This window comes from Macrosteles quadrilineatus, unplaced genomic scaffold (assembly GCF_028750875.1).
Source record: "Macrosteles quadrilineatus isolate MER2022 unplaced genomic scaffold, UCM_ALF_1.0 Scaffold_5__1_contigs__length_97177068, whole genome shotgun sequence".
In the NCBI taxonomy this organism is placed as follows: domain Eukaryota; kingdom Metazoa; phylum Arthropoda; class Insecta; order Hemiptera; family Cicadellidae; genus Macrosteles; species Macrosteles quadrilineatus.
The window spans coordinates 34,321,941-34,898,656 of record NW_026542598.1 but is presented as its reverse complement, the minus strand read 5'-3'; the positions used below and the strand labels follow the sequence as shown (position 1 = coordinate 34,898,656).

At 33.5% G+C, this 576,716-nt stretch overlaps 9 protein-coding genes and 2 long non-coding RNA genes across 20 annotated transcripts; 4 read left to right on the top strand and 7 right to left on the bottom strand.

The window, feature by feature from the left end:
- Positions 1-98,676: 98,676 nt before the first annotated feature.
- On the bottom strand, positions 98,677-125,197 carry LOC128995514 (osmotic avoidance abnormal protein 3-like). The gene is made up of 18 exons (XM_054420532.1): positions 125,162-125,197; positions 124,152-124,230; positions 122,345-122,514; positions 119,471-119,626; positions 118,497-118,782; positions 117,174-117,410; positions 116,488-116,627; positions 114,234-114,462; positions 111,888-112,066; positions 109,452-109,519; positions 106,708-106,752; positions 105,676-105,898; positions 104,418-104,578; positions 104,018-104,121; positions 102,995-103,140; positions 100,374-100,491; positions 99,718-99,870; positions 98,677-99,094 (listed from the first exon to the last, which is right to left on the bottom strand). Exons 1-18 carry the CDS (start codon positions 125,195-125,197, stop codon positions 98,946-98,948), a joined length of 2,679 nt encoding a protein of 892 aa, XP_054276507.1. The 3' UTR covers positions 98,677-98,945.
- Positions 125,198-148,842: 23,645 nt separating this feature from the next.
- On the top strand, positions 148,843-155,085 carry LOC128995370 (melanoma-associated antigen B18-like). Of its 2 annotated transcripts, none has more exons than XM_054420378.1 (6): positions 148,843-148,924; positions 149,927-150,218; positions 150,962-151,145; positions 152,271-152,377; positions 153,265-153,429; positions 154,931-155,085. In XM_054420378.1, the coding sequence occupies exons 2-6, from the start codon at positions 149,934-149,936 to the stop codon at positions 155,021-155,023; spliced, it is 834 nt and encodes a 277-aa protein (XP_054276353.1). In that variant the 5' UTR covers positions 148,843-148,924; positions 149,927-149,933; the 3' UTR covers positions 155,024-155,085. The 2 variants fall into 2 exon arrangements, with proteins under 2 accessions (XP_054276353.1, XP_054276352.1); XM_054420377.1 differs by lacking the exon at positions 148,843-148,924 and adding an exon at positions 148,973-149,015.
- Positions 155,086-156,904: 1,819 nt separating this feature from the next.
- On the bottom strand, positions 156,905-174,435 carry LOC128993985 (dihydrolipoyl dehydrogenase, mitochondrial-like). Of its 2 annotated transcripts, XM_054418147.1 has the most exons (15): positions 174,321-174,435; positions 173,178-173,336; positions 172,187-172,325; positions 169,148-169,248; positions 168,782-168,925; positions 168,042-168,143; positions 163,744-163,864; positions 163,512-163,615; positions 162,431-162,517; positions 160,994-161,130; positions 160,433-160,512; positions 159,142-159,251; positions 158,546-158,683; positions 157,659-157,748; positions 156,905-157,272 (listed from the first exon to the last, which is right to left on the bottom strand). In XM_054418147.1, exons 1-15 carry the CDS (start codon positions 174,360-174,362, stop codon positions 157,204-157,206), a joined length of 1,623 nt encoding a protein of 540 aa, XP_054274122.1. In that variant the 5' UTR covers positions 174,363-174,435; the 3' UTR covers positions 156,905-157,203. The 2 variants fall into 2 exon arrangements, with proteins under 2 accessions (XP_054274122.1, XP_054274123.1); XM_054418148.1 differs by lacking the exon at positions 162,431-162,517.
- Positions 174,436-181,025: 6,590 nt separating this feature from the next.
- LOC128994876 (uncharacterized) lies at positions 181,026-316,466 on the bottom strand. Of its 5 annotated transcripts, none has more exons than XM_054419697.1 (19): positions 316,365-316,466; positions 307,843-308,179; positions 263,957-264,174; positions 258,700-259,584; positions 220,826-220,956; positions 215,763-216,114; positions 199,608-199,832; positions 194,666-194,899; positions 193,635-193,842; positions 192,684-192,817; positions 191,192-191,339; positions 190,896-191,040; positions 190,158-190,306; positions 188,966-189,085; positions 186,723-186,793; positions 185,160-185,270; positions 183,602-183,920; positions 182,284-182,752; positions 181,026-181,744 (listed from the first exon to the last, which is right to left on the bottom strand). In XM_054419697.1, the coding sequence occupies exons 2-19, from the start codon at positions 308,005-308,007 to the stop codon at positions 181,521-181,523; spliced, it is 4,308 nt and encodes a 1,435-aa protein (XP_054275672.1). In that variant the 5' UTR covers positions 308,008-308,179; positions 316,365-316,466; the 3' UTR covers positions 181,026-181,520. The 5 variants fall into 5 exon arrangements, with proteins under 5 accessions (XP_054275672.1, XP_054275675.1, XP_054275676.1 ...); XM_054419700.1 differs by having other exon boundaries at positions 183,602-183,881; XM_054419701.1 differs by having other exon boundaries at positions 183,602-183,842.
- Positions 316,467-317,548: 1,082 nt separating this feature from the next.
- LOC128995060 (uncharacterized) lies at positions 317,549-481,869 on the bottom strand. Its single transcript, XR_008490949.1, has 3 exons — positions 481,760-481,869; positions 318,474-318,639; positions 317,549-317,742 (listed from the first exon to the last, which is right to left on the bottom strand). It is a non-coding gene; the product is annotated as an uncharacterized LOC128995060 (long non-coding RNA).
- On the top strand, positions 414,449-416,484 carry LOC128995059 (uncharacterized). Its single transcript, XM_054419937.1, has 2 exons — positions 414,449-414,811; positions 416,311-416,484. Exons 1-2 carry the CDS (start codon positions 414,464-414,466, stop codon positions 416,419-416,421), a joined length of 459 nt encoding a protein of 152 aa, XP_054275912.1. The 5' UTR covers positions 414,449-414,463; the 3' UTR covers positions 416,422-416,484.
- Positions 481,870-496,045: 14,176 nt separating the features above from the next.
- LOC128995513 (cAMP-dependent protein kinase catalytic subunit beta-like) lies at positions 496,046-498,697 on the bottom strand. Its single transcript, XM_054420531.1, has 2 exons — positions 497,452-498,697; positions 496,046-496,201 (listed from the first exon to the last, which is right to left on the bottom strand). Exon 1 carries the CDS (start codon positions 498,695-498,697, stop codon positions 497,558-497,560), a length of 1,140 nt encoding a protein of 379 aa, XP_054276506.1. The 3' UTR covers positions 496,046-496,201; positions 497,452-497,557.
- A 5,974-nt stretch (positions 498,698-504,671) lies between these two features.
- On the bottom strand, positions 504,672-527,661 carry LOC128994903 (transmembrane and coiled-coil domain-containing protein 4-like). 2 transcript variants are annotated; one of them, XM_054419731.1, is made up of 14 exons: positions 527,210-527,661; positions 525,447-525,610; positions 523,834-523,978; positions 523,245-523,256; positions 520,889-521,018; positions 517,599-517,843; positions 516,313-516,481; positions 515,943-516,112; positions 511,528-511,622; positions 510,102-510,209; positions 509,061-509,197; positions 507,270-507,397; positions 506,055-506,191; positions 504,672-505,248 (listed from the first exon to the last, which is right to left on the bottom strand). In XM_054419731.1, exons 1-14 carry the CDS (start codon positions 527,232-527,234, stop codon positions 505,150-505,152), a joined length of 1,764 nt encoding a protein of 587 aa, XP_054275706.1. In that variant the 5' UTR covers positions 527,235-527,661; the 3' UTR covers positions 504,672-505,149. The 2 variants fall into 2 exon arrangements, with proteins under 2 accessions (XP_054275706.1, XP_054275707.1); XM_054419732.1 differs by lacking the exon at positions 523,245-523,256.
- A 5,138-nt stretch (positions 527,662-532,799) lies between these two features.
- On the top strand, positions 532,800-537,595 carry LOC128994733 (uncharacterized). Its single transcript, XR_008490913.1, has 4 exons — positions 532,800-533,231; positions 534,078-534,243; positions 535,166-535,281; positions 537,420-537,595. It is a non-coding gene; the product is annotated as an uncharacterized LOC128994733 (long non-coding RNA).
- A 1,802-nt stretch (positions 537,596-539,397) lies between these two features.
- LOC128994536 (zinc finger protein OZF-like) lies at positions 539,398-558,298 on the top strand. 2 transcript variants are annotated; one of them, XM_054419151.1, is made up of 9 exons: positions 539,398-539,670; positions 540,668-540,731; positions 541,639-541,755; positions 543,294-543,446; positions 544,222-544,377; positions 547,164-547,395; positions 553,739-554,244; positions 554,929-555,129; positions 556,006-558,298. In XM_054419151.1, exons 1-9 carry the CDS (start codon positions 539,627-539,629, stop codon positions 556,240-556,242), a joined length of 1,710 nt encoding a protein of 569 aa, XP_054275126.1. In that variant the 5' UTR covers positions 539,398-539,626; the 3' UTR covers positions 556,243-558,298. The 2 variants fall into 2 exon arrangements, with proteins under 2 accessions (XP_054275126.1, XP_054275127.1); XM_054419152.1 differs by having other exon boundaries at positions 539,631-539,674.
- Positions 558,299-560,943: 2,645 nt separating this feature from the next.
- Positions 560,944-572,411, bottom strand: LOC128995364 (uncharacterized). Of its 2 annotated transcripts, XM_054420370.1 has the most exons (6): positions 572,241-572,411; positions 568,484-568,521; positions 567,784-567,877; positions 566,822-566,967; positions 565,583-565,626; positions 560,944-562,450 (listed from the first exon to the last, which is right to left on the bottom strand). In XM_054420370.1, the coding sequence occupies exons 1-5, from the start codon at positions 572,248-572,250 to the stop codon at positions 565,588-565,590; spliced, it is 327 nt and encodes a 108-aa protein (XP_054276345.1). In that variant the 5' UTR covers positions 572,251-572,411; the 3' UTR covers positions 560,944-562,450; positions 565,583-565,587. The 2 variants fall into 2 exon arrangements, with proteins under 2 accessions (XP_054276345.1, XP_054276344.1); XM_054420369.1 differs by lacking the exon at positions 565,583-565,626 and having other exon boundaries at positions 572,241-572,410.
- Positions 572,412-576,716: the final 4,305 nt, after the last annotated feature.

Sequence of the window (576,716 nt, the reverse complement as noted above, 5' to 3'; positions counted from 1 at the left end):
GTATCGTGTTACAAGGGAGGTAAGAAGATAGGAGTCCAGATGCTACACAACTCTATATTGGGTGGTTTGTCATTGTGACAGTTATTGAGACGCAGCATCCCTCAGCGTATCTTTTAATGTATGACTTACTTTGTCTGAACCTACAAGAGAGACGCCTAAGTAACTATATGGCTGTGACATAATACTTTAATGCATATCAAATACGTATCAATAAAATGCCTACTAGCAGTGTTTAGCTAAATAATAATTTGTGAACAGTATTAGTTTTGTCATTGGACAGAACTCTTTCACAAATTATAGTCTTGTGTTATACTAATACTTTTCGCATTGAAATACGAATTACTCCCTAGGCTATCTGAGAATTCAATGTGAACAACAAATATTTAATGTTTTCTATTCCTGTACAGGCTGCTATTAAAATTTTCTGGCCTTTTTGGATAGTTCACTACCACTAGTGGAATGAGGTTCGGTAAGGTTATTATAACTCTATAATAACTTAACCTAACCTAACCAAAGTTTAATTCACCACAGCTTCAATTGCTAATAATCTATTACTCTAAAAACTAGTGTTTTATTACCGTAAAAGGTCCAAAATATATTTTTTCAACGTCGTTTATCTAAGTTGCTAATCATTTATAAACAAGAACAGCTATAATTTCGTTAAAAACAGAATCTGTCGGAAATTAAATTTATGATTTGGTCCAAAGAAATATTTTGATTAAATTATTTGTTATAAAAAACTTCAGGAATGTAACCAGAACAAATTATTTTATTAAAGGCGTTGCTACTAGTAATAAAAAATAAACATATCCCTATATCTTGAGGTCATATTTCATTGGGACCATCGGAAGTATATTCGACATATACTTTACCCAGAATTGCATTCATATAATTAACCTTACTTCCAATTAGTCTATGTAAAGACTGCAATTCTTTTTTAAACAAGACCGCAATAATGGTATATATTAGATACAACAAATGACATTTCCCAGCGGTAGGTTCATACAAGATACGACATGTCGCCAGATTGGTGACCGGATGTACTTTGGTCACCCTCTGGCTCATTTCCTGTCAACGACTTCTCCCTTGACTCTAGGGGTTGTTATAAATGACCATTACCCTGTTACCTTCAGGGGAAATACGGATTTTTTGTTGGTACGTGAACGATTTTTTTTATAAGCATTGAAATGTTGTGTGGAATTTTGTTGACTAATTTTAATTTACACACTCAGCTTGCCAATCAGTAAAAGTATACAAAATGAAAATGGACATGAAAATAATCTTAAGTATTTATTACTGCACTGAAGACCGTATTTTATTTCTAAAACATTTGTTATGTTATATTAACGTGGTTTGTAATTGAAACACGAGCTCTGCGTTACTAGTCCAAAACACACTTCACTGCCTTGTTGTTGTAAAAATATTCACGATATTAAAAAAAGACAATTTACCATGTTATGTCGTGGTTAATGAAGTAATGAGCTGTACAAATAATTGTAATTAACCAATCTGTATATTATGTAAACTAATAATATATTTTATTCACGAATTATTAGTCATGAAGCATTGTCTTTTGTTTTACCCAAAGAAACTTAATAAACTCCATTAAAAATCGCTAAATATCATAAAATATTATTAATTATGACGCAAAATACAGTTTTCTCTAAGACGTGGTAAGTGGTTAGCAATAACTTCAAAAGCATCAAACTTCATTACATTACGTGTAATCCCTTTTTAATTATAATATATGTAACTAGCTGTGTACCCGTTCTACGCACGGGGATCTTATAGTATTCAGTTAAAACCTTATATAAAGAACATCAGTTGGTTTGCATCTTTTCAGATATTCTGGCCAAACTATTATACATAACTTCTTTTTATGTTGTTTGTTGATGTTCCGGATCGGCATGACAATCAATAAAAGGTTAAATTACCTGTGTCCGCCGGTCGATCCTAATGTATTATATTACAGGAGATTAAATCGCCATCATCCCCATTAGGTGCGTCTTGGAGTTTTTGAAACACGTACACGATCTGTACACTTATACACATGACGAATAAAACATAAATACACGGTAGGCCTACTTTTATTTTTACTATGGACATGTAGACGCGCGTCGGTCGTGTGCCGAGTCTCGACTGAAAACGCTCATTTAAAAAATGTAAGTTTCCCAGCCATATACAACACTGGTTCAAGGTCTTTTCCCCGGTTATCAAAACTCAAAAACAATTTTATACACAAAGAATCTCTATCTTCATTTACGGTTACCCTACAAATTATTGCACTTGCGATTAATTAAATCCGTTATGTAGGCCTAAGGAAAAACGTTTTTAATCTTACTTGGTTTGGATTTGCTTTCAAAACGTGATCGGAATTGGTTGCGGTATTTGTAAACAACATTCAATGTAAACATATCAGTGACAGCTAGAAGAAATAATCTTGATTTGAACAGCTGCTCGATATTTCATAGATGAATATGTGATAAATATTGGGAGAAAACTTTACAAAAAAATCTCACAAAATTGGGTTTTTAAACGTCCGTCATTTTATTTACAAAGTAGTGAGGCCATATTTTAATGGCTAAAGACAATCTCGCCAATCCAGTGAATACATTAAAACGATTTGGAACTTCATAGGTACTCTCGTTTTTTTTTTTTTAGGAGAAGGTCTTGTAAAATGGCTCTTGGGCCGTGACAGACAGGAAGACAGACAGAAATTTGGATGACAATTGTTTCGGTTTCTTTAATGTATAAAACTAAAAAATAACCTAAAAGTTTATGATTCTGAGCAATGTACAGACAAAACTCTAATTTTATTTATATAGATACATTATGTTTTCGGACTTGATTTGGTCAATAATGTGATTTGTGAAATCGTGATTTATATTTTATAAATATGTTAGCTTTATTTTTATGTTGTTGTATTAAAAGTCAAAGTTTTTATATTGGTAAATACATAGTTTTTTTAGGACGCTAGGCACGAGCCTAGGGGTTGCGGTATTATCACTTAAAATCAATTAGTGATTTGTCGGGATTTGAACCCGGGACCTCTGGAACCAAAAACCCGCGCTCTAACCACTAGACCAGCTCGCTCCCCTGTTAAATACACAGTAATGCATTTACCGTAATTAATTTATTTTTCCTCAATTTCCCATATATGTAATTTCACCGAGTTAAAGGATACTGAGAAGGGTAAAACATGTATTACCCCAAGATAGAATTATGTGTACGACAAAACGCACACAAAGATGTAATTGTGTGCTTTATATTCAAGGTACACGAGTGGTTTATTTTATGCTGACAAATTACACTCATATATTCAGAATAATGTGTGTACTCTGCTGTCTGCACATACATTATACGGGTCTCATGTATGACGGAGTATTATTTCTGCAAACTTTTGTGTTAGGTCTCGAGTATATATTGCAGCAAATAAATATCGGTGTTATCTTGTAGCTAGACCAGATTTAAAAAGCTTAAGCTAGGACCAGGTTCCGAAAGCTTAAAGATTCTTATATTTACTATATCAGGGTAATATTTCACTTTTTCCCTTGCAAGTGATTTTGTAGATTTGAAAAAAAACTAAGCATATCTTATTAGTAATGTTAAAGTCAATTGCTGACTAAAAATATATTTAAGGCCAATTTTATTTTTGTTCATCGTAAATGTTGTTTATGAAACAGTTGCTTGCTTTTTTCATCACCCTTGTAAAAAACGTGAAAATTAATCAACAATTCCAATTAACATTTTAATATGAGTTGATGCAAGTATTTTATTAAACATTTTCCATAATCAAAATACAAATACATGAACAATCAATAGTACAAAATCTGAAAATTTTTTCAAAAATGTTTTATGGACCTAAATTGTTATTAATCTATGAGAATAAGTGTAACATTTACTTCATTTTAACTATCCTTATTCGATTTAAAATATTTCAACTTATAACGTTCATGTTTTTATCAAGTAACCTATTCTACCTAAGGTTTTAAATAAAAAACCTATACATTTGTTTTTCAAATAAACAAAGAATATTTAACTCAATGATCAAACTTCAATAAACCTATACTTTGTGATTAAAATTTTAAAACTACTTACAATTATTACTTCTCTAAGCAGTTAGGTAATATTACATTAATTTTGATTAAAAGCATTCTAATATCAAATTCAATTAGGGTTGATCATTCGGCTTATTAATGCCTGAACTGTTGGATCAACAACTAACTCTTGAACAAAACGGTAAACAGCTCTGTTGTCGCCCAACTTGTTTCTCTGTAATTGTTTCAGTTTCTCTGGTGGAAGTAATGTCCAAGAGTGTTTCTTTGAATGTGTGTCTATTTTAGTTCCTAACTCTGCTCCTTCTCCATTTTCTCCTACTTAAATGTCTCTTAAACACTTTAAAACTAAGAGGGTTCTGCTATAATTTCAAGAATTTCGTCAACAGCTCTGTTTGCAACTATTAGCCTGATAATTTGGGTTAGTAAAACAATAAAAAAAAATTCACTGAGATGATATTATTTAAAAGGTTTGCAAAGGTACTACTAACTACTCCCTGCGCTGTTGTTCTCTGTTTTGGAGCTATCAAAAGTTTTCCTATTCTTCCCAATCTAAAATAAAATAAAATAGCTCGTAATTGCATGATCAAAGTTATTTTGAGGAGATGATTTATATGATGCATTGATAGTTCCCCCCCCCCCTTTATAACCAGATGAAAATATGTTATATAGTGTTGATAGAAAACTTGTACACACATAGCTGTGTCTGAACTGCGTTGTTTACGGTGCGTAACGCATTTGCCCCCATGGTCTTATGGAGATTATGGGGACTTTCGCAGATCGGGGCCAAAATGTGTCGGATTGGCCCGGGCCCGGTTTCCTAATGCAGGACGCTATTTGTAGAAAATGTTATATTTGGCCGTAAGATTGATATTGGAATATACTATATCTATATGGACTAATATAGACTATAATGACTTTACTATATATATATATATATATATATATACTGTATATGATAGTATGTATTGCGAAATTTATAATGATTTACATTCATCTGTTAGCTTTTTTAATTACTATTTGCTAAATAAATTATTGGATGTTTTCCAAACTTATTAACGTGTTTTATCACACTCCTTTTAAATAAACAATTTATTGCTCAATAAGTTTGAAATTGAATTGAATATACAGAATGGGAAAAGAAATATGTTATATGTATGCACACAAACGACCCATTAGGTTACCACTTTTATTTCATTTTCCTACATCACCATAGGATTTGTTAAGTATCGCTTGGAGAGCCCCTAAAAAGGGTTTACTTGTTTCATTAATTGCGTGAGATTGAAAGAGATCCTAAGGCATGGGATGAAGGGATTTTACCATATATTTTGCATTACTGTTCATATAGCTGATTATTGTTTATGTTAGGAATTCAAATACAACTTTAGGCCGCTCCCTATGTATTGAACACAATTGATTTTTGCACTATGTCGAAAAGTCTTTTAGGAAATCTGAGGTCTTCAAGTCTTCTAGAGCCAAATAATGAAATATTATTTTTCAGACAAACGTTTTTAGTAAAAATGTGTTTTGAGTATAAAGTAGTTATTTTAGGTACTTAAAAGCATTTTCAATCCCTAGGGACTAATAGCCAGCTGTTGTAAACTCAATTGTACACTTTGATAGTATGCAATAGCATGTATAAAATTAGGTGTTGATTTATTTTATAAGTTTTACCTATTAATTGCTTCATAGTTGTCAATAGTTCGACATATCAAAAGTATAATGTACACTGACACAATAGACGAAATATTTTAGCTAAATTAAAATCAATTCGAAATGAGAGATTATCTGTTAATGAAGAGATTAGAACGTTTTCGTTTTCTAGCTAAGTTTGTAAAATAATGCTGCAATATGACGAAACATATAGTTAATTATACGCACTGTGACTTTTCAACCCCCGATCATATTCCGGAAACTTAAACATATAGGTGGAAACGAAGTACTTTGCCCTAGTGATGAAATATACCACTTTCTTAATTTCACTCCCAATAATCTCTATTAACAACAGTTAAAAAGTAATTTGAAGTGCATACTGCATGAACACATATAACGTTATAACAAGATGTTTACAGTTTCTTAAAGTACTCAAAATATCAATTTTAGTCAGGAACCCAGGTGCTCTACAAGCAAAATGATGTATCGTGGCAGGCAAAGCCACCAGTCTAATAACAATCTTAACTTGAAAACTTCTTGTTCATTTATTATTCCATCTTTACAACATTTTGTTTTAATCGAGTTGGTTTTACCAAGCCAATCCTTTATATTGGGACTATATGATTAAAGTTGCATCTTGTTGTAATATATCTTAATAAGTGAATGTATATATTAAATTAACTTTCACACGTTTTAGACAGACGATTTTACCTGAGATATATCGATTTATTATATTTTTAGTGTCTAACCAGAATACGCATTTTCAGAATAATATAAATGTCCTTATTTCTAAAAATATTAAATAAAAAAATTTTCAATAAGCAGAGTAAATTATTTATTTGAAATTTAAAATGGCCTTAAAGCTCGTAATTCTCTTGAAGAGGTTATTTTAGATTGATTTAAAATATAAAATGTTATATTTTCAATGAGTGGACACTTTATTTTTTATCACGTCTAAGGTTTTTATAGTAAAAAAATTAATAGCTATACCAGATACAATGGATTAATCAATGGGAAATAAGAAGGGTCATAGTATATTTCCTATGGAATAAAATAATGGCATTAGACATTTTTCTTTCAAAACTGACATGTCTTTTTTAAAAGGCTTCGAAGGTATTGTTAAACCTTGCAGTTATTAATATTGTTTGTGTTGTGCACTTAACTCATCTTTCAACGTACGATAAACAGATAAATATTAAATTCTGTATAAACTATTGCCGGAGTGCTAAGTGGTTTACGGTGTAAGCTAAGCCATCCAAAGCGATGATTCATTCTAATTAGCTAGACTCATTTACATTCATTAGCCACCATTATATCACCAAGAGAATTATAGTTGCAATCTTCTAGACGTACCGAAGTATATTCTGTGTCGTAGCTTAACACAAAACCAATAACTATTGTAAATCAAACAGTTTGTACACATTTATTTGTTTGGCAGTGATAAACTCAGACACCGCTGAACCGATTGCCACGAAACTTGGTACATACGTGTAGAATTTCATGGAATAGGTTTATACACCATCAATTTCGTGATCCGTCCAATCGGCTCCGCCCCAGTGGCTCTGGAGTTTCCCATGTTAACCTTATGAGAAATGGAATTAATGAATCTTAACAGCTGTTTCAATTAAACAAGTTGGTTCTGTTCTATGATGTTCAATAGCATTAAAGTTACAAGGATTACCAGCAGGGTGCAGCACTATTATTTCTTTTACATTTATGACAACAGCTAATTTGCAACCAAAAGGTGAGTGAGCATAGCGAACGAACTTCAACATGGAGGCGAGTTAGCGTAGTGAACGAGCTAACCTGAAAGCAAGTGAGCGCAGCGAACGAGCTCCAACCTAAAGGTGAGTGAGCGTAGCGAACGGACTTCAACCAGGACGTGATTGAGCCGAATAGAAAGACCACAAATATTGTCTACCCACTAGCATTAATATAAGAGCAATAATAAAGAATCGGTCATCCTTTGTACTATATGTGTTTCATTAGTTGTCGTACGTATTTTAATTTAGTTATAAGCACTTCATATACAATAAGACAATTAAACGTTACGGTACTTAAATTATAAATAGTCAAAGGCAAGACAACGTCTGCCGGGTTCAGCTAGTTTACAATAATTCAATTCGTTATGTCCAACCATATCTTAGAAATAGTTTGCAATAAATATTTAATGGTAAGCAAAATCGTCCAAGCGTCTATCTACAGTAATAAAAAATATATATTTTTAATGATAGAAAATTATAAAAAAATTTTAAATTTTTAAAACCTTTTTTAATTTTTTTTTAATAAAATAAATGTTTAAGGTTAATTTAAAAAAGTTTAGTATTAGACATAAAGAAACAGCCAAAACACCGGAGACGTCTTGAAAAATGATAAAACATTCTGAATTACAATAATGTATGTAAATCCCTAGCAAAGACTTGACAAACACGAAAACATCACCAAAATAGGAACCATCCATTTGATCATCGTAAAATCAGACTGAATAAAACCGGTCTATTTCCATTTCAAATAATTCCATAAACTTAATACAGCAAGGGATGTTTTTTTTCTTACATCTCTTTTCCCCACTCTAAACCAATTCTTTTGTCGATTTAGGTGTTATTTTAAAGCTTTTGATCAAGCGAAGGGACGATTGGCAAGTGGAAAAGTTACTATCGAATAGAATAGCAATAAATAAAAATTAGAAAAAGATATAAAACAAATTGCCATTGAACAATAGGATGAGAAATGAATATCATTTTTAATGAATCCGTTTCTCTGGTAACGCACTGCAAAAGTTCTTCATGGTGGTCAAAAGAGAAAAAATGAGATATAAGGAGAAAGAGCAGGAGAAGTTAATTTTAAGCTCTATTAAAATATTATAGATATTAATAATTATTGAATTCGTTATATTTTATGGTAGATATATAATTCTTACTATGCGAGGAGTAAACCCGTTTTTGACGTGGGTTTTAAAATTTAAATTGCAGAAAGAGTTACGCGTATAATATTGAGATGAGGTAAAGAATAGTTTAAAGTGTAATATTTTATACAAAGTCTGTTTGAGGGGAGAAAGTATGTATCAATAAAAGTCAGAATGACAAACCGTCCAATACACAGAGTTGTGTACCAGGTGTTCCGATGTCTCCCCTAACATACAACGTGGGTAAAACTAACCATCAGTGCACTGCAGGGGCCTTTAGTTTATATAAAGTACTCCTGACGCAGCAAACCAGCAGACTAAATTTTTCCTTGCCTGATGTATACTTTATGTTCTTAAATAAGTCAGATTCATTTCCTATTCAGACATTAGGTTATACTAAGGTTTGTAATAGGTAATAGGGTGACCTTTTAAGTGAAATTATAAAGGTTTAGGATGTAATAGGTAAATCTACCAAATGTGATCAGAATATATCCATAAACAAGCAAGCTACAAAGTTTACTTATTTTTTATATGAATAACGTGGGAATTTACTTCGTAGCCTATCCATTAACCGTACAATGTTTGAATATGTTTTTTTCCTTAGACACAAGGCACGATGAATTGTTTTTCAAATTACTTTAGGCTAGACCTAGGAGTTGCGGCGTTATCACTTAAAAAGATAAAATCCATTGGTTATTTGGTGTGATTTGAACCCGGAACCAGCTCGTCCCCTGTTCAAATGTACTAAAATGCATATACAGTAATTGCAAATGAAGATTTTTCACATATGTAGTTTTTACTAGCTTACGTTAGCAATCAAGGCAAAGAACTCTCTGATAACATTTTAAACCAGCAGCAAAAGAATCCTGTAAGAGAAATATTGTATGGTCATTAGCAAAATGTTTTAGCAAAACGTTGGCTAATTGAGTGACCAAATTTAAAAACTAAAATTCTGACAAATGTACTCAAGTTACACTACTAGCCTAATTTTATTTATCAAAATTAATTCACCAAAATCGTATTACAGCCTACAACATCTCCCCAGGTTAGGCTCTGATGGACCTTGACCAATCTATAGTTGATTTCCTCAATTTGATCCCTAGTAGGTATTTGCTCTAGGGTACGAGGTTGAACGTTTGAAACCATCATCAACCTGTTTCCTTTCTAGATTAGCGTTTCGGATTGATTTAGTTTAATTATATGTATAATAGGTAATAAATAGGGTCAAAGTTGTGCTAGTAGTATTATTCAATGTTAGTGAAACGGTGGCTCAGTAGGTACTTCCACGGAATTCGAGCCCAAGGCAGCGATGTGGTGGGTTCGGACCTTGGCCACTATTTTTTATCAATACAGTCACTCTTGTACTTTTTTTATTCGTAAATGTACTGTACAGTCACATCCTTTACTTTGCTGGATAAGTTCCATATACAGGCTTATGTGGACGTACAAATTCGAGGTTAAAATAGGTCCTCAAACTCCTTAAAACTAGAATTATAAATTTTCCCTGTATGTAAAAATATTCTATTTCATTTCACATGGTTTTTTTAATTATTTCCACGGGAATTTAGTTAGTTACTGTAGTAATACTAATTAGTTTAATAGGCTACAATGAATTTTCAACTAGAGCTATGCAAACTAAGTACACCGTAATTCGTGTAATAATTTATTTTAAACCAATCTACTTGTAAACTAAATAGGAAGACTTAAATTGTATTTTTGTACACATTAAGAAGTATTATATTCATTATTGGTAGATTCTTTTGGTTATTATTGTGTGAACAAATCATTAATATTTATGTGTACTTGTATGTGTATGTGCACAATAATACATAGGTGATAGAGTAAGGTAGACCTACATATAAAGTAAGAAATAAGTCAAAAGTTAGTAAATGTAACACCCAGAGATTTTTTCGATGATGATCTCTACGATTTACAGCTATATCACAGGTACGGTAGTGAATAAATATTATAGAGTTTACAAATTTACCCTGGCGAAGAGCAGGCAAAACGCTAGTATTAAAATATTGTTTGAAATAATACAATTGATTGGGAAGTGTATTAGTTCCAAAATAGATGAATAGTCAGATTAAAAAGTTATTATAAAATCAGTGTCAAAACCTAACCATAAAATCAGTACCGTAATCTAAACATTACAAAATTGAAAGCCACTCATTAAAAAAAACCATTGCAGTTGTTTTCATCACTACAATAACAGTTCGACACAGGTTAACCTACGGCCGTAGAGTGAGATAGAGAATCAACAATGTAAAAATCAGCTGACAGCCACTACCGTCTGGATCTTAGTCATTCGTTTATAGTTGTGTTATATTTCTTTAACGTTACATTTCGTAATTTTTATATTTCGTAGTAACTGGAAATAAAATGTAGCAACTTGGAAATGCTCCTTCTATAAGGAATATTATTTGGACATTTCTACTGCAATTACTATAATTATATTCGTATTGTAGCCTACAATTAAAGTCAAATTGTATTTTGGAAACTGAGCAGCTTTGTTTTGTCGTAGAGTTTTACTTAACAATAACAGAATTAGTATTTTAATTAATTAACCATTACTTCATCTAGGCCTATGCTATTAGTACTTAGATTTAAAGTGTCGACATACTAAACTATCAAAATTGTAACACATTTAAGTGTCCAACTCCAGCTATGTTATTATAACATTTAGAGTCTTTAAACCTACAAGTTGAAAATAAATTATAATTTAAATCCATATTATAGTATTGTAACAATTGATTTACCTCTTTCCAGTTATTGCACTATCTCTAATTTCTTTTTGATTTCTTCACACATTTGCAACTAAACACAAACTCACGAACTTCACACAAATAAAAGTGACTACAATAACACTAAGCTTGACTCGACATACAACACATCGTAATACGAAAATACGTCATTCCAACGACTCAAACAATAAAATACTAAACAAACCAATCCTAAGCTAGTAACTCATACAAGTAAAGACGTGCAGATCAGCTGTTCTGTTCAGCTGATCAGCTGTTATCCATTTCAGCAAACGACAGCCTTAGGTTTAAAACCGAAGCCAGCATTCACGATTACACTGTATTAAGTGTGTTTATTTAAATGCAAATAATTTAAAAAGATACAAAAGATACACTAGCATCGTACTCTAATTGTTGTATTATTAATTATTATTATTTATTTCCCTGTTGTTAAATATACTGTAATACAGTATTTTCCTAGGCTAAAAATTATGTAGGTAATATATACTCGCATCGCACTGCATTATTATAACGTATATATTATGCATTTCTATCATGATTTTAGCATCGTATAGTATGTAAAGAAAATGTAGTACATACTAAATGTAACATAGCTTATTTTATTGTGTTACACTTTCATATTGACCATGTCTTTTTCGCTGGTCTAGATGGATGAAAAACACAAAATCAGATATCATGATTAAAGTTAAATGAACTTCAGTTCGGTAGTACAATACTCACTATACAATTACGGTACTAAGCAAATTATAACTCAGTAAAATAATACATTGGATAAAGTGATTATTTTATAGTGAAAATAACAACTCACCAAATTACCTTACGATTACGGTTGCGATTTTTTCTTTATTACTAGGTTTTTTCCTTATAGTTACTAGTATATTTAGATAGTAGATATTGACCGACTTATCTTTCAATGACAATATAGTTTTAAAATAGATATTTGTTGACTTAAAATAATTATTTTAGTGTCATAGACAATTTAAAAAGAGCAATGAAATAAATTAATTTTAATAATAATAGCAGCGTACACACGCAGAATGTAATCTCAATGCAAATCAATGCTAAGTGTGCTTCAATCCATACGAGCTGGTCGGATGAGGTTTTCAATGTCTGATAAGAGTAACATAACACTGAATTAAACCACATTCTATTATGTTATCTAAAACTACCCGTGTAACAACCTATGTATAGATATTAACTTCAACTATAATCACAGTTTTTTTTTTTCATTTTAGAAATGTCACTCTTTATGTAAACCGAATAAAATAATAAATTGTCCATAATATACTTAAAAAACGCGTAAATAAATTTAAGCTTACAGTTATGTATACCGCCAAGGCCTCCTCTACTCCAAGTACGCGGAGACACATGTGGCAACGCCGGTGAACCGTCCTACTCAACAGCTGTTGCACTATCGTATCACTGTTATTACCATGACTGTAAGACGGCCGGTGTGACATTGCCACACACCATTGCCACAACATTGTATCACTGGAGGCTATGGTATTGCACAATGTAGATAAATTCCAGTAATCATCAAAATATATACATTTATAATTTAGGCCTTGTGACAACATTCGTACAGTGATTTTTGTTTGTTGTACAAAATTTAGTGTAGGAATAATATTAAAATGCGTAGTGGCAATGTTTTCAGTAACCCTTTATTATGTAAGTACAGATCAGTATAATCTTGTATTATATTAGTAATCTAGTTATGGCATTGGTCCAGAGAGTGTCCAACCCCTTGAGTCAGGGTGGATGTTATATTTTGAACATTTATTTTTATATTAAGTTCTAGTAGTTAAAAATATTTTATTTCTATAAAATAAACTTAATACCAGTAGTAGGGCCTAGTATATATTTCAATCGATTTATTTTGAAGTCAAAACAAAAAAAATATAAAACTTTCTAGCCTAAGTCATGGCAGTATTTCAGTTAGGCCTACAGATGAAGAGGGGGGAGGTTGTATGCGTGGATAAATGGGGGAGGAAATAAGGGGAGGATCCAATCACATAAGTGGTGGCTCCAGGCCAGCTCCTATTGTCATCCAATTAGTAGAACAAGGACAGGGGTAATATACTGAGATGATCATAGTAGCCTATGTGTGAGGTAATAATCTGTATTTCAAATCTTGATAAACTTGAATAAAACTAGTAAAATAACCTGGAAAGTAGTCGTAATTTATGCCAGTAAATATTGCTATTATTTTCTTCAAAATCTTTTTTTTAGATTTTATTATACTGTTATAAAACTGTTTTTTAGCAGCTTAAAAGTATTCCAACCTAGTATAAAGAGTGAATGATAATTATGATGCATATTGTATTGATTCGCTTGGTGATACTCTAAGGACACTATCACATACTAAACCAACCAACAATAATGCTTTGATTCATTCTAAGGTTAATGTTTTCAATGTCATCATTTGCTCGTTGGTGTTAGCATTTAATATCCTGATCAAAATATTATGTTCAGTCTTCGATTATATTATTAATAACATATACTTAATACTATATTAATAATCATGTATTATAATTATAATACACGATTAGCAATCCGGGAACACCCTAAATAAATTACCGTTTCACTTGTACAAACGAACTTTAAACTCCGATCATGTTATCCTTTTAACAGCAAAATAAAGGGTTGGCTTCGTTTATGAAAACGACTGGTGTAAGGTTTTGTTGTAAAAGTTAAATAAAATTTAAAGTTCGATTAGTAATATTTATAATGTAAATGTCGTCTAATACATTGCTCGGGAGCGAGCTGGTCTAGTGGATAGAGCACGGGACTTCGGCCCCTGAGGTATGGGTTCAAATCCCGCCAAATCTCCAATGGTTTTTTTATAAGTGATAAAACCGCAACCCCTAGGTCTAAACTGAAGTAATGTGAAAAATAACTCCGAGCCCATGCATAGCGTCCTAGGATAAACATTTGCTGATTTCTATAAAGTTTTTCAATTAAACAAAATGTTATTAAACAAATTTCACCTGGTACCTAAAGCTTAGATGGGTAGGCCTATAAATAATACAGAAACGGGGATCGAATCAGTCTACCGAAATACGTATATTTCAACCACTTACGTACCGCGAGATACCAAAGACGGAATTACACACACAATAGAACATCAAAGACGACTGAAGACAATGGTTCTATCATCATGCTTGGAGAAGTCTTATTGACATAATAATAATTATTACGATAACGATTACTTCCACGCTTCTTACGTGAATTTTACGGTTAATTTCTTATCTTTGTTTTCAATATAATCATTATTTAATGCATTTAGTAAGGGTTAGATTTAGACAAATGTAAAAAAGTTAGATACCAATTGTATAATAAATGCCTTTATGTGGACTGTTTTGGCTCTACGTAATATGATATAACCAGCAACAGAAACGAACTCCCACTTATGAGACAAACTCCCTATTATGAGACAAACTCCCTCTTATGAGACAAACTTCCTCTTATGACACTAACTCCCTCTTATGACACTAACTCCCGCTTATGAAACTAACTCCCTCTTATGAAACTAACTCCCTCTTATGAGACTAACTCCCTCTTAAGAGATTAACTCCCACTTATGAGACTAACTCCCTCTTATGAGACTAACTCCCTCTTATGAGACTAACTCCCTCTTATGAGATTAACTCCCACTTATGACACTAACTCCCTCTTATGAAACTAACTCCCTCTTATGAAACTAACTCCCTCTTATGAGACTAACTCCCTCTTATGAGATTAACTCCCACTTATGACACTAACTCCCTCTTATGAAACTAACTCCCTCTTATGAAACTAACTCCCTCTTATGAGACTAACTCCCTCTTATGAGATTAACTCCCACTTATGAGACTAACTCCCTCTTATGAGACTAACTCCCTCTTATGAGTTTAACTCCCTCTTATGAGACTAACTCCCTCTTATGACACTAACTCCCTCTTATGAAACTAACTCCTTCTTATGAGACTAACTCCCTCTTATGACACTAACTCCCTCTTATGACACTAACTCCCTCTTATCAAACTAACTCCCTCTTATGACACTAACTCCCTCTTATGAAACTAACTCCTTCTTATGAGACTAACTCCCTCTTATGAGACTAACTCCCTCTTATGACACTAACTCCCTCTTATGAAACTAACTCCCTCTTATGCGACTAACTCCCTCTCATAAAATAAGTTTGAGTTTATTCATTTCCAACAGTAGTTTAGTATATTTGGATTATTTTTGAAAGCGAGATTTTCATTTATACTTCTATAGACAAATTGAAACAGATAAATGAAATTATTCGATAGGATGGACAGGTTTGTGGTAAGTTTTAAAGTACACTATCGAATCACACAGTGGTTCACAGTGCGATAGCAAATAATGTTCATACTAAAAGCTTTCAGATACTAACGTCAGATAATGTTGACACTGATGGGTTTAGACGTATGTTTTCATTCTAAACATCGATTTAAACAATGCATTCTGTTCCTCGCCTGTTTAAGTAAGGCAATTCAATAGCTTATGCAATATTTGGATAAGAATAAAAAATATTCTTTACATAACAAAGAGAACCATAATTTTCATTATTATATCCGTAGGAGGTTGCTTCCTAAACTATTAACTAGGGATACACACCATAATGAAGTGGACATTTGGTCATTTAGTTTGTATTCAGATAGAAAAAGTATTATTACTTGGCAAATATTTTAGGCAAAATCGTTTTAGTAACACAGGAGAAACCCCAACAATATAATAAACTATAACTTAACTATGGGCACGTGAATCAATATCTGCAGAAAAACATAATATGCACATATTAACAGGTTTGGTAGCAGGCTCAAACAGCAATAGTGCAAAAGATACCTTGTAAATAAATATCACGTGGTCACATTTTTCTTAGATTATAATACATTTAAAATCCTATTACTTTAAAATAAACATAAACTTTACTGACATCCAGGAAAAGCCTAGAACTAAAATTGGGGATTAGTTTTCATGGTGATTTTTTAGGTAGTTTCGGCTACTAGAATTAAATGAAAGTAATCGCGTAGATTTTCAGCTAAAAAAACCATTTCTATTTTCTTCGATTAGTTTATTTTCTCTCAGTATGAGAGTCTGGTAACTTACCTGTCATATCAGAAATTTTCACCAAAACAAAGGAGATTTCATAGTGCCATCAGACTGCGAGAAGTAATGCCTTTTCAATGCAAATATTCCAGAGTGGACTTCAATGTAGCCAGGCCTGTTGTGATGGGATTTGGATTATTGCATTGAGTTGGACACAAAAGAGAAACATTCTGGTATACTGGTATCAATAATGTATTCAACATACATTAACCTGGCTAGCTTGTTCAATTATTTTATGGTATTTTGCTACACAACAACTTTGATTACGAATAAAAAATATACAGGGTGATAATAAAGTCCGAAGACAGTTAAATATTTTAAAAAATTATGTAGATAGAGCTGCAATACTTGGTACAAAGTTACAGAGCATAAAACTGTATTTTAACAAATATTCAGTAATCCAATAACTCTTCAGGGGGACGGCCCACAAGGAGTAGGAAGAAAATCTTAAAGGAAGCATGGGTCAATATGCACATCAAATGAAAGGTATTTTTTAGTAGAATACAATGCCGCGAACCGCACTTCAAAAGGTTGATCCTGCGCAAAATGGACACAGTTCAAAGATTTCTTGAATCTGCCATTTTGAATCTTTGAACGACTGCCATTTTGTACTCAGGCGTTCTTTTGAGCTTGTATTTAAGGCATTGCAAACTGTTAGTAAAGAACTTTAATTTGATGTACATATCAACCTATGCTTCTATTTAAGATTTCCTTCTGACTCGTTGCGGTACGTCCCCATGATATGACAGAAAACTGATATTTCCTAAAAAAAAAGTAGATTTTTAGGTGTGGTGTTGATGTACCAAATCTTATTGATTTATCTGTTGTCGTTTAGAAAATATTTAACTGTCTTCAGACTTAATTACCACCCTGTGTGTATTAAAAGATTAGTGATAATATAATAATAATAAAAGTAATAGTAATACAAATAATTATTTATAATATACAGCTATGCGAAAACCAAACATGGAAAGTACCCGTTTCAGTAAGTAGCATACAAACAACAAAACACGTAAGTATAGTAGTTAAAACAATTCAAATATATTTTAGACTTTGTATTATCATGACATTTAAAATGTTGTCAAACTATTTTTAAACACATAAACATTGCAAACAATTAAACATTAGGCACGATTTTTTTGTACCTTGTACAATTTGCTTAAGTAAAAAAAAACTATACTTTAGTCAGTTTCTTTGATAAGAGTTATGACTCTATCAACCCATCAATACATATTGTGTTTTTGGAGTTTATAACTGCGGAGGAATATGAACCTATTACGTGGTCAAGGTTAGTTAGGGTGGTTAACCAAATATAACATTTAGTTATTTATAGTGTAAAATTTTTAACTTGTAACCCGGAAGTTGTTTCCTTACTTTTCGAAACGTAGTGTACTCAAAACTCAGTGTATGGTTTAGCTTCATCTCCTTTAACTAACATTAAGGCATGCATATTTTTGGACAAACGAAACAATTATTCGATTAAAAATTACGCTATTTCTCCTATCCTAGCTATGTTAATTTGAACAAGAGAAATATGATTACAAGTAGTACTGACTATTGTAAGTATAATCATAGATAAAACGTATAAGGATAAACTAAGGATAAACTGTCTATCCATCATCCATTATGCAAAGATTTGACCCATTATCCATTATCGTTTTTTCATTATCCGTTATCCGGATTCGTTTTTCATTATACATTAGTCATTAAAAATCATAACATTAATCATAATTATTCATTATTCATAATTATTCATTGTTCATTATTCATTATTCATTATTCATTATTGGTTATTCGTTATTCGTTATTCGTTATTCGTTATTCGTTATTCGTTATTCATTATTCATTATTCGTTATTCATTATTCGTCATTCCTTATTCATTATTCGTTATCCATTATTTGTTAATCATAACTCGTTAATCATAATTTATTATTCATTATTCGTTATTCGTTATACGTTATCCATTGTCCATTGTTCATTGTTCACTGTTCATTGTTCGCTCATTACTTTATACTCATTATTCATTAGGTTAGTTAGGGTGGTTAAACAATATTTAGTTATTTATAATGTACAATTGGTAACTTGAAACCACATTATTGTGTTCTATATTAAACCAACAACAGGCGGCAATAGCTAGGTATTATTGAATCAATCTTAGGAACAAATACAAACTATGACACCATCAAATACTATTTATTAGTCTATACATTAGCACTATACAATTAAAATGTGAAATACTAACTAGCGCTACATGTACTACAATATTTTCAATTAGTAGGTATGACACTCCTTTAAGAATTACTAACATACCTATGATAGTTCTAAATAATAATTGTTTTGTAAAAATGTCATATTAATTTTTATGTTTGGGTAGGTTTATATTTAGGAATATAAAATCTAATCCTAATCATTTTCGATAACCAATTTAAAATGAGTATTTCTTGACATGTTGGTTCTACCATATTTAGATTTTTAAGCTAATTTAGACTATAGGCCTACTTTTAAGTGCAATGGATTTCTATATTTTTCAGTGCTATGTTCAAATCATGTAGGATGGCTAATATAATGTTTCATTTCTCCTAATTTTTGGCTTTAAACAGAAATACGTCTTAAAAGTGCAATTTTATTTTTTCATATTATATTAAATTATTTGTGATAATGTGATCAATTTAACTTATAGGCCTAAAATGGAAACTCCAAATTTACAATACAAAAACTTAATTTTATTTAATAACAAAATTGATTAAAAATTTACTAAATTTACTAGCTAAAAGCTTTAGTACAATATTTTAAATTTAGGCTCCGTGGTTTTATTACATGTTCTCTATCTCAGGATGGAATGATCAGGCTGCGTTACAGTTTAATTTTGTGATTTTACAATTAAATTTGGTTTTGAAATATAAATTATTTTAAAATTCTTCTTCTGAATAGTTAAATTAATGTCCTAGAACCAGTTTCTAATAGTTTCTTGATTTTAAAATTTTGTATAAATGTTCAAAAGGTTATGACCAAAAATGTTATAATGGCTTCCAAGTAAGCTAGATGTTTTACAGAAATAATCTCACCAATTTCGATGCCTTCTTCACAGGTAATAAGTAAAATACTTCTTAAAAGTTTTAATTTTACAGGGGGGATATTCTTCTTTTATATAATTTTTACTAAGTTACTTTGTTCAAAAATGTTTTATGATGACAAAATGTTTAAAATATTCCAGTATACAATTAATATCTTCACACACTCGTTCATCTCTCTTGGAAGTCAGGAAGGTTTTGTGCATTGTTGCACTCAAATGTCAATGCTGACTTTATCACAGTAACATTTTAGGCCACTATTCACATATATATTATAAAAAATTACATCTGCTAGAGAGCTAAACTTTGGAAAAGTTATTTAAGTAAAATTATATTAAAATTGAAGCAATTTTGTTACAAAAGGTTATAGGCTATCACATATACATAATTAGGCTATTTAAAAATGTTTCTATATTACATTGTATTGAATCAATTACCTATTAGTCTGCTTCGGCAATTATTATACATGGTTTGAAAAATGAAGATAGATTGACATATAGATAAAGAGACAAATATATGGAGAAAATTAAATTATTCTATGGAAAAATATCAGTGAAAATATACTGAATTGTTACAATAAAATTGAAGAAATCCTATCAAATAAACAATAGTGCTATTCTCTTCCTACATTGTGCATAGCATAACAATGTAGATGCTACAGCATAAAGCATACAGTCTAAAACCGAAAAATGTTTGATACCACTTGTAAAGACAGGCTCAGTAATCTTACTTATTCCGCAATTCTCCAAAATTGAAACTGAAATAAGAAGTACTTTCAAAAGATGGTGATTATGAGTATAACTCTTTAATGTGGAACGACATCAATTAATACTTCGAAACAACAGCAATACTTCATACACAGTTGGCGCCATCTGTAGTATCAGCACACTGACAGTCGCCATTCCACTCATCAGCTGTGAAAGAAAATGTTAATAATATTACATTTATTGTAGTTTATAAAATATTACTTTTAACATCGTAGGAGGAAGGGAAAAAATGAAAGTTCTCCTTATACTGCAATGCACGTGGCTACTTTCAGTTTATTCGTTGTAGGGCTACAAAAGCCCTTTTAATTCCTACAACAAAAGAAAACTTAATGAACCAATTTGTCAGAAATCCAAAGATAACGATTGCAGTTTTTTATTATCTGGTCACATAGTATGTACAACTACATTTGTTCTATGACGCTAGGCACGACCATGGGAATGTTTTTCAAATTCCTTCAGGCTAGACCTAGGGGTTGCGGCATTATCACTTGGATAAGATCCATAGGTGATTTGGCGGGGTTCAAAACCGGGATCTCAGGGACCGAAGTCCCGCGCTATAACCACTATACCAGCTCGCTCTCCTAATGCAAAACTACAATAGCTTATATATACTGCACTTAATTTAGTTGAAGATTCAACAGGAAAATAACTTTTTGAAATTACCCTGAATCCACGACTTGGCTCTATGATACGTGTAAAATACGGAAACTTAAGGGCACTTACTGACAACATGAAAGATCTGTTGTAGGGGAAAAGTCCACAGACTGAAACTTCTAATGGACTGTCCACTTGTAGCCAAAGCATCTCCACCTGAAAGTTATTCTTGTGAAAACATCCGGACACGTACTATAGTCTCTATGGTGGAACCTGTCTACTGACTTTCCGTATACCTGGGGACCGGTCAATGGTTTAAAGCCTGGGCCAGTCCCAGGTTCTTTAAGATCAGAAGTCAGATTCCATCGAACAGACAATATTCACTACCAATATTCATAATTTCTGGAGCACATCAGATTGCGAAGAGTGGAAGGGTTTATTTACATGCAACCTTTAACTATAGTTCGGCCGCTTAGAAAGCGACCTCCTCCAGCATTGGTTTAGCATTAGCGCGCAGGTCGTTTTCTAAGCGGCCGAACTATAGTGATATAACGAGAGATTTTCCATCTCAGTGTTGAATTTTTAAGTATTGTTTTCAAAAAAGGAAGTTGTTGTGGTTGTAGTGAGTCACTGACTGATTCCTCTGATTTAAATTACTGATTCCCCTCAAATATGCAAAATTTAAACCAAATGAAACCGATGGGGTAAGACCAATTGTAAGCTCAGCTGTAGTCGCAAAACTCAAAAATTCGCGGCCGGAATTTTACCCTCTGGTTTGTGGCGTCACGTTTGCCCAGGGGGCAAAATTCCAGGGGGATAAAAATCCGCTACCCCGTATTAAATATAATGGTTAGCTTATTAAATTAAATTAAAGGTTGTCAGCTTAGAATTACCTCAACATTAAATGCTTACGAACAAACCTGAACTTTCCTTTCCTCATCCATTTTTCTTAAACTCAGATGTTTCAAGCGGTGTATAAGACCATGGCTCTGTAAGATAAAACATTATAAGAGCTGGTATACAACAATAATAATACTGTTCGCAACCAATACTCGTTAACAAAGGATTTGGACTCATGTTTATCGTTCTAGTTAGAAAACACAAATTATAACATAACTAATCATATTTATAATGCCGTAAGTAAAAGCAATAGTAGTAACTTTTGAAGAAAGTTTGCACATATTTGATTACTAAGAAATCAAACTGAAAAATTGAACTACAAACTACAAACAAACTACAAAACTACAAACTACTGAACTACAATTAAAACATTTTCAAGTAGAATGTTTCTCACATGTGGGGAGCCTGTGTATTGGGTAGCAAGTTAATATCAGTCATTAACATTGTTTTAGGATATTATTTAGTACCTTATAAACTATCAACTTACTAGGCCCAATACTTTTGCTTAACAACACCGTTTGACTCTTATTTGATTAACAGACAGATCTTATGATTTGATGGGGATGGATCATTTTAATTCGAAGTGCAAATTAATCTTGTAGTAAATTATACTTCAGAATTAGCTACAATTGTTTAAGAAATAAAATAAAATGCTTAACGAGCTACTTTACCATAATTTCCAAGTTGTCTGAAGCTGTCGTTGACGAGTGGATACAGTAATAGCAGTGTGCCGTGTAAAGCAAGAGAAAAGGTAGGCTGTTCTCTTTTTCAATGACGAAAGTAAACACGAAAAATCGTGCAAACTGTACAGACATCCCGACCAAAGTCATGAAAAGGCGAGGTCCGAAGGCACAACTAAGGCTTTGGACTGTTTCTCTGGTTTCCTGGTAGAGTAAACGGACTTGCTCCATGGTACGAGGATCCTCCAAACTCCAGACACTCTCTATCAGACGAAACCTCTCTCTCAGCTGGTCACAGAGGAACTTGTACCTACAATGTAACATAGAGTATACGAACTTGCTCCATGATACGAGGAGCCTCCAAACTCCAGACAGTCTCTATCAGACGAAACCTCTCTCTTAGCTGATCACAGAGGAACTTGTACCTGGAATGTAACATAGAGTATACGAACTTGCTCCATGGTACGAGGATCCTCCAAACTCCAGACAGTCTCTATCAGACGAAACCTCTCTCTTAGCTGATCACAGAGGAACTTGTACCTACAATGTAACATAGAGTATACGAACTTGCTCCATGATACGAGGATCCCCCTTGCTCCAGACTCTCTCTATCAGACGAAACCTCTCTCTTAGCTGATCACAGAGGAACTGGTACCTGGAATGTAACATAGATCAGATGAACTTGCTCCATGGTACGAGGATCCTCCAAACTCCAGACAGTCTCTATCAGACGAAACCTCTCTCTTAGCTGATCACAGAGGAACTTGTACCTACAATGTAACATAGAGTATACGAACTTGCTCCATGATACGAGGATCCCCCTTGCTCCAGACTCTCTCTATCAGACGAAACCTCTCTCTTAGCTGATCACAGAGGAACTGGTACCTGGAATGTAACATAGATCAGATGGACTTGCTCCATGGTACAAGGATCCTCCGTGCTCCAAGACTGTCTCTATCAGACGAAACCTCTCTCTCAGCTGATTACAGAAGAACTGGTACCTGGAATGTAACATAGATCAGATGGACTTGCTCCATGGTACAAGGATCCTCCGTGCTCCAAGACTGTCTCTATCAGACGAAACCTCTCTCTCAGCTGATTACAGAAGAACTGGTACCTGGAATGTAACATAGATCAGATGGACTTGCTCCATGGTACAAGGATCCTCCGTGCTCCAAGACTGTCTCTATCAGACGAAACCTCTCTCTCAGCTGATTACAGAAGAACTGGTACCTGGAATGTAACATAGATCAGATGGACTTGCTCCATGGTACAAGGATCCTCCGTGCTCCAAGACTGTCTCTATCAGACGAAACCTCTCTCTCAGCTGATTACAGAAGAACTGGTACCTGGAATGTAACATAGATCAGATGGACTTGCTCCATGGTACAAGGATCCTCCGTGCTCCAAGAATGTCTCTATCAGACGAAACCTCTCTCTCAGCTGATTACAGAAGAACTGGTACCTGGAATGTAACATAGAGAGTAGACTGACTTGCTTCACGGTACCCACCCCTTCCCTTACACCCTTTCTTCGAACAAATAACAATAGAACTGATATTTGTATATACGTCTGTATTCATCTTTGTTTCTAAGTAAACTAAATTAACGGAATAGGTATAGCAAACATTATCAAAAGTTTTACCAGAGGAAGATAATTCTTCTTTGAAACCCCGAGACGAAGATGCTGAGCTTAAACAAGTAGCTTGATTTATGTGACTCTCTGAAATGAACAATTGCAACAACCCAAAGGAAATGCAACGTCATGAGAGTGTACAGTTTGACCCGCTGGCGTCGATCATTGATGGTAGTAGTTACCCCGAGTCCTCTCAGGGAACTGTCAATATCTTCCAGGGAATTGAACAAGTCTCTCACATGTCTCTCTGTCCACATGCAAACTAGGAGGAACACGAAGCTGAGGAATGCAGGAAATAAACACGTGAATGAGTGGATGGAACATCTGCTGATGAACTGGTAGCAGTCATAGGACCAGAGTATCCACCCGGGGATGTGGCGTAGAAGGAAGAAATTGAGTCTGTATCTGGAGGAGACAGGTTTGCGATCTATATAGAATAAACAACACATCCTCAACACTGTGGTAAGGGGAGCTGCTAAGTTGTAGACACTGTCTGTCTCCGGTGTAAGTGGTATGTGGTTCGTCACGAATAAACTGATGCGTGCAAATATCCTACTGACAGCCATGTATATGTTGAATGCAATACAAGGCAATTCAGAGGGGATCGAAATAGTACGTAGGTATCAACTTGAATTTGAAGAATGGCTGTTTCATAGTCATGGTAATTTATAATTCATCCAGGCCCTGTTATTTGATTGGTCTTTATTTTCAATTCGTTAAAAATTTAGAAAGAATTGTGCTTTCTTTTTCGTCCTTATCTTTTTCATTTGTTGAATGTTCTTTCCTAATGTGATTGATGTGTCAGACTGTAAAGATATTCATCTGATTTTATCTAATGTTCTTTCATTCTTATTAATAAATATTCGGGAACAGGATATCTAGAACAATTTCATTTTCCGAAGAGAACTAGAAAATAAAACCTCAAAAGTAAAAATAAAACTACTAATTCAATTGCAGTACATGGATCCTTTTCTTTTATGTCAATTAATTGTTTTCGTTTTTATTGATTTTCTTAATCACCAAAATTTCCCTGCTCAACAGAAAAACTTTAAATTTTCATCGTATGGTAGAAAGAGAAAGAAGTTTTAGAGAACCTTTGAAGTATGTTCTACAAATTTCCATACAAAATAGTAAAATGTTTAAAAAAACCAAAATATAATAGTTATCACAAAAGATGTATAAAACACACTGTTCCTTTGCTTAAAACACTAAATTACTGTGAAGTTTCTTTCTAACAAAATTATTTTTACACGGATAGACAGGTATACAGGTGACAGATATGTTGAAATACATATTGGTTTAGTTTTCCTCCTCTATTGAAGACTGTTTACATTAGTAAGATCCTCACCTAATGGACCATTGTACGAGGGAAGCTACTTTGAACATAGACTTATTGATGTAATTCCATCTTTGAGAAATAAACCTTCTACATTGTTCTCGTTTAATTTATATCTCCATTATTTCTAGGATAGCGCATACTATTCAAACCTTCGGCAACAATATACAACCAGAAGCAAAATACAAAAGACAAAATACTCCAAATTTGTAGGCTTATATGAGATAAATATTGTTGTGATTGACCAAAAACTATAAAATGATATACTTAAGTTAAACTTGAGGGGGGTTTTTAGAGGACTATTCAAATTTGTGCCTGTTTTCACTATATTTAAAAAATTACATAAAATTCAAAAATTATTAAATCAGATACTGAATTTGGTACAAACCCAGTTCAAAAATGTTATAAGAAATTAATTATGTAGTGAAGGTGAAATGATTAGGTTTCCAAAAGTTTCCTTTTAATAAACAACAATAATATATTATCATTCAAGACACAGGTGATATTGGAGGTGATTTATTAAGATACTTTGAGATGTGAACCTGCCTAGAGTATAGAGTTCTTGTAAATTGTCTTGATATATTTATATCTCGAGGTACACGGGTTCAGGCACACTAAAACGATGTTATAGAAGGATCAATTTTGATTCACTAGACTTAGTAACACACAACAAAATTTAACATAAATCTTATGTTTAAGTAATAATTTAACTAAATTATAATGAACATAACATTCTGTTTTGTGTTTGAATGGGTAACTATGCATTTTTATATATACAGGTTGAAACTATTTAACTAACTCATAAACTGTATTTATTACAGAAAAATTAATGGTAATCCCTTCCTAAGTTTTGCCTTATTTTCTGAATTTGCATACAATGTATATCCAATCTTAGGTATTAATTTGATTGTAGGATAAATTATTATTTTTTGTTTTTAAGATAAACATTTTTACAGGCCAGAGATCTAAAACCCCTGATACTCCATTAATTTTTTTGGAAGCACAAACTACACAAGGCTCAATTTGGTTGAATAAAAAGAATTGCCCAAATTTATAAAATCCTATACTTTAATACGAGCTATTTGTGTTAGTGGGATGGTTTTTTTTTATTTATATCTAAATCCATTAGAAAACAAGAATCCAATAAACTGAGGTGCACATAAATGCATAGTGTCTAAGAACAAATAGAAAAGGTGTTGCTGAACTTGAGTATAACTATATGTAAACCATTAAACATAATTAATTTACTATTCATGTCTACACATCTACTATATGTGTATTTTTTAATTAAACATGAAACTGATAATCATGATTCAACCCGATATTGAAATCTAATACTGCAAATAACCACACAATGATTGATTAACACACCACAGTTAAGTTTAATTGCAAAATCCCATCTTAACCTCAATGTACAGTGTGTTTTATCAGTAGTTAATGAAGGTATACAATACTTAATTCAGACTAAATTTAAACATTAGCTTGAGATTTTTAGAAAATATGAGGTATATCAAAATTAAAAAAAAATAATTTACCTTAAAGAATATTGTCCTGGAGTCTTTCAAAGTTTTAATTTTGCCGTACAAGAAATTAGTTTTGTTTGATAATAATAATTTAGATTAATTTAATTTGGATTAAATCGTGGTTATGAACACTACGGTCACTGCTACTAACTTTTATCAGTATAGTTCACCTTTGTATTGTACCGGCTCACCCCTTGCTTTGTTGGATACGTTCCACGCACAGATCTGTAGTCTACGTGGACGGGCAAATGCAAGGTTAAAAGAGGCCGCCAACCTCTTCTTTAAAAAATGCTTATAAAAAGAAGTTTTTTTTATCAGAATGGTGCGTTGTATCATAGACTAACCAACACTATGTTTTATCTATGGTTGTATCTAATGTTAGGCTTAATACACAGCCACAGGGTGATGACAGGATCACTCAAAGTTTGAAGCCTAACCCTAACTTCAAACAACATGTGCTCCTTCCCATACAAGGGTTATACATGAAACTCTTGTTTGAGTTTAGCCTAAAGTTTAAATTCATACATTCGTAATATTTTTCATCTATTTATAATCCTTTGTTGTATCGATGTACTGTTAAAACTACTAATATCACCAAGGGTAGGAAAACCCTTTGTATAGAGTCAATTGAACACTTTTAAAAATAAATCTACCTCATACATGAGTAGTTCTCGTACAGGGAAAAATTAAAAGCAATGATCAAATGTAATTTTGTAATCAATTTTAAAGCAATATCCAAAATAAGAGGTGGATAATAATACTCTAACACAAGGACTAAATATCATAGAACAGATGTCAGTCTACTCATAATCATAATTATAAATGGATTATCAGTAATCGTGTAACTATTTGATTAAAATTTGCTTATTCAAGTAGTATTAAATTTTATTCTTAAAATCTGCAAATAGGCATAGTTTTTCCTATATGAACACTATTTGGTGTTTTACCTGTTATAGTAAAATTTGGGTTCGGTTCACAATAGCTGAGAATTGCCTTTGAAAACTTTCTGGCAATCTATTGATTGACAATTTCAATTGTCAAACGTCGGACGGATTGATATGTCACTGTGCAAACAATACTGAAAACTCTTCCAAATTGACTGTCAATCTTTCTCGTCAAGAGGAATTGTAATTGTGATATTACAACACAAATAGATTAAGAAATCGTTTTTACTTCGACACATCCTGCGTTACCATCTATTTTTAAGAAAACGGTTAAAGAACTAGGCTATGATTATTGCTCACTGTTCATCAGGTGAAGAAGGATCTATTCTTTTTAAGTAGGATATACAGAGTGTCCTGTAAGTAAAATCAAAACTCCTGGAAAAGGTTTTAAGGTGAAAATAAAACAAAATCGAGAATTACGTTTTTCAAAATTATATCGTTAACTGTATATTTGCTATTATTTAATGCTACCTTTAATCTATGGTTTTTTTACCCGATCTTTTTACACTTTTGCCACGTATGCTAAGGTTCAAAAGACTTTTGTTAGGAAAATAAATTAACTTGGTCCAATTCAAAGTTTCGAAATGGTGTCCAGTTTAGTTTCTATCATTTAAATTATACCAAAAACTTTCATATTTTCTAAAAATGTTTCAAGAACACTACTTTTGTTTAGTATTTCAAAGTTCATATTACACAACTAAAAAAACTGCAATGAAAAATAGCTGAATCATTACGACTTACTAGCTGCTGTGCCCTGCTTCGCAAAAGGAAGATGTACCAAACGTCCATACTGCCTAATCCAAACACTTGTTAAGTAGATTGAATTTATAAACAAAGAGACACCAAATAATGGAAAATTTGGTTTACCTGGCTAGTATAGCCTTATTATACTATGCTTTAAAACTGAAAATTATTATATATAATACTTTATATTTTATATTTTTGTATTTATTTTTTACTAGTACCACACGCTTTATACGCTTTTGGACGTACAAATATTATAACTATTTAACAAACCAGGCACAATTTGGATGGATCATATTGCAATAAGCCTTTAATTTAACAATTAGTGACTTTATTCAGCATTACTCAGTGAGTCCGTCTCAAGTATGTAAGTCTTATACACAGGGATTTTAAACACAGACATTGAGCTCATTTCAGAGTAAGGGTTAAGTTTTTACCTTCAGGCAATGTTTTAATAACTTAGAATTAGTACACTAAAACTACTGTTTTTCATGTATTTTTGTATTTGCAAACATGTCAAAGCTTTTGTTCAGTTAAACATACAAAGTGACAGTTTCAGATGTCTGCTACAACACGCAACACGAGACGAATGTGACGTCACACTAACCGTCTTAAGCTGATTACAACAGCAACAACAGATGCGACGCATTGGGAGGAAAAGGTGCGATCCTACGTTTACTTTGAATTATAAGGAAAAATCTTTATCTTATTCATACAATTAATATACAGTAGTTTTGTAAATTAAATATTAATAAAATTGAATAAGAATTCTTATTTGCCTGGTTCCCTTTTTACTTACAGTTTATTGTAGGAAAAAATATTTATGAACACCAAATTTCACAATAAAGAGGTTACATTTTTATTAATGAATATTTCATTAATTTTACTAAAGTTGGGTATTAAACTTGGACAAATATTCATTAAATCTTTTTAAAGCAGTGTTATCTAGGTCCTACGTTTTTATAGATATATAAAATTAATTTTGTATCCATACGCTGCTTATGTATTACTTATTAGTGCAGAGTAAGACTACAAGATTGTACAATGTCGAGTAGTGGAAGCAAATGTTTTCTCTTAACATGTGGAACAAGCAATTGCTGTTATTACCATACAACAGTTTTATTATGAGCAATTATCAAATATATATTCATGTTTCGTCTGAACAAACAAGTAAAGTCTGCTTAACTATGCAAAATTAAAGATGGACATTTTTACCAGGAGTTTAACTAATTAAAAATTTTCAGAAATGTCAAGACACGCTCCAACAATGTGTTTTTCTCTTAAAGATTTCAAGGGAAAAGATTTAACATTAATAAATTCGTTCAGAAGAAACTCTCTTTATCCGTTCTATTGAACGGTAAAAATAAAGTTTTTAAGTTGTCTTCCTCATCGACACCGAATTTCGAAAGTCTTTCTCAATAAAGAAAATGTGTATCCAATTGTTTTTATACCATTGGCACTATACTATTTATATATGCTTAGACTTATTTTGTAAAAATAAACCATCTTAAGTTGGTAAATGTCTTACAATAAAATAACTTTGTTCTGTAGGTGATGATAGCCTAAAGGAGAGGAGTAGTAGCCTGTGTCACACTTGGCTACTTACTAGCAGCTACCTAGTAGCAGCTACTGAAATAGCAGCTACTTTTCTTGTCACACTTATTTTGGTAGCGTCTATTCACTAGCTGCTACTACTAGTTTAGCTCAAGAGAGGTTATGTCCCAAAGACACGGATATTTTCTATACAGGTTCAAAAAATTAATCACATCTCCCCCACCCCACTTCGGATCACTCATGATTACTTCAGAAATTATTCAAAATGAACGAGAATAAACAAATCAAGCAGACAGCACGTGGTGCAAGTAGCCGCTAGTCTGCTATTGAAGCTGTCACACTGGGCGACAGTCGCTACTTGATAGCTGCTAGTTGGTCACGTGACTCACTAAGCTTAGGGAGTACATATTTTGTGATAATAGTTTGAAAACGCATAGATGGAATCAATGCCCTCAACTAATCATAATAGAACATTCGAAATGTTTCAAGCTCATCTTTACGGGTGATTATTCTATGCATATTATTTCTGATAATATTTAAATCAGGATTATTCTAATTGAAATAAAATTGATATGAATTCATCTTCATAATTATCAATCTAGAATTACTCCTCTGCTGTATTGACCAATACAAAATGTGTGCATGTTTGTTTCGCCAGTTGTATGGCTTGATATCTTCGTGTGTTTAGGCCAGTTGGGTCAAAGTTTAATAGTCAATGTTGATCTTCCTTGTTGGTGAAGTTTGCCAAGTTCTGCTGTAAACCTTGACCTTTGGTAACAAAAGTAAAGTTTCAGGTAAACGTTTATATTAGATATAATGAAAATATTCTTCGTGGTGTTCATCAAAAGTTGGATAGTAAATAAATAATAAAACACATAACACAGAAACACGAAACGAACCATTTAGCACTGGTCGACCACACGGTAACAAAAAGACCTGATGATGTGATCCATCCGAAGCATGAAACAACTGTTGCTGTAATTATAGTAAGTTTAATTTGTAGTTACAAAGTATTGTTTTTGGACAGTAACAAGGTGTTTTAAACCACTGGAGTTAATTCAGATGTTACAGAGGACATTCTATAGTGAAATATAGTACATAATTTATCCGGGTACAGATCTTGTACACTTTTATCAATTTATGAGTTTTATTAAAACTGTACTTTAGTTTAATTTAAGCCTTATTATAATTTTACTTTTCACTTTAGAAGACATTAAACACTGTTAGTGGTAGTAAATAGGAACTAATGGATGCAACTGTTTCTAATTGTTAGATAATGTTAGATAAATGTTAATAAATGTTAATAAATGTCTAATGTTAGATAAAGACAAACGACATAACAGAGCGTGGGAAGGATTCGTTGCAGTTACTTCGTTTGAATATGAGTGTTATTATCTGAAAATAATGTACATGATTGTAAGATAGTTTTTCTTATGAAGTTTGATATTAGTAAGATAGGTATTATTAAAGTTAAATCATTTTTAGGTATTTTTTCGTTATTAATTTAATAATATGACCATCGGTTTCATCGTTTAATATTTTTTATTTACGTTTTTGAGACATTCTTCAGAATTGAAATGTTAATATTTTAAATAACCTTAGAACAATTTATAAATACTTTATCAATATGCTTCAAACACTTAAAATGTTGGACAATAGCAAATACTTGCCAGATGTACTCTGCACTATAACAGATAATATTTAACTTAACACACATCAGAACAAATTAGACTTTCTGTACGTTCAACAAATGTTACGGTGCAAATGGCTGCTTCAGTTGAAGGGGTTGCAAATTGAACAAGAGGTTGACGATGTCAAAGATGGAATTACACCAATGAGTCAGTGTTCAAAGGAGGCTCCCTGGTACAATAGTCCTTTATATAACACGCTTAACAAGTAAAGGGGTAAAGGAGTCAAATGCTAAATAAATGGAAAAGTACGTTTATCTGGTTAGTTGTGAAAAAAATCCTTTCAAACATTGTTAGGGTTTGCTGTAAGCTATTGTGTAGGTTCTATGAGTCTAATGTTCATTACAGTCTTGCTTAAGTTGGGGAGCGAGTGGTCAATTTTTATAGAGCAGGACTTTGGTGCAAGAGGTGATGGGTTCAAATACTGCTAAACACCAATCAATTGTATCTTAATTGCCAAAGCTGTGACTTTCTTATCCTAGTCTGGGGATGTAGGTCTCGAGGTCCCGGGTTCAAATCCTCGCAAACACCAATGGGTTGTCTCCAAGTGATAATGTTGCAACCTCTAGGCCTAGTAGTAATGTGAAAAACAATTCCGGACTTAAGTGAAACATTTTTCGTCTACAGTCTCTAGAGTAATATAAAAACTGGTCCAGGCTGGGTGTCTTGGATGAGAAAGTGAAGAAAGACTAAACAACTAATTTTAAATTTGAAAACTAACTATGTAGACAATATAAGAATGGCTATTTTCAAAATTTAAAAGTTTTAACGCAGAATAAAGCTTTTTAAAACGGTCTGTTGCTCAGGCATTAAAGGTCTTGTTAACAATAGATTCAATATCGAAATTGTTTGCTCAGTAATTCAATTTAACCATTAACTAATGTATGTTGTTCACAAACTAAACACAACAGTTCAAACAAATATTTACTACGATGTGATAATTGGACATTACTACCGTAATATAAGACCTATTTCAATTCAAGATGCTTGTGTGTTTGGTTATGTTAGAAATTGTTGGTAAATTGGAAAAAATAGAAACCCGTCACATTTAGTAATTATAGATATTTTGTTGGGTTATATTATTAGTAATTAAATGAATTTACAGGGAAATGGCAATACAACAATGTATACCATTCTTGAAGATTTCCCTTAAATATTTTTAAATGAAACATTCTCAATTTTACTTTGCTCTCCTTTTTAATAGTCTAAGTTATAATAAAATTGTTTGCGTTTTGTTTAGAATATGTCATTCACGACAAAAACATATCCAATATCCTTTTAGCTTTGAACAAACTCAAATTAGAATATTTTAAAAATCATCTTGATGTAAATCTACATCTTGCAAAATAAATAAAAGATTAGATTGAATTAAAGAATATTTATCTTTACATCCATTTTTAATAATCATTAAAAAGATTAGACGGATTATCATCTTGGCCCCGTTAAAAGAAATTATGTCTTTTAAAATGTACAGCAAAATGATTTTAGACTAAAACAGTCCATGATACGACCAAAATAACTTATCTTGTCACAATATCTCGGCTTTCATTCAAAGGGTACGATTCATTTGTGAGATTTTAAAATAAGATGGAATTAATTACCTTTAACTATATATGCATATTCAAAAGAATATGTGATAAACTATACTGATCATAATTTTATTTTTACATTTTTTGTTTATAGTGAATTTATATCTCCAAGAAATGTTGGTAAATCCCTGGTTGGAAATGTTGCTAGATATTAATTTTATACTAATATTCAGATTATAAGTAAACTCAAGTGAGCATGAAAAAAATTATTTTTCAATTAGCCTAATATAATTAAGGTAAGTTATATGTATAAAAAGTAATAACAAAGTTGTCAAAAAGGATAATTATGGTACGGCTGCATTTCATGTAACATAATTTAGATTCAAAATGATTCAACAACAAAAATTAATTAATTAACTGTTTCGTCAACAAAAAATAATAACCTGTTAATTTCAATGAAATTAAATTACCTGGGTTGGTTTCAGTCTACGTTGTCAACAGTTCTTTTACTGTTGCAATTAGAAACTTGTTGACAACAGAAACATTGGTAATTTTTTTATTTTTTTCCAGAATTTTAATTTTGTTGTTTATTAAAACTTTAGGCGCCGAAAAGTGCAGAGTTATTTTGTTACATTTTACTTTTTAATATAGTCTTAAGTTCATTTTGTGGATTATTTATCACTAAGTATATTTAACCAAACCTAAGTGAAGTAAAGTGTTACTATCTAGCCCTTTAGAAGGTAAATGGAGAAAGTATTTTCAAAATTTCGAGTTTGGTTTTTGGATGGAAATATAAATTTCGGGTTCCGCTTGGTTTTCGAATGAATCGAAACGTGTGTATGTAGCTACAGACTACATGTTTAGTGCAATTCTGATGAAATTGTGGTGTCAATAGTATCCCTGCAGGGATGTTTTTAATTTCGAAACCCACAATTCGTTTAACATTAATGTTCAAAGGTGTTTGCAATTTTTGAGATTTCATGATAAAACACCATATTTACTCATTTTGCCAATTTTAAGAGTTTTTGACAAGCTAATGGGAGAAAATATGTGCCAGTTTTCTGAGAAAGTATATTTCAATATCGTGTAAGGAGCATATGGTTTACATTTAATGTAAACCGTAGTTTCTTTGTTGTTCAATACATTATACATTATTTTATTTATCCCGTAGATACAGTACAATAGTCTAATACAAGTAAGTATGATAATTTTAAGTAGTAACCCATGTTTCATCCCATTAGGGTTTTTAAGTAAAATCCTTAAACTTTATAAGAATCAAAGCACCATATTTTTTTAACTTATAAAACTGATTACCCGATGAAACTTAACATTCGATCATGTCTTCAATAGTCTTCAATATGTACACCCATTTTGACTGTAGTTTCACTTATTTCCAAAATATTATCTCAACATTTTATTTACCAAATAAAACAATAATAAATATTAATAAATAAACAACTTAACAATAAACAATATCTAGGGAATTTCGTGTTGATGTACAAATTGAACATAGCACTATGCAAATTGATACCATATTCACTGTAGTTTAACTTATTTCTGAAAGATTATCTCAATTTTTTTATGGACCAAATAAAACACATAAAAACATTAATAACCAATCAATTTAAGAATAAACAAGCTCTAGGGGATTTTGTGTTGATATACAAATTGTACAGTGTACTATGCAAATTAATGTGTTACTGCCATGGCATGCTGTGTTCTGCTATTTGTAAGCAAATAAGCACATTTCTAGGTAGCAACAGAACCATCCCCTCCCCTTGCTGTATGTTAAATGCTAATTACAATATTACATGATTTCTGAGCTATATTCAATGGATGGTAAATTATTTTTCATGGTCGAATAACTATTTTTATTGTTTTCGTAAGTTACTATATTCTATTATAAATATATATACATATATTAAAATATCTTGCTTTATTGATCTTAGTCCTAGTCTGAAATTAATGTAAATATCCGTGTTGGGCCTCAGCTGGGTTTTACAAGTTGGTGTATTTACGTGTGTATGGATGTGTACCACACCTGTGGTCTGATTTAAAATACATTTGGTATTTGGTTTAATAATTTGGTACTAATCCATAGAATCTCTAGTCGTATTTAAAATGTCATTAAATTTTGAGTTAATGATTTGACAAAACGGGCTGGAATGATTATTATAACAATTCAGCCCCCTATGACCCTTTTGAATCTAAACAAATGGTACAATCATAAAATCAATGTTGTAACATTACTCCCACTGATTACCTAATTTAAGGGTTGTCGACAAGCTAATGGGAGAAAGTTTGAGCGAGGTTGATGTAACCGTTTATAGTTTATAGAGTTACATAACCTTTATAGATGGTTAACTATGGTAAGACACTCCATAAAATAATGTATGTATGTTCTTGCAAGTGAAATCAATTTTGCGTTCTATTTAAGAACTAAACTTTAAAAAATCTCATATATTTTTATAAAATTTATTAATATTGGTATAGAATAATTCTAGATTATGTACTTCTAAACTTCTTTTCAGTGTATATATAAAATAATTTTGAAAACGACTTTGTATTAGTGCAAAAAACATTTCCTTGTGCTTCTTAAAAAAAGGTAATTATTTACATTTAACCAAATAGTTTAACTACATATTATCTTGTTTATGTTAAGAGATCCTTGCAGTACATCGATATCGTTTTATACGTTAAAAGTTATAAAAGACATGAGAACACCAGCTACAATACTTTCTGTATTTGACAGTTTGTCAGTTTTAATTTTATTGAAACTTTATCGACAGAATCATATGTTGAGCATACGATATATAGTAAATAGGAATTTATAGTAGGCTTACTTCTAATAATATGCTTACTATTACAAATCTTGTTAAATACTATTACGGTTATCATTATTGCAATTATGACAATGTATTTAATTCGACAAAAATCACATTCCTACACTAGTGAATTAATTCCGCTATGTAAATAGTGTCATTTTTCAAAAACGCCTCCAATTGTATAAAAAGTCACTGATCTTTAGTTTGCAAATTTTGATGTTTTTACTTTGCAGTTTTAAACAAGAAACGAATCTCAAACAAATTATATTACATCATGGTTCAATAAATAAAAATAAAAATAATGCACTGTTCAATAAACAGTAGTAAACAACTAAACAATCAACCTACTATAAAAGGTATATTACAAATATTACATTACAGTATTTCAAACCATATGCAAAGTTTTCCCTGTGAGTTATTCTTCAGGCAGCTCAAAGTTTTCAATATTTTGTTTAGTTATGATTTTACAATCAAAGGATGAAATGTTGAGCATTTACATGATGATTTTCTGGCTAGAGTAAAATAAAGTAAATTGTATTTTACATTTTCCCCAGGCCTAAAACTAAAATATAAATATGTAAATGGTAGACAACAACATATTTATACTCTTTTGACCTTATTGAAAGTATAGTTTGTCTTTCAATTTATAAGTCTTCTTTAGTTTATCTCTATAAAAAACATTGGGAAATATTTTTTGGCTTTTAATGTGATACCCTAAACTGAAACCTTATATAAGCCGAACATTGTATACAATATTTTACTTATGATACGGATACCATTAAATATGAAAAAGGATTCCATTAACTGTTAATTCAATATCATCCTTTTATTCTTTCGCATCTTTGGTTTTCCTTATTATTTTTTTAACGTTCAATTGTTCGCAAATGTTACCTTTTTGCCAAGAGTGTTTTTCTTTTTTTTCCTTAGAATGCCTAGACACGAGCCCGGGATTGTTTTTCACATTACTTCAGGCTAGACCTAGGGGTTGTGGCATTATCACTTGGATAAAATCCATTGGTGATTTGGCGGGATTTGAACCATGGACCTCTTGGACTGAAGTCCCGTGCTCTAACATGGCCACACTATACTATTGTAGTATCAGTGACGTAGCCAGTATTTCAAAATAGGGGGGGTCGACCGACCGGGGGGTCAACGTAAAGGGGGGGGGGTCCGGGAAAATTTTTAAAAATATAGGCCCTAAAAAGGTATTTTTTAGCTCTCTTAGCATTCAAAATAATCACCCCCATCGTCAATACAGTGTGATTATATAATTTTACATTTAATTTAACAACAAAATATTATATTCAAGCCTGGAAGGGGGGGGTCCGGACCCCCAGGACCCCCCCCCTGGCTACGTCACTGGTAGTATAGTGTGGCCTTGACTCTATCCACTAGACCAGCTCGCTCTCCTTTTTGCCTAGAGCAATGAAAAGACCCTAAGAAACAAAAAATAAAAGCTTAACACATTTACCACCAAGTGTCAGTGAACTATACAGACTAGTGTGACGACTGGTAAAATGAAATGATAATGAATATAAACAACCTTTAAAAAGTTTGAAAACATAATGGTGCAAAGAAAATAATTTAAATCAATGCTGGGACAATAACATGTTAGGTTATTGGTGTATTTGCTATTAATAACCTACGATTCCATACGGTTGGCATGTACATTCAATAACAGAATTTGTACATGAGTGATTAAATTTACTGATTATTGACTAATGAATCTTGTTTACCGACCAAACATAGCGTTTTAGGCACAGAATTACAACAGTGTGTTTATTGACATCCTTATCCATTACATCGAGGAAATATGTATGTTTATTTTTCTTGTATTCCTAGTTAAATTTCATAATATCAATCTTTGATTGAAATACATCTTAGCACTAACTTTTATTTCATATTAAATATTTTTAAAAAATAATTTAAACCGTCACTTAAGTTTATGGTAATTTCTTTTTTTTATATCTACCAAACATTTTCATTTGGAAAATATTTGCTAGAGATAAATGATAAAATGTATTCTGAACATTATGCCACTCTAGGATTACTGCTAAACAAACCAATTGATTTTTTTTATTTAGTTAATTGTGTGTAATGTAAATTGTACCTAGAAGCGTAGAAATAGTTGAACCTAATGAGCCTTAGAATAGCATGTACATAGTAATTGAAAACGTAAATTAATAAAATGGTTCTTTCAAAGAATTACATTAATTTAGTTATGATAATTATTCAGAAAATCCTCACGCATTTGTTGTATATTTTTTAATTTTATACATACAAAAAATATCATGAAATGATAGGTTTTTGGAGTCATAACGCAGAGTGTTTTAGCCTAAAAGCATTTTGCTGTACTTCTAAAAGGCATAATGCTTTAAAGAGACTCAATGATACAATCTGATTAAATCCTATTGATGTTTTTAAAATATGGATGGAATCTTAATCATATTTATTTATTCATACATCAATAAAGTAGCTTATAAGATTTTCAATTACATTTGTACACTGTTGTATTTAAATCCAGTTTCGTTTGGCTGATTTTTTATATATTTTTTTATATATTTTTTATTTCTTTTTGAACTTGTTTTTTTATGCAAATAGTCTATTATGACGACAAAAAAGATTTTCTGTCTATTTTTTTAAACAGGTATAGTAAACTTAGGGCAAGTTTGGAGCTTTTTAGGTCAAACAAACTCCTGAGTAGACTTTTAAATGTTCCTGATATAAGTTTATTCTTAATCCAACTGAATTCTGTACGAAATAAAATTACAGTAGAACCTTGATAAGAAGGCTGACATGGGGATGATGAAATATGACTTGTTATCAAGGTTGACTCCTTATAGAGGTTTGCAATAACATGCATTTAAGGGCCATATAAAATTATGGGTATTTAAAAATGACCCTTGTTATCGAGAGCCACTTGTCTTCTTATCAAGGTTCCACTGTATTTATGTTTATAGACCTTTTTAAATTGACACGTTTTAAGTCCAAGCAAACAAATAGTCCCACTCAATTTCTAATGGATGAGGTGATCAATAAACAAAGTGGTAACTATTTGCTTGAACTGCCGTGTTTGTTTGGTAAACAGCATACATTAGTTGACGGGCAATACAGTGAATTACTCATGATCAAATTTCGATATTGAGTCTAATATTGACTCGGCAACTGTATCGTACCGTTAATGAAATACGCATCGGTTGTGATAAACAAAGCAATGGGTTATTGAGTTTGTAAAATAAGAACGTTTTTTGATCAATTTTTGAGGAAATGTATTTTTATACACAAGGTTCTAGCCTAGAATAGTTTTTCAAAATTGCTTCAGGCTAGACTTAAGGGTTGCGGCATTATCGCTTAGATCAATTTATTGGGTATTTGGCAGGATTTGAACCCAGAACCCTAGGGACCGAATTCCCACGCACTACCCAGGGCTACAGATATACAAGGGCTGGCTCACTCGTTTGATGTTAGCGGTAGCCGCCTGATCCTACTTCCCCTCCCCCGCCCCTCCTCAGTGACGTAGCGGAGATACACAGCGAGCACAGAATAAAAATAGAGAGGACATCCGTGCGCGGCGGTGAAGCCAAATTTTCCGCGGGTTTGACCGAATCCGGAGTGGGGGGAGCGATGAGTCACCCTAGTACCGAGCGTCTTGAGCGCTGTCACGAGGCTCCGCTAGACAACATTTAGTCGGTTGTTGACATTGCATTCAGCAGAGCTGTAGTGTTTAATCAGTTGAAAATGGTAAATATCACTGAAGTAATCATTTCAAAGGTTTTAAGCCAGATCATTATATCAGATTATATCAGATCATTACAACGATCAAGAATTTGAACAAAACCATCTGATCTTACTGCTGAAATCAATTTGCAGGAAGTATGTGAACATCAGACTTCATCATTACAGTAAAATATTCAATGATAAAGTTCATTCCTCCCGAGTCAGGCACCACCTAACCAAAGTTGTGACATTTCTAGGCCAATAAGGGTAGAATTGTAAAACCACCGACACTCAATATATGAACTTATAATATTGAACTATATTTACTTGTGAAATACAAGCTTAGAACTAAAGCCTGTTTATTTCTCCACACAATAAATCATCTACAATCATTACCTGAAGAGAAAAAGTGCCAGTAAGTACAAAAATATTTATGTAGGTTAATTAGATAAGTGTTTCATTACTCGAATCTTAGGGCAGCAGTAGCAGTGAGTGACGAGACACGGTCGCAGTGACAGCGTGCAGTGCCCGAGTCGCGCCGCCGCGCGCCGTAGGACGGATTTTACTGCCTCTTCAACCTAATTTATTTCCTTTACCAGCCATCACAGAATTCTCAGAAAAATATATGTTAAGGTTCAACTAATGCTCTCAAACTTTGCCGCAGACGAAACTTTCCTGACCAAAAAATAAAAAACTTCCTCGATTACTAATAATTTCATGTTTTCACAAAAGAATTAATAATTTCTTTCAGTTTTATCAATTAATAAAAACAAAATAGGATATATATAATATTTTAAAGCTTACTATCATTGAGCAGTACTAATAAATTTTCCCTGTTCCAAGTTTGGTAATTTTAGGACTACTGTAAGTGCGTCTAATCATCGAGTATCATAAAAAGGGTTTTTGACGCTGTTTTACTCGGTCACGGCGAGTTGACCGAATCCGGAGCGGGGGAACTTGGCGTCACTGCCTATAATGTTATTTAAATACGCATGGCCCCTCTATTTTTATTCTGTGCTCGCTGGAGATACATCGGCGCGACGGTAGCCTAGCACCAAGATGTATCGAGTAAATGTATCTTTTACTCCATGCATCTTGGCCTAGCAAGGCATATTAATATATGCAAATATTAATAATTGTGTTAATAATAATGTAGTTTTATAGTGTGATTTTTAAAGCGGGTTTCGTTAACCCTCCAACTTGCAATGGGCGAACTCTGTAGTGGCAAAGCATTTTTGCCGATTAGTCATATTTTCGAAAATTCATATAAACTAATCCAACAGATCAAACCTATGAATCGTATTTATTATTTCCAACTTGAAGTGTTCGTAATGAAATGAAGAATTTGAAAATGGCAACAAAATAAATCTTAAAAATATTGTAGAAAAATTGCTGCATGAACCAAAAATGTTTCATAAGATATACAAATTGTTTGGAATTTATTTCCCTACATGGAAATGTAAAAAGATTCCAATTACCATTTATACAAAGTTATGGCCCAAAAATAATAGAATGACAATTTTCACGATTTTGCACAACAAATGTCAAATAAAACAGAATAAATGTATTATCAAGAGATAAAGTAAAAGTAAACATTTTTAGGCAATAATATTGGACATCAAATGAAGTAAGAATCGTTTATGTATACTGATCATTTCAATAGATGTTTATGACTTTTAATAAATGTTTATATTTGTCTAGAAAAATATTTTGTTATTCACACGAATATATTATTTTTAAACCCCCACAAACCAACTATATAAAATGAAAGTAATCTTATTCCCCTACATGAATATACATAGTTATAAAGGCAAATATACAAAAATAAATATTTTAGTTTTTTCTATAAAATGCTGCTGTGCCTTTTTCATTTGGCGATTACATCGTTTGTTAATTATGACGAAATGTTTCAAAAACGGGCTAAATGTAATGTCCCACACCTTAAAGTAAGTAAGTATATCAACATAAAACAGTTTATAAACTAAACAAGTACAATTTTTACAACTAATAAATACGATTAAAGTGATAAAGTCAAACCCGCGATATTCGTTGTTGGTAAATCAAAATGTTGGTAAAGTCAATGAAGTTCACAAAAACTGGATAAAAAATAGTGTCTCAAGTTTCTAAAAGTAATGTCACATTACAGTCGAGGCACAATAAATAATATCGTAACTAAACATTTACAACTTATAATCACGATGTAAACTGATAAAGTAAAATCACACCAAAACTCGACTTGTTAGTTATTGGTCAACAGAGATTGAGGTTAGTTAGTCAGGCAACTTAATGTATTTTTCCAACTATATGATATTTTAATGTAATAAAATATGTAGGGCCTATAATAAAATGTAATTGATCAATTGAAATTATTTTCCTTCCTGTAAAAGTTACAAAATACTAAGTATAGGTAATGTATTTTTATACAACCTCAATGTATTTTATATAACCTCAATGAATCCTAAAAGGTATGAATAAGTAATAAATAAATACAATTAATAATCCATAGGTTAAGCAATTCGAGCATTACGAACACAGATATTACACAGTAACTTAATGCATTGAATCAATAACTACAGTATTCTTAGCCATCGCTTTCCATCCTTAAATATCTACTAAAGTTAATTTGTTACTTATTAAAATTTATGTTATACGTAATCCTATTTTAAAATCAATTACTTTTATAAAATACATTAATATCTAATAAAAAAAGTCCAACATAGAGATTAATAAACGCTAAATGTGCGGTAATACCAGCGCTCACACAGGCCTATGGTACACAGGGTATCACCGTGACGTCACAGCGGCGGAGTGGTGGGGAGTGGTGATGCCACCTGGCATCACTTTCTGAGCTTGCGTGGCCTTGTATATCTGTAGCCCTTACACTTAACACTTAACACTGAACACTGAACACTGAACACTGAACACTGAACACTGAACACTGAACACTGAACACTGAACACTGAACACTGAACACTGAACACTGAACACTGAACACTGAACACTGAACACTGAACACTGAACACTGAACACTGAACACTGAACACTGAACACTGAACACTGAACACTGAACACTGAACACTGAACACTGAACACTGAACACTTAACACTTAACACTTAACACTTAACACTTAACACTTAACACTTAACACTTAACACTTAACACTTAACACTTAACACTTAACACTTAACACTTAACACTTAACACTTAACACTTAACACTTAACACTTAACACTTAACACTTAACACTTAACACTTAACACTTAACACTTAACACTTAACACTGAACACTGAACACTGAACACTGAACACTGAACACTGAACACCGAACACTGAACACTAAACACTAAACACTAAACACTAAACCAACTATATACAGTGCCGGGAGCCCGAGGTATCACCGTGACGTCACAGCGGCGGAGTGGTGGGGAGTGGTGATGCCACCTGGCATCACTTTCTGAGCTTGCGTGGCCTTGTATATCTGTAGCCCTTACACTTAACACTTAACACTGAACACTGAACACTGAACACTGAACACTGAACACTGAACACTGAACATAGCACCATATAGTTTAAAAAAAAATATATAAAACAATGTAATATTTTACATGGTGGTAAACACTAAACACTAAACACTAAACACTAAACACTTAACACTTAACACTTAACACTTAACACTTCACACTTCACACTTCACACTTCACACTTCACACTTCACACTTCACACTTCACACTTCACACTTCACACTTCACATAAGTCACTTAAGACTTCACATAGTCTTTTATATAATAAGTAATATTAATATATTATTAATATAAGTAAAAGCCCGGAATGATTAAAGCACCCACAATGGTATTTCTTATTGTTTTGACACAATAGGTCTTTTATTAATATTAGTATATTAAAATTATTAATAAAAGTAAAAACCCAAAATGATTAAGCACCCACAATGGTAAGTACCCACAATGATAAAGACCCACAATGGTAAAACCCCACAATGGTAAAGACCCCCAATAGTAAGTACCCAAAATGTTAAGTACCCACAATGGTAAAGACCCACAATAGTAAAAGTCACAATGGCAAAGATCCATAATTGTAAATACCCACAATGGTAAAGGCCCACAATGGTAAACGTCACAATGGTAAAAACCCACAATGATAAGTATCCACAATGGTAAGTACCCACAATGGTAAGTACCCACAATGGTAAAGACCCACAATGGTAAAAACCCACAATGGTAAAACCCCACAATGGTAAGTAGCCACAATGGTAAAGATCCATAATTGTAAATACCCACAATGGGAAAAACCCACAATGATAAGTATCCACAATGGTAAAACCCCACAATGGTAAGTAGCCACAATGGTAAAGACCTACAATGGTAAAACCCCACAATGGTAAGTATCCACAATGGTAAGTACCTGCAATGGTAAAGACCCACAATGGTAAGTATCCACAATGGTAAGTATCCACAATGGTACAGACCCCCCAATAGTAAGTACCCAAAATGGTAAAAACCCACAATGATAAGTATCCACAATGGTAAAACCCCACAATGATAAGTAGCCACAATGGTAAAGATCCATAATTGTAAATACCCACAATGGTAAAAACCCACAATGGTAAGTATCCACAATGGTAAGTATCCACAATGGTAAGTACCCCCAATTGTAAGTACCCCCAATGTTTAAGACCTACAATGGTAAGTATCCACAATGGTAAGTATCCATAATGGTAAAACCACACAATGGTAAAGACCCCCAAAAGTAAGTATCCACAATGGTTAAACCCCACAATGGTAAGTAGCCACAATGGTAAAGACCCACAATGGTAAGTACCCGCAATGGTAAGTAACCACAATGGTAAGTACCCACAATGGTAAGTACCCACAATGGTAAGTACCCACAATTGTAAGTACCCACAATGATAAGTATCCACAATGGTAAAACCCCACAATGGTAAGTAGCCACAATGGTAAAGATCTATAATTGTAAATACCCACAATGGGAAAGACCCACAATTTTAAAGATACACAATAGTAAAGACCCACAATGGTAAAGACCCAAAATGGTAAGTATCTACAATGGTAAGTACCCACAATGGTAAAGACCCACAATGGTAAAAGTCAAAATGGTAAAGACCCACAATTTTAAAGATTCACAATAGTAAAGACCCACAATGGGAAAAACCCACAATGATAAGTATCCACAATGGTAAAACCCCACAATGGTAAGTAGCCACAATGGTAAAGACCTACAATGGTAAAACCCCACAATGGTAAGTATCCACAATGGTAAGTACCTGCAATGGTAAAGACCCACAATGGTAAGTATCCACAATGGTAAGTATCCACAATGGTAAGTATCCACAATGGTAAAACCCCACAATGGTAAGTAGCCACAATGGTAAAGATCTATAATTGTAAATACCCACAATGGGAAAGACCCACAATTTTAAAGATACACAATAGTAAAGACCCACAATGGTAAAGACCCAAAATGGTAAGTATCTACAATGGTAAGTACCCACAATGGTAAAGACCCACAATGGTAAAAGTCAAAATGGTAAAGACCCACAATTTTAAAGATTCACAATTGTAAATACCCACAATGATAAGTATCCACAATGGTAAAACCCCACAATGGTAAGTAGCCACAATGGTAAAGATCTATAATTGTAAATACCCACAATGGGAAAGACCCACAATTTTAAAGATACACAATAGTAAAGACCCACAATGGTAAAGACCCAAAATGGTAAGTATCTACAATGGTAAGTACCCACAATGGTAAAGACCCACAATGGTAAAAGTCAAAATGGTAAGTTTCTACAATGGTAAGTACCCACAATGGAAAACCCCACAATGGTAAGTTTCCACAATGGTAAGTTTCCACAATGGTAAGTTTCCACAATGGTAAGTATCCACAATGGTAAAGACCCACAATGGTAAGTACCTACAATGGTTAGTACCCACAATGGTAAGTACCCACAATGGTAAGTACCCACAATGGCTAAAGTCACAATGGTAAAGACCCACAATGGTAAAACCCCACAATGGTAAGTACCCACAATGGTAAAGACCCACAATGGTAAACGTCACAATGGTAAAGACCCACAATGGTAAAAGTCACAATACAAAATGTGGTAAAGACCCACAATGGTAAAAAAGACCCACAATGGTAAAGTATATCTGTATATCTGTATATCTGTAGCCCTGCGCACTACCACTAGATCAGCTCGTTATAAAAGATATTTTTATTAATTCAGTTTTAAACAGTTTAAAACGACATTTGGTAATTTAATATATAGTTTACCATTATATAAGCTTCTCTTAACCTCACTAGCCCTATTACAATCCAATGTGCCATATGCCGATCTTAACCTAAAGTACATATATATCCGTAATATTTGTATACAATAAACAGTAATACTTTTGATTAAAAGATTAATTAATGTTATTTCTATCATGAGTTGAATATTATTGATTGACATGGCCTAACCAAGAGAGTGTGTTTAATGTTAGTGTTAATAGTTCTAAAACACCCTCTCGGCAGCAAAACCAGCAGACTCAGCAAATGTCCTCATTTGATTTTCATTCAGATATTTATTTAAAGTCAGTAATTATTCCCTATTAAAAAGCATTAATTTAACTAAGTTTGCTGATACAGGTTAAGAGTTTATAAAGTGTGTTTTTGGTGAAATACTGATAGCTTGAGTATGAAAAAAACAATTTGCCCAATGTTATCTATTTATATCCAATAAATGAGTGATACAAAACAGTTGACTTTCCCCCTTAGAATAAAAACAAAGGGAATTTAAATATAAAATTATTGATATTTTCTCATTAACCATTCAGCGTAAAACAACTCTTCAATATACTAAATTATCTTTTGTAAGCTCCACAAAATGGTTCATGAAGCAATTGAAAGGTTTTCTGTTTCAATATTCTTAATTTTTAAAATCCCATTATTGCTACATAAAACCCCGCCCCATAGTCCGAGAAAACTAGTTCGTGACTCGTTTGAATAAATGTAGGTTTAAAAGTTTCGAATTGAATCAAAATTGGATCAATTTCAGCCAAGTGATAATGTACACACACATAACATTATGCAAAAGTATATTCATTGATGTATGGTAATCATCAGAGCTATTAACTACTATGATAGGGCTAAAAAATAAAACATTTTTTGACGTATATAAAAAATAAAATTTGTTTATTTGGTAGGGATTTTAGAATGAGGTATATACGAGTATATTTTATCATTGGTCTCTTACAAAAATCTTAGAAATAAAAACAGGTTATGATACAAATACACTTTAAGAATTTCATAAGTCCATACCTCCCTCTCAAGAGTACTACTTGTTAAGCGTGTTATATGAAGGACTATTGTGCCAAGAAGCCCCCTTTGAACACTGACTCATTGATGTAATTCCATCTTTGACATCATCAACCTCTTGTTCAATTTGCAACCCCTTCAACTGAAGCAGCCATTTTCACATACATTTCCTTTGAATATGCAAGTTTTACAGTTGTATCCATTATACAACTAATGAACTTCTTTGGAAGTAATATAATAAAATAATTCCAAAAAAACATAAGGAAAACTTAATGATTTAGAATCTACATAAGAAACCCTGTGTTTTTCCAATATGATTAAAAGAATTTATATGAGAATTTAATTTCGGAATTTGTTGTAAAAATTAAATTACCGTAAAGTTTATAAGTAAATTTTATAACTTTTATGCAGTAATGATAATTTTTACGCTGGATTAACAATGTTTATAATATTTTGGTGCTCTGAGGTACCTGGGGACAAACAAATAAACGTGCAAAGAACTTCATTACAACTACTAAAAAATGTCTAGAGGCTTAATAAATTATGTACCTTCAAAACAAATGCCAATTATCTGCACAAAACTACATCATTATAAACTAGATATTGACAATGAAACGTACACTCGTAACCATAATAAATCAGGTTTGCGATTTTAGTTATGTAGTTTATCTGTATTATCAAGTAATTGAGAACAGTTATAGATACATAAGTTCTCATTTATACAGTTATGATGTCAAATTAATTGAAACTATACCGATAAAGGTCAATTTTGCTTGCTTATTTCATATCACTCATGAGTTTACGGTAGTTAATTCGATTAAAAATTAAATTATAATCAAATTGTGTACTTTTCCAAAGTTTGGAAGGAGTAAAGATAAAGTTGGAGGAAATAAAACACTATTCTCTAAACATATTCATCATTCTAGATACGACTAAAACCGTATCCTTTATGTTTACTATTTTAAACAGCCATTACATGTCTTTGTTGTTTTAGCAAGTATAGCCTAACTTAGACCTGATTATAAAAAATATTAATAAATCATGCATAAGTCACAAACAGCAATACGTGTCTTATTTTATTTATGTTTTTTCATTGTATGTTGGACCCTGCGCTAAAATTTTAGACAATTATTTAACGTCCATACAAACATATACAATTATAATTATTATTATAATAATTTATCTTTGAAGATTAATATCAACTGTCAAACTATGAACTGACTCACTGGTCTAAACGTGAGACGGGTGCAATATCAATAAAAAAACTGGGCTAAAAAGCAGCTGACTTGGAGGCTAAAAAATCTAAAACGTTATTGCATTAGATAGGGTACCAAGTAAGTCTTGTTTTGTTTTTAATGGGCCTGATGATGACCAAGAGTGGCAGGTTGAAAGTAACTCTTCCATATGTAGGGCCCTATATATTTTAAACTTAGGTAATCATGTTTTAATAAAACATGAATGGATAATTAAGATAACATAGCAGCATTCGTGACAAAAAATAAACATTGTTTTGGAAAAGTTGAATTCTATGACACAACCTAGCCTTAGGCAACACAGTTAGAGAAGTTTTAATAGAATGTATTTATTGCTGGAGATACATAACAATGTTTTAATTGAAGTTTAGCTATTTTGTACGGTTCATTAAATTCATGCACGTTTCTGCTTTTTCATGCGTAAACAGTTCATGCTTTTAGTTCAGTTTTCATGCAGTTTAATATAAATTGATTTCAAACCCACTCGATTTTAAACAACAAATTCTAATAGACTAGTTTTGTTGTATTATATTATATATTTTAATGTTCAAGTTTTTTTTAATTATATTCATGTTATTTGTTATTTTTACAGCTTCATTATATTCCGTAAATATTAGCAAAGCAATAAAACTATTTATTTCTAGGTTTTTAAGTAATTAGGTAATGTAACTCAGGACTTTCTTATTGTAATCAAGTCATTTGTACTTTCTTTTTGGCACGATCCCTGGACCATTTTTCAAATGTTGGAATGCAAGACAGTTGAAAAAAAAATCCATATACATGAGAACCTTATGGGATCGTTATTTTATGAAAACTATGTAATCTCACTTTCAAACAACAAAATTAAGTTATCAAGTGGTATGGTTAATAAAACGTCTTAAGGAAACAAATTCTTATCAAAATCCAAATAACGTGTTTTTGAAAAGAGCAATATAAGTCAACATGACAAACCATCCGATACATAGAGTTTTGTAGGTGATCTGATGTCTCCATTAACTTAAAACTTCCATAAAACTAACTATAAGCACTACAGGGGCCTTTAGTATAAAATAAATATATTTCAGAAACAACGAGACTATTATATATGAGGTTAGTCAATTATGCAACAATTTTAAATTAGCAAGCTGAATGGTTTAAACATTTACAATCACCTACGTAATTTTATTAATTTGTTGACATTCTCTAAATACTTGTAAAGTAGTCGAGATGATATTTTGTGGATAGTGGTAGGAAGCTTAAAATACTTTGACCGTATCAGAAGAAATTCTTGAATAGGAAACGATCAAAAATACATTTACCAATAATAGAATACTCACAAACAATGTATGGTAATAATTATTATTATGAAATTACGAGATTAATGTATAATAAGATAAGATGTTTTGGGTTTAGTTTTATTTCTAAGTAAACGTAGGATCGCACCTTTTCCTCCCAGTTTGTTGCATCTGTTGTTGTTGTTGTAATCAGCTTAAGACGGTTAGTGTGACGTCACATTCGTCTCATGTAGCGTGTTGTAGCAGACATCTGAAACTGTCACTTTGTTTAACGTAAGAAAACGTCTCTAGAATAAATATACAAAGTAATGCAACTGTCTAAAATATTGAATGTAAGACTTAACTTAAAATTAAATCAAATCTTTTTTAAATTAAATTACACTAAACCAAACTAAACTTAACTAAACTAAATAAAATAAAAATTCAAAATTTGTATTCTAATTTATATATAAATTCGAAATGTATAAAGATCAGATATTATACCAACGAAGCATTTTCTCTTCATTTTCGTTTCATTTAGACAAATTGAACCTATTCCTGAAATTTTCGTACTTCGGAACACCCTACCTATTTAAAACACTTTATCATAAAGTGATTAGGGGAAAGTAATTAACTGCCAGATAGTAAGTACTCTTGAGTTTTGTTTGCATATAAATTACATCCCATTTGTTCGCCCACGTTTCAAATTGGAAATTGTCAAATAACTGACTGACAGGGTGTTTTTAGAGAACTCAATATGGGTTTATTTAAAGTTTGTGATCACAAAAAATTGACCTCACAACATAATAAGTAATTAGAAAATAAATATTATGGTACGATAAAGACTAAGCAATGTATTATCACTATAAATATACTGTGATTTTTAGTGCCACATTGTTTTAGAAAAAGCACATTATTGCTATAGTTATCTACTATTTGACACAATAAAATTGTCTCCTGTCTTCAAAAATGAAATTATTAAGAAAAACTATAATATGTATATAATTAACATCCTCATGATACTTATAAGCTTTTCAGCAATGTATGAATAATATTATTCTTTTACGGGTTTTACTTGAGTCACAGAATACGATTATTGGAGAATCTGTTGTCATATTAGTCTACAGTACTTTGGGTTGGGTTCATAATTTTATTATTCTTGAAGCTCTTAACACATAATAGTGTCTATACTTGTGCGTTTTAGCATCCTTGGGTTGCAGCAAAGAATATGAATTAAGTAAATGGCAGTGAATACACGTCAAAATTTCAAACAACTTTGTAAAAAATTACTGTTTTATTTGGGTTTTTTTCTTTAGAAATTTGTATGTACACATGAGCATAGCCTACATAGTTATTTACAGTGTGTAAATTTAGGGTTTGGGTTCTACTTAAATACAAGAGTTTAATGTACAACCATGTCTGGGAAACAACATCTGTTGTTTGGAGTTGGGGTTAAGTTTAGTTCTACAATCTGTGAACGATCATCAAAAAAGAGTTACACAATATCCCCTACGAATAGCATTTTTGATCATCAAGGTATCTTTTATTTATATGTTGTGTCATCCTTTTATTGTTTAGGTGTTACAGAATACTTTAAAGAAATATTTTGTTCTTTTGCCTGTTATATTGCTAAAAAATATAGCCTATATATCCTAATACAATTTCGACATTGCTATCGAAATTAACACCACGGTATCTATATTTCACCCCTATACTTTTATACCAAATAAACCAAAGAAAAAGCAAAAAGTATTGTAAACTGTCAAATGTGCACTCAATTATATTTGAGTACGTTGCAAAAGTAATCGTCTAATAACGTAAGTTCGTTTAAAAGTTCTTTCATATTTAATTCCACATACGGACTCTGCAGTGTTTAAACATTGGATGTGCTGATGTGCTTGACTTCATTGCTTGCAAATGAATTGTATTGTTATGAGAACTTTTATATAGATATGTTTTTCTACTTACCTTTAGACAAGTAAAAGGGGATTTTTAAAGTTTTGGATGATTTTTTCCAATGCATGAGTTGGACCAATCCAATCCAACCTAATACAATCCCACCCAACCCAACCCAATCCAACAATCATACTTAACTTAACCTAACCTAACTTAGCCTAACCTAACCTAATTCCATGTGTTAACCTATTTGGCGCAATGCATAATTGGGCCAAAGCTCTAAACTGCCTAGTCAGGGCATTATAGCATAGCTAAAAGCCCAGCTTAACCTAACCCCCTTCTGGGTTTTTGAGTGACAACCACCATTATTTGCTTTTAAGATATTAAATAAAATGTTTAATGTGTTTTATGCATTTTTCAAATATGTTATTTTGACTATGTTTAAAGGCAAAATGATATCTTTACACGTTTTTATCTGATGTAAAAGATATTTTGTAAATTTAAAGAATTTGAGGATAGAGTTTACAATCTGGTATTTGTTATAAATACCGAGAAATATTTCAGTGTTTACCCTGATTTGCCCCAATGTATTGCCTACAGTGTGTTTAAATTAATTTAGGTATTCATTTTCTAATTGCTATTAATTTAATAAATGTCAGTAAATTACAAGGGATATTGAAATAGTGCACGAACTGAGTAATTCTGAAGCAAATAAAGTTTAGCTACTTGTAATGTACCTTTTAATGTATCTAATGAGTTTTAAGTTTAATCTTAATGTTTGCCTTCAGTCTTCCTTTTTCCTACTCTTTTTAAAGGTGCGACTCTTTTTGTCAACACACTGATCTCTTCAGGGATATAATATCCACCATCCACATAACGAAATGTGTCGCGAACATAGCAGCGAATAGGAACGCCAAAAGGTAAAAATTAATATTCATTAATATTTGACATTCTAGTAGTGGGAAAGGAACTCTTGCTTAAATTTCGTGAGTTGAGTAAGTTTAATTTCTTATTTGATTAGAATTACGGAAGATAACTAACTAATACGTTTGAATAAAAAAAACATTACCAATAAACTAACTAAATGTATGATTCAAATTTTTTTCAAATTATATGTAGCTTGTACAACATATATTTACTGTCTGCGCATCTATTTATCCACCACATCTAATGATTAGTACCTGGGGACCAAGCATTGCTCAGGGAAACTTATTAGTATCTGAGAGCTGTCTTTGGTCAATGTAATTAAATTACATAAATAATTACATTAGCTAAATTTTATCTTTATCTAGTCTGTCTATTTTTAACAGTAAAATAATAATATAGCCCAATTTGGGCTTACTTAACCTAAGACATAGTTAAGTTTTATTTTAGTTTATGTAGTTTACTATTACCATGTTGGCACTGTACCAAATAAAAATACTATTAATGATTGTAAAACTTCCCCTCTCATTTTATCCTCCAGTATTTTCCTAACATATTTATCCCTATTACAGCATCAGTGTTTAACATAAAACCTAAACTTGTTTCCATGTACACAGTCTTATTTACAATAAGCAAAGATTTTACTACTTTCAGATAGAGTATAAACTGAGCAATGTATTTAATCGTTTTTGCAAACGTGTGTCTAAAATGCAACCAGGAAATTGCGTAAGTGAAAAAAATAAAAAAGGGATCGTCGTAGAAGGGGTGGTTGATAGGAAGGGATGATAGGATCCAATCACATAAATGGTGGCTCCAGGCCAGCTCCTATTGTCATCCAATTAGTAGAACAAGGACAGAGATAGGCCCTATGTACTGTAGTAATGTGTGAGGTAAGTACCGTATGGAAATCGAGAAAATTTTCATCATAGCATAAAAATGTAAACCATATTTATAGTATCAATACAAAAGCCCAAATGGGTATGATTTCATAAACTTAATTATTTTAAGTTTTGCTCTTTAACTTTTCCAGTTGTCATACAAAAGCCTTTGTCAAAAACATTTCAATCATATGCGAGTTCGTTGAATATAGTTGTTCTTAGGAGTGGTTCTCCTTGGGGGTCTAGTTGTTAAAGCGCGGGATTCGGTTCTCAAGATCCCAGGTTCAAATCCCGCAAAATCACCAATGCAATAATTCGTCCAAGTGATTATGTCGCAACCCCTAGGTCTAGAGGAATGTGAAAACCTCTCGGACTCTTGCCTAGCGTCTTAGGACGAAATTGGTTCTTAGGACCGCTTGAATGTAGTTTTCCCACCTCTCATGTAGAAATTTGGTGTTAGTAATGGAATATTATCATGATTGGTTCGATTGCACATCTGTTATCAGATGGGACTAAAGTAAACAGAAACTAATTTGCGTGATCACTGTTGATGCTTCCAAGAAACTAGATTTTCTGCATTTTCACTTTCATTTACCCGCTGCTTCTATGTTGATTAGAATAATCAGAAATATAACTTTGAGTATTGTAAACTACTGACAGTGCTTTAGGGCTTCAAAATGCTTGAAGTCTACCAATTATAAAATTTTCTGTAAAATAGTCCTACACATTTTTAAGCCTTCAGGGCCAGCATATGATTTCTTCGTATGAAACCAAAGTTAGAGACGATAAAAACCATTACTTTTTAAACTTTTAGATGTTTTTTCGTTATCTTTAGGCTAAGCATTATACCTCCTGTATTATCAGATATAATATTTGTTATAACACTTTTGGTAAAACTCAATAAAAGGTCATAGGCCTATAGCCTGTGTTAATCAATGTGTTTGTTTTTAATAACACAAAGGCTATGAATAAACTCCTGAAAATATCCATTGTAATAAAGTGCGTGATTATAAAATCAATTTTCGTATGAGTTGAACACAATTTCAAAAACAATTCACTGTTATAATATTATACGGAAATTGATTCAAATTTCCAAATTTATTACGTCAATTCAAAGTAATTCTGCGTTTCAGTTTTACAGCAAAAAGCTTTTAGGCAGAATCATTCCCCAACAGACGGCTATTGATCATGATATCTTTGCTTTACATTGTATGGCATATTCATAAGTTTTTATAGCCTATTGTCTAGCGAATGTTTCAATAGAAAAGCTCGCTCTGGTTGCTTTGAAAATCCACCAAAAATTATAACCTAGAAAAAAATGGAATTTGAACGTTTTGAAACCTAATATACAATCAAAACTCACATTGATAATTCGTTTTTCATATTAAAAACAAGCTTATAAATGGTATTTAGTATATCACATTATATAATTGATTCCTAATGGCAATTTTAAACTGGAATATAGTTCTTGGTCATATCATAAAATTAATTTGTAATATATTTTTAACATAAAACATATTTATTTTCCAAAATATATTTTTTTTTAATTAATGTATTTGTTTTTCATTTACAAAAGAGAGTTGCATAAATTATGGGGTACACTAAACATAGAACAAATCCCACCTCAACAGGGTTTGTTTTTCCGAAAAACCCCAGTCTTATCTAGTTATATCTAGACAACATTTTATTATGCTAATGATATTCATGCATATAACTTTTTGTTGTGTTTCGTCATAATATATTTTAGGTAAAATATCTTTTTCAATTATTTTCATTTTAGCAAAATTATTACGCCTTACGATTGTCTACTTAATACCTAAAATGATGGTTCACATTGCTTTGGTCTTTTATAGTATAAGATTCTTAAAGCATGCGTTCCAAACAATTAACTATTAGGAATAAATGTTCCAAATACATTATGGAAAGTAAATAAAAGAAACGCCTTATAACACTTAAAACATATATTTACGTTTATACTGTTACTCACAAGACGGTAAATATACAAAAAAGATGGTGAGTGGTGATCGATTTCGATTGGACACTCCAATCATCATCAGACCCAATAGGCGAACATACGCGACCTATAAGCGTAAATGTATGTTTTAAGTGTTATAAGACGTTTCTTTTATTTACTTGTAAATTTAATAACACGTACAATGCTGATCAAGAGGTTATTTAAATATATTATGTAAATCACTACTCTTATACAGTTTGTTAAATTCAATAAATATTTGAGTTGAACCTTCATTAATAGGATTAAAAAGTTCGTTAGTTTCTAAAGCAAATTCTAAAGATTACTGGACAAACCTCGTTGGATTTGAATTTTTTTTGGCACCAAACGAACATTGAATGTAAATGTCGTATACACTATTTTCTGGGTCAATTTGTATTAAAAAGGTTGCATGGCTTAATATAAAATATATCCTAATACATAAAAAAATAGGTTGCACCAAATAAACTTTGATTATTTAATTCATTCATTGATTTTGATTCAATGACAATTGGTGTTAATCATCATTCAGCAATATTAAACATTATTTTGCATACAAATGGAGCTTATTTTTTCAAATTCAAATTAAGAGTTTATTAATTAAATTATGATTGTCACCTAGCGTTATCAAACATCATCCCCGGTAATTACATTTCATTCAAATTTTAATTAGTGAATGTAATGTGTTCATTAATATACAGTACGGTTAATTAGGTTTTTTACATTTGGAATAATTTAAATTTAATGTTAACAATTTCAATATAATGGTTATTTTTGGCAAGTTTAATCTTATTTTCATTGCCCCAAGAATGCGTGATTTGGCGAAAAGTGTGTGAAATATTTTTAAACATTATGATCAACTAATAACTACTGTACATCTAACTTGATATAAAACTAAACTAAAGTAAGCATAGCTATGTATAATGAATTATTGACACAAATACTACGATTTCCCTATCTCTAATCCGTATCTAGAGATCAACGCAATAACCCAAATCCCATCACAACAGAGTTACATTGAAGTCCACTCAACAATATTTGCATGGAAAAAGCACTACTTCGCGTGATTTGTTGACACTTTAAAATTTCCTTTGTTCTTGTCAACTGCTTTCAAATTGTAAACACGTCAACCACAAGCTTAAGTATGCACATATGATCCATGGTTTGTAATATTACATGTCATTCATTCATCATTAACATTAATTTCTCTTTTATTTTGTATATTTTCTCTCATAATGTCTGTTAATGCCACTGATAATGTGTTATCAGTTATTTAATTTGTTCCCCTTGTTAATGTGTTATTTTATCCAATTTTGTTCAATGTTATATAATATCCCATCACCCCACAGAAACATCATCTCTTTTTATGTTACAATATAATAGTTATGCAAATTCTCTCCATACCTATTAAGTACTCATCAAAAACCAACAATAATAATTTATTTAGAATAATATACAATTGTAAGAAAATTGCAATATAATAATAACATCTCAAATATAGTATCACTTTTCAAAATTATCCAAAGAAAATCAAAATTACTGTGGCAAGTGTCATTCATGTGAATTAACCAGCTGTACATCACTTCAACAATGGACATGGACTTCCTGAGCTTCTACCATTGCCTCTCCCCAGATCCTGCCAACTCTTCACAGTGTGAACATCATTTATTGGACATTGTGTTTGATTTAAATTAAATTCATAATCCTAAAGTATAATCTAAATTTTAAATTTCTTATCATCCAAAAGTATGGGACAAGTGCCTTGAAGAGTATCAAATTTTAACGAACCCCTATTTCATTTACTACATACTTAATGCTACAAAGGTGAAGACAGAAAAGACACTCCAAATTTGGTAACCATCATCCATCTTGTTTAACTAAGGACAAATTTAATCTTCATTGGACATTTAATCAGCATAGCCTAATAGGCCCAATTAACTTAACTCATCAAGATATACATATTTCAAATTGAACTTCTATTCAAAATTTAATCTTCAAATTCTATTTTATTTCATTAAATTCAGTGAAACCATTTGGAATCTTTCTTTGGACATTAACATTATTATATTAATAGCATCACGAACCTAGTATTTCAGAATAATAACTAGGCTAAATTAAATCATCTACATTTTAAAGAAGCCTAATGTATCATTCGAACCGGCACGACCACCCCTCCCTGAGATTAAGAGCTCATAGCCTTTTTAAATATTAATTATTACTTAAGAAGAAACCAACCTAATATAGGCCTAAGCCTAGAGAATCTTTTCATCCACTTTGGAACACCACCATTTTGAAAATTTACCATTGTTAACTTACCCTGTAGCTAATTCAACCAATAACTTATCTTATATTTGTATTTCATTAATAAATTTTATATTGTAACTTACCAAATATATTTATTCTTAAAATAATTCATAGTTATAAGATTAAGACAAAGACTTACCTTATTAGACAGAAACAAAACACAAATTAGGAATTATCTTTATTAAGAAAGAAATGACTTTAAATTTAATGTGGGCTAACTTAATAGCCAAAGGAATTTTGTAGGCCTAAGTTAATGAAAAGTCTATAGAAAGCTTTATGGTGCGTAGCAGGTTAGTGTGTGTATTTACGGTAAAATTAAAGCCCCCATTATTCACTTAAGTATTTTAAAGAATATAATATGTTATCCTTAATACATCAAGTGACAGTCAAGATGATACATAGAGACAAGTTGAGATGTGAACGTGTCTCGGGTATAGAGGTCTTGTAAGTTGTCTTGATATATTTATCACAACAATGTGTTATCACTCGAGACTCAGGTGAGAGTCAAGATGATACGTAGAGACAAGTTAAGATGTGGACGTGTCTCGGGTATAGAGGTCTTGTAAGTTGTCTTGATATATTTATCACAACAATGTGTTATCACTCAAGACTCAGGTGAGAGTCAAGATGATACATAGAGACAAGTTGAGATGTGAACGTGTCTCGGATATAGAGGTCTTGTAAGTTGTCTTGATATACTATTTATCACAACAATATGTTATCACTCAAGACTCAGGTGAGAGTCAAGATGATACGTAGAGACAAGTTAAGATGTGGACGTGTATCGGGTACAGAGGTCTTGTAAGTTGTCTTGATATATTTATCACAATAATGTGTTATCACTCAAGACTCAGGTGAGAGTCAAGATGATACATAGAGACAAGTTGAGATGTGAACGTGTCTCGGGTATTGAGGTCTTGTAAGTTGTCTTGATATATTTATCACAACAATGTGTTATCACTCGAGACTCAGGTGAGAGTCAAGATGATACATAGAGACAAGTTGAGATGTGAACGTGTCTCGGGTATTGAGGTCTTGTAAGTTGTCTCGATATATTTATCACAACAATGTGTTATCACTCAAGACTCAGTTGAGAGTCAAGATGATACATAGAGACAAGTTGAGATGTGAACGTGTCTCGGGTATTGAGGTCTTGTAAGTTGTCTTGATATATTTATCACAACAATGTGTTATCACTCAAGACTCAGGTGAGAGTCAAGATGATACATAGAGACAAGTTGAGATGTGAACGTGTCTCGGGTATTGTGGTCTTGTAAGTTGTCTTGATATATTTATCACAACAATGTGTTATCACTCAAGACTCAGGTGAGAGTCAAGATGATACATAGAGACAAGTTGAGATGTGAACGTGTCTCGGGTATTGTGGTCTTGTAAGTTGTCTTGATATATTTATCACAACAATGTGTTATCACTCAAGACTCAGTTGAGAGTCAAGATGATACATAGAGACAAGTTGAGATGTGAACGTGTCTCGGGTATTGAGGTCTTGTAAGTTGTCTTGATATATTTATCACAACAATGTGTTATCACTCAAGACTCAGGTGAGAGTCAAGATGATACATAGAGACAAGTTGAGATGTGAACGTGTCTCGGGTATTGTGGTCTTGTAAGTTGTCTTGATATATTTATCACAACAATGTGTTATCACTCAAGACTCAGGTGAGAGTCAAGATGATACATAGAGACAAGTTGAGATGTGAACGTGTCTCGGATATAGAGGTCTTGTAAGTTGTCTTGATATACTATTTATCACAACAATATGTTATCACTCAAGACTCAGGTGAGAGTCAAGATGATACGTAGAGACAAGTTAAGATGTGGACGTGTCTCGGGTATAGAGGTCTTGTAAGTTGTCTTGATATATTTATCACAACAATGTGTTATCACTCGAGACTCAGGTGAGAGTCAAGATGATACATAGAGACAAGTTGAGATGTGAACGTGTCTCGGGTATTGAGGTCTTGTAAGTTGTCTTGATATATTTATCACAACAATGTGTTATCACTCGAGACTCAGGTGAGAGTCAAGATGATACGTAGAGACAAGTTAAGATGTGGACGTGTCTCGGGTATAGAGGTCTTGTAAGTTGTCTTGATATATTTATCACAACAATGTGTTATCACTCAAGACTCAGGTGAGAGTCAAGATGATACATAGAGACAAGTTGAGATGTGAACGTGTCTCGGGTATAAAGGTCTTGTAAGTTGTCTTGATATATTTATCACAACAATGTGTTATCACTCGAGACTCAGGTGAGAGTCAAGATGATACATAGAGACAAGTTGAGATGTGAACGTGTCTCGGGTATTGAGGTCTTGTAAGTTGTCTCGATATATTTATCACAACAATGTGTTATCACTCAAGACTCAGTTGAGAGTCAAGATGATACATAGAGACAAGTTGAGATGTGAACGTGTCTCGGGTATTGAGGTCTTGTAAGTTGTCTTGATATATTTATCACAACAATGTGTTATCACTCAAGACTCAGGTGAGAGTCAAGATGATACATAGAGACAAGTTGAGATGTGAACGTGTCTCGGATATAGAGGTCTTGTAAGTTGTCTTGATATACTATTTATCACAACAATATGTTATCACTCAAGACTCAGGTGAGAGTCAAGATGATACGTAGAGACAAGTTAAGATGTGGACGTGTCTCGGGTATAGAGGTCTTGTAAGTTGTCTTGATATATTTATCACAATAATGTGTTATCACTCAAGACTCAGGTGAGAGTCAAGATGATACATAGAGACAAGTTGAGATGTGAACGTGTCTCGGGTATTGAGGTCTTGTAAGTTGTCTTGATATATTTATCACAATAATGTGTTATCACTCAAGACTCAGGTGAGAGTCAAGATGATACATAGAGACAAGTTGAGATGTGAACGTGTCTCGGGTATTGAGGTCTTGTAAGTTGTCTTGATATATTTATCACAACAATGTGTTATCACTCGAGACTCAGGTGAGAGTCAAGATGATACATAGAGACAAGTTGAGATGTGAACGTGTCTCGGGTATTGAGGTCTTGTAAGTTGTCTTGATATATTTATCACAACAATGTGTTATCACTCAAGACTCAGGTGAGAGTCAAGATGATACATAGAGACAAGTTGAGATGTGAACGTGTCTCGGGTATAAAGGTCTTGTAAGTTGTCTTGATCAATTTATCATTCCCGCAATTGATTTCCACTCGTTATATTACTAAAACAGCTGATTTCATTGTTGGCGTTTCTATAAAACACGTACATATTAAGCAAATAACATGAGAAAATTAAATATTTCCTTAATGGCTTTTTATATACTTTACATCTGAAAGGTCAATGTGTGTTATTATGGGTAAGTCACTAATGAAAAATCTTAATGGTGGTAGAAATATTTTGTCTGTATTACGAGCACAAAATAAATACACATAGCCGCTCGAGAATTGTAGATGGTCGCACGTACTCGCTCTTAAAGACTAATAAACAAATAACCATTGAAAATAGTGAAAATTAGAGTTTAATTCAACTTTGAACGGTACCCAGCAGGAATATAGCTAACGTACAACGGGAAACGTACATTTAACACTCAGTTTAAAGTTTCTCCGACAAAACAACTGTGTGCGGACCAGACCGATCCGACATTTTGTCTGCCAACTTGACTCATTAATTATGTAGCCGATTTATTTGTTTGACTGTGACACTTGGGTGGGACAATAAATATTAAATATACATTGATATTCTCCTTGAGTAGGGAACACTCAACATGTAAAACGTATTTTATGTTTTGTTGGTTATTTTTTAATCATGTTTGGGTTTTAAATTACAGTTAACTGTTAAACCATTACATTGAAGACAGGATTGTTGATTCTAAACATTTTAAAATGTTTTCCTTGTATCGCTATAGTTAAGTCTGTGGTTACTTAAGTCGTCGTGTTGGTAATATTTCGTATTTACTTTGATAATTAATTTTTTGAATATTTTTTTTAATCTTTGTTAAATCAATACTAAGATCCACCATTCACTGTTTCTACGTTATGTGTGTAAAGTGTAGAGTATCGTTGTAGAAATTAGAAAAAAAAACTTATTATGAAGTCATTTAAAACTAACACGTCGAAATATATTAAGAAATAAATAATATTTCAATATTGTTAAAAATACTGTAGTTCTCTTTAAAGAGCCAATAAAAAGTTCTTGGAATTGCCGTTTTGATGAGTTTTTGAACAACCAATTACGAATAACATGTAATGTTAAAATGTGTAATAAAATTCCAATTGCAGTATTAAAGTTTTGTCTCCTATAAACAAATAAAGTGAGTTTACTAACAAATGTACAAAGCTAACAGTTTAAACTTCGAACTCCCAGTTATAACAATTAATTAAAAAAAGTATAATTATAAGCTTTTTTTAAGTCAAACAAATTTGAATAGCGTACAAATGATTAATGTTTTTTTTTTACAAACAACATTTTATTTCAAATGGTCTAGCAATAAACTTTTCCCTTTTTGAAACAAAAATTTTTGTTACATCCTAAGATAGAATTAATTGAAATATAATAATAATCCTTATACTATTCCCTATAGAATTTCTCATGCGTCAAATCAGACCTATTGTCCTCAGCCATCTTTGATGTTCTATTGTGTGTGTAATTCCGTCTTTGGTAGTTCAATGAACTTAAGTTGTCGAAATGATCGCATTTACAATAGGCCGATTAAATCCCCCATGCAAGGTAGGTAATTACAAGATCGTGTGGTATTAGACATTATAATTTAGTTTACCAATATGTTGTAAATTTTTCGGGGGTAAATAATTAGAAAAACTACTTTTACTCCGTAAACCCTGAAATAAAACCCCATTTCCATAGGGTAGGTCTTGTCATAAAAAGATAAACACTCTAGCGAGTTATTTCCGCTGGCGTATTTGAAACATTTACAGATTTTATGTTTCAATCATGTAAAAAGATTTGTTTACCGTTCAGAAGTCTTGATAATTGATATATTAAGTTATTATAGGCCTATATATCTCTCTGGTAAAAAGACGTAATCTTAGTATGCAACTTTCTGTTTTTTTTTTTTTTTTTTTTTTTTTTTTTGTACGGCAACGGATATAACTAAAGTAATATTGGTAATTTTAAAAGAAATTGTTTTCATTTGATTGTGTATATAATCCAAGTTACTTCCTCTACAGTCAGTTAAAATAAGTAGTTTCAAGAAAAGCCAATTAGATAATATTATCCTTATGAAATACATAAAATATATACCTAAGATTCATAAATTAATTTTAAGCTATGATTTTTTGCTTCAGTTTTTTTTCATACATCTGCAAATCAAAAACTGTAATATGGTTTCATAACCTTAAAATCGCAAAAGTTTTCTATAGTCTTGATTTTTGCCAACTTCGCCAACATTTTACTCTTAAGAACATTCTATAGCCAATTATCAGTTTTACTTTTGATGAAAATGTATGTGTTGTTCATCACAAACGCATCTATAATCTTCTTCAAATACAGTATGAAGCTTTAATATACGACTCGTTAGTTTTATAGGAAAAACAAATAAAGGTTAACATTTAATCGAATAATTAAAAAGTTACACAAATATAACACATTTACATCTTTTCTCTGTAATATAATACGTAATTTAAGAAATGTAATTATATCAACAGGAAGTCTAAAACTACTAATGGTCTAACTACGGTATGTGTAAGTGGTTAGTTTAACTCTAACATATTACACCCATATATTCAGCGTAATACGTATACTTTGCGGTCTACAAAACGCCATTTTCTCAATCTGCCTTCTACATACTATTTCCAAATAGTTGGCTTTAAGTTCATAACACTTATACTCTTAGTATATTAGTGCGTGGTAATGTGTACCAAAATAGTAAATCATCTTTAAAAACTCCCAAACTCATTAGTGTCTCAGTATAAAACAGAAAGAGCATGTGAACAAGCATGTGGTGTTTCTTACCCAGTTTGTTCTTACCCGAAATAACGAATACAACTAGGTAAAATTGAGATACAAACTTGCTATTCTATCTTACTCAGTTTGTTCTCATCCTTTACATTAAATTATACAACTAGGTAAAACATCAAAACTAGTAAATTTGGTAGTAATTACTTTGGTATGATTAAAATAACTTAAAAAACACATTACAAATGTATTCTGTGGATAATGTTCATTTGAGTGGGATTTCACGCGAATAAAAACTACTAATCCAAAAAGGTAAAAATTGTGATTTAAAACTCGTTATTATCGTCAAACTATACGTCGTTGGAAACGACGTGTGAATTAAGTGCATATTGTGACCAAGCTTTTGATATAATTTTGTATCATTTCATAATGTACTATTGTTACTTAGTACTTGTTCTACTCTTGTGTTAATGTAGAAGAGACCTATGTTGAAAAAAATTTTATCTTGTTCAATCCAATTTTCTAAATTGTGGCCATTTTAATTTTTATAATTTTAAATTACTAAAACTCGGATTATTTCATTAAATATTGTCAAGAACATTTTATTTAGCATTTGAAAGGTACTATCAAACGACACAAAGCTCAAAAAGATTGAATGGGAAATAGATGAAATAACGGTTTTTAGTAAAGTTTATATCAATCACATCAATTAAATGGTTTTTTAATTATAAAGAAAACATTTAGATATTGACCAACCTAAATGTAGAAAGTTAATATTAATAAATAGGTGTACTCTTTTTTAAATTAAATGTATTAATCCCTTGGGTCTGGTAAAGGAACTCTATAATAATTATTATGTTCAACCCCTCGTTATCTATATATCTAATTCCGTAAGCCCAAAATTTTACAATGAAATTGTGAGCAAACGGGAGGCCGTAGAAAGCTGGGAGAGGTCTCATTTTAAAAGTCTGGGCATGAAATTTTGGGGAAAATTATTCATTTTTCTTAATTGTGCACCTAAAAGTTGCTACGGAATAAAATAATTCACATTTAAATAGCATGGGAATCTAGGTCATGTGTCTGCTTTGTTTACTTTAAAACATGTGGTTTAACTTTATTTAAAGCATATGGTAATATTTAATATAATTACTGTGATATGTGTACTATTTATAAAGCTGAAATAAACTTTTTCCCAAATTTAAGGGTCTGGATTTTAATTAAGTACGATTGGTTGTGTTAGGTATGTCTGAAATAAGTGTAAAGATAGAAGTAATTACTGGAGTAGGCAAAGGGAACATATTTTTCATGCCAAAAATTAAACTAATATCTACAGATCCTGAGACTAATACATGTAATTTATACAAAATAGTTACTAGAATATACATATAGGGGCTATTGCCCCTACAAGCCACTAGTTAATATGTGTTATGATATATTTAGAAATACGAATAATGTACATAGTAAGTATTGCAATAAAAAACAAGGAGTTCTTTGTTTATTACGGGGGAAACACATGTTACATCTCATAGCTTATTATCACTCTCATTTCGTTTTTATTTACGCTAAAGGCCCCTGCAGTGGACTGATGGTTAGTTTTATACTCTATGTAATACTCTATGTAAGTGAGAAATAAGAACACCTGGTACACAACTCTGAGTATTGGACGGTTTGTCATTCTGACATTTATTGATACATACTTTCTCTTCTAAAACTTAAATTTCCTAATACTCTTTCAAACATCTGTTTCTTTATGTAATTTAAAACGTATAATTTTTGTTGTTTAGTAACCAATTTAAAATCCAATCAATAGGAGAAATAAATGAGAATTCCATCTCCATAACTGTCACAATTACAAACTGATAAATATTGAAAGTTTTGTAGCCCTTTGTAGGGTCCTAAGTCATCTTGCCTGTTTAAAAAAAATATGCGTAGCTTACCGAGTATTCGTATAATATTTAAAAAAACATACTATACTACTGTTTGTAAAATTTTTCTTAAACAAGACTATTATTATATAGACTATACAGTATACTTATTTATACAACTTAATTTGAACGGTCATTCCTGTCCAGTGATGTGTACAACAAAAAATTAACATAAACATATAAACATGAAACTATGAGTTTTCTTTATAGTACAAATTTATACTGTAGCATCATTTGAGAGGTTTGTTTGAATAATGTTTTTTCTTTTATTTATTCAAATTAAATTGACTGTACATTTTTTAAATAAAAACTTTGTAATTACTACTACGTATAAATTTATGTTTAAGAGACATGAAAAACTCGGGGAAATAAAGATGGATTATGTTCATTAACAAAACAAGCCATAGGCAACACTAAAATATCATGCAATGTTACATGAACCAGAGTAATGCAAAAACAGAGTTATTTTGATAACAAAAACACTGTACTGTTTGGTAAGTAAAAGAAAACATTAGCTATACACTCGTTTTATAATGTGACTTTGAAATTTGTTCAAAATAAAATATTTCTGATATTAATACATTACCAAATATTGAACAGTTTTTGAATAAGAACTATAAATGTACAAACCAGCGATTGAAATTAAAATGTAAAATATAAATTTATGCCAAGTAAAAGTGTTCTAGACATTTTCTCATAAAAATAGCATCTATGTAACATGTATCTATAGTAGTGACATTATAGAAGGAGATGGGTAGATGGGCTTATATAAGTTAAAGGGGATGGTTAGATGGGCTTATATAAGTTAAAACGTCTTTTATTAAAACTATCGTTTGAAGTGACACTTCTAAAAAACGTAAAAATTACGTTCCCGAAACCGTGCCTTATCTCAGTGAAGCATCAATATCATAACAACTGCGGTAAATTAAGCACTGTAATCTGCTTGTGTAAAAAATGGCTCCCATAAAAAAATAAATTTGTTTTATACAATTGATATCAACTAATATAATAGGTACCTTTCTGTTGAGTATATCACGAAAAAATTACAGTACTTAAATACAACGTATAATGTGATTTTTCATAAAACAGCTCATAGAGCATGATTTATATCTTATTTTAATCAAGCAAAATAATTAACACCTAAAGTTTTTAAAAACAAATAAATTACATAGAGGAGTTGAAGAGCTTAAATAACTGTAACCATAAACAAAAAAAATTAAATATAGACTGTCTGCTGTGCTGCGGTTACCTTAGGTTCTGGCGGAGACCGCTAGGTGCGCCATGTAGTTACGTACGTAACAACAGCCAGAACCTATGGAAACCATGGTAACCACAGAATCGTTGACAGTCTATATTTAGTTCTTTTTGTCTATGCTATAACAATTGTTACGTATTTAGAGGGTGTCTTTGATTTTACAATACAGTACCATCCTTAACATTTGAGGATATTTTCTCCACAAGGAGTTACATGATAGTAGAATTAAGAAAGGAAATGCAGGAAGACTTATATTCTTCAGTCCTCCAACACGTGTTTCGCATTTGTTTGTGTTGCTGTAATAAGCTTAAGACGCTTAGTGTGACGTCACGTTTGTCTTATGTAAAGTATTGTAGCAGACATCTGAAACTCTCACATCTTCTATTGAATAAATAAGAATCTTCTGGATTTTCCTTATTTCGTGACCATATTGTATGACGATTAATTGTTAATTGGTGTCTAATTATTATTTAGGCTAGATTAGATGGAGTAAATGAATAGTTGGAACTTGAAAACAAGAGTTCCCTAACCTCCCGAAACTTAGTGTGGTCAAAATACTTAGCGTAGGAAAAGCCCATAAACTAAAATTTAAAATTCAATGATAAAAAGGACTATTGCATTAACACCCTAGGGTATTAGAACATAAGTTATAAAGAGTGTCCAGTAAGTAAACAGTCAAACTAAAAGAAATATCAAAGAAAAACATCCAGAAATATGCTATACAGAAATGGAAATATCAACATTTTTAGTTGTAAAATGATGTTGATCAAGCTAGTCAGGTTTGCCTCATTTTACAACTAAAAATCAAAATCATGATATTTCGGTTATTTATTATTCGATCTTTTTGAACTTTTTGGGAAATGTCAAATGCTAAATAAAAGTGTTCTACAGTAGACAATTTCTCATAAAAGTAGCCATTTCTTAGCAAATTAAAGTTAAAAGATTAAAATGGCCACCATTTTGAATTTTTTCGTATTAGGATCAAGACTTTTTTTGGAACGTGGGTCTGTTTACTCATCGATGTAGGCTTACATCGATGGTTTTACTTAAACATACATACCATGTTATATATTGATTGGTTGAAAAAATCAAAGATAAAAATGTTTATGTGAAAAAAAAACAAAAGGCAGACATCTGGTTAACTAAGCAATTTTGGAAAAATTTTATAGTTGATTTTCTCTTTATTTTTATCAGTAGAGGTAATACCAGAATATGACCTCACTTTCGGCGTTTTAGAGGCACTTTTAGGGCACTTTTTATAGGGGAAAAATGAGAAAAAAATGGAAGAGCTTTTTTTGGCCACTTTTTTAAAGATCCAGCTCTCGACCTATACACCCCTATATAAATTTTCTACTTTTTTAATACTGAAAAACACGTCTGGAATATGGCTCATTTTTTTGGCCACCCGGCTCTCGGCACGCGAACTCGGGCGCGCTTATGGCTATGCGTAAACTATGCCTGACTCAAATGAATGACTGTGAGTGTAACCTAATGACCCCAATCAAAACCAATTGTCAACATTCTCTGCCTGTCTGGCGCCAGTCTGTCTGGGGCAGGTTTAGACAATTACCAAATATGTTTGATTGATTGACCTTAATTATTCAATTGTTCAATTTCAGTTTGTTCAATTTCCATTGTTAAGTTCTAAATTAATTTAGACAATTTTGTGGTATATAAGGGGGGCATTCTACGGAATCATCACTAACTCTTCCACCTGGATCTTCTTGTTTTGGTAAGTCTTTGACATCTAAGCTAGACTATTGTAATATGTTGTCGCGTGTCGGGTCATGGGATCAATTGGTGACGTAATTGATGCTTCTCTACTCATACTCTGTATTTCTTTTAACTTAGGAGTGTAGCTAATTTCCCGAGTCCATTTTTAAAAACTTAGCCGAATTGAGTCACTAAGGAACTTGTAAAAAAATGTATATAAGTCTATTTTTAAACACTTAGAGTATTTTGAACAGTCACCAAGGAACTTAAAATGTATATAAATCTATTTTTAAACACTTAGAGTATTTTGAACAGTCACTAAGGAACTTAAAATGTATATAAGTCTATTTTAAAAAACTTAGCCAAATTCACTCATGAGGGGGACTTTGAGTCAAAAGTTTGCACAAGTTATTATTTAAAAACTTAGCCAAACTTCATGCACTGGGGGACTTTGAGTCAAAAGTGTGTACAAGTTATTATTTAAAAACTTAGCCGAATTATACTCACTATATAATTTTTTCATAGGTAGTCTTCTCTATAACTAACACTCACTCTGTATATATGTAGACTCAGCAATCTGAATTGCTAAAAAGTATTTTTATTTAAGATTTTGGATTTAGTTTTGATTTAAAAAATTACAATTGCCAAATTTTATTGTATGAAATTATTTTGAATATTAAAATTTAAAATTCTGATTTAAATTATTATTTCCCATTAATTGAAATTGTCTAAAATGTAATTTCCACCATATAGAAGATGCTAACTTTGTTTTTTAGTTACATGTCAACTGTGTGCTGCTTCTCTATCAAAAAAAGTAACTTATTTTGTTATTACTATTTTTAAGTGAGTCAAAAATATATACAAGTTATTATTTAAAAACTTAGCCGAATCTCAATCACTGGGGACTTTGAGTCAAAAGTGTACAAGTTATTTTTTTTAAACTTAGCCGAATCTCAATCACTGGGGACATTGGGTCAAAAGTGTACAAGTTATTTTTTTAAAACTTAGCCGAATCTCAATCACTGGGGACTTTGGGTCAAAAGTGTACAAGTTATTTTTTTAAAACTTAGCCGAATCTCAATCACTGGGGACTTTGAGTCAAAAGTGTACAAGTTATTTTTTTAAAACTTAGCCGAATTTGACTCACCTGGGGACTTTGAGTCAAAAGTGTACAAGTTATTTTTTTAAAACTTAGCCGAATCTCAATCACTGGGGACTTTGAGTCAAAAGTGTACAAGTTATTTTTTTAAAACTTAGCCGAATCTCAATCACTGGGGACTTTGGGTCAAAAGTGTACAAGTTATTTTTTTAAAACTTAGCCGAATCTCAATCACTGGGGACTTTGAGTCAAAAGTGTACAAGTTATTTTTTTAAAACTTAGCCGAATTTGACTCACCTGGGGACTTTGAGTCAAAAGTGTACAAGTTATTTTTTTAAAACTTAGCCGAATCTCAATCACTGGGGACTTTGAGTCAAAAGTGTACAAGTTATTTTTTTAAAACTTAGCCGAATTTGACTCACCTGGGGACTTTGAGTCAAAAGTGTACAAGTTATTTTTTTAAAACTTAGCCGAATCTCAATCACTGGGGACTTTGAGTCAAAAGTGTACAAGTTATTTTTTTAAAACTTAGCCGAATCTCAATCACTGGGGACTTTGAGTCAAAAGTGTACAAGTTATTTTTTTAAAACTTAGCCGAATCTCAATCACTATATAATTTTTTCATAGGTAGTCTTCTCTATATAACTAACACTAACTCTGTATAAATGTAGACTCAGCATTCTGCTAAAAAGAGTTTTTATTTAAGATTTAGAATTTAGTTTTGATTTAGAAAATTTTAATTGCCAAATATTATTGTATAAAATTGTTTTGAATATTAAAATTTAGAATTATGATTTGAATTATTACTTCTCATTAATTTAAATTGTAAAAATGTAATTTCTACTATATAGAAGATGCCAACCTATTTTTTAATTTCATATATAAAAATGAAGACCACATGTCAACATTGTTTTGCATCGCTCTCCAAAAAAAGCAACCTTATTCGCCACTACAAGGTAATACATAAAATGAAGGTGAAACTGTGCAAAGTTTGTGATTTAATCTGTGATAGTAACATAGCTCTAAAATCTCATATATTACAAACTCATAAGACTTGTAATTTCTGTAAAAGAAATGTTGTTGGTCATTTTAAAAGACACGTAAATTCTTGTAACAAATGTCCATATACAATGATTAAATTTGTCGGTGAATCGATTAAAACTGAACTTAAAAGTACTCTTCAGTCTTGTCCTCTACCAATAAAATGGACTTTAGTAAGGAGAATCAAATTTATAAAATATTCAATGGATCAAAACGGAAAATTAGTTAATGAGAAAGAATGTATTGCAGATTTTAGAAGCCTTACTATCCTAACCATTGAGAAGAGAGATTTAAAGCATCAAATTGAAAATGCTCTTTTAAAGATTGACACTTCCATGCACAAATACCAAGCCGAAGGTAGTGGATGGATATATGACTATACTAAATATTGGCAGTTGCACGTTTACAAGTATAAGCCCCTAACTCCAAAGTCATATATCCCCACACCAAAAAGTATTAAATTGACAAAAGCAGTTTTAAATATAAAGAATGCTGATAATAAATGCTTCCTTTGGTCAATTTTAGCAGCTTTACATCCAAGGAATGCTAAAAATGCTGAAAGGGTATCGAAATATGCACCCTATGAAAATCAGTTAAATATGACAAACATAAAGTATCCTGTTAAAATATCTGATATAGATAAATTTGAAAGACAAAATAATATAAGTGTTAATGTATTTGGAGTTGAAGACCAAAAATTTATATATCCATTAAGAAGAACCAAACTGAATAGTAATGCTCACATAGATCTATTATTATTACAACAAGGTCGTAAATCACATTACTGTTTAATTCGTGATTTTGATAGGTTAATGCTACGGTCAACAAAAGATAACAGTAAAAAGCATTTTTGCAAGTTTTGTTTACAACATTTTTACACCAAAGATAAATTGGAGCGTCATATAACATATTGTAAAAACTTTGATGTCCAACGAGTGGAAATGTCTAAACAAGATACATTACAATTTAAAAATTATAAATATCAACTTAAAGCCCCATTTGTAATTTATGCTGATTTTGAGTGCTTTATAAACTCAAACAAGCATATTCCATCGGGATTTGCATTCGTTGTAGTGAGAGATTCTAAGATTATTTCTGAAGAGTTATATAGTGGTGCAAATGTTGTGGATGTGTTTTTCGAAAGATTATTTGAGACTTATGATTGTATTAAAAGTCAAATGGCGATATATATTCCCCTTGTAATGACTCCTGAGCAAGAGGCATCTTTCCAAAACTCAACACATTGTCATATTTGCGAAAAGCCTCTATATTTTGATAGGGTACGTGATCATTGTCATTCAAATGGCCGATACCGTGGAGCTGCCCATAATGATTGTAATTTAAACTATAAAGTAACAAAGAAAATACCAGTATTCTTCCATAACTTGAAAAATTACGATGGACATTTAATAATGCAACACTTGGGAAAATATAATCGTAAATTAAATTGCATAGCCAAAGATATGGAAAAGTACATTTCATTCTCTGTTGATGATTTAGTATTTTTAGATTCCTACAACTTTCTATCCCTTCCATTATACAAATTAGCTTCCAATTTAAATACATTTAGATTTATAGACAATCCACTACTACAACGTAAAGGCGTATTTCCCTATGAATATATGACAGGACCAGATAAGTTTACAGAGTCTCTACCTCCAATTGAAAAATTTTACAGTACTTTAACTAAAGAACATATCTCTCCCAATGAATATGAACATGCAAAGCATATCTGGACCCATTTTAATATACATAATTTACAAGAATATCATGATTTATATCTTAAAACAGATGTATTGCTACTGGCTGATGTGTTTGAGACATTTAGAGACCTGTGTTTAAAGGATTACAAACTTGACCCCGTACACATGTATTCACTTCCAGGACTAACATGGGAAGCCTGTCTTAGAATGACTGGCATAAAATTACAATTATTTCAAGATATTGACATGCATTTGTTCATAGAAAGTGCAATCAGAGGAGGAGTCAGTATGATTTCCACACGTTATGCTAAAGCCAATAATAGATATATGGGTGAACATTATGATCCCAATCAAGAAAGTGTCTATTTAATATATTTAGACTGTAATTCACTATACTCTACAGCAATGTGCGAGCCACTACCCGTGGATGGATTTCATTGGACGAAAGAGATAGACTACAAAATATACAAAAACAATCAAAATGATGAGTTTGGATACATTTTAGAAGTTGATTTAAAATATGATAAAAGCTTACATGATTTACATAATGATTATCCATTAGCACCTGAGAAAATGAATGGCAAATTAATACCTAATTTAAATGACAAAACTAAATATATTTTACATTATAAAACATTACAAAAATATGAGGAATTGGGTTTGGTTGCTACAAAATACCATAGAATTTTAAAATTTAGACAGTCCAAATGGCTTGCACCCTATATTAATTTTAATATTGAAAAACGCAAATGTGCTAAAAATGATTTTGAAAAAGACTTTTACAAATTGTTAAATAATAGTCTCTTTGGTCGAACAATTATGAACCAACGCAAGTTTTGTGATATATATCTCAAGGATGAATCACTATTAACAAAATATGTCAATAATCCAAGGTTTGACTGTAGCAAAAAGTTCGATAACAATTTACATGCTATACATTTAAATAAATTAGTTGTAAAGTTTAATAAACCTATATATTTGGGAATGACCATTTTGGATATTAGTAAAGTAATAATGTATGATTTCCACTATAATTATATGTCAAAATTTAAGAATAAAAGATTTCTAATGACAGATACAGATTCTTTAATGTATTCTATAGTTACAGAGGATTTTTACAAGGAAATAGAATGTGACTTGCACTATTTTGATACCTCTGGATATAGTAAAGACCATTTCTTATACTCTGATAAAAATAAAAAAGTCACAGGCAAGTTTAAAGACGAATTAGATGGTCATATTATGTATGAATATTGTGGTTTAAGACCAAAGTTATATTCTTATATTCCTCTAAAATGGTTATATGAAGAAGACAAACAAGCTTTAGAGGTGAAGAAAGCTAAAGGAGCTGATGGTGCTACAGTTAAACATCTCCTTAGACATCAACATTATTTGAACTGTCTTGCCACTGGACAAGATTACTATGAGAATGTGACAAGAATTAAATCTACAAATCATCATCTTCAAACCTTAACTATGAATAAGAAAGTACTATCGTTTGACGATGACAAGAGGTTTATTCTGGAAGATGGTATCAATACTCTTGCACTTGGTCATTATAAAATTGATCAAACATAAATCTATATTTGCCATTATTCTTTAACCTTTCTTTGTCTATTACAAAAAAGCCATATTTAGTTTTATCCCAACATTGATGACAGAGATTTCTAAATTGGTTAAATGAAAAATCATTACCAACATGATTGTTATATACATGTTTTAAATTCAAATCATCTTGTTTAAATAATATTAGGAAATTTACATTATCACGTAAATGTTTGTGTACTTTGCTGTAAGATTGACACAAGTAAAAACTGTTAATATTTTTATGTCGACCCATTGAGAAAAATTGTGTAATATTTGGACTATTTATGTCATCAAATACAACAACTGACTGTGATTCGACATCATTTGGTGTGATTTCACAGTCAGTAAACGTGTGTAATTTCACTTCGTCACACAAACTAAATATTTCAATTATTTTTTTATATTTTTCTTGTTCTAAAGATTTTGATATTAAATATAGGTTTGTAAATTTTAATCCTTCCTTTCTTACAATTAAATTATAAATTACAACCGTTTTCCCACTTCCACTGGGACCACAAATAACACATCGAATATTGGTAGGAAAAAGACCCAAATTCTTTGGTATATTTTCCTTAGTATGTACTATTTTAAATTTGTGTTTTTGTTGAATAAAAGACATTTTTTATATAATAAAAATGGAAAAAAATAATAAGAAAACATGTAAAAAGGGCAAAGGTTTATTCCTAAAGCCTTACAGGGGTCGAGGGTTATTGAATACTCTTATAAATAACCTTCCATTTCCACTTCACATACCATCATATCGGTACTGTGGACCTGGAACGAATATACGTGAGAATTTAGCTAAAAATGTACCTCCAAAAAATAAACTAGACTCTTATTGTAAAGAGCATGACATATTCTACATGAATAATCCCGATACCGCTGCTCGGAACAAAGCAGACATGAGATTAGCAGACTTAGCTTGGACTAGAGTAACAGCCAAGGATGCAAATCTTGCTGAAAGAGCAGCTGCTTATGCCGTGACAAATTTGATGAAGGCAAAAGCAAAGATGGGAATGGGATTAAAATTTAATAAAAAATATGGACAACTACCAGCTGTTAGAGGCCGCAAAAGACGTGCCTCACTTCCGGGGGGTGTACCTAAAAAACGAGCTAAAAAATCTAACACCAAGAGTAAAAGAGTGCGGAATAGTTAATTTAGATAGCTCATCTGGCACACATTGGACAGCATATCGTAAAAATAAAGATATTGTAATTTATTTTGACCCATTTGGAATCCAACCTCCAAAAGAAGTAATTAAATATTTTGAGGGACATAAAATTTTCTATACAACTGATCAAATACAAGATTTAAATAGTTCTATTTGTGGAATTTTATGTTTATCATTCATAAAAAATTTTTGTTTATAAAAATGGATTCATTTACAATAACATTTTCGGGTACAGAGCCAGAGCTAAAGTCAGTGTTCTTTCCTCCAATTGAATTAAATGATGATTATGTAATTGGATTAGTAGATTTTCAAAGTTATAATTCTATATTTAATGTTAAAAAACCTCTAAATACTTTAACATATTACAAAGTAGAGAAAATGACATTACCAAAAGGAGAGATCTCTGTCGATGATTTAAACCAGTTATTAAATGGTAAACTTAAAGTTATAATAGATAAAAATGGAGAAGCATTAATTAATACTAAATCCAAACTTTTATTTAAAGGGCTTATTCCAAAATTAAATCAACTTAAGGGCAACAAATTAACCATTAGTGAAGGTGATGATGTTTTCTATTATGACCACAATGCTCCAGTTACAATAGAAATTTCTGAAGGAACATATGAGGTGGTTGAGCTTGCAAAGGAAATTCAAAAGCAAATCCCAGACTTTTTCCTTACAGCTAATAATAAAACTATGAAAGCTACACTACTTTCTAGCCACGTGTTTGATTTTACAAAACCGTGTTTAGGGTCTGTTTTATTGGGATTTAAAGGTGTTTCTACTCCTGGTGTTCAGTTTGAATCTACAAATAAAATAAACATTAATAATGTAAATGTGATTAGAGTAAAATGTAATATTGCAAATGGGTCCTATTTAAATGGCAACAAATCACACACCATACATAGCTTTTATCCAGAAGCTCCTCCTGGCTACAAAGTTATTGAAAATCCAAGAAATATTATATATTTTCCTGTAAATAAGAGAAGTTTAGATGTTGTCAGTATTACATTTGCCGATCAGCACGACAAGGCAATTGACTTTAACGGAGAAGAAACTACAATTACTTGTCATATAAAAAAGATATGAGAATTTATAAGAATTTATCTATAAGTGCACAAAATGCTAGGTTCCTAAAGTCAATAGGACTAAAGTTAAAATTTTCTATTAATAAAAATGGAAGATTTTCTAGATGTTACAGGGAAATCCCAATTCGACGATAGTGTGGTTAAAATTACAAATCACTCCTATGTTCCCCACAACACTTTGGCAATAAATAATTCTGATGAAATTCGAATATGTATTAATAATCAAGATTTGCTAACTCTCCCATGTAGGAGTTATCTGTATATTAAGGGAGAAATTGAAAATCATGATAAAGGTCATTTTATAAATAATGCATTTGCGTTCTTATTTGATGAAATTAGATACGAAGTTGCAGGTAAAGAAATAGACATTGTAAGAAACCCAGGAATTTCTAGTCTTATGAAAATATTGAGCTCTTACAATAAAACTACTAAATTGTCAAATGTGGCATTTGATTCTGACACAAATTTAAAAGAGTTCCATAAAGGTGGTAAGTTTAGTACATGTTTGCCATTAGAGCTGTTAATGGGTGTATTTGAGGATTTTAATAAGGTATTAGTAAATGTCAAACAAGAATTGGTGTTGAAAAGATCCAAAAATGATTTGAATTGTATATTAACAACCGCTAGTGCTCCAGCCAGTGGCACTGCTGATATGATTCCCAAAATTACACTTAACTCAATTCAATGGGTGATGCCACACGTGATACCATCAGATGGGGAGAAGTTACAATTACAAAAGATGTTATTGCAAAATAAAAATTTGCAAATTGCATTTAGAAGTTTAGAGTTGCATGAACTTCCATCATATCCCAATACTACAAGACATACATGGTCAGTAAAGACATCTTCAAGTTTGGAGAAGCCTAGGTATATTATATTTGGTTTTCAAACAGCTAGGGATAATAGTGCACGAAAAAGAACTGATGAATTTGATCACTGTAAGTTAAAAAATCTCAAAGTATTTCTAAACTCTGAATATTATCCTTATAGTGATTTAAATCTCGATTTTGAAAATGGAGATGTCTCTAAAGCTTATGAGATGTTTATGAGGTTTAGAGAGACTTACTACAATACTATCCCAGATCCTATGATTAGTAGGGCTGAGTTTATGAAGAAATATCCACTAATTGTAATAGATTGTTCTAGGCAGAACGAAACAGTGAAGGAAGGAATTGTTGATATTAAATTAGAGATTGAAACTGCAGAAAATGTACCAGCAAATACATCTGCATATTGTTTGATAATACATGATAAAGTGTTTGAGTACAATCCTTTGTCAAATGAGATAAATAAAATGTAAATAAAAGATGAAAAACATTCAACAAGAATTGGTTGACTCTGCAAATCAAATACGAGAGAAATATAGAGCTTTAAAACGTGGCAAGTTTCTAGAGGCTGAAGAGAGGTTTCAAACATTCCAACCTTTAATAGAGCCATTACAAGAATTAAAAAAAATATCCAAAACAGAGAGGCCTCGAATGGAGATTCTCCCAATGACTCCATCTAGAATACCAATAATACCAAGATTGCAACCATTACAACAATCTACTCCACAGAAATTAGATTTTGGTCTTTTAGCATCAGACTATTTAGGAAATTACCTCAGTAAAAGTAGTATGACAGACACTACATATGGTATTAGACGAGAAGCAAATAAATTTTTTATTGGAAATAAGGAAGTTGACATTGCCAATGATGATGTTACAATTGCAAATAAAACCTACAAGGGGACAAAAGGTTTGTGGCAATTGTTAACTTTAAAAGAACCTGAGGATTATACTCCGGCAGATTTGCAAAATTATAAAGAAATTTTGGAAGCTACAAATGGGCATTTAAAGAGTTACAAAGATGGTGCACCAATTTCAAGTAATAGACATACTAAATATCTTAATATAATTAAACCTCTTTTTAAATCTGTTGGTGAAGGTTTGAGACAAGTGACTGGTAATAAAATAGACTATATTTATTGGGATGATCCTAATGAGCTTGTAGATAGGTTAAGACTTCTTTGGCTAAGTCGCCAAGCCGGTAACTCAGGAGTGGATAATGAAATAGATTCCATTATTGAGGAATTAAGAGAAAGTGGAATTATTTATTAAATAAAAATATGTTTATAGATAAATTTTATCGTTTATATAATCCATATAATAAGCCTGCAGAACCCAGGGCTAGTAGTGAACCTACTTTAAATTTACAAGACGATAGTTGGAATGGTTTAAACCGTAAAATTGGTAATGTTAAAGATGGGGAGTTTGTAGATGATGTATCAACTTTGGGACAGACATTAACTAGAAAAGGTGATGTCTTTTTACAAGGTAAAACTAAATATGAGTTTTTAGAATCTAAGAATAAAAATTGGAATGCTAAAAAACAGAAAATTACTAATGTGGGAAAGGGTGAAAGTTTAGATGATGTGCCCACTTTACAACAGACTTTAATACGAAAAAAAGATGGTACATTTGTACAAGACAATAATAATTATGAATTTTTAGAATCAGAGAATGGTATTTGGAATGCTAAGAAACGGAAAATTACTAATGTAGAAAAGGGTGAAAGTTTAGATGATGTGCCCACTTTACAACAGACTTTAATACGAAAAGAAGATGGTAAATTTATACAAGACGATAATAATTATGAATTTTTAGAATCAGAGAATGGTGTTTGGAATGCAAAGAAACAGAAAATTAGTAATTTGATGGAAGGTACAGATAGTAAAGATGCTGTGAATGTTTCACAAGTTCCAAAAATGGAAGCAGGCTATTGGAATTTTAATAATAAAAGGTTAGTACGTGTTAAACCTGCCATTGATGACACTGACTGTGTTACAAAAGAACAGACTATAACTTATAATAAAAAACTATATTGTTGGGATGCCAAAAATCAATTTATAAGAAATCTACCAGAGGGGAAACATTTGGATGATATTTGTCTAATGTCACAAGCTATGCGTTATGATGGATCGAAATTTGTGTATGGAGAAAAAAATTTTAATTTGATGGAATACAATCCTGATTTATTAGTTGCTGACCCCACATCTTTGAGTGGATTTAAGTATATAGATAATAGACCATATATACCAGAAAACTATGTATTTAAAAGAATGGAAGATAATCTATTGATTGGGGCTAATGGTGATGTATTTAGAGTTACAGGAAAGGATGATGTTATAAAAAATGAATGAAATTGCATACGAACTTCATAAACCTGCAAGAAAGAATTTTATTAGAAGGTCTTTCAAAGTATTAGGTATAAATGAAACCGTACAAATAGATTTAATTGATATGCAAAACTATGCTAGAGAAAATTCTGGCAATAAATATATTTTAACTTTAATAGATACATTTTCTAAAAAAGCTTATGCTGCTCCACTAAAGAATAAGACAGGGTTAGTGGTTACAGAAGCCATTAAAACCATTCTACCAAAGGGGGTTAAAAACATTCAATCTGACAATGGAAAAGAATTTTTTAATCAATATTTTAGCAAACTAATGAAAAAATTAAATATTAATCACTATCACACATTTTCTACAACTAAGGCTGCAATTGTGGAGAGGTTTCAGAGAACTTTAAAGAATTGGTTATATAGGGAATTTAGTGCTCAGGGGAGTTATAAATGGTTGGATTTACTTCCAAAGTTAATTCGAAAATATAATAATAAAGTGCATAGATCTATAGGAATGAAGCCTAACCAAGTAAATGTTAAGAATAGTAAATATGTACATGAGAGGTTGACTTCTAAAGTAGAGCAAGTTAAAAAGCCAAGATATAAGGTAGGTGATAGCGTAAGGATTTCCAAGTATAAACATGTTTTTAGTAAAGGTTATACTCCAAATTGGACAGGGGAACTATTTACAATAGCAGAAGTTAAGAATACAAAGCCTGTGACTTATATCTTGAAAGATGAAAATGGCAATATAATCAGGGGAGGCTTCTATACAGAGGAGTTGTTAAAGACCAAGTATAAGGACATGTATTTGGTAGAGAAGATAATTAGGAGAAAGGGTGATTCGTTGTATGTCAAATGGCTTGGGTTCCCAAGTAGCCAGAACTCATGGATTTCCACTAAGGATGTCCAAGGGAGCACGTCATAAGCCGGGTGGCCAAAAAAATGAGCCATATTCCAGACGTGTTTTTCAGTATTAAAAAAGTAGAAAATTTATATAGGGGTGTATAGGTCGAGAGCTGGATCTTTAAAAAAGTGGCCAAAAAAAGCTCTTCCATTTTTTTCTCATTTTTCCCCTATAAAAAGTGCCCTAAAAGTGCCTCTAAAACGCCGAAAGTGAGGTCATATTCTGGTATTACCTCTACTTTTATCCATAGAACCATTTACCGGAGTTTGGCTGTTTACTTACGGGACACCCTGTATAGATCATAAACATAAAAAGATATTGTCGCTGGCTTGAAAATAAACATTTTTGTATTATTATATAAATGGAGCTGTCAAAACAAGATGTTAAGTTTATTAACATAAGATTCGAACCAGCGCCGTCATATTTTTATGATCCATACCTTTCTGTCCTAATATTCGTGATTCACAGTATATCTTTTTGATTCGTCCATGCTGTAACATTTAGTTCACCAAAAACGTCTATTTTTTACTGTACCCTCATTTAAAACATGAACACATTATTATTTTTCGTATAAATGAGTTCCTATTACTCAGTTTTTTAGTGTAACCGTTATTTTGTAACTTTGTTTGTTCCGTGTAACCGCTACAAGAACCTTGCACGTGCGATGTTCTCCCCAGCTATCACAGGTCCCCGATCCATCTTAGTTACTGGTATTAAGCTCATTTACATTCATTAGTTGATCCCTAACAATTGCATCTACCTGACCCTCCATCTTAAGCCCCAACACCACCCTAAAGCTGTCAGCGAAGCATGTTTTGCAACTGACTGCTGTCGTTACCTGCAATTTCCCTTGCAGGGATTAACAAATCGAAAAAATTCCATTTTGGGAATAAGTTATTATATACCGTAGATATCGATTGTCTTTATGTGTGTGTACAAAACTACAAACCACACCCGTGGTTCGGTCAATATGTACTTCTTCGGTTTTTCTTTTATTAGCGAATTTCCCTATAGGGAAGTAGCTATTACCGTAGGTCTCATGGTAAGACCTAGGCCCGGGACCGATTTACTTTTTCATTTTGATGTCCCCAGAGGCCAAAAACACCATTTGTCCAAATTTTTATATATCTATATGATATATTAATAAATGAAATGAATAATTAAAAATTTAGTACCCTTTAAGTTATTAATTTATTGAATAGTTTATTCAATAAATTAATTAATTAAAGGGTACTAAATGTTTAATTATTTATTTCATTTATTAATAATAATAGTAGCCCTCAATAGTGAACAAAATATTTATTCAAGATATATATATATATGTGTGTGTGTGTGTGTGCGTCCATCCGTACTTGAGTAATTTTTGTCCGATTTTGATAAAATTTGGTTTGAAGGTGTAAGGCGGGATAAACTTGAATGAGTTCGCGAACCAGCATGATCGGACTGTGGGAACGGGGGTTTATGAGGGCTTTTATGGGGGTAAAAATAGGTTTTTCCCATTTTTGACCCTAAAAACACAAAATTTCACAATTTCATTTTAAACCATTTTGTAGAGCTTAAAAAAACAAATAATTTAGTATATTGAAGCGTTATTATGCGCCTAACTGTTACGGAGAAAATTAAAAAAAAAACAGTAATTTTAAAATTCCCATGTTATTCTTATGGAGAATAAGTCAACTGTTGTAGTTTGCTTGTTTATGAACATATTTTGATCAAATTTGGAATATACATTCATTTTTTACTAAACCACAGTACATTTCAACGTTTTACATTAAAAAAAACTTTTTTACCCTCCCTGTTGCAGCAAACCTAAGTACTCATTAAACTAATCATGTTTAAATCTATCTATATATATAAAAGGCAAAGCCCTCACTGACTGATTGACTGACTGACTGACTGACTGACTCACTCACTCACTCATCACTAATTCTCCCACTTCCCACTTACCTAGGAGGCTGAAATTTGGTACACTGATTCTTTAGGCATTAAATAGGAAAACTAAGTGGTTTTTATTCTGATCGGACTCTCGGGCTCTGCCCCAGTGGCTCTGGAGTTTCCCATGTTAACCTAATGAGTACTCATATTTAAATGGAATTAATGAATCATAACAGCTGTTTCAATTAAAAAAGTTGGTTCTGTTCTATGATATTCAATAGCATTAAAGTTACAAGGATTACCAACAGAGTGCAGCACTATTATTTTTTTAAATATTTGACAACAGCTAATTTGAAACCAAAAGGTGAGTGAGCGTAGCGAACGAACTTCAACCCGGAGGCGAGGTAGCGTAGCGAACGAGCTAACCTGAAGGCAAGTGAGCGCAGCGAACGAGCTCCAACCGTAAAGGTGAGTGAGCGTAGCGAACGAACTTCAACCAGGACGTGTGAGCGCAGCGAACGAGCTCCAACCTAAAGGTGAGTGAGCGTAGCGAACGAACTTCAACCAGGACGTGATTGAGCCATGCGAACGAGCTCAAGTATGAAGTTAAACGGGGCAAAGCCCGCGGGTACAGCTAGTAGGTAATAAATGTGATATTTTTAAGGAGACATTTTAGTTTAAATCCAATCAGGCAAATAGAAATTCGCTAAGTCTGCAGGTTTGCTACGACGGGGGTATTTTAGTTTGATTTTATTAGTGATTTTTCCGTAAATACTCACAAAACGATAAATGTTATTATAAAAAAAACTTCTGGAACGATTAAAATGAAAATTTAGTATATTATAGCTATTGTAACACTAATAAAAACAGTGTCACCCTCATTGCTGTAACATCTAATGTCAAAAGTTATTGCAAATGTTGAGATTTTTCCCATGAAATACCATAGTTACTCCCACCTCTTAACCATGATGAAGGTTGTTGAAACGCTAATAGGGGAAAGTATGTGTCAGATTGCTGATTCTGTTTATTTTACCTAGTGTAGCTTTGAGATTTATCTTAACCAACAGTAGTGGTGGGCCTGGAACCTCCTTCTTGTGACATTATCACAATATCACTTAGGTAATTGGTCCATTGATGATATGGGGGATGATCAGGTCTAGTGGCGGGAGACTTCGGTCCCGGAGGTCCCGGGATTAAATCCCCCCAATCACCAATGTCTTTTATCCAAGTGATAACGCCACAGTCCCTACGACTGGCCTGAAGTTATTTAAAGCAATTTGATTAAAGCATTGGGGGTTTTAATGTTTTGCTTAGAGATAAAAGTCTATAGCATGCTAAATATTACTTAAAATCGTTCGAGCCGTTTTTGTAAAAATTCGATTTTCCGTTATTTCATGGGGTTTTATAGGAAAAGGACAATTAAAAGTCAAAATTTAAAAAAGGAAAATAACGTCTAAAGATTCCATTGATGGACGTTATTGATGGACCTTCATCCCAAATTTCAACAAAATCGGGCCATTGGTGTGTTCTGTAGCTCTGTACACAACCATAAATACGGACGCAACATCACTTCAAAAATCACATTTTTATTCGAGGGGGGCCCAAAACAGATATACTGTATCCACCTAAAAATCAAACCCGAAAATGTTCACGAAAACAATACTTTCTCCATATCTATACAGAGGGAGAAAGTAAAAAAGGTTTCACACGATCTTGTACACACAACACGTCAACATTTTAACCTTAAAGCAATAAAACATGAAGGTAATTCGTGACAAATATTGAAAGTTTTAACTAAAAAGTGAACCGATGTAATTCAGTTGGAGTTCGGCGGTTTAGAGTGTAAAGCCAAGCCAAGCCGTCTGCCACGATGATTCATTCTCATTAGTAAGCAGTTAGAGTCATTTACATCCATTAGCCAACATTATATCACCGCACACTTCCGTACAATAGCTTCTCTAACCGTTTCTATTTATTTATCATTTCAAGAAATAATCTATCAGAGATTACAGGTAAGTAAACCTTATTGAGGTAAAATCATGAAATCGAAAACTCTCTCAAATTGAGTCCACATGATGAGATGTCTTGTTTAGAGCGGTTTTGGTTTAGCAAAATCGCCACGAAATAAATTAGAGTAAATAAAATTGTTTTGAATTTCCAGCACTGTAAAGTGTCTAATAAAATAAATCCTTGTTATTAACTTACAGTCATAATGTTCACCATGATAAAAATTTAGAATTACTTGACACAACGTACGGCACTGGGCCAAGGTAGAGAATAGAGTTTTTTAAAGTACGATGATGTTATGGGTATTCTTATAATATTAAATTAATATCTTACATGTTCTAATATTTTGACACTTCTACTTTTAAAATGTACAACAACTTTTTAAATGAGCCTATTATTTGAACATACAGTATTTTGCAAAATGAAAAGTCTACATTTTGTTTTATTAAGAACTGTGTTACATAAAATATTAAATGCACATAGTCTTACTTCTGTATCTTGTTCAACCGCTCCAATGGGGTTTCCAGGTGGCAATGTCCCAGATTTAATAGACCATTATCACAATTATATAGTATGCATTTTCTGGTGTATAAGGTGTAGCAAGTGAATAATCAATTTTAAAACTTTCTTTTTAAATGTTACTTTTGAAATGATAAAATAGATTCCTTCAACTCTGGTATGAGTCTGACATTCAAAACATGATCATAACATACTACGTAGTCAGATTGTATGAAATTACATATTTTCTCAATACCAAACAGCAACGGAACGGTTATTAAATTTCAAACCGCTTTACCATTACTAAATTGATTGTTGAATAATAAATGAATCGTCAATTAACATGCTTGATTTATTCAATCGAATGAAAACAGGGCTATCAAATTGTTAATCTGCTGACTTCTGACTTTAAGATTTCATATCATCAATGTCTGTTACAGACTTTAATAGATTATGAAACCTTTTAGTGGATGAAACGTGCGTCAGCATCTGATTTTGTACATTAAACGTTTCAATAAATGATATCGTTATATTTTATTTAATCAACGCTCTCTTGCCAAACCGAGATCGGATATTTACTAACATCATTTTTACTTTCTCTTCCTATGGCTTGTAATTTACAAGAGCCAGAACTACATTCTGGAGAAAGCTTTGTTTTTGACGATTTTTTTAAATTTGAGTCATGGGTGGAACCCTTTCGGCCCCCTGAACCCAAAAAGTGGGCTTTGAAGAGATATCTGTGTGTGTGGATGTCTATAGAGCTACAGACTACACCTGTAGATCGACTTTGATAAAATTTTGTGTGGGTACAAATCTATGTTGGGTAACACCAGGTAAGTTTTTCATCTACGAAAAATTTGATTTTTACAAAAAACGCTTTTTAGCTCAAAAAAACTAATTTTTATTTACAAAATAGTTCAACCCCCAATCCTGTATAAAATTATGGTTCAAAGGTTATTGTAGTTTTTGTGATTTTACCCATAAATTGTTACTCCCACCACTTACCCATTATAAGAGTTGTTGATAAGCTAAACTGTAGTATCTGTTTTAACAGTCCCTTTTCATGTGTGAGACTTTGTAGCTAAGAACACCGATAGTAACTTAGGGCTTATCAAACAAATTCGAAGGAATATCGAAAAAATTTTCGTGACTATACAATAACAACACTAACAACAAAAATATATTGTAAAGCCTACAAATACACCCTTTTAACTTATAATTCTTCTTATCATTCCTTAAAAACTGGCCCTTAAAAGACCATGAATCCAATTCTTTTTTTCAAATCTAGACTATATGCAAACAAAGTGGTAATCAAATCGATGCAACAAAACTATTTAATTGTGATTTCTCTAACACGTAGTTTCTGTGTAAAGTCCATTTACTGTCTGATAGAACTGTCCGGTGACCACACAGACCCAAGTGTCACTGACAGACAAATAGATCGACTACATAATAAATGACTTAAGTTGGCAGACAGCGTTGAGTTGAGAACTAAATGTGGCTCACTCGATGTGTCTAGCAGTTATTTTGTTAAAGCTGTAGTAAGACATGCTGTGCAAACCAGCAATATCCATGCATATAGAGGTTTTAAGATTAATCAAAATAACTGAACCTAAACCAACTATTACGAAAGAAAGGAGATTTGAAACATGTGTATATGCAGAGGGGGAGGTGGATCTTCCGAAAACAAATGTATGACAAGATAGGCGTCACAAGAAGGGGGGTTTTATGGAAATGGGGAAAACATGACATTACGCTAAGTTACACTAACTAGTAGCTAATACCCCAATTCATTTGATCTACTATAGAGTTGGCTGTCAACCAAGTAATCTTCGCCTTCTTTGACGGGATTGTTATACACTTGATTTATCAGTTTTTGTAGAAATATTGGGAATTCCTCATCCACTTAAGCTTAAAAAAGTCAAACAAATGGTCCATTAATTTTATTCTCACTATATTTTGTTATTAAAGGTATTCGCTTACAATATATTTACTTCGTACAAAAGAGTCGCTAAAACTGACAGTTTAAATTATTATTTGCGTGGATCAAATTACATGGTTGATTCTTTTTTAAGAATATTATAAATTGAATCATTACACAATATAAATTACTAAAGACTTTTTCCATTTGCTAATGGTTGTATGTTTGTTTGTATTTTGTTTGAATATTGTCATTACTTTTTTATCATAAGCAAATTAATGGTGGTCATAGCACAATAGTCGACAGTAGATCAGCACCGTTGATAGTTTTAATTCTATTACATTATTGTGTTAAAATAAAATGGTTACCTTACCCAACCAAGTTGTTGGTATGATGACTAGTTTCATTCCTCAGAACTTGATCAGTTCATTTTGTATGTAAACACATCATCAATGAATTAATACATCGTGGTATGTCAATAGACTCTTTAAAAAAACTGTCACCATCACAATAATTGAAAATTCTAGTGTTGATGTAATAGTTAAAATGGAATAAAAATTGATAAAACTGATTAAAACTGTACAGGCTGGCCAGCACTGTCTTATCACTGCCAGTGACTAAATAAAACTGTGCAAATCATCATGTTTCTTCTTCTCTCCAGTGCCACCTATGTTTCAGTTTGTTTTGTTCTTCTTATTTTATACTTCTTTGATTATTAACTTATCAATATAAGTAACAAAATTTAATCAAACGTCACGGTGCGTGCAAATAAATTAATGTTATGTCTTTTATTAAATACGTTTGTCCTGTGTTTTCAATTTTAAGTTAACGCCAAACCTGAGGAGAGGATAGCCCTAATGATGTGGTAGTTGCCACTAAACATGTAGCTTACTAACAACAAATAAATATATTGTAAGGGACCGAAATGGTTTTATTAATATAAGCAATATCCATAATGAATTTTGAACAATTACATTGTTTTACAGTTATCTATTAATTATTACCGAATATAAAAACATTTTTTACGCCGCGCAATATAACCAGCTAAAAGATTAGTCACGGCTAGAATATATATTCCAAACGGTGACGGACGGGTTTTATTAGGACCGAGTTAACGGTGATGAAATGGACGTCCCTTGGTGGTGTTAACATATTTATTGAGTCTGCTTGAGATTTACATGGATCTACTTCATTTGCAGGATATCTTGTTACCTTTAAAGCCTTTCCTAGTTTCGCAAACCATTGTCCTTTATCAGTTGACACTAAAATCTACTGGGGTTCCTTTATTATTTCTCTCGCTGAAAATTTGTCAAAATGGAAAAATTGTTACTTCAGCTCTTTATGGTTATTGCATGTTTCAAAACAATACATTGTTTCATGTAATTTCCTTTGGAGTTTATATTGTTTTATGCCCCTTTTGAAGGAAAAATCCATGATGAATGATGATGGTAATGATTATATGGAAATTTTATAACAGTAATTAGCCTACCAACTTAACTTAGACGTGATACTCACTTTCCGCATGGTTAAGTAAATTTTACACAAAATATTTCTTTACTGCTCTATCTCTATATATACAAAATTGGCTTACAGCTCTAAAGTTAATCTACAAAAATCAAAAACATAATATAGTTGAATTCCCAATTTATTTTTGTAAACACTTACATATTGCGGTTATATTATAAAATATTCTATAGCTATATTTTCGTAGCAAATTTTTGAAATAACTACAATGCTTTTATTTATTTTAATCGTCTGGGGAAATGGTGTGTCGATGTGCCTAATGTTATAGGATGACATTCCCCTCGGAAATAATCAAATATTACGTATAAAATATGTCCTATGTTTGCCTATGTGTACTTTTATGTTTGCACAAAGTATATCTGTCATGTCTACGTGTGTGGCAAAGTAAGCTTCAATTTTGTAGAGTGAGCATTGCAGCAATCCAAATCTCATCAGCCTGGCCAGGTATTCTAAACTCCATTCTGCAGTATTTGCATGAGAATGGTAATACTACTGTCCTCATTGTGGGATATCGTTTTGAAATGTAATTACTATTAGTTGTAGGTATAAATACAACCCACACAAATTGGAGTGCATTTTTTTAAATCTGCATTGTATTTGGTTATTTTGTGTTTTATCGTTGACTGTAAAAAAATCCTTTTACAGTCATTGGTTTTATATTGGAAATGATGATGTGGAATCTCTTTTATACGGATGATAGGAATTAGTTAGACAATCTTTTTTTTCATTTAAATATTTAACTGGTTAAAGAGTGCCAAACAATTTAATATCGAATAAAGAAAACAGAGTTTGAAAGGATGGGCATACTTTTGTTGGTTATAGCTCAGATAGTTTCAATAAATTCATATTGAAAATAATGTTTGAAGATCCTAAATTTTTCTGAACGATTATAGAAAGTGTATCTATATACCAGTGCGATTCCCTGCAAGTGATTGTAAATAAACATTGCAAGCTCTATCAGTCACAATTGTTACATTGTTAGTGAAACACAAACAAACTACATTGGCTATCTTGCTGTTGTGTAGTTGTAGATTGTGCAACTCCCAACAAGAGATTGTAAATAAACATTGCAAGCTCTATCAGTCACAACAACTCTTAGTGAAACACAAACAAACTACATTGGCTATCTTGCTGTTGTGTAGTTGTAGATTGTGCAATTCCCAACAAGAGATTGTAAATAAACATTGCAAGCTCTATTAGTCACAATTGTTACATTGTTAGTGAAACACAATAAACAAACTACATTGGCTATCTTGCTGTTGTGTAGTTGTAGATTGTGCAATTCCCAACAAGAGATTGTAAATAAACATTGCAAGCTCTATCAGTCACAACAACTCTTAGTGAAACACAAACAAACTACATTGGCTATCTTGCTGTTGTGTAGTTGTAGATTGTGCAATTCCCAACAAGAGATTGTAAATAAACATTGCAAGCTCTATTAGTCACAATTGTTACATTGTTAGTGAAACACAATAAACAAACTACATTGGCTATATTGCTGTTGTGTAGTTGTAGATTGTACAGTTCCCAACAAGAGATTGTAAATAAACATTGCAAGCTCTATCAGTCACAATTGTTACATTGTTAGTGAACCACAAACAAACAACATTGGCTATCTTGCTGTTGTGTAGTTTTAGATAGTGAGATTCCCAACAAGAGATTGTAAATAAACATTGCAAGCTATATCAGTCACAACTGTTACATTGTTAGTGAAACACAAACAAACAACATTGGCTATATTGCTGTTGTGTAGTTTTAGATAGTGAGATTCCCAACAAGAGATTGTAAATAAACATTGCAAGCTATATCAGTCACAACTGTTACATTGTTAGTGAAACACAAACAAACAACATTGGCTATATTGCTGTTGTGTAGTTTTAGATAGTGAGATTCCCAACAAGAGATTGTAAATAAACATTGCAAGCTCTATCAGTCACAATTGTTACATTGTTAGTGAAACACAAACAAACTACATTGGCTATCTTGTTGTTGTGTAGTTGTAGATTGTGCAATTCACAAAAAGAGATTGTAAATAAAAATTGCAAGCTCTATCAGTCACAACTGTTACATTGTTAGTGAAACACAAACAAACTACATTGGCTATCTTGCTGTTGTGTAGTTGTAGATTGTGCAATTCCCAACAAGAGATTGTAAATAAACATTGCAAGCTCTATTAGTCACAATTGTTACATTGTTAGTGAAACACAATAAACAAACGACATTGGCTATCTTGCTGTTGTGTAGTTGTAGATTGTACAGTTCCCAACAAGAGATTGTAAATAAACATTGCAAGCTCTATCAGTCACAATTGTTACATTGTTAGTGAACCACAAACAAACAACATTGGCTATCTTGCTGTTGTGTAGTTTTAGATAGTGAGATTCCCAACAAGAGATTGTAAATAAACATTGCAAGCTATATCAGTCACAACTGTTACATTGTTAGTGAAACACAAACAAACAACATTGGCTATATTGCTGTTGTGTAGTTTTAGATAGTGAGATTCCCAACAAGAGATTGTAAATAAACATTGCAAGCTATATCAGTCACAACTGTTACATTGTTAGTGAAACACAAACAACCAACATTGGCTATATTGCTGTTGTGTAGTTTTAGATAGTGAGATTCCCAACAAGAGATTGTAAATAAACATTGCAAGCTCTATCAGTCACAATTGTTACATTGTTAGTGAAACACAAACAAACTACATTGGCTATCTTGTTGTTGTGTAGTTGTAGATTGTGCAATTCACAAAAAGAGATTGTAAATAAAAATTGCAAGCTCTATCAGTCACAACTGTTACATTGTTAGTGAAACACAAACAAACGACATTGGCTATCTTGCTGTTGTGTAGTTGTAGATTGTGCAACTCCCAACAAGAGATTGTAAATAAACATTGCAAGCTCTATCAGTCACAACTGTTACATTGTTAGTGAAACACAAACAAACGACATTGGCTATCTTGCTGTTGTGTAGTTGTAGATTGTGCAATTCCCAACAAGAGATTGTAAATAAACATTGCAAGCTCTATCAGTCACAATTGTTACATTGTTAGTGAAACACAAACAAACTACATTGGCTATCTTGTTGTTGTGTAGTTGTACATTGTGCAATTCACAAAAAGAGATTGTAAATAAAAATTGCAAGCTCTATCAGTCACAACAACTGTAACATTGTTAGTGAAACACAAACAAACTACATTGGCTATCTTGTTGTTGTGTAGTTGTAGATTGTGCAATTCACAAAAAGAGATTGTAAATAAAAATTGCAAGCTCTATCAGTCACAACAACTGTAATTACTAATTACTAGTAAAACTTTTAGGAAATACTAGTAAAACTAATGTAGCAGTCTCAACGGTTACATTGTTGGTTTTACTATAAGAAAATATCATAATCCCTAGGAAAAGTATGGTTACCGTAAGAATCCTCGCAAGGATAAGTTTACTATTAGAGACTGGATTAGTGTTAAGGCTATGGATGTTGTTGCCTTATCAAGTCAATAACAAAAAAATGTTCTTCAAATTGAAACAATGAATTAAAATATGCTGTGTTTATAAAAAATTTCATTAATATAGCCTCTAACTCCTCTTCCACTCCATTTAATACTTTCTATGAAGTTCTACTAGTGCTAGATTAAAAAACAAAATCTTTAAAAGTAAAATGGTACATTGCATTATTCATTTTGACTTGAAAACATGATTTACTCTATTCAAATGCGCAATTTGCACTCCGCTCCCTTTTTATTGGTATTGTTCACTAAAATGACAAAGTGTACAAAGTATACAAACTAATAGTTGTCAGCAGGTGCGCCGATTTATTGGGAACACCTCCATAAATCTTAGAGGTTTTGGCCACGATTGTCTTCTGTGGTGATATAATGTTGGCTAATAAATGTAAATGACTTTAACTGCTTGCTAATGAGAATGAATCATCGCTTTGGATTGCTTGGCTTGGCTTACACAGTAAACCACTTTAGCAACTGGCAATATTTCGTACCGAATTATATATTTTTTATAGATAAGGATAATATATCCCATATTTAAATAGGCCTATTGAACAACTGCTAGCAGTGTATGGTTGTTCCATAGCTTGATATACAATTTATTGGGGAGAAAACTGGGCTAGGGGTAGAAAATGGGACTTCAGTCCCTGAGGTACCAGGTTCAAATCCCACCAATCACCAATGGATTTTATGTAAGTGAATATGCGGCAATCCCTAGAGGTCTAGCCTGAAGTTATGTGAAAAACGATTTCGGGCTAGAACCTGGCATCCTAGGGCAAAACTATCTAATATCATTTTGATAACTTCTTAGAACATCATTGTATATGTGTCAACAATTAATTATTAGTATCTATCATAACATAAGAAATATTCGTGCAGCCGTCACAGAGCAGAGCTCCTCGTCTGTGGTAGCTGTGAATAGGAAAAACTCTTCTTCATAGCCTGTACAACATCTATAGTACCTAAGTTATTCTTGTTTTATTGTTTCGTGGACTAATTTCAATATTTTATAGTTAGGTTGTTTATGGATACATTTGGATCAAATTGATTTATTCCTTACTATACAAATTCCTACCATACAAATTTTCCATCCATGTACAGCAAACATGTAACATCACCATAAAATGTATTATTTCAAAGAACATTTTTAGTACAAATCTAATCAGAGAAATAAAAATTCACATCGTCTGCAGGTTTGCTGCGGTGGGGCAGTTTGACCCATCGCAATACACGAACTCTGATAGATACAGTATATTATTTCTGTCCTTGTTCTACTAATTGGATGACAATGGGAGCTGGCCTGGAGCCACCACTCTCATGATTGGATCATCTCTCTTCCCTCCCCTTTAATGCCAGCTGTATCCTTTTTCCCTCAAGCGAAATGCCAGCTAAATATATCTTGCAGTTAGTTGTCATTTGATTGTGTTGATTTAGCAAGATTTGCACTATTGTGAAATAAATGAAAAAAACATAGCAGCAAACATGCAAATTAAGCAAATAACCTTTTGCCTAATAATTGCATTTGGACTAACATATTTCCTTAAACATGTGAGATTCATTCCCTGTTTTATCACTTGGATCAAATCCATTGGTGATTTGGCAGGATTTGAACCCAGGACCTTTGGGGCCACGCTCTAACCACTAGCCCAGCTCGCTCCCCCGTGTGAATAACATTAGGTTGAACGAGTACTTAGGTTAGCTGCTACAGGGAAAGGGTAAAGTGTTTTTTGTTTGTGTTTTGTTTGTTTTTTGTTTTTAGTTTTTGCTTTTTCGTAAAATATTAATTGTGTAGAATAAAATAAATAAGTTTGACAAAAACGGCCCAAAATTAAATATTTTGATTAATTGGTATGTTAAGGTTCCCTGAAACTCCAAACAAAACTATACAACCCCTAATCCTGCAAAAATTGCAATCCAAAAGTTATATTGCACATCTTATAAATTCCCCTTAAAATATCACAATTACCCCCACCACCCATCAGTTGTGTTAGAATGCTGATATTGTTTATTATTAATTGTGTTCAGTCTCATAATTTTTACGAATATTACATTAAAGTATTTTAACTTTAAGGTATCATTCGTACTCGTATACAATAATTTTTGGATTGCGATTTTTACAGTCGTCATTATACAATGTATTCTATAGAGTATGATTCCCCAATGATAGTAGATACAAATTACAAAATCGATATATTTAAAGAATTGCAAAACCCATACAGCTTTAATAATTTAACGACTGTCAACTTTGCTTGTTTCTGTATCATTGTAGAATGTAGATACTCGTCCCAAAAAGCGATTGTGGATTAAATTTGTGAGCTTCAACCACAACCAACGACATCGTTGGTCACAACATACTGAAACGCAGTTGGTTAACCAAAAACAAACAGCAATGCTGTAGTAGATAGTACGATTTCCCAAGAGCGAACGTGGATAAACATAATGCCCGATCAGTCATAACAACTGTAACAATATTTGTTAACAAACAAATCCATTTTGGTTGCCGTCAAGGGATACACCAAACACCAAGCTTTTGTTAGTTGTTAATTTTTAGGAAAATGTTATGGAAAAGCCTTATCTACTTCATTGTTTACAAACTAATGTTATCAAAATAACAACACTGTCATTTTACAAATGAGTTGATGGTAATAACTAATAGTCTTTAATAAAAAGCCTGTTTTAACCAAATAACTGCTAGACACATCGAGTGAGGCACATTTAGTTCTCAACTCAACGCTGTCTGCCAACTTAAGTCATTTATTATGTAGTCGATCCATTTGTCTGTCAGTGACACTTGGTTCTGTCTGGTCACCGGACAGTTCTATCAGACAGTAAATGGACTTTACACACAAACTACGTGTGTGGAGCAATCTCAATAGCTATAACTACTTTGTTGAGTAATTCAAAATATTTGACTTATTAGTGTTAGTAGACTGTCTATAGTTACAAAAAACTGATTGAATATACCTTCAAATTTGTTCGGTGAGCCCGTTAATTAACAATAGATGTTCTTAGTTAGGTCTATAAAATACCAAATTTTAATCAAAATCATTCGAGCCGTTTTTGTAAAAATTTTCTGTTATTCAATGAGCTTTATGGGAAAATCACCATTGAAAATCAAAATTTGAAAAAATCTAAAGATCAACAAGGGATACCATGGTTTAATGTACCCCTGTTCCAAATTTCGTCAAAATCGGACCACAGGTGTAGTCTATACCTCTTACTCACTTAAATACACACACACGCACCACTTCAAAAACAAATTTTTTGGGTTCAGAATAACCCAAACCGGTTACTCGCACTCAAAACTCCAACTCGATTATTTTGATAAAAACAATATTTTCTCCATGTGTACAGGGGAGAAAGTAGTACTGTATATGAAATACAAAAACACTAAAAAAACTTTTGCAAGTGAATGTTTGAGACAAATTTCCACATTGTGAATGTTATGGAGAGCTAGTTTTAACAAGGTATATAAATAAACAAATAGATTTTACATTACAATAATATTATGAATCCAGCATATTTTCATCTCTTTAAAAAATAATAAACCCTTTTCTTTGAGTAAAATATTTACCTTAGCAAGTGAAAAGTTATAGAACCAATTGAATACTCTTTATAAATTAACCACTTGTATGACAAACGTCAAACACACAGACAACTCAAATGCAAGTTCAAATACAAATAGTTACACGCAATGTCCAATAGAAGATCAATAACCACGATGTGGCTGTTTACATAAACCTCCATGTTTGATTAGTAAACAACGCAGAAGAGGTAATGAGAACTAAATTGAATCAGTCATGATGCATTGCAACATTTAACTAAAATGCCGCCATCTCGTATAAGACTTTTACTACTGCTTCTTGTATATTGTGTAAAGATTGCATTTTTCTAATATATAATAAATTGCCAACACAATGTACAAGTGAACGAATTTTAATCAACACAACACATTGTGCACTGTGAAATAATTTTAATCAAAATTTCAAACATCTTTGGTATAAGGTTCACTGTGCCTTAATGTTGAGATGTTACGATTGCCCATGAGTAACTTTTAACTTGGAGCCTAGACTTTTTAACTCACTAAACACAATTACAAAACTACAGAGACAATTTCTAATCCCACAGCGCCCTAGATATTTTAGTTACAATCACTTTGGTATTTGAAAAAATATTGGGAAGATAAATAACTTTTTAGCAGCTGTTTGAAATTAATCCAAGATTGCCGATAGCCTCTAATGACTCTTAAATGAGAACAAAAACGGTTTACAGATACAGTATATCTATTTTAGCAAATCTCTGTTCCAAATGATGTAGTTCTATCATTACATAAAGCAATACAAAGCATCAACTTTAACAGGTTTTTAAGGTAAGAAGTTACTAGCGTAACATGGTGTGGTAATTTTCTTTGGCATAAACATCTATCAAACATGTTTTACATCAGGTGCAGAGCCAGTTATGATCATGTTAAAAACTTGTCTAAACTTTGTTGAAAGTCAACTTTGATTAATTGCCCCAATTTACTTCGCAAATAACTTTATATCTAAATGTTTGTAATTTGTAAAGACACTTTTTTCTTTTTATCAAGAAGTTGTCGGCTTTTAAACTTTATTTAGCTTTTCACATCGACCTACTCTGTTGCATTGGATTTGTCACATTTGTAAATTAACCCTTCCCAGATGGCCTATAGTATGTATACAGACAGCAAAATTATTTTATTTAAATAAAAACTAAAAAATATCTAGTTTACATCTATAATTTAAAGAATGTTGTAAATAGTTAACCTACGCAGCACTTTTGTACAAAATATTTTTGTTTACTTTTTTTTATTAAGCACTTTTTTGCATAAAGATTTTTCTATAAATGAAATTTCTTATTCTTCTAGAAAAACCCTCCAAGTACATCGTTGAAGATATAATTGAATAAATGGACGTTTTTTTACGAAGATTAATGATGCTATAGACAATCAACCATAACAATAGCTGTAGTAATGGCAGATATACCCGCCAACTACTGTCCGCGGACCGCGGAGCCCAAAAAGTTAAGCGAATATATCTGCCTACCGTCCCAGCCCCTTCTGCTATGCACAAAATGCTAGCGGATATATCCCATTATAGTCCTGGAAGGGTTAAATTATTGAAGACAGCTAATTGAGTGTGTTTTTAACCAACATTCAATGTTTTCTCGTCTGAAAATATTTTAAAGGCTAAAATGGTTGACACAAATGAAAATAAACATAATTTTTATTCGAGAAGTCATACAAATAACATGAGCACCCACAACAACGTTTTAGTTTTTAGAATCATCACATGCTACTGCTTTACTCAACAAATTAAATAATATTATATTACAGAGCACTGACCATGTTTGCATTTCATAATGAAGCGAAAGTTTATTTTGCATAACACATTGTGTGTATTTATTATTATTGCGGAATGAAATTAAATGTTTTCTGAAATAACAACATTTTTACAAACTTAGCTGCTAATGGACATAGATACAAAAAACATTTTTATGTAATTTACTGAGGATTGTTACTTGCATTACATTTGTTTTCCAGGTAATGAATTTTGAATTTAATAATTTGATGGAATAATTGAATAAATAGGATTTACAGTACAATAATATTCATAAAAGTGACAATACGCTTACACAAAAACAATAGGCCTACAAAAGTAGATTTTTATTTTAGTACAAAAAAAGTCATAGCTTCTGAAGATATAAAATTGAATATAAATTAATTTGTTTCTATTATAGGAAATTAATTACATATTATTTAACAAGGTAAAGAAACTTATAAGAAAAATCAGTAAGGAATCAAATGACTCTAATTGGGCTTATTTATTTCACAAAGTGTGTTTCATGTAGAAAAAGGTGTTGTGAGCAAAATAAACAATCAAGAAAATACATGTTGGTATGTAACAATCCAACAAACATTCACATTTAAAAATAATTCTGTATGATATTAGGGATCACAGTAGTACAAAAGTATTAAAACACTTCCATATTTGATCAAGGATTTCTAACTAGTTACAATTAACATTTTAGTAAAGATCACTTGGGCTCAGGTATAAGGTGCCTTATACAAGTTATATTTTTATTTACCAAAACCAAATTAAATTAAATCTCTATTTAACAACAATCTTTCTGGGTAGATGAGTTGATAAAGTGTTTGCTTTCAAAAATAAGGTTGTTGAGATTGATTCTGGATCCAGATGGGATTTTTCATTAGGCTCTAGCCCGGAACTGTTTTCACACATTATTTCAGGTTAGACCTAGAGAGGGGTACGTGGTAATAACATGGGTAAAATCTTTGACTGTCAATGATAAAATCCATTGTTGAATGGCAGGATTTGAGCCTTGAACCTCTGGGTCCGAAGTCCTGCGCTATCACTAGACCAGCTCGCTCACCGATATCAATTATTAACAACCACTACGCTAAGGTTCACTTAACTTGAACTTAACTTTTTGAATATTGGTTCTTTCCAATATTCAATTTTTTCTCTAATTTACAAATGGTCTATGTAAGAAAATAACAAGTCCATCAGGCTGGAACTAACCAAAAATTCTGTAAAGGTAAATTGAGACATATTGAGTCATCTAGAGTCATATTTTTTACTTTTTAATAAAGAAAAATAAAGAATTTGAGAATTTACAGATACAAACCAAATAATGTTTATGTTTTACGTGACTAAGTACATCTCAATTCCAGAAAGACCATATAACATAACTGTAAAATGTTATTATTTTATTAAATGTACCTATGTCAAGCAATCTTATGTATGCGTAAGATTAATACTTTTCACTATTTAATCTTGTTAACAGCACTCGCTGCAGCTGGTTATGTTATATGATCTGTAAAATAACTATTTCAGTGCTTGGTATTGCACCCTACAACCACTTGGTTTTGTAAACCATAGTTACAAAAATAATTTCAATCGGTGGTCAAGCACTAAAATCAGATTCTTACCAATTAAAAGCATAGAGATGTTGTTCTTTTTTTATTCAGCTTTAGGCGTAAACATATAGAGGTGATTCCAGAAGTTATAGCTACTAATTGGCATGGTTATTTCACTCAAATACTTACTCCATCTTCATCAAAAATATACAACTTAATTGTATTCTTATAAAAATAGACAATACTTAACCACCTTTATCACTTTCGTACTGATACTAGTATAAAACTTTAGGCACATTATGAGAATATAGTTGGTAACTATCAGATGGAATCCAGAGTGTTTAACCCTCTAGTTCTTTGGAGGGAAGCTGGAGCCGGCTTTTTGGAGGGGACTGGTAAAGCCTCAAGCTTGAGAGGTCTTCTTACCAACTCCGGGGATGTTCGGAAACCTCCATTCTTGGAATTTTGAACTATAAACAAACATTTCCATTTAAATTCAAATCCAGTCTCTTGGACCAAATAAAAAACATTACAAGTAAAAATAAACCAAAAAAGCTTAAGAAATAAATTTAAAACAAGTAGAACTAATTTTATAAGAGTAAGTTGTACTTGAATCACTGTTTTATATAGTTTAGAAACACAGTGTATAATACAAGGAGACTATTTTTTTTTTTTTAATTTACTTTGTTATAGTAAAAATCCTACTAATATCAAAATGTGAAAGTTCGGGTGTTTGTGAGTATGTCATATTGCAGGGGGATTCACATAAAACTACTGTTTTACTACTTTTTTACTATTGATTTTAAATTGCAGCCCACTTTTTAAACTTCAATACTGCAGAGTGCAGGCAACACAATGATACTCTGACAACTGGACTCTCATTGAGGAGAGAAACCTGTGTAAGAAATCGTAATATTAGCGCTTGTCTATCGGCGTCGGACGGAAACATTCCCTTACCTTCTAAACAAACCCGTGTACATAAAGATAACTTTACTGTCACAAAACATGTAAACCTGTGGCGTACATTTACAGGAGGCATGAATTTCTTCCGAGTTTGGGATACCCCAATTTAAAACAGAACAGCTTTTCATACCTGCCCAAGGACTTGTGATCTGGCCTGCACCCCAGGAACTGTTGAGGAACATCTGACCAGGTAGGGGGTTTAGTGGACCCGTGGGGGGAGCAGGGACCCCTCCAGGCAGAGGGGGAACTGTGGCTCCTGGAACTGGCTTGATGAAACTTGTCTCTGAAACAATATAATAAAATATATCAATGAAAACTCTAGACTTCCAGGGTAGTACGCACAAAAGATTATCTTGTTGTCTTCTAAGTCAGACAGCGTCGGATAGCTGTGTTTCGATGCCGAAGTTTCTATACTCTAAATTAGTAAAATATAGATAGTGTAATAAGCTTTTTCCTTCCTGAAATTTTTTTTTGGCCCTCTTCATTACCCTGTTATGCAAGTGTAACCGATATTAAATCAATTTCAGGAAGAGTTGTTGGTTGGTGAGTCGGTAGCTCATTCGGTAGAGTCACAGACTTCGAGGACAAGGCAGCCATGTTGTTGGCTCAAATCCTGGTAGCAGCTACTTTTTATTAGTGATGTTTACTCTTGTACTGTACCGGCTCACCCTTGCTTTGCTGGATACGTTCCACGCACAAGCCCAAGACTCATGTGTATGGACAAACGGAAGGGTAAGAGCCTGCTAACCTCTTTAAAAATAAGTTTTAAAATGTTATCTACTTTACCTCTCCATCCATTGACAGGCCTCCCTGCTTCCTCCTTGAATTTAATCAAGAGTTCCGTTGCTCTTTTTGGCTTGAAGTAGTTTCCAGCAAAATCCTCTTCATCGCTTTTTTGTAGTCTCTGTATTAAAAAAGGACAACAACATATAGTAGGCAATCAAAACAACAAGATGTTTTGCAGATTTTTATGCATACAGAAAAAAACTAGTTTTCCCATTTAATATTATTTTGCTAGTTTCAAGTTCCAACCATTATTGATGTGATAATTTGGTTTTTCTAGCAGCAAGACAAAAATACAACCTTGCATATTCTAAGTCCATCTTTTGATCATATTTTTGGCTTCAATTATTGCACCTAGCTGAAAGTTATTACAAAAATATATTATTAAAGATTCATAAAATATCTGAAAAAAATTATTTGATTATTTGAGTTAGTGTGTATTGTGTAATGGGGAGCAGTAAAAATATTTAAAACTACTTTATTTAAATTTCATTATTGTGTAACCGTTACAATTTAAAATCTTCGCTGAAGGCGTTAGCAATCGAAACATGTTAAATCCAGGCAACAGTATAGTACTTTGCAGAGTAGTAAGGTATTTGTGCATGTTTCAAGAAGAAAAAGCTTGATGCAAAACGGTAATTGTGTTGTGAGTGAAATAAAAGTCTTACACTTGATCCCAAAAATGTAAAATTACTTTTAAAGGAAAGGAATTTTTAAACATACTTTTAATAAAACTCAGTGGTAACTATAAAATAAAATGTGGTAATACAACATCCTCTATTATCAGTTGCAACTTTGGCTGTAAAATATTACTGAAAATATTCAATTGAGTTTCAGTTAAGGGGTTATTTTGTGGTGTATAGCTTAAGTCTGGTTGCCATCGTATTTCGTAACGGTAAATGACAGAAAGCAGTTCATCAATCAAACACATTGATAGTAGCCAGAAGGATGGCTGTGGGTATAATCACAGTTCAAGTTCACTTGTTATTACAATGAACAAAAAGATCAATGTGAACCAATAGGCAAAGAGTTAAGGAAAATCCTAATATTCAATTGCAATTTATTTTCTTGCTTTCCACTCAAACTACTTATGCTCTGAAACAAAAGTAGGCTTTTACAACACACTCACAGACACAAACAGACTTTGCGGCAGGGAGAGGCCCTGGCCCAAGGATGTCCCCAATCAAAGCGAGAAAATAATGAATTGTAAAACGGAGGAAAGTTTGTAAGGTAATGCTAACAGTATTTGCATAGAAAAAGTTTTTATTCCAACAGTTAATGTAGTGTTGTTATTCCCCAATGAATGACCATTGCAAGCTAAAAATAGAAAAAATCATGCTACTTTCAACTGTGCTGTGCATTATGCTCATTGTTAAAATTGCTGGACAGAAACAATGTCTTACGCAAAGTTGTGATTAAAGTGTTTAAGTTAGTGAAATCTACTACTCAAATTCAAATTGTAGCATTGTCTTTTCATCTACAAAGTTAGGATCAAGGGTAAGATTCTACAAGTGTACCTGAGAAGGGTTAGGAGGGTCTGCCTCAGGGGATGACTGGGGGCTTGTCTTATCACTGGTGTTATCGCTCTTATCACTGCCCCCACTCCATGCAACGCCTGCATGCAACAACCACACATGCTTACAACAACAATACAACTTTGCTTCTACACACATATGGATGTTGGACAAAGACTGTGATTGTTGAGCAGGACAGCTGATAAACAGGATGGTCAGTGATGATTCTTTGAGTATGAATAAAGGAAAAACAATCCTCAAAAGTAAAATTAGAAGGGCTTATCAAATTGTCATCCTACTATAGGCTCGAGTCCTGACACCTTGTACAATGATTGTCAGTAAATGAAGATCTCCATCGAGCTCTCGTAGCAGACTAAATCAAATTTACGACCAATACCGTGCTCTTTACTTCATACTCTACTATTCTAACAAATTTCCCACTTCTACGCACAAAATATTTTTGTTATGGTAGTCGAGAACTATGAGAAGGAAAATCAAAATTCCTACTGTAGTATTAAATATGACTTGTGTTCTGTGAAATCCCTGTGGGAAGGAGGTAAACTCCATTTGAAATCTATTGTCAGTTGACAGATTTGTATGGAAACAAGTCTCTTGATGTAGAAAATGTGTGTAATATGCTTAAGAATTTACAGAATAAGGTCCCAGGGTTGCTTTAGTAAATGGGGGAGGTTTTAGGTTTGTTGGGGGCACAAGGAAGAGAAAAATTACCCTCAAAGAAGGGAGGAGGGAGATGAATATGTCTCTTGGAATGCTGTGTCCGCTGTTAGGCAAATACCACCCTGCCCCAAACTTTTTCCTCTCCTCTTAGGGTGTACAGTTTAAAAAGTACCTAGCTCCTGAAAATTGTGAGTAGTGGAAGAAGGATACTTGTGTGCATGCGAATCTCGCTCGCCACTCTAAATTATTTTATCTAGAAGTGTCAATAGATGGGATTTCTAAGTCAAGATAACATTGTAACCAGATGGAAAGAGCAACAGTTGGAAAGTTTGATGAAATGAAGGATGATTCTGAGAAACAAATAGCAAACTCAGCCCACGTGAAAGCGGCGACAAACATGCTTCGCTTGATGCTTTGCTCATGCTGCCGGACCTTTCTCCAAGCATCAATGATGGGTTTGACATTGACCTCAGCTGAGCTACTTTTGGCCGCCGGATCCGGGACTGCAGTTCCTATGGGATCGTTCTCCAAGCGTCCAGGAGCAGTCTGAGAAGGCAGTCGTGTACCCCACTGGGGTCCTAAATTGAGATTTTATGAATATGTTAAAATCTGCTTTTCTTTGCATTCTGCATATGACAGTAATATTCGTATTGCGGTGCTTATATGTTGTAAGTGTAGAAAATACTTATCTAAATTTATATTTTTAACTTATTACTGTACTCATAGTTATTGTTATGAGATTGTTTCAAGATGGGCATAATAAAAGATCCTAATAAAGACAGAGCAAATTTAATAGTAATAATTTGTTAGATTATTAAGGTATTTTATTCATTAACAATAACAAATAATCTTTTTAAACTAGAGGTTGAACTCAAACTTAAATTTAATTAAAACCCCTCCAATTTTAACACAGAAAAACATTTATTGACCTAGCCTAGTTTTAACAGATTCTTTTGGGAGAAATATTAAATCTGAAAATAAACCTAATATCATATTGATGTTTTGTCTAAAGCTAAGTTGTAATTTGTAAGAACAATTATGAAACTTTGGTAAATGATGCAGGAAACAAATGGAAAATAATTTCAAAAATGACTGTGTATCACAGAGAAGTAAGGAACAGAGAATACACTCCATGGTACACTAGTGAGGTGTCTAGCACTAGTATTGGTGTCTAAGGAAAAGTCCAACACCTCGCCCTTGCCCTCATGTACTACAGCGCTCATGGTGGTAGAAGACCCTGTGTCTTGTGTGATAGTAATTTCCACACAGTGCTCGCTCGCCGTTCCAGCTCTTCCTTGTTCGACACAAGTATATTTCCAGCACAACATATCAGAGCTGAAAGCACACGGTTGTCCCATAAGCGTGTTTCCTCTGTACCTTACTTCTCTGTGTTGTTATATAAAGAATTATGTGTATTAAATTAGTTTCTTAATACTATTATAGACCAGCTGATACCTGCAGCAGGGGGTAGTCTTGTGTGAATGGTAGATAGATCAGGCAGGTTCCACGTTTTAGCGTCTTCACTCCAAACTGCTTCTGCCCTTATGTTTTCCAGGTTACTACAAAAAATAATAAACACACAATTTATTATTTATATTATTATATCCATGGTCTGGCTTTTAGTGAAGGAGCCGTCCAATCTCTTGACATCACCTAATTTCAGATAGAGGTGACTCTTTAACATCTCAAAATATTTATATATCAGTTGGTGATATTAGCCACATGAACTAAAGTCATAAAGCAATATTTTGTATTTTGTTATTGATTTTGGGAAGGCCTGGCGTAGTTGGCACACAAACAAGCGCTGATACTCTAAACATACAAAACATCCTTCAATGAAAAAATATTTACTTACCTGTAGTTACAGTCCTTCTTAAGCGTAGGAAGGACTTTGTCAAGGACTTGCTGGTAAAAGCGACATTCCCTCTGTTGTTTACGAATTGTCTCCAAGTAGTCCGTTCGCTCATTCTCAAACTCACTTTGTAAGTCGGTTATTTCCCTCTCCAGAGCTCGCAGCTGTTGACAAATTAAAATCTTTTCAAATATAGCTTATTTCTTGGTTATGAGTTTAGTTAATTATAATCTTGACACTTGGGTGATAGATGACACATTTTGAAAGACTACAGAAAAATTATTAAAATGATTTGATATTGGTCCTGATATCAACATTTTTAAATGTCTTCAGTTACTTTTAAATAACAATTTTAAGGAGTTTAAGGGTGGTATTATGGTTTAAATTCATTAATTTAATGTATAACATGTGCACTTATAATCCTGATACAAGAAACTTTGGGTATTCTGTTTATTCTGTTTATTTGACATAAATCAGTAGCATACTCATTGGACCTATTCTAAAACTCACTACAAATTTAGAGATTTTACATGGGAATTGAGAATACCTAGATCAATCTATATTCAATGGTTGCAGTTAACACACACAGCTCGTTAGAGTCTCCAAAAATTTCCAAGTAGTCTCACTTTCAAACTCCCTCCTGTGTTGTAATTTCCCTATTGAACTTAAAAGATGTTGACAGCATTTCCACATGTTGCTGCTAAATTGTACATGCAATTTTTGTTCAGCGATTGAATTACTATACCACGAACACATCAGGGTAAAAGACAAGTGAAGACAAGGGAAAGAAAGATGCGTGCCGAATGGATATTAAAGCTTTGTTACTAAGATATGCTTCTTTATCAATTATTATTTTAATAGCTCTGCCAAACAACGTCGCCTCGTTGCAAGTGACCTATGTTATTTTCAGAAACCACAAACATGTTCTGGCCGCACCTATGCCGACACAGTCAGTTTCCCGTTAATTCAATCACTTGTACCAACCTATGGTATTTTTAAAATCCAAATAAGTTATCCCACGCAGTAGAGAATGTCATTTGTATCGTTATTCTTCAAAAATCTCAATTGCCCAAAATATGTTGTTTCCAACAATTTCTGGTAGAGACATTAATATTTATCTGCCCGAAGGACAGCTGGATCCTGTTTCAAACCATGAGAAAGCTATGTCTTTCCATGGCATCAAAACAGCATCCTTTTGGTTGAACGAGAATCTTAACCGCACAGTTGCCCAGCTATAAAAGGGTTTAGTAAAGCCTCGTACCTTCATCTTGTGTTTGCGGATGGCTGTTTTCATCTCCTCCTGAATGTCGTCGTAGACTCCCAACATCAGTCCGCTCTTGTCCTCGTCCTCTACTCGGGCCAACACTGTCGCCAGCGCCTGCAGTCTACGCTCAGCGAGCCTCTTCTTGCGCAGACGCTTCTCCTTTAACTCCTTGTCATTGGCTCTCTCTCCTCCAACCATGCTGGCCTGCAGTTTCTGTAGTCTGGCAAATTTATATAGGTATCATTCATTTTTTAAGGATGATTTTTGTATGAGAGTCTGAACATTTCTGATCGATTTGATTGGATAAGGAGATATTATACTACTTATTTGGTCAGTTAATGTTAAAAAGAAAACATTTCAAATAGTAGTATAAACGCTTTACATAAGGAAAACTAACTAATTACCGTATTTAAGGGTGTAATATCTTAAGGGCCTAGGTTTTTAGGATTTTTTAGAGGATAGCAGGCTTACCTGAAAGGGAAAGACTACTGGCACAGGAAACAATAACTTTACACTATATACACAAAACATTATCATATTTAACTGTCACTGACACCATTTTCAACTAAGGAGGAGAGAGTTTTCTTTATGTCCTTATGATTTTTGGACTCTCCCTTAGTTTAAAATGCTGTCAGTGACAGTGAAATATTCTAATGTTTTGTGTATATAGTGTGAAAATGATTAATATTATAACATGTTTAGCCTCTGGATCATGTAATTTACTAATAAAAAGGTTAAATACCTGTAGTACTTGTCAGTGATCCTGGAATTTAGGTCAGCGACCCAGGTTTCGAACCTAAAGGTTATTTTCAAGCTGATACCAGGTTGTGTGTTTGGAATGCGTGTTCAACTTGGTATCAGCTTGAAAATAACCTTAAGGTTCGAAACCTGGGTCGCTGACCTAAATTCCAGGATCACTGACAAGTACTACAGGTATTTAACCTTTTTATTAATTAATATTAATAGGTACGGTAGCATTACGGCAGTTAAGTTAACAAATTATAAATTATAACTAAAATAGTCACTTACCTTTTTAATATTTCTTGTTGTGCAGCATTTAATGTTGCAGTCTCACTGAAAATAGCGAAATTCATCAATAATAGAACTTGGTATAATAGTCCAGACACATTTATTTGTAATACTAGATGACAAAATGCTGGACACCCCGAGATAGTAAAGGAATATTGTTTGATACAATATTTTTACAGTTAATTAAACTTGTTTCAGCTTTAAATAATCCAAATAAATATTACTGTAAAGACAAGATAATGGTGTAATTATCTTTTGTTACTTTCTATGTTTAAACTTTGGCACTAAACATACTTTTTAAATAACCATCCTCATGGATCAGCCAAACAGTTTCAGGCATGTAATGCACCAAACATAATTATATACTTTTACACTACTTACCCTTTGGTGCTTAAACCAAAGTACCTGGGGACCGAGCTTTGCTCGGGGGAATTATTAGTTTACTCTGAAAAGTATTGCAGATACATTAATCCACTCCCAATCTCCACACTGCTCACCTTCACTACTTACTTCACCACTCCCTACGTTGTGGACCTGTTTTCCCTCCTTCCCTATACCATTTTAGAATTGCAGATACATAAATGCCACAGACAGTTCCCACACTCTGCACTGCTAGCATTTACTACTTCCTACACCATTTCCTACGTCATGGACCTGTTTTCCTCCCTTCTCGTAGCATTTTAGGATTGTAGATACCTTAATGTAATTCCCATAAACAGTTCCCAGAATCCAGACTGCTCACCTTTACTACTTCCTTCACCACTTCCTACGTCGCAGACCTGTTTCTCTCCCTTCCAATGGCATTTTAGGATTGCAGATACACTAATCTAATCGTCATTAACAGTTCCAACACTCCGGGCTGCTTGCCTTTACTACTTCCTTCACCTCTTCCTACGTCGCAGACCTGTTTCCCTCCATTCCCATAGCATTTTAGGATTGTAGATACCTTAATCTAATCGTCATAAACATTTCCCACACTCCGGACTGCTCACCTTTACTACTTCCTTCACCACTTCCTATGTCGCAGACCTCTTTCCATCCCTTCCCATAGAACTAGGATTGTAGATCCTTAATCTAATCGTCATAAACAGTTTCCACACTCCAGACTGCTCGCCTTTACTACTTCCTTCACCACTTCCTACGTCGTGGACCTGATTCCCTCCCTTCCCATAGCATTTTAGGATTGTAGATAACTTGATCTAATCTTTATTAACAGTTCCCACACTCCGGACTGCTCACCATTACTACTTCCTTCACCACTTCCTACGTCGTGAACCTGTTTCCCTCCCTTCCCATAGCATTTTAGGATTGTAGATTCCTTAATCTAATCGTCATAAACAGTTTTCACACTCCAGACTGTTCGCCTTTACTACTTCCTTCATCACTTCCTACGTCATGGACCTGTTTCCCTCCATTCCCATAGCATTTTAGGATTGTAGATTCCTTAATCTAATCGTCATAAACAGTTTTCACACTCCAGACTGCTCGCCTTTACTACTTCCTTCATCACTTCCTACGTCATGGACCTGTTTCCCTCCCTTCCCATAGCATTTTAGGATTGTAGATTCCTTAATCTAATCGTCATAAACAGTTTCCACACTCCAGACTGCTCGCCTTTACTACTTCCTTCATCACTTCCTACGTCATGGACCTGTTTCCCTCCATTCCCATAGCATTTTAGGATTGTAGATTCCTTAATCTAATCGTCATAAACAGTTTCCACACTCCAGACTGCTCGCCTTTACTACTTCCTTCACCACTTCCTACATCGCGGACTTAATTCCCTCCCTTCCCATAGCATTTTAGGATTGTAGATAACTTGATCTAATCGTTATTAACAATTCCCACACTCCGGACTGCTCACCCTTACTACTTCCTTCACCACTCCCTATGTCGTAGACCTGTTTGCCCTCCTTCCTTATACTATTTTAGAATTGCAGATACATAAATGCCGCAGACGGTTCCCACACTCTGCACTGCTAGCCTTACAACTTCCTTCCTCATTTCCTACGTCATGGACCTGTTTTCCTCCCTTCCCATTACATTTTAGGATTGCAGATTACCTTAAAAACAGTTCCCACACTTCAGACTGCTCGCCTTTACTACTTCCTTCACCACTTCCTATGTCGTGGACCTATTTCCTCCCTTTCCATAGCATTTAAGGATTGCAGATACCGTAATCTAATCGTCATAAACAAATCCCACACTCCACACTGCTACCCTTGACTATAGAATCGAGTAATCTTCAGTATAATCTTTGCTCAATAATAACAACTGATGTTTTTCCTTTTGTACTGTATTTTGTTTTGCTAGTATACTGTGGATAGACAAATTACAAGTCTTTTGTTTACTTTTTCCTTGTTATTTAATTCAGCCAACATGGTTACCTAGCAACCCATAAGACTAATGTTAAAAAAATGTGCTTTTCAGTTTCATTTTTCTACGTAATTAGATTTTTGTTGGCAGTTCTATTTGCAGTAAACTCGTTTTTAGGCCAGAAATAAACTATATAGGCCTACAACATTTGAAGAAAATCGTCGGAGCCGTTTTCGAGATCCTGGTGCAAGCATACATACAAGCAAACTTTGCTCGTATTAGAGTATAGGATAACATAGGTAGCACACTGTAAAATGTATGTCCAGCAAAGCCAATTTTCTTCGGAGGTTTATTTTATATTTTAGGCCTATACATAAACCCGCGAGAATACTTAACTAGGCAAATCATTGTAGAGTACAAAAACTTACCTATTCAGGACCTCCTCCACTATCTTCTGGGTTGGTGTTTTTGGTAGCATATGCTGTTTATTCTGAGACTGAAAAAATATAATAACTTTTTAATCTGTTATATATGTCATCAAATCAATAGTTTAATCTAAAGGTTTTAATTGGATAAAGAATGTCCACTTTGCCAGGGGACACTAAAACTATAATAAGGATAAAATAGTGGAATACCTGAAAATAGTTTTCATAAAGAATACACTGATATCAACTTCCATAAGATTACACCGTTTATTTTAAGTAAACCTCCTTTACCAAGTTCTGCCTTATAGGCCCGCCGCACATTGGAGCGAGGCGAGGAGCAGACTAGGTGCAGGCAAGGTGTAGGCGAGGCACGGCTGGTTCTGTAATACAAATGTTTAAATGGAGCACCACACATTGAGCAGAGGCTGCATGCAGCCTCTGCCAGGCCTCCGCAGCGTTGTAGTTGGAATACAGTTTTCCTGCACCTCGCTCGCGCCTGCGTTGGTTTTCTAGTGTTTTGTGAGTAAAAGATATAGTAATGTAGCGTTTAATGCAGCATTGCAATCCTTTCCATTAATGTCACTTTCAATCAACTTAGGATATCGTCACCTGTTGTTTGTTCACACGTAAAACATTCTCTAAAATACCGGTCTGGTAGTTCAGTTGTTCAAAAATACTCTCCATGGCTTAATATTTTTTTTGTGTACGGTAATCACATTTTCAAAACAGCTTTTACAATTTTTTGGATGGCAAATAGAGTAAAACAAAATTTTAAACTCACAATCAGAATCAACTAAGGTCCAAAAAATTTTCCTCCTACTCGTGACAGAATTACTAAAGCTAGGAAACCTCTGTCCCGCCTAGCTTCAATGTGCGGTGACACGAAAAAGTCTTCGCTCCCGCCTGCACCTAGCCTGCACCTCACCTCGCTCCAATGTGCGGCGGGCCATTAAGTTGAACTCTTCATTTGCTTCACACCTGACGGAAACAAGGAGTCAAACCCTCAATATGTAGTACTGCCTCCCGGCAGGAGAGACAAGGCATGTACCTACAGGGTGAATAAAAAGTCAAGACCCCCCCCCCCTCTAATATTTTCCCAAGTAAATATTCAGAGATATCCTTTTGGTGATCGAGTAATCTTAGCAGGAAGTTTCATTTTATGATTTTGAAATTTTTGAGTGTCCCCCCAAAAAGGGGATTTGGGGGGCAACTCAAAAATTTTAAATGAAAACCCCCTTCAAGTGACACCTCATTTTGAAGTGTTTACAAAAACTTAAAGAATGGTGAAAACTAGAGGTCGCTATCTCTTCTCTATCCAAAATGGTAGCCCGTCAAATGTTGTGGAAAATCAATGGTAAAATTGGTTAGTAATGGTAATATTGGCTACCATTTTGGATAGAGAAGAGATAGCGAACTCTGGTTTTCACCATTCTTTAAGTTTTTGTCAACACTTCAAAATGAGGTGTCACTTGATGGAGGTTTACATTTAACATTTTTGAGATGCCCTTCCAAATCCCCCCTTTTGGGGGGATACTCAAAAATTTCAAAATCATAAAATGAAACTTCCTGCTAAGAATACTCGAAAGGATATCTCTGAATATTTATTTGGGAAAATATTAGAGGGGGGGGGGTTTAACTTTTTATTCACCCCGTATACTGCTTGGCCATAGATCAACCCTATTAACAGACTATTACACTAGCAACGCTGGCCAACCAAAAGTCCAAGCATCAGACCAGCCAAAGAAGGCACTTTGCAGATCAGATGATAACGCTCTACTATTCTTGAAGTTAATGTTAGATCGTCTATTAGTTGTGATGAGGGCAAGTCTCATGTAGCTGGCGATTCGGAAGTAATGTCAATGTTTGTAACACAATGATATTTTCCACCATAATCCAGTTAACCTTGAAAACCCACTCCGAGCATATAAAGTGCCTTTTTTGGTTGGTCGGACTTTAATTATTGACTCTCAGACTGCAATACATGTCGTGCACAGATTTAGTAGGTTATTTTTAATTTTTAATTATTTGCACATTTAGAAGTGGGAGTTTATATGTTTTGAGTTCTATATATAATAGCTGTTGGCGCTCAAAGGTTACCTAAATGAAACGATATATAACTGTTGCTGCTCTTCTATAGTCCGTTCACAAAATTTAAGCGGATTGAGGGGAAGTTCCCCCACTACTTTTATGCCTAATGGATCTGTTGCAGCTGATTGAAGTTTTGGAAAACCTTGTGAGCTGTTGAGCTATTGTTTAAAGGTGGGATCAAGAGGAGGGGATAGATTTTTCCCTCTAAAACCATCTAAATTTTGTAAACGGAGTATGGTATTGTAATCAAAAAGTAAATTGCTTCCTGTAAAATTCACAACCAAATAAGATAAATACACTAGCAAACTCAAATACAACCAATCATACTTCAGAATAATCACAAGGTCATACCTGACAGTTTATCCGGGCCAAGTCTCTCTCGTATTGCTCTTTGAGAGCTTGAAGATCGTTCTGCACTTGAGTCTTGGACAGCTGCATTGCCTCATATTGTTCTCTCAGAGAGGCCATCTCTTTCTCATACTCTGTCTTGACTTTTTCCTTTTCTGCTTTCACAACCTCATCTTCTATGGCTAAAAGATCAAATTGTCACTTTTTCAATTGCAAAGATCATTTTTAATTTAAGAAATATACAGGCTTGCTACACTTGACCTAATACTGTGATGAAATTTGTGACGCAATTTTGAGAAAATAATTTATCAACAGCTTTGCCGCTGAAGGAAATCAACACTTCTTTTAAGATAGCTGAATTTCATCAAAAGGTTCTTTTAAATCTAGGAAAGTTCTTAATGTCCAACAAAACAGAATTAGGTGGAGCAAATAATCTAATAAAGATTACCTGTCTAATTCTGAGCAAAATGTTTTTATGACCATTTAATCTATTCTATACTTATTTAATACGCAAGCAGGATTTTTGTGACAATTACTCCTCCGAAACTACTGAACCGATTGACATGTTTTTGGTCTCATTGGAAAGAGCGTAACGTGAAGTTGTGCAGGAAACTTTCTTTTTAGGGAAATAATTAGAGAATGAGGCCCTGGGGCCCTTTAAAGTTTCGTATTTCTCCATAAGGATAACATGGGGAGATAATTTTTATTTAGAGAAACATATGTTTGTTACTTGAAAATAGTCAAAGTCTACAACATAATAATTGCTGTGTATTATGACTGTTAATGTATACTACATTTCAATCAAGGATTGTGTACCTTAAAGTTTACTCATAATGGATCTTACTACTTTATTTTAATGCTAGGAATAGTAAAATTTAGTTGAGAATAAGTTACCATGATTAAGAAAACTTTACGGTACTATAATAATTCGTGCATTTTAAATCACAAATCTTTGAAATTATTAATTCATTTGAAACTAAACAGCTGATCGACAAATCAAACAAATCATCTACTTCATGTGGATTATGTTGTTACACAAACATAGTATTTTTTTACCAATACTGTAACTTGATTCTTTAGCACCAAGCCAAGTAACTTTTATCTTATTTTCTTTATAAACTAACAGTATTATTGAATTACTACATGAACTTGACAAGTTAGATAATTAATTGTCAGTATGGCAAGGGGAAGAAGAGTGGGTCCTCGAAAACAGACGAAGGCGGAGACACCCATCTAGAAAATCAAACTGGGTGTTTAAATATAGGCCTAGAGGTCAGTGGATCGCCAAGACACAGATTAGACTAATAAAAAGGGGCAGTGGTTTTATTGATATTAATACATCAAAAAGGGACTCATTAATGAATCAAGGCTTCATGTGGTCAGAACGGGTTTAACAACAATGTAAAGTAGAATGTAAAGTCCTAACTGGAACAAGTGAGTAGGGACATATTTTGATTTCGAGGATAATAATTTGGCCGTCTGAAACAAACTTACCTTTTAAAATGGAAAGAATGCTAATTTATGTTTTTTTTTTCATTTGCAGCACAAGCACTTTAATTAAAAAGCAGCACTGTTCTTAACCAGACCAATTTCAGTCATGAGCAAATATATATACATTTGTTGTTTTAAGTAAGGCTACATCTTTTAATAGGATACGCATATTCATTACGGAAAATTCTGACCAGGGTAATATTCCCGAAGGTAACTTTAAGACTAAAATCGTAGTATTCATGGAAGTGCTTTTGTGATAAAAATATTGTTTTTTAGTGTTTATTTTTAAAAGTGTTTTCTTCAAGCAGCATTTTATGACCCTCAAAATATGCTACATTGGCCAATTGGTTTGATATGATAAAATGTTTTGTTAAATTTGTTTTTAAAAATCTTTAAAAAAAGAACTACACTATAACATACTTAACCTTGAGCACTTATTAATTATTTAATAAATATAATACGCATAGAAAATGGCTGGACTGCTTCCCTTCTAAGGTTTTATTATTACAGAATTTAATTTTTGACTTCGAGTCAATATATAACACGATGAATTTGTTTTCTAAATTAATATCTTTTTTGCGGGGCATTGAGCCGCACAGGTTCACTAGTATTAGTTAAATGGCAAATGACAAGAGTTAGGTCCTATCCTGTAAATCAGTATTCTATAGTACGTCTACTAAGGAACGTTTTTCAAATAAAGGATTTTTATTATTAATATTATTTTTAATATTTTAAGAATAGTGTTTACCTAGTAGTTTGTTACAGGCATATTACAAACAATATCTAATACAGACAAAACGCCTCTACTAAGCCTCATACCACTTAGGGCTGAATTAGGCCTATTCTATAAGAACTGACCAGAAGATCCAACAAAGGCGTTCTTCTCCAGCAGATTCCTCAGTTTGTAGATCTCCTCCTGGTACTCTCGCAGCATGGTGTCCTTGGGGTCCTCGTTGATGTGGGGTTTGTTGGTGATGTTCTTGGCTCGGTTGGCGTACCTCAGAGTAGATAAGGTCTCGTCATAGTTGTTATCCGCAGGAGACAAACAAGCCACCATCAATGTCTTGGTATTTCCTCCCAAAGAGTCCTGAAAAATTTCACTGACTTTGGATACTGAGATGTACATCCTACCTTTAATTATGATGGGGAGGGGGGGGCGCTCATGTCTCATGTTAGTACAAAGTTGTTAGTAGCCAGTTTAGGAATGAAAAATGGACTTGAATTGAGTTGCCAACAGAGTGCAAGAAGTGTGGATGTTAATTACCTAATCCTAGATTTTTGTCCCCGACGTTAGGCACGAGTTCAGGATTGTTTTTCACATTACTTCAGGTAATACTAAGGGGTTGCGACATTATCACTAAGATAAAATCCATTGGTGATTTGGCGGTATTTGAACCCGAGACCTCAGGGACCGAAGTCCTGCGCTCTAATCACTAGACCAGCTCGATCCCCACCCAATTTCCAGCTTTGGGTTGAATTCGTCGACTGTTTCGCCAAACAAAACTGAACAACTTTACTGTAGATACTGCAGCATCTTCTCAAGCCATATAAACTATCATAGGTATCGAAAACTTATTGAGAAATTATAGAATTTTGGCAATAGTGCATTATGTGAGTGGCTCATGTTTAGCTGGGTATTTTTAATTGGCTACAGATAATCTATATAGACGGGACGTATTTCTACAATAGCATCCAAATGTGGTGGTGTTAACAAACTTGGAGTAGCGAACAAATGAGCACAATTAAACAGTTTATATGAGCAGAGGCTATTTTGTGACAAAATTTAACTATGCTGTCTTCAAATTCAAACAAACTAGAACTTTATATGTTTGATTGTATGTTAACTTTATGGCAGAGTATTCATCACTTTTAAAGTTTATAGTTTGTACATTGACTGTAGTTCACAATTTGCAGTTTATATGCTGTATAAAAAAAAAACTTTTAAATATACAAAACAGAGGATTAAAGTCACTGCATGTTAAAAGAGAGAAGTAAATTTTGGTGTAAAGCTAGTTCATAGACCTGCTGGTATGGTCATGAGGTTCTTAGTTCAATTCTGAAATCAATCTTAAGGTTTTTATTTGCATTAAAACTAAGCTCCAGTTGGTAAAAATTAATTATTAACCGATGTCTGAAACTAAGGAAGTGAGGACTTGTCATTTATTGATTGTTACTTGAACTAATGACTTTAGTTCACTTCAGAATACATTAACTGGTTGTTGACCTTATTGCTTACCATCAGTGGTATTGCTTGACCTAGACTGTAGGGTGGGCTGAATCAGTTGGTGGGGAGGGATTTATGTCAAAAAGAATGTTCGGGAAGTAAACTAATTTTCTATATAGCTGCCAAACGAATTGGGGTGATTATCGGTGGATGAAATTTAAGATTCCTGAGTTGAAGAATTCAGCCCCTGTGTACTCAGCCAAATGACACTGGATTGGAGGTCATTGTCGTTATTCAAATAACTGTGTTGCTAACAAAGACTTCTTTTTGGTAAACAAATTAGTGAAAGTCACTCAGAGCAAGGTATAGATTGAAGGGTGGGTTGAGGGAAAATTTCCCATTTGAACGATTAAAGAAGACTGTGAAGGAGACGATTTGACGTGTGAGATTGGGCATTGTCATACAAAAACAAAATTTGTGACTTCAACTTAAGTTCTACCATTTCGGGACAGAACTTTAATTTATTACTTTTTCTGTACACTTCACACCATTGACGATAAGTTTCTGTGTCCTACAGTCCTAATCCCACGACTTGCGGGATTTACAGTTGTAGCACACTTTTTAGAAATAATGTACAGAATATTGTGATAACGGGTAGCATAACGACACTTCCGCTGTGACAACTGGACAGTCATTGAATAGGTAAAGTACGCCACCAGTGTCAACTATTGGCCTATTGGTCAGCCGTAAACGTTCCTTACTATCTGAAGATCCCTTGTATTAAGCTATACATATAAACTTAAGCTCAAATTTAAAAAATAACCTCATGATATGATTTAGACTCAAAATATAGGTGGGCTACGTGTACTAGGCTTGTATGGAAGTGTACTTTTGATTATCATCAAGGGCAGCATATTCATTTGTGTCTATTCACTATTCACAATTCACCTGAAGCATGCGTGTCAGCTTTGAGTCTCTGTAGGGTATGTGTTTAGCCTTGCCGTCCACTAGGGCAGAGATGACATTGCCTAGTGCTGACAGGGACAGGTTGATCTTGGTTGCTTCCTTCAGTCTGTCACCGGTGGCACCTGCAATCAATATCAACTGATAAACTTGGAAACTAAAAGATTACGTGCAATTCATAGATTGATTGTATGGATCACAGTCCAATCATTTGTCTTGACATTTTTTGTGTAATTTAGGGAAAACAATGACTTGTATTTAGAATTTTTTTATGCATTTTTCCAGACAAAAATACTGATTTTGTTTGCCAGAACCTTTAAAATACTTTATAATTTAGGTATTATCACTGCAATTTGGCATTTTTTAATATCAAATAATTTCTTGAAATAACATTCTATAACAAAATAGTTTCAAAACTGTTTTGGTAGATGTAGAAAAAATGTTTAAAATGCCTCTTAGGTCTTGAGTGGATTTCTTTCTAAGGTAACACCAGAACATTAGAATACACCATATAGGATCTTTCTAAAACAGTGAGAGTTTCAACTTAGCTACTGAATTACCACTGTAAAGTAGGATCAACACTTTTTAGCCAACAGCTTGAAAACTGATATAATAATTTTACCTCATGAAACTCTAACTTCTGCGCCAGAGGCCCAAAGTTATTAAAATACCTGTCTTGGCCTGCCGCTCGCTCCCCGCCAAGTCAACCAGACTCAGTTTTCCGCGCCGGATAGGACTAACTTCCAAACACTCGCTCAACGGCATCATCTCTACAGATATGCTGAATATAGAGTGGCTCCGGGAACTGTCGGCGTTCATGAGAGTCGCTCCTGTGGAACGATTCCTCCAACCGCGATCCATCAGCTCCTGACAGTCGCTCACACTCGCCACAGTATGATGGGATAGCTCTGAGATGAAACAGAAATAAACATTGTATTTGAATAAATTTAGGAGTTATTTAAGGTACTTACCTTATTTTAATCACATAATTTCAAAATTTATATTTTTGTTGCGTTCTAAACTGTTATCTATTGTTTTAAAATACTCAATAGAGATATATTGCTGTTACAGTCCTTCTGTCCTTTAAAGGGGACCTTGATTTAAATGGGATCTAGTCTGTTCATCTCTAACCGCCAATTGCATTTAGCTAAAGCCAGGATTTTCTAGGCGCGGAAGCGGAGCACGGAGAGAGGAACGCAGAGAGCGGACTCTTCCTGTCTTAGGTAATTTAATGTTACTGTTTTCCTAGAAGCGGAGCGGAACACCATGTTAATCGCTTCACTGCTCTCCGCCCTCCTCTTCCGTGTCTAGGAAAACCTGGCAATATCCCTTATATTGTTGGGACGGCAATTCGGAGCCCAAATGTTTAAGTCTATCACCCACCTATTTGGGAAATAATGAAATAAACATGTGTTTTCTAGTGTGCAAATTTCTCTGTGTGTAAAATATCCTGCACTTAAAGTCATTCAAACAACACCACAGTAATGTTTATGTTACAACCCAAAATTAACAACTAAAGTCAATGGATGTTCACCTCTGATAGGTATCTAAATAACAATGAAAAGAATTAAATATATCCTGAAAAATAAAATATCGAGCTGAACAGCGATGTAGCTTAGCAAAAAGAACCTTTTAGTACTCCCTCTGAAAAGCGATGAGAGACTTGCACTTGCTTTTCCCCTTTCAAATTGGGGACATAAAACTACTTTAAAAGTGCTATTGAAAATTTATCTATAAAATCAAACATTTTTTAAATTTCACCAGTAACCCATATAATTTACCATTTAGAGCAGAGTTGCCACCTTAGGTCAGGGAAAAATCGGGACATTGCCCTCCCTCCCTACCGGATTAGCCTAACATAGGCTTAAACACGGGCATAAGGAACTCAAATCGGGACTGTCCTGGCAGAATCGGAACGGGTGGCAACTCTGATTTAGAGGTACACGTACAACAGCAAAATCCAAGCAACAAATTAAAACTATATTTATATTTACCATTGACATAAACGCCTCGATCAAAGTTCTCTTTTAACTCCAGTCTCTTCCTAGTGTCATTTCCTAGAAGGTCTCTGATCTCTTCGTTGTAAATTTCCAGATACGACGCCAGCACCAGGTACTTGACGTTTTCCGTGAGAGACATCGACTCAAAGAGGTGTTCGAAGGCTCGGGGGATGATGCCCCTCTGGGAGGGTGGGTCCTCCACCCCCTGCATGGAGAAGCTTTTTCCACACCCTGTTTGTCCATAGGCGAACACGGTGCTGTTGTATCCTTCCAGGACACCCTGGAACAGTTAACTTTTTCACAAGAGTATCAAATCAAATACTGCATACAGCAGTGGATATGCAATTAATTAGTTATTTACAAAAGTGAGTTAAACACATTCGAATGAGTTTGGGTGTTGTTAAGTGTTAATAAAACTATCAACTTGAGATATATCCCAGCCTTTTCTAATACAAGTCTGCACTGGTCGGCCAATTAGAGGAGGCCATGCATGAATAGTTCAGAATCTACATGGATAAGGGATCAGAGGGTGTGTTCAATTTAGTTGTTGTTTTGTCCAAACTCCAAACGCTTGTAGATTCTATGAACCAAGAAGAGCTGACATTCAGTATACAAATTTTATAGGTACTGGAGTAGCATTTCTGTTTTCTAACATAGTTTGACATAATGGTACAAATTTGGCCAAAATATATAGGTACCTAGTTCACCAGATCACACAGGAAAACCTGCTTTTCAACCTCGCTCATTTACTGACCTCGGCTTCACCTCGCTCCTGGAACTCTTGACATATACTATTTCCTAACTTTACTATCAAGGAAGATTCATTCAGATTCAGAATGAATTTAAAGTTATGAGTAATTTAAAAAAAAAATCAATTTTACATGCTGACTATTGAAAAATGTTCTTTCTGTAACCTATTGAATTAGAAAATGGAGAAATACAAATACGGTCTGTACTAAAATGCCAACCTCAACTAGTGGGTAAGCTATCTCATTATAAATCTGCTCCGTTGTGGAGTTAATGTAGTAGACTCCATCGAAGGTGAAGGTCTTCGGAGGAGCCGAGCTGTCGTTGGGGTTGATGAGGGAGCAAGTGCAGCGTTCTGAGTCCATCAACACCACGTTCTGAGAGAAACATCAGCATTAAGGATAGAAATTATGAAATAATATTTGTAGGTAACAAAAATAATTAACGGTATCAGCAATCTGACACATACTTTCTCCCATTAGATTGTCATCAACACTTACCATGGGCAAGCGGTGAGAATAACTACTTATGATAAATAAGGCCAATTATATGGGAAAAATACGAAAGGTTGCAATAAAGTTTTTTACAGCATTGGGGGGATGTGCCATTTTGTTTAGAGTAAAAAAGGCCATAATAAACTAAGTTTTGAATCGGGCTGCACTTTACTTGACGTCCTACACTCATTTGAATGAAAATATCGATCGATATATCGATTAATCGATTGCTTCATTCGATATATCGTTTGGTTAGTTAGGTAAGGTTAACCTAACCTAACTAACCAAACGATATATCAATGAAACAATCGAATGAAAATATCAAATCGAAAAAAAAAACAATCGAATGAGCAGTGTAGGACGTCAAGTAAAGTGCAGCCTTTGAATCGTTTAAAACTAGAGTAGATTTTGCTATTCAACGTTGTTTAATATATAAAATGAAACTAACAAAAAGTTTATACCAAACCTACATAACAGTAACAATTAGAAATTCAAGTTCGAGGTTATGTTCATTGGCGGTAAACATCACACTCCTACCTAGTACAGAATAAAGTAACACAATGGACCATATGGTGTTTATTTCATTATTTTTCCTACAGTCACCCGACAAAGTTGGCTTCCCTGTACTGTTTATAGTACAGAAAGCTGCTAATTGCTGCATATTTATACTTTGCCGTACGGTTTATACTTTGCCGCACGGTTTATACTTTGCCGCACATCAGGATTCCAACCAAACAACACAAAACAGCGTGGTTTTATTATGCACGTAATCCGTGTACGCTTGGAAATAGGTTGGCAACACTTAAAGATAATAATACTATGAACAGCTGATTGACTATTATAACTACGATTTAACCTGTCATTTCGTGTTTATAGTTTTGGTATTTCTGAACTTTCTGGACTTTTCTTTTAAACGTTTTTAAAACATTCCTACGGTCTTAATAAACAAGAAAATACCTTTAAAGCATTTTTTTTAGGCGCGGAAACCACTTCAAATTACAAAAACATACGGAACTATATTCTCAAAAGACGGAGCACATTTCTTGCCGAGGAAAAATAGCGGAGTGATACGGACCACGGGTACTACTTTCTCCAGGGCACCATTTGTGTAATTGTGTTGCTAGCTGAACCTAAAAACGTGTTGTATAGTGTTTGAAAGACTAATTATTTATGTTTTATAGTGACTGTAGGAAAAATATAATGTGTAACACGAGTGAAAAAGGCCTTTGCTGCACTCGAGATCATTCCGCACTCGCCTGCGGCTCGTGCGTAAACATTGCTCTCGTGTGCAGCAAAGTGCCACTTTCACCACTAGTTACACAAATAACTATTGTTCTATGCTACTAACTAAAAACACATTAAAAACTATCTTATGCACATTTATATTCAGTATTCACTGTATTGTTATTATTTGTTAAAGTTAAACAGTGTAAATTTTTTTTTTTAACTTTATTTAATTTACAATCTGTTCAAGTTGAACAATAAGCAAATGATATAAATAGTAATACAAAAATAACTTGAAGAACATGAGCTAGTGATTGACCACCGTCAACACTAGCAAACAAAGAGAATTTTGATAACACTTAGCCGAATCTGAATGGTAGGTCCAATATCGTATGTCGCTTCAGTCTGTAAATGGTGTTGTGATTGTCCAATAAATTAAGTGCAAGATGATTTGAATGATTTTCCAATTTTATAATGTATTTTTCACTAGATTTTGTAATTTCTTCTTTGACTGTTCGAATTTGTAGATCATTGTGAAGTGTTCTGTTGGTAACAAAAAAACCAAGGAGCGTTGACAATTTTACGTAATAATTTTGATTGGTAACGTTGAATAATTTCAATGTTTGAGGTACTTGCTGATCCCCAAAGCTGAATACCATAAGTGCAAATTGGTTTTAAAACTGTTTTGTACAGTAACAATTTATTTTGTGTTCTGAGTTTTGATTTAGATCCAAGAAGCCAATTAAGTTTAGTTGTTTTTAAATTTAGATGTTGCCTTTTAGTCCAGATATGTGCCTTCCAATTAAGCTTTGCATCTAAGTGCATGCCCAAGTATTTTATTTCCGTTACTTGAGGGAGGTGAATATTGTTCATGGATACTGGAGGACATGTAGCCTGATTTAAGGTAAAAGTAATGTGTGCTGATTTATTTTCATTAATTTTGAACCTCCATGTTTTAAACCAATGAGAAATTTCATCCAAGTTTAGCTGTAAATTTGCTGTAGCTTGAGCTGGATTGTCGTGGACAGATAAAATCGCCGTGTCATCCGCAAATGTAGCAACCATAGTGTTAACACTTTCTGGTAGGTCCGATGTATAGAGAATATACAAGTATGGTCCAAGCACGCTTCCTTGGGGGATTCCTGATTCTATAGGGTAAAGGTCAGTTAAGTAATTTTGATGTTTAATTTGGAAAGTTCTGTTGGTAAGATATGATTTTAAAATAGGAAAAACTGAATGGGGTAGTAACTTCTTAATTTTGAATAGTAAGCCAGAGTGCCATACTTTGTCAAATGCCTGACTGACATCAAGGAAAGCAGCAGAACAAAATTGTTTGTTTTCCAAACAGTTTCGAATTGTATGAACAACCCTATGGACCTGCTCCACGGTGCCATGTCTCCGTCTAAACCCGAATTGGTGTCCTGGAATGACGTCGTCTTCTTCAAAAAGAGCTTGTAGTCTTTTGAGGAACAATTTCTCAAACAACTTGGACACTATAGGCAAGAGACTTATAGGTCTGTAGGAAGTGATTTCATGAGGAGGTTTTCCTGGTTTTGGTATAACAATTAATTGGGCTTTCTTAAATTGAGTTGGTATGTGGTCTAGTCTCAATATAGAATTAAAGAGAAATGCAATAAAAATCATTCCTTTCCTTGGCAGTTCTTTTAACATTTTCCCAGTGATAGAATCGTAACCAGGAGATTTTTTTCGGATTTAGCGATTTGTCAATGGTTGCCTTAATTTCTGTAGGTCTGAATTTTTCCAGAGGAAAGTCAAGTTGAAGTGGAGAGTCCAAGAATTCTATTATTTCTTCTTCATTATTGACCACACCTACATTTGGCTTGAATACATTGGAAAAGTAATCCCCGAAAGCTTCAGATTTTTCTATGTCACTCTTAGCCCAGCTTCCATCCGGTTTACGAATTGGTGGGATTGAAATTTGGGGTTGCTTCAGCCTTTTTGTTACTTTCCATAACGAGTAATCCGTAGCTTCCGTAGCCGACAAAGATTGAGTATATTCTTCAAACCATCGGTTTTTTGTGTCGTACAATAATCTTTCCAAATTCCGTGCTGCTCGGTTAAAGTTGGCCTTATCATTTGGGTTTCTTGAGTTTTGCCAAATTCTTCTGAGTCGTCTCTTTTCTGCTATCTTTTTCTTGATATGAATTGGGTAGCCTAGGCCTATTTTCTCTGATTTTTCATGATTAGGTAGAGGTGTGGATTCTTTGGCAGAATTTTGAATACAGTCAACAAAGTGATCAACAGCAGCTTCTACATTTTCAGGACTACGTAGCTGTATGTGTAAATTTAAGTTTTGATTTATAAAATTTCGAAATTGATTCCAGTCCGTGTATTTATTGAAAAATACGTCCCCTGGTTCTTTGTGAAATATTTCGGTACTTAAATTTAACATAACTGGTGAATAACAGTGTAAAATAAATAACAGCTTATCAATAATGAAAAAATGTAAACAAAAACAAACACTAGCGCTCGCTGTGGGCACATGGAGAACTGATTGAATCGAGAGCAATAAAAAAAATCAGCTGATTGTTTTTTCCCCTTGCTCTTTAACTAGGGCTAGGGAATGTTTCATTCGTCCATTGATTTACAATCATCTGTTTGGAGTACCTATCCTATATATTTGCCTACTTTCTGTACGAAGTGGTGAAAATTAAAATTACATTTTTGAAGAAAACATTACAAAACGTATTTTAGTCACACCACTGAATATAGGTGTGATTCAGGGCGTTCAAGGCGTAATCTAAGATACTTATTAGGTTACAGGCCAAGGGTAAGTGTTCACGCAAACTTCACACGCGAACCCCCTTGACCTTGTAGATCTGATAACAGCTGGCTAGTGGTGGAACTAGCATTACGTCACAGGATCGATGACGTCATGGGATCGATCCTGACTCACGCTGGCCCAATTACATCGAACACCATCGATCATCGACAGTTCCTAGAAGCGTTATTGTCGCTCACACAACAAGTTAGTGACTGGAGTCACTTTAAGGAAGCATCCTTTGTGTGGGTTCGATCACTCCTCGAAAGAAACTTATCCTTGGTTGATCAAGACGCAAAGTTTTGTTACAATTTGGTTATTTGTAAAAACCTAACAAGTAGGAAAGTATCACTTTGAAGTCTTAGAAACACTAAGGAATTTCTAAATTACTCTTGGACTTACTTTGCACTTGAGCTGCATTTCCCGTGTGTTCATTGGGCGACATCTTACGATGACTTTCACTGTCTCTGCCATCCTGCTCCTGTAACAAAAAATTGCTAAAATATAATTCTATAAATAGTGTAGAGCTTTTTTTGTTCATATATATTACACAGGCTAAGGGTCTTATCGAGCTCTCGTCGTGGCCAAGCGAGCTAGTTAAAATATGACAAACATCATGCTCTTTAATTACTTCTTCCGCTGTGTAGTCGACTTCGACCACTATATATTGTACGTTTGTTTTTGTAGCTGGAAGAATTGAGGGAAGGTTGACGCTCCCGCCAGTATCAATTGCGTTGTACTCTTTCAGAAATTTCCGTTTAAAATGCCCCTCGAAATTCGTAATCTGTAGCCTAGATTTGATGTGACGGTGATTAATGAAATTTTCAACAGTTATATTCCTTTGGTCGTTGATTGCCAAGAGTTCTGGAGTTAACTGCCAGGAGTTCGGAAAAACTACTTTCCGAAACGTAGTGTAGTCAAAACACTTAGTAGGAAAAGTCCTTAAATTAAAATAACCATCCCTTCGAAATGATGAACTAAACACAGGAAGACTGATTCGAAACGTTCAAATGCAGACTCTATCCAACCGTGACAGTTCACGAATCATCCCCCTACAATTTGTTGTGGCGCAACAAAATGACACTGTAAACCACTTAACAAATTTAAACGAGAACCGAATGACGTCATATCGGTCGATGACCAAATCATATGATTACCAACCGTTTACATTGTTGTGGCTGTGTACTTGTTATTTTGCACTCACATTGATAGGTCGTAGATCGATGTCAAAACAATTTCACCAAAGGTCAAAGTGCTACAACGGTTAAGTACTTCCGTTTGTGACCATCCCCAATCAGTTTCTACGCAACCGTTCTTATAAGTCAATACAAGGTATATATAATTCAAGAGAGAAAATACAGGTCTTGTTTCTCACGATATATTTATGAGGAACGGCTATAGAGGGGGTTTACCTTGATGTGTGACAAGGAATTTTTTATAGTATACATTTTTTATAGGTTCTTGTAGGAGTAGTTGATTGTTGAAATCAGGAGTAATGTCACTGTACTTTATTTTTATCCCCGTTAACAAACTGTGATTTTGAAACTTTTCAAATTTTTGACCATAAGCATGGAAATGCCCAATTTTCAGCCATTGTGTAGAGCTTATTTAAACAATTTCATACATTGTATCATTTTTGTAAATTTTACGGATAAGATCTAAAAATAACTATACATTTAAAACTTTCTTGTTATTCTTATGGGGTAAAACTTCTGTAGTTTTTATTTTCATTAAATTTGGCTAATTTGTTTATTTTATCCAATTAACAATTGACCGAACCCCCTTTTTCCCATTCCCCGTAACGGCAAACTTAAATACTTGTTAAATCTAAATAGGCAAATGTGACTTGTTTCTGGAAATATTTAAGTAAAAATCGATTCGAAAACGCAAATTAGCTTAGTCTGCAGATTTGCTGCGTTGGGGGTATCATAGTTTTGTATCGGACTAAGATAAACTATTTCTTTATCAAAAACGTTTATAAAAGCCCATTACATCGTTTCTAAAACATGATTCAACCCTAGTTAATGACCGGAACGTTAATTCACTGGTTATACCATACCCAAAGTTGTGATCAGTAAATGCTCTTTAAATAACACGGTTGTTTAAGATTTTGATCGGCGAGTACGCGAGTTGTGCCAACATGTTTACTTGATTCACAGAAGTATGTTGCAGTGCCCATCAATAATCAAAGAACCATGTTCGCGAGACAATATAGATAAGTTGAGTTGGACTGGCTCGAAAACTTAATTTTGTTCATGATACGAACTTTCATTTTGGTACAGTGTAGATTAGGCTCCAAAGTTACTTTTTAAGACTGTTTTTGATAAGGTAGACATCGCGGATGGGCAAAACAAAAGGCTTAATATAATGTTTTAATGCTAAAACGTTCATTCACTGGTGCTTTCACCCCTTTACGACCAAAAACTAAGATTGAACAATAATATATTAATGTCATAGTGATATTAAAACGGATATAAATTGATGTAAACGCAATTCCTTTTTAAAACTAGCATACACAAAGATATAAAGATTTAAAACAAGTTAGATGGAGGGTCTAATTTTACACACTGGTCAAGGACTATCGACTTCGAGATTGGAGCTGGACATGTTTATGCTAAATAGTAGTTGAAATATACTCCGGGTAAAAATCCGTCATTCATATATTTTTTTCTAAATTAAGTGTGTTTATTTTTTCCATTAGTTCTATCGTTTCTTCATTATCAAACCTACATTGTGAAATTACCAATTTTTACCATCATTTTTTACTAATTTTATACAGTAGAACCTTGATAACAAGACTCTCAAGGGGATTATTAAATAAGACTTGTTATCAAGGTTGACTCCTTATTGAGGTTTGCAGTAACATGTGGTAAGGGGTAAAATGAATTCAAGGGGTTTTGAAAATGACACTTGTTATCAAGGGTGACTTGTTATCGAGGGTCTTCTTATCGAGGTTCCACTGTACCATTATATTTTTAAAAATTATAAAGATAGCGAGAGCTAAAGAACAAAGTTACCATTCACGAAAACTATTTTAAAATAATTATTTGGCGATGCGATAAAGGAAGAAAATCATTAATAATTTTTATCAATGGTTGATATGCACGTCACACAAGAGGTATTTATTTATTAGTAGAATATATTTATTTATTAGTAGAATACAATTCAGCAAATTTGAGCTAAAAATGACTGAGTGAACATACTTATACCGTTTTATCCATATATAAAGCCCAAAGTACCCATGAACTTTTGAGAAAACTACAAGTCACACCCCCATAAACCATATACTTAAAATATTCGTAATGACGTGAAACCTTGCGCAAAACTATCCATTATTTCATAAATTGCCCTTTAAGGTCGTAATTCCTTTCTAAAGGGAACTTTCCATATACCTAATGTTAAAAATACCTCAGCTGTACTTATTTGTTTATTTCAGCTTAACTTAACCAATCAATAGTTTTATTAATTAATACTTATGAAGTCAAACGGGGTGAAGCCCGTGGGTCACAGCTAGTTTACAATAGTTGAAAATTACTAAACCGTTCCGAAACTTTTCACATGCACTGTGTAAAGTTATAATTATTGGTAATAACAGTTAAAAATAAAATATTGTTTTTTAAAAAGTATTGAAGAAACACTTTACCATGTAAATTAATTTTACTTTACTTATTTAAACGGCGACGTGTTGGAAATTAATTCAAACTAATTCCAAATTAACACACACGTCAAATAATGGACAACGCCACTCAAACCATCTAATCAAAGGGGATGAAGACGATATTCAAGGGTAGCATTGTGCGGATGATAAAGCGATCCAGGTGTAATTACAGTTCAAGGTCACACAACAATGGTTTGAAGGTCAAACCAGTGTCATTGGTCAACCGCTGCTTGGCAACGTGTATAGATTGACACGAACACGCACACCGCAAACACTAATCAGCTGATCGCATCAACACGAACACGTGAACGTGTGGGAAGTTAATTTTGGCGTAAACGTAAACGACATTCCTAGAAACATCATTTGTTGATAGGTTACAGGTTGTGTTGTATGTCATGTTGTAATAGAGTAGTGGGTAGAGAGGAGAACGTGTATGTATTTGATTTTATAGGAAATCCCGTTTTTCGTTTAGAACCAAATCTTTGACTTTGCAGCGGTCCGTGAAAGGAAGACACCGGTATATGTGGATAAGATTGTAGGACAGTCCAAATTCTGCACCAATAACGGGCTCAGCAGCAGATAAAGCGGAACAATTTAGGCGTGTTTGGTAAACAAGGCAACCTAGCATGATTTATGTAAATAAACGGTATCAGCAAACCGACTGATACTTTCCCCATTGGATTGACAACAACTCCTATAATGTATTGGGTGTAACTTTTGGACAGTGAGTTTTGCAGAAATTGGGGTTGTACTATATCGTTTAGAGGTAAATAAACAGACTATATTTTAATCAAAATCGTTGGAGCATTTTTTGTACAATCAATTTTTTTTCTATCTTATAGGGAAATCATCATTAAAAATCAATATTACTGAAAACCTAAACATACACTTGGAGATACCATGAGTACCAAATTTACCCACATACCAAATTTCATCAAACTTGGGCCACAGGTGTAGTCTGTAGCTCTGTACAAATACACTCACACACATAAATAATATTTTCACAAAAGTGGCTCGAATTATTTTGATTAAAATATATTAAGTAAAAGAAGTACCATATTAAGTAAATACCATATTAAATAAATACCCCCGCCGCAGCAAACCTGCAGACTAAGCGAATTTCCATTTGACTGATTGGATTTACACTGAAATGTCTACTTAAAAATATAACACTTATTCCCGATTTAAATAGAATTAGTTTTAACAAGTACTTAGGTTTGCTGCATCAGGGAGGGTAAAACTGTTTTTTTTTTTTTTTTTTTTGTAAAATGTTAATAGTTATTTAGTAAGAAATAAAAACATTTTCCAAATTTGATCAAAATATGTTCATAAACAAGCAAACTACAACAGTTTACTTATTCTCTATAAGAATAACATGGGAATTTTAAATTTACATTTTTTTTTAATTTTCTCCGTAACCATTAGGCGCATAATAGCGCTTCAATATAATAAATTATTTGTTTTTTTAAGCTCTACAAAATGGTTTGGAAAGAAATTGCTAAATTTTATGTTTTTTGGGTCAAAAATGAGAAAAACCTATTTTTACCCCATAAAACCCCCCGTAAACCCCCGTTCCCATGGTCCGATCATGCTGGATCGCGAACTCGTTCGAATAAACGTAGGTTTACACGTTTGTACCAAATTTCATCAAAATCGGATCATTTTTTCTCGAGTTATCGTGCTAACGGACACACACACACACACACACATACGGGGTTTTACCGAATACTCGCAAACACCTAATTGTGGCATCTTTCAACTTGCGGCCACCAGTGGATGAAGGAAGGTGGTAGAAACATGTCTGCATCGATATTTTTAATGAACACTCCATTTTAACATCTAACATTCCAGTTTTTAAATTGTGGCACCATGCCACAAAACGGTATATATCAACAGTGTGTGGACAGGATGCCACTAATGCGTTTTAGTGCTTGAGCGGTGTGTGCGCCCCCCCTACTTCTCGCGTGCGCTGTTGCCAGTTCTCCGTTCTAGTTCCTTCATTCCGTTCTGTATTCATGTGGCTATGCCCTAGCCGCTGTAGCTCATTTCCCGCGCTCATGACGTCGTCTTTTATTAGTGTAAGGATTTCATATGAAGTTTTTTTCAAAGCTCCAATAATTTTTACAATTATTGGATTTAAAGTCAATGGACCAAATGAAATGTCGTGAGGATTACATAAAACTACATGCTATTTTGTTGATATTTTATCGTCACATTGTATGTATGGTTTATGAACTGAGATACTTGGAATAAAGGCCTTAATGTGCTGGGTAAATTATCAGTTTCATGGGAATATACAAGAAATCTATTCTATCTATATATTAATTACATAAGCCGATTCTTTGCGTCAAAATTGTGGGCGACTGGGAAGTCGTAGAACGACGTGAGAGGGCTCAAATTAAAGGTCTTTATCCCGTGACGGCGGGAAAAATAGTGAAATTCCCAAAATCTTAACACAAAATTAGATATAACGTACAATGTTCTCCATAAGAATAGCATTAGAAGGCATTTACTGCTGATTTTTGTTTACTTCAATCCAGCTGATCATGGTTTTATCATTAGCAAGTAAGCTTACATTTGGATTACTCATTTGCCAGTCAATTCTGCAATGTAATGTATACTATATAAAACCAACTATATAAAGGGATAACGTTACCTTTAATAATCAAGACTTTTTAGTTATGTCAAAGTTGAAATAAATTGTTTTCAAGATTTAAGAAACGATTCAAGATTAAAAGAATATCTTCTTTGTTTTTATTTCAAAACATATGTAAAAAATTTATTCAAATTTTTTTTTAATTTACTAACATTTATATTTGAGATTTATTGTAGTGTTTAATCAATATTTTGTATGAAGTGGAATAACCTCAACGGTTACTCTTAGAAAACAATTTGGGAATAGAGATGAAGTAGGTTCGTACAGGTATTTAAACGAACCAAAAATATTTATGTCGTGATTAGTTTCGATAACTGGGTAATGGAACCCTAACTAGCCGCAAAATAGTTAGTAATTAGACGTTGACTAGGCCCTTTTTTGGTAGAATATGTAAATCAATTGCACCTTTAGGTGGATTAACACCACATACTTACACTAGGCTAATAGTGGTTTTTTAATGTTGATCACAAACAAATTTAGGTCCAAGTTCTGTCAATGGGATGCCTTTACTTAAGAATAATTTTGTTAAACCTTTACAAAATGAGCATAGTCTTAGAAATAATAATTGGGTAGGGTATCTCAACACACCATTTTTTGCCTTTTCTTATTTGACGAAGACAATTTCCAATACTGTTCAATCGGGGAAGCCTTGTTATCAGCATTAACCAAAAAACCAAAGCTACCTTAATAAACCAATATTTATTCATAAACATGTTTGCTGCCTTTAGCAGTTAAACCTCTGAAATCATTCAAATTCTTTATTGAACATAACGTTATCAACAAAAGCAAACAAAGACAAACAACAAACTGTTTTGTTTTTTTTGCACAAAAGATATGTTGTAGTGGGATATCTAGGCCTATCCTGACATATAGATAATTTGATTCTGAGTTTGTTTAAATATTCCAACAATAATTCCTTTTCCGTAGCTTTTTAGGGACTATGTCCCTACAAGCCACTAGTTTACGTTAAAATACGCAATAAGTATGACTCCGTTTTTTCTGTATGCATATAATTAATTCATGGTAATGTAAAAGTATGCGTAACGAATTTTTCACCTCACTATGATGTTTTTAGCTGTTTTACATACGTTTAGCTGGTTTATATTGGTGGCTGAAAGTTACGTTTTGCTGGCCATGCCAGCTGTCATCGTCATATTGGGACCGAGCAGGGGTTTACATCCCTAGGGCCGCAAAATCACTTTTTCGCCTATTTACTTAAAACATTAATGTATATTAAATGCACAAGCTGTATCCATGGCATTGCAATAGACTTGTTTTTTGTCACAGCTGCCTAGACAGCTATTTATTGTTATTTTTGATTTTGCTGATTCCTCAAAATATTTCACATAAATAAGAGGGACGTTATATTGCAAAACATACTTGGGTGAAAAATAGTGCTCGTACCACGAGCCAAAATGGGTTTGCAGCTCTCGATCGTTTCACGTTCTCGACTTCGTCCCGAACTTAAAACCCGATATCGAGTCGGCAAAACCTCACTGTAGGCCCTAGGTACGAAATATACTATTTTTTTACGGTGGATTTAGAGACCCAAAGATTCTCACCCCGTTGCGAAGCATGGGCAGATAGTTAGTTATAAGATTATAAAGTCTTTACTGTTTTGTCTGTACATTGCGTAGACTCATGAAGTGTTTGGTTATTTCTACGTTGTATATAATAAGATAGCCGAAACGAGTCTTGTGTATATATCTGTACGTTTATTTGATTCTTACTGTCATTGTGCCTGTAACGCCAAAATTTCAATTCACGTGTCCTACCTTGGGAAAACTAGAGTACCGTTCATGATCCAAATAGTTTTGTAATTGTTTGAATAAATTTGCCAAGTTTGATCAAAATATATCCATAAACAAGCAAACTACAACATTTTACAATATTCTTTATATGAATAACAAGGGAATTTTAAATTTACAATTTTTGAATTTGTCCTGTTACCAATAACCGTCCAAAAACACTTTGATATACTAAATTATTTGTTTTCTAAGCTATTTAAAAAGGTCTGGATATAAATTGGGAAATTTTGTATTTTTAAGGTGACGTTTTTCTCCATTTCATATATTAGTAACAATATGTATAGTATCAAATTCAGTAATAACATTGACTACTGTATTTAAACCTTAACACAAGTGTTTATATATTCATTGAGGCTACTGGTGCTAACGCTGATGGCTTATGCATGTGTACGTTAGTAGCTAGCAGACAATTTGCCAACTAGGAACATGAAATCAGCTGTTCCCCGTCCTCACTGTCGCGGTTGCTCGCCTAGCATGTCAACAGCTGACTGCTGTAAAAATTGGATGAGGCGACAGTCACTTTTTCTAGTACGCTTCTTTACCATGGCATCAGCCAATTCAATTTTGTCCTAAAAAATGTATACACATCTCTAAGATTTGTTGCCAACTAACAAGCAATTTAAATAATAAAAAAAAAAAACTATTGTTAATCATCCTGCAAAACTGCTAATAATTCATGATCAAATTTTCATCAGAATTCCGTTAGTTTAAATCAACGATCACATAAGACCAATAGATGGCGCACATCTATATAACTAACATACAAGCAGTTGAAGCCAGGTCCGCCATCTTAGTGCAGGTTAGAAGTGGTAGATGCCTATGAAAACGGCACCAAAACTCAATGTCCAGCTTCAAAATAACTTGACATTTAGACTAAAGGTAAATCGTTGACACTTCGTGTGAAAGATGTCAATTAGTCTAGGACACTATTGGTTCTAATTAAAAGCTCAAAAGTTTATATTTTCTATTTTAAATCTTGAAATAAAGTCGGTACTTTTAAATGAGTTTTTAAATATGACATAACAAAGTTCGTCGGCTGCCACTGTTTTTATTTCTTCGTCAGGTAAGTAAAAAAACGGTGGATTTTTTGGCTAAAGAACCCAATTTCTTGGATAATTTTTTTTTTTTATATAAATGAGAGTTGTATTAAGTGTTTCAGAAACCATCTTGTGACTTTGAAAATGTTTACATTCTAAACCAAACGCTAAACCTTTAACACACTTTAATACGATATAGATACATATATTATAAATTAATTTGTAGCTTTTTAGAATTTTTCTTTCGCCCAACAAGTTTTTGTAATTTACGGTAAACGCTAGGAAACAAATTAAAAGCGTATTTTAAAGGCCATTGTTTAACCGTCATGAATTGTTACATACCAACCTTTAGGGCCAATTGGTGACATTGGGGGGTGGAAGTCTAAATTTAGTTCATTACAATTATTACGTCAATGACCTTGAGCTCTGCTAGTAAGATGCTGTGGTATGGTAGCGTGTCGGGGAGAAGGGTAAAATTATTGTTCATGCTTACTCATTCGCTCTTACCCACAAACAAATTTATTTCAAGCCTAAAATGAAGAATGTAGATCTAACTTCTATATTCGTTTGGAAAACGTCAGTAAGAGGCAAGTCTAGACTGTTCCTATGTCTGCGCGGTCCATCACTAGTTACTTTCTTTACTTATTTTTTTTTGAAAGCCTATGTGTCGATTATGTATCTTGAGCAATGTAAAATCAAGATGACGTTGTTCAAACTAAGATATAAGTTTGGACTTCCTTGTGTGACCAAAATGGTCGCCTACAGAGCAACAGAAGAATCTACAATTTCTTATAAAATCAGTTTTATTGACATTTGCAGACAGTTTTATATAATTGTTTTAAGGAAACCCAAAATCTATTGGCAGTCATAAGTGAATATGATTTGAACTTTTTGCCTTATACAAATGAAATACCATGTGCATATTGGTCCTCTGGTCCTGTTAATACAATTTTTTGAAGGGTTTCTTTTATAATTTAAAACTATATCATTGCACAAGCATTTTCAAGGACTCTCTGCAGTTTTGCGTACTCTTGCAACTACTAATTCAAGAATCAGTTTGATGACCGATTAAAAATAATGTGTTTATACGTTATAAAGATTCAACTGTTAAATATCATAGTTTTTTAGGGTGGGACTGGAAATTTAGACTAGATTAAAGATTTGCATTCATAGTAGAACATTATATACTTTAAGTAAACCAGCAGAAAAAGATTGTTTAAAATTTGCAAGTTCATTTTAGAACAAACTGTTTGCTCCGCCTCCCAGTTAACTGAGAATTTCAAGAAGTAAAAACATATTAAATAAATAATAAGTGAAGTTAAATATATCCCACAGTGATTTTAAAAAAACATTACACAAACTTCACGGATGCCAATATACTTCTAACAACCTTACTAGGAATTTCCTAAAACTGATATTGTACGTTGAAATAGGTTTATCTATCTATCTATTCTATTCTATATTCTATACTGTTATAAAGAAGAGGGGGTGTCTGTGTGTGTGTTTGTATGAGCTAATCTCAAAAAATACTGATCCGACTATGCTCAAATTGCACACAAATGAAGCTACAGCTCTGAGGATACATATAGAACTATTGCCGCTTCGATATTCACCTAGGGCTTTGCCCCGTGGGCTTTCAAAAATCTGAGATGAGAGATTTAAAAGTAAATGTTGATTGATGGTATCCATGGTAACAAAGAACAAACCTAGTAAGTTTAAAAATGTAAACAAGCAGAACTAACTAATTAACTGTCAAATTGATTTTGATTTCACAATTCAACACAGCTGGTTCAAACCTTATTAAATACTGCACGAATATTAGAACAGAGGGGGTAAGGATTATAAATTTAAAATAATGATGTCACTAGCCTGAATGTAAACATTATTTAACATTACCTAAAGGAGCTGCCAAACCATATGTAAATGTAATTTCATTATTATAGGATTGTTTCGGTAACAGTACTTCATTTGTTTATGATCTAACTATACTGAGTCTGTTTGTTAATTATACTTAAATATACTTAATTTTGTGAAATGTTGTAATAATATTTATTTATTTTTATAATAATTCATTGTAAAAGAAATCATTCGATGGATATAGGAAATAATCAACATTCTATATTGCCTTATCAACCTAGGCCCTTATTCTGAGTTATGAGGTATATTCTTTTGATTTATTTGTTTGTAAACAGTAATATAATCCCCCTGCCCCAGCAAACCTATAGACTGAGCGAATTCCCGTTTGCCTGATTATAATTTCACTAAAATATGTTAGAAAATTGCCCTATTAACATGTTTGGAACTATTGTGATAGGTTTTCGTTTACAGTGCAAACCATTAAACACATTCTTTTATTATAGGTATATGTGTGCTACACTATAGGATACCGTTGGAATACTCTGAGAGTGAGAAGCAAAACATAACTTTCAGCAATGATGCATCGAAATCTACCTTTACTGACTGATTCAGAAATGTAATTGCAAAATATTTTGTCAACATGACTAAAATGTAAAAAAATAGATGTATCAGCACGAAATAGTTTGTAAGATAAAAAAAAGCAGTCTAGGACAACTTATATAGCGTTCTAACCTCAAACATTGTTATTGTTTCAGTGTACAAATTCAATTGATACAAAATAACTACGTTACCAATTTATGTTTGTAAACAAAAATCAATTTTGTAATGGTTGCGTAATAGCTATTTACATTACAAGTGTAGTAAGAGCGTTTTTACTTCACGCAAGGTGAATGTTGTGCAACGAGCGGAAGCGAGTTGCATAATTCACCTAAGTGATGTAAACAGCACGCTCTTGCGTAACGTGTAACGTACAAGATTTTACCTGACCCGACAATAAACATGGGTTTACGTACAATATTTTTCATTATCCATTTCACTCATCTTCTATCAGTAACGTTCTTTTACTAACAAAAGCTAGGTTAGGTAGGAAAATACTTTAAAGCATGATAATAACATTCAAGCGCACAGCTGATTTCTAGCGTTGAACATCGTTGGCTCCATAGAGTTATATTTTTTAAGTTAAGCACTCAATGTTATTTAAATGGGTTTCTTTACATCACCGAGTGAGTTTTTGATACTTTACATCACTCGAGAAGTAAGGAAGTTGTATACATCACGCTTGGGATAGGGAAGTTTAACATGGCGGGTTAGGTAAAATCAATTTAAATTATTATTTACTACACAAATTTTTTGTAATGTAAAACATTGTTCAGCACTCGGAGCAAAAGTATATTATTTATGGTACTTAAATTGTTTTATAGTACGTGGCAGTATAGTATTATTATTTTATTAGTTGCTTGTTGCACTGTTCTACACACTGCTCAAGCTCTACAACTCATGAAGTGGCACCCTGTCCACACACTGTTGATATATACTGAATTGTGGCATGGTGCCACTATTTTGAGTGTAGGCTGGCGCGAGAATTGGCAACGTAGCATTTGGAAAGTTATAGTTCTGGCGGACGGCGCGAGGCGCGCTAGCTACCTGTATGGTTTCGTGTTCCACAATTCGGTGTGTACCTGCGCTACTTAAACTCACATCAACGAGTTCAAAAATACTCAATTGTGGCATGTGATGTTTAAACGACGTAATAATGCTGGAAAACCTCAAAAATGATCGAATTAGCTGTGGCACCCTGAAAAAGGTGCCACAATTTTTGAAGGTGCCACAGTACGGCCGTGTGCCTGTGAAGGATGCCACTATTCGGTGAATACAAACACACACACACACACACACACACACACACACACATATATATATATATATATGAATTTGAACGGATGGTAATTTTGGCCTCTAGGGACCACAAAACGAAAAAAGAAATCGGTCCCGCGTCCAGGTCTCACCATGAGTACTACGGTAATAGCTTATTCCCTATATATGGGAAATTCGCTAAAACGTAATATCATGTTTAACATATAACGGTACAACCCCCAAATGTTGTATTTATGGGTTAAAAGTTATAGTAAATTATGTGATTTCCCCCATAATATACAAGCTACTCACTAATTATTATTCGTTGTAAGAGTTGTTAATAAGCTAATGGAAGGAAGTGTGTCCGTTTGCTGACGTCGTTTATTTTCGTACAGCAGAGAAGTGGGTATTATCAATGATTTTTTCGATATATCGATATTTTGTCTTTCCTTTACGATCCATAGGCTATTACTTCTGTTTCAATATCTTCAAACGCATTTAATTGACAACTGATCTTGTTGTGGCAAAAATAATATACCTATTTGGATTAAGAAATGAAACTGTTCTAAACCTAACATAACTAACCAATCTTGTTGTACCACTTCAAAATTCAATTTGATAATAGAGAAGGCATGTGGGGAATTATCAAACGGAATTTTGAAATGTTACATCAAGTTGTGTTAGTTAGGTTAGGTTAGTTTAGAACAGTTTCATTTCAATGAAATATCCTTATATACAGGGTGTCCCGTAACTCTCTGGACACTTGTATATAGCGTTATTCCTTAGGTCAAGACAAACACATTTCACCATAGGAACATGGGTTTGTGGTGTCTAGTTTACCGACTGTCGGCATTTATGTGTTTTTTACATAAACATTAATAACTCCTAAACGGTTTGAGATACAGCTTTGATATTTTGCAAAAATGTTAACCTTATTAAGACCTATTATCGTTAGAAATTATACTAAAAAATCATTAACCGTTTCAAAATGGCGGCCATTTAAAATATTTGATGCCAAATTTCACGAAAACCATTAACTTTAGAAACAAATTGCAAGATACAAAAAAGTTTGTAAATTTGATGTAGTTTTCAATGATACCTTATTTGCTAAGATTGGATAAATAATAACAGAGAAACGTGTTGTTTTCGTAATGTATGACCACTTTTCTTCTTTTAAACAATGCTAATACTCCTTTTACGTTGTTTAAATGGAGAAAAGTGGTCACTATAAAGCATATAAATAATTAGTCTTTCAAACACTGTGCAACACGTTTTTAGGTTCAGCTGGCAACACAAATGGTGCCCTAGAGAAAGTAGTACCCGCGGTCCATATCACTCCGCTATTTTTCCGCGGCAAGAAATGTGCTCCGCGTTTTGAGAATATAGTTCCGTATGTTTTTGTAATTTGAAGTGGCTTCCGCGCCTAAAAAAATGCTTTAAAGGTATTTTCTTGTTTATTAAGATCGTAGGAATGTTTTAAAAACGTTTAAAAGAAAAGTCCAGAAGGTTCAGAAATACCAAAACTATAAACACGAAATGACAGGTTAAATCGTAGTTATAATAGTCAATCAGCTGCTCATAGTATTATGATCTTTAAGTGTTGCTAACCTATTTCCAAGCGTACACGGATTACGTGCATAATAGAACCACGCTGTTTTGTGTTGTTTTGTTGGAATCCTGATGTGCGGCAAAGTATAAACCGTACGACAAAGTATAAACCGTACGGCAAAGTATAAATATGCAGCAATTAGCAGCTTTCTGTACTATAAACAGTACAAGGAAGCCAACTTTGTCGGGTGACTGTAGGAAAAAGATTTTTGTTTGCTTAACAGACGAATTATTTGTATTAATTACAGCTGTTCATAGTACACATGATACACTCAAGAGCGTTCGTTTTCAGAGTGAGTTAGTCTTCAGTTTCGATAACCGGAGTGGATTGTTTTATTATTATCTTTGAGTTGACTCTTTTAAGACATCGGAAATTATGACTGTTCGTTTTGAAATAACGCCTGTAATTCTTTGCAATTGCTCGAATTCGAGCAACAGGTGAACTAGTTTTTTTATAATTGTTTGTTGATACTGAACAATATTTTTATTTTATATTCTTGAGTGTGGCAGATTGCGTGAAAATATAATAATAATAATATCTAAATAATCTAAATAATAATATCTACCCCTGATTGCGTTGGCGGTAAGAACCATAGATATTATTATAATATTTATTTATCGCAGTTATCAGCTGATATGTTTCAATTCGTTGATATCGGATCAAAATATAAAATTTCGATATATCTAAAAACAATCATCAATATAATAATGAATGTTCCCTATAACAGGAAAGTAGCCTACCGGACTATTGGATACAGAAGTTGTTGTATTAATAGTCAAAGGTTCCGTTCTGCACAAAACTTGTCCACCACAATGTACAAACTCGTGCGTGTTTCCTTTAGAAGTGCAAGGTGCGAATCAGGGCGCCGATGTCATTAAATATGCACTGGGTATCGATTGTTGTAATGTAGCCGAAGTACGGTAGTCGCAGTGTGTCACGTGGTGAATTGTTGTTGACAGTGTTGTGTTTGCTGTTGTTGATTATGATGTTGTTGTTTTGGCTATGATGATTTGTTGCTATTGGTGTTGGTTTTTTTGTATTTTTTCCTGTTGTTCTGTTGGTTCTCTTAACTAAAGCCGAACGGGGTTTACTGATACAAAAATACATTGGAAGTTAACGATAATACTTCTGTTCGTTATTGTTAAAATATGTCTTAGTTATTGTAAACACTGTTAATATAAATATTTGTATCGTGTAGCAAATTCCATATGAAATACACCATCCATTCATTCAGCTGAATAATTTTCCGGTTTACATTTGGTGACAGATTCAAAAGTTATATGATTTAAAAAATCATATTGAAAAATCATAATAAAAAAATAGGATGTCCTTTTGTAGAAGGTAAATAAATAAATAGGAATACAACAGATTTGTATTGCAAAAATGTTCTTTTTATAAGTGGTTGTCCTACACACAACAGGAAAATCTTTCGCGATTATATTTCCTTACAACAATCACTATTTTTTCTGCACAGGCTTAAAAATCGCACCAACTATGCCAATTTAGAAGACATTCGATAATATTTCATTATAATGATACCACTTAAGTTGATTGAACGACTATTGAAGATGTTACTTGCAGGAGGTTGCTCAATGCCAGCCCATACCCAAGCCAAAGCTACCTGTACAAGAGGGGGGTAATTCCACCCCGTACACGTTTGGTTTTCTGACGGGGGGTACAATTCCACTCTGTATATAAATAATTTGATGTTGGTAAGGGGTACAATTCCGGAGGGATACAATTCTAGGGGAGTACAATTCCAGGCCGTATATCCCCTGCTCTTTTAAATTTCTAATATAATTATCCGGTTCACTGATCACTTTCCCAAATTAAAAATATTACATTCCGTAAGAATCAAAGTGTACGGGGTGAAATTGTACCCCCTCTAGGTGCAGTGACGGATCTAAAGGAGGCGAAGGGGGCGACCCCCCCCCTCAAGCATACATAATATATATTTTTTTACTGCATCCACCACTGTCTAGGTGTTATGTGAAAATTATGTCGACGATCAGTGGGGGGTACAATTCTAGGGCAGGGGGGTACAATTCTGGCGACCCAAACAAACCGTATGCTTGTTTTGTATACATTTAGATTGTGCAACAATGAACAGCTGATTTAATTCGTTAACATAAAAAAGTAGTTGTTTCCCAAGCTCTAAATTAAAGCTTGGGAAACAACTATACTTTCTTTTATATCAGCTGTTATCGATAATAACAACTTTCGGTACGGAGATATAAAACACCATTTAAAAGTCAGTTAAAGTGTTAAATTGCAAAAATACCCTTTCCGTGAATCTAAATGACAATAAGGCCTAAGCACGATTAAAAATAAATATGTACAAATTCGTGAAACCACTAAGCAAAACTGACGTCAATCTTTGAAGCCAACCTTTCTCTTGTTGGTTTTTATCGTTGTATTTGGCGATTTGTTTACAAAGTGGCCATGCAATCTACGAATCGACGTATTGACTAAAGCATTGTCTAACTCCTCCATGTAGAATTATCTATTCAACACGCCACTTATGTCACGTGATTATTGATCAATTCATTTAGCTTCTGTTTGTTACTCACGCTAGTCCGATCACATTTCGTTATCAAATGATGGGGTAGCTTCAATACAATACACACCCTTCAAAGGTTATCCTATACTAAGAAGAAATAAATTAAATCCCTTGCTGTATTAATACGATTGTAGCTGATTGCTACTGTTTTATTCTGAGATTGTATATTAATTCTTACTAATATCAAAAATACTTCTTTTATTGTTTGAACATTTGTTTTATTTATTTACAACGTAAGAAATGTGTGAGATAAAAATAAATTCTAGAGTTGGATTGCCAAGTTAAAATTTCCATCATAATAAATTGAAATTCCACTGAAACCTAAATAATAAAAGCAGAAATTAGTTAACATTGCGTTTACACCCCCGGTACTGTTTGTTAAATACAGTTATTTTGTTATCAAAACTAAACCGTTTTAAATTTGTTGATTGCAGATTTGTAGCAGCTACCATAAGGAGTGATCTGCCTCGAATTAGGCTGCGATAAACCTATTAATAAATATAACCTATTTGAAATAGTTATTTGTGTAACTAGTGGTGAAAGTGGCACTTTGCTGCACACGAGAGCAATGTTTACGCACGAGCCGCAGGTGAGTGCGGAATGATCTCGAGTGCAGCAAAGGCCTTTTTCACTCGTGTTACACATTATATTTTTCCTACAGTTACTATAAAGCATATAAATAATTAGTCTTTCAAACACTATACAACACGTTTTTAGGTTCAGCTGGCAACACAAATGGTGCCCTAGAGAAAGTAGTACCCGCGGTCCGTATCACTCCGCTATTTTTTCTCGGCAAGAAATGTGCTCCGCGTTTTGAGAATATAGTTCCGTATGTTTTTGTAATTTGAAGTAGTTTCCGATCCTTAAAAAAATGCTTTAAAGGTATTTTCTTGTTTGTTAAGATCGTAGGAATATTTTAAAAACGTTTAAAAGAAAAGTCCAGAAAGTTCAGAAATACCGAAACTATAAACACGAAATGACAGGTTAAATCGTAGTTATAATGTCAATCAGCTGCTCATAGTATTATTATTTTTTAAGTGTTGCCAACCTATTTCCAAGCGTACACGGATTACGTGCATAATAGAACCACGCTGTTTTGTGTTGTTTCGTTGGAATCCTGATGTGCGGCAAAGTATAAACCGTACGGCAAAGTATAAACCGTACGGCAAAGTATAAATATGCAGCAATTAGCAGCTTTCTGTACTATAAACAGTACAAGGAAGCCAACTTTGTCAGGTGACTGTAGGAAAAATCAAATTACATAAACTTGTTGTCTTTTGTTTTACAATTTGACTGTGGTTAAACATTCAAATGAATGATCAGCTGTTAAATTACAAGAAAATTCACATCTCAATCACATCTAAATACTTTCACTTTACAAAGACTAGCATTCAAACTTTGCAAGTGAATTCTAAAAACAAATAAAAGGCAGGGGGCGATGCCCGAAAGGAAATAACTTGATAACCATTTGTAAATTTAATAACACGTACAATGCTGATCAAGAAGTTATTTAACCATTCGTCACACATCTAGATCATAAGCTTTAAAACGACGCCCCAATCGTAAAAATAGGTTAAGTAGGACAGTTGGAAAAGGGCATGGTGGAAGGATAAAAAACAGGGTTGCCGGAATTTTATCCACCTGGAATTTTACCCTCTGGGCAAAGTTGACGTCACTATGACGTAGTAACCCGAGTGGCCAAAAGTTTGTTCGTGGCCGGAATTTTGCCCCCGCGGATTTGGAAGTCTAATGAAAATAGCCAGAGCGTGATTAATTAGATTAGCGATAGAAACCGAAATTTTACCCCCTGTCCATATAACTAGCGGTTAGGCAACTGAAGATGTACGGGCCGGATTTTTACCCCCGGATTTTTACCCCCGGATTTTTACCCCCCGGAATTTTACCCCCTGACCGATTTTAGAAATTCAATGATCGATTTTCTTATTTCTGATTTTAATTAATTGTAAACATTTTATTATTTAGTAGCCTATCTTTATTTATTTATTATGTAAAGAAATGTTTGAAACAATACATTCATTTGATTCCTGGGGTAAAAATCCGGAGGTAAAATTCCGGAGGTTAAATTTCCAGGGGTAAAAATTCCGGGGGTAAAAATCCGGGGGGTAAAATTCCGAGGGTAAAATTTCGGGGGTAAAATTCTGGGGGTAAAATCCGGTAGGTTTTTATAATTTGATGTGTTCTGATTAAATTCACAACCGTGAAAATATATGTTTAATTCCGCGTTTAATCCATCGAGCTGATGTCACGAAACTCAAAAGTTCGCGGCCGGAATTTTACCCCCTGGTTTGTGACGTCACGTTTGCCCAGGGGGTAAAATTCCAGGATGATAAAAATCCTCTACTCCAAAAAACATAGGTGTGATAGGCATACTTCCGTTAGACTGACGTCACCCAGATTGCAAGCGCCAGCAACTGCACAAAACACTATTTCATGTGTTAATTCTCATACACAGTATAATCTTTACAGCCAGCAAAAATTTAAATGGTCAACGAGAGTTTTTTATGCTCATTTATGTATTTTAATAGAGTTAAATTCGAGCCTGACCAGACGTTTAGGTACCGATAAAATTAAGTATCAATCAATGATGGGACACATTACAAACAATGTGCTATTTTTTCTAAGATAATACGTAGCAAAAAAACATTAACTAATGCTGACAGCCCGCTAATAATACGCAATTATTTGTAATAAGTTTATTCCTCGAATATTTTGTTGTAAAGTTTAATAGTTACAGGAATAAATTTAAAAATCATAATGGCATATATTTTCCTGTTTTTTGCTTATTTATAATTAAATGTTCCTCCTCCCCATCCAAAAACAATTTTCACCATTACGTAAAACAGTTTATTGATAAACAACCCTTTTATCCTTATAATATTTTCTAAGTAATTTTAATGTTTCAAAATTATTTTAAATCTTTAATGTGGTAATCCTAGTATTTATATAATCGGGTTTGTATTATAATACGGTACTACAACTAGTAATATGGAAAAAGCGTCACGCTAAGAATCACTTGATAAAGAAGTTAATTTATTTTTTTATATTATAAAATAGTGAAACTCGTACATTCACTGTAAAACACTAAAACCTTTAGGAGTACAGTATGATCTATGCTAAAACACAACAGAAACATATCTTCGACATTAACGCACTCGTTTTAACCAGATAAAAACACATTGAAAACTTCCGTATTAAATTTTACCGTGTATAGTATACTTAAGTATCCAAAGTCAATAGAGCCTACCTGTTATCTAGTCTAGTTGAGTCTCAGTTCCATTGTTGTGACAGAAGCGCCTGGTAACGCGAACGCCTGCAACTTCAAACTGACACCTGTAAAGCTGTTGACCGACTCAGGGCCGGGCATGCGCCAGTGGACGTTTACTTTGCCGGTAAACGCAGAACGTTCAACTGAAATGTGCGTGCACATAATAATACTTGCTAGGCTACATGACAACAAGTCAAAAAGCCTGTGGGGTAAACAAGAAATAAGCAAACAGGATGGCAGGTTCTTGAGAAAAGTGAGAAGCTGAGAAGCTATTGACGATTCATTGATTCAAAACTGGACCCAGCTGTCCAGTGTCGGTCCCGAAGAGTGGCTACAGGACCTTCTTTGGACCCTGGAAAAATTAATTTAAACTTTTTGTCATAAAAACATTACGGAGGTTTTTAAATCTGTCGTGATCATTGGACTTTGTTATTAATTGTACTGCCCTCTGGCTAAAAAACAACGGATTGTAGGGGTAGGTATATATAGTCAATGATTTTAGTCAGTAAAAGTAAGACACACATATCATATCCACTCCATTTTATACACTCGTCCATCATACAGAGTGACAATTTTAAAACTTTAAGACGAAAGGAGATATCACACCCAAATTTGGCATATCAATACTAGTAATAGTATTAGTAAGCTATTTTTTAGTGTACATGGTGATCAGATGTCACGTATGGGGGACGGCCCATAGGGAGTAACGGAGTAAGTTAAAATCTTAGGTAAGCATATAGGTTGATATGTACATCAAATTAATTAAATTTCTTGTCCGAACTAAAACTAATATCACAAAACGGACCTACAATGGACAATCGAGTAAAAAATTACACTAATAATGGTTAAAAACGTAACGTACCTTGTCAGACAATCCTTGACATGTTTTGTAGTGTCGAAAATAACTTGCTACATGTTTCGGTGGTTATTAAATTCCACCATCGTCAGGCACAAAAAAGGATCCACTTCTTGAGGTGTCGTCAGAGTTGTTATTTGTTACATACATTTATCACAAACACAAAACACGAAACGATTAAATACACGGTCGGTAACAGATAGGCCTATCAACTTATGCACGTACATTGCCGCGGGCAGGACTAGAAGTAGACTCCAGTACTAGTCCAGGAGCAAACTGCACATATCCAGCTTCCGTGGGATTTTTTGTGAAGGGAATGTGTGACTATGTGGAATCTCTTTATTATATGTCACATAATGGTGTAGTACCGGGTGTTTACCCTCAAATTGCGGGGTTTGGTTTTTATGACGTCGTAAATCCAAGATGGCCGCCATGTGTGACATCTATTCATTAAATTAATAATAACTCTTTTCAGAGTAAAATAATCGAATTTTAATTTACACCATTGAATTCAGCTCTAAAAATCAAACAATTTGGTGTTTTGAATCATTGTTCTGTGACCATTGGTTACCGAGATATTGAAGGCGGAAAACACAGAACATGGTCCCCATGTTATCCTTATGGGGAAAAAATAAAATTGTATATCTAGCATATTACTCAGCATATCTTAATAATAATTGGTATGTGGCTTCATTTAGTAGAGATCTACTTGATTATGGCCTAAAATCCCCCATTTTTACATTTCCGTGGCAGCAAACCTGCATACTAACTTCCAATGTTATTCTAATGGACAATGTTTTGCATGCTTGTTCATGAACATACTTTGAGAAATGATGATGTGTGGCCCCATTTTAATTATTTATTGAAGCATTTGAAATTCGTTGAGTATACAGGTCAGCTGCTACGGGGGTTTTGTATCTATAAAAAATTTCACAAATTATAGGTATAAAATAAAATAAAATATACTATAGTTTTGGGTCATATGTAATTTCGTGTGACTGTATGATTGGGTATGATAGATAAGTGACATATAGAATCGGGTACTACCGGGTGTTTTGTCTGAAATTGTGGCATAGCTGGTGTTTTTGGCCCGCCGTCTTGGATCCACTTGGATATTAATATAATTTTTTTAATGTAATGCTGGTGTCGTGACTCATCATTATAAACTATATGTATTTACGCTAATTTCAATTCCGAAAACCGTGTAAATATCGTCTTTCGTTTCGAAGATATATTGAAATGAAAACTCCCCCCATACATTTTTTACGGACGTTTCGTATTTTGAGAATTTTTCAGATTATTTTTCTCATATATCCAGTTCTTATTATCGCTTGCAATTCGTTATAGTCCTAAAGTATTCAATGATGTAAGGGCTTTTATTTAAGCTATCGATCATTAAAATTTGACGAGTTATAGTTGAGCTATGAACCGCAACACAATATTAAATTTAACTTTTTCCAAATCAGTTATTATTAGAAGATTTATATCTCGGGTTATTAATACGTCATACGGTTCATTCTGGTCTCAAATTACTCAGTAAATGTTTTGTTTAAAATTTTGTTAATCGCTAAATGAAATCTGATTAATTGGAAATGAGTCATGGGCCTTTATTTAACATTAATAATCATTTTTATTTTGAAATTTGTCTTTGGTTAAAGCAATTAAAGACATACAGGGCTGGTCATCAGGGTTACAACATTTGTTTGGTGTAAGTACAAAGTAAATTATGTGTGATGAGGCATGTAAGACTAAGCGGTTCCACGTCTAAAAATTGTAACACTGATGACCAGCCCTGTATGTCTTAAACCAAAGAAAGTTTTGGACATAAAAATAATTTAATGTTAAATTATTTATTGGTTCATGACTCATTTTAAAATAACTCAGTCAGATTTAATTTAGTGATTAATAAAATGTAAAATCAAACATTAGACAAGTAATTTGAGACCAGGAAGAACTTAGTGACGTATTAACAACCCGAGATATACATCTTAATTAATTAATAACAACAGATTTGTAATAAGTTAAATTTAATATTGTGTTAGGGTTCGTAGCTCGACTCTAACGCTCTAACTCGACCAAATTTAAAGATCAATAGCTCAAATGAAAGCTCATACATCACTGAATATTTTAAGACTAGAACGTACTGCAAGCTTTAATAGGAACTGGAGATATAAGAAAAATAATCTTAAAAATGTTCAAAGTACGAAACGTCCGTAAGAAATGTATGGGGGAGAGTTTTTATTTGAACATATCTTCCAAACAAAAAAATATATTTAAAAACATATTTCAGCATTGAAATCAGCGTGAAAATATAGTTCATAATGATGTGTCACAACACTAGCATTGCATAAAAAAAGTTATTAATATCCAAAATGGCGGATCAAAGATGGCGGCCAAAAACACCAGCTTGGCCAGACTTTCAGACAAAATACTCAGTAGTACACGGTTCTACATGTCCATGTCCATTACCTATCGCCAACAATCATACAATTGCTTAATTCAAAATCCTACAAAATTACATAATGCCTCACAACTATAGTCTAATTTATTTTATTTTCTAATTCCTGTAATTTGTTTATAGCATACCTACCCGTAGCAGCAGACCTGTATACTCAACGAATTGCAAATGCTTCAATAAATAATTAAAATAGGGCCACTCATTAACATTTCTCAACACGTATGTTCATAAACAAGCATGCAAAAAATTGTCCATAAGAATAACACTGGAAGTTAGTATGCAGGTTTGCTGCTACGGAAATGTAAAAATGGGGGATTTTAGGCCATAATCAAGTAGATCTCTACTAAATGAAGCCACATACCAATTATTATTAAGATATGCTGAGTAATATGCTAGATATACAATTTTATTTTTTCCCCATAAGGATAACATGGGGACCATGTTCTGTGTTTTCCGCCTTCAATATCTCGGTAACCAATGGTCATAGAGCAATGATTCAAAACACCAAATTGTTTGATTTTTAGAGCTGAATTCAATGGTGTAAATTAAAATTCGATTATTTTACTCTGAAAAGAGTCATTATTAATTTAATGAATAGATGTCACACATGGCGGCCATCTTGGATTTACGACGTCATAAAAACCAAACCCCGCAATTTGAGGGTAAACACCCGGTACTACACCATTATGTGACATTTAATAAAGAGATTCCACATAGTCACCCATTCCCTTCACAAAAAATCCCACGGAATACAGTTTGCCCCCCGACTATACTGTATTTTTTATGAATTATAAAAAATTACAGCTGTTCAAAGATTTCTTGAATCTGCCATTTAATCTTTCAACAGCTTCCATTTTTACTCCGTTGTTCTTACTTCTGTCTTACAATCTGACTTCTCTGTGATATACTTGACATTTTTTAAGCTCTCTATTACATGGTTTCAAAATAAGAAATTTAGAAATGTTATGTTTTAGGGTCATAAATGGAAAACCAAAATTTTTACCCCATAAAAACCCTCATAAACCCCCATTCCCATAGTCCGACCATGCTAGTTCATGAACTCGATCAAATAAACATAGGTTTACACGTTTTTACCAAATTTCATAAAAACCGGACGATCTTTTCTCGCGTTATCGTGCTAACGGATACACAATTACACATTTATATATATATATATACCGAAAACATATACCAAAAAGTTCAATTGGTCCCGGGTCCAGGTCTCTCAAATCATAAATTTCTACGGTAAACGTTTATTTCGTTTATGGGAAATTCGCTAAAAAGTTACGGCTGGTGACCTTATTATAAATTCTAATAGCAAACTGAGCAGCAAATTTTAATAGGAAACTGCGCAGCTCCATAGTTTTTGTGAAGCTTGGGAAGAAATAAGAAAAAAATATTATTAAGTATAAACCAAAATTATATTTTTAAGGTTATGGTTATGTTTGGTTTGGTTGGAATGGAAGTTTGGGTTTGGCGGGAATGAAAGACAGGACAGAGTTGAAGAGTTGGATAATTTAAGTTATAGCAGCATAGGTAAGCCAATGATAATAGATATGCTTACGGTTTAGATTATTTTGAAAAAGTAATTTACCCTTGATTGGGTTTCGTTCAATTTGGATATGTGGTTAATATAAGTGTAGAAATAAGAAAATCACTAGTAGCCGAACTTACCTCTCAACCACTGTGTGGTGTATATTATCTGTGGTATGGGTCACAAATCTTAGAAGTTAAGCCTATATCAAATATATGCTTTCATGATTAACTTGACACTTTACAGCTTAGTTCTCAAAGCACCAGATCTAGTACAGTCAAGGTAGCCTACACTTTGGCTTAGTCGTTACCTAAATGCTAATAGTTATCGTGGAGCTTAGAGGTTGTCTAGAGTAAGTTATCTTAACTAGCCTAAGTTTGCAAATAGAAGACCTTTAGCAATCTTTGTGCAGGGCCATTTTAGCACCGCCCCCCCTCCAAGGAAAGGTATTTTTGAACAATCAGATGCAAACTGATGTGGGTAAGTTTAACCCTAGTGTTTAAATAACAACTAATCATAAGAGTACAATTCCTTAATTTTGGCTCTATAAAAGATGGCAAGGCACATTTTTTTAGGTCAGAGGTGAGGTTGTTGTACAGTTTTGGGCCAAAGTACGAGAAGCTTTCTTTAATTAAGGATATTAACGTTGGCTGCACTTTACTTGACGTCCTACACTCATTCGAATGAAAATATCGATCGATATATCGATTAATCGATTACTTCATTCGATATATCGTTTGTTGTTAGTTAGGTAAGGTTAACCTAACCTAACTAACCAAACGATATTATCGAATGAAATAATCGAATGAAAATATCGAATCGAAAAACCAATCAAATGAGTGTAGGACGTCAAGTAAAGTGCAGCTTTAACGTTTAATAGGAAACATTTGCTGGAGTATAAACAATCAATACTTGTTTAGGTTACCCAGCTGTCCCAAAAGTACATTTTTAGACTTCAGTCCTCTCAATGAATATTGTGTTTGCATTCAAGACCATGTTTCCAGATAAAAGATGAGTTCTCAAAGAAAACTTTCTCAGCATACAAAAAAGAGCCGAATAGAAAACTCACAACTCAGCCAGTCTCAAGCGTCCCAAAGTTTATCTCAGCGCAGCAGGACAGACAACCTAACAGAGGAACAGCTAGAAGCTGCTGTTCAAAATGTGACAGCATTCCTTCTGTGTGAGATGAGTAACAAGAGGAAAATCCGCAAGGATGATGTTGTCGCCAATGCGTTGAATAAGTCAGCTCGTCAGTATGCTGAGATCATGAAAAGGTCTCAAGCAATTCTTGATAATGTAAGTACCTACAACCTATTCAACCCAGTAGGCTAACGCTGGAATATTTTTAAATTTTTCTTCTAGATCTTGGTTGGTACCGACAACCATTTTGAAACGATTCGTCCATTTTAATTCAAATTAGAAGCCAAAAATATAAACTCCATGTTCTCCTCCTCTACCAATGTTAGAATCAAAACAGGTGTTGCACATGGGCTATTCAACTTACTACTGTAAGTTAATGCCTTAGGTCCTCCACTCCAGTCAAACCACATATTAACTTAAGCTTAACTTATGGATTGCACATGCAATCCTGTAACCTTGTAGGCCTACAATTCACTCAATAGTGCAAGTCTTAGACAATTGAGCTAGGCCACTGTTTGCCGGACGGATCAATTTCCACCACAACACCAGCACTTGTAAATTTAGATTCTATTAACTAAAACGCCAGTAAAGCTACTTAGCCGCAAAATGCGGTGACGTGCTACACGCTGCTGAGTCAATGGGTTAAGTTTATTTAGGCTAATAATAAGGAAAAACAATTTTAAGATTAGATTGCTGACATAGATTGTAGCGGCATTATCCAAGGGACTTTGAAATCAGCTGAGTTATAGAATTAAACTAACCTGTAGTAAGTTATTAAAACAACAAGATATAAAGGGATTTTAATTTTAAATACCTATGAACACACAGAAGGCTAAAATACATCAATTCCTTGAATGTTGACTTCAGCATTACGTAGTAATTATTTTGGTACTTTACAGGTATTTGGGCTGCAGATTGCCAGAGATCCAGACCACAGCGATATTTTTATAATATTAAATAAACATCAAGCAAGGTTTGTTGACCTGACTTTGGGTCTTTCGACTGACGGGGATGTACAGGACGACCTCATACTCACTTTAGTATTGGGATCTATATTTATGAACAGAGGGCAAATGTATGAAAGTAAGTACTGTAGCCAACTGATTAGTCCTTAAAAAAGACCTAAATTACCTTAGTCACCGTTTACTTTACTAATGTTTCACTTTTAAAGTAGTAAAAAATGGGGTGTGCTGCTAGTGGAGTTTAGCGTATCACAAGTTTGGCAGGAGGAAATTTTTTAATCCCATTTTATTCACTAAATCTTGAGAGAATTGGACATAGCAAACACAGAAAAACAATATAGAACGGGAATGCAATTCAAACGAGCACCACAGATGCCAAAACTGCCATCTTGGTTTGAAATAGAAGCGGTGCAACACCTTGGAATCGGTAGAAATTAGTAGTGCTGACGTTACAAATACTACATTTTTACACCCCTGTAATTAAGATAACATTTTACAAATTGTATCCAGTTTCGAACCATCTAAAGGCTACTGATTTTCCTCAGAATCAATCCGGCAACCTTTTGATTGTTACACTATAAACTACCCACGAAACATGTAGGGGCCGAGTCATCTAAAAAGGTCCATAGATATGGCTTCTTCAATTGACATTTGAAATCAATCCTAATAATCAGAACTTAGCAACTAAAAATTAGCTGTTCTTTTTACGCCATATACACTGGTTGTAAACTGCTTAATTGGGAAGTTTTCTTATTGCTATTACAATTAAGTTCAATCAAGTAAATTTTGTAGTAGATAGACAAGATTTTTGTCATCCTGTGTTTTGATTCAAGGTCTCTGGAATTTTAACTAGGCAACAGGTCACATGTAAGGAATATCAAATACTAAATAAGCAATACAATCTCAAAGGCAAAACCCAACACTAAACTATTACTTAACAAATTGTGTTTTTTTTTTTGGGGGGGGGGGGGAGTTTAAACTTTCTGTAATCAGATACTACTATTATGTCTGTAAATGACGTTCAAGCCTTTGTTCCAAAGATTAACAATGTGGTCCTCGAGGAGAAAAGGTTGTTGACCCCTGCTCTAGGCTATACTAGTTAAAAAGTGAATTTAGTTGTGGCAGTTTGGATAAAGACAAAACGAACAAAAATTAGATTTTTGTATGATCTGAAATTTCCTTTAATAAAAAAAAAATTAAGTCCCCTACAAGGTACCTACATTGTTTTTATTCATGTTTTTTCCAGGCCATTTGATGACAATTTTAGAAACAGTTGGTTTTCTCAGTGATAAATTTTATGGCTCTGAAGGTGCACACAAAATGAAAGACCATGTCGCAAACTTGGTTAAAAAGGTGAGTAACAAAGAAAGTACCTACCTATTGAACAATTTTTAATTTTGCACAAAATATGGTTGTTATTTCAGATTCTTTAACCAATTGCTTTTGCTCAAGGTCACATATCAGTTTTTGAGAAATCTCAAATTAATAAAGCCTGGTATTATATGTTACTAACTTCTGAACATAATTTTAGTAGCATCCAGGACTTGAACTAGGCCTATTGATTTTAGTGAATGTTAAATAACATAACAAAACCTTTCTGCAGTTTTAACCACAGTGGACAATTTTCTGGTTCTTTTTTAGATATTCATAATATGCTTTTTTTTTGTAAAGCTGTTGTGAAATAGTCTACACTGATAGAATCCATTCTAAAACTATTATTAAGGCATAGTCCTTCTTTTAAGATTCTAAGACTTTCAATTAATATTCAAAAGATTCTAAAACTTTCAATTAATATTCGAAAGATTCTAAAACTTTTAATTGATATTCCAAAGATTCTAAAACTTTCAATTGATATTCCAAACTGTGCTAAATGCAGTGATGCATTGATGTGAAGTTCTTGTCCTAAAACCCCCAAACATCTGGCAACATTCCCAGGTATTATTTCACACAATCGTGATAAAAGAAATCACCATCCCCTAAAAATCCCTAAACTGGGTACTACGGTGCCACCTTAAATTTAAATTTTGTAGATCCTTAGTGAAAATAACTAAAATTTTTTGATTTGTCATCTCTTGAAATAATTGCCAATTGAACAAACGTCCAGGTTGTGGTAGCCTGGGATAGCGGTAGTAGCTAAATAGTGCCTTGGATTTTCAAATCCATCTGATTATCTCAAATCTCTTGAGACTAGGTAGATTCAAAATTCAGCTTTTGACATTTCACTTGTTTTTTTTTTGTAGACGTTTGTGAAGCAGATGTACCTAGATGCAGAAGTTGTTGCTCGGCCGCAGCAACAACAGCGACCTCCGTTGCCTGAAGGTGAGATGAAGGTCACAGTGTACAAATGGGGCTACCGAGCAATGCTGGAGGTCAATCTGGACAAACTGGTCGACTACTTGGTAAAGGTAAGCCAATCACGAATATTGTTCGATACATAGGCCCTAATGATTTTTGAATGTTTCACCTTTACATATTAGAATTTTAGGCTCTAACCGGAACATTACTTTAGGCTAGGCCTAGAGGGTTGCGCGGCACTATCACAATCCATTTGTGATTGGCGAGATTTGAACCCATAACGTCTGGGACTGAGTTGGGTGCTTGACAACTAGACCAGCTTTCAATGTTATGATTAGATACATAACATCAACCTCCTCTGCCAGTAAATTTGAGTATTTATATTCCAGTATGGTTTGATAATCAAGCGAGGAAGCGATTTAAGACATTAGCAGAGTATAATGAATGTTGTGATAAATTAACCTAAATAACCATGTACCTAAACAACATTTTGTGAATTAAATTGATTTTGCTTTGTTGTTTTAGACCTAGGCCTACATCTATGCTTTTTTAGAAAACTTTGGTCAGATGTTTCAGAACTTGAATCTAGCTAGGACTATGCAAAACTTAATTTCATTGATATCAATAATCACACTTCAAATTTTGGTGGGAACTGTGAATTCTGAAGTGTAGTATCTTAACCTCAATAACACTTATAAACCCAACCCCTCTTTTCAAGCTGGAAAATTTTAAATACAGTACTCAATTAGTCTCCATATTTTAATACTAAATTGAACAACAGAAATAATGAGCAAACATTAGCAACTCTTCAGGCTTTATTCAAGCACATTAGTTGTAGGGAAATTCAAAATTATAGAATATGTGCTTAAGACATTTTAATAACTTATTTTCCACAACAAACAACAAACATTATATCCCGTATTGTTAATATTTAGGAGATTGATTTAAGTCCACGATACTTAAAAATTTCAACCCCCCCTTTTCTAACTCCCTCTTCTAACCCATTTAATTTTCTAAGTTGATATTTTCTTACTGAACACCAACATTGTTCATTTAATTTTGTTGGTGTGGTGTCTTCAGACCAATTGATTCAAATAAATAAAAAGGTTAAATAGGTACCTGATTGTCCCCTTGTGGTCCAAAGCTTGTCCTACCGGATTACGCGCCGAAATGCGCATAGTCAAGAATGACTATCAGGTATTTTAAGCTTTTTATTTATTGTTTATTTGCATTTAAGACAGGTGTGGTGAGAATTCCTTGCTCAGCTCAATAACTTATTTTTCGCTACACTACTGTGAAATGACCTGTTTTTGTTATATGTTGATCACCTGTGAAATTCATTATTACATTGTTTACTATTACTATGCAAAAGTAATGTTTACTATCTATTTTTGGTTTTGCCAATGTAAAAGATTTTTTTAGTGTAGCGAAAAGTAACGTTCTTAACACGAATGAAAGTTGGTCTATGCATATTCTCGACCATATTTAGTGCTCGATAAATCTCGCACTTCAAACATGGTCTCAAATATGTAATTACTCACTTTCTCTATTCTTGTTATGAAATATACTATTGTTGATTTTTACCTGTCGATATGATTTGAATTGTTTCAGATGCACGATGGTAAGGTACCACAAGGGTTTTCAAAGAGCTACTTCAATGAGCTGAAAAAACGACAGTTTGAAATGAAAGTCAGCTCCTTTTGATTCTTTACTTTATTGTAAAAACTCATCTATTGTAATTTTGTAAATAAAATGTAGGCTACGTTTTTGGTCCCTAAAATATTTTTTGTTCCTGAAATTTTGTTAATTAGGTATTGCACTCGATAAAACTGACTTCAAAATTAATTTCCATCAATTGAGATGTCATTTGTTAATGTTTTTTTTCTTTTTAAGAAGGGAGTCAGTCTGGACGTTGTATAGATTTATGTTGCCAAATAAATTACCAAATCTAGGCCTATGTTGTGAGTCCTGGTTTAAAGATTGCCTTGATAGTTTTTTGAATGAATGATACTCCCAAACCTGAGATAGGTCTACAATTTGTACAGTATCTTTGCTAGTAATCGTTTGTACAGGATTAACGGTTTAAGTTTAGACATTTTTCCAAAAGTAAAAAAAGCTATACAATATTGTTTTTTTCAGTTTTAAAACACTTTATTGAAACTTGTTTAAATAATTCTGAACCTTAAGACCATTACTCAGGCCAACAAGTTAGAAAATTAAAGTATGTGTACTGTATTGTTTTTGAATTAGTTTTAGTAACTACTTCAAATCTGAAAGACAAAAAAAATGTCAGTGATAACTAGGTACAGTACTATCTCGATTAACCGAGGTCGTTGGGATGGAGACTACCTAGGTTACCGAGAACCTCGGGAAACACGGATGTCTCTTAGATTTTTAGCTTAGGGATTACCTACATTAGGAAATCAAATACACTTGTAAAACATAACAATAAAAAGCAAATAAAATATTATTAGTTAATAGTTTTTTGTAAACATGAAAAAATGTATAGTGTTATTAAATAAAACAACACTAAAATATGCTCATTGCTCACTCACTTCGTCATTTTATAAAATATAAAATTACTTTTCCTACAGTTACCTAACAATGTACATGTTCTCTCACTGATTTGAGAAAGCAAAGTGGCCAATTCGCTCATCAGTGAGACAATGTCAACATTGTCTCACTCTAATTACTTTGTCTCACTCCAGATTTGCATCGTGAAGGCACGAAATAGTGAGCGCGTAACATGCAGGCAACGTCGTATGCGCGCGAAATACGTTGGTAGCACTGGCTGTAAATCAGCTGATCAACTGTTCTACTGTTGTATTTGCCACTTCACGTTAAATGTTATATTAAAAGTTCACTTCTGTGTAAAAATAGGTCATGTTTTTTCACCAATTTATTTGTTTTATGGTAACTGTAGGAAAAGTATAATGTGCAACTCGAGTTCAAAGTACAATTGCCTCACTCGAGAAACCATTCCTCACTCGCCTACGGCTCGTGAGTAAGGATTTCTCTCGAGTGAGTCAATTGCTCACTTTTCTCACTAGTTGCACAAATAACTATTCTTTGAGTTTGACCTGATCAATAATTGACACACACAATCATGTCAATATAAAAATTAAAACCATCATAATGACAAAGACTGACAAAAGGAGATTACGTTTGGCAGACAACTAGTCCAGCTTGCCATTTTTGGCGTCCAACCATAGTACTGCCTAGGTTATTGCGGATCATCTGTACATTAAAATTATAGTTGTAATTATTATTTCAAGTAGGCTTACTAATTTTAACAAAACACAAATTACTGCTGCTTATAATGTACATTCAACAGGAACATTTGTAATCTAATAATGTTATTATTATCCTTTCCAACCAAAATAAAATATATAAAGGCCTAAAAAGTAAAAAGACCTCGAATAACCCAAGGGTTTGGATAAAGAGAGTACTGTATGACTATACCTTTCCCAAAATTTTGTGATAAAATTATATATAGAATTCTAATTCATACTTCCATACAAGTGCTACCAAAATACTAAATTTAAACCGATAATCCAAAACTGTGGGGTTTAAATCAAACCGCTATTTCAAAAGAATTTCTTTATAACTAAAAAAGGTGGTAAGTATAACATTACAATAAGCTGACGATTCAAATCCAACATTAATGTTTAAAACAAAATATATTATAAATTAATATCTCAATACACAATATGGTATAACCGGGAATTATGTACAATTTCGTCACGAGTATGGCGTAGATGGATCGTATACTCGAAGTGCATCAGATGATTTCTACAAATGCACAGTGCAGTAGGCACTGACTGCCTGATGCTTCACTACAGCCCCAAAGATTCACAAGTTCTGTACAAGATTGCTTAGGAAGTTTAACCGAAGTTGATCGCTTTGCCGAAGTAAGCTGCTAGATGCGCCTCTCTCAAGGCTTCGGAACAAGTCTGCAACAAAATGAGTTATAAGTAAACATTAAACCATGAGGTTAAGTCGTTTACACACAGAAGTAAAACAGAGAAAACTTCCTCATGGGAAGACTGTGCGCTTTCAAGTCTAGCATATTGTGACGAGCTAGGAAGAGCCTGAGCCGCAAGCATTGTGCGGAAATTTCTATGGCTTAGTCAGTACGACAGACTGCAAAGCCAGGTTAGAATGTCTTTCTTTGCATCTCAGTGCATTCATTTAGAATTTATCATTATGCTCTACAGCTCATCCCTGGTTTTGCCTGATAGGTTTCACACAGGAGCCCGAAGTCAAAGCAGACAGACACATTCAAGGATAAAAGAGATCATTAACCTGTTTAGTGTTTAGTAAGAAAATTTAAACTTACCGGGTGGGCGTGACACACTCTAGCTACGTCTTCTGCAGATGCTCCGTACTCCATTGCCAACACGGCCTCGTTGATCAGCTCTCCAGCTCCCTGAAACAAATTACGTGTCAAGTGCTGTGGTGTTAGCTTAACTTAAAGACATTACCTGTTAATTGATGTAAAAATCTTATTTATCACTTGGTGTGCATATTTTAAGCCGAGAATGCACAATGAGATTAGAAAAGAGTAGATAATGTGTGTATCGTTAGACATAAGTAAGCAACAGTTTGTTAAGTTGTGACAATGAATTGAAATCCTAACAATAAGACAACAGGGTCCAGTTCCAAAACCATCAAAAAGCTAAAAAGCTTAAGATTTTCTTTAGGATCACACCCAGACCCAACTGTTCTATTATCAGGCTCACGCCATATAACTAGACGGGAATTCATCTGTACCGATTCAACTATTCATGTATCATGTTAATAAAAAAAATACAATCATTAATTGGCACAAAGTACTAGGGTTTTCAGCTAGCTAGTCAACATGCTTTAACTTTTAAGACTTAAAAATGTAGAAAAAATTATAATTATGACCTCACAAAACCAAAACATTTTGGACAGAGCCATTCTATAAAGCCAATTTTCCAAATAATCAATGTCTTTTATTCAAAGGTATAGTTTGGAATTGAGTATTCTACATAATATTCGAGCCCAACCCTTAAAATCAACTGGCAAATGTAGGTCAGGATGTCAAAACAACACCAAAGTTCAAGGTCTGACTTTCGCAGTGTCTTGGCCAGTGAGGTAAATATCTTCCACTGTAACAGGCATAGAATTTTTATTGTCATCCCAAGCACTCTGATCAACATCAGTAGTGTTAAATGAGGTGCAGTAAAATGAAATACTTACAGGTCCGATGATATGGACGCCCAGGATCTTGTCGGTCAGTTTGTCAGCGAGCACCTTGACAAATCCATCTGTTTCGTTGTTCGTCTTCGCTCTGCTGTTGGCAGCGAACGGGAACTTTCCTATTTTGAAGTCAACACCCTGAAAGAAAAATGTCTTTAGCCTACTTGCATAGAATGCTGCTACATTCTTGGACCTTGTCAAATTAAAATGTTGTACGGTTAAAACACTAAATAAATGAGATAACTAACTTAGTAAGTAAGAATAATCAGTAAATTTGAGGTTTCAGTTAATCCACATACATTATCAGCAGTTAATCCACATACATTCTCAGCAGTTAATCCACATACATTCTCAGCAGGTTAATCCACATACATTCTCATTCTCACAGTTAAAATAAAATTTTTACAGTTAATGTTACAACTTTACATTTTATCGATTAAACCGGAAAATGACTAACAAAGTACTTTTAGTTGATGGTAAAATCTTACAGTTATCGATCAAACTCCTACAGACAATGATACACTTCTTACACTTAATTCTTATTTTCTCAAGTATATAATAATAACATCTTACAGTAGTTGTCAATGTCATCTTACATCATTCTTCAGGTCTTCTTCAGTACGGCCGACCCAGCCGACCTCGGGATGAGTGTAGATGACGGAGGGAACACAGTTGTAGTCTATGTGCACTGGACCTCCCGCAATACCTGTAGTAGAGTATTGATCAATCAGCCTCCACAATATAACGTATTATACCAACCACACTGATAAATCGACTTAAGATTTTACAAATAAGATTTTAATTAGTTTAAAAAAACAAAATCTTCCTAACCCAACCTAACCTAAAACATAGTCCACCCTTAGGCTAGATTAGGTAAACTATTAGTGTAGTCGGTATAATACCTAAGTATGACAATTTTATTTATTTATATGAAGAAAGTATTGTTTTTATCAACATTTTAGAGTTTGTTTTTTGGGTAGAGGTATCCGTTTTGGTCCCCCTGAATAAAAAAAAGTGGTTTTCGAAGTTATGTCTGTATGTGTGTGAATATGTACACTGTACTAAAAATACCTGTACATTTTTTTATGTAGGCAGTTCATGATATCTCTAGATATAAAAAAAACCAGAACCTTGGGAATTGAAGTCCTACACTCTGACACTGGACTCGTTCTCTCATTAAAAATACTAGCAGCTAAGAGCACTCCAAATATAGAACACTACCACTACACTAAATTCTATAAGTGTTTGACATGTTTTAGCTAAGATTTTGATATTGTAGGTTATGTAGATTCTCTAACCTAAGGTTTGAACTACACCTGTAGACATTCAATACTCATGTTCATGAAATGAATGAAAATAAACATAGCTGAATTAAGCCACTAAACGCATACAAGTTTTTTTTTCAACCATGATACAAAAAATAAAGCTTCTCTAAAAAAAAGAGCTAAGAAAAATTAGGACACTTTGAACCATGGCCTCACTAAAAAAACCAGGCCGTAATGCTCGTCAAGCATGACGTCACGATAGAAGACGGCAACGACGTAATGTTTGCCGTTTGTGATCAGCTGCTTGTTTTAATCTTTCCTTGGAAAATAAATAAATAAATACCTACGTCATTGCCGTCTTCTATCGTGACGTCATGCTTGACGAGCATTACGGCCTGTTTTTTTAGTGTGACCTTGTTTGAACGCGTTTATTCCAAAAGTCAAATTGATTTTTAAAATCAAAATCTTCTAAATTAAACATTATATTGCCTTACAAAAAATTACTACAGTATCTTAAGCTTTGAATTATTTCAGCAATAAAAATGTAATTGGAACTAAATTGCAAGATATAAAAGCTAGCAAAGTTATGTTTGTGATAGGAATGGAGAATATTTTATATTACCTTCTACACATACAATTCCTTCGTCTTCTGCCTTATGCGCCAACATGGGTCCGTGAATGCAGTCGCCGATTGCGAAAATGCTGCAACATTGATTTGGTTTAGCTTCCAATCAAAATTAATGAACTTCTAGTACTAAGACATCCATTGATTGTTTGAAAATAAATTAGGTTATAGATGTTTCTCAAACTCTACAATTCACCATTTTGGTTTAGTTATCTCGGCACACCAAGTACACATCTGCAAAGTGTATTGGTTCAAACTAAACCTTTATCCTGATTTATCATTCCCCGATGTATACTAATTAAATTTATTGTTTTCTTTAGGGATGTTGTTTATTTTGACTAAGCCTACTATAAAATTCTCTGAGAGGTTATCTTTGAGATTTTTTATTATTTACTGGGTTTGTGAACTAATCTTGTTATGATTTAGGTACTTCAAAACCTGAGGACAGGATCAGAATCCAGATCCTAAAACGTTGTGAAAAGACAATCTGCAATAATTCCTTATTCATAAACTCGTCATAACCAAAAATGAACGAAGGTTTGCAGTTAATTCTCTCACCTGGGAATGACAGTCTGGAAGCGTGAGTTGACTGGTATTCTTCCCTTCTGGTCTCGCTCAATACCAATATCTTCCAGCCCAAGGTTGTGTGTGTATGGTCGTCTACCAACGCACACTAGCAACACATCACAGTCCAGCTGGAAAACAATGTGTTGCTCATTTTAAAATGTAATGTGAAATATAACCTATAGCGTCAACAATGCAATTGATGGTTAAACTTGGACGGCAAAAAAGACCATATATCCAAACAAAAGCTAATCAAGATTTATCATCTCTATGAACCATCTGATGATTTAAGATATTTAATCATTTATAGCTTTTAAAAATTTCCAAAATATTAGGGCCAAATAAATAGACAAATTTTTTGTGATAATGTAGCTTGTTCTTTGGCATTATTAACACTGTAAATTTCATATAAAAAAGCAGATTGAAAAGCAGTCAAAATCAAATAACATTTAGGATGACAAGTCTACTTGAAATATTCAAATTCAACAATCTCATTGGTTAAGCTAGTTCTGTATAAACAAATACATATAGGATGTTACAACATCAAAGACGAGATGAATGACATTTTTTAAATATTGACTTTAAAAGATCAATATTTACATGTTTCAAATCCTGTTCATAATTAATGTTTATTTAATTTAGAAGTAAACTAAAAATCAAGAGAACAAGTAAGCCTAGTGTTTTAAGAAGTGAGAAGAAAGGATTCGGGATTTATGTTGTCACAGTAAAATATCATCCTAATGCCCAACTGTAAATATTATATACATGGCACATGGTGTTTTAGAATGCTCACCTACATATTTTGGGCATTATTTCTGGGAACCAAATATACATTTATAGATAAATAAACTGTTTGAAAGAACCAAGCTAATAACTGAACCACAATTAATTAAGGTTTTTGTCAAATACAATCCACAGATTCCCATTGCACAATCTTTAAGGAATTTCTCAAAGACTTTTGTCAGGAAATATTCAAAGAGTTTTCACATCTCATTTTGAAATTGTGGTGCTTTCAAAATAATAAATGGACATAACAAGTTGACAAAATAAATTACAGAAAAAAAGCAAAGAGTAACTATTTTTGGATGGTTTAATTACCGTACAACAATTCAGGGATAACTTACTTATATCAAAATACTAAAATAGTTTTGAAATAGTAAAAATGCAAATGTAATGCTTAACAATAGAAATTTATCCTAACTTTTCCGTAGTTTTACCCAGAAATAATGCCCAAAAATATTGACAGAGTTTTGAAAACCGTGTGGATTACATGAATGAAGCCAACTGTTACAAATACTGAGTGCACAGAAACAATTTACATGAAAACACAACGATTAAGTGAATGAAAGCCAATCAAGAATAACTATTACGAAAACTTTAAAAATTTGAAAGTTTGCCAGGCAAATATCTGAACACAAGACATGTGAATACCTCGGTTTGAGAAGATGTCTCTTTCGAGCTCTCACTATCGGATCGGAAGGCACCAAACAGTGTTTGTAACAGTCCCGTTTGAGCGCGCTACACAAAACACGATAGTATCAGCGCAACATTTGATTAATCTCGTAGCATTTAGTACTTGTACCTACTAATTTAATCTTTTAAGTTAGATTCATCCACAATAAAAATAATTTGTGTAAATCACTGTAATACAGGTAAGGTAGTCCTCAAAAAAGTCACCGGTTTAATGAGTAAAGTAGCTATTTGATCATTGGGACTTTCAAATTATCAAGAAAAATGATGATGAGAGAAAAAGAAATAGATCTTAGTTTGCTGTTTAATGATATCAGGACTTTGCCCAAGTAGACTTGAGAAATTCAATGTATCTTGATTAGGATTAGAAAAGGTTTATTTATTTTTATCACAAATATATGCTTCCAAAATTAAATCAGTAGCATAATTGCTGTTTTAACTGCTACAAGTAAGGTTGGGCATGAATTTTCAGTGTTGCGAATTAGCTGACTCCAACAAGATATAAAATAAATTTACTAAAAACTAAGTTTTCCCCAAGAACAAGAACCAATATAATTATAGTTGCATAACTGATTTACCAAGGGTTTATCAGACCTAGCATGCTAACCATTATACAAAATAATTTGTTTTCTAGTAGGTTCACCAATTTCAAAGAAGAACCATGCATGACCAATGAATTGGAAAAAGTTCTTAAGCCAGGCCAAAGCAAAATAACTTAGTCCATAGTTGGCGGTCTTTGATGATTCTTCTCTTCAATGCACAACCCTCCACCAAGATTGAATAAGCAAACCAATTAATGCACAAGTTAAGTTACCCATAAAAATATTCACATAATTAAATACTCCAACCCATGCCATTAGTTGCCCTCTCACCAACCAGCCACAAGGTCAATCAATCTTTTGTATCAAAAACTCCCATCAGACCCCAAACAGCCGAATTACCCTTTTTTCAATGAATTACCATGGAAAAATTCATTTAAAAAAGCATATTACGATTCTATTTGAGGGAAAAGGTTTAATTTGTTATCCAGAACATAACTTACCTCTTCTTTCTTAGCTGCGTCTTTAACGTTTTCCACACTGACTTTGATGGTAGAACCTTCCTTCCGTGCACCCATAACCTTAGTTCCCAGCTTGAAGTTCATTCCTGGAATCCAATTATGGGATTTCAGTTTATTATGGGGAAGAATCTATTTGTAACCATTGATATTTATATGCAATAGAGAGATTATAAAACAAATAGCATATTTCTTGAAAATCAATGATCTTGCGTACCCTGCTTGCCGAGAATCCTTTGGAACTGTTTGGCAACCTCTCCATCAATACCAACTCCCCCAATGGTGTTAAGGAACTCCACAGCAGTGACCTGAGATCCCAGTCTGCCCCACACTGAACCCTGCAGACGAAAAAACAATCAATGCGCTGAAATCCAATCACTAGTAGTTTTTTATATTGCACATATAAATCTACATTGAATGACCTCTACTAAAAACTAGACTTATGCATAAAAAACTTGCTTTTACAAGTATGCACACAAATAAAAAGCAGTCTGTTTTCATTAAGTAAAAATATAAATAAATTGATACAATGTCAGTATCCAACAGTCAATGGTTTAAGTCCATGGATAAGAAAGTGAAAAGAGTTCATGGTACTTTCGTATTATATGGAGGCCACTTATGGGTCAATCCATATCAAGTCATCCAGGGCATGACACCCATGTTCTCAGATTCTAATGATTTTTTTGTCATGTGTTCCTTTTGCTATTCTAATTATGAATACCAAATTTCATTTTGATATCTTGAATACTTTTTTAGTTATGAATTTTCAAAAATTGTAAAAAATAAGCGTTTTCCCGTTCCCGCCGATTATTTGGAGTACGAAAAGTTTTTAGTAAAAAAATTATTACTCAGTCAGTATTTATCATATCACAATGGGACTTTCACTAAAATGTTCAGAAAATCTTGTAGAATTAAGGAAAATTATGTTTATGGGGGTGGTCATTTTATGTTCCAGTCAGTAATCCATCCAACTTTAATTTTGGTCTAATCTTTAGCAAAAAACACAAAATTTTGAAAAATTTATGAAAATTATAGGCACTATGTAAACCAAAGGTTTTTTATCATATTTATATTCCTAAGGACATATACTAACAGGTTCTTAAAGAAAAACACTGGGATTTTCACTGCCTTTTAGTTTGTACCTCAATAAACAGAAAAATATAATTTTCATAAAAAAGGCAGAGTGCGGACAGTTAAACCTGTACTAAGAATCAATAGCTACTTCAGAAAGTGATATTAAAAAAATTATCAAGACCCATTTATAATAAAGTAGAATTATAATTTTGAAAGGCAATAAAACTAAAGTTTAAAAGCACTGACCCAAGTTGGTAGGCCTACAATGTCAAGCTTAGTACAAAAAAGACGCTTGAAAAAATATGTACAGTATTAAGAAAATATGAAAACTTCTTACCACTAATCCTTAATGAATACAATTTTTGGAGATACTCAATCTGCTTTTTACATGAAGCACTTAATTTTGTACTTGGTTTTTTGTCAACATGTTTTGGCACTGTTTTTCAATTAAATCCATTTCTTTTTTCGGGAAATAATACATTTAGTCAGGTTGGGTAGCAGGAAAATATGTCAGTTCTGGTAGAGAGGCTGCAATTTTAGGTTGTTATAGTATACAAGTTTCTGAATCTAAAACCGCCCAGACCTCATTATTATTTTAAATTAATTATTTTAAATATGAAGGTGGTGTTGTGACCCATCATTTTAAACTACTTTTTTATGCTGAATTCAATGCCGCAATCCGTTTTTCATTGTCATATTTGGTTTTTGAAATATTGACATTTTAAATCAAAATAATTTTAATATTTTATCAAGAAAGCTTGATAACAAAATACTTATAAAATAATTGATCACATTTCAAAATGGCGGATCCAAGATGGCGGCTGAAAAAAATACATCCGTCATAACCGAGTGAAAATAAGTCAACAATGAATGGTGGTGTCCACTTATCTTTATCTAGCACTATTTTGAGATTATGACCTTAGTTTGTAAATGCACATTGTTATAATGGACTAAAAATTAATTTATAAAAAGTTCTTATTACCTACTTTAGAATGGATCAACATTTTTTTAAACGAATTGCAGCATCGTATTCAGCGTAAAAGTCTTGTTTGAAACCGTGGGTCACAACCCTACCTTTACATTTGAAAAAATAACTTCGTATCCAATATGGCGGAACCAAGATGGCGGCCAAAAATTTAAACCCAGTCAAAATGAAGCACTTGCTACTCTACAATGATCTGACGTGGTTCGAAGTTGATATCTTAAGAAATGTATAAAAAAGTAGGGGGGGGGGGGAACTCATTTAAAACTCACCCTGTATAAAACAATTCACAATTATTTTCCTCATAATTTTTTTAGTTTTGAACAGCCGCCATTTTGAAATGACTTGATGAAACTTGACCATTTTCAACCCAGGCCGAGATAATGTATTCTTAAAGCACTTGTGTGCCAAATTTCATGAAAATCTATTAAGGCATTCGGTCGTTATAGCCAATTCATGGGGACCCAGCATCCTCTTACGGCCGCCATTTTAAAGACGTCATTACGGACGACCAAGGTCCTTAAAAATTGGGATCTGGGCGGTTTTAGGTTCAGAAACTTGTATAGGCCTACTATAACCACCTAAAATTGCAGCTTCTCTGCCAGAACTGAAATATTTTCCTGCTACCCAACCTGACTAAATGTATTATTTCCCGAAAAAAGAAATGGATTTAATTGAAAAACAGTGCCAAAACATGTTGACAAAAAACCAAATACAAAATTAAGTGCTTCATGTAAAAAGCAGATTGAGTATCTCCAAAAATTGTATTCATTAAGGATTAGTGGTAAGAAGTTTTCATATTTTCTTAATACTGTACATATTTTTTCAAGCGTCTTTTTTGTACTAAGCTTGACATTGTAGGCCTACCAATTTGGGTCAGTGCTTTTAAACTTCAGTTTTATTGCCTTTCAAAATTATAATTCTACTTTATTATAAATGGGTCTTGATAATTTTTTTAATAACACTTTCTGAAGTAGCTATTGATTTAGTACAGGTTTAACTGTCCGCACTCTGCCTTTTTTATGAAAATTATATTTTTCTGTTTAATGAGCTATAAATTAAAAAACAGTGAAAATCCCAGTGTTTTTCTTTAATAACCTGTTAGTATATATCCTTAGGAACATAAATATGATAAAACACCTTTGGTTTACATAGTGCCTATAATTTTCACAAATTTTTCAAAATTTTGTGTTTTTTTGCTAAAGAGTAGACCAAAATTAAAGTTGGATGGATTACTGACTGGAACATAAAATGACCACCCCCATAAAAATAATTTTCCTTAATTCTACAAGATTTTCTGAACATTTTAGTGAAAGTCCCATTGTGATATGATAAATACTGACTGAGTAATAATTTTTTTACTAAAACAATTTCGTACTCCAAATAATCGGCGGGAACGGGAAAACGCTTATTTTTAGCAATTTTTGAAAATTCATAACTAAAAAAGTATTCAAGATATCAAAATGAAATTTGGTATTCATAATTAGAATAGCAAAAGGAACACATGACAAAAAAATCATTAGAATCTGAGAACATGGGTGTCATTTTCTTTTTTTGCTGGATGATTTGAAATGGATTGACCCTTATTTAACAGTGCGCTGCGGCGATTATGTTAGGTTGGGTTATCGTATGTTTGTAGGACTTTCCTCGTTTCATTATGAATCGAATGATACCAGATGAGTCACAAAAAATGTATGATAACCCAACCTTACATAACCGCCGCAGCGCACTGTACAAGGGTGGCCTTCGTATAATACGAAAGTTTCGAGCCCATCAAAAAAATAGATGAGTTTTATTTTAATTCCAGAAAATTTTGTAATTTTTCTTTAAATTTTGTGTAATTTTCTTTTTTTTGGTATTGTATTTAGGTAAATGCTTTCACTACAGAAATTGGATTCTTTATATAAAAAGTTAATTTATGATGCAATGGAATAGTTGAATTTTTTTATGCCTGGCCTATTGTACATGTGGCTTTTAAATTTAAAATTTGCCTGAATAATTTTTTGCGATAATAGACGTAGGCCCAAGATAAACTTTCCATAAACTTTAATAATATGTAATTCTTTGAATTCATCGTTTGATGTTCCGATCGCACAATTTTCTTCATTATAATAGGCCTACCTCTATTTCATTGTGGGCCTACTCGTAATAGCCCATTTTTGCAGTTTTAGTGTACTTTCATTTGATTTTGTGGTACTATAAAGGAATAACCCATAAGCTAAAGAATGAATATTTATGAAATAAATATGAATGTTTTTGTATGTTATGTATTACAAAAGGATGATATCCTAGAATGTGACTATATTACAGAACCTAAATTTGATTCAATTTTGAGTAGGTTTACTTGATTTTACTTAGCCCACAACTAGCAAAGTGTGATATTAACCACACAAAATTTCTTTAGGCACAGCAAAGTTGCTTAGCTGCTTGTTTAGTTTTATAATCACAAAAAAACTTACCAGTTCCAAACCAATAACTCCTGCTCCAATCACAACCATCTTCTCAGGGACTTTCTTCAGTGAAAGCGCTCCAGTCGACGACACTACAGTCTCTTCATCAATCTGGAAAACAAACAAAAATACATGATCCAATAATGATTTTCCCGAAACAAAAAAAGAATCACTATAGAAATCAGGAGAAAAATCAGTTCTTCGAATCATAGTGGTCCCAGCCCCCGGTTAATATGGGGTTTCTTTAAATTTTTTGCCCTTCGGAACTCGCCAAGTGAATGATGTTAGAACATCTTATAATGTCTTAAGTCTCATTAATCAATGTTCAGAGTTTGAAATGTTATTCAAGATGACAAGGGTTAAAGGTTCTTTTGATCAGACTTAAAATTGGAGCAATGCAACTTCAAAACCTAACATCCGTAGGTTAAAGTAGATGGATACATGACAGCAATGTAGGCATAATGTACTGATTCTTATGTCTTGTAATGCTTAACACTTCTCTATCACACTTGACCATTGTTGGTAGACAAATCCTAAGCTCGAAAGATGCCACTAATCTCTGATTTTTCCCTACCAGATTTAAACTTTGTTGAATATATCCTAGGTGTTCTACCGTGACAGCTAGAAGGTGAGGTAGAAGGTACCCTGAGGCTACACAGGTTATCCCAAGATTAACTTTATGATAGGCTACTAATAAATGCAAAACCAAATGCAGTCAACAACTTTGAACTGTAATGGACTTATATTACCTCGATTCCTGGGAAGGGCGTGACTTCCGAGCCTGTCGCTATCAGAATATTCTTCGCTTTAACTACCTCACTGCTGCCGTCAGCCTTGATAGCTGTGACCTCGTTGGGGCCTGTGATCTTTCCATGGCCACTTATCTGAGTAACCTGGAGAAAGATCAAACATTTGCTGAGAACAATTTCAAAACTCGGAACTACTTCTAAACACTCAATGTTTTGATGGAAAATTGTCGGTCTGAGTTAAGCATATCAATTATTTAAGATAGTACACCATTATGTGTGCGTATTTTAACTCAAATATGAGTAAAAGATATTAGATGAGATAGCCCTAGGCTACATTTAACTGAACAACAGAAAAGTTTGACCTACCTTGTTTGACTTGAAGAGGCTAGCAATACCACCGGTGAGTGCTTTCACAGCTGTTCGCTTGGCGTCCATCATTGTCTCAAGGTTCAGAGTTACTCCAGAAACTAAAAAAAAAACAATAAAATTATGCATTCCATCTACATTACGACATTACCCTCTTAATGCACTCACTTATGCATTTCATGTAGATTACATTTATTAAACCCTATTAATGTAATCACAGTACTGTAACAGAACTGTAAGCTTCAGTGTGAGCATCAGGCCAAATTATTTGTTTATTTATTGAGTTACATGTCAGTACATCATAATAACAGGACATATTGTCAATGGTTAAATAAAGACTTACAACTAATAGATAAAACTAATAGGCCTACATCTGTATTTACACAAAATCAACAGAATCTTCCCAAAATACAACATTGTTTACATGACAAATAGAGCTAGAAAGAGTGGGAAGGTTTACTTATACATAATTCCAACAGTCCTCAAAATAATCTGCCAATGAAAAAAGACTTGAGCCATTATTTTAAAGAAAGTCTAAACTTAGAGGGATTTTCTAGAGTAATTAAACTTGTTGGTAATTTAAGATTTTTTGACCAATGTATTGTGGTGATGACTCGAATACTTGTAAATTATGAGCTACAGGTTTGATAATATTCTTTGTTCTTGTGTTGTAATTATGTTGAGTTTGGGACTTCATAAAAGTGGAGGGGTTTCTATGGACCCAGCATACTATTTCCAAAATTTACTGATCGTAAAAAGTTAGAACTTGAAAGTTTTGAAACAGTTTTTTACTAGGGGTTCTAGGGGGAACTTTGCCAATAATTCGAATTACTTTTTTTGTAATTTAAAAATCTTTTTATTTTGAATAAGGAGAGTTACCCCAGACCAAGATAGGCCTACCATATGTCATTAATGATGAGAAATATGCATGATATATTATTAGCTGGGTTTCTAGATTCGTTACTTGTGAGATTATTCTTATATCTTGAAAAAATGAAAGGGTCTGATTTTTTTCTTACATTTTCAATTTGAGATGCCCAGTTAAGATTTGTATTCAAAATTAATCCGAGGAATCCCACATTTTGTTGTGGAGATAATTGACGATTTAAAAGGATAATGTGATTTGAATCATCTTCCCTGTAGTCAGCCAAAAAGTTTATAATTTGTGTTTTTTTCCACATTTAGGGCTATATTTTATACAGATGGCCTTTGCAATAAGTCCAAGCACTTTTTGAATGGTTGGTTAATGATTGAGTTCAGTCTGAAAACTTCAAAATTATTGATTATATCAAGGCAAGATGTTATTAGAAGGGACGGTTATATAAGTCTTAACCAAATGTGAAGTAAGAATATTATAATGCAACCGAAGGCCAAAAATCCATTGAAAGGACCAGTCCGCTGAGTGGCTTACAGGCTAAAGAAATCAGTGGAGGCAGTGCTTACCATTACCATTACCAACTGGCGATCGTTGACCAGTTGTCTGGATTGATCTTGTCAGATAAAAATTTACTTTAAAAAAATGATCTAAGCTAATATTCACAATATTTACACTTGATGGCGGCTGGATTCAGACTCAAAAGTCCATTGCAGTGATAAAGTACTCCTCGATGGATTAGAAGCAGGCCCGCTTTTATAAACGGGCAGACTGGGCATATGCCCAGGGTGGTTGAGGGGCGCCGTACAACTACTGCCCACCCTAAGCACTAGGAAAATACCCCCGCCGCAGCAAACCTGCCGACTAAGCGAATTTCCATTTGCCTGAATTGATTTACAATTAAATGTATTTAATAAACATTAGGTTTAATGAGTACCTGGGCTTGCTGCTACAGGGAGGGTAAAAAAGTGTATTTTTTTAGTAAAATATTAATTACTTAGTAGGCTATATAATAATTGAATTTACCAAGTTTGATCAAAATATATCCACAAACAAGCAAACTACAACATTTTACAATATTCTCCATACCGTATTTTAAGAATAACATGGGAATTTAAAAATAACATTGTTTTGAATTATCTCCGGAACCAATAATTGTACAAAAACTCTTTGATATACTGAATTATTTGGGGTTTTTTTTAAGCTTTTTAAAAAGGTCTTGAGAGAAATTGCGAAATTTTGTATTAAGAGGGTCAAATATTAGAAAACCCCATTATTACCCCGTAAAACCCCGTTCCCATGGTCCAATCATGCTGGTTCACGAACTCATTCAAGTTTATCCTGCCTTACACCTTCAAACCAAATTGCATCAAAATCGGCCAGGAATGAATAATAACAATAGCCTACCTACTTTATTTTTAGTTCTTACAATTATGTGTTATAATTATTTAATTCAATAAGTACATAACAATGGCGACTCAGAGGTGAAAATAAAGAGATTAGCACTTACCATCTTTTGTGGTACCGTCTTGTGAGTAACAGTAAGCGTAAATATGTTTTAAGTGTTATAAAACATATCTTTATTTACTTTCCGTAAATTTAATAACATGTACAATGCTGATCAAGAAGTTATTAACCAATATATTTCTTGCAGAGCACAGGTTGTACTTGTGTAGTTGGTCTCGTGTAATGTGAGGCAGCCTAGGGTAAGCTTTTAAGAGAAGAAGGCATTTGAGTAACTTATGTATTTGGCTGTGCACGGTGAGAATGCCGAGCTGTTCAAAAAGTGGTCTGGCATGATCTCATCTAGGCTACCACTCGCAAATATATTTCTAACAGCAGTCTTCTACATAATCAGAGCTCTCTCGGTGTTCGGAGCATGGCCCAATAGGACCAAGCCATAGCTCAATTGGCAAAGAAACAAACTAAAGTAGGCTAGTTTAAGATATTCAGACGTCACCTGGGATTTTAGTTTTCTTAAAAGGCAAATTTACACAAGACAATTTTTTAGCAAACTTCATCAATATGAGTTACTAACTAACCCATGGTTATATAGGTAGATTAAAGTAACTTAATAGCAAAATTACAAAACAAGGCCTAATAGAGAAGATAGGCTACCCTTAAGTCAAATTGTTCCAGCAAATTTTAAAATTGCCTAGACCTACCTTCGATGCCTCTGCCCTTGAGATCCCCGGAATGAGCCATGTGGTAGTAGTGGGAGTTGTTTAGTAGAGCTTTAGAAGGAATACACCCAACGTTGAGACAGGTTCCTCCCAAGGTTTCATTCTTTTCAATGCAAACCGTCTGAAAGTACGGAAAATAAAATTAGTACAAAATTTTTCTCTGAAGAGACGTTGGTAACTCATATTCCAGCTAGTTGGACAGTAGGTAAAAGCTTACGAAACTGAACAATAACGTAATGACGATATAGGCCTACCGTACCCTCAATTAATGTGTTGAATAACTTGTATTACTGAATGTTGGTCCAAGTCAAATGGAAAGGATAACTTTACTTTGGTAAATTATTGTGAAGTAGGCCTACGGCATTAGTGAATTTTATTTTTAACTATGACTTTAAGCATTGAGCAGTCTCTAACTTATAACTAGAAGCATGATGAAAAAATTACCAAAGTGCAGGGATGTAAAAAAATTTCTCTTATGACTGATTTCAAGATAAAAAGTGTTTAACCCATGTTAAGTTCTATCACCTAATAATTTTCTTTAGCCTTTACTTAGAACAGCTGATGATTTAAAAAATGATTCCTACTGTACAAATAAACATTATTCCTTTCTGTTCTTCTTGAAAACATGACTTATTTTTTTCTCTCTTAATTTTTCATTTTTATTCACAAACACTCCACAACCCATCCCCCTTAACCAAGAAGTGTGGACAAATTAAAGATAGAATCACAAGAAATTAACTCTGAACATAACTTAGCCTATTTACTGTCTACGCCAGTGACATTTTGAATAAAATAATAACAAAATGCTTTGAAGGGAAAGCAGTAAAAATCGCTAAAAAACATTTTTATGGATAGGCCAGGTCTGAGACACTACCAATAGCTAGCAACGCACCTAAACAATATCACAAAATTTATGTTGTGTTCATAGAAACACTATCATTTTGAAAAATATAAACAAAGATTGTCGACTCACCTTCATCCCCAGCTGTGCCGCCTTGATAGCAGCAACATAGCCTCCCGGTCCTGAGCCGATCACAACAATATCAGCCTCATGGCTACTGGAGTACAGTCTGTGTTGTAACACTGACAAGAGTGCTGGGAAGGCGTGTGTGTGTTGAGTGCATGCTGATGGCTGGAAATAATAGGCAGTTTAGCTCTTCTGATGAAACAGAAATCCTTTATTGTCCTTAGGCAAAACAATCTTGGAATAGACATGGTAACATAGGGTTACTCAGTAAACCCAGTCAGACTAGATAAATAAGTTAATATCACAGACAATAACAGGTAAAAATTTAAAAGTAAAAGGAATGGGATATAGCCTAGTATACAATAACCTCAATATCCGGAGTTTTATCATGTCTCACAATGTAAATACTCTTATATAAGTACTTTTTAATTTAATTAATGATAAGTTGTTTAGTTATAAGTTGTGATCACAATGAGCTAAGTTAATGAAGTTTTCTTACCTTATTTTAATAGAGGGTACAGTTTCTTAACTGGGCTATGCTAATATCAATTGAAACTATCGATTCGATTAGTAAACCTTCATACGTTTTTTTCACCATCAGCAAGTTTGGTTGGTTAGGTTAGGTTATGATAGACTTTATAATAGATATAGGCTATTTAAAAATATTGATTATTAATCAATATTTTCAATTCGATAGTTTCAATCGATATTAGCATAGCCCAGTTAAGAAATAGGGTACCTATCTCCATCGTTCCGTAAATAGGCCTAGGCCTAGTCAACATTTTTTTCATAACTAGGCTAACTTAGGTTAGGCCTATTCTAATATAGGCCCTAGCCTAAATAATTTAACTTATAGGCTACTTTGTTTGTTGTTATTTAATAAATTCTTAAGCCTATCTGAATTTATAAATTATAATTTAAGCTGGATTGGGATTAACGGTTGTCATACTATTAACATTTTAGCATTTTAGGAGAAAATAATCAGAGCTAAGGTCTTAGGCCTACATTGATAAATCGTTGACCTATCTGTGGAGATAGGCCTAGTGAATGGCTTGCAAGAAAATCGAAAATGCAAAATATTTTGACATTATAATTAGTAAATATGGTTTATTTTATATTAGTAAAGTTTAATATGATTATATTACTTACTTTGATTGAATTGGAGATCCGATTTAAAATGTTTGCTTGCATTTTTAACCATAAATATTCGACCTACAATCGGAAAAAGAAAGACATAAAACGAGGTAGAGAGGGAGAAGCAGACGCAGACGGCAGACTATACAACTGCAAACAGATGTTTACACATTGTCTGCCAACAGATTAGAAAAACTCACTCGCAGACTCGCATCTGTGGTGGATATACTATATAAAGTTTTGGACCAGTAGATCAGGGGTTTTAGCATAGACTAAACATACTATAGGTAAGGTATGTAAAGAAATGAGAAAGTTTTCCATCAATAAAATGAAATAATACTAACACATAAAATTAGATTTCCAGAATCATAACAATACCTACGAACAAAATCTAAAATGCACACTTTGGAAGACCGTTTAAGTATAGTGTATGTAACCATAGATAAAATACCCCCGCTGCAGCAGACCTGCCGACTAAGTGAATTTCCATTTGCCTGGATTTATTTTCAATTAATCTATTAAATTAACATTTATGTTTTTAACGAGTACCGGTTTTTAGGTTAGCTGCTACAGGGAAACTAATAAAGTGTGTTTTTTATTAAAATATCAAAAGCTTAGTATGAAATAAATAAATCCGCCAAGTTTGATCAAAAATATATCCATAAACAAGCCAATTACAACAGTTTACAATATTCTCCATGTAACATATGGGAATTTTAAATTAACATTGTTTTAAATTAGTAACCAATCACCGTACAAAAACACTTTTGATATACTAAATTATTTGTTTTTTAAGCTCTTTAAAAAGGTCTGGAGAAAAATTGATATATTTTGTTTTTTAAGGGTAAAAAATGAGAAAACCCCATTTTTACCCCATAAACCCCAACGTTAAACCCCGTTCCCATGGTCCGATCATGCTGGTTCGCGATCTCATTCAAGTAGACTGATGGCCAGGAGAGAGCTTATTAATTATACAGATAGTGGTTTTAGCATAAGTAAGATTTTTTACATTGAATCTCCAACAAGAATTTGAGGGGTTTATGGCTTGTAATTAAAGCGGGGTTTAATTCTTCTATATATAAAATAGCATCGGCTAGATAGGTTACTAACAAATAAAAGAAATAAACAGGCCCACTTTTATAAACGGGCAGACTGGGCATATGCCCAGGGGCGCCGGAGGTTTGGGGGCGCCCACCGGGTGCTCCTCAACCACCACCTGCCTGCACTAGGAAAAAAAGGGGCACTGCTTTTGGGTTTGCCCAGGGCTCCACTGACCCTTAACGCAGCCCTGGAAATAAATGCAATATTGGTTTTGGTTTTTTTTTAGAAATATTTACACAACTGGTTTATTGTATGTTATTCTTAGGTTGTCGGTTACTCATCACTAAAATAAATTAATCACAATTATTTACTAAAAAATGGTTTATTGTATTACTGTCCTGCAGGTGGCTGTGAAACAAAATTAAGGTGTAATGGTAATCCAAGTGGGGTTTGGTAACACTCTCTGAGCTTCCTTAGAAATAGAGATGACTCTTGACAAAGGAGTGAGGATGTTCCAGCTTCAACTTTTGTTATGTCAATCCATATAGAAACCTCCACAGCCTCATCGTGTCTATCCTTGATCTAGAGTGCAGAATACTAAAATAGGGATTGTATGTGTTTTCGCCTCAGATTTGATTTTGAAGGTCTGATACAATACCAGCAACCCTTTCTCTTAACACTATATAGTTGGTTCTGCTTGAGCTGTCAGATGCAGATTGTATTTTCCAATTAAGTTGGTGGAATCAGCAAAGCAGATCATTTAGGTCTAGATCGTTATCATACTGAACAAAGAAGACAGACCACTGATCCCTTTGAAGCCCCCGTGGGAATTATTCTGCACTTTTGAAGAGGGTCCATCAAGTTGGCTCTAACTGTTATAGTAAGGCCAACTGCTCAGTAATCAATAGTAAAACTATAAGTTTACCGTCATTAAAAGAACACAAATAAATAAAGCCGAGAAAACCGAATGGTTGACACCTATCAACTGCGTACCTATATTCATATAAAATTTCTTGGGGTGTCTAGGAAAAATATTATTTGTTGACTACAGAAGGACACAAACCTTTATTAAACGGTTATATATAATAAAATTTAAATCCAGGGAGAAATAATCATTTGAACTGTCAAAATAATTATTGCAAAGTGACATTACAACACTGTAATTGCAACTATTGTTTTTTTTCTTTTTATTAGGGTGGTTGAGCAGGTATATTCCTCTTCCATAAATTTGGTAGATGATGTCTGTGATAAAATCTTCTATTATGGTCATATTTTGGGAAACAAGCAAAATACCCCTTACCTTTTGATAACTACAAAGCGCGCTATTTTTGAATGATAGGGCGGTATAGCATGACCGGTGGGGTGCAATAGAGGGAGGGCAGTAGGCCCCGAGGCCACCGGTCATGCTATACCTGTCGAGTTGTAACAAGCATACATTTACAGCATTTATGAAAATACTTGGGGTCCATGATTTAATGATTATAGTCAGTTGTCAAAGTGGTAATGTGAAGGCATATTAAACATTACCGTTCTTTACATAAGTTACTTTTTGTTTCTTAATCAAATTCATAGTTCACCCTTGTTTATTACCTATTAATTTTTTAAGTACTTCTCCTTTTTTTGATAAAATTTTGGAAATTATGACATTGGTAAAAAATATACTGAAGCCAGTAGGAAAGGCTAAAAGGCTAAAAGGGTGTGTATTAGAGCAAGAACAGAGTTCGGCAGATTATGGCCTGAGCCATTCCCGGGGAAGGGTCAGAAGACAGCTTCCACCATACATACTATAGCTTCAAACATTCCCAAATGTGTAGCAATTTGTACAATCAATACTATATTGAAAACCACTCCTACAATGTATGGGTGAATAAAACAACATCCTAATTTATGTTGTAACGTAATTTTTATAACATAATTTTGTTATCCAATGACATAAGAATCAACAATATAGCTTTCACAATACAGTATCAACTTATTTGAATGTTAAAAATCAAAATCTCTATTATTTACAGAACTATGTTACAATATTTACATATTCGAACGTTTTTGTGCTGTTTTAATAAGACTTGTTGTTGACAAACAATCAATTGATAAATGTACTAATATTAAGAAATATTTATAAACAGGAGACAGTGGTGTAGAGCAAGTTACAAGAACTAATAGAATACTGATTGAGACATATAAAATATGGAATGTAAATCTTAATAACAATGTAAATTCTATTACAGTTTAAAAATTAACCATATCATTCAATATGTTCACATTTTCCAACATAATTTACTGCTCAATCCAGAGTCTTATAACAATTTATTCACACAAGATGAAAACATTAAATTTTATTTCAGTTTATATTTTGTTGACAAAGATTAGAAGCAAAAATAATCGCAGAACTTCAATATTTAATTACGTAACTTTTTGTTACCGGTACTAATTTCTTAAAATATTTGATACTAAGGAGATGAAATGCATTATAATCACATCATAAGGAGGCAGAGGCAGTCTGAAAACCTCTCAGAAAAAACACTTACAGGTTCAAATATTTTATTAGATTTTAACTATTTCCAACTCATGTGTAATTAAAAGATTCGGTGTGTAGTAAACAATAATACGAAGTAATGTGTAATTTAAATATACTAAATAGGACATAATACAGTAAAATAATATAGAACTAGTTAAAATAATAATAAAATTTGATAATTTATCTAATTAAACTGAATATACACTCAGAGTTTTAATTTTCTGTTTATTTGCTGAAAAGAAAAGTTCAGATTCTTCAAGGTTAAACATTGAGATAAGATTACTTTCATAGTAGACATCTTTTCTAAAATTGAATGCTTTGACCTTTTGATAAGCATGGCATAGTAAAAATAGCCAAGGTCTTTCTACTTTGTATACATTTAATGCCAAATATGATAAAATTGTGATATTCAACGAGAACTATGAAAGTGAAAGTATTTTCAGTAATAATTTTTTGCAAATATTCTAATTAAAATTTCCAAATAGGTTGTTGAATAGAGAAATTTTCCCTCAAAATTTTATCTGTTACAAATCCATACATTTCTGGATAAAAAATATGCTTTTAACTAAGATTATATGGTGAAAAAATCCACTTTTCCGGTTTGTGAGCTTATCCGATAGGTAGATTTTTACAATTTAAGAGGTCTGTTTTATAAACCACAAAACTATTAGTACTAAAACAGAGTAAACATTATTGCATAATTGACCTGTTTTTATATAAATCCATCAAACTATTTTATAATACAACCTACCTACTATAGAGTATTTATGTTTTGACCATTTTAATAATTTAACTACTAGTGACATTTTTTTTAGTGACTTTATATAAACATATTATTTTTATCACTACAGATAGTTTAAAACATGGAAAGGTTTTAATAAAATGTTAAAACAATTATTTCAAGGAACTGGTCTTCAGTAAATAGATACCGATTAAATAGCAAGTTATATTAATTTTGAATCATAATAGGTTCCGTTTCAGCCATTTAAGGACCAGTGTGTAAAGCTCCAAAACAAATACAAAAAAGGTCGAATCAATTTCAGAAATATTTTTTCCTGACTTTAGAAATCCTAGTGTACACTGTACATTGACTACTAATCACAAATTGAAATATTTTATTTAACTCACATAGGTTTGAACTTTTAAATCAACATTTCTCACCTTACTCCTAAATAGCACAATAACCAGTAAAATAATTCAACAAGGTAAAATTATATGCCACAACGAAACATTTGACTAGTTATGTATTCACAAAATTAATCCTTTTTTTATTTAATAAGCTAAAATTAAATAATTGTAAAAATTAATTGTTGAATTCTGATTGTACTCTACTCTTTTTTGTAAAATTCCCATTGTAATAAATTCCTATGTTATCATTTTGTGAGAAAAAAATAATAAAAAAGATAAAATAAAAATCACACTGTTGAAACTTAAACCCACCCTATTTTTAATTGCGCTAAATTATTTCGCTTTACTTTTGCAATTGAATATTTATCTATGTTTTTGTTTAATATTTTAAAGAAAAACAACAGTTTTTCTCAATATCACATAATGATTTTCATTACAAGGCGTGTCAATATAACATTCACCGTAGTTTGTCGATGTAGTAACGTGTAAAACAGTGAATAAAATTTCATATCCGAGCACATCTTCTATCCTACTGAAATATGTACATTACATTGTAATAAGTGTCTTAGGTACATTCTATAGACTAAGATCTATAAGTGCATAAAATTTTTCAAATTCAACACATTAATAAATAGTTTTCCAAGCTAGTCTTGGTCTCATAGCACCTTAAAATTAAGGATTAAGTTGTAACAATGCGTAAAATATATTAAACTGAATTTTTTTTAGTTGTTTCACAGAGCCACTTTATTTCTCAATTTTTAAATAGTGTTTTTATTTAAATAAAATATTTAGGAGCCATAGTAGAATATTGTTATAGTTCTAGATTTTAGTTACAAACTTCCGCTTAGTTAACTTTTTGGTTATCATTATAAAAATGTTTGTTTTGTTTCAGTTTTATAGTTAAATAAGTTGGTTGAAATGAATATATTCAATATTTTGCACAGAGAGAGAGAAATACCGGTAACAGACGAAACACTCAATGACACACTTCAGTGGTGTCTAGCACTAGTGCTGGTGTCTAAGGCAAAGTCCAACATCACCCTCTTGCTATCATGTACTACAACGGTGGAGGAAGACCCTGTGTCTTGTGGGATAGATATTTCTGCACAATGAACTGCTCGGGCTCTTCCTTACTGGTCACAAATATAGTTCCGGAACAACACGCTAGAGTGAAAGCGAACGGTAGTCCCATAAGCGTGTTTCCTCGGTACCTTATTTCTCTGTGTCTTTTGCCTTTGGAACTGTCAAGCAGTTAATAAATAAATAGTTTGGGATAGAATTTATTTTGAGATAGTTAAATCGAATATTTTGTAAGATCGTAAATTTTTTCACCCCAACTGTAGAAAAGTAAAATGAATTTTTGTTTTATCTTTCACTGGTTTTCTTAATCATATTGTTCGGGTTAACCCCCCCCAATAAATTATCATTGGTCCCAACAAAGAATTTCCGTGCAAATTTCTATCTGTCAAAGGCTTCAAATTTGGAATACGGGTTTTCTGATGCAAACCCAGAAAAAAACCCAGAAGAGAAAAAAGGGGCCCTGGTACCACTTGAGTTGAACAAGGAATTGAAGACTACTTTTAGTAAAAATATACAATAAATAACTATTTAAATTGCAAGGCATCTAGGTCTGTCTACAAGTCACTTAATTTGATACTTTAGAAAACATACATGCATTGGAGTCGCGCTTAGTATCTCACTATCCGTATGGTCTAAACCTAACTACTAGATTACCACTGGGTAGTATATACTATACAGTGAGTTTGGATAGCTGGCAGAGTTCTGGTAACGTCTATAAATTAGATTCTTTTCATTTAAGTGAATAATTTGTTGCTCTTAGTAACCAGATGACTGTGGGACAAAACACTGAAACCACAGAAGTTTAAATAAGAGTTTTCTTCATATAAGATTAGTTTGAACCTCACTTTGATGTTTTGGTAAAAGTTACATCTGAAAGGGTTTCCAAATTTTCAGTTTATAAAACTCTTAATTTCGTAAAGTCACAAAATAAATTTCTTAATTTTAGTGTCAGCTTGAGGCCAGTTCAAAAATATTTCCACTCGGTTTTGTATAGGTCCAATCTTTGGAAACCCTACAACAAACTGTTTTTAAATTATATATGAGATTTTCAATTGACTATAAAATTAAAACAAGCAGATTTTTTTACAAACATAATTGGAAGTTTTTTTTGGCTGGGAAAGAACCAAATGCCAGATTCCTTAGCTGTTTCATGGGTACACAGTAACCCACTCCATTGGTCTACAAAAATATTGCTTACCATAAAATCACATGAGTAAAAATATCAAAGAAAGAGAACAATTGCCTACGCTCCATAACAGATATTAGTGAATGAGCGCTATATTAATGTTAAAACTCTATACATGGCAAAGTGGAACAATTCCACCAGTTCGCGCAACTTATAAACATCGTTGGTGTCATCATAAGAGGCCCCTGCTTGCTATCGCTCGCTGCGTAGGCGAGTTACGCACACGAGTTACGTACACATAAACAGTCTGTGAGATTCTTCCTCAGGTGGGATCTCTGTTCTCAATGGCCTCCATGAGTTTCCGTTTGAGCTCATGTTCGGGTATCTGCGACAGGGTCATCAGTTCAGCCCGTGACAGACGACTAAGCGGTGTTGACTCGGGAAGGAACACATCGCAGTTCTCTACGACACTCATGTCACAAGTCTCTGGATTAGGTTCCTCTGCTCGCAAGATCGAGTCTGAACTCGCTCTTTTTCTGGGTTTGCCTGTAAAATGAGTTTAAGTTTGAACTGTGTTTACTAAAAAAGCTGTTGTAAATAGTATTTGTACTTGCTTATGGTAATCTGTCATTTGCATTGAGCAGCTATAGTTTCTGGCAATGCAAAAAATCTGCCAATTTCTTAATGTAAGTTACAGGTTCCCGTGTCATTTGTGTACCTGTGTATTTGTTCAAGCAAATCTTTCTTTTTTGCATGTAGGTATTTAATTCACAGGAACACAAAAGAGAGAAGATAGAATATAGGTACTGTATCATTAAAGCTGCAGGAATAACTCTATAGAGGTTGCTCCGGGATGAATGGCTCATTAAATTATGTTCTTTTTGAACGAAATTGGCTACAGCTGGTCCATATGGGATAGCTACTGTCAAAAGTCAACGATACTACACTATCTCTGGACCAATATTAGCAAGAATTATTTACCTTCAAGTTTGCCTCAGTTCTTACCTAGCGTAACCTATAGTCATCCAAAAACCAAAGCATAAAGGGATATTATTCAATAACTTTATCATTAAATTGAAACCTACTGTTAACTTTTCTTTGTCCCGCTTCCGTGCTCAGTTTCCTGTGTTTCTTCGGCAGGTAGGAGACGATCTTGGGCTTGGGAGCTGTGGGAGGTCTCGGCGTCTGCTCCAGGGAGGAAATCTGCTCCAGGACACTCAGTCCGATTAGACTTCTGGAAGGTTGTAGTGTCTCACCCGAGGTCAGTCTGTCAGAGGCCACAGGCGTGTTATCCGGGGGGATGATAATCTCTATGAGATGTTCCTGAGAGGCAGTCGAAGCGGAAGTAGTGCGAGGGGGAGGAGTGGGGGGAGCGGTTGATGTTGTGGGAATTTCGGTGTCACAGTGAATAACCACCTTGGGAGTTTCTTCCTGAGGTTCTTTGAAGCGAGACAGTTTTGTCTTGAAGGACGGAGATTTGATGTCGACATATCGGAAGCGGGAGGCGGCTGAGGCATAGTCTGGCGACTTTGGCAGTGTTTGCAGCAACCGCATCTAGGAAAAGATATTTTGTATATATATCACAATTATCTAGGTACCGGTAGCAGAGTATAGTGCTCGCCTCCAAAAACCAAGATAACTAGTTTGGATTCATTGCAAGATGGGTTCTGGACTTGAATGCCAATTGTCACTGGTATAATCAATAGTTAGTTGTAATGGTTGTACAGAAAGTAGTTGTAGGGGAGAAAGTGTATACATAATATAGATTATAGCTCTTAATTAATTAGTGCTGTAAATTTGCCAAATGTATAGTTATGTTTATTCTTGACTTGACACAATTCATGTATAGAAATGTACTGTTTGAATAAAGGATTTTTTGATTTGATTTGATTGATGGAAATGATGGTAATATACGGACCACGTTAAATAATTAGGTCAGAGTGGGACTACCAAAACCAAAACCACCAAAAGTCCTATGGTGAAAGTTAAGTGCAATTATTTTTCTTCTTTTACAAATTGAAGTTATTTTTTTCAATCTACAGGAATTGTTGCTTGAGAAAGACGTTATGGAAAGAGTCAAGGCCTTTTCTTGGCATGACTACTTACTTTAACTCTATAAATATGTGCATTCTGAAATTATTTTTTTTCTCTTGGCTTTTATAATTGTTACACAAAATATTCCATATCTTACAATAGAACATAGTTTGTTGGCAATTTAGACGGTAATCAGTAATTTAATTATATCAACATGATCTGCAATGGTGGTGCAATTTCACTTACCTAATTTTTATTCTTTACCAACTTTAGGGTGGATATGGAATGTTTAGTTCTCTCCATACGAGTCCTTAAAGGGTAACTAGCGACAAGAAAACACATACTTGAATGATGACACAACTAACTTACCGAGGTTGACTGCGTATTGATCAAGTTCGGACTCCTAGGAGTCATGCTGACGTCTGACGAACTCTCTGCATCCGAAGGACTCAGAAACTGAGACGAAGGCTTGCGGTTGATAGACAGGTGACTGGCCCGGCGAGAGTTGATATCAGGCGGACTCAGGTTGGTATCCCTGCTCAGCCGTCGACCAATCGCCTGCGAGCTGTGGCAGTCGAGGAACCTGCCCGCCGCCATGTTGATATCGGAACTAAGCCGACGGATGCTCAAGTTACTCGAGCTCTTAGATCTGAACACGTCTTTACTTAGACGTCTCACCAAGTTGAGCCTACAACCAGCGAGGGAACAGCTGAGGGAACTAGCTTCTACTGGGGAGGAACCATCATAGGGTCTATAAGCTGCTATATGTACAAAGACTGCAGGGCTATAGCAGGGGTATTGGTATTGCGTTTACGTCTTCAAGCAAGACAGTTTGGCCAACATAAACATTTACTACATAAATAATTCTTTAGTTTCATCGTTTAAGGCGTCAAGCAAAACAGTTCTGCCAACATAAACATTTACTACATTAAAAATTTGTGTCTCATCGTTAACGTCTTCAGGCAAGACAGTTTGACCTATATAAACATCTACTACACGAATAGTTCTATATAGTTTAAAACCATTTAATTACAAGCAAGACAGTTCGACCTATTTAAATATTTAATACATACAAAATTCTATGGTTTTACGGTTTCATAATCATTTATGTATTCAAGCTAGACTTTGGCCTTTATAAACATTTACTACATAAACACTTCTATAGTTTCATCGTGTACGTCTTCAAGCAAGACAATTTGGGTTAACATATAAACATTTACTACACATAATAATTTTTTTAGTTTATTTCATTGTTTACGTCTTCAAGCAAGACAATTTGACCTAACCGTCAACTACACTACTACCGACACATAGGCTAAAAACAATCTCTAAGTTAACTAATCAGGTAAAAGCCATATGGATCGTAAAATATATTATTCTATACATCATATGGCATTATTTGGTTATCAGCCACTATACATTCTGAAGTAAGTTGCTAGAGGTACAGAGTACTACCTTCAGTTAAGCTAGATCCGTAAAAGAATATAAATACACAGTATAAGTTTTCCTCGGCTAAACGTAAGACGCCAAGCCAAAGTTACCCTCTTTTTGTGTTGGGTAGACAAGCCAATTCCTGTAAAAGCTGTATAAGACAGCACCATTGCTATTTACTCCAAAATTTTGAGACTGCTCAAAACACAAGACCTACAATTTGTCTTTCTTCATTTCAATAAATACTGAAAACATACCCCCATTGCAGAAGCTTTATATTAAATTTGTTTGGACAAAAACATCATCCCAAAAAACTTAAGCGAAAATACTATGTTAAATTTTTTTTCTTAAATGCCATAAATATAGGAAACTTGGTATCCATATTTCTCACACTTTCAGACAGAAATTATGTACTAATTTCCACGAGTATATATTTTATGATATAACCAATACATTTTTTAGCTGCTCTATATGTACCACCGACAATATACTTTACCTAGAATGTCTTCTCTGTTCTGGAGTGTGCTTCTTGACTTTTGGACTTTTCTCCTCCGGTAAAGTCAACATTGGAACTGTTGCGTTTACTACTTTCTCTTCTTGTTGTACTCTGTAATCGATGTAAATTTTTTTAATTACTGAAAAAATGTCACTAACATAGTCAAGTCTAAAAATTTTCTAAATCACAGTGGGGTTTTATTTTTCTTATAAGTAGAATATGACGATATGGCTGTAAAATATTCAAGTCCCCCCAAAAGTAGTAACAATAAAATTCAAACAGTAATAAAAGTCACACATTGAAATTAAGGAATTTTTGCGTATTTCGATAAAAAAACTTCAAAAGACTATAGTTTTACACTACTACCCCAATGGTGTAGTACCATTGACATTTAAATTCAAGGGTAGTACTTTGATAGAAATGTAAAATTCTTGATATCCATTGATAAAAATAAACTAAAAAAATGACATAAACTATTCGTGTGCGGTTTTGTGTTTGGGGGAAGTGTTTCAAAGAATGGTTTGACGCAAGGGTTAGCTTTGATCCCGAATATAAAGTTGGTGAATAATTTACGGCTGAAATCCCTTTGTCTTTAAGATGACAATGCTTACAGCCTCTGGCAGACGTGCGATTTGCATCTCGATAACAAGAAGTGTTTCTGTTAAACAGATTCTGGTCGGTTATGCTGAATTTGTCAAGAAATTTTAGAACACTATTATTTTTAATAGTTATCTCAGCTTGAAAGTATCAACGTTGAGGAAAAAAACATTTCTGTGATTACAATTTCTTTTAACAGGAACAAAAATGGTATTTGAAATAATTTAGAAGTTTCTTTTTACTAAAATAGTGACAAACAACCTCTTTAAAGAGAATAAAACAAATTTTAGAAACTAACAAAGAAATTTAGTGTTAATGTGTAACTTTGGTGTACCGGTGTATATTTTTAATTGTTCCTGGACACATTTTTTCAGGTAATAACTGAACTCCTGTTCCTTTCCATGGAAGAAACTTATTTAAACATCTAAGTTGTATCTTAAGTTGTCCTCCTTCAAATATGATTTTAATCATTATAATTTTAAATATTTTTGGAAAATAATTTTATTTTATATTTGCGATGTTTTAAAACTGAAATCAGCTGGTCTTCATTTGTGGCCTTAAGAGATCACTTATGTAGAAACAGCTGATCTTAGTCAGAAACAACACAAGCTTAAAAGGCATCGTACCTATCCCAAAACAAGCTTTTATTTAGTGTTTGAATGAATATTCCGATTTACTAAGACTAATTAAGACTTCAAAGCAATCGTCAGGTATATTAGTGCCTATAATTTTCCTTTAGTTGTGCCTGGACTGTACAAAACTGGGTCTCAATACTTAATAGAAAACACAGTAAAAATAGTTACTGTATCTGATTTATTAATTACAGAAAACATAGAATGATATCAACAAAAATGTTGTTGACCCAACAAGAAAATCTGCTCCAGATTTTCAAAGATTGTATTTTCATATGTTGCCAAATAAAACCTAACAAATACTGGTACTTTAAAAAAATTTTAATAAAATTACCTTCTAATTTCTTGTATCATTTCAAAAAATTGTGCTTTACTCCTTCTTCTGCGTCTTTGCTCGTGTTCCTTCTGGAACAAAATACAGCATTACGGAAAAATATTTTAAGCTAATGGAAATTTCAAAATATGTTTTTATCTTTACCTTACTATGTTAGGTGAAAATATCAGTATCAAAGCTATTTTCTGGACACATAAATTAATTACAGATAAAATTTAAACTCGTTGATTCAAGTTTGTCAAAACAACTCTTGAAATTTTGTAAACTAGAAAACTTAATAAGCATTTAAGTTAAAATAAATACAGTTATAAAATAAATAATGTATTTTAAGTTAGGCATGAATAAAATATTTTTCTGAAAAGTAGTAATCATGAAGAGTAGTTTAATATAACTCAAATTACTTCAATAAGAGAAAGTTATTTGATATTCTATAGTCTGCATGATGGAACCTGTTTCCTGGCCCTCCGTTTACCTTGTAACTGGTCAATGGTTTAAGGCCAGGTAATCATTTTTGTACCATTTACAAACTAACTGTATTTTCTCACATGAAATTAACAACAGCTTAACTTTATACATGCAATGCATGCTTACAAAAATGCTTGAAGCTGGCACAAGGCATTAGAATTCATGACACCATATTAGTTATAGCATACTATTTATTAAAAAAAATACTGTATTTAAAGCCTTCAATAATTTGGTTTTTATTAGGGTTTGAAAGGTTTCATATCTTTGTAATATATTATTTTATACTTTATAGCAAATTATTATCAATATGTTATACAGATTACTGTGTTATTTTTCAATAATTTTGTTTTTAGATTCAATTATTTTTATGGTATAAAAGATAAAGAGTTTTTTAAAGCACTTTATTTTTTATTATAAATTACTAAAAGCGATCAGCAATTGGCAAAGCAAAATGTTTTATTTGATCATCAGCACTAATACATGCTGAGGAAGCATTAAGCGGCTATGAAGCATGTAAGGAGTAATACAATTTATATATTTTTGAAATTGTAGCTAATTAGTGAGAAGAATAATATAAGATAAAAATTACTGTATATAGAGTTATTTCAACGTCAGAACAGAATTAAAGAGTGATTAAAGCGTAAAAAATTACATAGAACTTAAAACTAATCAACAAAAATAGGAAAATGTACAAATATTGAAGCAACACACTCGAGATCAATTCTGCTCTGGAATTTAAGGAGGTTTTAAAGTACTTACACTTACAAAAGTTTGATAATGTTGGGTTTTCCAAAGTGTATAATGCAAAAGAATGAATTTTATTTATCCGTTAATAATATAATTAAATTTATTAAAATATATTTCTTAAATATTACTCCATTAACAATAACATAGTTGTGTGGGTACCATTGACATTTTAACCATACAATCATTAATAAAGATCTTCAAAAGCAATGTACATATTGATCTACATATAGTTCTAGTTAAAACAGTAACAATTCCAATTATTTTACATCTTGGCAACATCTTCAGTCTAACCGTAAACAGGGTGAAGATATTCCACCTAAAATTCTTGTTATAATTTTATTAACAAATGCCACTATACAAAAGATTCAACAAGTAACAACCAGAAAACTAAAAATAACATAGGAATTTATTACAATGGGAATTTTACAAAAAAGAGTAGAGTACTATCAGAATTCAACAGTTAATTTTTACACTAAAAAAATTTGAATTCCGAGCTCTATCTTCACATTCCCTCACTGACCGCCATTTCTTTCTAGTTTTTCTCAGCCACAAACACATACAACCAGAAAACTTAGTTACGGCTAGGAGCTGTTAGATATTTGACTTTAATACTGTTATAAAAATAGTTTAGCTTTCAAACTACACTAAAATAAAAATTCTATTGGTCCAGGATTTTTTTTGCTCAACAATGTCAAATAAAACTCTTGAACCAATTTTGTACAACATCTTAAATATTATAACTCATCTGTTTTGAATTATAATTCTTTATTCCATTGCAAAATCGCACCAACTTGGATGATTAGTATCCAAGCACAATTTAGCATTTCAAAACTTATACAGGATGGTTTCATGTGTGTTTAAACCTCTTTGAAAACATAACTCTTAAAAAATTTTACATTGTCTTCTTACCAAACAATATGCTTTAAATTTATGAAGCTGAAATGTTAACTTTTCAAAGCAAATTTTTTAACTGTCCCACACAACTATCTTATCGATATTATGAATGCGCTAACATGGACGCAAACACCAACCCTTTTTACACTTTTTTGGAAGAGGCTCGTGATCTGCCCTTGCCGTAGAGTGTGTACAAGCTCCCGCGCAGCGTGGTGGGGGGACACGAGTTCTACGCAGTTGATGAAACGGTAAAGTTTCTGAAAAAAAACTTACAAGATGAAAAATGTCATGTATAAACGTTCAAAATATATACAGTATATATTGTACAGTAACATACAAACTCTGAAAAAATGGTTCTACGGGTAAAAATAATACAGTCGAACCTCGTTAGTGCGAACCTCGGTAGAACGAATTCCTCGATAAGACGAATATTTTTAAATCCCCTTGAAACGTTCATAAAGGTCAATGCTAAAAACACCTCTGTACAACGTATTAAATTATGTTAAAAACCTCCATAAGACGAATTTGTTTGTTACATGGGCTAGGACTGATTAACCTCCGTACAACAAATTTTCTTAGAACAAAACCTCTACAAGACGAATACGACCTCTATAAGACAAATTTCTCATGATCTTAACCTCCATAGTACGTAGTTTTCAAAACAAACAGAAGCTTGTTTCAACATGAGACCCCCATCCACCCCTCTTCTTTCCTCAGTCATTGTCTGAGAGCGAGGAGGAACCTCTATAAGACGAATAACCGCAGTATTCGATAAAACGAACCTCCTTTATTAAGAATACCTCAATAATACAAAATTTTCCCTCACCTCTTGAAATTCGTCTAATTGAGGTTCGACTGTACCAAGAATGGAAATTTTCCCAAAAATGCTGAACTTAAAAATACCAACCCTTATAATCCTTTTTGGTTAAGTGTGTTTAGGTGAGGATCAGCTATTATGAATGTAGTCTTTTTCTTTTAGGGAATAATAAGCTAATATATAGGGAATAAGCTATTATCGTAGTACTCATGGTAAAAAGACCTGGACCCGGGACGAATTTACTTTTTCGTTTTGAGGTCCCCAGAGGCCAAAAACACCCTCCGTTCAAATTCATGTCCGTTAGCACGATAACTCTAGGAAAAATGCAGGTGGTGTCTTGTTGGAGTTGATTTGCACCATGTTGAGCTAGAAGAGTTAGTTTTATGTTTTTGGGAGGTTTGTTTTTTTGTTTAATTTTTCACAGTTGAATACCAGAGTTGCCCTACAAAAAGTAAAATTAGATGATAGATTGAAAATATAACATTTTGGTCTTGTGCACAAGTCTTTATTACCTGGCTGAAAAACATGATGTTTCTACTCCTCCAGATGGTCCCTTTGGGCTTATGTCTCAGAATAGGCAGTGTGTAGCGGTAGAATAAGTGTTCAATGAGCAGTATAAGGCACCCCACTACCATACCCATCCCTAGGAGCAGGAACACACCTACAAAACAACAAATGTTACAATCGTCGGAATTTTAACTGATTTCTTCTGGGTAGCATCCTTGCAGTCTTTCATGGAAGAATTCATAGGTATGAAGAATTGCAAAACATATTTTGAAAGTATCTAGACATCTTCACTACAAAATGTAAGTAGGCTACCTTTGTTGCAAAAGTGCCATCTAGCAGTGAGGTTGATAATCTTTTTGTTTGTAACAATAAAAAAGTTCCAGTTATTGAGTTTCTAGAATTCTTTACCATCTAGAGTATAATGACCTCTACCCACCACAATTTCATTTTTTCATCTCTAATTTTATAGAAAATCTGTGCTAAGGAGAAAATGTAAAGTTTTAGGTACACTAAGTATTGATAACACTGCAACATCAACTGCTATTAGCTATTTTTATTTACAAATTAGTATACAAACTAAAAAATTTCCCTTAAAAATAGAACCATGTTTAAAATACTGTTTCATTCTCTACCTCAATGAATCAGCAGTTGTAGTTAACATCAAAGATTCTGTCATTCGAAAGTGTTCGAAATAAAAATGAAATTTTTTCTACGTTTAAGAAGATCATTAAGTGTAAGTTTACCCGTGACAGCAGCAACCCCCAATGGCCGAGGTTGAGCCATGTCTGTCGCCAGTTTGAAGCACGGCAAGCCTCCGTACCACTTCTCCTGCAGAATATCCATATAGCCGTTGCTGGAATACTTGGCTATCACAGCAGAAATGCTGTCCTGAAATATGTTGAAAGGTTAGGCATTACAGTTTGTCAAACACATTTATAATGGATGGATGAAAGATAAAATAACATCAGGATAACAGATATGAAATGTAAAATTTTACTACAATTTATTTAATGAAAAAAAGAGTACCTTTAATACTTACTTTAAGAGGAAAGCCCTTGGTCATGCCTACAGCGTAGGTGTCTTCGTTGATTGCATCACCAATTTTCTGAAGTTTACACCCGTGGTCGGTTGCTCGGTAATAGTCCAAGATTGGGGTGTCGGCTATCAGAATGTCTAATGAACCGTTTCTGGAAAATATGACAATTTATTTTTTCTTTGCGTTGGGTGACAAAAGCAATATGTTAGAATCTATGCACATATTTGATTTTTGGTAACCAAAGCATTTTTGAAATAGTTCAATAGAATGTTTATCGATATTGTAAAATATATGGAATATATTCCGTACTTAATTGTAAACAAACATTGCGACAGAAGTACATAATGTCCTACAGACAGTACATGGCAGCAAAATATAAAACACACCCTTGTTACAGTGAACCTGCACACCCATCGTATTCCACAAGATAAATTAAAATCAGGTATCAATAAAAAAAAATTAAATGATAAAAAAAATATAAAAATTAAAAAGCGTAATTTTGAAGAATTTATTTATCAATTTAAGATTAGCTAAACTAATTCCTTAGTAAACAATTGTGTTGATTAAAGGCAATGGAGGTGTAAATGGGTAAAAACTAATGGATAAAAAACAAGAAAAGTAGGGGTTGAATCCAATTAATGTAATTTCTCGTTTTATGTTATAACCTTCAGTAAGTATTTCATATTTGTTGAATTTATGTAATCATAGAAACAATTTAATTTTTGTTGCACTTTTTAAAAGTATGTATATAACAATTATAAAGAATTATTTAAATAAATCATAATCTAAATATCACACCTCACCCCCCCCCCCCCCCGTAAAAGGTTTTCATTTCAGTTCTTGAAGGAAAGTCTCCTTCAAACAAATAATATGAAAGTGGGGAAAATCATATTTAACTCTGACAAATACGTGAGGAAAATCATCCTAGAATCATAATTATAGCTGTTAATCCGTTAGAGATTTGATGGTTACCTTCACTTTATGGAAAATAGTATTTAACGCTACTGCTAGTGAAATTTCATTTTGTAAATTTGCATTTTTCAGTTTATTTTGATTTAAACAGTGATTGAAAAAATCTGTGGTTTTAACTAGTTTATCCATTATAAAGCTATAAATTATCAACACAATACAAGTCAAGGAACCTTTTATTAGTATTATTTTATTTAACGGGTGTATCACACTTTTGTGTAATAGAGTTTTAACTTTAAAACATAAATTTTCAAGAAAGAAAACAAACCGTGGAGATATAGTGGTTAGTCATCAATAAAACTGAATCTTTAACATTTCATCACTGGTGTTATGTTTAGCTTTAGATATATCGATGCACACAAAACTCTTACAACTATTTTTTTAGAATCAAGGGAACACCAAAACAAAAACTTGTATCAAATGCTCTAACAATTTTTTTTCAAAACAATACGTTCCCCTGTATAACAACTCTAGAAGAGTAAGTAAACATTGGTGGTATAAGTAGAGTGGTATTTTTGGTACATACTTGAGGTGCTGCACTCCCGTGGCAACATCTTTGACAGAATACCTCTGCATATGTTCCCACAACACCTGATTAGCTCTGTGTACGTAGTAGTCCGCAGCAGATGCTCTCGGAGTGCCTACTCTCTGCGAAAGAAGCTGTAACACAGGATTAAAGTACTTTCACTTGGATGATAAATGGGTTTCAGAGTTGTTAGAAGACTGCTGTCGAGAGTGTTGAGTATTGTTGGGTGTGTTGCTTGCCTAGTGGTTAGCGTCTCAGACTTTGGTGTGGTAGGGATGGATTCGATTCCCGGCACACCCTCGAAGCGTATGGGTTTGGTCTTTCCCAAAAAACGTTTGAATATTACTCTCTTTAATCTCGTCAAAAAGATTCCAACAGCGACGACAAGAAAAAAACAATAGCAACAAATAAGTTATATTTTTACATTGAAATCAGTTGAATGTAAGTACATCACTAGATTCAGTAGCTTTTAAGTTTTCATTATTGCAAGTAAATGAAAAATCAAACAGCTAACTTATAATAACCTATACTATCATCAGTGATTTTATAAGTTGTGCTCAAACTAGCCTGCTCTAAGCAAAGGGATCATGTAGTTGTTATACTAAGTTAATATAAATATAATTAAGTAACTATATTTTAGTACTGTACAAAGTGACGGATTTGAGATTTTTTCATAAGAAAATGGCTCGTTAACACCAAATAATTAATGCAAAATTTTAAGGTTAAATAAAAATGCAAGTCCTTGGACTGAGAATGAGTTTCATAAACGTGAGACATAACGGAGATTACAACTTGAGGGGATCATATTTTTACCAGCCCATGAGCTGCAAATATCTAAAATCCATCAACTATAAATTTGTTCTATCCTTTTATTTCTTTCCCCAAGATCGGATATTTTATTTCATAGGTGAAAACTACTCTAATTTTAAACAATGTCAAACATCTACTCACACTCCGGTCGTGGTAGTCACCGACGGCATTGTGGAAGAAGAGTCCAGCGATGAGGGCAGCAATATTGGCAGTGTAGGAGGCCACAAAGATGACAGAGAATCCTCCCCAAACGTTGATGAGGAACTTGTTGGGCCATGACTTGGGAGCTTTGAAGGCCACAAGATGTCCACACAGCAGACCCCAGCAAACCCACAGGGCGGACGACATGCTGGGGAGAGTAGAAGATGAACGAGGAGTACGGTGGAATTGAATGTACCGGTAAGGATTAAACTATAGACACACGTATCTTGTAACTTTGAATATTGATAGAAGCAGACATCTAATTGTCATGATAAAGTTGTAGAAAGTTTTTGAATTAAAATTGACATTGAGAAATTGAGCCACAACCCACAACAGATGCATGTGTTGTGGATCCAAGTGATGGATGCTCTTGATGCTTTGTCTACCTGGGACTGGCCCAGGCCTTTAACCATTGGCCAGTCTCCAGGTAGAGGGTGGGTCAGGATACAGAATCCATCATGCAGACTATAGTACACTGCAAAAGGTATAGTTTTCAACATTGCTCATCATTTTATTATTGTAACTCAAACTCTAAGGCTTTCCTTGGTTGAAGATCTTTGTGCTAGGATAACTGGTGACATTTTAGTTTTAAACTATGGCTTCCCAGCATTCTAGACCCTAACAGCATTTCTTACCTTCCAATCTGGCATGATGTTCTATAATAGTATAAGTTAATGTTTATGATTAATGCTAAGTTAAATTCTTTAGGGATGAATAGTTGTTATTACAAAAGTTACATCCTTATTATACAAAGCTATTTTTTATTAAATAAATTTTGCTACAGTAATAAGTAAACAAAAACAAAAGTGGCAGTTTTCCATTACAAAAATAATTAAATAATCTGAAACTATTCATTAGCGGACTTAAGAAAACCAGTTAAAAAGAGCTTAGCTTAAAACAGTAACAACCTGGTCATAGTTTAAATAAATACTTGAATGGTGGCATAACCTAAATACAATAACTAAGCAAACCTGAAGTTCTTGCTGCGCTGACGGCCCCAGGGGTTGAGTCCAAAAGGGCTAAGCCACTCGTAGATAGCAACGGCAACCGCGGTGACGTTGAGGGATGTGAAGATGGCTATCCATAGCTCGGGAGAGAATGGAAGTAGGAATGCCAACAGAGGAATATCTGTGCGCTGCCGGGGTGCTGCGAGGAACGACACACCGCTGAAGAAGTAGGGCACTGAGAAGTCTATTACTTGGGACCTAGAGCAGATCATTCACGATCAAAACCTTGCAAGTAATAAATTTTACTTAAGGAAGATGGATGGCGTACCATAGGTACCTGTGTCCCTGGGATATATTGCTGAAGATAATCCCCTAACGTATAGTCTTCCCCAGCACTTTAAAAGTAAACCAGTTATAGTTTTACGTAGGTAAGTATAGGAACTCTACACTATCCACCCAAGACAACATGATTTTTAGGATCTTTCAGTAAAAGATAAGTGTTTTAATGAACAGCTAGAATAATTTTGTTACCATCAAAAAGTGCAACTCAAGTACCTATACATTGGTGTAAATTGGTAGTTGGGATAGTATAGCTATACTCTGTTTGATGAAACCTGTCTCTTGACCCTTCGTCTACCTGGGGACTGGCCAATGGCACGGATCAGTACCAGGTAGAGGAAAGGTCTGGAGACAGGATATATATTACAGACTATAGAATCCTATATGGCTGAATAAGGCAAGTGCACATTAACGCTCTGTGCTTACTAGCGTTTCTTTGTATCTGTTTACTTCAAATCCTCTGCTCCTCCTTCTCCTTATCCTCATCCTCCTCCTACTCCTAAGAACAACTAAGCTAGGGAAATTTTGTGTGAAATAAACATAAAAGCTTTTACAAAAAAAAACATAAAATATGAAAATAACCAGTTAAATTTAACTTTGTAAAAAGGTTGTATGTTGTTTGAGCTATAAATCATGAACAAGAGTTTTAAGTATGGAAGCGGAAATTGTCCTGGTTTGATCAACATATATCCAGAAAGAACAGTTTACTTATTCTCCATAAGAATAACAAAGGAATTCTAAATTTTAAATTTTTTGGATATTCTACGTAACCGATAATCACACAAAATAATTCTACATACTAAATAATTTTTTATTTAAGCTCTTTAAAATGATTTAAAGAGAAATTGGGAAACTTTGTGTTTTGAGGGCAAAAATGAAATAAATTAATTTTTCCCCCATAAACCGAACGCATTCGAGTTTATCCCACCTTACATCTTCAAGCCAAATTCAATCAAAATCGGATAAAAAAATACTCAAGTCATTGCGTTCACAGACACACACATAAAATTTGAACGAATGGTGTTTTTGGTCTCTAAGGACATCAAAATTAAAAAGTATATCAGTCCCGTGTCCAGGTCTTACCCTGCTCCCTACAGTAAATAGGTGTATAGGAAATTTTGCAAAAAAAAAAACTAATAATATTTTGTTTTATTAATCCACTTAGCTCTTACATACAATGAATAAAACAATAACAGTTTGAAACGATTTTGACAAAATATGATAATGATTTTTTTTTTTTTATTGTATACTTATCCAGTTTAATTCTTATAAGTGATTAAAATCTATTTTTACCACACTAACCTCGACCAAGACAAGTTATTTATCTTTATAAAAAGATCTTCATAAAAGAATATTCAGACTAAGAACGGATTAAGAAAATTAAGTTCACACAAACGTCTAATTGTTTAAAAACAAGTTGGATATTGCAAAAGTTTGTAAATACAAAGTTTTCTGATTTTGTTTTAAAAGAAACAGCTGACAAAAGAAACACTTTCTGATTACATTTAAGTTTTCCTAGAATATTTCTTTGGGTGATGCGGATTTCCTTACTGTCTATCTTCTAAACTCGCTTAGAATAAATTGATAAATTTATCTTTGTTCCTTTAACTATGCTATTTTTCTATATAAACTCCTGTAAGAGAAATACAGCTTAGTTATAACTGAAAGTGTTATAGAAACTTTTTTTTAATAACGAAAACATTAAAAAAATTATACCCCCCCCCCCCCTCTGCAGTAAATCTGCAGACTAAGCGAATTTCAATTTGTCTGGTTGGATTTTTACTCAAATATTTCCATAACCAAGACATATTTATTCCCCACTAGCAGAATACCCGTACTTCGTACGGGGTTTGCGTATAAGTATAAAATACTTATTGCAGCTATACTCATGCTTTGTGTTTGCAATGGAAGAGGACACGGTTTGAGAAAATAGGTTCTTTTAATTTACGGAAGCTATAGTATAACACATACCATAGCAATAATGTTCTACCACTACACCTAAAAAATAAAAAAGTAAATTATCGAATATCTGCACAATATCAAAACATTATAAATCAAAAACATAAACTTAACTGTAAACAATCCTACTGTAACAGTTCTCATTGTGCATCACAGCCTTTTGTTGCAGTTTGGTTCAAATTAGCTATGTTGTCATGAATGAAAAATCAAATAATAATGCTGCACCCTGTCGGTGAACCTTATAACTTTTAATAATATTGAATATCATAGAAAAAATTAGGTAATTGAATCAGCTGACAAAATCCTTTAATCCCTTTTAAATATGAATACTCATAAGGTTAATATGGGAAACTCCAGAGCCACTGGGTCGGAGCCCAAAAGGATTTTTGAGATAAGAATATATCTATATGTTAATTTGGAATGTGAGCTGTCATCATACCAAATTTCAGCCCAATTTGACCAGTAGTTAAAGCGTGATTGAACTTCAAACAAACAAACACACAAACTTTCACATTTATAATATTAGTAAGATTTAAATAACAATAGATTTAACGAGTATCTAGGTTTGCTGCTACGTGGAAGGTAAAAAGTGTTTTGTGACCTATGTTAATAGAATAGGATGATATAAATAAATTTACCGAAATTTGTATTGATTTGTTTACTAGAAAAAAATTATTGATCAACATACATCCATCAGCCAGAAAAATACAACAGTTTTTTCTCCAAGTAGCATGAGAATCTTAAAAATATTTTTTTTTATTTTGGTGGATCTTAATAGCTTTTTTTCCTTATGGGAATTCGCTAAAAGGTGACTTAAAAGCCAAGTTGATGCTAATTACATGATAACTTTCCCGTGAGGAAATGTTTGACAGTAACGTTTCAACTGGATTGGCACTAATCCTTTTGTGATGAATCGCACCTGAAGAGGATTTCATCTCTAAAGAATAAAGCACTTTTTGATACTCTTTGACAGCCTCATTGTAAGAACTATTTTAAAATTTTATATTAATTTGAAGTCTTCTTTGTTGTAAAATTTATTTTTATATTTATGGACTATTTTGATAGTTAAATGTTGATTATACTTTGAATTGTAATTATTTAAAAACGAATTCAGTTGTTTAATTAAAAAACCCATTAAGAAGTATGTACTATAGATTGTCGTGCTGGTGTAAAGATATCTGTTGGTTGAACTTTTTAGGGAATTTACCATGCAGAGAATAAGCTATTACAGCAGGAATCATGGTAAGACCTAGGCCCAGGACCGATTTACTTTTCCTGTTAATGTTCCCGGAGGCCAAAAACACCAATCGTTCAAATTCATATGTATTTTTGTCATATTTATATAAATAATTCATATATGCTAACATGTGTCCGTCTAGCACGATATTTGAGTAAAAATAGTCAAATTTTAGTGAAATTCAGTGCAAACGTGTAAACTTATATGTTTATTCAAACGAGTTTGCCAATTTCTCTCAAAACTATTTTGTAGAGCTAAAAAGCGAATAATTTAGTACTTTGATCCTCCATATCAGCACAAACGGTAAATTAATAGTGAAACCCATCTCTAGATCTAATAAGATGGCTAAAAGATTTTAAAAGTTTAAATCATTATAGGTCTGATAAATGTTCTAGAGATCAGACCGATTTTATACTGTCCAATTAGTCCGAGAGTAATCGGATATCTATTAGTGTGTCAAAGTCATTGGATACAGAGCTATGAGAATTAAGCGTGTATCAGTTAAACAAATAGGAGTTATGAGAATTATATTTAGCTACATCGGAATCCAAGTGGTGTGATTTACAGTAATTTCCATTGCTGTTTTCAGAATCAGAGCTATTTAAGATTTAAATGTGCGTGCATTTATTGGAGTAATGGGAATCGGAGCTATTGTGGTAAAAAGTGTGCATCAGTTATAAGAATATGAGTCTTGAGAATAATGAGTAGCTACATCAGAATAATAAGAATACTGTACAAGCTTTGAGAATTAATTATGCATCGGTGTTATAAGAATGGGAGCTATGAGAATTGAGCGTGCATCAGTTACAAGAATAGGATTAATGATAATTATGAGTAGCTGCCTCAAAATAAAAATAATCTTAGCTTTGAGATTTAATGGTCTATTGGAGTTAAAAGAATCGGACCTATGAGAATCAAGTCACAAGTGTGCACGAGTTAAAAGAATTGGAGTCCTGAGAATTATGTGTAGCCACATCGGAACAATGAGAATCCAAGCTTTGAGAATTAAATATGCATCAGAGTTGTAAGAATCGTAGCTATGAGGATTTAGCTTGTATGAGTTACACAAATCGGATTTGATGAGAATTATGTGTAGATACATCGGAACAATGAGGATCCAAGCTTTTAGAATTAAATATGCATCAGTGTTGTAAGAATCGGAGCTATATGAGAATTAAGCTTGTATCAGTTACACAAATCGGATTGATGAGAATTATGTGTAGCCACATCGGAACAATGAGAATTCAAGATTTGAGAATGAAATATGCATCGGAGTTGTAAGAATCGGAGCTATGAGGCGTGTATCAGTTAAAGGAGTCTGAGTGATGAGAATAATGTTTAGCAGACATCGGAGTAAGAATCCAAAATTCGAGAATTAAATTTGTAGGAGTTATGAGAATCGGAGCTATGACACCCCGGCACTGTGCATACCTCGGACTACTGACGCTGAGGGCTGAGAATGACATGTGGGCCGCCCCCGAGACAAGGTCACCGACGATGCCGTTCCACTTGACCTCACCATCACTCTGGACCACCCTCGACCCGTAGGCCTCGTCCGCCACGATGTACAGGTGGAAGTCAAACTCCAGTTCTTGGGCGACGTTCTCTAGAAGGTCCATGCTCAGCCCGTAGCAGCAGTTGGTTCTGTACTTGTACCTGGAAAAGATTAGAGGAAAGTCAGTAGATTTTTTGTTTGAAACGGGACCCAGCTGTGGTTGATTATTGGGATGACTTCCATTATTATAGGAAAGATATAATTCATGGTAGGCTATTGACTAAAGAAATAACTTGTTTTTGGAAGAAAAGGCTAAACACATGGAATCTCCCTACATTTTATAGCTGTATCGGGTGTCCATGATCAATTAAACTTTTAATAAATTATTCCGGCAAAGAAACAGCGCTGATCAAGTCAGAAAAAACCATGCAAGCATGTCCATCTCCTAAAAAGCCCTGTTAAGACAAAAACGCAACGCCACAGTCCCGGCCAACTGACACAGATGTATACGGTTCTAATGTATAATGAAGCATCTGTGCAATGTTTAAGTTTAGAGGTTTGATATCCATTCATATATAAATCCCAAAAACACCCATGAACTTTTGAGAAAACTACAAGTCACACCCCCATATTAACCATATACTTAAAATGTTTGTTATGACGAGAAACCTTGGCCGTAATTCCTTTCTAAAGGGAACTTTCCATATATATGTTAAAAATACCTAAGCTGTACTTATTTGTATGTTATTCTTCCGATTTGTTACCTTACTAGCAGAGTACACGTTCTTCGTACGGGGTTGGCGTATAATAAAAATGGTTATTGCAGTTACACTCTAGCTTTGCATTTGTAATAGGGGAGGACAAGGCTTGAGAGAATTTGGTTCTTTATTTAGGGTAGGCTATAGTATTACAGATATAGTATAGTATATACAGTATAGTATATACAGTATAGTATATAAAGTATAGTATTACACATTTACCATTACCATTCTATTCTACCTTTGCACCTAAACAATATAAAAAAGTAAATTATCATATGACAACGTCATATAATAATTTAACAAGATAGTTTGGCATTTGAAACAAACAAATACTGATCATTGTCTTTACAACCTTAGTAATAATCTAGATAGAATGTTATTTCCTACAGCAATAAAGAAAAGTGTTACAGTTTTATCCTCAAGACTCTAGGCAGATGATTTGTTGAGGCAATGGACCAGATCTGGGCCTCATTTGTTATAAGGCTCAATTTTTCCTTTCATTTACTTCATTGGTGCCAATATTTTACGGTAAAGGATAAAGTCTTCAAAGAAAACTGTGTGAAAAACAATGTAAGAAAGACTTGAATTATTTATAGTTTGGTCGTTCATTGTTTAATGTATAACCTAAAAGACTATGTACTATAGTCCCGTGTGTTTCACAAATATCTACAAATAACTACATTTTGTGCCTTCGTATATCGCAAATACTTAGACTGACGGTGAGTATTTAAAAGTTAAAAACAAATTAGGATAGACTAAATTAAGGTCAGGCTATTTCAATAATAAGGTAGAAAACGAAGTGCCTTATGACTAAAGTGATAGAACAAGACTTAGTGTCAATTTTACTTAATCTTTACTCGAAGACTTGAAGTTTAAATATTACGCCCGAAGTTAGCCACAACACATTAAACTTTGGACCTTGTAAAAGATGTTTAAACTATAATGCTTGGCTACTTAACCCCATACATTAACGTATATGAACGATGAAAATGATTTCAGTACTGCATAAAAGAATATTGACTTGTAGTTCAAGTGAGTTAATGTTGACAGCTCACACTTTTATGACAAAACCCTTATGCTTTTATGGTTTTAGGCTACGAGATAAGTATTTGCATTCCTCTACATTCTTCCAACGATATAAAGTTGTCTGATATTCTTAGTAAAAATATTTTCCGATGACGAATGAAAATACTGTTGATTTATGTTTATTTAACAAAAAATACACCCAAATGCAAGGTGTAGGAGATTGTAGTAATGTATATTAACAATGCACTTTTAGAGAAAATGTAGTGTATACTAGGAGTTTAAACGATGCTATATATCATAACATTCCGTTTACTTTTGGTTTTAGGACATTTCTTAAATTTTTAAGGTTTTAATTGATACTAAAGTTTATTTTTTTGTAGACAATTTCATATACAACACTATTGGACCTAATCAAACTTTTTTTGTAATTTTAAAATTCTGTGCACCTTTACAAAATACATGTTTATAAATTTTAAACAGGGAGTGGGAAAATTGCATTTAAAAAACGACCCACACAAGAAATTTCTCCTTTGAAAAATTACAACTCCCGAACGACTCTCAGAATTGAAAAATTTTAAAATGCTATGGACTGGCTTTGAAACATGCTTTGCCTTCATCTTGTATTGATTATCGATAAAATCGATAATCTGTATATAGTATTTTGCCTGGTGAAAGGAAGCTATTATGGCCCCTTTATCCAACAATATTCTAGATTAAATTCTTGATAAAGGCTATGAAACAAACGTGCTGTAGTTATTACATGCCACGGTGTTAGGAATAATTATATTCTTAGACAGCTGAAACTTGCATGCGGTATTGGTATTACATGTAGCAAAGAAACTCCCCTTACTAACTGGGAAACCACTAAAAACAACATAAAGGTAGTTTGCATTAAAAAAATACATTTTCACAAGTTTTTAAAAATAAAACCGTAGTTAAATAAAAAAAAAATCAGTAGCAATTGTTAACAATTAAAAATATTTTTTGCAGTACGATTCAAATCTAAATAGCTTTACTTAAGCATTTGTACGTTCCCAGAATGAGACCCGGTTAGACCGGTTGATCAGACTACAATAAAAGTAATATCTGCAATAGTTTCGTGTGTCCTAAATAACGAAGTCATTAAACCTTGATAATAAATAAATTAATTAATTCGTTTACAAAAAGCCTACTTCAGTGAAGTGTGTAGGCAAAGTTTAAATTAACAGAGTTTTAAAGTATAAATTTTGACAGTATCAGAAAGATATTTATACCTTTAAGTATCAAAGTTAGATAATTAAAAAAAAAATCCGGAGTTAATATAATAACCTGTGTGATATCAGTGTACTGGGGGTGGTTGAGATGTTTTTGCCCCCAGACTTAAATTAAAAACGGCAGCGTGTCCGTACAAGTTTACTTCGGCTCCAGCTGTGAAGTTTTCAACATACTTTGATCGATATCTTGATATTAGATTTATCCTCCATCTTTAGAGGAATTCACGGATATCATTTATGGTTCTTGCTATGAACAATATGTGCACTTTAACTGGGCTTATACTGTGGAATAACTATCTATTGTTGACGATTAGAAGATTGAGTAATAGTGTGATATAGATTGTAATAGCTCTTTGGACCCAAATTAAATTCGAAGGTGATTCATCAATAATGTTTGAATGCTCCGCCCATTTTGAAATAGCCTAAATAAGTTGTATAGTAAATATATTTCAACTTTTAATTTGGAGCATCGAGATTGAATACAACATTAAAAGACTATCTAACTTTTGCCAGTACTAAACCACTGTACATAATAAATTAATTTGTTGATTTTTATTTATTCAACAAAAAATTAATGTATACATTTTAAAGGAAAAGTTTCAACTTAGTCTTTCGTTAAGTCTATGAAAAAAAAGAGTGGAATCAAACGTTTCCTTTAACGCCTTTTTCCATGGATAACTTTATAGTATGTGAAATTTTAACTAAAAAAGTCTCACACCCGATTTTAATACTATTAATGATAAATACAATCTATAAATAAAATTAGGGGCTTAGGGGTGCTATTTTTCTTGATTTGATGAATTAAAAAAAGGAGTGAAAAATATCAATAATAATTATATATTTTTATACAATTTACAAAAAAAATCTGGGTAAAATATCCGTTACTGTAATCCGTAATCTTCAAGTGATAATCAACTTTATTTTGAATGTTTTTAAGTTTAGATATGAATACATAACCTAACAAATATTGTATGTAGGCCTACTATACGTTTTTTCTAGATTATAGCAGTGGGCTTACATAGGCTACATAGTAGTTTTTTTAAATACAAGCTATGTGCGTCACAATTATGTTATATAGTTTTATGCTTTATAGAGAAAAGTTGATATTTTTTAGAAATAACACAGCTACGACACAATATTGTACCAAAGCGCTTACACGTTTCACTGGTATAGAAATAGCAGAATAACGTTTGTTAGGGCATAAACAGTTGATGTGACTCTTTATTGAGTCCATGTGTTTCTGATGTAATTTTTTAACATCCGCGACTGTTTGGAAGTAAATTTTCGTAACATATTTTCACTCTACCACTTTTGATACGATCCGCGATATTGTTACAATTAAACTGTTTCTCCCAATAACTAAAACACAAAATATTTTCTGGAGATAAAATACAAGATTTTGTAAATATTTACCAATTTTATAAAATGTAAAAATTATATGGTGATAGCATAGATGAATGTTGTACTGGTAATATTTAATTGAAGTTGAAACAAATTTAAATGTACTTTATATTTACAGTGGTTTTAGAATGGTTTTTGTTTTGTATAATGCTAAAAATATCCGTAACCTATTATTACCTTTTTACCTCAAAACGAGTTGCCACTATTATGACTATTTACCACATTAATAAACGATCTTTGATAATAGACGAAACAATTTATGTGTATAATACAATTATTATTAATAACCTAAAGCAAAGTTAAAAAGTAAATGATGTCATTGACTTTATAGCTGGTAGTAGTATTCCCACCCCATTGTAACATTGAAAGCGGGTAATTCAATGCACTACGATAAAATGTTTTTATCTAAAACGAACGTCCTAACTTTAATAAGGAAGTTAATAAGGTAATTTAGTGGTATTACAAATTTATATGCGCACACCAAACGAGAAAAATACACTATTTGCTACTTTTCCAAAACAAAATTGATCCCAAATATTAAATTTAAAATTCATGATCAAAATCACGTAAGAGACCACTTTTTCTTAAACAAATAATTTTAGCTAAAACATTTGACCATGGATACAACTATTGGGAACTTCAGTATCCATAGTCAATGCCAAAACTCTGTAAGTCTTATACATTAACCAATATGTTGTTGTGTTAAAGTTGGCCCGAGATCAAAAGGGGATGTTTTCCACAAAATACGATCGATAAATACCACTGGAGGGCTACAGCTCAGAATGTGTGGACATCAAAACCCCTTTTATTAGAAAATAAATTTTACAATCGACCAAAATATTATCAATAGTTAAAAGGTTTTGTAACTCCAAAGAGCTAAACACTTAAGCGGTCAAATTGCACTTTGCCATTCTTCTTTGGATTTGCTGCATATACATATACATTTACATATACATATGCATATACATATACATATCCCATATCTAAACTTTCAAACAAGTGTGCAAAAGGTGTATTTGGATGTGTCTATTTATAAAATCCATGAAAGAAGTTTGTCAATCTATGACATATTAATTGGGCTAGTATTTTTAAGAGTTTCTAGCCCTTCAGAGATTAATATAAACATATCCTTGATTCTGTAATATTTTAATTTGCAAAAACAGTACATACTTAGAATTTTTAACAAATAACTTGTTCGATGTTCAATATGATAACTGACTTGCATAGTAAACTTTTGTTATTCAAATTTACCACATGGTTCATCAGCTGCGACTATTTTTTATTTTTAGCAAAATACCCAATGATCAAGAACGTTAAAGTCCAGCTAAAGACAAAACCTTTCAGCATTGAACTAGGCCCATCTATACCCTGATTAGACTAAAAGTACTATAACCACGTTATAGAAGATCTCTTTATCTGGTTAATTTAAAAAAAAATCGATTCTAGATCTACGAATGATAACATATACAAGGAAATATGAATCTTTGCTACCTAGAGTCAGCTGTATTGATTCAGCATAAACTGTTCTATAAACTTTGGTCTCCACGTTCGAGAATCAGTAACCTAGAAATCAAATAGTCTGTGTAACCGTTTGTTGCATTGCCGTATACATACGGAATGTCATTCGTCCAAGAATAACATATTTTTAATGGAGATTGCAGCGAAAAGTGTTTTAGACAAAGGTTATATTGCACTTACGCAAATATTTTGCTTACGCTTCACATTCAAATCTCTATAATGATTACAGTGAATCTTTGCATCATCCTGAATGGGACGGTGGCGTCGTCCTGTAATCCAGTTACTAGGAGGTCACGAATTGTGGATATTTATAGGCTTGTATTGTGGATGCGATGCTCCCTGGTGTGGATTAACGCGGGACTAACGTCCACACTAGTGAGCAGTACTACAACTAACCGCAGTGCTATCCCGATAATTAGACCATTTCGCTAATTACAAGGAAAAAATGTAGTTCGGATTCCACAATAAATGTAGTTCCCTTAATTGCCATTGGCTGTATGGGCTATTAATTAACAGCTGTGTCTAAGAAACATGTCGGTCTTAGTAACAAGACTACAAGATCGCACCACTCATCCTACACTCATCCTTTACTCATATTTGGGTTAAAATACGCACAGTGGCGTCCCCATCTTAAATAATTGATTGGTAATTGTTGTTTTAATAAAATTTAGGTTCTTTACTACCTTAATCCAGAAGATGATCAGGAATTTGGTGTTTTGTGCGATTACGATTTATATCCTTTGGGTTTCTAAACTAAGCTACATAATAAGAGCAATTAACGATTGTAGTTACCTATTCGTAAAATCAGAGAAAGATACTTGGTCAGTTACGGTTTTAAAATTGAGGTTAAGTTAAAACATTCCAGGTGTAGAAAGCCTTACGCTATATTTAAGTAATTTAGAGAAAGGACTACTCTACATTTAATTTACTACAACTTACAACTATTTTAATACAACTACATACAAGCGTTGTGAGTGGTGAGGCACTGTTTTAAGCTCTGTGAGAAGGGAAAGACCACGTCATATTTCATTCTGGTATTTCCCTAGTGGGAGAGATTCTTGGTGACGAAACATTGTCATTTGTCAAACTCTTTTCTCGGTTGTCACATCGTTTCTCATCACAACTGGAAATGAATCTTCCTGCTTTTAAAATAGTTTGTTAAAAACTATTACTAGTGTTCAAAACGAATTCACGTGATAAATGTATGTGAAAGTTGTTGTTTAAATTAAGTGGAACCTCAATTTGTCGTATATTAATTGTGCTAAAGAGTTTTTTAACTGCGCCAAGCCCTCAAAGGGACCCAAAAGACGTACCTTAGTTGTGCCAAGCCCAAGACAGGTAGGGGCGAATTCTTGCAGAAGGAATAACATTGTTTACGTGCCATCCTAACCTATCCTAACCTAACCGTACCTAACCTAATTAATGAACTTATCGGGTGGCTCCCTGGAGTAGTTGGCGCAATTCAGAAATACCCGACTACCTGACTCAGGTGAGTTGTCGCAATTAATTCCCGCCTAATAAGAAGTCCCTCGATAGTACAAACCCTTGACAATAAGTGTCATTTACAAATACCCTTGGTTATATATTACCCTTACATTTTATTGCAAATCCCAATAAGGGGTCCTTGATAACAAGTCATTTTTGATCACCCCCATTAAAAGACTTGTTATCAAGGTTCTACCATCGACTATTTGATACTGTATTCAGAGTTATGTCTAATTAAGTATTTATCACATCGAAATGCTAACAATAAATTCTCTAGACTGCATTTATTGGTAAGAGTCTGTAAATTCTATAGTTTCTTCAACTTGTGTATCTTTAGAATCAACTCACTTGGACGACCAACAATCCAGGACCCGAATTAACCAACGTAAACATGTTTAAATACTGTACCATATTGGGTACGTAATACCCCACCCCTATGCGTAAGGTCCACTTGATAACCGAAAAGGGGCCAACTAAAAATGGAACGTATTTTACACAAAATTGAATGACACATTTAAGAAAACTTACACATTAAACTCCAAACGCAATGGGCGGAGAAAATAATTCTTGTCACCATAATCTGCCATACGAAATACTACATTGTAAAATATAATTCAAACCATCAATCTCTATGAGAGTCCCATTGAAAAATGTTTGTGTTACAACTGTTAACTGTTGTTTTATGTTATGTATATTAAGGTATCCATAATCAATGATAACCATTTTTTTAAGAGGTAGGCTACTAATACGGTACAACAACACGCGAAAACATTACCACTAATAATAGTTTACGCAACGATCGCGTAAGAATAGTCTTATCGACACGAGTAGAAAATTTAAGGTCCGAGCCTTGGTGAGTGCCTTATAAACTTCTACGAATGTCGTAAAGGCAAATTACGCGAGTTGCGTACACTACTTTACCTACGACAGTTTTTTTAGCGAATTTCCCTATAGGGAAGTAGCTATTACCGTAGGTGGCACGGTAAGACTTAGACCCGGGACCGATTAACTTTTTCATTTTGATGTCCCCAGAGGCCAAAAACACAATTTGTTTCTCACTTTTGACCCTCAAAATCACAAAATTTACCAATTTCTCTTTAGACATTTTTAAAGAGCTTAAAAAACAAATAATTTAGTATATAAAAGTATTTTTGTTCGATTATTGGTAACGGATAAAATTTAAAAAGTTGTAAATTTTAAATTCCCATGTTATTCTTATGGAGAATATTGTAAAATGTCGCAGTTTGCTTGTTTATGGATATATTTTGATCAAACATGGCAAATTTATTTATTTTATACTAAGCTATCAATATCTTACTAAAAAACACACATTATTAGTTTCCTTGTATCAGCAAACCTAGGTACTCGTTAAACCTAATGTTATTTAAATATATTTAATTTAAAATCAATTCAGACAAATGGAAATTCGCTTAGTCGGCAGGTTTGTTGCGGCGGGGGTATTTTAATTACTAACAATCCCTACTCATAACTTCTAGGTTATTCTTTCGTTTATAACCTCTCATTGCCACTGACAGTGATGTAACGACTTGTCCCAATAACTCACGCACTGTTTAATCAACTGAATTGGTTTTAACAGCTGATACGTTGACGCTCAAAATATTTTAATTCTTTTCTCTCAAATCTTGAACCTCATTGGTCTAACATTTTACTGTTAAGTAACAAAACAATACTGTTTAAGTGCATCTGTTTAATTCTAAGAACTGAATCGAAATAAAAACTTGTTTGAAAAACGGTCGTAGGTAAAAAAATAATTACAATCCTGAAAAGCAAACATAGAAACGAGAAATGCATTTGTGAAATGGTGATGACCTATGCTTCGTTGTCGCTGAAATGCAGCGATGTTATGGCGTAGAGTGAGCAATAAAGACAAAATATGTTAAGCAACCTAGATCAACGATGTACATAAACAATACGACTTCAACTTATGTTCTTGCGATGTTTTATGTTGGTTATGATTTAGTTTGTTCAAGATGTCAACGACAACTTTAGTTGTTCTAGACACTAAATAAGAATATTGCTAGTGGATTTCTCATCGCGTTGAAAATATGTTTATGTTTCGAACTTGTGTACGGATTTGGTACCCTGCAGTAAAAAAACATATTGAACATATTTTTATGTTTTGGTTGATTTGGCGAGAAAGTTTCTAATTTCGTAATTGTTAGACCAACGGATGTCTAAAATCGTTAGTGGACACCTTACGATATTCACCCTGTATAAATAATTTTAAAATGAAATAGTTTTGGTGGGATAACAAGAATAAAAAAAATAAAACATCAATAACTACTGGACATAAACTGGGACCATCTATATAATTAATACGCTACATGAAACTTTGTCGGTTGAACTCCTCCGCCATTTCTTAACCGATTTTATCCGTTGACGTCTCATTGGAAAGAGCGTGTCGCGTAGATTTGCAAACTGACCTTACATTTTTGAAAAAAGTCCCTTGGGTTCTGCCCCAGTGGCTTTGAAAGTTCCCATGTTATCCTTATGAAGAACATAATTGTTAACATTTTGATCAGCTGTATAATTTAATTGCTGTTATTTATTTTTCAATCCAATGAAACGCATTGAGTACATATATTTACTATTTGAGTTTGTGTAAACATAACCCCCAAGACAGATCGTGTTAGTATGGTTTTATCTAAAATTTGTGTATTTATCGTCGTTTTGTGTAGCTATGACGAATAGTGTTAGCATGATTGTAACTTAAATTTGTGCATTTATCGTTGTTTTGTGTAGCTATAATTTGTTTATTCCCAAAACGACTTTTCGTTCTCAATTGGCCCTCTATCAATGACCTGTGTTGCCTGTAAAGCGAGGCATTTTGAGAAGGAGAAACCTGGCCGGAATGCTTTAGGTTTATCAATAACGAAGATAAACATGGCCTGAGTTACACACCGGTAATATTTGAGTTGACTCTTTTAAACTCATTGTAAATATGACTGTTATTCGTTTTGAAATAACTCCTGTAATACTTTTCAATTGCTCGAATTCGAGCAACATGTACACTAGTACTAAATAATTGTGTTAACCTGTAAAATAAATATTACACACCGGTAATATTTGAGTTGACTCTTTTAAACTCATTGTAAATATGACTGTTATTCGTTTTGAAATAACTCCTGTAATACTTTTCAATTGCTCGAATTCGAGCAACATGTACACTAGTACTAAATAATTGTGTGTAATATTTGTCATAATGATTACCAATTAACAAGGGAGAGTATTTGTTTCGTTAGGTATTTATTTATTGTGACTAGAGGTCGTCCAGTGGTCGAAAGCTCGACCAAAAATTTGTAATGACTTCTCAAACTTATATATTTTCACCCCACGCTGTAAATAAAACATGTGATTGGAGTTTCTTCCATTTGTTTTGATTTTCTGTTAAAATTTCGGTGTTATTTCGTCACCAGCACCAATAAGACCCATGTTAATTTTTTAACATTTTAAAAACATTTTTGTGCTTATTTTTGAGTCTATTCTAATCTATAAAGGGATTCTGCACATCTACAGGAAAATATCTTTCTAGCAGTATACGCAGATTTTTCCAGCGATGCACACAAGCTAAAAAAAGGTTTTAAAGAAACATGCTTGCCTATTAATGTATAGATATGTAACATTGACGTTTTTTGTGGTAAACCAACCGTATGAAAATTGAATATATCAAAATAATTGTGTGGCACAACTGTTGGAGTAAATGTAAATTCGTTTGATGGGTTCAGTACAATTTAAATAGGGTGCGGCTTATCCGGTATTTTGTAGAAAGTGGGACTTCGGTGGTTGGGTCCCATTTTCAAATCCTACCAAATCATAAATTTATGGTATACATACATTTCAGAAATCAAAATTTTTTCGTATCAACAAGTTTCCCCCAATAAAATCCAGATGAAAATTCGACTGAGTGCTATACAAGCAATGTACGCCATTATTATAAATCTCACACATCCTAAACTCAGACAAATGAAGAATATAGAGTAATACGATGCTTAGTTGAAGAGTAATCTATCTGATCCCCGGTATTGCAAAGCAATTGCAATCTTTACAGCCACAAAATACAGTATTGCAACACTGAAGGTTGGAGCAGCATTGCTGTCTGGATGGTTATTGTGACTGTGATTATCAAACTTTGTCGAGCTTTCAGACCAACAGAAATCTTCCTCTGGAGAAAACAAACATTTTCTCGATTTACTTTACTTTGTAAACTCTGAAAGGTTTTTATTATGATGAATACACTTGTTTTTATATCTAGTCTGTTGTTTTCGTGGCAAGTTCTCTTTGTTTAATGACACATAATGCAGTTTTAATTCGAACTTGCTTAGCGAGCATAATGGTTTGCGTTACTTAATGGGTGTGTATCCCTTTTTTATGAATCTAGTTGCCTTAACTATATAAATAAATAGCTACCACGGCCTTTCATTTGCATGGTTGTTCAAAGGATTTATTTCTTATTCAAGTATATTGCATTTAATGATTACTTAGGTTTGCTGTTCCAAAGGATAATGGGTAGTTTTTAGTAAAATGTAATAGCTTGGTAAGCTTACCAAATAATAGGCATGCTAGCATACTACAAAAGTTTACATGTGAATTTTAAATTTTAAGTTTTAATTTTCCTTCGTACAGATTTGGCGTTTAACAACGCTTCAATATACAACATTATTTGTGTTTTTAGGTTCCAAGAAATGGTTTGGAAAGAGATGATAAAATGTCATGTTTAGAAGGTCAAAAATGGAAAACCCCAGTTTTAACTCCATAAAATCCCATTCTCATAGTCCGATCATGCTGGTTAGAATAAACATAGGTTTTTATGTTTGTACAACATTTCACCGAAATCAGACGATTTTTACTGGAACTATCGGTTTGATGGTGGTTTAGTAAAGGGAATGATTTACTAAGATCATCTAGCTCAATACATTAATTGCTTAACTAATAAATAATGTAATATTAAATACAATATTTACGATAGAATTGTTGAAATTGAGTATTGACTCCTCTTAATACATACATAAGCAAGTAATCTACATACACATTTGACCCGTATGAACGAACAGTCGACTTCGTAAGCCAGAAGAGCTATAAGCAGTTTATGATGCTATAAACTTATGGAGCTTTAGAACTGACCCAGTGTTCAAGGGTTATTCTTATGACCTACTTATGGTGCAAGCTATGCAACAGTAAAGTAAGTTTTTTTGTAACAGTCATAAGTGTACTAAGTGTTATGATTGTTTGGGTTTTAAAAGAAAGATTTTTTGTGGAGTAAGATGGTTTAGTAGAGTGTGGGATATTGATCCTCAAGGTCGTGGGTTCGAATCCAACCAATCACCATTTTTATATCTAGGTGATAATACCACGATCCCTCTAGACGTAGCCTGAAGTAATGTGGAAAATAATTCAGGTCTAGAGCGTAGAGGAATAAACATTTTAAAAAAAGGAGAAATCTTTCTTCTTCTAAGAGTAGATAATTTAAAATCTTTAACAATTTCAACATAGGAAAGGATGAGTGCATTTTCACATGTATTGTATTTACAGGACGAATCTAGCCTGAATTTAAACTCTTAACTAATCAAATACTTATGTTTATACTAATCACGTAAGATTTCAATCAAACAGAACCGCGTGTATTTATGTAAAAAATATATTTATAAACACAATAAACACGTAAGAAAGCTTAAGAAAAACTCCAACAAGACAAAAACGCACTATAAATAAAGGACAGGTTTATTTTACAACTTATTTCGGATCATGAATGGATGGCCGTGTACAAGCAAACACCAAATACAAGCTATTTCCTCACAAGTAAAAATATCATAGAGGAATTTCAAGACCTAAGTATGTGCAACTATGTTAAATTGTTTGAAAACTAGGTTTGTGTAGTCTGCAATTGAAGTTACTTCAGAGTTATGGTAGAGTTTTGTTTCATATGTTCTATAATAGCAAACTTTCTCGGTTGCGACATAGCTCGGCTTTAACACTTAAATTGTAACCTATACACAATGAAACCTATTAAGCTGTTTAAGATAGTTACTTCTATCTAACACTAAGCATATTCCGAATCATAAATAACCAAGTTGTTTTCGGCATAAAGGATAGTAGACAATCTTGTGTAAGATATCGCCACTAAGTGTGGTTGAAACAAGTATTATTTTGCATTTGGAATTCCACCCAAGGTGGCGAGATTTTCGGTGACGAAGCAGTCACATTTGTCAGCCGTGCAATCTTCAGTGGCATTTCTCTTTGGCTTTCGACACCAAAGATTTTTACCTTGAAAACAATGTTGAAGCCATCAAATAAAATTTTGATAAAAATGTTTAACTAATAGAACAGTTAGTAAGAGTTTCTTTATCCGTACGATAGAAAGATAAAAACAAAGTTGAGTAAATCTGAAGTAAAACTATTTCCAAGCTTCAAGTTTTACTTACAAAAAGAAAGTTTTATACAGGGTGTTTTTTTATAAACTAAAATTACAACCACAAATCTCTGCCTTGGTTGTTCTGTACTATTGACAGAATAACAAAACTTCGACTTGTTTTTAAGACAAAACAAGCTCACATTTTCATACCCCAGTATTCTTTGCATTGCCAATCAGCTGATATGCATTGTTGCAGAGTTATCTATGAGTTTTGGTGTTTTTAGGAATTTATTATGAAAAAAGTCAATGAATATTGTACCAAACACTAATTGCACCACTCAACAATTAAATTGGCCTGAACAGCTGATTAGTTGAAGTTCGAATTATTACAATTTTACTTCTTCTCTCTCAATCCTTGAACCTCATTGGTACGTTACCCGTGTTGCATAAAACTATGCTGTTATGAAAGTAAACAATGCTGTTATGTGACACTTTCAATTCTAAGAACTGAACTGAAATGGCTACGGTAGTAGTTAGTATTTAAAACAAATAAGCGCACTAAGAACTAAATAACATGAGCAATTGTGTTCTAAAGACTTTGCGTGTCGATCACAATCAAACGTTTTTAAGTGAAATTAAAAGAGGACTATCAACTGAAAACTTTGTATCTTTGAGAGAATTTAGAAACCTCGTTGAGCCAATAAAATTTCGTAAATATTTTTATACATTCATTCAACAAATTTTAATCGTAAACAAATATTGTAATTTATTCTGTTACTTAAACAAAAAAATTAAGATTTCCTTTAAGTTTCATTTTTGTAAACACCGCATATATCTTGTCCTTTTCACAGACAGTGGTGAATGATGTTATATCCATCCGCTGTCTGTCTTTACATCTCTACTATGGAAGAATTGCCCCATATTTCTTACTGCAAATGTCGTCTCTTCCGTGATGGATGGGGTGAAAATAGTGAAAACTGTACAAAAAATTCCACTTCCCACTGCACTTGCGTGAAAAAAGAAAGAAGCAAAAGAAAGAAGGAATTGAGTATATGGAGGAAATTGTAAGAATTTTGCATGTGTTTATTTTACTTGAATGGGTTTTATACTAGAGAAAAATTTAGCAGGAAAATATCCGTCCTGAAACCAGTGGATAAAATGTGATCAATATTTTAGAAACAAAGGAACTTATCGACATTTTATGAAATGTTTAAAACGTTTATATAATGGTTTCAAACTAGTTTCAACGTGGTTTCAAACATTTAAACCGAGCTTTTTTTCTCGTAATTCAGTTTATTTTCTCTTGTTCAGTGAGCAATGCAATACTTAACTCTACAGCATATAATAAACGAAAGATTGTTAACTTGGAATTTTATAACATGGAAAAATTGTTTAAAAGCTCAATAATCATTGATATCTTACTCAACTCCAGTGTAAAACCAAAGTAGGCCTATTGTATTTTTATTGAGAACTTTAAAAGTAGCTACTGTACTTAGGTACCCTAAAACAGTGTACTATTAATTTTACAGAATTGAGACATTTTCTAAAAGGCCAATAAACAACCATAGTTTAGCTAAAATCCAGTAAAGAATAACAAGTCTCTAAAGCATCAATCAACTTGTTATAACTTTTATGATGGAATTGCCTAAAAAAGGATTCTCATACTTTGGACCCAAAGCATACAATAGGCCTACCCTCCCAAGAAACATGTAAAGTCTATCATGAAATTCATTATTCTAATCATGTTTAAGGCCAAATTAAAGCTAGTTTAGTTTTACTTACGGTTTGTACTGTTTTCGTGTCTTGAGTTGTCTTGAAACCCAGTTTTTACAAAACCATTATTTATTTACAAAACTTCTAAGGAACTCTACGAGGAATATTTAAACACATGCATTGATTCTGACCTAATGGTGTGCCACATCACCAGCACGAAACGATTATAATCTATGCATACTACTAGAGATCGTTTTGACAGTAACCAGGTAAATGAAACATTCGTTAGTTAACCTTTTATCAGACTAGTCTTATAACTCATCCATCCGCATTAACAAATTGGACCTTTTCCGTTAATTCACTACCACTTCAACATTATTGGTTTATTGGTTAGGTTAGCTTAGGTTAGGTTAGATTAGGTTTGGTTAGGTTAGTTTAAGTTAGGACTATGTTAATGGTAAAGGCCCGTAAACATAGTCCTAACACAACCTAATATACTAATTAGTGGTAGTGAATTAACGAAAAAGGTCCAACTCACTTTGATTACTTAAGTTCAAAGTCTACCTTGAGTTTTGAAAGATCGATCCCATCGCCCAAACGTCTCTCTCCGGAAGTTCGTCCTCTTCGGCGTCCTCCATTCGTTCCATCTCGTTGAAGACGAGGGTGAGATTGTCCTTGTCCGAGGTGAGGAGTCGATGACACTCCAACCCCCGGAGACACTGGCCGTCCTCGTCCAGCTCACCCTCCATGACGAAGGGGGGTGCCAGGGAGGTGACGACGCGGAAGACGCTGCGAACTCCGCGGGAGGTGGAGACAGGAACGAGGTCCCCCCCTGGCCAGACCACGGTGTCTAAGTGGACGTTCTGTCCCACGATGTCTCCCACGGGCCGCCACGTTGTAGACTCCTGCACTACCCCTGGAAAATACGGGGTTGTTATGTCTGGGGAAATTGAATATTTTGTTAAGTGAAGAAAGTGGTGACAGATTTCTCCATTACACTCATGGCCAACTCCTCAGAAACCGGAAGGACAAAGGGGAAGAAGTATTGTAGATTTTTGAAGAAATATTATGGACCTTTAGTCCAGACTTAGGATTTGCGAGACGTAGTAAGAGTAACACCAATCCACCTAAACCTAAGTACAGCTGAGGTATTTTCATTAGGTATACGAAAAGTTCCCTTTAGAAATAAATTACGACCTTAAAGGGCAAATTATGAAAACATGGATAGTTTGGCGCAAGGTTTCTCGTCATGACAAATATTTTAAGTACATGGTTTATGAGAATGTGACTTGTAGTTTTCTCAAAAGTTCATGGATACTTTGAGATTTATATATGGATGCTGGGGATCTAAAAAAGGTTACGCCAAAGGCTGTCGATTTGGAGGACTTACTCTCCCATATGAAAACACTCATTTCCCGACGGCGATGGCCTTGAATTAACGGTGAGAAAAAGTTAAATAGATTATAATTCTGCACATAAGCAACGATAAATCCCAATCATATAATTCTTAACAGATTAGTAGTTAGGCTAATGGTAGTGTATCCATAGACCGTATTGTCGTAACAAAACTTCAATAAAATAATAACATTGAACCTCCCCATCGTAAATGATTTCATTTCACTACACAATTTCACGGTGACACTCAAATGCTAAAATTATAAATCAAAATCCAAAAACAGATAATTCATCATAAAAATGTCCTTTTGAACTTTCTGACTAAAGCTATTACGGAGAATTTAGTTCAATAAACAGACCAGATTGACTAATGGGGCAAAGTTTTGTTGCCGGTGAAATGGATTAATACTCCAGACGCCACAAGGGCGATGAATGAATAAGGCGGGAAATTGGTTTAATTAAATCTGGCGGGAAATGTTACAGCTGCCAATTACGTAGATGAGTTGTTCCTTAATGGCGGGAAAAATTGCTGTGACGAAACAAAATAGTTTCGTGACCAGCTTGGTCTATTGTTTGATGGTGAACGATTTTGTCTTAGAGGAATCGTTCCTGTACGAGTTGAAAATAGAACATACATAATAGATTTCCTATTTAAGGAGTTTTAAAAATAAAAGTACTTATCACTTTATGTATTTTTACTTATGTAAATTGGCAACAATGGTAGACCTCATGGAATAGCTCAAAGCAGATGATTTGATCTCAATTGTATATTTGGCAGTACTGTATCAATCAGCTGTTCGAATATGTAAATGATCGCGAGCTCCACTGTAGGGATCAGAATATTTGTAATGTTTTCCAGCAAAGGTTGGAATTTGATATTTTGATTTTTTTATGAGGAAGAATGTGAGTAAAAAGTCCTCTGTTGCAAAAATAAATAAGTGGGAAAAAGTTTGGCTTTGATTAATACACTTTATAGGAACTCGTAAAATGTACAATTTCATTGTTTGATATAATAAGAGTGTGTGTCAGAATTAAAAACGGTAAAGGGTTTGCAAGTCAAATGCAATGAATTGATAAACATTTCTTGATCCATTAAGTGTATTTTAAGTCTACAGAAACATTTTAGAATTATTTGCAAGAGAAGCAATTGTTTTTTTTTTTTAAAGTTTGCCATATCTATAAATATTAATAAAACTAGAAATTCCATTCCATATTAAAGCTGTGGCTTGTTTTACAGTACTAATGGACGTAGTTGATTAAGCCTCCAACAGATTGTGCTGAGGTGACTGATTTCTGCAGATTATACAACTTATTAATCTCGCCTATGGGACGACTTATTTTACATGTAGCATCATAAGCGTTGAAATATTTATTACTTAATCAAAACTTAAGATACAAAATTTATGTTGACAGTAGCATAACCTATGAATTGTTTATTCAAATACGTCGTATAAAAAAACTATTTTTCGTCATACTGAAGCAAAAACAGCCGTTTTTAATGCATGCGTTGCGGGTCTAACGTAACATAATCATTTTTAGTCCCTAGGGAGTAAAAATCAGCTGTTGTAAACAGTTGTAAATTTCGATTGTGGCAATCGTATCGATAAAATTATTTATCGATTGCTATATTAGGTAAGGTGTTAGCATATTGTTGTTAATCGCTCGACATATCGATGAGCACATACAGTCCTCAATAATAACATTTTCGTATTGTTAATTTGCATAATGACTATGTAACGATGGCAAATATTGTTTGAACAATTAAATTGCATACATTTGATACAGAAAGAAATGCGTGTATATTTCTTAAATTTCGGAATAAAATAATCATTAGGAACTAATAAGAAATAGAGCAGCAGCAAATCATGGTAATTTAAAACCAACGAGGTAATTAGCATTGCGTACTGCTAGACCATTTGTTTCTTTAATATGAATCGTGCATTCGAGGATATCTAGCCATATTGGGCGAAACAAAACTGCTTTAACATGCAAAGTAACTTTTGCATCATAATATCTATGCATAAGGGCATCTCTGCATCAGGATGCATTGCAGCAGTCATACATTTACATTATAAAAACTGATCTAAAACTAAACGTGCCAATTTATGTGCGTTATTTGTTTTTTGTTTGCCATGTATCCTACCAATTTGGTTGCAACAAAGGACCAGTTGGTTGTATTATCAGTTAGTTTTTTGGTAAGATGGTAATTTAAAATCCCAGGAGGTATCGTGTTTTTATCAAACGTGGTTTTAGTACATTCTTTAGTAAAAACTATAATTTAAAGTGGACATTCGTTTACTATTCTTCTAGTATTGTAAGGCTAGTTTTGGAAAACACAATGGCGATTGTCTTATTTATGGGTCAAGATAATCAGATGGTGAGAGGTGTAAAGTAAATATTCTGGTATAGACAAATTTAATGAAATGAAGAATAGAGAACGTAGAATTTAAACCCAAGTGCAAAATTAGCAAAGTGAATGTTCAAACGTACTTTAGTTAACATATTTGCACTAAATAACTTCTTGATCAGCATTAAACGTGTTATTAAATTTACGGAAAGAAAATAAAAAGAAACGTCTTATAACACTTAAAACATATATTTACGCTTATGTCATTCGCCTATTGGGTCTGATAATGATTGGAGTGTCCAATCGAAATCGGTCACCACTTACTATCTATTTTGTATATTTACCGTCTTGTGAGTAACAGCATAAGCGTAAATATATGTTTTAAGTGTTATAAGACCTTTCTTTTATTTTCTTTGCTTTTGAAGGAACATATCTTGACTGACAACCCTAAAATTCCAGTAGTTTGAACTCATAACAAATAACAATAAATATTGTTATTGTAAACAAATAACATATCCAACCAGATGTACAAAGATATTAAAGACGCCACAATACAACACAAATATTTGATATATAAATTGCAAGTTAACCTTCTTAAGAGGAAAGTGTAATGCGGTTAATCTTGCGTTTAACAGTCTTAAGTCTATGTAATTAAAACATATGTGGGGACAAGAAACAAGCATAGTTTTGTAGCGCAGAGATAGAGTTCCGACAGTCCAAGCAAGACAAGGAGCCATGTTGTTTACGTTACATTAAATGTTGTTTAGAATAAACTTGCCTCTGGCTTGCAAGCTAAGATATCTAAAACGTTTAATTATTATTAAGTTGTACCAGCCCACACAAATGGGTTTGTAAAGTATTTTACCAACGACCGTTTTTTTTAACTAGCCTTTTCAGTTCAGTTTTTAGAATTGAAAAAGTTCACTTAATTGTTTTCTTATCTATATAATTAATACGCTACGTTGTTTTGTGTAGCTAAAATTTATTTGTTGTTTTTTCTTTTAAATGCCTCCGACGCGACGACAACGAAACATAGCCAGGAGCAACGATCACATAAGACCACTTGGTCTTATGTGATCGTTGGCCAGGAGGAGTAATCTTGATAACGACCGCAGCTACAGAACAGTGACACGTAATAGGCTCAACTATTAGGTTAAAAATGCGCCCTAACACTACCCCAAAACAACTTTTCATTCTCAATTGGCCCTCTATCAATGACCTGTGTTGCCTGTACCAACAGCGAGGCATTTTGAGAAGGAGAAAACCGACCGGAATGCTTTAGGTTGATCAATAACGAAGATAAACATGGTCTGACACCGGTTTTGAGTTTACTCTTTTAAATTCATTTAAATATGACTGTTATTCGTTTTGAAATAACTCCTGTAATACTTTGCAATTGCTCGAATTCGAGCAACATGTACACTAGTTTTACTTAACACGGGTAACTGGCCAATGTGATTAAAGGATTGAGAGAAAAGAAGTAAAATTGTAATGCTTCGAACTTCAACTAATCAGCTGTTTAGGCCAGTTTAATTGGTGAGTGGTGCAATTAGTGTTTGGTACAATGATCCGTCTCTGTCAGTGGCGATGAGAGGTTAAACGAAAACATAACCTCTCTAGACATTATGAGTAGTGATTGTTTAAAAAAGGTCGTTGGTAAAGTAGTGTACGCGGCTCGCGTCAATAGCCTTTAACATACTCGTAGAAGATTAAAGGCACTCGCCAAGGCTAGTACCTTAAATTTCTCCTTCTTCTCATGCTCGCAGAAACTCTTTCTACTCTCGCCAAGGCTGAAGGCTCGTACCCTAAATTTCCACTCTTTCTACTCTCTTTTAAACTTTATCTACGCAATCGTTGCGTAACTACTATCCTGAATTATACTTACGCATTTCGAAATCCTCCTGAACCACCTGGGGAGAATCAGGGACTAAATTCAAAATTTGGAACCTGGGCGCCAAAACTCGATCTGTTTTCTCTGAGCTGGCGTTCACCTGTTCAGGCTCGGCTTTGAGCTCTCTGGAACAAAAAAAAAACATTCAAATAATAATATGTCATGACTAGGGAACGAAAATATTTATGAAATATACACTATAACGTTTATTAAAATTAAAATGAAAAACTATTGATTTAGACAGGCAATAGTTAGGGCCACCTACTTACACTCAACCTGTACAAATGAATCTGAAGTACTTACATTCAAATATATGTATAATTTATTGCAGATTTAGTTTTATCAGTTTTTTATTTTATTTTGTGAATTAAATCATGCTGTGATCTTTTTCATTTTGACGTTCATACAGTATAAGTAGTTTTCTATGTATTCTAGTTCTGTTTTCTTCTTCGGTAGTGCCAAAAACACCTATCCTCTTACAAACAAATGTATATGACATATATTTCTTAGATCAGAACATATTAAAGAAGGCAAATTCTATTTCATAAAGTTTCAGCAATGGAAAAGGGAAATTAAGAAAAGCAAACAGGAAGTCGACGGCCAACATCCGGGGAACGGACACGTAGGTGACGTCACAAAACCAACTGTCGTCAAAGTTTACTGAAATTGTTCACTGCAATTCCTTGTCGGTACAGTAAAAATATAGAGAACAGTCATTAATATTTATGTTTGTAAAGCCATTTCGAACCATGAACTGAAATTGGGGCTTAGGCCAAAAGTTGTTTTTCAAGTTTGAGCGTAAACGTAAAAATATTAAACAGACACTTCATAGAGCTCCCAACTAACTAATGGTTTAACATACTACCAATTTCAAATGAACTTTTGGAGTGGTATTGCGTGGAAACACGACAACAAGCAAGACCTTTCTCTACCAAAAAAATCTTTATAATGGCCCCATTAAAACGCTAACACTAAAATGAAGGTGTTCACGAACAGCTAAGGTATTTTATGCATGGAATAAGTGTACCTTATTCAACAAATGTCCGTTGACACTCTTATCTATCAATTCAGCCCTTTTCCCACAGTAAGAGTTTACAGTGTCTGACATAGCCAGAGGTCGCATATAGAGGTTGAAGCAATTGCAGATTTTCACTCCAATTTTCCTGTTCACTGATCTTTACTCAACAGCCCAATCTTGAGCTTGAATTTGAAAAGTTTTCCTCTGTCTTTTAATGTTTTGTCCAGAATACTTTGCTATTTGACTACTACTAAGAAGTGTTTGGGTTTGCAAAGATATTTTCATCCTTTAGTGGAAAGATGGTAAGTAGGTATTATTCTGAGTGTGTGAATTTAAGAATCGTAAACACTTTATAGACTACTTAAAACAGTGGTTTTCTACGGTTATAATATTTCCACCCGCTTTTAACCAATTTTTACGATTTATGTGTCTTTTTAAAGCTTATGATTTTGAGGTACAAATGTCCCTAAAAAGATCATTTCATTTAGGACTTTGCCCTTCCTAGCGTTTAATTTTTTTCTCAAGTTCACTTGAATATACAGGGTTAGGCAAAAGTCTAGAACCCCCCAGTTAACTTTTTAACACGTTGCAGTAGGAAAACCAAACTCGGCACATATTTACAACATAAGAAATTGCACTTTTTCGTCAAAGTTACAATTTTGCCCCAGCCCCCAAAATGGGGTATTTCGGTGGCAGCCCCAAATTTTAAAATGTATCTATCATGTAACCCCTCATTTTAAAAGGGTTATCAAGATAAATTGAATGGTGCAAACCAGATGTCAATATCGCAACCCTAATCAAAATCGCAGCCATTTTTTAATATCCCCTATTCACTTTTTAACAGGTTATTGCAGGAAAAACTAAACTCAGCATACCATTATAAAAAAAAGAGAATTCACCATTTGGTCAGTATAAAAATATTAAATTTTTAATGTTAACTAGGGGTGTCCAGACTTTATCATGCTTGCTATCTTTAATAATTAAAATGGCTGCTATTTGATTAGGGGTGCAATATTGACCTCTGGTTTGCATCATGAGGGGTCACATGATACTGTTTACGTTTGAAAATTTGGGCCTGCCCCCAAAATACCCCATTTTGGGGGCTGGGGCAAAGTTGTAACTTTGATGAATAAGTGAAATTTCTTATATTGTAAATATGTGCCGAGTTTGGTTTTCCTACTGCAACGCGTTCAAAAGTTAACTGGGGGGTTCCAGACTTTTGCCTAACCCTGTATACAGTGGCGATGACGAACTATCTTTATAACAGTTTAATGATACTTGTAATATAAAACAGCCGATCCTTCGGTTGAATGTTTAACCACAGTTAAGACAAAAAGTTTATGAAAACAGATTTTGAATAGTAATGGCTACTTTCAGTGAAAATATTGACCTCAGGTAAATTACTCTTTATACAATCAAAAAATTTAACCTATGCCATTATTAGATCCTCCTAATAACTGTCTTAAGCATAATATTTGAAAGCTGCATTGCACTATTCATTTTTCATTGTAAGCAATTTTCTAACTCTATTAAATTGCTCAATTTGCGCAAGGGTCCTCTCGTTTACTATTTAGAAGTTATTACCGCTAGATGAATTGCTATTCAAGGGGCACCCCCAACATGATTTTAACGAGTCGATTGAAATATAAAGTCCTCTTCATTTGAGGTTATCTATGAAAGTACAAGTAGAGAACAGACCCCAACAAATTTGTATTTAAACTTATAAATCAGTTTGCAATAGCATGGAATAGAACTCTATGGACATAGTATACTTTAATTGATAAAAGTTGTAGCTATATTTGACAAAAACTACTTGTGGCATGGATAGTTGAGATAATGGTAACAACAACTACTTTACAACGGTTAACAATCATGTGAATTATGATGAATTTTAATTTGCTAATGGCTTAAAAAAGCAATGAATTTTTTGTTGAAATACAAAAAAAGTATTTTATAAGAGATTATTTAATATAATAAATTACTATTGTATTGACATACACATCTCGTTATTTGTTGTAGAAATTCTGTAAAATGTATATTACTTAAAGACCAATAATTATCTAGAATAGTAAATCTTTAAATACTGAGACCAAGGGCTTTCGTTGAATACTTTATTCATCAACCTAATGAAAGGAATATATAAATACTAAGCTACGGCTGATATAAAATATACAGTTATGTTATCAAAAAACTTTCAATGCACTTAGGGAGGTAATAGCTATTTACATTACAAGTGTAGTAAGAGCGTTTTTACATCACGCAGGTGAATTTTGTGCAACGAGCGTAAGCGAGTTGCATAATTCACCTGCGTGATGTAAACACGCTCTTGCGTAACGTGTAACGTACAAGATTTTACCTGACCCGACAATATACAGGAGGTTACGAGCAATATGCTTCATTATCCATTTCACTCATCTTCTAACAGTAATGTTCATTTACAAACAAAAGCTAGGTTAGGAAAATTCTTCAAAGCATAACAATAAAATTCAAGCACACAGCTGATTTCTAGCGTTGAACGTCGTTGGCTCCATAGAGGTAGATTTTTTAAGTTATCCACTCAATTTTATTTAAATGGGTTTCATTACATCACCGAGTGAGTTTTTTTCAACTTTACATCACTCGTGAAGTGAGGAAGTTGTATACATCACGCTTGGGATAGGGAAGTTTAACATGGCGGGTTAGGTAAACTATTTAAAGCGATATGCTTATTCAATTTACAGTATTCATTCCATGTTTACCACCGCCATAATCGGTATTGTTTCCATATGAGAATGACATTAATAAAAAACATTAGCTTTACGTTAAATTTGAACACAATTTATTATTGCAATGATTTAAAACGGTGTATATTTATTTAAATATTTTATGCAATGAGTTGTTGATATAAATTAGTAATAGGTTTGAATGACTTGAGTTCAAATATATTGTATAAAATTGTTACACATTTTACTACTCATATAGGCCTATATATATTTTTTATCAGAGTAAGTGCTCATGGTTTTTTTATATTAAAGTTGGAGTAAACCTTTAAAATATATTGGTTATATCATTGTTTAGTTAACTTACAATTTCGTAATTAAATGTATTAAAAAACAATTGTCTTGCTTAGTGGTCATAATTTACTTAATAGTGGCTTTATTTAGATAATTGCGCTTTAAAAACTTAGCCGGATACAAATTCCATTGTAGTGCTATATTTAGAAATTCGTTAAAGAAATGTTATAAATAATAAATTCGAATCATACCATATAGACAGATTCATTTAAGTAGTGTTAAATAAGGTTATTTTCGGGCCAGTTACATAATTTGTTTTTGTTTATTATCCATACTATACTAATTATAACTATTTTCTATCAAAAGGTGGAGTTGATACTAATTAACGTAGAATATAACTATTGTTATCTAAATATATAAAAGGCAAAGCCCTCACTGACTGACTCACTCACTCACTCACTCACTCATCAAAAATTCTCCTACTTCCCATTTACATAGGAGTCTGAAATTCGGTACACCGATTCTTTGGGCATTAAATAGGAAAACTAAGTAGTTTTTATTCTGATCAGGCTTTCGGGCTCCGCCCAAGTGGCTCTGGAGTTTCCCGTGTTAACCTTATGATTTTTCAAATTTAAAAGGAATTAATGAATCTTAACAGCTGTTTAAATTAAACAAGTTGGTTCTGTTCAATAGCATTAAAGTTACAAGGATTACCAACAGGCAGCACTATTTTTTTTTTGTTTTTTTATGACAACAGCTAATTTGCAACCAAAAGGTGAGTGAGCGTAGCGAACGAACTTCAACCTGGAGGCGAGTTAGCGTAGCGAACGAGCTAACCTGAAGGCAAGTGAGCGCAGCGAACGAGCTCCAACCTAAAGGTGAGTGAGCGTAGCGAACAAACTTCAACCATGACGTGATTGAGCCATGCGAATACGGAGTGTTGCATATCGTTGGTGAATACTTATCAAGTTAAACGGGGCAAAGCCCGCGGGTACAGCTAGTATTTGATATAGTTGTGCTGTATTTATTCTTCTATTTATCAAATATTTAATTTAAGATGGTTGCTAAACGCTTTAAAACTATTCCTTTTCTTAAACTTACATTACGTTTAGTCGTATATTTATGTATTGGCTGTTTGGCCGTTGGTATGAATAAATAAAAACTAGATGATTTATTTTATTTATCGGATTATATTTTAAATATGAGTTAAAATAATGATGTAAAACATCCAAATTCATTTGTAATATGTTCTTTTAAAACATGAAAATATTTTGCAGATTCGTAAAAAGTTTATGTTTAGAATTGTTGAATAGAGAAAAAAATATTGTTAAATATTTAGTAATTCAACTAAGGACATTTAATAAAATATTTATTTAATAACATATGAACTATATACAGTCAAATATAAACAATTAATCAAGTAGTATTAACATCCAAGTCAAGTTTTTAGTTCAGTTATTGAAAGGATACAACAGCTGATATGATGACATCACTGTCCAAAGTTCACTACAGCACTTCGTACTAGTCAGTTCAGTTTAGACTCACCTCTCTCACAGTACACAGTGCTTACCTTTTGGTTTAGTTCATATTAAATATTTTAATCTCTCTTTCTCTCTTACCGCTCCAAGTGCATTATTTCATCATTTCTCATTTAAATATGGATTCCAAATTTATAGTACCAAGTGTCAAGCTAGGATCCAAGAAGATATTTTTATTTAAAGTAGATGTGTTGTAAATTTTCGTGTACAGTCCAGAATATTCATGAGTAGTGAATTGCTTTCTTTTTATTAATGAAGAAGAGTTTTAATTTAAATCAGTGAAGAATTACATACTACACAACAATAGTCATTTCTCAACATCATCTTTCATCTGTGGTCCTTCGATTCTCGTCACTCTGGCCAGAGCCATCGCTTCTCTGCTCATCTTGTTCCTGTTCTACCAAAACCCTAATGGATCTTCAGTTTTAGGATCTAAAGGTATTTCTCACAATTTTACCTCTTAATACCATATTTAACATGGTCCTTCGAGCCGGATGTTTCCCAGCCTATGGAAAATAATCTACTGTGACTATTAAGTTTTGTATTTATTTGAACTGAATAAATTAATTGAATAAATCTGTCATCAACATTAAGTATCATTAACAAGAGGATTAAATATTTTTGATCACATTATTATCAATTTATTAAATTGTTGCAGTAATTTGTGAAATAACACATAAAGTTTTGTTGTCCCAGACAGAAAATTTTGTTCTCAGACTGTACTGTCTACAACTCCTGTATTTTCATGCATAGTTTGTCTATTCTCTATTGTGCATTATCGGGCTGCATCCTGTCTGCCCCCCTCTCTCCCCCCTGTAATGTGAAACAAGTTTCTCTCTTGTTGCTGAATATTCAGAAAATCATGGAAGTCATACCAACTTCACAGCTGATCAACACTAGCGCTGCTGATGGATAGAAATGAAAACTTAAATGTCATTATGCAAGACTTTGTTTATGTTTTCATAACCTCAATTGTTTGCTTACACTTTTAAATTAAAGTGACAGAAGAATGTTTATTAATACGGATTGAACATTTAATTACAGTTTGTGTTTGAAATAACATGTTTTATTGAATTTCAAATTTATTATCTGGAAATAATTGCAGGTAGATATTTTCTGGGACTTAAACTTTTTATAGGCCTATACTATGGCTGAATATTTCTCTCTGATTTCAAGTTGACTAATATTAATATTTAATACAATGAATCCTGGCTGTCTTTAAATAAGTTTTGCTCATTATAAACTTATTTTAATCTGCATTTATTTTTATTTTGGAATTTTATTGAATTTAAGACTTATTCAAAATGAGGTTCTCAACTTTTGTGAAGCAATCTGAGCTTGTGCTAGCCAGGCTTAAGTCAATTGAAGCAAAAGTGCTTGCTATCGAAAAGGAACCTATCACTCCTCAACTTATAACAAAGCTCACTCTTTTGGATTCCACCGCTACAGCCAAAAATAATGATTTTGACAAATTAGTGAATAAGTTGTTCGGCACTGTGCCTTTACCTGAGGAATTAGATGAAAGTGAAAATATCACTACAATTTCAACATTACAAGATGAAATAAGTGATCTCTATGTGTCTATTCACTCTTTGTGTGTGAACTTGATACCTTCCCCAAGCTCTAACCAGTCGAGCCAGCCAAACCTGGATGATTCCAATGCAGCTATCAGCCAAGTAGCTACAACTAAGGTTAGTGTACAGCTTCCTAAACTTCAACTTGGTACCTTCTCAGGTCAACATGAAAAGTGGATGGCGTTCAAAAATTTGTTTGAAAATACTATTCATAAAAATGATAGTATTTCTGGTGTTGAAAAAATGAGTTATTTGTTAAGCTGTCTTGAGGGAGAGGCACTTTCAGTTGTTAAAAACATCCCTATGACTAATGCTAATTATTTTATTGCATGGGAATCTCTACTTAAAAGGTATCAGAATACAAGATTACTAATCTCTCTTCATGTCAACAATGTGTTAGACTTACCAGTTCTTCACAATCCCTCAGTGAAGCAACTTAGAAGGTTTTTGTCTGTTTTAAATGAAAACATTGAAGCACTTAAAGCTCTAGATGAAGAAATTTCTCAGGAAAATTTAATTTTGACCTCTCACTTGTTAAGAAAATTTGATTCTGATTTTCGCCATCATTTTGAACAGAGTCGAAGTGATAACTCTGTAACTCCTAAGTTAGATGAGTTAACCAAGTACATTGAGTCTCACTGTGTAAATCTTGAAGCAGCTAATCTTACTAATGTGGGATCATCTCTTAAGGGTACCTTAGGCCACCACACTCAAGTAAAACCCCCTCAGCGCTCAAATAAATCGGCGCTTATTGCAACTCCTCGCACTGTTTGTGCATTTTGCGCAGGTGCAGATCACAAAATCTATCAATGCAAAGGTTTTCTTAAATTGACTTCACAAGAAATGTATAATTTTGTTAAAGGCAAAAATTTGTGCACCAACTGTCTTGGCGATAAGCATAAGGTAAAGGAATGCAATTCATGGCGTACATGTTCTACGTGTAAAAGAAAACATCACTCTCTTTTGCATTTTATGGATTCTGAAAATAATCCCTCTCCTAATGTGTCTAAAGGTAACACAGACAAACGAGCTCCAAGTTCTGACTCAAATAAAAATGAATCTGGTTTTGTTGGTTTGACAAATACAGAGAACACAGTTCTTCTTGCCACTGCTTTAATTGTGGTAAAATCAAGCGAAGGTAAGACCCTAGTTTGTAGGGGAGTTTTAGATTCTGCTGCTCAGTCTACCTTCATTACTCAAAGATGTGCTCAGTCTTTAGGGATTAAGCGCTCTCATGCTAATAAAACGCTTATTAATGGCATCTCGTCTGCTCAGGTGAAAACAAAAGGGTTAACTCATGTCACTCTCCAGTCCCTTAGTGGATATGTATTGGCAAGCTCTCACCCTGTCTTCATTTTGGATAATATCACTCCAGATTTACCTCGAGCTAAGATCACTCCTGAAGTTCGCTCACAGATGCAACATTTAATGTTAGCCGATCCTACTTTTGATAAACCCGCTCCTATTGATGTTCTAATTGGAGCTGACCTTTTTGCCTCCTCTGTGAAAGGCCAGTTTTTGTCACTTGGTGAGAATATGCCTGTAGCAATTGACACCATTTTTGGATATGCGCTCTTAGGATCGACCCCTGTCGCCTCAACTTGCAAAAATTCATTTCATGGATTAGTCACACTCTTAACCACCAATAGTTTGGATCTTCACACCTCTATCCAACAGTTTTGGGCTGTAGAGGAACCCCCTCTTACAAGCAAGCAATCCTTAGCCGAAGAAAAATGTGAAAAACATTTTGTATCTACGCACTCTCGCACTCCTGAAGGAAGATATATTGTCTCTTTGCCTTTCTCAGACGATCCGTCAACATTAGGCAACTCGAGCAAAATGGCAAAATCCCTATTCTGGTCTCTGGAGAATAAATTTCGTTCTAATCCTGATTTCAAGGAAACTTATGTTGATTTTATGAGAGATTACTTGTCTTCGGGACATATGACACTCTGTCAGTCACCACGTCTTAAAAATAATCCTCATTACTACCTTCCACATCATGGAATTTTTAAAGATGGAAAATTAAGGGTAGTATTCAACGCATCAGCACCTACATCAACATCTCTGTCTCTCAACAGTATTCTTCATCAAGGACCAAAACTCCACAACAACATATGTGACATCATTCTCAATTTTCGCCGACATGCGGTTGTTTTTTCATGCGACATCAAGCAGATGTTTCGACAAGTCCTTGTAAAGGAATCTGATCAGATATTTCAACTTATTTTCTGGAGAGAGAATGATAAAATGCCTCTTCAAATCTATCAACTAGCGACTGTCACTTATGGGCTCACATCATCGCCCTACTTGGCAAATCGTGTCATTCAACAACTCATTATTGATGAAGGAAAAAATCATCCTCTAGCCGCAACTGCTCTAAAGGATCAGATTTATGTCGATGACGCCCTATTGGGTAGTAATTGCGTAGAAAACGCTCTTTTGTTGAAAAATGATGTGGTTCAGTTACTCAAAAAAGGAGGTTTCGAGTTAAGAAAATGGTCTTCGAATAATCCATTACTCTTACAGTCGATCCCTGAAGATCACAAAGAAAAACCTATTGGTTTTCGAGCTCCCGAACAACCAGTTCATAGTGTTTTAGGACTTAAATGGATTCCTAATGAAGATGTTTTTTCTTATTCTGTAGGAACTCAAAATATTAAGGAAACTCCTACAAAAAGAATTGTTTTAAGTGTGATATCACAGATCTATGACCCATCAGGATGGTTAACTCCTGTAACCTTCTGGTCCAAATCCTTCATGCAATACTTATGGACACTTGGTCTCGATTGGGATGAACCCCTAGACGACAGCGTTATATCAGTTTGGAACAAGTTCGCCAATGAACTTCCATATATTGAAATGCTCAAGATACCTCGCTACGTGGGACTTTCTTCAGCTAAAGATATTCAGCTACATGCTTTTTCTGATGCAAGTGAAGCAGGATATTGTAGTTGTGTTTACCTGAGAGTTGTAAATTCACAAGGAATTATATCGACTTATCTTCTGATAGCGAAGTCAAGAGTCGCACCTCTGAAGCGTATTTCCATACCTCGCTTGGAGCTCTGCGGAGCACACCTGATGTCTAAGCTCCTAAATTACTGTATACAACTTCTCTCACCTCACTGCAAGATTAGTTCATACACAGCTTGGTGCGATTCCACAATCGTGCTTTCATGGATTGGCATGCCCTCTTATCGACTCAAGGTTTATGTGTCAAATCGAGTTGCAGAAATACAGGAAAATATCCCACCTTCATTTTGGCAACATATTTCATCACTAGAAAATCCAGCGGATGTTGGGTCAAGGGGTACCGCCCCACAAGATTTGATTAACCACACACTTTGGTGGAATGGACCTGTCTGGTTGTGTAACTCTGAAGAAAATTGGCCAAAGTCTGTCTGTAAATCTTTACCTGAAGAGTCTATCCCTGAAACTAAGATTCTCACAGTTAACACTCTCTCTGCTGTTCCGGATGAACCATTTTCTCTCCTCACTCGCTTCTCATCTTGGACAACACTACTTCATGTTTCCGCATACCTGCTGCGCTTCATTCATAACACCAGAAATAAAGTTAAACAAATTGGGAATTTAACTTCTCAGGAGATAAAAGAGGCTCATAACCTGATTTGTAAATTGGTTCAACGAGAATATTTTTCTGAAGAAATCTCATGTTTGAAATCCAATAAACCTTGCTCTGTACGCATTAGACGCCTAGCTCCTTATCTGGATAAAGATGGCCTCATTCGAGTAGGGGGAAGAATAAACAAGGCTGATATCTCTGAAGATCACAAACACCCCGTCTTGCTACCTAAAGGTCATAGGTTAGTTGATATTTTGATTGACCACCATCATGTCTTATATTTGCACTCTGGTCCAACTCTAACTCAGGCTATGCTGGCAAACAAGTACTGGATTCTCAGTGCTAGAAGCTTAATAAGATCTAGGATCTTTAAATGCATAAAATGTTTCAGATGTAAACCTCCTCATTCTTCTCCACTCATGGGGGAATTGCCTATGAATCGAGTTACACCTTCAAGGCCATTTTCCATATCTGGTGTAGATTATGCAGGACACTTCTTTGTGAAGCAACATCTACTAAGACGAGTTCAACCTATCAAGGTTTATATTTGTATATTTATTTGCTTCTCTACTAAGGCGGTACACATAGAAGTAGTAACCGACCTAACAGCGGATGCCTATTTAGCCGCTCTTACCAGATTTGTCTCCAGACGAGGAATCGTTTCAGATATTCACTGTGACAATGCTACAAATTTCACAGGTGCATCCGAAAAACTCAGACGCAACTTTGAAAATTTAATCAAGGATTCCACAGTACAATGCTACGCTGAGAATTTCAATATTAAATTTCACTTCTTACCTCCACATGCACCTCATCAGGGAGGCCTTTGGGAGAGGGCCGTCAAAAGTGTGAAATTTCACCTAATAAGAGTCATTGGACAACAGACCCTGTCACTGGAAGAGTTTTCGACTTTAATCACCCGTATTGAAGGAATGATGAACTCTAGGCCTATAACTCCTCTTTCTTCTGATCCCTCGGACCTAGAAGCTTTGACGCCAGGTCATTTTTTAGTAGGTGGTCCTCTTATGACACCTCTTGAACCTGACTTGCGTAGCATTCCTATCAACCGATTAAAACGCTGGCAGTTAGTCCAACAGTTCAGTCAACATATCTGGGCTCGCTGGCAGAAAGAGTATCTGTACACTCTTCAAGAGAGAAATAAATGGGTCAACCCCAAGAAGAATATTGAAGTCAATGACTTGGTTGTCATTCATGAAGACAACTTGCCTCCACTCTCCTGGAAGCTTGGACGAGTTCTCTCCGTTTCACCTGGTACTGATGGAATAGTACGGGTCGTGCACCTGAAGACCGCAAGTGGACACCTCTCTCGTCCTGTGACAAAGGTGTCTGTCCTTCCTATGGAATAGTGAAGAGGAGTTACCACCCCCCTTTTTTATTGATTTTCTCATTTTTTGTGTTGTTTTCAGAACCCAGGGGTTCAGGGGGGGCCGGTATGTTAAATATTTAGTAATTCAACTAAGGACATTTAATAAAATATTTATTTAATAACATATGAACTATATACAGTCAAATATAAACAATTAATCAAGTAGTATTAACATCCAAGTCAAGTTTTTAGTTCAGTTATTGAAAGGATACAACAGCTGATATGATGACATCACTGTCCAAAGTTCACTACAGCACTTCGTACTAGTCAGTTCAGTTTAGACTCACCTCTCTCACAGTACACAGTGCTTACCTTTTGGTTTAGTTCATATTAAATATTTTAATCTCTCTTTCTCTCTTACCGCTCCAAGTGCATTATTTCATCATTTCTCATTTAAATATGGATTCCAAATTTATAGTACCAAGTGTCAAGCTAGGATCCAAGAAGATATTTTTATTTAAAGTAGATGTGTTGTAAATTTTCGTGTACAGTCCAGAATATTCATGAGTAGTGAATTGCTTTCTTTTTATTAATGAAGAAGAGTTTTAATTTAAATCAGTGAAGAATTACATACTACACAACAATAGTCATTTCTCAACATCATCTTTCATCTGTGGTCCTTCGATTCTCGTCACTCTGGCCAGAGCCATCGCTTCTCTGCTCATCTTGTTCCTGTTCTACCAAAACCCTAATGGATCTTCAGTTTTAGGATCTAAAGGTATTTCTCACAATTTTACCTCTTAATACCATATTTAACAAATATGATATGTAAAACAAATGATTCCACTTCCGGTTTCTATCCGAAACGATTTCAAGGTATTTTCGTTTTTGGTGGGGTTAGAGCAGGTAGGGATTGCCCATTGTATCAAGTAAGCAAATATTAGTCCAACTAAACCAGGTTAAACCATGATTAACCAATATATCTGATTTAGTGTATTGGTTACAGCCAAACCACACCAAAGTAACGGTTGCAACCACATCAAAGTAACAGTTATTGGTATACGTACTATTGAGTTTGGTTAATTGCTTAGATGATTAGTATCCCTACGATATGCTTGTTTCAAACAGTTTTAATAAATTAATGAAAAGTCAAAATGTTTTTATAGATGTTTTTAAGAGGGTGGTGGCCTCTTTAAATCCTGCATTTGCACGTTCACATAGACTGCCTGTGTGTGGAACGTACTCAGCAAGGGTCGCCGGAAGACTGCCCCCCGGAAAACTACCCCCCCAAGCAGGTTTCTACGTCATATTGACGTCAGAGACCGGGGGGCAGTTTTCCAGTCACGGAAATTCAAATTTAGTTGTCAAACAGTTCTAATCTAACCTAACCTAACCAACCAAACTTGCTGTAATATTGCTGGTAGTATTCCAGTCGCGGACACGGCTTCCATATTGGTTAGTTGGCAGATTTTGTGACGTCACGTTTCACCTGGGGGGTAGTTTTCCGGGGGATAGTATTCCGCATCCCCCTCAGCAAAGCGAGGGGTGAGCGGGTACAGTACGAAGGTGAATTGTACTGATAAAACTTTTACGGTGGTGACCAGGATCCGACCCCACAACATCGCTGCCTTGGGCCCGAAGTCCGTGACGCTACCAACTGAGCCACTGACTTATCAAACATGTCATGGTTTTATGAGCTTTTTAAATATTTTATAAGTTTTATGAGAAAATCAACATTAAAATATAGATTATTTTTTCTAAAAATTAAAATGTTTAGAGATATGGTACCATTAATTGGTACTCACATACCAAATTACATCAAAATCAGACCATAGTTGTAGTCAGTGCCACTGTACACATCCAAACACACAGATGTCACTTTTAAATCCATTTTTCGGGGTTCAGGAAGACCCAAAACGGATATCTCCACCAACAGTCAACCTCGTAAATTTCTACCAAAACAATACTTTCACCATATACAGTACTATGTATAGGGAGAGAGAGTGAAAAATAATTCAAGAGGATGAGTGGTTTGTTTTGTGTGGTTAGAGGTTAGACGCTGCTTCTTGTTGTGTGGTTAGACGTTGTACTGTTGCGAAGCCCTGGGTACAAATCCCGAAGAAAACCAATGACGTTTTATTTAAATCAACACAATGACTTCATGGGTCAAATCCACAAAAGGGCTTAAAATTATTGATCTTTGGCCAGAGGACCTAGGTACTAGGTTTCGGAGGCTTCCTACTAAAAGCCTTACGTTTTTCTGGAATAATGTTTGTACTTATGCAAATAACTACAAATCTTTAAATTTTATATTTCAGTATCAAACTGGGTAGTCAAGATGAGTTACTGAAATAATTTAAATACGTTAGTCGTCCCTTTAAGAGAGTCCTACCCCTTAAAATAAAAGGTTTCTTAAATAAAGGGTTTCTACAAATGGTTTGATTTAAAATACAATTTATAATCCATACAAACCATCATAGCTCCATGAAAATATTGAATGTTTAAAGTCCTGAACACAGCAAAACATTAATAAATCACTAGGTGCTGATGGCGATAAAATACACAAAAGATATCCATCAAAATATTGACGGCTTCTTTAGAAAACTGCTGCTGGAAGCTTATCCTTAACACCGTTATGCTTTCGCATTACGGCGAGATTTAAAACTTTTCTGATCATCATGGTAATAAATCATGAACTGGCAAACATTGCATTGTGTCTTTTATTACTTTCACTTATTGTTTCAATCCAAATTTTAACTTGACTATCGGGATTAATGCTATAAATTATAAGTAAACGGTATCAGCAATCTAACACATACTTTCTCCCATAGCATATAGCTTTATAATGGGCATGAGGTGGGAATAACTAAGATATTTTAAGGGTAAAACCACAAAACTCAATCAACTTTTTAAGAGTAATTTTACAGTTCAAGGTCGTATCATTTTGTTTAGACTTAAGGATTGCAGCATAATAAATATTAAACAAAATAGATCAAGCATTTTTGAAAAAAATACTTATGGGGTTTTATGGAAAAATCACCATAAAAAAAACTCAACAAAATGCCTAAGGATACAGTAGTAGTTATATATCGATGAAGGATACCATCGATGGAACTACCAAATTCCGTCAAAATTTTACCTGTGGTCCGATTTTGACGGAATTCGGTTCGGACCTCGTAGACGTAGACAGTACAACACACACACACACCCACACACACACAGTGAACAGTACTTGAAATCATAAACAAATAATAAAACCTGTTGAAGTTCGGTAAATTGGCTCTTTAAAGGCCGTAGTTTGGGTGTCAATTTAAATTCTTTGGCCTATTCCAAAAACCAAATACATTAGAGAATTAAAATACTTTCGAAATAAATTTCTAGATATAAGTATTATAGTGGTTCATGAAAATTATTTTTATATCTGTATATTACGACCTAATCCTCCTCAGTTCAACTTATTCAATTTGATTTTAGAGAACCTATCGTACTCGCAGTGATATTGTGCTGAAGTATTTGTTTCGACTTCCCCGTAACAGTAGTTCTATATCGTAGAAGTCAAAGTTTAGATTCTCTAAGCTTCAAGCTCAAGAAATCCGTTCTCTAATCAACCAAACAATGTATTTAATCAAATTTTACACCCTTACTAAAATCATCATATATATTGATTAGGATTTATATATTGAAATCCTAATCAAATAACCCCGGGGTGCCGGGGTGTTGTGGGGCGCCGGGCTGAAGCCACCAGCAAGTACTAGGTCACCGCAACCCGCAACACGACATGACTTCACCGCCATCGCATAGTCAGCACTCGCAGTCCATTCAACCCCGACGCCGTGATGCTGCCCATTTCACCGTCCCAGCTGTGCTCGCCGCTATCCTTCTCATATGGCAACCTACTCTTATCAGCTGGCGCGGAAATTCCAACGCATATCGTGACCGGAATAATTTAATGAAGTCTCATAAATCGTAACTCCATATCATTCTGTTGCGCCACTAAAATAACCCAATCGATCCCTAAATCTCATCAAACATTTTATTAGTCTGGATAATAATATTAACAATCTTACTCATTATTTCATCCACATACTCAATATTAAAATGAATCTAATCACAAAACCTCAAACCCCTCAAAAAGACTATTAATATGACAAAGTGTTACCTAGAATAAATCATTTATAATCTCAACATATGAAAATAATTTATAATAATAATTAAAAAAATATATTAACAAACAGCTAATATTTAATTAGTTCAAAATTAATGAAACAATCAATTAACTTAAGGAGACTCGATGGGGCGAAAGAAGACGTGAGCGACTATGAGCTATACACCACCAGCTCATTCTACCGCGTCGCTGGAAGGGTCGCGAAACAAGAAAATGCGCCGATCCTCAAGATCGCGTCGCGTCGCAGGAAGGGGGGAAGAAGAGTCGGAACGCACATCAAGATATCCGTTCGATTCCCACCTTCGCGATTGATGTTTCCGTGTATCTCCTTAAGTTGTTTTTTTTCTTTTTTATTGTCAACCGGTGGTAGGTTGACGTTTTAACCAGGGGGGTGTAAGAAAGGGGATTAACCCCGTACCCACGGTGCTCATCTATGCAGACACTCTGTTCACATTACACTTAGTCGACCAGTTGCTGTGAACAGAGTTGAACAGTAGCATGAGCATCGATTTACAAATTCCTTTCCCAGCTGATGTGAGCTAGGCGATGACCGGTAGGGCTGACTTCCAAGAAACACCGTTAACCTATAAGCCACACACCCTATCGGTAATCAGCCAATGAGAAGGGCTAATGAAGAAGATGGAGGGGTCAAGACTCTTGGAGCTGGAGGATCTGAAGGAAAACATCGAGGAGATCACCACGGGCCACCGGAGAAAGAAGATCGGGAGTTTGGGAGTGCGTGTATCGGTGCGTGTGCTTCTGGGACAATTAACAGTATGTAAAAAGAATAAAATATATAACTAAAGTTTTGTCAAACATACAAGTCATGTAATTTGTCAGTAACTAATTCTTTTAAATTTTCAATTGATTTTCTTTTCTTGTAAATTTAACGTTGTAAATTTATTTATTTTATTATTGTTGATTTTTGCCTTTTCTAAGTTTTCTTTTGCTGTTGTAACACTTTGTTACTTTTGTAGTTTTTTCTAAATTTAAGTTTTTGTTCATTACACGTTGAGTAACACCCTTAAGCAGTCTTATGTCTCATTAACCTAACACCTCTTGACTAAGCTAAGCGAGTGAATCATTTTAGGAAACTTAAACTTAAAGTGAGGCATGGGACTCGCAATATACATTACGGGAAACGGAGCTAGTGCCGTCCTATTCTTTGCCATAAACTGTCAAAACCGTCAGGTAGGCCCGAGTGCCGTTTACTTTACTTTACTTTTCTTTGAAATGGCGACCATACAAAGTAGGTATTTTAAGCCAAGTATGAATGGGGATGAGTGTATGATGAGTGGCGCGATCTTGTAGTCTTGTTAGTGACTAAGGCCGACATATTCATTAGACACAGCTGTTAATTAATAGCCCATACAGCTAATGGCGACTTAAGGGACCTACAGTTTATAGTGGAATCCGAACCACTTTTTTTCCTTGGTATATACGAATTAGTCTAATTATCAGGAGAGTACTGCGGATAGTCGTAGTATTCACTTAATATCGTTTGACTATCGAGAGCTCAAGAGTGATTCAAGGGGGGGTTATAGTGGAAGGGGGTGTAGTGGGCAAGATGTAACAGAGACCGGGTACAGTTGCTACACTCGGTGGAAAATATCCATTCGATTAGTAAACCTTTATTACATTTTTTCATAATCAGCAAGTTTGGTTAGGTTAGGTTAGGTTATAACAGTTTCACTAAATCCCTCAAATAAGTTTTTCTCATCCTGACTCTCCCCCCCCCCTCACAGTCGATATTTCCAACGCCATACCCGCCGCACAGTGGAAACGGTCACTGATACCTGGCTGGCACTCGCCCTCCAAGCCTCATGATCCTCATCAAAACTTTTGGGCAAACAGCACTCGGCCCTGCACTCATAAATTACGTTCTATCTTAAGTACCTATTCAATAGTCAATGGGGCAACCAACGTGGTTCTTCTTGACTATATAAATTTAAATGTCTAAGTAAATAAGTTGAGTTTCTAAGCTTGGTATCACTTGAAGCAGCTATCTAGTGTGTATTTAGGTAGTGGGGGTTGTGGGGGATGGAAGTGCTGTGAGGGGGGGGGCAGGCGCCGGCTACGCTGACAACAGCTGTGTTATTTCCGGATAAAACGCCTTTGTAAACAAGATTACTCAATCTGTGAACCTAGAAACCCAAATAAACAAATTGACTTCATTTCAAACGCTTTGTACATACTCCAAAATTGTCTACTCTCAGATTGTCTTTCAATAAAGGGTTTCAAAGGATTGTAAATTTTAATTTGTTATATCTGAATCATAACAGTAGAAGGGATACAATAATTGTTGTTTAGTTTTTAGTGTTTTGCCGTTTAGCGAATTTACCACATTAAAATGAATGTTATAATGTGAATGTCTCACATTATAATATGCTTCTAGTGTTGTTCTCATTGTCAGACTTTAAATTCTATCTGAACGAATGAAAATCTTTATAGATCCGGAAAAAAATTAAAATAATTGTTTATACATTAAACATTTTTTACATAGAAAATCTTAGAGCCGAAACCGATTTACGTTTTCGTTTTGATTTTAAAATAGGCTAATAACACCATTCGTTCAAATATATTTTGTCCGTCAGCACGAAAATACATCAGATTTTGATGAAATTTGGTATAACGTGTAAATCTTAATTTAGTTTGAAGGGTTTGCAAACCAGTATCATCGGACTACAAACAATACAACAATACAAGAATGTCTACCGAAGTGCTAACAAAATATAGAACCATTTTGTGATAAGAAGAAGATGAAGAAAACGTGTTTTATTGAAACAAAATAATAATGATACAGTGTTTACAAATACACAAGAACAATGGTCAAAGACATGGTTTTGTGCAGAATGGTTTTGTAGTTGACATACTGATTTACAGATTTAAAACACTTTAAAAGAGTCCATGAATCACACCATACAATTCTTCATAAAATACACTGTCACAAAAAAGTATGTATACACATACTAAAATAGAAGAGATTGTAATTGAATTAAAAATAAAATTATATATAATGAGAAACATAATGTATCTTACAAAATTTATTATTTATTTTGTAATCATTGCATAGGTACACCTTTAATGTGAACACAACTGGTACATCAAGGATATTGAATCTGTTTTGCCGTAAAGGTCAAGTGATTTCAGAAGAATATGACTACACCCAAGACAACTATTAGAAAAACTTTCATTGAAGGAGACAATTTCCAGTTAGTCTAGGAAAATAAAAATAAAAACTACCTAAACAACATCAGGCCTAGGACATCAGGACTCTGTATTTGAGGGAAGATATTATTTGTAGAAAACACAAAAAACAAGCTCAGCTTCTGAAGTGTAAGATAAAAGTAAAGAAAAATATGTGCAAGTAATGTATATTATATAGAGCGTTTATGCACATTGTATTTCCATTAGCTATATAGTCTTTGATCTTACAATTTTTGAATACCGGTAAACTAGTTAACAATGAATATGAGATTTATTTGTTTTAAAATGACTCCTAAAACTAACTGCAATTTCTCGATTTTGAGCAGGTACAAGAGAAAGGTGTTCCCAATATAATACATAAGATAATATTTTCATTGTTTTTATTGTATAAATAATGAGCATTTTTAGTTTGGCATAACGCATCGAGAATAACGACTCAAAAATCTTTTTGAAAAGGGAACACGTTTAAAATTGGCACAATGAAAACTACCTCTGCAAAGATAATTGTGTTACCAAAAGAGGGCATTATATTGATTATTTGAAAATACATCGGCGGAGTGAGTGGTGAATTTAAACATATATTGGAACCAATCACAGTTCATATAAAACCCACGTGTTCATAATATAATGACTTTATTTGAATAGGTTGTGATAATTTCGCAAAATGCTTGTCAACATGTTCCACAATTAAATTCAAACTGTTTCATTCTAATAGTTAAATATCGAACAATAGCGAATGAATTAAATCGCTGCAGTAGAAATACTCCGATAAGGTAGTGATTTACCTCGTGTGTCACAGATATGCGTTACATTTGTCACAATACGCAATGTTATTAGGCTTTATGGGGCAACGTAATGGACTTTGGTAGTTTTTTGACATTATGTCACTGATAGCATAATCGAAAATCTGGTTTTGTATTGAACGGATATTATATGTTGAAATCTAAATAGTTTATACACAACATCAAAGAAAATAATTGCAATAAAGCTAAGTAAATATTAATACTGCAATCCCCTAAGCTTATTTTGGAGATTTTCCACGATCTATTACTTTGATGAATACAGAGAAAGTTTTTTTTCCGGACGAGATACATAATAGTGTATTCATTAAAGATTTTTAACTTTCTTTGGATATTTGATCCTGCTATATTTTTATCAATATGTTTTGGAGCATTATATGGACAATAACTGAACAAATAAGATGATTTCCTTAAACAATTATATTTATAATGAAAGGAAAAAATATATTTAGTTAAATTTGTAATCAGATTTTTATTTGAACGCGCAGTTGTTGAATATTTACGATAAAAATTGCAACTGTTGTGTTTTTGCTATTTATATATAATACTTTTTCATAAAAAGTACAAAAACATTTTTAACTTTTTCGGGAGGATTTCTCAAAATTTCTAGATTTAAGAGAGAAAATCTACCAGTTACCTTGTGCCTACTTAATATTCTGTAAACGCTTGGGAGCAATTTACATCCTACAGTCTTTTCAGGTTTTATACTTTTGGAATTTTGATCTCGTCCAAACACGGAAGAAGAACTGTTTAAAAACATGCAAAGTTTCATGAGAGACAATTAAATCAATTTTACCAATTAGCTTTTGGTACAGTCTTGTACAACGCATTTAAATAAACAAATAATACGACAACAACAACGTTATTCAAATGACTATTTAATAATGATTAGTATGATTTGCGTTAACCAACTATGACAAAAGTTGCCTATTAGGTACTACAAACATAAAATAAATTTGTCTATTATAAAGGTGTTATGTATAAGGCAATCAACAAAGGAATTGCAAATTTTTGGTACGTGATTAATTACTTCAGTTGACTTTGCATACTACAGATGAAACCCATTGGATCATCGGTATATACTAAAATCTTTTACGTAAAATGATGTGATGGTAGGACGACTTTAATTTTTGGGGAAGAATGTAATTTAATAATAAACTTAAAAATTCATATTGTAAATGATTTTCAATCAATCAAACCCATTGTAAAAGTAACCTTATTCCCTCTTCAACTATCCCATCTACTACGTTGCTCAGGGATCTCGTAAATTTAAGCAACAAACTTGCAACAATTAATTACACCTTAGCTGTCCCTACTTCCGAGATCCATGAATATTACGACCTCCCAATAGTTAACTGCATATCCTCTCCCACTACGACAGTGATCAACATTCGAGTTCCAATTCTTTCTGTCAACAATACCTGGTCTATGTATAAATATTTGCCCGCTCCACTGGCGTGGCATAACCAAACTTGTTCTTTGACGCAGGAACCTTTATTAATTGCAAAATCTTTATCACAATACCGACTAATCAGTGGCGAACACTTGCAATTTTGTAATGTAAAGGGAGACAAAATGTGCCTTCTCCCTCGACAAACAGGATCAGCTTCTCTGACTCAGGTTTGCGCATTGTTACTTATGACTTCAGCACGGTTAGATGATATCATGGCTCACTGTGACTATGTATGTCAGCCAAAATCCCACAACACCATTATAACCACAATAGATCAAAACACTTTCATCCTTACCCATCCCACGAATTTTTTAAAGATTACATGTGAATCTAGTTCTACTCAAATCCCTTCCATTCCGACGAACCTCCCTGGGGCTTTCAAACTGCTATTACCTTGTCACTGTAACCTTTCCGAAAATTCAACTCTACTGATAGCCAGGTCCTATCCATGTTCCTCATCGTCAAGATTGGTACCTTCCATAAATCATATCCTTCCTGCATCCTGGTCAAAACTCCGGGCCTTAAATTTACACCCTACATCTGCAGTTCATTTTGAATGGACTAGTCTTGATTCAATCCTTGATCCTGATTGGCAGATCCAAACTCCCTCTTTCAAAATCCGTACCAACATTGCCTCTGATGCTTTCACTCCAGTAACTCTTCCCAAATCCTGGTATGACATACATGGGGACAAATCATTTTATGTCCTTCCATTAGTGTTGATGTGGATGATAATACTAACTTTAATCGTAATCTACCTTTGTTTCAAAATTTATGTATTTAAATTAACTATGCAACCAAGACCTCCCAGAACAGATTATCCACTAAATTATATGAATTAGTTTTCCTAAAATCAGGCTGGGGGTGAATTGAGTAGCTTTCAGTCTGTTGTCTTTAACTTTCCTAACTTAAAGCATAGTTTGTTTTGTCGATTTTTAACTATATTTTGGTATATTGATTTGTAATTTAATAATAAATTTAAACATTTTGTAATTTTAGTGATTTTAAAGTTTTTAGTAATTTTGTGTATAAGTGTGTAGACATGGGGACCATATCTCCCGGAGGAGGGGGCATGTGATGGTAGGACGACTTTAATTTTTGGGGAAGAATGTAATTTAATAATAAACTTAAAAATTCATATTGTAAATGATTTTCAATCAATCAAACAATTGTAGAAGTATCAGTTACAGCAGTTGGTTGTGTAAAGTAGATTGCTGAGTGTAAGCAGTTTTGTGCTGCTTCTTGCATTCAGTAGGTTCAATACCCAACAAATTGCTGATTATGGCCTTACCCTCTCTCTTTGCATCCAATTGAAAGTACCATCGGTGGTAGACCTTTTACCAATAATCCACTCTTCCTTAGGAACCAGCACCGGCTGGCCAAGGTAAGGCCGTTATACTCTTTTAATATTTTTGGACTTAGAGCACAGATAGTTTTGAAATACTAATAAAGACACTTAATACTTTTCATATTAAATTCATAAATTTCTTTACATACATTTATTTAAAACTATATATATATATATATATATATATATTAACCAATTTCTATTGCCTCTTTGGTTGAATAGTTATTTTGAGAATAATAACATAAACAATTATATTTGATTGAAAATCATTATTTTGTCATTTAGTATTTGCCATTCATTGATCTTGATATAATATCTATTTTCTATTTTTCCCTTTATCTCTGTAATTATAAATAACGAGAGGTCGTCCAGTGGTCGAAACTCGACCAAAAATATGTAATGTACTCACTTATCTATTTTCACCCCACACTGTAAATAAAACATGTGATTGGAGTTTCCTCCATTTGTTTTGATTTTCTGTTTATATTTCGTTGTTATTTCGTAACCAGCATAGCAACGCATAAGATCCATGTTAATTTTTTCAAATTTTTAAACTCATTTTTTGTGCTTATCTTTGAGCCTATTTAAATTTATAAAGGGATTCTGCACACCTACAGGAAAATAGCTTTCCAACGGTATGCGTAGATTTTCCCTACGATTCACACGAGCTGAGAAAAAAGGTTTTAAAGAAACATGCTTGCCTATTAATATATAGATAGATAGATACTTGTGTTGACAATATAATATAGAATTTTGTATAATCGAATCTCGAGTACCTTTCTTTGTGCTCACTGCCAAGCGAGTTCACCCCCTACAATATACTATATAGTAATAAACATCATTTAAAAGAAGTAACACATAAAAACGAACCGTTACAACGATCAATGCAGAATAAAAAAATAAAATAAAAAAACTTGTATGATCGTCTCTTGCGGTTTAATTGTAAAAAAATATAAAATAACATAATAACATTAACATTTTTGAAACCAGAAAGTTGTAGCTAATAATTAGGGAATATGGTTGTGAAAATTCACGTGATGGTGTTGTACATTTTTTATTAATAATTTATCAACAAAGTTAATAGCTATTTACATTACAAGTGTAGTAAGAGCGTTTTTACATCACGCAGGTAAATGTTAACACCTAAGTGATGTAAACACGCTCTTGCGTAACGTGTAACGTACACGATTTTACCTGACCCGACGATATACATGGGGTTACGTACAATATATTTCATTATGCATTTCACTCATCTTCTAACAGTAACGTTCTTTTACAAACGAAAGCTAGGTTAGGAAAATACTTTAAAGCAAAACAATAACATTCAAGCGCACAGCTGATTTCTAGCGTTGAACGTCGTTGGTATATTTTTTAAGTTAAGAACTCAATGTTATTTAAATGGGTTTCATTACCTCACAGAGTGAGTTTTTTAACTTTACATCACTCGAGAAGTAAATAAGTTGTATACATGACGCTTGGGATAGGGAAGTTTTACATGGCGGGTTAGGTAAAACACTTTACTCAATTATTCTATTTAAGGTCAACAAGTAATATCTCTGGAATAAAACAAATGATTAAATCTTTCGGAAAGCATTACAAATTCTCACTATATTATTTATTTTGTAAACAATGCAGCATTTCATGTTCTAATTTTAATAAAATCTCATTTTGACTATTATTAGGCAGAAAGTACGGCTTTAGTTATCCAACAAATCTTGTTATTGTTAGCAAAGTGTTTCCATGTGTAAAAAATGTATTAAAAATCAATTTAACGGTTTTGATAAGCACTGACAATGTTATGTATCCTTTAAGATTTCAAATCACTAGGGTCAGTAACAGTACGCAACTCAAGATGAATAAAATGGAGGGAAAATCTGTTAAGTACCCTTAAACAAAGGGCTTCTATTATACGTCCCAACCACGTCAATAGTCCTGATATAAAACTTATAGTTTAGCAAAGTGTGGTTGCATCAACTTATGTCTTTTTTATCTCGCATTAATCTTTGATCTTTCAACATCTTAAAATATCTATGTTTATGACTTTTAACAACCTTTAAATAGTAAGCTTTTAGTTTTAACAACCACAGTAAAATTGAAAATACCCCCGCCGCAGCAAACCTGCAGACTAAGCGAATTTCCATTGTCCTGACTGGATATCTACTATAATATTCCCTTAAAATTTTCAGATTTAGTTTTCTATTTAAAACATTAATTTCGATGTGTACTTGAGTTTGCTGCTACAGAAAAAGGTATTGAGGTGTTTTTTGTCGAAATGTTGATAGCTTAGTATAAAATAAACATAATTGCCTTATTTGATTGAAATGTAACCATAAACAACCAAACGACAACCGTTTATTTATACTCCATAAAAATAACATAGGAATTTTAAATTTACAATTTTTGAATTATCTCTGTAACTTTTAGGCATATAACAATGCTTTAATATACCAAATTATTTTTTTTAAGCTCTACAAAATGGGTTGGATGTGAATTTTTTTGTTTTAAGGGTCGAAATGGGAAAACCCAATCTTTACCCCAAAAAACCCCCCATAACCCCCTCTTCGCATAGTTTGATCATGCTGGTTCGCGAAATCGTTCGAATAAACGTAGGTTTAAACATTTGTACCACATTTCATCAAAGTCGGATCATTTTCCCTCGAGTTATCGCGCTAACGGACACACACACACATAGGCTACATATATATGAATTTGAACGGAGGGTGTTTTTGGCCTCTGGGGTCCTCAAAACGAAAAAGTAAATCGGTCCCGGGTCTAGGTCTTACCATGGGATCTACGGTATATCTTATTCCCTATATAGGAAATTTGCTAACATGTAAGATGTTTTACAAATATCACCGGAACGTTAAAAGTAAAATTTAAAACAGAGTAAAACATAAAGTTTTTCACAATATTGATAAAAATAGCTTACTCGTGTGAACGGGGAAAACTGCGTACACGCCCTTGATAGCAGAAAGAAAAATCCATAATCGGATTTGTATCACTTTGTGACATGGGTAAAGCCTGTACTCTGTTAATGTTTCTTGTCAAAGTAGATTAATCAATGAACTAGTGGCCCTAGTAAAATTTAGTAGTTTGGCGGAGCTGCAGAGTAGGATACACTTTCGGATTAAGGATACGGATATTAAAAATTTAATATTTTATTAAGTTCCTTCTTGTGTGTACTAAATTTAATTGAAATCGAACCACTTTTACTCGAGCTATTGTGCTAATAGACATTTTCATATGAACTTGAACGGAAGGTGTTTTTGGCATCTGGAGACATCAAAACGTAAAAGTAAATCGGTCCTGGGCCCAGGTATTACCACGAGAACTGCGGTAATAGCTTATTCCCTATATGGGAATTTACAACAAATATTTTAATCTTAAAAGCAAAATTCTAAAAAATGTTAAAGTCCCTGTCGCAGATGAGGTGATTAGTGAGACTTGGACTGACGATCCACGCCCATGAAATGTCTCGCCTGGCTGAGCTATGTTAATTTTATACCCGCTAATGATAGTGCCACTAGTATTGGGAGCCATCTAGAAAAAATACATCGTGTTTTATTTCAATCTAAAAAAATATACAAAACTCTGCCAGCTACCACCTAATACGATTTCTTGTAGTATCTCTTTTTCAGTAGTTGTTATTCTTAATCGATTTTAACGATAGTGTCATTTAAAGCTTTTTATCCAGCGGAGGTTAGGATGTTAATTTCACCCCCTAGGGGTGTACGAAATTTGCCGTCACGACTGGTAAAGCTTTCCCTCCAACACGTCGTGATCAAGATTTCAATTTGTACTCAGGTGCTGAAGTACTTAATAATCAACAAGAATATTATACAAACCCGATCAATAATAGAAAACCACAAAAAAAACTACATAAAAATAAGAAAAACAAAAAAATCAAAAACAGGAAACCAAAAACCATTAAAAAGCATAGTACACAGAATAGTGAAATAGTCAAAAAGGTCCTCAATTCTCCCAATAAAACCCACTACTTAATAACTAATAACAAAACAATAAATTAGGCTTTGTAAACCCACATGGTGATAGATATAATTAAGTACTAAGTGCATCACTTATGTAGCTTGTGCTACTTCGCTTCCATCGTCCGAGTATTTCTCGGTCAGCTTAGTTTTGCACAACACTAAAAAGTTGTTTTTGTTGACACACTAACAGACACCAACCAACAACCTAGTTCAGTGCACACACAGATTTGCACAATGACAGTGTGTACAAAGCTTTGCTCTTTCCTAAATAAAATCAGCAGCTGTTACTAAGGGCTACTGTGGTCACATCAACCTAATGCCAAACGTACGGACGTTATTTTCTAATATTCATACTATAAAATAATACCGAATGATTGATATAGTTATATGGTATAATGTATAAGCTACACAATGTTGATGTTACTAACCGACTGTTTTTGATTGGATGTATTCATTATACCTTACGCAGATCATCTCATACACTTCTACACTCTTACTTCACTCGTATTTGGGAAATACGCGCCTAGGTGGCGTTTCCATCTCAATGATTGGTAATTGATTGATATTACCTACTATTTCCACACAACACTTCCTTTTACTTCCTTCCATACAACAATGCCTACAAATTACATAAAGATAGTTCAATATTCACAACGTTTTTTACCATTGTGTTCACAAAGGTTTGCACAAATAAAAATCTGCTGTTTTGCTAAGAGATGCTTATCACCCCCTCCCCCCCAACACTAAACACCCCTCAGAGGTCAACTTAATACCGTCTTTTGTTCATCTTGAAGGAAAGATATTACGCTTTTGTCTTTATGGCCATTTATTCTGACTCTGGTGTCAGCTTTAATTCTATCAGACAGTTTTTAGTGAGAATCAGTTGTAAGCTTTCTGAGATAGATTGCTTTCTTTGGTAACCTTTTGGTAGAATACGTGACCTAAGATACCTTCAGAGAATATTTACAATTTTTTGTATGGTAAATTTGCAATATATTCTTGAGGAGAAAGCATTTTTCAGGAATGACAAGTAGCATAGTGGTAAATTTTGTCTGTTCATCCCATAGTGCTGCATCATCACAATATATATTAAATTTGAATGGAAAGTTTTTACGGACTATTTCACGAAGCATACAGTTTAAAACGTCAACTCACAACAAGGGTTGGCTTAACCACATCCTAGAGGCTAATTATAGAACCCAATAATGAAATTAGTTAATTTTAGCATGCGGTTACTTAAAGGGCGGATTCTTAATTCAAACAAACGAAACCTTTTTGACTACTTTATCCACTTTTTACACTAATGAACTGTTAAAAAATACATCTTGTTTCAAAGCTGTCAAACTCCCCCAAATTACTTGCGTTAATGTTTACAAGGTATTTCTTTTTATAGAACTCTGTAATAAAACATTATTCATATAAAATACAAGTCATATTGTTACGGCGATAAAAAATAACTGATAAAAATAATGGTACTATATATGGTGATTTGGTGGCGAAATTAAAAAAAAAACTTGCTTTACCTACAGTTTTCATTGTTAAATCATTACTTTAACTGTATATCCCCCCTCCCCCCGCCATGTTGACACAAACACTACGTAGATTATGTCCCAACCTCTTTTGAACACCCTGCATGTATTTGCAGTTACTTCCCAGTTTACAATGTAGACAAGCTAGTTAGGGAAGATATTGGCAGTTGCACACTTGAAATTCAGAGCAGGCTTAAGACCAATTACTTCTAAAGTCTTTCTCACGGTTTACATTCTAAGAATGTTGATCAGTTAAGGTAAGCGTTGAAAATGGGAATAAAGAACAACTTTTGTTTAACAATCATCACAATAACAACAGCATTGTTGCATCACGTACCTATTGATACAGATAATTTTATTGTTCGTATGCATCTTAAATATATTAATGTTTTTTGAATGTAAAATAGATTTCCACTGCAAAAATATGAACAGTTACATCTGGAAAGGTATGAGGGGTTTGTCATGTCACAGTGATAAATATAATGTCATTAAAATTCAAGACCTCTTTAAAATGAAGTTCAATTACTCGTACAGTAAAGTTAAAATAATTTGATACTTTACCTGTATCCCATTAGACACATCAATGTTTAAATAAATTATCGCCACAAATAAATACGAGGACATTTATGTAGCTAAGCAAACACAACTGGTGATAATGTATACATTTATACGCAATTAAATATACCAAAATGTGATATAGGAAATTGTGGCGAAAAAAATCGATTTAACAGCTTAGTGGTATTGGCAATTGGACAATCAACACTAGGTATTCAACAGTTATGGGTTTGTTCGATACAGCCATATGCACTTAGGCGTTGATCAACAGAATGGACTTTGGAAATCAGTCGATTGTTACAAGCAATAATCAGTTCAGGTATTTTGAGTTCAATGGAAAACTATAAGGAAAATTATCAATAAGATAGTCTAAGGAAAGTTTTTATTCACAAGATTGAGACTACATTATTATATCCTATTTAGGAAATAGCAAAAGTACGTGAATGCATACCTATACTTCCTTTACAAAAGCATATGGGAAAAATTTACTAATAGTTCTTCGTATATTTTAAAACAGAGTAAGGTGTACTGAAAAATATGTATTAAGGATAAGCACCAGTGTACGCTGAATCTAAGAAAGGGATATTAGAACAGTAACTGAATGGATCATAAACATAAAGAAATTACGTCACTGGCCTGAACGAATATAGTAATAGCAGTAAAAGCGGGTTTGGTTGTTTTCGACAGTTCCATTTAAACACATTATCAATAAAACATGTTTACTTTCAGGCCAGTGATGTTATTTTTTTGAGCTTACCATCCATACTGTTTTTGTTGCAAAATTCGTGAAAAAGTTGATTTTCGAAAAATAAGACTATGGAAATAAATTTTATTTAATATCATTTCAATGACAATTAAAACATTAAAACATTATTATGCAATTAAAAACACAACATACTTTGTACATTTAAAAATTAAATGGCCCCTTTCGGAATAATGCGAACCACAAAATACGCCTTTAATTTTACCAAGCAAAAGGAAAATATAAATTAAATAATTAATTATATGATTAATAATTAACATAATCTAAAGTACAACATAGAACCATAGATTACAAGAAGTAGACACTCCTTTTCCTGTCTATACTCATTTTATCTATGATAGAACAAACTGGCTGGTTCCAAAACACTCTCTTTCTTTATTGCGCTGCATAAAAAAAATGCAAAATTTGAAAAAAAAAATTAAAATATCATTTAAAATCCAAATATGCAGCCCATCTCATTAATGAAAATCATAACTACAGTATAAAAATGTCAAAACAAACATGACATTCCTAAATTTTTGTACAAAAGGAAGCTTCATGAACGCCATAGAAGAATACGAGATATATAAAGCAACAAAAAGCCATAGTTACCATACAACACGAGGCACAAAAACAACCTAGTCACACCTCAAATCAGACTTTGAAAATCGTTAAATAGCCATTTATACATCCAAAATATTTTCTTCAACAAGCTACCTACTTTTTTCGTGAACTACCCTTAAACCAATTTAAAAGAAAAGTTTTTATTTTATTAGTTTTATTACAAAAATCTGAGTTTTTTTTATCAAAGGCATTTTACACGCAGGAAGAATTTTTAAATAGTGACATATCATTATGTTTAGATTATAAATAGGATATTGTATATATTGAAATTTATAATTGATGTATTCGATCTATTTTGTAAGTACTATTGTAACAATGCTTATTACAAAATGTTATGTTTAATGGCTGCAATAAATCTTATTGAATCTATTATTATTGAATCTTATTGTTATGACCTAAAACAACAAACTAAATTTCCAGTCAAATGCATTGTATGATACCATAATAGCTAACCAGGAACAGCTAACCAGCAAGGGACAACGTTCACGATACCAACGCTCAACGTCGCAGTCATGATAAACCTGTCTAAGTGCGCGCACGCGGTTCGTAGGTCTACTATCTTTCCGTCCATGTATTTTTGTAAAAATTATATTTATTTAACGACTTGTTAAGTGAAACATGTTCTTGAAGACCTGATGATGGAGCCAATAGTGTTTCGAAACGCGTATTCAAAAAGACAACCATTGGATTACTCTGGCAGACCAAGGCAACATTATACCTTTTATAGTCTAGAGAGAAATTGGGAAATTTTGTGTTTTGAGGGTCAAAATGAAAAACCCCATTTTTTACCCCATAACACCCCGTTCCCATGGTACGATCATGCAGGTTTGCGAACTCATTCAATTTTATCCCTCCTTACACCTTTAGACCATAATTTCATCAAAATCGGACAAAAAATACTCAAGTTATCGCGTTCACGGACGTACATATATATAAATTTGAACGAATGGTGTTTTGGCCTCTGGCGACATCAAAACGGGACCTACGGTAATAGCTCATTCCCTATATGGGATATTCGCTAAAAAGTTAGAAATGAAGCCGTATGATACCGTATGACCATCGAAGTTTTATATACTTCGATGCGTATGACGCGCTGTCGTGTTCGTTAAGCTTAATCCTTGTCATGTCTCATACAAATCTGATGTGGAACTTTTATACCTACGATATGTACAACATTTTATTAAACGGACGATAAAATGGTGCGAAATAGACTGTTACTAAAATCATTGAGCTGTACATTACAATAGTCTTCCAGAGTTTTCTTTTGAACCTCACTTTTCAGTTGTTATAAAAACTTATCATTCCAAATGAAGCGAACTAAGAACTATTCAAGGTTTTTGTTAGTTTATATATCTTTGGAATCTTTTAAGAATTTAATTTAATCCTAACCTTTAATTAATCCTAATTGTTTTCTCACATTATTGTTTTCTTACGTATTGCAATATAATTTACATATTAAATAATATTAATATTTATAAATAATTATTTTAGATTCATTTAGTTTCATAAAGTTATTCAAAAGAACAGTTTTATTAAATTTTACACATAGCTAAATAAATTATTTAATCTAAAAATTGTGGTAAAATTTTGTTATGAAGATCAACAAAAAAAATATTGAAAATTAAATGTTACAGTTTATCAACTCTAAAGTAGGGGCCTACATATAAATTCATTTCCTGTAAAAGGTATTTGTAGGTTGTTGAAATTGTTAAACTAAAGCCTAATAGGCCTGAAAGGAAGTTAAGTACTTAGACATGTGCGGAATAATAGGGTGCGAAGGTAAGCTGGCAAGCTTGTTTCTTTAAGCGAAGAGTATTACACGTTTCATCTAAAATCCCAGTTGTCATAATACTAACATTTATATATGATAATGCGGTTCCTAGTGGTTCATATCCCTTCTTAAACTGTAGTTCCCTGAAGTCAAACGGGGTGAAGCCCGTGGGTAACAGCTAGTTTTTCTCTAGCAACTGCACTAAGGTAGCACGTAAGAAAGTTTGGAAATATGAAAAGCAGTGTATGTAATTAAAGAGAGAATGCTAACAATTTATAGTACGATTGTTTACATAGCTGTTTATTTATTACTTTTGTGATTTTTTTTTTGTTTGCAAGATTATTATTTGCTACACAACAGTTTGCGAAGTGAAATATCACGGATTCAACCAAGAAAATAAGAATTTACCTACGGTATGTCAATGTCAGTGTTTTGGGTTGTTCTTAATTTATTTATATATTTTGATGTTTTGGTGAGTAGCACGATCGCAACGAAACTTGTTACCTTTTGGCAAAATTTTACTACAGATGGAACACCTGGATTGTTACAAAAATTAAGATTAAATAATTTACTGTTTGAACATTAAGTATAGCTAATATAACAACTTTTGACGCTAAAAATAAAATATATTGTTGGTTTTATCTGTTCTTCTAGTTGATGACGGATTTATTTGTTACCACAAAAGTTAGATATGTTTTAGAGATTTGTAACCTGATTGAGGTAGGTAAATTACTTTTAGCATAGGCTTGGATCTAAATTCAACAAATTTAACTTATTGTAAATTAGTAGTTTTATTCACCTAATAAATTTCTTATACAAACATCTTTGAAAAGTAAATATGTATTGCATTATTCACCCTTGGAAACAAGTTGTGAACCCTTATCAAAATCTCTACACGGCCCCTCTCGTTAACCTATAAATAAGGATATGTAATCCTTAATACATAATATATTGTGACAAATATGATTGGTTGACCTGTATACATACAGTATGTCCAATGCAGAACGAAGAATGTGTAAAAAACAAATAATAAACTGGAGTGACTCGTCGACCGCGGTTGTTGGTCTATAAGTCACAGAGATTTACTGAGGGCGGTCAACTTCATTTAATGTGTGATTTTGAAAGCTGACAAAGCATTGTTCCAGCTGAATTTCCACTTCTCTCCTTCTGTGTTTCATTTTATTAAAACGCAAAATACGCGATGTAAATTTGTCTCTTGGACTTTTTTTTATTATTATTTCAACGTTTTTTTTACTGCTGGACATGAAAGATGTACATAGTGTTCTTGAATATGCAATAAAATGTAAGTTTAGCAAACGAATTAAAAATGATCTTGATTTTACGATAAAGGTACCATGATTACTCTATTCTAATGCAGAACAATGTCTTGACAAGCTATAGTTATAAGTGAATATTCAAGATAATGTAATACATCTTGTGGTTTCAGCTTGGGAAGAATTTATTTTTTACTATTTATCATGGATTAAAATAACACATACTGTACAGGAGAATTAAAATGAACGTTTATATTGGAATCTGAGATTTACTTAGTCGGAACATTGGTAAAAAAAATCGGATATTCTAAGTATAGGACATTTTAACGAATTTCCCATATAGGTTATGCTATCACCGTAGGTGGCACGGTAGACCTAGACCAGGGACCGATTTACTTTTTCATTCTTATGTGCCCAGAGGATAACACTACAATTCGTTAACGTTTATAGATGTGTGTGTGTGTGTGTGTAAATCCGTGAACACGAGTAGTTTTGTGTTCGATTTTCATGAAATTAGGCATGAATTGCTTAAAAAACATGAGCAACTAAATCTACTAAATCAACTATAAACTATATCAATGAATTTCGACTAAATACAGTTAGTAGAAAAGCTCACTTTTAACTTTCTTCCCTAAACAAATGTATTATTAGTATTTAAGCTGTGTGAAGTGGCCTTAATCTAATAACTTAGGTGTGTGCGCTTTGGAGTGTTGTAACTGTGCGCTATCAAAGTTTTATTTTATAGACTATTGGTTTTGTTCCGATAGCTATGAAACATTTAAGCATGTGACAAGTTTGAAATGTTGTACAATTAAAGGTTACGGACAATCTTCCAAGAAAACTTTAGATTTAAAGCAATAGATTGCTTATTTATATATATTTCAAACAAATTTTGCAAATTTATGTATTCCCAAAAAAAAAAAAAACATATTTTCTTCCCCTATAGAAGAAAATCTAGGCGTTCGTTAACCCTAACGTCATTAGGTCCTAGGAAACAAATCTGACATACTATAGAAATCATTTCAGTTAAAATGTTTTCGACAAATTAAAATTCTCTTAGCCAGCAGGTTTGCTGCGACAGAGGTATTATAGTGCCATACTCAGAAATTAAGTAGCAAATCCCTATAAAAGTAGTATAATATACACTTTTAATTTTTGTATAAATGAGATATATATTTTTGCATTGATTTGAATTTCAAATAATAATAGAAATTACAATATTAGGGATATAATTGTTATACACTACCATTTGGATGAAGGGAGGTTTCAAAGAGAGCAAAAGACTGTGTTATCCCCGCGGATGTTGTTGAATAAAGGTTTTTAGGGATGGTCAGAGGCGCCACCAGCAGTCTGCACTGAAAACATTTAATATTGTATCCGGAATGAAATCCAGTAAACAACCCTAATCTGTTTGCTAATGAAGTTGTTAAATTTCATCACATCTTTGTTAAACCAATTCTGTATTGTATGACAATTTTTGTACTGCAATCTATGCATATTGATCATTGCTCGTAGTTTGTTCTTGTATTACAAAATGGTAGTTGTAATGTATTTTATGAGTAAAAATTTAAATGGTATTTTAATTATTTTTTGCCTAGTGTTGTACAATTTATTGACTCACAAATTTAGTAGTATCATTGTTCTATATAGTATATATCACTATCGAAAACATGATTTTATCTTTTACGTTTAACAAATCGTGTTAAACTGATTAGTATCATTCCCAGATATTAGGTTCATATTTGTACGATTATTATTATTATTATTACAATGGGAACGAATAGGAGCGTACTCTAAACCCAAAAATGAAGGGGGGGGTTTAGAATGGTGGGAGATGCTTGTACATTTTATCTGGCGAAAGTTAGCTGCGTGTGTCTTTAGTCAGAACTATTGTTTAGTAGACCGACGACCTGTCTTTGAAATGATACTGACATTAAGTTAAAATAGGTGACCTTTTGATTGCTAAGCGAAAACAATTATGTCAAAACTACTAATATACTCAACTAAGACAAAGCAAATGACCAGAATTGACATTCATTTTTCTTTAATTTACCAACACTAATAAGTATGGAAGTTAGAGACTAATCCTTAGTTGTAAAACACACTACGCATGTTGATTATTTTTATTTACTATGTTACGTCTAGTAATCATTTTTCAAAGTGGTAGGTGGCTTCTTGTAACCAAGCAAATTGCCTGAACTAAGCATACGTCTCTTTGACAGGCTTGTCAAACAATTCAACCAAAACACAAAATGTAAGTTAAAACATAAAAAATTAAACTGTTGATAAATTAAGTGGTTTCACCGGGACTCGAACCTAAAACACCACTGCCATGGTGTTCACAGCCATAGAAACTCAATGAACTCGCTTTTAAATGTTTTGACGAATTAAATTTAAGAGACTTTCAAAGGTTCAGGCTCTGCTTTCATAAACTATATGAGAAGAATAATGCAAAAACAAAACCTATTTTTAAATACCAATAATTTAGCTATAATAGCTATGTAAATAAAATAAACGAATGCATCCACGAGGCATGGGTGGGCAGATGTATAAGTAGGGCTCAGAGAAGTAATGTTATAGGCCATATTACTCATTGGACAGTTATGCTTCACATTAGTCAGCCGTCCAAATGTACTTAGGCTTTATGTTCTGCTGTAATAGACTTTGGTAGTGTGATAGACTTCATGCAATTTCTGATATAGAAAGAACCTGTTCTTTAAACTGTAAAAGTGTGGTAAAATTGTAATAAACGGTATCAACAATCTGACACATACTTTCTCCTATAAGTTTGCAACAACCTTTATCATAAGTGGTGGGATTAACTATGATATTTTATAGGAAAAAATCACAAAAGTTGCAATAACATTTGAAACGTAATTGTTACAGCATTGGGGGGTTGCATTATTTTGTTTAGAATTATAAGGACCATAACACATTAATTTTAATCAAAACCGGCTTTTTCCTAAAATCAGATTTTTTTATTTTTTTGGTTGTTTTATGGGAAAATAACATAAGTTACCCGCACTAAATAACTTAACTTATAAATAACTTTTGAACCGCAATTTTTACGGAAAATGGGATGTATACAATTTTGTTAGGAATTAAAATGAATATAACATCCTAAATCTTTATCAAAATCGTTCGGACCATATCGGAGAAATCCTATTCTTTTGTTATTTTATGGATTTTTTTGAAGAAATCACCATTAGAAACACAGTTTCTAAAAAAAACCTGGAGATACCATGGAGTAGTATCTACATACCAAACTTTATCAAAACAGGAGTGGTATGTAGCTCTGTACACATCCACACACAGACATCACTTCCAAAACCACTTTTTTGGGTTCAAGGGGACCCAAAACGGATATATCCACTCAAAACTCAAATTCGAAAATTTTGACGAAAACAATACTTTCTCCCTATACTATGTATAAGGCGAGAAATTAAAAATAAATTGTGGACAGGACTATTTGCTACAGTTGCTTTTAACATTGACGATATATAGTCAATGATTTTAATAACCACAAATATTATCTTCTGTGTCGTCCCCCCAATTACATAGCATGATAGTTTAATGGATACGAATGATTCTCCGGAAATATACACAAATTATATGCAATTAACTAAATAAAAAGGTCGAATGAGGAGGTTAATAGTCGAACAACCAAACACTTAACATTCTTCTTTCTTTTATAACATTGAAATTGATTCAACTATAACTTCAAGTTACAGTTTGTTGTAGCCTATTCTTGCAAGCAAGCTGAATGGGAAAACTTTAACTGTGCTAAATGTGATTAGATAGAACTCAGTAAGCAGGAAAATTGAGTCCAACCTCATTGTTCACTGCCCAAGTCTTTACTGACAATTAACTTAGCTCGGGCGTACTTTTACTTAGGAAGAATTGTTTCTTAAATACACTTTTTTCCAGAGTTATATCCAAAATACTACAATTTAATTGTTATACGATTCATGTGGATCGGATGTGGATACTTTTTTTTATAATGATGTAATACCGATATTTTAACATTCTAGAAAAGTAAAGGTCCAAAGACAGTTGAATGATACTTTTCGTTATTTTGGTAACATCATATTTTTGTTAGTAAAATTACCATTTGAATATATATTTGGAATTGGTGCGTTTCCAGTGACTTCTGATTTACAATTTTAAGATGATTCTTCGGCGTTAAGATTTGGCCCAGACTCCAGATCTTAGACAAAAACTTCGTAGGAACTAGGGTGTAGTCGTAATAGGACGTCCACTTAATGCCCCTTACATAATGTAAATAATACTGTAAATTTTTACCATTGTAGACTATTGGATGAATATGCTCATACATACAAAAGTAGCAACATCTATCGTCAAAAATTTAAATTCATACCTGACTAAGTATTGTGAAAAGTCCTTCTGCCAACTGGGTGATGGGTCCCGACAAGATGGCGTCTGCCGTCCTTCCTGTACGTCCACGTGGCACTTCCGGTGTAAAGCACGTTTCAACGCGTCCACGACTAACCGCACAGCACTCCGCACAAGATGGCGGTCGAACCGCAGCGGCAACGCGCGAACGCCCAAAACTCCTACGGGTAGAGGAGGCACCATATCAAGCTCTTTAGCCGACCGCCTCACCCTTAGTGTTCTATCACTATTATTGCTTGCAGTAGTGTTAAATGAATCCGACGTGGTTGAGTTTTCAAACACGTGCAACGGAAAAGGTTCAGACGTTTTGTCCTTGGAGAAAACCGTAACTCTCTCATTCGATATCCAAATATAATCGTGCGACACAGACGTATTCTTCGAACTAAGGCTACTTTCGCTTACCCTATCTAATTTATTTATTTTATCGTTTACTTCAGTGCGGTTATCGAGATTTATTTCGTTATTGTTTATATTTGAGTTATTAACAAGACCCGTTTCGTTCGTTCGCGTATTTAGTTCTCTACCCGTATCACTTGTAGAGTTTGTGGAGTTGGCGGAACCCAGCTGTTTGATGAGGTTGTTGAAGTAGTCTTCACTGGAGGAAGTGTCGTGGTGGTCTCCACTCTCGCGCGCTCTTCTGTCTTTGATTCGGTCGTCCAAGGGGTAGAAAATGTTCAGCTTTGATTCGTTCCTGGCGGTAAGAGATGACCCAGTGTCGATCCACAGCCAAACAAAGTTGCCCTGGACCATGTGCAGTCTCTTGGCTTCGTCCATCACCCGCTTGGCAGCAGCACTGTCGCTCATCATCACCACCACTCCCTTGGTTAGGTGGGATACGTCCGACAACATCCTGAAAACAGACAACACGTTTAGCATTATCATTATCAATAAATAAAGACAACATTCTTGCGTATAACCTGCATGTGATAAAGCATAAGTGTAAAATAATGAGTTATGAATGCGACTACGCTACTCACTATTAGACTAGCTTTTTATTTAATCAATGCCATTGATCAAGGCCATACAACTATAAGGGAAGGATGTGTCTGGTTTACAACATCAAAACGCTACTGATTTATCCTAAGGTCAGCGTACTTGTTAACTAGTTGGTCACGTCAACCACACAACTACCTAACAATACACAAATTCACCTCCCTCTGTAAAAAAAAAAAAAATTCCAAGACATAGAAAACGTTACCAACAATTATCAATTATCAATCAATGCGATGGGGACGCCACCTAGGTGCGTATTTTAACCCAAATATGAGTGAAGGATCAGTGTACAATGAAGTTTGATGGCCTGTGTAGCTTTGTTACTGACTTAGGGTGGGTTTCTGAGTCAGGGATTTATAAGTCCAGAACTAGGCTAGTCAGGGATTAAAATTAGTCATGTACTAAAAGCTCACTTTCTGAGTCAAGGATTAAGGACACACGGACTAATTTAAAGCGGGTACTTAGTTTAGTCAGAGATTAAAAGAGCTCATGATTTTCAAGGGGAATGTAGGGTAATTCGTGCCGCCGTGCTGGCAACACTGTCAATTTGATGTGCGCACTGCTCTGAAAAAGTAAACAAACAACGATCTCAGTCAAACCTTGGTTTTGACTGTTTTGAGGTTTATTTCTGTTTTAATTCATTTATCATTGTAATATATTTTATTATTGTTATAAACTAGTTGTATCGTAAAATTTTAAAGGTGTTTTAAAGGTAGTAACTTATTGGTGTTTCATCCTATTTCTTTTGGCTGCACTTTACTTTACGTCCTATACTCCTTCGAATTAAAATATTGGTTATTCATCGTTTGGTTGGTTAGGTTAGGTTAACCTTACCTAACTAACCAAACAATATAACTTATCGAATAATCAATATATTGATCGATATTTTCATTCCAATGAGTGTAGGACGTAAAGTAAAGTGCAGCCATAGTTTGAATAGGCTTATTGCAATAATGCTCAGGTAATATCAACAGGGAGTCATAAGTTACCGGTACTAGCTTATTGGCCTACCCTAGCCTTTAAAAAAAAACTTGCCGACCAGGTTAATGAAATAATTGAAATATCGAATAATCAATTATTTCATTCGGTTGTTCTTGACAACAGATAAGTTACGGAAGTCTCTTTACACACTGTCTAACTTACTTAGATACTAGCCACTTGAGGCACATAGCAGCATGCCGATGATTCTGAAATATTAGTTAGATAAATATTAGGCTTCCCGCAAAAGTGTTCCACTTGCAAAAAAGCACAACGCTACCAACACTTTCTTCCACAAAGGTAACCTAGTTCCCCTTGTGGAAGTGCCTTCCAAACTGGGCCTTATCAATTCAATTAGTTCTCTCACAGAGTTTTTTGAAAAATCTATACCTAACTTATCCTTGAATTCATCCTCACTTAAGTCATAAAATGGATTATTTTCCCGCTCACAACGAATTCGCGACCCACGAAAACGGTAAAAATCATGATAGTCAATGTAATCCATAATCACCTTAAACTTTAACACAAAAATGGCTTAGGTTAAAAGTAGACGACTAAAATTAATCCTACCCCAATGCAGGATTAAAATCTAGCATGTTTTAGTCCGTGGACTAAAGCATAATTTCTTTAGTTTAGACTTAAAAACTAGTTCTTGACTAAGATTAGTCTCTGACTTATAAGTACTCGAATCAGAAAGATATTTTTCTTAGTCCAGTACTAAAATGAGCTTTAGTCTAAGACTAGCGCTAATACCTGAATCAGAAACCCGCCCTAAGATCAGCGGTTTCATTTATTTAAAGCCCAATGATCAGGAACATCTGGGTCCAGTTTCAAACGATCAAAAAGCTACTGATCTTTCTCAGGATCGAACCGGCGACCTTATGATTACTATATCCACTCAGCTACCCAGCCAGTTGATAACAGCTCATAGCAAAGTTATCCTGGTCATACTAAAATTTACCACACAATGCCAGACAAAGTTGAGTTAAATTTACAACAAATTAAAAGTCCTTTTTGCCAGCCAATTTTGTTTTCACAAGTAGTTCAAACTAATAAACTTTAGCATTGACTAGTCAATGATTTTAACATTAGTTAGTGAGGCACTTTCTTTCATAAAATTTGTCCCTTTTAAGTAGATTTTCGTAAGGAATGGACAAAGGTTCTGTTCCGTCACAGCACAATTTCTGTTGGAAGAGAGCGGTTGTAATACAATTATTCCAAAATCTAACAAAAGTTAACAAATTAACAAAAAGTTTAAGAAATCAGGAAAACTTCTTTCCTAATTATTTTATAGAATAAATAATTTTGCCATTTAGCTGTGAAATGCAATCGATGGTTTTGGAAAAAAGTTTTTTCAATTAATAAATCTTATTACTGGTACGATTTGGAGAGAAAAACAATAATTCACGATTGATATACAATATCTGACTAAAGGATTTCTTGTAAAATTAACACGAACCTAAAAGAAAGATAACTTTTTCTACCACTCTTGATCACTCTAAATTTTAATATCTTAAAATACAAATGAATGAAACTTCACAGAGTATAAGAGCATTCCGAACAATTTACACAAATAACAATAGCTTGTCAAGAGTGTTAGCATTTTTATCCAAAATGTTAACTTAATTAGCATTTTAATTAATTAATTTCCAGATATTTTTAGCATTATCATTAAGTAGTACACTGTGAATAACCGCTCAAATGATTAGTTACTGCATTAAAGCATTCACAAGCAAAATGCTATCTCTGGTTAAGCCGGTTCAAAAGCCTGATTCCGACACATGTCATTTGGCTGATGTGTGAATCATCCCTACAATTATCGAAATGCACATGTGAAGCCGCGCAAAACAGACATTACACTGGCTGTGTTAATAAAGTGTGTATTTATATCCCTATGCAAAATAGATGTGCTTTTCCACTAATTTTTAACGAGTCAAATTTATTTATTAGTAGTGTAAAAGTGGTACCTATTTAATTCATTTATTCAATTAATCTGAACATAGAAATAAATGGTAATCTTATACTTTCTCAGAGATTGTCAGCACCCCTTATCATGAAAACTCCTCATGGGGTTGGGAGTAGCTATGTTAATTTTGGGAAAAGTTAAAAAAACTGCAATAAATTTTGAACCGTAATTAATAAAGCATTGTAGGTGTACTGTTTTGTTTAGAATTTAAAGGATCAAAGAATTTCCCTTATTTTATGGTTATGTTTTTAGGAAAATCATAATAATACGTGAAAAACACCTGGAGATCCCAGGGGCCCATTTCATAATAAACTACAAGTTACAAGTTACAACTTGTAACTTGTAATTTCCATTAGATTTGCATTGGGCGATCAGCTGATTTACTAATAATATTAGTTTGTACTTTATTATGAAATGGGCCCCTGGGAATAGAACCCATCAAACATGGACCACAGGTGTATTCTATAGCTCTGTACACATCCACACATAAAGACATAAAGATCTTCACATACAGGTATCACTTCGAAAATATTTTCTTTTTGGGTTCAAGGGGAGCCGAAACGAATATTTCTGCCGTAAACTCAAACTCAAAAATGTTAATTAAAACAATACTTTCTCCATTTATAAATGGGGAGAAAGTAAAAAATATTTTTGAAATTTAGCAAATGAGCAAAAGAGTGATAGGAATCTAACAACCGCATATCCCAATTGGATCGGACCTTTTGGTCAACGTAACAACACTATCAAATCAAAACCAAACCATTATCACAGCTCCATATAACTACAATATAGCTCCATATAGCTTTATGACTACGAGAAAATGAATACCTATAACCTCTATAACTTGTTTTGAACGCAAAAGAGCTAAATAAATATCTGGATGTTGAAGCAACATATATCAAACGTTTAAACGTGAGACGCGTCGTTATGTTAGAGATTTCTGCCAGACTTTTCGGTCTTTCGTTGAAAAGGCGTCTTCATTGGTTAGGCTAATACCAAGATGTATGGGGGTAAAAGCAATAGAATAGGATAAAATTTTAAGAAATGTTTAAACGTCTGGCAGGTAACTCTACAGATCAAACGATTGATGCAAAAAAACTAAGTTGTCTAATGACTACTACCGCGAAAGCTGATTGAAAAAGAACTATTGTTTTACGAGTAAACTAATCTCTTGTGTGTCTTATCAACACTAAAATGACAGCTGAAATTCATGCAGGGAATACAAAATAATCTACAGAACAATTCAAAACATAAAAAAGTGTCAATCTGTACGTTTAAACACTACCTGAATATTGCTTGCCGAGCTGCGTCGGGCCGTAGTGGTATGAACTTGGGCTGGAGAGGAGGGGTGGAAATGACGTCAGCCACGTCCTTACGGAGGGGGAGTCCTGTATAAATGAGGGTGAAGGTGTGCCAATGGGTGGCCAGCATGAGGGACCTCAAACCTCGGAAGAGATCTTGGACTCCAGCGTCCAGGCGAACCTCCAGCGGGCCCAGGGACTCCTGTAACATAATAAGGGGAAATGTACTTCCAGCTATTGATAACTTGATAACTTGTTTATTTTACCCGTGAAGGTTTAGACCAAAGGTCCACTCCACCACCTTCACAGGCTATTGAGAGAGGATGAAGCTACATTCGGATATTTAAAGAGGATGAGTAATGTACTTCCAGCAAATCTAAAAGGAGGCGTAATGTACTTCCAGGTATTTAAAAAGAAGTAGTAATGTACTTCCGGGTATTTGGAGTAATGTACTTCCAGGTATTCAAAGAGGAGGAGTGATGCACTTTCGGCTATCTAAAGAGGATGAGTAATGTACTTCCAGCTATTTAAAGAGGAGGAGTAATGTACTTCTGGTTATTTAAAGAGGAGGTGCAATGCATTTCCGGTTGCTTAAAGAGGAGGTGCAATGTACTTTTGTTTTTTTAAAGAGGAGGTGCAATGTACTTTCGGTTGTTTAAAGAGGAGGTGCAATGTACTTTCGGTTGTTTAAAGAGGAGGTGCAATGCATTTCCGGTTGCTTAAAGAGGAGGTGCAATGTACTTTTGGTTTTTTAAAGAGGAGGTGCAATGTACTTTCGGTTGTTGAGGAGGTGCAATGCACTTCCAGCTATTCAAAGAGGAGGAGTATTGTACTCTAAACTGTAGGTCCCTTAGTTGCCATTAGCTGTATGGGCTATTAATTAACAGCTGTGTCTAAGGAACATGTCGACCTTAGTCACTAACAAGACTACAAGATCGCGCCACTCATCCTACACTCATCCTCCACTCATATTTGGGTTAAAATACGCACATAGTGGCGTCCCCATCTTAAATAATTGATAATTGATAATTGATAATTGATACATCCGAATATTTAAAGAGGAGTGGTAATACACTTTCAGCTATTTAAAGAGGAGGAGTAATAAGTGTAATGTGAAGACAAATAAATCGTGTTCTAGAAAATTATTCTATTCACATCAAACATTCAGAAAACGTTACATTTTTTGGTAGTATGTTATTTTTAACACTTATACATTCTATTGATTTTCTATTTCAAAATATATAGTTAGTTTTTGCTATATTTAGATACGACCGTTTAGGGAAAACACTTTTCAGAATTATTTAGATTTTAAACATTGAGCTAAGCAAACATGTTTAAGCCTGAATATGAAGTGAGAGTGTATAATTGAGGTGAGATGCCTTGTGTGCAAGTTTATACAGCAAGAGCCATTTATTGTAAAAGAGTGAAGTTTTAAACTATCAAAAACCATTTTATCAAAATCCTGATCACCAAACGAGCACTGACAACTAAGCTAACTAGTAACTTTTTTAAACTGTCTCAGAAGGCATAAATGTCCGAGAACTAAAAGCAATATTTATTTTTGACCTCTATTTAGTAACCCTCCACATAAAATATACTGTGAAAAAAAAATACTAAATGCAATTAAAAAAGACCTGCCGAAAAATTATATAGCTTCAAATTAAATTTAAAAAAAATACAGCTTATATTTTATTTTATTGAAATCGTATAAAAGCTGTATAAGTAGAGAATAAATTGGTATAACGCAGGTTTATCATTCCGCACGGGTTTGAGGGTAAGCTGGAAGGTTTTTGCTAGTCAGATAATAGCAGTAAGCAATTAAGGGATATCTGGCCAGACCGTGGCAGGAAACATTGGGTTTATTTATGGTCAAAATCCCTCCTTGCTTATCTGGTATCGTGTGGTGAAGACGCATTACATGAGTTTTATCCTCCTTTGTTCCACCCTATTGTCCTTTTAAAAGTTATGTGAGGTATAACGTAATAGTTAATAAATAACTTTAAGAACCCATTTCATTATTGGTGTTTCACAAGTATCGGCGTAGTAATGATAATGGAAATTTTAAAATTGTTATATTTTTTACCGAATACGTACTTGATAGACAAGTGGTTATAGTTCTTGCCTTCACGATTTTTTTGTTTTATTCAGAGTTATATTAGGCCTAAATAAATCTTAACCTAGTTGCTTTTTACAACTGGACGAAGAAATTAGTGACGCTATTTTACAATAAGTATATTTTTATAGTAACTAGACCAGGGTTTATATCATTTCTTTTAAGCTATGTACAAAACACATATCATATAGACCCAAAGTGAACTTATTGTAACAATTCGTATCGAATACTCTGAAAACAACACGAAATATACAGATCACATTAGTTGGTAATTTTAAACTCTATGCTACAAAATATTTTATTAACTTTATTAGGATAGACTGGGACAGTGGCGTCGTCCTGTAATCCAGCTACTAGGAGGTCACGAATTGTGAATATTTATAGGAATATACTGTGGATGCGATACTCCCTGGTGTGGATTAACGTTCGCACTAGTGAGTACTACGACTATCCGCAGTACTATACTGATAATTAGACAAATTCGTTAATACCAAGGCGAAAGTGGGGTTCGGATTCCACTATAAACTGTAGGTCCCTTAGTCCCTTAATCCCTTAATTATCACATGTGTCTAAGGAATATGTCGGCCTTAGTCACTATAAAGACTACAAGAACGTGCCACTCATTCTACACTCATCTCCATTCATACTGGCTTAAAATACCTACTTTGTATGGTCGCCATGAAAGGTATTAAAGTATTAGGAGGAAATTAGCAATAGGTTGTCACCATGTTTCGCTGGTTTGATTATACAAAGTCATTACATACACTATTTAGATCTAAATTTGGCTCAGCTGTCTTAGATCATTGGGATTTTCTTAAATGTTTATTTCAGTGAGCAGCCAATGTAAGTCGGGGACAAACCAATATCTCATTTATTTGACACCCATCTTCATACCCCTTCGCTAAATAACGCCCTTGGTAGTAACCTAACCTGATTTACTTAACCTAATATAGCATAGCATTACGAAGTAACCTAACCTAACCTTTTCAACCTAACCTAACGTAACCTAACACAAACTAACCTAATCCGACCTAAAATAACCCATCCTAACCTAGCCTCACTATGGTAAAAATTTAATTCTTAATATTTAATGTTCTATGTGTACTACTATAATTTCTACATGCTAACAGACATTATAAGGTGTATTCATATAGGTTCAACTAACTATATAAATCTGTTTGATTTTTACTCAGTCGTATAAGTTTTTGTTCAATAATGGATCTAATACTGAACATATGATGTGAGCGCACTTCACCCAACAGTTGACGTAATGTGGATGGTAAGTGCTTTGTGAAATGGGCTGTAGGATGAGATTTATAAGCTTTCCCTGTCGTTATTCGTCTGTGGCATGTGTGATACGAAATTGACAGGATTTTTACAAATCTGTCCCTAAAACTGTGTGATATTGTGTATTAATTCAAAATTTTGCAGTTCTTGTTTTTTTTTACTTCCCCCCATACATAAGTATATGGAGAAGATATTGTTTTACATTAATGAGTTTGAGTTTTGAGTGGATATATCCGTTTGGGTATCCCTGAATCCAAGAATGTTGTGTTTGAAGTAATGCTGTCAGTGTGAGTGAATTTGAGCTATAGACTGGGGTTTTACAAAAACAGTCCAAACTATTCTGACTATAAGTAGTATGTTATGGCCCTTAAGACTCCAAAAAAGTGGATTAACCTGCAATGATGGAAACATTTCAGTTCAGAAGTTATTGAAACTTTATTCCCCTTAAATATCATAGTTCCTCCCAACGTTTGCCTGTGATAAGGGTTTTGCGCTAATTGAATAAAGTATGTGTCAGATTGCTGATATCGTTAATTTATTTGCCTTTTTGCTAAGACTCTGTACAGTATGATATAAAAAGGAATTCTTAATATTGGTATTCAATGTTGATTATTCTTCTATTTAATTTACTCTGGGTTTTAATAATTTTGTTGTGGAATAAAATTGTAAGCTTTATAAAAATAGCAACGGAGTAAATTTAAACAATGCAAACGTAACAATATGTTTTTTTACATTATCTGGTAGAAAAAAATATTAAAATTCACTTCCAGAAACCTCAACTCAAAACGGTAAACCCCGAGGTCAGAACCGTTAGAGTACGAAACTTAATGTTTCTAATTGCAAGATTACAGTGTATCATGAGTGTTGAGCAAAATCTTAATGTTTCTGAAGTTCTTGGCGCTACTTAAGCGCTAATTTCAATTTAAATCAAATGTATTAATTATTAGAATTTAAAATTAAATAACCATCTGAAACCGTCATTGACAGATATTAGGCGAACGATAAAAATGTGTATATATATTTTAAGTAAACCCCACAATATTCTGTAATATGGAGGAAACCACAATTACTAATTTGCGGTTTTATTTGAAACCGCAAACTCGATACACTTTTAGAATAACCATGGTGCTATGAACGGTCCCCAATATGTTTGAACACATTTTAAGCCCCTCGCTTAAATAAATAAATCTGACAGTATGGTCAGGACTATTTAGCTTAATTTTTAAAATTAAAGTTTTTAAATATTTTAATATAGTTTTAAATTGATATTTTTTAAATTTACAAATTTTAATTTTTTTTTATGTAAAGTTTTTAGAATTTAATATTATAATTAGCCTATTTAATTTTATTTTTAAATATTTTAAGCGAATGTTAAACATATTTTAAGATAAAAGTCAATCCATATAGCAAACTGAATTATATATTATGTAATAAATAATTTACCGGAGTGAATTTAATTCAGTAAATGTTACAAATTACTCTAATCGCTCTGTTATTAAGTGTTCCGTGGTGGAAATACAAACAAAAACCGGTCGCTAACTGCAGACACAAAAAATTCCAAAACAAAGTCATTATTTAACTGGGCTTGGGTGGAGCTTTGGCTGTGACAATGATAAATATCAAAGATCTTTAAACCTGCGAGGAAATATATAAATTTTGTACCAACTTTTTGTGAGTTATTGCTGGCTGTAAAAACGTTGTATCGAAATCCATGTGATTACTAATTGCAAACCAGGTTAGTTGAGGAAACTGTTTCATCTAAGCTGGATGGGCAATTAGACATAAGTAACGTTGTTTATATTTAAGTTTTATCTCATATGGTTATTCTTAAGGTTGTTAAGCTACCTACACATTGTAAATATCCATAACCGGAATAAATATGTCGGTTTAGTTTTATTGATAAAAATACAATATATAAAAATATCTCCAGGATAATTTATCTAGGTTTGTTACAAATTAAACATTTAAATCACAAACAGTTATTTACAAACATTTTTCAACCCTCGTTTTCAAATTATCTTCAAGTATTTAGTTTTTTATACGTTTTTATTTACATTTGTCCTATTTAGTTTGACTTCTGGTCATCCATTTCAAATTTTGTTAAATCTACAATTATGAGGCTTTTATTATTTTAAAATATTTTAGTAAGTATATTATTATTGGCTTTATTTAAAACAATTGATGCAGTGAAGATGTTCATATTGATTCATAAAACTGTTTTTTTTAAATTTCTAAAGACCTGAAAATTAATTGTGTGTGTTCTATTTACTGGTTGACAATTATAGTTGAAAATATCAGTTATGAAAGTGAATCACTCTCTTTTAATAAGCAAAGTAATTTCAAAATTAAAAATTGTTGTACACAGCCCATTAGTGTTCCAACGAGATTAACTCAAGTGTAGTAAACTGCTTTTACATTTGTAATGTTTTTAAAGTCTCTATGTCGTAATGAGTTGGTCATTAATGAAAGCGGCATTAAGGATGGGATTTTAATGTTATACATAAAATGACATATTTCAAAATGAGTTTAAAGATTGAAATTTCCATGATTTTGTTATAATAAGCGCACAACCAGGAATTTGTATGGAAGTCACTTGATAAATCCTAGATATTAACACAGGCTATATATTAACAAAAAAAGCTTGGGATACTAGTATAAAATTTATTGCTATTAGCTATTTATTGACAATAAGCAAGAAGTGTTGCGTGTCCCTGCTTAAACTAGGTAAGATATAAAGACGAATACAATGGTAATGTTAACACATACAAGTTTGTACTATTTTACACGAACGCTGAGTTTTGTCATAAAAGCTACAAATAACATAATGCATCAGATACGTATTTGTATATAAGAAATACATTTATTTTAGCGAATTTACCGTATAGGGAATAGGTTATTAACGTAGGTCTCACGGTAAGACCTGGACCCGGGACCGATTTACTTTTTCGTTTTGAGGTCCCCAGAGGCCAAAAACACCATCCGTTCAAATTCATATATATTGATTCACATATATCATATATGTGTCCTAGCACGAACTATAGCAAAAATGATCTGATTTTGATTAAATTTAGTATAAACGTGTAACCTTCATTTATTCGAACGAGTTCGCGTACCGGTATGATCGGACTATGGAAACAGGGGTTTATGGTTTCACTCTGTAAACATAAAATTTTTCAATTTCTTTCCAAACCATTTTGTAAAGCTCAAAAAAAGAATTAATCTATAATGTTGAAGGATTGTTGTATGTCTACTTACGGAAAAAATCACAAAAAGGGTAAATTTAAAATTACCATGTTATTTTTAAGGAGAATAAATAAACTGCTGTGGCTTGCTTGTCTATGTGCATATTTTAATGAAATTTTGTTTACTTCATACTAAGCTATCAATATTTCAATTAAAAAATCCCTATTTCCTTCCCTGTAGCAGCAAACCTAGGTACTCATCATTAAGGATATTTAAATAGGAAATAAATCTAACAATTTTAAGGGAATAATTTAGTGGAATTACAGTCAGGTAAATTAAAATTCCCTTAGTCTGCAGGTTTCTGCTGCGGGAGTATTTTTCTACCTTCACATTCTAGGACGCTATCATAAGTATAAAACTATTGTTTCTCTAGCCCAGAAACGTCTCTCACATTATTTCAGGCCGAACCTAAAGAGTCGTAGCTCTTTGGCAGGATTTGACCACGGGACCTCGGAGACCGAAGTACTAAGACCAGCTCGCTCCTCTAAAAATAAATGTATCGAAGCAATGAATAATTGATTAGGGTGGGTGGTCTACTAAGTGTTCAAACTAACACCGAGAGATGTTTTCATAAATTTTCTACCACCTAGATAAGAAGAATAAATTTTGCAGAAAAGACCTCCCTCCGATAATCTGTAATTTTATTTTTCAAAATTACAAATTAATCACTTAAACAATTTCCAACAGTGTAATGTATTCTAAACTTACCTAAATTATATACTATGGTCATTGTTGGACAACCACTCTTTTAAATTAATTTTTATTAGTTTTATATACAAGGAAAAGAGATTATTATATTTATATCAAATTATTACAGAACCAAAATAAGATACGAACCAATCACAGATTCTTCTACAATTCCACAAAGATGACAAAGAAACCTCCAAGGTACCCAGAGAGCGACTTTTATCTTTTAATTACAAACCTTTTGTTCTTTGATGCTGGAAAAGTTTTGTCTCATTTTTAGTCATAAAACATTTATTTATTAGTGGAGTTTGTGAAAACCTTAAAAATATGGTCTGAATTGCAAAATATCTACTTAAAAATGGTACACCTGATACACGTTTTTAATTTAATGTAATCTAATTTAACGCAGACAGAGAACAAACACAAGTTAACATATTTTTCAATAATAAAATTTGGCTAAAACTATTTAAGCTATTTTTCCCCCGTCTAACTTAAAGAATCAATTGCACGATAATATAATTTTTGTTTCATTTTATCACACTTAAGCATGTAGTAAAGTTTTTTAGTTTTTTCTAAGGAATGAAGTGAACAGAGCAGATTAATTCAACTGTAAATACTCGAAGACTCACTAATTAGTGGTAGCGTTGAAAACATTTCCATCTACACTCAGCGCTAACATTCCAAAGCGATACGTTTAACTAAATGATTTTTGTAATATTTGTAAATGTGTGAATGTGCATTATTACTTTTAGCCAATTGTCCCATCTAGAGGATATTACCGCAGGTCTGCTAAATATGAAACAGCAAATTTATTTATTTTATTAAGCTATTACACTTTACTGATAGAAATCCGATTAAACTCCCTGTAGCAGCAAGCCTACGTACTTTTTAAATCCAACGGTTAAATCTTATGTTATTTGAGTAGGAAAATCAGTCTGGCATTATTTTAAGGAAATATTTTAGTTAAGGTCCTATCTGGCAAATGTAAATTATCTTAGTCTGCAGGTTTGCTGCTGTGGGGAAATTATAATTCAGTTATTATTACGTTTAATAACTTCACTCAAGGAGTACTATAATTAAGGTAAGATATAAATGGAAATATTGCACCTTTAATGTCATAGTCACAATTAAATTCTATTCTATTCGTTCCAAAAGTTTTAAAATTTAATGTTGTAAATACGGACAGATAAAATAGTCGAGTTTTAAATGTTTCTGTCGTGGCACACCTGCAATAATAGTAGTATGTAAATCTGTTAATTATACCGAACGGTTATTAATTGATAATCCGAGTGAACCCCTTATAATTAAGGTCAACTATGATGATTTTTTCCCCAACCAATATGTCAATGATTACTGTACATTGAACCTAAACAAAATAGAGACATGGATGTTTAATAAAAAATAGCTAGTAAATGTAGGGAGTCAAAATATTTAAGTCTAAAAATCAAATAGAAATAAAAATACAATTTTATTGTTCAAGTTGTAAATATATAAATAAATCATCATTTTATATTTATAGTACGAATTTGTGCTTTTTAAGTTCAAAATTATGAAGGATAGTTTATTTGTTTTTCTTCATTAAGTGTGTTTAATACACTACCTTAACCTAACCACCCAAACTGACCTGATCTGAATAATATTTTTTTTCAAAATTTAATTACGAAATCACTGTATTCCTTAGTTCCACCACGCAAAACATTCAAACTATGTATTCAATATTTGTGAGAACTGAAATTGTTTTAAATTTAATTCAAGTTTGTGTAACCAACAAATATAGTTGATACACGGAGGAAGTGGAATTTATTTTTATTTTTTACATACCAACGGACAAACTCCATTTTTACCTTTTTACAAGATGGAATAATACTGAATACAATGTTTTCAATAAATAAAACAATGTAGAGAATGAGAGGGTATTAGCACAACTAAGACAGCAGAAAAAGTGGCAGACCTAAACACCGAACTTAGAGGAGATGGGGAAAGAGGAATGGGGATAGTAGGGGAAGAAGAGGGTGAGTTAGGGGGGAAACTGGATACAATTACACCTTCCCCTCCGACCTAAAGCCTGCCACTTGTATCAACCTTAGTGTGCTTGACTTTTTGACAAATTTTAAGATTCATATACTTCATGTTGCATTTTACTTTTTAATTACAAATATAACCATGTTATTATCGTTAGTAACTACATAATTATCGATAATTGAACGAACATAGTATTTGTAAATAATGGATGTTTTTATTTACATGTTTCCTTTCAACTGATTAATTGCATGCAATTTATTACTTTTATGTACGTATTTCAACATTAAATAACAGAATATTTTACAACAATATCAGTTTGCAAAAGAAGGTCGATGTAAAGACAATGTAGAAATATGCTAAATACACAATGTTATCCAATCTGAGTTATTTACCAACTGGCCTCAATTAACAAGTCTTATGTTAAGGTAAAATAATTTTAAAACCAAGTTAAAGTACGTTGTTTTAGTAACAGTTACAGTCATCATTACTTACCTATTGTTTTTGGTCCATTGATAATTTCTAGTCGTTAATTATACAGGGTGTTTTTTTTTAAACTTGCATCTTTATTTATGTAAAAACCGCAATAGATAGAAATATATAGTTGGCAGGAATCATCTATTGACGTAGGGGGCACAATTTTTTGAATTCAACGTTACATTCACGTTCCCCCCCTTTCCCCCCTGCCCCCAACTTAATTTTTTTAAATAGCAAGGTACCCCTTGTGACATATCAAATGAAAGAGCATGAAAAAAGAAAATGATAATAAAAAAAATTGAAAATCGGTTCATAAATTTGTGAGATATTCCCCCCCTCCTCCCCCGGGACTTAATTTTTTTTAATAGCAAGGTACCCCTTGTGACATATCAAATAAAAGAGCATGAAAAAAGAAAATTTTTGACGAAAAAAAATTTAAAATCGGCTCATGAATTTGTGAGATAATCCCCCCCTTTTCCCCTACCCATAACTTGTTTTTTAATAGCAAGGTACCCGCCCTTGTGACATATCAAATGAAAAATAAATTTCACCAAACATTTTCTTTTTCCATGCTCTTTCATTTGATATGTCACGAGGGGTACCTTGCTATTAAAAAAATTAAGTTCCGGGGAGGGGGAGGGGGAAATATCTCGCAAATTTATGAACCGATTTTCAATTTTTTTTCATCAAACATTTTCTTTTTTCATGCTTTTTCATTTGATATGTCACAAGGGGTACCTTGCTATTTAAAAAAAATTAAGTTGGTGGCAGGGGGGATGGGGGGGAATGTAAATGTAACGTAGAATTCAAAACAATTGGGCCCCCTACGTCAATAGATGATTCCTGCAAACTGCATATTTCTATCTATTGCGGTTTTTACATAAATAAAGAAGCAAGTTTCTAAAAAAACACCCTGTATATATATATAAAGATAGTATATAGTCCTCTAAATAAAATAACATGATAACCATTAAAATATCCAAGCGGCTACGTTATTTTAATCTTAAAACATAATGAAATTGAGAAACAGAGATAAACGACTTAGGGTAACAAGTTTCTTTCTTTATTTTATTAATAGTAGGAAAATACTCAGTTTCCCAAGCACACAAGAAAATAAACATACAGGCGAAAATCATATGATTGAAAAACATCTTACAACGGTATACGAATTTTGCAAATAAAATATTTGTAAGCATGGAAAACATGTGAATTAATTTAAACAAATATTGATATCGAAGCTTAAAAAATAGAAGTACAGGATGTAAGAATATAAACCCTTTTGGCCTACAGAAATAAATTTTCACAGTATTATTTATTCAATTAGTCAACTTTAAATTAACTCAGACGTGGAAAAATCTACCTGTATGCTTAAAACTCTACCCCCACTATGCAGAGGAAGCAAATTTATAATGTATTACCTGAAGTTAGATAAATGATCCCCTAATTTTCATTTGTTTGCACATCCTAAATCCTTGTAGTACAACAAGTAAGGTAATAAAATGGATTATTAATTTTTTAACTGAAATGTAAATAGCTAAGATTAAGAAAAAAATTAGGACAGTTTACAATAGTTGATTTCTTTTACAAAAACATAACATGAGAACTTTATATTTTTCAGATCTCTTAGCAATCATTAAGGGTACAACAACGCTTCAATATACACAATTAATTGGTTTTGAACTCTGCTTAATAGTTTAGAAAGAAATTGCAAAACTTGTTTTGGAGGTCGAAAATGGGAAAGTCAATTTGTATCCTATAAACCCCGTCTGCATAGTCAGATCGTGCTGATTCGAGAATTCGTAAAATAAAGGTACAGTATACGCTTTTTACAGAATTTTATCAAAATTGAATGATTTTTATTAAAGTTGTCGTGTTAATCGACATATATAAATTTGAACGGGTGATGTTTTTGGCCTCTGGGTACTTCAAAACGAAAAAGCAAATCGAACCAGGGGCCAAGTCCTACCATGATACTTAATGTAATAGATAATTCCTAATATGGGAAATTCCCTAAAATGCATGTCCAAAATATTTCACAGCTAAATTAAAATGTCGAATAGTTTACTAAAATCAGCTAAACTTTTGCTTGTTTTCTTTTAGTGTAACTGAGTAAAAAGCTGACAAGAACTCGGGTTTTAACCGGAGAGAAAAATAAATCAGGCCAAAAGAGATAATCAGAAGGAAACAAGCGATGGCCGGATTTGATAACATCTTCATCTTGAACGGTCGCCATTTGTCTGCATTAACTAAACGTCTGATGTTGGCGTTTTATAAAACCATTGTATTAAAATTTAAAATAATTTAAAACTCTCTTCAATGTTGAAATAATTTATCAATGTATTGTGTATGGACGGATCAGTAAGGGTAAACATTTTGTTTTAATAAGTTGATTTATTTGGACAAGTATTCTATAATAGGGGATTGTAACTTATTTTTTCATATTTATTATTTTGTAGTTTTCTATATTAATTTTAAAGGCGTAAATCGTTTATATAACTTACTAAAACCTGCCTATTTGGGCTTTACAGTCATGTGTCGCTTATTAATTATTCTATGCACTAAATTGATTCAATGTCCCCTATTAATGCTTTGCTCTAGCCATAATTATTTGCAGATATTAATTCAACAGCTCTGTCTATACATGAGTGTTTATATTTCAGATTTTTCTGCCACAATCGCTTCCTAACTAAAACTCCCTCAAATGCGTTCAAGTGTTCAATTATCAATTATTTCAGATGGGGACGCTACTAGGTGCATATTTTAACCCAAATAAGAGTGAAGGATGAGTGGCACGATCTTGTAGTCTTGTTAGTGACTAAGGCCGACACGTTCCTTAGACACAGCTGTTAATTAGCCTAATAGCCCATACAGTCAATGGCAACTAAGAAACCTACAGTTTATAGTGGAATCCAAACCACATTTTTTCCTTGTAATTTACAAATTGGTCTAATTATCAGGATAGCACTGCGGATAGTCGTAGTGCTCACTAGTGCGGGTGTTAATCCACACCAGGAAGCATTGCATCCACAGTTCATGCCTATAAATATCCACAATTCGTGACCTCCTACTAGCTGGATTAAGGAAGACGCCACCGTCCCAGTCTAATTATTAACTGTAATTAACTCTAATTAACTCTGTATTAACTCTAATTATTATATGTTATTGTAAACAATCTTTAGCTGTATTTAATGCTAAGCCATGGATTCAACTTTGATGAAATAGGAAAAAGCTCAAACTTATGTGGAGGGCAACACCAAAAAACATTTTAATGAGACAACTGTTTGGGAAAAGATTTCTGGTTTTGTTTTCATTAGGAGGTATGACTTATTTTAATGTAAAACTTTAAAAGTTCAAATCTACAAACCTATTTACTTATGAAGTTTTACTAAAACACAAATTTATGGATTTCAATAATGTAAATTTTGCCAATATAATGCAATTAAATTTTAGTCTATTGACTCTCTAAAGCTCCCGCTACCGTATAAAGTTATATAATATTAAATATATGAACGCATGTATGGATAATTTTGGATACATCATTTCGAATGTAAGCACATGACTTTCACAAGGATTTATTATTTCATAGAGTAATGCTATTCAAGGAACAATTCTCGGACTAAGAGATAAGCAAACTGAGCATCGAGAAGTGGGAGTGACAGTGATGATTTAATTATTCCGTAGGTTTCCAGTTGTGAAGTTTACTGTTTAAACTTGACTGTTTCTGCAGTTTATACCGCATTAAAGCTCATCTGCTATTAAAATTAGCTAAGATAAGTTCGTTTCTATATTTTAGTATAATCTTTGTTTTTCTCACTGCTAAATAACAGTCTCTAATACAAGGCCGCAGGCGCAGTGTGGGTGTGTGGCAACGTCGCACCGGCCGGCCTATTGCAATGGTAGTTATAGTAAAACAATCGTGTAAACATATCGTGCAGACGCTCCATTATTGCAACAGCTGTTTTGGCAAGCCGGGATTGCGGCGTTGCCACTTTTGTCATGTATTTTATTTTTTTTTAGTTTTACACTCCTTTTTAGAGACGATTGTAAAATATTGATGTCTTTAATTAGTTGTACACCCAAAAATAGTTTTGATTCAATATATTTATCGAATTAAAAGTAAATTTTACGGAATCTCACTTACAATTTAATCATTCGATTATGGAGCCGATTTAATGTAGCTAGTGTGTATGTGTATGTCTTCTGTAGAGATATTTTGTAATTTTTTTAAACATTTTTTTCTTAAACACATTCAATTAAATTTTTTTTATATTTTTGTTGCGTTTTAATGTGTTGAAAAATACACATTTTTAATGCTAGAAATTTGTTAAGCACCTTATTTAAAATTATCAATAGCCATGCCACAGAAATAAGGAGTAAGCGCACAAACAACCTATAAAATCAAAGTACAGATAGATATCTAAAATTAAAAAAATGTGACCAAACACCCATACATAAATTAAACGTAGTAACACAGAATAAGCTAATCTAAATATTTTGTAGTAAGTTATAATTTAGTTGTATTGTATACGTTTTTTAAAAATGTAACAAAACACGATGTATCATAACGGCAATGTCACAACCCTAACTTAAATACCGCTTAACCCTATTGTGGAGCTAAAAACCTCGCTAATTATGTAGTGTCAACGACCAATAGCAGAGACAACCGAATGATCTATCGCTCTTCCACTTTAGCGGTCTCTGGAACAGCTGACAGCTGATAGATGACCTCGCCACTAGATTCAATCTTCCAGGCTCAACGCCTTTGAATTGGGCCTAACGCGAACCATTAATTGTGCTAGTAGATGAAGAAATGACACAAAGCTAAATCATATAGGGGGTTTTATTGTTCTTTTAGGTTAAAACAAACAAAAATCTATTGAAAACCTTCGAGGTAAAAACATTCTAAGAATTTGAAAAGTGTATCTTAAACATATATTGATACTTGATTTATCAATCACAGTAGCTTAGCGGTGCCATCTTGGCATGGTAAGCTGGCAATGGCTTAGTTCCAAAATGCACTGCTACGAAACTACTCATTTTCGGTACAGTACCTTCCTTTTCCATTCTTTTCTAAGTAGTGTCTTTTGGAGTTACTAGTTCACATGTTGCTCGAATTTGAGCAATTTCAAAATTTTAAAGGCGTTTTTTAACGAATAACATTCAAAATTTCCGTTGACTTAAAAGAAAAGAGTCAACCCAAAGATAATGTAATCAATCACTCCAATCCAGTTATCGAAACTGGAAACGAACTCACTCTGAAAACGAACGGTCACTCCACTCCATCTATCGAAACTGAAAACGAACACTCTTGTTTGTACCATGTGTTTACTATGAACAGCTGTAACCAATACAAATTATTTGTCTGCTTAAGTAAACAAAATCTTTTCTTCATAAGAAATACATTGGGATTTTGATGGCCTGTGGGGCAAAGGCCGAAGACTTTTATTACAGTAATTTGTGAAAGGGGGCGTCTACACAAAAAATACTTAATTTTGACACCTCGTTTGTAAAAATCCGTCAATTATTAACGGAGGAGTAGTGTTTCGTAGATATCGCCTTCACGTATTATATATAAGGATGCCTTTTAAGAATAGTGCCTAGTGGCACACACTATTTCGGAACAGTGTCTCAGCGATGCGTTATGTTTTGGAACAGTTGGTTTTTTTGCTCACGGGACTAAAATACAACGGAAATTTGCTGTGGTGGTAACGAGCAGTTCGGGTTAAACATGTTGTTTAGATTTACCACAGAGAAGTAAGGTATATAAGAAACTTGCTTATGACCCTACGCTATCAGGTCAAGTATATTGTGCGGGAAATATACTTGAGACGAGAAAGAAAGAGCTCGAGTATAAATTCTTATTGCTCAAGGCACAGGGTCTTTTCCACCATGAGCGTTGAAGTACATAAGAGCGAGGGGGCAGGGTCAATCTAGTCCTAGACCAGCACTATAGTGATAGACCACCAATTAAAATTACCATTGAATGTTTCTTATGTACCTTACCACCCGATGGGTATACACACATATCGATGATTAACTTTTAGTCAAACCTGCAGCTAATCTAGAAGAAGCTACAGCTAACATTGAGAAGAAAGGCCTTGTATAATACCCAATTCCCCAGTACCAAATTGCATTTTAATAGTCATTGTGCAAGATCAATTCTTTAACGTTACAAAATCTTAATACTGTACTTATTAATCATTTTGGTTAAAACACTTAACACTTTAATTTTGCTTGGAATAAATACAAAATGGTTCATAGTATAGAATGAACAACAAAAAAGTATCATCAATCATTCATGATGTTTTGTTCCCTTGGATTGTACCGCATGAAATATTTTTGGTGTTCAAGAAATCGAATGTGGAGTTTGGGAGGAAATGAATGAAGTTTCGTACGTGTTATGTCACGGTTAAAAGGCCGCCCCAATTATTCGTCATGGAACTGATCACTCCATGTTAAATATCTACACTGTTTGACGCGTCACAGTGGACCGAATATAGTATCCAGCGGAGTTTAATTGTGTTGGACACCCTAAAACCATAATCAACGCTAGTACGGTACTGAAACGGAGCGAGCTTTCGAACAAGTCAGGACAACCAATCAGAGCGGTGGTTCGAGACAACTGTCAGCTGACTCGGAACCTTGGAGTGGAGATTGAAAGTGAAGACGCGGAATCATCCTCATTTGGCCGCCATCAGACTTATCGTTGAGACAAGAAATCTCTGCAACTTCTGGACGCCGGTCTACAATTTTGCCCTCAGATTCTTAAGGATTTATATACTGAGGTAAGACAGTCGGGATTCCAGAAAAAGTCTTAAATTGCTTCAGGGTTCCAAATTCTATTAATTTGTTTGTAATTAAAATCATTTCCAGTTGTTCAAACAAGTTACAGATTGCCGTAGTCATCATGAACTTGGTTTTTCTCAAGCCAAATTAACACGAAATTATAATTCCAGGGTTGACCTTATGTAGGTAATTTAGACAACTGTGGGTAAGACACAAACAATGTTGATAATTTTATAGTTTTAAGTACATTTTCCCTGTTTTATGATAGAAATTGTCTTGTAATTTTCATGTTGGTGCAAAGCAATAAGTTTGCAACAGGAGTCAGTCACATGGTCTCAAATTTTGCAAAATCGTTTAAACCATTTGTTTACAATCAGTTTTGATTTCTCAAAGTTAGGTTAGGTTGTCCAAAAGGAAGAAATGATATATTTAGTAGTTTTTAGAAATTTTTGTCATTCTTGGCCTAGGCCTACCTTGTACTTGTTCACCATGCTTTTGTTCATATGTAGTTCAGTGTTTTAAATATTTCTTGTTTAGCTTAGAAAATGTAATCAACCTACGCTCACTAAATTAAATATAAAGAATGTATTTTGTAAATTATTTATTTTGTAAATGTCAGAAACCAAATTGTTGCTCAGTTGTTCTAAGATAGGCCTAACTTGAGGCAAGAACAGTTTAAGACCTAGTTTCACTTACTGTTAATGACCTTTTGTCATAACAACTACAAAATGGATTAAAATTACAGCTAATCAAGGCCTAGCCTTCATGGAACACATGACTTAAGTTATAGGACTACTGTTAATATTTAACCAGAACAGAAATTATTCACGAGGAATTACAGGGTGTACGTTCCGGCCTGCAAGAGTTCAGACCTACGTCTTATGAGAGATCCTACCTACGGCTTGTGAGAGATCCGACCTACTGCTGGAGAGACGTTACCAGAATTGGCCCACTTACAACCTTGTCCTATCCAACATCGTACGGGGCTGTGGACCTGGACCACGTCCACCCCTACCACCTGTCATCGCAGCGGACCTCCACTGTCTGATAAGTCCTAGGCTAGCCTTTACCGTAACTTTCATCTGACTACAGTTCAACTATCAGCCTACTAAATCATTTTAATTTGGCCAAATACAAAGACTAAATCAATTTCTCTGGACATTTAACTTAACTTACTCAACTTCTGGTGCATCAAGATTCAAATTTCATTCAAATTTCAATCCAGTTATCTTCAGACTGTATTTTGTGCAACTCCAAGTGCCGAGGGAACTAGACGCAACTAAACCATCGACTCAACATATTCTGTAGGCTAGGCCTAACTTTTAGAGATATATAGATTACGGTAATCGTTCGGATTGTAGCCGAAAGGGTAATAGTGTCTTTGATATTTGTCGCTGGTGTTACCTAGTTTTAAGATTGTCTATTTTATTATTTTTGTGTATCTAGTATTGTGTCACATTATGCTCTGCCGGATTGATTAGAGACCTGATATATTTTGTCTCTGTTGTCCCCTGTTTAATTGTAAGATTGTCTATTATTATTGTGTATTTTGTGTCATATTATTGCTTTGTCGGATTGATTATTGACTACGGTCGAACATATATTTTGTCTAATGTGGTCTTTTGAGTAAAAATTAATTGCTGCTTTTCTGTAAATATACTTTGCTACCGTCTGCGCAGTCGGAAATTCCAAAAGCTTTTGGTCACAAAAAAAAAAAAAATAATGTAAATAAATGAATAGCCTATTTGAGTTATATTTTAGGTTCAAGTGTCTTGGTAGTAACGAATACTGAACGAAGAACGTTGTATGTAGCATTTTGATTGATTATTATTTCGTACCGGACAGTTGAGTCAGGCTTGTCTGTGCAAAATATTTACTTGTAATAAACCTTCGCTTATTTTGTCATATCTTGTGTTATTTTTGAAAACCAGTGTATTTGTCATAGTGTATTATAGTGGGCGTAGGTGGGTCAACCCCTGAATTATCCAGTTTTATTCACAATTTTCTCAAAATTGAAACTCACCCCAACGCTAAGTCAACATAGATTTTAGGGACCTGTCGAACCTCATGGTATATAGGAGCATAGGTTAAGACACTCAATACTACAGAGATCTGCAAAATCTGTTACCATCCTGGGGCTGGAACGTTCCCAGTTTATCGACCAGCATCATACCCCGAAACTGGGTGGCGCCCTGCAGCATCACTGAAGTACTTGGTTATTACCCTGGTTCATAGGCTACCTATACACAGTTCCGCCCACGACCCGTCACTGACTGAGACCTAGCCGTGGAGTGTGTCATTTGGCGCCCAACAACGTGGGGCATTGTTTAATTCATACTATTCTATAAATATATATAGAGGCCTATAAAAAAAAAAAAAAAAAAAAAAAAAAAAAAAAAATGAGTTACCGATTGCGCAAAGATGAGGTGCAGCATGAACTCCGAGTCCGTGGACTCCCTGTTGAGGGTGATGTTTATGAATTGCGCAAGCGATTGCAAACAGCACTTACGAATAAAACCGCTGTTGACACTGAGGCGGTAGGCAAACTTAATATTAATTCTGAGTTGGAAATTTGTGAGGAGAAATTTTCGGATTTAAGTGAATTGGTGGATGCCTTTGACGCGGGCGTGAAGAATAATGAATACTGGCGGATAGAGGCTAGACTTCAGCACTTGTTGGGCAGACTTCAACTGGTCAGGGATAGAGAAGGCAAAGAGGAGACTATTGCAGGGCGACTGAGTAATTTAGAGGGAAAAATTAAAACGGCTATGGAGCAATTGGAACAAAAACTAACCCGCACACCTGAGGTCAATAAAACCGAACCACCAGTCTTTCCATTAGCAACAGGAAGTGAAAATAAAATTACTCTACAGGTACCAACCCCGAAGGAAATATCCCACAGTAAAGCCACTGATTCTGAATCACAAAGTCAAAGTCAAAATAGATTAGAATTTTCCCCTAAGCCTACAGAGTCACAACGTAGGAGCGTTCCCGTCTACAAGTGGAATATCACATTTGATGGTGGGCCTAAAGTTAGTGTAGGTTCTTTTCTGGAGCGTATTGAGGAATTAAGAATAGCCCGAGGAATATCGGAAAAAGAATTGCTGGACTCTGCAGTGGACCTTTTTGCTGGATCAGCGCTGATATGGCATCGTTCAAATAGACAACGCATAGGATCATGGGAGCAACTGAAGACAGAACTTAAGGCCGTATTCCAAAACCCAGATTATGATCATCTGCTGTTGAAAGAAATTTTGAACCGAACGCAAGGAGAACATGAAAACATTGATTTGTACCTAGCCACGATGAATGTACTGTATAGTCGCCTCACTGAGAAGATACCAGAAGAAAAACAACTGACACAAATATTAAAAAATCTTAACAACTACCTGCAAGATAAGTTATGTATGTTGAATATCACCAGTTTGGAGGAATTACGGAACTTAGCTCGCCGTGCTGAACTTGGAAGGATCCGCTCGACTACTCAACACCCGCCACCAAAACCTAACATCGTTATGGAACCTGACCTAGCCTATTGTGGACCCAGACGACAACACGGGTCACAGTATGTCTCAGCGATTCAATCAACTCCCAGATTACCGAACCTAACCTGTTGGAACTGTGGGGAAGGAGGCCATATGTCGAGATATTGCCAGAAACCGAGGAAAACATTTTGTTATGGGTGTGGCGCACCTAATGTAAAGCGAGCTGAATGTCAAAAATGCACTCCAAAAAACTTGTAAGGTTGGGAGTTGACAACAACCTTATCGTTAACTCCCAGAGAGATAAAACCAGTACTGAATTAGGCCTAGATAAAATAAATTATTTATTTGAACCAGTAGAAAATGATCCGAGACCTTATCTAAAAATCAAACTTTTTGGAAAACCAATGCGAGCCTTGTTAGACTCCGGAGCCTCTCAATCTGTATTGGGCCAGGAAGGATTGTGGGTAGTTCAGAAATTTCCAAATTTATTGAACCCGATCCCTGATAAGTGGATTGAAACAGCTGATTCACAAAAACATGAAATTAGAGGTACAATGAAGGTGCAGATTACTCTAGCAGGACGATCCAGAGAAACCAGTGTTTTGGTAGTTCCTTCATTAAAGCATTCTTTGATTCTAGGGATAAATTTTTGGTCCGAAATGCAAATTATTACAGATTTTCACCAGAGAACCTGGGACTTTTCACCTGCCACCCTTAAGCTATCTTCTGTGAACGTTCCACCCCATGGACTGCAGACCGAAGAACATCTCACTACACCGCAACGCTTAGAATTAAATAGATTCATGAATGAATTTCTTAAAGGGACCGATCAGCCTATCCTAGGGAGGACCAACTGTGTTGAGCATGTTATTGATACTGCGGACGCAACCCCGGTTAAGCAACGTTACTATCCGATGTCACCGGCAAAGTTACGGGAAGTCAACGAAGAACTAGATAGGATGTTAGAACTGGGAGTGGTAGAGAAGAGTAAGAGTCCATGGTCATCTCCTATTGTTTTAGTGGACAAACCTGATGGGTCAAAAAGGTTTTGTGTTAATTTTAAAGCTCTTAATTCAGTTACCAAACGGGACGCTTATCCCCTCCCGTATGTTACCACTATTCTGGACCGCCTTCGTGATGCAAAATTTCTTTCCTCATTAGATATTAAGTCAGCATACTGGCAAATACCGCTTAGTGCAGAGAGTAGAGAGAAGACTGCGTTTACAGTGCCTGGTAGAGGATTATATCAATTTATAACCATGCCCTTCGGACTCCATAATGCCCCGGCCACCTGGCAAAGATTTATTGACAATGTGCTTGGTGCTGATTTGGAACCATCGGTATTTGTATACTTGGATGATGTAGTAATTGTAACTCCCACTTTTGAGAAACACCTGGAGGTGCTGAAGGAAGTAATCACCCGATTACGTGGAGCAAAACTGACCTTGAACACCGAGAAATGCAAAATTTGTCGTCCTGAACTCAGATATTTAGGCTATGTTGTCGATTACCGAGGGCTTAGGGTAGATGCAGAGAAGGTCGAAGCCATTCTACAAATTCCGTATCCAACATCACAGAAAGAAGTCCGACAATTTTGTGGCACCGCCAGCTGGTATCGGCGCTTTATCCCCAATTTTGCCTCCCGTATATATCCGCTAACCCAATTGCTAAAACGAGATCAGCGTTTTAGATGGACAGGTGAATCCCAACAGGCTTTCGAAGACATTAAAACTTGTCTGGTGTCTGCACCAATTCTTACTTGCCCAGATTTCGGCAGACCATTCACTGTCTCCTGTGATGCTTCGGCTAACGGCCTCGGTGCAGTCTTGAGTCAAGAGGGTGAGGGTGGCGAGACAGTGGTTGCTTATGCAAGTCGCACTCTAACAAAAGCGGAGCAGAAATACTCTGCCACGGAAAGGGAATGTTTGGCCGTGGTCTGGTCAATTGAACGCTTCCGACCATATGTGGAAGGGACTAAATTTCAAGTAATTACCGATCACTACAGTTTGCTCTGGTTATATAACCTTAAAGATCCCCAAGGCCGTCTTGCGAGGTGGGCTTTACGTCTACAACCATATGATTTCACTCTAGTTCACCGAAAAGGCAAGGACCATGTTGTGCCTGATTTGTTATCTCGAACGACAGCAGAAGAAACCATTCCACCTAGTACGAAGGAAAAGGAGCGGGTGAAAATTGGAGTGCTAACGGAAGTAGCCAATACGACTGACCAGTGGTATGAGAGAATGAAGAAAAATGTTCAACAGACCAAGAATTTGTATCCATTGTGGAAAGTAGAAGATGGACAGCTATGGAAGATGACTCGAGACCGACTACGCCTACCTGAAGACGAAGAAGAATGGAAGATAGTGGTTCCAAAAGATAAGAGAGAAGCGCTATTGGCCCAAATGCATGACGCCCCGACCGCTGGACATCTGGGATGTAATAAAACTTTCCACCGACTCCAAAATCAGTATTACTGGCCTAAAATGCGACAAGACGTAGGGAGATATGTGGGTAGATGTACCACTTGTCAACAAGTAAAATTTGATCAAAATAGGCCTAAAGGGTTTTGCGGCTTCCGTCGTGGAGTAGACAAACCCTGGAGCATGATTTCTGCCGATTTGATTGGACCATTACCTCGCTCTACCTCAGGATTTAAATATATATTAGTTGTAATAGATACGTTCACAAAATTTCCGATTCTTGTGCCTCTTCGTGCTGCTTCAGCAAAGTTAGTTGCAAAACATTTGGAGGAAGATGTATTTTTAATGTTTGGCATTCCAGATTACTGTCTCTGTGACAACGGGGCAGAATTTGTTGGAAAAGAATTTAAGCAAATGATGGAACCATATAAAATTCAAATACTTTACAATCCTAGCCGACACCCTCAGAGTAATCCAACCGAACGAGTGAACAGAACGATTGGAACTATGTTACGGGCCTTTGTAGGTGAAAACCACAGGTTGTGGGATCGAGAACTGCCTAAGTTAGGATTTGCCCTGCGATCTGCACGACATGAGGTCACCGACTACTCCCCGGCCTACTTAAATTATGGAAGAGAATTGTACACTCCAGGACTAGAGAAAAACTTGGACCCAACCCCGAACGAAGTACCGGATGTGGAAGCAGAAAATGTGGATAGTTATGGAGCCAAATTGTCCAACTTGAAGAAAATTTATCGATATGTGGAGAGTCGTTTGAAGAAGGCCCACGAGAAGACCGCTCACAGATATGATTTGAGGAGACGGGAAGCAGAGTTCCATGTGGGAGATAAGGTGTGGAAGAAAAACTATCAACAATCAGACGCCCAAAAGTTTTACTCGGCTAAACTAGCACCTATCTATACCGGACCGTACTGGATAGCAAAGAAATTATCTAAGTTAGTATACACACTTAAGGACCAGAGAGGCAAAACCATCGGCAACTGGCATATAGGAGACCTAAAACCATGTATATAGAAAATTTGGGAAATTTTCTGGTGGGTAGAGGGGTGTTTGTCACGGTTAAAAGGCCGCCCCAATTATTCGTCATGGAACTGATCACTCCATGTTAAATATCTACACTGTTTGACGCGTCACAGTGGACCGAATATAGTATCCAGCGGAGTTTAATTGTGTTGGACACCCTAAAACCATAATCAACGCTAGTACGGTACTGAAACGGAGCGAGCTTTCGAACAAGTCAGGACAACCAATCAGAGCGGTGGTTCGAGACAACTGTCAGCTGACTCGGAACCTTGGAGTGGAGATTGAAAGTGAAGACGCGGAATCATCCTCATTTGGCCGCCATCAGACTTATCGTTGAGACAAGAAATCTCTGCAACTTCTGGACGCCGGTCTACAATTTTGCCCTCAGATTCTTAAGGATTTATATACTGAGGTAAGACAGTCGGGATTCCAGAAAAAGTCTTAAATTGCTTCAGGGTTCCAAATTCTATTAATTTGTTTGTAATTAAAATCATTTCCAGTTGTTCAAACAAGTTACAGATTGCCGTAGTCATCATGAACTTGGTTTTTCTCAAGCCAAATTAACACGAAATTATAATTCCAGGGTTGACCTTATGTAGGTAATTTAGACAACTGTGGGTAAGACACAAACAATGTTGATAATTTTATAGTTTTAAGTACATTTTCCCTGTTTTATGATAGAAATTGTCTTGTAATTTTCATGTTGGTGCAAAGCAATAAGTTTGCAACAGGAGTCAGTCACATGGTCTCAAATTTTGCAAAATCGTTTAAACCATTTGTTTACAATCAGTTTTGATTTCTCAAAGTTAGGTTAGGTTGTCCAAAAGGAAGAAATGATATATTTAGTAGTTTTTAGAAATTTTTGTCATTCTTGGCCTAGGCCTACCTTGTACTTGTTCACCATGCTTTTGTTCATATGTAGTTCAGTGTTTTAAATATTTCTTGTTTAGCTTAGAAAATGTAATCAACCTACGCTCACTAAATTAAATATAAAGAATGTATTTTGTAAATTATTTATTTTGTAAATGTCAGAAACCAAATTGTTGCTCAGTTGTTCTAAGATAGGCCTAACTTGAGGCAAGAACAGTTTAAGACCTAGTTTCACTTACTGTTAATGACCTTTTGTCATAACAACTACAAAATGGATTAAAATTACAGCTAATCAAGGCCTAGCCTTCATGGAACACATGACTTAAGTTATAGGACTACTGTTAATATTTAACCAGAACAGAAATTATTCACGAGGAATTACAGGGTGTACGTTCCGGCCTGCAAGAGTTCAGACCTACGTCTTATGAGAGATCCTACCTACGGCTTGTGAGAGATCCGACCTACTGCTGGAGAGACGTTACCAGAATTGGCCCACTTACAACCTTGTCCTATCCAACATCGTACGGGGCTGTGGACCTGGACCACGTCCACCCCTACCACCTGTCATCGCAGCGGACCTCCACTGTCTGATAAGTCCTAGGCTAGCCTTTACCGTAACTTTCATCTGACTACAGTTCAACTATCAGCCTACTAAATCATTTTAATTTGGCCAAATACAAAGACTAAATCAATTTCTCTGGACATTTAACTTAACTTACTCAACTTCTGGTGCATCAAGATTCAAATTTCATTCAAATTTCAATCCAGTTATCTTCAGACTGTATTTTGTGCAACTCCAAGTGCCGAGGGAACTAGACGCAACTAAACCATCGACTCAACATATTCTGTAGGCTAGGCCTAACTTTTAGAGATATATAGATTACGGTAATCGTTCGGATTGTAGCCGAAAGGGTAATAGTGTCTTTGATATTTGTCGCTGGTGTTACCTAGTTTTAAGATTGTCTATTTTATTATTTTTGTGTATCTAGTATTGTGTCACATTATGCTCTGCCGGATTGATTAGAGACCTGATATATTTTGTCTCTGTTGTCCCCTGTTTAATTGTAAGATTGTCTATTATTATTGTGTATTTTGTGTCATATTATTGCTTTGTCGGATTGATTATTGACTACGGTCGAACATATATTTTGTCTAATGTTGTCTTTTGAGTAAAAATTAATTGCTGCTTTTCTGTAAATATACTTTGCTACCGTCTGCGCAGTCGGAAATTCCAAAAGCTTTTGGTCACAAAAAAAAAAAAAAATAATGTAAATAAATGAATAGCCTATTTGAGTTATATTTTAGGTTCAAGTGTCTTGGTAGTAACGAATACTGAACGAAGAACGTTGTATGTAGCATTTTGATTGATTATTATTTCGTACCGGACAGTTGAGTCAGGCTTGTCTGTGCAAAATATTTACTTGTAATAAACCTTCGCTTATTTTGTCATATCTTGTGTTATTTTTGAAAACCAGTGTATTTGTCATAGTGTATTATAGTGGGCGTAGGTGGGTCAACCCCTGAATTATCCAGTTTTATTCACAATTTTCTCAAAATTGAAACTCACCCCAACGCTAAGTCAACATAGATTTTAGGGACCTGTCGAACCTCATGGTATATAGGAGCATAGGTTAAGACACTCAATACTACAGAGATCTGCAAAATCTGTTACCATCCTGGGGCTGGAACGTTCCCAGTTTATCGACCAGCATCATACCCCGAAACTGGGTGGCGCCCTGCAGCATCACTGAAGTACTTGGTTATTACCCTGGTTCATAGGCTACCTATACACAGTTCCGCCCACGACCCGTCACTGACTGAGACCTAGCCGTGGAGTGTGTCAGTTATAGCAGCAGCACTTGAAACCTCTTGGCTTTTACTTTGTTGTTTGACGAGGATGTAAAGACGTTTTAAACTCAACAACCGACTACTTCCTATGTTTCTAATGCATATTTAAAATTGGTTATCTATTAAACTATAAATAAACGTATACCTTCATAAAAAGTTGTTAGTTTGTCCATAAACATAAATCAGGACTAATAAATTATCTGAAATAATTGAAAAGGAAATTAAATTTTCGAAAAAGAAGACAAAAGAGATAAAAGAGAAGATTAAGGGCTTAATTACACCCTTTTAGACTCCAAGCACTTGTCTTGGTGTTCAACAACACAATTGAAACGTGTAGTGTTTAATTACTTTTGTTTCTAAAGCCATGGGTTTATAGTAGAACTACTTGGTGTTTCAGGCGAGAACCAAAACCACCGAACATAATTTATGGCTAATGTTATTGTTTTTTATTTGCAAGAGGAAATCCTTTAATGCTGGTATTGTAAATGATTTTTTTAAACACCTTTTGTTCAATAGTATTATTTATGTTTATTTTAGTTACAGAATAAATAATAAACTACACCAATTTGGAACGGTAGAAGGTAAAATTATATTATTTATTAATAATTGACGTTCCAGTAGTAGGAAATGAATTCTAATAGTAAACAGGCATTATAAGAATTATAAGGAATTATAAGAGTACCTAATTTGAGTTTTATATTTTCTTCAAAACAATGACTATGGTTAGTGCTAGGATCAAAGTTTGAACATGTTTCATTCGCTTTTCCAGAAAATTATAATTTATTTTACCGAATTACATTATAAACCGTATCATTAAAAAAAGTTATCCCTTTTTTCTTAAAAATACTATTAACTAAAATAATAAAACATGGATGTAATCCAAACCTGGCTAATTCAACTATCGATTCCATTATTAGGTATAAACATGCCATGCATCAAAGACCACCAAATGATGAATGACTTCACTTTAGTGGTCTGTGAACAAATGCCAGTTGATAAATTATATTACCACCACAAACCGTATAGAACACATAACGTTTAACCGAGTAGAGTGTTTAGTCCATTCTCGGGCATTCAAATTGATGAGAAAACCATATAGGGTGTTCCAGTATTTAGGTGGTAAAACGGATGGGGAGCGAGCTGGTCTAATGGTAGAGCTCATGGCTAAGGTCCTCGAGAGGTTCAAAATAGAGTGTTCTATGGCAAAAGAAAATTAGGTTCGGTGGTCTGGTACCCGATTTGAGTTGTACTTTCATCTGATAACGAGAAAATGGCAACCTTTTCAAAGGTTGTTTCCGTTTTGAAATTCTCTTGGCATGACAACACGCAATGATACAAATCTCAAGAATTGTACCTCAAGTTAATGTATTATATACTAGCAGAGCACCCGTCCTTCGTACGGGGTTGGCATATAAGTATAAAATGCTTATTTGCAGTTATACTCAAGCTTTGCGTTTTTAATGGGGGGAGGACACAGTTTGATAAATTTTGGTTCATAAATTTACTGCATGATATAGTATAACACATATCTACTATTGCCATAATGTTCTACCACTGCACCTAAACAGTAGAAAAAATAAATTATCAAATATTCGCACGATATCACAAATTATTCATTAAATTAAAAACACAAACCTAACTGTAAACAATCCTACTTTGACAGTTCTAATTGTGTATCACAGCTTTTTGTTGCTATTTAGTTCAAATTAGCAGCAGCTGTTGTCATATATGAAAACACAAAATAATAATAGTGCTGCACCCTGTTGGGAAACCTTATAACTTTTTAATGCTATTGCATATTATATAACCAACTTGTAAAGTTAAAACAGCTTACTAAATTCATTAATTCCCTTTAAATATGAATACTCAGAAGGTTAACATGGGGAACTACAGAGCCACTGGGGTGGAGCCCGAAAGGATTTTTGAGATAAGAATATGCCTTAATGTTTATCGGGAATGTGAGATATCATCATGCCAAATTTCAGCCCAATACGTCCAGTAGTTTATGCGTGATTGAACAACAAACACAAAAACACACTCACAAACACACACACAAACTCACAAACTTTCAGATTTATAATATTAGTAAGATTACACCACGTTATATAAACTTCACATATCCGACTAACAAGTCGGCAAGGGTGTGATTTGTAACTTCAACAAATAAAAAACTGCAGCTAATTAAGTCATATAAGGAATTTGCTAATGATCTTAAAATTCTTTTTATGTTCGTAATTACCTGCAATTAATCTTTTCTTAGAATCAAATTTATGATTTGCTTAAAAACTACGGTTCTTTTATATTGCGTTTTAACTAACGCGTATAAACTATTTTAGACTAATGAAATATTTAGAATATCTAAAATAGTATTTAAGATCTAATTATAACAATAAAACGTTGTTAAAAATATACATACAACGTTTCTAAATATTTCGGATCTGCTAAATACAGTTAAATATACCCCAGAAGCATTCGCGTCGTCAAACATTTTCGGAGGAAAATAACATTAAAGAGAGTCAGCTGGTGGAAAAAAATTAAAATCCCGTAAGGTTACATAGGATTAATTTACTTTTAAGATAAATGGTAGTGTACTCTTGCTGTATAGATTAAATACCCTTATATCTAACTTGGGAAAATTAAAAACTTAATCTTTCTAGAACATGGCTTGCTTATGTGTTAAATATTGATTCAACAACAAATACAATATTATTTTTGGCTAAAATTGTGTTTATGGAAAACATGCAGGATAATATAAGTTAAGAGAGAGATTTATCTGTTAAGGAACTTGACGGTTTCCAGTTTGTTATTTAAATTAGACCTCTACTTGGTCCACTTCAATGTGCGGCCAAACAGTACGAGATACCTATGTAGAGCGTACAAGCCAACTGGCCGTATTCTCTATTAATTTGGTTTTGACAAAATTAGGGCACATTTTTTAAAGATCCAGTTTATTTTTTCAACTTATTGTAATACGATAAATTTGCATTTCCATTCGTAAGAAACGGATTGATTAAAAACTGTATAGACTTATCCGAGGAATTTATTGCAACATTTTTTAAATTACATAATAATAAAATGTCAAAAAGTATTCCCTATAATAGTGTTATTTTATTTACATAATTTAAGTGATTATGCTGAGACTAAATATTTGCTGTTTCGTGTTTTGTAATATCTATCTGTAATATATGTTTACTTTTCGTACCTTAGGTGAAATTAAGTTTTACAAACACAGGTATTAGTTGTGCTTAAAAGTGTGATAATATGTAATGGATACAGAGAGTAAATGAAGTATAATTGTAAGTATAATGTAAATCTCTGCTAAAATACATACAATAGTATTTAATTTTGTATTACAAGTCATGCTACGAACTATTATAGTTTATTATAGTAGACTACATTTAAGTTCTTCAAAGTTTACTCATTCTAAAATGATTCAAGACATTCATAAATTTTATTCCTAAGAGACGGCAGTAATCTGATTAAAATATGAATAATTCATCCAAAACGAGAAATCATACTCCCATTCTAAATCTCTGTATAAATCAAACCACAACGGTTTTAAATTACCTTGCTTTAAACTGTGGACCTAATATGAATGTTACAGATATGGGGAACCACAATGTGCAGGTAGATGCCATTAAGTGCAGGTATGTGCTATAGAGTGCATGTAAGGGATATAGGGTCCAGGTATGGGTTATAGAGTGAATATAGGGACAATAGAGTCCAGGTAGGGGCTACAGCGTCCATGTAGTAGAGTGCATGTAGGGTCTATAGGGTCCAGTTAGGGTCTATATGGTCCAGGTAGGGGCTATAGGGTCCAGGTAGGGGCTATAGAGTCCAGGTAGGGGCTATAGAGTCCATGTAGGGGCTATAGAGTCCATCTAGGGGCTTTAGAGTCCGTGTAGGGGCTATAGAGTCCGTGTAGGGGCTATATGGTCCATGTAGTAGAGTGCATGTAGGATCTATAGGGTCCAGTTAGGGGCTATATGGTCCAGGTAGCGGCTATAGGGTCCAGGTAGGGGCTATAGGGTCCAGGTAGGGGCTATAGAGTCCATGTAGGGGCTATAGAGTCCGTGTAGGGGCTATATAGTCCGTGTAGGGGCTTTATGGTCTATGTAGTAGAGTGCATGTAGGATCTATAGGGTCCAGTTAGGGCTATATGGTCCAGGTAGTGGCTATAGGGTCCAGGTAGGGGCTATAGAGTGTATGTAGGGACTAAGAAATGCAGGTAGGTCCACCTCTATTACCGACAAACACAAACTACATTTAGAAAGTTGATTACCCTCAAGGTTATCAAAAAGTAAATCCACATCAAAATTGAATATAGTTTTCATTTTATTAAATTTAGATTTTAGATTTCGGCTCTGTAAGGTAAATTACTGCATTTTATGTTTTTCAAAGTTAAACTAATTGGTAGAGGGCAATATTATCAATAAAGCTTTTTACAGATTGATGACACTTAATCAAATAAAATGTTTTCATGGATAATTCAATTTAAATATTTAAAATTTGGCTTACGATTTAAGTATAATAAAAAAAGCGTTTTAATATTCTTATCGTAACTTTTACTAACGACAATCTTTTACTGTATTATTGTGTAGTTACGGTAAACAACCTCTGAAAATTATATATATTTACGTATTTTATCTTCAAACTCTGTTGTTGTAATTTATTTTTATAGTGAATTCGTCCAGTTAAATTAGTTAAATTTTCACCTCTAACAGCATGACTGTAGAGAATATTACTTGTGTTATACTTTGTGAAATAAATCAAATTTGACGTTGGATAAATAATCATTGCATTTAGAAGTCCAAAAAATCCAGTGAGCTTCTTCTAAAATCATTGTTCTCCTAACTTGACTAATGAAAGCAGCTGTTGTGCCGTTGATTACTTTACAATAGACTCTCAGTTTTGCAGGATATTGTTTGAGGCCTAAGACGGATGACGTCATCGGCTTATAACAATATTGATGACGTCCTCAAAAACTTGGATTAATTAATTAGCAATATATTAGCTTGGTATTCAAACTATCAAATTAATTAATTGATTCATTTAATTTATTATTAATTAAATTACTTATTATTAATTAATAATAATTTAATTTAATTTATTAATTTATATGATTATAGCTTAAGTTATAACGAGATATGGATTAATTTGCTAATCAAATAATTAAGCTGTAACCTATCACTTTAATAGTACGTTACTTCTAACTACTACCATAGACAATAGACTACATTACTCAAAGTTGCGTTATTGAATCACTAAAATAATACGTACTTATCAGAAAAAAATGTTCCAAAAGGTTGTTTCACATAATATCTTAAACTGGAAACACATAAATAAAAAAATATCCCTCATTATTGTGCGACTTGAATAAAAAACCCTAAAAACATTTTCCAATATAAAAAAATATATGTAAACTGATATTAAACTATGTTTTACAATTACTCTCTTTGACAAATGATATTTTTTATGTCATATTAAATATCTTATTAAGGATTAACAACTATCTTCATACTATCAGGTAGTATTTTTAATTAATTAAATTTTAAAATTGTATTACACAGATTTTATATGTGGACACAAGACAGTAAATTGTAATGTACTTTCAAAGCACCGCAAGCGATATTTTAATAAAATAAAAAAGGTTTTAAGGAATTATTTTTCGTTCTTTTTTTAAAGAGAAATTCTAATTGAGCAGTTGTTCCTACTAAAAAACGTTTAAAACAGTATAAAAACTTATAAAAACAGCCTGCAATAGTAAAAAATATATAAAAAAAACTAAGGTTTGCGATTAGAATTTTAATTATAGATTACAGTTATATACACGATATCTTCAAATAGAAAATCTACAAACAATACAAAAATAACTTGTAAAAAATAACGAAAACAAATATTTAAACAGAGCGTTCAATTTACTTAAAAGTTTGAAGCATTGTTTTAAAGACTTTATACTATGTGAATTCAAAATACCACATTTTGGTAACAAAGTTGCAAAGATATTTTCGGATTTTCAACATTAAAAACTGTGTAGAATGATATTATTTGTTCATGGCATTTATATTTATTAATAATAAAGAATAAGAATTAAAACTTTAAATCGTAAGTCGCAATATTTTTTATGTGTGTCCAAAAAATTGGTTTAAGCCTAACACGAGTGTTAATAACTCAATTATTCTTTATATTTTAAGGTAATACACATTTTTAGTAGTATTCAGTCCCTTTTGTCTTTGTTGGCTACAGAGCGTTCATCACTCAGCAGAACAATGTTATCTTTTAATCTACTACAGCAGGTGGAAGGCCCTTCATAATTTGACCAAGACTCTCGTGCTTCCAGAAAGTAGTTATAAAACAAAGGAAATAGCAGGGGGAACTGTATGTATTTTTGAATTACCTAAACTAAACGCATAACTTTTTGTTAAATAAATAACCCGTTTATTGAAAATCGAATTAAAGAATAAAAGCAAAATTAAAGTTTTACTCAACAAAACCAAACATATGTATTTTATATTTAAACGAGCAAAAAAGTGGGATCTTACTGTGAGCCATGGTTTTGGTTGCAAACCCATTACTGTCATTACAATAGTAAAATATCACCAGGCTTTGTCGTAGGAAGAAGTCTATTGATATAAACTATTTTAATATTTATCAGAATTGCTATTTAAATAAACTATCTGTTACACACGGGCTTCATCCCATTTAACTATATAAGTATTAATAAAACGATTGATTGGTTAAGTTAAGCTGAAATAAACAAAACAGAAAACAAACAAATAATCACACCTGATTTTGATTAGGTAGTGGATTTTAATAAGGTATTTATTTTAAAATCTATTTATAATGGAGTGCTTTTATTAAATTCCAGCCAGTGTGGTTATTTTTCAGAACATTTCTTCTTTAATCAATAACTGGAAGCGATTTCCGGATATTAGTTTGCTGGAGTTGTTAACGATCTGCTTAAGAACCCTCGGATGCATTTTGGATAGTTTCAAACAGCTGCTGAAGAGTTAATTATCGTCCAAAAATATTTTTTCAAACACAAAAGTGATTATAATTTAAATATCTAGGACACTGTGAAGTTAGAAAATTTCTTTGTAGTTTTGAAAATATTTCCAATAGATTCCATGAAAGCAAACTGCCATCTTGGATTTGCCTCCATAAGAGCAATGTTAATTTCGTTAATTTCAAACAGCCGGCGAGTTATGTACCATCTCAAAATATGTGTTCAAATACCAAAGTAATTGTAATTGATATGTCTGGTGCACTGTGTGATTATAAATTTACTTTGTAGTTTTTTGATTATTTTATGAAGGCTTCAAGGACTCTTAAAAGCATTTTTAACTGTTGCAGTTGCGTGATATTCTGTGTTCATTTCGTACCATATACGTATGGATGCAAGTGCATGGTAACATAACAATTTATGAAAGCTACTTTAGTGGAACTTTTTAGATAAAAGGCATATTCCATATATGTGTAAAGAATCGTCTATATAACACACCAAGGAAAGTGTAAGCACATTTTTGATAAAGTTTTACATCACAAGTAAAAATGTTTTTTTTTAGTTACAGTTACATTTTCAGATTTAAATTTCCCTTGAAATGAGTAAGAGTACCTTTCCAAAAAACCAAATCATTTTAAAAGGCCTTTAATACCCTTTCAATTGCATGAAATCACTTACAAAACAATAGCACGCTTGAGTTGCTTAATGACTATCATTAGCTACGTCAGCAAACACGTTGGCATAATCACTTGTGTGATTGATTGGTTGAAGGGCTGAGATGAAGGTGTTGTTAGATAAATGAAAGCCAATTATAACTTGGTGACACCCAGCCAATAAAGTTTGGACAACTCTTCTCTGGAAATTCAAATATCATTTTAATAATTTATTGCTGGTGCGAATTTTTTTTTATATTGTGGCCTTGAAGTTACATCTATAAATCTTAAGTGTCCTACAGCCTAATTTTATAACATGGATTGAGATTGTTTTATTTCGCTATGTCATTACACAAAAAATGCATGGTAATAATGTTGAGAACTATTTTATTAGCATGATTGAATGTCAAATTTGTCATTAGTTCGTATAAATCATTGTTATCGCATGGTTGTCGTGCGTTGCTCAAACTTATCGTCGTGGAATCTCAATTCTTTTTTGAACAATTCATCGAGCAGTTTTTCTATCAAAGTGTCTATAGTTTTTCGCTTAGTCACGGACATTAAAGGAAGTCAGACGATGTTTATGGACTTGACAATAGCCTCTGATTTAAGCCTTATATTTTTATGTTTCTGACACGACTCCTACAAAGGGAGTTTTGCTTCAAGCAATATCTGGATGTCCAACCACTTACTGGTTGTACTGGAGTACTGGCTTATACTCAACTGCAGAGAAAATTGTATTTTAATTCATGTTCATCTAGTAGGTCTGTCTCCTTGTGAAGGACAATGTTTAAACTTAAACTATGTTCGAAGCTATTAAAACCAGGTTCTTTTTAGGGCACATGGTCATAACACCTATTTTTCCAAATTAATTGCAATGAAGCTATATAGGCCTAATCAAGAAATTTGAAAAGGGATTACAAATTAAACCTGAGTGTCGTTACAGCCTATGCTGCTTATTTTGTTTGCCACATAGGTTATATTTGATAAAATAAAATATATTGTGGATTAAAAAAACTTTAGGCAGGTTAGGTAAATGTAGATTAATATCGCAGTTCTATTTGTCATTTTGTTTTTATTTCACACATACGTTAGTCAGTAAAATGTTTTCATACTTTTTTCTAGGCGTGCTTTTTGCTTTTAATATTTATGATTTTCCACACAACTGGATGAAACCTAACCAGACACGTCAAAGAAGGTTCTTGATGCGATTCAGTGGCTTAATTCATTGATCCATTTTTCCGTTTCAAAAACAAAGCGCTCTCCCTTGCTTTAGAGCGGTCCTCTCAGCCAACCATTAGCCATTAGTGTTTCAAACGTCCAACCATTACTCTTCCTAAGCTTCACATTCAATTAATGGCTTGCGACGTTCATGTAGCACTGTGAACCACCGATAGTTGTGATAAATTACAACTAAAATCTGATCAGAAGTTGTCGAATACTACATTGTAAGATGACAAAATGTGTTGAATGGTTTTACCTTAGGTGAATTATGCAACTCGCTTCGCTCGTTCGTTGCACAACATTCACCTGCGTGCCTGCGAGATTTTAAAAACGCTCTTCCTACACTTTTAATGTAAAAAGCTAGTTTTCATATACGTTTACCTCAAAGTAGGTTTAAAATGTTAAAATGGTTACCATACTAAAACCATTCAGTAAAAATCTATAAACATACACATTCGAAACCCACCATAAATATCCAAAGTATAAAATTATAATTTATCAGTAGCACTACACATACATAACTAAATACATATACATCGATTGCACCATTGTTGGTTTTTAAGGCTGAGTAGGGAAAATGCTTTTACGCACACATGTGGCCAGCCTGTAGTGTGATACTCCTGAGAGGAACTGACTACTCACTAAAAACCCCTCTACTCTATTGGACACATACCTGGCATTGAGTCACATTTCATCAAGTAAGACCAACATGAGACCTAAGCCCTAGCGCTCCCACTGTTTCTGGCATTTCTTTTATTACCTAGACCCTAGACCGCATCTCGATTAAGGTCAAGCTTCTTAGCGTGGAGAATATCTTGGACGAAATTTGACACAAATGGCTAGTTTTCCTCACCCTCCGCCATCATTGGGATGACCGTGTCCACCGACAGCAGTCCTACATTGTATAGAGCCTCCAGACGGGGCCTTTCCCAACGCGTGCAGCGGAAAAGGGTGTGTACTGTGTCGTCGGTGTGCCTGGGCAGAAGATACAATAGGGCGACACAGCTTTGCCCATCCTTTTTATATTTCTATCAACCTATCAACGAATAACCATTGGGTGTGTTGCTAGCCTAGTGGTTAGCGTCTCGGACTTCAGTTCGGGAGGGATGGGTTCGATTCCCGGCACATCCATTAAAACTTTATTTCCAAGTCAACTTCTTGTAAATTACACTGACGTAGAAAAAAAAAACGTAATCAACCCTAATTATGTGAAACCCCCAGAGAGGCTAACAAAAAAGTCAACAACACAGTCATTGAAGAACTCATTCAGCTATTTAACTAACAAATCGGCTACAGGTCCATATATAGAATATCAAATTTAGTATAAAAATGCATAGTTTATTCTTTGCATTATATAGTAGCACACTAGTGTTCACATGTTATATAGAACACCAAGCATGAGGGTGTAAGTAAGGTGCACCACACATGTTCACTAATCATCAACTACGATCTAGACTCTGAATTGAGGTTGCCCCAACCCTTACCCAAGATAAATTACCCCAAAGGATCCCCCCTTGTTCTACTTCTTTGTCTAGTTTCAGCAGAAACTCATAAACCGAAGGTAATTTATAACCGTGCTGCCCCAATGATAAAAATAACTCATGTCTTGACAAAAGTATGGTTTTATGTTTTTTAATGTGGACAATATGAAACTGCCCTATATTTTTCACCACTAATTGATTACGCTAAATCTAAAAAAAACTGTGCAATAAAAGAAGCAGGTAAAAATTATCAATTAAAAAATGTTATTTCAGTTTTATGTATTTGAAATATAATTTAATACTAGTGAACCTGTGCGGCTCAATGCCCCGCAAAATAACATATGAATTTAGAAAACAAATTCATCGTGTTATATATTGACTCGACGTCAAAAATTAAATACAGTACGGTAATAATAAAGCCTTAAAAGCGAAGCGGTCCAGCCATTTTCTAGCTGAATGTGTATTATATTTAGTAAATTAATAAGTGTTGAAGTTCAAGTATGTTATAGGGTAGCCTAGTTATTTTTTAAAGATTTTTAGAAACAGATTCAACAAACAATTTGATCATATCAAACCAATAGGCCTGTGTAGCATATTTTGAGGGTCATAAAATGCTGCTTGAAGAAAACACTTTAAAAAATAAACACTACAAAACAAAATTTTTTTTCACAAAAGCACTTCCATGAATACTACGATTTTAGTCATAAAGTTACCTTCAGGAATATTACCCTGGTCAGAATTTTCCGTAATGAATATGCGTATCCTATTAACAGATGTTGCCTTACTTAAAACAACATATATAATATAGTTGCTCATGCACTGAAATTGGTCTGGGTAAGAACAGTGCTGCTCTTTAATTAAAGTGCTTGTGCTGCAAATGCCAAAGATAACAGAAATTAGCATCTTTCCATTTTAAAAGGTAAGTTTGTTTCAGACGGGCAAATTTTTATCCTCGAAATCAAAATATGTCCCCACTCACTTGTTCCAGTTAGGACTTTTCATTCTATTAAGTTGTTGACCGTTCTGATCACATGAAGCCTTGTCCCATTAATGAGGCCCTTTTTGATGTATTAATATTCCTCGTCAATAAAACCACTGCCCCCTTTTATTAGTCTAATCTGTGTCTTGGCAATCTACTGACCTCTATTTTATATTTAAAAACTCAGTTGGATTTTCTAGATGGGTGTCTCCGCCTTCGTCTGTTTTCGAGGACCCGCTCTTCTCTCCCTTGGTATACTGACAATAAATTGTCAAGTCCATGTAGTAATTCATTAATACTGTTAGTTTATAAAGAAAATTAGATGTGTATGTAATCTTAAAGGAAGGGATAACATTGGCTCAAACTGCGCGGAATGGTAGTGAAGTTGACCACTCCAGTCATGATCATGTTAGTGAACAAACCACAGAATCTCACAATCTGTCTGACATTATAAAAAAATGTTTCTTACGTTTTGAGGGCATATATTATCTAAACAAACAGAACACATTAATACTTTACTTAATCTTCTTACCACCGTTATTGCCCGCATAAAATTAATATTCTCCTTAAAGTAGCATTAAAGTTACTTGGCTCAGTGCTATCACAACTGCAAACTCAAAATACACCCACAAGTAAAAAAGAATCAAGTTATTGGTTAACAAAAATTATGTTTGTGTAACAATATTATTCACATGAAGTAGATGATTTGTTTGATTTGTTGATCAGCTGTTTAGTTTCAAATGAATTAATATTGTCAAAGATTTGTGATTTTAAATACATAAATTATTATATTAAAGTTTTCTAAATCATGGTAACTTATTCTCAACTGAATTTTACCATTCCCAGCATTAAAATAAAGTGGTAACATCCATTATGAGTAAACTTTAAGGTACACAATCCTTGATTTAAATGTAATATACATTAACAGTCATAATACTCAGCAATTATTAGGTAGTAGACTATGACTATTTTCAAGAAACAAACATATGTTTCTGTAAATAAAAATTATCTCCCATGTTATCCTTATGGAGAAATACGAAACTTTAAAGGGCCCCAGGGCCTCACTCTCTAATTATTTCCCTAAAAAGAAAGTTTCCTGCACAACTTCAAGTTACGCTCTTTCCAATGACACCAAAAACATGTCAATCGGTTCAGTAGTTTCGGAGGAGTAATTGTCACAAAAAACCTGCTTGCGTATTAAATAAGTATATAGATTACTTTTGGTAATTGCATAAGTATTTTTGCACACTGAGTTTATTTTTCAGTTTTATTAATTTTGCTTGACTCTGTTGAGAGATTTTACCTATAAGATAAGACAATAACACTGATGACATCAACTATGCTATAAAATAGTATTTGAATTTGGCCAATGATTTATAAATCTTAAATTATGAGTTTGTATTAAAGTCAGCGGAATGTTAAGCTTACATTCGTAACTTTAAAAATCACATTAATAATATTTGGGTTAGCGGAAGAGCGCAGGACTTCGGTCCCTGAGGACTCGGGTTCAAATTCTGCCAATCACCAACTGATTTTATCTCATTGATAATGCCACAACCCCTACGTCTAGCCTTAATCTTGAAGTAATGTGAAAAACAATCCCGGGATAGGGCTTTGGGTCCTCGACAAAAATAATTTAAGCTTATGGACTGGTAAAGTGGTTTTAATCATTTAAGATAGGATTAGAATTTTATAATTACCAATGTTGCTATCCATGTTATGATATGGCGATCCAATTGGCTGGAGCCCTCCTTAGGTTCGCCTTTATGGAGTTAGAACATAGGAAATGTCTCTTAGCAGGGTTTACGTGAAGTGCCCCTATTACATAACACCCCTTCAGTTAAAGGACTAATATCTTTTAGCTATGACCTAGTAACATTCATATTGACTGTTAAAAAGAGTTAAACAAAAGGACAATTTTAAGTCAAACAAAATTATTTATACTGTATTATACGCAACGAAAACAAAGGTAATCCAGTCATAATTAGGGAATAAAAATCTTAACCCTAATCCTTTAGAAGTAATATTTTTACAGAGTTGAAGAGTATTATTCAATACGACTTAGCTTAAGTTTTAATTTGAGATCCATTTACTTTACAATCTAAATCTCTTAATCGTAAATTCTAATTATTTTCTTTCACCGATGATAACCAATGGTTGAACCCTTTGCATGTACGAGTTTGATAACTAATCTTGTAAAATTATGGGATTTTCAAGTTTACGAATACTCTAGTGGTGTCTGCAAAAAAGTAAATGTATTTCAATGAAGGTTTGAGATGTAAATCGATTTTAAAGTTTTCCGACCCAAAATGGAGGACGATTTAAGGTTGGGTTGGGCCCTGTGAGTTGTAATTATAAGGCTTGCCGCAATGAGTGGTGGACATCCCCGACCTACCCTACTGAAACTTAGTTAACCCTCCATGTATAATATATCGCCTCCAAAGACTTTAGTGTATTATTTAAGCGCTAAGACTACATAAAAAGCAGTAGTTTCAATAGCGAGATTAGGTTTCGCATGCTATGTAATTCATTCAATATTTTGGTGGTTGTTTAAAAAATATGGCTACCAAACAAATGGTATATCTATTATTTAATCTATTCTGTGCTATATATTGGGTTTCTTTGTAAAATAAAGATATTTACTGGGGTATATGTTAAATATGTAAATAAACATCTTTTAGTTTACTGTGCAAGTTAAACCCCTCTCAATCTTAAGTATTTTAAACAATAAATGCTGTAAAATGTAAATTAGTTATTTAAATAAACAAATTTGTTCATGAAATCGTAATGTGACATACATTTTAGTAGCCTAATTAGTTCAGGAATAAAACCTAAGTTAAGGGGTCAAAGTAGACTTAAAGTATAAATGCAAGCCTAATTTTAAATTTTAAATTTCAAACCTTTTTATGAATTTAAAAACATTTGACCTTAGCTGAATCTAGTTACCTTAGGATTTGCTTGTATATTCTTTTTATCAACGAATACAATCAAACCATTGCAAATACGGTAAACACAGACCGATTTCAAATTCATTAAAGTTGCATTACATAAACAACATTTCCATTATTGCATGTTGAAAACGATGTAATGAATTGATCAAAGTGATGAAAATGTTATTATATTGGAATTTTCAAGCCAATTAAAAACTTGCTGGTGCCAAATGAATTGGCCCAGACGGTTTTAATCTTTACATCAGTGACTTATTCAATGCCAATAGCCTTTATAACCGTAATATTTCTTTGTGTTTGGGTAGTATTTCGTACTGTTTAAGCCATGAGTAAGGCACAATGCGTGATATTTTGGTCCATCCATATGAATATTTGTGTTAACAGTGTTCTTTATTATCACCATGCATATCACTGTATCCAAAAAGATCACTTTAAGACGGATAAATTAATTTCAAAACATATAATTGACATCTTATTAACACCGATAAATATATTATCGCAAAATTCTATTTTCTTAAACATACTTTCGTAGAGATTATTCAAATTTTCGAACATTGGAAAAGGTTTATAATTTTTTTGTCAATTAGTATTTATTGTCTGGGTTTGTACTGATCGTGATGAAATGTATAGTCTAATCGTCGATCGTAACATGAAATTTTACTCTATAATCTACATTTTCAGATTAGATCAATAACTAACTTAACCAATGAAACTAATAAGTTATCAATATAAATCAATGTTAATAATGTAAAATCACCATAACCAAATATGAAAGTTAAGAGTCCTTGGAGTCTAGACGTTTTAACTCGTAAAACAGTTAAAGAACTACAAAGAACATCTCTAATCCCACAGTATGCTAGATATTTACATTAAAATCACTCTGATGTTTGAAATATATTTGAGATGTTAAATAACTCTTCAGCGGCTGTTTGAAATTAACAAAATTAACAAAGCTCTAATAGCAGGCAAATCCAAGATGGAAGTTAGCTTCCATGGACTCCCTTGGAGAACAATTCAAAACTACAAAGAACATTTATAATCTCCCCTTAAATATTTAAATTATAATCGGTTTGGTGCATGAAAAAATATTTTCGGGAGATAAAAAAAAAACTCTTCAGCAGTTGTTTGGAATCATTTAAGATGGCCGCTAGCCTCCGATGACTCTTAAGAAAGAACAAGGACCACTTAAAATGTTGTCCATTAAAATGTTTATACCATTGATAAACTTTAACCTATTCAAAGACATATTTCAAGCCTGTAAGTGATAACATAATAAATTCAAAGGTTGAGCTTAGAAATAAAAACTCAAGACTTACATTGTAGGTCTATGTAGTAAGATATAGTAGTAATAATAATTATTACTGACGCTGGATTGCTCCCGTTAAAAATATTTACTAAAAAGAATTACACAAAAAAAGTCACAACCTAGATAAATTACTAATTTGGTTACAGTGTGGTTTTTATTTTAAAAGAGCTAACTAATGAAGACGTTTTTAAAAATATAGATTTAATTTTTTTCTCAAATATTTATTGTATATCAACTTATTGAAATCGTAAGAGAATTTTTTTCACAACCCTCCAGTAAAAAAGCTACTAAAAATGACTTGACACATTTTTTAAAGTACAAAAAGCTGTGAAAAATAGTCCGATCACATGATGTAAAGAGATTAGTGGCTACCCTTTAGAAAGGTTTAGTTAGGGACCAGAAATGGAATTTATTTACAGTCTCGGGTCGGTTACCAAAAGCGGTTTTCCGGACCCCAGCTGTAACCACACATTATAAATATGTGATTCATTTTTGCCACATTCAATGGACACATTTACGGAAAACGCACGTAATTTGAATATTAGCTCAGTTAGAAATCTATTAAATCACGAGGAGTTATAAGAAAAGTGTTTCGAGTTTTCGGTAAATTATTAATCAATCACTCCAAGACGTTTCGGTTTAAAATTATTCATTTTGAACAGTTAGTTACCTTATATGTTTATATTTTTATAATTTGTACACAGAATGGATGTAAGGAATATTTTCTCTACGAACGCGTCAGTCCTACTGAGAGTACTTTTTCAATTTTAAAATCCTGATTTCTCCATCTTTCTAGAATCTCTATCATTCTGGAAACAAAACCTTTATCTTTTTGACTTTACTTTTCTACTTTATACACAATTTTGCGATCCTTAAACAAATGTATATTTTTGGACACAAATCGTACGTTTGCATTAACTGTTTAACTCGCTTCCAGTTTCTCTTAAGCTAGAACCGAGCCTTTCAAATTTCAAAGAAAAGAACCTGTTACAGCGTCCACGAGTTCCTAATATACTCTGAAAGGTGCAACTTTTAATTATTGTAAGTTAGTAACAATTAGTATACGTAATTTTGTATTCGGCCTAGCTAATGTAAAATTTATTACTGTTCGTGTGACCGAATAAACAGTTTTATTTTATTTTGTTTTGGTCTGGAAAATGCAGAATCTCTTATATTAATACGTGAGTGCTGTTTTTTGTGAACAAAACTCCTCCGTTATTTCTGGACCGATTTTAACGTTTGAGGTGTAATATAATTCTTCTCAATTCGTAGTTTTATTATTTAAAATATCTTACACTCAAGGGCACGAGACTCTCTCAAAGGTCGCATTTTCCCCATAAGGATTGCATTGAAAACAAATTTGAAAACAAAAACAGCTGTATATAAAAATAAACTCACCAGCTTTTTGCGAGTAAATATTGATGTTTGTAATATTTAGGAGGTTATAAACAAATCTAAACAGTTAACCACTTTTGTTGGAAGTACAGAAAATGTCTTGAATTTAAAGGAGAAATATTGAAAACAGGAGGAGGAGACAATTAATAGGAAATCTTATACTTATGAGAAGAGTAGAGGAGATGCTTGGTCTCACAGTAAGGAATCCAGGTACAAAATCACTTGGAGAGATGAATCATTTTTGCCAGTTAGTTATGCTAAGCAACTTATTTTGCAACATCATGTTGTCACAGTGGTAAAGTAAACCTACCTAAATTCAGATCAAATAAATACATGCAAGAAATGTTTACTGGTAACAGCTTTAAGTCGGGAAACATTAGTAGGAAACACTAAAAAATAAGGCCGGGTCCAAAAAATGCTAAAATATTTTTTGGGTCTTTTAAACTCATTGAAAATTATGACTGTAGTTTTAAAATAACTTCTAAATAATACCGGTAGGCCTACTCGACAATTGCTCGATTTCGAGCACCAGGTACACTAGTGTATTATTGATAATTTAACCCAATAAGCTACTTGATTTAATCAAAAATATGACTTACCCTCTCCAGGTAGCCATAGTTGACCTCACTGGTCGCCCACACCACAGGAATGCCCGCCGCGGCGGCAGCGAGGGCCGCAGTCATCCCTTGGACCTCCGGGGCGAAGACGAGGACTCCGACGACGATCCTCGGTCTGTCCCAGGCTGCGGCCAGCTCGCCCAGCATGGGAGGCGAGAACCCGTGGGGTAGAGGGTGATAGAGGGTGGCCAGAGTGAGTCCAGCAGCCGTCAGTTCCGGGGAGAGAGAGGCGAGAGTGCGGTTGACCGCGCGGGACACAACGGACTCGTGCTGGACTGAGTAGGCGACCGCAAGGTGGAGCTGGACAGGCGGACCCTTCCTGTAACAATCGAGAATTTGTATTAATTTAGGTTTTGAGTTTTTATCTAAAAGGTACTGGAAGGAGGGAAAGGAACGCAGTAGATCAATGGCGGCAATCCATAACCTTGTGCACCAAGAGTGCGGTTTTTTTTGTTATGTCGACCATTCACATCCTAGGACGCTAGTTCTAGCCCAACTGTTTTACACATTACTTCAGACTAGACCTGGAGGGTTGCGACATTATCACATATATAAAATCCATTGGTGATTGGCGTGATCTGAACCTGGGACCTTGGACAATAAAGCCTCGACCTCTACTACTAGACCAGATCGCTCCCCAAGAGTCACTGCAGTAAATTAAATACAAAATTTCATTATTTAAGAGGCAAATTTAGGAGGCAAGTTTTCTCTACCACTTAAGGTCTAAAAAAATATAAATCTATTCGTGAAAACCATAGACAACCGTCCGATGATCAGGGATAAAATCCGTTATTTTGAGCAATAAGCATGAAAAGGTCTCTAGCACTGGTAAGACGGGTTGTTGGCGGCTTGTGTGAATGGATCTTTTTAGAATCAGTAAATTATATTTTTGTCATGTTTATAATATGGTACTTTTGGAAAGATTTAAAAAATACCCAAGTGGCTGTAAAAAAATACTAAACAATACTCATATTAATAATATGATAATATAATTTAATTTGTTCTAAATTGAATTGACAAGGTGAATTTATATTTTCAATCATGACGTTGAGTTTTGTATATTTAATACAGTATTTATACATGTAAATGATTGTGTGTTCAATGTCCTTTAATGTTTTAGAATATACTGTAAAACAGCACGAGTATCAAGCATTGTTGAAGAAAATAATATGCAAAATTGTGTGACAAAGGTAGCCTTATGAAAGCATTGAAAATGAGCATAGTAACAGAGTACAACGAAATAATATCATATTATTTAGTTGTACTCTTTTACTATGCTCATTTTCAATGCTTTCATAAGGCTACCTTTGTCACACAATTTTGCATATTATTTTCTTCAACAATGCTTGATACTCGTGCTATTTTACAGTATATTCTAAAACATTAAAGGACATTGAACACACAATCATTTACATGTATAAATACTGTATTAAATATACAAAACTCAACGTCATGATTGAAAATACTAAATACACCTTGACAATTCAATTTAGAACAAATTAAATTTCCTTATGTTAACAGTATGATTTAAACATTACAAAAATCATACCTGGTATGTTTAAGAAACCCCTTAAAATAAATAAACATAACAACAACAAATAAAATATTTCTGTAACGAAAGTGTTTTATAATACTAGTAGTGGTTTGGTATATAATTTATGTAGCATGAGATAAAAGTTACCATCACACATCTAGCGGAGGCTCCGCTATCTCAACTGTAATGTATCATACCCGCATCCCGTCGTCTACAGTAATTAGTTTTGTTTACTTGAAAACGTATGTTGCTTTTACCACACACTTAATGTTAAATGATAATACTCTTTCCCTTCCTTTTGTTTTCCTTTTATTTTCCTAGTAAGTTCAGTCCTATACATTTTTGTTAAGTATACAGATCATGATTATAAAATGATTAAGAATTGTCCGTCGGAACAGTTTAAAAGATGGTTTTTGAAACCTTATAGTTCATATTCAAATTCTTTTACGCTAGACATAGTGTGAATGATTTATTTTTTCAAACACTGTCTTAGAAGTAAGGATGAAATAGTTTTTGTTCAAGGACGTTACGCACGAGCCCGGAATTGTTTTTCTCATTACATCAGGCTAGACCTAGGGGTTGCGGCATTATCACATGTATAAAATCCATTGGTGATTTGGCTGGATTTGAACCCCCGACCTCTGGAACCGAAGTCCCGCGCTCTGACCACTAGACCAGCTCGCTCCTTCGAGGGCAATTTAAAATATCTTATAGTCAACTTCGATTGGTGTTTCCATCAGGGAACCTCGGCAGAGCTACAGTTTGAGACGTATTAAAGTAAATACGGAGTGCTATTATATTAGAGGGGCAGGAACTGATTGGTTCAATCAGTCTTTAAAATCGCCTTCTGGCAGGAAACATTCTACACCAACTGATTTCCTGAAATCTAGTTTTAAATCTAATCGTTAGCCGTTTATGCTTTGTTTTACCTTTTTCAATGAACCCAAAAGAATACAATAGTTCTCAGAATCACTGTATTTTTATTCCACCGAAACGATACATCAAAAGCATAAAATAAAATGTATACTAGCTATTTTATACAAAACAAAAAAAAAAATATTCAAAAGGATCATGAAGAAGAAAGAAAGTTTAGAATTTTGGAACTGTGTTAATAAGTAGTTTGGAACTGTTTCCAACAAAGCACAACATAACGACATACTAGTTGTAGAAAAAGTTTTACTGTACGTATTTTTTAAAGATTTAAACATATCCATGAGAACGAACAGTATAACAGTTTGAAAGAACAACAGTTTTACCTGTAATTTGATACTTAGTCCTAACAAAAGATGCTAGTAAAAATAATATCGATGGTAGTAAATTGCATGAAAAGTGTTTCTTAAAAATAAGATGCATTGAATGATTTTTTTTAGATTAAATTCAAACAGTCGTTTAGTTGAAGGAATATGTAAACCCCTTGATGAGATTGAAACCTCATAAATGAAGGTCAAAACCAAATACTCACATTAAATATGAATTGCAACTCCAGAAAACTATCCAATTAGTTTTTAATTACAAACTTTTAATCAAGAATTCTGTCCACAGAAATGAACAAACTAAAGCAAACAACGATTTTAATTTGGATAAAGGAGTTCACAATGTAAAAATGTAAGAGAGACACTGATTCAGTTAAGTTCCGTTTCAGAGTTTAAGAGTGCGTAAACTGTCTGATAACGTTGTCCCATTCATTATGAAAAGTACTGGATGAAATGTTTGAGTTAGGATTGTCACACTTTTACATCAGTGGCAGGCTTTTCTGTGGAATACTTTGGTAATATTTTAAAAATAAGTTATGAGGTAGGTGTAGTAGCAGAGTGCAAAACTTCGGTCATCGAAATCCCGGGTTCAAATCCCACCAAATCGCCAATTTTTTTTTTTTTAAGACGCTATGCACGATCTTGGGATTGCTTTCACATCAATTCAGGCTAGACCTAGAGGATGCGGCATTATCACTTGGATAAAATCCATTGGTGATTTGGTGGGATTTGAACCCGGGACCTCAGGGTCCCGCGCTCTAATCACCAAATACCAAAGTGATAACTCCGCATTCTGTAAGTAAAGCCTGAACTACTATAATGTAAAATACTATGCCAGATAAGAGCCTAGTGTCCTAGAAAAAAATACTCATGATAAAGTCAGCGTATCCAATTATTAGACGTATCATAGTTTTTTAAATGTAATTTTCACTTCCTATAAAGGTACCCAATGGAAGAATCTTTTAAAGCTAATAATAATTTATATGTAGTCCTTGACTGAAATCCTCGATCAGCTAGAGCCTAACCTCTAAGGACAAAAAAGTGTATAGAGTTCGATACTTCCATCGTGAAGACCTGGGTTCAAGTCTAACCAATCAGCAATGCCTTTTAAATACATAGTAATAATGTCACTCTTGTACAAACAAACATGCCGTCTTTCACATTTATAATATTAGTATGAATATAAATAAATTTTAATGGAAAATAAACCTTGTGAACGCGCATATAATTTAAATTAAATACTCACAAAAAGAAAAAATACCCCCACCGCAGCAAACCTGCAGACTAAGCGAATTTACATTTGACTGATTAGATTTACACTGAAATGTCTACTTAAAAATATAACATTTATTCCCTATTTAAATAGAATTAGTTTAACAAGTGCTTAGGTTTGCTGCATCAGGGAGGGTAAAACTGTTTTTTTTTTTTTTTGTAAAATGTTAATAGTTAGTAAGAAATTAAAACATTTTCCAAATTTGATCAAAATATGTTCACAAACAAGCAAACTACAACAGTTTACTTATTCTCCATAAGAATAACATTGGAATTTAAAATTTACAATTTTTTTGGAATTTTCTCCGTAACCATTAGGCGTATAATAACGCTTGAATATACTAAATTATTTGTTTTTTTAAGCTCTACAAAATGATTTGGAAAGAAATTGCTAAATTTTATGTTTTTTGGGTCAAAAATGGGAAAACCCTATTTTTACCCCATAAAACCCCCCGTAAACCCCCGTTCCCATGGTCCGATCATGCCGGATCGCGAACTCGTTCGAATAAACGTAGGTTTACACGTTTGTACCAAATTTCATCAAAATCGGATCATTTTTGCTCGAGTTATCGTGCTAACGGACACATATATATATATATATATATGAATTTTAACGGATGGTGTTTTTGGCCTCTAGGGACCTCAAAACGAAAAAAAAATCAGTCCCGCGTCCAGGTCTTACCATGAGTACTACGGTAATAGCTTATTCCCTATATGGGAAATTCGCTAAAACTATATCGATTGTTTTATAAGATTTTATATTACTTACATTGTAATTCTACAATATAAAACTTGCTATAACTACTCTATTTAATTACCTAAATAAAAAACATTAGTTATTATTACCGATTTTGAAACAATATTTCATTGAAAAATTATTTCTCGTTAGATCTATAAAATGTTCATTAGGAGAATTCATTAAAGAAATTTGGTTTTTTCGTTTAACATTGTATAATTTCCAATTAAGATGACACACAACACCATACACGTTCAACATAGAACATAGAACCAGGTATTAACTATGTTTGCACAGACACCAAGAGCACAAACACATTTCATACTAATTAGCCTACAAAGCCAGAGTACATCAGCAAACATGACAAATATTTATGTTATATTTGCCTACTACTTAGTAGTTTAAAGATTGCCTTTTTCCCATTGTAAATAAAGACTACTACGAGTAAATCATAATTATTTGATTTTAGAAATATAAGTCTCAAGGTTTTACAAAACGTGGCTATTTTAGGTAATTGTTCATACTAGTACATTTCATGACAACATTGATTGAATCGGGCTCAAAAATAGACTAACAGGAAATTCTCTGAGTAGGCAGGTTGGTTGTGAGTGGGTTATTCATCACATCAAGAATAGGATACGCTTCAATTTCCTACACCGTAACGCAATTTTAAAACTTTCATTATTTTATTTCTACTATTTTGAATTTTATTTATCAAAAAACATGTTTAGAAACAAAAAACAATTAATAGCGTTTAGTTATTAGGTTTGTAGCGAAAAGTTTTGCACTTAACTCATTCGATGCAGGGCTGTATTTTTCATCCCGATGGTACAACAATCTGCTGGAGTCAAGGACGTTATCTATACATATCCTGATTTTAAAATTCGTCCGTTAATTTCTCCGATAAATAAAGAGTTTAGAAATATATATACTATCTTTTGTCATTGTGGCATTTTTTGTCATACTACGGAATAAACGGTTGTTTTCAATTCATTATGCAATACGGGTTAGGGGGGCAAAACCAAACATTTTTTGGACAAATTTTTTTCTGCTGATTGTTATTCTCCTTTTAATCCCTTTTACAATGGTACAACGTTTATATATGTTATTATTATTGTAAGTTCTTTAAAAAAACGTCGCAACAGCTAGTTTCCAGTCCACGTTACTCCAAAAGTTGAGGTAGTATACAAATTACATTTAGAAAAAAAAAATGTTGAGAAAAAGTGACAAAGCAGCTGAAAGTATCATGAAGTAGACCAGAGTAACTAGAAGAAAAAGAAGGCTCGTGCATAGAGTGGATAAAGAGGTAGCATTATAATCCTCAATAAGGACGGGCCTATTCTATGATAAATATTGCTTGCGGTAGGTGATACAGGGTTGTACCACCTGTGTTTTCCGAAAGTTCAACTTTTTTATGACAAAGGTACACATGTCTCTGGAACTAATTTACCTAGAGACTTGACATTTTTATACATAATTTTTGTGTTATAAGTAACATTTATACCCATTTTTGTTAATTTTACATTGCTAGTTTTGAAGAAAAACTACGTCTTGTGAAATTTATAAAGCTTTTAATGTCTAACAAAAAAAAAAAAAAAAAAAAAAAAAAACTTGTTAAAGGTAATACCATTGACTTAAATTAAAATTCTTAAATTGGGTCTGTTTACACACAAAGAGTTGATAATTATAGCCTACAATTTTGAAAGCCATAGCTTTACACCTTTTGAAGAAAGGTGTACCCAAAGATGGCAAATTTAACATTGGCGAGATAGGCCGTTCCCGCTCCCCTTAGTATTTTTTATCTTTATCTTTAATTAGAGGAAGAATAAGATGGAGTCAATGAAACTAACGGTACATTTGGATGATTGTAAACATTCTTCCACTGAATTTTCCGAAGAAACAAAAAACATGTCGTAATATTTTGTTTAATTTATCACACCCTTAACTGACTTATTTGCTTTAATCTCGCCTCTTTACCTTTATTTAGACAAATATTCAAAAGGTACAGTGATAAAATATGAATTTATAATAGCGAAGAGTTGCATCCAAATAACTTCAACAACGGTTCGTGTATAATAGCGGAACAAGAAGGAACCTATTTCGTAGGCTATAGATATAAACAATTTACAAAATTTACGTTTTGTGAATCACTTTGCTCGAATAATGGTGCAATGTGACTTAAATATAGTTTGTTACACGAGTTTAAAAGTGTCTTTTTCGACCATTTCTATTTCCTATAATTACACTAGAGACCATGTAAAAATTTGTTATTTTATCAACTTGGCCGTGCAATATTCATTTTCTTTCCCAAATTTAAGAAATAAATGAGAACAGTTCAATAAATAGAAAAACATCTGCAGAAACATAGATCTGAACAAATGTAATTACTTTATTCTAAGCAAACACAAATGACTTATATAAACCATATCGATACAAGCACAAGTCACCTGGGAGTTGTGTAGGATTCTATCAGCTGATTTATTACCCCTTTGATGTTCCATGTATAAAGTGAATATTCAAACTTCACACGAAGTGTCTCCAACGAGAATTTCAGCTTAAATTTTCCCATGACAAAAATGAAACACCCACAATAGCAAATTAATTATTTAGTAAATTTTTAGTTACAATATTTAACTGCATGTCCTTTTTTATAAGTTTTAATGATATAAGATATAAGACGATCGATTCAGCTATTTCTTATTCGATATTTTTTAACTTGGTATCGTTTGATTGGGGATTAAAAATTCCAAATAAAATTATAATTGACTTTTTTTTATAAAATCAGCCATCTTTGGAAAATTTAAGTCTAAAAGTTTAAGATGGCCGCTATTTTGAAATTTTAAGTTGCATCAAGATGATTTTTCTTTTAACATGGGTCTCTTACCAAGATTCAAAAAGATTGGTTAAAAAATTCAAAAATAAAAATGTTTTTGTAAAAAATACAAAATGGCCGATATCCAGTTAACAATGTGATTTTGAAAAAAAAAATATTCTTGATTTTCTCTTTATTTTGACTCAAGGAATCAATACGTAAATTATGTCCACACCTTTTTTAACAACCTGTATAATTCACAAGTATGAGTTTCTAAATAAAATACATTCAGAGTCCAAACCCCCTTCTAGAGGGACACTGTAGCTTAATATATGATGAAATAAATGCTATCTGTTGCTGAATTTCAAAACATCTTGCTTTGAAATTCATCTGTATGTTATTCTGAGCAAGTTAGAAATTTTGATTGACATAAGATTAATGGTATCTACGAAATTTTGTACGATTTAATCTAGGTCTAATTGATAAAAGTGTTTGCAACAGCTTGCTACAGTTGGTATCAAATTAACATGGTTTAAACATTCCGCTATACAGCCGAAATGTATGCAGAATACTTTTTTAAATCCCCAAAGCTTGGTGAACCACGTCTTTAACCAAATCCCTATATTGTATGAAAGTGAATAAAAATATTTTTACACAATCTTTCAATAAAATGTTTTAGTTACTAGATTTAAAATTTGAGGGTCATTTTATTTCAACCACCATAAAATTAAAGCTAAGGACAACATCCTAGTTCTGTGTTACTCACCCATGGACACCAGCCGTGGTTGACCTGCCAGGAGGTTGCTTGTAGGGTTGTGGCGGTGGTGTTGGGAGGGTTGGGGGTGATTTGTTCCACACGGCACACAACAACATCTTAGTTAGTTCTGTGTTACTCACCCATGGACACCAGCCGTGGAGGACCTGCCAGGGGGTTGCTTGTAGGGTTGTGGCGGTGGTGTTGGGAAGGTTGGGGGTGATTTGTTCCACACGGCACACAACAACATCTTAGTTAGTTCTGTGTTACTCACCCATGGACACCAGCCGTGGAGGACCTGCCAGGGGGTTGCTTGTAGGGTTGTGGCGGTGGTGTTGGGAGGGTTGGGGGTGATTTGTTCCGCACGGCACACAACAACATCTTAGTTAGTTCTGTGTTACTCACCCATGGACACCAGCCGTGGTTGACCTGCCAGGAGGTTGCTTGTAGGGTTGTGGCGGTGGTGTTGGGAGGGTTGGGGGTGATTTGTTCCACACGGCACACAACAACATCTTAGTTAGTTCTGTGTTACTCACCCATGGACACCAGCCGTGGAGGACCTGCCAGGGGGTTGCTTGTAGGGTTGTGGCGGTGGTGTTGGGAAGGTTGGGGGTGATTTGTTCCACACGGCACACAACAACATCTTAGTTAGTTCTGTGTTACTCACCCATGGACACCAGCCGTGGAGGACCTGCCAGGGGGTTGCTTGTAGGGTTGTGGCGGTGGTGTTGGGAGGGTTGGGGGTGATTTGTTCCGCACGGCACACAACAACATCTTAGTTAGTTCTGTGTTACTCACCCATGGACACCAGCCGTGGAGGACCTGCCAGGGGGTTGCTTGTAGGGTTGTGGCGGTGGTGTTGGGAGGGTTGGGGGTGATTTGTTCCACACGGCACACAACAACATCTTAGTTAGTTCTGTGTTACTCACCCATGGACACCAGCCGTGGAGGACCTGCCAGGGGGTTGCTTGTAGGGTTGTGGCGGTGGTGTTGGGAGGGTTGGGGGTGATTTGTTCCGCACGGCACACAACATTATCTTAGTTAGTTCTGTGTTACTCACCAATGGACACCAGCCGTGGAGGACCTGCCAGGGGGTTGCTTGTAGGGTTGTGGCGGTGGTGTTGGGAAGGTTGGGGGTGATTTGTTCCACACGGCACACAACAACATCTTAGTTAGTTCTGTGTTACTCACCCATGGACACCAGCCGTGGAGGACCTGCCAGGGGGTTGCTTGTAGGGTTGTGGCGGTGGTGTTGGGAGGGTTGGGGGTGATTTGTTCCGCACGGCACACAACATTATCTTAGTTAGTTCTGTGTTACTCACCCATGGACACCAGCCGTGGAGGACCTGCCAGGGGGTTGCTTGTAGGGTTGTGGCGGTGGTGTTGGGAGGGTTGGGGGTGATTTGTTCCGCACGGCACACAACAACATCCACGGCAGCAGGCACGTCACTACCAGTAGAGCGTACGGGCGGTACAGGGACATCGTGCTCACTCAGCCGATCTCGAACTCCAACTCCTGACCTGCGGAGAAAAGTTCCACATTTTTTTAAATTTTCTTAAACTCAAAACAGCAGTTAGTCCATATTTTTTAAAAATTCTTAGACTTAACACAGCAGTTACATCAAAATACTACTGATACTAAGAGAGTAGTTAAACACTTTTCCGAGGCTCTGAATTACATTATTTGCCGGGAATTGTTCGAAACATATTATGAAAACATTTTGAGATTTGATAGAATGCCCTTTCAAAACTATATCACTCTATGTTTATTTTATATTTGTGCTATAGTATGTTAGATGAAATTGTTTAAAATATATTTACTGACAGACAAATTGAAATTGGGTACTTAAGTCTTAGTAAACTAGTCATACTTATTTTTTACTAGAATAGAACATAGTTGGGTCAGCAGGCATGTTAGTCTTTCCTATTTTAAAGTGTGGCACGATTGAGGCTCTATCTTAAAGATGCTTATAGAATGATAGTTGATGAATTGGAGGAATAAAATAGGTAATAATAAGTACGCCCTTTCAATTTAACACGATTCAAAAACATTTAATGTGCAGGTATTCTACATTTTACAGCTGCAAACCTTCTGAAAAGGGTGATTTCAATATGTCCGATTATTTGTTAGGTTAGGTTAGGTTAACTGGCTACTTTCGTAACACTAAGAACTTAACATTAATGTATCTCTAGTCAAATCTTAAAAAAGTACATGTAAAAAATAAAGAAAACACTGTAGAATATTTCTTTACCTCCCATCGTGCCCTTAGTCGTCACGCTCCCATCATACGCTGTACTTCTTCAGTGTGTAAACACGCAGAAGGTGGATGGGAAAGTTCTTGCGTCGGACTACTTTCTTTCTCCAAATGAAGACGACCATGGTCAGAGCAGCCCTCGAGTTGAGTCCCCTCAGTCAATCTGTAAGTGGATAAATAAAAAAAATATATCAAATAACTATAGGTAAACCCACATCCAGAACACTGGTAGTATACACTTACAATACCATATATTTAAAAATATCTCAGAGATAACTTAGGTTTGAGGCTACTAATCAGCTGAGGGAAATTAATCAGACCTTATAACATACTCCTCATAAATTACTTTATTAACAGTATACTTCTTCCTGTATACAAAACTAGCATAGTACCCGTCCTTCGTACGGGGTTGGCAAAATGCTTATTGCAGTTTACTCGTGCTTTGCGTTTGAAACGGGAGAGGACACGGTTTATGAAAATTTGGTTCTTTTAATTTATGGTATGCTATAGTATAGCACATTACCATAGCAATAATGTTCTACCCCTGCCCCTAAACACTAAAAAGTGAAATTTTCTTTTTTCACAGATTTTGTCACTAATTGGTTTAAATTAGCGGTTGTCATAAATGCCAAAAAAATAATAGTGCCACACCCTGTTGGTAACCCTTATAACTTCGTAATGCTGTTTAATATTATAGAACCAAATTGTGTAGTTGAAACAGCTGACAAAATTCTTTTATTCCTTTTAAATATGAATACTCATAAGGTTAACATGGGAAACTCCAGAGCCACTGGGGCAGAGGCCGAAAGGGGTTTTGAGATAAGAATGCGTCTATATGTTAATCGGGAATGTGAACTACCATCGCACCAAATTTCAACCCAATCTGACCAGCATTTTCACGTTTACTTGTCAAAATCATCCATCCATCCATCCATCCATCCATCCATCCATCCATCGATCCATCCATCCATACATACATCCAAACTTTCAAACTTATAATATTAGTAGGATTGAAATTATGTTGTTAGTTGTTCATTAAAATATTTAAACCAGAGCGTTTGATTTTTCGTCAACCACATTCTTTTAATCTTAAATCTTCAACGTAGACATTTTGAGTGGACGCCATTCCTTCCAAAAACCCCATTTTTTAGTTTCTAATGTTCATTTAACAAAGAGATTGAAGCATATTCCGCCAACAAATTTGATTCTTTCTTCCATCGTTTGGATTTAATCAATGATTGTGAACCTTTTTCTGGAAACTTGTATTGATTAACACATGTAAAACAAATTAACCTCAAACAAACAATAAGTGAACAATAAACCAAATAAGTTAAATAAGTGAGTACCAACTATATTCTGTCAATACAAGCAGAAAACAAAGTTTATAATTTAAACAGTTAGGCTAAGCAAATGATCAGGAAATAAGTATATATTAAACACCATATACACAATTTAAAATGTTTTATGAATATAGCACAATGTCTTTGGCACTTTAATTCCTCATTTACAGTGACATATCAATTTTACATGTACAATGTAAATTAATTGTTCAATCTGTATGATGTAACCCCTATCAGTGTCAGTTAAAATAGTTTATTGAACAGTTCATCAATTTTATCCATTTATTGAGATGGGAATTTTGAGGGAGTGCTGTGGGAGAGGGAGAATTTATTGAGGGGAAGGGGGCTTTTATTGAGGGGGGATTTATTGCGCTTCTAGATGCGTATTTTAACCCAAATATGAGTGAAGGATGAGTGTAGAATGATGTGATCTGTGTAGCTTTGTTCTTGACTAAGATCAGCTGTTTCATCAGTCAAGATCATATTTAGCCTATGAATCAGAGTGCCCAGTTTCGAACCATCAAAAAGCTACCAACTTTTCTCAAGATCAAACCGTCGGCCTTTTGATTACTGGGCGAGCACTATAACCACTCATCTACCCAGCCAATTTATTAAAAATAGCCTTTTCCAACCTTTACGATTCATCGCTCTCTATTCAACCCATATAGGCCTACAACCTATTAAAAGTAAGAATAGATCATGCTTTTACCTTTTAATGACCCCTTACAACTACATATTTCCAAGTTTTTCATTTTATTTCACCCATACCGTTGTTCACTGCAAACTGACTGACTGGTTTAAAATAAGTTGCCGTGAAAAGTGGACGACCCAAAGGCAATAAAAAGTGGACAGAGGTTTACGTCTGATAATAAAACTGGTCTGTCGACGGTTTTATTGCCTGCAAACTGTCGACCGATTTACGGTCTTTAATACCTCGTAAAGGCCATCCTTCAGGGCCAAGCTAAAATAGTCTTTAAGATACCCTTTATGGCGATAACGATAACATCTCTATTACTGACCTTCATAACGAACTTGTCGATCAGGTCACGCATTTCTATTTGATTCACACAAAAAATGTTACATGAACAGCTCACCTAAAACGATTGTGTTTAATGATTTTAAACTCTTAAGTTAAAATTTTATTAAATAAACCCGTAACTAACTTTAAAACAACATTTTAAGATGCAATCTGGCATAAATAGTTACCAGATATCAGCCAAATACCTGGAATAAAAATTGTCAATATGAGAAAGTGGTTTCTTGTATTTGTTTAAGCCTATGTATGTAATCATGAAAAGGATGCTACACTGGATGGGTAGCTGAGTGGTTATAGCGCTCGCCGAACAATAAAAAGATCACCGGTTCAATCCTGAGAAAAGTCAGTGTCTTTTTGATTGTTAGAAACTGGACCCAACTGTTTCTGATCATTGGGCTTTAAATCAATGATCCTGACTGCTAAAACATCTGGTCTTAGTGACAAAGCTACACAGATCATCTCACACCATTCTACACTCATCCTTCACTCACTCATATTTAGGTTAAAATACGCACCAAGGTGGCGTCCCCATCTCAATGATTGATAATTAATAATAATAAATTTTGATGATCGAAAGAAGTGGGGGCCGAAGCCAAATACCGCCTAGGGTATCGATGGAGTAATTCTAAAAGTATAATATATGTATATATTTACGCATGTACGGACGTATTTATTGTAAGCCCATACAACAATTTTAAAACCTTTCATTTGGTCACGGAGTTCATTGATAAGACTTAAAATTTAATCAAAGTTAAATTTAATAAACCTGTATACAATTCTCCTAATATTTTGTAGCGCGTTTTAAAAGTCCCCTCAATTATGAATGTTAAATGTCAACAATGCATCGGAGTCTATCAGTGATTGGTGATTAATGATAGAATATTGACTATAAAACGATAACAGAGGCGTCGATGATCCAGCAATTCATCATTGTTGAGCTTGTTTTTGGAGAGGGATTCTGTTAAATATTTAAAACTTTCAATTTAGATGTTTAACAGTTTGATCATTGTATCATGTTTTATAGGCTAATCAGCTTCCAATAATTTCTTTCTGAGTTTTTGTTAGCGTTGTTTAATGTTGTATGTTATCACCTTATTTAAAGGAGAGCATTTTTTTACTTTAGAAATCAATCTTTAAGAACAGTTTATTTTTGTTTCTGTGGAATACATAGGAGCTAGAAATTTGTTTCATGATAGGTTTTCATGTGTTTCGTGTAATCCAATAGCAAAAACGTGGTGTATGGTAATTTGTAACTAGTTAATACTGTTTTTACAGTATTATTTTTCTGCTTGATTAACTCTAAGATCAACGTAATTCAAATTATATAAATCCATTAGTTGCAGATATGTCAAGATTCTCACTTTAAAATTCAAATGCTGCTGGATTACTTTCTAGAAGAGTCGTTGCTTGTTTCAATTAACATTTGTAGTTTTGCATGTCTTTAACACGGTGACTACTGGCATCACTCTCCTCTTTAAAGGATGCCTTGAGTTGCCTGTGATAATCAAATCGAAACAAAAATATAACAGTTAAATTATTTTTAAAAATATACTAGAATACTTAAAGATACTACAACTAATATTAGCAGTGTTTCCCACCTTTTGACTATTGATACTACGACAGTATTTAGTACCAGTTTTGAAAATCAATAGTTATTAAAGAGTTTGGTAATGTTATAAAATTAACCAAATTTTACTTAAGCATGTGAATTTATTTACAACAAAAATGTATTATGAGTAAAATGTCATAATTTTGCTTCGAAATAGCATAACTATCGGTAATGTTTTTTTAGTTTATAGGGGTTTCCTCGTAAATAATGTTTGTATTCAATCATATAAACGCGCTGGTCAATCTAAGCGACTTATAGATGGTTCTACAAGCACTCGCTAGATTGAACATTCACTTTATTACACAGAAAAGGCTTAACTCTGACTGAGTTTTTACGATCAACTTTTGTAAAGTGCTTAGATTTTATTGCTACTGTAAATCAAGTGATCTTTAAGATGGTTCGGCAATTGCGGTTGTAATATTACTGCTAAACTTTGTTTAACCAGAACAAACACATTTTGATCAAAGAATGAATTGTATCAAAATATTAATGAATTGTATAAATAAATTTTTAGTTAAATTTTGACAAGTCAATACTATTAATGAACTACTAATTTGGAAAAATTTAGTAGTATTGTATAAATACATAGTATTTTATAAATTGATTGTAAAGTGTAAGGGAATAAGTAGGTAAAAATTTATAATGATAATATTTACCTTAGGTTTTTTATATGTTGTATAAATAGTTCGTTTCGCGTAAAGGATTTCAGTTACGCACTACATAATTTGAAACCTTATAATAAACTTTAAAAGGTTCTTCCATTGGATACGTTGATAAGAGAAGTGAAAACTTGAAAACGCTATGTTCGAAGTGACGCTTTGCTGCACTTGAGAGATGTTAACACACGAGCCAAAGGCCAGTGTGGAAAGTTACTTGAGTGTAGCAAAGGCACTTTGCCCTCGCGTTACACATTATATTTTTCTTACATTTACTATAAATCGTATAAATAATTAGTCTTTCAAACACTGTACAACACGTTTTTAAGTTAGGTCAAATCCAAACATTGAACAAAATGGGAAACGCTGCACGCTGATCGTATTCGTATAATCTTGAAGTGTTGCCAACTTATTTTCAAGCGTACACGGATTACTTGCCTAATACGTGTATTAACATATTAGTGTTGTTAGTTTGAAATACTGGAATGCGGTAAAAATGAGTAAATGCAGCAAATTGGCTAATTTTATGTGCTATAATCAGTGCAATGAAGACTTTTGTGTCAGGTAACGGTAGGAAAATTATATGATATTAATGAAAATCATCTAAAGGAATCTATTGGTCAATATTTATCAACGTAGGATAAGAAAAAAGTTATTTAAAATATACTTTAACTAAAACATTTTCATTTGCAGCTTTTTAAAAACACATGGCAAAATCGTTAGAGATCAAATGAATTATTAAAACCTGAACACAGCAAAGCATATTTCCAAGGATGTGAACTGACGGGTTGGAAATAAAGGAAGAAAGGTTTGTTTGAGTAATGGAGTCCTGCTAACTAATTCGGTCTGTATTAGCTACACAAATTCGCCTCTAACTTCAATAACTTCGGGGGAAACTTTTGGCTAACCGCTTACTACATTCATAACTAAGAAACAATCCAACCATTGTCAGATCTGGTTATTACAAATTAATTTTTCGTTAAAAACACACAACTTTGTCACATTATCTCCTTAGTTTTACTGTTGACTTTTAAAATACTGAAGAACCTCTATGTAAACCTCTATGAAAACAAGCTATAGAAATCTTTACATATTTAAATTTTAAGACGGTAGTTTAATGAGCTCTCATACAAAGTAGTAAGGTTGATGATCAATTATCTTTTTTTTAATTACGCAGTATAATAGTTTGGTAAACTGGGTTGATAATAACAAATATCATAATTTTACAATAAGCTTCCATAATTCACTTTAATGTCCCAAAATAGTCGATGTTTACAAGAGCCCTATGCTTCATAACTGTACACTGTATTAGTGGATAATTAAAACCACTTTTTAATTGTTTACATAAATCTATATAGTTAAGTTTATTTGTCTAGTGTGCGAAGTGGCTCTTTGCTGCACACGAGAGAAATGTTTAAAGAGGGTGGTAAGTTTCTCGAGTGCAGCAAAGGCAATCTGTACTCGTGTATATTTTTCCTACAGTTACTATAAAGCATGGAAACAATTAGGCTTTCAAACACTAAACAACACATTTGAGGTTAGGTTAAATCCAAGCGTTGAACTGAATGGGAAACGACTGCACCAGCTGAATATAGACGTCATATCTTTTACTATTGCCAACCTATTTCCAAGCACACACGGATTACGTGCATAATAAAAGCACGTTGTTTTGTGTGAAAAATAAAAAGCGTGAGGAAATAGTAAGTAAATGCAGTAATTAGCAACTTTCTGTACTATGATCAGTGCAAAGAAGCCCACTTTGTCAGGTGACTGTAGGAAAAAATAATTACAAACTTTAAAGGAAAAGAAAGTCTAGTTCACGTTTTTTGTATTCCAGAAGTTCTTACTTAGACCGAAAAAATCTATACTCGTATTAGATATATTACAGTAGTTGATAGATAACAATTTTGATTTATAATTGTTTACTGTTATGCTTGGCGAAACTTGACTGTTTTCATTTACTTATATTTTGCATGTATGTTTATATTTAATTTTTGCTATAAATTTAAGCTTTATATATTTGAGAATTAACAATTTATTGTAAACAGAAAAAAATTAATACATCCTAGAGCAAAATTAAAATTATCACACATCTTCGCAACGCAATTAATTGTATTTTAATTATATCTCTTACAACTATATTGGTCATAGTAATTATGTTAAAGACTTTCAGAGTTGTCTTTATTTGCAATTTACTATTTCGGCATTGCAAATTATGTCAATAACGTGCAGACCAAGTAATAGGTATTTAGTCGTCTTTTTTTCAGATGAGTAGGGCAAGTCTTTTATCCGCTGGTAGTGAACCAATTCCAATTGTTCCTAATCAAAGTTGACCATATCTGGAGACTTACTTTTGATAATTACACTCAAGAAGATCTATTAGTGATTTATAAACCCAATTGGAGGAGTAAAGGATTAAAAAAATCTTGGTTGTATATTAATTTAAATTTCAAAAACTAAAATTTTCATAAAAAAGAATACGTGGAGTTTAAACAGATACTAAAATCGTACTGAAATATGTGCTGTTAAAGTTTACATGTTTATTTGACCTGACTTTTTTTATTTAAAGTTCATATTTAACACCGAGTTACTGATATATCCATCCAGTACTAAGTCTAACCTATGTAATACCATACAATGTTGGGCTGCTAAATGTTCTACATTACAGGGGTGGGGAAAGCAGCGTTGGTGATATGATCGAGTTACCTCTAGCTCCAGGATAGCTTATCTTGAGTTACCTCTAGGTCTGTAATAATGCTCACTCATATCTCAACCAAAGGGGTTGGTGTAAAGATAGGTAATGACCGTTATTTTTAGATTTGTAATGCTTGAAGCTTCATCTATGTGCTGTGTTTCAATAAGAGAACAGATTATATCACCTCAAAGAACTCATTGTACTGTATTGAAAAACGAATATATCCACTCCAAACTCAAACTCGAAAATTTTGACGAAAACAATACTTTCTCCATATACTATGGTATAGGGGGAGAAAGTAAAAACTAAACTGTAAAATCAAAACAAACAATCATAATAAAATAATGATCAACTATGCACTATGCTTCTCAAATAAGTGTGCACTTGCCAATTGAAATGCTGCAAAACTAAGACAAATATAGTTACGGTATAGAGTATTTGTAATTTCATGTAAAAAAAATGTTGATGCCATAACCGGTGTAAATGTAATAAATGTATTAGTTTTAAGAGATACTCTATTTGATTGCCTTATGAATCGCCCTCCACTTATTACAGAATGCTAATCACAGATAGCGATTCAAACGGCGGAAATAGCTATTTATATATAAGAGCGCAAAGTACGTAAATGCTGCTCGAGAACAGTAGTTAGCCACAAGCTCAGCTTTAGGTCAGTACGGCAATACATTTCGAGAGCAACAATGACTGTGCGTGTACACACACAATTTGTATCTACCACCATAATTAACCTATAATAACACAAGTATTACCATTTTAGTTGTATCCTATATAGAATTTCATTTTGAGTTAACTGTGAAAACAGTTGATTTGTGAGCGGGAATACTCCATTTCAGCTCTAGAGCGTAAATGGGTTATTTTGCGCACCGGTACATTGCAATGGTATGGCAATGTTATAGTTTCTATGAAGTGGTAGGAAAATTATATTTTCTCATTATTAACTAGGCTACTACAACAAAAAGGCTAGTTGTCACATATGCGTTGAAACTAGCAAGGATAGAAAAAAATATTTCTTTCCACGATTTTTACTAAATTACTGTATAGTATTTTAATATGGGTTATAGAAAAAATATCCCTGAGTAGTTATCAGAATGATCGTGAATAAAGTAAAGTACGTTGCGTAGGTGTAAATTTAAAATTTACTGTATAAAATTCAAAAGTATATTCCAAACAACCAATCCTACCCGCAACGGATGAAGATAGCTCGATGTTTTCTTAAATATTATCACGTCCATCTGTTTCTGATGGTTAACACGGACAAAGACAATCTATCTTGTCTAGTTTTGTACACTCTAAATTATTCCATATCCACTTTCAGACAAACTTGTATGTTACAAGGAAATACTAGGTCATGCTTGTATAACACAAGATACAGGATCACAAAGCATTGCCCAGCTAGATAAACGCGGTGATGGTATGTAATTTAGCTTTGTATCTCCGTTAAACATGTACATAGCCATTATTTATTTAACGTTGGTTTGGTTCTACCATGTAACATTTACGTTCCTATTAAAATACTAATATATTCCTCTATTTTTGAAACTATTTGACTGATAACAAAATGAGTCAACTGAAATCAAATAATAAAGGTCAAATCGTTAAGGGGGGGGGGGTTATGGAACATCTATATTAAACTCATTTTCACAAAATTTCGGTTTAAAATGCCCCTAACTATCGTTTATTTCCATTAAAACATTTTATATTAATGTCATTAGCCTTGATGAGGTGGGGGAGTTATAAAAAAATCTTCTGATGGCTATGAACTTTCGTTCTTTGTGAATGGCACTAGGAATACACATGCAAAGCATTGCTCCCAATAAACATGATCCTACTAATATTATAAATGAGAAAGTTTGGATGTATGGATGGATGTATGGATGTATGTTTGTGACAAGTGAACGCGAAAAATACTGGTCGGATTGGGCTAAAATTTGGCATGATGATAGCTCACATTCCCGATTAACATATAGGCATATTCTTATTTCAAAAATCCTTTCGGGCTCCGCCCCAGTGGCTCTGGAGTTTCCCATGTTAACCTTATGAGAAATGGAATTATTGACTCTTAAACAGCTGTTTCAATTAAACAAGTTGGTTCTGTTCTATGATGTCCAATAGCATTAAAGTTACAAGGATTACCAACAGGGTGCAGCACTATTATTTCTTTTACATTTATGACAACAGCTAATTTGCAACCAAAAGGTGAGTGAGCGTAGCGAACGAACTTCAACCTGGAGGCGAGTTAGCGTAGCGAACGAGCTAACCTGAAGGCAAGTAAGCGCAGCGAACGGGCTCCAACCTAAAGGTGAGTGAGCGTAGCGAACGAGCTCCAACCTACAGGTGAGTGAGCGTAGCGAACAAACTTCAACCAGGACGTGATTGAGCCATGCGAACGAGATAATCTTGAAAATTAAGAAGTTAAACGGGGCAAAGCCCGCGGGTTACAGCTAGTAAATATATAAATTAAAAACAAATTTTTCAAAAATATACGCCAAGTTTAAGATAAAGGCGTTGTTATTTAAAAAAAGGCTACTTAAGGGGAAATTAAGTTAAAAAGGTATAGGTACATGGTATACAAACCAAAAAAATTCGTCAATGCACCACTTATCGGTGACGTTTGAAATTTGAAACTAGGCAGATCTTGCAAAAGATTGCACTGTGCGAATTACGAAATATAAATTTATAACATTGTTGTGTGTTTAAGTCTCTTAGTTTCATTAATAAACCTATCCTTGATGTAGACATTATTGAAGCAGTATTTCTCTCCTAAAATCTCCTATTATTCCTTTTATCACACATATAAAATCTGAACCATATTATTAATCATGTTAGAGTATATTAGCCCGAAGTTAAATATTTATCTTTAATTAAGAGACATATTTTCAACATATCCTTGACTATTGGTCTATAATACCAAAAGACAAGCAATAGTTCACCAGTATTTTGTTAAAAATACTGTTTTGAAAGTTAATGTAATAAAATATATTTAAACTTTACGACACATTTCGACAGAAAAACATATCGAAAATGGATTTAGCCTATCCTAAAAAATCATTGTCAGTGAGTATGTTAAATTCACGACATCATAGCGCAAATAATTTATTTACACATCAAACTAAAACTAATTTCATAAAAAATTATCATACGAATAATAAAATAAAAGCGACATTTAAACCTCAATATTATTAACATGCAGCCTACTAATGCCAAGTATCGTCCAAACTCATAATTCATTGCCATCGTTGTAGTTCATTGTTTTATGGTTAGCTCATTAATTTGAGCGTTGGCCATCAATACCACATTGAAAGTGGTACTTTCCATAACGATAAAAAATACCACAAATAACTTATTGTGGGTGAATATTTTGTAATTGATATTTTGTGGTGGACCATATTATAAATCATTTTAGTAAAATAAATATCACCAATAATTTTTACTGTACAATGACATCAATCAGTTTTCCATTATCTATTTGAATAATTATTAATGAAACATAAAATAAACTACTATTGATTGGAAATAGTATAATTATGCTTTCTCTCTACATTTAGTAATAAGTACGGTTGAGCTTTTCCTGAAAAAAAAAATCTTTGATAAATTAGGCCAATCGCACCATCTTAGAGGCCGATTCTTTGATCATTCCATTAGGTTAGGCTAAGCTAGGCTAGGTTAGTTTTAGTTAGGATATTTTAGGATGACACGTAAACAAGTTATTCCTTCTGCCGGCAACTCACCCCTACCTGGCTTGGCGTAACTAAGGAACATATTTTTGGGCCCTTTGAAGGCTTGGCACAATTAATTCACGATCTTTACACATACTCTATAACAAAATCACTAAGGAAAAACTTATAACTAGCAGCAAATACAACAGTCCTCTTGGCATACATGACAAAAAATATATTTTCCCTATAAAATTTAATGCTTTAATTATATTTGCTGTTGTTGAGCTTATAATACGTTATGAAGTAATAAGGTAAACAGTTTGTGATAATGGAAAGTGTTGAGTTAATCTAGTAGCGTCTCAATTACACTGTTGACCCTTATGTAACGGCCATACTCAACAACAATACATTATATCATTGACTTTAATAACACTAATGATGTCACAGCTCACTGGTATTCATTTGTTTATATTTAAACTTTATTTTTTGGAGAATTATAGAATTTAATAACAATAACTTGAATTACCATGTGTTGGTTTTAATGATTCTCCAAGTTACCTTACTTGGATGAAAACTTGAATTTTAAATTTATATAATTAAAAAAAAATAGATAAATCATTCAAAAGTATAAAAAAGGAACTTGGACACGTTTTATTTATTATATAAATATTTTTAGGCTTGTTGTAGATTGATTCGCATTTATACAAATAATCAATGTAACATAATACAGTGTCTTGATATTAAAGAAATATACCTTGCCTTAAAAAGAAAAAAAACTATGTTACTTCGGTTTTGTTAGATATTGAATTGGCAATTAGAAAACTCTTAACAAACTAAGCTGAATAAAAATAAAATTTAGAGGGTAAAATATTTATGATAGTTACTATTATTTACAACCTAAAAATATTTGTAAAAATACTCAATTGTTGAAGCAAATATAAAAATGTTGCCTGGCAATAATTTATTGTTTAATTTTCAGAATCTTCCAGTTTCAATTTTGAAAAATAACTAAATAAATAAACTACTTACTAATATCTAAATGAAAAATATCCAGTTGAACTAATTGTTATTAATTTTTCACAATATATTAACTATCTCTTTCCAACATCTAGGTGCCACTTTTTTATCAAACTATTTTTATCACAAAACCAGGTCATGAACTACGAACTTCTGTCTCGGCTTCAGTGGATTAGTTTGGTTGGACGCAACCGGATGTCAGCTTAACGTCATTTCGTGTCTTAGGAAACAAAACTCCAAATATCGGTATATAATGTTATCACATTTTTATAATAGTATTAATTAAATCAACACTTAATACAAAAATATAAGATCAACAAATTGTTATGGTTAAAATATAAATACTCTACCCAGAACCTTGACAGAAGTTGAATTACATGATTGATTCGAGGAAAAATTTTAAAATTTATTACATTCAGTCTTTTGGCGAATTGATTTTATTTTTATGGTAGAGTATTAGGTATATATTTTTTACTATTTGCATGTAGCTTTAAAATGTATTTAGTAATTTTTATTTCACAAATTATTTAATTATTTTTATTATTTTTATCGTCATCTTATAGTGCGTTGATGTATATTTTATTTTATAAAGATTTATGTTGTATGACGGTTTCTTAGAGAGGTTTTCATACTTTGACTTAAAAGTAAAGGTAAAACTAGGTAACTTCAATATAGTTTATTATATTACATATTTAATTATTAGATAATTTAAACCAATTATTGGTGTTTGTTAGGGTTTGAACCCAAGCCACCTGCAAATAAACAACCTGATCCAACCAACAATAAGGGTATCAATTACGTCACAATCAAACTTAGCTTTGTTAAACTGTTATACATGTTAATCAGGTTAACCATTCATAACAAATACGCTAATATTTAAATCGGCATTTGCCAATCAAATCGTTTTCCAATATTTGCTTAAAGCCTATTACGACGAACAGTTTGAACAGATGGCTCCACTAATATACTTTAATAGGTTTATCTGGTGGATAATTAACTAACATGCTCTGATAATGCCCCCACTCTGTACATCTGAAATAGATCCTAAATTTAATTTAGTTTGATTGACACAATTTTCACCGTTCCAAATTTAATTTTTAAGTTTAATTGACTAATTTTTGAATCGAAACAAAATATTGCGTGGAATAAAAAGTAACTGAACATATTGTGGAAATGAAATTACCAATTGTATTATATTGGTCTTTTTGGGCATTGTTTAGCTTAAAAACGTCAATATTATGCAGTATTGCATTTAACTTCCCAGTGATACAAATTTCTCATTATATTACTATTATTTACATTGCGTATGAGATATCTTCGAGGCATCTTAGAAATTTTTAAAATACTAATAAAACATACGATGAAAATACAAAACCAAACATAAGTCATTTTATACAAATAACATTGCAATATTATACTTCAATTCACTAACACATCACCAACTGGAACGATAACCCCATGTTTGTATGGATGTAAACAAAATTGGATCATGGTCATCTGCTTTGATGTAAACAAATGTAAACTTTAAAAAGTTCATATGATTGACAACAGAAATAAGCACAAACTCTGAAATTGTAAACGCCTATGGGACGAAGGGCTTTCGCGGGATATCATCCAAACCCGCAAAAGGCACATCTTGAGGATAAGAGCTTTAAACTGATACCCAATATACCTATGAAAATAAAATACTTAGGAGTCGATTTTCTGCACACAAAAACCCCACTAATTCTTTTAATAATATAGATTATCGTAGATCTAATTAAGTACTTGTGAAAAAACGAGGGAGGCCAACTTTGAAATACATACATATCTGTAGCATGGTAAAATCAACTAATTGAAAAGCAGAAAAGGCTAAGATGAAACAATATAAGGCATAACCTTTTCAGATACTGTTGTTTCAAATATAATTTCATAAAAATCAAGTCACGATGATTGATTGTGTATGAGATTACGATCAATAATTACTCAAAACACCAAAAACCGAATAGTAGCTAACAATAAAAATATCTCGTAGCTATTTTAAGTATTTTACTCTTTTATAATCTGACAACAACAAATAATGACAAAGAAAGAATGAGGTTGCTACATTTACTGCAAGGAAAATAAGGATACGTTGATCCTAGCAGATAAGTCCATGTATTAACTAAATTGAATCTCACATGTCTACTGTTATCTCTGTCGTCTGTTCTGTTCATTCTCTGGAGTTAAAATGATTACTTTCGTTGAGACATAATATATCTAGGAATGAGAGGGTTCTTAGAAAAATTCGTTTAAGAAAAGTGTAAAAGAACTAATTACAGATTGCTAATAACATAACCAAAAAATATTTAACGTAATTTACAACAGACCATTCAAGTTTAAAATGCTAAAAATAATAATTATAAGGTACAGAAACATATAAAATTAAATAGTTTAAAATGTCCTTTGCTAATTAGCTAATAATTGTTTTACCCGTCGAGCGACTGATGTTAATATTGCATCAATCGATCGATAACGTGTGTATTACGATAATTAATTATCCTATTGAAATTTACCAAACACGATTCATTGCAATGTTTTACTTCGCGGATTTTCTGTTGAAGCTTTGCTAAGAAAATATTGTCCTAGGTTGCTTAAGGTTAACTGAACTCTAGTTGACTTATTACCAAATTCGTCTGTATGAACTTTGCTGTTTCTCTCATTATTACTTTTAACATGTAAACCTAATATACACACATGGGAGTTTAAATTCAATTTGCAATTAAAAAAAACCCCTGAAACTGAACTAAAAACTACTTATTGTCCTTAAGTGAAACGGGTTTTCTAGAAGAGATTCTAGAATCAAATGTTATTTATACCCAAGATGTTAAAAATATCAAAGACAAGACTTTAAAGACAATTAATAAACTGATCTGTATTTAACCAAAGGAACAATGACAATATTTACAATATAATTAATTAATAAAGAATAAAACATATGTATAGGTATCAGTTATTCAGAAAGACCAAGGCATAAACTATAGCACAAGAGATCGATGGTTTTTGTTTTCTAGTTGAATAGATGACAACTTTAAGATATGCTATAATTATTCTCATAGCCACAGCATTTTCATAAAGCTACAATAATTAGCCATTAGTAAGGTTCGAACCTGAGCCTTCAAGACGGAAGTCCTGTCCATCAACAACTTGACTAGCGGTGTTTCTAAAAAATTAGCTTTTAAAAAAATACCTCGAATCACAAACAAGGGACATCTGTGAAGAAACATCAAAGAAGGAAGAACTGTTAACATATTTACTTTCTTTGTTATGTGCTTCGCAACGGGAAGATGTGCTATACCGCCTAATCAAAACACTTTTAAATAGTTTATACAACAACAAAAAAGTTATAAAAAAGTTAGGTTTACCATACCAAATTTATACAACAAATTATAACATACATTGAAATTGTCCCACTGTTCGCATGAAAATATAACAATAAAATTATTTTCATTGCTTTAACACTTTAATAAATCGAAAGCAGAGCCTGTGTTGATACAGAAACGGTTATAGAATCTTTTTTCTATATTCAATTACATAATTTTAGAATAAATACACCTAATTCCTTTGGATAAGCTGTCAGAAATAAATTGTGAAATAAGCAATTAGGCAGTTCTCATTGTTTACATTGAAATGTCAACGCAAAGGTAAACATTGTGAATTTTCTCATTCTTCCATGGAGAAAATATAAATATATACTTTTGAAAACCTCACCTCAAAACTATGGACATCCAAGGGGCGTAGCCCGAGAGGAACTCAGGGAAGTGAATAGGCCTATGCCATTCCTAGATATGTGGACCATCTTTGTGCTTAATTTTGGCTTTATCGGCTAAGCAGTTTAGTCGTGACAACTGCCCAGACAGACAGACACAACATCAATTTTATAATAGTACTAGCTGACCCGGCGAACTTCGTATCGCCTAAGTTATAGGTTTCCCCTAAGACAGACCGATGGAAAGAAAGTACCGTTACGTTTAATTTTCAAGATGATCTCGTTCGCATCGCTCAATCACGTCCTGGTTGAAGTTCGTTCGCTACGCTCACTCACCTTTGGGTTGGAGCTCGTTCGCTGCGCTCACTTGCGTTTAGGTTGGAGCTCGTTCGCTACGCTACGCTCACTCACCTTTTGGTTGCAAATTAGCTGTTGTCATAAATGTAAAAGAAATAATAGTGCTGCACCCTGTTGGTAATCCTTGTAACTTTAATGCTTTTGAACATCATAGAACAGAACCAACTTGTTTAATTGAAACAGCTGTTAAGATTCATTAATTCCATTTCTCATAAGGTTAACATGGGAAACTCCAGAGCTACTGGGGCGGAGCCCTTTTAAGAATTTCGAAACGGAAAATAGTTTACGTCCGATTCGCATACCTACAGAATTTACACACCAAATTTCATAACGATCGGTGAAGTCGTTCCGGAGGAGTTTGCAGACAAACACTGTGACACGAGAATTTTATATATTAGAAGATAGATTCAATGAACCCTTCTTTACACAGTTAAATATAAAGCTACAATGACGAGTATGTAAAATCGCCACTAAGCGTAGGACGAGGACGTTGGCCTTTTTATCCCTTGATCCATCTTGGACCTGCCTCTGGTCCCAAACTAATATCCCTCCACATTGTGTAAAATGGAAAACGTTTACTGTCTAATCACATTTTAAGCAGCCTCTAAATTTATTAAGAACTATATTTTTATTATTAATTGAAATCAACTTAAAAATTATTAAAAATAGTTAATTATTAATCTTTTGCTTTAGTTTTTACAATCGGTCTAAACATTTTGTAATGTAAACTCATCAGTTTTGTATCATTATAAGTTCATTGTTAAACAATATGTAGATAGGTTAAAAACTATACATTAACACGTCATTTGAGTAAAAAAGAACTAATTTATTTACCAAGCAAAACATAAGAAAACGTCCAGTTTACAAAATTTTTTATCGTTGTTCTTATCTTTTGCTGAGTCAATAATAAAGATAATAATAATAGTGAAGAGTCAATTAAAAATAAGAGATAAGATGTAACAAGTTATATTGGAAACACAAAATCGAGTGTATTGGCATTTCGGTAAAATTAAGCTGGCGCCAAAAGTTTCCTAAAGTCATTGATGTTATCGTCTCTAAATATTCTCTAACTTCCTGGTTCAAAACATTGAACAACTTAACCAAGTATTATCGTAAGCACCTTAAAAATATAGTTATGTCTTGTTTATGGGAGCTATTTCACATGGAGTAAGTACATTGTATTTACAAAAAAAGAATGCATTTATTGATATAAAAAAAATCTTAAGAACCTATAATCTTAAGTATTCAGCTCGGGTATTTTAAAATAGGTCTTAAAATCTATTCTCTACCGAGTGTAAATCCTAAAATCTATCCTTTTATACACATTGCTTTAATTTAAATTGTTCTACTTACTTTTATCATTCATAACAAATTAAACATAATGGTTTCGTAAAAAATATCTAATCTAACTTTTAACTCTAACTTTTTAAAACTACGTTTTTAATTCGTTTTCATACCGATACATAGAATATGAAGATTTTGCTAACCTACGCGATGGATTTAATAGTACAATTGATTAAAAGATCTCTGGGCGAGCTAAAAAATACGTAATAAAGTTCATAGTAACGGTTTGCTATACTTGGCAGCGTTTATATTCCTTATAACTCTAACTATCTTTTTAAATCCTCAATCAACTTATGATAAAATTAGCTTTTTCCTTGAACATTTGTTATTCAAGCAGAGAAAAAAGTGGAAATAGTTATAAGACTGAGTTACACTTTAGGAGTTTGTAGAAAGATATTTTTCTGTGCCGCATAAATATATGTTTGAAAAGTTACAAATATTAGTATTTTTTGCACAGTTTATAGCCCAGTCAATAAATGTTTTTTATCGCAACTAAATGGTGGAAAGCTGGATTTTTTATATGTGATAGAACCACATGAAAGGTGTATTTTCCCAAAAGTCCCCACTTCTACCCCTTGAGCTTTCCCCCCCACCCCCCTCCAAACATAGAAATTTCAGTGATTTACTTAATTGATCATAATTCGAATAATATGTAAGCTATCGAGCTGCAATTTGTTTTGTTTTATTTCTGATGAGTTTTCCTACAACTTTTGTATTTACAACACTTTTCTAAAACCAATACTTAGGGAGATATAAAATTTAAACTTCGTTAAAAGCTTTGTTTCAGAGTGCAAAATCTTGTTTTTCTCTATGTATACTTTTAAATATAAATAATACGCAAATATGGTTCAAACAAAAGTTTTAGTACGTTTTTCAAGGTTTACAAATATATTATTAGTTAGTCATCTAGGTGACCGGGTGTAGAGCTGAGCGTCGGCAAAGTGAGCGCGTGCGCGCTAGTTGAACACCTCTGCGCTGCGTCATCGCATCTAGCCCAGCCAATAAACGCACCAACTGCCTTTTTTCGTCGCTAAATAGTGGGAAGCTGAGTTTGTTACATGTGATAGAACCACTGAAGACGTGTATTTTTCTAAAAGTTCCCGATTCTCAACTGTTTTATATAAATCCTAAGACTTCCTAATTTGTAGCCTACATTACTACCAAAACAATCTGTTTCCAAGCTAAACCGTGACTAAATGAATCAACTCACGGTCAGTAAAAAAATTTCGCCGACTCACGAATCCTTGATACAAACCGCGTCCTATCGTTGATATGTCCCTCTCTTCACGCTTCCCGCTAGCAAATAAAATATGGCTGCTCTGCCATGAGTTGTAAGCCTGTGTTAAAATAATATCACGAACAACGTAGAAAACTGTCGGTAGTATTTATAAGCCATTTTTAATCATGGTAAGGAACACAAATTAAAACCAGTCAATGTTAAAACTAACTTTTTTATTAAGTCTATATAGAGGAGATTTTAAAACACCTAATAAGCGCCTTTATCTTTATTAGCGATGTTAAACGTTTGCATAATGTCTACAAAAAACCAATAAAGAACTTTATGCTGACTATTTTTTTTAGATAACATGAAAACAATAAAATATTAGAGAACAGAACCTAACCAAGATTCACAGTATAGAGTCTCTAAAAATGATTGATCTGGACCACTTATTAGTGCCGTAAATCAGATTCGTAATACATTGCTGCCAATTTTTACGAAAAAAACCTCAATTTGATTGACACATCCACACAATATGTTAAGAAATTTGAATAATCTGCATGTATGTATCCCGTAAATAGTCTTGCCTGCATGTATGGGGACACAAATAGTTTTTTACTTACTTATTAAAACATTTTGGATATATGCCTTATTACATTAATTAATTGGAAAGTAAATAAAAGAAAATACGTCTAATAGTCTAACACTTAAAACATAAATTTACACTTATAATGTTACTGACAATACTGTAAATATACATAAAAGATGGTAAGTGGTCGTCGATTTCGATTCGACACTCCAATCATCCTCAGACCCGTAGGCGAATTGGATCATCTCATCATTGGGTTCAGTATGTTTCTTACCCAGCTTTATGTAATGTAATATATGTATCCATGTATATTATTGTCAATAGGTTTAGCCATTGACAGAAATAATTAAATAAATTATTATTTTAAATGATAAACGAGTTAAAACCAACAATAAATTTAAGAAATGTACAAATGATTAGGTTTTATCTAATTAGTATTTTTTTCAGTTTACTATTTAGATCTTTACTGACCGCGAGGCGCAGTTAGTATAAATCTTGCGGGGAACAAAGCGATTCCTATTGGTAGTCGATAATGGAAAGCACATTGTAACGTAAGGAAGAGCAAAGAGTATGTTTATAGTGATTTTTAAAGTATTCATTAGGCCTAGTGTTCTATACCTCAATCTATCAAACTTTCGTTGGTCAAATATGAAGAAATCAAGTATTAAAAGAACTGCAAGTATAACAAGTAAGTAGGTAGAGATTAATTTACCTGAACCAAAACTGGTTATAAAAAAATTATTGGGTTCCATCTAAATAATAATTTTTTTTACTGTTAACGGTTAAGCTTGGATACAGATTGTATTGGTAGTAAACTAAAAAGTACAATGCCATAGTATTTGTATAAAACCTTTGAGAGCTTAGCGATGTCGGTGCCTATGACGCGACGCATCGACGGGCGGTGCTGCGCTGCGCGGAAGCCTGCACCCGGTGTCTTTGCCGACAATGCCGACGCCCCACACTACATCAGTTTTTTTCAGATGACTAATCAAATATATATTTATAAACCTTAAGAAACATACTAAAGTTTTTGTTTGAAACATTTTGCGTATTTTATTTGGAAAAATATATATAGAGGGTAAAACAAAATTGTGTACTCTTAAACATAAACATTGTAAAAAATGTTTAAATTTTATATCTCTGTGGATAGAGTTTTATTAGAAAATCTTTAGTACAAAAGTTGTAGATAAACTAATTATAAAAAATACAAACCAAATTTCACCACGATGGCATGCGTAGAATTTGAATTATATACAGTACAGTGAGCGACTGTAATTTCCAGGTTTTGAGGGGGCTTGGGGGGGGGGGGGGGGGTTGGGGGGAGAATCGGGAACTTTTAGAAAGTACACGTCTTAAGTGGTTCCATCACATATAAAAAATCCAGCTTTCCACCATTTAGTTGCGAAAAAGGCTGTTTTATTGCATTCATTGACTGGGCTAAACCGGTAACACTTGTCGAAAGTCTCCTCCAAACAATACAATTTTCCCTCCCATTAGAATGTTTTCATTGATTTGGTTTTCAAATTTCATTATATCTCTTAACAGACGATCAATGCAATCTATAGAGGTGGCAGGGACCATTGATGCTTCATATATTATAATAATTTTTGATTTTCTCAGTACTTTAGCTTTATCTAAATTAATTTTAATTGAAGATACTGATCCGGGCTGTACGGGGACTGGTAGTCCAAATAATCGATGAAGTGTTGTTCCTTCTTCTAAGAGCAGAGCAGCTATTCCTGTCCAAGCTGTATCTCAGCTTTCCACTATTTAGCTACGAAAAAAGGCAGTTGGTGCGTTTATTGGCTGGGCTAGATGCGATGACGCAGCGCAGAGGTGTTCAACTAGCGCGCACGCGCTCACTTTGCCGACGCTCAGCTCTTCACCCGGTCACCTAGATGACTAACCAATAATATATTTGTAAACCTTGAAAAACGTACTAAAACTTTTGTTCGAACCATATTTGCGTATTGTTTATATTTAAAAGTATACATAGGGAAAAACAAGATTTGCACTCTGAAACAAAGCTTTTAACGAAGTTTAAATTTTATATCTCCCTAAGTATTGGTTTTAGAAAAATGTTGTAAATACAAAAGTTGTAGGAAAACTAATCAGAAATAAAACAAAACAAATTGCAGCTCGATAGCTTACATATCATTCGAATTATGATCAATTAAGTAAATCACTGCAATTTGTATGTTTGGAGGGGGGTGGGGGGAAAAGCTCAAGGGGTAGAAGTGGGGACTTTTGGGAAAATACACCTCTCATGTGGTTCTATCACATATAAAAAATCCAGCTTTCCACCATTTAGTTGCGAAAAAGGCTGTTTTATTGCATTCATTGACTGGGCTATTAGGACATTTTTCAAGATACACTTTGTTTTATACCTGTACATATACTTTACTTTAGACAGAATAATGAGTTTAAACTCCAGAGAATTAAAGGTTGGACGACAGATATAACAGTAGCCTTGAGAGATTCAATTTAGTTAATACAGAGACTTATCTCCCAGAATCAAAATCTCCTTGTATGCTAGCACCAAATGTAGTGGCCTCAATTTACTCTAGATTGTTTCTTTTTCTTTTTAGAATATACATTGTGACAATAGTTATTTGTTTTCTCGAGTGCAGCAAAGTCACTTTGCGCTCGCGTTACACTTTATATTTCTCCTACAGTTCCTGTGTGGTATATACAAATAATTAGTTTCTCAAACCCTAAACGACACGTGCTAGGTTACGTTAAATTCAATCGTTGAACGACAATAGAATTTTAACACGCAACAATAGGTTTACAAATTCAGTAAGTCGTAGTATCAAAATATATATACTGCACCAGCTGATCGTAGTCGTAGTATCTTTACAAGTGTCGCCAACTAGTTTTCAAGCATACACGTATTATGTGCCCAACACAAGCACACTTTGGGTTGTTTGTTTGAAATACTGGAGTGTGGAAAAGTAAAATGAGTGCGGCAAAGTAAGTAAATACCGAAAGTTAGCTACTTTTCGTGTTATAATCAGTGCAAGAAACCCCGTTTTGTCAAGCAACTGTAGGAAAATATATTAATTGTTAGTGTTTAAACTAGTATTCTGTAAACCAAATTTAAAATCTGTGATACAAGCTAAACAAACAAGTGGTGGTAATAAATTATTAAAAAGTCTTTATAGAATCTCAATTATGGAATTTTATAGGCACCTTGTATAGTCCTAACTATGCAGAACCTGAAAATGCTATATCTAACAAAAGGTTTCCTATAAGTTGAATCTGTAAATTTACTAGTTCAGTTCAAGCCTATTAAAGTAGATATCACTAATTAATATGCTCATAACTAATTAATATACACTTATTAATAATTATCTTACATGCTTTTTTTAATTTTACTTTATAACAATTAACATTTAAAAACATTTAAGATACAAATAAAACATGAGCTATACAGATTTTAATACCCAAAAATAATAATTACTCAACAGAATGCATACAAAATATATTTTATTTATTTTAAAATGTATCAAGCGGACGGACAATATAGCAAATTGGTAAACCTATGCATAGTATTGAATGTATTTTATACCTAAAGAATAATCAATTTCAGTCCATCTTCTACGTGACTAGTACAAGTTAAGCCATTTTGTTCAATTAATCCTTATAATGATGACAAGTTGTGCTGTTGCAGCCAAATAAGCCGACGTACAACTGGCGAGCGACAACCTTAATGTTTTACCTAATTGAAATTACTAAGGCTTAGAATAAAACTTAAGGCTAGTCAAATCAAGTAAAATAACCTATAGACATTGTTCCATACAATTTTGTATTGTTGTTTTTGAAAGTTTAAAAAAATTGTATTGAGGAATATGTTTTATGGATCAAAATAAAACTAATACCAAGAATATCATTTGTTTCCAAAGACGCTTTGTTAGAAAGACATAAATTTTTTTTTCGTATCTAAGATTTATATCTGCAAAGCTATCAAATAAAAAAAAATTCTGATTTTATGAGAAATGTCAAGAAAAAGTTATGTTATCTGAAATTTCTTGTCAAACGGCATAAAGTTTAAAAACATCTCGATTTTTAGTTATATTTTTGGACGCGTGTCCTAACTAAATAGCCAAATTTACCTCATCTGTACAGTTAAAAATCGAGATTTTAGTTATTCATAATTCGTTCTTTTTGGCCTTGGTGTCGTTTAAAGGAAATTTTTTAACGGTAAAAGTTGACTTGATATTGTTTCATGAAATCAACTATTGTATAGTAATTTAAGCTATACATTTACAGTCAGTTTGGAAGTAAGTTTATTAATATTAAAAAAAGAAATTTCGAATTTTGTAAATTTAATTGTTTGAAAGATATTAATTTCAAATTCTAAAAATGGCACATATCTAGCTAAGAAGATGTTTTTGGATATATCGTTCATGAATATTGTCTAATTTATATTTATAAAACCTATTCCTAAATGTTTTTCACTTAATTACGGGACACTCTGTACGTGTAATACCCTATTGAAACGTATTTTGTGTGAAAGCTTCTTTAATGGGAATTATCTTTATTTTATTCAACCAAACGTTATTTAATTTTACATTGTCACGATTGACTTTTGAATACTGAAGTAGACTTTTCATCTTAAAAACTCATAGTTAAGAATTTCTACCCACAGAATGTCCCACATCCCTGCCAATCTATTTATCCCTTAGTTGTTCCTTAAAACATAGATATTAATTAAGATTTGACATCGGTTACTGTTGATTCTTTAGTTTGGCTTGGTGAAATACTTTACTTATTTAACAGAAACCTGCAAATGTTATGCTAAAAGCGAACTCAGACCATAGTCTAAAATATTACCAATTTATTTTAACAAGGAATATTATAATCGGTCAAAACTAAAGCTCATAAACACACACAATTGATCAATATTAAGTTGTTCTATTACCGGTGTTTGCTATATGATACAGGTGTAGTGTTGTCGGGTACGGCCGTAACATGATACGAGGGTCAACAATATAATAGAGATGCCGCTAGATTAACTCAACACCTTCCATTATGACAACATTGTTCAGCCAACCATTTCATCTAATTTAGTGGCTTAACAAGGAAATATCAAATACAATCTAACCTAACTGTTTTTGAAGAAGGAAAAGCCAGTTATAAGATCATTGACGTAGCTTAGATTTTTTTCAAAGGGGCTACTACAGTATATGTTTCTGCAAATCAGTTTGGGTTATTTATTTGATTTTAACTCAATTCGTAAGACTGTGACTACACTTAGCTGTGTATTTGAAGCTGAAGAATAGTGAATGGTGGGGAGAAGGGGGTGAGAGGATCTGTGGACATTTGTGACCAACTGCTTCTTAGGAAAACCAAAAATAAAAGCCCAACGAACAAGGACTGTTCGGTCCAGTTTCGAACCATCATAAAGCTACTCTTTACTCAGGATCGAACCGACGACCTTTTGATCAGTTTATATGATACGTCCTCAGCTATATATTGATCCATTTACCCATCAAAATGTGTTTACGTACATGTAACTGTAAACCTTACACTTACAGTAAAAGTAAGTGATATATATATTCAATCTAGTGTCAAATAATAATATTCTATTTCCCTATATTTTAATACCAGCTGATTGGTTAATTATTTATTGTTTTCTGTTGTGAGTCAGTTGTACAATTTAATGTTTTTGTTTTCTGTTGTTTAAATGTTTAAAGTTTATTTAATTTAGGCACAATAGTAAGAAACACTTAATAACATATAGTTTACTTAAACGTTAAACTAAAATACTTAAACTCCCCCCAACATCTCTAAAAGTAACAAAGTAATAAAGTATAAAAAGTTCTAGAGCTGAAACCACAACGAATGTCGGGCACGATGTAATTAGTGGGGACGACAGTTCGGGCTATCCAAATTATTTGCCACATGACTAACTTGTTTTCCCAACTTTCCGTTGGCTCTATAAATAAATTCACTTGCAACTGAGTACTTTACTAGCTCTTAGTGTTGAAAGCAGAACTTTGCCTTCTGCAAGTTTGATTTATGTTTGCATTTTCTTCCATTTAATTAGCCATAATTACTATATACGAGGTGTCCCTTAATACCTTGTGGTTAATTTTTGAACGGGTGTATATATTCAAACGAGCTTCAATACACGTTACTAGGGTAAAATTACTTTTTGGTGGTGTTATGAAATTCATCCCCACTCTCAAATAGGGGTTGCTCGTGGGGTTTTGATTATTTTAATACCAACCCCTATTTGAGGGTGGGTAATGTGTAGAGGGTTGGTTGGTTCTGTTCAAATTTGTGGCATTGTATTCTACTAATAAATGCCTGTTATTTGATATGCATATCAACCTATGCTAACTTTTAAGATTTTCTTTTGACTCCTAGTGGGCCGTCCTCCTGAGGAAGTAGCGGATCACTGAATATGTGACAAATATATTTTATGTCCAGTAACTTTGTGTTAAGTTTTAAGATCTATTTTAATTATTATTTCAAAAAAATATTAAACCAGTCTAGGACTTTTGGGACAGTCTGCACATTTAAAATAGGTAATAATATAGATTCAACAAATGCCTTAATACAGTATTTAAGAATATTTTGGTGGCTAAGTGGATAGCACTTGCCCTCTAAGCAGAAGCTTGCAGGTTCGATCCTGAGAAAAGTCTGTAGTTTTTAAGGTGCGAATTTGAACTCAGCTGACCTTGATAAATGTTCCTGGCTAAAAAAAAAAACAAAAACCAGCTGACATTTTTCAACAACGTTATCATCTCATATTTCAATAATAGAATTTTACTTTCGTCTTGAAATAAACGCCGTGGAGTTTCAGTGTACGTACTCGTATCTTGACTAAAATGTTTTAAAATAATAACCACAGCTGATAAAGTAACTTAAGATTGTACAAGTTCTCATGGTCAGGCTTGAAAACATATGACAACACACTCAGTTATTTTATAGTATTCTATCCACCTTATAATACCATATTGTTATGGAGCAAGATTTGGTTGCCATAAGTTGTGTGTAATCTTGGAATGTAAATGAAAATTACAGCTGATTCAGTAAACCAAAATACTAAATAACTTCTTGATCAGCATTGTACGTGTTATTAAATTTACAAAAACACATTTTTTACCAAAATACTGTACTTAACTATTAACATTTGTACCGTAATGGCTTTAAATTGTACATAAAATTGCAGTATCTGCATAGTTTCTGTTTCCAAACAGCCTTGTCCTCAAAATGTCCAAAACAATTCAGAGTAAGAGAAAGTGCTTTAATCTTTTCTTCTTATTCTCTCTTTCTTTTTCGGATAGCTACAGTTTTCATATTCTTTATTTGGTAATCTATACATTATTTATGTGCAGTGAAAATGTTGGTTTCCGCTCTGAAACACGCTTTACATCCTCCTAATGGTCTCAAGTTCCCATGACCAGAATAAAGTCTCAACACCTTCTCAAACTTGCGAACAATAGGCCTACGGTAGTATGACCGAAACATAATATATAACCATTGCTAAAGTGAATTATCACGAAACCGTACACATAAAAAAACTTAATTAATTTTAAATTAAGAAATACACAACCTATGAGCAGGTTGAAAATATTTATCTCCCATATGAGAGTAAAGAGAAGATTTATGTACTAGACGCTATAACAGTGGAAACAAAGTTAGCTAACAGTTAAGTTAATCATTGAAACCATTTATACCAGTTAGCTGACGGTTTCTAGTTCCAGCAAAATACATAAATCACATCCTATCAACATTGCGCCAAGTCCTAGTTGTCAGTTAAATCCTCAAAGTCCAAAACAAAACCTTTTAAATTTTTAAGTAGTCGTTAATCTGTTATAAACATAAAACTGTTACAAATTTTTATTTTGTAAGATTTACGTAATTTTTTCATATTATTATTTACTTTTACGTAACAATTGACCATAAATTTCCTCACTATTTTTATCACGTGGTTAACTTTAAACACACGAAATCGTTATAAACTATTTGCATATTTGAATCTTAGTTTTCTGTAGTTGCAAACTTATAATTCATTGAACAGTTTAGCCACTCGTTTCCGAAAACATTATATCATGCTTACATAAACATTCGCCATTTATATACAATTGTAGATAACTAAAATATTGTAATTAATGGTTGATCTGTATTTTGTTTCAGTCTTTAGTTTTAAGTAAGCATTAGTAAATTGACAAGAATCATTCTGTAAAACAGTTTGTACTGAGGAGCGCTTGCTAATAAAAGGTAATTGTATTTATTTTTTTATTCATATGAAATATTTACAATAGATAAAGACTTCCACTAAACATGCATTATTACTTCAAATAATTAACAGGATTTCATATAATTTTTGTTAGCAAATAACTAAAACATCACTTCTTCAATTTATTTAACAAACTACGCCTAGGGGAAAACAAAAGTTTTAACCCTGCAATTTTTCATGTTGGCCCCAAGTTAGGTAAAGTGGTCTTTAGGAAATATCCAGAAACATTAGTTACTAGACGGGGGAGACAAAGTCGAGGTCCAAAACTGAGAAAACATCCATCCAGATAAACCAAGCATTTGTTATTCTTTTCTACTTTGTCCCTGGCGCATTTCAGATTTAACTTTATATCGATTCAACTATGGTTAGAACACTTAGACACTGATATTTGTTAAGCTTAAAAAACAACATAATATTATTGATCTGATCAACTCCCATATCATTCATATTTCATATTTTTTTAAGATAACCTGTTTTGAACCTACAGTACAAGTACCCTACAAGTAGGGATAAATCGTACTGCTTCACTTGGATAAACTATAGGTCTAATTAAAAACTGTAATGGTGAATTAAATATATCAATATATTACGGTAATAAACTATTACTGTAACAGGCTATCATGATAATTATTGATCATTTACTTATTTCATATTATGGTTACTTTCTGTTAATACTAATCTTTATAACATTAACAAGCTATCATTAAGTGGAAATTTCGCTAAAACAGACTTTTCTGTGAACGATTTATTTATATTGTTTCTACTAAGAAGGACCATTTAGCTAAATATTTAAAATTTGCTATTGGACTGTAGCTTTTACCATAAACTTGGTAATGACAATGAGCAAAATACAATACAAAAAATGTTTAGAAATATAAACGCTCTTTGAACTATAGAGCTTACTTGAAGAAGAAGCAAAAGGATGGATCAGTAAGAAAGAACACAATAGATCGTTAAGCAAGGAATCAACCTCGAAAGGTACTTGAGATAGTGCTGTACCACTATTCTTTTAAATTTCACCTAAAAAACTTAGTCATTTCATATGTATGAAACATAAAATTACAACCCATTTTTGTGTTTAGTTGTATTGTGATAAGTGTGGTTAAAAAACCAAAGATTCTGAATTGATTTAGTTGGAGTGAGTGCACACTTTTCGAATACTTCAGAAAAAAATCACTGATATTGATAGTTTTCTAATAGCAACAATATTTTCTTTTAGTTTAAGTATTTCTGTTTCATTAAAACATTAGCAAATTCACCAGGAAAATATTTGTAACTAAGCCGGTATATTGTTACTAGGGAGAACGATTGTCTTCTCAATGCCGTTTAAATCAGGTAAAACATATTAAAGTTAGATTGAGTCAAACAACGTATTCTTATAACAACATAATATTAACAAATAAACATCATAGGCATGTCGGTTTTACTTACTAATCATAACACCAGCATATGTACCTGTAACAAAATGAAATAGTAAATACAAATTTTTTCTCAAAATTAATCTTACTTTTAAGATATTTATGTATGTAAAACAAATGTCTAAGTCTTTTAAAAGTGTGATTGTCTTAGGGTAGAAACAGACAGACAGCGAAGCAAAGCGAGGCGAAGCGAAGCGAAGCGACGCGACATGATCAGTCACATGTTATCAGGTTAGCGCGAACAGACTAAGCGCGACTGAGAGCGAAGCGAAGCGGAGCGAAGCGAAGCGAACTTCAGTGGAACAAACTATTTTGTTTTTCAAGCGCGATTTGGAGCGAAAACAGGTGGTGGTGACCAGTACAACAGTGCAATGGACATCGAACTACTATTGCGTGTGTTTATGAAAAACCACATATATAAACATATGGCAGAATAAACACAAGAACCACAACAACCGAGGGATCATGGACAAGATGTAGGATGAGCGTTATTTTAGAATTCAGCGTTCAATTTCGAGTAGAATGAAAAAAATAAATTAAAAAATCGGGTGCAAACCCTAAAATGCATATTAACCAAATCGTCTAAAGTATTACAGCTTTTACGCCTGTAGTCATTGTTATTACAGAAAGAATACCATAAAATATTATGAGCATTAACTGGCATTACCTGGTACAAAAAGGGTCTTTAGTGTGTTTGTAAGTTATTTTTACTGGCTGATCATGTGTAGTGAATTTTTGTGTAAGTATGTAAACTTATTCATAATATTACTATACAAACTGCGCTATACGCGTATGCGCATATACTGAACAAATCGTGTTTTTCATGCTTCCTCAATACAGGAAATAAGTGATGATATTCACCATACAACTTTCTGCCGGTATTCACTTCATTCACCAATTCACTTATGTTATGCATACTCAAGATAAACGATTAAAAACTGTTTTCGAACTCTAGAAATTTAAGTCTGTTCTTTGAGAGGGCCATTTTGGTACTGACTTCGCTCCTATCTCGTCGCTTGTAATCGCTGTATGTGTGCGATGTTATCGCTTCGCTCTCAAACATTTCGCTTCGCTTCTCTTCGCGTCGCGTCGCCTCGCTTCGCTTCGCTGTCTGTCTGTTTCTACCCTTAGTATGTGCTGACTTATGCTTTATGGACATCAAACAATTTTTTGAATTGAATATATTGCTACACTTTTGAACTATTTTTGGTTAAAATACTTTCATGCCATTAGTTTTTCATCTTCTTAATTTTCATCTTCAGATTTTTAGGATAAATTATTTATATGTACAGCAATTTCTTTCTATCCTCTACGACATTTTGGTTACATAACCTACTTCGTCATTGGCACAGCTCTAAAATACTCGGCGGAATATAAAGCTCTCCCCCCCCCCCTCTTAATCACAGTTAAACCTCCACGACTTCATATTGCACCCCTCTCCCAGACTATTTTTTCACTCTTTTAAGGGCATTCCGACTTCCATAAGGAACTAAATGTTAACTTTGGGATACATATATAAAAAAGCTATTGTATGTAGAGTCACAGGGTTTGTTTTAATGTTAAGTTAAACCATATGTTTTATAACAGGCAATGCTTTTTTCTCTTCCTTTTTTAAATCGCACAGTTTTACCATAGGAACCCCACCTAAGATCATTATGCAAACTTTCATGATCTTACTTTACTAATAAACTTCTAATTCGTTATACAGTGTGTTGTAAAAAAATTTTAAAACACTAATTACAAGTACCATAAGGCACTTTTAAACAACAAAACAAACTCATATTTGGAATTCCTGTATTTTTTTTGTGAATCAGCTGATGCATTGATGTATTGGTTACCTATGAGACTTAGTATGGAAATTAATTGTAAATAAGTCTCAAATTGGCATTTTTCAAGCTCTATATGAGCTTGGAAAAACCGTATTGAGTCTTATTTCAAATACAATTTTCAATAACACTAATACTCATAGATAACTATGCAAAATAATCTATTACTAAAATCTATGCAATTACTGTGCATAAAAATGCACTTAGCATTTTTATTTCGAAATACATCGTTAAAGGTACCTATTAAAAAAAAAAATGTGTTACTAGATGAGGGATGCCAATCGGTCCTGAATATTGGTGGCCCCTATTTTTCAATTCCTAAAAAACTTTTTTATACGGACGAGTTTAACCTTTTTACAGATTTATGTGAGTTTACTGTAAATTTTTAAACCTGCCAAAAAAGCATAACTAAAACACTTCCAAGTTTCAAGCCTAGAAAACTATCCAAATTAAACTTATTTTCAGGTGTTTTTGATGTGTGTAAATAATGAAGCAACCCATTTCATACTTGACATCTCACTTGATAAAACAAGGCCGGGTTAATCTGTTAAGGTCGTCTTGTAATGAAAGAAAGACGTAACACCGTTTAATTAAATACTTGAAAGTTCTTTAGCTCAGCCAAGTCCTAATGACTTAACAGGTGAAAAGAGTAAATCGTGTAATTTAATTTTTCTCTAACGGGAGAATACGTGTCCTTAAAATCTTGCAATTTACAGTACTATTAAACGTTCAGGTATATTTATATAAATTGTCATATAAAAAGAAACGAATATACTTTTTATCAAATTGCATATTATATTACAGGATGTAAATTATCACAATCCAAAATTACAGTAACGTAAGATAATTTTTAAGGACAAAACAAGCTCATATGTTGGACCAGTTCTTATTTACTTAGTTGCCGATCAGCTTATTTGTCTTTATATTTTTTATCTACGAGCTTAATGGGAATTTATTCTGAATAAGACAATTAGCTATTGGATACTAAAGTAGACATCCCAGCTATATGGACCAGCTGTCACATTTTTTTTTAACATAGTTGGGTGAGCCAGTCACAGAAATGGCTGGTATCAGAAATTCTAGTTTCTACCTAATTTATTGTTGCTGACCAAGTTGATGGGTCTCAACAGTTGCTATAGCTCACAATAAATCATTCCATTAGTTTTACTTTTTTACAACAACGATTTTGGTTATAAAACTGGGGACATCTTTACCATGAGGATGGATATAGTTGTATCAATGGTCAAAGATAATACTCAACATGGTGTTTTAGCAACTTCGCGTTATTTTATTCTCTGTGGTACTAGGGGAGCGAGCTGGTGTAGTGGTAAAAGCGAAGGAGGTCTCGGGTTCAAATCCTACCAAATAACCGATGGATTTTTATCTAAAGTGATAAAGCCATAACCTCTAAGTCTAACCTGAAGTATTGTGAAAAACAATCCTTGGCTCGTGCTTAGCGTGATAAGGGGAAAAAATTCTGTTGTACTACCTCGAAGGCAGTGACTTGGTGCGATGGCATACGTTAGGCCTAGTTGTGGCAGAAAATGAATTGTGATGCGTATGTTAGAGACGAAGATTTGTCACTTAGGTTTGTAGTATTCACTTAGTTTATAGTTAAAACGTAACATAAAAACCTATTGTTTGGTTTATATTTAGTACAAAAGAGTTTAACTGTAAGAAAATTCCATGTGGTCCTAATGTTCGCATTAATAACAAGTATTTGGATTTAATATAAATTTTCTCTAAAACTTTGTGAATGAAAAATTACTTTATTAGATACAGATTTTTAACAATGAATTCATTTTGTTTATAAGTAAAACGTTATAAATCTCTTAACGCAATAACAACGTTAATTTTTGAGTTCTTAACACAAACAGTTAAACTTCATTTTAGAGGGATTAAAATTAAATTTTTCTTGGAACTACCTTAAGAATTGTATTATCGTTCAATATGTCTTAGACTAATTTCGGGTTATCACAACGTAACATGCCCCATCAAAAAAATAAAAATTATGGTATAATGAAATTATGTTGAACCAACACGGAGTGTGTTCTATTTGTAGAGTTCATGTTTGCAAAGTCCCTTGTGCGTTTCAAACAACAAAGTGTATCAGACTGAAATTGTGTTAAAATACTTCACTGAATTGGAAGCACAGAAGAAGAGGCCTAGTTTATGACGGGATATTAAAGTTTAATTGTGCAGAAGAGACAGGCGTCCAGAGCTTTACTCAAAAATGCCCGAGGGAGAGGATTTATTTTTCAAAAACACTTTTTTCTGTAATTGTAAAATGGTTTACTTGTTTTATACTGTTTGTCATACCGATTTGGTTTATTATTTTATAGTAATTAGAATACGGGCAAACTGTAAAAAATTAATAGTAAGTCGACCTTGTGAACAAGTCAATATTATTGACATAGGTACAATGTATGCGGATTTACATGGTTTATTTATGAATACAATTATACACTAGTATGTTCATACTAGATGTATCTTTATTTCTTTACATTTTCGATTAATATTTTGTAAAAAAGATGTTGGGTCTACCTCAGTTTCAACCAAAAGATATTCTACAAAAATATATAACAGAAATCTATGCATATATATACTAAAGAATGATTGTAATTAAATTTTATTTAGGTATCACAATGTTGACGTTTGCATTCATTTCAACATTAAAGTAATTATGAAATACACATGAACATCCGTACTTTATATTTAGTTTACTTAAAAGTAAACTAATAAGCTGTAAAAACAAGATAAAACAATGGGACTGTAGTATAAATTAGTAGATTTTCTCGTACTTCACAATGGGGGGGGGGAAGGTGAAAGAGAAGAAAATCTCCCTAAGATAATTAAAAATAAATAAATAAATAAATGCCACTCATGATATTAAAATAAGCAAAAGCCCCTCAATGTTAATAACAAAAATATACTGTGCTACTTAGTTTCACACCGATAGCTCGAAAAATAATAAAAATACATTTACTCATTTTTAGCGAATTTCCCTATAGGGAAGTAGCTATTACCGTAGGTCTCATGGTAACACTTAGGCCCGGGACCGATTTATTTTTTCATTTTGATGTTCCCAGAGGCCAAAAACACCATTCGTTCAAATTCTTATATATGTATATATATATATATATATATATATATGTGTGTGTGTGTGTCCGTGAACACGATAACTTGAGTAATTTTTATCCGATTTTGATGAAATTTGGTTTAAAGGTGTAAGGCGGGATAAACTTGAATGAGTTCGCGATCCAGCATGATCGGACCATGGGAACAGGGTTTTAGGGGGGGTTTTATGGGGTAAAAATTGGTTTTTCTCACTTTTGACCTTCAAAACACAAAATTTCCCAATTTTCCTCTAAACCTTCTTAAAGAGCTTAAAAAAACAAACAATTCAGTATATCAAAGTGTTTTAGTACGGTTATTGGTTACGGAGAAAACTAAAAAAATTGTCAATTTAAAATTCCCATGTTATTCTTATGGAGAATATTGTAAAATGTTGTAGTTTGCTTGTTTATGGATATCTTTTGATCAAACTTGGCAAATATATTCATTTTATACTAAGCAATAATTATTTTACTTAAAACACACACTTTATTAGTTTCCTTGTAGCAGCAAACCTAGGTACTCGTTAAACCTAATGTTATTTAAATAGATCAATTTAAAATCAATTCAGCCAAATGGAAATTCGCTAAGATAGCAGGTTTGCTGCGGCGGGGGTATTTTAAATTCTGTATACATGGAGTACTATATATTCGTAGCCATACTTTAATCCTAGTGAAGAAAAATATTCTATTTATTTATAAAGTAGCTTACGTAAGTTAAAGTTTTAAGTTAAAAGAAGAAATTTTTTGGTACTGTACAATTGAATCAGTTTCGCACACACGTACAAGGTCTGTGACCTTAATAAAACAAGTGCAATATTATATTCCATTTAATTTTCATAACAACATATAAATAAAGTAAAATATCCACTAATAATCTTCTAAACTTAATACAACTGAAAAGGTCTTCGTAGTAATCGTTATCCCCTCGGCACTTAGGTGAAGATCACTCGAACAGGATCGATCCTCCGTTCTCAACTCTGCCTTCTTTGTGAAAAAGAAGCACAGTGAACCTTGGCTGGAGCCTGTTTCTTTATGCACGAGACAAATTTACGTTTAAATACGTTTTAAATACGTAAAATTTACGTTTAGATATGTGGTGTCCAAAAATTTGTTTAATTACTTTTATGTGTAATTTTTTATGGACTAGTAACGAAAATGAAATGTAAATCTTGAAATCTATTAAAAGTCTCCAGGTTAGAAGCAGTTCTATGATTAATTTCTTCAAAGTTTATTTTTTTTCTTAAACAACCATACAACTAGCAAACATAAAATACGTTATGTAAAACCCTTAGAACGATGTACATCTCTAAAACCCCGACTTAACTCTTGATTCTTGGAAGGATCAGTTACAAATTACATTACATAGAAAATGTATATTCATACCGATTTAATTCGCTGATAACTGATTTTAAAACATTGTTTACAGCATGAAAACATAAGTGACTTTTTTACACTGAACGGCGTAGTTTTAAACAGATGTTTCGCATGACATTACATTTATTGTTTGGTTTATATTTAGTGCATAAGAGGTTAACTGTATGAAAGTCCCATGTGGTCCTAATGTTCGCCTCAATAACAAGTATTTGGATTTAAAATAATCCTTATCTTAACAGTTTTGAATAAAAACTTAAAACTTTATTAGATACAGATTTTTAACAATGAATTCATTTTGTTTAAAAGTAAAAAGTTACAAATCTCTTATCGCGATGACAACGTAAATTTTAAAGTTCTTAACACAAACGGTTGAACTTCATTTTAGTGGGGTTTAAGTTAGGATTTTCTTGGAACTACCTAAAGAATTGTGTGTTATCGTCCTATATGTCTTAGACTACTTTCGGGTTATCACAACGTAACATGCCCCATCAAAAAAATAAAAATTATGGTATAATGAAATTATGTTGAACCAACACGGAGTGTGTTCTATTTGTAGAGTTCATGTTTGCAAAGTCCCTTGTGCGTTTCAAACAACAAAGTGTATCAGACTGAAATTGTGTTAAAATACTTCACTGAATTGGAAGCACAGAAGAAGAGGCCTAGTTTATGACGGGATATTAAAGTTTAATTGTGCAGAAGAGACAGGCGTCCAGAGCTTTACTCAAAAATGCCCGAGGGAGAGGATTTATTTTTCAAAAACACTTTTTTCTGTAATTGTAAAATGGTTTACTTGTATTATACTGTTTGTCATACCGATTTGGTTTGGTATTTGATAGTAATTTGAATATGGACTAACTGTAAAAAATGAATAGTAAGTCGACCTTGAGAATAAGTCTATATCATTTGACATAGGTACGATGTATGGGGATTTACATGGTTTATTTATGTATACAATTATGTATATTCATACTAAATGTATAGTTATTTCTTAAAATTTTCGATAAATGTTTTGTAAAAAAATGTTGTGTCTTCCTCAATTTCAACCAAAAGATATTCTACAAAAGTATATAACAGAAAGCTATGCATGTATATATACTAAAGAATGATTGTAATACAATTTTAATTAGATATAACAATAATGACGTTTGCATTCATTTCACCATCAAAGTAATCAAGAAATACACATTAATACCCGTACTTTATAGTTAGTTTACAAAGTAAGATAATGACCTGTTAAAACAAGATAAAACAATGGCTGTAGAATAAATTAGTAGATTTTCTCGTACTTCACAATGAAGGCAAAAGAGAAGAAAACCCCCCTAAGATAATTGAAAATAAATAAATAAACAAATGACCCTTAAGATATTTTTAAAACAGCAAAAACCCCTCAACGTTTATAATAAAAAATTTAACTGTAGGGCCTACTACTAAGTTTAACTCCGATAGCTCAATAAAAACTAAAAATACATTTACATCATTTTTAGCAAAGAAAATTACGTATACATAGAGTACTATAAATTCATAGACGTACTTTAATCCTAGTGAAGAAAAATGTTCTATCTATTTATAAAGTAGCTTACGTAAGTTAAAGTTTTAAGTTTAAATAATAAATTTTTGGTAAAATTTAATCAGTTACACACACACGTACAAGGTCTGTGACCTTAATAAAACAAGTGCAATATTATATTCCATTTAATTTTCATAACAACATATAAATAAAGTAAAATATCCACTAATAATCTTCTAAACTTAATACAACTTAAAAGGTCTTCCCAGTAATCGTTATCCCCTCGGCACTTAGGTGAAGATCACTCGAATAGGATCGATCCTCCGTTCTCAACTCTGCCTTCTTTGTGAAAAAGAGGCGCAGTGAACCATGGCTGGAGCTTGTTTCTTTATGTACGAGACAAATTTACGTTTAAATACGTTTTAAATACGTAAAATTTACGTTTGGATTTGTGGTATTCAAAAATTTGTTCAAACTACTTTTGTGTGTAATTTTTGATGGACTAGTTATGAAATTGAAATGTAAATCTATAAAGCTATTAAAGTTCTCCAGGTTAGAAGCAGTTCTATGATTAATTTTTTCAAAGTTTAATTTTTTTAACAACCTTACAACTAGCAAACATAAAATACGATATGTAAAACCCTTAGAACGATGTACATCTCTAAAAACCCGACTTAATTCTTGATTCTTGGAAGGATCAGTTACAAATTACATTACATAGAAAATGTATATTCATACCGATTTAGTTCGCTGATAACTGATTTCAAAACATTGTTTACAGCATGAAAACATAAGTAACTTGTTTACACTGAACGGCGTAGTTTTAAACAGATGTTTCGCATGACATTAAGTCAATTATAATAATACCTGTGAAGCATCGATGACGTTTTATGCAGTCAGTTAAGACCCTAATATACAATCATAAATGGAATAGCTGTTGGTTATGACACGCATGAGAATCCGAAGGTCGCTGGTTCGATCCTGTTAAACAACAGTAGTGTGTATATGGATCTTAACTTGACCCAGCTGTGTTTGATCACGATATTAAAGGAGTAATCATCCTTTAAACAATTTTCCTATTTTAGCCAGCTAACCTTAGTCAATAAAAAAGCTACTCATCTTTAAAATGGTGTCCTAAAATATGCACCTTGAAGGTATGCTGACATCGAAGATCTAATATAATATAAAATATTGTTCACATGGCTTGAAGGCAATAAAACAGTTGTAAAACACGTTTAACAGAATAAAGTTGATAGGGGTAGTAGGGGGAGGCTTCTGGTTCTAGGTCTACTTCCTGTAACAATGGTAATTTTACTATCTTACAGCACATAATTGCAGTTTCATATTTTAATTTATTTGCAATGCTTTTTCATACTGTATCAGTTTATCCGATAGTAGTAATTGGATTTTCATCGTATTTTTTTCTTGGAATAATGAAATGCGGGACATACGCTTACAAATTCTCTTTTGTAGTGCTTTCTTACTCTACTTTGTTCAATTTGTTGTTTGCTTCGATCGACTGATGCCGTAGAATGGATCTCATTTGAGCAGATTTCCCATACAGTGGACAAGCTTTTACCATGAGCCTTAAAGTAACCTGGACCAGGGACCGATTTACTTTATCGTGTTGATGTCCCCAGATAAAAAAAAAACAATCCATTCAAATGCATACATGAAGAAATCAAATTGTTCAAAGAAGGTATAAGTAACTATGCAAATAATTTGAAACATGCTTTACATGTTATTAAGTCAATTAAGTAACATGCTATGCAAGGTATGAAGTCAATTATGAAACATGACAATATAGCATGTAGTCAACTATATCTGCTACGTACATGCACATAACTGTTAACAAAGGATTAGATTAAATTTAATTAACAGAAAACCCAGTTGAATCCGTTCTGAAATTGATGTAAACCATTGCTTTTACAAAATAACGACAATATATTTACGTTAATAACACTCTAATGCACAAACTCGCTGAAATTATGGTTTTATCGCTTAGTTTGTGTCAGTTGTTTATTTTAATACGATACATATTAAGGTTTAGATTTCTGTCAGTCTAAATGCCTGACAGTTTCATTTTGAATCATAAATATTTAAAGTCTGCTTGGTATTTGGCGTTCTCCAAATGGGTTTGTTTTTTATTCTTTATAGTGAAATCATAAGATTTAATGTAACGTATTTATTAATTTGTTCAGTATAAGCACCAACTAGAGAGATAATTTTGTAGTTAACCAATAATAGCACCTCATAAAACCTCATAAAATTGGTAAAACTTGGTACAAATAAATAAACTAAATAAAATCGCCAAATAAAATTGTTAAGTAATAGCTACAAATTAATTTAGGCCTTGAAAAGAATTTTTAACGTAAAAACCCACACTAGTTGATATATGAGAAAAGTTTATTATTATGTTGTATTATCTTTTATCATTATTTAGGTAGTCAGATAAAAAATATTCGAACATAATTATTGCTATAATGACTTGCCCTGCGATTTCCACGCATAATATAAGGGGCTGGCTCGTCGATGCAGAACACTTTAATGAACTGGGGAATTATTATCATATAATTAACCCTTTGAGATGGCAAGACCATAATTACATTTTGTAAGTAGTTAGGTAGGCTACTGAGGTATAAGGAAGACATTTTACACAATAATAGGATATTTTATACTATATTTTGCATGAATTGGCGCGTTGGATTTAATCATTAATGGTTTTTATAATGATATTGATATGGAAAGCTTAATTAGCTGTATCAAAGTATTTATTAATGCGTTAATAGCTCTTAAATGAAAATAAAGGGTACGTGAGTACTGGATAGTGTAAAAATTTGCTTATAATTAACTAATTTTTATTTTCGTTGTATTTCCCCCAGTGACATTCAAGATAGGGGAAGAAATATTTTATACAAATGGTTTACTTAATTATTCAATCACTTATAGTTATAGTTTTTTTTTTCTGGCTCGAGATATTTTTTTGCTCGAAACGAAGGCGAGAACGGTCGAGAGCTGCAAAACCCTTTTGGTCCGTGGTACGAACGCTATTTTTCACGAAACTATACAAAATTGAAAAAAATATATACAATATGCACACCTAGCCAACACAACAGCAACTTTTAGGTTATGTGAAGAAATATTTAGAGGAATCAGTAAAAATGATGATAAATAGTTGTTAAACAGCGGTGACAATAAAACCAGCATTTTGCAAAGTATATGGTTACAGCTTGTGTTTTAAATTTACATTCAATGTTTTAAGTAAATAAGCGAACCGCTCATTTTTAGCCCTAGGGATGTAAAAACATGCTCGGTCCCCAAATGAAGATGACAACTGGCATGAACAGCAATACGATGCTTTTAGAATCCAATTAACGTTTGTAAAACGGCTAAAAACATCGTAGTGTGGTCAAAAATATATTAAATCATATGAACTGTTTTTATTTTATTTCACATAGATTTAGGAAATCACACTGCAAAACTAAATCGCAACATATTCTGTATTATCAGCACTATACAGGGCACTAATATAGGGTGGCTGAAAAGTAACTTGCACCCCCACTTAACTTTTCAACCATTTGAGATATTTGAAATCGGTTTGCGGCAACCTTTTTAGATATAAGGGGCTACAATAGTTATGGTCAATTTTGAAAATTTTGCCCTTAGGTGTAGCGGGGGTAGGGGGTAGCTCAAAATTTTCAAATGGCAGGTATAGTCGAGTTTGGTATCATTTTAGAGGCCTTGAGGAAACATGAACATTGACATAAAGAAAACCAAAATCAGCTCACTAATAACAAAATGGTGCCCTAACATGTTTCAAATCCAAATAACCATGAGGGTGGCAAAAAATTAACTTGCACCCTCTTTAACTTTTTAACTATTTGAGATATTTGAAATCGGTTTGCGGCAAATTCTTTGGATATGAAGGGCTACAATAATTATGGTCAGTTTAGAAAATGTTGCCCTTAGGGGTAGCGGTGGTAGGGGGTAGCTCAAAATTTTCAAACAGCAACTATAGTCGAGTTTGGTATCATTTTGTAGGTCTTGACGAAACATAACAATTAACATAAAGAAAATAGAAATCGGACTAATAATAACAAAATGGCAGCTAAAAATGATTGAGACGATGGTTATTTAAAGTAATTTTGAGCTGCCATTTTGTTAATAATGTTTAGATTTCTATTTTCTTTATGTTAATTGTTATGTTTCGTCAAGACCTACAAAATTATACCAAACTCGACTATACTTGCCATTTGAAAATTTTGAGCTACCCCCTACCCCCGCTACCCCTAAGGGCAAAATTTTCAAAACTGACCATAATTATTGTAACCCTTTATTTTCAAACAAGTTGCCGCAAACCGATTTCAAATATCTCAAATAGTTAAAAGTTATAGAGGGTGCAAGTTTATTTTTTTGCCACCCTCATGGTTATTTGGATTTGAAACGTTTTAGTGTGCTATTTTGGTTATTAGTGAGCCGATTTTGGTTTTCTTTATGCCAATTTGTATGTTTCGTCAAGACCTGTAAAATGATACCAAACTTGAATATACTTGTCTTTGAAAATTTTGAGCTACCCCCTACCCCCGCTACCCTTAAGGGCAAAATTTCCAAAATTGACCATAAATATTGTGGCCCCTCATATCTAATAAGGTTGCCACAAACCGATTTCAGATATCTCAAATGGTTAAAAAGTTAAGGGGGGGGGGGGTGCAAGTTACTTTTCAGCCACCCTGTATATGAACATAGTGTGTAGAAATACTTGTTAATCTTTATACTATATTCAGTTACTTATTTACGTATCTATTCAAAACATATGAAGAGAAATATAGGAAGTTTAGGAAGTTTGTAGTTTGAGGTAGAGCTAGAGACAGAATCACAAAGACATTCCAGAGTCAAACAAACATTCCACCACAGAACGATCCTGAGTAGGAAATGCTGAACGTGTCTGTGATCGTGATGCTTGGTTAGATCCACATTGTAAACCTAAAGAGGAAAAAGCCGAAAAGAAAAGAACACTAACACCATGTAAAAAATTGTACGAATGGGGACTTGTGCGCAAATGGTGCATTTTTAAAGGTACCAAAACTTGTTTCTAAATGATTTAGTGCAATAACAATTTACTGTTTTCAAGATAATATAAGCAGTTATAAGTTGAATAGAACTATTAATTTACAATATTTTTTTATATTTTATATCTACACAGGTCATAGTGATTTACCTACCTTAATTAGACTATCTAAAATAAATTTTTTGAACTGTTTAGACTCTTTACAATCTGACTGTGGTCAAACATTCAATTGAAGGCTGTTAAATTAAAATTCACATTTAACCCGTTATAAAGAAAGTCGACTGTACACTAAAGCATGACTGTATCTTTGAAAATAGACTCTAGAAATCAATTAAACGTGAGGGGAGAAGCCCTGAAGGAAATTTACCTTTTTAATTACCATTTACAAGTGCACATAAGCTTTATAATGACACCTTAATCATAAAAATCTGTTAAGTTGGGGGGCTGGGACAGGGATGTAATAGGGAAACCCCTTATTTTAAGTTATGTAGGGATAGACTCAAATTCTAAACTGCTAGCAATGATGCAACTCTATTGTGTAACGGTGTAAGTAAAAATATTTATTTGTTTCTAATATTCTAAAAAAAATATTTCTACATATTTTAAACCCTTTCATAGAATGTAAAAATATTGAGGCTCTACCTTTGAAATAGTCTTCATGGGATTTGATAGATATATATAAGTTTGGTATTACCTGTATTACTTAAAAAAGTCAAAAGAAATACAGTGGTATTTACGTCATCAGAGTGTGGTACTGAATAATTTGCTCCTTCAACTGGTTAATACATAAACACATGATTTGAATGTCTACGTTTTGGTGATCCGTTTTTTTTATTAGTCCAATATCCAAAATTAAGTTGGCGGGGCCTAAAACCTAATATAACACTATTAGGAGCTTTTCTACCTTAGTTTTATATTACTAAATGCTGGGGAAAAATATCTTATAGCTTTCCTACTACAAGATTGGTGAAAATGTATCTCTTATTAACTTAATCATCTCGAAAAATAAATATACAATGCATGCTCAAAATACTATCTACAAAGTTTCCGGTTTATTAAAAAAATCAATCGATCAGAATAAGAAAAAAATCCTATTTATGATGAATCCATGTTCTTTGAAGGATATCCATTCTGCAACGTCAAGACGAAAACAGGTTTTACGCCAGTCTTTACGAAGCAGATTACAAGTTTCAACTTGATTATTGCGAACCAATTTCCTGGTAGTTGAGCGTTGCGGATTCCATAAATGCGTAATTTTCTAACTGTAAACTTGGTTAGCAAAGTTGAACACACCATAAGTTACCATGTACAGCTTTACATTTTGTTGTCCAAACATTTCAGCGTGTTACAACAATTAAGGCGGGATAGTTATAACATTATTACACGGGTAGAAATAAACAAAAATTACTTTGTTTTGACTTACAGTCATTATGCAATCTGTCCATTTATATATTAAGATGATATTTGTTGCCATATATTAGTTTTAATAACGCCTGGCAAAGATGTTTGATACCCAAAGATGGCTGAAGAATACATGGTCCAAAAACAGCCTCAGTCCCGTAGTGTTTCAGCTCACTGGACTGGGACGTGACGAGAACGAATGCCTAGGTTCCTAAGGTTGGCCTGTTTTCAAAACATAGGAAACTAACGATTGTCCCCCTTAAATTAGATAAAAAATAACAAGAAATTTAAATAACTTTATAAATAAAGTATAAAACATAAAAATCAATTATTTATTTATTCTTACAACGGTGCATACCTATTTAAATAGTTAAACAGTTGAATAGTTTAACATTTTACATTTAAACGATAATAATTAAACATCAATTTAAACATTCAACTGTTAAATTTTACACGGTTTTACACATGGAATAATGATACTCAATTAATTATCTTTTCTATACATAATTTAAATAGTGGCCCTGTCACACTATCCATTCTAGACAATACAATATAATAAAATATAATATCATTTTAATTGGATGAATAAAAAAATAAGGAATATTCCTCTTAGTGGAGCTTAAGTAAAGAAACACCCTTTGTTTTCCTTTTCTTCGGTAGATTAGGTGTTTATCTGCCAGTTTGTGGGAGTTTTTTGGCACAGTATTTACAACAACTGTTCTATAATGTTTTTCTCTGCAATGGTATAGTTTATTTTTACTACTTTCTACTATTTGAAAACAACCAGTAACATCTCAATGGTCACCGTCTTTTTTATGTCATGGAAAAATCGTCGTGATTGTCTAGGTCTACCAAAAACGTTTTAATTTCAAAAAAATAATGTGTATTATATATATTTTATCCCAAAATATTTACTGAAAACCCATATAAAATATTACACCACAGTAGAGCTTAAAAAGCTACGTATTTGGCACATAGAATACAGTTATGAATAACTCATACTAAATAGATCAATGCAATGTTTCAATTTATCAAACAATAAACTGTTTACTTGCAAGACTTCAATAAGATTAAAACTCAAACGAGTTAGATATTGATTGCGTAAACGATTGAGATGGAAATGGTTTTCAGCGTGTCAGTTTTGCAAACCTCATTAGGTCTGTGCCATATGAAGGCTGTCAATAAACTGTACATCCATCACACGGCTCTGAATACAACTTGCAAAGCTTCACACGACTTTCTCGGTGATTAGAAACGGGGCTGGCGTCAATTCTCAAAACAGGGTCGAAAATTATCTAAACAGGGTAAACATAACTCTACCACCATTTGTATCCAAGAAACTATTCGATTTAGCACTTTAAACGGGGGCTACAAATTGATTAGTGGACACCTAGTGATCAAAAGGTCACCGGTTCGATCCTAAAAAGTCAGTAGTTTTTCGTTGGTTCGAAACTGGACCATGGTCCCTGATCTTTGGAATTTAAATTAATTATCCTGGTTAATGAAACAGCTGACCTTAGTCAGCAACAAGCTACACAGATCTTACACCATTCTACACTTATCCTTCACTCATATTTGGGGGTAAATACGCAGTACGCAACTAGATGGCGTCCCTATTTCAAATTATAATGATAGTACACTTAATTATTCATCATAACAAATAAAAACAATTCCATTTCCTTACAAATATCTGCTGTTTTGAAAATGCTGGATAGATTAACAGTTTCTCATGGGGTACTCTGTAAAATATGGTATTTTCAGAATTAAAATGCGATTTTAAGACTTTTTTTGTTTTCAATGATTTTCCTCCAGGCCTCGTTTAAGTGGAACATCTTGCAGAAAGTGGGTTGCCGCGTTGTTTTGCGAGATAAACATGGTATGTGACCCACATTTTCCAATGTGGAGCATGTAGCAGCTCCCAAAGAAGTGTAAGAAACCAAATTTGAAAATTAAAAGAATCTTAACAACGCATTTTGATTCTAAAAAATCATATAATACAGGGTGCTTCATAACAAGTTTTAAGTTAGCACCTTCTCCACGACAGAGCAATAAAATCTATAATACAAAAAAAACACAATGATCAAAAACATTTATTTAGTTTTCATTTTTCAATCTAAAAAGAAGAAAACGACAGTGGAAGAGTTGCAATAAACGGGTGATACAAAATATCTTATGAATTTAATTACTGACTAGCGCAGCCGATATTCAATTATAAAATCAATCATTCCCAGTTTTTCATTCTCTCTAACCGTCGGCTATATTCATCACCATTATGTAACTGAACATTTCTCAGCGCAAAACAAACTAAGCAATTAGTTAATCAGGAAAGCTTGAATATTGTGTTTGTGTATTAAACCCGTAAACAGGATAGTTGATTTACGAAAACAACTAATTACAATTAGTAATTCTGTTAGTATTGGACTAAGTTACACTGTGTTTTGAACAGCTGTGTTAGCGTCTGCGGACTTCAGGGTTACAGGTTACAGGAACAAGTTCAATTCCCGACATACAGGAATTCGAAGACATGTTCAATTCCGAATATATTTGACCAGTATGAACCAATTTATCAATTGTCCCAATTAATAAAGTTCATCTGAAAAAAGTTTGCAAATCTAAATATTTCAAACAATTTAATATGTTTGAAATAAATATTACAGTACTTAATTTAACCGTTTAGCGCTTCGTGTACGTAAAGTACAAAAAAGGTTACGTTAATTTTTTAAAGATAAATTACATAGATGCCCTACTAAACTCCTTCCTTCTGATAAACTTTTTAAAAACTTTCTGCTCGTAAAAATAAGCTTTAACCAACGCTTTAACAAATCAAATGTACGAATTAAGACTATTAATTATTATCTAAAAACAGTAAAACTAAAAACTAAACTCCAAAAAATAATACCGTAAGAGTAATAAAAAAAAAAATTTCAAGAGCTCAAATGTGTACCTAAAAGATTTCAACAGGGTATGAAATTGCCATCTCTTGGGTATAAAACTAGAATAAACTCTGAATAATCTATTAGGAAATAATTCAGTTGGAAATAAGTGTCTAAGCTAGCTTAGATAAGACATGAGACGTGATGTACTTAAGGTTTTAACTACCTTAGTCACTTCACAATATCTACCTAACTACAGTACAAGTGAAGTTAGTCATATAATTTATTGCATTTTAACACTACACTATCAACATTGTAAAATTTACGTCCTACAAAACATTTATTCATTACCGTCAATAAAAAAATCAGGTTAACAGGACATTATGTATCTAATAATTTTAGAAAATTTTATTAAAGAATTATATTTTCCTACAGTTACCTAACAATGTACATGTTAGGTTGCTCTCTCACTGATTTGAGAAAGCAAAGTGGCCAATTCGCTCATCAGTGAGACAATGTTAACATTGTTTCACTCCAGATTTGCAACGCGAAGGCACGAAAGTGGCCAATTCGCTCATCAGTGAGACGATGTTAACTTTGTCTCACTCTAATTACTTTGTCTCACTCCAGATTTGCAACGTGAAGGCACGAAAGTGGTCAATTCGCTCATCAGTGAGACAATGTTAACATTGTCTCACTCTAATTACTTTGTCTCACTCCAGATTTGCAACTTGAAGGCACGTTTCTTTACCAATTTATTTGTTTCATGGTAACTGTAGGAAAAATATAATGTGCAACTCGAGAGCAAAGTGCAATCGCCCCACTCGAGAAACCATTCCTCACTCGCCGTCTCTCGAGTAAAGGCAGTTGCTCACTTTGCTCACTAGTTGCACAAAATAACTATTCCCTTGTTTATTTATATTTATGCAGAAAATGTAGTATTTTCGTCCAGATTTTATATTTTAAAAACCTATGCATTTTATTATTTTATAAAAAAATACTTAGGCCTAAATAATGTTTTGGTCGTAAGGTGTTTCCATATAACAAACCCGTTCCGCTAATACTAATCAATTAAAATAATCTTCTTTAAAGTTATTAAATATAGTATGAGTTTAAATTTATTTGTTTGAAAGGACGAAAAACAGTGGGAAATGCTAAGATTGGTCTAAAAACTTAACTGTTATAAATACAGCCTGAAAAATGTTGCTCAAAATTCTAATACAGATTACGTAATATTTTAATAATGCTATAATATACATTTTGTTTTTTTCTGAAATTTAACAAATTTTGCATAGGCTAAATGTAAAATATAATTCTTCATTATTGTTAGTTTAGATCATAAAATGGTTTACCAGGTTGACTATTTTCTTTTTTTTATTATGTGTGGATTTCCCTTCTTATATTTTTATTTGTGGTAATTGCCTTTAAATTTGTAAAGTGGAATTTAAGCTCGACTGACTGGTAAAATTGTTCATTTTTAAGTAGTATCTTCAGGTCTAAAATTTATTAAGAAGAAAGATTTGGTCTTATAACAGTTCTATTAAATTGTCTATTTTGTTTCGCCACTAACAATATTTTGGTTTTCAAACAAAACGTACACAAAATTGATGTCAGATTATTTTTTATCGTAGTTATCATTGGTATGAATATATGTGCTATGAGCATAATACGTAGCACAAAAAAACCCATACGATAAAAAAACCCGATTATTCTAAAAACTACATTTACCATTACAAACACACAAATTACAAATTGTTTTGCTGTTAGTTTTTCTCCAAAAGTAGTATTGGGGCTAGAGAATGATGCAAAGATCCATTTATTACCACTGGGAACAAAGGGATGGCCTGCGTTTGGGACAAAAACCCCGGATCTGAAGCTATAACCGCAAGTTAACCCGTCCCTTAGCTTCGAATACATTACAGTATCTACTAGGATCTACATTAGGTTTATCTAGAATAGCTTTTGCATTAGGAAAACGTTAGGTTGTAATGTGTACTAAATTGTATTATTATCAGTAATTTTGCATTAAAATAATGTGCAAATTTTAGCCTTTGAGTTTACTGTGAATTTACTACATAAAGGTAATATAAAAGCTACTTATGCGTTGCTTTTATGTGTTGAATTTTGGAAAGGGATTAAATATACTAGTATACAATTGTTTAGTTGCTTAATACAAGTAAAACGCATCACACAAAACACATAAAGGTTTGCCACCATTTTATAAAAAAAACTTTTTTTCATTGCTAATTCCTGAAGGTGTGGGATTTTGTGTAAAATAAGTAGTAGGTCAAATAACATGTATTTATTGCCAACGTATTTACACCCATTTTACAGTTGTTGAATTACATGTTGTAAAATTCTCATTATGACTTATGGCAAAATCAAGCTCTCAAGCTTATGGCAAAAGTCGAGAACAATACTGAGTGAAATAGCTAAAGTAACAAGCATTACAATAAGAGTACAGTACATGCGAAGACCTGGACGATAAAAGAAATCAAAAATAGATACATAATTTAATAAATATTAAATTAAAGTTTAAGGCTAGAAAATATGTATATAACAAAATGGCACATTAGACTAACCTAGAAAAGATTACAATAAATAATGGTTGATATTTTTAGTGAATATATTAAACACATTCAAACCTTCGTAGAAACACCGAATTAATGGTTAATGGTTGGGATATTACAAAGAATAATGGACTAAACCTTCAGCAGAATATTTTACGACTTAAAGTACGATACATTAAGGGCCGGTTGCTGAGCTCCAGATCTATAAGTCCTGGACTTAATGAGTCCAGGACTCAAATAAGCTCTCGGATCTAAATCGTCTTGCTGAGACGCGGATCTATCTCTGAAACTCCAGGATCTATAAGTCCTGGACCTATTTGAGTCCAGAACTTAAAGCAATAAAGATTGAGGGAATTGTAGAGTATTTGGCGTTGTGATGTTGGCAATGGGTGACAGCCGGGCCGGGCTGTCTGCTCCGCGCTTCGTAAACAATAGACATCACCCCACGATACATACTCGCGATTGGCCAATGCTAGAATTTCAAAGTGACACTTTCTTCAAAACTACTTATATCGTGCGTTTTTGGTCACTTTTGACAGTTAGACCTATCAGCTGAAAGTGACGGAGAGAGTGACAACGACCGAATCATAATATATATTTTTTTCAATTAAATTGAGTGGCAAACTTATTATTTTAATTTTTTTTTTATATAGGGTCGTAATATTTGTAACGAAAATATTATAGTTAGAGGTAATGGCTGAGAAAAGCGTTATAATGAGGTTGAAATAAAAAATCAATGCAAATCCAGTTAAATGCGATTTGGAGTACCAAGGTCAATACTAAGCTCATGTTCATTCATAATATAAATTAATGTTTTTAGATAAATTATGTTATTAGATCAATTATTATTTTTATAAATTATTATTTAGATAAATTATATATATTAGATAACCAAAATCGAAAAGAGTAGTTTTATAATGTGTTGATTATTCTAATTTAACAATTTCTGGGTAGGTGCAAACTCACAAAAGACTCAATTTACTGGAAACTATTTAAATGTCAAAACTTGTAGAGCCGAAATATGATAGCTTTTGTACAGGAAATACAAATGATATGGTCCATGTTATTTTTCAACATAAAATTCAGCATGAACAAAAAAATGGCCCTAAACAAACACAACATATAAACTAAAACTAAAAATACCAGGTCTGGGACCTGTTTCATAACAAAATACAAACTAATAATATTAGTCTTGTTATTTGTAAAACTGAAATTTTGTTTTATAACAGGAAAATACTAACTTACAAGCTACACAAATTACAAAATAAAGTAATATTGTATGCTTGTAGTCGCCTGGCCCAAACATTTTCAAATTTGTAAAATGTTTGAAATCAGTTCAAATAGACACGTATCCACTCATGAATAGTACCAACCCTAACACCTACTTGAAAAAAGTAATCTAAAGGCAAAGTGGCTAACAGAAAAACCTTTACAGTTAGGAGAGGGTAAAATTGGGCTATGGACTTTGTAAAATGTGTGTGGTATAGAGCTTGTGTAGAAAATAAAATGTAAATATAAGGTTAAGTATTGTGTTTTTGTATATAGTTAAATCAATTACATGAATAATATTTTAAGGGGAGATGCCCACTTTTTAGATTTAATGCATTTTATATGAGTAAACCTCGTATTGCTTAGGTACCATTTAAGGAAGAACCCTTTTAGCTATGCATATCAAATTTTAACTACTTATTTGTATTGACATTTAAGACAAACTGTACTAATTTAAATATGTTCTACCAAAAAAATCATATTTTATCAAGATTTTTAAAATATATAATTTTTTTCACTATTTTACAAATATTAATTAATTTTATTGTTAATGTTTTTTTAAACATAGAAGCAAACTTTTAGTACACTTTGTGGGCCATGATGTCCTAAGTAACAGAAAAAAATTTGAAGTCAGTGGTACTTATAGTAGTCTGGAAAATGGTACCTAAACATTAAAAAACACAGTTTCGGAAAAACTCATTTAAAGTCAAGCCTAGGCCTACCCTATGCCACATTATTCCTCATCACAAACAGCACTATGATTATATACACATATGTTATGAAGAAAGAAAAACAAACAGAAAAAGATTTTTGTTGACTATTTAACCTAGCAACAACATAAATTCAGTGCTACCATTCAACAAAATTAAATTTCAAACATAAATTTAATTGACGCTAATTCAGCCCATTGTGACTAAAACCGAGTGTGTAGTACTATTTATATTATTTTTTATGATTGTTAGACTGTAGTAAATATATTAAAATTATATATTTTCTGAATCAGGAAAAGATGAAGAATTTTTCAATGCAATAAACAAAAAATTAATTTTTTGACCGAAAAACTGGGCATCTCCCCATTTATATTACTATTTATATTACATACTCTTTTTCCAAGTAGATTTTTGTAAATTATAAATATGGTTACAAATGGGACTGGTCGAATATACTGAGTTAAAAGTATAATATGTAATGTTTTAATAAGCCCATGATAAAATACTATATAGTACAGTCGTAGTAAAAGTTTAATATAGTACATAAGTGCATGTCGCATTTAAGTATGAGTGAGTACTACCATTAGTTCACAATCGAGTATGATATTCAATAAGAATGGAAGTCATAACTCTAACCCATTCGACTCTGCATGTTGGGTGTCTCAAACTACTTATAAGATAGAGCAGGAATTACATTTACTAAAATTTACTACAAGGATTTTTCTAAAACAATGTTTTATTGCAATATGTAAAAATTGAAACATTGTCGTTTTTGTAAATTAAACACATCGGTTTCGTAGTAAAAAAATCACGGGCAAACAAATATTCTTTTTTGTTAGCGGATGTTTGTCAATTAAAAAAAATAGGATGTCTTAAATTATCAATTCCAGTTTCTAGGATGATACATAATATGGATACCTAATATATACGTCCTAATATGATGATGATATAACGCGCAAACAAGGTTAATACACTCTGTTAAGTCTAGAATCTAATTTAAATCCTGCCCTTGCCGAGGATCTAAAATCGTAGTGTTTTAAGTTCTGGACTTAACGGATTTTACTAGATCCTTGTCACAGCAAGAGCCGAGAATCTAAGTTAAGTTCTGGACTTATAGGTCCTTGTCTCAGCAAGTCATTTTTTAAACTCCAGAGTCTAACCAGCCAAATAAACTCCAGAGTCTAATAAGTTCTGGACTTCGTTAACGCCCTATCTCAGCAAGCCATTTCTTAGACTCCAGAGTCTAAAGCCGGTTTAAGTCTAGAACTTAGCTAAATCCCGAGCTCAGCAACCGGCCCTTAGATATAATAGATTATAACAACTTAGATCGCTTATGAATGTTTATACATTTGATTTTACCGACAAACAAGTTTCAAGAGAATCACTTATGTTATATTTTCAGTCTTTTGCGCGATACAAGCTTTACAACATGAAAATGTCTACACGAGCGTTTGTCATATTTTACGAGAGATATCGGTCGAAGGAACCGCTTTGCCACTAAACAGGTTATAAATCAACTGAGAGTAGATAAAAGATGTTTATTACTAAGATTCAGCAGCTCTCTTGCAGCTTGTTTATGGGCCATCAATGTTATTCATCGCAGTTTTAAAGTTGTTAAAACCAAACAAAATGATTTATTGCCATTAAAAAGATAGTCAAACTATGACATACGGTTGAACCGATTTAAATCGACATATGCAGATGAATATTTAGATTTTTTTAATAGCATACAAAAATGTTTTTTGAGGTAATGGTTGAAAAGTGAAATCTTTATCGTTAAATGTTCGGTATACATATTTACCGCCAAGTACTATTCTACAAACCTCCTAACTATACACTGTTAGAAGTTTGATTAATATAAAGTCTGCAGAACGAAAAATAACAAAATCTTACAATATCACAACCTAAAATGTATTACATGCAGACAATACAAAACTATTGCAAAATAACTTTTAGTTGTAAATAAACTGTTTGTATGTTCTAATGTAATTTTATAATGTTTATTTATTTTTTTTTATGCATAGTTGTTTTATGATTACTGCAATACATAGAAAACACTAGACCATAATAAAAGAATCAAATTCAACATCAGCATCGTAGTTAATAGTCAATGATTGAAGAGAGTTTAAGCATAGATAAAAAATATAATAGGTGTTTGATAAAATATCAGCTGGCCTATTTAAAAACATTACCTTTATATTACCTTCTCCCACCAGTTTTATTTGCGTTGAGTAGTTTATGGTTTAGCTTAACCATCGGCCTTGAGTTTAACGCATATTAGTCGTTTTGCATTATCAGCTGTTTGGAATAAAATTTGAAATGTGAAGGGCATTATTGAGAAATTATACAGGGTGTCACAAAAAAGTGTGATGGGCTATACAGGACCTAATTCTACATGCAAAAATAAGTCAAAAATGAAGAATAAAATTTTTTGGATTTTGGCTTAGTTTAGCCGTAATCCGCCATTTTGTTTTTTGGGTAAAATATTTATTATTTCAAAATCCCTTTGAGATATTTTTACGAAACTTGGCAAAATTTTTTACACTATAGTAAGTAACATTTATAAAAAAAATTATTATATTAACTTTCCAAATTTCAAAATGGCGGCCATTTGAATTTTTTAATGCCAAATTTCATGAAAACCGGTACCTAAATCAAAATTTTGTAAGACACAAAAGTTTTAGTATTCATTATGACAAATCCAACAAAATAAAAATGAATAAAATCGGTTCATAAATAAAGAAGCTGTGTTTATTTTAGTAATTTAGACTGAAATTATTAATATTAAAATGTATTAAATGTAATGTAATAGTTTATAACGTATTAAGTAATTTCAGTCTAAATTACTAAAATAAACACAGCTTCTTTATTTATGAACCGATTTTATTCATTTTTGTTTTGTTGGATTTGTCATAATGAATACTAAAACTTTTGTGTCTTACAAAATTTTGATTTAGGTACCGGTTTTCATGAAATTTGGCCTTAAAAAATTCAAACGGCCGCCATTTTGAAATTTGGAAAGTTAAAATAATAATTTTTTTTTAAATGTTACTTACTATAGTTTAAACAATTTTGCCAAGTTTCGTAAAAATATCTCAAAGGGATTTTGAAATAATAAATATTTTCCCCAAAAAACAAAATGGCGGATTACGGCTAAACTAAGCCGAAATCCAAAAAATTTTATTCTTCATTTTTGACTTATTTTTGCATGTAGAATCAGATCCTGTATAGCCCATCACACTTTTTTGTGACACCCTGTATATTCGCATTTTAAACGTACGACGGCCCTGAAGGGACACTCATTCAACTTTGTTTCATTCTCTTCGACTTTTATCTCGAAGTACTTCGACTTTATCTCGAAGTACTTCGACATTATTCTCGAAGTACTTCGACTTTATTCTCGAAGTACTTCGACATTATTCTCGCTCGAAGTACTTCGACTTTATTCTCGAAGTACTTCGACTTTAATCTCGAAGTACTTCGACTTTATTCTCGAATGTGCTTATTAGAGTTTGTTATAATTTTACGGCAACGTCGGCAACCACAACCCAACTAACTGTTGATGTAGGGGTGTTTCTGCTGTAGACATATTTTTGATAAGAATTGGCAGATAGAAAGGGGGTTGAGCTTTAGGACACATAATGGAATATGACATTAATGAACTGATTGAACAATATTTTAGTTTAGGCCTTCAACAGCATGAAATGCTTGCAATTTCTTTTATTGAAGCATAACTTTTGCATAAGTGAGCGGACACTTAAAAGGTATACCAAGAAGCTCGGACTTCATAGAAGGAAACACTTTTCTGATATTGACTCTGTAAAGGATTTTATTACGTCTGAGTGCGACAGAGACGAGAGACAGTGGAGACAGCAGACAGAGAAAGAATCAGAAAAAGAAACAGAATAGGGAATGACCGTATTCGTATTGAAGTTGCGTTGAAGTAAAACTAGTAGACTAGATAGAAATGTCGAAGTACTTCGAGAAAAAAGTCGAACTACTTCGAGAAAAAAGTCGAAGTAAAATGAAAGACAAAAAGAAACTGGAATGTCCCTTCAGGGCCGTCGTATAAACGAGTTTTGCGGTTAATTTCGTTTTGTTTGTCTAAGTAAACTAAAGGCATGACTTGGCTAAAGTGCCGGAGCCTATTTAGTTTATCCTAAGCCTTTCTCGAGTGCCAAAGTCAGGGCTGACATGTGATCCAACTGTCATTAAATTGACATTGTTGCTTAGAAGTAGATTATTCTACGAGTATTGAGTTTGAAAACTATGTAAACATTTTATATTTTTAAACTTTTTTAGCTTTTTATGTTTATTTTTAGCTTGTTTATTGTTAGTACATAGGGCGAGCGTCATTGTTATTGTTTTTGCTATTGGTTATTGTTGTTAATTACAATATTATTGATATTTATTTTTGTTGTCTAAGTGTCAAAATGTTATAGTTATTATTTAATATTAGTTATCTTGAACTGTACATTGTATTACTATTATATTAATATAGATAAAGTTTGTAAACAAATAGCCCCACATTAGCATGATTTCATAACAATATGTTGGAGGTCAAAGATTGTGTTTGGGATTATTATCAACCACGTAGCCAGTGATACCTCTTATCACGCACAGGCAGAAATTCATGTGAAAATCTTTAGTTGCATTTTGCAATAATGAAGTATTATATACAAAATTTGTTTATTTAAAATTTGTTTATTTGTATATTAAAATTATTTGTTTTTATTTTGAATTTTGAACATGATTTAATAAAATCAACATGCATCGAACTACACATGATTTTATACTAGTTAATCAAACCAAGAGCTTCATACGTGTAATAAACCCACTGGACCAGCTACTTCAATTTGGATGCATTCCAAATACGGTGCCAAATTACTTTCCTGGGTTACACCAGGGATAGATATATTACTTTGGCTCACATAAGACTCTTTGGTAGACGCTGCTCTCTAATAGATTCACTGTGCAAGGCTAATATAATGGTTAATTGAATCATACTCACATTTGTCAAAAGTATAAAGTGGTTGTAAAATTGTTGATAAACTTTTTTGCCTAACGATGCACTCAATGGAAAATCCCTTTTAAGTGACATCTGCACATTTTAAGATAAAGCGTTAAATAACACAATAAATAGAAGTGAGATTAAATTTCTATTTTGTTAAGATTTATCACTATCAATTCTCACTGTAATTTATGTTACTTACCCCAAATTGTTCTTTAGATATCTAATATTAATTAATTAATTAGTAACTGAAAAATCCCTACAAAGTTTCGTTTATATCTGTTTTCCTCATTAGTTATTGGTTAAATCATATGCGTAGCCAAAGGAGTAAACTTGTAATACCGTAGTTGTGTGAGCTTAACTAAGGTTATGCAAGATTTAGTGAAGGCTTGCCTTTCCCAAAGTTTAACTTTAGCAAGCCAATAATAATTTTGTCCATGCGAACATAAGCTAAGAATATCCATATTAATTAGGTTTAAATTAGATGTACCTAAATTTAAATCTATTTTGGAACTTCCTAAATTTTTACCATGACCATAAAAGTCTTATCTGATGATTAAATATATTGGTAGAATAATTGAAACTTCGATTCGCTAAACTCCAGTGACCTAAAGTGAAAGTAGCATTGGTGTTATTTGTACCTTTTCAATATCTATATATATCGAAGGGTTCAAAAATATCATCGAACAACGAATCTCTCTCCAATTTATTAAGTAAATGTAAAGGAGGGCTGGACAATCATTCAAATTTATAACTTAATTGTATAGAATTTAACTTGCCGTGGTTAGTTTTCTGTGAAAAGTTGAAAAACTGTCTAATAAAGTCGTTAATATTGCGTAGGTGAAAACTCACTCTTTGACGGAAGTCGTTACAGTTAAGTCGATTGCTACTAAGGTCTTAATAATCGAGTTTACCTTCAACACGAAAACTCTCACTTTCATTTCTACTTTCAATATTATGTGAATGAGTTTGTAAATTTATTAATTTTGGAGTAAAATTACTAGATACTGGTGAAAATAATTTAATAAATTAATTGTCTCATTATAAAGGGTTTCATTCCTCTACCTTGATTTCAATAAAGTATTTATAGTAAATAGTAATTTTAACTTCGCTGAATGCATTAGTCAATTAGATAAGAAACAATTTACACAAGTTCTGAATTTTACAAAGATATTCCCCTTCTTTTCGACTACTAATCAGTTACATAATATGGTATAGCCTTACTCAAATGATCAAACCTTTGTACATTACCCTCTGCGATATTCTAAAACAGCTACAGAATGTTTTTAGTTTATCGTCAAATTTGTTTTCAAATAAACCCAAAACGTATCACTGATATTTAACTATTTTCACAATAACCAATTAAAAATGTAACCCTTGTAATTTAATTTTAGAGATACAATTGTTATAATTCCCTGTATACGTCGACTTAAAATGGCCTCAAAAGTTATTTATTAAAACATTAAAAATCTACAGCGACAACGGTGGATTAGACTTTTAATACAGCTTTTTAATAAGGGTTGCTGAACTAAGATATTATGTAATCATACATAGTATAGTATACTTATGTAAATTTTAAAACAATATATATTTGAAAACTATATAATTAATTTATACTCTGTGTGCCAATCAATTCTGTTTATAAATGTGGTTTGTTGAAACTAGAACCGAAGCATTGGTGACCACAAGTTCAACATTGAATAAGCAAGCAGGATACACGCCGTAGGAGTCCCTGGGGTGCGTACCCTCAAACACTCCGACTCATAAATATTCCATTTCCAAATAAATTTAGATTTAATCGTTTTATATTAATTTTGAATCACCGGACACAACAATTTAGTTATTTTGTTGTTTTCAGGTCTGGTATTTTGGATTATTTTATTATGTTTTATGTAAGATGAGAAAATCATACGGTGTTAAAGGTTATCTGTTCTTCCCGTCATCTAAACAATAAATCTTAGGTTGCATTCAAGCAATGACATTAAAAAACCTTTTCTGTATATAGAATGCAAAAAAAGTAATCTGAAAGGGGTTGAATCTGATCGTTGTCAGAATTGTTAAAAATCGTGGTTTTTAGTATATTTCGTACCTAGGGCCGAAAAACGATCAAGAGCTGCAAATCCATTGAAGTCCGTGGTACGAACGCAATTTTTCACCACACTATACCCCATTACCACTATTCACCACTATAATAATGCACACTGATAGTCAACACAACTACAACTTTAAGGTTATGTGAAGAAATAATTTGGGGAATCGGCAAAAATAATAATAAATAGTTGCTAGGCAGCGGTGACAATAAAACAATTCCTTTGCAGTGCTATGGATACTGATCGTGTATTTAATATGCATACATGTTTTAAGGAAGTAAGCGGACAGCTGATTTTGCGGCCCTAGGGAGGTAATAGGGTATAGTGTGGTGAAAAATAGCGTTCGTACCACGGACCGAAATGGTTTTGCAGCTCTAGATTATTTTAAGTTCTCGACTTCATCTCGAAATTGACTCGAGCCGGCAAAACCTCATTTTCGGCCTTAGGTACGAAATATAGTATTAAACCCTCTCGTTATTCTCAATCAAAGGAAGTTTTAAGAAAGTTTAGGTAAATATTACAAACTCTCAAATATTCAAATTAAGGCACAAGGTTTTTTTTACTTGAATGTTATTTTAGACGAGTGAAAACTATACAGCTTGGTGGCCTATATTGTAAAAGAGAAGAGATTATCTGTGCAATATTAAGACTAAGCAGATGCCTGAGATCTTCGTGCAATAAATGGGAGTCACCGAGATAAGTCACAGATTGAGCTGGCATTTATTAATTTTTTTTTTTGTTCGAACAAATTACTCCAAATGTAATGTATAGTACCGTAGACGGATAGAATAATTTAATTCTTTTGTTTATCATAGTACATATTTTTGTAAAATGTAAATGTCATATTGAAAGTATCAAATGAAATGCAAACAATTGATGTTTGAGTAGCCTTATTATGCGTTAAAAATCACAATTTACTCCTCACTAAGTAGTTATGTACATTCTTTCTATTGAGAACTGGTTTACTACAGAATTAAATATTTATTTTAAATTATACATGAAGCGTTTCTTTTAGAAAATTTAAACATAGATTTTAACATTTTGTTACAATTATATGGTAAAGAAAGAGGCCCTATCTAATTATTCCAAACTCGGCGTAGAAATAAGATTAATAATTATTTAAGGTGATTTAATTTTTTTTTTTTTTGGGAGAGGAGGGAAAATGCTTTTACGCACACAGGTAGCCAGCCTGTAGTGTGAGACTCCTGAAAATTATCAGACTACTCACTAAAAAAAAACCCCTCTACTCTGTTGGACACAGACCTGGAATTGTTTGTCACATTACTTCAAGTCAGGCCAACATGTGACCTAAGCCCTCAGGGCTCGCACCGTTTCTGGCATTTAGATTCTTAATGACCTACACCGCATCCCGGTCAAGGTCGATCTTCTTGGCGCGGAGAATACCCTGGATATAATGTGACACACAGGTCCAATTGTCCTCACCCTCCGTCATAATCGGTATGACCGTGTCCACCGACAGCAGTCCTATTAATTGTTGAGCCTCCAGGCGGGGCCTTTCCCAGCGCTGGCAGTGGAAAAATGTATGTTCCACGTCATCGAGAATGCCTGGGCAGTATATGCAGTCGGGTGACACGGCTTTGCCCATCCTGAACAGGTACGACCGGAAAAGAAGGTGATTTAAATATTACGAAATCAATACTTTTCAGAGATGCATTTGAAAGTGGTATGGGCTTAACAATTCACACTAAGTATATGTTTAGTTAATCATTGACATATGAATTAGAAAAACTGTTAACAGACAAAAACATTCTGTAGTCACCGCAAAATTGTAACAGTAAGTAGCTGTATTAATCTCTGGACCTATTTGCCCATGTGAAACTAACTCTTTAGGAACTTTATGTTTTTGTGATAAGGCCATTTCACTTGGACCGTAATAAGAATAGGGGTAAGAAATAAAGCAGGCTACAAATCACGTGTTGTCGAAGAAAGAATATATAGCGGCATTATACGCACAGCGTTCGGCTTAGAATATGTGCTAAAGAATACGACCAGACTTCTATAATGCTTCTATGCAAAGGAAGTTTTACCATTTTACTTTCTCTCTATATATACCATAGTATATGTAGAAACTATTGGCTTCGTAAAAAATTTCGAATTTTGTTTTGGTTGGATATCTCCGTTTTGGGCCCACCTGAACCCCAAATATGGTTTTCGAAAATATGTATGTGTTACTATGTGTTTGAATATGTAGATGTACAACTTTGGTTTGATTTTGATGGAATTTAGTGTGCAGTTACTAATCCGTAGTATCTCCAGGCATTGTTTTAAATTTATATTTTTAATTGTGATTTTAGCATAAAAATCCATAAAGTCACGGAAAATATGACTTTTTCACCTACTACAATTACTTGAACGATTTCGATTAAAACTTTGTATCTTATAGTCCCTTAGACTCTAAGAAGGTGGTATAGCCCCCAACTTTTGTGATTTCTCATAAAAACACATCAAATTTCGATTTTTAAATCGGATTAAAAAACTACCAACCTTGATTAAAATTGTGTATATTATAGTCCTTATAACTATATAAAAAATTGCGTAACCCCCAATGCTGTAAAAACTTCGGTTTAAAATGGAATGCATATTTTGTGATTTTCCCCATAAATGATCAAAGTTACTCTCACCCCTTGCCTATGTGCCATGATAAGGGTGTTTGATAAGCTAATGGGAGAAATTATGTGTCAGATTGCTGATGGCATTTACTACCTTTGTTTAATATGGCATTTTTGAATATACAAAATCAGGAATAGCAATAATACGAGGTGTTAGCCCGTCCTACGTACGGGAATTCAGTAGTCAGTTAAAACCGTGTACAATTCAGATCAGCTAGTTTACACAAATAAAGGCAAAGTTTCTTGCAGTTTTAATGTGAAAAATCATCTTGTAAACAAATGTTGTGTGACCAAATATGTTTTTATTCCATCATAGGCCTATACGATATGCATTTTAAATCCGGTAATTTTACAATAAAACAGCAATTCTGCAATTTTTACGATGTGAAAAGCGTTGTTTAAGTGAGATTTGCAGCCGATTCACACAGACGCACTCTGATTAAAAGTAGCCTTAGGTAGAGAGAGTAATAGTCAATTGAGAAGTGTATTGACCTAGTCAACGATACCACCTTCCATAGCATACATGCCTCTTCCATAATTATTATCACCACAATACAACTACTATACACAATTTCCAGTAGGTCTGAATAGAAACAACCTAAAATAAAACGATAATATCCAATAAAATTCACAGTACACATAATTTAACTTTGGTGTCCTAACATCAAAACTAATCGTCACACCTATCTCCTTTATATCAATTTCACTACATTAATTGCTAAATAAACCAAAGTGTAAACAAAGAAAATTAAAAACAATAACAGTTAGTTTCGAAACAGCTGTTTGGTTCAAATAACATTCATTTGCAGAAAAACTGGTCACATGTAGCAGGAATGTAAAAAGTAAACACGCTAGTAAAGCTAATGACGTAATTGTCAATGTTTATTATCCATACCGTTATCAAGTTCTATCCTTAAAAATTACCCACCCTCATTGAATAAACGTACATTGTAATTTCCCATATTAGTTCATTTAAACTACAATATACAGGGTGTCCGGTCATAAGTGTTAAATAAAATTTTGGATTAAACTACATGGTAATGGTGACAGAATGTCGCAAATTTGAGGTTCCCAACTTCAACAGTTAGAGAATAACAAATAAATTAAGATTTTTCAAAAATTATTGTAGTTGTTATGAAAAAGGTTATATTACTCTGTTAAAAATGCACTTACTGTCAGTTTCAATGTCATTTTCAGAATCCTCACAAAATTTTAAATAAATATAACACATAATCGTTGGGGTACGTAAAAATATTCTATTTAAAATTCTTCGTTAAACAAATTATTTTTATATCGACGAAAATGTAAATAACATACAGCAATTTATTTCTCGGTTGTTGAGTTCCGGAGAGGTTTTCAAATATGACTAAAAACTTCCTCCCTTTACGTACCCCAACGATTATGTGTTATATTTATTTAAAATTTTGTGAGGATTCTGAAAATGTCATTGAAGTTGACGGTAAGTGCATTTTAAACAGAGTAAAATAACCTTTTTCATAACAACTACAATAATTTTTGAAAAATCATAATTTATTTGTTATTCTCTAACTGTTGAAGTTGGGAACCTCAAATTTGCGACATTCTGTCACCATTACCATGTAGTTTAATGCAAAATTTTATTTAACACTTATGACCGGACACCCTGTATTCATAGTTGAAATAAAAGTGATATTTTCACGTTTGGGGGCGCTGATATCGGCCCCCCTAATCTTAACTACAACTGAACACGATTTCATAAAAGGATGGTTTGTCTAATTGCAGTATCCTAGGTCAATGTTGACGTTGTGTTCAATCTATGTCATCCATCTGTTTATCTTTGTATAAATCCGGCTGAGGTTGTGGTGGTAATTTAAAATCGTGATTCCTGATTATTCTTGATCTTCTTTTTATGCCATCAATATTTCCGGGCCTAATCCAAATAAAGTTAAAGCAAACAAAAATTAATTGTAAACAAAGAGCTACCATTAAGAATTAAAACATGTAATCATTGTTATTTTTCTAATCTTTCCTTGAAAAGTGGGGCAGTAAAATAATTTGCATCTATCCTTTTTTATTAAGACTCGTGTACAGAGCCTCGATTTGTACTGTGGTTTAATTAATTTTGGTTAAAACTGTGGTCTAATTATTTCTACTAATCTGACTTATTTCCTATAATCAATGACTGAAAATAAGAGTAAATAAAATAACCTCATAGTTCCATAGTTTATATTTAACCAGCTGTTAGCTAAAACAAATCGAAGATTACAAAGATTGCTTTAAAAAATAATAGAAACATCTTAGTATTTTACTATGCATATTTAATTAATCTGTCACCTCTTAGAGGAGAATTGAACGTATCAATGATTAGCATTACACATAGTATAAATAAGTCAACCCTAAATATGTCTTTACATTTTTATCCAAATGCTGAATTTGTGACACAAAAGCTGAATGTTTACAGCTGTTATGTTAAGCAAATTATTTTATGCCAAAAGCTAGTTTAGAATCTTAGCGTCGGCTGCTAGACTTTTTCAAAATTAAAACTTAATTTCTACAAAACTGAGACCCTAAACTAAAATTATGGCTTCGACATTCCCTAGTTCTCAAAATTATCTTTCTTGCAACACAAAAATCATGAAAATCCGTAGAGTGGTTGATTCAGACTCGTGAAATAAAAAAAACACTGTTTCGTTTTAATATTATAGATTGTTACTATAACCACTCTAATCACTTAGCTGTATTTAAATTGAACTAAATTGCAGTTAAAATGTTTCATTTTGGAAAGAAAGAAAACAATTTCGACTCGGCCTAGATGATGGGCACGCCGCTTACGCTCTACAACTCTGCTTGAATACACAACAAGTTAGGGTGGGACTTACCATGAATATAAAATAAAGATTGTGTATTCCCAGTAAACATTACGTAATCTAAACGTCACGAAGGGTTTTTGATGGTTTAAGGCTAAAAAACTTAGTTTTTACAAATGTTGTGTTTAGAAATCCAGATCAGATTGTAATAAGTTGTTTTACTAACGTTTGTTGAAAAAACGATAAATTTGTTGCGGTTTGGATAGTCTTAAAATCTTAGGTTTTGTGTTATTTTATAAATTTTTGAAGGGCCTGAAAGATTAATTTTGCTAGATCGGTCCTATAAAGTGGAAACCGTAGATTTACGTTACACCTATAAGTAACTATTTTAGTACGTCATTGAGATTGAGAATGCGTGACAAGGAACTAGGATTTTCCATCAGAAGTGAAAATAAATAATACATCTACCACAAACAATCTACAGTTTAAATGTCTATGTGATCTATTAAAGTTTTAATTGAAATAGGTTTATACTACTAGGTAATCTCCTAGTTAGATGCATGACTATTATTCCCCTAGGACGCTAGACACAAGCCCGGGATTGTTTTTCACATTACTTCAGGCTAGACCTAGGAGTTGTGACAAAATCACTTTGATAAATTCTAATGGTGATTGCTGGGAATTGAACCCGGGACCTCGGGGTCCTAAGTCCCGCGCTCGAACCATTAGACCAGCTTGCTCCCACCAGAGGAAAGAGATACGTTTGGGTCAGATTTTGTGAACTCAACCTATAATAATCGTAAAACTAAAAAGTATAGTATTATTCTCAAAACTAAAGATTGCGTAGATAGATAGGGTGACACAATAGCGGACTTATTAAAAAAGTTTATTTTTTTTGTGTTTAGGTGCGGCTAAGTAAATTTTTAGTTTGGTTGGCAATGTTGTCCTACCAATGTTTTGGCAATATAGCATTTTAATCTGTATAATACTAAAATATTAAACTAAATGATAATTAAATATTTTTACCTCCGTTTGTGTTCAGCATAGTGTGAGTGTGTAGTACCAATACATTTCCTCGATATTTTAGCGTAACTGATTTAATAGGTGGACCACTGTTTGGTGTCAAAATAGTTATCAAGCTGGTAAACAAAAAGGAACAAATAAGGAACACCTACCCCTACACCATAGAAACATGCCTTCAAAAAATTGAATTTGATCAACAATGATGACAACAGTACATTTTTAGGTCACACACAGCAGTATTTCAGTATTGGGCGTTTAGGGACGACCAAGTCTCCCAAAAAGAAGGTTAATCAAAGGACAGTTCGTTAGAGTTGTGTAACTAAGTTGCAGCGCTGTGGGGATGATGACGTCAGCAAACCAGTCAGACCACTGACAGAGACACATCTCTGAATTATTAGTTGTTGAAATAACTTAAATGGTTATCAAGGTAATTAGATTTTACAAAAAAAAATATTATGAAAAAAACATTATGTACCTTTAATTCATTCATTTTGTGCAATTGATCTAAAGAGTCCAAAATGCAATCCTATAACCGTAAAAGAATTGTGGTTTATTTCAAATAAAACCTATTTTTACTAAACCAGTTTCTGCAAAATCTTGAATTGCTCAAAGTTAAACTGAAGGTTAGTTAATTCCATTTGTTTTGCAAGCATACAAAATTAACAAATTCAAAACATTCGGCTAAAAGTTTATGGAACGTTTGTGACTTTTTCCTGGTACGCACTTGAACCTACTCATTCAGTAGGCTTCTGAATTTACCCCAAGACGTCTTGAAACTGTGCATACACTTGATTTAACAGACCCATGTGGACGCAGCTCACTTAGGCCCATACAAGATAGTTTAGCTCATGAAGCTTCTTCCCCTACTCCAATATCAGTTAAAATATCAATTCTTCACAGTGGAGTTTGGAGCACGGTTGGTCTTTTGGTTTGGTTGGTTTCAGACTTATTCTCTTTAGAGGTTAATTAGTTGTTGATTTAATTTTAGTTCCTACTTGTTTAGTTGTTGTTAATTTAGTTGTTGTTAATTTAGTTGTTGGTTAATTAGGGACTTAAAAGTAGTTTTCAAGCTAATTATTGCTAACTAGAAAAGAAATGTTAAAACAAAAGCCTTATGAGGTTTTTATTGTAGAAATAGGACCACGGTTAGCCTTTTAGTTGGTTCCAGACTTATTCATTTGAGATCCAGGTTCGAATCCCGACAAAGGCTATTTTTTGAGTTACAACGCCGTGGACTGAGGTCCAACACCCACCCAAAACTTTAAGTCAACCATTGAATTAGGAATTAAGCTAGGAAAAGCTTACAATTCAAGTGAGTAAATCTGAACCAGTTTTTGGAGATATCTATTTACAATAGTCTGTATAAAAAAATTTTGAATAACGCGTGGGGTTGAATTTGAGTATTGAGTAGCCTAATAGGATTTGAGAGTATTGAAAACCCAACAGCCGTGGTTGTTTCGGTGGATAAAGGGAGGGACTAAAGGCCGGAATTTAAATCATGGAAATCGCCAACAATCTAGCTATCGTCATTACTCTGGATTTTAGAGTTTTATTTGTTCTATAATGTTTCTATGGGTCTAGGAAAAAAACCTATGTCTCTCAAATACAGAAAATGACATTAGGAATATTTACAGTGTAGTAGCTAAATACTAGAAATAAGTATAGTAACACTGTGTACAGAATTATTCCATCACTTGATAAGTTTTTTTAAGGTGAAGCGAATAAAAAATATTGTCATGAGCTTAAAATTATTTAAAAGATCTAAATGTTTCTTCTAAAAACTTATTTTCTTATTTAATGAGGAAACTTTTTGTTAACTAAAACAATTATCCCAAAATTGCTAAAAATATTTAATACAATTATTTAAATCCATTTCCTAATTACATACTATAATAATTAATTATATTAAATCCGATAAAAAAATTAAAAAATTTAATTTTATGGTAGAATTAAATAACATTTTAAAATTGCTGTATAATATGTAATGTATTATGTGCAAGTAAGACTTAAAGCTCGAATTTTGTTGCAAAAAATATTTTATAAAAAAGAGTGCGGTCTCGCGGAAAGTGTTGCCTGGGGCTACGCGAGCAATTTCGACGAAATTGTTTTATTGCAGTGTCACCAATTGGTTTGCTGCAAACACTATTTCTGCAGAACATTTTTATTCCATTTTCTCAGTTTGGTTTTAAATGTTTATCTTTTACAATGTTGTTTCTTAATTGTTTGTCGTTATGGAAATGGATTTTAATAGTTAGCAGGGAAAACAAAAAAAATAACTTGATTTTTCATTTGTGTTATAAATGATTTGATCTTTAATAATATAAAATATTTTTAGGAACCGGAAAAATTAAAATATGGTTGCGAAGATAAAAAATACATAATAGCTTAAACCAAATGTTTAAATGAGTCAAAGGGATATAGAATACAACTTTACGTGATAAGCTACTAATTAACATAAATTGTGTTTATAAAAAATTGTGGCTCTTTGGTGTTAGCAAAACACACAAATCTGTAAAATAAAAAACCACTTAAAAATACTTAAACGGGTATATCTCTTAAAGGATATCGACGATATAAACACTATAGAACGTTGGTAAGACACTAGCTCACTTTCTCCTCTTAAATAAGAGGGATAGATCATCATAAAAATGAATAAATATCCATTAAGATTTTACAAAATTCGATCTATTAAAACGTTTTTATTAGCTCGCTTTCTTGTCCGGTGCAAACTTTGCAATCAATTTTATACTAACTTCCCGATGAGCTAGAGACTTTAAACTTGAAACATAGCTCACACATGGATGACGACACAATATTATATAATTTAATTTTCATATTTCCCTTGGGCTACGTCCCATGGGCTTGTTTTTTAATCATAAGTTAGTAATAGAAGTGAGACTGTGTGTTTGTGTGTGTGTGTTTAGACAAAAAAACACACTCAATCGCGCTAGAACCACTGAACCAATTAAAATATGATTTTGCATGGAGGTAGGTTATATACCTGGTTAAAATATAGGCCTGTTTCTGTTCTCATATTTCCCTTCATCTACATGTGCTTCCAAAGTTTTAATGTTTACATTTGAAGAAGGCAAATGGTCTAACTTGAATTTAAGTCACCTCAAATCTTTCTAAAATGCAGAAACAATTCGAATTATCAAAATTTGAATTTTTGTTACTAGTCTGTGTGGAGATAGTAACAGTCTTAATTTGACGAAAGTATTTAAAGTTTTAGTTTCACTGTGTGTCCCAATAGTTGTATACTCAGCGTTGATATTCTGTGTTGAATCGTTATTGTTTTTTTCTCGTTCACTCATTGACTTTATTGGTGACTTTATATGCGATGGTTTAAGTAAAACCATACAAAATACTATATATATTGAAGCAGTCCCTCCTTAATTTGACTTTTCGTTCCAAATATATTACTTTTAGCTTCGCCCTTAAATTAAATATCTCCCCCATAGGTACTTCAGCTAGTACCCTATTTACTATTTACTTCATGCACACTAAAATGAATTGTAAGAAATAAAACATGCTTCTTCAAGCTTAGTATGCCTTGTGATGTAGACATGACAGTAACAAATGGCAAACGCTCTCTTAGCACATTACGTATTATGGTCGACGACAAGGCGGCAACATCAACAAAAGTTATTAAAGAGCGTCAAAACTTCTAACTACATGGCATTATGGGATTTGTTGTTTGGAACTTAAATACACCTCTAGAATAACCCGTGATATTTTTAACACAGGGAAATTACCTGTGTGATTATGAATTTAATTTGCTTATTTAACAATAGGGGGAAAGAGGAACGAGGGTATAGTGGCTGGAGTTCGTTCCCTGAGGTTCCGGGTTCAAATCCTGCAAAATAACCGATGGATTTTATCGACCAGTTCAATTGATAATGCCACAAGCCCTAGATATAACCTGAAGTAACGTAAAACCATATCCTAGGATAAAGCCTAGCGTCAAAGGACGGAAAAGGTAGAAAATCTTAATTTTGTTTTGCATTGATTTATTCTTAAGATTTAGTTGAAAGATATTGTTATTGGGCTTAATTTCGATATGCAAACAAATATTAAAAATTCTAAAAGCTCACTTAGGATTTATGATTTTATATATTTTATTATTAAAAAGAAACATGAGTACTTTGGTATTATACCGCCCACACCTATCGACAACACCTTATAATTATAACCATAGATAAAACATACGTGTTGCTTAGTCTATGTTATAACCTTACCTAAACTAACCCAACCTAACCCAACTTTTATGGTGGTTGGGTTAGGTTAGGAAGATTATGTTATTTTAACTAATTAAAATAGACTGGGACGGGTGGCGTCATCCCGTAATTTTATAGTGAAGCTATTAGGAGGTCACGAATTGTGGATATTTTTAGGCATGCACCGTGGATGCGATTCTCCCGGGTGTGGATTAACGTCCACACTAGTGAGTACTACGACTATCCGCAGTACTATCCTGATAATTAGACCAATTTGATAATTACAAGGAAAAATGTGGTTCGGATTCCACTATAAACTGTAGGTCCCTTAGTTGCCATTAGCTGTATGGGCTATTAATTAACAGATGTTTCTAAGGAATATGTCGGCCTTAGTCACTAACAAGACTACAAGATCGCGCCACTCATCATACACTCATCCCTCACTCATATTTGGGTTAAAATACGCACATAGTGGCGTCCCCATCTTAAATAATTGATATAATTGATCTTATTTGGAAGTCGATTTTTCGGTGTGGTCGGTATAATACCAAAGTATCGAAATAAGAAATGTGTACGATTCATCTGTTTGGTATGTTTGTTTATGGTCTAGGTTGATTTCTTCTCGTTATAAATGCCGTACTAGATTTGATAATTTCTCATTTAAAGTCAAATAAGTATTTAATAACTTATTATTTACAGCAGTACTTTGGATATGATGTTCAACGAAAAACGTAAGCTTATTGTTAAGCTGTTAACCAACAAACATTTTGGAGTTATTTAAAAAATAGTCGTGTCAGCCGAGAAATATATCTCTACAAGACAACCCTCAGAAAAGTGAAATAAGATAAAAAGTGCATCACTGTTATACGTGTCGTAGATATACTGGTTTATACGGAGTGATGAATGAATCTATGTTTGGTGCAAGAAGAGTGGCGTCACAATATATCATGTACACTACATTTGCTCAGGAAACATCTGCATGTATTATAATAGTTGCATCACTAATATACGTGCAGTAGATATACTGGTTTATACGGAGTGATGAATGAATCTATGTTTGGTGCAAGAAGAGTGGCGTCACAATATATCATGTACACTACATTTGCTCAGGAAACATCTGCATGTATTATAATAGTTGCATCACTAATATACGTGCAGTAGATATACTGGTTTATACGGAGTGATGAATGAATCTATGTTTGGTGCAAGAAGAGCGACGTCAAAATATATCATGTACACTACATTTGCTCAGGAAACATCTGCATGTATTATACAGTAGCATCACTGTTATACGTGTCGTAGATATACTGGTTTATACGGAGTGATGAATGAATCTATGTTTGGTGCAAGAAGAGCGACGTCAAAATATATCATGTACACTAAATTTGCTCAGGAAACATCTGCATGTATTATACAGTAGCATCACTGTTATACGTGTCGTAGATATAATGGTTTATACAAAGTGATTAATGAATCTATGTTTGGTGCAAGAAGAGCGACGTCAAAATATATCATGTACACTACATTTGCTCAGGAAACATCTGCATGTATTATACAGTAGCATCACTGTTATGCGTGTCGTAGATATACTGGTTTATACAAAGTGATGAATGAATCTATGTTTGGTGCAAGAAGAGCGACGTCAAAATATATCATGTACACTAAATTTGCTCAGGAAACATCTGCATGTATTATACAGTAGCATCACTGTTATACGTGTCGTAGATATACTGGTTTATACAAAGTGATTAATGAATCTATGTTTGGTGCAAGAAGAGCGACGTCAAAATATATCATGTACACTACATTTGCTCAGGAAATATCTGCATGTATTATACAGTAGCATCACTGTTATGCGTGTCGTAGATATACTGGTTTATACAAAGTGATGAATGAATCTATGTTTGGTGCAAGAAGAATGACGTCACAATATATCATGTACACTACATTTGCTCAGGAAACATCTGCATGTATTATACAGTAGCATCACTGTTATACGTGTCGTAGATATACTGGTTTATACAAAGTGATGAATGAATCTATGTTTGGTACAAGAAGAGCGACGTCACAATATATCATGTACACTACATTTGCTCAGGAAACATCTGCATGTATTATATTTGCATCACTGTGATACGTGTCGTAGATATGCGAGTTTATGCGAAGTGATGAATGAATCTATGTTTGGTGCAAGAAGAGTGACAACACAATATATCATGTACACTACATTTGCTCAGGAAACATCTGCATGTATTATATAGTTGCACCACTGTTATACGTGTCGTAGATATACTGGTTTATACGAAGTGATGAATGAATCTATGTTTGGTGCAAGAAGAGTGACGTCACAATATATCATGTACACTACATTAGCTCAGGAAACATCTGCATGTATTATATAGTTGCATCACTGTTATAAGTGTCGTAGATATACTGGTTTATACGGAGTGATGAATGAATCTATGTTTGGTGCAAGGAGAGTGACGTCACAATATATTATGTACACTACATTTGCTCAGGAAACATCTGCATGTATTATATAGTTGCATCACTGTTATACGTGTCGTAGATATGCGAGTTTATACGAAGTGATGAATGAATCTATGTTTGGTGCAAGGAGAGTGACGTCACAATATATCATGTACGCTACATTAGCTCAGGAAACATCTGCATGTATTATATAGTTGCATCACTGTTATACGTGTCGTAGATATGCGAGTTTATACGAAGTGATGAATGAATCTATGTTTGGTGCAAGGAGAGTGACGTCACAATATATCATGTACGCTACATTAGCTCAGGAAACATCTGCATGTATTATATAGTTTCACCACTGTTATACGTGTCGTAGATATACTGGTTTGTACAAAGTGATGAATGAATCTATGTTTGGTGCAAGAAGAGTGGCGTCACAATATATCATGTACACTACATTTGCTCAGGAAACATCTGCATGTATTATATAGTTGCATCACTGTTATACGTGTCGTAGATATGCTGGTTTATACAAAGTGATGAATGAATCTATGTTTGGTGCAAGAAGAGTGGCGTCACAATATATCATGTACACTACATTTGCTCAGGAAACATCTGCATGTATTATATAGTTGCATCACTGTTATACATGTCGTAGATATACTGGTTTGTACAAAGTGATGAATGAATCTATGTTTGGTGCAAGAAGAGTGACGTCACAATATATCATGTACGATACATTTGCTCAGGAAACATCTGCATGTATTATATAGTTGCATCACTGTTATACGTGTCGTAGATATACTGGTTTATACGAAGTGATGAATGAATCTATGTTTGGTGCAAGAAGAGTAACGTCACAATATATCATGTACACTACATTTGCTCAGGAAACATCTGCATGTATTATATAGTTGCATCACTGTTATACATGTCGTAGATATGCTGGTTTATACGGAGTGATGAATGAATCTATATTTGGTACAAGAATATATTAGTTGCTAATTGCTGCATTCACTTCTTTTGGCCGCACTCATTTTATTTTGCCACACTTATTTTACTTTGCCACACTCTAGTATTCTAACCTAACAACACAAAAGGGAGTACTTTTATTAGGCACGTAATATGTGTACGCTTTAAAATAATTTGGCAACACTTTAAGATACTAGGACTTCGATCAGCTGATGCAGCGTTTCCCAGCCTTTGAATATGGATACTACGTCCTAACTTGTTACGTGTTAACACTATATTTTCGTTCGACGCTTGGATTTAACCTAACCTAAAGCGTGTTGTTTATCGTTCGAGGAACTAAATTCTTTGCACTAGTACATTGGAATACTATTCTCTCTCTCTCTCTCTGTAGCTACATTAGAACTAACGGACAGAATGATTTTGTAAATAATATTTTATAAGATGTATGCTACAAAATTTTCCCAATTATAAAACATTTTATATATCTAATATCCTTTCAAAAGCATTACTTATTTATTTTATAATGAATCGTGAGATTGTACTGTTATAAACAATTCTGACTATGTTTGCATACAACTTCTGCGTATCTTGCAATTAGGAAAAACAAGCTGTATCAACTGAACAATATTTGAGCAGGGAAGGTCTCAAGAAAGTACGAAGCTCAGACTAATACGTCCTCTGGGTTCTTATTATTTGCCTGTGATGTTTCCTTCTCATTTCCACTCTACATTTCTGAGACAAAGTTAAACATGTGTATTTGGGACGAGGAAAGAGAAAGAAAAACAAGTCTCTTTCTTTATTTGGGTTTCCTTGCTTTATATTCTCACTATGTATTACCATTTTGTGTTTATTTACTTCGTATATTTTTAAACGTGTAGATGTGTATAATTTTCTAATTTGGATGTAACACCAATCAATGTATTGTGTTACAATGTTGTAATGTTAATACATCAAAATTAACAACTAAATATATATTGTTGTGCTTAAAACAATAACATTTCTACAACTCTATTTAGACATATCACGCAGAATGAAAAATAAACGTAGTTTAAACAATTCGGCTGAAATATGGAAGTAAAATATTTTAATGCTATAACAAAAACCATAACGTATATATTTGTTTTGACAATAAAACCTAGCTTTCACACCACCACTAGACATTATTGAGTATGCACATTTAAAAACACTTTTATTTTCAAAGCAAGTTTAAAATTCTCCAGCGTCTTGAAAGAGAACCTGGAAAATTTAACCCTTGAAAGGAGAAGCTATAACCTATCCCCATCAGTTATGAGTACAACGTCTGTAACTTCAGCGGCAACAGCAACAACAAACCAACAACAGTGATTAAATGTAACTTGTCCTTATAACCACGGAGAGGGTGATGGGTTAGTTTTGGAACTAGCTTATGGAATCATAATATCAAAAAAAATTTTATAAATTATAATGTAAGGTTGGCAGAGTGTTATTTTGTGCATTATTGTAACCCTGTATTATTAGGAAACGGTTTTAGAGGTCCTGGGTTCAAATCCTACCAAGGATTTAATCTCAGTGACAATGCCACAACCCCAAAATATGAAAAAAATCCTGGGCAGCCTAGTATCCTAGGACAAAAAATTAAATTGTTTTGTCAAATGTAAAAAGATTATTTTAGTAATAAAAATTATACCCCTTAATTTTTATTTTTTTTATTTTTTTACCCATACCTCACAGGCTGTACAAAAGGCGAGTAGGTTCAAGGGCCCCTTACAAACCTCTCATTTCCAATTCATATCGATATGAATAAATTCATAGACGGACTCCAGTCCACCTAACTTGACCTTTGCAAAGAGAATTCGATGTTTTGGCCAATATTAAATATATCGTATAGTATATAGGAATCTTCAATAAAGTTAAGCAAAGTAAGTTCTATAATCCTGAGGCCTGCTTATACTATGAGCACAACTACGATGTTTATACACATTGAAAATTCAAATATAGCATGTAATGTCAAGAGGTAGATTCATAAAGTTTGCTCGGGAAAATGTACTTACCAAAATCTTTCGTTTTATTTGTATGTCTGAAATATGTCTATTCAAAATTAATCTGCAAATATTTTTAATTGTCGTTTCTATCTATTGTTTGGATGTTCTGTTTATAATAGTACACATTGAAGTTGAAGTATATTGCTAGTGTTATACGATTTTATAAGTATATATTTAATCGATAATTTCAAAGACATTAAAATAATAATAAAAAAACATTATGTTGTATCCGGTTTATTAGCTTAAAGTACATTCCCAAATTGGATTTATCAATCGTAAGCTAATAGGTTAAATTGGTCAAAAGGTGAATAATATTACATAATTAAGTAGAGAGGCCAAATGTTTCAGTGGTTTTAACGGATGTATGAATAAAACTATAATTTATACTGATCCAAATATAAGCTCTGTTATAATATAACAGCTCTATAACTCCTCTCTATAATACTCTGTTTTAAAATAAGTGCTTGCCACAAACCGCTTTAGAACTAGTAATTATGTTTGTGTGCTTAGTAAAAAAATACTGTACAATTTTTCATTTTTTACAATTGGACCTCGCCGACAAATTTGGTTAACTTGGCGAGGTCAAGCCATATTTAATATTGTGAATAAATATATTTAAAAGTAAAATTCTGATATAAAACATAATTTTAGCTGTTTTGAATTATTTTTACAGTTTTGATAGCAACAAATGCTCTAATAACATCCACCCGGAGGTCAAAATTTAATTAAAATTTTCTTTGTTATTTATATCTAAATTTTGATTAAAAAACATACCCGGGGTAGATTCTAACAGGGATTATTACTGAATTAGCAGCTCCTCGTTTGAACTTCCTTCATTTCCTACCAATTTCCATTGGAGGAAGCACCTTTACATGTGATTAGTAAAATCATCGACCGTTGGATACCGAAATAGAAATTTTAACTCTATCAGTATTTTAAATTAAAACTGATCATATTTCAAAGAGCTATACCATTGACTATACACAGAATAGACTTCCCATGTTATATGAAAGTTTGAAGCTAAGAAAATAAGATGAAGTTCAGGACCATGTCACCAGAGTTTACTAGTGTATTGGGTTGAATATTATTAATTAAAACCAATCAGGGAAATACCTTTTAGTTTATGTTACCGGTATAGTTTATTTCACATAAAAGTGTCTAAAGACTACGATAAGTTGTCCATTTAGTTTAACTTCAATACGTTGGAGCGTTCGATAGAAATCAGCAATATACATCAGTTTATTTTGTCGATAGCTCAATTTGACTACCTTGATTTTTTTCAAAACTGGCTACAACTGGTAGCGCCGGTAGCGCCGGTAGCGCCGGTAGCGCCGGTAGCGCCCGTAGCGCCGGTAGCGCCGCACGGATATACTCGACGCCCAGGCCCGAGGCCTAAAGACGAGCTAGTGCAAGGTTAAGCAAGGTCATCAACTTCTTATTAAAAATCACTAGAAAATCTGTTATTTAAATTTTTAAACATTTATTCTGAACCCAAAACTTGATCTAAATAACTAAAATCCTACTTATATTGGCTTTGTTTTTGTAGTCGAATTGAAGAAATTGAATGAACATTAAATGCGTAAACCTTTATCAACGTGCAAACAGGCACTTACTAGTTGAGTTAATAGTGGCGTTGAGATAATAGTGGAGTTAATGACGTAAAAACGTAAAACGAAACTTTTATTACGTCGATTAATCATTTGAGTACAAATCTTGGACAGAATATTACTAAGAATCGTATTTTAGTATTTCAAAATAACATTATTCTACGTCCCAGAAATAAACTCTAATATATGCTACTCTGACTCACTTATTGTGACAACACCTTACTGGATTCCCTCCTATTAGGCTCACCATATCTGTACCTGAAACAAAAATAAACAATAATATTATGCTGCATGTTCATGGTTGTTAGATAATGTTTTTATAACGATTTAATCAGGTATCCAATAAAAGCAAACTGTAAATAAACAATATTAGCAAACTGACCCATCCTTTATGTAATATTTGTTCAGTAGTTAGTAGTTTTCAAAAACTCTTATAATAGCTAAGCGGTGGGAGTAACTAAGATATTTTATGTTCAGGGAACGATCTGGTCCATTGAAAAACGACGGTCCCCCATGTTGAAAATCCCAGCAAGTCACCAATGGATTTTATCTCAGTGATATGCCGCAACCCTTAGGTCTAGCCTGAATGTAAAAAACTATTCCGGACTCTTTCCTAGCGCCCAAGGGAAAAAAACCGTTGCAAAAACTAGAACAGTAAATTTTACAGGATTGGGGGTTGTATAATTTTATTTCGAGTTAAAATGACAATAATGACAATACTTTCTCCATGTACTATTTTATAGGGAGAGAAAGTAAAAACATTGTATAACAAAAGAGGGGTTACAATGAATCAAGCTACAGACACCAGAAGTGGAGTGAGGAAGGGTTCAAATATATTTCAAGCATAATTTCGAGGTCAATCAAGTTTCCAGTACCCAGACTTCTGGACTATGCACAGTAATGAATCCACTTCAACAACCAGAACAATCCATGCAATATTGGCCAATATTCAGAACAAGGTAATTAAGACTCTCATGTTATTGCATTCACTCTAAGCTCTTCACGTATTGATAAATGCGAAACTATTAATGTTGTTGTGAGCAAAAACTACTAAGTTTTAAAATATTTAGGCAATTTTGGTGAAGTTGACGTTTGGGACCCACCATCTAACCCCGCTCTCAACCATCAGTAGGTGGACTTTCTCACTGGAGAACGAGACTAAATTGTACATTACAATACGTAATATAAACTTAAATTTCACTAATTAATTTGATGGGAAATGTCCCAAACAATCTCTCAAACATAAATGTACCATCAACGAAAATGTACCATCAACGAAAATGTACTTTCAAATCATCCAACATATTTTACTGCGAATTTTGACAGTGGTTAGCAGATTGTGTTGTAGGTCGGTCAAAGTGCCGAGCCGTTAGTGTTATGTATAGTATAAGCAGTATACTATTATAGCAGTATGTATAGTATTATCAGTTAGTGTTGTTAAAGTTTTAGTATTTCCGTAAAACCTTGCAAGTCTGATTTGTTTCGCCGCCATTTTCCAAGATGGCAAATTTTGCTGAAGTGCGATTTTTTGGGAATTCTCAGGAAATGTTGAGTGTGCCCCAAACACATTCCAGATGAGTTTACCTTTGAACTAATTTCACCTAGGTTTTTATGCACAACTGTCTGGTACTATAAATGGAACTGTCTAAACATGTGTTATTTGTTTATGTTTATTATCTAGCGTATCTGTTCTAATAGTAGTGAAACGTAGGCTACCAACTACATGGATGGTCATTATTTCTAGTATTTAAATTTTATGTTGAAATATTGTATATACATGTATATCAATTCCCGTGAGAGATCTGAGCTGAATTTAAACGACGTTTTATTACGTAACCACTGCAGAGGGGAGAATGTACTTCAATACTCGGAGAGAACGAAGGAAAATAAAATCTCCTCAGGAGAGCTTGGACTGTCTGCCTCATCACACTGCAGACGCTCGCAAACTGTAAAAACACGTTTCCTTAAATGTTTTAAACCATCAAGAGACATCATGGGAACCACATATTTATATTAACGCATAGTACTATGTACAATAATATTATGACACAATAAAGTTCAGATCAATGTTAATTTACATTACGTAATTCTTTGAGTAGAACTTAATTACTAAGATTTCAGCTATGAAAGGATGCATTGTCATTCTTCTAGGTACCACATAAACAAAACAACAAGATTTTCTAAAATATTCCAAAGACGTTGTTTTGAATAAAATACCCCGCCACAGCAAACCTGCAGATTAAGTGATTTTGCATTTGCCTCATTTAATTTTAAATTCTATTTAAAAAATATTACATGTAATGAGTACCTAGGTTTGCTGCTACAGGGAGGGTAATGAAGTGTGTTTTTTTGGTAAAATATTTGTAGATCAGTATGAAATAAATAAATTTGAAAGGATTAATCAGAATATGTGCATAAACAAGCGAACTACAACAGTTTAGTTACTTCATAATACTAACATAACAATTCTGAGTTTATTTTTTTGAATTTCATCCTTAACCAATAACCGTACAAAAACAATTCAATATACAAAGCAAGGGATGAGCTGCTACAGTACACGGGTTTACCTTTGATTAAAGTACAGTAGTGGTAGTGACCAGGATCTGAACCCAAGACATCGCTGTTAACCACTGAGCCACCGACTCGCCGAATACAATGTGTTTACTATGTTTGACCAACAAAGTAAAATCTAAATGTATGTTTGCTTTCTCACTTGAAATCAAGTATGAATTGGAAATATTGTCATGAATATGTGTAATCTTGCAGCGAAAAGTTTAAGCGATGTTAAGAGTTTCGTTTATTCCATCAGGTACTTAGTTTCGAGTAAAGCCCGAAATAAATCAGTCAATGTCGATATCAAATCTTATTACTCTGATCCAAACGCTAGGAACTACTTTGTATGTGTTTCTTTTTATAAATGAGTGATAGGGTAAAGCAACGGTTTATGAACAATACCAAGAACTGGCTTTTATCTGGTTACAGATTATATTTAAATAGATATATCTGTATCGAGGTACTTTATTTAGTCACTCTCAAACGTCTTGTTTGGACGGAAGATTCCCTTTAAAAAATCATCGATATTAAAAATGGAACACTAATTTTGTTCACACTGATCATGGACATCAAGCAATAAGTTTTCAGAAAGTCTTTTTAGCATAGCTGATGTGAAAGATTATAAAAATTTAAACTCCAATACGTCCAAGATACGTCCAAGATCGCACCACTCATCCTACACTTATCTCAATTTATACTTTACTTTAAATACCTACATTCATATGGTCGTAATTTCAAAGTAAAGTATTAACGTATGTTTTAACCTGTTTACGGACAGTTATTAAATTAATGAGGTTATGGAATTTCAAACTGATGAAAGACTTTTTAAGGAGTTTAAAAGTTGAGAGGGTGGTTGGGCATTGGAGATATAATCAATCAACGAACCACATTGTCTTGACACAACTGCAATATAAAAGTGGTTAATTTATGTTTAAGGTTTGTAGCATATAATTGCTTTGTTCATGCAATATTTTTTTAGTGATCTTGCGATGGATACTATTTTATCAAATGCATGACGTTTTACATGATATTTTTGCTAGTATAGTACCATCTCTATACTTATGAATTATTTTTGGTATCCCCCACAATTCTTGAACGAGAAACCCGTAAAAACAGCTACTGTTAATAGGTAACTTTTGACAATGATATTTTCCCACCGTCCTTGGAAATGAATGAGCTTTAAAATGAATCCTTAACAGCCATGCTACCTTTTCCTAGCTCGAGATATTTCGTGGAAACCGATTCACTTACGGAATTAAATATATAGATGTTAATTGGATTCAAAAATTCTCCTTATTATGTCTCAGTCATCTGTTCTCTATCATCAGTGTACGAATAAAAACTTTCAAAATAACACATCCGTAATGTTTAATTTAGTTTTGAAAGTTAAAGACGTGGAATGCTCTGCGCTCCCATCTCGAGAGGAAGTAATAAATTGCAAACGCTTCCCTTATGACACTCCCCGGAACCGTAGATAAACTTCGGGGGTGAGAGCGTGTTTTGCTGGGCTCATATTGGGCCCGGGGCTGAGTTGAGCTTTATACTGTTTTCTGCCGACTTGTCTGAGTCATTTTGACCAGTTAAACCTTGTTGCCAATGTAATATGCGTAAGAAATCTGGACCATTAACTGGCTGGCTGCTCAATATCCAGGATTAAATATTACCGTTGTAACACCTGTACATGTGTTTTCGCGTAAAAATGGTGTAAACGACACGAGTAGAAATTTAAGGTACGGGCCTTGAAAAGGCCTTAAAACTTCTACGAGTGTCGCTGAGACTATTCACGCGAGTTGCGTAAACTATTTACATACGACAGTTTTAGCGAATTTCCCATATAGGGAATAAGCTATTACCGTAGTACTCATGGTAAGACCTGGACGCGGGACCGATTTTTTTTTTCGTTTTGAGGTCCCTAGAGGCCAAAAACACCATCCGTTCAAATTCATATATATATATATATATATATTTATATATTTATATATATATATATATATATATATATATATATATGTGTGTGTCCGTCAGCACGATAACTCGAGCAAAAATGATCCGATTTTGATGAAATTTGGTACAAACGTGTAAACCTACGTTTATTCGAACGAGTTCGCGATCCAGCATGATCGGACCATGGGAACGGGTGTTTACGGGGGGTTTTATGGGGTAAAATTAGGTTTTTCCCATTTTTTACCCAAAAAACATAAAATTTAGCAATTTATTTTCAAACCATTTTGTAGAGCTTAAAAAAACAAATAATTTAGTATATTGAAGCGTTATTATGCGCCTAATGGTTACGGAGAAAATTCCAAAAAATTGTAAATTTAAAATTCCCATGTTATTCTTATGGAGAATAAGTAAACTGTTGTAGTTTGCTTGTTTATGAACATATTTTGATCAAATTTGGAAAATGTTTTTATTTCTTACTAACTATTAACATTTTACAAAAAAAACAGTTTTACCCTCCCTGATGCAGCAAACCTAAGTACTTGTTAAACTAATTCTATTTAAATTGGGAATAAATGTTATATTTTTAAGTAGACATTTCAGTGTAAATCCAATCAGTCAAATGGAAATTCGCTTAGTCTGCAGGTTTGCTGCGGCGGGGGTATTTTTTAATTACTAACAATCACCACTCATTATTTCTAAGTGAGGTTATGTTTTCGTTTATAACCTCTCATTGCCACTGACAGTAATGCAACGAATCATTGTACCAAACACTAATTGGACCACTCATTAACAATTAAATCGGTCTTAACAGCTGATTAGTTAAAGTTCGAAGCATTTCAATTTTATCTTCTTTTCTCTCAATCGTTGAACCTCATGGGTACATTAACCCATGTTTTTAAGTAAAACAATGCTTTTAAGTAAGTAAACAATCCTGTTAAGTGTATATTTTCTAATTCTGAAGAACCAAAATAAAACGGCAAGTTAAAAAACGTTTGTAGGTCGAGTATTTTTACGTAAATGTTACATTTTTAATGTTTTAAACCAAAATGTCAAGATAGACCCTGAATCTGCCAATAACTATGCTGTATTAGGCCTATGTTGTATTATGCTATATTAATCACTGTGTACCTATCATTTTCATTGTAGTCGTTTTAAGAGTCCAACCATTGGCATACAAATGTACCAAATGCTTCAGAATAAATTCAAATGCAAGCCCCACGGGAGGTCGGGCATTTTAGGTTGGTTTCAAAAACTGTGCATACCCTCCTCTGAAATCTGTTTTAAACTGAAAACAGATACAAAAACGCGTTATTCGTTCCACTACATGAAACAAATTTCGTTTCTTGTGTTTATTATTGTTATAAAATTACTCTAGCTAACATTTGATGAAAAAAAAACACTCATTAAAACATACACATATGAATGTAGTGTTAATACGTATTAACAGTCCAATTAGTAAAAGAAGCGAGCTGGTTTGAACCCAGGTCCCGGGTTCAAATCCCGCCAATCACCAATGAATTTTTGAAGTGATAATACCGCGACCTCCTTTAGCCCTAGCCTAAAGTGATGTGGAAATCATTCCGGACAAGAACATAGGTACTAAACAATTTATGCAATTTTCAAATGTAGGATTTTTATAGCTGGATGGAGAAAATATTCATTTTGGTAGTCCACAGCTGCAATCGCCGTGGCTCACAAACATCCCAGGATATGAAGTACCCCTTCAAGGGCTTAAAGGCCTAAGATAAAATCGATCATGGCTCCGCGCTACAAAGGATATACTGCAACTCCCATCCCTCTTTGTGTTTAACACGTGGGGTAAAACCTTCAATTAGCCACTTTGACTAACAATTTTTTTTTTGTGTATTGTGTTTTTTTTACGTGTATTGTGTGAAAATTTCACGTTTTGGCCGCATCATGTTAATAATGATAAATCGTGTATTGCACTCGACGAATATACATTACATATTTAATGTTTGTGAAAATAATCCATGCATTGTATACATTTTGTATTTTGATAAAAGTAAAGTATTTTTTTACACCGATGCCTGATTTTTTTTGGGATCCATCCTTGAATTTAGATGTCCCAGGTACTGTTCATAAAACGTTGATAGAGTGCAGCATGGACACCATGCTTTATCCTAGATTTGAATTAGTTTTTGTTTCAGCTGGTTTTATACCATCATAGAGTTTGTTGGGGATTATGATGCCAATCTTGGGTGTGATGCTAACCTAGTTGTTAGCGTCTCGGACATCGGTGCGGGAGGGATAGGTTCAATTCCCGACTCATGCAAAAAACATTTCATGGGTTTGGACCGCTTTCTCTTGATAGCGTGTTTGACTTTACTTCATAACAAAATGCCATAGGAGTAAACACGAGAAAAAACTGCTAAATCAAATTGTCTCGCCCCTAGTCTCTTAATCATGAATGTCACTGACCTCAGCTGCATTAAGTGAGCATTTATACTTAGTGCATATAGGAGAGTGCATGGCCATTGGCCACATCCAAAATGCAGATACAAGTACAATGAGAAATCCTAGGACTTTTTGTTACTTTTTGTTCTACATGGGCTTAAAACACCTCTAGTCGCTAAACATTTTTTTTGTAAATATTAAAATGACTTGCTATAACAAGAGACTCATGAAATATCTATTTACCTTACAAGTGTAGTAAGAGCGTTTTTACATCACGCAGGTGATGTAAAAAAAATGATGAAAATGATGAAAAAGGTTTGTTATATTTTTTGCACATTTAAATGAGCGTTTTTTTTTTTTTTTTACTCTTCTTCACAAAATCATAACACAATAGTTTTTATTTATTGTTAAGTTTTAAAATCAAAGCTTTTATAGAATTTGTGATATAACTTTTACAACTTGGGATAAAAGACTTTGACGCTACGAAGTGGTAGCAAGTTAAACCGAGCTATAGGCAAGACTCTGTTAAGTCCCTATAAGACTTTGACTCTACCAACTTGAAATACTTTCATCTTGATAACACGATGTAGGCTTATCGAATATAATGTTTTAGCGCCGTATTTATAATCAACGGTATAATATTTCCATGATGTGTACTAGGTACACAGTTATAAAGCACACTAAATTAAACTACGACCTTATTGTCAAAGTTAACTTTAACATGGCTTTCACTTGAACGTAGCTTAAACTTTTACATTTGAATTATTTCAAACTAACCTCTGGACTACAAAGTGTTATTATAGTATTACAATGAAATAATACATGAAAAATTCGGAATCTTAAATTCAGTCAATAACATTGAATCAATTGTTTAAACATTGAAAAAAAATTATTTTTGTTACCACTTAAAATTGTTACAAAGTTGTACTAATATGGGCAGTTGGTCGTTAATATTTTATTCTAATCAAAGCTTAGAATTCCTCAAGTAAGAAGTGCAGAACTGCTGGCATCAAGATAAAAGAATGTAAATTTTAATGCATGCACAAAAAAATATATTGGAAAGCTCATAAATATTTTCTCAAAGATAAAATAAACACTTTTCAAACTTCTGATTAATCAGACGATCCCGTATATTGATTTTTCATTTCTGTTCCGTTAATTATTTGGTTTTAAGGGTGAATTTCTTTAGGACTCCCTCCTTCACTAGGGTTTGTTTTTTTCCATCCAGTGCTGCTAACCAACTTCCTTTATAACGGTAGTTTAACTACCATTAAACTATTTAATTGAATTTAACAGCTGATCCGTTGAATATTTAACCATAGTCAGACAGTAATCAATACACAAAAAGGTTTATGAAGATGGATTTCAATTAGGTTACATTTATTTTGGTAATTATCACCTGAATGAAGATTGTAAATAACTCTTTAAGGTCCTACAAACTACAAATTTCATTTCTTGTCAATAAGTAGGTTTACTAACATTAATTACTCTATCAAACAAACATTATCTTTGCGAGGTTAAAGTGTATAAAATCATTTATTTCACCTGTGAAAGTAGTGTGTGAATCTTATTAACCTTATCGTTAGTGATTATCGGGGCTCCAACACGAGACCTAGGAAACTGAAGCCCCGCGTTGTATTACTCTCCTTGCTATCAAATAGAAGCGTACAATCGTTAAAACATCTTTATGTTCACCGTATTTAACATGCATTTTGCCACGTTAAGGGGTGAATATAAATTCCAACGAGAGTTAAAGTGCGTAAATCATCTGTCAGTGCGCGCTAAGGCTCTCAGAATAACAACAGTTTTAAATCTTTAACAGAGCCTGAACACGGACACCGTTGAATTATAGAGGAGGTTTTCGCTAGATTACGAGTCCTAAGTAGAATACGACAGAGGATTTAGTTAAGATTATATTTTCTTCGCTCTGTATATGTAAAGACATTTTTACGGCCGTCAAATAATTTTCTCAAACTCTATCGCCTCTTATTGTTTCCGATCGATCGTTTCTCAAACCCTAATTTACAGCAAAGTAAAACCATAAGATTTTATCTTGCTCTTAGTTTACTACCTATTACTACTGATCAGTCTTTATTTTCCTAATGCTTTTGTTGTTTAATAAATAAAAATGGTTTCAAAAATAATAAAAAGGAAATAATGTTTTTAATTTTAGTTGGTTCCATTTTTCTGCATTTTGAGAATTACACATGCTTAAAAAGCTGCCTTTTGGTGGTAGTTCAATCTTATGAAGTTTCATTTTATGATTTTGAAAATGTTTAGTGTCCCCCAAAAATGGGGGATTTTGTGGGCAACTCAAAATGTTTAAATGTAAACCGCCTTCAAGTGACACCTCATTTTGAAGAGTTTATAAAAGCTTAAAAATTGTGAAAACCAGAGTTCGTAATCTCTTCTCTATCCAAAATGGTAGCCCGTGGTATAACTACCCGAGTACCCATGGGCTAAAATGGTACCTGTGTTGGTGGCTCCATTAGCAGCAGAGTTCGAACCACGATATGCAGCGCCCTTGCATGCACACTAGCGGTTTAGAGTAACGCCGGGGTAGACGTGGTCCTTGATCTATCATGCCGCAAATTAATATTCGTAATGTTGCTCTCAGTGTACTTTTAGTTTGTAGACGACGCGGGTCACAAAAATGTGCCGTGCGCGTCACTTTTATATATAAATACTCAGCGCGCGAGCAATAACTTGGTCCATTTCCTATCCTGCGACTGTTACGACTCTAGTCGCGCGGCTGAAATAAATGACTGCTTTAATGCAAAGTAAATGCAACCGTTTCCTATCGAGCGTCTACAGCCGCGCGACTGAAGCGACTCGAGCCGCACGGCTAGAGCCGTCACGACTGGACTGCTCCGTGAGCAGTTCAGTCGCTTCAGTCGCGCGGCTGTAACGAATTTATAGTTTATACATACAAAGTTTGAGGTGTGTACCTTCATAGATGATTCAAAGTTAATGGAACTGGTTCGTCACCACCCATACGTTCACCCCCAATACTTGAAGAAGATGTCTCTGAATATGAATACTCTGAAACCGCTGTTTTCACCGTACCAAGAACAATGGATTACGTTGTTCATTGTTTTTTACCATGCACATTAATAATTCCTTTTCCTCCCTTTCTCCAAGTAATATATTCGCTGCCAACTGTGCTTATTCCATGACGGTCAGTAGTGCAATTTCACAAGTCACTAGTCGTGGGAGTCGTAGGAGTCGCGGCATAGGAATTGAGACAAGCGTCTCCAGCCGTACGGCTCTAGACGCGCGGCTAGAGCCGTACGGCTGGAGTCGTAACAGTCGCAGGATAGGAAATGGACCTTACTGGCGGAAGCGTATCAGCTGTCAAAGGCAATAGAACTAAAAATGTCTAGGAGCCAAAAATCCTTCTTGTTGAGCTCGCCGGACATCCGGCTAAGTCTAACTGCAACTCAGCCCCTAATTAAAAATAAGTATTTAAGTATTAGTAGTTAAACTAATTATCAGGGGGACGTATTAGAAATTATGAAATAGTTTGATCTTTAGTTAGGGGTTGCCAGGTAGAAACCAGGGGCTATAGGATAGTTTTCCAATTTAAAATGTCGGTTTCCTCCTTAAGAGGAACCGGCATTCAGCTAGTTGAAACAAAGTCAAAATTCACATGGTTCTAAATCGTTTCATTATTCTGTGCTGTCAATCCGATTAATTTATTCTCATATTACCTTTTTTCAATCAGGTTTCATATTCCATGGTTAGTTCATTAATTAGTTCTTTATGTCAACGCAATTCTTAAATTTCCAGGTAGTGTTTAGTTACAAGATTTTTATGTTATAATCACAGCTCATCAAAAGCTGCCTTAAGGTGTTTACGGCAATGGGCACGATCAACCTCAGGGTAAAACCCTTCCTTTAAAATAGACAGTTGCAGCCCTTTCTAACTCTCAACATTGTAGTAAAATTATTATACAGGGTGGCTGAAAAGTGACTTACACCCCACCTTAACTTTTCAACCATTTGAGATATTTGAAATCTGTTTGTGGCAACCTTCTTAGGTATGAGGGGCTACAGTAACTATGGTTAATTTTGAAAATTTTGCCCTTAGGGGTAGTGAGGGTAGGGGGTGGCTCAAAATTTTCAAATAAAAGTATAGTCGAGTTTGGTATCATTTTACAGTTCTTGACAAAACATAACAATTGACATAATAAAAATCTAAACCGGACCACTAATAACAAAATGGCGCCCTATAACGTTTAAAATCCAAATAACCATGAGGATAGCTGAAAATTAACTTGCACCCCCTTTAACTTGTTAACTATTTGAGATATTTGAAATCGGTTTTTCGGCAACTTGTTAGGACATGACGAGCTATGATAATTATGGTCAATCCCAAAAAAAGTTTCCTTTATGGGTAGCGGGGGTAGGGGTAGGTCAATAATTTCAAACAGCAAGTATAGTCGAGTTTTTTACAGTTTTTATTATTTTACAGGTCTTGACGAAACTTTACAATTAAAATAAAGAAAATATAAATCGGACCATTAATATAACAACATGGCAGTTAAAAATGTTTAAGACAGTATATTATTAAACAGTTATTATTAAAAGTAAGTAAGTTAATAATTGTTTTGTTTCGTCAAGACCTGTAAAATGATACCAAACTCGACTATACTTGCTGTTTGAAAATTTTGAGCTACCCCCTACCGCCACGACCCCTAAAGGCAAAATTTTCAAACATGACCATTATTATTATAGCCCCTAATATTTAAGAAGGTTGCCACAAACAGATTTCAAATATCTCAAATGGTTGAAAAGTTAAGGGAGGGGGGGGTGTAAGTTACTTTTCAGCCACCCTGTATACATTGCCATGTCCTAACCAGACCACTATTCTATTATTCCACCAGGTTCAAACAGTAACAGCCAGTTACAAATTAGCTCCGTATCGCTACAAAAAGAAGGTGTTAGATTAATATAATTGCTCCGCTCAATATTGTAAGCAGACAACTACAGTTTACGCCTATTTCAAATTGATCGTTCTATTTATATTTCGTTTATTAACAGTTGACCTTGGCAAGAAGTGTTACAGGTGATACACGTGTCTGTTAACACTTGGAGGGCGGGGTTTGTAAAATACTGCTCTGCCTGATTGGCAGAACACCGACTTGCGTAGCCCACTAATTACAGTTTGACGTTTTAGCTAACTGTTCATTTTTAAACTGTCCAATTATGTTTCCAACTGCTCGCGTCACACCATTTATCCCATTGACGTAGATTCAATCGCCCAAAAATAACCCCAGTTGGAATAGGTTCAGAGCAACTTCAAACTGTCAACAATTATGTCTTCCCTGCCTTTGAGTGTTCTTCTGCTGATTGCGGTAAGCATAGATTCTATATTTCTAAAACTGAGTTTGATAAACTATTAAATACTAGTCACTATACGTGTGATTTGTAACGGTAAGGTCAGAAGAGAAACGATTGGTTCTTAAAATCGATCGTATTAACAAAACTCAGTTGCACCGCTTAATGATGATCAAAGTATATAATTGTTTTATATGGTAAATGGTGAATTCTTTGTAAGATACCTAGTAAGTGCGATATGAGCAGTGCAAGGTTTGGGTAGCGCTGATTCACGTATTCAATTTTGAAAAGTTACGCTTACCTAAAAGTGTATTTACTTAAAAACCCATCTGTTAACATTTTCAATAACATTACAATTTCCCTTTTGTTCCCTTCAAGTATTAGATGTAAGTGATGGATAAAACTAGGAGCAAGAGAAAATCTTATGGTTTCCCTTTGCTGTAAATTAGGGTTTAAATAACGATCGATAAGAAACAGTAAAAGGCGATAGAGTTTAAGGAAATTATTTGATTGTCGTAAAAATGTATTTCCATAGAGAGCGGTGAAAATATAATCTTTACTAAATCCTCTGTCGTATTCTACTTAGGACTCGTAATCTAGCGAAAACCTCCTCTAAAAAGCGAAAACCTTCAACGGTGTCCGTGTTCAGGCTCTGTTAAAGATTTAAAACTGTTGTTATTCTGAGAGCCTTAGCGCGCACTGACAGATGATTTACGCACTTTAACTCTCGTTGGAATTTATATTCACCCCTTAACGTGGCAAAATGCGTGTTAAATACGGTGAATACAAAGATGTTTTACCGATTGTACGCTTCTACTTGATAGTAAGGAGAGTAACACAACGCGGGGCTTCAGTTTCCTAGGTCTCGTGTTGTAGCCCCGATAATCACTAACGATAAGGTAAGTAAGATTCACACACTACTTTCACCGGTGAAATAAATAATTTTATACACTTTAACCTCGCAAAGATAATGTTTGTTTGATAGAGTAATTAATGTTAGTAAACCTACTTATTGACAAGAAATTACATTTGTAGATTGTAGGACCTTAAAGAGTTATTTACATAATTTGAAATCCATCTTCATAAACCTTTTTGTGTGTTGATTACTATCTGACTATGGCTAAATATTCAAAGCATCAGCTGTTAAATTCAATTAGCGTTAAATTACCGTTATAAAGGTAGTTGGTCAGAACCACTGGATATTTTAATGCGAACTCTGGAAACAAATCACACCCTAAGTGGGAGAGGGATCCCTAAAGAAATTCACCATTAAAAAACCAAATAATTGACGGTGCAGTAATGAAAAATCAATTATGCGGGATCGTGTTATTAATAAGCTGTTTGAAAAGTGTTTATTTTAATCCTTGAGAAAATGTTTTTGAGCTTTCCAATATATTTTTTCGTGCACGCATTAAAATTTACATTTTTATCTCGAGGCTAGTACTTAACGAATTCTAAGCTTTGATTAGAATAAAATATTAACGACCAACTGCCCACATTAGTACAAATTTATACCCTTGTAACAATTTTAAGTTAACACTTTTTGCTATGTTTCAACGTTGGTGTTGACTGAGCTTCATATTTCCTATTTTTCATGTAGCCTATTCTTTCATTGTAATAAAATTATATTTTTTTGTAGTTCAGAGGTTAGTTTCAAAAAATTAATTTTTACATACTTCAACCCTACAAGTTTAAGCTACGTTTAAATAAAAGCTATAAATGTATTAAAGTTAACTTTGACAATTAAGTCGTGGTTTAATTTAGTGTGCTTTATTACTGTGTACCTAGTACACATCATCTGGATATATTATACCGTTGATTATAGATGTTATATATACGGTGCTAAAATCATTATAATCGATAAGCCTACATATTGTTATCAAGATGAAAGTATTTCAAGTTGGTAGAGTCAAAGTCTTATAGGGACTTAACCGAGTCTTGCCTATAGCCCGGTTTAACTTGCTACCACTTCGTAGCTGCAAAGTCTTTAAACCCAAGCTGAAAAATTATATAACAGATTCTATAAAAGCTTTTATAAAGAAAAAGACAACAATTACCCAAAAAAGTGTTTGATGATTTTGTAAAGAGTCAAATATATAATTGAAAATCAAATCAGGAAATGAAAATTCACTTAGCGTGCAGGTTTGCTGCGGTGGAAATTTATGTAAAAATCTGACTTAAAAAAAGTCGGGTTTGATTGAAACTACTATGTGATTGTCCTTATAATTTCTAAGCAAAATAGTGCAACCCCCATTTCTCTAAAAATTACTTTTCAAAATTGAATGCAGCTTATAGTGCAACTAACGCAAATAACAGAAAAAGTTGAAAAAAAATTATAAATATACTGAGAGAATAAGTACTTGTAAGATTTAAAACGAAAAATGTGGGGCTCATGCTAATTTACAATAATTAACTTCACCTATTGAACTATTATGATTTATTGCATGCGGCCCACTTTTTTCGTGTTAAATCTTACCAATATTTATTCTCTAAACATATTAAAAATTATTTTCAACTTTTTAGTGCGTTTAAAAACGTGTCATTTTTAAATAATATTTTTATTTATAAATTATTTTCTACTTTTTTGTCTTCAATGTGTAAATATGTTGAACCAATTTGATATGGCCTGTTAAGGTAACACAGTAGTCAAAAATTTAAAAATATATATATTTTTTTATAATTAATTCTAGTTTTAAATTTTATCCTGAATCCATAGATACCAAATATGTTATATAATAAAATTTATTTGATAGATTTTTGTCATTTATTATAAATCTTGCACAGCTGTTTCAGTGATCGCATGACAGCGACTAAGGCTTTATATGCGATTTACCGAAAATTTACTTTTTTCTTCGTCCGGTACATTTTTTTGACACATTTATGAACCGATTTTAATGAATTTTTTTACAGACCTTCTGTGTATATTAACAAATAATAATAGGAAGTGAAATTACAAAATCATTTATACAACCCGAGTTTTAATTATTTTTAAATTTAAAAACGCGATGAAATATTTGTAAAAAAAAATCATAAACAAATTATTTTTTACTTTATAACAAAAGTGGTTCCTATTATCGTTGAGAAAGGTGTGTAAGACAATGTATAAAAATTTCAGGTTGCTAGGATACTTTTTAAAGAAGGTTGGTGTACCTAAAAATGGTGAAATTAACATGAATAGGAGTAGTAGGGACTACTGTGTTACATAGCCAAAACCTTATTATTTGCAATCAGATGTTTTATCTATACTTTGAAATGCTTGTTTGATATTTTTTAGAATATCTCGGGAGCAGAACCCTTACCTCTTAACCTCTGTTCTTCTAACTGTCAAATTTATAGTATTTACAGCTGACTTAAATTAATTGATATATTTACCTACATTCTTTCAAAACGTAAACATGGAAAATTTGAAAACCCATTAGGCTTAGCCAAGAGAAATATGAAAATAAAACGATACAGTATTAATTGCATTGGCATCCATTTGTGACCTATATTTCAAGTTTCAAGTGTCTAGCTCATCAGGAAGTTAGTTTAAAATCGATATCAAAATTTGTACCGGACAAGAAAGTGAGCCAACAAAAACAAGCCCATTGGGCGTAGCCCAAGGGAAATATGAAAATTAAATGATATAATATTGCATTGTCATCCATTTGTGAGCTATGTTTCAAGTTTCATGTCTCTAGGTCATCGGGAAGTTAGTATAAAATTGATTGCAAAATGTGTACCGGACGAGAAAGTGAGCTAATAAAAACGTTTTAAAATAGGCAAGCACGACTTTTGTCAGCATTGTTTCTCCTCCATGGTTTCTTAACCGATTTTGTTAGTATACGGTTCATTGAAAATATCTTATTGAGTAGATGTCATAATAAGGTCTTAGTCTTACATGTTGAAAAAGTCCCCTGGGCTTTGTCCCAGTGGCTTTGGCTACAGTGTCTTGTGACCCATGTTATCATTGTTTGCTTATAATATGATTAGCTGGATTCAAGAAAACGCGCATTTACTGAGTTAGTTCAAATTAAATATCTACTAATTTAAATCTGAGGTTGCGTACGAATTTCAATGAAAACAGTGCGAGAAGCCTGGCTACACTATCTAAGATAAAGATAAACAAGGACAACTTTATGTGGTTATGGGTAAGTCGGAAAACATTTGTGAAAACACTAAAAAACAAAGTCAGCTTCTGAAAAACCAAATATTTACAGGAAATGTTCATTATATCAGTTGTTATAAACAGTTGACATGTGGTTCGGATTACACTATAAACTGGAGGTCCCTTAGTTGCCATTAGCTGTTTGGGCTAGTAATTAACAGCTGATGTGTCTAAGGAATATGTCGGCCTGTAAATACTAACAAGACTACAAAGATCGCGCGGGAGCGTTTCATAAATCCAAATTTCACAAACTCCAACGGTTAAAATATTAAATGAACAGCGCGTTTCATAATGTCCAAATTCCATAAGCTCCAAAACTATAACATTCAAAAAATCACTGTTTCACAATGTCCAAGTTTCACAAACTCCAACGTTTAAAAATTAAATAAACAGAGCGGTTCATAACCTCCAAATTTCATAAGCTCCAAATCTATAACATTCAAATAATCACTGTTTCACAATGTCCAAGTTTCACAAACTCCAACGTTTAAATATTAAATAAACGGAGCGGTTCATAATGTCCAAATTTCATAACCTCCAACGGTACAGTCGCGCCACTTATCCTACACTCATATTTGGTTAAAATACGCGCCTAGTGGCGTCTCCAACTTAAATAATTAATAATTCAGCTGGTGTCATCAGCTGATACACGTGTGCGTTAGGTGTAACACTTAGGAGGAGGGGCTTATGAAATACTCCTCTCTGATTGGCGGAATATCTCGCATAACCTACTATCGACTCACGATTACCAGAGTTCTGTTCTACACCTGGTCATTAATTACTTAACATGAATGTTATTATCATTAAATAAACAGTTTGACGTTACAGCTAACGGTTTACTGTTTGTTTTTCAATTACGATCCAATTTGTTCTTAAGTTCTCTTACGTCACACCGTTTATCCCATAACATACCATTGCAAATGTTAAAAACCAGTCGGGAAAGGTTCAATACAACTTCAAGCATACAATAATCATGTCTTCGCTGACGCAAATCTTTACACTTGACGAATTCCACTACTGAAGTAAGCTTTATTAAACAGCTGGGTTAGTATATCTTTTTCATAAGAAATACATTGTGACTTTGATGGAATGTAGGGAAAAGCCGTGGGGAGGACTTTTATTACAGGAATTGGTGAAAGGGGGCGTCTACACAAAATTACTTAATTTTTACCCATCGTTTGCCTTGGATTTTTTACTAAAGAAATTTTGGTCAAGTTGAAAAAACAAATTTAACCGTCATTTTTCCAATATGGCCGCCAACTTAGATTTTTCTTACGGAAGACCCTATATTTTATGCCTGTTTTAGAAAGTAAATGCAATTTAAAAACGTTTTTATTCCTGGATTTTTTCTCTTAAGCTACTAGTTTAGTGGTTACAGCGTGTTACAACTAAGAAAAAATTACTTGCGGTGTACATTCTGTATCATGTAGCTCCTCAACGAGTACGTTTAAAGCAAAAATGTAAAAGACTTCAAATTGCTTCTAGATTCTAAAAAGACCATAATCTACACAGTTTCCCCATTTTAAGATTTCCCTGCCATTTTGGAAAATGGTGGCCATTTTGTGAAACTATGGAATCAATATTTGTTAAGTATGTTATGGTCCTTTTAGAATCTAGATGCAATTTTAAGACCCTTATTCGTCTTTGCATTTTTGCTCTAAACTTACTCGTTTAGGAAATACATGATGCAGAATGTACCCAGCAAGTAATTTTTGAAACACGCGGTAACTACTAAACTAGTAGCTTTAGAGAATAAATGTCAAGAATAAAAACGCTTTAAATTGTATTTAATTTCTAAAACAGGCATAAAATAAAGGGTTATCCGTAAGAAAAATCAAAGTTTGCGGCCATATTGGAAAAATGACGACTAAAATTATTTTTCAACTTGATTAAAAATTGTTTGATAAAAAATCCAAGGCAGTTACAATTTAACATTTTGTTATATCTCTTATAACTTTCGAATAAGATAGCTGGCACACTTATACCAATCACCCTGTATGTGCTGATGTTTGATGTGTAATCTGCATACTAATCTGCATAATCATGCATACCTTCAATTTTGACATCAATCATGAAAATCGGTCGGGTACAAGAGCCAAACGAACTCCGAAAATAAAACCAAATTTAACTCCCATAAGAAATACATGAGGAGCAAATTTCGTTCACGTACGTAGATACGTACGTGCGTGAACGTAGATGGGTTCACTGTGGATATTTAACTTAACTGCGATCCCACAGAAATGTTACTGCACATGTTTCACATCAAGCATCAGCATTTAATTATATATGAACCATGTGCGTGCCCTTCAATTTGAGACCTCAATCATGAAAACCGGTCGGATAGAAGAGCCAAACGAACTTGGAAAAGAAAACCAATAGTTTTTAAAATATAAGATTACCATAATAATTTATTGTTTCAGGTCCAAGTATGGATTAGCGGTGCCATCACTGGTGAGTTTTACTTAAACGGCGTTTACAATAAAACTCTGAGCAATCAAAATGCACAATTTCTCTTCGATTGTTATTAATTGTGTAAAAAGTATTTCTGTATGTGATATTTAATTAAAAAGCTGTGTGCCAAGATATTCACTTTCAGAATATTATCTTCTACTTTGCTCGATTCACCACCATTAAAAGTTAATTGCAAAATACCTAATAAGAAGCTTCCAAATTTATAGTGGGGAGAAAATACAGAGTTATACATGTTTTGGCTAAACTCTGTACGACTAAAGTTATTTGTGTAACTAGTGGTGAAAGTGGCACTTTGCTGCACACGAGAGCAATGTTTACGCACAAGCCGCAGGCGAAAGTGGAATGATCTCGAGTGCAGCAAAGGCCTTTTTCACTCGTGTTACACATTATATTTTTCCTACAGTCCCTATAAAGCATATAAATAATTAGTCTTTCAAACACTATACAACTCGTTTTTAGGTTCAGCTGGCAACACAAATGGTGCCCTAGAGAAAGTAGTACCCGCGGTCCGTATCACTCCGCTATTTTTCCTCGGCAAGAAATGTGCTCCGCGTTTTGAGAATATAGTTCCGCATGTTTTTGTAATTTGAAGTGGTTTCCGCGCCTAAAAAAATGCTTTAAAGGTATTTTCTTGTTTATTAAGATCGTAGGAATGTTTTAAAAACGTTTAAAAGAAAAGTCCAGAAGGTTCGGAAATACCGAAACTATAAACACGAAATGACAGGTTAAATCGTAGTTATAATTATTATAATATTATATTATAATTTTATCACTTCCAAAGTAAGTTGCATAGCAGAGCTGGCAAATATTATTCATCTCACCAAGTGAATGTGTATCTGGATGGGTATCTGTTGGACCTCTCTTTTTCTACTCTCCTCAGTCCTCATACACCTAACATATCTTATCATTAATGAATTGTCTCATCCTACCGTTATCAATATTTCTTCTTTGAACTTGAGGCATTTTCTGTTCTTCCAACAAAACTGATTAACTGTTTAACTTGGTCTTAACTTACTGAATATTACAAACATTAATATTTACTCCCAAAAAGCTAATGAGTTTCTTTTTATAAACAGCTGTTTTTGTTTTTAAAATTGTTCTATGTATTTCTTATGGGGGAAATTGGCCTTTGAGAGGGTCTCACGCCCTTAAGAGTAGGAATTGAAATTGGTCAACAAATAAGGGAGGAGTTGCGTTAACAAAAAACGGCTTCTCGTATTATATATATAGATAGATATGGTCACAAGTATTGTTTAATATTGCCATTTAGACTTCCCTTATGATATGAAAGTTTGAAGCCAAGAAAATAGATGGAGTTCAGGACCATCTATTTATCTATGTATTGGGTTGAATATTAACTAAAACCAAAACAGTATCATATCAAACAGCTGATTGATTTATCACTTAACACAGAATATTGCCAATAGTTTGTGACCATCTCAACAGATTGCACCACGTTTGTTTGGCTTCAAATTTTACATTACATGGGAAGTCTATTCTGTGTATAGTCAATTATATTGCTAAATATTAAACACTGCATATACTGAAACAATACATGTTAAACATTGTTTAAATGTATGCATACGATTTATCAACCAGTATTTTTTCAGTCACACGCGTGCTGGGAACATCGGAGATGCAACAGGCTGGTTATGTGCTCACTGGTTACAGCACTGAGTTTGAAACCACTGTAGACTTTTGGGTTCTGCAGTGCTACGACACGCCTCAAGGGATTGTCGGGCGATTGACCGATTCCGACGGAGAAACAGTGTATTTGTTCTTTAACGAGGAGTGCTCAGAGGACGGTCTCAACGGATTCCTGTCTTTGGACAAGGAGAACAAAAAGATGAGGTATATGGCAAACGGCATAACCAAAGAAATCTCTCTACAGCCACCAGTTAACCTTGACAACGGTGTGAGAGTGGACCTACCAGGTGATAGTGGTGGGATCAGGGGCCTACCAGCCCACCAGTGGAGAGGCAGGGTAAGCCTTAACTAAAAGTGCAGTATGGCCTTTTAAAAAAGAGAGCTCCTACTAAAATTTTGCTACATATAAAGTTAATGTAAACAAACCTAACATTACCTGACTCAATCTAACTCTACCTATCTTAACCTAACTTACCCCTAACTTTACCAGACGTAACCTACCCTAACCGAACATAGCTAGCAAATTATAATGGTGGCGGCCCTCTTTTTTTAAGATCCGTGCAGTTTAAGGCGTGTTTTCCTAGATGCCAAATACGGCTGATTCTTTTGGCACCTACTGACAACAACGAAAAACAAACTATGAAAAACAAACAACGGTTAAAATAGACGGTTTTCCGATAAGGAAACTCAGTGCTTAAAGGGCTCGGACGACGGCATTTCCGCAGTCGTATTCGGCTTCTACGAAAACCCTGCTCAAGTTGTTAGTGAAAGAAGTAAAGGAGTTAATGAACAAAAGGTTTCTTCGCTCCCAAGTGAACATGTTGACCATTTGACCAGCCATTGCAAGTATATAGTGAAACTACTTTTTGTGGGTTGAAAACATACTTGTAATACCTATCCAATGATGTGAGTTGATCACGTTGATTACCTCTAGAACACCTAACTATTTACCTACGTACTAAGGAATGAAAAGTAACGGTAATATATTATATATTCAACCCTCTTAAGCTTCTTTCCACCACAACAGAAATCGGCGAGTCTAATAAAATAATTCTGTTATGTTAATTGTTTCTGTATCTATAGATATGTGGAGAGGATAAACACTTATAAGATTTAAAACTAAAAACTTGAGGCGCTTGCAATAGCTTTTTTACGATTATCTTCACCTATTGAATGATTTGCTATTTTACAGTACCGCGATTAGAAATATAGATGTAAATCATACACTCAGGATGTACTGTGTGAATATGTTTGTTTCCTTTCCTACTACAGAGTCACTGGGGCGGAGCCCGAAAGGATTTTTGAGATAAGAATATGCCTATATGTTAATCGGGAATGTGAGCTATCATCATGCCAAATTTCAGCCCGATCAATCCAGTAGTTAATGCGTGATCGAATTTCAAACAAACAAACAAACAAATAAACAAACAAACACACAAACTTTCACATTATTTATAATATTAGTAAGAAGTAAGATTTGACTATTGACATTCTTCCAAAATGTAAAAATTGATATTTTGGAAGCCCATGGGGCGTAGCCCAATTGAAATATGGAAATGAAATGATTTAATATTGCATTGTCATCCATTTATAAGCTATGTTTCAAGTCTCTATCTCATCGCAAAGTTAGATTAAAATCGATTGCAAAATGTATACCCAACAATAAAGCGTGCTAATAAAAACGTGTTAATAAAATAAATTGTACGGCAGCTGGACGGCATAATGCAAAACACTTTTAACTGTATGTAACTCCATTGTGTAAGTTTTTTTTATTACTTTTTTTTACTAAATAGATGTTATAGCCTCATGCTCCAATTTGTATTTTCACTGTTCCAGCGCGGGACCCAGAGACTATCTAGTACTAGTTATGGAGTTCCACCCCGTGTTGGACTCTCTGTTTCTGGGAGGACAAGGAGGACTTTTGGAGTTCCCCATACCCCATATTGATTTTGCCATAAAGGTTAAGTCGACTGCTGTTTGATTCAAATACAAACTATGCATACATTGTTATGTTCGTGTCTATTTTTACCTGTTAAATTATAAATACCCCACCACAGCGAACCTGCAGACTAAGCAAATTTCCATTTTCCTGGCTGGATCTATACTAATATATTCCCTTAAAATTGTCAGACTTGCTTTCTTATTTAAATTACATTAAATTTACTGAGTACTTAGGTTTGTTGCTACAGGGAAGGTATTGAGGTATTTTTTTATTGAAATGTTGACCTAGTATGGAAAAAAATTACAAATTTAATTAAAATATATCCACAAACAAGCAAACTACAACAGTTTATTTATTATCCTTAAGAATTACATGGGAAATTTAAATTTGTTTTTTGGATTATCACCGTAACTGTTAGGCATACAACAACGCTTCAATATACATAACTATCTCTTTTTTAAAGCTCTACGAAATGGTTTGGAGAAAAATTGTTTTTTTATGGTCAAAATAGGAAAGGTATTCAGGAGATTCTAGCTTGTACACACAACTCCCGTTAGCATCAGCAGTTATTTTGAGTGCAGTATCGGCATTTAAATTTTGAAAGATCTCTAAATGTAAATGAGTTTGTATTTGAGCTTCGACCCTTTTTTGTCTTGCAAGTTACACGACAATATATCAGTTTATGATCAGTCATCCTCATTCCTCTGTGGTCAACTATGCTGGGGGTGTCTACGACTCCAACTTTTTTTTTTTCAAAACGAGGTTCGCGGCCTCTTTTAACCTTGCATTTGCCCGTCCACATAGATTATAACTGCCCGTGCGTGGAACGTATCCAGCAAAACAAGGGATGAGCCGGTACAGTAAATAGGTGAACTGTACTGATGAAATGTTTGCGGCAGGTACCAGAATCCTCAATCCAGGATCTTTAAATCTCGGCTAAGTATACTGATTGATTGACCGTTCTTCGTCTGGAGTTTATGAAATACAGTTACACACTTTGGCCCAATTTTTAAAATTGTCGTTTTTAATTTTAAATATTTATGTATCAGCTTACATTCGTAGCTGTAAGCTGAAACATAAATATTTAAAACTTTAAAAAAATTATTATTCCAACAGCAAGTTAAGGATGCTTGTTAAAAATAACACATTTTAAGACCACGAAACGCTCATAAAAATTTTTATTTTTCGAATGGAATGTGAAATCTTCGTGAATTATCTAAAGTAAACTGCAGAGATCGGTAGCCACTAACTCTGGATTAGAAAGCGCCGTAACTAATTGGCGGTTGTAATCTAAAATTATTATTTAAAAATTTATGAAAAAGTAAATGAGTTAAATATTACGCCTCTTGAATTATACAACTACGCAAAAATAATATACAATTATCTCTTTGTTTTGGAAACACACTTTTTTATTTTTTAAGGCGTGTGCTTTAATCTAAACACATGTATAGATCTTAAAAACCACAACATGTAGTGCACAAGTACGGTCACCATTTCTTATGAATGTATCAAAGTAAGTAAAATATATCGATTCTTAAATTAGTTTAACGATTACAAGTAGTGTTATGCAGTAACACACAAATTTATAAGCCACAAAACAATGCAGTTTTCTTTTCATTTCAACCAATTAAATAAAACCAGCTGTTCCCATAATGAAGTGAAATTCTAAAGTATAATGATATGCTAAAGTGTAAACAAATCTTATCCCCATGAGGATAACATGGGAACTTTAAAGGCCACGGGGCAGAGACCTGATGGAATTTCTAAAAAAACGCTTTTTATTGCACACCTAGAACCTTCATTCCAGGTTATGGCTTTTGAAATATAGTGATCACTAATTAGAGATTGAGTGAATATAGATGTGTAGATGAGAGGTACTAGATGTTCTTATTCAAATCTGAAGGTCACTGGTTCGATTCAGGCATTATATAGAATGCCTGACAAATAAAGGAAAAAATGGGTAAAATGCAAAAAAGCATTACATGCGCTACATATACAGCTGTATATAAAAATACGACACTCTATTACATTACACTTACTCCACTCTGAATAATAACTGTATAATTTAGTTGTATTTATATAAGTTATGTTTCATCAAAAAATAAACTGATAAACATTTTGTAGATCCAAAAGTAATAAATATCAAAATTGACCATCCAGCGGATCCTGCCAATTGAAAAGACACATTTCATTGGATCGGACTAACAAAAACTGACACAAAGAGAAAAAGTACAATAAACAAGTTTTGGCGGGCGGATTGGCGGCGCCAAGCGGAATTCTGGGTATTCGGAGATCCCGACTGACGCCACTCTATTGCTCTATACCACCTCGTGCTGCGATATTAAAACTATCTAAGAATATGAAGACGATTGTTTGAGTGAAATGGTATGTTGACAATGGTGAGTTTATGTTATTGTATATAATCAGATGATTTAAACTAAGTCGTACAGTAACTAAGTTCAACAGATGACGGGATTTTTTCAAGCGTTGTCAATGATCAAGGTTAGCTGGGTCCAGTTTCTAACCATTAAGTCGCTTTTTAATCTTTTAAGGATCGAATCGGCAACTTTTGATTACATGCGAATATTTAACACTCAGAGAGCTAAATATTTTTTATCCATGTTTTGCCTCTTGGATTTATAAAGAGTAATAATAATAATATAGTCAGTGTACAACCACAACGCTAATCATTTTTGTTTAGGCCGGCCAAAATACCAATTTTCAATGTTGCTTGTTAAGTGGTCAATAATAAATGTTTCGTGTGTGAGTGTAGGCTATGTGTACATGTGAACTTCAACAATGACCATTTCATTTCATTTTCATTTCATTTCGTTTTGTCATGAGAGCCGAAGCCCCCTGACTGCATACCCGGTACCTATCCTTTAGGACATACCCGGGCCCCATGATGTAGGCCGAAGCTTACGCATCAACCTTTAGCACATCATGGGCGGATGACTTAAGGTCATCAGGCTCGCCGGCTGCCGAAGCAGACCCTTCGGAAGGAGGGTTGCCCCTCAATCCTAACCAGGGATTCCGGCTGCTTGTTTAAGCGTCACTCCACCTGGGTTCCACTAGGTCGAGACCTAGAGGTCCATGGTAGAGCGCCCCGACGCATTTAGTGCAAGCAACACTCGGGACCTATCTAATCCCTGACAGGCAGAACCCGCCATCGATAGCCAGGAGGAAGGGGACCGTCAGCACGCTGACGGGGGGAACCCCAACCTCCCATTTACATCGCTGCCCGATCGAGGCCTTACCCATTGCTGGGAAACCAGAGATAACCAGAGCGATAGATCCCCAGATACCCCTGGCGGGCTCGGACCCAGCACCCGATCTACTTCGTTTGCCCGTCAGACCCAACATCACTGCCAGGCCATCAGGGTTTCCCAAAAGGAGGCAGGTATAGAAGTGGGACCCACCCGGATGAACCTATCCACCAGAGGTGGCGACACCCTTGACTCAATTGAGGTTCCGGGAAGAACCCCCCACACTCAAGATAACCATACCGTCCGTGCTCAGAGACAGGGATTGGTTTGCATAAGTACCTACAAACCGTTGCCCTCACACTGCGGAAAGTTACGTTGCCCTTGAGTGTCCCCGTGAGCTGCGGGTACTTGCCCGTTTTCACCTCCAGGAAAGGTTACTTCCAAAGTCGAGGATTTGCCCACTGAATGCTGGTCGCACACAACAAGCAGGCCGAAGCCCAAAGAACCACAGACACAGGTAGGTTAGAGATTATGATGTACTTCCATCTCTCCTAGAGCTAAACACCCCTCCATCCTGGATAAAGGAATGTCACTGGGACCCAATGTCCAGTCGTCCATGTCTGTGACCAAAATGAAAATGCCGATACCAACACGGAGCATTTACCTCCCCTCTGGGGGCTAGGTATTTCACCTCCCAGGACGAGGCTACTTCCAAAGTCGAGGATATGCCTCACAAAATGTCAGTCGTACACGACAGGTAGGACTCAGTCACAACCACAAGCTACAGGCAGGTGAAAGATCTATGAACTTAATCAACACTAGCAGAGCTGAACACCCCACCACCCTGAATGGAGGGAATGTCACTGGGTACTCTCACTTTGGGTAAACCCAAAGAGGCTGGCTTGTCCAGTCGTCCATAGCTTGTGGTCTACCTGAAGTGCCGGTTCCAACACCGGGCAATTACCTCCCCTCTGGGAGAGCTAGGGTCCGCGTGGTCGCCCAGGCCACGAACCCACGCAAGCGTGAGCCCCCTGCGGTTCAACAATGACCAATGCTATTAACAGTAATTTAACAAGACAAGAAGATTTGAAATTTGAGCTGTTAGCCCCGAAAATATAGTAATCATAAATACCCCCGCCGCAGCAAAACCTGCAGACTAAGCGAATTTTAACTTCTCTGATTACATGTTTACTAAAATATTTCCATAAATAAGACATGTTTATTCTCAATTCAAATACCTAACATTAGATTTAATGAGTGCTTATGTTTGCTGCTACGGGGAAGGTAAAAAGTGTTTTTTGACCATACGTCAATAGTATATAATGAAATAAATATTATCAATTTATATCCATAAACAAGTAAACTACAACAGTTTTCATTTTCTCCATAAGAATAACACAGGAATATATAATTATTACACTATTTTTTAATTTTCTCCGTGACCGTTAGGTATACAACAGCGCTTCAATATACTAAACTATTTCTTTTTTTAAGCTCTACAAAACGGTTTAGAAAGAAATTGCAATTTTTTTTTGTTTTTAGGAGAAAAAATGGGGAAAACCCATTTTTACCACATAAAAGCCCCAATAAACACCCGTTCCCATGGTCCGATTGTGCTGGTTCGCGAAGTTGTTCGAATAAACGTAGGTTTACACGTTTGCACAAAATTTCATCAAAATCGAATCATTTTTGCTCGAGTTATCGCGCTAACGGACACACATATATATACAAGGTGTTTTTATTTAATCTTGCATCTTTATTTATGTAAAAACCGCAGTAGATAGAAATATGCAGTTTGCGGGAATCATCTATTGACGTAGGGGGCCCAATTATTTGGAATTCAATGTTACATTTACATTCCCCCCTTTACCCCCTACCACCTACTTATTTTTTTTAATATCAAGGTACCCCTTGTGACATATCAAATGAAAGAGCATGAAAAAAGAAAATGTTTGGTGAAGAAATTGAAAATCGGCTCATAAATTTGTGAGATTGTTCACCCCCTTTCGCTCCCTTCCCTTAACATAAAATTTTGGAATTGCGAGATATCCCTTGTGACATATTAATTGAAAGGGCATGTAAAAAGAAAATGTTTGATGAAAGAATCTTTGTAATCGGCTTATACATTTTTTATATAACCCCCTTTCTCTCCCTTCCCTTAGCTTAAAATGTTGAAATGTCAATCCCTTGTGACATTTAAAATGAAAGGGCATGAAAAAATCATTTCTGGTGAAATAATTTTTGAAATTAGTTGATTATTTGTGAAATATTGCAATAACTATCTCCCCCTACCCTATAATTTTAAACTTTATCAATATTTTAATACCTTATTACGTGTTAAAGGAAGTTTTCAAAATTTCTACCAATTTTCGCCATACAATGGTTAAGCCTGTTTTCAAACTCAGCTCTCACTTTTTGGAATGTTTCTCTTCTAAGAGCCCTGCATTCAATTTCTATTTGATTTCTGAGATCCATTAAATCAACGGGTGGAGTTTTGTAGACTACGGTTTTTAAATGCCCCCACAAAAAAAAATCCAATGGCGTAAGATCTGGCGATCTCGCGGGCGACTCGATTGAACCCCTGCGTCCAATCCATCGGCCAGCAAAACGTAGATTCAACCAGTCCTTTACGTTCTTTACGCTCCATCTTGTTGAAAGTAAACGAAATTCTCATCATGCTCCGGCTCACCATGCTCATTTACTGTGTTTTAAATTATATCCGTGATGAGAGGCTCGATGGACTCTTGCAGCAAGTTTAGATATTTGTCTCCGTTCAAATTACCTTCAAAGAACAATGGACCGATAACAGTGTCTCTAAAAATCCCTGCCCAAACATTAAACTTAAGGCGCGTCTGGAAATGTCCTTCAGTAAATGTAGTAAATGAGGATTGGTGTCACTCCAGTAGCGACAGTTATGTTTGTTAATAAAACCGTTAAGAAAAAAAGTGCACTCATCTGAAAAGAAGACGTTCTTCACTGATATTTCGTTATTTAGTATCATTTGACACATCTGTTCGCAAAATTGCAGCCTCCTATCCGAATCGTCTTCGTACAACTTCTGTAAAATCTGAACTTTGTAGGGATGAAATTTGTGCATTTTGGTTACTTTACGTACAGAGCTAATTGATAACCCAGTTTCGGCAGCAACTTTACGAAGAGAGCTTGACGGATCTGCTGTAAAGTGACCCAAAACCTCAATTTGAGTTACATCATCAAGAACTCGTACTCCACTCCTCTTAATGTTACCTACTGGTCCAGTTCCACGAAATTTACAAACTAATTGTTGTACATATTGATGGGAAACATTTCTATTTCTACCGCTCATTGAACACTCTTGTTGTAATTATTGCACTCTGGTTCTGAGAACCGAAAAAAAAAATATTTGGTTACGTTCCTGCAACGTGTACACCATTCTACAACTAGACAACTTCACAACCAATAAATAAAATTTTAATTAGATACAGTTTAATTAAACATCGTACAACAATTAAGTGAACAGTTACTTAAAGAACACAAGAATGCTAACTAATCCCACTTGTATTGGCTTGCAAAAGAGCAAGTAAACTAAGGTTGCTTGGACATTCCAAAAAACCTCAACCAGTAAAAGTGAAAGTTGATCCTTACCACACATTGTCATAGCAATTGTTATCTGTTTGTTTTTTTTTTTCACTTTCAAAATTACATTGTTATTAATGGTACATTTTTCTTCAACAGTTTTTAAAGTTTTAACCGTTAAAGTAAATTACAGTTAATGGCAATTACGTAATATCTAACAACACAATATGGCTAAAGCTGTAAGTATTAATAACACATCCTAAAATATCTTACAATTTTAGAACACGACTTCAAAAATTGTTTAGTTAAAAATGTTATTTTTTCGTGCTCTTTCAATTGATATGTCACAAGGGATATCTCGCAATTGCAAAATTTTAAGTTAAGGGAAGGGAGAGAAAGGGGGTGAAATATCTCACAAATTTATAAGCTAAATACAAATATTTTTTTCACCAAACATTTTCTTTTTCATGCTCTTTTATTTGATATGTCACAAGGGGTACCTTGCTATTAAAAAAAAGAAAGAAGTTCCGGGGAGGGGGGATATCTCACAAATTTATGAGCAAATTTTAAAATGTTTTCACTAAACATTTTCTTTTTTCGTGCTCTTTCATTTGATATGTCACAAGGGATCTCTCGCAATTTTGAAATTTTAAGTTAAGGGTAGGGAGAGAAAGGGGGTGAAATCTATATCTATAAAAGAGGAACTATGTATGTATGTATGTGTGTGTGTATATACGTTATGGACTCCGAAACCACTCGACAGATTGTAATGAAACTTTCAGGCATTATTAAGCCTCTTTCAAGGATGGTTCGAGTGAGGTTTGGTGCAGATCCGTCAAAAGGGCTCTGCCACAGAGGGTTTTTTTTATGTGGGCCAATGTCAGACTTTTTTATCTACAATGTTTACAAATAAATATAATTTAAAAGCAGATGTTTACTTTCACCAACTGTTTTGTAGGTTTGAATAATCACAACATTCTGTATTAGCATTAATCATGATTTGAAATAGTGCCACAGTGTTTCTACAGAGTGCAGCACAGAAAACTATTTTCCTTTTGTATAAGTCCAAATGTATTAAACCCCAATCGCAGCACACCTGTGCACTTAACAACGTTTACATTCTCCAATTTTAAATATTAAAACATAAAAACTTTTATCAAAGTATTAAAAACAATAAAAGAGATGACTTTTTAAAATTATGACAGCTAATTTGCAACCAAAAGGTGAGTGAGCGTAGCGAACGAGCTAACCTGAAAACAAGTGAGCGCAGCGAACGAGCTCCAACCTGAAGGTGAGTGAGCTTAGCGAACGAACTTCAACCAGGACGTGATTGAGCCATGCGAAGACTTATGAAGTTAAACGGGGCAAAGCCCGTGGGTACAGCTAGTATCTCATAAAATTATGAGCCGATTTTCAATTTTTTTTCGCAAAACATTTTCTTTTTTCATGCTCTTTCATGTTATATGTATTAAGGAGTACCTTGCTATTTAAAAAAATTAAGTTGGTGGCAGGGGGGAAAGGGGGGAATGTGAATGTACGTTAAATTCAAAACAGTTGGGCCCCCCTACGTCAATAGATGATTCCCGCAAACTGCATCTTTCTATCTATTGCGGTTTTTACATAAACAAAGATGCAAGTAAAAAAAAAAAACATTCTGTATATATAAATATATATATATATATATATATATATGAATTTGAACGGATGGTGTTTTTGGCCTCTAGGGACCTCAAAACGAAAAATTAAATCCGTCCCAGGTCCAGGTCTTACCATGAGTACTACGGTAATAGCTTATTCACTATATGAGAAATTCGCTAAAAGACTACTTGGATTGAAGATGTAAATAAGGTATTTAACCTATTATTATAATTACTAAATAATTACCATTCATATCCGTTTTGGGCCCCGTGGACCCAAAAAAGTGGTTTCGAATTAATGTCTGTGTATGTGTGTGTGTCAGTATATGCAGATGTGTACAGAGCTACAGGCTACACCTGAGGTCCGATTTTGATGAAAATTGGTATGTATGTACTATGTAGTAATCAATGATATCTCCAGGCATTTTTAGCGAATTTCCTATATAGGGAATAAGCTATTACCGTAGTACTCATGGTAAGACCTAGACGCGGGACCGATTTTTTTTTTAATTTTGAGGTCCCTAGAGGCCAAAAACACCATCCGTTCAAATTCATATATATATATATATTTATATATTTATATATATATATATATATGTGTCCGTTAGCACGATAACTCGAGCAAAAATGATCCGATTTTGATGAAATTTGGTACAAACGTGTAAACCTACGTTTATTCGAACGAGTTCGCGATCCAGCATGATCAGACCATGGGAACGGGGGTTTACGGGGGGTTTTATGGGGTAAAAATAGGTTTTTCCCATTTTTGACCCAAAAAACATAAAATTTAGCAATTTCTTTCCAAACCATTTTGTAGAGCTTAAAAAAACAAATAATTTAGTATATTGAAGCGTTATTATGCGCCTAATGGTTACCGAGAAAATTCCAAAAAATTGTAAATTTAAAATTACCATGTTATTCTTATGGAGAATAAGTAAATTGTTGTAGTTTGCTTGTTTATGAACATATTTTGATCAAATTTGGAAAATGTTTTTATTTCTTACTAACTATTAACGTTTTACAAAAAAAAAAACAGTTTTACCCTCCCTGATGCAGCAAACCTAAGTACTAGTTAAACTAATTCTATTTAAATAGAGAATAAATGTTATATTTTTAAGTAGACATTTCAGTGTAAATCCAATCAGTCAAATGGAAATTCGCTTAGTCTGCAGGTTTGCTGCGGCGGGGGTATTTATTTTTTTTTTAATTTTGATTTTAAGGCTGATTTTCTTATATATAAAAAACAATAAAATAACGGAAAATCGGATTTTCTCAAAAATTGTCCGAACGTTTTTTTGAAGAAAATTTAGTAGCACCATACTAAATTGTTTTTTTTTTGTTTTTTTTTTTAAATAGACGTGCCCTGGATCTATCACGCCGTAAATTAATATTCGTAATGTTGTTCTCAGTGTACGTTTAGTTTGTAGACGACGCTGGTCACAAAAAGAAAATATGGTGGACCCACCCAATAGTAAGTAACAGAAAGTCTGAAGGTGTGTTTCACACATTACATACCAAACTACGAAAGTTACCAAATATACCATTGCCTTTGGATACTGCATGTATACATCTCATTTACGAGAAACAGTTTCAGCATTGACTTTGGAAAGGTATTATATTAATATATTTGCTCCGCTCAATATTGCAAGCAGACAACTACATTTTACGCCTATTTAAAATTGAGATAATTCTATTTATATTTCGTTTATTAACAGTTGACCTTGGCAAGAAGTGTTACAGGTGATACACGTGTCTGTTAACACTTGGAGGGAGGGGTTTGTAAAATACCGCTCTGCCTGATTGGCAGAACACCGACTTGCGTAGCCCACTAATTACAGTTTGACGTTTTAGCTAACTGTTCATTTTTAAACTGTCCAATTATGTTTCCAACTGCTCGCGTCACACCATTTATCCCATTGACGTAGATTCAATCGCCCAAAAATAACCCCAGTTGGAATAGGTTCAGAGCAACTTCGAACTGCCATGTCTTCCCTGCCTTTGAGTGTTCTTCTGCTGATTGCGGTAAGCATAGATTCAAGTAATTCTAAAAATGTGTTTGATAAATTATAAACACTAGTCCCTATACCTGTGCTTGGCAACGGAGAGACGACCGAAATAGAGACGTTAGGTGGTATAAACCCCTTATTTTTAATTGGTGGCAGTTGTCATACCTATACTATAGTATTAGGGGGAAGTACTGTTTTTATTTTTCAAAATTGTTAAGTTAAAGTTTTGGGTGTAAATATTTGTTTTAGGTCCCCCTAAACCCCCAAAAATTGTTTTCAAAGTGATATCTGTATTGGGGTGTGTGAGAGTGTGTTAAATTCAAACTAAACTTTTAATATGTCACCAAATATAATCTGGAATAGGTTCCCTGTAACAGCAAACCTAAGAACTCATTAGGCCGAATACAACTTAAATAGGTGATGAATTTGATATTTTAAAGGAAATATATTCAACTGAAAATCGAATCAGGCAAATGGAAATTTGCTTGGTCTGTAGGTTTGCTGCAGCGGGGTATTGAGTTTTTTACACCATCGACATTTGTTTACTTTTTGGTATGCGATTATCTGAGTTATTTGTTTTATTTTACTTAGAATGTTTTGAAACGGAAAACGCACCTAGATACCTGTAAAAGGAGGTTGCCAATTGTATGACGACGTTGGTTCAACATTTCTAACCAACCGTTAAGTAATAAGTAATTTACCATAGATACTTTTTTCAGGTCCAAGTATGGATTAGCAGTGCCATCACTAGTGAGTATTACTTTAACGGCTTTAACAATAAAACTCTGATAAATCAAAATGCACCCTTTTCTCTTAGTTGGTATTAAAAGTGTAAAAAGTATTTCTGTATGTGATATTTAATGAAATAGCGTTGTGCCTTTTTAGAGAGGGACTTCCAATGCGTGGACAGTTTTGTCTTTCAAAAACCTTTTTACTCAATAGATGCTATAGTCTGTATGATGGAACCTATCTTCTAGCCCACCGTCTACCTTGGACTGGCCTGGGTCACCATTGACCAGTCCGCAGGTAAACGGTGGGTTAAAAAACAAATCCCATCACACAGACTATACAACTTTAGGTGGGTTCTAAAGAACAAGGTGACAACATAATTTTGTTGCTGAAAGCCATTCATGGTTGACCAAAATTGAGCATGGGACCTGAGTACTATCTCAAACATTGACCCATAGGAAAATCACACCCTGCCCTTTTAGAGTGTGTATGATGGTGGCTGTGTGACCTGTTTGTTGTGGGCTTAAGCCAGTGCCTAGGTAGATATAGGTTCAGGAGACAGGTTTCAACATACAGAGTATAGTAGAATTAGGAGCACGCTAGTTTAGTTGGAGAACATGGGGTTTCAGTCTCAAGGGTTCGTGGCTCAAAACCCGCCAACCACCAATGGATTTTATCCATTCAATGCCGCGTCTCTTTAAACCGAGCCTGTAATGTATTTTATGGTTTTGGCCTTTATGCGTTCTTGAGAAAGTAGGACATAAATAAGTAGCTCATCCGTAATACCCCTAACCGGTTCTATTAACTTTAAGTTATTCGCATTTACTCTCGCCCGATTGCATCCACCCTTATGATCCATCCACTGTCAAAAATATTTTTTCCGTTCGCTAACCTAAAAATTTGTTTATATCACATTGGTTAACGCTGCTAATCAAACGATATTACCACGATATTGTACCATCATTTATCACCTCTTAAAGCTTTCCACCATTTCTAAAAACAGTTACTTTGGATATATCCAAGTTAACGTTTCCGTGTGTCACAGTACCTCTCCAAATTGTTGATCATACGTAAAACTGTAGATGTAGGGGCGAGTAAGACGATGTCGTATACATACATCAACATATTTATATTGTTTTCACCAAAATCACAGCCACCTCCCATTACTTCTGGCAGGTCGTTAACAAACTAAACATGCTAGGACTACATACACAGCCTTGCCTCAAACCTATAGAGTTGTCAAAACTTCCATATACAACGTCTTTGCATCAAACTCCAGTTGATGTACGGTACCTGTGTACTAATCCCGTAGAATCACTGTAATTTTCGTTGATACCCCAAAGCACGATGATTTGGAAATTAATGCCCCTCGGTCATTTGTATCAAAAGCAGATTTGAAGTATAACAATCATATGAATATTTTATTATACATCCTAAATTAAATATGTTGTCTATTGTTGAGTACCCTTACTTAAATTCCACTGTAATTTTCAGATTAAGATCACTCCAGTCTAGGAGTCCAAAAATCAAAGCTAAAAATAATTTCTCTAGACAATCGATAAAAACCCCTCTAAAATTCTCGGTGGAATTTTTATTCCCTTTTATGAACAGCGGAAAAATATTCGACCTTTTGAAACCCTCAGCACCCCTGAATATGTTATAAATAATCAATAAATTCAACAATAATACATTCGCCACGTGAAAAAAATCATAGTGTTCTGTCCCTACAAGCCACTAGTATTGTTTAATATTGTTAAATATTGTTTAACATGTCTTGTTTCAGTCACTAGTTTTTTAACGGTACTGCAGTTCGATGCATATCCCGAAAATAAGTTTGGTACGACTACACAATCTTGGGTCCTGGCATGCCACGAAACAGGTCGAGGAAATATTGGAAAATTAACCAGTCCCAAGCTATTTGGGCAGGTGTTTATGGTCTTTGACAAGAAGTGCTCAGTGGAAGAGCTCAACGGATATCTGGCATTGGACGATCAAACCCTAAAGATGAGATATATTGTAAACGGGATCGTCATGGAGACTTCTCTCTTACAACTACCGACTAACCCCAATCGCGGTATGAGAGTGGAAGGTATCAGGCACCTACCAGCAAACGAGTGGAGACTACTCAAGGTTAGCCTTAGTTTTAAAAGTGCAGTTATGTTTTTTCAAGAAGGGAGCACCTACTAAAATGGTGTATATTAATTTAATGGAAACCGTCCTAACCTAACTTACATGGTTCAATATAACTCCACTTAACCTAACATGATTTAACCTGCCATAAAAGAACATTTAAGCAAATTATAATAGTGGCGACCCTCTTTTTTAAAAATACGTACAGTTATGTAACAACGATAACCCTTAATGTAACGCCTTAATGTAGTTTAAGGCGAGATTTCCCAGCTGCCCAATACGGCTCATTTTTTCAACACCAACTAACTACATGAGGACTAGCTGCTGGCAAGGGAAACTCTGTGCTTAAAAGGCTCAGATTACTTAAATCCTGCAGTCAAGTTCGGCTGCTAGGAAACCCTCCTTTAGTTTTTAGTAAAAGAAGCTCATTAAAAAGGTTTCTTAGCAAGTGAACATTTTGGCCATTAGATGACCACTCATTGCAGGCACAGTAACACTGCCTTTTTGTGGATTGCAGACATACTTGTAATACCCTTCTAATTATTTGATTCGATCACTTTAAATAAAATTGTAGAAGAGTTTACCTACGTACTAAGGAATTTTGGTTAGATATCAGAGTAACTGTAATTGTAACTGTTACCAGGCTAAAATAGTTTGCATTTAAAGATAAGATCTCAAAACTACTAGTTTGTTTTCAATTTTTATTGCTAATGAAACTATCAGCTGTTCAGTAAATGATTCAATCATTTCGTCTATTACGATTTTGTTTTCCTACAGTTACCTAACAATGTACATGTTCTCTCACTGATTTGAGAAAGCAAAGTGGCCAATTCGCTCATCAGTGAGACAATGTTAACATTGTCTCACTCTAATTACTTTGTCTCACTCCAGATTTGCAACGTGAAGGTACGAAATAGTGATCGCGTAACATGCAGGCAACGTCGTATGCGCGCGAAATACGTTGGCAGCACTGGCTGTAAATCAGCTGGTCAGCTGTTGTACTGTTGTATTTGTCACTTCACATTAAATGTTATATTAAAAGTTCACTTCTGTGTAAAAATATGTTATGTTTCTTCACCAATTTATTTGTTTTATGGTAACTGTAGGAAAAGTATAATGTGCAACTCGAGTTCAAAGTACATTTGCCTCACTCGAGAAACTATTCCTCACTCGCCTACGGCTCGTGAGTAAGGATTTCTCTCGAGTGAGTCGATTGCTCACTTTTCTCACTAGTTGCACAAATAACTATAGTGTACATTATACTACTCTCTAGAGAGTAAAAATGCTACTCCAGACCCGCAATGCATGCATTAAAAACGGCTGTTTTTGATGCAGCATGACGAAAATATCATAAACTTAACAACAGCTGGCCGACATAATGCATAACATTCTTGTCTGTCTGTAACTTCATTGTGTACGTGTTTAAAAAATAATACAATTTCAGCCTATATACTACTCTAATGTCTTGTATATCGGCAGGACAAGTAGGTCCAATTCGAAGAGGGTCCGCTTCTGGGAGGAACACTAGGAATAGAGGAGGATACCCCTACACTCGTTCCTAAGCTTAAGCCGACTGCTGCTTGATTTAAATACACACTAAACATTGTTATGTTCAAGTCTATTTTTACTTGTTACAACAGTCTTTTACCTGTCTTTTACTTTCCTTCCATTGAAAGGAGTTCACATTGGATGTGATCCCCTTACAACCAGCTCCTTCCTCAGTAAGGCAGTTGTACCATTCGATGAAATGCAAATGACATGGACTCGCCCTCTTACTAAACTCCTCATAAATAAACTTAGCATTCACAAATACACTAATCCCATAAAAACATTGTTTTGCTGATTACAAGTAACTTCATCGTTACTTCAGAACACACATCGTTCAGAAAAAAGCTTTCTTGTAACTTTATTCGCTGTGATTGAGTTGGTGTTATTGAAGGAGTCAAAGTGAAAAACATTTGTTGAAGCCACATTAACAAACAGTAAGCTCCAATGGAAAACATCAGAGCTCAGAGCTTCTTGTGTGCCTACTGGATTATTACAAATGCAGAAAAATGCATATCATAAGCAAAGAAACGCAATTTGGATTCATTTACATCAACACTTTCAGGTTATTAATTTGACTCAAAGCAAGCCCTAGGAAAGCATTTTTTACATAAAAATATAAATATTTTACATTCTTACGCTTACTCCACTCACTGTATAATTTTGTATTAGGTCAATGTTTCATTAAAAAATAAACTGATAAAAAAACTTTACATCCAAAAGTAATAAATATAAAAATTGAACATCCAGCGGATCCTGCCAATTGAAAAGACACATTTCATTGGATCGGACTAACAAAAACTGACACAAAGAGAAAAAGTACAATAAACAAGTGTTGGCGGGTGGATTGGCGGCGCCAAGCGGAATTCTGGGTATTCGGAGATCCCGACTGACGCCACTCTATTGCTCTATACCACCTCGTGTTGCGATATTAAAACAATCTATGAATATGAAGACGATTGTTTGAGTGAAGTGGTATGTCGACAATGGTGAGTTGATGTTATTCGATTAAATATAATCAGTTGATTTAAACTAAGTTGTACAGTAACTAAGTTCAACAGATGACGGTAATTCTAAAGCGTGGTTATTGATCAAGGTCAGCTGGTTGAGCCATTAAATCACTTTAAAAATCTTTAATCTAACCTAACCTAACCACGAACCTAACCTATTAGTTCTTCGTCCTATTTCATAGAGAGTACGGATTTACGTGCCAGATTTCGTATCCATAATTTAGAAAATGGTATGAAACAAAACCATGGATACACAATAGTGCCAGTGGTAACGTGTACAAGTGAAGGTAAAGACAAAGACACAAGAATCCGCCACTCACAGGAAGAGCTGTAAACCCGATGATCACTTCTGATCATCGTCTACCTGAAAGTCGCCGCTCACTGGAACCATTGACTATATAACCACATAGTCAATGCTGGAACTCACGCTTTTAAGGATCGAACCGGCAGCTACTGATTAGCGAATAAGTACCCACTCAGACAGCTAAATACCTTCCACTCATAAATTCACAGTGCACACTTCCAATGACTGTAATTTAAATAGTTGCAACCACTTCAATCGTTGATGACCAGTTTATTAAATTGATCGTAAAAACATAACACATATGATTCCAATAAGTTCTTGATAAACTTAATATTTTCTAGTAAATTTATTGTATCATAAACAATTATTGTTTTTTATAATTTAACTAAAAATTGCAAACTTGAACGACAACTAACTGTAGACAAAAGAGTATTTTCACTTACTTAAAACTTGTTACTTAACATTTATTTATTCAGTACAAGTTAGTAATTTACCATTATTGTTCTGAATATAGTTTCTTAAAAAAATAAAATGACTACCTTCTCCAACCACGGTTGTTGGTATGACAACTAGTTTCGTTCCTTAGAACTTCATCAGGTCATTTTGTAAGCAACATCATTGAGGTATGTCAATAGAGTATTTTAAACAAACTGTATTTAAACAAACAAAAATGTTTAAAACTGCACAGACTGGCCAGCACTGTCTATCACTGCCACTGACTAAAAAACTGACTGAATAATGTGTCTTCTTCTCTCCAGTGTCACCTGTATTTCAGTTAGTTTTGAATAAAATATTTTTAATAATATTGCCGTATACGAACTCTACCTCACAAATAAATAGGCCTAATAAGTCTCGAAGAAAAAAAACCTATTGGGTTAAATTGTTTTATAAACCAAACTGTTGTTATCTTTAAAATAAATATAGTAAATCTGTTATCTTGTGAATGGGATTTTAAAATAATAGAATGATATATTGAAGCACTTAGAACCATCTGAGGACGTCAGTTGTTAGAGTGGCCACATTTACTGTCGTCATCCAAGTAAATGTCTACCTCCACTCCTTATTGTGCTTAGTTTTCATGTGAAAAAAAGTATTATTATATTTTTATTCGGTTTAGCTTAGAGACAGAAAATTGCATAATTTCTAGCTTAAACGTTTTATTTTATATAATTTTGTATAATTATTACAGGGCAAGCACGTGTTTTACTACAATTTCACACTACAACATATTACCCGAACTGATGATTTGCATGGTGATGTGCATTATAGATAATTATAGATAATGTATTTTGGTAAATCCACCAATATTTTTTTTATTTATCTGCATACAAAATGTATTTTTTATTTGGTTTTCTATTACGGAACTTATTATAGTTGGATATTATTAAGCATAAATTCGCTTAAATGAGAGTAAGTTTTCTGTGTTTGGGCCTAGTAAGCACGTTTGATTTTTTATCACATTATTGTTTTCAGAATAGACTCGCTGAAATGCAATTCCATGGACACAATATAATCTTTTGTTAACATTTGGCAGTTAACTTATCCGAAATATATTTAGAGGGAAAATAATGAAAATATATTTTAAAACATTCGTATATCTATCCTTCAGAGACTTTCTATTCAAAAAAGATTCACTATCACATTAGAAATTTAAAATGCTATTTATTCATTTTATATTGTCTTTTTAACTATTATGTATTATAAAAATTGGTAGGCAAGGTATTGAATTTTGAATCCCACCCATTTAAAGGAATATCGTTTCAAGATCAACGTTTTTCTTTGATCCGACAAGGGAATTGTTCCAGCGAACCAATTATATTGATCACACTGAAATGAACAATGGCGCTTCTAACGACTCCTATGGGATTAGAAATATTACATCCGTATCTTTACATCCATGCCAAAACCTAAATATATCTTAAAGTATTGCAGGGCCAATCTAATCTTTAAAAATTGTTTTTCATCCTACAAATGTGTATTCTTTTTCAACCTATAAATCTGTTATTTTTAAAGATAAGTCTATTTTAACAGGATCATAACATTTAAGATGAAAAACTGTGCATGCTCTGTTTGTGCTAAAACATTAAATTTATTTTTAGTTCAGTCAATCATTCTCACGAATTGAATATTGTCCACATTTTTATCGGTTTATAATTAAATAAATGCGAATAATTTTACTTACGAGAGTTTTCCAGTAGACTATAGGAATAACTTTTCCTACCTGAAACGTAAAAATATTCGTGTTACTTTATGAAATAGTCTTCATGTTTTAAGGAAATGAATGAAAACCCCTTGTAGTCATTCTATTAAAGGCAATAGGACAATATGACCCCACTTTAGGCGTTTTTACATAAGAATAACATGGGGATCATTTTTAGCCACTTTAAAAAAAAACCCTGATCTTTGCCTACATATCCCAATAATTGTCCAACCTAATAAATATTACTATTCCTTACTTATTCGCTATAAATATTCAAAATCAAGTTAAAAAGCTTCTTTCATTTATTGACCCACACACGTGTAAATGTAAAGAAGAGGCAATAACACAAAGACACCTTACTTTAGGCCTTTTTTCCCATAAGAATAACATGGGGAGCTTTTTAGCCACTTGTTTAAAGACCCTGCACTCGGCCTATTCAAGCCCATACAAATCTTCAACAATCATGCAAAGAAAAAAGTACTCGAACTTTTAGATTTTTTTCTGTATCGTACACACGAAAAGCGTTATTTTGGATAGCTAAAGTTATATACAATTTATCTTTATATTCATAAATATTTGTTTTAAAAAAGAACGTTGCTCAACATCAAAAACCAATAAAATAATAAGCTTGAGAATCGATACTTATATGTTTATTATTCGTAAAAATTGTGTTGCGTAAATAAAACCATACTCTCATATGGATATACTGCTAAATACCTTATTGACACGATCTATAACGTGATAAAAAAAACATGTAAAACAGGTAAACAGGTAAAAAACAGATTTAATAACCTTTCTGATTGGTTTAATGTATTTCTTAAGCCCTGATGTTAAAGAGAATCATCATTAGTCCATCAAATCACCTGTGCATTTTTCTCCCTTGTAAACTTTGATTGTAAATAATAATATCCCAGATAAGAACTGTTTGATAAGAATTATTTCAAAACAAAGCGGAAGCAATTTGAAATGGTTAACTATAATAGTAGTCTAATATAGGTGATTAAATATTTATCTATAGGTAATCAATTTACAAAACTGTTGTTTTTAATTGGTTCGTTAAACATAGTTCATCAAACAGACTGAAAGTGACCTTTTGTCTCTAGCTTATTTTCCAACCAAGGTTTTCCATGGGTCTTTGAACTTCAGGTCTTGCCGAATAAGGTAACTTTAGGTCATAGTGACGCGAAATTGATCAAAGATCAATAAATTATCTGATATGGGAACTCCACCTAGGTGTGTATTTCATCCCAAATATGTGTGAAGGATGAATGTAGAATGTTGTGAGATGATCTGTGTAGCGTTACTGACTAAGATCAGCTGTTTCATCAGTAAGGACCATTTATTTAGAGCTCAATGATCAAGGACAGCTGGGTTCAGTTTTGAACTGTCAAAAAGCTATACCTTTTGATTGTTAGTCGAGCATTATAACCACTCAGCTACCCACCTAGTGATTACTAAATTTGTCCTACCTATTCCACTAAAAATCACGAAAAACTTAACCTAATAATTGTTTATGAATGAAAAACTATACACCGGATCAAAAATTTTTAAAGTCTATTGCTGGTGAAAGGCCGATTTGAAAACATCAAGCATATATTTTGTAATATTTCATGAGTTGGTGGACTATTGACCAAATGTTGAACTTAGGTGCATATTATTACATTTACAAATATACTTCGCAACCAAAACCCAACTACTTTAAGGAAATCTGTACATTGATTTCTACAACAATTCGATGAGGAATTATTCCAAAATCAAAATATGCAAAAAGGAAAGCTCTATTTTAAGCATAACAGCACATTTTTAATTCAGTCAGTCTTAATATCGCGAAAATTCTAAACTGAACTACAAAACTGATACGAATTGCCTCTTCAACGGCTGTTCGAGCAATGAGAAAGCCACTTAAAACTTTGTTTAGTGCACAGCAAGAAGATGGGATTGCTAAAGTATAAAATTCACTTGAGGTGGACCTGATTATTTACCGTCAGGGATCATGATTAATTGTAAATGTAGCAAATTATATACGCGTATTCAAATTATTGTAGATTGTATTCATCACGTATTCCAACAAAATATTTAATACAAAAACTAAAATGATGGACATAATTTGATTTAAAAAATATAGCTCGGTCGGAATCGAACCGGCGATTTTCACACTAGAAGGCAAACACTATAACCACTTGGCTAGCCAGACAATAACGTGACAAAATGTAACTACTTTTATTTTAACAGCACTATAATTCACACATGACAAACGAATATTATAGTAAACGTTACCATTTCCTGGCATTCCTGGATTTCGGATCCTGGCATTAGGGAAAAACCCATAACGTGAAATTTTATTTTTTACTAACCGTGATGTGAAACTTCCATGATAATCCCTTAAACACCAGAAATGTGTATTTTGTACAAATTACACGAAAGAAATGAACACATAAAACGACAAAGTTTAAATAAAAATAATCAAACTTTGCCCAACAATTGCTGTTAAATTGCTATTTAAACCTCTGGTAACACCTTGGAATCACGAGATTGGCTAAAACGATATCTATATTCTTTGAGATTCCAGAGTTGTGCGATAACACTGATCCCAGTTTAAGACTTGTTACTCCAAACTCCCAGTTTATCACTGTCTTCCCATATAACGCCTCCCTAAAAAACACTGGTGAAATACTATTTTAGTTTCCATCCATGTAGTCTTTATTGATACGAAAAAAGATATATTTTTAAATTTTTTCATATATTTTTTTATTGCCTCTTAATTTTTATCCAATGGGCATTAAGACATAGATACAACCATTAGTAATTAGCGGGATTTGAACCCAAGACCTCGGCGAAAATCACCCAAGCTCTCTCTCTGCATAAAGCGAAACAAAAAAGCCGCAGCCTCTTATTTCCTTATTTAATCACTATTCATAAATTGATTTAATTTATTTAAATTTATTTTCCTTATTTGTTCACTATTTTCTACAAGTTTTGGTACACTGCTAAATATTCCGCCGGAAATTTTCAATTTTTTTTTATTTTTAATCACTCTTTGTGATTGTTTTTAACGTAATTTGTTCTAAAAAGAATCTCTTAAGCTTCTTTTCAGCTTAAAGGCACTTTGCTATACTTTTACAGACACCTTTTCATTATTTAAAAAAGTATTTTTGTATAGTTAAGCTGTTAAATTATTATTTTATTATTAATAACAAAGAGCATGATTATTAGAAAATACAGAAGAAAAATACATTAATATTTACAAAGAATTAATTTGGAACCACAAGCTAGTGTCTCGACTGTTTATTGGTTCAATTCTTAAAGATCAGAAATTGGAAATTGTTGGAAGCAAACACAGCGGAAACGACTGTATTTATTTAAGACTAAAAGACAACATTGGACGAAAATGTTGTTCAAAGACCAGTGGAGAAGTGGATCATAACAATAACTGGGTACTTTTGTCTGGTTTCGGTCCTGAAATACAAAGTTATCTGGCATATAGTAAAGGGATTTTACCCGACGATTCTGTTAACACTTGGGCTGGGATAGAGTTTACTTTATTTGTCGTTCAATACATGCAAAATGTTAAGTAAATGGTTCATGATAATTGGTATAAGTGCATATCTATTATGGTGCCCCTGACTAAATTGTTGATCTAATTTAAATCTAATCAAAGTATTTTCCTACCACCTGCCACACATGTAAAATCAGTACGCAAAATAGTTCATGTGCGCTCTAGAGCGGGAATGGACCGTTCCCGTTCGCATAACAGCTGACTTCACAGTTACGCCAACTGTGAAATCAGCGGATACATTCCAACTCTAGAGCGTAAATTAGGTATTTTGCGTTTACATGTGTGGAAATGTGACCTTTTTCATGCAGTGGTAGAAAAAATTGCTATTTATGATTCCAGTGTTTGTGCAAGGTAAAATATACAGGGTGTTTTTTTTTTTTAACTTGCATCTTTATTTATGTAAAAACCGCAATAGATAGAAATATGCAGTTGGCGGGAATCATCTATTGACGTAGGGGGGACAATGTTTTTTAATTCAACGTTACATTCACATTCCCCCCCTTCCCCCCTGCCCCCAACTTAATTTTTTTTAATAGCAAGGTACCCCTTGTGACATATCAAATAAAAGAGCATGACAAAAGAAAATGTTTGATGAAAAAAAATTGAAAATCGGTTCATAAATTTGTGAGATATTCCCCCCTCCCCCCTGGAACTTAATTTTTTTTTAATAGCAAGGTACCCCTTGTAACATATCAAATGAAAGAGCATAAAAAAAGAATATTTTTGGTGAAAAAAAATTTAAAATCGGCTCATGAATTTGTGAGATAATCCCCCCCCTTTTCCCCTACCCATAACTTGTTTTTTAATAGCAAGGTACCCGCCCTTGTGACATATCAAATTAAAAATTAATTTCACCAAACATTTTCTTTTTTCACGCTCTTTCATTTGATATGTCACAAGGGGTACCTTGCTATTAAAAAAAATTAAGTTCCGGGGAGGGGGAGGGGGAAATATCTCGCAAATTTATGAACCGATTTTCAATTTTTTTTCATCAAACATTTTCTTTTTTCATGCTCTTTCATTTGATATGTCACAAGGGGTACCTTGCTATTTAAAAAAATTAAGTTGGGGGCAGGGGGGGAAAGGGGGGGAATGTGAATGTAACGTAAAATTCAAAACAACTGGGCCCGCTACGTCAATAGATGATTCCCGCAAACTGCATATTTCTATCTATTGCTGGTTTTACATAAATAAAGATGCAAGTTTTTAAAAAAACGCCCTGTATAGAGCTACTACTTAGTTTTCTCCACGATCCCAATCTATTGATGTTGATACTTAAACCTAGTTACACATTCTTATGTGGTACCTTTACATCTTAAGGATGTAACCTCTAGCCCAAGGCCTTTTCTACATTATTTTCGGCCAGACCTAGGTGGTCCAAGAAATATAACATAGGGAAAATTCATTAGTGGTTGGAAGGATTTAAACTCAGGACCTTAGAAGTTAAAGCCCTTCTCTTTCTAACTAGACCAGCTCGCTCCCTCAAAAAGAATTTGCTGGTCGAGGTAGCGTTAGGTTAAGTGAAAAAAGTTATGGTTAAGTCAATGTTAATTTTTGAGGCAGACTGATAAGCTTATTTAACTTAGTAAAAACTTAACTACAATCTAACCTTGCTTAAAAAAGGACACAACATCTGTATCAAATTTTCAGTCTCATCATCTTTCCAACATTTTTATATCGAAAACCAATATATGTTTTACATTTGAGCCTAGGGAAATATATAGTTTGTCACACCATCAGTCCATAATCCCCTAATAGTTATTTTACACTACTTAAATGTATAACGAAGAAACATTGGCAACGCACAAACATTTCCCGCCCATTTTTCCCGCGGTTCTTACAGTTGTGTAACAACATGTCGTTATCGTTTGTGACAGTTGTTTCATCGGACTATTACAAGATGGTGACGTCATTCCGAACTCGTCTTGTTCTGGCATTTTGACAAAACGCTTTCTGAGACACAACACTATGTGTAAATGGTTGAGACTATTTTTTCATTGTTTAATTTTTGCAATAATAAAATAGTTATAGCGTTCTTCATCATTCCTTAAAGATACTAGCGATGACTTAAATATACAACGTATTTTTACACAGCAAAATTTTGTAGTAGGAATTTTGACAATGGTAGTGTAAAGAGTGGTGATTATTAGGTAGATGGTGGAATCGATATGTTTTTAATTTATATTGTAAGAAACTTTCAACGAATAGGTATTTTATATTTTTTTGTCTATGACCCATCTGTCTAAAGCTATGTGTTTCTCGTATTTGGGGTTGTTTTGGGTTTGAACAGTGAACTACACAAAGACAAGTAAGTCGCGGTTTGTAAATTTAATCTAGTTACACATCTTCGAATTTAGTATTTTCATTATGTAAATTACTTCGATGTTTTATTCTATGAAGTAAGGAAACGTACGTATAAGAAACTCCACTTCTAAACTCACTCATATTCCAACCTACAAAATAGTTTCCCGACACATAACAGTATCTCAAGAAACTTTATTTTCACATCTTTTTACACAGCTGTAAAACTCTCAATCATACTTTAAGCCGGAATGATGAATTCAAGCGTAATTGTCCACTTTAAATAGCACTTGAATATGAGGTTTTCAAAATCTCCGATTCTTTGAAAATTGATTTTCACGATGTGTTGTTTTGCGATAGGAAAAAGTTTTAAAGTGAAAGTTAAACAAACAAACGACAGTTGACGAGGGGTTTGGACAGTCAATGGACCAATCAGCGTGAGCTAAAGGCTCATGTAACAGACAGGCCTTTTAGGTAGGTTATTAGCGTTGCATTATCTATGCCCGGACTTGGGCGCAGCGAATATAAATAATAAATTGGACCTTATCCGATAATTCATCACCACTAGTCTCTAGACCAATAGATTATTAGCAATAGAAGTGGTAGTGAATTAAACTTTGGTTAGGTTAGGTTATTATAGAGTTTAGTATAGAGTTATAAAACCCTAACCTAACCACATTCCACTAGTGGTAGTGAATTAACCCGAAAAGGACCAATAAATTAAATACAAAAACTTTTTTATTTGTCACACTGTCCTATACAATTACCCAGCATAAAGGGACTGAAAGATTGTTGATATTGGTATGCTTATGTGGAGTTAAAAATAATAATTATTGAGAAATAAATTAAAAATTAAGCATTGTTACTTTTTGTAGCAATGTCCTATCATTCCTTGCCAATCTTCACACAAAATTCGTGTATTTTTTTATAAATAACCAAACGGACGAGTTAAACGAGATGAATAATTACTCAAATTAATTACCTCTTAAACACTATACTCATAGAACTCCAATCGTATTTTTCCAATGAAGATCGTTTCTGTATTTTATACTTTTAAACTAAGAGTATTCTCACGTGCCTGCCAAACATTTTAGAGAACCGATTGCATTATTTGGATCAAACGCCTTCTTTAATCATGGACAAAACGAAAGAGGGAAACCGATTGAACCTAGTAGATTAGCATATAGTGACACATTCAGACCGGCCAACCAGCAAAGCCTCTTATTACCACTTAAAACCTTTAATCTCCTGTCGGTTCTTTTCCTATACAACACCAATTGTTGCGTAATCGTTGATTATAATCTGTAAAACGGACAACAATTCACAGTTTTCAGAACCAATAATTTCTAATCATTATGGTTCACGTGAAGAGAAAAAATTAGTACTTAAAATCTTTCTTGTGGATACAAATTTTAATCAGGTCAACATATTCTATCCGTGCTGAAGAAGGCACTCTTTACCATATTTTTAGGTTATGAATGTGTGAATTGATGTTTACTTAAATTAATACAAAATGATTCATAATTACTATGAGCCCACGTTTTCAAACAGTTTCGGCACTATTTATTTAATCCATATAATTTCCAATAAACCCAGAACATTCCAATTTTTCCTTAAACTACAGATTTAAATCAAATCCTACGTGCAAATATGAACATGAGTTTAGAGCCAAAACAAAATCGATTGCAGCTACTGTAATAACATCATTCTACCATAGACTAACCAACACAAGAGAGTATGTTTAATCTATGATACTCATGATATGATCCATTAAAATAGTCTACTATATACTCTTAGAATATCATACGGTCTGTAAGGTTATAGCATTGACTATTGGATACTGAAGTAGACATCCCATCTATATGGACCAGCTGTCGCCAATTTTTTACTAAAAAAGAACGTAGTTGTGTGAGCCGGTCACAGAAATTGCTAGTGTCTAAAATTCTATTGTATACCTTATTTTTTGTTGCTGGCCAGGTTGATGGGTCATAACAGTTGCTATAGCTCACCATAAGTCATTCCCTAAGTTTGACTTGGTAAAAAAGTGTGTGTACCAAACAGAATTTAGTAATTTAGATCAGCACAATCTGAAGGAGGCTCACATCAACTACAACAATTTTGATAAAAAACCTGACTACAAATTTAACATGGGGATGGAATGTCTAGTTATAGCTAATTGTAACTATTAATATTAATCAGTGAAGAAGGGGATTACTCCTTGCAAGTAAAAAGAAACAACTTTTAGCATTCGATCTGCATGGTTCTAAATATGTCATAAAACTTTTTCTGGTTACACAGTAAATAAACTACCAGATCATTTATCCTGTTATTTTTCTCTAAAAGGTTTTAAAGCAACAACAAATTTTAACAGTTCAGTGTGGCTATAGAGAGCCTTGCTCTTCTTACTCCCAGCCCCTTTAATGTATTGTTAAGCTCAAAACGACGTTCAATACTGTTTAACCAACAATTAATGCGTCTCAAGATAAAATTTTCTACGAATAAAACTACATATGCTAAAACTATACTAATGTTGTGTCACTAATACAATATCATTGTTAGTTTAACTATTGATTATACCTAATGTATCATACTTAATTATACAAACCATCATTGAAATATCATCAGTCTCTGAAATGTTTTGCTTCAAACTAGACTACCACCTGATTTTTAAAACGTGTTTATTAGCTCGCTTTCATGTCCGGTACAAATTTTGCAATCGATTTTATACTAAGTTCCCAATGAGCCAGAGACTTGAAACTTGAAACTTAGCTCACAAATGGATGACAATGCAATATTATATCATTTAATTTTCATATTTCCCTTGAGCTACGCCCCATGGGCTTGTTTTTATTAACTCCCTTTCTTGCAAATTTTGATGCTTCCCGATGATCTCTCTACTTGAAACTTGAAACATAGCTCACAAATGGACGACAATGCAATATTATATCATTTAATTTTCATATTTCCCTTAGGCTACGCCCCATGGGCTAGTTTTTATTAGCTCGCTAGTCGCTTTCCTACAAATGTTGATATCAATCTTAAACGAAGTTCCCGATGAGCTAGAGACTTGAAATTTGAAACATAGCTCACAAATGGATGACAATGCAATATTATATCATTTAATTTTCATATTTCCCACGGGATACGCCCCATGGGCTTCCACATTTTCCATGTTTACATTTTAAAAGAATGTAAACATATCAATTAATTTAAGTCAGCTGTAAATACTTAAATTTGACAGTTTGAAGAGCAGAGGTTAAGAGGTACAGGTTCTGCTCCAAATATATTCTAAAAATATAAAACAAGCATTTTAAAGTAAAGGTAAAACATCTGATTAGAGATAATAAGGTTTCGGTTTGTTGTATTTATAGTCAAAGGTTATATATTAACAGGCCATATAAAATATATTTAACATATTTACACATTAAAGACTAAAAAGTTGAAAATAATTTATAAATAAAAAACTTTTTTTAAACAAAACGTGTTTAAACGCCCTAAAAAGTAGAAAATAATTTATAAATATGTTGAGAGTATAAATACTTGTAAGATTTAAAACGAAAAACGTTGGGTGCATGCAATTAATTGATAATAATATATTAGTTTAATAGGTGAAGGTAATTGTAAATTATCTATTGCATGCACCCCACGTTTTTCGTTTTAAATCTTACAAGTATTTATACTCTCAAGATATTTATAAATTATTTTCTACTTTTTAGTGCGTTTAAACACGTTTTGTTTTAAAAAAGTTTTTTATTTATAATTTTTTTTATGAAAACAGACACTGCGAAAACCACAACAATAAAGGATTTTGTAGTTGTGTTGTCAAGCTTAAAACCTCTGTCGTCTCCTATTGTGATGAGGCTTGGTGGTATGCCTACTTGGGGAAATGCTTGTCTCTGGTTTTTGGTTTTAATTTGAGAATTAACGCTTCCGGATTATCTGTGTGATAGAACAAAATTTAAAAACAATTTGGAAGATAACGGGAAAGTTTCATGAAATATTTCAAAAACTATTATGTAATGTATTATTGTTTGTGCGTTATGTACCCATTTAAAAGATCTCTTTTTTAATCACAAGTGACTTATAAAATATTTCACAATTATAATTCTTAATTAGGTAAAAATCACGGGTGGCTCAGTATTATTTCTAGCATGCATGACAGTTTGCCTACAGTAAATTATTTTAACATCCAAACAAGAATTTTTAAATATTTATTCTCATAAATATATTACACTAGCTGTTACCCGTCAGCTTCGCTCCATATAATTTTGTGCTTTATTACTACTAAGAACCCGGTGAAGGATAAAATTGCCTTTTGCATTAATTTACTGTCTTACTGTCCTTTTACTAGGAGCATAAAATTACTCTCTGTGGAACATCCTGCATAATGTTTTTCACCAAAATACTATTCCCGATGTACCTCCTTTCACTTAGAATAATTATAGCCTACCCTTGAACTTAATTTGCCAGAAGTGCAGTTAGTTGCCTTTTTACTGCACTTTGACAGTTTCAAATGAAATGTTGTCATAAATTCAAACAAAAAAGTGCTGCCACCTGTTGCTAAGCCTTGTAAATTTGTAATGTCAAGATTCATTAATTCTTAAAAAAAATGTATACTCATAAGGTCAACATGAAAAACACCAGAGCCACTGAGGTGAAGCCCAAAAGTCAGATCAAAATAAAAATTACTTATTTTTCCTATTCAATGCCTTATGAATCAGTGTACAAAATTCCAGCCTTCTAGGTAGTCTGAAAGTTGGAGAATTAGTGATGAAGAATGAGTGAGTAAGGGATTTTACTTTTATGTGCTTAGATTTTGAATAGTATTGGTAATGTAAAATACCGTGCAATCAGCACTCTATTACGTACTACTACTTATGTACCATATTTGATCATATTTACTCAGGTAAAATAACTTCTTTCTTCACAAATCATGGTATTTATTAAAAGACTAATAAAAATCTCTTCACCTTTACATTTCATTCTTCACTTATCATAAAACTGAAATAATTGTTAGTTACTTAAAAGGCGTAACAAACCTATAATCCCACAACATTTTTATAATGGAGTATCAACAGAAATTGGAGAATAAATAACAACTAAGGCTGCAACCCTCTAACACGTTTTCAATAAAGATTTAAACACTCGTATCAATAATCATGTACAAACAAATGTTTCTGTTATAATTAGTATAAAGAATTTGTTTAAGAATCTCGCACGACTTATAATTGAAACGTTAATATCGTGGAAATAATTTCCCCGGTTGATATATTCTGGCATCGTTCCGAATAGAAATAAACATTGACATAGGACCCTGTCCAAAGGCTTCCAGCATTCACAAGGTTTCAATTTAAACTGACAAGACTAAACAGTGTTTGACCAGAATTCGTGTTTAGTTCTTATTTTGCTCTAATACGTAAAAATATTAATAAGCAAGCATGTTTCTTGAAACCCTTTTTCCCAGCTCGTGTGCATCGCTGGAAAAATCTACGCATACTGTTAGAGAGATATTTTCCTGTAGATGTGCAGAATAACTTTATAAATTGAAAGCTCAAGAGTAAGAAAAAAAATTGATTAAAAAAAAATAACATGGGCCTCTTGGGTAACATAACACATACTCTCACACACTCTTGGGTAATAACATGGCGACGAAACAACAACGAAATATACACTGAAAGTCAAAACAAATGGAAACAATTTCAATCACATGTTTAATTTACAGCGTGGTGTGAAAATAGAGAGGTTTGCACAATATATATTTTTTGTAGATTTTTCGACCACGGGGTGACCTCTAGTACTTAAAAATCTATGCATGAGCTTCATTGATGTTATACTGTGAACATTCTGTAACATCGTATTGAAACTTCGCTTACTCGACATTGCAGCTTTGTTACATTTTCAAAAAGATTACCATAAACATTGGAATTAGAACAAAATCAATTACACGTAGATTGAATAATTCATAGCAATTTAATTCATATTTTTGTCCTTCTTAAATTTAGTTACCGTTGTGGTAAAATTATTGTTTTGTTTTTAAAACCCCATCCACTACCAAATACAAAGATCTATACGTAGGCTACCCCTTTGGCATTAGAACTACTCCAGGGAGCCACCCTATAAGTTCATTCACGGACTTTTACTGTATAATTGAGTAGGTTAGGTTAGGTTAGGTTAGGATATATGAAGTTAGGATGGGTTATGCTACGTTAGGTTAGGTTAGGTTAGGTTAGGTTAGTCAAGGTTAGGCTGGGTTAGGTTAGGTTAGTTTAGTATATGTTAGGTTAGGATATTTTAGGACGAAACGTTAACAAGGTTATTCCTTCAGCTGGCAACGCATCCCTACCTTGCTTAGGCATGGTTAGATTAGGTTAGGTTAGGCTAGGCTAGGTTAGGATATGTTAGGTTAGGATATTTTAGGATGACACGTAAACAAGGTTATTCCTTCAGTGGGCAACTCACCCTTGCCTTGCTTGGGCTTGGCGCTACTAAGAAATATTTTTGAGACCCTTTGAAGGGCTTGGCGCAAGTAAGGAACCTTTGGCGCAATTAATGTGCCACCAAATTAAATCACACTCTATAAAATTTACCCTAAAATAAAACAGAAACGAATGACAATCTCAAACGTGGGACCCATATAATAAAATCAAGGCTACTTGCAGTATCCCAATCCATTTTTATCGGCTCACTTAAATCCTTATATAAATCCCAAAGTACCCATGAAATTTTGAGAAAACTACAAGTCACACTCCCATAAACCATATACTTAAAATGTTCGTCATGACGAGATACCTTGCTAAAAAACTATCCATTATTTCTCATCAATTGCCCTTTAAGATCGTAATTCATTTCTAAAGGAAACTTTCCATATACGTACTGTTTAAAATACCTTAACTGTACTTATTTGTTTGTTATTCTTTCAATGTATTATTACCATTGGATTTATATCTACATCTGTGTAGATATAAAGTCAATGCTATTACCTTATTAAAATCAGGTGTGATTATTTGTTTGTATTGCAGTATTCTGTTTTGTTTATTTCAGCTTAAAATTAACCAATCAATAGTTTTATTAATGAAGTCAAACTGGGTGAAGCCCGTGGGTAACAGCTAGTACTGTATTAATAATTAGACTGTGTCTGTTCATGTATCGTTATAGTCACTAACAAAGATACCGCTTTGCTTTGTTCCTATGCTGATTAAGCGGATAAACATTTTGAAATTGGAGCAATAACTGTATTGTTTGTTTAACTGTGAAACAACTGTTGTCGCTAACATGACTGTGTATTGAATGGGGATCGGCGAAATGGGTTAAACGATATCGTTACAGTGTATCCAAACCATTCTGTATTCGTAATTACAATATGTGATTTCTGATTTATTTTTGAGTTGTTCATGCCATTTTATTATAATTTAATTTTTTGACTTATTAGTATATGATTGATTGATTTATTGATAATTGATATATTTTACTACAAATTATACTTATTTCTCTCTGATTCGTTTGTAAATTCACCTTCCTCTTTCGGCCCTTTTAATTGTTGTATCCGGTATATAATTAAATTATAAAATAGCTAAGGCATCCGTTTGGAATGTTAAATGAACCAATTAATTGTGCTTCGTTTCGGTAATATAATTTTCCCCTTTTAAGCCTCTAGAGGTCAAATGACATTTTAATATCTTTTAACTGTTTACCCATATGTCTATACAGGAAAGATTTTACATTGCGAAATTAGCTTGATTTATTCAAACATGTGCTCTAACCAAAGGTACGATACACATGTTTTAAACTATCGATTTAGGCCCATGACCTAGGCCTATCAAAACGTTTGATAGATGGCAAACATTATTTGAATTTCGAACTAAAGGTCAAACATAAATAAAGTTTCAACTGGGTATAAACCTGTTTTTGTTGTGATAGACTAGTCTGCATTTTATCTCTTACAAATGATAAACTGTTGAATATCCCGCGCAGCAAACCTCCAAACTAACTGAGTTTCCAATTGCCAGATGGATTTCACTAAAATATTTCCTGAAATTTGACAAATTTAATCCCTGATTATTTAAATAGCAATAAGTTTTATGAGTTCTTAGGTGTGATGCTACAGGGAAGGTAATAACGTAAAAAATAAATAAATTTGCCAAATTTGCAAAAATATTCCATAAACTCGCAAACTATATTTACTTATTCTATATAAGGATTAAATGAGAATTATAACTTTTACAGTATCTTGGGATTTTGTTTTGTTTTGTGTACTTTTAGAGCGCGGGTCTTCGGTATCTGAGGTCACGAGTTCAAATCCGGCCAAATTACCAATGTTTTTTATCTAATTAATGATGCCGCAACCCCTACGTCTAGCCTGAAGTAATGTGGAAAAAAAGATCCCGAACTAGTGCCTAGCGTCCTAGAACAAAACGGACAAAAATTCACTTTTAACAACACAGAACATTTGTCCCACAAATCACTCTGACTAGACAAATGTTTCTAGTTCTGAAGAGTGAAGGTAATACATCTGAAAGTTTCCTCCGTTGTATTGATTGCTGAATCCCTCAGTAGATAGCACTTCTGAATACTGATTCTCCATTTCAATCTTCGGATGAGAGAATCGCCTAAAGAAATCTTACCCGACTCGGCTACAATCCATGTTTAACCCTTTAAGATGAATAAAATGTTGAAAGAAAACTGTTCAAAAAAATTTCTCGGAATAGGATTCTAATTATTTTTAATTTTTTAATGGTGATGTTGGTTGGATTTAGTTGATAATGTTTGTAACCACAGAAAAAAATTGGAAAAATAATAGAATCCTGTTGTAAATTATAACATTTGTAATTATTAACAGATTACACTTACGCACATGATGTGAGAATCTTCTGAAGGAGTAAAGTACTGATTTACCTGCAACACAAAAAAAAATTAATTTTTAATAATAATGTTTCAATGGGAGTACTAAAGCCTGAAACTATTTTCAGATGAATATGGAAATTTTCTGTTTCATTTCCTAATAAAAGGCTTGAAATAGATTTAAAAATCACCTTCATAATCGTAGAAGTTTAAATAAAACGTTTTTTGACATCTGTGTGAGAGTCTATATACAAACGCTGATTGTTTTTGGAACATAACAAATACTTTTGTCTTTAGATAAGACCGTAAGTACGAATTAATATAGTCAAATAAATGGCATACACATATTGTAAAACTCCATCCATTCTTCATCATCGAGTTTAGATATGCTAAACATTTGAAATGGGGTTATTTCTGACAATGGGTAAATGTGACATTTCGAATGCAGTCGTGAACACTTGGATACTTTGTCAATTTCTTATTTTATCGTGTCTCTTACACCTGGTAAAAGGCATAGATGTGTTGATACAGTAAAATTTAAGTCTTAGTTAAGTGTCCATTTTACAACAAGTACTTTCCTCGTTGGTTAAATAATTACAGAAAAAGTGTAATGATGACATGTTTAGTTTTATATTATTAGAATACAAAAATTTATAAAAATAAAATGCAGAAAATGAAAATGTACACTAAATAGAATAATTGTTTAAATCCAACAAGAAAAATCTACACACGTATGTATTATTACATTATAACAACGTGTTCATCTTTTATACGTTTGCAGAATTTCTACACCAAGGTCGTTGTCAGAATAAAATAAATAAATCAACAATATAAATGAAAAGTTTACAAATCACATACAAATTTATCTTATGTACAATTTTAACTTAAATTTTCCAAGCGTCAAATGAGGAGTGGTTGTGAATTCTTAACTAATGTGTTTTATGTATCTTCTATATATTAATAGGCAAGCATGTTTCTTTAAAACCTTTTTTTCTCAACTCATGAGAAATTTATCTTATGTACAATTTTAAATTAAATTTTTCAAGCGTAAAATGAGGAGTGGTTGTGAATTCTTAACTAATGTGTTTTATGTATCTTCTATATATTAATAGGCAAGCATGTTTCTTTAAAACCTTTTTTCTCAACTCATGAGCATCGCATGGAACATTTACGCATACTGTTGGAAAGGTATTTTCCTGTAGCAAAATCCATCCATAAATTAAAATAGACCAAAGATAAAAACAAAAATTTAATTTTAAATTTAAAAAAATTATATTGACCTTATGGGTTGCCATGCTGGTGTAACAACGAAATATAAACAGAAAATGAAAACAAATTGAAATTCCAATCACATGTTTTATTTACAGTGTATGGTGAAAATTGAGTATGTACATTACATATTTTGGTCGAGTATTCGACCACTGCCTGTAGTATTTATATATAAACGTCTCAATATATATACAAAATTAAATATTTTTATATATTCAAATAAATATTTTTATTAATATATTATTATTAATTTTATTAAATATTTTAATATTTTAAAAGCATTTTACATATATTAAAAATAACTTAGATTATACCAAACATAAAACAATAAAAACAATAAATAAGTTATAAGTTATAAGTTAAGGTAAACTATGTGTATGAATTTTACATATAATATGTTTTCCTTAGGAATTGTTTCCACTCTGAGGCGATGTTTGTGAAACTCAGTTTGTTTCCGCAATCAGTTTGAGAGTTCAAAAACTCTTCTGCGTGTACTTATTTTCTTTTCTCCTTTCTCTCCTGTATTGTTCCCTTTTATTCAAAATACAAAGATAAACCTTACAAAGGTAAACTCTACTACTACATAATATTCCCTCGACGCTAAGTGCTTACAAGTATCATGATTGTAATTTGAAATGATCGTTGTACTTGCATTTTTACTTTCGGACCTTAAAAACCTCTAATTACTTTTACTTTCGTTTACTGCTTGGACAAAATAAGTAGTTTATTTGTTTAATGTGCATTAGGAAATTAAAATTTGTCCAGAAAAACGCTCCATCAAGTGCTAAAAATGAAAAAGAACAGCAAACAGATAACAATTATATTACCGGTATCAAATTACCGAGGAATAAATGTGATACTCACAAAAAATTATTGTTGTAAACAACAATTATATACACGTTAATATTTATTAAGCCATAACATAGCGTTGACAATTTTCAGCAAAGTCGTCATAATTATAGTTTTAGAAATATACAAAAATTAAATCTTTATGACAGACATTGTTCATGATTTTAATTATGGCTATTAACTATATTTTCAATAGCTTCTTTGCGACAGTCTTTTCATTATTTGTTGTTAGTATTTATAGTACAAATGTACGCTATCCGATAAACTATGTGTTATCACCTAAAAATAGTATTACGGTTCAAACAGTTGGTAAAAGTTATTGAACATTTATGGATACCGAGTATGGATTAAAATACAACCACAACACTTAACTGAAGAATAAAAATTGTCATCATTTAATCCAGTTATTAGGGCACTTTTCTTTTACACCGACCACATCAGGTTAGGTTAGGTAGCCAAACATTTACAATCAATATAAATGTATTTTTTGTATAGAAATAACCTGACCTAACCTAGCCTGGTATAATTAATTTTCAATTGATGTGGTGACGCCACCTAAGTGCGTATTTCAACACTAATATTGAAGGATGAGTTTAGAATGGTGTGAGATGATCTTTGTTGCTGACGATCAGCTGTTGCATTAGCCAGGATCATTTAGCCCAATGATCAGAAACAGCTGGGTCCAGTTTCGAACTTTGAAAAAGCTACTGACTTCTCATGATCGATCCGGCAACCTTTGGATAAGTGAGCACTATAACCACTAGGCTACCCAGCCTGTATATAACAGGTATGGTGTGAATAAACGTATATCAATACAGTTCCTTTAGTTCACTCAAAATGATTAAACGAATGAAATCAGTTTGTACGCGATTTACATAGACTCATAAATACCATGCTTGTTCCAAAACCAACCCACTTAGCTGAAGAATAGAAATACGTCGTTTTGAAAGTCAAGAAGTGTCCGAGGTATAAATTCTTATTCAGCCAGACACAAGTCACTGTTATATTTCTCGGCGACTCGCAGAGCAAACAAGATAAATCTAACAAGTTCAGACAAAACTTTGGCGTAACAAAAGTTAAACTGGGATTACGGTTATCAAAGAACATTTCTGGAAACTACGTAGAAAAGTTACTGTCCTACGTAACTTTAAAAGACACGTTTTTAATTCACGTATTAAATGTGTAAATGCTAATCGCACTGTTGTGTTATGGAACACCTCTATACTTCGTGGTGAGGGGGAGTAAATATTGATTAATATTAATTGAACAATTTTGTAGTAGTAGTAGGTATATTTCATTATTAGTACCGAAAGTGGTATTTTCCTGTGCGCACTCAAGTTTCACGTGCGAGGCGAAACTGAGAACAGGGGAGCAATTGCAGGGAAATTACTTTCGGTACAAGTTACGGATGTTCTTTTCATCACGACTGAAAAATACTCACATACCCCAAAATAACATAACAGTCCCCATAACATAAATAACAGTCCCCAGTAAAAATAAAAATATTATATTTTCCAATAAATAATTTTTAAATAATATAGCAAATGGGTTATACAAACCTGCCTGGCAAAGTATAAATTGTAAGTTCAATAGTTATTTGTATAACTAGAGGGCGAAGTGAAGCTTTGCTGCACACGAGACAAAATGTTTACACACGAGCCGTATGTGAGTGTGGTTAGTTTCTCGAGTGCAGCAAAGGCAGTTGTACACTCACATTACACAATATATTTTTCCTACAGTTACTATTATTCATATAAATTAGTATTTCAAACACTATACAAAACGTTTTTAGGTTATGTTAAATCCAAGCGTTGAACGAAATGGGAAACGCTGCACCAGGTGTCGTAGTCGTAATATCTGTGTTGCCCTACTATTTTCATGCGTACACGGATTATGTGCATAGTAAAAGAACGCTGTTTTGTGTTTTTTGTTGGAATACTGGTTTGCGACAAAGTAAAAACTGTGCGACAAAGTAAAAAGTGTGCGGCAAAGTAAGTAAATGCAGCAATTAGCAGCTCACACAGCAATATACTCTAGCGTGCACAGTGGGAAAGTGGATAACTGATTGTGAGCAAAGGAAGGTAAATTTAGCATGGGGAAAACAGCTGAAAATTGTTCAAAACTCAAGTAAGAGAAAAATATACACTAGTTGCTTAATCTTAACTCTGGCCACTTGAAATATGGGTATGTTAACATATAAATCATTGTAGAATAAATTGATCGATTTATTCAAATCGGATACGACGGCAAAATAGCGTCACCATGCACTAATAAACTTGATATACCATACAGCAGGCACTGTAAAATGAGAAGATCCATTTTGAACAACCGATCATAAATTCAAATCAGAGAAGGAACAAAATATGACTCGCCAGACAACCTACTCCGACACCATTTGTAAGTCTCTATTCCCATAGGATGGCTTATTTATCCCAAAGGGGAAATATTTTTGCAAAATATTTACCCTATTACAGTAGTAGGTTATAAACAATCCAAACTTCTTAAAGTAATATGAAATAAATAATTTTTCTAAAATATTACATTATTGGAAACTTAAATGCACTTCATATTGAATTGTGTAGTTTCTGTTTTTTTCTTTTTACTTTTATTAACTATTTAGAAGAACTATTAACCATTTAGATATAGAATGTTAATATTCCAGGACCTAAAGGTTGAAGACTTCATTAGCCAAACATTTAATGATAGTATGATTTAACATTAATTAGTATGATAGTAGCTTTAGTACCAAAGAGTCACCGATAAAAACCAATTATTCTCTTTACCAAGTTATAGTAGCAATTTTATTTTCTTCTATGACCTGAGGAGGTTTTAAATTTTTTGGTAAGAAAAGGAGACCCTGGTCTTGTATACTTACAAATTTTGACATGCTGGACAACACCAGCTACAGTATTATCCATAATCATGGACAACACCAGCTATTATCCATAATCAATCATCAATCAATACTTCAGAAAACTACAGAAGCGATAACATATTAATGTTACATTTAAACAATGTGATTTATTTTGTCATATGACATAAGACACTTTAGTGTTAAAAGTAATCATAATCAACCTAAATTCTTGTTTTCACAAATAACGAACAAAATCGTATTGAAAGCAATATAAAGCTTAGAGAAAAACATGTTGTAAGCGAAGAGCAATAAATAAGTTTTGGTGGTATGTTGGCAACGCCAGTAGCCTGGGGAGTAAAGCTTTCAAGCATTACTTCTTGCTGAACATGAAATCTTTTTTTAATTTGTTTTTTATTTTTTATGTCCCACCTTCACATCCTAGGACGCTAATTCTAGCCCGGAACTGTTTTACACATTACTTCAGGCTAGTCCTAGAGGGTTGTGGCATTATCACATAGACTACATTGGTGTTTGGCAGCACTTGAACCCGTGACCTTGCGCTCCGAAGCCCCGAGCTCTACCACTAGACCAGCTCACTCCCCAGAAGTAAAACACAGCATTGTCTATTGTTACAACAGGCAATTTAACGTGAAAAACTGAAAATAAAACACCGAGCTGAATAAAATTGCAGCTTCTGTTGTAGTATACTATAACTTAAGCTTGTCTCAGGAAATATTTTAAAAACTTAAAATATTTAAACCCTCTCTCCTAAATTAAAATTAACATATTTCAGTGACTGGTAAAGAACTTGTTTTACTATGTTAATAGTAGATTACGTTACTAGTCCTGAAAATAAGTGTTTACCGGAAGAGTGTGGTCGTTCCCGTGCGAGACGAAGTCGAGTACGGGATTACCATACGAGTCCGGTACACACATTTTGGACGAGTTACGTACGATAGTTTACGCCATACTACTAAATCTGTACAAATCCTTATACAGGGTGACAAAAAAGTCTGGAAACGGTTTAATATCTTTTTAACTAAATCCGTTAGAAAATTCAAACCTTTCACATCAACTTACATGTATAAAAACGACTTTTTCCAAGAATTTTCATTTTTTTACCTCTACCAGGGGACGACCCATGAGGAGTAGGTACATAATCTTTAATGTAAGCATAGGTTGATATGCACATCATTTTAAAGGTCTGGTCAAGTGGAGTTCATTGCCGGAAACCGCATCAAAAAAGGTTCATCCGTTACAAAATGGTGGCTGTCCAAAGTTCTTGTTCAATATACCTGCACAGGCCTTACTATTGGTAAATACTCGTATTAAACATTAGCTTGAGAGCTGAAACTGTATTTTAAAGTCAACTAGCTCATAGACTAATATTATTCAACCTTCAAAACAAATTTAAACGGGTTTCAGATTTCCCAGCTAATGTTGAATATAAGTATTTACCAATTCTAAGGCCTCTGCAGGTATTCCGCAAGAACTTTGGACTGCCGCCATTTTGTAACGGATGAACCTTTTTTGACGCGGTTTCCAGCAATGAACTCCACTTGGCCAGATCTTTAAAATGGCGACCTACTCCTCATGGGCCGTCCCCTGGTAAAGGTCAAAAAATGGTAATGCTTGCAAAAAGTAGTTTTCATACATATAAGATGATGTGAAAAGTTTTAATTTTCTAAAGAATTTAGTTAAAAAGATATCAAGCCGTTTCCAGACTTTTTTGTCACCCTGTATATTTCCACCAACTAAAGGACTAAAAATCACTAGTCATAATTATTCATTGTCACCTAAATACAGTATAATCAGATGATTGGTATCCGGCAAAACTCATTACAGTACAGTAGTACGCAATGAAACCCCATTTGAATAAGCTGGCGGCAAACAGCTGTTTTCTGGACTAAATCCTTGCGTGGGAAGTTCGTCAAAATAATGTAGTGTGGCGTAAAGACATTTTACAGACTTCGTTCCCTTATAAAACAGCATGCTGTTTAAAAAAATAAACGGTATCATTAATCTGACACACACTTTCTTCCATTAGCTTGTCAAGAACCCATAGATAAGCTGTGGGAATAACTATGATATTTTATAGGAAGAAATCACAAAATTTTCAAAAACTTTTGAACTGTAATTGTTTCAGCGATGGGGGTTGCAATATTTTGTTTAGAATTTAGAAGGACCAACACATTAATTGTAATCAAAACCGGTATTATACATTGTCATTGTCTATTACCATCAAGCTTCATAATTATTTTCCCTATAATTTTAAATGTACATAATATTCTAGTCCAACTAGTGATAAATGATTGGGGTGATTAAATTAGGATTATATTATATCCCACTGAAAGGAAGTCAAAAACCCATTTGAGACATTAATATGTATTTTTATAAAACTGCTACATATTTTAAGCTTACAACCTCTTGGGTGGTATATAAACGCGTTCTCAAACAGGGTGGCACTATTCCAGCTAGTACTAACCTATAATTTATCCCAAACACTCTCGGTTTTATGGATAGCTGCATATAGGTTTAAGTATATGTGATGGTAAGCATATAAGTAAAAACACCTAACCTAATATTATTTCTTACATCCAAGGCCTTCAAAACTAAAACAATTAATAATTAGCCGATTAGATGTGAATATATTCTGTAAAACAATTTAACCTTTTATACAATATGAAATTTTGAGTTAAACTCACTTTTTTTCGTTCGAATCACATATTTTATTTAGTAATGTATTTAATTAAAGTAAGGTAAACTCATTTGATCTAATTTAAACCTAGCTTTCCTGTTTTGACTCCATTACGATGGTTGAATTAGTTGAATTAGTTCCTCCAATCACCTATCAATCTAAATTAGGAGCGTAAAGTCACTTAATTAATTGATTCATTAGTGGTCAATAATAACAATAATGAGTTGCCCAATAAGCCTTAGTAAATTGCTACATTTACCATTTAAAATATTTTTTTTAATTTTAATTTTTGTAATATTTTTGTAATGCTGAATATCAAATTAAAGCTTAGCACACGAGAAATGCAACATCTTAATCATATGATCTTTATATCTGCATTTTCAAGAAAAATATAGTGTATTTAAAATATTACCAAATTTTTTACAAAATAACATAAAAAAACACAACCACCATTAAAAACTAACGAAAATAGTCTGATAATTCTAATTCCACCAAAATGTTTGTATTAACAGCAGCTTTAACTAAATGATATACAGGGTGAGTTTTAATTGTCCCCCCCCCCCAACTTTTTTCTACATTTTTTCAAATATCAATCCCAGACCACTTCCAAACATTGTTGGGTAGTAAGTACTTCATTTTGACAAGGTGGCCATTTCCGGCCGCCATCTTGGATCCGCCATATTGGATGCAAAATTTTTTTTTCAAATGTAAAGGTGGGGTTGTGACCCATTATTTCGAACTAAATTTTTACCCTGATTACAATGCCGCAAACCGTTAAAAAAAATCTTGATTCATTCTAAAGTTATGAGGGCTTTTTAAAACTTTATTTTTAGCCCATTTTAACATTATGCATTTACAAACTAAGACCATAATCTCAAAATAGTGCTAGATAAAGATAAGTATACACTACCAGTAATTGTCGACCTATTTTCACTTGGTTATGACTGATGTATTTTTTTCGGCCGCCATCTTGGATCCGCCATTTTGAAATGTGATAAATTATTTTAAATATGAAGGGGGCGTTGTGACCCATCATTTCGAACTACTTTTTTAAGCTGAACTTAATTCCATGATCCGTTTTTCATTTTCATTTTTTGATTTTGAAATATTGACATTTTTAACAAAAAAATTTCAATATTTCATAAATAACACTTGATAACAAAAAATGGATTGCGGCATTGTCTTCAGCTTAAAAAAGTAGTTCGAAATGATGGGTCACAACACAACCTTCATATTTAAAATAATTTATCACATTTCAAAATGGCGGATCCAAGATGGCGGCCGAAAAAAATACATCAGTCATAACCAAGTGAAAATAGGTCGACAATTACTGGTAGTGTATACTTATCTTTATCTAGCACTATTTTGAGATTATGGTCTTAGTTTGTAAATGCACAATGTTAAAATGGGCTAAAAATAAAGTTTTAAAAAGCCCTCATAACTTTAGAATGAATCAAGATTTTTTTAAACGGTTTGCGTCATTGTAATCAGGGTAAAAATTTAGTTCGAAATAATGGGTCACAACCCCACCTTTACATTTGAAAAAAAAATTTTGCATCCAATATGGCGGATCCAAGATGGCGGCCGGAAATGGCCACCTTGTCAAAATGAAGTACTTACTACCCAACAATGTTTGGAAGTGGTCTGGGATTGATATTTGAAAAAATGTAGAAAAAAGTTGGGGGGGGGACAATTAAAACTCACCCTGTATGTTTGTATTTGAAAATTGCGAGATTTGAACTAGTGAACCTCTAGTTTTAGTAAAACATTTACTAAAAAAGCATTTAAACTATTTTTGAATTATCCCTTGGGGTTGGTTTAGTAGGGAAAATTCTCTTTTCATCACTGTAGGACCAACAGTTTGTTTGAAATCAATAGTGGACACCTTACGTAATTCGCCCTGTAGATGTGAAGGTGTGTAGTAGCACAGAAAACATACTACTATTTAGTATGTTTTCTGTGGTAGTAGTTACAATAATATTGAAATTATTATACTATTATTTTAATTATCATATTAATAATGAAAAGGATGTTTCTGATGTATAGTGTACATCAGTTTATGGTTAGAATTCTTTTGTAGTTATACTTTTTTGGGCCCAAAATGGCGATAGAATTTGCTAATACGTATATTTAATTACAAAAACCAGACAAACTATGTAGATTGTAATAACTACCCGAGCGAGAGCTTATATAGGGAAATCCGGGTGGTGCGAATAGAGCTGCATATGCATGGGTTATGCAGATGTGTGATATTATGCATTGGCTTAACCTCATAACAATAGTGTGACAACAACAATGCGTCGATTGTTGGCTGTGACATCGTGACAAAGCCCAGTGACACGTCACTGTGACAAATACCGACACAACATTTGCTATTATTTTGTTATGAAAAAGGAAGTTTTAAAAATAAGATGAAATTATTATTTTTGATTAGCAAAGAAGAATTGGGATTTTTTGTTTGTTTTGAGGGTAACAAATTCTAAAAAGAATATTCGTACCATGAAACACTGTTTCCATGTAGGCTATTTATGTATGTATGTATTAACACTGTTCCCATAGTCCGATTATGCTGGTTCACTAACTCATTCGAATAAACGTAGGTTTTAACATTTTTACCAAATCTGATTAACGTAGGATTGGTTTTACGAAATTTATCGTGATAACGGACTTGTACATACATACAGCTTAGTAAAGACATTCAGGCCAGTGACTTAATTTGTTTATGTTTATTATCTAAACAGTTTATGTTATAATAGTAACTGAATTTGAACGGATGGTGATTTGGGCGGGCCTAAATTGCGCCAACTACTCCAGGGAGCCATCCGATACGTTCCGATTAAGCCAAAATGCAACCCTTTTTGACTGTATAAATGAGTAGGTTAAGTTAGGTTAGGTTAGGATGACAAATAAACAAGACATTCTTTCTGCCGGCAACTCAACCCTACCTGGATTGGGCTTGGCGCAACCAAGGAACAATTTTTGGGACCCTTTGAGGGCTTGGCGCAATTAAGGAACTCTCTAGCGTAATTAATGCACTACCGGTGATTCAGCCTCTGCTGGCATCAAAACGAAAAATGAAACCGGTCCCGGGCTTAGCCAGGTCTTACCATAAGGTCAACTATAATAGCTTATTACATGAGAATTTTGCTAAAACCCAGTGCTAATGTAATAATGCCCTGAGTTACTTATGCACAACGTTACCTACATTAAATTGAACATAAACCCCCACAAACAACGGGTTTCACTTAGTATGCGAGTTAGCATGGTTATAGTCTAACTTATAGTTACCGCATTGCTATTATTATCAGTTAGTAGCATGAAATATTCTATAATATTACTATCCGTATTACAAATTCCCTATTGAATAAGAACAATTATTTATTAGGATATCCTTTAATGATATTTGCACTTTTTTATGTACCAAACTTATGTACTTTTATGTAACATAAAAGTTTGAGGTATACAATATTTATCATCTTTTAAATATTGATTATGTATATTATTTAAATATTTACGGTACTTATTTAAATAGCTGTTGCATTTTTGGAGGGCTTTTATGAGGTAAAAATAGGGTTTTCTCGTTTTTGTCCCCAAAAACATGGAATTTTCCTATTTATCTTTACACCATTTCATAGAGCTGAAAAAAACCCAAATAATTAAGTATATTGGAGTGTTTTTGTGCAGATATTGATTACGGAGAAAGTTGAATAAATTGTAAACTTAAAATTCCCATGTTATTCTTAAGGGGAATGTGTAAAATTTTGCAGTTTGCTTGTTTATGGATATATTTTGATCAAACTTGGCAAATTTATTTATTTTATACTAAGCCATTCAAATTTTACGAAAAAAAACTCTATTATGCTCCCTGTAGCAGCAAACCTAGGTACTAATTAAACCTAATGTTATTTAAATATTTAAAATCCAATGCTGGTAAATAAAAATTCGCTTAGTCTGCAGGTTTTCTGCGGTGGGGGTATTTATTCTATTCATAATACATCATAATGCACTTCAAGGTGCAACTGTAGTTTGTTGTAAATACTTTTTTTTTTTGTGATACCAAAGATTCAAACTCGTATTTTTATTACAAATATTGTTGTTGTAACAGGAAAGAAGTAGACCAAATTATCTGTAATTATTCATTAAATGCAATTGAAACAGTTTGATGTATTTATTAACATGGTGTCTAGGTTTTGGCATTGATGGTTTTTTTAATTACTGTATTGGTTCTTAGTGTAAAAAGGATGGGGGAGCGAGCTGGTCTAGTGGTTAGAGCTCGAGACTTCGATACCTGGGGTCCCGGGTTCAAATACCGTCAAATCACCAATGGATTTTATCTGCGATAATACCGCAACCCCTGAAGTAATGTAAAAACAATACCGGGCTCGTGCCAAGCGTCTTAGGACAAACAACTTATAAAAAAGATAAGAAAATTAAGCTATTTCCGCCAATGCCTTATGTCTGATATCAAATGTATGACGCATGATGTATTATATATGAAGTATGGATGTGACGTCATATTCATGATGTATGACCCTGACATATGACTATGATGTATGACCAAAGGCATAAGACGTATCACGTCTAAAATTTTGAAGCTTAAGATATGATGATAATGTCGTATTTTTTCCGTCTAATTTGTGTCTGATTTTTATTTTTGGTCCCAATCTAGTCACTCTTTAAATATTTGCCTCGTTGAAGGAAGCATCAATAGATAGGTTTAACAAACTAGTGACGTAGACAGTTTTTCCAGACGCGTTGAAGATGCTATAAACCAGGTATTGGGCGTAACTTGCAGCCGTTATGTTGTAAGTAGCCAGGGCAACCCTGATAATGTTGTGCAAGCCTGGCGTGCCTCCAACAAGGGAAGCTCTGGACACTTTACTTTGATCTATAACATACCACAAAAACCCTGGAGTACATAGAATTAAAAAATGCCCAGTCGAAGCAAACCTGCAGACTAAGCGAGTTTCGATTTGTCTTGATTTGATTTTCACTTAAATCTATTTAAATAAAATTACGTTTAACGAGTACCTAGATTTTCCGCTACAGGGGAGGTAATCAAGTTTGTCTTTTTAGAAAATATTAATAGCTTAGTATAAAATTAAATGTGTAAATTATATCAAAATAACCAATCAAATTATAACAGTTTACTCCATAATAATAGCATAGGGTTTTTAAGTTTGCATTATTTTTAATTTTCTACGTAGCTATTAACCGTACAAAACACTTCAATACTAAATTGTTTTTGTTTTTCAAGTTATTCAAAATTTTTTCTAGGGATGACGGGAAATTTCATGTTATGGGGGTCATAACAATGAGAAACCCCAATTTTTACTTCATAAATCCCCGTTTCGATGGTCCGATCATGACGGATCACGAACTCGTTAAAATAAACGTAGGTTTAGACGGTTGTATAACATTTTAACGAATGGTGGATATTTATAGGCATGCACTGTGGGTGCGGTACTCCCTGGTGTGGATTAACGCCTGCACGAGTGAGTACTACGACCCAAGATGCATGGAGTAAAAGAACCTTTACTCCATACATCTTGACTACGACCATCCGCAGTACTATCCTGATCATTAGACCAATTCGTATATACCAAGGAAAAATGTGGGTCGGATTCCACTATAAACTGTAGGCCCCTTAGTTGCCATTAGCTGTATGGGCTATTAATTAACAGCTGTGTCTAAGGAATGTCGGCCTTAGTCACTAACAAGACTACAAGATCACGCCACTCATCCTACACTCATCTCCATTCTTACTTGGCTTAAAATACCTACTATGTATGGTCGCCATTTCATTGAACAGTATAATAGTATATTTTATCTTAGTGAATTTCCTGTATTACCATAGGCCTTATGAAAAGACCTAAATCCGGAACCAATTTACTTTTTCGTTTTGATATTGATATCCAGCATAATCGGACTATTTGAACGGTTTTTTTTTGGGAAGGGGGAGACATTTAACTTTTCCTAATTTTTAACCCTAAATACTTAAAGTTTTGCAGTTTCTTTCCAAACGACTTTGAAGAGCTGAGAAAACAACTAATTTATTTAGTACATTGCTGCGTCGTAGTACATCTTTAAACTAATGGTTAAGGAAAAGATTTTAAAAAAAATTTCAGGTAAATCGTATGGAGTGTAATGAAATTATTGTAGTTTACTCGTTTATAGAATATTTTTTATAAGATTTAATTACTGTAGTTAATAAATGTTATACCAAGCTATTAACATTTTAATTAAACCCCACTTTCCACTTTATGACATTCCTTGTACAGTAGCAGCAAACCCATGTACTCATAGACATATTAAATGGGAAACAAATCTAACGTGTTTATAGGAAAGTCAGTAGAAATCCGATCAGGAAAATGGAAATTTGCTTAGCCAGAAGGTCTGCTGTGGGTGGGATAATTTACTTATAAAACAAGGTTTTTTTTTCATTAAGTATACAAAAGTGTATACCTAAGAAAGATGAACTCTTATACAACTTAATTGATAAAATAAAGTTGTGTCTTGAAATTACACAATCCAACAACAAAATATATTAAATTACATTTAAAAAAATGCATTACCGTAAAGGGTATGAACTAAATTATAGCTCACGATAGTTCCAAATTATTTGTATATAGCTCTGAAAAACGGAGTTTGAATCTTTTAACACTCCAACGTCTTTAGCATCGATAAAACGTCAGCAGAAGAAATCGCTGAAGTAAAACGCTTGCATAATTAAGCAATAAGGAAATATTGTATTATCCCAGGCGAAATTTTATGATAAACGTTAACTCAATTACTTTGGGGCTAAGAAAAGCTTAAATAAATCCCTTATTATTCTCAGCGTAAAGTTCATTCCTATAGACAATATTGTAATGACTACTGCAGTTAGTAGTCGCTCATGGACCATATAACATTTAGTCAGTATTCAAAGGAGTATTCGTCTACTACTATTCAAGCTGTTTTCTTTTTGTCTTGGTGAATTTCTTATAGGGAATAAGCAATTGCCATAGGTATCATAGTAAGACCTAGACCCGGGACCGATTCACTTTTCCTTTTTGATTTCCCCAGAGGCCAAGTATACCATCCGTTTATGATCGTTTGTAGGGGATTTTGTGGGGTAAAAACTGGGGTTTCCAATTTTATTACCTCCAAAACATACTTGCTATTTCTTTCTTAACTATTTTGTAGAGCTCGGAAAACAAATAATTTATTATATTGAGGTGTTGTGCCCCTAATGGTTATAGAGAAGATTAAAAACAAACTGTACATTTGAAATTCCTGTGTTATTCTGATGAAGAATAAAATAAACCGCTGTAATTCGGTTGTTTATAGAATAATTTTGATTAAATTTATAAAGACATTTTTATATGAGCTATCAACATTTCTTAAAAAGAAAAAAAAAACAATTCATTACCTTTCCTACAGCAGCAAACCTAAGTACTCATTAAAGTTTATGTTATTAAGTAAATATATCTGACTATTTTAGGGGAATAAGTTTTGGAAAATCCAACCAGATAGATGTAAATTTGCTTAGTCTGCATGTTTGCTGTGGCAGGTGTATTTTTATAACTGGTACATCATAGAACTGGAGTAAGTTAAGTGTTAATACATATATATATAATACTAGCAGAGTACCCGTCCTTCGTACGGGGTTGGAATATAAGTATAAAATGCTTATTGCAGTTATACTCAAGCTTTGCGTTTGCAATAAGGGAGGGCACAGTTTGATAAAATTTGTTTTTTTTTAATTTACAGTATTCTATAGTATTACACATCTACCATAGCCATAATGTTCTACCACTTCACCTAAACAATAGAGAAAAATAAATTATCAACAATTCACAAAATATCACAAATTATTCATGAAATGAAAAACATAAACATAACTGTAAACAATCCTACTTTGACAGTTCTCATTGCTAATCACAGTTTTTTGTCGCTGCTTAGTTCAAATTATCTGTTTCCATAAATGCAAAAAAAATATAGTGCTGCAGCCCCGGTGCTGCACCGCACCCTGTTGGTAAATATTATAACTTTTTAATGCTTTTCCATATCATAGAACCAACTTTTTTAGTTGAAACAGCTGACAAAATTCTTTAATTCCCATTAAATATGAATACTCATAAGTTTAACATGGGGAATTACAGAGCCACTGGGGCGGAGCCCGAAAGGATTTTTGAGATAAGAATATGCCTAAACAACCAATCCGTCCAGCGGTTTATGCGTGATTGAACTTCAAACAAACAAACTTTCACATTTATAATATTAGTAAGATAAAATATATATAATAAAACACAAATATCTAAAATAGTAATATCGATTGTCAAATAAGCTCCAAAAATGTTTTATTTTCACTTCCAAAATCAGCTGTTCATATTATTTTTAGATCTTACCACTACTGTCCAACATCAGCGTTTCTTCTTATTTTAAAGTTTTTTTTTCGATGCGTGTTAATTTAAAGACAACAGAAATTTAAACAGCATTCACTTATGTCAAATACTCCTAAACAAAAGCCAACTCCCCCAATAGTATATAGCTGCTACGATGTCTTGGACACGGGATACCGAGTCTATAAACAACGACTTGGCCGTTCCTATAAAAGCCATTCTGCTAAAGTAGCCGAGCTTTCGTCGATAAAGTTTGGACTTTCTGGCGTTTTTCCAAGGTAAACTTTTCAATTCCGGTATTGCTCCGTTAATGTCATACGTTTTAAATGATTATGCTTAAAAAGTTCAGACATGACATTTACTATGTATGATGACATTATGATTATTAATAACAGGCCCAAAATACCCCAGCTGCAACAAACCTGTAAGTATTCTTAGAATTTCCATTTGTGTGATTGGATTTTCACTAATATATTAAACTTTAAACCTTTAAACTTCAGATTTAACTTATTCCCTATTTAAAGACCATTACGTTTAACGAGTGCTTATGTTTGCTGAAGAAAGAAAATATTTGTGTTTTTAGTGAAATATAAATACTGTATATATATTTATACTATTTTACACTATTTTATACATACATATTTTCGTGTAGTAGGTAGTTTAGTGTGCAATAAATAAATTTGCCAATTGTATCGAAATGTATCATTAAACAAGCGAATACTGACAGATTACTTATTCTCCATAAAAATAACGTAAGCATTTTTAATTCACAGTTGTTTAGAAATGTTTGGAACAAATTTTAAATACAAAACCAGTATTATTTACCAGCTCAAAATCAACATAGACCTTACAACCAGCTAAGGATTTTAAATGTCGTTAGAAGGTTTCGACACTGAGGTAGAGCGAAGAATTCAGCTTTTCCCTAATTTTATAATAAATATCCTCGCCGCAGCCAACCTGCAGACTAAGTTAATTTCCATTTGACTTTTAGGATTTTACTCATATTTGCTTATACATGATGGATTTATTATCTAATTAAATAACATTGGATTTAACTAGTACTTGGGTTGCTGCTACTGGCAAGGGGAAAATTGTGTTTTTTAGAAAATATTAATAGTATAAAACAAATAAATTTTTTCAATTCGACCAAAATTCCAAAACAAGAAAACTACAAGAGTTTTAATTTTCTCTAAAACAATTGCATTGATATTTTAAATGCAAAGTTTTCTTTTTTTTACTTCTCTGTAACCTTCAGTTGCACGACATCGTTTCAATATTATACGAAATGATTCTTTTCATGCTTTACACGATGGTTGTAATGAATATTTGGAATTTTATGTTTTGATGGTAAAAATTGGGAATGAATATTTGGAAATGTCGTTTAATCTTAACTCTCTGTTCCCATGGACCCAATCTTGCTGGTTCGTGAACTCATTCGAGTAAGTGTACTCACATATTTATGACGAATTTAATCAAAATCCTACCAAAATTAATCGATTTATGCTGGTCACGAACACGCATTTTGTATACATATATACAATTATTCACGAATAGGGTTTTACACCTCTATGGACATAAAAAATTATAAATTAAATCGGTCCCCGGGTCTAGATCTTACCATACCACATACGGTAATAACTAATTCCCTGTGAGGAAATAAACTGACAATAAATAAACTTTATAAGTGTATCCACAATACATCTTCCTCTACTAAAAAGTGTTTATATATTTTGAATAATTGTTTAAGAAAATGAATAACAATTTCAATAAACGGTATCAGCATTCTGATACATACTTTTTGGGATGAGTACAATTTTGATCAGAATTTAAAGGACTATAACATACTAAATTTTATAAAAATCGTTCAGACCATTTTTGTTAAAATCCAATTTTTCCGTTATTTTGTGGGGTTTTATGGGAAATAACATAATTTACAATAACTTTAGAACCATAATTTTTACAGAAATAGGATTTGTACCATTTTGTTCAGAATATAAAGTACTATAACATACTAAATTTTTATCAAAATCGTTCGGGCCGTTTTTGGGGAAAATCTTATTTTACCGTTATTTTATGGGGTTTTATGGGAAAATCCCCATTAAAAATCAAAATTTCTAAAATATTAAAAAAACTATCGAATTTTTAAGGACCATAACATACTATGTTAAATAAAAACCGGATTTTTTTTCTAAAATCCTATTTTTCGTTATTTTACGGGGTTATTATGGGAAAATAACATAATTTACCATAACTTTTGAACCGTAATTTTTAGAGAAATGGGATTTGTACCATTTTGTTTAGAATTTAAAGGGCTACAACATACTAAATGTTTATCAAAATCGTTTGGGCCATTTTTGAGAAAATTCGATTTTTCCGGTTTTTTATGGGTTTTTATGGTAAAATCCCCATAAATAATCAAAATTTCAAAAAAATGAAAAAAAAAGCCTGGAGATACCGTGGATTAGAACCTACATACCAAATTTCATCGAAATCGGACCACAGGTGTGGTCTCTAGCTCTGTACACATCCAGACACACACACACACACACACACACACACACACACACACACACACACACACACACACAGACATCACTTCGAAAAACACTTTTTTGGGTCCAGGGGGACCCAAAACGAATATATCCTCTCAAAACTCAAACTCGAAAATTTTCACGAAAACAATACTTTCTCCATATACTATGGTATAGGGGGAGAAAGTAATAAAATTAAAATAATTTACAATCAATATGGCTCAATGTTATAGAGACAAGTAACTTATACCATGTGCTTGAGCTTGAAATTTAATTATTTACTGTTTAACCATGTTAAACTATCTAACAAAGTTACAAGGTTAACCTCGGGTTATGCTATGAAGAGAGATCACCAATTAACATCAGTGTATGTAGTTAGTATTACTTTATTTACAGTAATTGTAAAAAGCCTTGCTATACGCAATATACTTAACGAAAATAAACTTAAATCAAGGACTTTGTTAATTAATGTATAATAATTTAATTTATAAGCATTTTTATTCATCCAGCATTTTTTGTGAAAACTGTTCAGGAATTAATTAAAGGTGAAGCTTGAAACAATATTTCGTTACATTGCAGAGAAACTTCGTTTTATCATGCGTAGCTGGGACAGGATAGGTAATTTTATTTATTGGACAAATAATAATAATCTGGAGACATGGTAATTATATTTCTAAACCATCGGCTAAACATTTCTTTACCTTTAAAATTAGTCCGCTAATTTTTACTGATCTTATATTGATCAATTATCAATTATTTGAGATGTGGGCGCCACCTAGGTGGGTATTTTAACCCAAATATGAGTGAAGGATGAGTGTAGGATGGTGTGAGATGATCTGTGTAGTTTTGTTACTGACTAAGATCAGCTGTTTCCATCAGTCAGGCTAATTTATTTAAAGCCCAGTCAGAGACAGCTGTGCCCAGTTTCGAATCTAAAAGTTACTGATTATCCTCAGGATCGAACCGGCAACCTTGTGATTGGTAGGCGAGCACTTTAACCACTCAACTACCGAGCCATATTTGGTCAATGATAGTATACAGAACCACAACCACCGGCGGCTGCCACACTGATTGTTGTGTATTATTTATGGGTTTGCTCTAATGAAGTTGATATCAAATGTATTCCAACTGACAAGCAAAACAACACTCCGGATTTAAAATACACAATATTTTGTTATGAAATTTGGATCACACAGTATAAATGACTATTGTGATAGGATGAATAATCATAAGTATAAAATGACCTGAATTGTGATAGGATTCGTTTATAGATACTATACGCTACAGCTCTACGGTTTCAAGCAACCGGCCCAAGAGATAAAGAATTAAAAGCGATTGGTGATTGCCAGTGCTTGAACCTAGGCCTCAAGGGAAAAAGCGCCGCGCACTAATCATACGACTAGCCGGGGTCTAGTTACATACAACCCAGTTACATACAACAATGGTTTACTATAAATAAGCAAAGTTCCACCAAATGGTTTCTAAATAAAAAGCAACATTTTATGTTTTTAAGTGAAAATAGGAAAAAAACTTATTTTCACCCCATAAATACTCGTTCCCATAGTCCAACCTAAAAAACGTAGGTTTACACGTTTGTGTTTCATCAGAATCGGATCATTATGCTCAAGTAATCGTGCTAACGGACACGAAAAAACATACGAATTTGAATTTGAAAGAAGGGTGTTTTGGCCTCTGTGTGCCTCAAAACCAGTAAATCGGTCCCGGGTCCAGATCTTACCATGAGACCTTCGGTAACAGTTTATTTCCTATATGTGAAAATCACTAAAAGGCTTAAAAATTCGAACGCCAACACAAAAAATGTTCACCAATATTCAGCCGATATAGCAAAAAAACAGCAGATGTTTCACCTACCAAAGCTCGGTCCCCAATCTAATCTCGTACGTGATCTTACAACCAATGTCTGTATGATTTACGTAGCTACGTGTACCCTTGTGCAATCAATAACCAGGCGCAATTAATGCTGAGCTGTCGTCATGTGGCTGCACGCACAGGATTGATCAGTGCTCAACAATGTAGGAGGTCAATTATTCATACCCCTCCCTGATTAAATTGAATTTATCTATGTATGTTGAGCAATTCTTTCAAAGCAATTGGGGTATACGTTGTATGGGAAATTCACTACTGATGAAATTGTTCAAGAGGTATCATTAAGTGTTACGAATTGTAACTTTAAGTTAAATCCCTTCTTATAACGGGGTCATACGTTTTTACACCGGTTGCATACGTTTCGGAGGAAAAGAGGATGTTCATAATGAGAAGGATGCTGTGAACCCATATTATGGTTATGTTAGGTTACATTCCATCTTCCGCCCGGTTATCCGGCTACCTGGTTACCTGTGGTAGCATTGGCGCAATTCCGGTGCGTGTTAGGCTGACAATTTTTAGCCCTCACAAAACTGGCGTAATCCCGGTCTACCCAACCCAACCTACTGGGAAGACTAAGTCCAGTACCGAATGGGGTGCAAGTGGACACTTCATTATTAAGTAGTAGGTTGTATACCGGTACTTTTAACTAATATCTAGTTAGTACACTTAAATGCCTAAAATGCCTACAACTATTGTAGCACGACCTCGGAATTGTTCGTCATACGATGTGCGAGAACATGCTTTACGGCACAAGGTAAAAGTAGTTTTCGGTGCTGGACCAAAAAGGATAAGCTGATAAAAAAAATATTAGTTGTTTAATGTTTTTTGTATGGTTTATTTCTTAAAGTATGTGTACGATAGTACGACTGCTGAAAATAATAAATAAACCAAACTTTTTTTGAAAGCACTGCTCAATTAGTGACATTAATTAAAAATTATTTTTTAACTGGTATTGTTTCCCACATTGTTTGTTGCACTCGAGTCTTAGAAACACGATGAGTAATACACGAAATTATGATAAATCTTTGAAAATATTCCCAAACGTAACTGTCAAAAGTATAAATTCAATTAAAATAGACCACAGTCTCTTCGATGTATCAAATCTTAACATTGCAATAACTAAACGTTTAATAAAAATTGTACAGTAGTAAACCTTCAGAATATCTTTATTTTGAGATAGAGATAGTTTTGAATCCAGGATTAAATTATAAATTAACAAACATTATAAATTAACCACACAATTAGTTGGCTAAATAATTTGAATTATTTCCCCGTTGGATCATATGTACAGAAGAAAATAATTATATTAAAAGCCCGGCATTAACCTGGGTGAGTATTACTCACTAATATTTCGATGTCGTACCATCTGACCGATAAGGCTTGGATCTAAATCTTCCATTTTGGTCCACATACTATTTTGAATCTAAAGACTAAATGGCGAGTAGTCATTGTTTGGCTAATGGTGCAAACTGTAGTAGCCTTACTTATTTGTATGAGAATACCTGTAATTCTTATTGACTAGCAGCCAGCCTCACTTCGTGATTTCAAATCCGTAATATATTTAAATTAATTTACAGTTATTGCTCTGAGTTGAATTACAAATTCTATATTTTTACGTAAGAATCATTAAAATATCGCTGACTTGTAGTTGTTTTAAGCAAACCCTGAAAAAAATTAGTTTTTCATGAAATCGTGCATAAAAAGTAAAAAGAATTTCTTTGGATAAGTACGTTATTTCAGCCAAAGTCTTTAATTTCTTACAATATTTTACCTGAACTTATTAAAACATCAATAAAACATATGAAAAAATAAAATCCTTTCAACACACAAAATCTAACGCAAGTCATTTTCTTCTTTACATTTTATACAAATGGCATTACAATATTTAACTTAATTTCACTAAAACATCACCAACTGAAACGATAACACCATTTCGTATGGATGTAAACAAGCTTGTATCATGGCAATTTTGATGTAAACAAATGTAAACTTGAAAAAGTTTAGATGATTGACAACAGAATTACGGAAATTGTAAAAGCCTATCAGACGAAGGGCTATTACGGGATATCATCCAAACCCACAAAAGGCACATCTATACGATCTATAGCTTTAATTGATACCCAGTATGCCTATAAAAATATTTAGGGATCGATTTGCTGATTACAAAAATTCAACAAATTATTTTAATAATATAGATTAGTAAAATTGTATTTTATAGCTACAGTCAACTATGTACATCTGATGATAACAGTTTTGTCTACAAAACATTGTCCAGACCAAAAGTTTAAACATTACAATCAAGGGGTCTCGTTGCTAGTAGCCCGAAGTATTAGTTTAATTAAATTAAACATCACGATACGATTCTGACTGGTTTCAATTGGAGAGTTTCTTGGCTCTTCCCGACTTTAAAACATTTAGAGATTTTGCAGACATAACTGATAGCTTAGGTACATACTGCCAATAAATGCTTAAACTACACATGTTTGAACCATACGTTGTTTGGTTAATTTACAAAGCAATATAGTGATCTATACAATCATTTCTAAGCATGCTTATTTGTTTCAATCGCGTTTAACGTTATTAAATTTTCCAATTCGGTTTTGCAGTTCAGGTATGGATTAGATTACACGTGTAAATCAAGTTTTATGAATCACTTAAAACACTAAGTACAACACTTATTACTAGCATAGACAACAAGGATATTTTAATTATAACAAATTCTTTCCGGTTGTCTTTTTTATTTTTATTTTTGTATCAGTTTAAACAAAATTTAAGTTTGTGTATTGGAAGGCCGATACTATGTGGATGATACACATTGTCAACAAAGTACAAACAAACTACCATCAAATTTGAATGTAGAATCCAATGCATAGGCAGTTTGGTAGAAGTTACATTGTGATATAAGCAATATAAATGCAATGTCCTATTTGTCCTAGAAAATGTCCATATAGGGAATAAGTTATTACCATTGACTATTGGATACAGAAGAAGTATAAATTGTCAAAGCTATTACGGTAGATAAGTTATTACAGTAACACAATAAGACCTAACCCGGAACTTACTTATTTTTTGGTTTTGAGGCCCCCAGAGGTAAAAAAGACCATCCGTTCAAATTCATGCATATGTTTGTGTATGTGTATGTGTTAAGATGATAACTGGAGCAAAAGTAATCCGATTTTCATGAAACTTGGTACAAACATGTAGGAATAATCCTACATCATTCGATCGAGTAGTGAACCAACATGGTTGGACTACGGGAACGGGGTAATGTAGTAGGTTTTATATGCCTTCTCGTATTTTTTAATATATAAAATACTAGCAGAGTACCCGTCCTTCGTACGGTGTTAGCGTATAAGTATATAATGTTTATTGCAGTTATAATCGTGCTATGCGTTTGAAATGGGAGAGGACACACGGTTTAAGAAAATTTGGTTCTTTAAATGTATGGTATGCCATAGTATAACACATCTACCATAGCCATAACGTTCTACCATTGCACCTAAACAAAAAAATTGAAATCATAGTTTCCTTTTTGTTGCTAGTTGGTTCAAATGAGATGTTGTCATAAATGCATAACATTTATAGTGTTGCACCCTGTTGGTAAACCTTATAACTTTTTAATGCTATTTAATATCATAGAACCAACTTATGTAGTAGAAACATCTGACAAAATTCTTTTATTCCTTTTAAATATGAATACTGATGAGGTTAACATGGGAAACTCCTGAGCCACTGAGGCGGAGCCCGAAAGGATTTTTTTGATAAGAATGCGTCTATATGTTAATCGGGAATGTGAGTTATCATCACACCAAATTTCAGCCCAATCCGACCAGTATTTTCGCGTTTACTTGTCACAAACATCCATCCATACATCTAAACTTTCTCCCTTGTAATATTAGTAGGATAGGATAGCATGTTGTGGATCTAAAAAAACAAATAATCTAGTATTTTGAAGCGTTTTTGTAGCCTTAAAGGTTACGGAGACGTTTTCAAATAGCTGTACATTTTAAATGTCTATGTTATTTCTAATAGTATATTCAAATAAAATTTGGCAAAATTTATTTCATTTCATACTAAGCTTATGATATTCCGTAACAAACACTATTTACTAAAATTCCTGTAGCAGCAAGCTCTACTAAAACTAATGTTTTGTTTATTATATATTGAGAATAAATCTTTCAAGTTTAAATAAATATCTTCTTCTAATATATAAAATTCTCGTGTCACAGTGTTTGTCTGCAAACTCCTCCGGAACGACTTCACCGATCGTTATGAAATTTGGTGTGTAAATTCTGTAGGTATGCGAATCGGACGTAAACTATTTCCCGTTTCGAAATTCTTAAAAGGGCTCCGCCCCAGTGGCTCTAGAGTTTCCCATGTTAACCTTATGAGAAATGGAATTAATGAATCTTAACAGCTGTTTCAATTAAACAAGTTGGTTCTGTTCTATGATGTTCAATAGCATTAAAGTTACAAGGATTACCAACAGGGTGCAGCACTATTATTTCTTTTACATTTATGACAACAGCTAATTTGCAACCAAAAGGTGAGTGAGCGTAGCGAACGAACTTCAACCTGGAGGCGAGTTAGCGTAGCGAACGAGCTAACCTGAAGGCAAGTGAGCGCAGCGAACGAGCTCCAACCTAAAGGTGAGTGAGCGTAGCGAACGAGCTCCAACCCAAAGGTGAGTGAGCGTAGCGAACGAACTTCAACCTGGAGGCGAGTTAGCGTAGCGAACGAGCTAACCTGAAGGCAAGTGAGCGCAGCGAACGAGCTCCAACCTAAAGGTGAGTGAGCGTAGCGAACGAGCTCCAACCCAAAGGTGAGTGAGCGTAGCGAACGAACTTCAACCAGGACGTGATTGAGCGATGCGAACGAGATCATCTTGAAAATTAAACGTAACGGTACTTTCTTTCCATCGGTCTGTCTTAGGGGAAACCTATAACTTAGGCGATACGAAGTTCGCCGGGTCAGCTAGTCTATCTATAATATTAAAACGAAACAGTGTTTTTTTTTCATGATTCTGAATCAACCACTCGACGGATTTTCATGATTTTTGTGTTGAAAGAAAGATAATTTTGAGAACTAGGGAATGTCGAAGCCATAATTTTAATTTAGGGTCCCAGTTTTTTAGAAATTAAGTTTTAATTTTTTTAAAGTCTAGCAGCCGACGCTAAGATTCTAAACTAGCTTTTGGTATAAAATAATTTGCTTAACATAACAGCTGTAAACATTCACTTTTGTGTCACAAATTCAGCATTTGGATAAAAATGTAAAGACATATAGGGTTGACTTATTTATACTATGTGTAATGCCAATCATTGATACGTTCAATTCTTCTGTAAGAGGATGACAGATTAATTAAATATACATAGTAAAATACTAGGATGTTCAAATTATTTTTTAAAGCAATCTTTGTAATCTTCGATTTGTTTTAGAGCAATATAATTTGTTTTAACTAACAGCTGGTTAAATATAAACTATGGAACTATAAGGTTATTTTATTTACTCTTATTTTGTCATTGATTATAGGAAATAAGTAAAATTAGTAGAGATAATTTGACCACAGTTTAAAAGAGTTTAGACCAAAATTAATTAAACTACAGTACAAATCGAGGCTCTGTACACGAGTCTTAATAAAAAAGGATAAATGCAAATTATTTTACTGCTCCACTTTTCAAGGAAAGATGGTAGCTTTTTGTTTACAATAATGTTTGTCTGCTTTAACTTTGTTTGGATTAGGCCCGGAAATATTGATGTCATAAACAGAAGATCAAGAATAATCAGGAATCACGATTTTAAATTACCACCACAACCTCAGCCGGGTTTTATACAAAGATAAATAGATGGATGACATATATTGAACACAACGTCAACATTGACCTAGGATACTGCAATTAGACAAACCCTCCTTTTATGACATCGTGTTCATTTATGGTTACGTTTGGGGGTGCCTATATCAGCGCCCCAAACGTGAAAATATCACTTTTATTTCAACTATGAATATATTGTAGTTTAAATTAACTAATATGGGAAATTACTATGTACATTTATTAAATGAGGGTGGGTAATTATCAAGGATAGAATTAATAACGGTATGGATAATAAAAATTGACAATTACGTCATTAGCTTTACTAGCGTGTTTACTTTTTATATTCCTGCTACATGTGACCAGTTCTTTTTTTCAAATGAATGTTACAGTATTTGAACCAAACAGCTGTTTCAAAACAAACTGTTATTGTTTTTACTTTTCTTTGTTTACACTTATTTATTTAGCAATTAATGCAGTGAAATTTATATAAAGGATAGGTGTGACGATTAGTTTTGATGTTAGAACACCAAAGTTAAATTATGTGTACTGTGAATTTTATTGGACATTATCGTTTTATTTTAGGTCGTTTCTATTCAGACCTACTGGAAATTGTGTATAGTAGTTGTATTGTGGTGATAACAATTATGGAAGAGGCAGGTATGCTATGGAAGGTGGAATCGTTGACTAAGTCTATACACTTCTCAATTGACTACTCTCTCTACTGTAGGCTACTTAAAACCAGTGTGCGTATGTGCGAATCGGCTGCAAATCTCACTTCAACGCTTTTCACATCGTAAAAATTGCAGAACTGCTGTTTTATTGTAAAATTATTGGATTTAAAATGCATATCGTACAGGCCTATGATGGAATAAAAACATATTTGTTCACACAACATTTGTTTACAAGATGATTTTTCACATTAAAATTGCAAGAAACTTTGTCTTCATATGTGTAAACTATAGCTGATCTGAATTGTACACGGTTTTAAATTCCCGTACGTAGGACGGGCTAACACCTCGTTTTAATGAAAACCCAATCAGGTAAATGGAAATCTGCTTAGTCTGCAGGTTTGCTGCAGCTAGGTGTGTTTTATCTTTAGTATGTTATCGCACTGGTTACGAATGGCAATAAAAACTAAATATGGCAACTGAAATCATCTATTAGGTTAAATAATGATGCATAAAGTGAAAATAATGGTTTCTGAAAATATTGAAGATAAAAGATTAGCTAGTGTATCTTATAGCATCAAAAGGAAGTTTAAGACAATTAAGTTATTATGGATATTAAGTCCACATGTAGTAATTGGCGACAGATAGAAATAAACCCTAAACAATACATCAAAAGTCTAATTCTGCATTCGAAGAAAAGATCGTTTGTTTCTGACAATAGTAAATCAGAGATGAACAACCAATTGTAACTTCAAAGAAACAAACTTCGCTTCTTATAAAACGACTACACTCAGGTTATTAATAACCTTCAATTATTGAGATATTTCGCAGACATTTCACCCCAAGACTAAAGCTTCTTGGCCGGCGTTTCATGCCCAAAGCTACTTAGGACTTAAGTCTCGTCTTTTGTTTGTCTACTACTTAACTTTCAAGGTCCGAGCGTCTTACTATTCACTTGGGACTTCATGTTTTCTCTGACTTTTCGCTTACATTAAATCGTGAAATTATACTAATCTTCGTTAAGTTTATGTTAAATTAATAATTGGCAAGAAAGAAATATTTTATTTCACTTAATCTAATTAAAACTGGTTTAAATTAATTTCATTTAAACTTTTTGTATTTCCGTTTGAATAAAAATATTTTGTGTAATCAATACTAGTGAACATAAATATAGCAATAAAGCGACTAGTTGTTTAGAGCTACACTAGTAGTTTTCACAAAGATGTCTGCACGTAAAATGTCTATAAATATATGTTCAATTTATGTAAAAGTGAAAAGTGTCATAGTAACATTAGTTACATCACACTACCAAAATATTTGTGTATGTGTTGCTGTATACGACCCATTAGGCTTAGGTGATATGGGGGAAAAATGATTCTAAAAATAAATTCAATACCAATTAAGTTTTATGAATGTTAAGAAAAATTTCTTTTAGTCTAATGATTACTGACCAAAAGTTATATTTTTTATCCCCCAGCAAAATTGTTTGAAATTATTTTTCACCTATGTCAACTATATCTAAGTTTTGAGTCCTCGCCTATACATCTGAAGGTTGCCAGATCGATCCAGAGGAACGACCAATTCTTTTGATGCAACACTTTACCCAGCTGTTAAATTGGAGTTTCTATATATGGCACTGATAAAATAGTGAAAACTTAGTCAGTAAAACAAATTCAAGACTTGTTTTTACATTGAATAATTAACATTGCCTAACTCATTGTTTATTTTAGGATCTTTTAAAAAGATTAGGTTCGTATACTATCTTAAAAAATATACACTAAAGTAACCACCAAATTATTAACATACCAAACTAAAACAAGCACTGCAGTTTTGATGAAATAAATCATTGCGTTGACAGATTTTCAGTCATGTGGATCTTTAATCATGTTACAAGACCAATTTGAATTTTTTGCAACACCATTGATTGACTAGCTTTTAGAAAACGTCTTAGTACCGGTATTATTGTATTTTATGATTTATTTAGGTATTTAGAACTATTTTAAATGTTGAAATTTTAACGTGTTTGAAATTTAGATTCCTTGATAACTTCCTTCCAACGCATGCTTCAATAATAACACCAGTACCTGGGGACCGGCTGCCGGAGGAGCGGATTTGCTCGGAGAAAATCATTAGTATACTCTGAGAGTAATCTTTGGTCCAACATTTTCCTATCTATATTATAATCAAAATCCAAATCCGAACCGAAATCCTAACGTTATCTTAAAAAAGTTTAAAGTCGGAGACAAAATAACAAAGATACTCCGAGATGGACGCGAAGATTTAAAGACCCACGTGGACAATAACCAGCAAAGACAAAAGACTCGCTTTAACTCGCCGTAATAAACTAAACTGATGGAGGGAATTTTAATGAGAGACCGGGACAAAACAGGGTAGCAAATGACGTCCATTTCTTTGGCGTCGCGGCGATTTGCTGGCTAATTCTTCTGCGCATTACTACCAACTAATTGAAAGTCCAGAATATGCAATTAAATCTTTGCACAACTTAGCCGAGATTGTTTGTTATCTTAGGGGATGAGAAATTACCCCCAGAAACTTTTCCTACTTTGAAATTTTATTCCGTTTGAAATAGCCTTCAATTTTCCTTCCATTTTTATACAAATTTTACCTAACGTATCTTTGAACGATCCTTTACAACATTCACTATTTGAAAATTCCAAATCGTCTAATTGAATTGAACTGATTTAAATTGAAAACGTATTTTTGATTACGTATACAATGAACACGTTCGTAGAATAGCATCTAAATATCATTTCAAAACTAAACAGGTGGGGCCTGTTTTAATGACTCTGTAGACTTTACAGAGTTCATCGAAGTCATGAAGAAACCAGGCAATTATTTTAAATTGTGATGTGAAATCTATCTATTATGCTTTTGAGCATCGTGAAGTGTCCTTGGGTGGATTATGTGTTTAAAATCAAATTCGATGCTTAAATATGGATGGTTCCAAAATTGTTGCGTATTCCATTCAACATATAATTCTAAAGGAAATGTGAAAAGCCCAATTAGGCTTGAATTTAAGGTTGTTTCATTCGTAAAGGCAAGCTGTAAATATCAAACATCAATGTGACCTAAAATTACTCCCTCCGATTTGAGCTCAAGTTTACGTCTGTGGTGACGTCAGGGTAGCATAATGTAACAGCTGATTTACTGTAACAGCTGATTATGTTCCACCCTGGGGAGAAAAAGGGTCTTTTTAGCCCCACAGATATGGATCGAAAACAGCAATTTTTTATGCAGTGTGACAGGTAAAAAAGACAGGTAAAAATCTTAAATCAACCAAAGTAAGTTTTTGACATGTCCAATAAGTAGTTTATTGGAAACCCCCCTCCCCCAGAAAAAAATCTAAATTTCGAAAGTTATAGAAGGTAATATAAACGTAAACAATGAGTACAAAATGGGGATACATAGGTAAAATATGTAGTAAAAGACTAGAAGGGGGGATTGACACTTTGACTACGTTAGACAACTAGTCGTCTGCTCAGAAATCGGTTCTTGAGGCGGACAGAGAGGTTTGACCCAGGTTTGACCACGCCTTAATATAGGTTCTCATTAAGACACGCATATAGTGAGTGATTATTTTTGTTACGGACTTTTTAGCTAATTTCCCATATAGGGAATAAGCGATTGCCGTTGGTTTTATGGTAAGACCTAGACCCGGGGCCGATTAGCTTTTTTTCGTTTTGGGGTCCCCAGAGGCCAAAAACACCCTTCGTTAAAATTCATATATGTCCGTTAACACGATAACTTAAGCGATGATGAAATTTTGTACAAAGTGTAAACTTACATTTATTCGATTGGGTTCGCAAACCAGCATGATCTGACTTTGGGAACGGAATTTATGCGGTAAAAGTTGGGTTTTCCCTTTTTTTTTACCCTAAAACATAACATTTCTTAATAGCCTTCTAGCCATTCTGTGGAGCTTAAAATATAAATGATTTAGTATATTGACGTGTTGTTGTATGCCTAACGATTACGGAGATAATTCAAAAAAATTTTAATTTAAAATTCCCATGTTATTCTTATGGAGAATAAATAGACCGTTGTAGTTTTTTTTTTATGAATATGTTTCAATCAAATTTGGTTATTTCGTTTATTACTTTTCTTGTTTCTTTCGTAATTTATTTTACTTAGCTATCGACAATTAAATATAAAAAAAAAACTCACCTCACTACCTTTCCTGTAGCAGCAAACCTAAGTACTCAAAAAAAGAATGTTTTTAAATTTTTAAAAATTTGCCGATTTTAAAGGAATAGTTTAGTACAAATCCAGCCAGGTAAGGGAAATTCGCTTAGTCTGCAGGTTTTCTGCGGCGGGGGTATTTGATATTACTGGATTAAAACAGATGAGGTTAAAGTTTTAAGGAAAATAACTCGGTTCAATTTTTACAAGATAACATCACTCAAATAAATGGTTACCTTAACAGCTCTGAATGCTCTTTTTATATTGACAAGCTGTTAGAGATTACCGTGTTCTATGTTACTCTTTGTACAGCGTACTAAAAAGACACCGGAGGACTACTATCTTTTCTTACTCGCGGAGAGAAATAAACTTCTTTGTTGCAATGGACAATGAATACCTTTTTCAGATTTTTAAATACAATTTAGATCAAATATTAAAAATTTTAAAACCAATTTTCAGCAAAATACTAGGCTACTTTAAATATGTTTGGAAAAACCCCCATTTTTAAAAATGGGAGGGATACACGCAAAATAATATGTATTGTGTTAGTGAACATCATTTGTATCCGTAGTAACAGAATATTACTTATTGGACAGTTAACTTGAAACAAAAACTAATTCCCCAACTTGTCAAAACCCTTCCAAAAATGTCTACTTATTTACATTCCCTTGTCCCATTCAATCCAGTTGTCACAACCGTAAATATGATGGAACAGAATCAAACATCCAGGATTTACTTTGTGACAAAACAAACCTTTTGTTTCCTCCGTGATTGAATCAGAATCCAAGAGTTTATTGTATTTGTTGGAAACACTTGAACTTGCATACAGTAACCTTTGAACACTGTAACAATTGTTTTACTGTTCTAAAGTTGCGTTGTAATTTTATTGCAATTATATAAATTGTAATTTTGTTTATTTTTTTCGATTAGCCTACTTAACTTACATAAACTAAAATATTAACATTTTACTACTAAAATCTAACTTCAACAACTAAATCAGTGATTGGCCCAAACTAAACTTAAAAACTTCAAGACTCAAAAATTAAACTCTGAGGGTTCGCAAAGTATAAACTTAAACCTATTGACGTCACGAGAACAGGTGAGAGCTAGGGCGGACCACACCTCGTGATGACGCGCGCACGCACACTCTCACACGCACACACACCACCTCACCTGGTCTAGCGCATTCCTGGGGTATCCAGGGGATCAGCGGTGCGAGACACCATGAGACGTTATCACTACCGAGAAAAGGGTGAGATACGAGCGACGAGCTACGCGATCGCGGCAGAGAGCTACTGAGCTGGGTCGGGTCGCAGACCGGGCGGTAGCGCCTGCCTCCCCCAGCACCCTACTGGCACTGGCACTAGTGTTTATCACAATTTCAAATTCAACTTACACTGTCACGGCGGTGAATAAACCAATACAATATCATAAATTACATAGAGCTAAAAATTAAACGTTGTGTCACATTTTCAATTACACTGATACACACATTAATACGGTCAAACCCACTCTGTTGTACAGAATACCACGGCAATACTGTGTCATTCCAATTACATACTGATACACTGAACTACACTAAACACTGTGTAGTGTGTACCCACTATGATGGGGCTGCTACAATGATGCACTTTCATACTCTACCACGAAATTATAGTGTGATACTACACACGCACTACAGAACTATTGCACTGACAAAGTGTAAAACTACAGTGTCACCGTTTCAATTGCACACACTACTTACAGTGCTCCCTTGACAATCAAAAGGTCGCTGGTTCGATCCTGAGAAAAGTCAAAAACTTTTTGATAAATCGAAACTGGACCCAGCTGTCCCTGATCATTGGGATTGAAATAAATAGATGTTACCCACGGACATCACCCAGTTTGACTTCATAAGTATTAATAAAACTATTGATTGGTTAAGTTGAGCTGAAATAAACAAAACAGAATGCAGTCATACAAATAATCAAACCTGATTTTATTAAGGTAGCCCAATAAATTGAAATAAAAACTTACAAATAAGTACATGTGAGGTATTTTTAACATTAGGTATATGGAAAGTTTCCTTTAGAATGGAATTACGATCTTAAAGGGCAGTTGATTAAATAATGGGTAGTTTTCGCAAGGTTTCTCGTCATGACGAACATTTTAAGTATATGGTCTATGGGGGTCTGACTTCAAAGTTAGTTTTTTCAAAAGTTCATGGGTACTTTGGGATTTACATATGGATGATCTTGGCCTATGAAACAGCTTATCTCAGTAAGTACATAACAAAGTTACACAGATTACCTCAAAACAATCTACACTCATCCTTCACTCATATTTTTTAGTTAAAATACGCACCTAGGTGACGTCCCCATCTCCTAATGATAATGATACTATTTATTATTCGCTACTAAACTGTGTCTCATTGGCTGTTTGTTAGATTTTATACGCAGAGTGCCATAATCTACACAACGAACTGTAATCCCGTCAAACAAAGTAGGAATAATCCGATGTAAAAAGAAATAGACACGATTCCCTAAATGTTTTGATCTGAAAAGGGGGTTTACGTTTATATTGTCACCTCGTAAAAATAAGCATGCAGATTACAGCAATGGAATAAAAATCTCAATATATTACAGCATTAACCACTAATCAATAGAAAAATATTTACGAAATATTATTAAACTCTAGGTCTTTTTTTTATTTATCATGCCACATTTATCATCAAAAATTAGAGTTACTAAAGCTTAAAGTAGGTACTAAGTTTGGGGAAGCTTTAAGTACACACTGTTGTATTAAATTCCCTGAGCTACTACAAGCTACTACACAAGTCCTTCAGGGCGGCTTATTTACGGCTCTAGTGTTTTATGTTGAGTCGCCAGCCTAAATATTTACCCAACAAACACTTCTCACATTCGCGTGGGAAAATATCAAACACTTATGGAGTTATATCTACAAGCATTTTAGTATTCTTCAATGATTTTGAAGTACACGCAATTGTTTGGGATTGATAAGAGGTTGATGGGTTATGTAATATTAAATATATGCGGTTTGAAATTTAAGACTTTTTATGTTAGCTAAATACTTTTTACAAAACGAAATGAATAATTTTAATACATCTTAACTGTCCAAGCACATCTTGTTAAATACGATATAGGCCTAGCTAAAAAATATATTTATTATCAAACTATTCTAATTTGAGCGCCACACTAATATATTTTCGTGTTATGGAAAATTATAAAAACTATTAAAAGTATAATGACTGTAGAAAGTATTGTAAAAATTATATTTCTGTTTAGTAACATTAATTTAAACAATTGTGATTTTCTTTTATTTTACAAAATAAGTTTGTCCTTTTCGAAGGTTGAGTTTTAACGCTATTTATTATACATAAATTTATGTCAAAAATATAACAGATATCATTTAATTACACATTTAATATCAACTTGGTTATAAATGTACAATTTTTGAGCAAACATATCGTAAAAATAAACCAAACTTTTGCGCCAACGCAGCACCTATTGTATGATTGTAAAATTAAATTAATCTTGTATATTACTTTTGTTGGTACAGCAGCTGAACAATGCAGTTGCTGATTTGCACAATGTAAATATTGTTATTGTAAATATTATATTAACGAAATATATTAGTGTATTAGTGAAGGATATTAGTGAAATATTTGAACAGTATAATATTATTGAGCGGAGCGAGCGAAGCGAGCGAAGCTCTTTGGGATCAACTTCAATGCAAACAATATAACACCATCACTCAATAACGGCTGAACACATTTCAGACAAACTTAACAAGACTACTTAGACTAATAATGAGATGGTTTGTAAACAAACAAATTTCAATTAGACAATGCTAATGCAATTTAAAACGAAATTAAAATTTCAAATTTTTAACATTAGGCTTATGGGACTAAAGTAGCTATGACAGTTTTTTTGTTTACAAGAAAAATGTAAACAAGAGAATCATAAGGTATTTCTGAACTTTCTATACTTTTCTTTTAAACGTTTTTAAACCATTCTTATAATTTTAATAAACAAGAAAATGCCGTTAAAACATTTTTTAAGGCGCGGAATTCACTGAAAATCGAGAAATTATACGGAACTACTTTCTCAATGCGCGGAGCATAAACAAGGAGCGGAGGGATACGGACCGGTGACTACTTTCTTGGGAACCTATTTGTGTTGCCAGCTGATTAGAAACAGCCAATGTTAGAAATCAGGATTTAATAAGCGATATATCGAACCGCATCGAAATCGGTATTTAATCCGAAAATACCTCATAGGTTATATTGAGTTGAATTACATCGACGGTACAGTAAGTTATTACACTTATTGATAAAACGCAGATTGAACACTGATCTAATTTAGGCAGGTGGGGAGGTAGGTCGGGGTTTATGAGTATTCGTGACTACATTAAGTGTTTTGAAGTAAGGTTAGATTAGGAAGGTAAAGTGTAGGTTATAGGTAGGTGATCGGGTTGTTTATTTGTGTTGCACCATATAATTTTTATCTTTTGGAATGGAATAGTTGGTTAAGGTTAAACGGGGAAACGATTTCAAAAATGCTTGCATATGGTCTTAACTTAACAAACCATCTACAGTATTCTAGCTTTGACTTTATATGAAGTCAATGATTCTAGCAAATTATTACATACTGACCAAAAGAAAAGAGAACATTTGGTTTTGGATCTTTGACCATAGCAAAACTAACATATAATTTATGGAATGTGAAAAGTTGTATATCATTATATACTATTCTGTAATATTAATAATTGTTCGGCAAATCCTCATTTTAATGGCTCGGCTGAAAATGGAATCTGCATTTTGTGAAACAGTTATTTGGTAACAATTCAGTCATTTCAAATGTTGATAAAATTTCCTTTCTCTTTTTTATACTTTAATGCCCTTTTTGGATGTTAATATCAGATTCCAACTACTGTAATATTTTCCTGGTCAAAACTACCTTACACTTCTCGAAGAGGTAAATTTTAATTATTATTATTATTTTAATCTTTAAAACCAGCATTAGTAAATAAATCTATTGACCTTTTTGCATTTAGTTACTTATACAAATATCAAATCACGTTTGTTCCGCTCAACTGGCTTTCACCTCTCTGAAAGCAACCCTAGTTTTACTTTGGAGTTTGCAAGTAGTTCTATACATGTAGTTAATCTAATGCTTGTTTGTTGTGGTGACGTTTGAGTAAGATTTGTTGACCAAATATAACAATTATTTAGGATCAATTTTGTTGGGTACACATTACAGTTGACTGGGAAGACTTACAAGAAAGAAGTTACAGTGGCGTCGTCCTGTAATCTAACTACTAGGAGGTCATGCAGTCTGGATATTTATTGCTATGAACTGTATATGTGATATTCCCTGGTGTGGATTAACGTCCGCACTAGTGAGTACTACGACTATCCGCAGTACCAATCTATTGATTAGACCAATTCGTCAATTACAAGGGAAAATGTAATTCGGATTCTACTATAAACTGTGGGTCCCTTAGTTGTCATGGGCAATCAATTAACAGCTGCGTCTAAGCAAAGGAACATGTCGGCCTTAGTCACTAACAAGACTACAAGATCGCACTACTACTCAACCTTCACTCATATTTTGGTTATAATACGCACATAGTGGCGTCCCCATATTAAATAATTGATATTGATTGATTTTATTCTCTTTGGAAGGGGTAAAGGAGTTAGCCTATTTGATTCCGCCAGAAAATAAGAAGTACTTTACAAATACATAAGTTGGTATATTTTTTTGTAGTTTTAAGGTCAGTAAACTAACCTAAAAATAAAAAATAAATTACTCGAGCATTACCGACCCTACAAACAGGTTTGCCAATAACAATTGCCAAGATAACCAGAATGTATTTACGAGTGTTATTTTCAATAGACATAATTAATTTTCTTAGGTTTTTTGCAAGCAAAAAGACAGACGGAACATCGGTTTGGTTTCAAAAAATACGAGACAGGCATACAAATTTTCATCTTGCACTAATTAGATCATAGAGGCTGTGTAATCATTTACATAGTCCATATCCAAACCTTTGTGTGATTAATCGTCATTAAACAGCAGAAAATAATTATACTGTTTGTTCATTAATTATTATATAGCATATGTGTAAATCAATGATTACTAATTATTAATCTTTTCGTGATGATTTAGGTGATTGTTTATCGACCACAATGAGAGACTTGCAGGGGTTTAAAAAAATCAAACACGATTTGCATTTGAAGAATTCCTTTAAAACCAGGAAAATGTGTGCAATGTTTAAAAATATTGTTAAAAACTACTCGGATAAGGGTACGTCCAATATGAAATTATAAAATAAATAAAACTTAATTTTTGACTCGTTGTGGCGCACCCTTCCCTAAGCCAATTCTATTATGGCTCAATTCAAATGCAATCATTTTCGTTTTCTAAAACTAGATACAACTTTAAGAATGTGATATCTATTAAAGTTTATAGTATAGTCAAATAATTTTTTATTCTTGACACTACCAGAATAATTTACTGTTTTACAGATTCAGATTCAACCAGCCCGTTGACGTAATTAATACGTTCACCAATTTTACTACAGCCTCTTAATTATCATTATTAAAAAGCTATGTTTTGTAAGTGTTTTCTGTGCATAAAAAATTTATCCTTACATTTTTAACAACTGTGTGAAATAAACTGTTCAAATTAGATTCTCAAAGTATGCGGAAAAATCTAGGAAAACTACATTAAAATATTTTTAATGACACAAATAATGTATTTTTACCATACAATAATATTTGGATTTACTATTTCTAACTTCTAATACCCTCTCCCTTATATGTAAAATCGTTAAGAAAGTATTTTTTTGTAATAACCACCTCTAACTTAGACTAATTGAATATAACAATTCTATACAACATAGGGTTGAATTTGTTTTTGTAAACGGCGAATACCTCACTTTGGAACATACTAATATTTACACACAACATTAATGTAACATTTGAGGTTAATTCCTAACTCAGTTTCAACGTTAACTTAAACAGGCTTAAATCATTTGCCTAATGTTTCTCTAGTTCCTATTGCACCGTGCTCCGCCATCTTACTTTTGATTGTATAATTAGTTTGTGGCCATTTAAATTGGTAATTAAATGTATTTTAACTAGCTGGCTCAAACTTTAACATTTAAAACCCAACCAAGTCTCTTTGAGTCGAGCATAATTATCATTATTAAATTAGATTAAAATTAAATATGTTTGTATTTTTATTGATTTGAAACGGTTAGAATATCTAGATTCAAACCATCACCAAATTAATACCAAGAGACCAGCTATATGAGTAAAATTCTGAATGTGGATGTTGTTTGAACGATATGATAAGTCTAGGTTTAAAATTTAAAATGATGTACCTATGTTTTTTTACCTTTTTATTTCTAATAGGTTAACGCAAAAGATAGTGTGTCTCTGTTGAATAAGATTGTTTACAATATTTCTTGTAATATTTTTAAGATTTAAATATTATTTTTTGTTCCTCATTTTAATACTATTCAATTTTACAGTGTTTCACTTATTACAAGATTGTATTTATTAAATATCCACAATAATTAAATGGAAATTTTTTCTGACACTATAAAGCAGATTAACAATTGTACCCACAATTGTTAAAGCAAAATGCTTGGTTTCGTTATGTAATTTTTCTCTTTAGTTTTGTAGCTGTGAATAAAGTTTATTCACAAAGAGTTTGTCCATATTATATATATTAACTTGTAATCACTCCATTTAACTATCAAACATAAAACCAGTATAGTTTGTACCAGTATAGTACAATATAGTTTGTATATTGTTCGTTGTATGTGTACGCTTTTAATTTGTATACTTTTATGTATTATTATTCTATTGAGTATTTATTATTTGTCATTATAGGTGTTTTGGGTTATATAACTTAAGCTATTGTTAATTGTTTAAATAAATAAACATCACATTTCCTACACTTGTATGTATTGTTGACAAAAACTTTAAAAACCGGGAAAATGGCTTATAAAAATGTGTGTTTTTTTAATAATGTATATGAACTCTCTAACCTTGTTAAAACGCGAGAATGATTCATATAAAGGGGGTAGACTTTAAATAAACTCAAAAAAACATAGAACTAACAAATTCATCAAAATTTTAATGAAAGCATCACTATCCAAGGGCAACTATAACAATCAATCAAAAGAAAAACTGTAATTTTGCAAATGTAAATAAAACATGCGATCCATTAATTAATTTAAACACTCATCTGGAAACAGTCCATTCGCAACAAACCTATTTCTTAAATTAAAATCAAAGCAATTCAACCTCGTAACCATTTTAAACAACCATAAACCTAATTTGGTTAGCAATAATTTCAGATAAGTATTAAACCTAATTTTTTTCACTAATAATATGTTTTCATCATTAACAGTTTCAAAACATTATTTTTAGATACAACACAACACAACGGCATAAAGTGGGAACCAAATCTCAAACATATTTTTCTTGTTTACAAATTTCCAGAACACGAGATAGGAAAGAAAACAACAAAACTGAAATCACAGTTGGTGAGAGAGCGTGGTAGAGGGGAGGAGGGGATGTTACTATTCCCTGAAGGGGAGTGTTTCGTTTTAAAACTTATCAGATCTCGGCTATTTAATTAAACGCTGTACAAAATATTATCGTAAGTAAAGCAAAGATAGCGACCTAAAGCGGCTTCATTCTGGAGATTTATTTTTTAATCTCAACGAAGAAGGTTGTTACTTTCTTTACATGCCATAAAACCAGCTGTTTACAACCAATTTGGCCCGAATTGCCGATAAACAACTGACTGACTTTGTAGCAAAACAAATCGTGGGTTCAATTGATTTGTTGAGCAAAAATGTATAAACATCGGGCTTAAACAAATATGTAAACGTAAAAAATAAACCTCGATAAAAATCTATGTTTAGATTTATATTTGGGTTTAGATATTATATACAGTCTCAGTTCAGTGCAATATTTGACTTAGTAAATGAGTCTCAGTAATTATTAGGCTACCGTAATTATAAGTTACTAGTGTCCCTGTTGCTCGAATTCGAGCATTTGCTAAGTATTAACAGTCATAATTTCTGATGACTTTAAAAGATTCGACTCAACGATTATGGAAATACTCAAGAAGAACCTAACAGTGGCTCGCCACCACGACTGCCCAAAATCCGCTTTTAGCGAGCCGTGGTATCATCATCGATATATAACTATGGATCCTATTAAGGGGAGTCGCTACTGAAATCGCTAAAATTGTTATTTTAACTAATTTTTATTTTGTATCAGGCTTTTATACCTAAGATAGACCTAAAACAAAAAAAAAAACAAAAAATTTTAATAAAAAATATTTTTTTATGTGCCCTAAAAGTAAGTTTTATTGTTTTTTCGGAATATTTTTAAAATTTATATTTAAAGAAAACCATAAACCTTACACAAATGGAAATGGTATACTTTTGTTCAGCATTAAATTTTCTTTAATATTACGTATTTTTATTTTATTACAGAAACATTTACTATTTTTTAAATAACAGCAAATTTTAAGAATATTTTTAAATTTTTAAAATTTTTTGTTAATTTATATATAAAAAACAAATTTACCAAATGGATTCAAAATACGTGTTCTTTTAGGTTTATATATGCAAAAGGTGTGTACAAAATTTCAGAACTGTAGCTCAAGTAGTTTTTTTGGAATATAAAAGTTTTTAGGCTGAAACGTAGAAAAACACAACTTTCGGGAAACAGATGTTTTCCGGCAGATGTGTTTTACTATACAAAATAATTAGCATATGTTAAAAAAAAACCATATTTGGTAATGTTTTTTTTTTTAAATGCCATGGTAACAAACAAATAAGAATGCAAAAAGCTATAAACTACAATTTATTTAGGGCTAAGTTGTGAATAACATATGCACATACCTTTTTATAAGCCTTTGGTTACATTAGCCTACTTGTCTTTGTCGCACCGTAAAACAGTTTGTTTTATTTTTTTTCTCCTAGGTACATGTATGTAAAAATGATTTTGGGTGGTTTTTATGATGTTAAAAGATATATAAAATAATTTAGGAACAAAATTTGTTTTTTGAATTTTTGAAGATTTTTCACTAATTTGAGTAGCGACTCCCCTTAAGCGACGTGACAGTTGCCGAAATTAGCCCATCGAAGAAAATATTAGCTACCCCAGTCGTGCACCCTCACTACTGGTGAGCCCGAGCGACTGTCGCGCAACCAGCGGCAGGACTACAAACTGCACCAGCGGGCCATGTTCTCTTATGTAAATCTAAAACTGATACAGCGTGTAAATATTTGTAATGAAAAACGTTTGTGAAATGAATTCAATTTAGAGTTTAATTTCCTATGCAGTTAAACACAATCAATAATTTGTTTATGTGTTATCATTGGCTATTGGATAATAGACGAAGGTTTAATCTATAATATACATTAAGTACACACAAATTAAGAAAAAATTCAGTGTCAGATTTTCGGGAAAAAGTTGGTTTTGATTGAAATTAGTACCTATGTGAGGTCCTTTTAATTCTTATTAATTCTCATAGTGCAACCCTCATTGCTGTAAAAATTACGGTTCAAAAAGTACTGTAGGTAACTTGTACATGTTATTTTCCCATAAAAACCCGTAAAGAACAGAAATGGATCTTAAAAAACCTGTTCTGGTTCTGGCCTACCTTTTCTCCATTTAACAATTACATTGGAAATTTTTTTTCTTCGTAGCATTTTGATTGTGCAAAAACGCTTCAATGTACAAAAATCGTGATTTAGCTCTACGCGATGGTTGCAATTAAAATCGGACATTTCATGTTTAAAATATAAATTTGAAACGCAAATTTTTGAAAAACTTCAAAACCCACCCAAATGTTGTTCCCATTCTTTCTAGTTCTGGTTCGCAAACGCATTCAAGTTTATCCAGCCCTACAAATTCAACAAAATTGGACCGAAATTACTCAAAATACTTTTACTCAAAACACTATTTTGATACTAGTTATCAAATGGTATGTGAACGAATTTGTTGACTGCTAGGGTCATCGTAAAAGTAAATTGGTCATGGCCTTGGTCTTACCATAGACAAAAAGAATTAAATATAGACCGTCAGCTGTGCTGCGTTTACCATAGGTTCTGGCGCACACCACTGGGAGCGCCACGTTAGTTACAGCGTACGCGCTACGTAAACAACAGCGGTGTGCGCCGGAACCTATTGTAACCATGGTAACCGCAGCACGGCTGACAGTATATATTTCATTCTTTTTGTCTATGGTCTTACCCAAGGCTATACAGTACTGAAAAATGTCAACAGATGGACTAGACATACATTACACAATACACCTAGCTAAGGATCCCTCATCTCTAGGACTATTGAACAGTTCAGTTTTAAAATCTCTTTGACTTCCGTATCTGGTGTCAAAAACAACCGAATGAAAATATCGATGGATATATCGAACTAAACAATCGTTTGTAATCAACAGTAAACTGTTTCAAACTAATAACCGAATTACAAGGATTAAGTTATTTACTTACTCGTTTGCAACAGTGGGCGATTGTTTACATAGTTCTTCGTCCAAGGGTATCTTTGATCAAAGAGTTTAAACCTGTCACCACGAGCAACTCGCGAGTTTTATCTGTCTATTGATACGCACTGTGTTAAAACATCACCCACGAGAATCACTTTATTTGACTAAAAGTATCAAATTAAACAACAAAAGTTTACAACGCACAGAACTTGCACAACACAAACAATAATAACAACATTTGACAGGTGTCAGCTGTTTGAATTAAAAGCAGTACCGTCTGGGTGGGTGACGTAATAAGAGCGTTAGGCAACCTCTTTTTCATTAGCCGTGGGTTTTACCAAGCATACTCCCCTATTGAAATCTAACTGAAACCAACATTAATATTTTAATCTGTTTTTCAGGGAATTAAAAAATACTTAATAGCCAAAACCAGACTCAGAACTACCTCAACATTTGCTATAGGCTAATGTACTATATAATACAATACTTACACAGTTAATATGCTCTGCCGATGTTTCACAGTTCCATGTTACAATACCACCTGCCAGGCTGCCAGGCGCCCGATACCACCTGCCTTACCTGCAAGTAGCTAAATTGCTGTCATAGCGCCGTGGGTTCTTTTATTTCCTTATAAGCCTAATGTATTTCTTGGGCTGCTTTGAAATTATTCACTCGTTGTTGTAATTGTTTTAAAATTATCATGTGTATGGCAACTGTTATAATGAAGGTTCTCATCCTTATGGGACAGCTGAAGAAAATTAATGTTAGTTCTGTCCGGTGCACTGTAGAGATCGTGTTTTGTTTACTATTTGTCTCTTGCTATTTCAGTCATTTAAAACCTCGTTTCCAAATCAAACGATCTAATCATAAACAATAAATTGTCCACTAGTTATATGACCAAACAGTAAAGCACAAATCAAGAAACTAACCCTAAAAAAATAAAAACTCAATTTCGTCGACACTAGCGCCCAGTGTCACCGTACATGAACTAGACACGAAAAACGAGCTTCAAAATTAACAATGGGATGAGAAGTCTTCTTGGTGTAATAGCTTAATAAAAAAACTATTTACTATAGCTTATCGTTTTCGCTTATGCGGTAGGAGCATAGGTGAAATTCTCTAAAAGACTGACAGAGAGATAGAGTAAAATTGATTTGTGGTAAGTTTTGTATCCCTTTAAATCTGTACAAAACATATAAAACTTAAGAGATACCAGCTAATACAGATCCAATTTTGATCGGACCGTAATGCTAGTTTTATTTTATTTTAATTTTAATTAATGGCTTTTGACGATTATATCATTGTGTGGTATAGTTATTCTAAAGTTTACAGTACAATAGGTAAATTTATTACATTTACATAGCTGTAATAAACTTCCGACCCATCAGACCAAAAAACAAATGTAGATAGTTTACATACAGTTTTGATTGATTTGTTGCCTTTGAAAATAAATATAGATATTGGAAACATCAAAATTTCAAAACATAATAAAATATAACGGCTACTTTAAATAATGCAATAAAATAAACGTAATTTAACATTTTGCTACATTAGAGGATTCTCAAAATTAATGAGATATTTATATTATAAACATTACAAACAAGAAGTTCAAAGAGCTAAAATAATAGCATTTAGTTAGTTAATGTTCAGATAATTTTGTATAGGGTCAGCTTAATATTCCATTACATTGACAATGAAGCAGTGCTGCTTATTTTAACCTAGATTTTAATGAAACATGAGTGTATAAAGACTACACATAATTCTCTTATATTATATTTAACTCACCTTGAATAATGATATAGGTTGACAATTACCTAACACAACACTGAATTAATTTGATTAGGCTAACACTTTCACCAAAACACTCAAGCACACGAAACTGTTTTTACAAACCCCGACTTGAAAATAAACCGCGCTGTATGATTGGACGCTGTGCATTGTTGAACGCGGCCAATAGGCGCAGCGCGTTTTGATGTGACATCATATCAGCTGATTGCTGATCAGCTGGGTGAATGTCTTTGCGCCGTAACGTTTCGCTTTCAAAAGAAAGATAAGGTTAGATTAGAAGGTTTAGATTTATTTTCCTTTTCTGAAGATAATTTTATTTAACTAGCCTATATTATGTCGAGCATATTCGAAATGCGTTTTGTCGTTTTAATTGAGGCTGTTTCACCAAGTCTAAAATCAATTTAGTTTTGAATTACTAATAAACGGTTGCTTGACACTTGTAGAATATATAACTAATAAAGCAAGCAAATGAATCCACCCGCCACAGCAAGCCTGCAGACTCGAATTTCCATTTGCCCAATTATTTTCCTTAGCTTGTCAGACTTATTTCCTATTTAAATAACTAGTTTTAAGGTGTAAAAAACCCTTAGGTTGGCTGCTACAGGTAAAGTATTTTTCTTTTTTTGTTTGTTAAATGAGCTTAGTATAAAATAAATAAATTTACCAAACCTAATAAAAATATATCCATAATTACCGTATAGGGAAACAGTATACTTTTTCTCCATGAGAATAAGTTTTTTTTTAATTTTCTCCCCAACTTTTTAGCTCACAATACATGCCCACAGGAGGGTGCAAGGGGGTGCACTTGCAAACCCCCTGGCTGAACAAATTAGGAAACAAATGTGATAGATAGTATTATCTCTGATTACATTTATTAATTAGACATCACGAATTGTGGATAATAATGGGAATGCACTGTGGATGCAATGCTCCCTGGTGGGGATTAAATGTCCGCACTAGTGAGTACTACGACTATCCGCAGTGCTATCCTAATAATTAGACCAATTCGTTAATTACGAGGAAAAAATGTGGTTCGGATTCCACAATAAACTGTAGGTACCTTAGTTGCCATTAGCTGTATGGGCTATTAATTAACAGCTATGTCTAAGGAACATGTCGGCCTTAGTCACTAGCAAGACTACAAGATCGCGTCACTCATCCTTCACTCATATTGGGTTAAAATACGCACATAGTGGCGTCCCCATCTTAAATAATTGATAATTGATAAAAGTACATTACATTAGTCCTGACAAAAATTTATTTTAAAAAATCGTATTTTCAAAAGATATCCAGAGGCCCCCCCACGGATTTTTGTTATCTTTTGAACCCCCCTGATCTAAATTCTGTAGGCGCCCATACTCACAAAATATACTTCAATATACCAGTTATTTGTATACCGTACCTATTATTAGGCTCCAAAAAATTGTTTGGGGAAATATTGCAAAATATTATGATTTATGGAAAAAAATACGAAACACTCATTTTTACCCCATAAAACCTTGTCCCTAGTCCATGCTTAAGCTGAATTTAGTCCAAATTTTTTAATTTACTCGTTTGTACCAAATTTCCTCAAAATCATATGACCTTTACTCGAGTTATCGTGCTAACCATCTCACACACACATACCTGCAAATACTAACTTATATAAATTTGAATGAAGTTTTGGCCTCTGGAGGATTCAAAGCAAAAATTTAAATCGGTCCCAAGTCTAGGTCTTACCTACCTTGATACCTAAGGTCTTACTCCCTATTTGGAAAATTCAAAATATTATTTGGGAATTTTGGCAATATACACAAAACAAAAAACTTTTCTAATAACAGTTCGCCAATTGTGCCCATATTTAAGATCCATGCGATAAGATTAAAAATTCCGCCGGCCGAGTTATGGAATGCTTCAGTCCGACATTGCATTGTTCTACATAGAAACTTCAGCTTTGAAGTCTGGCTTTGGCTTTGTTCAAACATTTGTGTTAAGAATTGTTTTGCGAATCTCAGATAGAAACCAAGCTTGTGGCCGGTGGTGTATTGGTTTCTTGATAATAAGTCAACACTAAATGATTTCTAAAAAAAAAACTACTTAATGTGTTTTTTAGATGTTTAAACATTCTTTTTTTATATAGCTTGTAGCTGAATAGTAGTACTGATGTACTTATTAGTTCTCGTCTGATGCTGTGAATGTCGCCTGTTTCATTGTAAGAAAAGTGTGTAGCTTTTTTAACCCCATTAGCTATTTTGGTCATTGGACTACTTGCTCATTCCAGACGAAAGGAAACATCTGATCATCTAGTCTGTAAAAATGCAGGCATATCGCTATTATTTGCATCCCCACATCATAAAAGTGAGTTGGTCTACTTTAAATATTTGTCTCATCTCAAGCAATGTAAGCTTTTTGTGAGAGCCACCTACACAAGTTTTAGTAATTTAATTTAAGCTTAAATTGTTACAAGTTTGAAGTAACTACCGACATTAATTGTCTTTACAGCAAAGAGAAGTAAGGACCATTTGATTAGCTAAATTGAAATAACCCTCAAATCATTACCTCCAAAATGTATCAAAATGTTAAAAGGTTTCTTGCAATCATTTTGCTTCACTAAGTAAAACCGATAAAATAGAAGAATTACCTTATCCAGCCACAGTTGCTGGTATGACAACTAGTTTCGTTCCTTAGAACATCAGGTCATTGTATGCAACCACATCATCAATGTTTAATACATTGTGGTATGTCAAAAGATTCTTTAGAACACTGTTAGAATTACTATAGTAAAAACTAGTCATGTTGATCAAATTACTAAAATTGAATAAAAAGTGATAAAACTGGTTAAAACTGTAAAGGCTGGCCAGCACTGTCTTATCACTGTCACTGACTAAATAAAACTGACTGAATCATGAAGTGTCTTCATCTTCATCTCTCCAGGACAACCTGTATTTCAGTTTGTTATGTTCTTCTTATTTGGTACTTCTTTGATTTGTAGCTTGTCAATATATGTATCAAATATAATATTTGACTGGAAGGAAGTCTGATCATTTATATTAGTCAGTGACAGTGCTGGCCAGCCTTTACAGTGATATCCAGTTTTATCACTTTTTATTCATTTAATAATTTAATCAACATGACTAGTTTTTACTATTATGATTCTGGCAGTGTTCTAAAAGATCATTTGACATACCACAATGTATTAATACATTGATGATGTGGTTGCATACAATGACCTGACGATGTTATAATTAAGGAACGAAACTAGTTGTCATACCAGCAACTGTGGTTGCTGGATAAGATATTCTTATATTTTACCAATTATATATTCCAACCAAGGGTCACAATGAATAACATAAGTAAAACCATTGACTATAAACCACACAAGTTTTAAAGCATTATATGTAGGGTACATTCATAAATGTGAAATCTAGATAAAGAAAGGTGTTGGATTCTGAAAAGGTTGGACAAATTAACATATTTTATTCTTAAACCTACACAAATTGTACTAATTGTAAATACTGTGGTACAAAGTAGATTTTAATACTTAGTCTAAGTACTGACCTTACAATCTTCTTACTTAAAAACATTTTAGAGAAGTAGATTCGCACTTCTCTTCTTGAAATCAAAATCATTAGACTTTAAGATAGTTTAGCAGTTTACTAAGCAATTAAAAGTCTTCAAACAGCTTATCGACATTTGATGGAACCTCTACTATAGAAAAAGGTTTGGTGATTTTTTTCAAGTGAGGAAATATTCCTTTCTCAAGATTTACTTGGACGGGTGGTATATAGGGAGGAACCACTCTTCTATTGAAGAGTTTGAGCCAATCAATTTTCTCAAACCACTTGTGTTCTTTGATTTCTGCGATTCCGAGCCGCAGATTTCCCAACCTCTTTGTCACATCACTCTGTAAGAAACGAGACACAAGATCTGCTAGTTCAGGGGTAAAGTCTGACGGCATGCCATAATCCACCGCGACGATCCTCTTATAGGTCTTCAAGTGGTCTTCATCAGTAAATGGGGATCTTCCTCTGACCATTTCAAAAGCCATTACTCCGAGAGCCCACCAATCAACAGCATTGGAATACGGATTACCTAATATAACTTCAGGGGCAATATAGTCTGGAGTCCCACAAAAAGTGTACGCCCTTAATTTCCCCTTTAGCTCTTTAGCGAAACCGAAATCAGCAATTCTTATGTATCCAAAGTGATCCAAAATCATGTTTTCGGGTTTGAGATCTCTATGGATTGTGTGACAACAATGTAAGTATTCCAAAGCTAAAACTATTTGGGCAATGTAAAATCTGGATAAGCGTTCGTCGAAACGCTTCTGCTTTTGAAGAAGTCCGAAAAGATCACCTCCTGCTATATAGGGTAAGAGGTAGTATAAGTTTGATGGGTCAGATGTGAAATATTCCAAGCGGATACAGAAAGGATGGTTGAGACCCTGTAAGATACGCTTCTCATTCAAGGCAAATTCAATGATATTTTTTTCCACGAGAGCTTTCTTATTTACAATTTTCATTGCGTAGTATGACTTAGTGAATACTTTGTATTTCACCAAAATAACTTTTCCAAAGGCACCCTGCCCGAGAAAGTAGAGGGGCTCGAAGTTGTTCAGGTTCAGTCTATATGGGAAAGGAGTCGAGGATCTTTTTTTGTAATAGGTGACTGCCTTCTTTAGAAACTCTTTATCGTTTTTTATATCCAATGGTCCGAACATAGCTAGTCTTCGATCTGCAGAAAAATCTATGCTTGAGTTGTTAGGAGAATCCGCAGAGAACGAGGAAAAAATTGCCGTTTCCATATGTTGGGTGTTAAAATATAAACTTAAATTTAAGTTTGTTTTTTCATCTTAGTAATTGATTAAATTTAACTTGCCCATTGTAACTATTCACACCAAAATAATCAACTTGTCAAAATAAATTTTTAGGTTAGAACAAGAAATAAAACACCACATGGGACTGAATATAAATATTTTGTAGGCACAATCATCTGCATTCAAACTAAAATTGGGTCATAGATTACATTCTTAATAAACAAAAATTATCAAGGCTACTAGAACAATGAGCTACAGTTCAGTAATTATTACCATAATACTCCCTGCCGTAGCAAACCTGCACACTAAAAGAATTTCTAAGTGACTGATCAAATTTTCACTAAAATATTTGCTCAACACTATCAGATTTATTCCCTATTTAAACAACATTAGATTAAATGAGTCCTTAGAATTTCCAAGGAATGTATATTGTATGAGGTGTGTTTTTAAGTGAAATTTTTATAATATAGTATGGAAAAAATAAATTTACTTAATTTCAATAAGAATAACAAGAGAATTTAAAATTTAAAGTTTTTTTTATTCCCTTCCTAAGCATTTGGATACAACTACCATTCAATGTACTAAATTATTTGGTTTTTTAAGGTCAATACAATTTTTGGAAATTCAATTCAATCAATTATTTAAGATGGAAAATAAATTTCAAGGGGGATTTATGGATAAAAAATATGAAAAACCAATTTTTACCCCATCCCCATGCCCATAGTCTGATCATTCTGGTTAATGAAATCGTTCAAATAAATGTAGGTTTACTCGTTTGGACCAAATTTGGTAAAAATCAAATTATTTTTCCTTAGATTATTGTGCTAACTGACATACATATTTATATGAATTTGAACATGTGGTGTTTTAGGCCTCTGGGGACCTCAAAAAAAAGGAAAGTTGTTCCAGGATCTAGGTATTACCTACAATAATACTTTTCCCTTTAAGGGAAATACGCTAAAATTGAAATAGATAAGTTTTAAGTTTGCTGGTTCTAATATGAAAAAAATTATAACTAGTTTGTATTAATATATGATTAGTAATTTTACTAACTACAGTGTTACAAATATACATGCTTTGGTTTATTCCATAATTAAATTTAATTACTTTTTTTTTTTAAAGACAGATAAATTATAGCCATGCATATTTTTTCATAAAACATTAAGTTACTGCCATTATAAAATTGATAACACCTTCATAAAAGACTTTGCACGTAAAACATTTTGACACATATTGTCTAAAGCGTTTTTTTTTTTTTTTTTTTTATATCCTGAGGATTCCAGCATTGTATCTTTGCTTCCTTTCTTTATCCATTTTCTAGGTTCACCTTAAGACAGGTCTATTATACACTGGTAATAAACAAGACCCAAAAAAGGTCACAAGATTAATAACAATATTAGTAGTTCATAGTTTTATTTGAAACAATGCATTTATAAAATTGAATCACAAAATATATCTTACATTATGGTTACAGGCACGACATTAATTAGGCATCAACATTCAAACAGATGTGATTAAAGGACGTTAAATCCACGTTATTAGAAATAGTGGAACACGGAGAAGTAAGGTACAGAGGAAAGATTCAATGGTACACTAAAGTGGTGTCTAGCACTAGTGCTGGTGTCTAGGGCAGAGTCTAACCCCTCCCCCTCACCCTCATGTAATACAACGCTCACAGTGGAGGAAGACCCTGAGCTCTGTGCGATAGGAATTTCTGCACAGTGCTCGGTGTCAGGCTCTTCCTTGTTCGTAACAAGTATATTTCCGGCACAAAAAATAGAGCTGAAAGTGCACTGTCATCCTATAACCAAGTTTCCTCTGTACCTTACCTATCTGTGAGTGGAATCTTTATTTAAATGACAGCTCACTTGATGTATATATGATATGTATGAAATATATGATATAAAATGTATGACGTTAAATAAACCTCTAATATATGATTTACAAAAGGACATACAGCTTCAATAGTCTTCACAAACAGGCTTGCAATATCAGAAACCACCGGAGAATGGTGGGATTTGAACCACGGGCCTTAGAGGACAAAGTCATACGCATTACCAGGCCTAAAATACCTAGATTTGTAAGAGAATATGATTGTGTATGCTCTTTATATATAAATATACTTAGTATAGGACATTTCGTTAATGCATGCTACTTTATAAACACAGGTGGATTAAAATTCTATTATATACAATGTTTTCAGATTTACACAAAATTGTATGGTTTTAAACTTCATTAGATGTAAAATCATAACTAGTTTGGGAAATGGGTGTGAAAAAATCATCAGTATAGCCTAATAAGTACAGTAAAACCTAGATAACAAGACTCTCCATAGGGATTATTAAAGACTTCATATCAAGGTCGACTTCTTGTCGAGGTTTGTGATTAGGCCGATTAGGGTAAAATAAATTGTAGGGGATTTTAAAGTGACACTTGTTATCAAGGGTGGCTTGTTATCGAGGGTCATATCATCTAAGATCCTCAGCAATCATCAACTAACTTAACTGTGGTAAAAAAGAAAAGTTATAGCTAAAAAAAATCTGTAGCAATATCTGTGTTTTGTAAGTTTATCATAAAATTGTTCTTATCAATAATTAAGGTAACACTTTTTACGATTAAACATTTACAAATATAGAAGTTATTTCATTTACATGAAATTTCATCCTGGTGAAATTTATTATCTGTTCCGATAATTGTATACCCTGTAAATAACATTTAAAATTAAAAAATCATGACAATAGTATAAGTTCAATTTCTACACTAACCTACGTAAGCTTAAGAAATAACAGGAATAAATATATCTTAATACAGCTAATTATAACTAGATAAAATCACAGAACAAAAATGCAAGCGTGCTATAGCAATATTTCATAGTTAGGAGCTAAAGGGACTCTTTTTGGCCAGAGGTCAAATTTTTAAAAAACTTTTTTTTAGTTTTTTTATGAGGTCGGAAAACGAGCGATGGTTAAAAAGTCACTTTTTGCCCGTGTGGTGAACTATATTTTCCGCCATATTGCATCATTAATTATTAACAAAAACAAAGCTAGAAAACGAAATACAGTAATTTTTATGTGAAGATAACCTCTCAAAACGACGTCCAGCTTGTTTTCAATTCTGCTGATTTAAATAATCAGCTGTATAGTAAGTGATTCAATTATTTCGTCTATTACGATTGTGTTAATATACCATCGATATGTCGAGCAATCGACAACAATAGGATAAAACCTTACCTAATAAATCAATCGATAAATAATTTTGATCGATACGATTGCCACAATCAAAATTTACAACAGCTGATTTTTACTCCCTAGAGAGTAAAAAACCCACAACGCATGCATTAAAAACGGCTGCTTTTGCTGCAGTATGACGAAAAAGAATAATTTTATATAACTCAACCCTTGTAGTTAAAGTGCAATATTTAAACGGAAATAAATTTAAAATTATTTGCGTTTAAATATTGCACTAAATTTTTTAATAAAGTTAATATTTAATCATGCTGAGGGGGGTTAAAATTTAACATTAACAATTTCATTAAAAAAGGATTGAAAAAATATCAAACCAACATTCTTTGTAGGTGTTAAAAAGTTTGATGAGAAACATTCATGATATAATCCTTCAGTGAAACTTTTTAGAAACTTTTTCATTGTATAAACAATTCTAAGCACAAATATAGTACAGTATTTATTATTTACTTTTATCAAATGTCATACAGTTAAATTTACAATTAGTAGAAAAAATTGAATCGTTTGATAATAAATTGAAATAGTTGAACCTCTTGAAAAGACTTTTTTAAACACATTTTATAAGAATGATTACATTAATGTAATCATTTTGGGTGATGTAGCTGAAACAAAACTATAAAAAATTTTCAGTAAATTCCCAACAGCAGAAGCGTTTTTTGCAATGTAGTTTTATCCGTTTATTTTAAAGCTAAATAGACAGCCCTTAAATAGACAGGTCATGGCATTTTTTTTATTAAAATATAAATTCTTGGCAAAGCCAGTTGATATATTTTTATAAAATGTAACATTAGTTCCACCGAAAACTGCTATAAAATATGTATAGCGATAACTATTTAGTAACAACAGAAAGTTAATACTAACAAAATATTTGCTTAAACTGATAGGCCTATTTGTAACATTTAAATATGCCACTCAGAAATTAAGAAGTTAAAACTCTATGTGCATTGAACATGTTGCATGCAGTTTTATTTTGCATGTCAGATATAAATTATCATTTTAAGGAAGCCAAAACCATGTTTCTAGCTAAAAACAGTAAAGCAAAATCTATTCATTTTCTAAAAAAAAAATACCTCTACGTCATCATAATCACATGCGTTTTCTGGACGTCAAAGAGCACATTTCTGGACTACTGAAATGGGTAAAAGATTCATCTACTGGATCACTATGCAATTTAGGCACTTAATAAAATGTCAAATGTCTTATGGATAAAAAATATACATATATATTGTGAATTTTTAAAACAATATGAGTGCTAATATAGAGTATGAAATTAATTTTTGCAGAGAAAATATTTAAAATGAAATCACATATCAATTTCTATAAAAATAGCGATGTATTTCCTTTATATGGAAATTCAACCATCTAAATATATAAAAGGCAAAGCCCTCACTGACACACTCACTCACTCACTCATCACTAATTCTCCCACTTCCCATTTACCTAGGAGGCTGAAATTTGGTACACCGATTCTTTAGGCATTAAACAAGAAAACTAAGTTGTTTTTATTCTGATCGGACTCTCCGGCTCCGCCCCAGTGGCTCTGGAGTTTCCCATGTTAACCTTATGATTTTTCATATTTAAAAGGAATTAATGAATCTTATCAGCTGTTTCAATTAAACAAGTTGGTTCTGTTCTATGATGTTCAATAGCTTTAAAGTTACAAGGATTGCCAACAGGGTGCAGCACTATTATTATTTTTTTAATTTATGACAACAGCTAATTTGCAACCAAAAGGTGAGTGAGCGTAGCGAACGAACTTCAACCTGGAGGCGAGTTAGCGTAGCGAACGAGCTAACCTGAAGGCAAGTGAGCGCAGCGAACGAGCTCCAACCTAAAGGTGAGTGAGCATAGCGAACGCACTTCAACCAGGACGTTCGCGTTTGAGTCATGCGAACGAGCTCATCTTGAAAATTAAGAAGTTAAACGGGGCAAAGCCCGCGGGTACAGCTAGTTTTATATAATTGTCTTACCAGTTCAGAGGCAAGCCTCAATATTATTTTATTAAATTTCTACTAATGTTTTTCACAAGAAGTAAACTATTTTACATCTACAGTACATATAATAAATGGTTTTCAATATTTGTTGTAATTGAACATTGTAATGATACAAACTACTCTTATATCTTTTCCAGGGCTAATAATGGAAAACAAGACACAACACTTCAGTTATATCTGTTCTAAAATCTCTAAAATTAAAATAAACTATATCTACAAACTATAAACTTTCAGTGGAATATTTTCTGGTGGATTAACACCACAAGGCTGACTTATAGAATCACAGCATCTGTTACAATAGACTAAAACTATAACAAGGTTCATAAATTGAAAATATAAAATATTTAAGTAACTGATGTTTAAATTTAGCTATTTGAGGTAGCTATGAAATCTAATAAAAAATTTATGTTTAGAAGTTCTTGTTGTGTAACCATAGATTAGTTAGAACTGTCTGAAAACGTGGTTGTAAGTTTACAAAATCACAATAGGGGTTTTCTCTGAGCTCTACTTTAAAAATATATAAATATATATATAAATATAATATATATCTGAGGGCGTTTTAAAAATGTATAAACTTATGACTTGTATTTTTTTGTTTTTATCAAAACACTTCACTTAATCTAAAGGTAGTGAATTGAAACAAGTAAAACAAACTTGGGGCAGAAAATAATAAAAATAATGTCTTTTGCAAAAAAAAAACACTTTACCAATCTCAAACACTAAGAACTCCAATGGTAGCCATTCTATACAAAGATATAAACTAACAAAAAACAAATCAATTAACATAAAAAACAATGTTAAATCGTGACACTACTTAAATGTGCAAAACATACTCAATTGTCATGCCTTAAATGCTAATGTTAAGTCACAATTCTGTATCGAATTTATATCAATAATTATGTATAAAATATTCATTTGTAGGACTCATAACTTTCTGTGGGTGGATATGTTTAACATAATTGTGTATTCTTGCATTTTCTACTGAGTTGTCTTTGATACTTTCTTATAAACTACGACATAACAATTTTTAAAAGTTATGAGTGAATGCGGAATTGATTTGGTACGTTTTTGATGAAATACGGCATGTAAAATTAAAAACTGTCATGATTAAATGCAGAATCATTTGACATCCATGATTAAAGGATGTGATCCAGAGATCTAGAGTGATATTTAAAATCACGTTGAGTTTCAACGCACAGTTGCACTAGCTAGGTTTGCTATCATCACTGGAAGTGTCTTCTAGGCTCAGCTTTGTGAGAACATTGTCAGACTGAGTACGACGCAGAGCCAATGGCGATAAAACCTGAAAATATATATATTCAAATTTCGTTCATCAATACCTATCAAACTGTGTTCGTAATCTCCTGCAACTCATTATGAAATTGATAAGACCAATAAAGAGAAAAACTAATTAGTCTAAATCTAAATATTACTAGCGTTGCATACTTCTGTGCAAGGGGGGTGTGTTATTAAATTCCTAGCACTAAAATTTGAAGGTTTGGACTACTTTTCCTAAAAGCGCGCAGGGTCGTATTTCCCTAACGGAAAACACTGCGGCTGTCCTGGTGGCAATAATGTTCGAAATATCAAGGGATGAGAAGTACTTTTCTATATTTCCTTCAAACAGACGCAGACTTTTCAAAATTGGAAACATGGATTCAACAGTGACAAGTAATTTTACACAAAATATCGCGTTCTCATGAACGCGCAACTGCACTTAAAGCACCTCTCTATTACATCAAACATTTTTTAACTACTTCAAATTTTGCGGCACACCTACAGGGGCCTACCGGCACACCGGTTGGGAAACACTGCTATAGAGACACATAATTGAGTCACAAAAGAGCTACTTTTGTGTTGTCTTGTGTTGTATATATTATGTCTCTCTATGGACTTAAAGGTAAGCCTGCTTTCCTGTTTTCCTGTTGTGTTATTTCCTCAATAACTTTCTAAAAGTGTTTAACATTCCTCGAATTCCAATGCATCTTAACTTACATATTATAAGTCAAACCATACAATATTTGCAATGGTCAACTCAACACTTTGGTGGCAAAATTAACCAAGAGGAATCAAGAATAACAAAGTATTTTATGTTCTCACTAGTCTTACCGACTTAGTAGGAGGTATGTCGTCCATCGTCTGTACTCTTGGAACTCTCTCCTTCACTTCACCACAGGGTCCATCCTTCACTCTGACCTTCATCTGGCGAAGGATCAAACATATCTTGTCTGGGTATTCACTGTGACCTGTTGTTAGATAAGTTTAGTATTCAACATCAAACATATCTTAAACACTCACAGTTACCTAGTGCTAAAATAAATGTTCAGTACTCAACCAAACATGACTTATTATGTCTGCGGGCCCAGATATTTTCAGTCAGGTCGGGCCAATACTTGGCATTAGGGATCGGACTGAGCCAGGAACAATTTCAGCCCAAGCTAGGGTCGGGTCTAGCCGAGCTTTTATTTTGGCGGTTGCATACCAATTATGAAGGTGCACAATCGAGAAATTAATGATTTTGCTGCAGTCGCGTGTGATGTACAAGGTTTTGCCGCGATTACGGGAAAAGATGTTGATGTCACCGTGGCGAAGGAAGACATTCTTGATTAAACCAAAACCGCAGATGTTCTAGATTATACCGTTGGGCCAGAAGATAATATTTGTGACCATAGAAGATTTTCACGATTTTGCAAGACTGCAAAAGATCTTCTTGATTTCCAAGACTGCGGAAGATTTCGCCAAGACCTCGAAAGATGTTATAGATTCCCCCATGGCAGTAGGAGATAGTCAGAAATTACTTCCATGACATTATTATGTATAAATTTCTTGTACTACTGTAAAACAATGACCATTTCTTTAAATCAATGCTTTGCAAAGCAAAACGATTTCAGCCCGATCTGATTTGGTCCCAACCTGACTCAAAATTAAAAAGTCTGACCTGCAGACCTTCACTTAAATATTCACTCATTGTGACGTAACATTACGAGATATATATTGACAATTCCTTAATAGTACCTTTGAAATTGGAAATATTTTTGAATCAAGAAATGGAACAGACTCATTGTGTTTATAGCTGCAAAATTTACTTCTTGATGCAGATTTTTTATGGTTGGTAAAAATTCACATCTCATTCACGGTTTTGAGGTTTTTTAGGTTGAGTGGGTACACTGAACGACCAAAAATAGTTCCAGCATTTTCTAAACATATTTTTGAGACTAGGCCTACTCGTGGATAAAGAAATTAATGAGTGTGAGAAAAAAGAACCTTTTTGACAAGTGGCAAAATATATATGAGTAAACCGTTGTGTGTGTTAACTATACATACCAGCTACGATGTCAGTAAGATCTACGTTCACCATTCTTCTATCGTCCAGTTCTATGGGATGTAGTCCTGCCACACCGTGGCTTGGCATAGACAATGTCCTGTAGAGGAACTTCAGCAGCCAGTCATTCCTGGAATGGAAATAATATATAGGTTTCTGTCAGTATGGTAAGGAAACTTCAGTTACAAAGAATTGAAGTTTTGTCTACACAATTATTGATTCAAAATAAATTTCATGGCTTTCTCTAAATTAAGGTCTCTATCAACCTCATGTTGTAGCCAAGGGATTCAAATCTCGTTTTATTTACTTCCTACATTATTGCCAGTCAGGTCTCGTTCTCACCCTATGTGTCTGGTCATAACAGAAAAAGATGTGAGAGAAAATCGAAGTTCCTGCCAAATATGAATCGAACACCTATCAAAACCTGTTGCCAGTTGACAGATGTATATACAGAAAGTGTTTTGGCATACAATTTTCTTAGGGTGTTTGCAGAAGGCTGTGCACATTTCCACAAGGATAGTAGCTGATATTCGTCAGTTTCATCAAGAACCCATAGGAGTGCCACATTTTCAGAAGTGAAACCTATTTTCAAAAAAGGATAAAAAACAAATATACAAAATTATAGTTATTTCTCTACTTAGTAATTTTTCTAAAATATTTGAAAAATTGATTCACCATCACATAACTGAATTTTTGGAGAATAATAATTTACTGTCGCCATTTCAATTTGGCTTTAGAAGAAATCATTCAACAACCTTGGCTCTCAGTAAATTTGTTAACTCAGTTACGGAGGCTCTGGATGGATCGCAAAGTGTTGCGGGGGTTTTCTACGATCTGTCCAGGGCTTTTGATTGTGTGGAGCATCAACTTTTAATCTACAAACTAAGAAACATTGGTATAAGAGAAAAGGTCTTCTCTCGAAACACTTACTAAATAGAAAAGTAGTTTACAAACAGAACAAACGGTTTCCGTCTGGAAGGGATAGTGTTTGCAGTTCCAGGGTTGAGCAACTGACGCGCAAGCTCGATGACGAAGCAAGGCTTCTTCACTTCTTTACTATTTTCGAGTTTTAGTTTAGTTTAAGTTTAGTTTTAGTTTGGTTTTAGTTTAGTTTTAGTTTGGTTTTAGTTTGGTTTTAGCTTGGTTTTAGCTTGGTTTAGGCTTGCTTTAAGCTTGAATTTAGTTTGGTTTTAGCTTAATTTTAGTTTGGTTTTAGTTTGGTTTTAGCTTGGTTTTAGTTTGGTTTTAGCTTGGTTTAAGCTTGGTCTTAGCTTGGTTTTAGTTTGGTTTTAGCTTGGTTTTAGTTTGGTTTTAGTTTGGCTTTAGTTTGGTATTACCTTGGCTTTAGCTTGGCATTAGTTTGGTTTTAGCCTGGTTTTAGTTTGGTTTTAGCTTGGTTTAAGCTTGGTCTTAGCTTGGTTTTAGTTTGGTTTTAGGTTGGTTTTAGTTTGGTTTTAGTTTGGCTTTAGTTTGGTATTACCTTGGCTTTAGCTTGGCATTAGTTTGGTTTTAGCCTGGTTTTAGTTTGGTTTTAGCTTGGTTTAAGCTTGGTTTTAGCTTGGTTTAAGCTTGGTTTTAGCTTGGTTTTGGGTTGAGAACTACCGTAAAACTCCAAACTTTTGTACCTTGCGCATTATAAGATGTGATGAGTTCAGCCTAGCTTGAAGTACCGTAATAAATATGAGTTAGGGACATCTTGGAAAAAAAACTCAGCTTAATTTTACGCAATTTTCGATCAAGCCAGAACAAAACAAATTTTTGTAACAATGCTGGCTGTAGCATGATTCACATACTTGCAATATCCGTTAACAAGTCTTCCTGCTACAACTCTAGTGAACTTCTTCCAGTATTCTGCATTGCCAGAGCAAGGAGCTCCGATTAGAATTGCATCCTGAATTATTCCTTCGCAGTTGCCCCTCTCAGCCATCTCCTAGAAAATATAAGTAAATTACCCTCTTTGTACCTGTTACTTGTAGAATTAATCTGTACAATAAGAAAGAGAACTGCACCTATCATGAATTACAGTTATTTTGAACTAGAAGGAAAGTTAAGCACACAAGACCATTTCATTACAAAATAAGTAAAGAGATCCGAGTCCAGTCTTGAACCATCATGGCCTAGTGATTTACTTTCAAAATCGAACTGAACTGGTAATCTTCTGATTAATAGCGAGCACTATAACCACACAGCATTACTTAATTCCTTGTTCGCCGTCCAGTACAGGTTTTATGTGGTTTAATCTGTCTGTCGTCTTATTAACCCTTTCGATACTAATTTGTAATTTTCCAAAAAATACTAGAGCTATTTACTTATTTTGCCCAAAAAGAGCTAGGCCACAAGGGTGAAGTCTAGTGTGCGAGAAATAAAATCAATAAAAATAAAACTTTTCATCTCAAAAGTGCTATGGAACGATATATTGGGTCTCAGTCGTATGCGGAATTGAAAGAAACCATCGCTGTTTCAAAACAACAATCAAGTCAACCGATATGCCCATTTAAACTCACATGATCGAAAGTCGCGCCTGCACGATATATCGTTCCATAGCACTTTTGGGGAAAAAGACCTTCAGCGATGTATTGTTGCATAGCACTGAAAGGGTTAATAATACTGGAAACATAATTTTTACTGTTACACAATTTTTGTTAACTGCCTTGACGACAATTATACACTAGAGTACATTCTAATCATTTCTGCTTATGCTTTTATATACATTTAAAAATGTGTTTTGCAGTTCCTGATGTTTTTGAAACTATCAGTGTTGCGGAGAATATTTATAATACATGGTTTGGACAAATTTGTACTGGGTGATTGTGGAATGAGGTATAGAAACTCACCGCGAGACAGTAGTAGATGACGCGGGCTCCAATACTGAAGCCTACCAGAGTGACTGGGCGTGAACCCTGCTCTCTGGCCAGTAATACATGAGCCAGTTGTCTGCCCACCTGATAACAATTACATATTATCATTTACTTTCTGAGATAAAACATGAATGTACTCATGTGAATTGTAGCTAAATTACTTTCAATATTTATTAATTACTGTATTTTCAAAAAGAATATTTAAATTAATGAGATATAAATTAGTGAAGAAGAAAAACTATATTCAAAAATACTATTCTAAAATTAAATAGTGTCTAGGTAGGAAATATTTCTTTTGTACTGTCCAGTGTCCAGGTGTGAAGTAATTGTTGGAAGGAAAGCTAAAGAAAAGGAAGAAAATGTGCTTGTGGTGGAAGATATAGAGAGAGATGGATGTGGGAGCCAAGTCTCCAGTGATTTAAATATTCAAAAGTAAAATTAACATTCAGGATAATATATAAATATTGAATATAAAGAGACATTAAGAAAGAAGATAATCACTATTCAACAAAATTTGGTAATATCAATTTCAATAAACATTTTAAAAACTCATCATCAATTTCCAACCACCATCACACCATTGTGAATTGACTTAATTCAAGTGACTTTCAAATTAAGAACTTATAGCATAAATTTGTTTGACTCATTATTAGCCTATCTCATATTATTTAGCCTACTTTAGTACTGTATAAATAAAGTTAATTAGCCTATCAGAATTTCATACCCGGCACGAACCAACCCCTAGATTAAGATAATTTGCTCTCCAAATTGTTATCTAGCCTGCCTAGCCCATCAAAAAACCTAAACCAAAATATAATTTCACTATCATAGCCCAATGAGATTGTTGTAATAGCTATAGAACCTAAATATATTTTATTGTAACTTTATTGGAATTTTATTACAGTATCTATTTTAAGTAAATTCATATTTTGAAATCCATTAATAAAGAGGAGTAGGTTGCATTTCGTATAAAGTAGATATCCCAACTATAACATGGTAATGGAATGTATCTTACTGCGCTCTTGAATCAAATTCTGCCAATTGCCGATGACTTTTTGCTATTTAATAATGCCGCGGCTCTAGGCTTAGCATGTGAGTGATGTGTAAAACGGTCCGGGGCTAGAGACTAATTTTCCTAAGATGTAAAGGACATTAATGACATTAAACAAAACTACTACTAGTACTCATATAATAGTCAAATTGTACAGATAAGAAGTTTGCCAATGTTGTGCAAGTAGAAGTAGCTTTGTTTTTCTTCCTAAAAACAATAGACAATTTAAAATTAAAACACATTTTTTTAAATACATGGTTGTTATATTTTTGATCTTCTGTAAAGTAGATCAAGATTGTTAATTGGTTTGTTTTTGATACTTATAGATTAGTAATAAGATTAGTGACAAACCTGCGCTGCACGTCCGCAACAAACGCTCCACGGGTTGTCTATCATGTTTGCCAACCCGAGCAGTGCTCCTGGCCAAGTAATGGCAGACAGCAGGCCTACCACAACACACAATGTTATTAGTCCTACTGAATCTTAGCTTATTTGATCAATAAAATTCATATTGAAAAAACTAAGCCAATATAAAAGTTTTCAGACTTGTCACTAAGACAGCAACACACGCTTGGTTGCATATTTTAAACAAAATATCTATATATTAATTTGAAACTGTTTTTCTTTGTCACAGCTATTTTGAGAGAACGGCTGGGCGTAGAAACTCGGTAGAGGTGTCTAAAGAAAGGTCTTGGTCTGTAGATGAGCCATCAAAAGAGAAACATCGTGAATTCCCTTGGGGCTTTGCCCCAGTGGCCTTTGAATTCCCATTTCATGTTAGTCTTATGGAGGAAAACGGGGGTTTTGTCACAGCTAATTTGAGAGAACGGCTGGGCGTAGAAACTTGGTAGGGGTCTCTAAAGAAAGGTCTTTGTCTGTAGATGAGCCATCAAAAGAGAAACGAGGTAAATTCCCTTGGGGCTCTGCCCCAGAAGCCTTTAAAGTTGCCTCTTCAGATTTGTTTACATTGCGACCATATGCATAATTCTACACTTCTTTTTAATGAAACAGCTGTTAATATTTAAATTGTGATTTATTGAATTTGTCAAAATGAAGTACAGTATTTTCAATGGGTTTTTCTGATTTTAAAATGGATTTTCTTCTGCATCGTGTCATGTTTTGCAATATAATGTTCTATTACCAAATCAGTGGAAAATCCTAATATCACAGTAACTCTTAAAATTATTTCTTTGGGAGTTAACTTATATCTATTGTATGGGTTGGTTTCTGCCTTTTTTACCGCTTCTTTGGAGATTGTACGTAGGTGATATTCGTTGGTATATTGCATCTGTAGACGAAACTTGGGTTGGTGTAATTATTAGAATGTAAAAGGGCGAGAAATCCTGGACAATTTGATATAGGCTAAAAATAAAACTGAATTAACACTGTTCTACATTTCTTGAGCAATCATTGAAATAACCGATTTGCAAACAATGGAAACAGAAAAAGTCATAGAACACAACCAAGTAGAAGAAATAGAAATAATGTTTTTTTTTTCATTTATAATCGTTATCATAGACAACCTAATGCGGCTATGAGAGGGAAAAATTTTTCGAAAACACTAAAAAAACAAGATCAGCTTTTTGAAAAAAGATAAGATATTTACAAAAGATTTTGATTATATCTAACTGTTGTGTAGATTGTGAGTATTTCCATAATCTTTGAGTCACCTGTAATGATTCGCAATTGCTCGAATTCGAGCAACAGGTACACTAGTGTTATTTAATTAAATAGATTTAATTGGAAATCCGATCAGGCATATGGAAATTCGCTTAGTCTGCAGGTTTGCTGTGGCGGGAGTATATTAATGTTTTGCATAAAAGTTGTTTCTCAAATACCAAGTAATAATCGGCTATTTACTACAATGCACCATCTCATACAGTAGTTCTCTTTGGCTTTAGTCGATTTATACTAGACTTTATTATTTAGGTTTAAAGCAGTATCCTAGGTGATAAACCAGAATCGAGGATAAATGAATACCGGATAACCGAGGTTTTAGTGCTATACTACAATTCTGTCGTCTCTTATAGACTGTTATATCTATTACCTATTATCTACCTATTATCTATAATCTATTATAGACTCTTAAAAACTGTTGAGACAGTTAGTTATGGTATGCTGCATGTTGCATTTTTACATTAAAGATGTCTTGTTTTCATTTGATTTTTTCTTATTTAAGATTTTACAACTATTTAAGTTCTGTAAGCTTTTGTTATTTTCTACACTCTTTTTGTATCGACTTTTGTAATAAATTATTAGTTATTGCACTTTAAGTTTTTGTTTTATCATAGTTTTATTGTTATTTATTAACCATTGTAAATCTGTGCATCGAATAATTTCCTAAATTAATAAGATCCATACAGATCTATAACATACATGTATCCAATTTTTGTTCAATAAACAAATTGATTAATTGATAATGTTATCTCGATCTCGTCTTGAATTATGATGAAAAAATAGAATTTTGTCTCAAACTCAAAATCCAGTCTCGTCCAACCCTATTAAATAGTTATGTATACTTTGGACAAATGTGCCATGTAGCAATCTTAGTGTTTGATTTTTTTATTAGAATAATTTTGGAAATTTAGAGAAGAATTCTGATATCTGATATCGAACCAGAGTTGTCAAACTGTAACAGAAAACATTATCGTATTTTCAGAATTAACCTTTTTACATTTAGAGACAAAAAGGAGTGATTGTGTTTTTGTACAACACTATTTTAATTTAACTGAGGAGAATATCGCAAAACTAAGCTGTACGCAATAGAGTTTTGCTCCTAAAATAAATTAAATATATGTTAGCATAGATAAATGGCATCTGGGTGTGGTAAAGATCTCACTTGGAATCAAACAAGAGACTTGCAGATTTAAAGACTAGCAATAATGTTTTTGAACTATTAAATACCAGTTTGAGTAGGAAATTTATTGATCATTAAAAAAGTGACATTATTAAATATTATGATTTATACTAAACCTAGCCAAACTATAACAATAAAATAAGTATCCATAGAGACAGCTCATTTTCATTATTTTGAGAATTGCCAACACAAGCTAATTTCTTTTACTAATAATTATATTCTACTTTTTTGACACGTAAGTAATTACAATGAGTCATATACTTTCTATTGCGGTAGGTGTAGGTGTTGGGTTGGCAGTTAGTTGGCTGTTGGACCAAGTTTTGGGATCTTCTCCTCCTCCTGTTGCTGCTCCTCCTGTGTTAGGTGGGGCAGTAGAGTTTCACGGCCACCCTCAAGCAGCCGGGGGGTAAAAGAGCAGGGACAAGTGCGGGGGTATGGCAACGTAAAACAAGAACAAGAACAGAAAGAAAGACCCAGTAAGGGTAAATACCCCCGCCGCAGCAAACCTGCAGACTATTTAACAAGCCACGCCTTAAAGCTACCTGTAAAATGAGCATAAAATTGGTGAGCCGCTAGATGATCAATGGAGTCATTACTTGGAACTGTAGAGGATGGAGAAAAAGCTGAGGAACAAGAGACTGCTGAACAACGATTGAAACAGATCACAAATGGAGGATTGACAAGATAGAGGAGGATTGACATCTTGATCAAGGACTTGAATCAAACCATTAAAAAAACATAATTTGTCAAGGTAAATTAAACCAAGAAGACGAACAATGAATTTTGCAAGACTTGTAATGACGACAATGCATGGAAAGAAACAAACAAGGAAAATCCAAACCTGCTCAGTCTGTGAACGTGAGACCTACACCAACACTCCAGCTGAAGGGAATCCAAACATGTTTAAAGAAAATATACGTTGATACATTGTTCCTTTAAAATATGTTTTTATTGTGCATAGTATTTGGACCCGAGCAACAGGTTTCTCTGCTAGTTATTTTTATTTTACACCAACAGTGGCGGTTCAAAGGGGGGGGGGCTATTGGGGCTAAAGCCCCCCTTCATTGGTCCCTAGAATAATCAAACTAAACTAAAACTAAAACTTAAAAACGTAACGGAGGATTTGAACACGGATCTAGATGTTAAATAATGGCTTCAGAAAGTCACAAAACTGCGTTAAAAATACAAAATTTTCTCTGGGAGGACCCCCGGATTCCCTTCCTTTCTTATGGGTGAGGGGAGGATCCATACCCCAGGTAGCCCCCCTGACAAGGTCCTAAAAACGCCACTGTATGCCAATAAAATTGTTCCATTTTTAAACCCTCATAATACTAGCAAAAATTTCAACATTGAGTAAAATAGCATAAGTTATTGACAGCCCAATAACAAATGCCATCTGCGTCCAGACTTACCCCACAACAAATCCAACTAACTTGTAACCTTCAGAATATGACTATGTAGCTTTCATATTGATTGAGTGTAAAGGACTAAATTTATTTAAGTCCAAAAATCATGGACAGCAAGGTTCAGTTTCAAACCAGTAAAAAGCTACTGGCTTTTCCCAGGATCAAACTGGTGACTTTTTGATTGGTCAGCGAGCACTATAACTCAGTTAGAGGTTGTAACAATCATAAAATCATACAATAAAGTCTCTATTAGGCTATTCACTCTTTAGTTATCTGACCCTACTTGTCAACAATCAAGTAAACAAAATTAAGGAATGGGGATTTATTGTAAATTAACATTGAATTAGTTTAAGAATGTATCCCGAGAATGTATGAAAGTTTTATGGTGACTCCCCCCCTTTCGCAGGCACTGCTAAACTAGATAGATAATAAGACAATCTTGTTATCCAAAGTCAATGCTACAACTTAAACGTCTACCAAGTGTTATTGGCCAAGGTGCTCACCTGACAACGCTGTATACTTAAGCACTTCCTGAGTAGCTATGCTGAATGCCAAACTCAGTATGTACTCTATGGCTCTCCCGAACTGTAGCAGGTATTTACTCTCGTAGCGTAGGTAGTATTGCTCTTGCGAAGCTCTCACACACATCCACGGCTTCACGTAGCTGTCCGCTCTGTCCAACATACAGTATAAAATACAGATGCATCATGAATAGAAACCGTTTACCGTCCTAACAATATTAGTAGGAGAACATATCAAGCGAGGAAAAAGGCGAGCCGAGCAAGACAAGAATGAACTGCACTGATAAATGTTAAGTGAGGAAACCAGGACACGACCGATGATTATAAGGGTATCCTCACAACAAACACTCACCCTTCGTCTTTAAGCCAGCCGGATATCACGATGGAGATATGCAGTTGCTGACACCTGGTGATCGTTTCTGGAACTTCCGGAGGCTCATTGTTGTTGTCCATCTGCTCAACGTCCAGCCGATCAAATTCAAACTCTTCAATCTCACCGACTCGCTTATGCATCTTGTATCCTGCAATAAAATTAAACTCAAGTATATAAAATAGATTGGAGATATAGGTCAATTACATACATCTTAATTTGTGCCAATACAGTTTTATTTAATTAAGTTTTTTTATTTAATGTCAACATAGAATTTGTAACTTTTCTTGTTAAAAAAGATACTTTGTCTTTTTAAGAAAAATTACAATCATATTTTAATCATCGCAAACAGTGAATGATTGGTTATGTATGAATGAATGATCTGGTAAAATTGTTTTATCTTTGTCATCATTATTTCATTATATGAAGAGAAGGACTGAATACGTGAAAGATGGGTGCGAATTGGAGGTCATTGTGTGGTTATTTAATAAAAGATATTGGACAAACTAGATTTAGTTTAAGAATTAAAAACAATCAATAAATTTAGCTACCAAATTTATCTTTGCTAATAAAACTCTGCTACCACTTTTTACTAAGACAAGCTAGTTCTTAAAGTCAGAATAGCTGTTTAGTGAAATACAGTAGACTGAAGATTTTTTATCATGATTTGTAGTTTGAAATGTGTTTATTTTTGCTAAAATCTTTAGTTGTTTAAAAAAACCAGTTGACTCCCGATTAACCACGCTGCTAATTGACCATGATCGCAAAAAATAAAAATAAAAAATGTTATTATGCAAATTAAATTTGCGTTTAAAAGCAACATGTCCTTCAATATTATTTGTTTTGTAAATAGTTTGTAAAGATATATAACCTGTATTTAACACATTTTTCTATTACCTAAACCTATGTCAAAGCTTAACTATACAAAATACTCGTATATTTAACTCTTCAAAATCAATGTTAATTATTTTCCGAGCATTTTAGGCTAGCTTTGCATTATCCACGATTTTGATATTCCACAATCACTCAGACGCTCATCATTGTGGACAATCTTGAGTCTAGTGATTACACACAAATCAATCAACCTATTTTATCGTCATTAACTATTATTCTGTATTCTGTATGAATCCTCAAATTTCTGTGGATACTGGATATTCCGTAGATGGAACTCATCTCTTTTGAACCAGTGTAAGAGACACTAACCACTTTTAACATCAACACACTTTACTGACATATCAGGTTTATAATAAAAAGTAAACATCTATAACCTGTGAGCCCAGCGCCAGCTGCACCGAACAAACTTCCGACAACTGCGACACCAGCGGCAGTACTCAGCATGGCAGCACCGCCCCCCACCACACCACCCAGGCCGAGAGAGGCGATGCCTGCACCGATGAAGGGAGCCGCCAGTCCACCCGTCAGACCAATCAGAGCCCCGCCACCTAGACCTGCCAGCCCCACTAGAGCGTAGCGGCGAAACTTGTTGGAAGTCTTACCTCGGCTGGTGTCTGCTCTGTCGATACAAACGTTAGTGTAAATACTAGGTGTACAATGCAGTTGTCTGCTTGCAATATTGAGCAGATCTAAAATATTCATTCTATGCCAATGATATATTTGGCTCGTATAAATGGTATGCCTATTTACAGATTCTAAAGTCAATGGTACGTCTGGTTCACGTAAACGGATTGTTTAAACTTGCCGTATCCAAACTTAATGGTACATTTGGTTCATGTAAATTAGGGATGGTCAAGTCTCGAAATTTCGGGAAATTTTCGGGAAATTTTAAATCTCGTTACACGAGACGAGATTTCTTTTTGGCCGAGATTTTTATCGAGACGAGAATAAAAAAAAATTTTAAAAAAAAATTAAAAACGCCTGCAGAAAGTCAATGCAATACCCGCAATACAGGAGCGTGTTGTAGTTGCGTTTCCTTTGCGAAGGCGTTCTTATTTAATTAATTCTTCAAATGTAAATATTACTTTGATTTTAATTATTTTACTTTACTTTTTACTTTTACTTTTTTTTTATTAATTATTTTAATAACATTTGAGAAGTCTTTATAAGAGTTAGCAGTGTGAGGAATGTTTAATTAAAAAAGTCAAAACAAGTAACTATTTTATAAAAATTAGTATTTTATTTTATGATTTATTTTATTTTAGGATAAGTTGAACTCTATCCTAACTGATATCACTATGTTTCCTAATCGTAGGCATTTTTAATAAATTAGGCGTGATTAATAAAAAAATGTTATGCTGATGTTTTTTTTAAAAAAAGATTGTAATTATTCTTGCCTATTATCATTATTTTTGTATTTAAACAGTCATCTAACAATGTTACAAAATCAGGTAAAAATTCCGAACGTGCATTTCCCGTTGTGTATGAGAAGGGAAATCCCGTCTCGATCTCGTCTCGAAATTTTATGAGAAATAAAAAAATCTCGTCTCGTCTCGTCTCGAACTAAAAATCCAATCTCGTCCATCCCTAATGTAAATGAATAGTCTACTTGGAGTATCCTAAATCAATGGCCAATTTATTTGGTTCACATAAATAAAATGCCTAATTGCAGTATCCAAAGTCGATGGTAGGCTTACTTTTGCTTCACTTAAATGGAATGTACATTTGCAGTATTCTAAGTCAATGATACGTCGGGTTCACGTAAACGAATTGTCTACTTGCAGTATGGAAACTCAATGTTATATTTGGTTCACATTAATGGAATTCCTATTTGCAGATTTAATGTTTGCAGATTTCAAATAGGAATTGCAGTACCTATTCAAAGTCTACATTAATATTAATGGTACCGTACGTCTTGCTCACATAAATTGGACATTTTTTACAGTATCCAAACGCAACGGTAGGCCGATATTTGGTTCACATAAATGGAATGGATATTTGGAGTATTTAAAGTCAATGGTGCATCCGCCTAATTCCGGCGTCCCTAATAATTATTGGTTATTCATTTTGTATTTAATTATGCTCAATGATATTAATCCGATTGTTCTTCTCTTTTTCTCTGTACGGATTGTAATGAGCTATTTTAGATGATTCGTTGACTAACATATGTTTTGACTCTTGTTTACCTTTTTATTGTTATCTCGCAAATAATGTCATGGCAACCAATTAACCCATAAGGTCCATGTTAAATTTCTAAAAGTTTAAATTCACATAGGGAAAAGCCCTGTGGTCCGATTTGTACCATTTCAGATCTATACCTTCCCATGGTTGGTTACTATGACTGTGCTAAATTTCGTGCAGATCGCTTCAGCCATTCAGGAGGAGTATTTGTAAAACAAAAGCAGGAGTGTAGTATTAGAGCTTCGCTCGCTTCGCTTCGCTCCGCTCAAAAAATGTTCAGAATTCTCTTAAGTAATGTAAATATTTCACTTTCAATCCAATTTGTTCAATTCAATCCAGATTTATAGTCGAACGATGCAAAGGAAATTTTCTGGAATTATTTATTGCTTTAATTATGCCTATGAATAAAATTCTCTCATTTTATAAGCCACAAAATCTATTTTTATTTTTAGAACTAAGGGCTAATTTACCTTAGAAATAGTCCAGTTAGACTATAGTACCATCAAAAACGCACACTATTTTGTCCTTTCAAAGACTTTGTCAAGTGTCACTTGCCAAAGTCACCTAGGAGATAATGGCCTACCTTGACTTTTACTAGATAAGTTAGCTGCTGCTATCCCTTTAAAAAAAGACTTAACAAAATACTAGTTCAGTAGTTCTAGGCTTGAACCTTAGGTTGCAGCACAAGTCAGGTACAGTGTTAATGTTTCAGTATCTTTTAGTTATTTATTTTTGCCTGGATACAAGCATAGATTAAAAATACTCCCTCAGCAGATTTGTCATCCTTATGGATCAGCTGAAGACAATTTTATGTTAGTTACGTTCGGTGCTGCTAAGAGTGTAATTGTTTACAATTTTCTTTTTAATTTTTTCAGTTATTTCAATACTAGCTTAACCAAATAATCCGATTAAATTCCAAACAATAGTTTGTCCTCTTATTTTATAACCCTAAGTAAAGAACAATTCATTAAATCAATCCTAAAATAATAAAAACAAAGTTTTGTTGTCACTAGCGCTCGGTGTGAGCAAAATGAACTATACATAAATTCAAGCTCCAGATTTAACAATAGCATGAGTCTCCTTTAGCTTGTCTATGCACAGAGAAGTAAGGAACAGATTATGCAAGTGGTACACATGGTACACTTAAGTGGTGTCTAGCACTAGTGGTGTCTAGGGCAAAGTCCAACACCGCCTCTTTGCCATCATGTACTACAATGCTCACGGTGAAGGAAGACGGTGAGCCCTGTGCAAAAAAGGAAGACCCTCCTCCTTACTCGTCACAAGTACATTTCAGAGCTGAAAGCGATTGGTTGTCCCATAAGCTTGTTTCCTCTATACTTAACTTCTCTGTGGTCTATGATAAAAATGAGTAGAGGTTTGGTTATATCTGTGAGTATATTTCCGTATATAATCAATTCTAGGCAGTTCAGTTTTTCAATGATCTCATAATTAGTTTATAGTACAAACTCTGATAAAGTCATACTCTGCGTGTCCCGGTGTTCTAGTCAAGCAAGTGATGACAGACATCTCGTACTGCTCTATGGTGTCCGAGGGAATTCCCAGGTTATCTGCCAGATGTTGCACTAGCACTCGCCATCTTGCGTCGTAAGTCCCTGTACCACAAACAAAAGAGTCACTTTAGGCCGTAGTGATGATATACTAAAGGAAAACAGGGTGTCCCGGAACTCTCTACCAATATTTTAGGGCATTGTTCCTGGGTAAGAAACATATCTAAATATCATATTTAAATTGTCCGGAAGTCCTTAGTTACTCAGATAGCCGCCATTTTATACTATTACTACTACTTCTTTATACTGCAGTGAAAACAGCCATCTTTCATACATGCATTGTGGTCTAAAGTAGCACTTTTACTCCCTAGAGAGTAAAATGCCTCTTTAGTCCCTAGAGAGAAAAATCTGCTGTTGTAAACATTGATTGTAAGCAATTGCAACATGTATTGAAATAGCGTATAGATTGATTTAATTGGTTGTAGCTTATTGTTGCATTCTTGTGAATAGTGTGACATATCGTAACAGACAAATGCTTGAATCACACAGCTGCTTGTTCGCATTAGCAAAATTGGAAACTTGGACATTGGAAGTTGGAAGTCGTTTTGAGAAGTTATCTTTACATGAAAAGTATTTTCATTTTCTAGCTTATTTTGGCAATATGAGGAAAAATATAGGTAAACACACAGGCAAAAAATGCCTTTTCAACCCTCACTTATTTTCCCACCTCGGCCTCGCCTCTATCATGAAACTTGAGCTCGGGTCGAAAAGAGTCACTTTACGCCCTAGTGATGAATATACTATTTCTTGTTAATTGTCTCAAAATAACAAATAACCTAAAAATACAAAATATAAGTAATTAAATCAGTTTAAATATTCAACAAGGAAGTCTCACATTTTCTCATTAATAATTTATGTAAAAATGGTAACTTTTTATAGTATAAATTAAATTATGTACAGAGTGAGATTTTTTTTCTTAAGTATATGGTCTTATATGTTTGTTTATAAATCCTTCAATTTATTATTTTTGATATTCCTTAACAAAATTTACCCGTTTATAAATCTCTGATGTATTGATAGTAGTTTTTCCTAGTGAGACTATTTTTGTGAAGGCACATTTTGAATCATAGCAAAAAAATTTGAAATGAAAATCAATTCAAACATGAAAGTTGAAATCTTTAAGGCAAAAGTAATTAGCCTATTTTTCAGTAAACACAATAAGACATTGAAAGTTGAAAGTGTCACAAGTTATAAGTAAGAAATGAACTTAACCATAATGTCAAACAAATTGTAAGAAAGCATCCAAGACATGCAATTTGTATTTTAATGGTGCATGCATCTTACGATAGAGCATATCCACATGCTTAGAGAGAACTTATTAGGCTACACTAAGTGAATTGAAAAAGAACAACTTCCCAATGCAGCAAACCTAAAGACGAATCATACTTCCAATAGCTGGATCGGATTTTCGCTGAAATATTCCCTTAGTACATGTAATTTTTCCCTATCAAAATAACATTAAGTTTAGTGAGTACTTTGATTAACAATACTTTAGTGAGGTTCCCTGTGTGTTTTATACAAAAAAAAATTGAATTTCTATGAATGAAATGAATAAATTTACCAAATTTGATCAAAATACAGTTTTTTTTACTCTCCATAAGATTGACATGGTAATTTTAAATGTAAGTTTTTGCAATTTCCTCTTTAATCTTTAATCCTACAACACTTCAATATAGAAAATAATTTGGTTTTTTTTTAGCTCTTTTACACGATTACTGTAGTAAAAATTGGGCATTATTTTGTTTTAAGTGTAAAAATTTGAAAAAAAAAACCATTTTTGAAAAACTTACAGCTGTTTTAAACATCAGCAGCATAAAATGTAATTTTCTTCGTTTCATCCATAATTACCGTAATGTACACATCAACAACAAAATAAATATGTAAACAGTTAGAACAACTACAAAAAGTGCTATTAAAATAAACCTAGTTTTGAAAAATATTGTCAGTGTACAATCGAACTGACTGGTCTGGTCAGAGTCACCCTGTTACTTCGATTTGAATGGTCCGGCGCAGAACGGAATTACGCTTCTAGGGGAAAAATCAATAGTGTCTGACTGGGTAGTGCAAATAATGCGTTGTACGATGGGTAGAAAGTGCGTCGCTAGGAAACACGGCTTAAGTTAGTACCAATCGTCACCCTGAGAGGCAATTTTTATATGAAAAGAATCTACATTTTTGTTGAAAGTAGGCTTTTAATAAAGACAAAAAATTTAACCTTTAAAACATGCATACTTAATAAATACACCACCAGTTATAGAAATCTCAACTCACCACACCTAAGTCCTAGAGGCAGCAACATCAACACATGTTTGAAAAGAATCACAAATTAGCCCTTGCAAAGAAAATTCTGATAAAATCTCTGTTCTGCGAAAAATCACTGATCAACAACTGTTATACAACCGTTAAACATTATTATTTTGAAATACAGTAGTCTCTGGATTATTAACGCGAGAGGGATTAATCAAGCTGTCGATTAAAACCACGATCGCAAAAACTAAAAATATAAAAATAGATTATGCAAGTTAAATGAACCCAAGCAACGAACAAAATATTAAGTGTGTGTAGGACCACAATCTAGCAAGCAGACTAGAGTCACCGAATACAAGCTTTATAGCAGTAAAGCTTAACTTAAAGTCAATGTTTCCCATTTATTTTAGGTTAGGTTTTTTAACATTATCTACGAATTTGATGATCCAGGATCACACTACCAATCTTTATTGTCGATAGTTTCGGTCTACGGTATATCATGATCAGGAAGAGAAACCTTGACAAGGTATACTGTATAACAAACTTAGTCGCAAGATAATAATTTAATTTTTATTTTTACATTAGTTTAGGTTTATTAACACCATAACCTTACCTTCTTTGACAGCAAGCAAGATGAAATCGTAGAGTATTGCCGAGCAGTTTGATGCTACTGCTTTCTCTTTTTTCAGAACCTCCAAACAAGGATCCCACGACTGTGTATATTCTCCGGACAGCAGCGATGACATCACAGGTTTCACCTTGAGAAAACAAATCCCCTTGTTTAAAGATTTACTTTACACATCACCTCAAGCCAATTTTAAAACAGAGCAATCCAAACTAATTTGAAATCATGTTTAGATTAGCTCAGAATGCATTAAAATTGCACAAAAAATACAACAATATATTTATGGTAGTGAAAATTGCCACATATAGCTTCCGCCTATAACAATAAAAATGTATTTCAAACAGGTTACTTTTATTATGATTGTAACCTGAAGTAGGTAAATTTTTCTGGTGTGGATCAACAATTAACAAATACATATATATTAAATTAGTAGATTTAATCAAAATAATAACAGTCTGAAACAAACACAATACCGTATTTGAAAGGTAAAAAGGTATTGTATTGCCAATAAGTTTTTGTTTTGAACCCTACTGAAATGTGCTTTTTTTGCACGGGTCCCCTCCTTAAAGTAGGCTAAGCATTTAACCTATTTTATTGTTTGAAGTAAGTTTCATCCTTTTGCCTGTTTTGAAGCAACTGATTGACACAGTTGTTATCAGTAGAGATGATTACATTTACTTTTCACACCAAGTATTAGAATCTTCACATTACAAGTAGCCTACCTACTTACAGTAATTATGATTTATGACGTCAAACACTCAATAGAGATTATAGGAAGTGTTGCCAAACGTAAGTGGATGACTCATTATGAGATAAGCAAATAGGAGAAAAGTTATTTGTTGAGCGGCAAATAGTCCATTTTTAGCAGACTAGCTGCTTTAAATAATGGGGTTACAAAATAAAGTTACTTAGTACAAAAAGACTAACTTAAAGGGATTTTTAAATTTTAAATCTGTTCCATCCCCTGCCAAAAAAAATTCCCATCGCCCATGTTCTATGATAGTTTTATGCAGGGATGCAGTACCGGTATTAGATAAATACTAACAGTGTTAATAAACTGCATTGTTCACTTTTGTTGTCCCGAGCAGCAACATAGGTACATAATTTGTATAAACCTGTTTAAACATTCTGTTTACCAAGACAATATCTAGTGTTAAACTTAAAAGACATTTGTGGCACGATCTGAAAATATTCTTCTGGAAATAGACTTCTTCTGCCTATCATGATCCTAAAAGGCTTAGCTCTTTTGCACAACTAAAATATGACCAAAATTACATTTAGGAGCCTATATCAGCTGTCCTTGATTATTGGGCTTTAAATGAGACCCCAACTGATGAAACAGCTGATCTTAGCCAGTAACAAGCTAACACAGCTCATTTCACACCATTACACTCATCCTTCCCTCATATTTGGGTAAAAATATGTACACCTATGTGGCGTACCCATCTCAAATAATTGATAATGATTGCCTAGGTACTTTATTCACTCTTCCAGGGTTTGCAGGCTGACAGAGTAAAACAGCTTGATTTTGATTTGCATGGTTGCAAAGTTCCATATGTTTTCTTAAGCTATATAGCCTGTATGTAATGGTTAACACTTACGGATTTAGGTAGCTCTAAGTGAATTATCAGCTTGTCCAAACAGTTTTCTGTAAAAGACCGATCCCACTCGTTGTTGTATAAATCGTGCAAAGCGATGGCGCACATCGTGCAATATGAGTATTTGCCTGCATCAGACAAATGAGCCGGCAGCAGCGCATATTTCTCTGAAATTGAATTAAGGTAGCCCATATCATTTAATTACACATAATTGGCCTTTAATTGGTCTTTAGAAATGGTTTGGTGAAGAAACCTAATTTTAAGCATACTATGCATAGAAGATATTCAGAGATAATTAGGTACCTATAAGTTAGGTCTAATTTGTAATTTTACATATCTTATATTAACTTGAAGTACGGTATTAATTATTGAGCCTACTCAATTTAATTTCAAGGTTTGGCTTAATAATTATAGACCTACCTATAATAATCTAATTCAGACCAGTATTTAAGTTTCTTTTGATAAAGAATATATAGGCCTAGAGCCTTGTGTTTAGATACCCTACAAGTTAAAGTGTTGAACAAATTAAGTTGTATAAGACTGTTATCTATCTATATATTAATAGGCAAGCATGTTTCTTTAAAACCTTTTTTCTCAGCTCATGTGCATCGCAGGGAAAATCTACGCATACCTTTAGAAAGATATTTTCCTGTAGAAGTGTAGAATTCCTTTAAAAATCAAAATAGGCTCAAATATAAGCCCAAAAACTGGATTTGAAATTACAAAAAATAACATGGGCTTTATGGGTTGCCATGTTGGCGGCGAAATAACAACAAAATATAAACAGAAAACCAGAGCAAATGGAAGAAATTACAATCACATGTTTTATTTACAGCGTGGGGTGAAAATGGAGAAGTCAGTAATTTTTGGTCGAGTTTCAACCACTGGACGACTTCTAGTACAGATAAAAAGCCTACACTGTTTTCCTTTTTTTACTAACGTAGGTAATTTACTAAGTGCACTATTACTATAAGCCCACTTTATTGGTTCAATTCGGTTCATCAATTCGAAGTGACCAAGTCAAACTGACAAGTTGAGTAGACCAAGTAAAAACATTTGCAAAAGTTTGATGACTTCAAGACAGAAATGTTATGTACGGTACGTTACTGTTTGACTGTATATGAAAGTGTTAAGTGCCTTGTGCATTCTCAGTCAAATACAGTATTCAGGGGAAAATAAGTTTCGGTTTTTATGACCTATTGCCAAATCCGAGATCAAATCGACAGAATTTGACAACAGATTGTATGACCAAAACTAAGTTATTTTAGTTCCTCTGAATAACTTACTTTATGACAAGCCAAATTTAGCCAAGTTTTAGCGAGTGAGCTCTAGGCCACCTGTAACTAGGCCTAAAGTTTAGCTGATTATGTTGTTTAAAAACTATATTTTTCCCAAGTGATAGGCATGCTCACGGTTTGAATGTAACGTGTTTAAAACATCGGGGCCCAAGTTGCACCACTCTTCATCTTCCTTGTGGGGGATTTTTTTCTTCCCATTAAACCTAAAACCTCTTGCATCCCAGGGCCCATTTACTAAAGCGTCCCTGGCGATAGGCAGGTCAACGCACATAGGCCTTGGCCTAAGTTTAGGTTATGGAACTGTTTCGCACCTACATTTAAAGTTATTTGTCTTTAAATCTGTTAAGAAAGGTAAGTTAGTAGGCTTAATATAGGTCATAACTTAGGTGCACAATTAACTTAGCAAAATGTTGTTTTGGCCAGCTTAAAGATAAAGTAAGATTAAGTTAAATTGTTCTAATAACTTACCTGACATGTTGTTTTCTACTGCCATTGCGTTCAAAAATAGGCTGCCCTGTATGATTTAACTTTGTGTCACCATTAGACTTCCTAATTTGTGAACTGGTAACTTAAGACTTTAAGTTTAAAAGTGACTCTACTAATCATTTGTGTAATTAATATTATTTATCATCTGATAGTAATAAGCCACACACTAGATTAGAATTGACTGGAGTATGTTACATAAAACAGGTAGATTTTTCTTGAATTATACCAGGTTAAAAACAAAAATGAATGTCTTGTGACGTTTAAAACCTGCTTTATAAGTATGGACTTATCAACCAATACAGTAGGAAACTAATCAAAATTAAAACACCACAACTAAACTCATGACAATACAACCAAACAAAAACTAACCTAATAATACGTATGTTAAAAGGTCAATCTAAAAGTCGTAATAAATTAAAGGCTGTCGCTGTCATGTAATTTGACAATGACAAGTTAACAAAACAATGATTTTTAGAGGCTAGAGTTTTACTACGTAAACAAAAAACACAATGTTACAGCAACAGCTGTGTGTCTTAAGCAGACGACAGATGGAGTGAACTTGAACCAGGCGACAGTAAAAAAAGGATCATTGATAGACAAAACTGAAAGGAGTGTAACAAAGCATTGAGTATAGGACCTAAGTATTCTGTATTTAATAAAAGCAGTACAGTATAATTTATACTGTACTGCTTTTATTAAATACAGAATACTTAGTATAATAAAAAAGCAATGTTTCATGACATATAGTAAAACATAGTTTCAACCAATCTTTGCATCTATTGTACTTAGTTTTGGCTACAAAAAACCCGTATTTCCCGCACCGAAGTTTGAGACGCTAACCACTAGACGAGTATAGCAACACACCAAATGATAGTCTATCACTCCATCTTAGTTTCACGGAGTATGTTTTATCTATGGTTTCACGTTGGAGATATGGAATTGCAGTGTTGGACTCCACATCTACCCAAAACCCAGCATGAATACTAATCCTACAAAAAATACCCTATAGGAACAATAGTATACTAGGCCCTAAGATTTTACCCACAAAAACATTGCAAACCACACTCATCCACCCAACCTGTTTGACAGCATTGAAGTCCGGGAACTTAAAAACCTAATATCTAGTTTTGGTCTTCACACTGCAATTAATGAAATCACTAGGCCTAATGTTGCAGCTGGAAGTGTAAACAAAGGTACCTGCTTGGACAATATTGTGACCTCAGTACACCCAGATAGATGGGAAGCCTCAGTTATACACACTCCTGTCTCAGATCATAATGTGGCCTTTCTGTCAATGAACATTGAGTCATATTCTAAATCTAATCCAATTTCTTTACCGAGAAAAGTTACTAGGAAATTAAATCCTCAGAATTCTTTAACATTTTTATCTAACCTTGGCCAGTTGAATTGGTTTGAACTGTATGACCATAGCCTAGACTTAAATGCTAAATTCAACGTGTTTTTTGACAAACTGTTGTGGGCCTTAAATAGTGTTCGATTCCTTTGAAAACTGTCGGTTCTAACAACAAACCTAACAAAAGGTGGTATCATCAAGGACTTGTAAAAATGAAAAATGAGCTGGACCGGCTATATTTTTTGTTTTGTAATGCAGGGACTGCTGAAATTAAAACTAAGTACAACTCATTAAAGTTGCAGTACCGCAAAGAAATCAAGAAAGCCAAACTTGACCATAACAACAGTTTATTGCAAAACTCTAGTAATATTTCTAAAACATCCTGGTCAATCATTAATGAATTAAGCAACTGTAACAGTAAGCCTTTGTCTATTCCTGACTGCCTAACTGCCGATGGACTGAACTCTTACTTTGTCGACTGTGTTGAAAACCTGAGAAGTAATGTTCCCGGCTCTTCTAATGGTCCTGAGCAATATCTAAGTAATTTGACATCTTGCAACGTTCTTCCGACTATTGAGGACAACAATGCTTTTAGGCTTGAACTATTTACTGTAGAAGAGGTGTATGCAGCCATCAACAGTCTTAACAATAGCTCTTGTTTAGATATTTACGGAATTAATGTCCCCATCTTGAAGTTAGCTTCTAGTTACATAAGTGAAGTTTTGACATACCTATTTAATCTCTGTATAACACAAGGTTGCTACCCAAACAAGTTCAAGATTTCTAAGGTTATACACCAGTCCATAAAAAGGGGCCTAAAAATGTTATTGCTAACTATAGGCCTATATCTATTATCCCTGCAGTGTCGAAGGTCTTGGAACATCTCGTACATCGTAGATTTTCTCAGTATCTTGAGGATAGTAACCTTTTAGCAAGTAGTCAGTTTGGCTTTAGGCCCAAACACAGCACTGTCCAAGCAACCCAGGCACTGATATCAAATTGCTTTCAAAGTTTAGAGGCCAAAAGTGGCATAGTGTTTAGATCGTACGACATGTCTAAGGCCTTTGACACAGTGGCTCATGATCTCCTTGTGGATAAGCTTTCTTGCTATAACCTTGATGCAGTTTTGGTTAAGTTCTTTCAATCTTATCTAAGTGACAGATGGCAAAAAGTCTATCTAAACGGCACTTATTCTAGCCCTGTTCGAGTGCTCCACGGAGTGCCCCAAGGCTCTATATTGGGCCCTACCCTGTTAAAGCTGCGTTGTCCAAGGCGCGTCTGTTGCGTCTGACGCAGAGCGATGATCACCGAGCGATGATCGCTGGGCGTCGATCGCTTAAGAGGCCCGTTGTCCAAGAACGCGTCTATTCAGTTAAACAGTTGGTTGCTGACTGTGTTAAAATTTATTTTGCTCTCACTATTGAGCCAAGTGTTGAAGATCCTATTCATCGAAGAGATAGAAAACGAGGAAATTCTGGACCTTTAGTGAACCTCGATTGTGTACCCATAGTGTTTTCAAAAAGAGAAGTGAGGAAGGATATTTTAAAATACTTATCAAAAACCACTTTAATAAAGACAAGAGGCTGTTAAGTGATTTTTTTTTTTACTTTTAAAGGAAACAGTTTAAGTTCCTTTAAATCATTTAAAGTTCCTTTAAAGTTTAAGTTGTAATAATTTAACTAAATTATTATTATTTTAAAATCTTTCTTTAGTTAAAGACACATATCCCCTATTCTAAATAACTCCCAATATGTAATCCATAGCTAAAAGAAAAGTCAATACTTTGGTGAATTATTTAAGACTATAAATTATTTAAGAGTTTTGTGAGTTATTTTAAATTGGGGATATACGTCTTTAACTAAAGACAAATTTCTAAATAAAAATAATTTAATGTTAAATTAAGGTCTATGACTCATTTTAAATTTGTCCGATTCTATTTAGTGATTAATCAAATTAATGCCAAACTTTTACTGAGTAATTTAAGACCAGAAAGAACTTGGTGGCGTATTAACAACTCGAGGTATAAATCTTTTAATAAAAACAAATTTAAAAAAAAAATTAAATTTAATTTGGCGTTTTGGTTCGTAGCTGGTCTCTAACTCGGCCGATTTTAATTATCGATAGCTCAAGTGGTAGCCCTTACATTACTGAATATTTGAAGGCTAAAACGAACTGCAAGCGTTAATAAGAACTGGAGATATAAAAAAAATTTAAATGATTAAAGTACGAAACATTTATAAGAAATGCGTATGGGGGAAAGTTTTCGTTTGAATATATCGTTAAAAAGAAAAAAAGATTTTTATAAACATATTTTGGCATTGAAATCAGCATGAAAATCTAGTTTATATAATGATGTGTCACAACACTATCATTGCATTAAAAAAATATGTATATCCAATATATCGGATCCAAGATGGCGGCCATAAACGTGTATCCTATCGTAATGCAGTACTAACCACCCAATAAATACTGGTAGTGGTCCCAAGTCAATACCTCAAAAAAATGTGCATAAAAATGCATGTGGAATAATTTTTTATTTGTCTAATGTTGGGAAAAGCCGCCATTTTTATCATGATTTTAGGGGGTTTCCCATGGACCGATTTTTGGCAACTTTTAGTATGTCACTCAGCAGACCCAATACTACAAAATAAAACCATAAAACATTTTCTTGAAATTTTTTAAGGTCATATCCTATATTTATTTGACTATAGCCATTTAATTAAGATACTGTATAGTATGGAGTATACGGGAGAACACAGAAACAACAATGCAATAGACGCAATAGACGCTGGCCGTCAGCGATCCCGTCTGCTCCCGGAGCAGTGCCCCGCGTCAAACGCTCAGCGTCTCAAGCGCCAGACGCTAGAGACGCTCCCTTGGACAACGGGCCCATTGAAATCAATGCTTAGCAGTCACTGAGCGTCCATCGCTAGCGTCGATTACTCAGCGTCAGACGCAACAGACGCGTTCTTGGACAACGGGCCTTTTTATACTGTATATAAATGACTTACCTTGTAATATTAATGACTTATCTGTAAAAAGCTTTCTTTTTGCTGATGACTTGGCCTTGTGTGTACGGGGTAACTCTTTGAATGACGTTACAGATACTTTGGATACAAAATCTGCTGTTATTAATGACTGGTGTAATGCAAACAAGTTATGTCTTAATGCTGATAAGACTCAAGACCTAACTATTAGTCTTAGCAGTAATGGTAATGATGTAAACACTCTGAAGTTTTTGGGTTTTCACTTGCAGTCAAACTTGAAGTGGTTTTCACATGTAGATTTTGTAGCTTCTAAGATTGTAAAAGGCATATTTATGATAAGAGCACTTAGGTCCACTGTTTCAGTTGATGTCCTTATTTGTATATATTATGGCCACATTCATACCCACATAGCACAGAATATTTATTTGATATCAAATAAACGTTCAATATATCAAACTATGTCAAATCAAAAATTTGATATTTATTTGATATTCATTTAATGTTCAAAATGTCAAAGTCAAACAATGTCAAACTTTGAATATTTATTGTATCTTCAAAATATCAAAGTCAAATAACATCAAATTTAGAATATTATCTAAATATTCTTAATGTTAAAAATTTGATTTTCTCTTTGAAAATTTCCAAATATACTAGTTTTGAAATTTTTTAGATTTAACTTTTTAAATTTTTTAGAGTAAAGAATTAGTCCCCAGCCTACAGGGGCCCATTTCATAATAAACTACAAGTTACAAGTTACAACTTGTAACTTGTTATTTCCATTAGATTTGCATTGGGCAATCAGCTGATTTACTAATAATATTAGTTTGTACTTTATTATGAAATGGGCCCCAGTTTGTAACATGGAGGTCGGAGGTCAATTATCTCAAAATAATTAATAATAGGAAGGAACACTGAACACTGTAATTTTTAATTAATTGATGATGGATTTTGACTTTTCGCGGGGGGGGGGGGAGTTGTTGGAACATCTGATATTTTTCTGAATCTAGGCTTACTACACATTTCAAGAAGAGTGAATAGGAAACACAGCTTTTTTAAAAGTTTTGTTTATTAATAAAAAAGTCAAACTCTTAACGATTGGCCTTATCATTTTATTTTTACTAGTAAATTAAACCAAACGTAAATTTAAATTTTTTTAAGTTTAATATAACTCTAAAAATATGTTAAGTATCTAGTTTGAGCTTGACTTGGCCCATTCGTATGAAAGGAAGAGAAGAAGACTGAAGACAAAACACCAACTTAATTCTAACCTAACTCAGCAAACAAAACAAAACATTACAATACAAAACAAATTACAAAATCCGTCGCGCGAGTCGCGACCAGTGGTGGCCAGTTTACTCACAGTGTGGATTTATTTATTTATTAACCAACAAATTGCCCATTTTGAGGGAAAGTACACGATTTATGTAAAATGTACCTATGACAACTAACTTGTTGAGTAGGCTACACAAGTAGTGAAAATAAACTATGGAAGCAACAAGAGTATCAAGATTCAAGAACAAGACATAACCTCAAATCAGTTAACTTAAGTGTGCTGATATTTTGTTTAGTGTGTGTCACTGTTAGTTTAGAGTTGTTATTTTTGTGACTGGGTATTGGCATAACCTACACCGAAAATCTTTTCACGTTTTGATCCTTGGAGTATGTAAGTATAAGTCACTATACCTAGTAACATAGACGTATTTTAGGCCTTGGCCTTACCTAGACCTAAGTTAAGCTACTGTACAAATTAAATTGGCCAAATTATCATTCCTAATGCCTTAACTTAAGTATAAATAGATAAATCTGAAACCTCAAAATAGGCAATATGTTTTAGAGGAAGTATTTTTCTGCATACTAATTAGGCCTAGGCGTAAGCTACTAAGTTAGGCGGCTTGCTTAGTTCTTACTGAACCAGTAGTTTATTTGGCTTCAAAGGGCAACTTCCGGATGAAAATAGTGTTCAATGTATAGGCTAGTAAGTAGGACTAACTTACTGGTTTACAAGGCAAATGGAATACCATACTGTGTTGTAATACCTTGTTAGGCTAATTTTGAAATATTACTAAGTTATGTGGGTTATATTTTACGTCAGTCACTAACTTAAGTTTATGTAAATTCACCATCAAGAATAAGTTAACTTAATTTAGGCTAGCCTAGGCCTAACATATTCTACCTCAACCAGGTTACAATTTACCGGTATTATAAAAGATATAGACTAGCCTATTTGAAATCCATTTTCCTTTATAACTGAATTGGGGTACACTTCCGTATCTGTTGTCAAAAACAACTGAATGAACATAGGCTATAACGATCGATATTTTCATTTGGTTGTTTTTGACAACAGATACGAAAGTCTACCCCTGTATTGTCTCTTAGTCTTTTGTATTTTAGTTGTTGTCTGCTTCCTTTACCAACCAATGATTAGGCCTAACTAATCTTGATACATATTTAGGCCAGAGAAAGGTATGCATGAATTTAACTAAAAGCAGTTTTCTCTCCATTGTTTCAGTTGATAACTCTGCAGCTTTGGTGGAAGTTATTATTTGGTAGCAGTGAATAATTTGCCTACGGTACCAATTCTCCCGAGTGACAAAGTGGCTGTCTAGCAGCCTGTAGGCTGGGAAGGAGGAATAAATTTTTCTTTTGCAATCTGCATCTGAAGCCAGCTATCTTGCGTAAGTTTTTTTTTTTTATTTACAATCAGACATTAATAATAGGTAGACATACATATATTTCAATTAGGTTTTCTCAAAGTTAAAATAAGTTAAAATAAAGTTTCAATCTTAGGTGTTTTTATTTCAATTTTTCTGTTTGATTCGCCATGACTGTGTATGTCTTTTTTGCCATAACGGGTACAGTTCCGCAGAGAACCTGCGATATATTATCGGATGAATAACATTATATATCAATAATTATCCGATTCAATACATCGTTCCCTATGTTTTTTCACTATGTAAACATCAAATTGAGTTAGGCCTATGATTTGCAGATTTGGTGAATTGGTTTTGCAATATTAATATCAAATCAGATATATATACCGTTCGATAACATATCGCAGGTTCTCTTAGGAACTGTAGATAAGTTAGGCTCTACCACCAAAACACAACCTAATTCATGATAGGTACCTATTGGGTAATAACGTAGCCTAAGGTTCATCACACAGTTAAGAGAGTTTCTCTTTTTTGTGACCCACTTATATAGGAAGTCTTTGATTTACACTATATAAATATTCCGGCAGTGCTAACTTGTGTAAAAGAAAACTGTATTAGTTGAATTTTTTTAAACGCACACATAGGCCTATACACACACCAAACTACATCCGACCGTTGCACTCATTTCAGTCAGTGCTCACCCCAATATTTGTCCGTTCAAGTGACTGAGGATTACTTTTACCACTACCTAGGTCAAAATTTTCAATTTTCAGATTTAGATTTAGCTTTAACAAGGCTACTCAAAAGAAGCAAATGCCATCAAAATATAAAATAGATTTCACTAACAATTTATTATGTGTACCTAGTTGTACGCTATCCTGGGTGTTGATCAGGAAAATTAAAATATATACAAATTCTAGTGCTAATACTAATCTCTTTTATACAGAGGCAGAACCGGTACGCAAGAACACTAGGATCGTGGTGTAATAGAAATATATGTTGTTGCTACTATAGGCTAATCAAGAATTGGCTTCGCCCAGCAAAGTTTAGGATTGTTGCAAGGTAAATTTATTGTGTTATTTATAATTTAGGTTAAAGAAAAGATTGCTTATCTAATTACCTAATATAGAATATAATTAACAGATTAGGCCAACATCTACCTACTGTGATGTTTTCTTTTCAAATTGTGAATTTTCAGTGACAGGCTATGCAAATGAGCAAAACTTAATCTGCGGTTTTATCCATCTCTTTTTTCTTTATTGTCAAGAACTCAATGCCTTATCGACAAATTTAATTATAAAGTACAGGTATAGTAAAAAAATAGGTCTTAAAAATGCCTAACGAAGGGGTCTCCAACCTACAGCCTGTGGGCTACATCCGGCCCTCTTGCAATTTTATTCCAGCCAGCAGAAAGCCAGCATACGTTTTTGAAAATTATTATTTTTTATAGCAAACACCAATTATATTCTCCCACGATTGCGTAAACACGTGTGGTCAGGTGGTCTCAGCTATATCGTGATCATCTCCCGTGATCTCGCCAAGACTCACGAGCATATTATACTGCAGTCTCGACGGTGCCGTGATTGTCTTTTGCAATCCCAGCAACACCCTTCATTGTTGACCGTGATTTCCTTGAGGTGTAAAAAGAGAACTTTGTCAATGAATGCAGGCTCAGCCATGGGATATTTATTTACCTCGCGGCTCATACCATAATTAAGAGCAATTAACTGTCTCTTCCCCATTCAACAAAATTTGTGTACAATACCCTGTCTCCAAGTTGGCAGGTTAACGTATTTAAATAGGAACATAGTAAATGTCTCTCACTTGCTAATTTTTTCTCAATAGGCCTAGGGGAATACTAGTAGTAGTCAAGTAGCGGCAGATTAATTTAAATATATATATTTTTAATTGATCCTAATTGGCAGAACTACAAATTGAAATCTTAAACTAGCTGACATTTTAAGTGTCAAATTTTATAGCCTACTAGCTGTACCCGCGGGCTTTGCCCCGTTTAATTTCTTAATTTTCAAGATGAGCTCGTTCGCATGGCTCAATCACGTCCTGGTTGAAGTTCGTTCGCTACGCTCACTCACCTTTGGGTTGGAGCTCGTTCGCTACGCTAACTCGCCTCCAGGTAGAAGTTTGTTCGCTACGCTCACTCACCTTTTGGTTGCAAATTAGCTGTTGTCATAAATTTAAAAAAAATAATAGTGCTGCACCCTGTTGGTAATCCTTGTAATGCTATTGAACATCATAGAACAGAACCAACTTGTTTAATTGAAACAGCTGTTAAGATTCATTAATTCCTTTTAAATATGAAAAATCATAAGGTTAACATGGAAAACTGCAGAGCCACTGGGGCGGAGCCCGAAAGCCCGATCAGAATAAAAACTACTTAGTTTTCCTATTTAATGCCCAAAGAATCGGTGTACCGAATTTCAGCCTCCTAGGTTAATGGGAAGTTGGAGAATTAGTGATGAGTGAGTGAGTGTGTCAGTGAGTCAGTGAGTCAGTGAGGGCTTTGCCTTTTATAAGTATAGATTCTCACTAAAAAATCATTGAACTTTTTGTCAAAGATTTAGCTTAGAATGTGATTACTTCTTAATTGCACATCTTTCGTTAGAATTAGAGGCATTTATAATTTTATTTTATGAACAGAACTATATTTTAGATTATTAAAAAAGGAAACTATGTAGTTTATTTGTTTATGGATAGATTTTGATAAAATTTGGCAAACTTATTTACTTTATCCTATACTATTGACGTATGCTCAAAAAAACTTTTTATCTTGTATATTTTTTTATATTATCAGGAAGTTAGGTTAGCTTATGACAGTTTAATTTTATAATAGAATGCTCTCATTTTGTCCGTAGTAAACCTTAATTCAATTTTTTCACAATCAGCAAGTTTGGTTAATTTGGTTAGGTTACGACATTTTAATTTTATAATAGAATGCTCTCATTTCGTCCGTATCACAAAAAGCCTTTACCTTGTGACAAACGACAACTACAATCGCATCGATAGTAGATGATGTTGTGATTCGATAGAGTAGCGAACAATTAACGTTAGTCGCTAAATCAGTGGCGTTTTTAGACAAAAAAGTGCTCACCGAGGAAAAAGGGTTGGAGACACCTTGTCTAACATATTATATTTTATCTATAGCTGTCTTAGAAAATAACTCTGTTGAACCTCTTTTACAGGAACAATAGAAAACTCAAGAAGGCCATTTGGGAGATGAAGAAGACCAGAATTATTTTTTTTGTAAATTGTACATATCTTTTTTATATTTGTGTTTAAATAATTTTTAATTAAACTTATTTTATCATACAAACAAAGTTTTTTCTTTAAAATGTTTTCCTTGAATGCAATTTTGTTTTAAACAAATATGTTTTGTGATACTTTTGTTAATGTTTTGTCAAATAAGAAATATATATATATATTTACATTTTTGGGTCACCCAAGAACTTTAACAAACTACCTATAACTTCAGAATAATAAGTCAAATAAAGGTAAGAACAGTGAAGAAGTCTGAACTGATATTATTTTAATCGCCATGAAATTTGAAATGTGAAAAAATGCAACCTAATTCTTCTAAACATATTTTACCAATAAATGTATGAGACATTTATTTGATATTCAATTTAATATTTATTTAATGTCAAATTAAGTGAGGTTGAACTTAAATTGACCATTTATTTGATATCAAATGAATGTTCGCGAATATTAATTTAATATTCGAATGTCAAAAATGTTATATCAATATTTATCACCATCATATTTAAAATGTGAATGTAAATTCAATCATATTCTCTTTATTATATTTTACCAATAAATTTATGAATGTCAAATTTGATATTTATTTTATATTCAATTTGAATATTTATTTGATGTAAAATTGAGTGACGTTTGAACCTAAATTGAACGTTTATTTGATATCAAACGAATGTTCGTGAATATCAATTTGATATTCAAATGTCAAAAATTTGATAGCTATTTGATATCAAATAAATATTCGGTGCTATGTGGGTAGCTATTTGTCCTATGGTACCTCACTGTGGGCCAACAGTTTTTATGCTAACAGGTTGCTCTTTACTTTACAAAAGAAGGCGGTGAGGTTAATTTGTAGTGTGAATAGAAGAACACATTGTAAGCCCCTTTTTGTGGGTCTTAACATTCTCACATTTCCATCTTTGTATGTTTTGGCAAGTTTGTTATATGTAAAAGAAAACATTTCTCACTTTGAAAAGATATCTGATGTGCACAACTACTGTACTAGATCAAAAGATAATCTGTCTACACTAAGGCATAAGTATACAGCCACTCAAAATAGTTTTGAGTACCAAGGTGTTAAAATGTACAATTTCTTGCCTGCATCCATCAAAAACCTGTGTGTTTTAAAATTCAAACATGTTATAAAAACTACTCTAACCCAGGCTTGCCTGTATAAACATAAAGAGTACTTTGGTTTAGAGTTTTAGATATTTTAGTTGCCAGAGCCATCTTGATTGTTTAGTTTTTATTTTGACGATTGTCATGAACTTTGTACATAGTTTTAACGACAATAAATCATTTCATTTCATTTCATTTCAACCTCATCCTTAACATCAGAATCTCTTTACATCCTATACACCGTTATTTGCTCTACAAGACACAAAAGAAAAGATCCACCCCAACATAGACTCTCGAAACTCTACAATATACCGTGCAATTTACTAGCTCAAAATTCTACAATTTGCTACCCCAATAATTAAAACGTTTACAATAATACATTTGTCCAACACCTAAAAAAATACCTGCGTATATCCCGCAGCTAGGAAAACCCGCCTAACCAACCCGTCTTCTGGTATCTTGTGTGACACCTTGGGTGATTTATAATATAATCAATGTCATTGTCTATACCCATAATAGATGGGATGTCCAATTTGTATCCAAAAGTGCATTTAATACCGCAACATCTTTATAGCTCAATAACACTACAGTTATTATTTCTCACCCCCAAATCACCTTAAACGTTCTAAAAACGCTCTTAATATTTTAAGTATTTTATTTTTATATACATTTTCTCTTCCAGTGCTGTTGGTAACCTTTCTAGTAGTCTGCCTGCCACTGTTGCAGACAGGTGCAGCCTGTCTGTTCTGTAGTCAAGCAAGCAAGCTAAGCAGACGAAATGTAAACACATCACTATCACTATCACATCGGCAGTATGCAAATTGGAGATAAGTTTGGTGGTGATAGATAATTTCAGTAAAATCAATGTTGTTAATTTATAACTATTGTAAATAATACGATCCAACTAATCGTCTAAGTCTCACCACTATGCGCTTGTCTCAAGAGTTACCATAGTCAAAATGAGTATTATATTATTGATAGGCCTACACTAATAATTGTCAATAATTCACTTTCGTCAATGGATAAGATTTGTTATGATACAAATTATGTCTCAAATGCAGAGTAAGTAAGTTCGTAGCTCAGTTATTTTTTGTGTTCTTGTTTTTACCTATCCTATCTTTAGGTAGGTATCCTAAGTGTTGTAGAAGCAGAAGGTAAGTTAGGGTGTAAAAGCGTAAAGCAGAATATAGATTTTATGAAGTTTTTTCCTTCCATTATCATGTATAGGCCAATACATTGGACTCCCTCTTATCCGGATACCTTTTAACTTTTAACATCGATTTAACCGGACTAAACTTAATCCTAGGCCTACACTCTGCCGAAGTGACATCTTTTTAACTGGACAAATGTTATCAGCACATCTAACTTCCCCATTTAACCGGACGATTTCTATTTCTACAGGAAATGGGTGGGGTGGTACTGAAACAAACTTTTCTTATGGGAAAGATTTCAAAGAAGTGATTTAAATACAATGCTCCTCACAAATTTAAGTAAAATATTTGGGATGTTTTTTGAGTGATTGATAAAGTATGTACCTAGGCCTATATTATTATTTTAACGAGTATTAGGGGACTTCGGTTTAAGTTAGGGCTGTCGAAACTTTTTTTTTTAGTTTTTTCTACGCCAGTGTCATTTTTTACTAGAAGTCAACGTTGTTGTACTAGGGTCAAACGTTTTAAGGGAAATCGGTCCAACCCCAAATTAAAGCTTTGTGGATATGCCGGAAAATTGAACCTGCCCCTCCCATACCGAAGTCCATAGCGCTAACCACTAGGCTAAACTTAGCAACACAACCAAATGTAAGGCCTATCCGGACTGGCCTTGTCCCAATGGAGTCCGGATAATAGTAAGTCTACTGTAGTTATAAGTACCGTAGGCCCACTGAAAATTATTGGAAGAGCCTACTTAGAAAGAGTTCAGAAAAGGTTAAGTTTGCGTACACCAATGACTTTGATTTGATCTTGTGTTGTAGCATCTAAAATTTAAGTTACCGTAAGTTTAGTTCTGTGTAACCTTGTAATTTACCTACAATAAGTTAATATGTTTAAATTTGTTTTAGGAATTACATTGAAAGCGAAATTCCGGATCAAAATGTAGGCCTAACAGAAGATAATACCTTTCCGGTAAGTTAACAAATGGTTTGACTTCAATAACTTAATTGAATGGCTTTTTATTCAATTTTCTTCATTTTATGGGCAAGATTAGACCACTTTAAGTCAAGTTCTTCTTTTGTCTTGTCTCTGTTTTATGTCCCAGTATCTACTATCAGTTATCAATAATTATTGAGATGAGTACGACATCTACGTGCATATTTTAACCCAAATGAATGAAGGATGAGTGTTAGAATGGTGTGAGAAGATCTATGTAGCTTTCTTACTGACTAAGATAAGCTGTTTCATTAGGTAGGATCATTTATTGTAAGCCCACTTATCAGTGACGGCTGGGTCCAGTTTTTGAACCATCAAAAACCTACTGACTTTTCTCAAGATTGAGCCGGCAACCTTTTGATTGTTAAGTTAGGCGAGCACTACAACCACTCGGCTATCCAGCTAGTTTAGGCTACTTTTTCATATGGTCGGTTGAATGGCTTTTTATAAGGAATTCTAAACTTAAAAACGACACAAAAATCCAAATTCACACCTTAAAAATGTAACTAAGATGGTCTGCAGATTTGAAAATGGTGTTAAGGAGTGAAAGATCAAAATGATTGATACAGTCCTAAGAAAAGTTGGTAGCTTATTGATTGTTGTGGTTCAAAACTATCTTCGTGTTTTTTTTTTTTTATGATTGATGGTTCATGGCTATTTTACAAAAGCTAAGATAATTATATCAGGGTTGTTTTCTTGATTCCAACAAACAAAATTAGTAGTAGGCCTAGTCAAGGACTTTAAACTGTATCAACTTAAGTGGTCAGAGAAAAAAATATGTTTGATTAGGCCTACCTTACATTTTGATTTCATCAAAACGTTAAATTCATATTTTATTTTTCCTTAGAAGAACTTTTTTTACATATACCCATTTGTCTTTTAGGATTGCACAAGCAACTGCAGTTCTTCTTCTAAAGAGGTCCTTTCAATCAAAACAGAACCCATTGATGATTATGAAGAATGTGCCGAAGAAGACAGTGATTTTCCTCTTGACGTTCAGGTAAATGCTAATTTCAAACCTGATGATCAAGGACAGCTGGGTTCAGGCTCAAACCATTAAAGAGCCATGGCTTTTCCCAGGATCTAATTAACAACCATATGATTATCAGGCAAGCACTAAGCTCCTAGATACGATGCTGAGTATTAGTAGTTTAAGACAGGTGCCGGGATTTTAACCTATTCAATGTGGTTAGTACCTATTTATGCCAATATTTTTATCTATCCGAAAGTGATGTACACCGGAATGCCGTTCCACCTCAAATCGAGCACTGGTTGTAGTACAAACTAGCTGTGTACCCGTTCTACGCACGGGGATCTTATAATATTCAGTTGAAACCTTCTTATATAACGAACAGCAGTTGGTTTGCATATTTTAAGATATGCTGGCCAAACTATTATACATAGCTTCATTTTATGTTGTTTTTTGTTGTTCCGGATCGGTATGACAATCAATAAAAGGTTAAATTACCTCTGTGTCTGCCGGTCGATCCTATAACGGTAGGCTTACTTTTATTTTTACTATCTGATCTCGTTTGCATGGCTCAATCACGTCCTGGTTGAAGTTCGTTCGCTACGCTCACTCACCTGTATGTTGGAGCTCGTTCGCTGCGCTCACTTTCCTTCAGGTTAGCTCGTTCGCTACGCTCACTTGCCTTCAGGTTAGCTCGTTCGCTACGCTCACTCGCCTCCAGGTTGCAAATTAGCTGTTGTCATAAATGTAAAAGAAATAATAGTGCTAGTGCTGCACCCTGTTGGTAATCCTTGTAACTTTAATGCTATTGAACATCACAGAACAGAACCAACTTGTTTAATTGAAACAGCTGTTAAGATTCAATAATTTCATTTCTCATAAGGTTAACATGGGCTTCCAGAAATTCCACGTCAAAAATCGACAAAAACTTGATTTTCAAGGGTTTACTGTTAAATATCTAACTGTCTCATATTCGATGAAATACGTCTAAAACCATCTCATATATGTATAGTATTTGGAAAATAAGTTTCAGGCGGGACAGTGCTATAGTTATTGAGGAGTAGTTGTAATAAAGTGCGTATTTTAGCGTTACCAAGAGAATGACAGATAGACAGACAGACAGACAGACAGACAGACAGACAGAAATTGAGATAAGGTTTGATTCGGTTTCTCTGACCTATGAAATGTAAAAATAACCAAAAAGTTCATTATTCTAAGCAATGTACAGACAAAACTCTAATTTTATTTATATAGATTATTTCTTAGATTGACATCAAATGAAATAGTTTAATTATAGGCCTAGGTTGATTCTGATATATATAATCAAATTTTATTAAATGGTATTCTTTGTAAAATGCTGTTTTTGTGCGGAATGTTAAACGTAATGGGAATTTTTATTTACCATTGTGGGGAATGTGATACTCGAAAGGTAAGTAGCCCATTGTTGATTTGATAAACTAAATCTATAACACTTACATAGAGTGTAGTTTTAGTAGTTTTTAAAACAATTAGCTAAGTTGGTTTCTTTGTGTTGATTCAGTTAGTTACCATGTGTATTTTGTTACCAGATATCTGAACCAGAAGAAAACAGTGGTGAGAATGAAAAAAGTGACATAGAATGTGAAGAATTGTCAGAACTACCGGTTAAAACTGAACTTATTGAATGTAAAGAAGAATGCCAAGCTCTTGATGACGAGAACAACACTAATCCATTCATTAAGGTAAGTTGAAACCGGTTCAAATCAAATCAAAAGATCTTTATTCACATCATGTAGCCTAAATTCATGTTTATTGAATAGTGTTAAACAAGTTAACTTACAAGAATATTTAGAATGTATAAGAACAGTACACTATTTAGTCAACTATCACTATGATTGGTACCTAGTCATACCATTACCTTATCATGAGTTTTGCTAATAAGATAGTATTAGGTACTCCTACTACTTTAGGTCATGCTATTTTCTAAATTTTAAGATCTACTATTATTTGTTTAAAGTTAAAAAGAGTCTTCAAATTAATGAATTGCCTTCTGTATCATGGTTGTTTTGCCATCTCGTAATTTCTCTAGTTTTTCAACATATTTATGGATATTAGGCTAATTAATAAGAATGTTTTTTTTTTGTTTCCGTTTTCTACGTATTTTTTCAATAATGGTATGTAGGACTAATAAAATTTGTAATGTTCAGTTTTTTAATCAAATTTAAAATGTTTAACAAACTAGAGTAGGGTTGTGCAAAAAATGGTCTGATAATATTTCAACATATGTTTTATTAAACTGCATTGATAAACTCTTACAAAAACATCAATTGATTGAGTCAGAGCGGACCTTGTCCTGATGCTCTTCAGCCGCATATCGGCTGAAAACAAACATTTGTATGCAGGGAAATTTGATAGGTACTAGTTAAAATGCTGGCTGATCATTACTAAATAATTAAATTAAATTAAATTATTTAATAACCACAATGTGTAATTTTATAAGTGTGTTTGAAATTTTAGGCGGAACCTCTTGAAGAGGGGTATGAAGATCGCGTAAATGATTTCATTCAAATTGTTACCAAAGAAAAACTTCCAGTTCAAATGTTTTCCAGTGATGATACAGTCACAAATTGTTCTGAAGAAAATGAAGCTGAAAGTGGTCATTTTCTGTCTCAGGTATGTTGTACTACTCATCATTAAGTTAAAAGTTGTATTATAATAATATTTTTTGATCAACCACAAATGTATGAAAGACTGTTAAATAGTCCCTCCCGTTCCTTAACACATGTGCTAGCGATCATCACATATTTGCGACGCTGAGGTCATTGGCACGGCCCAAAGTATAGCCTACTTTTTAACAGTACACACGGAACGCAGGCCAGTGATGCAGCAAAGTAAAAATCAGTTTTGCCAACTATCATATGTATGTCACTAATCATATCCACAGACCAAATGACACACATATGCAACAGACATCCCTGTGGACCAATGCAGAGAATTCTGGGCCTTCAAATAGACCGTTAAGTTACGAAGATATAAGCTTTTTAATAACATTGGAAACCGATGCAAATATGCGACGTCACATCAGTCTATTTTAATGTGACCCATGGGCAGTCTATGGGCAGAAACTGGCCGTCGTATACGTGCTTCGCTGGTCCATATGAATGAAAAATTAAGTACTATTGCCGTAGCGAACGAGTTAAAATATTAGACTAAATAGAAACAGAGAGATACTATCCCTAGAGATTTATTAAGTCAAATTTAAAGCAAACATTTTTTTAAAGCAGAAAAAACAGCCGTTTTAATTCATGGGTTGCAGGTCCAAAGCAGCATTTTTACTCCCTAGGATGTAAAAATCATCTGTTGTAAACAGTTGTAAATTTTGATTTTGGCAATCGTATTGATAAAATTATTTAACGATTGAATTATTAGGTTATGTGTTAGCCTATTGTTGTCGATCGCTCAAGATATAGATGGTATAATGTACTGTAACACAATAGTAATAGACAAAATCAAATCATTGAATCATTTTCTAATTACTAAACAGCTGCTTATTTGCATTGCAGAATTGAAAACAAACTGGAAGTCATTTTGAGAGATTATGTTTACATAGTTTTGATTTAACATAGTATGTTATGTTATGGTACTTACAATTTTGATAGTTTTTTCATTTTTTATAAATTTTGATTTTTAATGGGGATTTTCCCATAAAACTCCATAAAATAATGGAAAAATCGGATTTTCCCCAAAATGGCCCGAATGATTTTGATAAAAATTTAGTATGTTATAGTCCATTAAATCCTGAACAAAATTCTACAAATCCCATCTCCGTATATTTACTCTAAAGGTTGTTGACAGACTTATGGGAGAAAGTATGTGTCAGAATGCTGATACCGTTTATTTATTAATGATGCGATATGACAAAAATTATAGTTCACCACACAGGCAAAAAGTGTGTTTTTAACCCTCGCTCATTTAACAACCACGGCATTCATTGAAAAGAGTCACTTTGGGCCCTAGTGATGAAATTTACTATTTTTTAGTTGACATGCAAATGTTTTAGGATTCATTTATTTCCATGGTTAAAAAAAAATGAAGACTATACAAATCCATTTTTAAAGAACCTTTCATGTAGATAGTAATGTCTATGTCAATATTATATTTCCTATTTTCATAGATTTTTGGTTAGCCACTCCCAGGATAACCTTTTCAATGTTTCAAGTAAATCATGTGGATTAAGAGGGTTCCATCCGCCGCTGTTTACCGCGTAAACATGGTCCTACAAAAAGAACCTCGTGGCATAATGAAAGTGTTTATCGAGATGAAATAAACTGTAAAAAGATCCAAACTATGCACTGGATGAACTGAAACCTCGTAATTGTTTCTTAAAGTGTTTGCAAAATCATTTTGAAAATCCGTAAATTAATCTTTTTTACATGTGATTTTAACTTCTAAATAATAGTTAAAAACTAATTTTTCCCCATCCATATACAAGCTCTGATATGTTAAGAGCACCAAAAACACACAATCGTTGGAAACAAATTAGTTTTAGAATGTTGAGAGCTTGTACAATAGAGGCATGTTTATTTCTTAACTATATTTCAATCCATATAATCCGCCATCTTGAATCAAAATTCAGGCTGTCTGGTAGAACCCTCCTAAACTGATAACATACAAATTAATAAGAATTTAAACTCATTCTATGAATTTATTTTTTAGTTTAACAGATTTGGCAAAATAAATTGCAACAGTTTGTTTGAGATTTGTGTCTATAACAGGTTGAACAACGTAAAGATATGATACTGTTGTTAAGAAATCTCAATCTTTCTGTAATATGTTTGTTTTTGTTTGTAAAAATCTTTACCTACGACCGTTTTTTAAAGTAGCCGTTTCAGTACAGTTCTTAGAATTGAAAAGTATCTCATAACAGCATTGTTTACTTTCATAACAGCATAGTTTTACTCATAACAACACGGGTAACGGACCAATGAGGTTCAAGGATTGAGAGAGGAGAAGCAAAATTGTAATGATTCGAAATTCAACTAATCAGCTGTTCCGGTCAATTTAATTGTTGATTGGTGCAATTAGTGAATTAGTGTTTGATTCCTTGCTTCACTGTCAGTGGCAATGAGAGGTTATAAACAAAAACATAACCTCTCTTAGAAGTTATGAGTAGTGATTTTTATTAATTAAAACACCGTCGTAGGTAAAGTAGTGTACGAAGGCACTCGCCAAGGCTCGTACCTTAAATTTTCTACTCGTGTCGTTAACACTATCTTTACGCAATCGTTGTGTAAACTAGTATAATACCTTCCTTACGCCTATCATAGGTCTATATAGGCTACAGTGAATTTACATTTCAAGATATTTTGGACTTATTAAAGAACTTTATACTATTCTTTGAATCTCAAGTTTTTTTAATTCAACCAAATTTAATTTAAATTTAATTGTTTCACAAACAGATTAAGCCAAAGCGACTCCGCGGTGGGATGCTGCAATGTGCCAAGTGTTTGGCCAAGTTCAAGTACAAAAGTACGTACGATTACCACGTCAAGTCCGCCTGTGGTACTAAGATGATCGCCCGTGACCATCTGGTGAAAAAGTCTGGGAAGAAGAACCAGTTTGATTGCAACGTTTGTCATAAGAGACTGTCAAGTAGGACTAGCCTCATGGTTCACATGCGTATACACACAGGTTGGTACGATTGTGATATTTGCAAACCTTCTTTTATCTACTAGAGTTAAACAGTAAAAATACACAGGCAGGTTGAACCTACTCAGGTAGGATTTTATTTAACCCATTCTGGTCAGAAAGATTATTAAAAGTAAAATTATATTGAATTTTAGCCTCCTGATTGCATTTAAAATTTAAATACTATAAATTGGTGTAAAATACCTGCATTTATGCAATCTTTTTTGTAGCTGAGTTGCTACCGGTTTCAACTCACATTGGAGTCATCTTCAGGCAGTTATGTCTTCTCGCTTCATTTGAAGGTTGAGAAGACATCTTAACTGCCTGAAGATGACTCCAATGTGAGTTGAAACTGGTAGCAACTCAGCTACAAACAAGACGCATAAATGCAGGTATTTTACACAAATTTTTAGTAAAAGGAAAAGTTCATTGCCTATTGCACAGTAGGTAAGATAAATTTCACTTTGGTAGTCCATGCTCACGAATTGCCAGTGATATTGCGTGACATATAAACATTTGAATACATAAAATCCACAATTGGCGAGCAGTCCCATTAAAAAAAAAATTTTTTGTGCCTGCTGAATGGTGATTTTTAGTAGCAACTGTGAAACTAAATAAGATAATGAATTCATAATGGATAATATATATGTTTGTTTACTAAATAACTTATTGATCAGTATTGTACGTGTTATTAAATTTACAGAAAGTAAAAAAAAATAAAATTTGTGTTGCCTTAAACATTTTAAACATATTTTACACTCATACTGTTAAGGCTAAACATCCCTGAAAAAGTTGTGTTTCTGGCCCGATAGATAGCAGCACCTCTGCGGCAAATTTGTACCACTTATAATTTCCGTATTTATTATTAGATTTTTGTTTTGTAAACGGTTTTGTAAATGATATGATTAAGACATTCACGCTATTTTGCTAATGTTTTTTAAAATTTATTAACAAAAAAGTTTTATAAAGAATTTTTTTGCTGTAATTATTTTTTTAAATCGCAGGTAGTCATTTTGTAAAGAGAAATTTTAAAAGAATTTTGCCGTTTTCAGATATTAATTCGGCCAAATAGTTGTATCGGAATCCTTTTTTAAAGAAATTATCATTATTTCTCTCGCGCTCCGGTCCCCTCCCCCTCCCCCCCCGCATAGCGCAGCTCCAGTGCCAGCCGCTCTGCCCGGCCCTGCAACGCGACTGTAGCTTCGTCTTCTCACAAACACCTCGCAGTCATACTCTGACCGGACGTCCCGGACACACTTACTAGACTGGACTCCTGATTTTAACAGATACCAGTTTATGATTTAAAAACAAGTATTTTCTGTAAGTCGGAAAGAGACATCCATTCAAATAAAATTGAAGTTTTATCTGTACATTGCTTAGAATCATGGAGTTTTTGGTTCAATGTTTTGTGGACTGTGCATTTATTTACTTACTAGCTGTTTGCCCGTTCTACGTAGGGCCTACGGGAATCTTGTAGCAAGTTGAAACCTTATATTCTGAACAGGAGTTGGTTTGCATATTTAGTGTGCATTTTGCATTAAAAGAAGGCCTGCAATTGAAAGTTACTTTTCACACAGGTTAAAAGTAGTTAAAATACTACCTCAACCTCACTATTGCACACTTTATTCGGGTTGAAATTTTCATTAACAAAGGTGCTCTTGTCTTTTCCACGAAACAATGAGAAATAAGGACATTAATGCGTTACCAACAGACATACAAACAAAAATACAGAATTGAATTAGGGGATTTGCTACGCTTTAACCAAAGCAAATTACAAACAAAGTAATTATTTGAAAGTTTTGATAGTGTCATCAGATTTTATCATAATCGTTTTTAGGCCTAATCAAACTGTAAAATTGGTGTAAATCCGTTGGCAAATATATAAGTATTTGCGGCTGGAACTGCAGTCGTTGGATGACAGCCGTTGAACGATAATCGTATAGAGATAGCTTAGCATTGTTTTCAATGGCACCGTTGTCACTGACGCGACTGTAGCCGCAGTCGTACCGTAGTCGTGAACGTCCATCGTACGGGTCTGCTCCTGGAGCAGTCAGTGTCGCAGTCGGTGGACGATTTTTTAGGCATTCACAGCTTTTTCTCGAGTAAGAGCCTCGAGTGTACTCAGCCCCAATCTTATTCTTGTGGAGAATAATTAAAATGTTATACAGGGTGTTCATTTGAAAACTTTCCATATCTGTTGTGTGCAAAGGTAAGGCTTTTAACACTTGTTTGTTCTCAATTCCCCCTAATTTGGACATGCCAAATCCAATAAAATTTTTTTCAATTTTGAAAAATGCCCCAAAAGGGCCCAATTTGGGGGGTAGGGGTGCTTTTTGAGAAATTTTCAAATGTAAACATGGGTTGTGTGATACATCAATTTAAAGGTCTAATCACCCCGATCATTTTGGTGCAAAAAAAGATTAATTATCTTTAACTGTATTTACAGGGTGGGTCAAAACGTTTTAAAAAAGGACTTTGAAGTTAAGTACCGTATTACCCTAAATACTGAACGGAACAGCGCCAAATTTCTTTCCAAGCTTATTCTTGAGCTACTCTTTAAGATAACTTGTAGTAAAGGCATTTTCCATGTTATTTTCTAATCAAAAAAAAAATCTCAAATTTTAAGAATAAAAGAAAGCTGAAAACTCAAAATTCTTAAATAGCAAGGTATGACAAATTTCATACCACGTTAAAGGTCCTTTTTTAACAAACATTTTACGTATTTAAGTTTTCTTTCTATCTCTTGCCGTTTAAAAATTGCAGTAGAGAAACATAATTTTCTATGGTAAAATTGTAACTAGTTTTCTAATAATAAAACAGCCAAAATTCGTCTCTAGACACATTAAATGGTGCAATAACTGAAGGAAACAATTCATAATTATTTTTAGGCAGATAGGCAAACAAGTCATTACGTTTTACTTTGTGAAAAACAAGTTTTATAGCTGATGAGAAAAACCCAAGCGTGGGCCGCTTTCTGTTGTACCATTGACTAGTCAATGGTAGTACTAATTTCAAAAGTACCATTTTCTGTAGTACCTAATCAAATATGGTGTAAACTTAAAAAAATAGACTTTATTTTTACTTATTGGTCATAACAAAAGTGTTCCAGGATAACTACAAAGTGTTTAACAATAGATATATGGCTGTAAATGATTTAGTTAGGAAGTTTTCTGAAACTGGCTCAGTTACCAATGAGAAAAGAACAGGATGAAGAGTCCAAGATGAATTCTGACACACGTTAAAGTAGTCGATCAATTTGTTATGAATCCTACTACATCGTTGTACAAAGTGCAATGTGTTTTATTAGAAAACTAGTTATAATTTTACCATAGAAAATTATGTTTTTCCACTGCAATTTTTAAACGGTAAGAGATAGAAAGAAAACTTAAATACGTAAAATGTTTGTTAAAAAAGGACCTTTCACGTGGTATGAAATTTGTCATACCTTGCTATTTAAGAATTTTGAGTTTTCAGCTTTCTTTTATTCTTAAAATTTGAGATTTTTTTTGATTAGAAAATAACATGGAAAATGCCCTTACTACAAGTTATCTTAAAGAGTAGCTCAAGAATAAGCTTGGAAAGAAATTTGGCGCTGTTCCGTTCAGTATTTAGGGTAATACGGTACTTAACTTCAAAGTCCTTTTTTAAAACGTTTTGACCCACCCTGTAAATACGGATAAAGATAATTAAACTTTTTTTGCACCAAAATGATCGGGGTGATTAGACCTTTAAATTGATGTATCACACAACCCATGTTTACATTTGAAAATTTCTCAAAAAGCACCCCTACCCCCCAAATTGGGCCCTTTTGGGGCATTTTTCAAAATTGAAAATAATTTTATTGGATTTGGCATGTCCAAATTAGGGGGAAATGAGAACGAACAAGTGTTAAAAGCCTTACCTTTGCACACAACAGATATGGAAAGTTTTCAAATGAACACCCGTATATAGCTTAATTGTTAATGCATTTGATGAATGATGATGATACTTGGTTAGTGGCTTTATGTGATAGTATTAAGACACACATTAATGAATGGAAAGTCCACGAGTACACAGGTTTGCTGCAACAGGGCTATTACTATTTTTTATAATGAACATGTCTTATTCTGAAAAAGGAAAACATAATACCAAAGCATTGTATTAGTTTATTAGCTTAGTAAAAAAATCTAACGTTTATAAATAAACTATCCTACCTTAACGTAAGAGCAAACTTCTCATCTCCTGTGATTGGATAGGGAATGTAGTTTTAAAGTAAAAATGCTCATTGATCAAACTATACAAAAACTTAAACTGAGATTTTGAAAGTCTGAAGAACTCAGATAACATTCTCCCATCAGCTTGGAAATTATTGTTTATTAATATTTTGAAGTACCCCTCTTCTGTTCGTTTTGTAATTATACTATGTGTGAATTTGTGCTAAGTCTTTGAACACTTATCACTTCCAAAGATTTTCCATCTTCTAGATCTTCAACCAGCAAATAAATGAATAGTATTTTGTTACAGCCTATAAACTAATACAGTAATTCACTATCCCTACTTCAACTCGGCAACCGTCAAGAATTTTAACTGAACGATTGTATAATAATCGCACCAATGACAATGCCTACTGCAACGATTATCGCCGAGCGATAATCGTGCGACGACGATCGTCCAACGACTGCAGTTCCAGCTACACCAGTGATAGTACGGCACCACCAAGGCCGCACAACGTTATTAATCTAACTTGGTTTGGATGTGCTAACAAAACTTGATCGGAAATGGTTGCGGTATTTGTAAACAACTTTTAATTTAAACATATCAGTGACAGCTAGAGGTGAGAACTAATCCAAACAGCTGATCGTTATTTATTTCATAAAATGTAATAGTTAACATTGGGAGAAAATTGACAAAATTCGAACCAAATTGGGTTTTTGATGGTTCGTTATTTTGTTTTCAAAGGAGCGAGGCCATGTTTTTATAGCCAAAGACACTCTCATCAATCCAGTAAATACGGAAAAATTATTAGAACCTTGATCGGAACTTTAGTTTTCTAGGAGTAGGCCGCGCAAAATGACATTTTGGCACAGATTAGACAAACAGACAGACAGAAATTGAGATAAGACTCGTTTCGGCTTTCTTAGGCTATGAAACGTAAAAATAACCAAAACCTGCATGATTCTAAGCAATGTACAGACAAAACTGTAATTTTATTTATATAGATTTATATATTTGCCAACGGATTTACACCAATTTTACAGTATGATTAGGCCTAAATACGATTATCGTAAAATTAAAAATTTATGACACTATCAAAACTTTTAAATAGTTATTTTGTTTGCAATTTGTTTTGGTTAAAGCGTAGCAAAACCCCTAATTCAATTCTGTATTTGTTCGTGTATGGAAGTGCGGGAAACCGTCATCCACCGGTGTACAAGCAACACCCCAGCCTTGTTTTGGGGGGAGGGGTAGCAAATGTGAGTGTGACCTTGGAATGAGTCACAGCGGCCCTGTCCTGCACCTGCTTCATGTCTCTCTCGCGTTTGTTATAATTACTGTAAATGTTTAAACAACGATACCGACTGAACAAGCCAAGCGATTTTAAAAATTTAAAAAGTAAAATTAATTAAAAATTATTGTCTTTAAAATGACTACCTGCAATTTTCATTTTTTATTTTGTAACACAATTATTTTACCATAATTTTTTTAACCAACAACTTAATTCAAATTTATTGTCAATGGCGTGAATTGTTATTTTATCCCGTTCACAAATCAGTTTTCAAAATGAAAATCGGATGAAAATTCCACCAATAAACACCAACACAAAATGACTCCATTTTGGTGATGCGACGTGGTGGCAGAATTTGGAACTAAACCTGGGATGTTTAGCCTTAACCTAATATGGTAAATACATATGAAAGAGGGCAAGCCATGATCAATTTTGGATTTGCCTACTGTATTTTGGATTTGGAGGTTTTGGGGATTTGAACCCAGGAACTCCAACACCAAAGTTCTGACATCTATCACCAACCCAGCTTGATCCCTTGAACGAATAATATTGGAGAGCCTATGTATAGAGTAAAGACCTTGTGATAACAAAACACACACAGAAGGTAACTTACCAACTTATCGGTTGTATTGAAATCGGCGACTCATCGGTTTTCTGTGAAGTAAACGGCAACCCTATAGTCTGCCCATGAGATGATAGTCCTCCTCACTTTAAGCATCTTTGTGTTTGCTGTAACAGCATTCATTTAACTTGTATAGGCCCCTAATATATCTTAGTTTTGATAGTTTGTGATTGTGAATAATCTGCAGCCCGTACATACTATGCTAATGAAGAATATTTATCAGAACATTAATGTTTCAGGGGAGAGACCATTTGCTTGTGACATCTGCAGTCGGTCGTTCTACCAGAAAGCGCATCTCAAAGATCACATAAATAGCCATTTGTCCGGCAAACCTATGAGTCCACTCTACTACACGTGCGCAGAGTGCGGGAACGTCTACCCTACAAAATCTCAGCTTACTTCGCACATGAACGTTCACTTTGGCGACAGGGTGTTCGGGTGTAACGTATGTCACAAACGCTTCCGCACACGGTCGAACCTGAGCAACCACAAAATGATTCATTCGGGGAGAAAGCCGCACTGCTGTACAGTTTGTGGTAAAGATTTCCTACGCAAACCCAGTCTGGACGACCACATGAGGATACACACCCAGGAGAAACCCTTCGAATGTGAGATCTGCGGGAAACGGTTCGCCGAGAAGACGCGGAGAAATACACACGTCAAACGACACACTGGGGAATTGACGCAAGTTTGTCCGACGTGCGGGAAAAAGTTTGCTGGCTCTTACGATCTGAGAGTTCACCAGGTGTGGTATGTCTTGAAAATATGGGCTTTTAGGTTAAACTGATATACGGGAGTGGAATACCGTACTTGAAATTGTCCACTGTTTGAATTGGAATTGTAACCACTGTGTGTTGAAGTATTGTACAACATTGCATTAACTTTCATTAGACAATATAATCCAATCAATTGTGGAGAGAATGTCTAATCTCTAAAAGATCAGCCTTTGATCAGCCATCCCAATATATGTAAAAGATGGAACATCAGCTATCCGGCAACACTGGTCAACATTAAGCCCAATCCAATCCAAGATTAAGTACCTAGTAGTGTTGATTTTTTATTTTTTGCTTGTTTAATTTTTCCCCCAAATCATAACAAAAACTTGCAGTGAAGAGATTAAATACAATGTTTCCATAAGCGATGCTCTGGTTTGGCTATTATTTAAAGTTGTTTTACATAAATGTTTTATTAGATTGAAAGTGTTTTTATTATTACAGATCCTGTTTGATATTGGGTTATTTCAGGTTGGGTTGGGTTAGGTTAGGCTGGAACCAAGACGACCTACATTTTGAATTGTGTATTGGAAAGTGCAAGTTATACAGTGGTAAAAAACTAACCCAAAATATCCAAATTTTCATTTTACTGTAGATCATTGACATTTAATCATGTAATGTCTAATTTGCTTGACTTGATGTGACTGTTTTGACAGAGAATGCACACTGGGGAGAAGCCATTTTCCTGTAACATCTGTGGCCGAATGTTCAACCGCAAGTCCATCATGGAGACTCACATGACAATACACACGGGACGGAAGGACTTTGTGTGTACGGAGTGTGGAGAAGCGTTCAACCGAAAGTCCAAGCTGGACATTCACCTGACGACTCACACGGGCGAGAAGTTCTTCTGTGAGGTCAGTTGTCAGTTTGAGTTCTGTGATTCTCAAATGCCTAATTTGTACTTCAAGGTGAATAGTTTTTGGTTTGGTAGGAGTTGTAGAGAACTTAGTTATGGGTGTAAACCGAATGAACGAATTATTTTGTGTTTAAAAACGTAAACGTTTCAAATGAGATTCGATTTGGTTGAAAGCGTTAGGCGTAATTAATATGTTTGCCTAATACATTGTTGAAAATAATGTAAATTTAAATTCCAATAAAATTTGAGTTAAACCACCAACACTAAAAGGACAACTTATTGCAAACTATGACATCAGTTGTCTTATTCACTGCCATGGTATCAGAAACTAAGAGAGGAAATAGAATGATGACTGTAACCTTAAAAATTATCTATAAAAAATCCATGGATGGGATGTCTACTTCAGTATCCTAATTCTATGACTATCAGTGGAACTAAACATTTCATTCCCATGTTAGAGTTGTCTCCAGTTTGAAATAAAAATTGATTGTGATGATGTATATTAATGATTTCTGTTGAATTTGTAGACTTTTAAAGAAGTCAAACTGATAAAACGACTTATTGTAAGTTATAGCATCTTTCATGTTACGTCATCTATCTCAGTAACAAAAAATAGGGTTGAAAATATAATTTTAAACACTAGCGCAATCGATGACCTGGCTCATTCAACTATGATCTTTTTTTTAAGAACAATTGGAGACAACTAATCCTTATAGGTACTTCTGTATCCAAAAGTAATAAATTTCCAATAAGGTGTGTAATGATTCAACAAATTTGGATGAAGCATTTCAAGGCTTTAGCCCTTTGGTAAATATAGGTAGCCTCCAAAATATATTGCCTAAGGTCAATTCTAACACATCTCTGGATGCTTCAGATTTGCCACAGAGTGTTCAAGTGTAAAGCGTATCTCGTCCCACACATTCGGACACACTTCGGCATCAGCCGTATGAGAGGGAAGACCTGCAAATGTCTTCTGTGTCGACAGGAGTTCCCGAACCACCAGCTGTTGCAAGATCATCTGGCCAAGACACACCCCACATTGTTCCAACCCCCCTCCCCTGCCTCAGCCCCTCCTCCAATCACGTTTGTCAAGGTAGAGTCCGATCAGTAATGTTTTTTACGCTAAAGGTGTGTTAGGTATTGAGTATCTGAATGTGCTTTTACACTGGGCAATGAGTGAAGGGACTATCGTTAACTTAAGTTTGTGTATTATCAATCAAAAATAACCTTAGATTATTTAAGAATCAACCCACAACCTAATCAAATAAATATAATCAAGTTTTAAAGCTGGCTGATAAGATGAGTTGTATGTTTACTATTTGATCAGAAATTTGCTAGTTCAGTCCTCTTTGAGTTGAGCTTTTTGATGCTTTTTAAAACTGGTATCAGCTGTTGTTATTATGTTATAGGTTAATTTTATTGTCTAAAGAAACAGCTGGTCTTATTAAAATTAAAGCTACACTAGATATGTATCTCCGTCTACACTAGTCCATGTACTAAACAACATCAGACTACACAGTGATTTTTATTATAAAAGGCGGCCTATACACTATACAGTGCAGTTTACAGGAAATTGAGCATCCATATCAGAAATCATATGTACATATCTGTTATTTGATTTTCTACAATTATTATTCATCAGTGTTTCTAAAACGTTTCCAAATGTTGTCTGACACGATTAAGAGTTATTGACAGGAGCAGGTGTCATGTGCTTATCAAAAAGTCATGTCATGTGCATTGCCAAAAGGATTTTTTTTTGTCTGAAAGGGCTTTTGCTTGGTGATCATTGATTAAAATATGACATACCTTGGCCATATGGTTTTACAGTTACTTTTGTTGTTTTGTTACGGATGAAATCCAGCTGATTTTTTTACCAAGAAATTAGGTTAGACCAAAAGTATGCAATTATGTTTTTTTTGGGAATGATTTTTCTCAAACTCTCTATCACGAATACTAGAAAAATACTGGTATGGATCATAAACATAAAAAATGACGTTTTTGGCCTGAAAATAAACAAAACCCCTATACTAATAGCATTATTAACACATGGTTTTGTTTACTTTCGGGCCAAAAACTTCATTTGTTTATGTTTATGATCTATACCGGGTCTTTTCTAGTATTCGTGCTCTTTACTAATAGTAAATATTTTCTTTTACTCCATCGCATGAAGAATATATCATTCCGGTTTTGTACTTTCATATTTCTTTACTCATATTCTCACATTTTTGTTTATAGTTGGGTAAAAACATATTTGTTACTCAATGAATTTGTATTTACTTTTTGACAATTTTCACTTTGCCCAGTCTTTCCCATGAGTGTCTTCCTTTAGAGCAAGGCCTTGTTTACTTGTGTTAGAAATGTATTGAGGTATTGATACAGTTAGAATCTCAAAAGCATCGTTTCTTCATTTCTTTAAGATATTTAGTTTTTAAGTAATGTAATAGAAACCTACTAGTCAATATTTAGTCTTGATAATTTTTGATGGAAACACTAATGGTTCTTCTTCTCCGTGATAATTATGTTCAGTTTGTGTAGATCTTTTAAAGGCTTGCGTTTTTCAAACTGAAAAGTTGAAAAGGAAACATTCTTATTGTTACATACATTGTTAATTGCTAGTTTGTATTGATCACTATTCATAGTCATACATATGTGCCGTACCAAGTGCAATATAGTTTTGGTTTCATTATGTTCCTATAGCTCGGGTATTGAGTACTTTATAAAATAGTCAGTATATTTTCATGTTTATATATTTCAATTTAAGTTGAAGATAAAGTACTATTTCAGTTACCGGTACCACAGTAAGACTTATTTTAATGTCATGTAGCTAGTGTTGTGCATTTTTTTTTTTTGTCAACACTAAAGAGTTAGTTAATGGTTGGTTTTCAAGTTTACTTGTATTGTGATTTTTGTTTGTTTTCTAGTCGATATGTTAGTCATTTTTCTAGGCCTATATATTTATACAATACAATTGTATAGTTTTTGTTCCTATTATGCTTATTGTTGACGTTTGTGTATTGCTATATGGGAGAAGTAGTGTTTATTGTGTTCCGTGTTTACCAATTACTTAACTTAGTTCTCTTAAGTTATTGAATAAAACTTTTGTTATAGCAAGTGATGTGCACTTTGATACCTCGTAGTAGTATAAGTTGATTTTGGATATAACCTATTTAGTTTGACACCTAATGTTTGCCATAAGACGGTTCATAAAGCTATTGAGATGGATTGCGTTTGATTTCAAATAATATTCTGAATTCCAAAATATCACTTTATATTGTCCAATGCACATGGTTTGAAAAAAAATCATTTCTAGTCCTCCTTGAAAAAATGCTTGCTTACCCAATCCAACCCCTTAAATGTGAAGCATGTGTCTGAATTTTTACTAACTTTGAAACCTGAATAGAACGTGAATTCGGATGACTGGGAAAGTGTCTGTGAACTGTACATGAATTATGTGTGGGATTGAGAATTATAAGATTTTGGGGGGAAACGGAGCGAGTGCTGTTTAATTCTTTGCCATGGGTGTTATAAACTGCCAAAACTGTCAGATAGGCCCGAGTGTCGTTTGACTCCCCAGAGCGTAAGAGTGATTCAGGGGAGGGGTGTAAGTGGAAGGGGGTCTAGTGGGTAGGATGTAACGGAGACTGGGCTACCCTAATATCGATTGAAAATTAATATCAACTCGATTAGTAAACCTTCATCCATTTTTTTATAGTTTGGTTAGTTTAGGTTATAACAGTTTCATTTCATCCCTAAAACAAATTTTGCTCATCCCCACCTGGTCGATGTTTCCACCCGCATCCCCGCCACACTGAGGAACTTGATACCGTGGTCACTCGCTCCGCCAAGCCTCAGGCTGTAAAATGTTTACCTCGTTTAAGTGTTTAGGCAAACGGCACTCGGCCCTGCACTCGATTTTAGGTAGTTGACAATAAAAGGTGGCAAGTCAAGTAATACAAATCCCAATTAAACTTCAAAAACCCCATTTGAAGAACCATTGGTCGTGTCTATAGAGCCTAGTCTATTTCCAAGTCAAAATTCAATCCTTTAGCTGATTTTGTAGACTCCATCTGATATGTTGATGCTCGTAAAACCATTAATGTGTTTCACTTTCGGAATGTCATCTCCAGTAACATGATTGGTCTGGGATCTGTTCAAACTTGAATTTCCAGGACTTGCACCTTCCCGTATCTTCGTAAAATTGGCCTAGCAAAACTCACTCCTTACCACTTTAAACCCAATTAAACTAAAAACAAAAATTTTTTATACAATTGCTATAAAAAGATACAGCCATTTGTAAAGAATGTGTTTTTCCACTGTAAACCCAATAAATCTGCAACTATAAACTTGTTTAATTGTTTTGGGAAAATTTATTTAATACACAATTCCGAAATTTCTATACACCTTAAGCGTTTAATACAATACATACAGATATCACATAAGTAGTGGAGCATCGATTATCTAAAGTCCGGTTATCCGAAACGTCAGTTAACCCAAAGGCTGATCACCGTTGCTGCAGTGAACGCAAATGACGATTAGCGATGGGGCCAAAGCCATAAGATATGCTCAAGGGTTTTGCTGAGATTGCGAGAAACAATCACGGATGAAGCCGAGAATGCTAGATAGATATGCTCACGATTGTTGTGATTGCGATAGACGATCAGCGGTGTCACCGACAGTCAATGACCGATCATGCAAAAAATCAACAACTATACGAACACCCCAATCCCAAATTGTTTTGGATAATTGACTCTACTGTATCCTCTTTCACTCCTGAGTTTGGGAATCCACTAGGACTCTTGTCTTTTTTTCCCACAGTTCAGTTCCTCTGCCATCCCAAATCCTCTCTTCTTCATGTTCCTCTTCATTTCATCTTTCATCTACTTACTTGCTTAACCAAGCTCTTAGTGCCCTTTCATAATTTAACTCTTCTTGCATGCCAAACCATCATACTTTTGCTTTCCTCTCTCCTGTTATCTCATTCCAATTCTTCTCCACCAGATATTTACGAATTGGTGTAAATACCTGCTTCAATGTAACTAAAATGTTTCTCAATAACTCATTTATTTAAATAGTATAGATTTATTTATACATGTATTGGTTCTGTCAAAATAATATACTGTCATTGAGCTCACAATAATAAAATATGGTAATGCCACAACTGACTTTCTTCAGACGTCAAAGGTTGCCATGAGTTCATAGGACATCAATTCACATTAGTATAACACGGACATTGAAACGATAAAACGGTATATTTAAAATAAGTTTGACACCTAAAGATGATTCCTGTAAAGTCAAAACTAGCATTACCAATTTTTTGGATAACATCAAAGAAGGTATAAATTATCAACTATTTAAGATGGGGACGCCACTATATGCGTATTTTAACCCAAATATGAGTGGTACAATCTTTTAGTCTTGTTAGTGACAAAGGCCAACATGTTTCTTAAACACATCTATTACTTAATAGGCATACAGATAATGGCAACTGAGGGACCTATAGTTTTTTTTTAAAGTGGAATCCAAACCACATTTTTCCCTTGTAATTAACAAATTGGTCTAATTATTAGGATAGTACTGCGTATAGTCATAGTACTCACTAGTGCAGACATTAATCCACACCAGGGAGCATCACATCCACAGTGCATGGCTATAAATAACCACAATTCGTATTTACTTAGACCAATTCATATATTCGATATAATTGGGAGGATAACATAAAAAATTAGATGTTTTTTCTTCTTCAATCACACAATTAGCTAAACCTATAAATTAATTATCAAGCAGAAATTGAGGGGAAATCTTTTGAGTAAAGTTTGGTAAAATCTTTAAAATATTTATTCGCTTTTGAGCTAAAATGTAAAAAATTTCATATAATTTGCTATGTACATGAAATAAATAGCCTATTCTACTACAAATAACTTTAAAGTTACATTCATTTGCACAATATTATTGTGTAGTTTAACTACTAGTTTTGCTAAGTTTATCATCTGAAATTAAAATAATAGAAACGCTAATCTACCCGTGATAAATACAACCGAAGAAAAAGTCATACAAGAACACCTTAATACTTATAAACATTTGCTAAAACTATTTGTAACAAATTTCATAAGTCTTACCTTACCTTTCATACGCATTTATTACTTAAAGCTGTAACTGGGGATTGAAAAACTTGATCACACCAAGAAACTTGTCTAATAACTATTCATTATATCCAAGTTTGATTTGTAATGAATCAAATATTTAAGAGCAAGGAAAAAGTTAAAAGTACACTCAGCACCTATGCAAAACAGGCCTACTATTGTTATGCGATAGTTCACTGTTGAATATACTGAATATAGTCGTCTAAGAAAAACCTGTTACACTCAAATGTTCCGGCACAAGTTACTCTTCAGTTTATACGTTAGTTTTGATTAGGTTTATAATGTCAAAAACCCCGAGAAAACAAAACAAAAGTTTGGCCAAACCCCAACAAATATATTAATTATTTTGGTTATCAGTAACGATTAGTAGTTACTATTAGTAAACACAAGAACACAATCACATTGATGTATATAATTTCCGTCTGATGACATTGTTAGATTTTGTTTGGATTGCAGTAAAAATACCGTACAATATTTAAGTTGAAAGTTTGGTATGAAGAAAGAATAAATTATCTCACTGAAGCTATGGACTAAAGTTGTGGTCTTCAGATTATTAATAACAGAATGAACATTAATGCACGTGAACATTTTGGCCTCGATACATGGTGCTATCTTCAGGGCGAATTGACTCCATATCTGCTGGAAAGATGGAGTAAGCTAGTAATAATTCTGTTGTGAGAAGTTACCTTAAAAAAAAGGTTGGTAGCCTCTTTTACCTTGCATTAGCCTATCCATATGGACCAAAAAGGACGGTGCGTCGAACATATACAGCAAAGCAAGGGGTGAGCTGGTACAGTGCAAGGGTGAACTGTAGTGATAAAAAGTAGTGGTAAATACCAGGATCTGAACCCACGACATCACTGCCTTGGGCTTGAAATCCGTGACGCTACCGACTCGCCTAAAGACCATCAGAACTGTTTAATTCCAAATTAATTATGTTTGGGAATTTATTCCACAAATCAAAATTTAAACTAGGTATTAGGTCTAACGGCGAATTAAATAATTTACGTTGAATTTTGTAACACGTAATTATTCCTTGTGTTTACTAACAGTTATATCACAATTAGCTCTATAATTGGTTAAGTTTCAATGTTTCTTCTTCTTGATGTATTTGTCGTATTTTTGTACCCATTTCTCAGAATCTTTGACACTCTCACCGCCTGGTGGGTGAAGACGGACCTAGAAAGAATATAAAGAATATAAACTATAGGTTAAATCTATTTCCGATTAGATTAAATCTGCTGGAAGTCGTTTTATTGATGAAAACAGTAAATATGTTTTGTAATAAAAATTATGAAGTGTTCTATAAAGACCACAAACAAAAGTTACTATTTAAGGTTAAATTCATTAACTTGTGTGTGTGTTTCTAAAGTTTCAAAAGCATATACTTTATGAACTGAGATTGGAATAGAAGACTTATTTGAATGGGAAAGGGCCCATTCTGGCATAAAAACACAAGGAATTCTCTGAGACAATAAGTAATCAGAATATTTCACTGCCACTGAAAGAACTTTGAGGTCATTACTCTCTTTCCTTATATACCTTTCTTGTTTGAAAATGATGACAGTGGTAGTAAAATGCAAATATTTTGTCAAATTGTATGTATTTTTTAGTAACACGTATGTTAATTTTTGCCAGGACAAACTCTTTCCCATTCATGTAACCCTAATTTTCATCAACACTGTTTTAAAATTTATTTTATTTCGTCCATCTTAAAGAATGGTTATCATATATTTATAATTTAAATATATAGGCCTACCGTAGTTCTCTCATACATTTTACGTAGTTACATAAATTGACATAAATTTTTTTTAATTAGGTTAACCTGAGATGATCCATAATCAAGATAAAAAAATAAGTGCTTATAACTTTTGACAAAATATTGTAAAATGGAACTTGGTATAAAATTGTTTTCTGAAAATTCCCAAATGTCCAATGACCAAAACTTTTTATAGGCTAGTTATTGAGATCGGAATTTAACCCTTAACACCCACACTTATGAACAAAAGAAAGTTAAAACCACTACTTACAGATACCAAAAATATTCCAGATCGTACAATTACACACTACAAATACAGTAAAACAGTTGAATGATACTGAAGGGAATAAAGAACAAACATGCTTTCAAAGAAAAAAATCTAAATAATATTCCAAAAAGAAAAAATACTGGAAGATAGTAGATAAACAAATAGATTCATGCTACAACACTTTGCAGAGAAATAAATATATTGCAGAGATAATGAAACTGGATAGCTGAAATAGAAGTGAAAGTAGGTTCTTAGTGAAGGACATGTCCATGCTGTACGAACTACACATTTTTATGCCAATGTCTAATTGCTTTACAGTGTCTCCTCAGATTAATTAATTTTAATCCAACGAGGGGGCGAATGCAAATTGCACATTTTAACAAAGTCATGTTGTGTAAAACAGTTAGTTATAAGGCAAATAAAACTACTAATCTACATGAAATTAAATTCCTTGATTGAATATTTATACCATAAAGAGTTATTTATCTCAATAAGGTTACATTTTACAAAACAGCAGCCTATTTAAAATTCATTTTTTTAACTGTTTTATTGTTTCTTGTTTACTATCTGACTGGTTAAACATTTAACTGAAAAATCACCTGTTCACATTTAAATGCTTTTGGTCAGCATCAATGAATCTTTGAAAGTAAAGTTTATTAACAAATAAAATGCTAGGGGGGCAAGGGCCTAAATGAAATGAAATCACCGTTTTAATTACCTACAGTTTTTCACTTCACCGCTAGGTCACAAGCTTTTAACAGACAACTAAATCGTAAGAATCGGTTCAGTAAGATGTGTGGAAAGGGAATGTTACAGGGAAAACCCTAGTGTATTAAGGATAGATACTATTTTTCAATTTACCTATATAAGATCTAAACAGATATAATTGCACTATTTTTTTTTAAGATTTCTAGTATACTAAAACAGTAATTTTTTCAAACAGATGTAAAGATATATTTTATTGTCATATTTTAATTTTATTGATGAAATTCATAAGGAAAGGCATATTCCAATGATTGTTATTGAATAATATTAACTCTACTTGATTTCAAATTGCCCTCACAATATTATTTTTTAAATTCTAAGCAATATATATATTTTATATTTAAAATCTGTTCAAAGGTTGACTCAAATTGGAATTTGGAAAAATATCTTGCTATTTTTTAACAATATAATTACTCAATGACTCAAAATTGTAGATAAAGGACTAGAAATAATATAGGTAGCATATTTACAGCCAATTATGGTTAGTATCTTATCATTTTTATATTATGAAAATATAATGAAAGCAGTATTGAGTTATATTTAGTAATATTGATTAGAGGGAATTTTTTAGTGGAATTTCACTATTGATGGTCTTAACACTTTACTACATTTATCCAAAAAAGTCTTAATATAAATGAGAACATTGCTCTAATTATATGAAACTCAAAAGATTTTTTATGAAAAAAATTTTCTACTTAAATTGAACTACAAACAAAGTCTAAACACTATTGATTCCCAGTGCTGTGTTTCCACTCGACTTTTCAATAAAATCCTATATTATCAATAGACTGCTCGTGGTTTTTCCGAGATGTCCATAAACGTTCTCGTACTGGAAAATTTACGGTGACACCACTATTGATCTCTCATTTATTTTTATGTTCTTGAGTTGAAAAAATATTACTTTTCTTTAAGTTTGTCTACAATACAAAAGGAGTGTGTAAATGTAATAAAAAGGTTATTTGAAGCTTTTTGGAAGTAGAAATTAAGCAGCTTAAACTGTCTCTTTGGGAAATTCAAAACAAATTTCACTATAGCCCGTTCACAAAATTAAGGCGGTTAGGGGTTCCCCCACTACTTTTTTGCTTAATATATATGTTGTAGCTATGCAGCTGATTGACGTTTTGGCAAACCTCAGCTGATGAGCTATTGTTTCAAAAGTAGGATCAAGTGAAGCGGATACATTTCTTTCTCTAAAACTGCTTACATTTTGTGAACGGAGTATAGTTTTAAAGTTCTATATGGTAAACATAAGAATACACGTCATATAAACTAACAAAAAAAAAAAAAAAAAACAATAGTTGAGTTCAAAACTGAAAACACATCTACCATCCTCTTTAAGAATTACAAGAATATAAAAATCAGCTAGAGAAAATACAGAATAAGAACAAATTACATAAACATGAAAGAAGAGACAGGGTGCTTCAAAGATAGAAGTGCAGGTAGAGAAAGAACAAATGCTGTAAGAAATAATATACAACATGAAATGCGATAATCATGCAGGTCATTAAATGTCGACTACCTATCCTAGTCTTCGGCCTTTAGGTCTTCCTTCTTGATCCGCTTCTGAAAATCATGATTACTCTATAATGACATGTTTTAGTAAATTGGTGGACTAGTACTGAGTACAGTTGTACAAATAGTGAGTTGAATAAATATGGTGGTTAGAGAATATTACTACTGTAGATCCTCCTAAAAATAAATTTTAGTTATTTTGCGAAGTGACATTGTGTGTAAGTCAAGGCAATTAACTAGGAAGGAGGATTTGTAAGTGACAAATATTCATTTTGAAATATACCTTATGTAGCTTGCGGTATTTTGATATACATATTCCATTGATTTTTCTACATTAAAATAAATCATATGCCTACTTTGGGCACTGAACAGTCTTTATGATATCAGTCCAATTTTTAAAATTTGAACAGCTAAAAGAACATTTATTCAACGCTAGAGCGTGGATTCTTGTTCTTAAATCAATATTCTCACTACGGAAGAAATTTTTTTTAAAGGCGCATGTATGAAATTGTTTATCGAGGCTAACTGCTGTCTGGGTCCATGGATAAAAAACACCCTTCCCCGCAAACAATATTAAAACAAAATGATTTAAAACCTATTTTTTGACTGCATAAACACCAGAATTCTCTTTTAAAATAATGTCTACATACTTATTTGCCTATATCATCTTTAACAATATTGTAAATTAATTTAAACAAATTTCCAAATTAAAATAGGGTAAAGGAGAATAGTAAAACAATTTTGATCAAGAAGGCTTAAAAATATCTGATCAGAGATCACTATTCAAAAGATATGATTTCAACAACAAACAATTTTATACCTGTCAATTATTCATTGCAAATTCAAGTTAGGAGTTAAGGTGTTTTCCTAGCAACCAAATTCAACTGCTGAATATGGTTGTGGGATTGTGAATGACTAGTGATCTTCTATATTCATGGTACAAAACGCATTGAAGGCAGCTTAGTAAACCTGCCTTAACAGTGTCAACTATACCCTTCTGTGTTTTACTTTTACGGAAAATTTATTAGTACACTCAGCAAAACATAAAGACAATAGTAAAGTATTAATTGTTATCGTTGGTCAAGTAAACAAAAGGGACAAAGAATTAACATCAATTATCAACTAAAACAAGAGAAAACAAAAAACCTAGTTTAGTTCACACCATAGGATGATATACAATAATTAATTAGTACAATAACACCAAATTAATTAGTCACAAGTGAAAGTAACCGTGTGAATAACTCACCATGATTCTGGCCTTCTCTTTGCAAGCAAAGTCCGTTTCGTCAACGTCGTGGTAACAATCAGACTTGTAATCCTCGGGGATCGGACCTCCGTCAAACTCACAAAGTTTGTTTAGTGGTCGAGCTCTCACGATCATTTTGTCAATACCTGCACAATAGTATGAGTTACTTCAAAGGATGTTGTGGTCATAGAATAAAGAGTAAAAGTCTTACTTTTGGAGGTATAATTTCCAGTTGCTTCAATGTTCCATGTCAGAAAATGTAATTCAAGTTCTGATAAGAACAACAATTAGTGTAAACTCCTCCTGGACCTGGATCATCTTAAGCATCTATGTTCAGTTGTGGTTAACTGGTACTTTTAATTGTTGTTGGGTAGTTAATTCCAAAAGATATTTTGTTAAACTTTCTTTCTATTAAGAAACATTCTATGATCTATCATTATTTCAATTTGATGATATGGTCCATATAAAACTTTTGTTTACCCAACTATGCTGTGAGGGGCCACAGAGAAGAAAGGTACATAGGAAACTTGCTTATGGGACGATCGTGCTTTCAGCTCTAGTAAATTGTGTCGGGATTATACTTGTGACAAAGAGGAAAGAGGCTCCCCCTCACCACCATGTGCTACAGCGGTCACAATGGAAGACCATGAGTTCTGTGCGATAGGAATTTATGCACAATTGCACAGTGCTCGTCATTCCAGCTCTTTGAAAGCACAGGACTCGGGCACAGGATCTTCCTCTACTGTTACCGCTGTAGCACATGATGGTGAGGGGGGGGGGGGGTGTTGGACTTTGCCCTAGACACCAGCACTAGTGCTAGGTTTCCTCTGTATCTTACTACTCTATGGAAGGGCCAAAAGCTTATCTAAGACCCCTCTTTGACCGCGTTTTAAATGCTGGTGCAAATGTAGCTCTGATTTTTGACCATGCAATACTTATAATTGTTCTATAAATAGACACACCGGTGGGTTTGTGCTGAGGACAGTAAAATACTCCTGGTGTCTTCTTGTCAAACACAATTGACTTCTTCAGCATGTCTTTAGCCTCCACTGCCACCTACAAAAGATGTGTTAAGTTTTGGATACAAAAGATTTACTTCCATTGGACAAAATTTCAGGATAAGTGAATTTCACGTTGCTTCATTGAGTTTTTATTCAAACAGATTAATAATCACAGGTTTTTCCATTATAATATGGTATCGACTCAGTGAGAACTTAAGTTGGTTATGAGGGTGAAAATATCAATGGTTCAATTGTCCTTGAAAGCTTAATATGAAATTGAGATGTTTTTACCAAATTTTATAAAGGTATAATATCCATATACGCTGGCTACAGCACTAATATGAGAAAAACATGGGGGACAACTTACATTATTTAGCACTTCATCTTCATCTTGGTTTCCATTAGTATGGACATGTATTGTGTTAATTTGTTTGTTTTTTAAGATGGTTTGAAAGGTGAAAATACATTTCAGAAACTTAAAAATATGGTATGGTACCTACTTTAAACAATTTGAAACAAAGAAGGAAAAGCATATTTTTTAGTACAAAACCCAACATACTACTTTAAATGGTAACCAAATTACACATAAGAAATCAATACCAAGATTTTTATTTTACCACCTTCACCAACTTTTTTAAAATTCAACACATTTTTTACGAACCAGAATAAAGAGAAGAGCGACAGCTAACCCCCTGACATCTGGAACAAAAACAAAACAAATATAAAACTTTATTCTAAATTGTTTGATAACAAAATCAAATTGCATCGTTCTTCTAAATAACAGTTATGTTAGAGGATTGCATGCAATGAGACGTCACACATGATGAACATCAGATGCTTGCGTTACTTCTTGTGTGGTATGTTTTGTTGACTCTCGGTTTTGGTGAAATTGAATAGAAAGCGTGAAGTTATAGTTCAGTTTTGGACCAAGATACAATTGACTTTATGATGCAAGTATAAGACGGTTGTTTAATCTTTTCCATATGTCTCATAACGCTAAAGTGTGTTTGTATGGACAAAATAGTTCTATTGTTTTTATTCAAAATATTTCAGTGATGGGCTCTTTAGTTAAACCTTTTAGACATTCCATACCCATATTTGTAGACAGGTTTTTTATCAAAATTGTCGTAGTTTATGTGAGCCACAACCAGATTGCGCTGATCTAAATTACTAAATTCTGTCAAGTACAGTACACACACTTTTTTACCAAGTCAAACTTAGGGAATGACTTATGGTGACCTATAGCAACTGATATGTCCCACTCCCATCAACCTGGTCAGCACCAAAAAATAAGGTATACAATAGAGTTTTAGTCCCTAGCGCATTCTGTGTTTGACTCACACAACTTTGTTTCTTTTTTAGTAAAAAATTGGTGACAGCTGGCCCATAAAGATTGGATGTCTACTTCAGTATCCAATAGTCAATGGTTATAGGCAGTGGCGGTCTCTCCCCCCCATGAAATATTTTATATTTTATTAGCTAACATAAATACTATTAACTCGAGCATATTTTAGAGCTTAAATAAGTAACTTCTTGATCAGCATTGTACGTGTTATTAAATTTACGGAAAGTAAAAGAAACGTCTTATAACACTTAAAACATATATTTACGCTTATAATGTTACTCACAAGACAGTAAATATACAAAAAAGGTGGTAAGTGGTGATCGATTTCGATTGGACACTCCAATCATCATCACATTCGCCTATTGGGTCTGATGATGATTGGAGTGTCCAATCGAAATCGATCACCACTTACCACCTTTTTTGTATATTTACCGTCTTGTGAGTAACAGTATAAGCGTAAATATATGTTTTAAGTTTTATAAGACGTTTCTTTTATTTACTTTCCTTAAATAAGTATAAAAATATGTTTTAGGCTTTAAATTCCACATTTTTTTCAGGGGGGGGGATCCCGGACCCCCTTTTCTCTGGGGGACATTCAATACCCCCAGACCCCCTGGTGGTCATTCCCCCCGAAGTGAAATTCTGGAACCGCCACTGGTTATACGATACGTTTATATAGTCAATGGTTTATACTTATTATACCAGAGAACAAGAAGTATTTTAATGATGAACTTTTGACGTTCTCCCTCGGGGTACATAGTTTATGGAGGAAGTATTGATTTGTGAAAACATTTTAGTTTGAGTTTCTGATGAAATATCCTTTTTGGCTCCCTCTGAACCCCAAAAAAGTGGTTTTAAAAATGATGTCTGTATGTGTGTGTGTGGATCTGTAGAGAGCTATGTACTGACTACACCTGTGGTCCGATTTTTATGAAATTTGGTTTGTAGGTTCTAATTTAATTTATAGCATCTCCAAAGTTTTTTCCCCTTTTTTGGAATTTTTTTTATTCAGATTGTTACATAAAATAACAGAAAATCTGATTTTCACAAAAGAACTGTTAGAACGATTTGTATTAGAATTTAGCATTTTAAAGTCCTTTTAACTCGTAACAAAATGTTACACCTATCATTACAGTGCATGAGAACAGTAATGTAGTAAGTAATGAGTATAGAAAGAGTACCTACCTACTTATTAATTAAGAACAGTAGTAGGACCTTATACAGCTAACTTTCAGGTGCTGCAAATAAACTGATGGTGTTGCAATTGGGTGTGATGTGAGTTTTTTAAGATTATAAAAAACTTTTTTTAATCCTAAGATGGATTCAAGATTATTTCCTATCTAAACTATGTGAGGTAGGTTTAAATAATAAAAAGTGAGTTAAGTAGAATAGAAGAATAGAATAGAATAGAACAACTGCTTTATTGATTACATATTATGTACAGTACATGAAATAAAAACAGTAGTTTTGTTATATAGCACACATACAAAAATGGTCATATGACCAACTGCTGGGTTGGCATAGTGTCCATTCAATATTATTTGTCCCATATAATTAACATATGAAGCACTAAAACAAAATAAAATACCCTTCTTTAGGCAACATATATACATAGGCTACATATATACACATACACATGTATGCATACATGCACATATATGTATACTTTAAACACAGTTGTATGCTTTAAAAAGTGAGTTTATAGTAAATAGTCCACATTACTCTGCATTAACTTAACCTACTCCATTTTAGATTAAAAAAATCCTTTTTTGAAGAGGACATTGAATGGAAACTAGATGGGTCATTAAATTATATAGACCATCTTCCGAAGGCTTAACTTGATTTTTAATGTTTACTTAAATTTTGATTACATTGAGTTAAAATTGTCATCAATCTTATTTAGAGCATTTCAAACAGCATGTTTTAGTATAATTATAACATTGATTTAAATCTTAAATCATAGAAAAACTCTCTTGGTGTTGACAATGTCAATGCAAACTTTGATGTTAGTTTGATTTCAGGAGTTTAATTTGGTTTTGAGTGCCATTATCATTATTATTTTCACAATTAATCATGTTAGAATATCTTAACTTAGACTGCCTGTGTTGTTGTTGCCTGTGTTGTTATTGCCTGTATTGTGGCTGCCTGTATTGTGGTTGCCTGTATTGTGGTTGCCTGTGTTGTTGTTGCCTGAGTTGTTGTTGCCAGTGTTGTGGTTTCCTGAGTTGTTGTTGCCTGTGTTGTTGTTGCCTGTGTTGTATTTGCCTGAGTTGTTGCTGCCTGTGTTCTTGAATAGGTAGGATGTTTGTGTCTCTCTATGCATTTTGCCAGCTTGTATTGTACTTCAGGGATCTTCTTAATTTATCTTCTTATCACTAACAAAAAAAATATTTGTAAATATAGACTATGCCTACACAGTGTTAGTAGTGGTACGTATGTGATGAGGAAGACCCCTGGATGCCACACATAGTGGGAAAATGCATAGTGAGTGACACAGATAACGGTCTTAACTGCCTACAAAGGTAATCAAATTCAATTCAGGTTGTTAAAACTGTGATGGCAAAACACGTGTTTAATCATTTATATATTTTTTTATCATTAGGACTAGTAAGTTATAATTTCAACGTGGGATATGTCCAGAGTTATTAGGTATGTAACGAAATGCATTTACTCAAATGTAGCAACTGTATCTGATTTCCCAAAGAAAATTTTGTACAGCAAATGATGTAATGCAGTGAGCAAATATTGCCCAGACCCAGGCACCAACCATAACCTCCTTGACATTCTATATAAGGTCATGTAAAGTTAGTGGGCGCTGGTGACTGGACAAGATTACGTGTATGATAAAATTACCACATCCTTCAACAGACGAAGTCAAATAAGAGTCTTTTTCTCTTTTAATATAAAATATTCACAGCAATAACGTAATTCGCTAAAGCTAATTCAAATCAAAGGCAAAATTAGTCTTGAAACCTTTGGAGAGACTTCGACGAACTATTTGTCTGAAGAACGTAGAAAGTTCAGAGTTGACATAAAGTTTGTGATTGATTATAAGAATAGGTACTGTACTTACTCGAAACCATTGTAGTTGTAGAGTTGGTTTTCTTGCACGTACAAAGGAATACACTTTTGACACTAGGTGTAACTGATAAAACTAACAGAACAAATCCACTCAGATGTACAACACTGGAAAGGAGCGATAACTGAAACTGAACTACTACTGAACTGCGGACTCGCGGAGTGTGGTGGTGGAGTGGAGGTAGGAGAAGGAGAATGACGTAGACGTGACAAAGACGAAGACAAAAACGAAACAATCTCTCTCCTCCCTCTCCCACACTCTCTCTTTCCTTAGTCTCTAGCCAGGTAAGATGGGACCATGGTGGAACTTGGGAGAGGAAGGTGGGGGAACAGAGAGAGAAGGCAAGGGTCAGATGGATTTGGATGTGGATAGAGAGAGAGACTGAGAGACAAGATAATCTTTGAGAGACCACGTCATCGCACACAGAACAGTTGCCACAAAAATAGTATATATTTCATTATAAAGTACTGAAAGTGGCATTTTCCGATGCGCGATCAAGTTTTAACGTGTGTGGAAGAGTTTCATGAGTGAAGCTGAGGACGGGAATGATATACAGCATTTTATAAGCAATTTCCTGAAATTTCCGTTGGTAAAAGTTATGAACGATGATTTTCACCACAACGAAAAAATATAACTAATAACAGACCTAGATAAAAAGGAAATACTGTACCACCGTCTTTTGTTCCTGGATATTTTTTCTCGTAGGGTAAAAAAATATCCCAGGTTCTCGTGGGGTAAAATACATGTATTGGTACTTGTTTGTTGTCACTGTTCTTGGTTAATAGATATGTTCATCCTCAAACCATTTAGGTTCTGTCACAAATGTGTATATTTATTTCCCACAAAATATGTTTTTCGTTAAGTAACTTTTTTTCTACTATGCACACTTTATCATTTCTCTCATAATGCATTTCTTCGTCCAAACTATCTTTATATACTTCAACACCGCTCCAAAGTGCATTTATCAATTTTCACCAAACTCGTTTTTTTCTAGACTTTACACTGTGTTGTAGTTATTAGTATATCATACACGGTCTCATTATATTCTCGACGCGAAGAACGAATTCCGGATCTTGTTAAAAACTTGTAACTGAATCGTAGGTAATTGTTTCTGATTTTTGTTAGAATTTCATTTGAACGTGCTCAAGTTGATATTTTATAAACATCAAACATTTTGGTTGTGTTTGGGAGGGAAGAGGTCTAAAAAGGGGGCACCCACTCACCCCCTTCTGGGTCACTTAAGTTTCAGTTCCTGGTTATGTAGCTTCGACGCCTACGCTCTGGCGAACATATTTTGCAAATCGAATTAGACTTTCAGATGACAGCTTTCTCTTATAAATAATGAGTATTGAGTATTCATACCTTCCGTAACTCTTACTTTTCAAACGAGTTTAATTCATTGCTATACATGATCTCAGATTCTATAAGCAAAAACATGATTATAAATTAAACCAGAACAGAAGAAACGATAGAATTTGAATGAAAATGAAATATATTAGATTAGTCGTAGACTACTCGATAACTCGAGTAACTTTGATCTGATGTTGATAAAATTTTACACAGATGTGTAGACTGGATAAACTTGATAGAGTTCGCGAACCAGCAAGATTACGAGATTGAAACTGGGGTTTTGAAGTGTTTACCCTTATAAAAATGCCCAATTTCCTTTCAACCATTGTGTACAGCTCGAAAAAAAATAATTTTGTATGTTGAGCGTAACGCAACAACGTAACGTTGTATAGTTAAAGATAACGGAAAAAATTCAAAAATCCCTCATTTTAAAATGTTTGTGTTATTCTTATACATTTGTACTATTGTACTTTGCTTCCTTAGAGCTATGTTTTGATCAAATTCTGCAAATTTAGGTATTTCGCACTATACCAAGTAAACACTTTTCTCATTCCCTGTAGTAGCAAAACTATAAATACTCGTTAAAATGTTATTTAAATAGGGAATAAATCGGACATGTTTAAGGAAATGTTTTAGTGCGGTGGGGATATCATCATTGACTAGGGTGTTTCCAAATTGTCTTGATATATTTTGTGGATACATTCCTTGGGCTAAGACAAACATAAAATGCCATATAAGTAAGGGTCTAAAATGCCTAGATTTCTGTCTGTCTGTCTGTTTGTGATTTTTAAAATCAGTTTTTTTTCTTGGGCATTTTTCAAGTTATAAATTTCAAAATTGTATAAATGTGTAGTTTTGAAGGTAAAAAGTGCGTAACAAATTTCGCTCCAATACCTCAAGCCATTTCAATATGGCGGCAATTAATCTTTAATGCCAAATTCCATGAAAACCAAAAATATTAAGAAAATGGTTTTTATAATAGAAAAGATAGACATTTTAAATCCAAATCAAATTAGACCTTTTTTGTTAAAATCTGATGACAAACAACCGAGTTATCAGTTTTGTATACATTCGGTAGCACCTAAAGAGCAGAAAAGTTCTTTTAAATTGCGTAACCGATTGTAGAAAAAAACTTATAACTCGGTTGTTTGTAATCCAAGATATGAAATATTAAAAAAAATTACAGACCAACAGAAATCTAGGCATTTTAGACCCATACTTATATGGCTATGTCTTATCCTAAGGAACAAGTCCACAAAATATGTCCAGGCAATTTGGAAACACGTTGTATACCATCTATGGTATAAAGTAAGAGGTATTATACTCTCTTGCCAAATTCCAATATATCGCTCGATATGTTAGAATGAACACAGCCTTGCAACGTCGTTAAATGTTACACCATAGTTTATAGCGTCGTAACAGTAACTGCTCTAATCTCGCTCTAAACCTAGATATTGCTGTCAGCTGTCGTATGAATTGTCGCATATTGGCCGCTGCTGAATTGTTCCGCTAGCAATGTAACTTTATCGTACATTTGTGTGTTGACAATTATTGATACCAATTGATAGTGAAGTTGACGTCTCATATATGTGGTCCGGGAGTCTACAAGATCGAAAATTTACTACGTAGGTTTACACGTTTATACAAAATTTCATCAAAATCGGATAGTATTTGCTCGAGTTATCGTGCTAACGGACACACACATACATATATATTTGCCTCTAGGGACCTCAAAACGAAAAAGTAAATCGGTCCCGGGTCCAGGTCTTACCATGAGTACTACGGTAATAGCTTATTCTTATGTGGGAAATTCGCTAACAGGTTGTAGTTAGCTGAAGCCTGGTCCAACTTCCAGGTTCCAGTTCCAGTAATGTTTGTTTCTAGTTCCGTTACAAAACTGGGTCTATTCAGTGTTCAGAGCAGGGAACGAATGGTAAGCCACCGTGTCGGGTCGGGCCCGTTGCCGCCGTCTGCAACAACGAAAATGCACAACAGCTGTTACATTGTCGATGCTTGGATTTCAAGTAGCCTGTATGATGGGTCATATCTACTGGCCGGTCTACTTGGGACTGTCACGTGCTTTCATAAGTCAGTCCCAGGTAGACAGGGCCAGGAGACAGGTTCCATCGTACAGACTATAGAATTTTGAACATTCAGTGCAGTAAACACCCTCTCAACCGACCCTCACGTGGAGTCTTAGGTCGTAAAACGAATAGGTCGGTTGAAACTCGAACAATACAATAAAGTAAACAACCGTACAAACATGTTTATGGATTGTATAATTGAAAACCCTAGCTGCAATCAATGCTTGATTGTGCTACGTTTTACAATAAAGTGTACCCAAGTAAAAGTATGCAAAAATATCGTGTACTAACATATTATTTTGTTTTAAACTTCAGAATAATATTGTACAGAATAACATGGGAATTTTAAATTAAATTTTTTTTTGAATTTTCTCCGTAACCAATCACCGTAAAAAACACGTTGATACACAAAATTATTTGTTTTTAAGCTCTTTAAAAAATCTGGAGAAAAATTATAAATTTTGTGTTTTAAGGGTAAAAAGTGAGAAAACCCCATTCTACCCCATAACACCCCTCGTTAAACCCCGTTCCCATGGTCCGATCATGTTGGTTCGCGAACAAATCCAAGTTTATCCCGCATTACACCTTCAAACCAAATTTAATCGAAATCGGACAAAAATTACTCAAGTTATCGTGTGCACGGACATATACAGCGTGTTAAACTGTATCAGTTTAGTACATGCCTCCGCTCTCATGGGTGTCTAGAGTCTATAGTCTGTATGATGGAACCTGCTCCTGACCCTTTATCTACCTGTGGTCTGGCCAGGTTTAGGCCCCAAGCAGACCTAGGGTCGGGAGACAGGTTCCATCATACAGACTATAGATGTTTATGCAAGACGGTGACGTCATTGTTCCGTTACATAGAGCTACAGACCGTATCGAGTAGACCAGTTACCCCAGATAGTTACATAGTTGAATAGGAAGACTTTAGCACTGCATCAAACCTCAATCCATTGATTATTTTTGTGTGATTATGTTAATTCTATCGCGAAACACAGAAAACCTGCTGACTAAATTATTTCCACCTGCCCTTAAA

Bases quoted from the DNA above. Each gene is read 5' to 3' on its own strand.
- LOC128995514 (XM_054420532.1), bottom strand. From the start codon at position 125,197: ATGTATACTATAAAAAATTCCTTGTCACACATCAAG. The intron at 116,628-117,173 runs GTATTTTAATAA...TATTGATTGCAG, and splicing joins CGAGCGGCAGGCCAAGACAG to GTGCCACCGGTGACAGACTG. The intron at 106,753-109,451 runs GTAAGTTTTTGT...CGCTATTTTCAG, and splicing joins GTGGAGGAGGTCCTGAATAG to TGAGACTGCAACATTAAATG.
- LOC128995370 (XM_054420378.1), top strand. From the start codon at position 149,934: ATGAGTTCTCAAAGAAAACTTTCTCAGCATACAAAAAAGAGCCGAATA. The intron at 150,219-150,961 runs GTAAGTACCTAC...GGTACTTTACAG, and splicing joins CTCAAGCAATTCTTGATAAT to GTATTTGGGCTGCAGATTGC. The intron at 153,430-154,930 runs GTAAGCCAATCA...GAATTGTTTCAG, and splicing joins TGGTCGACTACTTGGTAAAG to ATGCACGATGGTAAGGTACC.
- LOC128993985 (XM_054418147.1), bottom strand. From the start codon at position 174,362: ATGCAAGCAAACATTTTAAATCGGATCTCCAATTCAATCAAA. The intron at 168,144-168,781 runs GTAATATAAGTC...TTTGTTTTCCAG, and splicing joins CGCCCTTCCCAGGAATCGAG to ATTGATGAAGAGACTGTAGT. The intron at 160,513-160,993 runs GTGAGAGAATTA...TCAATGTTGCAG, and splicing joins TTCCAGACTGTCATTCCCAG to CATTTTCGCAATCGGCGACT.
- LOC128994876 (XM_054419697.1), bottom strand. From the start codon at position 308,007: ATGCTGGGCGAGCTGGCCGCAGCCTGGGACAGACCGAGGATCGTCGTC. The intron at 220,957-258,699 runs GTATGAATTTAA...TTTTTGTTCCAG, and splicing joins TTTTCACAATACTTAGTCAG to AGAGCTCAAAGCCGAGCCTG. The intron at 193,843-194,665 runs GTTTGCTTAGTT...TACTCTCCCCAG, and splicing joins CAGCGCAGCAAGAACTTCAG to CATGTCGTCCGCCCTGTGGG.
- LOC128995059 (XM_054419937.1), top strand. From the start codon at position 414,464: ATGCAACAGGCTGGTTATGTGCTCACTGGTTACAGCACTGAGTTTGAA. The intron at 414,812-416,310 runs GTAAGCCTTAAC...TCACTGTTCCAG, and splicing joins CCCACCAGTGGAGAGGCAGG to CGCGGGACCCAGAGACTATC.
- LOC128995513 (XM_054420531.1), bottom strand. From the start codon at position 498,697: ATGGAAACGGCAATTTTTTCCTCGTTCTCTGCGGATTCTCCTAACAAC.
- LOC128994903 (XM_054419731.1), bottom strand. From the start codon at position 527,234: ATGGCAGTAGAAAACAACATGTCAG. The intron at 525,611-527,209 runs GTAAGTTATTAG...ATTCAATTTCAG, and splicing joins AGTAGAAAACAACATGTCAG to AGAAATATGCGCTGCTGCCG. The intron at 505,249-506,054 runs GTAAGACTAGTG...ATATATTTTCAG, and splicing joins ACATACCTCCTACTAAGTCG to GTTTTATCGCCATTGGCTCT.
- LOC128994536 (XM_054419151.1), top strand. From the start codon at position 539,627: ATGGATAAGATTTGTTATGATACAAATTATGTCTCAAATGCAGA. The intron at 539,671-540,667 runs GTAAGTAAGTTC...AATTTGTTTTAG, and splicing joins AATTATGTCTCAAATGCAGA to GAATTACATTGAAAGCGAAA. The intron at 540,732-541,638 runs GTAAGTTAACAA...TTTGTCTTTTAG, and splicing joins CAGAAGATAATACCTTTCCG to GATTGCACAAGCAACTGCAG.
- LOC128995364 (XM_054420369.1), bottom strand. The intron at 566,968-567,783 runs GTGTGTCTATTT...ACTATTGTGCAG, and splicing joins TCCTCAGCACAAACCCACCG to GTATTGACAAAATGATCGTG. The intron at 562,451-566,821 runs GTGAGTTATTCA...TATTCTTTCTAG, and splicing joins AAGAGAAGGCCAGAATCATG to GTCCGTCTTCACCCACCAGG.